The sequence below is a fragment of the Scyliorhinus torazame genome, chromosome 15 (genome assembly GCF_047496885.1).
Source record: "Scyliorhinus torazame isolate Kashiwa2021f chromosome 15, sScyTor2.1, whole genome shotgun sequence".
In the NCBI taxonomy this organism is placed as follows: Eukaryota; Metazoa; Chordata; class Chondrichthyes; order Carcharhiniformes; family Scyliorhinidae; genus Scyliorhinus; species Scyliorhinus torazame.
Window position 1 is genome coordinate 114,659,030 of NC_092721.1, and position 531,641 is coordinate 115,190,670.

General features: G+C 46.7%; 3 protein-coding genes, 1 long non-coding RNA gene, 1 other non-coding gene and 1 pseudogene across 10 annotated transcripts; 3 read left to right on the top strand and 3 right to left on the bottom strand.

Annotated features, from left to right (window-relative positions):
* Positions 1-10,341: 10,341 nt before the first annotated feature.
* txndc9 (thioredoxin domain containing 9) lies at positions 10,342-49,173 on the bottom strand. Of its 4 annotated transcripts, none has more exons than XM_072476589.1 (5): positions 49,055-49,173; positions 26,182-26,403; positions 25,719-25,837; positions 24,273-24,527; positions 10,342-10,774 (listed from the first exon to the last, which is right to left on the bottom strand). In XM_072476589.1, the coding sequence occupies exons 2-5, from the start codon at positions 26,368-26,370 to the stop codon at positions 10,660-10,662; spliced, it is 678 nt and encodes a 225-aa protein (XP_072332690.1). In that variant the 5' UTR covers positions 26,371-26,403; positions 49,055-49,173; the 3' UTR covers positions 10,342-10,659. The 4 variants fall into 4 exon arrangements, with proteins under 4 accessions (XP_072332690.1, XP_072332687.1, XP_072332688.1 ...); XM_072476586.1 differs by having other exon boundaries at positions 48,941-49,166; XM_072476587.1 differs by lacking the exon at positions 49,055-49,173 and adding an exon at positions 29,281-29,389.
* Positions 49,174-49,273: 100 nt separating this feature from the next.
* On the top strand, positions 49,274-220,199 carry eif5b (eukaryotic translation initiation factor 5B). Of its 2 annotated transcripts, none has more exons than XM_072476584.1 (24): positions 49,274-49,430; positions 81,359-81,460; positions 81,560-81,659; positions 86,701-87,340; positions 113,193-113,398; positions 119,403-119,553; positions 120,445-120,549; positions 126,344-126,433; positions 129,184-129,258; positions 129,510-129,817; positions 131,954-132,061; positions 134,420-134,530; positions 134,655-134,722; positions 136,887-137,028; positions 148,733-148,864; positions 152,524-152,706; positions 156,352-156,513; positions 165,950-166,081; positions 167,084-167,215; positions 167,294-167,370; positions 193,092-193,256; positions 193,928-194,066; positions 194,230-194,391; positions 219,428-220,199. In XM_072476584.1, exons 1-24 carry the CDS (start codon positions 49,396-49,398, stop codon positions 219,533-219,535), a joined length of 3,633 nt encoding a protein of 1,210 aa, XP_072332685.1. In that variant the 5' UTR covers positions 49,274-49,395; the 3' UTR covers positions 219,536-220,199. The 2 variants fall into 2 exon arrangements, with proteins under 2 accessions (XP_072332685.1, XP_072332686.1); XM_072476585.1 differs by having other exon boundaries at positions 81,560-81,653.
* Positions 220,200-244,908: 24,709 nt separating this feature from the next.
* Positions 244,909-477,009, bottom strand: rev1 (REV1 DNA directed polymerase). 2 transcript variants are annotated; one of them, XM_072476592.1, is made up of 23 exons: positions 476,831-477,009; positions 458,563-458,629; positions 457,324-457,456; positions 456,902-457,070; positions 435,221-435,367; positions 427,256-427,956; positions 412,830-412,937; positions 400,575-400,691; positions 399,110-399,242; positions 397,584-397,712; positions 387,153-387,307; positions 382,252-382,371; positions 367,885-368,105; positions 345,118-345,290; positions 325,031-325,133; positions 311,147-311,309; positions 291,919-292,103; positions 291,128-291,361; positions 290,882-290,963; positions 289,235-289,422; positions 282,393-282,549; positions 263,285-263,387; positions 244,909-245,358 (listed from the first exon to the last, which is right to left on the bottom strand). In XM_072476592.1, exons 2-23 carry the CDS (start codon positions 458,617-458,619, stop codon positions 245,247-245,249), a joined length of 3,690 nt encoding a protein of 1,229 aa, XP_072332693.1. In that variant the 5' UTR covers positions 458,620-458,629; positions 476,831-477,009; the 3' UTR covers positions 244,909-245,246. The 2 variants fall into 2 exon arrangements, with proteins under 2 accessions (XP_072332693.1, XP_072332694.1); XM_072476593.1 differs by lacking the exons at positions 457,324-457,456; positions 458,563-458,629; positions 476,831-477,009 and adding an exon at positions 453,898-453,986 and having other exon boundaries at positions 456,902-457,036.
* Positions 369,239-369,426, bottom strand: LOC140392193 (U2 spliceosomal RNA). The gene has a single exon (XR_011935264.1). It is a non-coding gene; the product is annotated as a U2 spliceosomal RNA (small nuclear RNA).
* On the top strand, positions 403,624-404,509 carry LOC140391754 (small ribosomal subunit protein RACK1 pseudogene; annotated as a pseudogene).
* LOC140391755 (uncharacterized) lies at positions 466,020-480,943 on the top strand. Its single transcript, XR_011935164.1, has 4 exons — positions 466,020-466,168; positions 471,420-471,543; positions 479,709-479,775; positions 480,060-480,943. It is a non-coding gene; the product is annotated as an uncharacterized lncRNA (long non-coding RNA).
* Positions 480,944-531,641: the final 50,698 nt, after the last annotated feature.

Sequence of the window (531,641 nt, forward strand, 5' to 3'; positions counted from 1 at the left end):
CCTCACCCTTAGACACACCCCCTCATCTGCCATTAGTCCCATGTCCATTCTCCAGAGTGGGCGCCCTCCTGTTTCCTCCCCTATCTCCAAGTCTACCCAGTGTGGAGCGTGATCCGAAATGGCTATAGCCGTATACTCCGTTCCCCTCACCTTCGGGATCAATGCCCTACCCAGCACAAAAAAGTCTATTCGCGAGTAGACTTTATGGACATAGGAGAAAAACGAGAACTCCTTACTCCTAGGTCTGCTAAATCTCCACGGGTCTACACCTCCCATCTGCTCCATAAAATCTTTAAGTACCTTGGCTGCTGCCGGCCTCCTTCCAGTCCTGGACTTCGACCTATCCAGCCCTGGTTCCAACACCGTATTAAAATCTCCCCCCATTATCAGCTTTCCCATCTCTAGGTCCGGAATGCGTCCTAGCATCCGCCTCATAAAATTGGCATCATCCCAGTTCGGGGCATATACGTTTATCAAAACCACCGTCTCCCCCTGTAGTTTGCCACTCACCATCACGTATCTGCCCCCGTTATCCGCCACTATAGTCTTTGCCTCGAACATTACCCGCTTCCCCACTAATATAGCCACCCCCCTGTTTTTCGCATCTAGCCCCGAATGGAACACCTGCCCCACCCATCCTTTGCGTAGCCTAACCTGGTCTATCAGTTTCAGGTGCGTTTCCTGTAACATAACCACATCTGCCTTAAGTTTCTTAAGGTGTGCGAGTACCCGTGCCCTCTTTATCGGCCCGTTCAGCCCTCTCACGTTCCACGTGATCAGCCGAGTTGGGGGGCTTCCTACCCCCACCCCCCCCCTTGTCGATTAGCCATCACCTTTTTCCAGCTCCTCACCCGGTTCCCACGCAGCTGTATCTCCCCCAGGCGGTGCCCCCCCGCCCATCCTCTCCCATACCAGCTCCCCCCTCTCCCCAGCAGCAGCAACCCAGTAATTCCCCCCTCCCACCCCCCCCTCCCGCTAGATCCCCCGCTAGCGTAATTACTCCCCCCATGTTGCTCCCAGAAGTCAGCAAACTCTGGCTGACCTCGGCTTCCCCCCGTGACCTCGGCTCGCACCGTGCGACGCCCCCTCCTTCCTGCTTCTCTATTCCCGCCATGATTATCATAGCGCGGGAACCAAGCCCGCGCTTCTCCCTTGGCCCCGCCCCCAATGGCCAACGCCCCATCTCCTCCACCTCCCCTCCTCCCCCCATCACCACCTGTGGGAGAGAGAAAAGTTACCACATCGCAGGATTAGTACATAAAACCCCTCTTTGCTCCCCACATTCGCCCCACCACTTTGTTCGAACGTTCTTTTTAATAACCCGCTCATTCCAGTTTTTCTTCCACAATAAAAGTCCACGCTTCATCCGCCGTCTCAAAGTAGTGGTGCCTCCCTCGCTATGTGACCCACAGTCTTGCCGGTTGCAGCATTCCAAATTTTATCTTCTTTTTATGAAGCACCGCCTTGGCCCGATTAAAGCTCGCCCTCCTTCTCGCCACCTCCGCACTCCAGTCTTGATAAACGCGGATCACCGCGTTCTCCCATTTACTGCTCCGAGTTTTCTTCGCCCATCTAAGGACCATTTCTCTATCCTTAAAACGGAGGAATCTCACCACTATGGCTCTGGGAATTTCTCCTGCTCTCGGTCCATCACTCGGTATGCTCCCTCCACCTCCAACGGACCCGCCGGGGCCTCCGCTCCCATTAACGAGTGCAGCATCGTGCTCACATATGCCCCGACGTCCGCTCCCTCCACACCTTCAGGAAGACCAAGAATCCTCAGGTTGTTCCTCCTTGCGTTGTTTTCCAGTGCCTCCAACCTTTCCACACATCGTTTCTGATGTGCCTCCTGCGTCTCCGTCTTCACCACCAGGCCCTGTATATCGTCCTCATTCTCGGCTGCCTTTGCCTTCACGACCCGAAGCTCCCGCTCCTGGGTCTTTTGTTCCTCCTTTAGCCCTTCGATCGCCTGTAGTATCGGGGCCAACAGCTCTTTCTTCATTTCCTTTTTGATCTCTTCCACACAGCATTTCAAGAACTCTTGTTGTTCAGGGCCCCATGTTAAACTGCCACCTTCCGACGCCATCTTGGTTTTTGCTTGCCTTCCTTGCCGCTGTTCTAAAGGATCCACTGCAATCTGGCCACTCGCTCCTCCTTTTTCCATCCGTATCCAGGGGGGATTCCCTTCTGGTTTACCGCACAGTGTTTTTAGCCGTCAAAATTGCCGTTGGGGCTCCTATCAAGAGCCCAAAAGTCCGTTTCACAGGGAGCTGCCGAAACGTGCGACTCAGCTGGTCATCGCCGCACCCGGAAGTCCCCATCTTCTCTCATTCTAAACAGACAGTCATGTCTTTACTGTTTGTCTGGCAAGTATGTGATTCAGACACGGTATGACATTAAAATGATCACACAACTGTGCCCACCCAGGGATGCCAAATGTTGCCATCAGACAGAGGTATTAACTGACATGGCGGACAAAGAAACACTTACTCAAAATGTTTTATATAACTGAATCTTTATTACTGTTAAAACACTAGACAAACCCAGAATTGCTCTTTATTCTACTGATGAAATATTGATTACTTGTTACAATGAACCACAAAATTCACACTTGGATTCAAATACTACCCGTTGCAATGCAAGGTCACCAATCTCCCTTTTTAAGTTGGACTGGTCTTCTTCCTGTCTGTGTTCTGCACTCAGGGTGGTCTTCTTACCCTGCTGGGATTGGTCCTGCAGGTGTGGACGCTGAGACTCTTAACTTTTCCCTATCCAGTTTCTTCCGGCATAGAGAGCTCCTTTACCATGTACACAAATTACCTGTTATGTTTTCCTCAATGTCAGCTTGCAAAAACAGCTCACTGGCTGGCCTTGATTTCTTTATCCGTCTTGAGTACATCTTATCAGACTAGCTTGCAAAGCAAGCTGTTTCACAGGCCTAGTGTTATGTAAAATTGGTTACTTTTCCCATCAGGCTTTGTAGAAATTTAGCAGTTGGCCACATGGGTACAGTACAATGAGACAGAATTAATTAATGACCTCATCGTGAAGGTACCCTTGGGCAGCAGTAATCATAATATGATTGAGTTTCACATTGTTTGAGGGAGTGAAGAGCGGCTCTAAGATTATTGTTTTGAACTTATACTAATAAAGATTATTTTTATTTAAGGACAATTATGAGGGTATGCCGTCAGAGCTGGCTAACGTGAACTGGGAAATTAGGTTGGGATAGGTCAGACATTTAATAAGATATTTCAAAATAATCAGAATACATAAATTCCAGTGAGAAAGAAAGACTCCAAGAGAAGGATGCACCATCTATGACAAGTTAAAGATAATATAAAATTGAAAAAGCATATAATTCCGCAAAGATGAGTGGTAGGTCAGAAGATTGGACAGAATATGAAGAACAGCAAATAATAACTAAAAGACTAATAACTAAAAGACTAACAAGAGAAAGCTGGCTTGAAATATAAAAAGATAGAAGAGTAAACAAAGTGAGTGTTGATCCCCTATAGAGTCTGGGGAATTAATCATGGTAAAAAAGGAATTGGCAGATTAATTGAACAGATATTTTGAAGCTCTCTTCACTTTAAAAGATAGAAGTAACATCCCGGAAATGAATGTGATTCAGAAGGTGGAAGAGAGAGAGGAACTAAAAACAATACAATCACCAAGGGTACTGTAAATGTTATTAGAACTAAAGTCTGACAAGTCTCCAGGTCCTGGTGGACTTCTTCCTAAAGTCTCAAAAGAAGTGGTACTGGGATAGTAGATGCGTCAGTTTTAATTTTCAAGAATTCCATGGATTCTGGAAGGGTCCCATGGGGCCTGGGGGGAGGGGGGGGGGGGGGGGGGGGAGAAGAAAGAGAAAAAAGAGAAGAGACAGAAAGCAGGAAATCACACACCGGTTAGCTTAAAATATGTCACAGGGAAAATGCTGGAAACTATTATTAAGGAGGTTATAGTAGGACAGTTAGAAAATCTCAATGCAATTAGGCAGAGTCAACATGGATTTGAGAAAGGGAAAGCATGTTTAACTAATTTGCTGGAGTTCTAAGCAACATGGATAAAGGGGAGCCCATGTAAGTGCTGTGCTTAGATTTCCATAAGGCATTTGGCAACATGCCATATCAACAGTTACTGCTTAAAATAAGTATTCTTTGTGTAGGGGGTAACATACTAGCAAGGATAGAGGATTGACTAGCTAATAGGAGAGTATATATAAATGGGTAATTTTAAGATAGGCCAGGTGTGACTGGCGCAGTGCCATAGGGATCAGCATTGGCCCCTCAACTATTTACAAATTATATCAATGACATGGGTGAAGGGACCAAATGTATGGTTGCTAAATTTGTCGACGATACAAAGATAGGTCAGAAAGAAGAGGTTGTAAGGAATCTGCAAGTGAATGGGCAAACATTTGGCAGATGGAGTATAATGTGGGAAAATGTGGGCAATTACACCCATTTGGCCAGAAGAATAGATAAGCAGCATATTACTTAAATGGAGAGAGTTACAGAACTCTTGAGGTACTGAGGGATCTGGGCATTCTATCACAAATTGTCTGCAGGTACAGCAAATGATTAGGAAGGTAAATGGAACATAGAACATACAGTGCAGAAGGAGGCCATTTGGCACATCCAGCCTGCACCAGCCCACTTAAGCCCTCACTTCCACCCTATCCCCATAACCCAATAACCCCTCCGAACCTTTTTGGACACGAAGGGCAATTTAGCATGGCCAATCCACCTAACCTGCACGTCTTTGGACTGTGGGAGAAAACTAGAGCACCCGGAGGAAACCCACGCAGACACGGGGAGAACGTGTAGGCTCGACAAACCGTGACCCAGCAGGGAATCGAACCTGGGACCCTGGCGCTGTGAAGCCACAGTGCTAGCCACATGTGCTACCCTCCGTAACCCCACATAACTCCCTACCTCCAATAACCTTCCATGGTCTTGTTTTTTAAAAAATTTAGAGTACCCAATTCATTGTTTCCAATTAAGGGTCAATATAGCGTGACCAATCCACCTACCCTGCACATCTTTGGGTTGAGGGGGCGAAACCCATGCAAACACGGGCAGAATGTGCAAACTCCACACAGACAGTGACCCAGAGCCAGGGTCGAACCTGGGACCTCGGCGCCATGAGGTCGAACCTGGGACCTCGGCGCCATGAGGCAGCAATGCAACCACTGCGCCATCGTGCTGCCCTCTTTCGCCCTCTTGTTAATCAAGAATCTATCTTTTGAGGCTGTGCCTCAAAAATATTTAAAAGACTCTGCTTCCAACCTCATTTGAGTGTTGTCATTTATTGAAAGGGGAATGGAATATAAAATTAGACATAAAAGTCAAATGTTGTGGATGGTGGAAATCAGAAATAAAAACAGAAAACGCTGGAAAGGCTGAGCAGGTGTGTCAGAATCCGTGGAGAGAGAAAAACAGTTAATGTTTCAAGCTCATCCGGATTCGATCCCGACCTTGGGTCACTGTCCGTGTGGAGTTTGCACATTCTCCCCGTGCCTGAGTGGGTGTCACAACCCAAAGATGTGCAGGTTAGGTGGATTGGCCGCAGTAAATTGCCCCTTAATTGGAAATAAAATTGGGTACTCTCAATTTATTTTTAAAAACATTTTCAAGTCCATATGATACTTCAGAACTCAGAGTCATGCGGATTCAAAACATTAACTCAGTTTCTCTCTCCATAGAGAGAAGTATAAAAGTAGGGATTTTAAAGTATAAAAGTAGGGATGTTTTGCCGCGGTTGTAATAGGGCATTGTTGAGACAACATCTGGAGTACCGTCTACAGTTTTGATCTCCTTATTTAAGGAATATAAATGTGTTAGCAGTCCAGACAAGTTTCACTTGACTATCTGGGATGGGAAGTTATCTTATGAGGAAAGGTTATGCTTGTATCGTTGGAGTTTAGAAGAATGAGGGGTGACCTTATTGAAATATATCACGAGGGAACTTGATAGGATGAAGTTAAAAATATGGGATCCCCATTTAAGATGGAGATGAGGAGAAATGTTTTCTCTGGAGGTTGAGTGTCTCTGGAACTCTCTTCCCCAGAAAACAGTGGAGCCAGAGACAATGGATATTTTTAAGAGGTAGATAGATTCTTGACTAAGGTAGGTGTGAATGTGGAGTTGAAGCCACAATCAGATACAGTTGTAATCTTGCTGAATGGTGGCGCAGCCTCGAAGGGCCGAATGGCCTGTTCCTCCTAATTGATGTGTAGTATTTAGACAGGAACAGAACATAGAACATAGAAAATACAGCACAGAACAGGCCCTTCGGCCCACGATGTTGTGCCGAACCTTTGTCTTAGATTAATCATAGATTATCATTGAATTTACAGTGCAGAAGGAGGCCATTCGGCCCTTTGAGTCTGCACCAGCTCTTGAAAAGAGCACCCTACCCAAACTCAACACCTCCACCCAACACCAAGGGCAATTTAGACATTAAGGGCAATTTATCATTGGCCAATTCACCTAACCCGCACATCTTTGGACTGTGGGAGGAAACCGGAGCACCCGGAGGAAACCCACGCAGACACGGGGAGGACGTGCAGACTCCGCACAGACAATGACCCAAGCCGGAATCGAACCTGGGACCATGGAGCTGTGAAGCAATTGTGCTATCCACAATGCTACCGTGCTGCCCTTAAGAACAAATAAATCTACACTATATCATTTTACCGTAATCCATGTACCTATCCAATAGCTGCTTGAAGGTCCCTAATGTTTCCGACTCAACTACTTCCACAGGCAGTGCATTCCATGCCCCCACTACTCTCTGGGTAAAGAAACTACCTCTGATATCCCTCCTATATCTTCCACCTTTCACCTTAAATTTATGTCCCCTTGTAATGGTGTGTTCCACCCGGGGAAAAAGTCTCTGACTGTCTACTCTATCTATTCCCCTGATCATCTTATAAACCTCTATCAAGTCGCCCCTCATCCTTCTCGGCTCTAATGAGAAAAGGCCTAGCACCCTCAACCTTTCCTCGTAAGACCTACTCTCCATTCCAGGCAACATCCTGGTAAATCTTCTTTGCACCTTTTCCAGAGCTTCCACATCCTTCCTAAAATGAGGCGACCAGAACTGTACACAGTACTCCAAATGTGGCCTTACCAAAGTTTTGTACAGCTGCATCATCACCTCACGGCTCTTAAATTCAATCCCTCTGTTAATGAACGCGAGCACACCATAGGCCTTCTTCACAGCTCTATCCACTTGAGTGGCAACTTTCAAAGATGTATGAACATAGACCCCAAGATCTCTCTGCTCCTCCACATTGCCAAGAACTCTACCGTTAACCCTATATTCCGCATTCATATTTGTCCTTCCAAAATGGACAACCTCACACTTTTCAGGGTTAAACTCCATCTGCCACTTCTCAGCCCAGCTCTGCATCCTATCTATGTCTCTGCAGCCGACAACAGCCCTCCTTACTATCCACAACTCCACCAATCTTCGTATCGTCTGCAAATTTACTGACCCACCCTTCAACTCCCTCATCCAAGTCATTAATGAAAATCACAAACAGCAGAGGACCCAGAGCTGATCCCTGCGGTACGCCACTGGTAACTGGGATCCAGGCTGAATATTTGCCATCCACCACCACTCTCTGACTTCTATCGGTTAGCCAGTTCATTATCCAATTGGCCAAATTTCCCACTATCCCATGCCTCCTTACTTTCTGCATAAGCCTACCATGGGGAACTTTATCAAATGCCTTACTAAAATCCATGTACACTACATCCACTGCTTTACCTTCATCCACATGCTTGGTCACCTCCTCAAAGAATTCAATAAGATTTGTAAGGCAAGACCTACCCCTCACAAATCCGTGCTGACTATCCCTAATCAAGCAGTGTCTTTCCAGATGCTCAGAAATCCTATCCTTCAGTACCCTTTCCATTACTTTGCCTACCACCGAAGTAAGACTAACTGGCCTGTAATTCCCAGGGTTATCCCTAGTTCCTTTTTTGAACAGGGGCACGACATTCGCCACTCTCCAATCCCCTGGTACCACCCCTGTTGACAGTGAGGACGAAAAGATAATTGCCAACGGCTCTGCAATTTCATCTCTTGCTTCCCATAGAATCCTTGGATATATCCCGTCAGGCTCGGGGGACTTGTCTATCCTCAAGTTTTTCAAAATGCCCAACACATCTTCCTTCCTAACAAGTATTTCCTCGAGCTTACCAATCTGTTTCACACTGTCCTCTCCAACAATATCGCCCCTCTCATTTGTAAATACAGAAGAAAAGTACTCATTCAAGACCTCTCCTATCTCTTCAGACTCAATACACAATCTCCCGCTACTGTCCTTGATCGGACCTACCCTCGCTCTAGTCATTCTCATATTTCCCACATATGTGTAAAAGGCCTTGGGGTTTTCCTTGATCCTACCCGCCAAAGATTGTTCATGCCCTCTCTTAGCTCTCCTAATCCCTTTCTTCAGTTCCCTCCTGGCTATCTTGTATCCCTCCAATGCCCTGTCTGAACCTTGTTTCCTCAGCCTTACATAAGTCACCTTTTTCCTCTTAACAAGACATTCAACCTCTCTTGTCAACCATGGTTCCCTCACTCGACCATCTCTTCCCTGCCTGACAGGGACATACATATCAAGGACACGTAGCACCTGTTCCTTGAACAAGTTCCACATTTCACTTGTGTCCTTCCCTGCCAGCCTATGTTCCCAACTTATGCACTTCAATTCTTGTCTGACAACATCGTATTTACCCTTCCCCCAATTGTAAACCTTGCCCTGTTGCACGTACCTATCCCTCTCCATTACTAAAGTGAAAGTCACAGAATTGTGGTCACTATCTCCAAAATGCTCCCCCACTAACAAATCTATCACTTGCCCTGGTTCATTACCCAGTACTAAATCCAATATTGCCCCTCCTCTGTTCGGACAATCTACATACTGTGTTAGAAAAGATTCCTGGACACACTGCACAAACACCACCCCATCCAAACTATTTGATCTAAAGAGTTTCCACTCAATATTTGGGAAGTTAAAGTCGCCCATGACTACTACCCTATGACTTCTGCACCTTTCCAAAATCTGTTTCCCAATCTGTTCCTCCACATCTCTGTTACTATTGGGGGGCCTATAGAAAACTCCTAACAAGGTGACTGCTCCTTTCCTATTTCTGACTTCAACCCATACTACCTCAATAGGGTGATACTCCTCGAACTGCCTTTCTGCAGCTGTTATACTATCTCTAATTAACAATGCCACCCTCCCCCCCCCCCCACCTCTTTTACCACCCTCCCTAATCTTATTGATACATCTATAACCAGGTATCTCCAACAACCATTTCTGCCCCCCTTCTATCCACGTTTCCGTGATGGCCACCACATCGTAGTCCCAAGTACCGATCCATGCCTTAAGTTCACCCACCTTATTCCTGATGCTTCTTGCGTTGAAGTGTACACACTTCAACCCATCTCCATGCCTGCAAGTACTCTCCTTTGTCAGTGTTCCCTTCCCCACTGCCTCATTACACGCTTTGGCGTCCTGAATATCGGCTACCTTAGTTGCTGGACTACAAATCAGGTTCCCATTCCCCTGCCAAATTAGTTTAAACCCTCCCGAAGAGTACTAGAAAACCTCCCTCCCAGGATATTGGTGCCCCTCTGGTTCAGATGCAACCCGTCCTGCTTGTACAGGTCCCACCTTCCCCAGAATGCGCTCCAATTATCCAAATACCTGAAGCCCTTCCTCCTACACTATTCCTGCAGCCACGTGTTCAACTGCACTCTCTCCCTATTCCTAGCCTCGCTATCACGTGGCACCGGCAACAAACCAGAGATGACAACTCTGTCTGTCCTGGCTTTTAACTTCCAGCCTAACTCCCTAAACTTGTTTATTACCTCCACACCCCTTTTCCTACCCATGTCGTTGGTACCAATGTGCACCACAACTTCTGGCTGCTCCCCCTTAAGGATCCTGAAGACACGATCCGAGACATCCCTGGCCCTGGCACCCGAGAGGCAACATACCTTCCGGAATTCTCGCTCGCGACCACAGAATCTCCTATCTATTCCCCTAACCATTGAATCTCCTACAACTATTGCTTTTCTATTCTCCCCCCTTCCCTTCTGAGCCCCAGAGCCAGACTCAGTGCCAGAGACCTGACCGCTAGGGCCTTCCCCTACAGGTTTCGCAGTGATGCATTACATGACCAAAAACCTGTCACTTAAAGGTTTTACTTTCTTAGAAAGAATTGCAAAGTTAGTTGTAGCGAGCACCTAGAACCCTGTATGTAACCTATAAGTGAGTTAACCTATACAAGAGTTCAAAAATTGGCAAGAGAATTATTGTATATTTTTCCAATTTATTACTAATTTTGTGTTGTGTATTTGTCCATCTGCGACAAAAAATAGACTTACAATGTAATTGCAGCAAAATAGATGACTTTCTACCAACAGTCATGGAACATCTCTAAAAAAAACTGTTCAGCAGTCAATATCTGACACAGTCACTGTTTACAATGTAATTATCTTTGCAGTTTTATTGGTCTGCAAAAATTAAAAACTTGTATGGCACCTGGTAAAATTAATCGACAATGGATGGGTAGGACAGGAAAAAAAGTAAAATTAGAAGCTTAGATGAAGAAACATACTTAGAACAGTCTAATCATCATCGGAATCAGAATCATTGCTCTTTCCTCTAATCGCCTTTTTCTCCATCTTTGTGATGCATCCACTTTTTCTTTGCAGTTGGAAAGGTGGTTCCATCAAATTTCCACTAAAATAAAAGACAATCAGATTTCAATTACTTTTGTTTTATTTCCGAGCTGAAATATAAACTCCATATGTACGAAAGTGGTACTGTGTGTTTTTTTGGAACAGAGGTTAAAAAAATTGTGACATTTATTTTAAATAGCTCGAGATAGCTTCAGCTCTAAAGCGAGACATTTGCCTCAAAAAATTAGTCATCTCTGGGAGGAATTGTTGGCAACTATCAATGGACAAAATAGCCTGCTTAACTTTATAAAAACCTATGCTGAAACTGAACAAACGATGTTCACATAAATGAACTATCTCATACAAAACTGATTTCCACTTAAATTTTTCTACAAAGGCTTTTAGAGTCTGTCAATTGGCATTTCACCAATAGTTGCTGCCTTGCCTCAGTGGTATCAGCACTCACACTTGAAGTCAGAAGGATGTTATTCATGTACCAATACAGAGACTACAGGAAGTAAGTAATGCTGGTACTTGACTGCAATAATGAGTGGTGCAGCATTATCAGAGGTATTGCCCAATGAGATTTTAAATGAAGATCCCTGTGCTGGATTCAAGATGGAGTCTGCAGACCTTTGGAGGTAGGGCTTTATTTGGAAGAAGATGTTAACACTACAGGCTGTGACGTTAGACTGCTCATGTGCCCGTGCAAACGGCCGAGATGACTTCACAAAATCATTCTCTTAAAGTGCCTCTGTTCAGCTACAAGACTGCTTGTGAGGAAACACTATGAATACACATTTCCTCCCCCTTTAAATCAAAAGTCCCTGACACAATAAACAGCATAATATTATCAATTAGCAACATGAACAATCAATTAACAAGTCAATATGTCAGACATTCTGGAGGTTAATGATATGTGGTTCTCAGCGGGCCTCAGGTGTCTGCTTTTTAGTATTTGCTGCAACCTCTGGTGTTTTTGGCTTGGTGTGAGTATAGTCAGTGGTTATTTTCACCGGACTGATGTAGTGATCGGAGGTTAACTGTTTGATTCACAATTGAAGTTCTGTTTTCCCCAATTGGTTTTGTTAGTATCAGGTTCTCAGGGAGGTCCAGGTTGTCTCTCGGGACTGCTGGATTTGGACTCTCCGTCGGTTGTCTCTGGCGGATTGGTTCTGGTTACTGAACGTTGATCCGCATACCATCTCCGTATTACATAGTCTCATGTTTGTACAGTTTGTAACTGAACAGGGGCACTTTAAGATAATCATTGCGTGATGTCATCTCAGCCGTTTGAGCAGGCACATAGGCATTCTAACATCACAGCCCGTCTGTGCCAAGATGGTGGCTGGAATCCACTTTTAGAATCATATGATGCAGAAGGCCATTCGGCCGATCAAGTCTGCACCTTCCAGTGCCCTACCTAGGTCCGCCTAATATTTGGACACTAGGGGGGCAATTTACCATGGCCAACCCACCTAACACATCTTTGAACTATGGGAGGAAACCGGAGCACCTGGGGGCAACCCTTGCAGACACGGAAAGAATGTGAAAACTCCATAGTCACCCAAGTCGGAATTGAATCAGGTGCTGTGAGGCACCAGTACTAGCCACTGTGCCACCATGCCATCCGGTACTTTTCATTTGTGGTATAATTTCTTGCCAGAACTTTGTGACCATAACAAAATGTTTTGCCTTGTTCTCCTGCTGTATGACCTGATCATGCTACTTTTTCTTCGATAATTTCTTTTGTCATAGGTGGTTTTAGCAAATTAAATGCTGTGAGTAATTGACATTAAACCATGGGCAACAACGGAGAAACTTGGGTTGTTGAATGTGCAGTACTCTTGTGCATGAGCGAGAATTAACTCAAATGTTTTGACAATGAACTTTGTTCTCTGGTTACCTTCAATGAATGTTTCATTGTCTGTACAAAACATTCTGCCAGCCCATTTGCAGCAGGGTGACGAGGACCGAACCGGATGTGTTGAATTACATTCTCCTTCAAGTAATTTATGAACTCTTGAGATATGAACTTCAGTCCATTATTGCTCACCGGTTGTTCAGGGTAACCGAATCTGCTGAAGATGTCACCCAATCTCTCAATTGCGTTACGATACCCTGGGCTAGTGCATGGTCAAATCCAGCTCCAAAGGCCCAGGAGTCACAACACAAGTGAATTAACCAATAATTCCTATGAAATACACAAGACCATTTTGGCCCTTGGCTGCCCAATAATTACAGTCATCAGATTCCTACGTTTAAACACAATTACTGCTCATTTACAACTAGAACAAATATGAAATACGTAGTGACTGGAGTTGGTTAAATGTCCTTCAACATCTGACCCCCTCCTTACTGCCCCACCCTCTACCCATACACACAAGGCAGACAAAAACAGAGGGCAAGTAAAAGGTGAAAATAATAAAGATTAAGATGACGAGTAACAAAGATTAAGATGATGAGTTTTTCAGTACACTCTCTTCACAGCAGGACTGTGGTTTAAAGTCTCTGACCCGCAGCTTCTAATGATTTTCTTTGCATTTCAGCAGTATATCTAACACCTTTTCCAGGAGGCACCTCTGGCTTCACATCAGCCTTTTTTTTTTTTGCATTGAGTTGAGATTCTGGTCTCTGCTTCACATCAGCCTCCTGCAGAGAGTTGTCAGATTTTGGATTCTGCTTGCATAGCCTTTTCTGGAGAGAGAGAGAGAGAGAGAGAGAGGGAGGGTCATCAGATTCTCAGTGGCCTTGCGGTGAGAATTAACTGGAGATTGTTGGGAGTGAGTTGGTCAGATTCCTCCATCCAGCCTATAGAATCAAAAGTGAAAGAATGGAACCTCGTGGCTCTGAGAAACATTCCAGTGAGGTAATATCCTATCACCACAATTACCGGGCAGGGCACAGCCTCCTGGGCCCATTCATTGGTCAACAGCCACATCTATCAGTCATCACTGATGTCTCCTGCTGCCACAATCCTCTGCTTGAATTTAAAGGCACAGGCCACCCACAAGTTGCTTTGCCTTAAAGCAGTATTTTTCAAACTTCTTTGCTGGGGACCCATTTTCACCAACCGGCCATCCTTCGGGACCTGTAGCCACCTAAAATGGCTGATTCCCTATTAATTTGGCCAAAAGTCGGCCCAGATCAATACTCAAGACTGTTAGCAGCACATCAACCCAGACATCTGCATTTTAATCGGCTATCCCCGGGAACAATTGCAACATATTAGCAATTGAATGCCGGACCAGACCTGTCGGCGCCTGCAGTGGCCGAAACAAAGACAGGTGAACGACCACCCCCCGATCGAGGAATCGCCCAGTTATTGGACATATCGAACCCAGTGATTGGGAACAAGTCCAATCACTTGGGACTCAGGGTCAAGGGCTGCCCCGAAAGGCGGGAAGCCCCTGGGCCCTATGAAGTGAGGGGTCATGTTCAGATCTCTCTCTCTCTCCCTTCTTCACCTGCTCGAGACCTTCGCAAGAACATCGACAGTAAGTCTGACTCCAGCGATCGCTACCCGATAAAGACTCCTAGCCATCGACCCGTATCAGACTTTTTGAATCCCGCGGGCCAGATCCGATTCGATAAGCCATTCGTTTCCCTGACCTGGTGGGCCCTTCCTAAAGTTAAGTATTGGCCAGTAGTGATAGGTTTCTATATAGATAGTAGGATTATTGTGTAAGCATCAATTGTTGTATATAATAAATGACCGTTTTCAATCTTACTAAGCGGTGTGCTGACTTATTAATCATAACTCGAGCTTGAACCACGTGGCGGTATCAGAAAGATACCTGGCGACTCGTGAGCGAAGGTGACATAATCAGAGGTAATAAAACTAAGGCTAAAAAGAGCAACAGACCCACGCCGTCCGACCTTGCAATACACACCAGCCAGCCTTCGGGACCCACTATTTTCTCTTACCTTTAATGCGAGAGGTGAGCCTGCTTGGTCCTCACGATCTCACTCCAAATCAGGCTAACAGGAGGAGATGGCAATGTGCATATCGGGTGCACGATTCAGCAGATTCCTTTGTGCTGTCTTCATCTTTGTAAGGTCGGAAAATCCAATCTCGCACATGTAGGTCGTTGTGAAGGGCAAAAGCAACAAAATGCTTGTTTTACTCAGCTCTGGATACTCCTCAGAGACGCGACTCCAGAATGCTGATAGCCTCATTGACTTGTGCCGTGTTTTTAATGCGCTGCCACAGCTGAGGCGCAGAAGTTCAGTTTCTTCATTTGGAGTCAGCTGCAAGTTAATAACTGATTCAGGTCTTAAACTCAACAGGACTTTTCATCCACCTCTTCTCTCTCAAAATCTTAAACTTCTCCTCTGGAAAGTAGGGACAGAAATTGTTAATCAGCGCAGCCAGATACGACTGAACAAGGCTTGCCAGTCCATTGACAGTTTCCTTACTAATGCGGTTTTCTTCGATGTGTCGGATGTGGGGAACATGTAGTAATTTTGGATTTACGCTCGCAATTGGCAAACTTTCAATCCTTTCCTTGCAATTTGGGGTTCGGTTCATTTAGAATTGAAAAGATGTCGGCAAGGTCAGATATAGTTAGCCTCCAAGTTTCATCAGCAAACAAATCAGCCAGAGGGGATGATTTCTCGAGGATGGAAGTCTAGATTTGATACCTCAGTTCATAAACTCTATCTAGCACCCGACACCTTGACAGCCAACGTACTTCGACGTGGAACAATAAATGTGTGTGCTCGGCCCCCATATCGGAATACAGAGTCTCAAAAAGTCTGATATTGAGTGCGCTGCCTTTAAAGAAATTCACAACTTTTACAATTCCTTTCAACACCACTTCAGGATTGGATGGAATTCCTTTCGATGCCAGTGCCCCATGGTGAATAAAATAATGATTCCAAACAATGGTCTGACCAACTGCCTCCTTAATCCTTATTATAACTCCGCTTTTCATCCCAGTCATGTTGGCTGTTCCATCCATTGTGATTCCTCTGCAATGAACCCAGTTGAGTCCACACTTTCCAACCACGTAACTATTCAATGCTTTAAAATCTCTGCCCCAGTCCTGTGGGTTGGTAATGTCAGGTAGTATAGCAAATCCTCAACAAATTCACTGTGTCAAACATACCTAATGTAAAATAGAAAGGTTGCATAATCTGAAACGTGTGTGTTTTCATCCAATTGTGTTGAGAACTCCTGTGCTGATTTCAAACAAAAATAAGCTAAGATTCTAAATTCTCAGCAATATCACAAATTTGCCGAGCCACCGTGTTATCACTAACTGGGATGCATTTCACTTTTCAGCTAATCTCTCATCTAGGACTGTACGAACTATGTCGATTGCTGCAGGAAAAATTAATCTCTCTGCTACAGTGTGGGATATTTTCTCTTTAGCTACACGGTAAGCTACCATGTTAGATGCTAATTGTACTTTGTCGTTCTATGTAACATTTCTGCTGAGGACTTCAACTGATGACTGTAGCCATGTAAAATGGCTGCGTTCCGATTAATCTGGCCAAAACCCAGTTTAAAATGGCTAACTCGAAAGACTGCTGGGAAAAGCAGCCAAAAAGACACAAGCAGGCAGCTGCAGACAGGTTTGCATATTCAGCTCTGGGAACGTAGCCCAGATCGATACTCAGGGCTATCAACAGCCCATCAACCCAGGTATCCGCGGTTTCATTCAGGACTGTTTACACCTAATCAACTCAGACATCCACAGTTAAATCGGCTATCCCCGGGAACAATTGCAACATATTAGCAATTGAATACCGGGCCAGACCTGTCGGCGCCTGCAGTGGCCAAAACAAAGACAGGTGAGCGACCACCCCCCGATCGAGGAATCGCCTCACCATTGGACACATCGACCCCAGAGACGGGGGACAGAATCCACCAATCACTTGGGACTCAGGGTCAAGGGCCGCGCCGGGAGGCGGGAAGCCCCTGGGCCCTATAAAAGTGAAGGTCCAAGTTCAGATCTCTCTCTCTCTCTCATCTTCGCCTGCTCGAGACCTTCACAAGACCAGCCACCGGCCACCGTAAGTTTGAATCCAACGATCGCTATCCGGTAGAGACACCTAGCCACCGACCTGTAGCAGCCTTTTGAATCCCGCGGGCCAGATTTGATTGGACAAGCCATTCGTTTCCCTGACCTGGTGGGCTCTTCCTAAGTTAAGTATTGGCCAGTAGTGATAGGTTTATTATATAAATAGTAGTATTAGGGTATTAATATTGCTTGTTGTATATAATAAATGACCGTTGTTTTAATCCTTACTAAGCGGTGTGCTGTGTTATTAATCATAACCTGAACTTGAACCACGTGGCGGTATCATAAAGATACCTGGCGACTCATGAGCAAAGGTGACCTAAACAGAGCAAATAGACTAAAGCTAGAAAGAGCAACACGATTTAAAGTTCTCGTTGCATCCTTTGAAAAAAAAATCAAGAGTTTGTCCTCGTTAGTCTTCAAATGCCTTTGAAGTTTTGAGAGTTTTAAACTTTAATTTGCCAGCACTTCCTTGCATATAACAGACATGGGATTCGTATCCTGATTTGCATTGGCATGATTAATAAAGCCACACCTTACAAAATCATCTATATACTGCTCTGTACCCGATTTCAGCTTCTTCCTAATGGGCTGTTCACCAGAGGCCCTGGAGCTCACACCAACACTTGTTTGTCCTGTTGTGGACTTTCCTGAACAGCTCACACCACCACCGCTTTGTCCTGCTGTGGATTCTCCTGAGCCTCTCTCCACCATATTTAATTTAGAGATCATGGCGTTTGTGTATCTTCCTGATTACAAACCGATCCATTAAAAATTTTTCAGTCCTGTTGCTTGTTTGCTGCTTACAAAATGGAGGAATCGCAATCGTGCCAGAGCACGGGGTGCATGACCTGCTCACTGCCATTGCTTCAGGTATGAAGACTGCATCCAATGTTTAAAAAAAAAATCATCCCCTGGATCAGTGCGCTGACGTCAGGAGGAGGCAGTATTTCTCGCTGGTCTCCAGGCCTGCGCATTGATGAGCGAGCATGCATGCGCAGCATGGACAAAATTCTGAATGCCAGTGTGCAGGGTAGGTGGATTGGCCACACTAAATTGCACTTATTTGGAAAAAATTAATTGGGTGCTGTAAATTTTTTATTTTTTATTTTTTTTAAAATGGTAATAGCAAAAATAAAGGAAAGGAGAACAAAGGGAATAAATAGGAAACAAACAGGAGGGACCCTTACAATTGTTTTCTCCCATGACATTGATTTCATGTTAGTCCGGCATAATTAACATCTAATAATCTTTATTAATGTCACAAGTAGGCTTACATTAACACTGCAATTAAGTTACTGTCAAAATCCCCTAGTTGCCACACTACGGCCCCTGTTCAGGTACACTGAGGGAAAATTCAGAATGTCCAATTCACCTAACAAGCACATCTTTCGAGACCTTGTGGGAGGAAACTGGAGCACCCGGAGGAAGACCACACAGACACGGGGAGAAGGTGCAGACTCCACACAGACAGTGACCCAAGCCGGGAATCGAACCCGGGTCCCTGGTGCTGTGAAGCAACAGTGCTAACCACTGTGCTACTGTGCCGCCCGATTGCCAGGCCTTTTCTGGCCATTCCCACAGGTGCAAAAGGGCTAATAGTGGCAGGTTGCCAAGACAAAAACATTTCTGCCTTCGCCTCAATTTCAGCATCTAGCCCCGGCTACCAAAAATAGCTCTTGGCTATCTCCTTCTCTCCTTAGTCCTTTGTTGTAATAAGTAATGGACCTGGGATTTTAATACAAGTGTAATACACGTTTTCTTAATAATGGTGAAATGATGACACTCATTCCCCAGAGGAGACAACTTGCCTGTACAGGTAACGCACGTCTGGGTGCAATGTGGCTTTAACTCAGCGATTGCTCCTGAAGTCTTGCCTCGAAGCACCATGTCCATAACCTCTGACAGTACTGGATCACTTCTGGTATGTTTCTTCACCTGTCCTGTGGTTATGGGAGTGTTATCTACTTGCTCAAAGTAAAATATATTTACGCACGAACTGCTCATCAACAAACTATTTGGTATGTACAGTTGAGAGAGCCCATCTGCATTCCATGAAAGTTTGACTGATGATATCTGATCGTATACGTGTGTGCTGAAAAGAGCAAAGCCTACTTCTGCATTCTGCTCGTGCCAGCGATGGAATCCCAGTATGATGTCCAAAAATCATTGTGAGAGAATAATGGTCTGTCAATAAAGTGAATTTCCTCTCATACAGGAATTGCTAGAATCGGTTTATTCCAAAAATGATTCCTAAGCATCTTTCTTGATCTGCGCATAATTGCTTTTGGCTTTATTCAAGGTCCTCAATGCAAAGGCTATCTTGGCTTCCCTTCACCTGTGGGAAACCACCAACCCAATCCCATAAACAGGGGCTGGTTTAGCTACAGGGGCTGGTTTAGCTCACTGGGCTAAATCGCTGGCTTTTAAAGCAGACCAAGGCAGGCCAGCAGCACGGTTCAATTCCCGTACCAGCCTCCCCGAACAGGCGCCGGAATGTGGCGACTAGGGGCTTTTCACAGTAACTTAATTGAAGCCTACTCGTGACAATAAGCGATTTTCATTTCATTTCATAAACTGTTGCGTCATATGCCAGTTGCAGGTTTTACAATCCCCTAGTGCACGGACAATTCCAACCCCACTTGACCCAGAGTTGCAAAACAAAGGAAATTAATAAATATTTATTTGAAAAACACCCAAAGTCTTTAGCCCTTAGCTGCCCAATAACTACAATCAGATTTGTAAATTTAAATACAATTAATTTAATCCCACCCTCCAAACACAAACAAGACGACAAACAGAGGGGAGAAGAGGGGTGCAAAATAATAAGTTAAAGAAAGGGATAAAGATAAGTCTTTGATTCAGATGGTTGTTTCCAGCACACCTTTCTTCAAGGCTTTCAGTTCGAGATTTCTATTTCCAGCCTGGAATGGTTTTTACTGTAGATTCATTCAGGTCTCTGCAGTTTCAGAAATACAGCAGCTTTTCAGGAGGAAACACGAGGGAGAGTGTGCGAGCATATCCATTTCTCGTGCCCAGGTAGCCAACGCTTTCCCCTGGCTCTCTGAAAATCATCCCACTCAGATAGGACCCAATCACGGTCTATTACCGGGCAGAATACGGCCTTTTGGCCAATTAATTTGTCACCAGCCAACCAATCGAACCGAATCCCACCAATTTCTCGTAAAGCAGTAAAGTCTGAGCTCTGTTGTTCAACGCAAGCAGAGTGTTCTCTTTTGTAACTTTTGAATTCCTAACTTCCCCTGCACAACTTAAGATATATGTCTTTTAAGCATCGATTGGACTTCCGGTTGCGGCTATGTGGAGCTAAGTCGCACATTCGGCAGCTCCCGCTAAAAACTGACTTTTGGACTCTTTTCAGGGCCCCCAATGGAATTCTTTCGACGTTTCCAGGTGTGGGAAGGAGATTGCAATAGTTCCCCGACAGTGTATGGCTTGGACCAGCAGCGGGGCGACTAAAAAAGTGGTGGTGAACCCAAAGAAGGTGCGAGGGAAGTGCGAGGCAGCGTGGATGCAGTGGGCGCAGGAGCAGCAGGAGGTTATCCAGCGCTGCTTCAGGGAGATCAAAGCGGACCTGCTGGAGCCGATGAAGGCTTCTATCGACAAGCTGCTGGAGACCCAGACGGCCCAGGGGGTGGGATCCACGAGGTCCGACAAAAGATCTCCGACAACGAGGATGAGATCTTAGGCCTTGCGGTAAAGGTGGAGGCGAAACTCGCCTTAAGGGGATCGGTATAAGGGTTCTTGAGGCGGTGGCAACCGTTCTTGGACTTCCTGGCAGAACGGTAGACAATGGTCAGCAGCAACCCTGGGGGGGGGGGGGGGGAGTGTTCTATTTTATTTAGGATCTGAGGGGGTGTATATATTTGCTATGTTTGCTTTTGTGTTAATTCGGGGTGTTAATTTATTACTTATGTATAGGGGGAGGGGGGCACGGGGGTTGTTTTACTTTGTTCTGTCTTTAATTCTATTGGGTTCCTTTTTCATGCTGTTGTTGATATTTTGTGAAAACGCCAATAAAAATTTTTTTTTTTTTTAAAAACATTGATTGATCAAAATGGTAACATCAAAACTAAAGAAATGGGAAATAAGAGAATCAACAGGGGGAAATTTGGATCAAAATGTGTCAGGACTTGACTTTAGTAGCACCTCTTTGGCTTGTACGAATGCTCTCTGACACTGAACCCCAACTTTCCACTTTTTATTTTCACATAATACACCGTGTGCAAGGGTTTTAGAATAGTTGCCAGATTGGGGATAAACCGTCCGTAGTAATTTAGTAGTCTGAAGTTGGTTAATATTGAGGTATGGATGCCTCAGTAATGGCTTTGACTTTCGTAGGGGACTTATGCAGTCTTTTGGCGTTGATGACATCACCCAGATATTCAACTGAAGATTGGAAAAATCCATAATCTTTTCATCTCGGAGTGCGGCATCTAGGTTGTGGAGATGTTCTTTCTCATTCTTCCCAGTAAGAAGTCTTACAACACCAGGTTAACATTCAACAGGTTTGTTTGGAATCACCAGCTCTCGGAGCGCAGCTGATTCCAAACCAACCTGTTGGACTTTAACCTGGTATTCTAAGACTTCATACTGTGCCCACCCCAGTCTAACACCAGCATCTCCACATCATTCTTCCCAGTAACCAAGATGTCATTCAAGACTCCTCCTAATCACTTTAAGATTTGGTCAATCATGGGTGGAAGGTACTGTTCAGCAAACAGTACAGGATTAATAGTGAATATAGAACATACAATGCAGAAGGAGGCCATTCGGCCCATCAAGTCTGCACCGACCCACTTAAGCACCTGTAACCCCATCTAACCTTTTGTTTGGTCACGAAAGGCAATTTATCATGGCCAATCTACCTAACCTGCACGTCTTTGGACTGTGGAGTGAAACCGGAGCACCCGGAGGAAACCCATGCAGACATGGGGAGAACATGCAGACTCCGCACAGACAGTGACTAAGTGGGGAATCAAACCTGGGACCCTGGCGCTGTGAAGCCAGAGTGCTCGCCACTTGTGCTACCGTGCTGCCCATTGACTTTAATATCACCACAAATGTGTACAGATCTGTCTCTTTTCATCACGGGTACGATTGTTGTATCCCAATCACTCACAAGGGGTTTAAGGACGACCGTTCTAATTCTGCCCCTACCTTAGATCTGATGGTGTACAGCACTGACCTAGCCTTAAGCTTATTGTGACTTTCTTCCTTGATCATCAGCTTTACGGAGATATCCTTCATGCTTCCCAGCTCACCGTTGAAGACAATGGCATGTTTCTTCAAGAGCTGATTTGGAATCTGTCACTTATCTTTTCCAGTCAAGTTCTTCCCATTAGTGCCATATAATTTCCTTTGACTATGTGCAAGTCCGCCGTCTCTCCATTTAATTGCACTGTCACATCAATAGGGCCCCTCAATGGAACGACTATCTTCTGAGAGTTGCAGAGCAATACACCAGAGCTTTTCTTGATAAACAGTCGCTGGTACTAGCGAGACGGTTGCTCCAGTGTCCACCTCCATCTTCACCGGCTGACCGTCGAGTAATGGAGTGACCCAATATCGGTTTGTTGCACCAGTAATAGCCAGTATATTTAGTGACAGTTCGATTTTGGACTATGAATAGAGTTCCTACTCATTTCATTTTTGAACCACGCACTTTCTCCTTGATTCAGCTTGCTCGGGTCTTGCTTCCAGCAATTTCTGCCTGAAGCTGGTTTCTTTTTCCACCAAGTGCGTGTAATGTGGCCCTTTCTGCCACAATTTCTTTACATTCTTTGTGCCGCCAAGCTGCTGCTGGGTGCCTGGTTTTTGCACACCTATGGCAAGTGCAAATCTGTGTTTACATTCGGATTGTGTGTTTGAACTCAACTATTGAGCTTTTATGGCTGCTTAATTCATGGATACAGCAACAGGTTGCTTTCGGTTAATGAACGCTTTGGAATAGCATCGCTCCTTAAACCCAGATTAATCTATCTTTGATGGTATTGTTTAACACATTCCAAATTCGCAGTGGTCAGTCGGTCTTTTCAGGGTAGCTACAAACTGTGTAATTGATTCACCTCCTTCGTGTATGAAACCTAAACCTTTCTGCGATGGCTAAAGGTTTTGGTGAATAGTAGCCCTGCAAGATTTACACTATTTCTTTGTATGTTTTGTACATGGCTTTTCCAGCTGTGCTAGACTCCCAACGAGGTTAAATGTTCCCCCCGGCACCCCCATTATGCTCAGGATTGTTGGGGTTTTATGCGTGTTAAAACTGTCCTGTTAGCTTGAACAAAATAGTCAAATCGTTCTGTGTGGTCTTTAAAACGGTCCCACAGCGCCAAAAACTCCCGCCATTTTCCCTATCGAAGGACCTGCATGTGTACAGTGTGCCAGGTATTTTTAGCACTATCTTGCATCCTTTTCCCTCAAAACAAGGCACAAACCGAGCTAGCCTGTTTCTTTTTGTGTTTTACAACACCCCCAGCTTCAATTTGTTGTTGCAGGATACGTGCTGCTTATGGCTACTGAGTTTGTTTTGAGCGGAGCACAAGGCAAGCTTCTCTCCCAGGTTGTTTCCTTCAGATTTCTTGGTTCCTCAGGTGGCTGCAACCATTGTTTGGCTCCCCTATCGCCAGCTTTCATGTAGCAACGATTTCAATTATTTATTAATTCTTTGGGTGCCTACAAACACTTGTCGCCAGTTTTTATGTTGTGGAATCAAGATAGAGACTGCAGGTCTTGGGAGACTCAAGCAAAACGTAGAAACTTATTTAGAAGATGTTAACACTACAGGCTGTGATGTTAGATCGACCACTTGCCTACGCAAACAGCCAATGTCATCCTCTCTTAAAAGTGCCCCTGTTCAGCTACAAGGCTGCTTGTGAGGAAACACAAAAAACATTAAGACACAGCAGTCCCATCTGTCCTCTCAGCTGTATGAAAAAGTTCTACAATGCCTTTGGAGGAAGGACAGGGAGTTTTTCTGGTATCCTAGCCAACAAAGAAGGACAGGGAGTTTTTCTGGTATCCTAGCCAACTTTTATATCTTAACTACATTATTAAAAACAGACTCTCTGATCATTATTGCATTTGATGTTTGCTCATGTGCAAATTGACTGTCATGTTTCCTACAGTGACTAGCTGAAGAGGAGCAATTTGTTGGTTGTAAAGCTCTTAAATTGTATTTGAGAGGGGAAAGGAAGAATAACACAACTAAGCATTGCCCTCACCAAGAGTGGGCAAATACTTTGATAAACAGTATTCCATCTTTACTTCCTCGAAAGCAGACGAGGCATTTTGAGAGTCCAAAATGTCTAACATGTTAACTTTGCATATTGAGAAATATATTAGGCATGTTCACTTTCCAGAAACTACAAAGTCACTTGAGAATTTTTTGTTTTTAGACCGTCTCTTTCTAACACACAAAAGTAATTAAGATTTTAAAAATATTGTCACCTAGATTGAAAATCGAATTTATGTACTAGTACATTTAAACTAAAAATCAGGGAGTGTTACCTGTAGTTAATGATGGCAGCACAGCCCAATCGCCATTCCAAAGTCTCAGTGGTGAAGTTATCAGTGCAACCAAGATCATCAAAACCAACTATGTAATCTTTAGCTTTTCCATCTTTCACCAAAACCATTGTTGGAATTACTTTGATTCGTAATCTCTCAGAAAGGAAAGGAGCTTTTTCTGCATTTAATTTAATGAACTTGGTTTCAAAGTGCTTTTTCGCGAGAATAGCCAAGTGCTTGTCTACTATCTGGCATCTGTACATAAAAGAGCAAAATAAAATTACACAGTGAATTCCCTTCAAAACTCTCAGATAAATACTGAAATATTTAGCAAAGGGTAAAAATATAAATGCAAAATTTACTAATGAGTAAAATAATTCAACCAAATCTGAATACTGAGGCGATGCTGTGCAGGATGATAGCAAAGCTGAAGCAACATATGCAACTCGGGCTTTGGTCTTCTAAACCAAGTTGATTGATTGAACGAAGATAGTTTATCAATTATTACCATTGATGGGTAAATTGAAAATAAAAGCTAATCTCAAGAAAAGTATTAGATATGCAGGAAAACATTTTTCATATAATGAATTATTAAAATGCTTTGTGACAATAGTGAGTGACTAATGTCAGATCAACTATGGTTTCAAAGATTACTGGATAATTTACTTCATATAAAAAAATGATATTTCAAGAAAGGAGGGTGATGCTGCATGAAACCCCTCATTGTTATGTGGCATTCCACTTATACTAGTCTATGATGCAAGTTATCCCCCCGAAAAACTAGAAAGTCAGTGCTGCCAGCTTATTCACATTTTCTCTTACATACATTATTCTAATTCTCAAATAGTTCATCTCCTAGCTCAAATGTTCTCTTCCATCTACCTAGTTCTTAAGGCACTGCTTCATTTGGTCACATTGGAATTGCCAACTTTCTACTTGACATTACACATATTCCATTCAGCAATGAAATGTGTACATTTGATTAAGAAGTTGTTCAATTGTCTTTGAAGTTCATGATGAAATTAGTACTTTGGAAGCTACTCAATCACTCCAAGTAGAGACAAACTTTCTATAATGGTGAGGTGCTAATGGAAGGGGTTGGGTAGATGGGATTTAAGGAAGTATTTTTGACCTGGGCAAGCAGCCGCAGCCATGTGCATGGGGTTAATAGATCAGCTGTTCTAACACCAAGTGGTCTTGTCGGCAGCACTGCCATAAAGAGCAGTGCTGCTAGCGTTTCTTCATCAACCACCACTTTCCATTATCTGATGTGGAGATGGGAACCTTGGGGGTGGCGGGGAAGAACAATTTTCTTTGGTTTAATAATATTAGTCTTTTAATTTTATGCGGCAGGCGCTCAAATAATCACAATTATAATTACCCTCTTTCCTAAGTTCAAACCATATTTTGTTTTGTTGACCTGCTCGAGAAAATTTGATTCCTCACCTAAATGTGGTATCTCTATAAAAGTGGCAAACCACATTTTTACTCTCTTTGACCTCTTGAAAAAAATCTTTTTCACTGGCAATCTCCTTGTATTCGCCATGGCCCTTGGAAAGCCATTCCTGCATATGGATTGAAAGAAATATTAGAATAAAATGTTCTTTGTATCAAGAAAGCATTAAACTATGTTTAAATTGTTATATTAAAGCAAGTTAAGTTGAAAGCTACATCTCATTCCCACAGCCCACTTGAGACAAATTATCAGTTGTTCAAAAACTGAAATGTTCGCTTGAGTTTTTAATACTGTACTTTCCATTTTCATTATTTGATAAACCTAAAAAAAAAATTCAGGACAATAAAATTTAAAGTAAAATGTCTTAGATGCTACAAAATACTATTCCAGTTCACTAATATGGTACTATTTGGAATAAATAGACAATTGTGTTTACTTAATGAAAGTTTCCACCTGTTTCTGATGCTGTGCTTTCTTCATTGATTCAAGCCTCTTTTCTCGGAGTTTCTCTAGTTCATCTGCATCCAACTTTTCAAACTTTTCAATCTCTGTATCTAGATGTTGCTCAACTATTTCAGTTGTCTGCAGCATTTGCTGCTCAAGAACTTTACTGAGCATAGCCAGCGAGGGGTTACTTGCCATTCTTGCAAATTAGGAATACAGTGTACACAATGCCTAAAGGAAAATACATGCAGAAACACACATTTAAACAAAAATTAAGCATATTATAATACCAAGTTTATTACGGTCATGAAGCTGTATTTCACCAGAATTAGGTCGCAATTTTTAATTGCATAGCTCTAACCATATGATTAAATCTTCAGTATAGCAGACATTAAAAGTTTTTGTACACAAAAATCTTAACTTTTTCTACTTAGAATGTCATAATTAACTTCAATACCTGTATATTTAAAAAAATAATTTATTTCCTCCCAGTCCCGCACCTCCACTTCTTCCGAAGCATTCTATTCTTTCCACCCTCTCCACTGCTCCAATTTTTAAATTCTACCCGCTATCATCTGCTGCTCTTCCCTTGTTTCCAGCAGGCTGCTCTCCCTCATTGAGTGGTGGCCATTGTTGTCGCCACCCTTCTTTTTCTGAATACTCCTAAAAGAAAATATATCCAAAAGAGGAACTCCGACAAAGGAGACAAATTCAATAAGAGACTGAGAAATTAAACATGATGTAAGGAGGGAAAATATACTTGTGCATCATTCCCAACTGTCTTTTGAATTATCTTTCACCACAAAGATGACCTGTTACAAAAAGCTTTAGTCATAGAAAACAAAAATCCAAGACGTCAACAATAAACCCATTATTTTACTACTGGGAGGCTAACATAGCCATGATAAGGAAGTGGATGGTGGGTACGGGGTCTATCTGGGAGCGGGTGGAGGTGGCTTTGTACAGGGGCACCAGTTTGGAAGCCCTGGTCACGGCTCCCCTACCGCTTGCGTCGGCCAGGTACTCCACCAGCCCGGTAGTGGGGGCGGTCCTGCGGATTTGGGGCCAGTGGAGAAAGCCTTCAGGGGAGGTGGGGGCGTCGGTCTGGGCTCCAATTTGTGATAACCATCAATTCGCCCCCACGACCCCGGGAACATGGATGGAGGGTTTTGAGCTTGGCTGCTGGCGGGGGTGAGCGATATGTTCCTGGACAGGAACTTTGTGAGTTTGAGGGATTTGGAGGAGAAAGCTGGGCTGGAAAGAGAAAATGACTTTAGGTACTTACACATGCGGGACTTTGTACGCAGACAGGTTCCATCCTTCCCACGCCTCCCGCCAATAGGGATTCAGGACAGAATAGTCTCTGGAGGAGAAGGAGGAGAGGGTAGAGTCTTGGATATTTACAAGGTGCTCATGAAGGGGGAAGAGTCCCAGACGGAGGAGCTGAAACTCAATTGGGAGGAGGAACTCGGCGGGGAGATGGAAGATGGGGTATGGGCGGAAGCCCTGAGTAGGGTAAACTCAACCGCGTGTGCCAGGCTCGGCCCGATTTAGTTTAAGGTCGTTCATCAGGCTCACATGACGGTGGCTTGGATGAGCAAATCCTTTGGGGTAGAGGACAAGAGCACTAGATGCGCGGGAGGACCAGCGAACTACATCCACATGTTTTGGGCATGCCCTAAGCTTAGAGGGTACTGGGAGGGATTTGCGGATGTCATGTCCCGGGTGCTGAGGAGTCCAGAGGTGGCATGTTTCGGTGGACCCGGGGAAAGAGGCCGATGTTCTGGCCTTTGCTTCCCTGATAGCCCGGCGGCGAATACTGCTGGCATGGAGGGACTCAAAACCCCCAAAGACCGGACTATGGCTTTCGGACATGTCAAGTTTTCTGGGTATGGAAAAAAAGTCAAGTTCGCCTTGAGGGGATCTGTATTGGGGTTTGCCCGAAGGTGGCAACCATTCATCGACTTCTTCGCGGGAGAATGACGTCAGCATGGTGGGGGTGGGAGGGAGGGGGGGGGGGGGGGGGGGTTGGAGGGAAGATTAGGGTAGAGTAGGAGGGATAAACAGGCGGGGAGTGTAGGTGGGAGAGGAGCGGGTATGTGCATTATGGGTTGGTTGAAATGTTGGTTTTCCTTTGATGTTTGCATATTTCTGTAATCTGTAACTGTTTACAATGCCAAAAAATACCTCAATAAAATTGTTTGTTAAAAACAAAATAAACCCATTATTTTTCTACAACTCTCATATTATGAAATATAATAATGGTATATTAAATTCAATATACAATAACCAAAAATGATTTTGCATTTTAGGTTTGAAGAGATCTCCAATATTTCAAAAGGGATTAAGTTCAAATGTTATCAAAAGTTAAAATTTTTATTTTAATTTAAAATGTGGGGATCATTTCCCTTTTTGCATGGTTTCCCCCACATTGGAGATGGGTTGTACCAATCGAGCACAGAGCAACCAATGTTTAATATGCCAGCCTCGCTAATAAGTCCGGAAAAAAAAGAATTATACATTTAACCTACGTCTTATTTTAAAAGTGGCCCAGAATTGTAACTATTAAAGCATATTCTTAACTGACGTATGCCGAGTGTGTCTAATTAGTAACCACAACTATTTCGGGAAACAAATGAAGACACCTATTTGGTCATATATTATGAGCCCAAAACAACATCGGGAGCAGGACAACCCGTATTAATAAATGCAGTGTTAAAACTGCACCAAAATTACCCGATGACCCCGTGACACAGCCTGCTCTTTACAAGTGGCCATGAAAATTCAGACCATGGCCTTCAGGGGTTCAACTCCACATTACAATGTCTTGAACCTCTACTCCAGCGACTCAGCGAGAGGGAGACATCAAACCGAAACAGGCTGTAATGGGAGAGTTGCTTTGGGCACAGCGAACCGACAATTTTCCAACTGCCATCTCCATGCTGAGGCTTTGTCACGCAGCGGCCCGATCTCCGCCCAGCACAGGCCCCAGCGCTAAACATGGAGCCTCCACCCCGGCTCTCTATAAACATACCAGCATCAGGACTCATTCGCAGGTCGGGGCGGCGGCGGCGGCAGACACTGGGTCTTCCTTCGCTCGCTACTTACCCTGCTTAAGACGGCCTCGGCTCTCCCACCGACCGTATCCGGTCTCAATCTGTCAGCCGGGTTATAGGTCACCGTCTGCTTCCCTAGCAACGGCCAGAGATCCGGTCCAAACCCACATGGAGTCGAACATTGGGAGGATCTCTTTCTGCCCTTTCATCGCACCTTTCTTCATATTTAATGTTCGAATAACGTTACTGGTATTTTATTACGCGATTATTTGTACGAGGAGGAATTGATACCTAAATTATGAAGTGTTCATCTCAGTTTCGAGTGCAAAAGGTCTGCTTTCAAAAAAGGGAATATTGAAACATAATACGAAGTATCCTAGTGCAAGAGGATTTGTGAAATTTTCAATACGGTTTTGCTTTCCACACCTATGCACGAATTTATTGCCAGCTCAAAAAGGATGTCATTGAGCCAATAAAGGGATATTTCGGCATTAAGAGAAAACTCCCCCAATGTTTGAAGTCTGTTCAAAAAACTTCCCCAACTACGCGGACAAAGCCTGCCCACTCATTAAGTCTACCACTTTTCCCTTGACGGCTGAGGCCCGCCTGGCCTTCAACCGCATCAGATCCGAAATTGCCACGGCCACGATGCAGGCCGTGGACAAATCCAACCCGTTCCAGGTGGTAGGGGCAGCACGGTAGCCTTGTGGATAGCACAATTGCTTCACAGCGCCAGGGTCCCAGGTTCGATTCTGGCTTGGGTCACTGTCTGTGCAGAGTCTGCACATCCTCCCCGTGTGTGCGTGGGTTTCCTCCGGGTGCTCCGGTTTCCTCCCACAGTCCAAAGATGTGCAGGTTAGGTGGATTGGCCATGATAAATTGCCCTTAGTGTCCAAAATTGCCCTTAGTGGTGGGTGGGGTTACTGGGTTATGGGGATAGGGTGGTGGTGTTGACCTTGGGTAGGGTGCTCTTTCCAAGAGCCGGTGCAGACTCGATGGGCCGAATGGCCTCCTTCTGCACTGTAAATTCTATGTTCTGAAAGCAATGCAAGCAATGCGTCTGACTTTGCCCTGGCAGTCACTCTTAACCAGGCAGGAAGGCCAGTCGCCTTTTTGCTTCTTAATTTAACATACAAGGTGAAATGCGTTTTCCACACAACCCGGCTAGCCATCCTTGGCTATGTCGTGTGATGTGTTAGGCAGGTCGGTTCGGTGTGGACTGCACTTGATGCAGCGATGCGAGAAACAGACCTCTTAACACTGTAGAAGATCCAACACGGTTTTATTGAACGATAGAACTAACATACATATTTAACTGTGGGTCGACACTATACTAAACTGACTGGAGACCTTGTACTAGCCTGACCAGACTTACTAGCTATCGCATGGTGTTTGCACTGTGCTAGCTCGTGGACTCTGACTGTCTCAGTGGCTGGGTCCAGAGAGAGCAGGAAACCTAGTGCCCTCTGGCTTTATAGTGGTGGTGTCCTGTCTGGTGATTGGCTGCACCCTTTGTGTACTTAGTGATGTATATCACCACAATCTCCCCCCTTTTTAAAAAAAGAAATACTAAGGTGTGGATGTTTATAAATATATGTATATATATGTGCCTGACTATATACAGAAAGATGTCTAAACGAACGTATATACATAGGAAGGTTGCAATAGTGCAGATACATGGCAAACAAAACAATATTTACAGAGGTCCAATTGGTGAAGTCACAAAAATGTACAAAAGCTCAGTCTATAGATTCAGTTTTTGTGGTGGGCGACAAATTCTTGTTGATCGCCGCAGAGACGGATTAGGAGCCGCCTGCGCTTGGAGAGGCGGGATCGCTGGCATCGCGGTGAGCGCGAGGACCGACAGGATTGCAGGTAGATCGGTGGCCTCGTGGTCGGGTACGTCCGGAGGCATCGTAGGTGGCGGGCACACCGGTCTGGTAGCGGGTGTGGAACTCTTCACAATGCCCGTCTGTTGCGCCGTAGCAGGGAGCCATCAGCCATGCGGATAAGGAATGATCTTGGGGCCACTTGTTTGAGCACAACAGGTGTGGCTGACCAGCCGCCCTCCGGCAACTGTATGCGAACATGATCAGTTGGGGCCAGCTCGGGCAGATCAGTGGCATTGGCATCGTACGTGGCTTTCTGTTGGGCCCGCGACTGCTGCATTTTCTGTAGGACCGCGAGTTGGTCAAGGTCGGGAACGTGATTGGCTGGAACTGTGGTCCTCAGAGTGCGATTCATGAGCATCTGGGCTGGAGATAATCCAGTGGGCAGTGGGTCGCCCTGTATGCCAGCATCGCCAGGTTAAGATCCGAGCCTGAATCTGCAGCTTTGCACAGCAGCCGCTTTACAATGTGGACCCCTTTTTCGGCCTTCCCATTTGACTGCGGATAGTGGGGACTGGAGGTAACGTGACGGAAGTTGTAGGACTGTGCGAAGTCAGATCATTCCTGGCTGTAAAAGCAAGGACCATTGTCGCTCATTACCGTGAGCGATATCCCATGCCTGGCGAACGTTTCTTTGCAGGCTTTGATTACCGCCTTCAACGTGAGGTCGGACAGTTTCACTACTTCTGGGTAACTGGAGAAGTAGTCGACCAGGAGTACGTAGTCACGCCCCTTGGCGTGGAAAAGGTCTACACCGACTTTGGACCACGGAGAGGTCACAATCTCGTGCTGCTGCAACGTTTCTTTGGGTTGAGCTGGCTGAAACTTCTGACAGGTAGGGCAATTGAGGACTGTGTCGGCAATGTCCTGGCTGATGCCCGGCCAATAGACCGCCTCCCAAGCTCTGCGTCGGCATTTCTCGACCCCAAGGTGACCCTCATGGAGTTGGCCCAGCACCATAGCACGCATACTCTGAGGAAGTACGATCCTGTCGAGTTTCAGAAGGATTCCCTCCACCACCGCCAGGTCGTCTTTTACGTTATAGAACTGGGGACATTGTCCCTTCTGCCAGCCATTGCTGAGGTGCTGCATCACTCGCTGCAGCAGAGGATCCTTGGCTGTCTGGACCACCCGTTCGTCGGAGGCCGGAAGGTTCGAGGCACACAACTGCACTTGGGCTTCTATATGGCAGATGAAGTCACTTTGTTCATGTGGTATGGTAATGGACCTGGACAGGGCATCTGCAACGATCAGCTCTTTACCTGGCGTGTAGACGAGTTTGAAGTCGTAGTGGCGTAGCTTTAGAAGAATACGCTGTAACCGAGGTGTCATGTCGTTTAAATCCTTCTGGATTATGTGGATTAGAGGCCTATGGTCCGTCTCTACCGTGAATTTCGGCAGGCCATAAACATAGTCGTGGAACTTGACTATCCCTGTTAGGAGGCCCAGACACTCCTCCTCAATCTGAGCGTACCGTTGCTCAGTGGGCATCATGGCCCAGGAGGCATACGCCACTGGAGCCCAGGACGCGGAGTCATCCCGCTGAAGAAGCACCGCCCCAATGCCATCCTGGCTTGCATCAGTTGATATCTTGGTTTCCTTGGTTGGGTCGAAGAACGCTAGGACCAGGGCTGTCATGAGTCTTGCTTTCAGCTCGCGCCATTCCTCTTCATGCGTGGGCAGCCACTGGAATTCAGTCGACTTTTTGACGAGATGGCAGAGGTCCGTGGTGTGGGATGCCATATTGGGAATGAATTTTCCGAGGAAGTTGACCATTCCGAGAAAGCGGAGGACCGCCTTTTTGTCCTCCGGGGTCTTCATGGCGTTGGTCACCGAGACCTTGTCGGCGTCTGGCCGCATGCCCTGCTGCGAGATGTGGTCACCTAGGAATTTGATCTCCGATTGTCCAAATGAGCACTTGGCCCTGTTGAGCTGAAGACCATGTTCATGGATTCTTTGGAATAACTTCTTCGCCGTCAACGAACGTGAGGAAGTTGTAGATGTGGATGGCGTGGTCCCCTGCGGTGGAGAGAAATAGCGCGATCTTCCTGGCATCCGATGCTGCTTCGGGGTCGGAGGCCTCGATGTCCAAGGGAACTTTTGCTTGAAGAGCTTCCAATTTGCGCCGAGGTTGCCGGAGATGCGGAGGAGGCTGGATGTTTTCCAGGTCACAGGATGGCTGCTTGCTGGTCAATGCTGATTCACTCGAGGTAGGTCCGTCAATTTTCAGTATCACTCCGTGGTACCATGATGCGTTAGGCAGGTCGGTTCGGTGTGGACTGCACGATGCAGCAATGCGAGAAACAGACCTCTAACACTGTAGAAGATCCAACACGGTTTTATTGAACGATAGAACTAACATACATATTTAACTGTGGGTCGACACTGTACCGAACTGACTGGAGACCTTGTACTAGCCTGACCAGACTTACTAGCTACCGCATGGTGTTTGCACTGTGCTAGCTCGTGGACTCTGACTGTCTCAGTGGCTGGGTCCAGAGAGAGCGGGAAACCTAGTGCCCTCTGGCTTTATAGTGGTGGTGTCCTGTCTGGTGATTGGCTGCACTGTGCTGTGCGCTTACTGGTCATCCTGTATGTCAATCACTGCCTGTCTGCACATGCGTGGATATCATGACATCATGGAAAACGGAGTCCTAGGACTCCGTTTTCCACAACATTGCCGAGGATGGCTAGCCGGGTTGTGCGGAATACGCATTTCTCCTTATTTTTTGTCAAATTAAGGAGTTGGGCGATGCGGAGGAATTTTTAAAGGTTGGCGTCGTGGTCCTGCAGGTCATGGCCACAGGTGGTAACATTATCCACGTATGGGAACGTGGCCCGCAGCCCGTACTGGTCAACCATTCGGTCCACCGTTCGTTGGAAGACCAAAACCCCGTTGGTGACCCTGAAGGGGACCCTGAGGAAATGGAAGAGACAGCTCTCCCTCGCTCTTCACGAACCTCACTCCAGACTGTAAGCCCGTCGCCACCCGGAGCAGACGGTACAGATGATAAGGCCTTCATCAGGTCGGAGGTCCAGCGACTCCTGAGGGAAGGGATCATTGAGGCCAGTAATAGCCCCTGGAGAGCACAAGTGGTGGTCGTCAGGACCGGGAGAAACACCGGGTGGTCATCGACTACTATCAGACAATCAACCGGTACACGCAGCTCGATGCGTACCCCCTCCCGCGCATATCTGACATGGTCAATCAGATTGCGCAGTATCGAGTCTTCTCTACGGTAGACTTGAAGTCCACGTACCACCAGCTCCCTATCCAGCGGGAGGACAACCAATACACTGCCTTTGAGGCAGATGGCCGTCTCTTCCATTTGCGGTGGAGGATCGAGCTCTCCACCTGTAACTACGACATCTTGTATCATCCTGGGAAGCTCAATGAGCCCCCAGATGCCCTGTCCCGTGGCACCTGCGCCAACGCGCAGGCTGACCGGTTATGGGCTATCCACAACGACCTCTGTCACCCGGGGGTCACCCGGCTTCTCCACTTTGCCAAGGCCCGGAACCTGCCCAACTCCACAGGAGGAGGTCAGGGCCATGACCAGGGACTGCCAAGTCTGTGCGGGGTGCAAGTCGCACTTCTATCGGCCAGACAAGGCCCACCTGGTGAAGACCTCCCGCCCTTTTGAAAGCCTTAGTATGGATTTCAAAGGGCCACTCCCCTTCACTGATCGTAACATGTACTTTCTCAATGTTGTTGATGAGTACTCACGTTTCCTTTTCACCATCTCATGCCCTGACATGACCTCTGCCACAGTCCTCAAGGCCCTGCGCAGCATCTTCACCCTGTTCAGTTTCCCCACTTATATTCACAGCGATGGGGGATCCTCATTCATGAGCGATGAGCTGCGTCAGTACCTGCTCAGTAAGGGCATCGCCTCGAGCAGGACTACCAGCTACAACCCCAGGGGAAACGGGCAGGTGGAGAGGGAGAATGCTATGATCAAGTAGGCTGTCCTTCTGGCCCTACGGTCTAGAAATCTCCCAGTCGCCCGCTGGCAGGAGGTCCTCCCTGACGCGCTCCACTCTATCCGGTCACTGTTGTGTACTGCCACTAACAAGACCCCTCACGACCGTCTATTTGTCTTTCCCAGGATGTCAATCTCCGGGGTCTCGCTTCCTACCTGGCTCACAACTCCTGGGCTGGTACTCCTCCGGAAGCACGTGAGGAGCCATAAGGCCGACCTCTTGGTCGAGAGGGTTCATCTCCTCCATGCGAACCCTCAGTACGCATACGTGACACACCGCGACGGGCGACAGGACACAGTCTCCCTCAGGGACCTGGCCCCCATGGGTACCCCTGTGCCCATCACCTCACAACTTCCTTCTACCTCCCCATCTACCCCATCAACTGGTACCCCTGCACCCACCATCACCTCACCGCTTCCTTATACCTCCCCATATACCCCATCAACTCATCCGGGGTCCATTAGCACCGCCCCTGCGCCGTCACCCTGTCCAGGACCCTGTTGTGAGGACGACGTGTTCCCGAAGTCGAAGGTCTCGACGCCAGCGCCGACACTGCGACGTTCACAGCGGACAATACACCCTCCTGTGAGATTGAACCTGTGAGTCCAATTCACCCCCGCCGGACTTTTTTTTAAACAGGGGGTGAATGTGGTGAGCCACGTATGGCTGTTGTATATATTATTGTATTTACTCACTGGTACTGTTGTTGTGTTGATGTTGTTGTTGGCTCCACCTGTGGCTCCGCCCCTGAGAAGGTAGAAAACCCATCGATCCGGGACAGCCTCTCAGTGCAGGAGGAGCTACTGGTGGGCACATTCTAGCTGATTAAAACCACAGTTCTTGTTAATTACCGTTTCGACTGGATTGATTGGTATCAAACAATTGATATTTATGTAACACCCGACGTAGTAAAGATGCTTCACATGGGTATTATGAAACCAGGATTTTGCAGCGAGCAACATAAGGGCACGTTAGGGGAGATGACCACAGTTTGATTAAAGAAATAAGTTTAAGAAATGCTGTATTTTAAAGGCGAGTGAAGTAGATGGGCTGAGCGATTTAGGAGAAAGGGGTTAAATGTTCTTACATTTCTATCTTCTGTTCTGAAGGTTCATCCAACTCTATAGATGTTGCCTGGCTGGCCTGAGGTGGCACGTGGCAAGCACTGCTGCCTCACAGCGCCAAGGACCCGGGTTTGATTTTGGCCTTGAGTGACCGTGTGGAGTTTCCATGTTTTCCCCATGTCTTCATGGGTTTTCCTCCGGTTTCCTCCCACAGTCCCAAAATGTGCAGGTTAGGTGGATTGGCCATAATTAATGCACAGGGTTACGAGGTAGGGTGGGGGAGTAGGCCTAGGTAGAGTGCTCTTTTGGAGGGTTGGTGCAGACTTGAATGGCCTCCTTCTGCACTGTAGGGATTCTATGGACCCAAGTAGTTCTAGCAAATTTTTCTTTTTTTTCAGAATTCCAGTATGTGCAGTATTTTGCTTTCCCAAATGGGCATGGCCATTTTAACACAAAACTAAACAAATACAAAATTTCAAAATCAACACTTCTACAGTGATGGAGAGAAGAATGGATGGGATTATAGAATGAAAAATTAAAATAATTTAAAGAATGACGGCAACATTTCTTTTTTCAGTGGGACACAGATCTGACTCTGGCATGGAGGTTCAACTGGTGAAGATGAACGTCCTGCCAAGGTTTCTATTCATATTCCAGACCCTTCCGATTTTTGTACCAAAGACCTTTTTCCGGAAGCTGGATACGTTTATCTCAGATTTGTGTGGGCAGGGAAGGTACCAAGCGTCAAGAGGACCCTGTTACAGAAGCAGAAGGATGGGTTTGACGAACCTGCTGCATTATTATTTGACGGTGAACGTGGCGGTGAGGTGGTGGTAGGAAAGAGAGGGTCAGAATGGGTTAGGATGGAGGAAGAATTCTGTAGGGGGACCAGCCTGAGGGCTATGGTGTCAGCGGTGTTGCCACTGCTGCCAAGGAAATACACGGACAGTCCAGTGGTGCAATCCACAGTGAAGGTCTGGAACCAGTTGAGGAGACACTTTAGGATAGAGGGGATGTCGGTGTTAACGTCGCTGTGCGAAAACCACGGATTTGAGCCCGGGAAGGGGGGGGGGGTGGTGGAAGAGTGACAGACGGTATGAATAGGAAGTGGAGAGAAGTGGGGCTGGTTAAAGTGTGGGATCTGTACCAGTATAGAGGAACTAAAGGAGAGGCTAGAGATTTCCAAGAGGATGCAAGTTTAGATACTTGCAGGTAAGGAACTTTGCACAGAAGGTTTTGAAAGATTTCTCCAAGCTACTGAAGTATGCCCTGCTGGAGTGACTGCTGCTTCCAGACTTGGAAGGGGAGAGCAGGATCAGAGACATATATGGGTGGCTGGGAGAGCAAGGAGGTGAGCAGGTGGTGAAGATTTTTTTAAATTTACATTTATTTTTAATAGAGTACCCAATTCATTTTTTCCAATTAAGGGGCAATTTAGCATGGCCAATCCACCTGCCCTGCACATCTTTTGGGTTGTGGGGGTGAAAGCCACGCAAACACGGGGAGGATGTGTAAACTCCACACAGACAGTGACCCAGAGCCGGGATTGAACCTGGGACCTCGGTGCCGTGAGGCAGCAACACTAACCACTGCGCCACCGTGCTGCCCCAGGTGGTGAAGATTGAGGAGTGGGAGGGGGTGCTGGGAGGGCAGATAAACTGGGGAGTGTGGAGTGAGGTGCTACGCAGGGTGAACGCGACTTCCTTGTGCGCAAGGATAATGCCTAATACAATTCAAGGTGGTACATAGGGTGCATATGACCCGGGCAAGAATGAGTGGGTTCTTCCAGGGAGTGGCAGACGAGTACGAGAAGTGTGGGCGAAGACAAGCAAACCACATACGTGTTATGGGGCTGCAAGAAGCTAGTGAGATTCTGGGCAGAAGTGTTTGTGGTACTAACGAGGATCGTGGGGGAGGAGGTTGGGCCAGACCCTTTGGTGGCGATATTTGGGATATAGGAGAAGCCACAGCTGATGGAGGGGAGGAAGACCGATGTTGTGGCCTTCTCCTCTCTGGTTACCCGGCGAAGGATCTTACTGGAATGGCGGTTGGCAACGCCACCAGCGGTGGCGGAACTTATACGACTTCAACCGTCTGGAAAAGATCAAATATGAATTGAGGGGTTTCGCGGAGGGCTTTGAGGCAAGGCGGGGGATGTTCGTGGCCATGTTTGAGGGGATGTTCGTGGCCATGTTTGAAGAGCTGTTCTTGGCCATGTTTGAGGGGCTGTTTGGCACGGGGGGGGGGGTGCAAATGAGAAAAAATTTGTACAAACTGTATAACTATGTTGGGAAGTATGATGGCCAGACTAATTATGTTATGTAACCGTTTGAATACGTTTGGAATAAAATACATTTACAAATATACATTTTATTCTTCATTAAGCATTCTGTACAAATTGTGGGATCAATGTACAATGAATCATTGCTAACTTCTTCCAGTTCTGATGAAACATTGAACTATGTTTTGTTTCTCACCATGAATGCTACCTAACCTGAGAATTTTCTTTTTTTTAAATTCAGCTTGCTAAATTAGCACTATTTTGCTTTTGTAGTACGACAAACGATGAGAAGTCCCTACAGAGGAGCCATAATACAATGGACAGGGGCAGTATGGTCGGCACGGGCTTGGAGGGCCGAAGGGCCTGTTCCTGTGCTGTACATTTCTTTGTTCTTTTTAGAAGATTGTAGTTTAGTCGGGCAGTATGGTCGGCACGGGCTTGGAGGGCCGAAGGGCCTGTTCCTGTGCTGTACATTTCTTTGTTCTTTGTTTGTTCTTTGACAGGTGGGTCAAAGATAGTGTGTGGCCAGTAGAACCTAAATGGAAATGCTCACTTACAACAACAAATTGTACTTGTATAGCGCCAAACAGCACCTCATGGAGTCTTGGAGTTCACGGCACAGGAAGAGGCCCTTTGATGTATTGTGTCTGCATGGGCCATCAAACACGTATCTATTCTAAAACCATTTCCCAGCACTTGGCGTGTAGCCTTTCATTCCCGTGGCGTTTCAAGTGCTCATCTAACATAACCTTTAATATAATAAAATATCCCAAGGTGCTTCACAGTACATAAGAACATAAGAACTAGAAGCAGGAGTAGGCCATCTGGCCCCTCGAGCCTGCTCCACCATTCAATGAGATCATGGCTGAACTTTTGTGGACTCAGCTCCACTTTCCGGCCCGAACGCCATAACCTTTAATCCCTTTATTCTTCAAAAAACTGTCTATCTTTATCTTAAAAACATTTAATGAAGGAGCCTCTACTGCTTCACTGGGCAAGGAATTCCATAGATTCACAACCCTTTGGGTGAAGAAGTTCCTCCTAAACTCAGTCCTAAATCTACTTCGCCTTATTTTGAGGCTGTGCCCCCTAGTTCTGCTTTCACCCACCAGTGGAAACAGCCTGCCCGCATCTATCCTATCTATTCCCTTCATAATCTTATATGTTTCTATAAGATCCCCCCTCATCCTTCTAAATTCCAACGAGTACAGTTCCAGTCTACTCAACCTCTCCTCGTAATCCAACCCCTTCAGCTCTGGGATTAACCTAGTGAATCTCCTCTGCACACCCTCCAGTGCCAGTACGTCCTTTCTCAAGTAAGGAGACCAAAACTGAACACAATACTCCAGGTGTGGCCTCACTTAACACCTTATACAATTGCAGCATAACATCCCTAGTCTTAAACTCCATCCCTCTAGCAATGAAGGACAAAATTCCATTTGCAAAGTCATTATTAAACAAAATATGATGACACCAAGCCATCCAAGGATATTCAGACAGATAGCCAAAAGTTTGGTCACTGAGGTAAGTTTTAAGAAATGTCTAAAGAGAGGAAAGGGTTTAAAGAAGGAATTTCAGAGCTTAGGGCAGAGGCATCTGAAGCTACAGCAACCAGAGTTGAACAATTAAAATCAGGGTGCTCAAGGGACCAGAAATTGATATGTATCGATACCTTGGGCAGTTCTGGGGTTGCAGGAAGCTACAGAAATAGGGTGGGGCCAGGCCATCAAGAGATACAATTTTTAAAATTGAGACATTGCTTAATCAGGAGCCTGTGTAGGTCAGCATGCAACCGGGTGATGGGTGAATGGAAATTGGTGCAAGTTCAGATGTAGGCCGCATGACCTCAAGTTTACAGAGTAGAATGTGGAAGGTTGGCCAGGAGTGTGTTGGAATACTATAGTCAAGTTCAGAGGTAACAGAGGCATGAATGAGCATTTCAGCAGCAGAAGAGACGAGGCAGGGGTGGAGTTGAGCAATGTTACTGAGATAAAAGAGGCAGCCTCAGCAGTGGCCCAGATACATGGGTGGCATTTCAAGAAGGAATTAGATGTAGCTCTTTGGGCTAAAGGGATCAAAGGATATGGGTGTTGCAGGCTGCATTTATTGCCCATCCCTCATTGAGGGGGCAGTTATGAGTCAACCACGTTGTTATGGGTCTGGAGTCACATGTAGGCCAGACCAGGTAAGGACAGCAGATTTCCTTCCCTAAAGGACATTAGTGAACCAGATGGGGTTATGACAATCGACAATGGCTTCATGGTCATCATTAGACTTTTAATTCCAGATTTTTATTGAATTCAAATTTCACCACCTGCAGTGGTGGAATTTAAATCTGGGTCCCCAGAGCACTACTCTAGGTCTCTGGTTTACTCGTCCAGTGACAATACCACTACGCTATCACCTTGAACCTGATGATCAGCCATGATCATAATGAATGGCAGAGCAGGCTCAAGACCCATTGTCAGCTGGGACATTCTATCTGACCAGCTATTAGCCCATTGCTTGGGGTTTGATGGCCTTTTGTGTCTGTAAATTGGAGGTTAATTGCATACTCATGGCATGGCCCTGTTCCTTGTGTAAACAGGAGTATGCAAACTTTCAGATAGCAATGATGAGTTCAAGTCTGGATACCCCAGGATAGAATCATTATTTGAGGGGCTGGGCAGAGGTTAGAGAGAGAAAAGAATCATGTTCGAACAAGTGGGGGCAGAAGGATTTAGAAAGCCACTGGGAGAGGTCATGAAAAGCTGCCACAGAGACCGGCTTTCGAAAAGGGTCTGAAGGAGCTCAACAGGAAAATATATTCTGCATATGCATGTCTCATTGTTGCCTGCCTGCCTAAGTGGAGTTGAGAGTTGTATATTCATTTTATGTGCTCGCATTAAAGTATACATGTAAGTTATTCTTGTTAGGTTTAATGTTTAAATATTGTTTTTCGTTTAAGTTAATAAAGTTTTGTTTGTAAAAATAACCAAGCCCTATTCTGCAATCATTCCTGGAATGAATCGATCTGTCCGCACAGTGTTACAAAATAGTTGCAGTTCTGGTCCAGTATCTTAACCACTGTTGGGATCTGATCCGGCGTCCGGTTGACTGGGCGTCTGTAACACTGGGGAGCCGGTTAATTCCTGGAAGGCCATTGCATTCGGCTTTAATGGACATTTATGGAAATGAGGGTTAATCATATGCTCGCTATATTTGGGTGTGATCTGGAACTTACCATCAGGGGCGGGCCGGTTAGATAGCAAACACGTGCAAATCTCGATTTTAGCCTTTCCCGCTATTTAACCGGCACACCCAGATCCACGCCGGGCTTAACAATGATTGTTAAATCACTCCCATTAGCTTTGGTTTTCTTAATATTTAATTAGAGGAAATTTCTGTTCATTCAGTATTGGATGATGGACAAACAATTTGATTATTTAGCATAAGTGGAGGAATCCTGAGGGGTGATCATGTCAACATACGTATGAAAACTAATGCTGTATTTTCAGATTATATCAAAGGGCAGAGATCCAAGAATAGATCTTTGGGGGATACCAGGGGTAATGGTGCAGGAATGGGAAGATAAATCACTGTAGACGACTCTCATACTAGGACAAGGTAGATAGGAATGGAACCAGCTGAGAGCAGGTGGACAACAGTGGAGAGGTATAAGAGGAGGATTATGTGGTTGACAGATGGAGAGGGATGAGGATAAACAGTTAATGGAAATAGGATCAAGGAAGCAGAAGTTGGGTCTCATGGAGAAGATGAGCTTGGAGATTGCATGAGGAGGGTTAGAGAGATACTAGATTTAAACATCCAGGGATTCACAACCTATCGAAAAGACAGAGAGGTGGGCAGAGGGGGCGGGGTTGCCTTGTTAATTAGGAATGAAATTAAATCAATATCACTAAACGACATAAGGTCAGATGATGTGGAGTCTGTGTGGGTAGAGTTGAGGAACCTCAAAGGCAAAAAAACCATAATGGGAGTTATGTACAGGCCTCCTAACAGTGGTCAGGACCAGGGGCACAAAATGCACCACGAAATAGAAAGTGCATGTCAGAAAGGCAAGGTCATAGTGATCATGGGGGACTTCAATATACAGGTGGACTGGGTAAATAATGCTGCCAGTGGACCCAAGGAAAGGGAATTCATTGAATGTGTACAGGAGGGCTTTTTGGAACAGCTTGTGATGGAGCCCACGAGGGGACAGGCCATTCTGGACTTAGTGTTATGTAATGAGCCAGACTTGATTAAAGATCTTAAAGTAAGGGAACACTTAGGAGGCAGTGATCATAATATGGTAGAATTCAATCTCCAATTTGAAAGAAAGAAGGTAGAATCAGATGTAAAGGTGTTACAGTTAAATAAAGGTAACTACAGGGGCATGAGGGAGGAACTGACGAAAATCGACTGAGAGCAGAGCCTAGTGGGAAAGACAATGGCAGGAGTTTCTGGGAGTAATTGAGGACACAGTACAGAGGTTCATCCCAAAGAAAAGAAAGGTTATCAGAGGGGGGATTAGGCAGCCATGGCTGACAAAGGAAGTTAGGGAATGCATCAAAGCAAAAGAGAAAGCCTATAATGTGGCAAAGAGTAGTGGGAAGTCAGAAGATTGGGAAGGCTACAAAAACAGAGGATAACAAAGAGAGAAATAAGGAACGAGAGGATCAATTATGAATGTAGGCTAGCCAGTAACATTAGGAATGATAGTAAAAGTTTCTTTAAATACATTAAAAACAAACGGGAGGCAAAAGTAGACATTGGGCCGCTCCAAAATGATGCTGGTAATCTAGTAATGGGAGACAAGGAAATAGCTGAGGAACTAAATAAGTACTTTGCGTCAGTCTTCACAGTAGAAGACATGAGTAATATTCCAACAATTCAGGAGAGTCAGGGGGCAGAGTTGAATATGGTAGCCATCACAAAGGAGAAAGTGCTAGAGAAACTAAGAGGTCTAAAAATTGATAAATCTCCAGGCCCAGATGGGCTACATCCTAGAATTCTAAAGGAGATTAGGAATGATAGTAAAAGAGAAGAAATAGTGGAGGCGTTAGTTATGATCTTTCAAAAGGCACTGGAATCAGGGAAAGTCCCAGAGGATTGGAAAATTGCTGTTGTAACCCCCCTATTCAAGAAGGGAACAAGGAAAAAGATGGAAAATTATAGGCTAATTAGCCAAACCTCGGTTGTTGGCAAGACTCTAGAATCCATTGTTAAGGTGAGATTTCTAAATTCTTGGAAGTGCAGGGTCGGATTAGGACAAGTCAGCATGGATTTAGTAAGGGGAGGTCGTGCCTGACAAACCTGTTAGAGTTCTTTGAAGAGATAACAAATAGGTTAGACCAAAAAGAGCCAATGGATGTTATCTATCTTGACTTCCAAAAGGCCTTTGAGAAGGTGCCTCACGGGAGACTGCCGAGTAAAATAAGGGCCCATGGTATTCGAGGCAAGGTACTAACATGGATTGACGATTGGCTGTCAGGCAGAAGGCAGAGAGTTGGGATAAAAAGGTTCTTTTTCGGAATGGCAAGCGGTGACGAGTGGTGTCCCGCAGGGTTCAGTGTTGGGGCCACAGCTGTTCTCTTTATATATTAACGATCTAGATGACGGCACTGGGGGCATTCTGGCTAAGTTTGCCGATGATACAAATATAGGTGGAGGGGCAGGTAGTATGGAGGAGGTGGGGAGGCTGCAGAAAGATTTAGACAGTTTAGGAGAGTGGTCCAAGAAATGGCTGATGAAATTCAACGTGGGCAAGTGCGAGGTCTTGCACTTTGGAAAAAAGAATAGAGGCATGGACTATTTTCTAAACGGTGACAAAATTCATAATGCTGAAGTGCAAAGGGACTTGGGAGTCCTAGTCCAGGATTCTCTAAAGGTAAACTTGCAGGTTGAGTCCGTAATTAAGAAAGCAATTGCAATGTTGTCATTTATCTCAAGAGGCTTGGAATATAAAAGCAGGGATGTACTTCTGAAGCTTTATAAAGCATTAGTTAGGCCCCATTTAGAATACTGTGAGCAATTTTGGGCACAAGAAGGACATACTGGCACTGGAGCGGGTCCAGCAGAGATTCACACGGATGATCCCAGGAATGGTAGGCCTAACATACGATGAACGTCTGAGTATCCTGGGATTATATTCATTGGAGTTTAGGAGGTTGAGGGGAGATCTAATAGAAACTTACAAGATAATGAATGGCTTAGATAGGGTGGACGTAGGGAAGTTGTTTCCATTAGCAGGGGAGACTAGGACCTGGGGGCACAGCCTTAGAATAAAAGGGAGTCACTTTAGAACAGAGATGAGGAGAAATTTCTTCAGCCAGAGAGTGGGAGGTCTGTGGAATTCATTGCCACAGAGGGCGGTGGAGGCCGGGACGTTGAGTCAGAAGTTGATAAATTCTTGATTTCTCGAGGAATTAAGGGCTATGGAGAGAGAGCGGGTAAATGGAGTTGAAATCAGCCATGATTGAATGGTGGAGTGGACTCGATGGGCCGAATGGCCTTACTTCCGCTCCTATGTCTTATGGTCTTATAGATGAAGATACAAGTTCAGGACGAGGAAGGGGAACTTTGGAGCTGGACCAACTCAGCACTATGGGCTGGGGGAAAATGACAGAGATAGCTGATTGGGTGGTCTCAATCTTAATGACAAAGTAGTCCAAGATCTCTACCTTGGAGGGTTTTAAGAAGACAGCTTGCAATAGAGGAAAGGAGAGGTTGCAGTTGAATTTTACAATAATTCTGCATGGGATAGTAAGCAATTTTAACAGAAGAGATCAGGACTCAGCAGTGCTTTATGCCATCCTGTATCTCTTGATGAATGAGTAGATAAAGATTATTGTTATTAAAAAAATTAGCTGTCCACCATATCCAAAAATTAGCTGTCCACCATATCCATTCAAATTTGTGCCTCTTGAATCTAAAGGCATGAGGGCCTACCAGTGGAATGGTCAGGGCAAGTGAGTGTAACAGTGTATGTGTGAACTAGAACATCAAATATAAATGATATGGAGATGCTGGCGTTGGACTGTAAGCACAGTAAAAAGTCTTACAACACCAGGTTAAAGTCCAACAGGTTTGGTTCGAATCACTAGCTTTCGGAGCACAGCTCCTTCCTCAGGTGAATGACGCCCGAGGAAGGAGCTGCGCTTCGAAAGCTAGTGATTCGAAACAAACCTGTTGGGACTTTAACCTGATGTTGTAAGACTTCTTACTGTGATCAAATATAAAGGTGAGGATGTGGTTGAGCAAATCTGTGGCGGCAGAGATGTTGCAGTTAATGGAATGCCCAAGACTGGACAGTTGGGATCTTGAGTATCAAGAGAGGCTTAAAGGGAAGTAGTAGACCTATCTAGAGACACATCTGGTTTGGCAAAAGAAGAGCAGTAAAGTCAAAGAGTAATGAAAGGGTGCAGTAGTGATTAGGATTTAGGGAGACAGCACCTTTTAAACCCCCTACCACCTAGGAGGACAAGGGCAATAGATTCACGGTAATACCACCGTTTGCAAGTTCCCCTCCAAATGACACACCATCCTGACTTGGAACTAGATCATGATTCCTTCACTGCCCTTGGGTCAAAATCCTGGAACTCCTTCAAAAACAGCACTGTGGGTGTACCTACACCACGTGGACAGCAGGGGATCAGGAACGCAGCTGCTCACCACCACATTCTCAAATGAAATTAGGGGCGGGCAATAGAAAATGTTGGCCTAGCCAAAGATGTCCATGTTCAGTGAATGAATAATAAACCCAGAGGGGAGAAGTGAAAGGGGGCATGTTGAAAACGGAGAAAGGTCTAGTTGCAACTTTACAGATAATATCAGTAGGAATCGGTCTTATTGCCTAACAGCCAGTAGTGGAATACCTGTTAACTTGTTACTTCGGCTTCTTCCCTAGGCATTGTTCAGTCACTATTTTGGGTAGCATCTTTGTACTATTAGTAAAGAGCAACTCTTGAGACTGTAAAATTGCTTCAGTTGGGACACATTGACAGGAATGTTTTCATTTTTAGCACCAATTGGGAGAGTCATAAAAAGAAAATTACATGGAGTTCTTGTTCTGACAAAAATATGCAAGGTTTACATCCCAGCTTGGCAAGGCTAATGGTGATAGGAGCACCACCCTCAAACATGTATGCACATCTTGTAACAATATACTGGAATAGACTTGCAACAACACCTTCTTTAAAAATCCCTATTTTAAATTGGTGTCTCGGGTTGCTAGGTGGCAGTACATATACAGAAATTGTCACAGCAAGATAGAAACATCTGGTTTATTGGACATTTACATACACCTTTTGCTCTCTTCGACCATTTGGTATTTAAATTCTTGTGAACCTGTGTGCTAATAAATGATTGTTACTTATTCTTACAGTATTCCTTCTCCTCCCCCATTAAACCTCAGTACTGTTACAAGCACCAATGGATTGCCAAATGGAAATTGCCTGGCCTGAAATGTATAGTTGAAGAGGAGGATTTAGGAAGAATATCACAGAGGTCAGGTTGCACACCACATACTCTGTGTTTGCATGTGAGTGTGTACAAATGTCAACTGCCAAATCTTAGGGGAAGGTACAGAAGGGATTTACAAGTGTGATCTAATGAGCACACATTAAGCATAACTGGTTCCATCGTTTCAGTTATTAAAATATGCATATTCATTGGATCACTTCAGCCAGACATACACAATGGTCTTCTTGCAAAGAGAAAAATGGAAATGGTTTCATCTGTCATGTGGGCTGGTAACTAGAGGTCATAGATTTAATTTAAAAAAAATTTAATTAGCGGGAAAAAGAAGAAACTTTACTTTCACATAGTGGGTTGTTGAGATCTAGAATACACCAACTGTAAGCATACTGGAATCAGATTACATTGGAGCTTTCAAAAGTTGATCAGACATGTACTTGAAAAGGACTAATTTGCAGGAATATAGGGAAAAGGTGGGAATGTGGGACAAAATAGACAGTCCTTTTAAGGAGCCGGGACATGTATGATGGACTGAAGATTCTGCAACTTTTTGCTATACTCCACAAGTCACACCTGCCAGGTGAAGTCTAGGTCCCGGAGTGCCAAGAATTGGGTTACAGATATAAAAACTTTCTACTGGGTAGTTTGGAATAACAACCATCCAAAAAACTGCCATGAAACCTCTCAAAATTGAATACAACCCAGCTCTTGAAAGATATCAAGTGTCTGTCAAATGGCAGTTCACAAAGGCTCCAGAAATAAGCCAAATTTCAAGGGCCACAGTATGGTTTTTGCCCTTGTTCACACAGTAGTTTTAAATAACACGATCAATAGTTAGCCTGAAAGAAAAGTGTAACTCACTATCTTCAACATCAAGGCAGAATCTTACTGATTGGGCACAAAGCAGCCCAAACAATAATGATGTGAATGAGTTTCATGCTGGAGTTCTATCTGATAATCCAATGAAGAATACAACTGCAGCAGTTCCTCAAGATAGCATCTTCAGCCAAACTATTGGTTACTTCATCACTGCCCTGAGTCATTGGAGTGGCACTGTTCACTGATTTCAAAAGATGTAACTTCATTCACAGTTGCAACAATATCCTACACAAACAAATAACAGGAATTACATAAATAACAGATGTTTAGTATCTCAAACAGAAAAAAAAACGATCCACCTCTTCCTGACCTTCAACTACACAAGTGTGCCATCATCAACAACTTGAGGTCAGTAGTGATCAAACATTAAAAAGAACCAACTATATCAACACTGCGCCAATAAGAACAGGGAAGAAGCTAAATATTCCAGGATGACTGGCTCATCTCCTGATTGCTCAAAAACTCACAACCACGTTGAGGAGGCATAAGTCAAGCGTGTAATAGGACACATACCTTGCTCAATGCAATCACAACAACCGTCAAGAAACTCAACAGCATTCAGGGCAGAACAATCTGTTTGATTGTCACATATGACACTGTACTCAATATCCTTTTACTTCACCCGTCTTCTGTGCCTTGCCACAAACACATTTTGTGGTAGTAATGCATGCAATTTACGAACTATATTATAGCATTATAAAACTCACTAAGTTTACTTTAGCAGTGCCTACCAGTCCTGAACCTCTTCTATCTAAAGCAATAATAAGACCATCACCTGTAAGTTTCCCTCTCTTATTGTAGAGAAAATTAGCTATACTGACTTTGATATGTATCAACTCCAAATCCTGGAATTTTTCATCGAGCACCCTCATCACAAAGACTGAAAAAAGTGAACATCACATTTTAAGGGCAACGAGGGATGGTCAATAAATGTTGCCGTGTTTGAATCACTTAATATCCTGAGAACAAACATTATAAAAATTACAATTCCTCAAATAGTTTCCAATATTAAATATTATTAATACAAAGTCACAGTTTAAATAAAGGGAAGGACAAATACATTTCAACAAATTCAATTGTAGCCATTTGTTAGGATTGGTAAACTGTATGTACAATGTAACGAATGAAAACAAATACTGATATTTCTTAATTTACCTGAAACCTCCTTTGAATCGGAAAGGAGAGTAAAATTCAACTTTCGAGGTGCAAATTTGACGCCGAGGTAGGAGGCAAACCGTATTTCGTTAAAGAAGGGAAAATGGCTTTTACCTCCAGTGGGCGTTTGCTTTTTTTCCCTGCACTGCCGGGAGGAAATGTGTTCAAATCCCCTTTCTTAACATAATTAGCATAAAAATAGAATTGAAACACCACCCGGTGTTTCTACACAGACCCCTCTAGCATGGCTCGGCATCATTTGCTGCTTCGCACCGTCTGCTTCCGTACCAATGATTGACAAGTCGGACCGACAGGTGGAAGCGGCGTTACAGCCAATCACAGATCAGCCCACGCGGAACGTCAACGCGTCGTTGCGCAGGCGCGGATTCACGCAACTACCATATGTCTGAAAGAGATTTTAAAAAGTGACAGAGTGAGGGAACAGTGCGAGAAAGATGGGAAAGAAACAGAAAAACAAGAGCGAGGACAAGTGAGTGTTGAGCTTCCTGCAGTTCTGTTTATTCGCTGTGGCTGAGAGTGGTTGTCGCAGAGCGTGTTGTTGAAGCTGTTGCTTGCCTAGGCCGCTGGCCGGACCTGCTGCTCCTGCTCGAGTGATAGGGACCTGCTTTTCTCTCCACTAACATGACGCAAGAGACTGGCATGCTAATTGTGGTGAACGTTAGTTCCTTCTGTGGAAATGGAAACATTTGAGGCCCAGTTCACCTCCCTCCCTCTCTGGCCCTCATTTACTTACCTCATGGACCTGCTGATTCTTTATATGTTTAGAATTTTGCTTCCATCGTCCACTTCTATCCAGCGTACTGGTAACTTCAGGGTAATTTTAGAAGTGGATGTAACGTACGTAGTGCCCCCCCCCCCCCCAGATAGCAGAAAACGCTACATTATTTTGATGCAGATTTTTAAAATATAAATTTGAATCATAACACATTTTAAGTCACTTAACACCCCTATTAAGGTAGCAGGCGCATACACTCCATGTGAGTACGTGAAGTGTCTATCTAATATTTTTTTTTACCAACAGTGACTTCTAGACTCTGATCTTCAACTCAGTCACTAATCATATGATAGTATTGAATATAACACAGCCCTTCATTATAGCAACAGTTACAAATCTTTGTCAGAAGATGGCTGCTTATTTTGCCTTGATTTTTATTCATTTGCTTTTGGAGTCTAGACGTTTAAGTGAGTGTGTTCATTGCACATAATCCTGAATATGATAAAAAAATAGAACTCCAAAATATGTGGGTTGAACTCTTTACTATGCCCAAGCATACATCAAGAATAACGTTTTTAGGGTGAGTAAAAGCAAGTATCCAATTAGATTTGCCTTTTTAAAAATCTTGCCCGCATTTCAATTTTCCTTTCAAAGTTTGCTTAATGAAAGGAATAGAAATACTGATCGGCTCTTTCATCATCCATTATCCAAGAATGGAAGCATTAGAAAGTCTTATTGTTTGGGTAAGCTTGGCCGTTTATAAGTATAGCTTTGAAAATTATTTTACAATTGTATAATTAATCTCACGTTCACTCTGATTGTTCCTCTATTTAGCACATTCGTGGAATTTTTCCCTCCGTCAAGAGGTTTAAATGTTAATTAAATTCACCTTTGCTTGATGAGCAGAAATGATCCAGCATGTCTTATGATCCATTGTATTCCACACAAGTGCAGTTTCTTGCACCTATCATGTATTTATTCCTGGTATGAAAAACATAAATTAGCCCAGAAAATCTTGCTTTCTGAGCTTATTAAACTGATCAGAGTATTGCTTAATTTTAGCTAACGTGCCATTTCTGGCAGCATAACCTACAACGTGCATTGGACTTTGAAACATACTGGTCATGAAGGAAGGACTCCCAACACCATCACAAGCACAGCCCTGCACTATATGTCCTTTTTTTAACCAAAAATAAATACATTAATTCCAGATAAAATGTATTGGCCAAGTTTATGATGCAAGCTGTCATTATTAATCATCAGGGAATGAGACTAAATACAAAAAGTGGGCCAGGGAGCAGGTTAGAAATATGGTTGCTTGTAGGAGACAGAACAAGTGTGAGGAAAGGGCAGTGAGGAAAAACTGCTTTTATGTGTGTATAGATCAGGAAACCTGAAGCAAGAGAAGAGGGTGCATGAAAGAACAATCTAGATTTTTTAAAAAGCAAAATACTGTGGATGCTGGAAATCTGAAATAAATAGAAAACCCAGCATGTCAAGCAGCATCTGTGAAGAAAGAAACAGGCTGTGACCTATCATCAGAACTGAGAAAGTTAGAAATGTTAATGGCTTTTAAGGAACGAAATGGGAAGGATGGAAGCAGTATAAAAAGGAAGATCTGAGATGGGAGCAGTTAAGTGACAGAATAGTTTGGGGGACAGAGCCAAAGAGACTGGTATTGGGACAAATAAAACAAAAGCTGAGTCCAGAGGAGGTGTGAATGGCTGAATAATGAACAGCTGCTATCTGAAAGCAAAACAAGAAAAGCGAGACATATGAAAATAAAACTAAATATAATTGTAACACATAGAGTATGGTCTGAAATTGTTGGACAAAATATTGAATACAGAAAGCTTTCAAGTGCCTAATCAAAAAATGAAGCTCACTGCAAACATCATTGGAACATTGCCATGGTCTGAGGACAGCTATATAAGCGTAGCAGCAAGGTGTAAAATTAAAATGGCAGGCCACTGAAAGCTCACGGTCAAAGTAAATGCAAAGAGTCTTCTCAAATCTACATTTGACCTCTTCAAATGTCAAGGCGACTGCATTGTGAGCAGCGAACACAATATTCTAAAGTGAAAAAAGTGCAAATAAATCACTGCTTCACTTGGAAGAAGTGATAGAGCTTTGGATGGTGAGGAAACAAAGGGTAGAAAGGCTGGTGTTGCACCTGCATGAAAAGGTGCCATAGGAAGGGGATTGGCATGTTAGGGGTGATTTGAGGAGTGAACAAGCTGTCGCGGATGGGCAGTCCCTTTGGAATGCTGAAAGGCGAGGGGAGGGAATGGAATTTAACGACTTGGATACAGGGATAGAAGGTTCAATAGCCAAATGTGCAGACGTCACAAAAATAGGTGGGACAGTAAGTTGCAATGAGGAAATAAGAATGTTACAAATGGATATAGATAGATTAGGAGAGTGGGCGAAAATGTGGCAGATGGAGTTTAACGTGAATAAGTGTGAGGCCATGCTTTTTGGTTGAAAAAATGGAAAGGCAACTTATTATCGAAATGGGAGAGACTTTGGGGTGCTCTGATGCAGAGGGATATGGGTCTGCTCATGCATGAGTCACAGAAAAGGAGCTTGCAGGTGCAGCAGATAATAAGGAAAGCAAATTGAATGTCGGCATTTAGAGCAAAAGGAATTGAGTATAAAGGTAAGGAAGTGTTGTTGCAACTATACAAGGCATTGGTAAGACCACACCTGGAGTATTGTGCACAGCTTTGGTCCTCTTATTTGAGGAAAGATGTAGTGGCATTGGAAGCAGTTCAGAGGAGGTTCACTAGATTAATTCCAGAGGTGAGGAGTTTTCATATGAAGAGAGATTGAACCGTTTAGGCCTATACTTTTCTAGAGTTTAGAAGAATGAGGGGAAATCTAATTGAAGTATGTAAGATGCTAAAAGGTATGGATAAAGTAGACGTGGAGGTGATGCTTCCTCTTGTGGGGCATTCTAAAAGGAGAGGTCATAATCTTAGATACGAGGTAGCAAATTGAAATAGATTTGAGGAGAAACTACTTTTCCCAAAGGTTGTGAATCTGTGGAATTCACTCCCCCAGAGGGGTGGATGCAGGGACAGCGAGTAAATTTAAGGAGGAGTTAGACAGATTTTTAATTTGTAATGGTTTGAAGGGTTATGGAGAACGGGCAGGACAGTGGAGTTGAGGCCAAGATGGGATCAGCCATGATCACATTGAAGGTGTTTAAGCGCGGGAGGCTAAATGTTCGACTCCTGCTCCTAGGTCATGTGTTCCAGGGAGGAGATGGTCTGGCTGATTTTGAAATCCAGCTCTTGATCTGTAGCATTGTAGGTAGCAGATGAGTAACATATCACCCATGATATAATGACGGAGCAGACCCGATGGGCTGAATGGCCTAATTATGCTCCGATATCTTATGAACTTATGAAAGGTAAAAGCAAAAGTGGACAATTTAGGAATGGGCAACAAATGCGGATCTTGCCAGCAATGCCACATCCCATGAAAGAATGAATTAGAAAGTTCAGGAATTGGAGACAGTGAAGGTGAGAGAAGGATGGCAATTTGGAAGCTAAGTTACTGAAGTTTTCCAATTCTGAGTGAGAGCAGGAAGTGACACCAAAACAGCATTAGTGTTATAACCTGCCTACTGACGATTGGCTGGGGACTAATAATTATCCCACAATCCTATGGGAGTATGAACTTCCCCAATGAGGGGGGGCGGAGAAACTCCTACTATAAATAAGCTGGCCAGTCCAGGAACCAAGAGGAAGGAGAAGGTAGCAAGGGAAGTTACTGCTACTACTATGTATATATTGTTATAGTAAATAAACTTTATTATTTTGTATCCTTAAAACTCGTGCTGGATTCTTCGGGGCCCTTACAAAAATTAGTGTACCTGAAAATAATTAAGAGGAAGGGTCCAAGTAGGACTGGAACCTGAAATGTTCCACACTCCCAACAAAATGTTGGGTATACGGGTATCAGTATCAATAGTTTTTATTTGGAGGGTTTGAAAAGAGGTAAAAGACAAATTGTTCATTGAGAAAACAGATTCAGCCAGGTTGAGGAGGTGGATGGAGATAGGTTTTTGTGCCAATTGAAGTTCAGTGTTTTGATAGGATCTAATTTATTTTCCGTCTCTTGATGGTTTAAAAAATTTTCCTGCTCATGATAGGGTCCTCTTGTGGCAATTTTTGCCATGTTTCCAGACAAATTAACACGTGTATGTGATAATCACAATGGGTGCGTTCTTTTGGCCTTGCAGCACCTGACTCTGGGCGCGCCGAGGCCGGTAAATCTCAGGAGAGGCCTATCGTGAGATTTTTTTAAGAGTATTTTTATTCTCCATTTTCACATTTTCTCCAGAATTTACACCCCACCCACAAGCAGTAAATGTGAACAAATACAAAGTCAATCCCCTTAACAATAACAACGATCCCATCCTCCCACCATCCCAAGCAATGACCCACCTGACAATATAAGCATCAAATAAAACAAACCCTCCCACGGTGGGACAAACAAAGGAGAAATAAAAGAAAAAGGAATTAGGAATCGCCTATGGTCACCATTAACATATAGAGTCCCTCACCCCCCCACCCCCCCTATCATTCAATGCCATCCAATCCCTGAAAGAGTACCGTAGATGACACCCATGCATTGCAAGCCACCCCTCCCCTCCACTTCCTCTTCCTCCCCCCAACCTCTGTTCCATCCCCCCCCCCCCCCATCTTTCCACCCCGGCTAGACTCATCGGGACCTATTCTGCCAGGCTCCGATGGCCGCAGCCCCTCCACCACCTCACTCCCATTCACTGGCCGGCTTAAACCGGCCAGCGTGGAGGCCCCCGCCCGGGTCTCTTTCCCTCTTGCCCGGCCCCAGGAAAACCAAGAAATCCCCTTTAGCACACAAACCCAGCATACACACCCAAGCTCCAAAGAACCATCATTGCAAGTGAAAGTCCCCTCTCTTCCCTTGTCCAAGTATATACAACGTTGGCTCATTTAGCACATACACCCACCGCAGTGAAATAATACAGCTACATGAGGCTACATCAGGACATGCCCACTTCTCAATTCAGCCTGTTGCTAATTGTGTTTCTCTTAATTTGGCTCTGAAGATGGCACCCAATATGGTCGCCTTCCTTAATTCTAATTACGTTTGCTCTAGAGTGGCCAGGTATCTTTCGATACCGCCACAAGGTTCAAAACCGAATACTGATCAAAGACTCGATACACCAGTTAGTAAGTTCAAACTCAATGGTCATTTATTTACATACACAGTCAAATATACCTTTGCATAAAACTCTACAAACTAAACTAACACTACTGCTAAAGCCTATACTTAGCTTCGGGCGCCCACTCAGTCAGAGGAACAATGGCCGTTGTTCGGTTCTGAGGCTGCTGGGGTCAAATTGATATGGAATAACAGCTAGGAGCGTCTGTCTCGTAGCATACGTTGACCTTAGACTTGTTCTGATGTTGCTGTTGGGCAGGTCTCTCCTTGGTGAGAGCCGGAGCCACAAGAGAGCGATTATCTCTTGGGGGATTCTTCTTATACCGAAAAGGGGCTTCGCGCGCTTGAGGGCGGGCCTTGAACTTGGCCCCAATTAATTGGGCTGTTTCCCAATCGTGTCTATCGATTTCCTCCAATAGAGGGGTGGGTGCCCTGATTGCTGGGCGTGTCCTAGGTGGCCATTGGCCTGATTTATTCTGGTCTCCTCTGGCTCTGGGGTGTCTGTCTTGGTATTGTTTACTTAAATGTTTCCCTTTTGTCCCCGGGGATGGCTCATTAGTATGGTTATGGTTTTGCAGTATCGGTCTTGTCTGAGAGCTACGGCTCCAATCAACAGACAAACCCTGCACCTGCTTGCTTTCTCAGTATTGTCCATTTTCCCTGCAATCTTTGCAAAGTGTCCATTTTGTAATCAGGAAGTGGCCATCCAGATGGCTGCACCCCCTCCTTGTGATCCTCAATGCGAAGCGTGAAGGATCACATTGCTGCATTGTCTTCGTTCTCTAACCAAGCGGGACACCCATAAGCATTTCATGGGCTCTACACTGCCCTATCGTATGAAACGCAACTCTACCTAAAATCATTTTACTTACATACATCAGAATAAAATTCTATGGGGCACAATGACATTCAGGCATGCATTACAAAATAAAAAACTGGAACCTCTAACTATCCTCAATAAACTATCCTCACTCAAACAATCAAAAAAATCTACAACACTTTAAATGTACAAAATAGCAGCAATACAAGTTTCTCTGGCCTGGCAGTCAGGCACAGAGGTTTACATTTCTTTATTGAATAAAACACACAAAGAGAAGCGGATGCACTTTAATTCATGTCAAGGGGTTCGGGGGTTTGGTGAAGTCCGAAAATAGGGGACCTAAACGTGTATACCGGGGTGCGAGGCAGTAGGCTCTCCTTCGCCATTTTCTGATTCTAAGTGTCTGCATGACACTGCAAAGTATCGCCAGTATTAAGAGAGCTTCTACTATGTAGGATAGTGAATACCAGGTGATAAACTTATCACACCAGGTCGGGGTATCGTTAACTGTCTTAGGGCTAACTATCTCGGCGTTCTGTGTATGGCATGGGTGGGAATCATTCACGGCCTGTGTGGTGGGGTCAGGGGGGGTAGCGTCCGTGCACAACTGAAGGGATCCCGCTAAGATCCAGGTGAAAAAGATGGAGGTCGTCTTCATCGTTCCGTCTTTCTGTCTTTTCTTCCTCTGGGGTTCCTGAGGTTCCGGAGTTCTATGGACACAAGCATAATATATGTTATTATGTTGCTTAAGATCTCGTATGTCTGTCTGTCTGTCTGTCCTTTGTTGCCAGTTACCCATAATGATTGGTCACCATCTGTGACTCCCTCATTTTCTTTTTAAAAAAACAAATATTTGGACAAGACCTCCGAGAAAAATGCTGACATAGTGCGAGCTGTCTCGCAGCCTGTGCTATCTACCATCCTAGTGTTTGAGGATGTAAATAGCAGACGGAAGCAACCTAAGGGTCGCCAAAAACAAACCAAAGTATTTCGAACTGAAAATGTCAAAATGGGGTGGGTATGGGCCGCGGTGGGTAAGAAATGGGTGGAATCCCCGGGTAGGACGGTGATCAGTACCGTTTGTGCTCAACCCGAGCGTAGCTGACCATAGGGGGTCCTCAGGCAGGGCAGGGACCAGTGCTGTTTCTCCACTGCCTGAGCGACCAGCAAGAACGGGTAAGAATGTGGCTGTCCTGGGGGGCTGCCTCTCGTGATCGAATCAGGAGAGTAGCTTTGAGTGGTGTCTGTCGACAAACTAGTTCCTCTGAACGGTTGTCTGTCGACAAACTAGTTCCTCTGAACGGTTGTCTGGGGACAAACTTGTTCCATTAACAGTCATCGGGCGTCAAAAGGGTGGTGTCGTGGGGCGATGAAAAACTTTCAAGTTTACAAAAATGTACATTAAACGAACAAACATACAAAAAACATGGTGCAGGTTCCATCAGAAAGGACACCGTAGCTCTCCATCGGTTCCTTTTTTTTTTCATCATCTGGACACGTCATTGATCAGTAGCGAACAGGGTCGCAAAGGGATTCGGTTGGTGGGAGTCCGACTCTGTCATCATCTTCTCCCGGCTGCCATACTCTTGACTGGAGTAGTTTGGCTAAAGCTGCTTGGGGTGAATTGGGGTCTATCTCATCATCCCAGATGGGCCTGAACGAATTGTCGCAGTGCCAGAATCGTGTGTCAAGGTTGGACTACTAGGTTGTAATCCATAATCGGCGGGCGGTGGGTCTGGGTCAGCGGCTTTGATGTATGTGACTTTGAAGGAGTTACTGGAATCATGCTCGGATTTGCTGGGAGTGTGGCCTGGTGCGGGGGTGTAATCATAACGTGGTGTGCTGTGGCTGTCGTCATTACTGTTGCTATCACTGTCGCTGCTGGTTGAAGGAAGGGAGAGGCGGAGTCGTGCCTCTGGGGGTGGAGTTGAAGTTGTGTCTGAGGATGGGCTGGACTGGCTGGGGGGGGTAGGAATACATCATCTGTGGGCGGGGCATGCTCGTCTGCTGCTGCGAGCAAGATGTGGTGTGAATGGTTGTTCTGCGAGCCATAAGCCTTCAGCTGGTTTATGTGAAACCACGCAGATTTGCCATTGGGATATGTGATTTTGTATACCGAAGGGCTTACTTTGTCTGAAATGGAGTATGGTCCTTAAAATTTGGGGGAAAGGAATGAACTGGGGTTGTATAGGGAAAGCATCACTTGCTGCCCTACTACAAACTCGGTGGCGTGTATCTTTTTGTCAAAACAAGCCTTGCTTTGTTTCTTCCTGGTCCCAAGTCTCACAGCTGCTGCGAGTTGGGCTGCCTTTATGTTCACAAGTAACTGCTGTACAGCATTTTCATGCGTGAGGGTGGTGACTGCGGGGCTGGCCAAATCCAGTCCTAATAAATACTCTGTCCCTTTCATAGGGCGTCCGGTCATGAAGGTGTGGGGGCTGTATCCTGTGGACGTGGATACCGTGTTTCTTAGGAACATTAAAGCAAATGGGAGAACTGAATTTCAGGTGCTGTTGTTCTGTTGTACCATTTTCCTGAGGGTGGCTTTTAGAGTCCTGTTCATCCTCTCTGTAATGCCGCTTGACTGGGGGTGGTAGGCTATGTGAAACTTTTGCCTGATTCCGAAAATTGTGAGGACGTTTTTCATTACTCGTCCTGTAAAATCGGACTCTATACTGCGTGGGAGGCCCCATCTTGTAAAGATGTGCTGTGTTCGTATTTTAGCTGTTGTCTTGGCCGTATTCGTTCTCGATGGAAAAGTTTCCACCCATTTTATGAAGGTATCGATGACCACCAACACATACTTATAACCATTTCTGCAGGGGGTTAGGGGTCCAATGTAGTCTATCTGCAAATTCGTCCAGGGGCCATGAATGGGGCAGGTGTGACTAAGCTGAGCCTTTCTTGCATATCTGTCCGGATTGTTCTGGGCACAGATCAAGCAATTTTTGATGTAGTGAGTAACATCGGCTTTTAACCTCAGGAACCCCAGAGGAAGTAAAGAAGAAGCAGAGCGGTCTGAGGTGGGCTAGGGTGGGTTCAATGCTTTAGTGTCCATGATTGTCATGGAACTGACACATAATCTGGTTCCTGTCCTAGCTGGGAACTACATAAATGCCTTCTTTTAAAATCACACCATCGTGGTGATTGCGTTTTTAAACTTGTCACACGGGGCTGGGAAGGTTCCTTTTAAAACTTCCCTGGGTTTTTCATCTTCCGTCTGTGCCTTTGCTAGATCCTGAATGTTGGTCTGTGAGACCTGAACCACGTTCAACAAGGATATCGGCTTATAAGAACCACACAGCTCCGGGTCCTTGTCCCTTTTCAAAATGAGTGAGATCATGGCCTGTGACATCGTCTGGGGTAAAACCCCTCTTTCCTTGGCCTTCCTAGACCTTCAACATTACCGGCCTCAATATTCCGGAGAACTTTTTATAGAACTCGACTGGGTACCTGTCCAGTCCCGGGGTCTTACCCGACTGCATGGCCTTCAAACCCTCCACTATCTCCTCCAGCCCGATCGGGGCCTCTAGCCCTTCTACCAGCTCCCTATCCACCTTCGGGAAAGTCAACTCATCCAGAAAGTGCCTCATACCCTCCTGCCCCGCAGGGGGTTCCGACCTGTACAACCTACTACAAAAGTCCAGAAAGGTCTTGCTCACCCCCGCCGAGTCCCCACCTAAATTCCCATCCTCGTCAGCAACTTTCCCGATTTCCCTAGCTACCTCCCTCTCCCTGAGCTGCTGTGCAAGCATCCTACTGGCCTTCTCCCCGTGTTCGTAAATCGCCCCCTTCGCCTTTCTGAGCTGCTCCACTGCCCTTCCTGTAGTTAACAAACCAAATTCCGCCTGCAGCCTCCGGCATTCCCTTAACAGCCCTGCCTCTGGAGCCTCCGCATACCTCCTATCCACTCGTAGAATCTTTTTTTACCAGTCGGTCCATTTCTGCCCTGTCCGTCCTGTCCCTGTGAGCCCGGATCGAGATCAGCTCTCCTCTCACCTCTGCCTTCAGCGCTTTCCAGACCACCGCTGCTGAGACCTCCCCCATGACGTTTACCTGCAGGTAGTTCAGCATGCACCTCCTCAGCCTCTCGCACACCGCTTTGTCTGCCAACAGCCCCACATCCAACCTCCAGTGCGGGCGCCCCCCCCCCCCCCCCCCCCCCCCCCCCCCCAGCTGCTCCATGAACCCTTCCAGCTCCTTTGCCATTGCTGGCACCTTGCCCGTTCTCGGGCATGACCGGTCCAGGCCTGGATCAATAACCGTGTTGAAATACCCACCCATGATCCGCCTGTGCGAATCCAGGTCCGGAATCTTCCCCAGCACCCTCTTTATAAAATCCCCATCATCCCAATTTGGCGCGTATCCGTTGACTAGCACTACCTTCATCCGCTGCAGCTTGCCACTAACCATGATATATCGACCTCCCATATCCGAGACTATCCTCCCCATCTCAAACGCCACCCGCTTGTTAATCAAAATCGCAGCCACTCTTGTCTTTGAATCCAGCCACGAGTGGAAAACCTGACTAACCCAACCTTTCCTCAACCTGACCTGATCCACTACTTTAAGATTTGTCTCCTGCAGCATCACCACGTCCGCCTTCAGTCTCCTCAGGTGCGTAAACACACATGCACTCTTTACCGGCCCATTTAGCCCCCGGACATTCCAGGTGACCAGCCTAGTTGGTATCAGTCTTTTTTGGAGCTCTGTTTAGGGGAAAAGGAAAGGTGGGGGGGGGGGGAGAAAGTCGATTTTCCGTTTCCCCACCCCGCCCCACCGGTTAGCCATCCCCTTTCTTGGGCCTTCCTCTAGCCCATGTGCCGCACCTCCTCCGGCCTCCCCCGGGGCAGCCCCCACCCCCGACGCCCTCAGTGACCTTCATTCGAAGTCCCTCCCACGTCAGCAGAACCCATTCCCCCCCCCCCCCCCCGCCCTAGCAACACTACTCTAAATCCCAACCCAACTAATAAACTAAGCATATCCCCCCCCCCCCCCCCCCCCAAACCACCACCACTGTACCAAATTTTGGTACCAAAAGGAGAATTATGACAGCGATTTCTATTGCAGTCCCCTTTTTTATATATTTATTTTACTTCAAATTTTCAATCGTGATCTGTGAAATCTGAGTCAAAAGATTCACATGGGTTCAGGTCCCACAGACTTGAGCACTGCTGACCCCCCAGACCAGGACAGAGGGAGTGCTGCACTGTTGGAGCTGTTGTATTTGGGATGAGGCATTAAATTGAGGCTCCTTTTTCCTCTCAGGAGGATGTAAATGATCCAAGGCCGATCCAATATTAAAACTCAATCAATGTCACTAAAACAGATTATCTATAATCTCTAAAAGTGGTGCACGTGAAACTGGACCTGGGCCCTCGAGAGGCCATATTCGGGGTGTTGGATCAGCCGGGGTTGGAAATGGGCACGGAGGCAGATGTTGCAGCCTTCGCCTTGTTGTTTGCCTGAAGGCGGATCCTGTTAGGGTGGAGATCAACCTCTCCACCCTGTGCCCTGGCGTGGTGGGGGGACCTGCTGGAATTCTTGACGCTTGAAAAGGTCAATTTTGAACTGAGGGGAAGGATGGGGGGGGTTCGACAATTCATGGACGTTATTCATTATGCACTTTCGAGAATTAGGTCCAATTCACCTAACAGCACATCTTTCGGGGCTTGTGGGAGGAAACCCACGCAGACACAGGGAGAACATGCAGACTCCGCACAGGCAGTGACCCAAGCCGGGAATTGAACCTGGGACCCTGGTTCATAACGGTGCAACAGTGACACGACCTATGAAGAATACTTAATTTGCTGTGAAACTCATGACTGGTGGAGTAGGGGAGTGAAGATGAATATACACCACACATGCAGTTTCCAGCCTGGATTATTAGATAGCCTAGAGCAGTGGAAATCCCAGCTAAGATTTCTGTTTCTTAGCTGGACGTGTTGAAGCGATTTGTAATGTTCCTGCTGAAATCAACAAATGCAGTATAAATGGGGATCAGGATCAGGAAAACCTTGCTGATTTCTATTTTTTTTATTTCAAATGAAGTAACTTAGCTATGCTAGTCCGTGCTTTAATATGTCACATATCAACAGAAGCACTTTGCTTTTCTTTCACAAATTTCAGTCAGATATTTTGTGAAACAGATCTTTTAAAGTTTGGAATAATAGTCGAGTTCATTTTGAGGCGGAAACCAGAATTGCCTTTGGTTACATTGGAAATTAGAATAAGCATGCTGAATTTGGATGGGAGGGGGTGGCCTGGGGTTGTTTTGGTGGGGGAGAATACATTAGAATGTCGAGCCTTAATGTGACAAGTTTCTTTTGTTGTCCACCTATGAGATAGAATATAGAACATACAGGGCCGAAGGAGGCCATTTGGCCCATTGACTCTGCACCAACCCACTTAAGCCCTCACTTCCACCCTATCCCCGTAACTCAGTAACCCCTCCTAACCTTTTTGGACACAAAGGGCAATTTAGCATGGCCAATCCACCTAACCTGCATGTCTTTGGACTGTGGGAGGAAACCGGAGCATCCGGAGGAAACCCACGCAGACACGGGGAGAACGTGCAGACTCCGCACAGACAGTGACCCAGCGGGGAATTGAACCTGGGACCCTGGCGCTGTGAAGCCACAGTGATATCCACTTGTGCTGCCCATGCATGCCGAGATGCATGAAGTGGAAGTAACAAATTCCTCTGAGGAGTAAAATATGTACTAGTTAATTCATGCTGTTTTCTTGCACTTTTTCTTCCATTTATTGACATTGCATAATATTAGGATATTGGGAGTGTCAGAATTTACGACTTTCATTTTCAAAATTATTCCTCTTATTCAGGTTGGAACATGAAAGAGGGGGCAGATTATAATGCTCCTCATGTAAAAATAAATATTTCTGTACTTAACACATATGGACTCTTAGCAGGACAAATGAGCATCTATTTTACAGGGGAGGGGGCTTGCAACAGAAAAAGATTTTTAGAGAGAAATGAAAGGGAAAAAATGGTTTCAGGAAAAAATTGCAGAGGAATGTCGTGACCAAGTGTGGCTTCATGGCAAAGTGGAAGAGATGGACATTGAAAGAACCATCAGTGTCAAAGGAGTCCAAGATACCTGGTTTGGGGACAAACAGCTGGAGAATGTTGCACAGATGAGGCAGAATAGAAATATGGAGTGATGTGAGACCAGTGTCATTACATTTTTCCAGTGGAAACCAGGGAACCAATACACCAATAATACCTCTGTTTTGTTTTAATCCATTCATGGAATGGGGGCTTGCTGGCAGGCCAGCATTTATTGCCTATTCCTAGATGCCCTTGAGAAGGTGATGGTGAGTGCCTTCTTGAGCTGCTGCAGTCCCTGGCGTGTAGGTACACATGCAGTGCTGTTAGGGAGTCTGTAAAAGTGTTACCATTAAAGAAATTAATCCTTGAGGGAAGTGTAATTTAGCTGTTATTTTCAGCGATCAACTCGCAATTTTCAGAGGTTGAGAAAACCCCACATGGTAACAGACTAAATAGGAAGTTTAGATTATCATTTAAACATCTTACTTTGACTAAAGGTTCAAGTGCCTTTTAGAATAAGGTGCAGATGTTAAGACATCCATTCAAAAACTCGTGATCTAAGATTTCTAGAACAAAATTTAATTTTCTTTTTCTAATGAAGCACTGCAACGCACAAGACTGAAGCAACTTACTTCTGAGATAAGACTTCAATTTAAATGGAATGACTTATTACAAGACAAAGTCCAAACCACATGAAGTGTTCCCTGTTTCCCAATGATATCAATAATTTCAGCCAGTGAGCTTCATTGTAACCTTTGTCCATCAACAAACTGTCAAGGAGAATCAATTAAATTAATGTTAATCTTGTATGATTTAGAGTATGAAAAAATATTGATTGTTTCAGTCACTAAAAGTCTGTTTAGTGTAACTTACCTCACTGTACTTAGCTGTACTTCGAAGAAAATGTCATGATTTTATCACAAAACCTTATCTTAATTGTATAGCTTCTGCTTTGGCTTTTGATTTGTCAGACTAGTTAAATATTTAGCAATCTATTTTCCAAGAAAACAAATAAATTTCCTTGTGTATTCAGCACCAGTAATCTTTAAATATAGTGATAATTCATACTCTGATATGGTTTAGAATTATAGAATCATACAGCACAGAAAGGGACCATCACATCCATGCTGGTCAAAAACCACCACCTAACTTAGAGTAATCCCATTTTCCAGCACTTAGCCATAGCCTCGTATGCCCTGGGATCGTTGGTGCACATCTAAATACTACGTCAATGTTATGACGGTCTCTGCCTCCACCACTCTTTCAGGCAGCGAGTTCCAAATTCCCACCACCCTCTGGGCAAAAAGATTTTTCCTTGCATCCAGTCTAAACCTCCACACCGTAAATCTATGCTCCCTGGTCATCGACCCCTCCACCAAGGGGAAATGTTTCTTCCTGTCTATTCTAATCATGTCCCCCTCAGTCGTCTCTGCGCCAAGGAAAACAATGCAAGTCTATCCAATCTCTCTTCATATTGATCAAGGGTCAGTGTAGACTCAATGGGCTGAGTAGCCTTCTGCACTGTAGAGATTTTATGATTCTATATCTCTTTTAGTCCATAGAATGTCTACAGTTGTTTGCTTTTGTAGTTTTTATTTTTTTGTTCATGGAATGTGTGCATTGCTGACTCGGCCACCATTCATGTCCCATCTCTAATTGCCCTTGAGAAGGTGTTAGTGAGTTACCTTATGAACTGTTGCAGTCCATGTGGTGTAGGGTATACCCACAGTGCTGTTAGGGAGAAAATTAATCCAACACCATGCTGTTACGACCCCTTACAGGGACAGAGCTGTAAAGCATCCGCTTCCCCTCCTACACACCTGAGAATGAGCTACTCTGGTAACTAGGGAGCGGAGTTCCCTCCCAGTTACAGGAGCTCCCCACAGAATATTATCCCCGATCTGGAAGCGATTCTGGAAGGAGACCTTGCAGAGAGTGGAGTGTGGAGAGGAGTGATTGTTCTGACTAGTGTAGAGTAAAGTGAGTTGTACCTGAGAGCTTGGTCTCTCGTGGAGTCATTGCCTCCGTCAACAACACTGGTGACGAGGATCGTGGAGCTGCCGTAAGAGGCAAGTGCTGCGACCTCACATGGGTAAACTTGAGCCTTTTGACTCCGACCATTGGGCCCAGTACGTTGAAAGACTTCAACTTTTTTCCGCACGAACACCATCACCAGTGATTAGTGACAGACCATCACCTTGCTGACCGATGTTGGCAGACTAACTTGTGCACTAATCAGAACCTTGACTTACCCGGACGGGTTGCCATTCGCCACGCTGATCGACCGGGTGGGCCGTCACTTAAATCCACAGCCACCAATTATTGTCTGACGTTACAGGTTCCATACCACATCACAGACACTGGCAGAGTCCACCGGGGAATACTTAGTACATTTACGGGGACTCGCTGCCCCCTGTCAGTTCGGAGCCACCCCTGGCTGAATTGCTGTGGAATCGCTTGGTTTGCGGACTCCGGGACCGGGAAACGCAGCAGAAGCTGTTAATGGAGACTTTGACAAGGCCGTCGGCATAGTGCTCGCTTGGGACGGCGCTGACCACGGACTCCAGGAACTCCAGGACCTGGCAGTGCTGAACTTTGAGCGTCTCTGAGACCACCGGCTGACTGCTACCGGAAGCGAGGTAACAGGGACTTCCAAGGTCTGAAGCCACCGCAGGTCCCGCAACCGCTGCCGCGACTTGCCCTGGAGCGACCGTGGAGCTTCCCCCGATTCAGCGTTCCCAGATGACACATGCCAGTATTGAGCGGGAATCCAAGGCCAGAAACGAGGCACCGGACAATTGCGCTACGATGCCGTTCCCTGGCAACGAACAAGTCATCATTTCACCCTAAGAGGCCACATGCATTTCCCAGAGGACTTGGGCGCTGAGGAGCCAACCCCACCGCTGCTCTGTGTGATTGGCCTCAGAACGATCCCTATCCGGGTGACACTGCTGTTAAACGGACACCCCACCAAAATGGAACTGGATACGGGAGCGGCAGTTTCGGTCGTCAATCTACGCATGTTTGCTGCCACCCGGACATGTCTTCAGCCACCTAGAGGTTCGTGAGACGGGGCCCAACTGGCCATGTATACCTGGGAGCCATTAGAAATCGAGGGCACCACCTATGTGCCCCTGGCATACAGAGACCAGTCTGCGTGCCTACCATTGGTGGTAGTCCAAGACAATGAGCCCAGCCTATCGGGGCGCGATTGACTGTATGTGATGTACCTCCGTGGACCGGATGGAATGCTGTCAAAATTCCCTTCTGTTTTTGCAGAAAGCCTCCGGACCATTAAAGGAGCTTTGGCCATGATAAATGTGGAGGAAAATGCTGAGTCCTGGTATTTCCGCGCCGGCTCTGTGCCATATGCACTTGGTGCCAAGGTAGACCAGGAGATCTTTGGAGCAGCTGGGGATTATTCGCCTTTCCACTATGCCGATTGGGCTGCACCCGTGGTCCCTGTGTTGAAGCCGGAGGGTCGGTGCCACTCTGTGGGGACTATAAAGTGACCGTAAACTGGGTATCCTGCCTTGACTGTTACTCGATCCCTCAGACCAAGGATCTCTACACCCGGCTCAGTGGCGGAAAAATGTTCACTAAGCTGGGCATGAGCCACACGTATTTGCAGCCGGTGCGCGAGCCAAGTTCCTGGAAATATGTGACCATCAATACCCAATGGGGATTGTACGAATATACGCAGTTGCCCTTCTGAGTCTCCTTGGCTTGTGCGATATTCCAGAGGGTTGTGGAGAACATCTTGCGAGGGTTGCTAAGGCTGGCCGTCTACCTGGACAATGTTCTCATCACTGGGACCTCGCATCAGGAACACGTGGAGAATCTAAAGGAGGTCATCGAGCAGTTTACTCGGGAAGGGGTCTACCTCCGGTGGGAGAAGTGCCTTTTCTACGTGCCAGAAGTCACGTACCTTGGCTACTGGGTGGATAGCAGGGACCTCTATCCAGTGGAGAAAAAGGTGTGGGCTATTCGCCAGGCCCCCATCCCTCATGACCAAATGGAACTCTGCTCTTTTTCTTGGCCTGGTGAACTATTACGGGAAGTTCATACCCAAGATGGCCACATTGCTCAGTCTGCTCCACCAACTACTGAAGAAGGGACAGAAGTGGAACTGGGGCCCCCCGCACCAGAAGATGTTTCACGAGGTGCAGCAGCGGCTCTCGTCAGAGGAATTACTTACCCATTTCAAACCGGACAAGCCCCTGTTCCTCGCGTGTGATGCCTCACCATAAGGCATCGGGGTGGTCCTGGCACACCGCATGCCCAACAGCTCGGAGCGACTTACAGCTTTTGTGTCCCACATGCTGGCGGGCGCCAAGCGGGACTACGCCCAGCTAGAGAAAGAAAACTTGGCAGTGGTGTTCGTGATGTGAAAATTACACCAGTATGAGTATGGGCGGCCTTTCACAGTTTATACTGACCACCAGCCCCTGCTGGGGTTATTTAAAGAGATCGGGTGATTCCGCCGATAGCATCCGCCTGGGTTCAACGATGGGCCCTGCTGCTGACAGCCTGCTGACGGCCTACGAGTACACTATGGAGTAACTCCCGGGCACAAGAATCTCGCAAGTAGATACGTTGAGCCACCTGCCTCTACCCATGAAGCCGCCGGCTCCCGCCCCAGCCGCGGAGGTAATAGATGCTTTCCATTTCATGGACACTTAGATCAGTGAATGGGTTGTCGAGGGTCCGACATATGGTCCAATTGGGGACCCAAAATAGGGCGATATCAGTCGAGCTGAGGGCCTACACCACCAAGCTACCCAAGATGAGCATCAAAGACCGTGTCCTCCTGTGGGGGATGCGGGTGGTCGTGACCGAGGACCCGCGCCCCTGCTGAAAGCCCTCCATAACGGGCACCCCGGGGTGGCCAAGAAAATGTTTGGCCTGGGCTGGATGCCGAGATCGAACGCGTGGCCCAAAATGCACCTATGCCAGGAACACCAGAAGGCCCCACCGGCGGCACCGGTGCTTCTCTGGGAGTGGCCAGGGCAGCCTTGGCCCCGTGTACATCTGACTTTGCTGGCCAGATTCAGGGGGCCACATTCCTGATGGTAGTGGACGCCCACTCAAAGTGGCTGGAAGTACACCAGGTCCTTACTGCGACCACTCCAGCAACAACGAACAGAATGAGGGCTATTTTTAGCATACACTGACAGCCCGAGGTCCTGACGTCCTACAATGGGGCGGGGTTGATTAGTCCCCCCCCCCCCCCCCCGGTACCACCCAGCCTCGAATAGGCTAGCTGAATGAGTGGTACAAACGTTCAAGAGAGCCATGAGAAAGATGACCTTGGGGTCTTGGGAAACATTGTTGGCGAGGTTTCTTTTTAGTTATCGTACGACGCCTCGCACCACAACCGGCAACGCACTGGCAGAGTTACTCATGGGACGCCGACTCCGGACGCGTCTCCGCCTCGGCCTCCCCGAGGGGCACTGTTCCGTCAGCGGCAGGACCACTTGGAGATGGACTTTCACCACCGCCCACAGGGGTGCACCTTCATGATGGGTGACGCGGTTTATGCGAGGGACTTCGAGACTGGAGCCACATGGATCCCTGGTACAATGCGTCATGCGACGGGGCTAGTCTCCTACATAGTCCAGGTGCAGGGGGCAGAGACACACTGCCACCTGGACCACTTATGACTACCCGACCAGGAACCACCGTCTCCCGTTTGGGCAAGGGGGAACCCTGAGACCAGGGGGAAACATGGAGGCCCCCCCCCCGCCAGTTCTGCCTCCTGTTGCCCGTTGCGATGCCGGGGGAACTTGTGGTGCCCGTGGACACGGCCAGCAATGGCATAGGCAACGAGTCGGATTCTGATATGGACCTGGGACCTGCAGCGACACTACGCCGGCACCACTTGTACCAGCAGCTTTACCAGCTGGGCTGTACCAGCTGTGACGTTCTTCGAGGAAGCGGCGGTTCCCGGTACGCTACACACCTCCAGGACTGGCTTGTGCCCGGGAGTTACTCCATAGTGTACTCGTAGGCCGTCAGCAGGCTGTCAGCAGCAGGGCCCATCGTTGAACCCAGGCGGATGTCCCTGGAACTCCGCCCACAACCCAAGTGGCCATGGGACCCTTCGCCTGAGGACATGGACATTTCTTGGGACTTGGCATGTTAAAACCCCCTACTGGGACAGAGCTGTATATCATCTGTTTCCACTCCAACACACCTGAGAATGAGCTACTCCGGTGACTAGGGGGCGGGGCTCCTTCCTAATTGGAGGAGTTTACCACAATATAAATCCTGATCTGCAAGCGGTTCAGGGAAGGATACCCTGCAGGGAGTGGAGTGTGGCGAGGAGTGATTATTGTGACTAGTGTGGAATAAAGTGAGTTGTGCCCTGTTAGTCTGGCTTCTCGTGGAGTCTTTGTCTCTGTCTACAACGCATACAAGAACAAGGATATATTTTCAAACCAGGATGTTGTGTGACTTGGAGTGAAACGTGCCAGTGTTGGTGTTACCATGCTACCCTTATTTTTTTTGAGTGATAGTGGTGATGGGTTTGAAAAATACTGTTGAAGTATGAGCCCCTTCTTTCAGTTTCATACTAACTATTACTACTTGATGAACAAGGTTGTTTAATTATGCACATTCACCTTTTGCCACCATACAGCCTGGGAAACAAATACCTCAAAAGATAGGATGGTCCTACCTGAGCAGGTACCTCTGCCATGCTGGGAGACTATAATAACTCTCACGAGACCCAAAGGGACTTGTCGATTGATCTTGCCCTGGGACCCGTAGAATGGGAGCTCCCCCTCTAGTGGGTGGAGGTCCGCCCAGCTGGGTCTTGTAAATTCACCCATTAAAAGCCAGCCCGGACTGAGACTGACACTTCTGGTAGTCCTGATTGGGACGTGTGAGTTTTAAGCAGCGTTGCGGCCTTTGCTTTATGTTTACAAATTAAATGTTGCTTAATGTATCTTCACGGGCCTCCCGCACTTCCATAGAGACATTATCTGTTCTCCAGTCCGATTGTGGTCAGGGATATGGTGGTCTAAAACACGACAGTGCCAAATTACCATAACCTAAAGAATTTATGTGCAAGTGAATGTGTCTCTATGGGGAGGCAATATGCATTTATAGAAACCCAATGGACAGGTTATACATTTCTCAATGCTTTCATTTGGACATTTAAATATGGCAATGGGTTTATGCATGTTCAACAACTGACTCTCTTTAGAAGAAAAGGTAGTTCAATTAACAGTAAAGTTGAAGATGTGAAATTGAGTCTTCAACATGGAAATGTGCTCATTGCATTTGATACTTGTTCACAACAATTGTACAAAAGGGAGAAAGGTACCTGCAACAGGAGCATTTTTATATTGTAATTTTGTATACTTCAAGCTTGTGAGAGCAGCCCAATATCTTTAATGCTGGCTGTACCTAATTTTAAATTTCATACTAGCTAGATAGCAGCAGTTTCTTCACTTGGTTGTTTCAATTTAGGAAAAAAATTTGTTCAATTAAGAAAATGCTTGAATCTCTAAGTGACAGTAAGGTAAGCGCGACAGTCTGAGAGATCAAACTCAGTCACAACAATACACATCACCTTGGGTACCCTCTGAAAATCTCCTGGCTCCCAGTTCTAAACAATATCTCGCCTGCTCGCATAAGAAGGTTAATTTTGACAAGAAAACTCCTAGCACCGTTTACATCAACCAAGCCTGACACTACACAAGGACTGCACCAATCCACCTGCTGCTTGCCGCCCGTAATGATAGCCTGTATGGCTAAGACCACTGTGCCAAGGAATAAAAGCTAGAGGCCTTATGGCAGCTGGAATGGAACCAATACACCGCCATTAAAAACACTGTCCTCAGGGCAGCACGGTGGCGCAGTGGTTAGCATTGCTGCCTCAAGGCGCCGAGGTCCCTGGTTTGATCCCTTCTCTGGGACACTGTCCGTGTGGAGTTTGCACATTCTCCCCGTGTTTGCGTGGGTTTCGCCCCCACAACTCGAAAGATGTGCAGGGTAGGTGGATTGGCCACACTAATTGCCCCTTAATTGGAAAAAATGAATTGGGTACTCTAAATTTATATTTAAAAAAACACTTCCTCATCACAGGTCCCACAGCCCACCCATCCGACTTCAACCATGCTACGCCAACATTGGGCACTCCTGAACCATCTCCACTTTGGCCAAGGCCTTTTGTGTAGACAATTGGCATAGGTGGTGCCTTGCAGGGAACCTGTACTGCAGCAGTGGTGCATCATTGACTCCCATCATTAAAGACTGCCTCCTGACAAAATTCAGTGGAGGGTTCAGAGTGTTCCATTTTAGCCACTGCGGAAATAATTGCCTGGCTTGGTCATTATTGCATACATTATTGGAAAATGTAACCATGTTCCTTCATCTACTTTATCCATACAACTGGATTTTGGTTTGGTCATCAACTGATTCTCTTAGAATATTCAAATTTTAAAATTTATTATTAATGACTAATAGGAAATGTGAATGGTTTAAAAGTCAGGAAAAACATTAGTCAGTGTTTTAGTTTTGATAAGTCATATCCATTTGTAGTCTGTGCTAAATGTGGATTCCAGCAGTGTTTAATGTAGCAGCACTTTTGCCCTTACAACATAAGAATTGCTGTTACAGCTAGGACAAACAACAACCAGGTTGGCATTTGTAATACATATTTATTAGTTGATCTGTAATGCCATTGCTTACAGACACAAAAAATCCCTTTTGTCTCTTGAATATTGTTTAAAAAAAAAAAAAAAATGTTTTGTTTAAGCTTTTAGTCTTGCACTCATCAGGACAATTACACCAATATCAATGTTAGGGGAGCAACTGTATGAGATGAAGAGTGCTGATTGGTTGACAAGTGGACTGATAGAGATGTTGCCATGGAGTGTATCAGTTGATGATGACTGATAGTGAACTGCCAAGCATTGTTTGAAAATTTAAACCAGGCAACACGACTCTGGTCCAGGCGTTGTCATGAGGAATGAACCAGCAAATGGCTACCAGAAGGTGCAATGTGTTGTTCATGTTCTTTCTGTCTGCAAAGAATAGGGCCCTATGTATTAATGTAAGTATCTTCCAGTGAGTGCAAATGCACCACACTGTGAGGCTGACTGACCGTCGTAACTTGGCTACCAGTGTAATTTTTAGCACACTGAGGATTATTTATCAAAGTTTGTCCAATCGTCTAATGTTGCACACTGTGTCTTAAGTTTTGCAAGCAAGGGCTGGTAGGGTATAGTTAGTACCTTGTCTGTTGCGAACAGCAGAAGGGACATGCTGTTTGATATTATCCACCAGTCATTAGGATGTATGGTCTATATACCTAGCATCACCCTTGCACTGAAATTTATATACCTCATTAGTCATTTGTGTTCTAGGCAGAATGTTTTTTTAGCTTTAGGGCAGCATCTTGTCAGTGGCGAATATCACTCGCGTTGCTCCTGCATAGTAACAGCGTGAAAACAACTAGCTTCACCTGTTGCTCAAAGTTTTGAGATACCTTGCCCTTCTAGGGTGATCTGAGGTAGGCTGGGTGGGTACTTTTCAAGGCTGAAAGTGACTACCGTAGCCCGTTCATGACTTTGTGCGATATACAGCACAAAATGATCTGATCAGGGTGGCCATTATCCTCCAGGGTGCTTTTGATGCACCCTATTTCAGTATCAAACTTGTATGGTGAGCAAATGGATCGAGCCCTATTTACAAAGTGGCCAATTAGAGTGCATGGAACTGTTAGAATCCCAACCAGTGTATTGACCAGTGACGGTAGGCTTGTGGTAGACTTGTGTTAGAGGACCCCCGGCAGATTTCTGAACTAGTACATCAAAGAAAGGGAGTTTATTTCATACTTTTAAATCATAGAAACATAGAATATAGGAGCAGGAGGAGACCATTAAGCATAGAAACATGGAACATAAGGGCAGGAGGAGGCCATTCGGCCCTTCATTACGATCTTGGCTGATCATCCAATTCTAGCCTAATCCCGTTTTCCTCAGCTGTGCTACCGCTTTTCCTGTGGTCAGCAAATCGAACTCCGCCTGCAGTCTCTGGCGCCCTTTCAGTAACCCCGTCTTGGGGGGTCTCCGCATAACTCCTGTCTACTCTGAGTATCTCCTCAACTAGCCTCTCTCTCTCCGCTCTTTCTTTCTTCTCCCTATGGGACCTGATGGAGATTAACTCCCCTCTAATAACTGCCTTCAGAGCCTCCAAAACCGTAGTCACCGTTACCTCTCCCGTATCATTAGTTTCCAAGTAGTTTTGAATGTTCCTCTTTATCCGCCCACAAACCTCGTCGTCCGCTAGCAGTCCCACATCTAGCCTCCATAATGGGCGCTGTCCTCTCTTCACCAAGTCGGAAATCCACCCAGTGCGGAGCATGATCAGAGACTGCAATGGTCAAGTATTCCGTCCCTTCTGTCCTTGGGATGAACGCCCTGCTCACAACAAAGAAATCTATACGGGAATAAACTTTGTGGACATGGGAGAAAAAAGAGAACTCCTTCGCCCTCGGCCGAGCGAACCTCCACGGGTCTACACCCCCCACCTGTTCCATGAAACTCCTCAGTTCCTTAGCCGCTGCTGGTCGCTTTCCCGACCTGGGCTTTTTATTGGACCGGTCAGAGTCAATGACTGTGTTGAAATCCCCCCCCCCCCCATGATCGAACTGTGAGAGTCTAAGTCCGGAATTCTACCCAGCATGCGTCTCATGAATTCCACGTCATCCCAGTTTGGGGCGTAGATGTTCACTAGCACCACCCGGGTCCCCTGCAGCTTCCCACTAACCATTATGTATCTGCCCCGTTTATCAGCCACAATACTCCCTGCCTCGAATGCCACCCGTTTACTGACCAGAATTGCTACCCCTCTGGTCTTTGAATCCAGCCCCGAATGGAACACCTGGCCCACCCACCCCTTTCTCAATCTTGTTTGATCAGCGAGTTTTGAGTGCGTCTCCTGTAGCATGGCTCCGTCTGCCTTTAACCCCCCTAGGTGTGAGAACACTCGAGCCCTCTTGACTGGCCCACGATCCCAATCCCCCAAGTCAAGCACCAGCTTAACACTAACTCTCCCCCCATTACGCTTCCGTGAGTCAGCTGACCCATGCTGACCCCGGACACTCCCGCCTCTGTCTCCGATCGTCCCGTTGCCTCATTATTCGGCCCCCACCCCCTCAGCGCAACAAACCCTGGGCGCTAACCCGGCCCCACAAAAGAAACGGCTCCAGGTGCCTGAAGAGCAGTCCTGAGTATAGGGCCCCCTCTTCTCCCTCTGTGGGCTCCCCTCTATAAATAAGTCCCCCATTCTCTCAATCCCCGCTCTCTGCCATATTCGGAACCCCCCCGTCTATCCTCCCCGGGGCAAACCGGTGATTATCGCAGATTGGGGACTAGACTGATGCTCCCACATATCTCCTCCATTGCCCCCAGACTTTCGGGGCCGCCACCACCATGGGGCTGGTGGAGTACCATGCTGGCGGGAACGGCAGAGGCGCAGTTACCAGCGCCCCCAAATTTGTACCCTGGCAAGAAGCCGCCTCCATAAATTCCCTCATCTAACAATCCCCCGACAATCACTCGGCTGGAAAAAAAAACACCGAAACCCAAACAAGCACATCTCCATCCCACAAAAGGTGCCCATCAAAGAAAAAGACGTTTCCAACATCCACCAAAACAAAAACCCAAAAACGAAAAACTCCCCCCCCCCCCCCCCCCCCCTTCTTAAACAGAACTCAAAAACAGAAGAGAAAAAAAAAAGACCCAATATAAGCCAACAAGTTGCATCAAAGTTCGAGAGTTCTCAGCACCCCACCAATCCCTTTTTTTCTTTTCGCAAAGTCCAGCGCGTCTTCGGGCAACTCAAAATATCTGGTCCTCATGTGATCCAGAGACTAGCCGGATACAGCAGTCCAAACTTCACCTGTTTCTTGAAGAAGATTGCCTTAACTTGGTTGACGCCTGCCCTTTTCCTAGCCACCTCCACACTCAGGTCCTGGTACACCCACAGGATACTGTTATCCCATTTACAGCTCCGCGTTCGCTTGGCCCACTGAAGAATACATTCCTTGTCCAGGAACCTGTGGAATCTCACCACCATTTCCCTTGGAGGATCCCCCGTTTGCGGCTTCCTCGCAAGTGCTCTGTACGCCCTGTGCACCTCCAAGGGTCGGGAAAATGTCCCATCCCCCAGCAGCTTTTCAAACATTCTGGTTACGTATGCCCCAGCATCGGCTCCCTCAGACCCTTCCGGGAGCCCGACAATTCTTAAGTTCTGCCGATGGGTCCTCCACCTTCTCCAGAAGCCTTTTCTGCTGGTCCCGCAGCATCTCCAGCTCCACCGCTGTTTGATGCTCCCTCTGCACAGCCAGCGCCTTCTCAACCTTCTGGATCGCCCGATCCTGGGCGTCCAATCTGTGTTCCAGCTGATCAATCGACTCTTTAACCGGGTCCAGGTAGTCCCGTTTCTGCTTGGCAAAGCCGTCCTGGATGACCTGCATTAACTGCTCCATTGATCGCTGGGCCACCACCCCAGGGTTCCGGTCCTCGGCCATGCTGTCTCCTGCTGCAGCTTCAACACAGCTCTTGGCTAACTATCTATTTCTGCCTTTTCGTGCACTTCTGGTTCTTTTCCTCCACACAACGAAACGTGGAAACGGTGCCCAATTGCCTCCGCCTTCGAATTTACCATTTAAAACCAGAAAAAAGTCCAGGGGAAAGGTCCAAAAGTCCGACCAGAACGGGAGCCACCAAATGTGCGACTTACTCCTCCATAACCGCCACTGGAAGTCCCCCAGCCAATACAATCCTAACTGATTCAAACTCTCCTACGTCGGCCCCGCCATCCCAGGAATCAATCTGGTAAACCTTCGCTGCACTCCTTCTAGCGCAAGAACATCCTTCTTCAGATAAGGAGACCAAAACTGCGCGCACTATTTTTTATGTATACGTAATCGTTGAACTTGTCTTCTCGTTTTTGCTATTAAAGTGGATAACCTCTCATTTATTCAAATTATACTGCATCTGACATTCATTTTCCCCCTCACTCACCTTGTACAAATCACACAGAATCCTCCTCAGAGCCCACCCTCCCACCCAACTTGGTGTCATCTGCAAATTTGTAGATGTTGCATTTTGTTCCCTCATTTAAATCATTAATATATATATTGTGAATAACTGGGTTCCTAGCACCGAACCCTGTGGTATCCCACTAGTCACTGCCTGCCAATTTGAAAAAGACCCGTTAATTCCTACCGTTTCCTATCTGCTAACTAGTTTTCTATCCATCTCAATACACTATCCCTAATCCCATACGCTTTAATTTTACACAATAATCTCTTGTGCAGTCTTTGTCAAAAGCCTTCTGAAAGTCCAAATAAATCACATCCATGGCTCCCCTCCTCAACTCTACTCGTTACATCCTCAAAGAATTCCAGTAAATTTGTCAAGCATGATTTCACCTTCATAAATCCATACTCTGTCCCATCCTGCCACTGTTTACTAAGTGCTCTGCTATAAAATCTTTGATAATGGATTCCTGAATTTTTCCCACTACTGACATCAGGCTTCCGAGTCTATAATTCCCTGTTTTCTCTCTACCTCCCTTTTTTAAATAGTGGAGTTACATTAGCTACCTTCCAGTCTGCAGAACTGTTCCAGGGTTTATATAAATCTTGGAAGGTGACCACCAATGCATCCACTATTTCTGGAGCCACTTCATTAAGTACTCTGGGATGCAGATTAACAGGCCCTGGGGAATTATCAGTCTTCAATCCCATCAATTTTCCCAACACTATTTCTCTACTGTTATTGATCACCTTCAGTTCCTCCCTCTCACTAAATCCTGCATTCCCCAACATTTCTGATATCTGATTAGTGTCCTCATTTGTGAAGACGGAACCAAAGTATGTATTTAGTTGCTCAGCCATTTCTTTGTCCCTTATAAATTCCTTGTTTCTGACCATAAGGGACCTACATTTGTCTTCTCTGATCTTTTTCTCTTCACATACCTATAGAAACTTGTGCAGTCAGTTTTTATGTTCCCTGCAAGCTTACTCTCGTACTTTATTTGAAAGGTGAATTTGAGTGCGGGATGGAGCCCATTAAACCATGCAAGGAAATTATTTACTTGTTGCTACGGATTTAAATTTAGCAAATGTATTATCCACACATCAGAAAACATGGCAGGGGTAGGAGGTTAGCTGTCATTCCATTGATAGAATTCAAAATAAATGAAAGCCATTTGCTGATTCATTCTTCAGGGCAATGCTTTGAACAATCTGAGTCCGGCTGCCCTGTTTAAACTTTCAAACAATGCTTGACAGTTAACTGTGTGTCACCATTAACTGCTGCAATCTTCATGGCAATGCCTCTATCAATGAGTCCACTTGCTAACCAATCAGCAATCTATTCTCGTACAGTATGACGTTGTTTCCCCAGGCATTAATATTTTTCCTCTGAAGAAGAGTCGTATGAACTTGCAACATTATCTCTCTCACGCTCGCTCTCTCTTTCTCTCTCTCTCTCTCGCTCTCTCTCCAGATGCTGATTGGCTGCTGAATTCTTCCTGCATTTTCACTTTTTATATATATATATAATTTTATATATTAGTTTTCTTGTGATTGTCCTGATGAGTGTATAACAAAATGTTTTGATAAAATCTATTTTTTTCAATACTTAAGTTCTGTCCTACCCTACCAAATGGCTATAATTATGGATCTGCTAGATTCCAAAGTCTTTTTGCCTTTTTGTCTTTGTTTTTTGTGCTTAAAAAGAAAGCAATAGATAAATGTAGCCATTTTGTTTATTCTTGCGGGGTTCCCATCAGTTCATGTTAACCATTTTAGCACCATGGGAAAAATGGCCTTAAAGGCTCACAATAGTATTGTGAGTATAGTTTACAGTCACATGGTGGCAGCCTTCTGTCTCTTAACATGATGGTTTGTGATGTGGCAGTCAAACATAAGTATTGCCCGATGTGGCCTCAGGAACCCCATTCTAGCATGGCAGTCTCTTGCATTTACTTCAGAGGAAAACCGGCTAAGAAGATGCACAATTCTTTCCACTTTGTTTTCTCTGGGGCCCTTTTCCCGACCAGCTGGACTTTGCAAAGTTTCACCACCTTCAGCGACTGTCTTCCACTTGTCAGTATCAGTATCCAACATCTTCATATCTCACTTCCAGGTGTCCTTGTAGTGGGGGTATGGACGTCCAGAAAGTCGTATATGACCATCATCCATCTGATGAACATGGCCGAGCCAGCACAGATGTTGGCTTGACGTTGAGTGGCACGGTATTAGATTAGGTTCAATAGGCAGCACGGTGGGGCAGTGGTTAGCACTGCTGTCTCACGATGCCGAGGACCCGGTTTCGATTCCGGCCCTGGGTCACCGCCCATGTGACGTTTGCACATTCTCCCTGTGTCTGCATACCCAAGATGTGCAGGGTAGGAGGATTGGTCACGCTAAATTCCCCCTTAATTGGGAAAATAAAAACAATACGTTGGATTCAATACATTGCAGTCACATGGCTATATTAACAAAACATTTGTGTCTCCTTGTGGGGTAAAATTTTTTACCTTGATAACTTAATTTGGTATATAGCAGTGGAAACTGGGTAAAGTTCATATGTATGCATTATTACTTGTGTCTTAGCAAACAATTTAACTTAAAATCCTAAACTGCATCGGTCATGGAAAAATTTAATTTAATTGCCTAACCCTGTTAATTAGCAAAAGGGCGACATGGCAGCACAGTAGTTTGCACTATTGTTTCACAGCGCCAGTGAACCGGGTTCGATTCCCGGCTTGATTCACTGCCTGTGCGGAGTCTGCACATTCTCCTCGTTTCCTCCGGGTGCTCCGGTTTCCTCCCACAAATCCCAATAGACGTGCTGTTAGGTGAATTGGACATTCTGAATTCTCTTGCAGTGTACCTGAACATGCGCTGGAATGTGGTGACTGGGGATTTTCACAGTAATTTCATTGCAGTGTTAATGCAAGCCTACTTATGTCACTAATAAAGATTATTATTATTATTGAAATGGCTTTTCAAACGTAGATTTATTATAAGAAGTATTTTTCCATGCACAAATAAATAAGAGCTTCCGTTCATCAGATGGGTTCAGCTCCTGTACGGGGCCCCGGTGGCAAGCGTGGTTACAAACAGGCAACGATCCGACTATTTCCGATTACATAGGGGCACAAGACAGGGGTGTGCCTTGTCCCCGTTACTGTTCGCGTTGGCAATCGAGCCATTGGCGATAGCGCTGAGGGGCTCTAGGAAGTGGAGAGGGGTGCTTAGAGGAGGAGAGGAACATCGGGTGTCATTATATGCGGATGATCTGTTGCTATATGTGGCGGACCCAGTGGAGGGGATGCCTGAGATAATGCAGACACTCAGGGAGTTTGGAGAGTTCTCGGGATACAAATTGAACATGGGAAAGAGTGAACTATTTGTGATGGACCCCAGGGAACAGGGCAGGGGAATAGACGATCTGCCGCTGAGGAGAGTAGCAAGGGACTTTCGATATCTAGGGATCCAGGTGGCTAGGAACTGGGGAACCTTGCATAAATTTAACTTGATACGACAGATAGAGCAGATGGAGGAGGACTTTAAAAGATGGGACATGGTGCCCCTGTCATTGGCGGGTAGGGTACAGGCGGTCAAAATGGTGGTCCTCCCGAGGTTTCTTTTCGTGTTTCAGTGCCTCCCCATACTGATTACAAAGGCCTTCTTCAAGAATGTGGATAGGAGTATTATGAGCTTTGTGTGGGCAAGAAAGACCCCAAGGGTAAAGAGGGGGTTTCTGCAGCGTAGGAGGGACAGAGGGGGACTGGCACTGTCGAGCCTGAGTGATTACTATTGGGCCGCCAACGTGTCTATGATATGTAAGTGGATGAGGGAAGAAGAAGGAGCGGCGTGGAAAAGGCTGGAGATGGCGTCCTATAGGGGAACAAGTTTAAAAGCATTGGCGACGTTGCCTTTACTGTTTTCCCCGAAAAAATACACCACAAACCCAGTGGTGGTGGCAACTTTGAAGATTTGGGGGCAGTGGAGACGACATAGGGGGATGACGGGTGCCTCGGTGTGGTCCCCGATAAGGAACAACCACAGGTTCGTCCCGGGAGGGTTAGATGGGGGATTCCAATCTTGGCAACGAGCAGGAATTGTGAAATTGAAGGACTTGTTCTTGGATGGGACGTTCGCGAGTCTGGGAGCACTGGTAGAAAAATACGAGTTGCCACCTGGGAATGCCTTTCGATATATGCAAGTGAGGACATTTGCAAGGCAACAGGTGAGGGAGTTTCCGCAGCTCCCGGCGCAGGGGATCCAGGACAGAGTGATCTCGGGGGCATGGGTCGGTGATGGTAAAGTGTCCGATATATACAGGGAAATGAGAGACGAGGGGGAGACGATGGTAGAGGAGCTAAAGGGTAAATGGGAGGAGGAGCTGGGGGAAGAGATTGAGGAGGGGCTGTGGGCAGATGCCCTAAGTAGGGTAAATTCCTCGTCCTCACGTGCCAGGCTCAGCCTGATCCAATTCAAGGTTCTACACAGGGCGCATATGACGTGAGCAAGGCTGAGTAGATTTTTTGGAGTGGAGGATAGGTGCGGGAGGTGCGCGGGAAGACCGGCGAACCACACCCACGTGTTTTGGTCATGTCCGGTATTGCATGGGTTCTGGGTGGGTGTGGCAAGAGTGATCTCAAAGGTGGTGGGGGTCCGGGTCGAACCAAGCTGGGGGTTGGCTATATTTGGGGTTGCAGAAGAGCCGGGAGTGCAGGAGGCGAGAGAGGCCGATGTTTTGGCCTTTGCGTCCCTAGTTGCCCGGCGAAGGATTCTACTAATGTGGAAAGAAGCTAAACCCCCGGGCGTGGAGGCCTGGATAAACGACATTGCAGGGTTTATAAAATTGGAGCGAATAAAGTACGCACTAAGAGGTTCGGCTCAGGGGTTCACCAGGCGGTGGCAACCGTTCCTTGACTATCTCGCAGAGCGATAAGGGAAAACAGGAAAGACAGCAGCAGCAACCCGGGGGGGGGGGGGAGGGGTACATGTGGGTCCTTGGTTTTTTTTTGTTATTTTCCATGCTAGTTGTTTATAATTATATTTATTTTTTCAATGTTACTATTTCTTTTTCTGTACTTGTTAGTTAATGTATTGTTTAAATAACGGTCAATGTACATTTTGTTACAAAGTTGTAAAAATGGAAAATTCTTTTTGATCGAAAAACTTTAATAAAATATATTTTCTTAAAAAATATAAGAGCTTCCTTATGTTTATGTTTATTGGTATTGTCTTCTTTGGGGTGCATATAATTCTATTGGTTCTAAGTAGTGATACCAATCGACTCTCAAACGGGAGAGGAATGTATGGTCCTCTGAGACTGTGGGGACGTTTACATTTTACATTTAATTCAAGTTTACTTGTGTAAAGAAGTTAGCAAGAATTTTATGTAACCAAAGTTAAATGCACATGTTTAACAATTACACATAGCAAGACTAGAAACTCGGGTCACGTTGCAATGCCTCTTAACATTGACATGTTATTTTTTAAAATGGTATATCTACTTTTGTTTCTAGCACCAAGGATGATATTGACATTGATGCACTGGCAGCAGAGATTGAGGGAGCAGGAGCTCCTAAACCTAAATCTGCAAGCAAAAAGAAGAAAAAAGATTTTGTGTAAGTATTCATTTTGATTTTTATTTGGGTTTGATTCTGTTCTTCTAAAGTTTACGTGTGTACAAAAAGGTTGAGTTTCTGTTTGTTTTTAAATTCCAGGGAAGATGATATACTAAAGGAAATCGAAGAACTTGCTTTAGAGATTGAAGGAACAAAGGATCATAAAGAAACAGCTAAATCTTCAACAGCAAATGTAAAGGTTTAGCTTTACAGTTTCACTATTTGGATTTGCACAGTTCCAAAATCCTATCTCTTTCAGCTTTTTTCCGAAAGTGTTGTTATAGCAAATGGTGTGACTGAGCTACACTGTTATTTTTGTTCCAGATAAATGGCTTATATTATGTTGCCTGCGCTGCGTTCTAATCCCATATCTTGTATCTCGCAAAGATAGTCGACTTTCTCCCCTGTAGCATCACCCAATTCAGCACCAGCTTATTTGTTGCTAAAACCCTGATCCAGGTTGACTCCAGTCGTAACTACTCCAATCTACTCCTGACCAACCTCCCACCCTACCATAAAATTGAGCTCATTGAAACTCTGCCCACATTCCAACCTGCAACAAATACTGCTCATCCATTACTCTCTGCTTGCTGACTTACAATAGCGACCATTACAGCATCATCCCAGTGTTGAAGTCCTTAACTTCTTGATCAAATCTCTCTATTGCCTTATTATTCACTACCTCCTGTAACCTTCTTGCAACCATTCAACCAGCCTGGAATATTGCATTCTGCCAACTTATGGTCTCTTCTCTCTTCACCTGACTTCTCCTTTCTGTATCCCTCTCCACCATCATCCCCTCTGACCCGTCTCACCATCCCACCCCGGTCTCTCCATCGCTTGCCCATCTGTGTGAAAAGACTTGATGTGTAGTTGGAATTTCCCCAAAGCAATAGAGCAAATGCATTCCCCATATTCTGGTGCATTAGTACGCATAATCCTAAACCGGTTTATTATTCTTTTGTTTAAAAAATAATTTCCTCTTCCTTTTTTTTTTTGTAGCTTTAATTTTCTACTTTTATTAAATTTTCTAGGTTTTATTTTTCTCTTAAATGTTGCTGGTTTAGCACAGGGCTAAATCTCTGGCTTTGAAAGCAGACCAAGGCAGGCCAGCAGCACTGTTCAATTCCCATACCAGCCCCCCCCCCCCCCCGAATAGGCGCCGGAATGTGGCGACTAGGGGCTTTTCACAGTAACTTCATTTGAAGCCTACTTGTGACAATAAACGATTTTCATTTCATTTCAATGTTTAAAGATGCCAGAAATATATTATAGCTTGCATAAACCATGATATAACTTGTTCTGATACCCATAAGAGCCGATCAATTTCGTTGGCATCCACTTTGGAATATTTGTACATGTTTGCAATGGTTAAATAGTGAACGTTTAGTGAGAATTTCAATCATGCTTAAAATGAGTTTACCTTTGTCCTTTCCTAGCAAGTGCGTTTAGTCTCTATCATTTGAATACTGTTCATGTTTTTAAAACCATTTTGGCTTCCAAACTACACTCTGGGTCAAGTAATGAATCTTTATTTTCGAAAGCATTTTTAATTTTTAACAATTTTCAAGAGGAAAAACAACAAAGTAAATAATACCCACCCAATCAACAACCAGACCCAGCCATTATGGCTTCCGTATAAAGTTCCCCAGTCCCCCTTTCCCAGCAAGTTATTTCCCGCCTCAACTAACCCCCTTACCTCCCTCTTTCCCTTGACCCCCCCCCCCATTGTATCTGCTGACAGCTTAATTTTCCCCCCAAAAGTCAATAAATGGCTGCCACCTCCGAGTAAACCCGAGCATCGATCCTCTCAGGGCGAACTTGATCTTCTCAAGCCTGAGAAATCCGACCACGTCGCTGACCCGAGTTCCTGCACGCCAATAAGATCCGTCTCCGGGCTACCAGGGAGACAAAGCCCAAAACATCAGCCTCTCTCACCCCCTGGACTTCCGGGTCTTCCGACACACCAAAAATAGCCACCCCTGGATTTGGAACTACCCGTACCTTTTAATACTATGGACATGATATCGGCAAATCCTTGCCAGAACCCCTAAGCTTCGGACATGCCCAAAACATGTGGACATGATTCACGGGCCCTCCCGCACACTGCCCACACCTATCCTCTACCCCTTCAAAGAACCTGCTCATATCGGCCACAGTCATATGCGCCCTGTGGACTACCTTGAATTGTATCAGGCTAAGCCTGGCAAACGACGAGGACGCGTTAACCACACTCCAGGCATCCTCCCACAATCCCGCCCCTAATTCCTTGCCCAACTCTTCCTCCCATTTGCAATTTACCTCCACTATCCGGGGGGGGGGGGGGGGCCATACCATGAGCTCTTTATACATTTCTGAGTCCTTCCCCTCCCCCACTCCCGTTTTTGACACCACCTTGTCCTGTAACCCCTAGGGCAGTAGATGCAGAAAGGTTGAAACCTGCCCCCATGCAAAGTCCCTCACCCGCAGGTAGCAGAACCCATTCCCAGCTGGAAGCTCAAACTCCTCCTCCAAGCACGGAAACCTCCATGGATCTACCCCTCCCATGTGATCCATAAACCCCTTTAGTTCCTTCGCAACCGCTGACGCCCTCCCAGATTTCGAAGTCGATCGATCCAGCTTTGGATCTATAACCATATTAAAGTCCCTCCCCATAATCAGCCGATGCGAATCCAGATCCGGGACCTTCCACAATACCCGCCTCATAAACTCTACGTCGTCCCAGTTAGCCCCGAATGGAATATCTGCCCTACCCATCCCTTCCTCAGTCTAGTCTGATTCACCATCCTCGGGTGTGTCTCCTGTATCATTGCCACGTCCGCCTTTAAACTCTTCAGCTGTGCGCTCACACGGGCCCTCTTGACTGGCCCATTCTGCCCTCACATTCCATGTGATCAGCCAGGTCTGGTGGCCAAAACCCCCCTTGTGACCAACTTGGCCTTTCCTAGGCCAGTCTCCAGCCCGCGTCCCGCACCTCCTCAGGCCCAGCCTCATCGATCCTCACCCTGTCATCTTCACTAGTCCCTCCCCTGTCAGCAGACTTCAACCCACTTGCACCTGCTCGCCCTCCCACTTCATTTCCGTGAGCTAGCCCGCCCAGCTAGCTTGGTAGCCGCCGCCCATTGGGCCTAGCATCCTACTGTCCACTGATCCAGCCGCCCCGCTCATCCTCCCAGTGTAAACTTTAAAATCCCCATCAAACACAAAGAAAGAAGGGAAAAAAAGTAACCTATCATCCCCCATCAAAAACAAACAAACAGACCCAAAGCCCAAAACAGGGCTACATCCCCAAGTACTGTGCAAAAGTGGTTCATACAAACCAGAAGAAATCCAAGATAGGATATTCCCCTCCAGAGTTCAATGTCCTAATTTTCCTGCCAGTCCATTGTCTCTAATAAATTCCACCGTCTCCTCTTGTGCCCCAAAGTAGCGTTCCCAGCCTTCGTACGTTACCCACAGACGCGCTGGGTATAACATGCCAAACTTCACCCCCTTCTTAAAGAGGGCTGACTTCACCTTGTTGAAGCTCGCCCACGTTTTGGCCAACTCCGCACCCAGGTCCTGGTAGAGACGCAGCTCGCTGCCTTCCCATGTACAGCGCTCCGTCTGCCTGGCCCACCTCAAAATCCATTCCTTATCCAGGAACCGGTGCAATAGCACCACCAACGCCCTCGGCGGCTCATTTCTCTGCAGCTTCCTCATAGGGGCCCTGTGCACCCGGTCCACCTCCAAGGGCTGAGCAAACGTCCTTTCACCCAGAAGCTTCTCGAACATCCGTGCCTCGTATGCACTGGCGTCCGCTCCCTCACTGCCATCCGGTCGATCCACGATCGTCAAGTTCTGCCTGCGCGATCTATTCTCCAAGTCCTCCACCTTGCCCTGCAGCCCCTTCTGTTAATCTCTCATCAACCCCATCTCCACAGCCATCGAAGCAAGCTGCTCTTCGTGCTCTCCCACTGCCTCCTCCACCTTCCGGATCGCCTGGCCCTGGGCCTCCAACCTCATTTCCATGCAGTCGTTCCCGCCTTTATGGGATCCACCGCCGTGGCCAGATCCTCCAAGTTCTCCTTCTGCTGCAGGGCAAACTTCTCATGGAGGACGCTCACTAGCTGATCCGTCGACCAATGGGCCGGCAAGCCCAGACCTTGACCCTCCGCCGTCTTCCCCTGTGTCGCAGGCTCCACACCAGCTTTCAACAGTTGCTTCCTTATTTTTCGACCACTTCTGGTCCACGAATCCATAAACCAGTGTGATACTCTCTTCCTCCACTTCTCCCACACCTCATACAATCACTCAGGTCCTCCGTTAGCCAGGGAAAGGTTCAAAATGTCCACCATGAGCGGGAATCACCAAATGTGCGACCGCTCACTCCATGGTCGCCACTAGAAGTCCAAATAATGACTCTTAATTATACTCTGAATCCAGGGCGGCACGATAGCACAGTGGTTAGCACTGTTGCTTCACAGGGCTAGGGACACTGGTTCGATTCCCGGCTTGGGTCACTGTCTGTGCGGAGCCTGCATATTCTCCTCGTGTCTGCGTGGGTTTCCTCTGGGTGCTCTGGATTCCTCCCACAAGTCCTGAAAGAGTGCTTGTTAGGTGAATTGGACATTTTTGAATTCTCCCTCCGTGTACCCAAACAGGCGACTAGGGGATTTTCACAGTAATTTCATTGTAGTGTTAATGTAAGCCTACTTGTGACACTAATAAAGATTATTATTATTGTTAAGAAGAGTGAAATTTCACATTTTAAACTTCTGCCATCCCAGTGTTCATATAATCATCGAATCATAGAATTTACAATGCAGAAGGAGGCCATTCAGCCCATCAAGTCTGCACCGGCCCTTGGAAAGAGCACCTACTTAAGCCCCACGCATCCACCCTATCCCCTTTATATCCGTAACCCCACCTAACCTTTTTGGACACTAAGGGCAATTTAGAATGGCCAATCCACCTAACCTGCACATCTTTAGACTGTGGGAGGAAACCGGAGCACCCGGAGGAAACCGGAGCACCCGGAGGAAACCCACCCACACATGGGGAGAACGTGCAGACTCCACACTGACAGTGACCCAAGTCAGGAATCGAACCTGGGACCCTGGAGCTGTGAAGCAACTGTGCTAACCACTATGCTACCATGTTTGACCCTTCTGATAATCAATCAATAAATCCAGATAGAGATGAGCATAATTTTCAATTTCACTTCTTGCACTGAAAGAGTATGCAAACTTTTTCAACAGAAAGAAGAAAAAAATGATGAATCTGAACTAGTCAATAAAAAGCAAGATAGGAAGAAAAAGAGCCTGAAAGTCCAAAAACCTAGTTTTGAAGATGATGAAATCGAAGGTGAAGAGTCTGGGCGGCCAAAAGCCCAATGTCAGAAGCAAAAATCTGAACAATCAGATGATGATGATGATGATGAATCAGGAGAGAAGGCTAAAGGGAGAACTCAGAGTCTTGTGCAAAAGCGAGAGCTTTCAGAAGATGAAGAAGTCGAAACTAAGAATCATCAAGCAAATTCAATCAGTGATGAGGAATCTGATGAGTTTCCTCAAAATACTAAGAATACGAGGAATCAAAAAGGTAATCAGCTTAAGAAAGGTGAAAGTGAAGGAGAGGATGAAGGAGATTCAAGATTCAAACTAAAAACAGCTGCACAAAAGAAAGCAGAAAAGAAAGAAAGGGAACGCAAAAAGCGCGAGGAGGAAAAGGCTAAACTTCGTAAGCAGAAAGAAAAAGATGATTCTGACCGACACAAAAAGGAACCGGATGCTAAACCTCCAAAATCTGAAACTGAACTTCTTTCTAAAAGCTTATCCGAGCAAACAGATGTTACTCCTGCTGATGATCAGGGAATCGACGATACTGCAGGTGCAGAAGGTACCTTTTTAAATATCTGCTTTCCATTTGTTGGTTATTGGGCTTTTCTGTTTTTTAGTTCAGACTATTCTACTGTCTTACAGTATTCAGTTTGAAATGTGTTGCACGAGAGGCCAAAAATGACTTCACTGTCCTTGCGTATGAACCACAAAGTTCACATGCTGGTGTAGCAAACAATTTTTATGTCTAGTTTTTGTTATAATGGGATTGGAGTATAATAGCATAGAAATCTTAATACAGTTGCACACAAAAGTGTTGACTCTTCACTTGAAGTACTGTTTGCTCTTTTGGCCTCATTACCTAAGGAAGTACGTACTTGTCCGAGGGGGAGTGCAGCAAAATGTTTATTAGACTCTTTCCTGGGATGAAGGAATTGTCCGATGAGGATAGACATTAACATTGTGCCATTAACATAGGAACAAAAGCGAAGTTGCTTTACTGGAGTAAAGTCAGATTAAAATTGATGCAAAACCAAGTATGAAGAAATTCAGATGTATGTATTTAAAGACTTAGTTAATGCAGCATAGTGTAAGGGGAGTCTTGAGGGGGACAGGCAGGGATGTTTTGAAAGGGAATCTGTGAGCTTAGAACCTAGGTGGCTAAAGATTGGCTGCCAGGAATGTACAAAAATCCAGAGTTAGGCAAGTGCAAAAGTGTAGAGCTGGAGGAGGTTGTGGACAAATGGTAGCTTTCAACTCCACTTAAAAAGCTGTCTGGTTCCCAGGTTTATGTTCCTGTGCACCATTAAGGTGAGTGTAAGAATTCCTCAGATTTTTGTATTGTCTTCGCTTTTAGGAAGTGAGCCATGTGTGCTGTGCTGTATCATGGTTGCAGCGTCTTCAGCTTATTCGACTAAACATTTGGAAAACAGCTGTTTGTAAATAGTATTTTTGTTACTAGATGTCTTGATTATAATTTGTATAACCTCTCATATTCCAGTCTACTTGATTTGTGACGTTATTTGTGAGAGGGAGACCAGATACATAACCTACATCTGAAATCAGCAAGTGTGATCTTGGATGATAATTACTTTTGCTTTCCACCCCCATTATCTGCAGCACTATGGCTGTGGCAGAGAGGTAGTATATATGTGCATCTACCAATCTAATTAAATAAACTGCCTTATTTTGCCTTTATTTAACCTATGTGCCAGAAGGGGTACAGGACGCAATTTCCAAAGTTTCAGATGACACAAAACTTTTACGTGTAGTGAACAATGAGGTGGGTAGTACTTGGGTAGGAGGCCGTAGGCAGGTTGGTGGAATGAGCAGATGAAATTCAATGCAGGGATGTCTGATGTGATGTATTTTTGTAGATTGAATGGAAGCAGTATATGTTGCACTGTAAAATCTTAAAAGAGGCTGATCCTGGGCTGTTTGTGCACAAATCTTTGAAGGTTGCAGGACCAGTTGATAAAGCATAATAGGATGCTAGGTTTTGCAAATAGAGGCATAGAAATCACATTGTCACAACAGAGTTCAAGTTGTCAGTTGTTGCTCAGTTGGGAACACGCTCTCCTCTGAGTCACAAGATTCTGGGTTCAAGTCTCCTTCCAGGACTTCAGCACAATCGCCATTCCTGCACTCTCATTGGATCAAATCCTGGAACTCTCTGGGATGTAGTTCATCTGGTCCAGGGGATTTATCAACCTTCAATCCAGTTTCGAGTACACCTCTTTACTAGTACTGGTTTCATTCAGTTCCTCAGTTTCACATGTCTCTTGGTTGCGTAGTATTTCTGGGAAATTCTCTACATCTTCTTCCATGAACATAGACACAAACTAATTGTTTAGTTTCTCCAGTATAAATTCTCCTAACGCCACAATCCTAGCTAATCTTGTCCTTTTTACATGTGCAAAGAAGCTTTTATTGTCTGCCTTTGTTTCTCACTAGCTTGCATTCATATTCTCTTTTCCATTTTTAAAGATCAGTTTCTTGGTCACCCTTTGCTCAAATCACCTTTTAACCTCCCAAATTCCAGGGAATACAATCCTTGTTTGTGTAATTTACCATTGGAATCCAGGGATCATTATAATTTCTTTTTTATAAGAAAAAAATTGATCGGCTGTATGTTCAGTCATTCAACGTTAACTCCATATTGATAACAGTCAGGATTTTATTAAAGGCTTAATTTATTGAAATATTCAAGCACCAGTTTTCAATGAACAATCCAGAATTATATTGTCCATTATTGTCCTTTGGGTAATAGGCGTGAAAGCTTCCCTTTTCTCTGACTCGCTTTCATATCTGCAGCTGTCTGGATCAATGATCTCCCTGGCCCATCATCGCAAAGAGTGACCCTATACTGACTAGGATACATGCCAAAATCCATAACTATGGAAAGACCCATCCAACCATGCCTTTTTCATATAACCTCTTCGATCCAATAAGTAACCTAGCAAGATCTATTGCCAAGCACAACTATTTTATGTTCCCATGGTGATTATGTAGCCCTTTGTGACAAAGGGTTCCAAGCACAGGACTAAATCGCTGGCTTTGAAAGCAGACCACGGCAGGCCAGCAGCACGGTTCAATTCCCGTATCAGCCTCCCCGAACAGGCGCCGGAATGTGGCGACTAGGGGCTTTTCACAGTAACTTCATTTTTGAAGCCTACTTGTGACAATAAGCGATTTTCATTTCAAGCGTAGTCTGGTTTTTAATATGTGTAAACCTAATTTAACAGGAGTAAGATAAACTTAATAAAAAATATACTAACTTAATAACAATAAACAGTTGATGTTACTATTAAATCAAAGTTTAATACTGAAAATTAATTTTTTATATATATATATATATATATATGTATATATAACTGATTCTTCAAAATCCCCTTAAAAGCTAAGATTTGATGAATGTCTCTGACATCCATATTTCCTTATGCTAATCTGTTCATTTTGATCTACTTGCAAAAGCTCTTGCTTTTTATCAAGGATTTTTCATATTGTGAACATACATCGAAAACAAAAATATAAATGCGTTGGTCGTCTTCCATAATTTATATCAGTTGTCTTTTGTTATTTACAATGGCTGCAGCTTCTTGTTTTACTTTCTCCAATAGGCATTTACTTCTAGCTGGGTCCCCTGTCTCCCTCTCTCCCTTTTCTTTTTGACCGCCCTCCCATTCTGGTCGTCTGGCATGCCCTCTTCCCTCATCAGTTCTTGCACCCTGTTCCTGTTTGGTTGGCGCGTCGGCGTGTATTATGTTATTTGCGGGACAAGGTTGGGCTCCATGCCTCTTTATTTTGTCCTCCCCCTTTCATTTGCGGTCGTCATTGTACTGGGGCTTCCCTGTCCCTTCCTCTGACTTATTAGCTGTTGGCTACAGGTCTTGGAACAACTGGGTGATTTGGCTCCCATGTTTTGTGGCAACCTTCTTCCGACCCCAGATGGCTAAATTAATTATCTCCATTTGGAGAAATTCCGATAGGTCGGTCAGCCAGACCGCGGTTTTGGGTGGTGCTGCTGATCGCCAGCCGAACAGGATTCTCCAGCCGTCGATTAGGGAGGCAAAAGCAAGGGCGTCGCCCCCCCCCCATGAAGAGATTTGGCTGTTCAGAGACCCCAAAGATTGCCACTCTCTGGCATGGCTCCACCTTCATCCCCACCTCTTCGGCCATTGCCTCGAAGAAGGCTGTCCAGAACCTGACAAGTCTGGGGTAAGATCGGAACATGTAGGCATGGTTGGCCGAGCCTCCTTGACACCGTTTGCATTTGTCCTCCACTTCCGGGAAGAACCTGCACATTTGGGTTTTGGTTAAGTGGGCTCTTTGTACCACTTTCAGCTGCATTAGACTTAGCCTTGTGCATGTTGAGGTGGAATTGATCCTGTGCAGTGTTTCGCCCTATTTCAAACCTGAGGTCTTCCTTCCACTTTTCCTTTGTATCATCCAGTGACATACCTGCCCTTCCTATTAGTCGTCTATACAGGTTCCCGCAGTTACCCCTCCCTAAGATGTCTGCATCCAGTAAGTCTTCTAACAGCGATTGGTGCGGTGGTCATGGGTATGTTCTTGTTTCCCTCTGTAAGATGTTTTTGACCTTGGCTTGTTTCTCCCCATCAGCTGAAACTTCTGTTTGTTCCTCACGTGTCGTCAGACTGTTGTCTGAGTAGAAGTCCCTAACTGTCAGCGTCCCCAGTCCTGTCTCCACCTTTTGAAGCTGGTGTCTATTATGGCTGGCGCGAACCTATGGTTGTTGCAGATGGACATTTTGGTTAATCTGAAGTGCTGTCGCAGTTGGTTCCACAACCGGAGTGTTGCAATCACCACTGGGCTCATTGAGTGTTTGTTCAGTGGGGATGGGAGCGCAGCCATGGCCACGGCCCGGAGGGAGGTCCCTGTGCAGGCGCCCTTCCTCATTTGCACCCACTTGGCTCTGGTTCCTTTATCCACCCCTTCACCCTTTCCGCAGTCTAGTTCTGTGCAGTACCTTTTTGAGGATCCGAGGGTTATTCCTCCCTACAAAAACAACATGATCAGTTTTTCTAATGAGTTGAAGAAAGCCTTGGGGATGTAGATTGGTACCTTGGGGATGTCGATTGGTATGGATCTGAACAAGAAGAGGAAACCTGGACAATACGTTCATCTTGATCGACTGCACTCTCCCTGCCAGGGAGAGTGGGAGTGTATTCCACCTCTGCGATCCTTTTTTACTTCGTCCACCAGATTCCATTTATGGATCCGTGTCCAGTCATGGGCGATTTGGATCCCCAGGTAGTAGAATCTGTGTCAGACCTGTTTAAATGGCAGTCCCTCCAGCTCTGCCCCTCCCCCTTGCGGGTTCATCGGGGAGATCTCACTTTTGCTCAGGTTGAGTTTGTAACCCACGAACACTCCTAACTCTTTCAGGAGCGGCATGGTTCCAACTATGCTTCTTTGTTGGTCCGGTTTGCAGAGGAACAGCTCATCCATATAGAGCGAGACTCCGTGGTTTCTGTCTCTTCTCCGGATCCCCTTCCAAATCCTACCTGAGCGCGATCGCTAGTGGTTCGATCGGTGGGGCGAACAGCAACTGGGACAACGGGCATCCCTGCCTTGTGCCTCTGTGCAGCTGGAAGTACTTGGAGCTGGTGATATTTGTCCATATGTTCACAGTGGGAGCGCTGTACAGGAGTTTCACCCAGGCGGTGAACCCTGCTCCAAGCCTGAACCGTTGCAGTATCTCTGAGGTAATTCCATTCGACTCTGTCGAAGGCCGTTTCTGCGTCCAGGGAGATGATCATCTCCAGTGTTCTCTCCCTAGATGAGGTCATTATCACGTTCAGCAGGCGCCTGATGGTTGATGTTGGTTGTCTACCCTTGGCAAAAGTCCGTTTGGTCTTCTACCACCTCTGGTACGCAGTCCTCCGGTCTCGTGGCTAGGATCTTGGCCAGTATTTTCACATCCGCGTTTAGCAGAGAAATGGGTCTGTAAGGCCCGCATTCTGTTGATTCTTTGTCGGGTAGCAGTGAGATTGAGGCTTATGCTAGCGTAGGCAGCAGGGTATCGCTCGCCAGCGAGTCTGTGAATTACTCCCACAGGTGCGGGGCCAGTGTCGCCGCAAATTGTTCGTAGAAGTCCGCAGGGAATCTACACACATACACACACACACATAACTGGCATGTCCAGTCCATCAAGGAACTGTTTCATCCCCAAGTACCCTGCTGGGGGCTCGGAGGTGTACAGTCCCGTTTGAGGTTCTCGAATGCCTCATTGACCATTTCCGGCTCTGCTACTAGTTTGCCTTTGTTGTCTTTAATCTGAGCTCTTTCTCTTGTGGCTGACTGCTTTCTCAGCTGGTGAGTCAGCAGGCGGCTGGCTTTGTTTCCATACTCGGACAGGGCCCCCCGTGCCTGGCGGAGTTGGTGCACTGCTTTCCTCGTGGAGAGCAGGTCAAAGTTCATTTGTAGCTCTTTCCTCTCCTCTCCACCAGGCGCTCTACAGTCGGGGCCTCTGAGTATTGTTGGTCTACCTCTAGTATGGAGTCAACTAGCTGTTGCCTAGCCACTCTCTCTTCCATATCTCTGTGCCTTCTAGGCAATTGTTTCACCTCTGTTCACAGCCTTCAGTGCCTCCCAGAACGTGGAGGGTGACACTTTTCCATTCTGGCTGTTAGTAGTATACTCGTCTGTAGCCTGTGATATTGTCTCACAGAAAGCTGGCCGTGTCCAACCTCCATGATAGGCTTTGGGCACAGTCCATCTCCAACCTCTCATCCACGTAATGTGGAGCACTGTCTGAGATTACAATGGCGGCATATTCTGCTCTTACTCGCCCTGGAAACATCGATTTTCCCCACTACAAAGAAGTTGATCCATGTATGCACATTGTACCTGGGAGAAGAAAGAGAACGCCTTCTCCCCTGGGTGGGTGAACCTCCATGCGTCTACTGCCCCCATCTGCTCCGTGGATAAGCCGAGTTCTTTCACCATGTTGAAGGTCATCCCTGTTTTGGGGTTTAACCTGTTTGTCCGTGGGTCCTGTACACAGTTAACGTCCCCAACCATGATAAGTCGGTGCGTGTTGATGTCGGGGATTTCCGCCATGGTCTTTTTAATAAACTCTGTGTCGTCCCAGTTGGGAGTGTACATGTTCACCAGTACTACCGATGCCCCGTCTAGGACACCGCTGACCATTACGTACTGTCCCCCTGCGTCCGTAGCCGTCCTCGCCGCAGTAAACACCGTCCTCCTATTTAGCAGTATGGCTAACCTCCTGGTCCTCGTCCTCTAGCAGGAATGGTAGGTCTGTCCAACCCAACCCTCCCTTACCCGCGGTTGGTCACTCTCCTTCAGCCACATCTCTCGAGGAAGACTGTCGGCTTTCATACTTTTCAGGTGGGCGAAGACTCTGGATTTTTTCATTGGGCCATTAACATCCCCTGATGTTTCAGGTGTCCAGTCTGATGGGGATTTCTGTCCCCCCTCCCCTCCCTTGTGGGATGAATTATACTTCTCTTGTGGACGTGCCCCTGCGCTTCGGAGTTTCCCTTTGTTAGGGGCCCATCCAAAATGGCAACGGTCTCCGTTCTCCCCATGAGGCTGGGCACCTGCGCGCTGGTGTTTCACTTTGTCCAGGGGCCATCCAACATGGCCGTCAACCGTGTGTACACCATGTGGGTGAGCCACTGCACTCCGGGGTTTCCCTTTGTTCAGGGACCCTCCAAAGTGGTTGCTTGCAGTGCCTTTCTGTTCCAAGTTGTCCCGTGTGGCCTTTTGTCGCCAGTCTAATGCCCTTAATATCTTTGCTCCTATGTTTACCCAATGGTACTTTCTGCACCCCCCCCCCCCCCAACCTTGTCCTTTCTCTCCCACACACCCGTTTCTTCCCCTAGTTGTTCCCCTGTTACTGATGCGCACCCCTCCTGTTACAACCTGCCTGATTACTACTGGCTGGGGACTACTGTCAATCCCAGAATCCCAGTGAGTATGCGCTCCCCCAATGAGGGGGCGGAGAAGTCATTAGCAGAATTGCCTGCATAAATAGAGCTGGCCAATGTGGAACCAGCAAGAGCGGAGAGAGCAGTGGTGGGGTACTGCTGCTGTTGTATATATGTAATTGTAAATAAAGTTATTTCTTTCGATTCTACAAACTTGTGCTGGATTCTTCATGGTCCTCAAATCTGGCGACAAGGGTTAAAGTGGATAGCTGTCTACGCTGCTGAAGCCACCTCCCCGGATTTTTGTTGGATACAGGTTGGAAGTTTTTTTTCTGTTGCACCATGCCTCTTTATGGACATTTGGATGTCTTTGATGCTCCACTGGAAAGTTTGAACCAGTACTCACAGCGGATGCGTTACTATTTCCGGGCGAATAACATCACCGGAAACGAGCGGCAGGTGGTCATTTTGCTCACCGCCTGTGGCCCGCATACGTTTGGGGTGATTATGATACACAGAGTGCCCAGCTGTGCTGGACAACAAAACGTTTGATGAACATGTGACCTTGGTGGGGCAACATTTTAGCCCAACCCCGTCCACGATAGTCCAGCGTTACCGGTTTAATGCCGCAGAGAAGACCCCAGACGAATCCCTTGCTGAGTTTCTATCCAGGCTACGCAGGATTGCGGAGTACTGTGACTATGTGAGACTTGTTAGAAATGTTACGCGACCGTTTGGTTTGCGGTATTAGCAATGCGGCCACCCAGAGAAAGTTGTTAGCCAAGCCGACATTGACTTTTCAACAGGCCATTCAGATAGCCTTGTCCCGAGAGAGCGCAGAACGGGGAGTGCAGGAGCTACAGGGAATGGAGGTGCAAGCCTTGGGGCGCAATCCCTTCTGTCCAAAAGCGTCACCCCGCACCAATGGGAGGGGTGGCGGCCGGATCAACATTAGTGGCCGCCGGACGTTCCTCCCCAAAGGGAGCCTTCTCCAGAACCGATGGATGAGGAATCATGTCCGTGTCGGACATGTGGGCGCTGACCTCCACACGGACGGCGATCCTGGGGGTGCCAGAGCCACCATCGTTCCGACAGAAACTGGGGCCAGCCCAGGGGCCGCACCTTCCATTTGGATGAACCTGCGGGGACTACCCGCGAGAATGTGGAATCCGAGAACGACTGCCTGCAGCTGCATTGTGTGGCAGCTCCCCGTGCGGCCCCCATTAAGGTGACGGTATAGGTCAATGGTCACCCGCTTGAGGTGGAGTTGGAATGGTGCAGCGGTCTCCGTGATTGCCCAGAGGACATTTGACCACATCAAGCAGAGTATACAGACCCTTGCATTAACCGATACACAGGCCAGGTTGACCACTTATACGGGGGAACCATTGAACATTGCTGGAACTACGATGACCTCTTGTTGCTCATGGACGTCAGGCGGGGTGTTTCACGCTTATCGTGGAGCGCAGCCACGGGCCCAGCCTCTTGGGTCGGGACTGGTTGTGCGATTTGTGGCTGCAGTGGCAGCACATTCTTCAAAGAGGTTCTGGAGGATTGACGGACGTACTAGGACGATACCCAGATGATTTCCAGCCAAGTTTGGGGGAGATAAAAGGGGCCGTAGCCCGTATCCAGGTTGAACCAGGAGCCACGCCGCGCTATTTACGGGCGTGCCTGGTGCCTTACACCTTGCTTGAGAAGGTAGAAGCGGAGCTCACTTGTTTGGAGTCCTTGGGTATTATCATGCCCGTGCGTTTTGTCAATTGGGCAGTGCCAATTGTACTGGTAATGAAGCCAGATGCCACTGTTTGCTTGTGTGGCGACTATAAACGTATAGTGAATATGGCTTCCCGACTCGACCGATTTCCAATGCCCCGCATAGAAGATCTCTCCGCGAAGCTTACAGGCGGACTCTCGTTCACGAAATTAGGTATGAGTCACGCCTACTTACAGTTGGAGCCGGACCCTGCCTCCCAGCCATATGTAACTATTAATACACACAGGCGCCTGTATGATTATACACGGTTGTCCTTTGGAATATCCTCTGCCTGCACTATCTTTCAACCTGTTATGGAGGGCATCTTGAGAAGTTTACCACGTGTCACTGTTTAGTTCGACATTTTAATTATGGGGACACGGAGCGGGAAAATTTGGAGGCTGTCCTTAGACGTTTTACGTCGTACAAAGTCTTTTAGGTGAACGAATTGGTCTACCTGGGTTATCGGGTAACTGCGAAAGTTTGCACCCCGTCGTGGAAAATGTGCGCGCAATGCAACAGGCCCCCGCCCGACACTTCGCATCTTTGTTATTTTCTCGGCCTCGTAAACTATTACGGGAAGTTCCTCCCCAATCTGGCAATACGCTGGCCCCGTTGCACCTTCTGTTGAAGAAGGATCACACCTGGGTTTGGGGTCAGCCGCAAGAAACCGTTTTCTGGCGGGTGAAACAGTAATTGTCGTCGTCTGGGTTACTAACCCACTATGATCCTGAAAAGCCATTGCTCATCACATGTGATGCATCCCCATATAGTATTGGGGCCGTCCTGTCCCACAAGATAGAGAACGGAGTCAAGCGGCTGATAACTTTCGCCTCCTGCACATCGACTGCAGTGGAAAAGAAGTACACGCAGATCGAGAAGGAGGTGGTCTTTGTGGTGAAACACCTCCACCAGTATGTGTATGGCCGCCACTTCACTATCATGACTGATCATAAGCCCCTGCTTGGACTTTTCCGCGAGGATAAGCCAATTCAGCCCATTGCTTCCGCACGGATCCAGCGCTGGGCTTTGTTGCTCGCTGCCGACGAGTATTCTCTAGAGCATAAACCAGGGACTCTGATAGCTAATGCTGATGCACTGAGCCGATTACCTTTGTCGACCGGCCCCATATCGACCCCCACGACCGGTGAGGTGGTTGCAACCCTAACTTTTATGAACTCCTTGCCTGTAACGGAATCGCAGATCCGTGAGTAGACCCAGACGGATCCAGTCCTTTCAAAGGTTCGGCACATTGTCCTGTATGGTGGGCAGCATAGACAGCTCCCAGGAGTGAGGAGTTGTGCGGCGGGTCAGTCCTTTCTGCTCTGGCATGGCCCGGGTTTTGTCCCTCGTCTGTTTGCCGGCTCAGCCACTTGCTTCTCCTAGTTTTTCTCATTTCTCGTATCTTTTTGGCTACTGGATTTGCTGTTGCTCGGCATCTCCATTCGCGCTGGTGTTGGTTGAGATGCGGGGATACTTATTTTTTTCTTGTTTTAGTGGGCTATTTTGAGGAAAAGTACCTATTTTCAGATACTCAGGAGGAGAGCCACCTGATATATGACTACTGAGCACATCCCCGTCACCGGAAGTCATTGTTATAAGCATCTTCTTTTAATCTAATATTATCCTTCATTATTTAATCATAGTTCAATAGAGTTCTAAAACTCAAGGGAATGTATATTCGTTTTGAAGTTGCTTAAGCATCATCATATCTAATTTCTCAAGCTGACCCAGCCAATCTGCCTGCTTAAACCTCTCTCAACTTCGAAATTGGCTTCATATAAATTTAAGGCACTAGTTTTGAACTTAACCATATCACTCTCAAACCTAATCTGAAATTCATCAAAATATGATGACTTTTCCCCAGAGGATTCTTACAAAAAGATTGCTAAATAACCCTGTCCCATTATGCAATACGGCCTCCCTGAACAGGCGCCGGAATGTGGCGACTAGGAGTTTTTCACAATAACTTCAATGAAGCCTACTTGTGACAATAAGCTATTATTATTATTAATTAGTTAGTTTTTGGATATATTGGTCTAGAAAACAGATTTGCATACATTCCATGAACTTTCCCTTCAAAGTATTTTTACCAGTTTGGTTTTTCTGTATTACGATTAAGGTCCTCTGGCAATATTGAATTACCCTTGTTACATGCTACCCTAACTTCCTGACTTGTATTCTGTTTGGGATCATGTATGGTAATCCCACCAGTGTTTTCCACCCTTGGTTAAATCAGTCTTACTGATTCTCCTTACTCATTTTCTAGGCTACAATCCTTTCTCACTATTTCCTTTATCTCATCCTTTATAATCAACACTATCCTGTCTTTTTTATCTATTTTACCTATTTTTCCGAAAAATCATACATCCTGTTGTATTAATTCTTGATCTTGGCCACCCTACAACCATGTCTCGGTAATGGCTACTAGATCATTAACCCCATTTATATCTGTGCCATTAATTTATCTATCTTGTTACTAATTCTTCATGCATTCTGATATAGCAGCTTTTTAATAATATTTTGCTATTTTCCCTCTAATGTAGCCTTAGTTTCTAATGCCTTGTTACTACTGTTAAACTGCCTGGCCCTTCCTGACTTCATTTTACCCATATCGCTGCAGCACTCTACAGTCTTCAGATTTCTCTTAAGGCTCATAGATTTATTTCTACTTGAACCCTCACTTCTTCTGAAAAAGACCAGGTTCTTTGAGTTGCTAGAACATTGACTCCAGTAAGGTTTGAGTGCAGTCCACCCCAACAGAACAGCACGGGTGCCTGTTATGCTCATAGACTGGACAGCTAGGGATTTTTTCCTTACAGCATGAAATGCTACAAGGACTTTAAAAAAAAAAAGTGCTTAAAATCATACAGTGTACATAAAGAGAACAAAGAAAAATTACAGCACAGGATCAGGCCCTTCGGCCCTCCAAGCCTGCGCCGATCCAGATCCTCTATCTAAAACTGTCGCCTATTTTCTAATGATCTGTATCCCTTTGCTCCCTGCCCATTCATGTATCTTGTCTAGATACATCTTAAATGACGCTATCGTGCCCGCCTCTACCACCTCCGCCGGCAATGTGTTCCAGGCACCCACCACCCTCTGTGGAAAGAACTTTCGACGCATATTTCCCTTAAACCTTTCCCCTCTCACCTTGAACTCGTGACCTCTAGTAATTGAGTCCCCCACTCTGGGGGGGGGAAAAAGCTTCTTCCTATCCACCCTGTCTATACCTCTCATGATTTTGTAGACTTCAATGGGGTCCCCCCTCAACCTCCGTCTTTCTAATGAAAATAATCCTAATCTACTCAACCTCTCTTCATAGCTAGCACCCTCCATACCAGGCAACATCCTGGTGAACCTCCTCTGCACCTTCTCCAAACTATCCACATCCTTTTGGTAATGTGGCAACCAGAACTGTACGCAGTATTCCAAATGTGGCCAAACCAAAGTCTTATACAACTGTAACATGACCTGCCAACTCTTGTACTCCATACCACTTCCGATGAAGGAAAGCATGCCGTATGCCTTCTTGACCACTCTATCGACCTGCGCAGCCACCTTCAGGGTACAATGGACCTGAACATCCAGATATCTCTCTACATCAATTTTCCCCAGGGCTTTTCCATTTACCGTATAGTTCGCTCTTGAATTGGATCTTCCAAAATGCATCACCTCGCATTTGCCCAGATTGAACTCCATCTGCCATTTCTCCACCCAACTCTCCAATCTATCTATATTCTGCTGTATTTTCTGACAGTCCCCTTCACTATCTGCTACTCCACCAATCTTAGTGTCATCTGCAAGCTTGCTAATCAGACCACCTGTACCTTCCTCCAGATCATTTATGTATATCACAAACAACAGTGGTCCCAGCACGGATCCCTGTGGAACACCACTGGTCACAGTTCTCCAATTTGAGAAACTCCCTTCCACTACTACTCTCTGTCTCCTGTTGCCCAGCCAGTTCTTTATCCATCTAGCTAGTACACCCTGGACCCCATAAGACTTCACTTTCTCCATCAGCCTACTATGGGGAACCAGACTTCACTTTCTCCATCAGCCTACCATGGGGAACCTTATCAAATGCCTTACTGAAGTCCATATATATGACATCTACAGCCCTTTCCTCATCAATCAACTTTGTCACTTCCTCAAAGAATTCTATTAAGTTGGTAAGACATGACCTTCCCTGTACAAAACCATGGTGCCTATCACTGATAAGCCCATTTTCTTCCAAATGGGAATAGATGCTATCCCTCAGTATCTTCTCCAGCAGCTTCCCTACTACTGACGTTAGGCTCACCGGTCTATAATTACCTGGATTATCCCTGCTACCCTTCTTAAACAAGGGGACAACATTAGCAATTCTCCAGTCCTCCGGTACCTCACCCGTGTTCAAGGATGCTGCAAAGATATCTGTTAAGGCCCCAGCTATTTCCTCTCTCACTTCCCTCAGTAACCTGGGATAGATCCCATCCGGACCTGGGGACTTGTTCACCTTCATGCCTTTTAGAATACCCAACACATCCTCCCTCATGCCGACTTGACCTAGAGTAATCAAACATCTATCCCTAACCTCAACATCCGTCATGTCCCTCTCCTCGGTGAATACCGATGCAAAGTAGTCGTTAAGAATCTCACCCATTTTCTCTGACTCCACGCATAAGTTTCCTCCTTTGTCCTTGAGTGGGCCAACCCTTTCCCTAGTTACCCTCTTGCTCCTTATATATGAATAAAAGGCTTTGGGATTTTCCTTAACCCTGTTTGCTAAAGATATTTCATGATTCCTCGTTTCAGATTGGTCCTACATCCCGATATTCTTCCAAAGCTTTGTCTGTCTTCAGTCGCCTAGATCTTATGTATGCTTCCTTTTTCCTCTTGGCTCGTCTCACAATTTCACCTGTCATCCATGGTTCCCTAATCTTGCCATTTCTATCCCTCATTTTCACAGGGACATGTCTGTCCTGCACTCTAATCAACCTCTCATTAAAAGCCTCCTACATATCAAATGTGGATTTACCTTCGAACAGCTGCTCCCAATCCACATTCCCCAGCTCCTGCTGAATTTTGGTATAGTTGGCCTTCCCCCAATTTACCATCTTCCTTTAGGACCACTCTCGTCTTTGTCCTGGAGTATTCTAAAACTTATGGAATTGTGATCACTATTCCCAAAGTAATCCCCGACTGAAACTTCAACCACCTGGCTGGGCTCATTCCCCAACACCAGGTCCAGTATGGCCCCTTCCCGAGTTGGACTATTTACATACTGCTCTGGAAAATCCTCCTGGATGCTCCTTACAAATTCTGCTCCATCTAGACCTCTGACACTAAGTATATCCCAGTCAATGTTGGGAAAATTAAAATCTCCTATCACCACCACCCTGTTGCTCCTACATCTTTCCATAATCTGTTTACATATTTGTACCTCTATCTCACGCTCGCTGTTGGGAGGTCTGTAGTACAGCCCCAACATTGTTACCGCACCTTTCCTATTTCTGAGCTCTGCCCATATCGCTTCACTGCTCGAGTCCTCCATAGTGCCCTCCTTCAGCATAGCTGTGATATCCTCTCTGACCAGTAATGCAACTCCTCCACCCTTTTTACCTCCCTCTCTATCCTGCCTGAAGCATCGATATCCTGGGATATTTAGTTGCCAATCATGCCCCTTCCCTTAACCAAGTCTCAGTAATAGCAATAACATCATACTCCCAGGTACTAATCCAAGCCCTAAGTTCATCTGCCTTACCTACTACACTTCTTACATTAAAACAAATGCACCTCAGACCACCAGTCCCTTTGCGTTCATCATCTGCTCCCTGCCTACTCTTCCCCTTAGTCACGCTGACTTCATGATCTAGTTCCTTACAGGCTTTAGTTACTACCTCCTTACTGTCCACTAACCTCCTCATTTGGTTCCCATCCCCCTGCCACATTAGTATAAACCCTCCCCAACAGTGTTAGCAAAAGCACTCCCAAGGACATTGGGACAAAAAGAGAAACTTTTTCCAATGGCTGAAGGGTCAATGACCAAAGGGCACAAATTGAAAAGTACACAGTCTATCTGAAATTATCCCCCACGGTTAAGGTATCTCAAATTTAAGCAACAGGTGAAGAAAGCTGTTTCGCGCTGCCGCAATGCAGTGGCAGCACAATTTGGCATACTTGCATATGCCCTGGTGAATGCAAGGCGAAAAGCTTTGACAACAAGTCTCTTTGTTTTCAACAATACTGCAGATAGGTAAGCTTTCCTTTGTAAAGAGTTGGATCCAGGCAAAATTCATCAATTTTCTCTCTGCAACAATGCTATTTGAAAGTAGCATACAGTATATTGATGTTTTTGGTGCACTTTATAAACTACCAAATTTCAACGTTTACTTGTATGTTGAAAATCTCTAATCATTTTTGTTTCTGACTATTCAATATGATGTTTTCCACTAACATGATACTGCCATCAAGTAAAAAAAACATTGCTTACCTCACAAGTGAGTAACGTGATATATGAATTTCAATGCTAATGCAATGCCAAGGACATAGGCTGTACATCTCAATGACTTGAACATTGTTTCAACTAGCACATTCCTTCGGCAGTTCACAGTAGGTCGAGTACCAATTGTACTCGCCCAATTGTGCTTGCAAAATCAAAACCTAATGTCTAATGTTAGATGTGGTTCCATGGGGCAGCACGGTGGCGCAGTGGTCAGCATTGCTGCCTCATGGCGCTGAGGTCCCAGGTTCGATCCCGGCTCTGGGTCACTGTCCGTGTGGAGTTTGCACATTCTCCCCGTGTTTGCGTGGCTTTCGCCCCCACAACCTAAAGATGTGCAGTGTAGGTGGATTGGCCACACTAAATTGCCCCTTAATTGGAAAAAATGAATTAGGTAATCGAAATTTAAAAAAAAAAGATGTGGTCCTGTGATTGGGCTGCACTTGCTGAACAATCCTGAGTATGTTAAGAATTACACTAACAAGCAAGTTAAGATTATCCAGCCGTGCTTGCAATGGAGCTCACTTGCACTTGTCGAATCTGCATATATTCATATACAGAGACCTTTCCTCAAGAAAAAATATGTCCAGACATTGCACCTTTTTTTAATAAACAAAAGCATGGGGGCAATACCCCCATGGCTCATTCACCATGGCATCATCTCAAACAATCCGAGCTGGTTTGCCAACTAAACCACACATATTTTCTCATGCAGTATAAATTGTTGTTCCCTTTGAAATTTGGCATACTTACATACGCCCTGGTGAATGCAAAACAAAAAGCTTTGACAACATGTCGCTTTGTTTTCAATAATACTCCAGATAGGTAAGCTTTTCTTTGTAGAGTTGATCCAGACAAAATTCATCAATTTTCTCTCTGCAACAATGCTATTTGAAAGTAACATACAGTATATTGATATTTTTGGTGCACATTTTAAATTACCAAATTTCTGCATTTACTTGTATGATGTTTCTGACTATTCAATATGAATTATGTAATATAAATATTTAAGAAATTGAAAATACTAATCTGCAAACAGTGCTTAGGTTATTTGTGACGGAGAGGATTGTTGTACTATCATGGGAGAATGTGATCCTTTATGTTGCTCAATAGAAAAGTGTAAGATAAGGTGTTGAGGGGTGAAAAATAGTAATTGTATGAAATTTACAATGATGGAGAGGGTTTTGTTTAGTTACTTATTGGCATTGAATTATACATTTATTTGAGAATTCACATTTGTGCTACATGATTACCTCGTTATCCATGTGTTCCAATTTAGCATTTTTTTAAATCGGAAAGGCAGACCATTGTAATGACAGATAATGGGACCAATCAATTTATTCTCCATGCTTTCTAGATACTAAGTATGAAGATTTCTTAACCTTTTTGTCGTATATCTTCTGTTTTATTATTAGCGAAAGTAAAATCTGTGCATTCATGTCTCTTCCTTCCCTCGTTGGTTTATCAGAGTGGGAACAATACCCATCGGCCAGGGTGGCCACGTCCTAGCACCAGGAGGAGTTGATGAAGAGGCACATCCCTCCATAAAGGTCCACCCATCTGTTCCATGAAGGTGTTAAACTCTCTCCCGCCATGTTTGATTGTCTCCCCAATTTGGGACTAGATCTGCCCGTCCTTGGGTCCTCATGGTTTTCTCTTCCATGTCATCCTAGTTAAGAGCGTACATGTTTATGAGGACCACTGGTGCTCCTTCCAGGACACTGCTAACCATAACATACTGCACCCCCCCCCTTTTACTCGCAGTGGGTTTTTCTCCCTCCGATGCGTCTCTTGGAGGAAGATAACATCAGCCCTCAGATGAGTGAACACTCTGGATCTTTTCACTGGGCCGTTCAGTCCCCTGACTTTCCAGGTGACTCTCCTGATGGGATTTTCTGCCCTCTCCTTGGGGGGGGTCAACCATAGTTATAGTTTTTTAAAATAAATATTTTTATTCTCCATTTTCTTCAGAATTTACACCCCACCAACAAACAATAAACGGTATTTGAATACAATGTCAATCCCCTTATCAACAACAGTGATCCCATCCTCCCACCACCCCCCAAACAACGACCCACCTGACAATATGAGCATCAAATAAAACAAACCCTCCCAAGGTGGGGAAAAAAAGGAAGAAATAAAAAGGAATCCGGAATTGCCTATGGTAACCATTGACATATACTGTCCAACGCCCCCCCCCCCCCCCTAATATTCAATGCCATCCAATCCCCGAAAGAGTACCGTGAATAACACCCATGAATTGTAGACACCACTCCCCCCCCCCCCCCCCCCTCCCAGACTCCTCCACTCCACTTCCTCTTGTAAACTCCTCCCCCCAACCTCGGTTCCTTCCCCCAACTTTTCACCCTGGCTATACTCACCGAAACCTGTTCTACCAGGCTCCGATGGCCGCAGCCCCTCCCCCCACCTCCCGTTCACTGGCCGGCTTAAACCGGCCAGCATGGAGGCCCTAGCCCGGTCCCAGGAAAACCAAGAAATCCCCTTTAGCACACAACCCCGCATACACACTCAAGCCCCAAAGAACCATCATTGCAAATGAAAGTCCCATCTCTTCCCTTGTCGAAATATATACAGCGTCAACTCATTTAGTACATACACCAACATGCAGTGAAAAAATAATGTTTCATAAGGCTACATCGGTACACGACCATTTCTCAATTCTGTCACAGTCCTTCTGCCTTCGCAAACTCCTCTGCTGCTTCCGCCGTCCCAAAATAAAAGTCCTTTGATTTGTAGGTCACCCTCAACTTAGCTGGATATACTATGCTGCACTGCACCTTACTGATGTACAATGCCTTCTCCACCCAGCTGAAGGCAGCACGTCTCCTCGCCAGCTCCACCTTAAAGTCCTGGTATATGCGTATACCAGCTCCAGCCCACTGCACCATCCGCTTCTGCTTTGCCCAGCACAGGACTTTCTCCTTCACGCTATACCTACAGAAACAGAGAGTTACTACTCTTGGCGGCTCACTCGCCTTTGGTATAGGCCTCCACGAACGATGAACCCGATCCAGTCCATATCGGGAGGGATCGTTCCCCTCCCCCAATAGCTTCGCCAACATAGTGGCAAAATACTCCGTCGGCCTCGGGTCTTCCACCCCTTCGGGCAGACCCACGATCCTCAGAATCTGTTGCCTGGATCTGTTTTTCAGGTCTTTCATTTTGGCTCACAGACCCTTGTTGGTCTCTATGACCCTCCGCAACTCCTTCCCCATCGAGGGGAGTTGATCACTGTGCTGCGATAATGCCTCTTCCACTTTCTTCAGTGTCTCACCTTGCTCCTGCATCTCCGCCTCTGCGCTTGATACCGCCGCCCTCACCGGAGCAATCGCCTCCTCCACCAGCCACTTTCAATACCGCCCCCATCTCCTCCTTCATTGCTTCCAAGTGTTTTGTGAACTGTTTTTCAAGTTCCACAGCCATCACCGTAGTCATTTCTTCTGCTGTGAGCGATGCGGCCTCCCCTGGTGCCCCAGCCTCTGCTTTCCTTACATGTCCTGCACTGACTTTTTCACTCCCCGGCAGACTTCTGTTAACACCCTTTTTCACGGCCATTTTTCTCCCAAACTTGGACATTTCTCCTCCTTGTGCCTTCTTACGCTCCATGTGCCTTCTTACAGCCTTTTCAACCTCCGTTGCCCCCGGGACCGGGTGTTAAAACTCCAAAATTCCCGAGCGGGAGCCCTCCAGTGTGCGGCTGCCTCCCGCCCACCGTTCCCATACTTCTCTTGTGGATGGGCCCCTGCACTCCGCGGTTATCCTTTGATTGGGGGGACGATTCAGGGTGGCCATTTTTGATGTACTTGTTTCTTCTGTTGCAATTAGCACCCTGTCGTAGCCAACTTTCTCTCTTTCCCTACCCTCCCTCTGCCAGGCACTCTACCGCTCCTGAACTGTGCCCCCCCCCCCCCCTCCCCCAATTCCTGTACCTACGTGTGATAGCTTGCTTGCTTGTGTGGTGCCCCCCCCCGAGTGACCTTTCCCTTCCCCTACCTGGTGTATTCCTTTTACCCCCCCCCCCCAATTCTCCTTCTCCCCACGTTTCTGCCCATTACCGTTCTCGCCCCCTGATTCTACAGACCAAAAACAAGGCAGTTCTATCCCTTGCAATTGTTTTCCTTTTTTTTTTTTAATAGTTCATAATCAGTGCTGTTGCTGCCTTCCCAGCCCGTGCCTGTGCACAAATCCGTCCACATCGGCCGGTGTAGTGAAGTAATGCTTCTTTCCTGCAAGGGTACCCAGAGGTTGGCCGGGTACAGCATCCCAACCACACCTTGCTCTTGTAAAGGACTGCCTTGGCTGTGTTGACTTCAACCCGGTGCTTGGCCAGGTTTGCCCCAATGTCTTGGTACACACGGATCGAGTGTCCCACCCACTTGCAGGTCTATGTGTGCCTTGACCAGTCCAGGATCTACTCCCCGCCTCTGTACCGGTGCAGCTTCACGATGATGGCCCGGGTCTGCTCCCCTGTTTTGGTCCTTGGCCGGAGTGACTGGCAGGCTGTCTACCTCTGGGAGTTTGAGCAAGTATCCCCCCACAACCAGTTTCCCCAGCATCTGGGGCACGTATTCCGTGGGGCTCCTGCCTTCCAGTAGACTTACAATGCGGAGATTCTGGCGATGCAACCTTTTCTCCTGGTTCTCGACTGTCCCTTTCGGCATCGCCTGGGTTGCCACCAACCTTTTCACCTCTGTCTCCAAAGAGGCGATCTGGTCATTCTGGTCGGTTGCTGCTTTCTCCAGCTCCCTGATGGTTGCCTCCTGCACTTCCACTGGTTGCCCCATCTTTTCCAGCACTGTCTTGAAAGGGGCCAGGGCGTCCGTGACCGCCACCTTCACTGTTGCCACCATCTTTAGCTTGATGGCATCTCTGTGCTTCAGGAGGTCTTGTGCTTCAGGAGGTCTTGTGTTAGGAGCTTCATCCACTCGCTTATCGGAGGGTAGTCCGGCATGTGCCTTGGAGTCTCGGCCTGTTTGTGTTCAGCCAGCTCCGTCCCACTCCAAGTCCTCGTCGTCACTCCTTCCTTCCTTTCCAGGCTCTTGCTAATCCTGCTGTCCTCTTGGCCCCTAGAATTGCTTACGGGCATTTTTAGGTAGCTGTGATGGTCATGAAGGAAGATGGGGGGTGGGGGGTTTGCAAAATTAGTCGCCCATTTGTGGGCTAAAAGTATCAAATTCCAACTTTTGAGAAGAAGAGTCCCCTTTCCTGCATCTGCTCAGCACATCCCCGTCACAGGAAGTCAACGCACGTTTTCATTTTAAAGGCGCAAATTCACAAATGTCAATTACAGAGAAAATAGAAGCAGGAGGAGGCCATTCAGGTCTTCGAGCCTACTCTGCCATTCATTATGATCGTGGCTGATCATCAAGTTTAATACCCTGCGCCCCCCCCCCCCCCCATATCCCTTTAGCCCCAAGAATTCCTTTTCAAAATTACTGGACATTTTGGCCTTTGTGGCAACGAATTCCACAGATTCACCACTCTCTGGGTGAAGAAATATCCCCTCACCTCATTCCTAAAACCCATGATATGGAGATGCTGGAGTTAGAATCGCAGAGCAGAAACTTGTAGCCAAATTCCACACGCATGAGTACGGCCTCAACCGGGACCGTGGATTCATGTCTCATTACATTCACCCCCACCATCTGGTCTGGGCTTGCGAAATCATTGCCTGTCAGTTGTCCTTCCTTTCAGTAATGTTCCCTAGTCCGTCATAGCCAGGTCATGCCTCATACCATCATAGTTATCTTTATTGAGGTTCAAGACCCTGGGGCGAGATTCTCCACTCCCGTGCCGGTTGGGAGAATCGCCTTGGCCGCCAAAATTTCCCGGGACGCCGGTCCGATGCCCTCCCACGATTCTCCCAAGCGGCAGGAACGGCCCCGTCGAGTGCCGCAGGCTGGAGAATCGCCGGAGACACACAAAATGGCGATTCTCCGGCACCCCCGCTATTCTCAGGCCGGATGGGCCAAGCGGCCAGGCCAAAACGGCGGGTTCCCCCCGGCGGCGTCCACACCTGGTCGCTGCTGTCGGGAACAGTGCGGGAATGCTGGGGGGGGGGGGGGGGGGGGAGAGGTGGGATCCTGCACCGGGGGGCTACCTCAAATGTGGCATGGCCCGAGATCGGTGGCCACCGATCGTCGGGCCATCCTCTCTGAAGGAGGACCTCCTTCCTTCCGCGGCCCCGCAAGATCCGTCCGCCATCTTCTTGCGGGGCGGACTCCGAGGACGGCAACCACGCATGCGCGGGTTGGCGCTGGCCAACCCACGCATGCGCGGGTGACGCCAGTTATGCGGAGCTGGCCGCGTCATCTACGCCCATAATCACAGATGTTCCTTTATCACATGCATCTCCGATTTCCTGTCTAATGCTGTTCCCAACATTACCACTGCAGTTTGGTGGTCTGTATACCACCCCTACGAATGTTTCTTAACTCGACCCATACAAATTCCTCATCTGCACTAATATCAGGGCAGCATGGTGGCGCAGTGGTTGACACTGCTGCTTCATGGCGCCGAGGCCCCAGGTTCGATCCTGGCCCTGGGTCACTGCCTGTGTGGAGTTTGCACATTCTCCCCGTGTGTGTGTGGATTTCACCCCCACAACCCAAAGATGTGCAGGGTAGGTGGATTGGCCATATCCACACTAAATTGCCCCTTAATTGGAAAAAATTAATTGAGTGCTCTAAATTTAAAAAAAAAAAAAAATCTTTTCTAATATCTTTCCACAATATTGTATCAATATCTTCTTTAATCAACAATTTACGGAATGACTGAAGTATAATGTACACACTGCTTGTATAGTGAATATCTTTCAGGTGACAGAAACCAACGTAATAAATGTTGTAATGTTCGGGAGTCATAGATTGAGTTGAGAGCTTAAGGAAGTTTATTCAGAGTAATAGTTTAGACATTATGCATATGCTAAATAGATAGAAAAAGCATACAACCTGTGACAGTTGACAGCAGCTTACTGATGACTGAAGACAAATGAATAGATGGCACAGATTTTGATCTCTATAGCTTGTGGTGGAAGCATTCTGCACTTTAACTTCTACCCATAGGGTTCACTACCACACCCCTGAACACCCACGCTTTTCTGGTCTTCCTCCATCTAAAGAAGTTGTCTAATGAGGTCTGCCCCAGCTCCAATCACCCATTAATATACTATATTTATGGAGGCTATTTACCCCATGACAATCACTTGTTTTAAACTTTCTAACCAATTAATACAAAAAACCTTCTAATCAATTTATACAAGACCGGTACCCAAGGTGTCGGGAGGAATCCCCTCTACCCTTGTGCATCATTTTAGCTCAAAGTAACTTTTCAGTTTACCTTCTGCTGAGGGCCATTTTTTTTAACCCTCATCAAAATTTTGTATAGGTAAGTGGATACATAAGACACCGGGAAACTTCTTGCCATCAATTCAGGAATGCGTACACTTTTGTTCTGCATCAGTGCCTCGCTGTTCCGAATGCTTTTTTCTGAGAGAAAAAGCATACACCCTCCTTCTAGAAGTTCACAATATTATGCCGACCAATTCTATAACATTCTTAAAGCATTGTATTAAATATGAGATTATTGGGTAGGTTTCTTTTCTTCCCCTTCATGGAGTCAATTTATATTTTAGTAAAATTGTTGAAGGTTACGGCACCAAGCAGGTTTTTTTTTTCTACATGCAAGCAACAATAAACGGCACATTGAGGTGACTTTTCATTCAGAAAATCTTGGGTTCAAGTTAAATTCTAGAGATTTGAATACATAACGTAGGCTGACACTTCAGTACAGTATTAAGAGAGGTTTGCATAGACTGCTTTCAACCCCATCATTACTTTTAATGACTATGTACAGACGTCTTGTGGTGCAGTGGTGGCGTCCCTGCCTCTGAGCTAGAACCTCCGAGTTTGAGTCCTACTCCAGGACTTGACCAATGAAGGTGTGTTGAAACATTGGCAAACAGATTGATTTATCAACCTGTAAATACTTCCAATACACCTATGGCAGGCAGTAAGAGCGGTAGAGTCTCCTGGACAGCCATGCTTGATGCTGACTGGTGTCCCTCAAACTGTAGCCTCTGGCAACAGACTAGCTACCTGTTTCAAGAAAAAGTAGCTATGGCAACAGACAAACGCATGTGCTTTGTCTGCCTCATAAGCCACTAGGTTTTGGAAGAGGAGAGGAAAAAGAAAATAATGCTTAGACGTGTCAACCCATTTTCCCTTATTTGTAGCACTTCACACTTGACATTGACCGATGCAATTTAATGCTCTTCCCAGTCTCACATTCATCCAAATTATTGTGTAATTTCAGCAGCCTCCTTTGATTTTACTGCTCACTTTGAACATTTATTGTTGAGTTAATGCATCTGTTTTTGTTAACAAAGAACAGCAACAAGGGTGGCCCCAGCACTGAGTGATGTAGCCAAAGTCAATACCCTCTTTATTCATCCTCACCCCCCTGATCTAACTCCTGAAATAAACATCTATTGCTCTTTATTCTTCAGCAGCCAAGTTCTTGTGCATTTCCTAAAAATTACCCTGGATCCACTGTTGGGAAGGTGTTGGTTACAGATCAGTACGTCTTAAAGAGGTTTCTGTGGTTTTCCGTAGCTTAACTGTAAATCAATATTATCTAATAAAATAATTTATACTAAAAGTAGAGTACAGGTTAGGAGCTGTCTACATGCTTATTTATGTACAGTACCACACTGATCCCTGGGTCCAGATCACTTCACAGCTCCAGGGTCCCAGGTTCGATTCCGGCTTGGGTCACTGTCTGTGCGGAGTCTGCACATCCTCCCCGTGTGTGCGTGTGTTTCCTCCGGGTGCTCCGGTTTCCTCCCACAGTCCAAAGATGTGCAGGTTAGGTGGATTGGCCATGATAAATTGCCCTTAGTGTCCAAAATTGCCCTTAGTGTTGGGTGGGGTTACTGGGTTATGGGGATAGGGTGGAGGTGTTGACCTTGGGTAGGATGCTCTTTCCAAGAGCCGGTGCAGACTCGATGGGCTGAATGGCCTCCTTCTGCACTGTAAACTCTATGATAATTCTATGTGTCTTCTTACATCACTTGTACTCAGACCAACATTAACCCTATGTGTGCCGGACCTTGTACTACTTTCACAGCTTTGAGCTTGACAAAAAGCGGCTCATGATAAATTTGTCCAAAGTGATGGTTAGGCTACAATTATAGTTAAATGTCTGTCTCTTTGGAAAGGAGATTAAAGCTATAAGGCACTTTAGCATGGGCTCAGCAGGATGATGCAAAAGTTGGAAAGCTAGAGATATGAGGAGAGTTTGAGATACTGATACTGTTTTTACTGAAGTAGAGAAGGCTGAAAGGAAATGTGTTAGAGGTTTTGATAATTATATGAAGTGGAAAATAGATATTCATTTAATGCAGGGAAAGAAGAGCTATTGATAGAGAACAGGATACATGAGTTAGTTTTGATATCTGTAGCAAAGACTCAACACTTTTCATCAGTACTGCAAATTTCTCTGGTTACAATGGTAACATGGTGCCATTTCGGAACCAAGTTAATTCTCTATGACAGATTTGGTAACCTAATACCTGATCCAAGTAGATTGCAGAATTTCAGGACATGATTGCTCATTGATCATCTCTCTGGCTGATAGATGGGGAGTTAGATTGATAGGGAAACCTGGCATTTTTCTCCCTGTGCTCCAGGTAATTCTGAAACTTATTGCCATAGTTATCAGTCTTCTATGTTGACTAAATTGTATGACTTTTGCCAGCTAAACTTGAGAAGTACTTCTAAAGGGGTTGAGGAGCTATAAAGCCGTGGCTCTGCAAAATTCAACTTGAGGCTTTTGAAATTGGCCAAGTGAGTGTCTCACTAAATTGGGTCCTGTATGTTAGCTAACCAAATTCTCTACCTATGTGAATTGATTTGGAGACATCATGATGGGATTCTGTGCCAGATACCTAGTTGATCCAAAATATTTTTAGTGACATCTGTATTTTTGCAGAAATTTTGTTTTGGTAAAATATTTATTTGGTAGAATGAGATTTTTGGGGTGTAGAAATGAAATTGGCAAGAGATGTTTGTGTAATATTTGGGTTCAATGTATAACAATTAGAAAAGCGCAAAAATACTTTCAATTTCATTGCCTTTTGTAATTGATCTATTTTTCATGCGTAAAGATTATGGTGGGTTAAGGGGTTATTGATTGGGATTTCAGAATGGTGACCACTATTTATTATTTGCAGGTGAAGAAAATGATGGAGAGAAAAAGAAAAAAGACAAAAAGAAAAAGAATGAAAAAGAGAAGAAGAAAGCAGGTCCCAGTAAAGCTACAGTAAAAGCTATGCAAGAAGCTCTTGCAAGATTGAAAGAAGAGGAAGAAAGGCAAAAAAGAGATGAAGAAGAACGTTTAAAACGATTGGAGGAACTGGAAGCCAAACGCTTGGAGCAGGTATGTTAGTTCTTAATTAAGCAGCTGTTTAGAATTTTACTTTTGCTGAAAGGTAGTGTGCAAAGAGGATTGGGGATGATTAAGCCACACCATACATTAGCTCTGCTTACAATTGTTACACATGAGAAAGAGATGCTTGCACTTCTGTATTGTTGTATCACATGTCTCAAACATCCCAAAGGTTCTTTGGCTACAATTAGTTTAATTGGACAAATGTAATTTTGCTCAAAGCGTAATATTGAATAACCTGTTGATCCATGTGGTAATTTTGGTTGAGGTAGGTTGGTCATGCTGGTATTTCCATGTCTTTGTTGGAACAAGGAGTGCAGAAGCCATTAGGAATCGAGATATTCCTGATCTGGAACCACTAAGCAGGATTTGCTCGGAATGAAAAGGCTCCGTTCATGAGGAATTAAAAATAGTCAGATCTACCTGGATAAGTGGATAAGATTATGCAGTGAAATCCTTGCAAATAGAGAGAGAGAGAGAGAGCAGAACTCTGGAAGTCTTAGTACTAGGCTGGGAAACAAAATGAGAATCAAAGTGAATTCCTTTGATCTGTGGCACACTTTGATTTGGTCCCAGGAGGACTGAAAGGACCCTCAAGATCCTATAATGTGTAAGGCTTTGATTGGAATTAAAAACAGAATCAGAAATGATCTATTGAGATTTTTATGTTTAAATAATAAGGGTTTATGAAATGTATAAAGTTTGTAGTACTTGCTTTGTTTAATTCTTGTATAGTTGGCCAACTTCCGGTGGTAGCTATGTGGTGAGCAGTCACATACATGGTGGCTCCCATCAGAGTACTTTGCTTTTGGCCCTTTTCGCCCAGTTTTTGGGTGATGTTTGGGGGCATACTTGAATAGTTCAGTGGGGTAAGGTCCCCACATAAAAGCAATGCTTAACAGGTATAAAGCAAAGCAGCAGACAGGCAAAGAATCAACGTTGGACTCCGATACCCCTCTAGCCTCGTTAGTGGAGAAAATGGCAAAGACCCCGGTTGCGCCTCTGGCCTCTCCGTGGGCTGCCGAGATGCTGGCAAGCTTCCTGGCAGAGGAATTCAAGAAACAACGGCAGATGGCCTCTGAGGCTCTAACCCCCATCCATGCAGCCTTTATGAAGATGGATTGGAATGTAAAGGAGCAGGGCGTGGCGATACAAGGGGTGGAGGTGGCCCTCTCCGACCAGAGTGACAAGATTGTTTCCCTGGAAGCAGAGATGGTGATGTTGGCTGACAGTCATTAAGCATTAAAGGCCACGGTGGACAACCTGGAAAACCGTCTCAGAAGACAAAATTTCAGAATTGGGCTGCTGGATGGCCCAAATCCTGCGGACTATATGTTTGGGAAGATGGTGGGGGAGGGGGCTTGCTGTCCACTCCCGAATTGGACCAGGTCCATCGGTCACTCAGGCAGAAGCCCCGCAGGGGAACCACCGTAGGTGATCATAGGTTCTACAGTTACCAAGAGAAGGAACAGGTCCTGAGGTGAGAGAATGACATTAAGATTATAAATGGGAGGCTCGCGCCGTCAGAATATATCAAGGTGTGGGAGCAGAATTGGTGAGAAGGCGTGCGGTGTTCAACAAGACCAAGGCCAAGTTGTGCAAAAGTAATGTGTGATTTGGGGTGATGTACCCTGCACGTCTTAGAGTGATGTTTAAAGAGCGAGACTATTATTTTGAGGCGGAGGAGTTCGCAAAGAAGCATGGGCAGGGAAAGAACTAATTGTTAGTTGCATTTGTGTCTGTATTTATTGCTGTGAGGGCATGTTAATTTTTTTTCTCGGAGTGGTGGGGGGGGGGGGGGGGAGGAGAGAGGAGAGGGGGGGGGGGGGAGGAGGAGAGAGGGGGGGGGGGGGAGAGGAGAGAGGAGAGGGGGGGGGGAGGAGAGAGGGGGGGGGGAGGAGGAGGGGAGAGAAGAGTCCATCAAGGGTGGCAAACGCAATATTGGTCTTTATGGAACAGATTGGGGGGGGGGAACAGACTTATGGATCCGAGGGATAAGGAGTTTTCTTTTTTTCTCACGTCTACCGGGTCTACTCCCAGATTGACTTCTTTGTGGTGGGTAGGCCTCTTCCTGGGGTGAAGGGGGCGGGGTACTCAGCGATCATTATTTCTGATCATGCTCAGCAATTTGTAGACTTGTTGTTGGAGTCAAGCCCCTCTCAAACAGGGAGATTGGACATAGCATTGCTGGCGGACAAGGGATTCTGTGAGCAGATATCCTCCACCATTGGGGAGTTAGGAACAAGGTGGTTTCTCATTCTATGCTGTGGGAAGCTCTGAATGTGTCATTAGGAGTGAGTTAAACTCCTATAAGGATGCATCTGGAAGGGGTGGAGAGGCTGGGGGACTCCATCCTCAAAGTGGACCACCGGTACTCGATTGCCCGACACCGGATTTGTTGGCAGGTAGGAAGAAATTGCAGACTGAATTTGAGCTGCTCTCGACGTGCTTGGCGGTGAACCAGCTGTGACGCTCGAGGGGTCCCTTTACGAATATAGGGAGAAGGCCAGTCGTCTTTTGGCGCACCAGCTGAGGCGGCAGGTTACCTCCTGAGAGATGGTGCAGATAAGGGTTTCAGGTGGTGGGTTGGTTTCCGACCCACGGAAGGTTAATGTGGCATTTGAGGCCTTTTATCGAGACCTCTAAATCAGAGCCGCCAAAGAAGAAATTGCCAATGATGCAGTTTTTGGATGGGTTGTCTTTCCTGGTGGTGGAGTAGGGAGGAGTTGGAGTCGATGATGGGATGAAGTGAAGCCGGTTAATGCAGTCGGGTAAAACTCTGGGTCTGGGTGCGATCCCGATTGAATTCTGTAAAAGGTTTGCGGGTGAGTTGATCCCGTTATTGCTGGATATGTTCAATTATTCCTTGTCCCGCGGGGTGTTGCCTGCCACATTGACACAGGCATTGATTTCCCTGATCCCGAAGAAGGATAAGGATCCTACAGAGTGTGGGTGGTACCGATCCATTTTGCCATTGAACGCTGACACTAAGCTGTAGGCGAAAGCATTGGCAATGCGTTTGGAGCTCTGCCTGCCAGTGGTGATTTTGGACGAGCAGACTGGTGGCATAGGGTGTCATTATATGCGGGTCATCTGCTTCTGTATTTCACAGACCTACTCTCCAATGTAGAGGGGATAATGAAGTTAATTAGTTTTGGCTCCTTTTCTGGGTATAAGCTGAATCTGGACAAAAAAAATACTTTCCAGTGAATCCCCCAGGGAGGGAAGCTGATCTTTTTGCCTGGCCGGGACTAGCTTCTGTTATGTTGGAATCTGCATGGTCCATGATTGGGGTTCACTTCACAAACTTAACTTTGCAAAACTGGAAAAAGGGGGACGACCTTTGGCAGCGTGCAGACTAAAAGTGGACATCCTCCTGAGGTTTTTGTTTGTGTCTCCCAGTCTTTCTCCCAAACATTGGTAAGCTCAACAAAATGGCATTCTCTTTTATTTGGGCGGGCAGGGTCCCGCTGATTCGCAAGACATTTTTCCAGAGAGAAAGGCAACTGGGAGGTTGGCGCTACTTAATTTGTTAATTTATTACTGCGTTGCAAATATTAGAAAGGTGTGGGGGTGGCTTAGCGATCCAGATTCTATATGGGGGAGAATGGAGGTGGGCTCGTGCAGAGGTTCGAGTTTGAAGGCACTGCTTACTACCCCGCTTCTTTTTTCCCCTTGAGCCCAGTGGTTGCCACTCTGAGGATCTGGAGGCAGTTTAGGCTGCATTTTATGCTGGATTCCATGTCACTGTTGGCCCCTATTTGCAGGAACCATTTGTTTGTGCCATCTGCCTTGGACCTGTCATTCAGGACATAGGGGAGGGAGGGGTTGGCGAGGTTTTGGGGCATCTTCACCGGTATGGAGGAGTTATTGGAGATGTTCCACCTCTCAATCTAATGTATTTCGGTATTTGCAGGTTAGTGATTTTTTTGTTGTTGTTGTTGTACAAGGCATTTCCCTTGGTATCTTCACCCTTGCTCTTGGATTGGGTCCTGTCTCTAGCCGAGTTGGGTGAGGGGAGAATTTCTGATATCTATGGCTGGATTCTATCAACTGAGCAGGCTTCATCGGAGGAAGTAAAGGACAAGTGGGAGGGTGAACTGGGCTCAGTTTTTGATTGGCGGGGGGGCGTGTGGGGGAGGCACAGGGTTAACTCTTATGCTAGGCTCAGTTTGATCCAGTTCAAGGTGGTGCACCGGGCACATATGACCAGGGCGCAAAAGAGTGGTTTCTTCTCTGGGTGGAGAACCAGTGCAAACGTTGTGCGAGGGGACAGGCGAATTATACACGAGTTCTAGTCTTGCCCTAAACTTGTAAGCTTCTGGGTCTCCTTTTTCGGCACCATAGCGGGGATCTGGGGATTCAGCTGGTGGCAATTTTTGGTGTATCGGACTCGCTGGTGCTGCAGACAAGGATGTAGGTGCCTTCGCCTCGTTGATAGCCCAGAGTCGAGTTCTGCTTCAGTGGAGGTCCCCGGTACCGCCCAGTGTCTTGGCCTAATGGAACTTTTGTATCTTGAACAGGTCAAGGTACTCTAGGTGGCAGCCTTTAATTTCCTTTTCCAGGGAGTTGGTCACCATCAGTTGCTTTGCAAGGTGGGGGGTTGGTATGGTTTTTATTTTTAAGTTTTATTTGTTTATGAGGGTGGTGTTTCCTGTATGTTATTGTGCTTTATCTTTTTATAATGAAAAAACTTTTCTGAATGAAAATATTTTTTTTTAAAGTTCTTATCGTGAAATCTTGTGGCATATTTGTTTCAAGTTTTAAAAACTAGGTGTTTGGCTTTAAGCGTCTCCCTCGAGATAATACCAGCATGTTAAATGTACAGAGTTTCTTCTGGTCAACTAATATTTATTCACAAATTTAATTGATTTAGATTCTACGCAAGAAATCTTTCTGTATTTATTTTGATACTTTGCGATTATATCTCTGTAGAAAATGCCTATTAATTTTTCAATTACTAATTCCAAGCATAGTTCATTCGTAAGGCTAGGGAACCTCGCATGGATCCCATTAACATTGTTGTATTTCATCCATTGCACCTCTGCATAAATTCTTCCCTGTTAAACCTGCACATAGTAGCTGCTTGAAATATGCATGCTCGTAAAAGCACAAGAATTCAGTAGCATCCACAGAAAGGTCATTAGAAATCCACTGTGTGCCATCCCCTAGGATACCGTCCTCATTCCCTGGGTCACCCTGCAATTCTTTTTTGTCAATTGACATCACATTCTTCTTTCTGCTTCCTTATGTCTGCGTTTAAGTGAAATGATAGCTTTTAAGTTATCCATCGAGATATGACTAGTTTTCTCAATGTATTTAAAACTTGAACATGGTCTCAACACCTAATTCACCAACTTCAGATGATTAGCTCTACCCCACCTCGACCCATTTGTTTTCATCCCATTTCATTTTAACTGTGTTTTACCATTTCTTTCTTTCTTGTCTTTATTTTTATATGTGTGTGTGTATATATATATATATATATATAATATTTACCCCCCTCTATCTTATCCACCTTTCCTTACCCTTTCTCCCCTTTGCTTCCCCTCCCCCCGCATCTACATCTGTCAGAGTTTACCCTCTGATGTTAGTTTCTCTGCTCTTTGCCCTTTCACACCTTTTGTTCTCTCTGGGGACTGCCATTAGCATTCTTTTCCCTTGGATTCTGTGGCTATTAGCACCCCGTTTCCCTGGGTTTCTGTGGCTATGACTCATCTTTCATTCTCACTCCACAGTATAAATATTTCCCACTTTCTCTGTCTTTTAGCTTTGACAAAGGGTCACCTGGACTCGAAATGTTAACTCTTTTTTTCTCCCTACACATGCTGCCAAAGCTGCTGAGATTTTTCAGCATTTTCTGTTTGGTTTCAGATTCCAGCATCCGCAGTAATTTGCTTTTTTTTAGTTCTGTGTTTTAGTTGCACTGAATGAAATGTAAAGTGGTTGCTCATAAACATTTTGTTTAATATGCTGAAATGTCTTGAATTTGCAGGAAAAAGTAGAACAGGAACGCAGAGAAAAGAAAAAACAAAAAGAAAAAGAAAGAAAAGAACGTTTGAAAAAGGAGGGCAAGCTGTTGACAAAGGCCCAGAGAGATGCCAAAGCAAGAGCTGAGGCTACACTTGAGCTCCTTCGTGCTCAGGGTATAGATAAAGTTGGAATATTTACATTTCATATTATTTCATAGTATTAAGGTATCCAGGGTATCTACTGCAGCAGTGAATGTATTTCATAGCTAATGCAAATAAGACCACAGGAGCCTTTGGAACAATTAGTAGAACAGTACACTTTTCAATGCAACTTAAAGATCTCAGCCTGCTTATTTCGCTATTTTTGAATGGTGATACATTTTTTAGGGACTAAATAACTCGACACATGACAACAGTTAAACTGCACATGAAAATCAGACCACTAAAGACCCCTGCTGTAACCTGCTCTGCAGTAAGTTAATAGAATTTGTGAAACATCAATAAAGAGTAATAAGGTTTATCATTATGTCCAAATGTCTCTGTTAGAAAAACTTGGATTTTTCAGTTTGAAAAGAATGTGCCTGAAATGTGATCTTGTAGAAGTACATTAAAAGAAATGGAAAAAGTAAATCCAGAATTTTTATGTTAAATTGCAAGAATAGATGAGGTTCAAACTAATGAACGGAAAAACAAGGCCGAATATCAGGATCTTTCTCTGTGCAGTGATCAATGCATAGAAAAAACCCTCCAGTTGAAGTTGAGACAAATGCCCTGGAATAATTTAAGAAATAATTGGAAGCTGCAGTGGGGGAACTGTAGCATCTCACTGGATGCATGGCTTTCTATCTACAAATCCTCACTTCTAATTATGCTGAAGCATTTTGGCAAGTTTGCTATCTTGATTCATGGATGTTATTCCCCTGACTGACAAAGTGTTTTTTTTTAACAAAGAGGTTGCAGAATGCTGTACATTATAGAAAGCAGTGGGTTGCATCTAAATGATGTAGTGGAGGAAAACGTACTTTAAGAAAAAGTCTTGTCCTGAATTGTACTTCGGTTTCACAGGTGTTGATGTGCCATCCAGAGATTCAATGCCAAAGAAACGACCAGTCTATGATACCAGAAAAAAGAAAAAGCAGCAGGAGAACAAAGGAGAGGAAAACAAAGAAGGTGAATGCTTTGTGTTCAGGTTACTTCACAAGCCTGGATACTTTCAATTAAATCCTTTGTTTGCACTGGGGATTGAGCCTTTGGCTATTGTTTTGAGGGCTTCAGGTAAGTGGAAGGGGATAAGTAGGGATGTACCTGTATGCTGATCTTTTACTTTTTGTGATGGACCTGGTCCCCACTATGGTTGATATAATGGAAGTACTGAGGCACTTCTCCAGCTTCTCCAGATATAATTTAAATTTGGAAACAAGTGTTTTCCAGTCAACTCCCCGGGGAAAGGTAGCCAACCTGGGGGTGCTTCCATTTTGCTTCGCCAAATCCAGTTTTGGGTATCAGGGTTCCGAGTGGCTCAAGATTGGGCTCAACTTCGTAAACTGAATTATATTATTCTGGTAAGTAGAGTCAAGACCGACCTGCAAAGGTGGGATAACCTTCCCCTGTCCTTGGCAGGCAGGGTTTCATCGATCAAGATAAACATTCTGCCAGAATATTTTTTTTCCCCCTAATGCCTGTGGGTTTCCTTCCTAAATCTTTTTTTGGGGAGGGTCAAGAAGTTAATACCATTCTTTATATGGGCGGACAAGACCCAGAGGATTCGTAGGACAGACCTTCAAAGGAATAGACAGTTGGGGCGCCTGGCGGTGCCGAACCTGATGTTTTATTACTGGGCAGCTAATGGAGAGAAGGTGTTGGGTTGGTGTAATGATTCGGGGGCTACATTGGTGCAGGTAGAATCGAGGCCATGCAGGGGGTCTGGTCTGGGGGAATTAGTGACGGCCTCATTCCATTCTCACTGACAAAGTATTCATCAAATCCAGTGGTTGTTTGATTATATGGAGACAATTTCGGCAACATTTTAAACTGGGGTCCGTGTCGAAGCTGGCTCCCATCTGTGCTTACTATCTGTTCGAGCTGGTGATATTCAATGTCACGTCAGGGGCTGGAGAGAGTGAGCGATTTGTTCTTAGAGGGGTGGTTTGCCAGTCTAGAGGAACTGACAGAAAAGTTTGGGCTCTCTGGTTCAAATTCATTCAGATATCTCCAAGTTCACAATTTTGCGAGATGGATTTTCACGACATTCCCTGTGGCACGGCCAACATCTCTGCAGGAGAGGGTCCTTTCATTCGCAAGGTCTGAGGAAGGGGGCACCTCCGGAATTTATGGACTGATTTTGTCGGAAGTTTGTGTGTCAGTGGAGGGGTTATGGCTTGGTGGGAGGAGGAGTTGGGGCCCAAATTGGATTATGAAGTGTGGAGTGAGGCCCTTTGCAAGATGAACTCCACGTCCTTGTGTGTGAGGCTTGGTTTGATCCAACTTACGGTGGTTTTTAAGGCGCACCTGACCAAGTCCAGAATGAGTCGCTATTTCTTTAGGGGTGGACAACAGCTGCGAGCAGGTTTCAGGGGGTCCGGATAACCACACGCACACACATTCTGGTCTTATCCCAAGCTTGTGGGTTTTTGTCAGTGATTCCGAAGATTCTGAGCTGGAGCCCTGTCTTTTAGTGATCATATTTGCGGTGTCAATGCCAGAGCTGCAAACAGGGCGTGGGGGCCGATGTCCTGGCTTTCGCCTCGCTGATTGCCCGGAGGCGAGTACTGCTAGGGTGGAGGCCTTGATCTCTAGAAAGTTAAGTACACCATGAGAGGAGCAATTGAAGGAGGGGTTCTATTGGAGTTGGCAGCCTTGTATTGTTTATTTCAAGGAATTGGCTACTGTTATTTGTTGAGTGGTATGGGGGGAGGGGCGCGGGGAGGAGTTGGGTTTTATGAGGGGTAGCTCTATTTTTCTGTTTTTCATGATTGATATGTAAAAACATTTTCCTTTTTGCATTTTATACATTGAAAAATGTTATTAAAAAGATATTTTTAAAAAGTAAACAAAGTAAGCTAAAGTTAGCACAAGTGTTATAAAGTTAAGTTACTCGTAATTTATTCTGCAAAGGAGCCTGATGACCAGTGTACTTGGATTTCCAGAAGACACATGATATGATGTCAAATCAAAGGTTATCGCAGAAAACAAAAGCTCGTGTTGTAAGGGGTAACGTTTGAACATGGCTGGCAGCAAACCAGAGAGTATGCAGAGGTTGTTTTCTGATTAGCAGAATGTAACAAATGGAGTCTGCAGTCTCTATGCTGGTGCCTCCACTTTTTATAATTTATATCAATGACTTGGTTGGGGGGAACGAAGGCATGGAAGCTAAATTTTCAGATGATACAAAGGTAGGAAAATATGTTGTGAGGGCGTGATCAGGAGGTTGCAAATGGATATAAATAGATTTTGGGAGTGGGTGAAAATCTGTCAGATGGAGTACAATGTGGGAAAATGTGAAGTTGTACATTTTAGCAGGAAGAATTAAAAATATAAGGGTATTGCTTAATTGGTGAACAACTGCAGAATTCTGAGGTGCAGAGGGACCTAGGCTTTGAATTTAAATGGTTGGCGCTAGCCACCCTGACAGTTGGCACATAACGCGCTACCACCAACTCTCATAAGAAGCCAACTGCCATTTAACGTTCACTGTCCATCCTTGAAAGGAAGTCTCGTCCATGAGGACTGTTGGCTTATCTGTTCCTACCCAGGCGCAGCGCTGCAGTGGCCAGAAGTGGTACTGCAGTGCTCTTCCTGGAACTCAGCCCAGGGATCGTTCTCCAGGTGGATCAAAGGGGCAGGAGAGTAGGGGATGCCCTGGGAAGGTGCGGGCAGGGAGCCAGAGCTGCAAGGTCCTGGAGCAGCCTTCAGATTAATGCATTCTCTTTTCCCCAGCATCCCGTCTAAAATGGATAAACGTTTTTATTCTCTGTTTCGCACCCGCCAGACTAAAAATTGTGTCTTGGCCAGAAATAGGGGAAAGGCCCTGTCCATTCAACTGTGAAATTGTATCTGGGGCAGGTTGATCCCAGGAGGAATCCCGTCCATGCAATTTTACCTAGCTGCTTGACTGGGATTGTGTCAGGTGGTGAGGAAACCAACAATGGAGAAAAACACACTTGTCCTCATCCTCACCAACATGTCTGCCGCAGATGCATCTGTCCGTGACGGTTTTGTTAGGAATGACCTCCTTGTGGAGATGAAACCCCGTCTTCACCTAGAGGATATCCCCCATGTTGTGTGGCACTCCCATTGTGTTGTGTGGCACGACCATCATGCTAAATGGGATAGACTTTGAACAGATCTAGCAACTCAAAATTGGGCATCCATGCGTCACTGTGGCATGAGTTCAGCAGCAGCAAAATTGTACTCTGCCAGAATCTGTAATTGCATGGCCCAGCATATCCCCCCCCCCCCCCCGCCCCTCTACCACCAAGCCAGGGGATCAACCTTGGTTCAATGAAGAAAGCATGCCAGGAGCAACACAAGGCATACTTAAAAATGAGGTGTCAACCTGGTGAAGCTCCAAAATGGGACTAAACCTGCGTGCCAATCAGCATAAGCAATAGACCAAGCTAAACGATCCCACAACCAAAGGATCAAATCTAAGATCTACAGTCCTACCACATCCAGCACAATTAAACAACTCACTGGAAGAGGAAGCTCCACAAATAGCCCCATTCTCAATGATGGCGGTGTCCAGCACATCTGTGCAAAAGACAGGGCTGAAGCATTTCATTAATCTTCAGCCTCAAATGTCGAGTGGATGATCCATCGCGGATTCCTCTGGAGGTTCCCAGTGTCACACATGTCAGTCTTCAGCCAATTCAATTCACCCCATGCGATATTAAGAAATGGCTGAAGGCACTGGATACTGCAAGGGCTGTAGGCCCTGACCATATTCTGGCAATAGTCTTGAAGACTTGTGTTCCAAAACTTGCCGCACCCCTAGCCGATTTGTTCCAGTACAGCTACTACACTGGCATCTACCCGGCAATGAAGAAAATTGTTCAGCTATGTCCTGTACACAAGAAACCGGACAAATTACTGCAACTGCTTGGCCCAAGATTGCAAGAAACTGTAGAGTATGGTGAACTCGGGGCCCAACGCCTCACACAAGCTTGCCAAACGCCTATTGATTCTATCTAAACCTCCTGCTGACTCAGGAAGGCAGACAGCCTTGTCCGATACTCCTCCGACAGGATTTGTCTTCTTCCACACCCTTCCATCGGGCAGAAGATACAGAAGTCTAAAGACCCGCACATCCAGACATAGGAACAGCTTCTTCCCCACAGCTACTAGACTCCTCAACGACTCTCCCTCAGACTGATCTGTTCTCTGTAAAAACACTATTCGCGACGTCCTATGCTGCTCTTGCTCATGTGTTTGTTTTGTTTGGCCCCTTGTTTCGCACTGTAACCAATCACTGTTTGTCGATGTATCATTTGTCAATGTACTCTGTCGATTATTCTTTTTTTTGTCTACTATGTACGCACTGTGTACGTTCCCTTGGCCGCAGAAAAATACTTTTCACTGTACTTCAGTACATGTGACAATAAATCAAATCAAATCCATCAGTCGACACTGATTATCAGCAAAATGATGAAAGGGATCATCAACAGTGCTGTCAAGTAGCACTTGGTCAGCAATAAGCTCCTTTAGATTTCGCCAGGGTCACTTGGCTCCTGATCTCATTACACCTTGGTTTAAACATGGGGGAAAAGAGCTGAATGCCAGAGATGAGGTGACGTCAAGGCAGGATTTAACCAGGTATGGCATCAAGGAGCCCTAAAGATCTCCTGTCTCTCCCAAAGCCTGTCCACCAAGTCAGGAGTGTAATGGGATACTGCTCACTTGCCTGGAAGTGTACAGATCCAACAATACTCAAGAAGCTCTACACCATCCAGGACAAAGCAACCCACTTGATTGCTATCCCTTGCACAAGCATTCAATTCCTCCACCACTGACGAACAGTGGCAGCTGTGAGTGCCACCTACAAGTTGAAACTCACCAAGGTTCCTTAGGCAGCATCTTCCAAACCCACAACCACTACGATCTAGAAGTACAAGAGCAGCAGATATCTGGGAAACCACCACCTAGAGGTTCCTCTCTCACTCACCATCCTGATTTGGAAATATGTTGCAGTTTCTTCACTGTCTCTGAGTCAAAACCCTGGAATTCACTCCCTTACAGCACTATGGGTGTACCTACACATCGAGGAGTGCAGCAGTTCAAAAAGGCAACTCAGCACCACCTTCTGAAGGCCAATGAGGTGTGGACAATAAATGCTGGCTTAGCCAGGGATGCTCGCATCCTGTAAATTATTATTTTTTAAAAATCTTGACTGAATTATATAAGCTCCTGTATGGCTGTTACAAGTTGGACTTGGATGTGGAAATTATGTGGGTAAGCCTAGAGCTAGGGAGGCACATTTTATTACTAGGGGGTATCCTTTTAGGACCGAAATGAGGAGAATTATTTTTTCTGAGGGTTGTGCAACTTTAAAACTCTGCCTCAGAAGGGTGATCGAGGCAGGTTCATTCAATATCTAAGGTGAGCCAAGGAAATCTAAGGTTATCAGGGATAGATGGGAATGTAGAATTAAAACACAAACAGATCAAGCATTATCTTATTGAATGGCGGAGCAGGCTCAAGTGGCCGAACAGTGTACTTCTACAATACATGTTCATAGAGGTGCTGAATTGCAGAAAAAAAGGTGGAGAAAAGAATTGGTGCTTTCACACAATGAGACCCTAAAATGATGCTCCGTATTAATGAAGAAAGCCATTTTATAGTGTATTCTTGAAATAGGTAAATCTTTTGTTTTGCTTATTTACCTGGATAATGAGTTGGATCATTTGTTTCAAATGCTCTGGTTTCCAATAACATGCTGAAATATTTATGGTATGTTGCTTTATTACAGAAGCTTTGGAGGTCATCTCAACCCCAGTACAAGAAGAACTTGAACTGGAGATGACTGAGACACCAGAAGAGATTTCTGAACCCACACCAGGTTAGTAATTTTATTTCTAAAGAGAAAATGTTAGTAATTTTATTTGTCTTGTGTTGGGAGTTATACCACCTGTTAGGAATTTAGATGTGTTGTGGATATTTTGTTGGATTTAATGTGCATCTTGCTTTTATTGGAGTTGACTCTTAATGTTCTGTACTTACTTGTAAGGTAGTGAGGTAGGACGGGCAAAAACAGTACAACTTGTATTTGTTCAGCGATGCACAAAAACACACTTTGTCCATTATCTTGCATAACTCAGACAGAATTAGCTCTCTGCATGCTGTCCTGCAGAGCAGGGCAGAATCTGTTTTCCTTTCCAGTGTTCTGCCTTTATTAATCTTCGAGCACCTGTATGATTCGTCGGGTGTCTCGAGTTTATTTATTTTTTTATAAAACCCTACTCTTTCAGTTTTTAGTTTAAAAAAAATTTGTCTGTCTCTTTCGAAGAGACCACTGGCACGACATGACAAAGACCTCTTGAGTTCAATTGGTTAGTGTTGCTGCAGCAGCATTGAATGAGGGCATAGAATCATTGAGCTTTGGAATGCAGAAGGAAACAGTTTGGAATGTAGACAAAATCATTCAGCCAGTAATGCCTGTGCAACATCTGTCAAAGAGCTGTCCAATTTAATTCCAACCTCCATGGCTCTGCAAATTTGTTTCTTCAAGTACAATTCCTTTTTGAAAGGTCCTGTGGGTTTCGATTTCACCATACTTTTAGGTTGTGTGTTCCGAATCTCAAAACACTCTGAAAACATTTCTTCTAATTTTCCTCATAATCTTTTGCCGATTATTTTAAATCAACGACCAGGTTAGTGCACACGTGACAGAAGATACAGCTCCTCCCTACTTGCTCTATTAAAACCCCTGATAATTTTGATTGTCACTAGTAGAACTCCCCTGAACCTTCTTATCTTGAAGAAGAACAATCTCAGCTTCTAATCTCTCCTCATCAATGAAGTATGTCATCCCTGCGAAAGTCCTGGGCACCCTCTCCCCTTGCCATCCTTCCTGAAGTACGGTGCCCTGAATTGTGTGCAACACTCCAGCTGAGGTGCAACCAGACATTTGTAAAGGTTTAGTATGACCTCCTTGTTCCCTTAAGTACAAAGCTAAGCATCCCACATACTTTCTTAACTCTCACTTGTTCTGCCTCCTTCCAAGATTTGTAAATATGCATCCCTGTTTTTCTGAACACTTCATCAGTCCATCTGTTCTCCTGAACATTGTTCCTATCTTGTTTGCTATTTACTATATTTTGTATCATCTGCAAACTTCAAAATTATACGCCCTATCTCAGGCTCCTCCATACTCCTGCACGACCACTCTGCTTAACGTCCCGCCATGGTCTTTACCGCATCAATTAAGACAAAAGAACAATCCAGATAGCAGTTATGAAAAAATTCATTACACCGAGGGCAAAGGAAGAAGCTATTGCATCAATTAAGGACAGTACGAAGTCTTACAACACCAGGTTAAAGTCCAACAGGTTTGTTTCGATGTCACTAGCTTTCGGAGCGCTGCTCCTTCCTCAGGTGAATTCACCTGGTGAATTCCTCATTCACCTGAGGAAGGAGCAGCGCTCCGAAAGCTAGTGACATCGAAACAAACCTGTTGGACTTTAACCTGGTGTTGTAAGACTTCGTACTGTGCTCACCCCAGTCCAACGCCGGCATCTCCACATCATGGCTATCAATTAAGGACAAAAGCAATCTGGCCTCGACCTTTGATGTAAATAAATTTCTGCTAATTACTATCCACACTAATTTTAAATTGATGATCCTTCATTACTGATCACTGAAATAGTTCCTCCCTCGTCACTGTCAATATTTGTATACCATTTCTATTTTGAAATTTGTCCATTTACCCGAGGGTGACTCTCCCAACTAACTTGTCACTTTAAAAAAATTTCTTTAAAGTGACTTTTCCAATCTCTAGTTTTCCAGGGTCACAGTTGAATAATGGCCACTTTGGCAGGGCACTGGAGGAAGAGTGGGCAATTGTCAGATTGTATCCCAGTCAATAAATGTATGACTTAAGTAATGTGAAGTGGAAAATATCTAGGAAGGAAATCTTATGTTTCCTGGCATGTTTAGCATTTCTCTAGCGATTTTGTTTGTTAAAAAGAAAATTAATATATTCAGGGGCATTTGTGTGTGTGTGGATGACTATTTTAGGTTTAAATTGCATTTCTTTAAATTAATTTTTATTTTTCTTTGTTAATGCAACTCAAAAGCCTTTCATTTTTACAAAAGTAATACAGATACCAAACCTCTTATTTGGCATCCCAAAGTCGGGGAAGACTCGAAAACCGGCTACATTTGAAGCTGGCAGTTTGAATAAAACCCTTTTATTCTTTGTTTTTCATACTTTATTTTATGTATTATAAGTACATGCTAGGCCTAGTACCCAAAACCCATAAAATCCCCAAATCTGCCATCCATCCAGTCCTGCGCTTTCCAGATACTGGGTATGGTACCTGTGCTAATTTCATTCGCATCTAAAGAAAATGTGGCCATTTTAATGCCATGTAGAACTCAAAAGTTTCATAAATATAATTACCTTTCTAAATGACTAAGCTTAACAATTTTGACTTGTACAAAAGTACATACATTTCATCATAACAGTACTTCTTGTATTTCTCACGTGTAAAATTCTACTTGGTTAAAACAACTACTGTTGTACTTTAAGGTATATTTCTAATTTAATGTTTGAATATTTAGAAGTTTGTTTGAAATCTTGTTTCAAAGAACCTGAAGAGAAAAAAAGTGATGCTGACCTTGATGATTGGGAAGCTATGGCAAGTGATCATGAACAAGAAAAAGGTGAGTATCTGCTGCAATTTCCCCAACCCCATAGGCTTTAAAGTGAAATAAAAGTACAAATATATCTAACATAAATCTGTTGTTCTGAAATGAAAATCTGTTGACCATTATACATTTAAACCAGATATTTGCATAAGCCATTTCACATTATTCATTCCAGCAGTTACGTCCATATTGTGATTTAAAAAAAATTTTTTTTAAGTTAAAACATTTCTGTGGCCAATCCTGTTAATTTGAAAAATCTTTGACAGAAGTGAAAACTGTCCACATTGAAGTAAAAGAGGAGGCTGAAGACGAGGAGGATGATGAGGAGGAAGAGGAGGAGGATGAAGAAGAGAGTGATGATGAAGGTGCAAGTGAGGAGAGTGAAAATGAAGAGAAAGCTTTTGATGAAACCAGGACAGCATCCGCGAGAGTGGGTAAAGAATCTGAAGTGGTAAAGAGTGAGAAAATGAAATTGACAAAAGGATTTAGCTCAGATTCTGAACTTGAATCTGATTCAGATGATGGCCGAACGAAAGAAGAACGAATTTATGATGATGCAAAGCGACGTATTGAGGTATCGCTTCTACTTCAGTAAAAATACTTCCAGTCCGCATTCTAATACCTCAAATGACATGCAAACAAGTCTAATGGCTAGAAATTCATATTTGCATGAGAGTTTTCATATGGTCTTAATGCAGCTTAGAAAATTTAGTCTTTAATATTGTTTATTCATTTTCCAATCTTTAAATATGATTATAATACTTTTCATTTTTATTTAAAATTTTCCACATGCTTCCTCCTCCTCCACCCCCTCCCCCCACTTCCTCTTAAAGATTCTTCCCAACATAGTTTTATGAAAGGGAAATTGTATTTATGAATTGAAAATTTAACAAGCAGAATGAATAAAGGGGAACTAATAAATCTAAAGTATTTCGATTTCCAAATGTCATTCAACCGGGTGCCATGTTAAAAGTTACTACACAAGATAAAAACTTTTGGTTTTAGGGGTAATATGTTAGTATGGATAGAGCATTGGCTAACCGACACAAAATAGAATCGAGTCAAATAATTCATTTTCAGGTTTGCAAAGTGTAACTGGCAGAGTGCTATCGGGGTCGGTGCTGGAGCCTCGGCTACCGCAATCTAAATTAATAACTTGGATGAAGGGACCACGGGTATTATAGCTTTAGTTGCTGAAGATCTAAACATAGGCAGGAAAGCAAATTGTGGGGAGAACACACGAGTCTGCAAAGGGACATAGATGAGTAAGTTTAATGAACAAAATGTTGGCAGATGGAGTATAATGTGGGAAAATGTGAAATTTCCCACATTGATGGGAAGAATTGAAAAATAGGATGTTATTTGAATGGCGAGAGGCTGCAGAATGTTGCAGTGTAGCGGCATCTATGAGTCCCTGTGCCAGAATCGTGAAATGTTAGAATGCCGATGCAGCAAGTAATTAGGATGGCAAATGGAAAGTTGGCCTTTATTGCAAGGGGGATGGAGTATAAAAGTAGGGAAGTCTTGCTGCAACTGTACAGGACATTGATGAGACCACACCTAGAATATTGCTACACTTTCGGTCTCCTTATTTAAGAAAGGATAAAACTGCATTAGAATCAGTTCACAGAAGGTTCTTGAGTTGAAAGGGATTGTTTTATGAGGAAAGGTTGAGCAGGTTGGGCCTATACTCATTGGAGTTCAGATGAATGAGAGGTGATCTTATTGAAACATATGGGGTTCCAAATGGGCTTGACTGGGCGGATGTTTCCCACTTGTATGGGAATCTAGAGCTAAAGGCACAGTTTAAAAATAAGGCGTCTCCCATTTAAGAGGAATAATTTTTATTCTGGAGGTTTGTTAGGTTTTGAAATTGTCTATCCAGAGAGCGGTGGAGGCTGTTGTCATTTAATGTATTCAAGGCCAGGTTAGAGATTTTTGATCTACAAGGGAGTTGAGGGTTAGTGGAGAACATGTAGGGAGTTTAGAATTCTTTGGGATCATGTAGGAAAGTGAAGTTAAGGCTAAATCAGATCAGCCATGATCTTATTGGATGGTGGAGCAGACTTGAGAGGCCAAAAAGCCTGTTCCTGCTTCTTATGTTCTTATGTAACTGCAGTTCCAGGGATAATTCATTGGCTCCAGTTGATTGTCCTTCACCTGTGATGCTGGACAAGCAGTTCCTTGAACATTCAGCTCTCATATTGTCACAGCAGGACCTCATCTGCTATTTGCATTTACTGTTCTCATAAGAACGGGTGGGAGCCACTGATCTAAAAAGCACATGAAGCTTCACTGCCTCTATCCCAATTGAGATGATCTAACTCTGCTCACATCAGGAATTCAAGCTGGGAACTGCTTTTAGACTTGACAATGGTACTTTTGCCCATTAAACCATCCAAACAGCTTCTTCCCAGTTTGCCATTCAGTAGTAATAAAAGTACAAATCAATAATATTTTGAATTGCATTCTGTCAACTTTTGAAGATAGAAATTCTGGAGCAATTAAAGTTCTCAAAACAGAGATCAACAAGATTTTTGATGGTGAGAGTAGAGAGCTATGGAACAAAACTGGTAAATAAAACTGAGGTAAATGAACCTGTTCCTGTGGTTGCTTTTAACGTGAAATTGTTTTTTTGTATGCATAAACCAAGACTTGCTGGATATGTTGATTGCTTTCTGTTTTGGAAATGTCTTCTGTGCTTTCTTAGAAACGCAGAGCAGAAAACATCATGAATGCAAACACTGAAAAACTACGAGCACCAGTCATTTGTGTTCTTGGACATGTTGACACAGGAAAGACCAAAATTTTGGATAAGGTATGTAAAATGGATCCTGCAAACACTTGCAGAATTGGTATAAAAGAATAAGTGAACCACAAACTTGATTAGAATGCATGTTGAGCTCCCTTGTCACAGCACTCCGAAGCAAGGCTAGAGAGTCTTCTTCAAGTAAAGTTCAATTAGAAAGTCAATTGGACCAGATCCACAAGTGTAATTCAGTACCTGTTTGAAAGGAATGCATTTATTATTACTAGCTTAAATGGTGAAGTTTGTTGCAGCAGTTTGAGAAGTTGAGGTGTTTACCAAACAATGGCTTCTCTGTGATTATTGCAGGGTGTAATTAACATATGGTAAGTTTATGCATGTTGATTCTATTATAAAAATGGACATGAGTATGTATTTAGCTGTGCTTGTTATAAGTAATGTATTAGTGATGTTACTTAAACTGAAGGAGAACGAGACCCTGAAGTTAATGAGGAACGTAACAGGAATTTTACTGTAAGCTTTGGGACCCCATTGTTGTGGTGAAATCAGGTCCCATGCCCTTTTTTGGCGAGGACTGGCTTGGCAGTTTGATCACAAGTGGCCTCCTAATTGCCTGTCTGCGGGGCATTGTTCAATTAAGCACAACAGATGGAGCCATGATGCTCCTGACCCAAATTCAAGAACCAGTAGCTCTGAGGCCTTGACAGCGCCACCAGGCAAGGTGGGCACTGCTGATGCAGATTGGAAACCTCAAGATAGAGGTGTCATCGTGCAGGTAAGTACAAATTAAAATTCAGGATGGCTAAAGGGGAAAGGCCCGACTGATCACGGAAAACTCATGCGAGGGATTGTTTCATAGATTATCATAGAATTTACAGTGCAGTTTGGCCCTGCGTTACACTCCAGAAAGTCAGTTGGTGAAGAATAGTACCAGAGCCAATCTTTGCTAAGTCTAACATTTATTTAGAGTGAGATATTACAAGCATGAAAGAGCATGAGAAAGATTAAGACTGAGAGAGGAGCCAGGGAGATAAAGAGCACAAGGAAGAACAAGATAGAACAGAGTGCAAACTTGGAGTTTGGAGCTCCTGAGGTGATGTCAGAATTAAACAGTGACATGGGGAAAGTGGAAACAGCTGATTGGATGAATACGGTTGGGTAAGTATTTACTATTTTTATTGCTTATAGTTTGTACGGTCTATATTTTGTGGTCTATAGTTTATAAGGGCTGTATTCTGTAGTATCGAGGACCAGGGACGAAGGGCCCTAGAGTAATTGATATTATTTGATTTTAAGCATCTTCTAAAGGTTTAATTTTAAAGGATAGGTGTTGGAGCTGATCCGGTTTGGCAAAATGGCTACATCGTTTGCTCTATTATCACTGGAGGTGAAAGTTCTGGTTGAACAGAATTTGGTTTGCCTAGTTTTTTTTATTCCCCCCACACTCTTCGTGACTGTTTTTTCACCTGCCTTTCTGGTTTAAATCTGATAACACTGTTGACATTCTGACACCACTGGCCTGATTTTGATTGAGAGTTGAGACATCATAGCCAAAGCTTTCAGCCTTACCTTGCCAAATGTTTAGCAGATATGAGATAGATGGAAGTGGAAAGCTGCTTGGGGACATGCTGTGATGCGTCCCCATTGCTTTCTCACAGACTAACTGGTTGGTTAGTCAGACAAATGTAGCTGTGAATATGGTAAGGATATACCAATGAACACCGTGTCTTTGATGTGGTTCCTGCAATCTTCGCTCTTTTTTTCCAATTAAGGGACAATTAGTGTCGCCAATCCACCTACACATCTTTTTGGCTGTGGGGGTGAGACCCACGCAGACACTGGGAGAATGTGCAAACTCCACACGGACAGTGACCTGGGGCCAGAATCTATCCTGGGTCCCTGGCGCCGTGAGATGCAGTGCACTGTGCCACCACGCAGGGGCCACTTCTTTAACCCCAACATTCAGAACTTGGAGATAAGGACACTAAGACAGACTAGAAGTGGATTTGTACACGTGCTCTGCACACATTCCATCATTAAAAGGAGATACTTCAAGCGAAAAAAGCAGTTCACTGATCATCTTTCTTTCCCTCTGCAGGAGGCTTTCAACACTTGCTCGAACAATTCTTTCCCTGCGCCTCCCGTATCATGGTCATATAGCAATTTCAGTTGCAGTGAGACAAAACAATAGACACAAGTGTTTTAAGAAGTAACTTCAGTACTTGATTGCTTCACTCGTGTACGTTTGGTGAAATAATGACCTGTTCACCAGGCTATTTTCACGAATATTGATATAAGATGCATGCTTTGTAGACTGGAATTGCATGCATTTGTGAACTTTTTAATGAGGCACATAGTTGCATGTTGTCTTTTAATGTATGCTTGCTTTCTTTTTTTTTTTGCATATAGCTCCGTCATACGCACGTGCAGGACAGTGAAGCAGGTGGTATAACCCAGCAGATCGGTGCAACCAATGTCCCTCTAGAAACCATCAAGGAACAAACTAAGATGGTGAAAAATGTACGGTTTTATAAAAGATATGTTTGAGTCAAGTTCCTTTGCAATACCAATCTACAATTTTTTTTTAACTGAATATTTGTGAAACAATATAAAAAATAATAACTCATTGCTAACTCTGTTTTAGTTTGAGAAAGATGAAATTAAAATACCAGGAATGCTGATCATTGACACACCAGGTCACGAATCATTCAGGTAAAATTTTTTTTAAACTAGGTGGTTGGTCTTAATGACTGATTCTTCAGATCACAAGAAGCAAAGTAGCATTTCCCATAATAAGTAAGGGGGTGTGCATTTTAAAACTAGCAGTATTCTACTTTGGAGCCAGAAGGGGGAAGAAATCTTAATTGAAGCTGGTAATTTCTTTTAAAACACTGACCTTGCAGCAATGTCTCATTTTGACTCATCTTTGTTTTGACATGTAATGTAACAAATGCTAAACACACTATATCTACATAAATGTTTATGAAACATATTTAGTTGAACAACTGACAAAAGACATTCAATTAAGTGAATTCAAGATTTAGACCCAGAATTCTGCTGCCATAGAGGGTAGCATGACTCAGCGAATTTCTTGGCTTGACGCTCCTGCCTCGGCAAAAACTCCCCCAAATAATACAATCTTCATTCTGGGGCATGGGGCGTGCTAAGTCTGGACCTGCCCCCCCAGACATAGATTGGAGACAGGGCAGCCCCTATGGCCTATGATGAGATGGACTGTTTAAAAGGCCTGCCTCAGTTCTCTGGGACTTTGTCCCAGTTGTTTTGCTACATTTTGGACACGGTAGCTTGCACCCTGTTGCTCTCTTTCTCCCCCCAATCTACGTCTCATCCCAACTCGTGTCCTGCCAACTTCAAGTCAACCTATGCACTCCACCTACCCCATAGCCCTTTGCCAACTGAATGCCAACCATGTTCCCATCCCAGCTGACGAACCATCCTTGGCCCTTACATCCTCCATGTTACCTTATCCAGTTTCCACCAAGGGCAGACCTCCGAAGCCATATTAAAATTAAATAAATTAAAGATCTAAATATTTATTGCAACTTTCACCATATTTTTTTTAAAAACTTTCATTCTTGAAAGCCTACTCAATACTTTTAAATCTTGAGATTTAACTTTTGTGTTCAATAACTTATTAAAAAAACAAGCTTCTATTCATTAACCCATATCAAAGACAACTAATCCTTGAATAACCTCTGAGCTCAGTGGAACTGTGAACATGGAACCTCCTGCTGGGCTAATTCTAGCTTGTGGTAAAGCAGCCAGCATTTATAATTTAACAGCTTTCGTAATTGTTAATAGAGTTTCTTTCCAATTCACGGACACAAGTAGTCTTTTTTTTGATTTTTAAAAGATTGGGGTTTTAAAATAACATTACATCATGATGGTTATGTAGACCTTTTCTGGTCTTCGAATGTTTTGTCGACTCTGCAAATTTGTGTCGCCCAGACTGTGGGTTAAGGCACTTGCAAAGTTAAATATGAGATCTGTTTGAACTCTGCACTGAGTTCAAATAGCCCTGCTGAGTTTGGGTTCCCCTCATGTGAGTCACGTCTGCCCCCTTTCGATTACTGACAAAACTGCCATTTTTAAAGGTCCGTAGATCCTCCATATTTTTTGTTCTTTTCATTAATAGTTCAGTCATCAATATTAAATTATTGCCCTGTAAATTGTGTTTCCCTCCCAAAGTAGATATAAGTTGTGACTAGCCGTCAATATTTTTCTGACTTGAAAGTAAAGGTACAGTACTTGAGCCAAGTTTAGTTGAAATCTAAGATGCGGTCTAAAATTGGCAAGAATAGGATCCATATTCTGACACTTGGGCAGATTACTAAACTGCGGCTCTTAGTTACACTGAATAAATTCTCCTCTCCACTCTTTGCATCACACCGCTGATCAACCATTGATCTGTTGGCTCATGTATATACCATGCTCTTTATGCATACTCACCAGCATCATTCTGTAAGTCTCCCATCTTTCGGGAGCAGTTATGATTGCGGTGAGAGTTCAGTACCTGTGAAAATGCCATACAGCTGCTGTACATGTAAGAACTGATTTATTTTGGTGTATCTTGAACATTTTGGTAAAGGAAGATTTAATTGCACCTGCCACTGGAATTTAGTTTTAATTGTTCCTGATCTCCAGCTTCAAAGCTTAAATAACTGAATAGCCAATTTGCATTTAATTATCTCTTCTTTCCAGTATGGCATTGATAAACAAACTTTCATATTCATATAGTAAACAATATTGCATGACTCCAGATGTTATATCTCTGTTGTGATGCATACTTCAAATGCTTAAATTGGAGATATCTATGTTTAAGATATTTTATTTTGCTATGCTGTTCCTCATGCAGTAACTTAAGAAATAGAGGAAGTTCTCTCTGTGACATTGCTATCCTCGTCGTTGATATTATGCATGGTTTGGAGCCACAGACAATTGAATCCATAAACCTGCTAAAAACAAAGAAATGCCCCTTTATTGTTGCACTGAATAAGGTGAGTAATGGCTTTAATTTAAGAATTGCAAGCCGAGGCTACTGCTTTTGTGAATAGATTGTAAAGCAAAATTAGATTAAATACAGTTTGCTCTTGAACTTTGTGGCATATCTGTTTCAGTCTAGTCTGACTTATTGAATGAATAGAAAAATGAAATTAACGGGGAGGACAAAATTTTTGTTCCACTATAATTTCCATACTTATTTTCAAATCCGTCCACGGTTTTGCCCCTCAATAGCTCGAAAACCACCTCAGGCCCTATAGCCCTCTGATTTTTGTGCTGCTTCGACTCTGGTCTCTCATGCATCCAAAATTTTCATTGTTCCACCATTAGTGACCATTCTTTCAGCTGCTTTTGTGCCCTAAGCTCAGGAATTCATTACTGAAACTTCTCTGCCTCTCTACCTCCCCCTCCTTTAAACCATACCGTAAAATATTTGTAGTCACCGTACTACTATCTTCATTTGTGTTTGGTACCAAATTTTGTTTGGTAACATTTCTGTGATATACATTGGGATATTTTGCCTTGTTTAGCCACTATCTAAATACAAGTTGTTACATGGGATAGATGAATTCTTTGCTATCTATTGGCTTAATTGATATTTAATGGAATTTTGAAAGGAAGCATGTAGTTATGAGTTTTGTAATGTTTTTGTTTTGTTTTGTATTCCTGATTTAATGTGTTGCTTGAAAGTTTGTAGGAAAGAAAAAGTTCAGCTTGTCCATATTTGGACCAAGGCTGTAATGAGATCTGGAGTTGAATGTTCTTGGCTCAACCAAAACACTGCTTTGTGAATGGGTTATTGCCCGGTAAATGTCTCATGAGAGCACTGAGGGTAATGCCTTCTATCACTTTGTTGATGATTGAGAGTAGACTCATAGGGTGATAATTGGCCGGTTTGGATTTGTCCTGCTTTCTGTGGTCAGGATTCCCTGCGCAATTTTCCACATTATTGGGTAGATCCCAGTGCTTCAGCTGTAATGCAATAGCTTGGTTAGAGATTTGGTTACTTCTTGAACACAAGTCTTCAGCATTGTAGCTGGTCTGCTGCTGGGGTCCATAGCCTTTGTGCAGTGTGCTCAGCCATTTCTTGATTTTACTTGAAATTAATTGAATTGGGGATCTTGGGAAGAAGTCAAGATGGCGGATCCATTTGATACACCTGGCTGAAGATAGTGGCAAGTGTATCAGTTTTTTTCTTGCACTCTGTGACTCTTCAAAGTCCTTCTTGTAAACATTTGCAAAATTGAGATGCCAAAATCCCAGCATCATCCTTCACCGTCCTTCAATATGTCTTGAACTACCTGCAGATAGACTCACCAATAACCTGCTCACGGATGCTCAGCTTGGGTTCTGCCAGGGTCAGTTAGCTCCTGACCTCATTACAGCCTTGGTTCAAACATGGCAGAAGAGCTGAATGCCAGAAGTGAGAGGAGAGCGACTGCCTTTGATATCAAGGTAGCGTTTGACCAAGTATGCCATCAAGGAGCCCTAACTAAACTGGAGTCAATGGGAATGAGGGGGGGAACTCTCTGCTGGTTGGGAGTTATATCTGACACAAAGGAAAATGGTTGTGGTGGTTGGAGGTCAATCATCTCAGCTCCAGGACATCACTGCAGGAGTTCCTCAGGATAGTGTCCTAGGCCCAACCATCTCCAGCTGCTTCATCAACGACCTCGCTTCCATCATAAGCTCAGAAGTGGGAATGTGCAGCCATCGGCAAACAATGTTCAGTACCATTCGTGACACCTCAGATAATGAAGCAGTCATGTCCAAATGTAGCCATACCTGGACAATATCCAGCCTTGGACTGACAAGTGGCAAATTACATTTGTGCCATACAAGTGTCAGGAAATGACCATCTACGACAAGAGAGGATCTAACCATTGCTCCTTGACATTTAACGGCATTACCATTGCTGAATCCCCCACTATCAACATCCTGGGGGGTTACCATTGATCAGAAACTGAACTGGACTAGCCATATTAATACTATGGCTACCAGGACAGATCTAAGGCTAGGAATCCAAGGCGAGTAACTCCCCTTCTGACCACCCAAAGCCTGTCCACAATCTACAAGGCATAAGTCAGCAGAGTAATGAAATACTCGGGAGAGTAATGATGAGTGCAGCTCCAACAACACTCCAGAAGTTCGATAGATACCATCCAAGACAAAGCAGCCCGCTTGATTGCTCCTCCTTACACAAACATTCACTCCCTCCATCACCGACGAACAGTGGCAGTCGTGTGTTCCACCTACAAGATGCACTGCAGTAACTCTCCAAGGTTCTTTAGACAGCACCTTCCAAACCCACGACCTCCAACCTTGAAGGACAAAAGCAGCAGATACCTGGGAACCCCACCATCTGGAGGTTCCCCTCCAAGTCACTCACCACCCTGACTTGGAAATATAGTGCCATTCCTTCACTGTCGCTGGAGCAAAATCCTGGAAATCCCTCCCTAACAGCACAGTGGGTGTACCTACACATCAAGGACTGCAGCGGTTCAAGAAAGCAACTCATCACTACCTTCTGAAGGGCAACTAGGGATGGGCAATAAATGCTGGCCTAACCAGTGACCCCCACATCCCGTAAATTAATTAAAAAATCGAAGTGATTGAACCTCAGGATACTGGGGCTGCCAGAGGGAGAGGAGGTCTCGAGGTCAACCGAGTACTTTGCGGGGATGTTCTCTCAGCTGATGTGGGCATTAGTTGGGAATGATGTGTTTGCCCCTCTTGAGTTGGATGGAGCTCATTGGGCACTCTGGCAGAACCCACAGTTGAATGAGCCACCAAGGGCCGTGATTATCTGCTTTTGTAGCTTCCAGAGGAAGGAGCTGGTCCTGGATTAGGCAAAGAAGAATCACAATATTGACTGGTGCACACAGTGCAAATCTACCAGGACACTAGGACCACACAGTGCAGATCTACCAGGACATTGGGACCAAGCTGAAAAAGGCGAAGGCAGTGCTGTATAGCAAAGGAGTGCGATTTTGGGTGGTGTATCCAGCACGATTGAGAGTCAAGATTGTCTCGAAAGACCATTTCTTTGAAACGCTGGAGCAAGCAGAGGCCTTCATACGAGGAGGGCCAATGGGGACTTTTTATGTCAAAAACAGTTTTTTCTTCGATTTTGGGGTTGTAAAAGGGGTGTTTGATATGATACTTGGATGTGTATAGGAGTATAGTAAGGACATTGGGATTTGGGCACCTAGGTGGGGAGGGTGGGCCAGGGGGAATATGTTCTTGTTTTTATTGGGGTTTTGGGTGGGGGTCCCTGGGTGGGGATTACCTCACCAATAAGCAGGAGTAGCTAATGGGGGGGGGGGGGGGGGGGGGGGGGGCTGAGCTTCTGCCCTGTTTTGGCGAGACACAATGAGTTGTTTGTCTAGTTGTTTGTTTATTTGGGATGGGGCTAGCTGGCGGCAGGTAGTTTGCAAACCTGGGGGAGGAGGGGAGAAAATAGTGAGTGGGTGGTGGTGGGAGGGGGGGTCCTGTGAAAAGGGCCAGAATTTTCTCCTATTTAAAGGGTTTGGGCTGATGCGTTTTACAGGAGACTCAACTGGCGTGTGTGGGACCAGACCAAGCTGCGGAAGATCTGGATTAGTCAGGTTTTCCACTCAGGCTTTGGTAGCAGGGCCTGGGGATGGCAATTTTAATCACTAAAAGAGTCTGCCTTCAGGCAGGGAAGGTCCTAGGTGATCAGGGAGGTCGTGCATGATGGCTTCAGGCACACTGGAGAGAAAGTCAGTAGTCTTAGTGAGCGTGTTCAAGTGGGACAAAGTAGTTTATGAGGCGGTTGTTGGCTGCAATACTGGATCTATAAACTCATCAACTAATTCTGGGGGGGGGGGGGGAGAATTTAAACTGTTTACTAAATGGAAGCTGGATCGCTTTAGGCTGAAACTGGAATACTCTGCGGTGGTTATTTTTGACCATGCTCCACATTTAGTAGATCTAGTGTTGGCATGGGCCAGGCGCAGCTTCACAGGATGGAGGTTTTATGTAGGGCTTTTGTCAGACATTAGGTTCTGTGGGAAGGTTTTGAAGCCATAAAAGAATATGTGGTGTTCAATGAGAATGGAATGGTCTTGCCCTCTATTCTGTGGGAGGTGTTGAAGGCGGTGATTAGAGGGAAGATCATATTGTATAAGGCACATATGGACGGGGAGGCCAAGAAGGAGCACCAGAAGTTAGTGGATGAGATTCTGGGAGTGGATCATGGGTATGTGAACGACCCATGGGCGGCACGGTGGTACAGTGGTTAGCACTGCTGCCTCACAGCTCCAGGGACCTGGGTTCAATTCTGGCTTCAGGTGACTATGTGGAGTTTGTACTACCTCATGTCCGTGTGGGGTTCCTCCGGGTGGTCCGGTTTCCTCCCACAGTCCAAAGATGTGCAGATTGGGTGGATTGGCCATGCTAAATTGCCCCTTAGTGTCTAAATATTAGGTGGGGTTACGGGGATAGGTTGGAGGCATGGGCTTAAGTACGGTGGTCTTTCCAAGGACTGGTGCAGACTCGATGGGCCAAATAGCCTCCTTCTGCACTGTAAATTCTATGATTATCTATGATTCTAACTCTAAAACTATTGGTACGCAGGAAAAAGCTGCAAATGCAGTTTGACCTGCTGTCGACAGATAGGGCGGTGCACCAGTTGAGGCATTTGAAGGGGATGGTGTATGCGTATGGGTGGGAAGGCAAGCTGTCTCTTTACTCACCAGCTAAGGCAGCAGGAGGCTTCTGGGGAGATTATCCAGGTTCGGGATTCAGTGGGCCGGCTGGCTTCCACCCCGGAATGGGGCATTTCGAGCCTTTAATGAGAGGCTTTATAGGTCGGAGCCCTCAAAGGACGAGCAGTGATGGCAGAGTTTTTAGAGGATCTGGAGTTTTCCAAGGTGGGAGAAGAACTGTGGGAAGAACTGAAGGAACCGTTGGGATTGGAGGAGGTTCAAACAGTGTTAGGAAAGATGCAGACAGAGAAGGCACCGTGTCCGGTGGAATTCGACAAGAGGTTTGTGGATCAGCTGGTTCCATTATTGATGGGGATGTTTAACGATTCTTTGGCATGGGGTTCTCTCCCTGGGAGACTAAGGCAGGCATCCATCTCCCTTCTCCTGAAAAAGGATAAGGACCCCACAGATTGTGGATCATATAGCCCAATTTTATTGCGCAATGTAGCCGCAAAACTCTACCAAATCCTACTTTGGGGAAATCCAGCCCATCCAAAAATTGCCGCATCTCCCCCCCCCCCCCCCCCCCCCCCCCCCCCGCCCCACCCCACCGGGGGCTCTGTTTCATGTAGCCTCCTGTAAAATTCCTCAAACACTCAATTCACCACCGCCGGATCCTAGACCACCCTTCCCCTCCCACCCTTCACCTTTCCAATCTCCTTCGCCGCCACCTGCTTCCCGAGTTGGTGAGCCAACATCCTGGTCGCCTTCTCCTCATATTCACACACTGGCTCCCTAGCCCTCCGCAACTACCCCACTGCCTGTGGATAGCAACCCGAAGTCCATCTGGAGCTTCTGCCACTCCTTCAACAAGCCTGCCTCTGGAGCCACCGAATATCTCCTATCTACCTGCAGGATCACCTCCACCAGCCTTGCCATCTCTGCCCGCTCCATCCTGTCCCTGTGCATCCCCTCCAATTTCCCGCTCACCATCACAAGATCTGACACTATGTTCTCCACCTCAAACGCTACCCGCTTATTTATTAGCAGATCTCTTCAAATCCAACCCCAAAGAAAAATCTGTCCAACCCACCCCTTCCTCAGCCTAATCTGGTTCTCCCTTGGCCATCACCCAAAACAAAAGAACCTAGCACAATACAACAAAAGAGGGGCAAGGAGAACCAATATTCCCTCCTAAGTTCAATGTCCTCCCTCTCCTGCAAGTTCATTGTCTCTCAAGAACTCCATTGCCTCCTCTGGTGTTCCAAAATTGTATTCATGGCCATTGTGGGTTACCCAAAGGTGGGCAGGGTACAGCATCTCGAACTTTACCCCCTTCTTAGAGAGCGCAACTTGACCCGGTTGAATTCGGCTCTCTTCTTTGCCAGTTCCGTGCCCAGGTCCTGATATTCCTGAAGCTCATTGCCTTTCCAAGTACAACTCCTCGACTGCCGAGCCCACCGCAAGATCTTCACTTTGTCCAGAAACCGGTGTATCCTCACCATCATCGCCCTCGGCGGCTCATTCGCCTGCAGCTTCCTCATCAGCACCCTAATAATAATAATCTTTATTGTCACAAGTAGGCTGACATTAACACTGCAGTGAAAAGCTGCTGGTCGCCAGATTCCAGCCGCTTCGGATACACTGATGGAGAATTCAGAATGTCCAAATTATCTAACGTCTTTCGGGACTTATGTGAGGCAACCTGAACGCCTGGAGGAAACCCATGCAGACTCTGCACAGGCAGTGACCCAAGCCGGGTATCGAACCTGGGACCCTGGCGTTGTGAAGCAACAGTGCTAACCACTGTGCTCCTATGCGCCCGATCAACGTCCAGGGGCCGGTCGAAGTTCCCTCCCCAATTAGCTTTTCCGACAATTTGGCCACAGAAGAACCTGCGCCCGCTCCCTCAATGCCCTCCGGCATCCCGAATATCCTCAGATTCTGCCTCTGGGAGCGGTTCTCTAGATCCTTCACTTTCTCCTTGAGCTGCTTCTGAAATCTCCCTCAGCATCCCAACTTCGGCCGCCAACAAGGTAAGCTGCTCCTCATGCTCCCCCACCGCCTCTACTTCTGAATCGCCTGGCTCTGGGTCTCCAGCTTCAGTTCCACCCGGTTGATCCCCACTTTCAACGGGTCTACCATCTTTGCAAGGTTTTCCTGAGCCTCCCTCCTCTGTTGGTTGAACTTTTCATGAAGAAATTCAACCAACTGCTCTGTCACAAAATGGGTTTATCCTCCGTCATCTTCCCCTGTGTCGCACGAAGAGTTTCTAGCTCCTGCAGCCCCTTTCTTCTAGATCCACTTCTGGCCCGTGAATCCATCCACTGACCTCCCCAGTGGACTATAGCTTTCCTCCATCACCTCCTGCACCTTTTTCCCGGCAACAAAACTTTCACCCGGCAACCGGGGAAAAGGAACAAAAACATCAGCCCCGAGCAGGAGCTGCCAAATGTGCGACCACTCACATCATGTCCGTCACCGGAAGTCGTAGCCGCAGAACCTTTAACCAAGATCTTTTCGTTGAGGTTGGAACCCTGTCTCCTGGAGGTAGTTGGGGAGGACCAGACCGGATTTGTGAAAGGCCAAAATTTGTCGTCTAATATGAGGGGGCTGGTTACTGTAGTTCTCAGCCAGCGGTTGGGCGGGAACTTGAGATAATCATGTCGCTGGATGTCGAAAAAGCGTTTGATAGGGTCGAATGGTGGTACCTCTTTGTGGCTTCGGAGAAGTTTGGGTTGGACCTTGGGTTTGGCATGGGTGAGGTTGTTGTAAGAGGCTCCTTCTGCCAGCAATCGTGCCAATACCATGAGTTTGGGGTCTTTTCGGCTGCATAGGGGGATGAGGCAGGGGTTTCCTATGTCTCCCCCTCTTGTTCATGTTGGCGATTGAGCCACTGGCTATTGCCCTGAGGGCCTCAAATAAGTGGAGAGGGATATTCAGAGGTGGGGTGAAACACAGGATGTCCTTGCGTGCAGATGACTTTTTGCTATACGTGAGAGACCCAGGGCCATTGATGGGGAATGTAATAAGTATATTGAAGAAGTTTGGCTCCTTCTCTGGGTACAAGTTAAATTTAGGGAGGGTGAGTCAGCACTTGGAGGAGGGGTGCTGGTTTGGGAGTTGGGGAGGGTGGGGGGCTACGTTTCCGCCTCGCTGAGACCTATTTTTTGTATTTGTGATCCAGGTGGCTTGGGATTGGACGCGGCTCTGCAAATTGAACTATACCAGCCTAACCGTGCCTTTGGGCAACACGGCAGCATAGTGGTTAGCACAGTTGCTTCACAGCTCCAGGTTCCCAGGTTTGATTCCCGGCTTGGATCACTGTCTGTGCGGAGTCTGCACTTTCTCCCCATGTCTGCATGGGTTTCCTCTGGGTGCTCCGGTTTCTTCCCACAGTCCAAAGATGTGCGGGTTAGGTGGATTGGCCATGATAAATTGCCCTTAGTGTCCAAAAAGGTTACGTGGGGTTACTGGGTTACGGGGATAGGGTAGATACACGGGCTTGAATAGGGTGCTCTTTGTAAGGGCCGATGCAGACTCGATGGGCCACATGGCTTCCTTCTGCACTGTAAATTCTATAATATAACCAGTAGGGTCAAGGCTGACCTGCAAATGTGGGACAACCTCCCATTGTCCTTGGCGGCCGGGTTCAGTCCATCAAGGTGAACATTTTACCAAGATTCTTCTTATTTCAGTGTCTTCCCAATTTCTTTTTACTGGGAGGACTTGCGCTGCCAAATTTGTTGTTTTATTACTGGGCTGCCAATGTAGAGAAGGTATTGGGTGCGGCTGAAGTCTGGGTCATGTAGCAGGTCCAATTTGGTGATACTGGTGATGGCGTCTCTGCCATTTGCTCCGGCAAAGTATTCGTCAAACCCGGTGGTTGTCTCCACTTTTAAAATATGGAGGCAACTCCATCAGCATTTCAAGTTGGGGTCAGTGTCAAGGTTGGCCCCCATTTGTATGAACCACTTTTTCGAGCCAACAAAGTTGGATGCCACCTTCGGGGGGTGGAAGGGGCTGGAGAGAGCGAATGATTTATTCGTCGAGGGACAGTTTGTCAGCCTGGAGGAGTTGAAAGAGAAAGTCGACTCTTGGGCTTGGATGCGTTTAGGTACTTCCAGGTGCGAAATGTTGTTCGACTGACATACCCAGCATTCCTGGTTGCGCCGCTATCAACCTTACTGGAGAGCTTGGGTGGCATGGTGGCGCAGTGGGTAGCACTGCTGCTATGGCGTTGAGGACCTTGGTTCGATCCCGGCCCTGGGTCACTGTCTGCACATTCTGGTTGCACATTTTCCCCGTGTCTGAATGAGGTTCACCTCACACCACCCAAAGCCCATCGAGTCTGCACCGGCTCTTGGAAAGAGCACCCTACCCAAGGTCAACACCTCCACCCTATCCCCATAACCCAGTAACCCCACCCAACACTAAGGTGTGCAGGTTGGGTGGATTGACTGCACTAAATTGACTTTAATTGGAAAAAAATAATTTGGTACTCTAAATTTATTAAAAGAGAACCTTACTGGAGAGGATCTTGTGTGGGGTCGGAAAAGGGTAGTCTGTCTGGCATAAATGGATGTATTTTGGGGGAGGATCGGGTCTCGTTGGAAGAGGTGAAAGCCAAATGGGAGGAGGAGCTGGGGCCTACATTGGAGGAGGAAGAAGTGTGAAGTGAGGCTCTTTGCAGGGTGAACGGCAATTCATCTTGAGCCTGATCCAGCTCAATGTACTGTTTAGGGCTCACATCACTAAAGTCAGAATGAGTAATTTCTTTGCAGGGGTTGAAGATACGTGCGAGCGCTGTTTGAGAGCACCCATAAATCACACGCACATGTCCTGGTCCTGTTCCAAGCTTGTCAGTTTTTGGGTCTCTTTTGTCAACAGCATATCAGCGATTTTGAGCATTGAGCTAGAGCCCTGACCTTTAGTGACTATATTTGGAGTATCTGACTGCGGGCGGGTCCCGCGGGGGCAGATGTTCTAGCCTTCATCTTGCTGATTGCTCTGAGGCGAATCCTGATTAGTTGGAGGCTGGTAATGCCACCTAGTGCCTCGGCGAGACGAGGTAACTTAATGGCGTTTTTGTTTCTTGAGAAGGTCAAATACACCGTGAAGAGGTCAATTAAAGGGTTCTGCCAGAGGTGACAACTGTTTATATTGTATTTCAAGGAATTGGGCACTGTTAGCTGCTGTGGGGGGGGGGGGGGATAGGGGGATAATAAAATTAAGACTATGCCATTTAGGACTGCAATTAGGAAGTGTTTTCTCCACAATGAGCAGTGGAAAGCTAAAATCACTCCTCCGAAATGTTTTGATCCTGAGAATTATAGGAGCGAGACTGAGACAGCTAAATTTATGCTTGATAACAGTATCAAATGAAATGGAGAAAAGATAGACAAATGGAAATCAACCATGATATAATTGAATGGTGGGTGGAACATGCTTGAGGTACTGACAGGCCTCTGTTGCTGTACAACTGAAGATCTTTCCTTTCATCCTGATTTATGACACTTATGAACAGAGGGAAAGAAAAAGGTAATCCATAATTGTATTTCTGCTTCAATATCGTTCTGTCACAATTTGTTTTTTTTCTGTTTTATCCATTGTTATCACGCTTCTGAACTTATTCATTTTAGTTGTAAGGATGGGCCTTGCGCATTCTTCCTCTTCCTTCTCCCACCCCCCATATTTCCACTGCATAAAAATAGATTATTGCTTTCCTGCTTTTGTCTTCCGAGCATCCCTGTTACTCCTCAACAGAACAGAAGAAATATATCTTGAACTTTTGTTTATTGGTAATGGTGTACCTTTGGACTTCTTGCTCCTTCATCATAGCAAAGATTCTGTCCTGGGATAATTTACAGGACAAAATGAGATTATTTGGCCATTGCACCTCTGCCAGCTCTCTCAAAGAGCTGTCCACTCTCTACTCGTAAAGTTTTATTTTTCGAATGTTTATCTAGTTCTTTTTAAAAGCTGTTATATATTCTGTTCCTATCACAGTTTCTGGTAGGACATTCCATGTCTTAAGAACCTTCTGCATTTTACAGACATTGTTACAGCATCTTCCTTTATTTTTGTGGTCTTTGAATTTATACCGTTTTGCTAATGACTGACTAGTGGAATAGTAATTTCCTACCTACCTAACATTACAAAAACTTCCATCATATCTCCCCTCAATTTCCTCTGTTCTAGCTGCCCTCATAAATAAGACTTCTCTTTCTTGATACCATTTCACTAATTAGCATTTGTAGCCTTGAAATGCTTTTTTAAATAAGATACCCAAAACTGGATAAAATATTCTAACTGCTGAATAACCAATGATGCATAAATATTTGGCTTTATATCTTTGCTCTTGTACTAACATACAAACACAAGAATTAGCAGCAGAGGTAGGCCATTGGCCCTATTCTGGTCCAGGTTTATGACATCTGTGATCTCAAGATGATTTTCTCACTATCCACTTGTTCTTTCACTTTTAATGATATATAGTCTGAACCTTAAGTATGTCCCAAAATGTAACAGAATCTAAGTTGTTGAATTGTTTTAATTCAAAGTCCACTTTTTAAATCTTTAGCCAAATGTGCGGAAAACTGAGATATGATATTGTCAATCTAATGCAAAGCAGAAAGATTTACTGTGTTGGTAAAAGGTGCATTTTTAAATATTCCCATTTATTTATATTCCCTGAAAATGAATTGCTTTATAGTTGTGCATTTCCACATATTTGGGGATCTTGCTTATTAATGCATTTAAGTTCCAGTAAGAAATAGCACCTATCTTTTCTTCATGTCATTGACAACCAAGCTTTCATAGGAACATAACCTACATTGTAGGTTCACGTGTCATTAACTACTGCTGGTCCACTACAACAAGAAGTGAATGTAATATAAAAGGGAGCCTATTTTGGCTTTGATGCACCGCATTTAGTGGGCTGAGAGGTTATTTTACAGGTAAGTGACAAATTGGCACACACATGCAGGTATGTTATATGATATACATGTCAGCTTTTTTTTCACTTCAGATTGACAGGTTGTACGACTGGAAGAAAGGTCCAGATGCAGATGTGGTTGCCACATTAAAGAAACAGAAGAAGAACACAAAAGATGAATTTGACGAGAGAGCCAAATCCACTATTGTGGAATTTGCACAACAGGTTTTGTGAATTTCTCTGTTATGTATCTTTTGGGGGTGGGGGGGGGGGGGGGGGGGGAGAGAGAGAGAGAGAATATTGGGAATGTTTCCGTTCATGTTCAGAATATGTTTTCCGCCAAATTTCTCTACGTAGTTTCTTCTTTTCGGTGAGGATACAATACAGAAGGGGCGTACTCGGCCCATTCTGGCTATGCCAGCCCTTTGGAGAAGTATCCAATTAATCCTACTCTACTGCTCAATACATTTTTCCTTTATTTATCCAATAATCTTTTGAATATTATTGTTGATTCCGCTTTCATCGCCTTTTTAGGCAGTGCTTTTCAAATCACAATTTACTGTCTTTAAGAAAAAAAATGCTTCCTCGCGTTGCCTCAGATTATTTTGCCAATTCCCATCAATCTGTGTCGTCTGGTTACTGACTTTACTGCCACTGAGAACAGTTTTGCCTTAGTTTCTCTCTCGAAGCCATTTTTGGTTTTAAGCACTTGTTAAAAATATCACCTTTACCTTCTCTGCTCTATGAATAACCCCAGCTTCTCCACTTCCTCCACATAACTGATGTTCTCATCTCTGGTATCAGTCTAGTAAATCTCTTCTGCACCCACTCCAAGGACTTGACATCATTCCTGAAATGTGAAACCCAGAATTGACCACACCACTCCAGCTGAGGCCTAAGCAGTGTTTTATAAAATATTTTGTATTTCCTTGTTTTATTTAATCAGTATGTCTCTACTAATAAAGCCAAGAATTCATATGCGTTTTTAAAAAGTATTCTGAATTTGTCCTGCCAGTTCAAAAAAAATGTGTACGTACAGCCCCTGGTGTCTCTGTTCCCTCACCTCTTTAAAAAAAATTACCATTAATGGCCTCTCATTCTTTTTATCAAAATGTATAATTTCGCAATACTCTGCATTAAATTTCATCTGTCAAATATATACCCATTTCACCAGCTTGTCTATGTACTATTGAAGTCTATTACTAAAATGCTGATTATTTACTGTACTTCCAAGTTTCCTATCATCTGCACACACTGAAATTGTACCTTATTAATGGCCTGGAATTGGGTGTGATATATATAAATCAAATAGGAGTCTTCCTAATATAAGGGTGGCAGTGGTGTAGTGGTATTGTCACTGGAGTAGCAAACTAGAGACCCAGAGTAATGTTCTGGGTTCCCAGATTCAAATCCCGCTCCTGCAGATGGTGAAATTTGAATTCAATAAAAAGTCTGGAATTAAACTTGTTCATTGTCGTAAAAACCCATCTGGTTCACTACCGTCCTTAACTTGTCTGGCCTACATGTGACTCCAGACCTACAGCAATGTGGTTGATCTTAATTGTCTCCTAGGGCAATTAGGGATGGGTAATAAATGCAGCCTGCGACGCCCACCTCCCATGAATGAATTTTTAAAAAAATAATAGCCAATTATGTGTCCGTTCTGTCACTGCCCCTTTAATCTCTCGGGCTTTAATTTTTCAGGCAAATTTGTAATGCAGTACTTTGCCAAATGCCTTTTAAAAGTGTGCAACATCAACTGTACCACCTTCATCAACTCGCTCCACAACTTGATCAAAAACTGATACAAGTTAATGAAACACTACCCTTGACAAATGCAAGCTAATTTTAATTTCTAAGCCCATACTTTTCCAAATGCTAAACACAAATCTAAAAATGTCTTTATCATCAATGTTGGGTTGATTGATAATTTCCAGGTTTATCCCTCTTTCCTTTTTAAATGAGTGTATCCCAGATTTTCCTCCTCTACATGAGGCTTGATGATGCGGAGGAGAGAATCCTGAACGTCAAATATGTTGCTTCCTAGCTTACTAAATACTTGGTGCTTGCTTCTATCCTGGTGCATCTTTCTTTAAAGTCCGAACATGTTGCTTCCTTGGAGAAAGCTCTAATTCAGTCCTTAATCCTGTAAGCTTTGGAGGTCAGAGACAGAATATCCGAGTTGTCGGTCTGCCTGAGGGTGTGGAGAATAAGGCTCCTATCAAGGGCTTTGAGAACTGGCTACCACTTTTTCTTAAGCTGGATGTGAAAGCTGGACATTTCAAATTGGAAAGGACGTACCCTATCATTAAGGCCAAGGGACGATCTTCATCCCATGCCTATAATCATCCGCTTCCACAATTTTAAATATCACCAGAAGGTACTGGAGGTGGCAAGGCGTGGTGGAACCTGGCTCCACGAGGGAGCGAGGATTTCATTTCAGGACTTTTCAGCAGCAACGCAGATTAAGCATCGAGGCTTAGATGAGGTTCGAAGGCAACTCAAGGCGGTTGGGGTGAATTATGTTATGCTTTATCCTGTGACCCTGAAAGTTATATCCGCCAACTCCGCAGTCTTTTGATAATCCAACTGTTGCTTTGGCCACCATCAAGATCATGAAGGACAAGGATTTGGACTGATGGCCTGCAACTCTGACAAACTCAAAGCTCTAATCAGGACTCTTTCCCTAATCTTTCCCCCTCCCCTCCACAGTCTAGAACATGGTGGTTTGTTGCCTTCCGGCTCAGAGATATTTGAAAGAGTTCAAGTTTTTTCTTTCTGCCAACTCGACTCCTGATATTTCCCCTTCCATTTTATGGGAAACATGCAAGACCTATACCAGAGGATTGATTATCTCGTATATGGCCAAAAAAAGACGTTGGATGCAGGAAAACCAGCGCTGGCTGGAAGTCTTGTTTGGTGGAAGCAGAGAGGTATAAGAGGGCTCCTAACAAACAACTATTAAAGGACTTTACTGGTTTCTTGTCTGGGTTGGATCGCCCTGAATAAGATCAACGTGTTGCCTCGAGGCTAATTATGGAATGCGTCCCTATGGAATTCCTGACCTCATGATAAGCCTGATGCATTCTGTAAAGTAAGGGACCCTTTTCTTAAATTCATATGCTCCACCATGGCTGACTTACTCCTGTTGGGATTTCCCTGAGCTATTTCATCTCATTTTATTTGTCTTCATATCGCAATGAACAAAGGCATGTGTTCTGGACTGTTCTTCTTTCCCCAGTTCAATTTGTTAATCGTTGTTGAATTGATCCGTTATATAAACTAGAGGCACTGGTTCCTTAAGTATACTGTTCTGAATTTATACTATCTTGCTTGTTCCTATGCTTGCTATAATTCTTCTGTTCTGTACCTTTTTGCACTGATTATTTTTGTTACTTTGTTGCATTTATTGTAAAAATTTGAAAAATCTAATAAAAACCTATTTTGAAAAAAACAATAATATACCCAGTGTTAAATTCTGTGAGAGAGGGCAGCACGGTGGCACAGTGGATTAGCCCTGCTGCCTCACGGCACCAAGGTCCCAGGTTCGATCCCGGCTCTGGGTCACTGTCCGTGTGGAGTTTGCACATTCTCCCCGTGTTTGCGTGGGTTTCGCCCCCACAACCCAAAGATGTGCAGGTTAGGTGGATTGGCCATGCTAAATTGCCCTTTAATTAGAAAAAATGAATTGGGTACTCTAAATTTATTTCAAAAAAAGAAAGAAAAAAAATTCTGTGAGCGCTCCACTAATATTTTACATGTTTGGTTTACATCTGTGTGACAACTTGGCTTAATTTTCTGTAGATGTTAGGGAGAAATGATTCTATCTTCGGGCATATGTTTATCTATATATTGCTAATGGATATCCTGCATCATATTTTTAGGGTCTGAATGCTGCTTTATTCTATGAGAACAAAGATCCACGTACATTTGTGTCCTTAATTCCTACATCAGCGCACACTGGAGATGGCATGGGAAACCTTATTGCAATGCTGGTGGACCTGACCCAGACTATGCTTGCTAAGAGACTAGTATATTCAATGGAGCTAAGAGCTCAAGTCATGGAGGTGAGCACTCAAGATCAACTGTAAATGTAGATAAATAATTTACAGACCAGCCTAGAAAATATTTTGCAGATATATTTCTCAGTTTAACTTCTCTGGTAAATGGGACAGGTCGGGAAAAAATACTGATTAATGAAGCAGTACCCTTTTGCCGGCTTAACTGTATTGGGTGAAGTCGCAGGTAGCTCTTGGATACCTTGATGGTCCCTCATCACCTGCGAGTTAAGAAAGTTGGTATTAGAAGGCTGTTGACATTTGGCACGATCACTTTCAACAAACGTATGCGCATCTTACCAAAGTGATTATTGAATAGCTATCGGGAGCAAAAATCCAGTTTTCCCACATTTTCTCCCCAACCTTCCCTTTGCTGGCTTAAAGATATAGAGACCAGTTGTAGTGTTCTGATGACTGCCATGGATCAGGATTGAAAAGGATATGGCAGTCATCAGAACATAGCGGGCAGCACGGTAGCATTGTGGATAGCACAATTGCTTCACAGCTCCAGGGTCCCAGGTTCAATTCCAGCTTGGGTCACTGTCTGTGCCGAGTCTGCAGATCCTCCCCGTGTCTGCGTGGGTTTCCTCCGGGTGCTCCGGTTTCCTACCACAGTCCAAAGATGTGCAGGTTAGGTGGATTGACCATGATAAATTGCCCTTAGTGTCCAAAATTGCGCTCAGTGTTGGATGGGGTTACTGGGTTATGGGGGTAGGGTGGAGGTGTTGACCTTGGGTAGGGTGCTCTTTCCAAGAGCCGGTGCAGACTCGATGGGCCGAATGGCCTCCTTCTGCACTGTAAATTCTATGATCTATGATAGTAATCGTTTTATTTTTCTATCTTTTATTTATTCATTAATTCAATGGACAGCATCACTGTTCTAACATAGGAAAACAACTCCGCCTAATTGCACATAGTAAGGTCTCATGAACACCAATTAAACAAATAACCAGATAACTTGTTTTAGCAATGCTCGTTGAGAAATAAGGTTGAATAGGATATCAAGAGAATGTCCCATCACTCAGATTGTATTCTGAAATTGAGACCTAGCTTTCCTGTCTTGATTGGATCTCGTTTGGTGCTATTTGAAGTAGAGTGGGAAGGTCTCTTGATATCCACAACAGTCAGTAATCTTCTGCTTTATCTAATGATCAATAATAGACCGTGCCTGTGCAGACACCATGTATAAGTCTCCATTTAAAGGGAGGAAAAACACACTCAATCTCATTCTAATCGCCACCTTTATCTGGGGCTGCATCAGACTGTGCATAGACCCACAGCATGCAAACACCCAATGTCACTGCATTCTGAGCTTCTGTTTGAACCAAGTGTTGGAAAGTATGGATCTGGCCACGCTGCCACAGAACACTGGTTTCAGCTGGTTGTGCTGTACCATTTGTCGCTTGTAGAAAAACTGAAACGCATCTTTCCCACATGTCAGTCATGCAGTCGTCTGCATATAATGTTCTCAAGGCTCTGCCGAAAAGGAAGATGGTGAATCCTGTCAGATGGTGCTTTGAGCAGGCTGTCAGTCATTTGGCAGAATGACTCATCACAAGAACTTTATAAGAAGCACGAGACTTAACTTGGCTGGTGGTGAGTAGGGCTCTTCCTGTCAAACCTGACATCACATCTGGCCCTGGTGGGAATGAGAGTGCTACCCATTTCTTTCTGGAATGCTTGTTTGCAAAGATATTCTGGAAGAAGGTGCATGGGTTTTTGTCTATGTTCTTCCAAAGATCCGTAATACAGATTCACCATTCTATAGACTGTTCCCAGGGATGTGAACCAAGGCAAATATCAACTGGAGCTGGAAGACCATTAACTCAGTGAGATGTTTTTCAGTCCAGCTGAAAATTGCTGACCTCCCAATGCAGGGAGCTGTGCACAACTAGTTTTTGCGACTGGTATGTTGCAAGGTCCAAGAGTATCTGGTGAGCGTTGTTTAATTCCTATCTGCACACTTTCATCCCCTCCCCCTTTTGGGGCGGGGGGCGGGGGTGCAGATAATGGGGAAATATTGGAGGTTGATTCCAACCTGTTGAACCATGTTATAAACACCTCCTCAGTAGCTAACAAGTCCTGGAGTGGAACTTCAACCCTGGGTTTCTGGCTCAAAAGCAGGGGTGCTACCTGTTGAGCTATAAGACCTCCCTGCTGAGACAATGCACTGACGCTTGGTGAAGCCACTCTCTGGGAAAAGGCAACCTTTTTGGACCCTCCTGCCATAGCGTACGTTGGGCTGTTAGCATCAAAAATATTTAAATGTAAATGGAGGTACAACTTGCATTGTAAGTGGAATAAGGCACCTTGTGCAAGTACTGTATTTAACCAAATTGATCTATAATGCACTTTATGTATAACCATCTTTGAATTATATTGTAACATAACTTTATGAATAAAATATATTTTGGGAAAGAATCCCCATTATATGAAAGGGGCAAATAATCTGGTAGTGTTCCTTCTGACTATTATCCACTGACATTGGATGGAAAATGGATGTGTGGATACTGGAGGACATATTCTCTATTTGTGGTAAGATTGTAAAAGGGCTAGAGGTAATATTACATTTATGTAGTGCTATATCACATCTTCAGGATGTCCTAAAGAATTTTATATTCAAAGAATTATTTTCTGAACTGCAGTCATGGCTGTATAGACAAACATGGAAGTATTTGTGTGCACAGCAAAGTTCCACAAATTATAAATTAAATGAATGAAAAGCTATTCTGCTCTTAATGATGTTTGAAGAGGTGCAGTGAGAGGATGTTGTCAGAACATCAGGAGAACTCCCTGCATTTCTTCCAATGGTGCCAGAGAATTTTTTTTTGGCATCCACCTGGGTCAATGAGTAAGTTCTTGATTTAGATCTGCTGAAAAATGGCAATGCCAACCGTGTAATATTCGCTGCATTGAAATATCATCTCGGGGCATATGCTCAAGCCGGACAGTGGGTTTGAACTCTTGACCCTCAGAGGTGAGAGGGCCGGTTTAGCTCAGTTGGTTGGTTTGTGATGCAGAGAGGCCAGCAGTGCAGGTTCAATTCCCATACCGGCTGAGGTTAATCATAAAGGCCCCACCTTCTCAACCTTGCCCCTCGCCTGAAGTGCAGTGATCCTCGGGTTAAACCACCACCAGTCAGCTCTCCCACCTCAAAGAGATGTGCAGATGCCATCGTTGGACTGGGGTGAGCACAGTAAAAACACCAGGTTAAAGTCCCAACAGGTTTGCTTCGAATCACTAACTTTCGGAGCACAGCTCCTTCCTCAGGTGAATGATACAAAACCTGTTGGACTTTAACCTGGTGCCCTGGTGTAAGACGTCTTACTGTGCTCAAAGAGGAAAGCAGCCTATGGTCATCTGGGACTAAGGTGACTTTACTTTTAAATTTTACGAGCAACTAAGTAAATTTGATGCATATCTCCCACTAAGATGATGACAATATCGAGTTTGCCCTGTTAATTCTGATGTCTAAACAGATAACCTCAGAATAGCAAAATGTCGCTGATGTTCAGAACTATATTGTGAGTAAGCAGTTTTTGGAAAACGGAGCATTAACAGAAGAAATGACCAAGAATGGACTTTATGGCAGGAATCGCACTATTTATTGCGTAACTGTAAATTTGTGTCGTCTTGTCTGGATTCCTTTTTCAGGTAAAAGCACTTCCTGGAATGGGAACAACGATTGATGTGATTCTAATCAATGGTATTATGAAGGAAGGAGATACTATTATTGTTCCTGGAGTTGAAGGCCCTATAGTTACACAGATCAGAGGTCTCCTATTACCACCACCTCTCAAAGAATTGAGAGTAAAAGTATGGAAAATAATGCTATTTTATAAAAATGTCCTAATGTTTTATCTACTATATTTCCTTGCAGCATTATAATAAAGCTTAGTTATGTAACTCGTGTACGTTAAAGGCTTTTATGATCTCATTGTGCCATCACAAAGTTTTATAGTGCTATGTCTCTCTCCCAATACTGATTCATCCTTCACACCTTTTCAAAATCTGTTGAAATAATTTTCAGCAGTCATGGTCCTTTTCTGCATTATTTGAACTGGAAACTATCCTATCTGTGTGCCCCTAGCACTTGTGCAGCTAAATGTCTAAGTGATATTTGCCCTCTGTTGGAGGGTTAAGGGTATTTGCCTTGTCTGTCAGGGGTTCCAATGTCGAGAATGGGTGGGGGGTGTTTTTAACTTCACTTTGTGGTCTCAGGATCCCAGCCTTGCCGGTCAGTTTAGACCCCCCCCCCCCCAAAAAAAAAAAACCCAACTGGCTGTGTAAACCTCACCAGCACTTTAAAACTACAGAGTGCCATTTGATCTGGCTAGAAAAGGCAGCTGTGAAACCAACTATTTTCACGCTGCCTTTATTACCTGATCCATCACTCTGTTCAATATTTGGAAAATTACACTCTTGGTGGAACATACTAATTTGATTGCACAGAAGAAAAATTGCTACAATCTCAGTTGGTGCTATAACTGGACGGGAAGATCCCAGATGGAACCCGGGCTCAAAAGACTATAACTTTTTACTTTGTTTTTAAGAAAGCATGGAGGAACAGAGTCACAGGACCACTAATTTAGTTTTAACAATGAGAGAAAAAAGCATTTATTGAACGTGAAAAGTTGGATTACTCCCCCTTACCTGAGCAAATACTGTCAGATTTTAAGATTAACATGGATTACAAAGTACATTTTAATCTCTATGGTCTCAGTAATGCAAAGTCCCTTTAAACACGCAAGTTGGCTGTAGTCAAATACACACCTCACTCTGAACCCAAGTTAAAGTCTGTGGTTTTCTCCTCCGAACCCCCCCCCCGATTGTAACATGAGAGTTTCCAAACTCCACTCCCAAAAACATGCTTTAAAATCCTCTTTCGCAATATTGCTTTCCATTAATGGTTTGCATTCTGAAATGCAGTCCCGATTTTCCAAATGACACTTTGAAACAAAGCTTCCACCCTGCTTTTTTCAGTGAATCCAGTCCGGGATTTTACACCCCTTTCAAGTTTTCTTTGTCTTGACTGCTTACAAACTGTTCACAATTGCTTTAACCACCCATTCCCAGACAGGGCAGCACGGTAGTATAAGTGATTAGCACTGTGGCTTCACAGCGCCAGGATCCCAGGTTCGATTCCCTGCTGGGTCACTGTCTGTGCGGAGTCTGCACATTCTCCACGTGCCTGCGTGGGTTTACTCCCTGGTGTCTTTTTCAATTGCAATACATCCAGCTAAAACTAAAACTTAAAAGCGATTCTACCTTCCCAGGGTCCCAGTTGCTAAGCAACCACTGCTAGTTTATTTACTCTTCACGCATAATAGAAACACAGTCATAACTAAATCCACCACACATATACAAGCACCTTTGTTCAGGCATAGTGTTATGGGCCAGGGTTTAGAGAACCCCAAAGTGTATCATGGAGTTCACCTGACCCACAACTTTTTAATAGATTGTGGAATGGGGAGCACACGACCCACCCTACAGGTGTGGTAGAGCAGAAATGGAAAAGTATTATTTAAAGCAAACTATGTTTATTCTATGAACTCAAGTTAACCTTTTTAAAACATATAGTGAACATCTTAGCAACCATTAATTCAAATATAACCCCCAAAGAATACAACACTAAGTAATCCTTTAAGCTTTCCTTTTAACATCCATATGACTTAAAAACAAAACCTTTAACAGATGCACATCAGGTTAAAGTCACTATTGAAAACAGTTATAATTCTGAATTCACCAAATGATCAAGAGATGGTCTTTTTATGGCAGAGAGATCAACAGTACACCTATTCTGTCTGGTTTCAGCTCCAACACTGAAAACGAAACTAAAACACACCCTGCAGCAAACCGCCTAAGACGAAATTAAAAAGCTGACAAACAGCCCCGCTCCACCCCCTCTCTGAAAGCACTGCAGTAGTAAACACCCATTTCTTAAAGGTACTCTCACTATAGATATTTATATACACACCCATTTATAAACACCCATTTCTTAAAGGTACTCTCACATGACAAAAGAAACATTAAGTTAAACCCACTTAAAACTATACCTTATTACCTATATAAATTCCTTAAAACAACCTTTTTGTTTTCTTTACAAAATGATGAGGAGAGTAGTTACTGCCTCAAAAAGGGCTATAGAACCAAACAATTCAAACAGTGTAGAAAGAGGCCATTAGGTCTAGCGAATCTGCACCATCCTTCTGAAAGAGCACCCTACCGAGGCCCGTTATTTAAAAACTTCATACTGCAAAACTGATATTTTTAGAAAAAGGCAGGTATTGTAATATTTATTACTGCTGTATATCTGCTGAGAATATTTTGTCTTGAAGACCGTGCAGTTTAAATGCAATTTTTTGTTGCTATTAAATATTATTTAAGCAGATGAAATGTGCACATTTACTGGATTGAATTTACCTTTCATTCATAAGAACATAAATTTGTTGTCCTGCCTTACCCCATAACTTTTGATTTTTTAAAAATCCGACTCACCACCATCTGTTTTTTAAAAAACGTCTTACCTCGCACATCTCTAAGCTTTCCGCCTTGCACCTTAAATCTATGTCCCCAGTAATTGACTTTTCTACCCTGGGTAAAAGCATCTGACTATCCACTTTGTCCATGCCACTCAAAATTTTGTAAACCTCTATCAGGCCTCTCTCTCATTCTTCCGCAGTCTGGGGAATATAGATAGTGTCTACGCGACCTCTCCACTTAGATAACCTTCTCATCCTAGGAATGAAATGAAAATGAAAATCGCTTATTGTCACAAGTAGGCTTCAAATGAAGTTACTGTGAAAAGACCCTAGTCGCCACATTCCAGCGCCTGTTTGGGGAGGCTGGAACCGTGCTGCTGGCCTGCCTCGGTCTGCTTTAAAAGCCAGCGATTTAGCCCAGTGTGCTAAACCAGCCCCATGTCTAGTGAATTTCATTGCACTCCCTCTAAGGCAAGTCTATCGTTGAGCAAGGGCATCAAAAGTGTATGCAAGTGTGGTCTCACCAAAGCCATTTATAATTTATTTAAACTTCTCTATCTCTACTGTTATAATCCAATCTCTTTGTAATAAAGGCTAATATAGCAGGTATCTTCCTAATTGCTTGCCGAATCTGTGTTAACCTTCTGTGCTTCGTCTTTGAGAACCGCAGATCCCTCTGAATACATTTCCTGGTCTCTCGCCTTATTAAGAAATATTCTACTTTTCTGCCAAAGTGGATTGTTTTCATCTGCCTTGTACTTGTCCACTCAGTCTACCTCTATCACTTTGCAGTTTCTTTATATCCTCCTCACACTTAGCTTTAACTAGTCTGCAAAGGTACATTGTGCTTGCTCTGCTCATCTAGGTCATTGATATAGATTGTAAATTGCTGAGGCCCAAATGCTGAACTACTTGCACATATCTACTCTGCCGGTTTCATCCCAAAAAAACTTTAATTGTTTTGTCAATCATAATTTCCATTTCATAAATCAGTTTTAGTTGTAACCGTTAACTCTGGAATATCAAAGTTGAATGCATTAAATGGGTGTAGGGGTACATTTTTAATAAATTAAGCCTTCAAAAGCAATTTTTTGGGGTTAGGAAGGGAGTACAATAATATCATAGAGTCATAGAATCATATAGCGCAGAATTGGCCCTTTGGCCCATTGTGTCTACGCCGGTCAAAAACAACCACCTAACCATTCTAATCCCATTTTCCAGTACTTGGCCCATAGCCTTGTATGCCCTGGAATCGCAAATGCACATCTAAATACTTCTTAAATGTTTTGAGGGTCTCTGCCTCTACCATACTTTCAGGCAGTGAATTGCAAACTCCCACCACCTTTAGGGTAAAAGGGGTTTTCCTCACATCCCCTCTAAACCTTCTGTCCCTGATCTTAAATCTATGCCCCCTGGTCATTGACCCCTCCACCAAGGGAAAAAGTTTGTTCCTGTCTACTCTGTCTGTGCCCCTCATAATTTTGTACATCTCAATTATGTCACCCCTGAGTCTCCACTGCTCCAAGGAAAATAACCCCAGCTTATCCAATCTATTCTCATAACTAACACTCTCTAGCCCAAGCAACAGCACTGGAAAATCTCATCTGCACCCTTTTCCAGTGCTACCACATCCCTCCTATATTGTGGATTCCAGAATTGCATACAATACTCTAGTTGTGGTCCAACCAACGCATAACCTCCCTGCTCTTAAACTCTATACCTCGGCTAATGAAGGCAAGTATAGCATATGCCTTCTTCACCACTGTAACCACCTGCTCTGCCACCTTAAGGGACTGGTGTACATGCACACCAAGATCCCTCTGATCCTTGGTGCTTCCAGGGTCCTGCCGTCTATCTTGTATTCCTTTGCCTTATTTGTCCTGCCCAAGTGCATCACCTAACACTTATCCGGATTGAGTTCTTTTTCCCACTGATCAGCCCATCTGACCAGCCCGTCTATATCCTACTGTAATCGAAGGCTATCCACCCCACCAATTTTTGTATCATCCGCAAAGTACTGATCAACCTCCTAAATTCATAGCTAAATCATTTAAATAAACCAAAAACAGCAAAGGCCCTAACACTGACCCCTGCGGGACCCCACTGGACACAGCTTCCTGTCAGAAAAACACACCTCAACCATCACCCTCTACCTTCTGCCACTCAGCCAATTGTGGATCCAATTTGCTAAATTTCCTTGGATCCCATGGGCTTCTCTGTCAGTCTCCCATGGGGGGGACCTTATCAAAAACCTTTCTGAAGTCCAAAGTAGACTACGTTAAATGCATTTCTTCATCTGCACACCTGGTCACCTCTTCAAAAAATTCAATCAAGTTGGTCAGACATGACCTCCCCTTAACAAAACTATGCTGATTGTTCCTGATTAATCCCTGCCTCTCCAAATGCAGATTAATTCTGACTCTCAGCATTGATTCCAATAGTTTCCCCACAATTGACGTTAGACTGACTGGCCTGTAGTTTCCTGGTTGATTCTTCCTCTGTTCTTGAATAATGGTGCCACATTGGCTATCCCCCAGTCCTCTGGCACCTTTCCTGTGGCCTGAGAGGAATTGATTGCCAGCGCCCCTGCTATTTCGTCCCTTGCCTCACTCTGCTGCCTGGGATACATTTCATCTGGCCCTGAAGATTTGTCTACCTTTAAGCCTGCCAGACCACTCAGAACCTCTTCTCTGTCTATGTTGATCACTTCAATTTTATTACAGTCCTTCTCCCTGATTTCTATACCCACACTGTCCCTCTCACAAGTGAACACTGACACAAAGTGTTCATTTGGAACCGTACCTACATCCTCTGGCTCCACACACAAATTACCACTGTGGTCCTACTGGCCCTACTCTTTCTCAACTTATCCTTTTACCTTTAATGTACTTGTAAAACAACTTTGGATTTTCCCTTTACCTGCCAGTATCCTTTCATGTCCCCTTTTTGCCTTCCTAATTTATTTGAACCCTCGATATCTGCCCTAAGCCTCCATTTTTCTCCTTATCCAATGCTGTATATCCCTTGATATCCAGGTTTCACTGGATTTGTTGGCCCCACCTTTTTCTTGATTGGAACATGTTGGCCCTGCGCTGTCCCTATTACCTTTGTGAATGTGCCCCATTGTTCTGTCACAGCTTTAACTAAAAGTGTCCGCTCCCAATCCACTCTGGCCACATCATATCTGATCTTATTAAAATCGGCCTTCCCCCAGTTTAGAATTTTGATCTCCGGCCCATCGTTGTCCTTTTCCATAACCATCTTGAATCAAATGGAGTTATGATCACTGTCTGCAAATCATCTGCCCAGCTTTGTTACCGAAAGAAGTCAACGACCGCCCCCTCTCTTGTAGGTCCTTCTATGTACTTGCTTAAAAAGTTCTCATGGATGCATTTTAAGAATGCCACTCTCTTTAAACTTTTCACATTTTGGCTTCCTCATTTAATACTGGGGAAGTTGAAATCCCCTACTCTCACTACCCTATTACTTTTACACTTCTCTGAAATTTGCCTACATATCTGCTCTTCTATTTCTCTTGGATTGCTAGGGGCCTTTAGACCACTCCAACCAATGTGATTGCTCCTTTTTGGCTTTTAGGTTCTACCTGTATGGCCTCCGTTGCAGAGCCTTCTAAGATGCCATCCCACCTTACTGCTGAAATTAATTCCATGATCAAAATTGCGACACCCCCTTCTCTTTTACCTCCTTCCCTATCTCACCTGAAGATTCTGTGTCCTGTAATATTGAGCTGCCAATCCTGCCCCCCTCTCAACCATGTCTCAGTGACAGCATTAAAATCATATCCCCATGTTTTAATTTGTGCCCTCAATTCATCTGCCTTGTTCGCCAGCCTCCTTGCATTAAAATAAATACCATCCAATCTTGCCAAACGTCCTGGTAATGTAACTGATCTCGGCCGTATATGCCTACCTGGCTCGCTTCGTGTCTCCTCTAATTTTGGCTGTGCATCTATCTCTGCTGAACCTTCTCTCAGGATCCCAGGCCCTTGCCAAGTTAGTTTAAACCCTCCCAACAGCACTAGCAAACCTCCCTGCAAGGACATTGGTGCCATTTTGGTTCAGGTTGAAACTGTCCACCGTGTACATGTCCCACTGTCCCTAAAAACGGTCCCAGTGTCCCAGAAATCTAAAGCCCTCCCTCCTGTACCATCTTTCCAGCCACACATTCATCTGGACTAATCTATTTCGAAACTCACTAGCACGAAGCATCGGAAGTAATCCAGAGATTATTACCTTCTGGGTCCTGTTTTTAAATCTACTTTCTGGCTCCCTAAATTCTGCTTTCTGAACCTCATCCCTTTTCCTGCCTAGATCATTGGTAACAATATGTATCACGGTATCTGTCTGCCTCCCTCTTCAGTATGCCCTGTAGCCGTTCAGTGACATCAGGCAAAATATATTAAACCAGAGCGTTAATATACGGTCCATCTCCCGCAACACTACCCTCGTCCCCTCCCCTCCCTCCCAGAACAAGGATAGAGTCCCCCTCGTTCTCACATTTCACCCCACCAGCCTCCGTATTCAAAGCATGATGCCACCACCAAACACATCTTCCCTTCACTCCCTCTGTCAGCATTCCACTAAGACCGTTCCCCCAGAGATAATCTAGTCCACTCCTCCACCATACCCAACACCTCTCCCATCACCCATGGGACCTTCCCATGCAATCGCAGAAGGTGTAACACCCGCCCCTTTACTCTTCCATGCTTCACATCCCAGGCCCAAAACACACATTCCAGGTTAAGCAGTGTTTCACCTGCACCTCGACCAATTTGGTCTAATGCATTCGCTGCTCCCAATGTGGTCTCCTCTATATCGGAGAGACCAAATGCAGACTGGGCGATCGCTTTGTTGAGCACCTTCAGTCTGTGCGCATTCAGGATCCTGACCTTCCTGTTGCTTGCCATTTTAACACCAGACCCTGATCCCATGCCCACAAGTCTGTCCTTGGCCTGCTACAATGTTCCAGTGAAGCTCAATGAAAACTGGAGGAACAACATCTCATCTTCCGGTTAGGCACGCTATATAGCCTTCCGGTCTCAACATTGAATTCAACAACTTCAGATGATTAGCTCTACCCCACCTCTACCCATTTGTTTTCATCCCATTTCATTTTAACTATGTTTTTTTACCATTTCTTTCCCTCTTGTCTTTCTTTTTATATATATATATAATATATATATTCAGCCCCCCGCATCTTATGCACCTTTCGTCACCCTTTCTCCCCTTTGCTTCCCCCTTCCCCTCCCCCACATCTGCATCTGTCACAGTTTACCCTCTGATGTTAGTTTCTCTGCAGTTTGGCCTTTCAAATCTTCTGTTCTCTCTGGGGACTGCCGTTAGCATTCTTTCCCCTCGCTTTCTGTGGCTATTAGCACCCCGTTTCCCTGGGTTTCTGTTGCTATGACTCCTCTTTCATTCTCACTCCACAGTATAAATATTTCCCACTTTCTCTGCCTTTAGCTTTGACAAAGGGTCATCTGGACTCAAAACGTTAGCTCTTTTCTCTCCCTACAGATGCTGCCAGACCTGCTGAGATTTTCCAGCATTTTCTTTTTGGCATTAATATACAATGTCAGTGTAGTGTTAAATTGATTCTAGAATGGAACAGTAGTTTGCAAAGTAATTTTATGCTAACACTTCGTAGCTCTGAGCATTAGTTTTTTTTGAGTGAAAGTTTGTTGTTTAAAAAAAATATTTATTAAAGTTTTTTAACACAATTTTTCTCCCTTACAAACAATAACCCCCCCCCCCCCCCCCCCCCCGTAACAAAAAAAAACGAGAAATCGCGCAGAACAAGATATATACATGGTTTTTGAGTGAAAGTTGACAGATATATGTTGCAGATATGTTGATTTTGCAACTAACTACGTCAGAAAATTGCCATTGCAAGAATTTTTGGAAAGGAATTGAATTGGTATCTTGAATATTTGTCTAAAGAATAAGCAAATGATAATTGAAACTGAATTGAGCTTTCCTGTTGGCACAACTGAGCTAGCTGACCTCAAGCATGGTCGCAATAGACCTAATATAATAGTCCTGTATTAGAAAGCAGAAAATCAGACCGCATTACTATTCCCGACCACGCTGATCGAACAACCCCATTCTGAAAGTGTACTGTATCTTTTTGGTTAATTTGACTGATATTTTTAAGAGAAGCAGAAGAATTGTGGTTATAGTGTATGGTTAAAAGAAAACATATCATGTTATTTTAACCAATGTAATTGTTGTTCTTACCTGCCTTCTCTCCCTCCTGTCGTGTTGGGTGTTCCGATACACAAACGAACCAACACGGTTGCAGATGGTACAACTCTGTTTTATTATTCTGTACAATAATAACTATTAACTTCTGGCTGTGGTTCGTACTTCACCAGCTAACCTGTGGACCCAGCCCTAGCACTATCTTAGTGAGGCACTCAGCACATGGTGTATGTCTGAGTGGCGCGCTGTGAGCTCTGTGCTCTGAGCTATCTCCTGGTAGAATGAGCGGGAACTGTGGTGTTCCCTGTTTTATAGTGCGTGTGCTCTCACTGGTGATTGGCTGTGATGTTGTGTGTGTTGGTTGGTCCATCTACCTGTCCATCAGTGTGTGTGTGTGTGATTGCACCATGATATGTTAATATGGATATCATGACACCACCTCTTCCCCCCCCCCCCCCCCCCCCCCCCCCCCAAAAAAAAAGAATTGCAATGATCATGTAATGAAGTTTTGACTTTACAATGGTTTTTGATATGTTTCTTTTCCCTCAGAATCCGTATGAGAAACAAAAGGAAGTCTGGGCTGCGCAAGGTGTGAAAGTTCTTGCTAAAGACCTGGAGAAATCTCTTGCAGGTTTACCACTACTAATAGCACACAAGGATGATGAAATTGCAGTTCTGAAGGTTTGCATTTGATTGTCTGAAAACCTTGCCAGTACATACAAACTTAGTCTAGTAAATTTCAAGAACTGCTAAAATCTCTTGAGAATCCTGTGCATTATTGATCATCATCTTAGTTGCTCAGAACTCCAATGATACATCACTCAAAATAAAGTTTCTGAGACCATAAAAACATAAACGTTCAATTACTTGCAATAAATGTAAACATATTGTTCTTGTGTTTGAAACGTGCACCATTTTCCTCCACACTGTGTGCATTTGTAAAACCCTGATTCTTTAAAGTACTACTTCACCCCAGTTAGATCATTCTGATTGAATGGGAATCTCTCCGAACTACTGCGCCAGCAATTTGTAACTTCCCTGTATTAACATAACAAATAGTATTTAGTCTAGTTTAATTGGCCTTGCTTCTGGGTTCTTGAACGTTCTGTGCAGTAATTGCTGAACTGTTGCTCAGATTAAGAAATGTAATCGCACTAAATGAACTGCAATCTTCTTTTATTCTTGTGAATCATGACTCTATTTTAATTAAAACTGTCTGACAAAAAAGCCGTAACAATCCCCTACTGCATCGTATCCAATGTTATAAATTTAGAATATCGCTGTCTGCTCCTTACAACTGTTGTACTTGAGCCAGTTGTTTAACTTTTCCAAAAGAAACCGCTAAATTGACTAGTTGCATTTTAACCTTGAATCTAGTGCAAGAACCATAATATGTACATTTTATTTTTACTTTGCAGAGTTTACTTTTAGATATTGACGATTATCTTGTGAGCACTTTTTGCACTGATGCTGGTATATAATTAGGAATACATTTGCATAGCCATTGTGGTGCAAAGTTAAGATAAACTAGATTAAAAGTGTATTTGGAAAAATCTGTTTTCTTTCAACTTTATTCTATTTACCTGCTTTTATCGAACACTCACATCACACTTTCAATGTAGATATAAGCTTGAAAATGTGACTAGAATTTAATTAGGTGTCTTATTCTGCTACTGTTAACAGGATGAGCTCGAGCATGAACTGAAACAAACGCTGAATTCTATTAAACTTGAGGAGAAAGGTGTTTATGTACAAGCCTCTACATTGGGCTCTTTGGAAGCACTCTTAGAATATCTTCGGGCATCAAGTGTACCAGTAAGTATCAGAACTTGAAATCTCTACACTTTTCTGTTTTGATTTAAAACTAAATCTGTCTATTTTTTTCTTTCGTAGTATGCTGGAATTAACATTGGACCTGTCCATAAGAAAGATGTTATGAAGGCTTCAGCAATGCTTGAGCATGATACTCAGTAAGTGTTAAACAGACTGTTGCGACAAACCTGACGTTTTATTTAAAAGAAGCCTCATGTTGATTTCTTTGAAGTACAGAGCCAAGTAATGAAGACTGGTATCTTTAACTATTCATTGCTCTGCTGCTGTAAACCCTTTTAATGTGAGATGACCTCTAGAGTTCCAGTGGCTCTACTTCAGAAATTTGAGTATTGCTGAAATAAGATAAATTTTGTTGAAGGTTTTCCTCTTGCACTCATCAGGGTAATTCTCAAGAATACCAAAGCAATGGAAAACAACACATTTATACTGTGTGAGAGTGCTGATTGGTGGCAAGTGGACTCTGATTGGTAGACGTGTTGTCATGGCAAATGCCCCAGTTGATGATGACTGATCATTAACTGCCAAGCATTGCTTGAATTTTAAACCAGGCAGCTTGACTGTGGTCAAGGCATTGCCTTGAGGAATGAACCTGCAAATGGCTGTCACTTTGCGCTTGTTTCACAGTAAGTGACAGCCTTTCACTGGTTCATTGGACTTTGCAACACTGTCACCTCTTGTACTAACTCCGTATCTCACCTACAAGTCGTCAGGAAAGTCTCTTTGTCCTCTCCTGGTCACCTTTCCTCATTCTCTCCCTTTCTTCCAATCACACATACTGTTACATTAATCAAAGTATGCACAAAGGGGACTTCCATCACTGGGAATGTGTTGAGCAGAATGAAGAAAGATGGCTCTCCTCCTGGAAACTCAAAATTAGGCATTCAAAATTAACCCAAAATAGCCCTCTAAACCCAGGGGGGGACAAAAATACATTCCTACAACACCATGGCAACGAACTAAATATGCCAGGCAACAATAACCTGAGGAGCTGAAGAGCCAACAGGCAGTAAACGCCTGGCCAGAGAGACTGAGGCAATGGCAAACGTGGGGCAACGAGGTCCTGGCTACACCCGAACGGGATAGACTGCCAGAACAAAGAGTGCTATCCCATCCACTCTATCCATGCCCCTCATAATCTTGTAGACCTCGATCAGGTCATCCAGTCAGTCACCAGGGGGCATATGTTTAAGGTCCGTGGGGCAAAGTTTAGAGGAGATGTGCGAGGCAGGTTTTTTATGCAGTGGGTGGTAAGTGCATGGGATGCATTGCCAGAGGAGGCGTTCAAAAGGCATCTTGAGAAGCTCATGGATAGGATGGGTATGGAGGGATATGGCACAAGGAAGTGCTGAGGGTTTTGGCAAAGGTTGGTATCATGACCGGAACAGGCTTGGAGGACCGAAGGGCCTGTTCCTGTGCTGTATTGTTCTTTGTTCTAATATATGGCTGGCTACCTTCCGATGAACAAACGGAGGGAATTCCTAACACAGGAACTCCAAAAGCTCAGGGGCACCATCAAACTCGAAATGATGGCAACAGTAAAAGTGGCGGTAGCGGAGGCGCAAGCAGCCCTGGAAAAGATGGAGCAGGGCCTAGAGACACAGGAGGTGATGATCAGGGAGCTGGAGAAGTCCGCGACCGACCAGAGCGATTGGATCACCTCATTGGTGGCAGAGATGGCAAGGTTGGTGGTGATGCAAGGGACACTAAGGGAGAAGGTCGAGGACCAAGAAAATCGATCGCGCCACCAGAACCTCCTCATTGTCGGCCTACCGGAGAGCACCCAGGGCAGGAACCGTATGGAGTGCTTGGCCCAAATGCTGAGCAAACTGGTTGGAGGGGAAAGCTTCCCCAAACCCCCCAGAAGTGGACAGAGCCCACAGGTCACTCCGGTCAAAGTTCAAGGCCGGAGAGCAGCTGCGGGCCATCATTGCAAAACTGCATTGGTACCAAGACCAGGAAAATATCCTAATCTGGGCAAGACATACAAGGTCCTGTACACTGGAGGGACGTCCATCTGGGTGCACCAGGACATTGGGCCAGACTTGGTCAAGCGGCAGGCATAATTTAACAAAGCCAAAATGGCTCTTTATAAGAACAATGTGCGTTTCGGAATACTGCACTCTACCAAGCTCTAGGTGACGTTCCAGGGCAGGGAGTACTATTTCACAACACCAGCAAAAACAGATGAATTTGTGCACAACCATGGGCTGGGAAAGCAACAAAACCAGCAGTGAACCAGACATTTGATTGTATCGGTTAACAAAAAATGTAGAGACCATTTGCACGGGACTGAACCGCCTCGTCTTCAAATCTGACATAGAGTCTCAGAAAGGCGGGGGTGAGAACAGTAGGACGCATGAGGGGGTGAGGAGACAGGGTGGGGGGGGGGGGGGCGTTCATTGGTCAGGGTGAGGTGCAGATCGACCGGGTAATAGGCTGGCCATGACAGATCGCACAGGCGGCAAGGAAAACAAAGGTACCGCAAACGAGCACATTGGATGGCCCCCAAACAAGGCATTATACAAGCAAATATTACATAGACTGGTATGTTACTAACAACCTCCACGTTCTGGGGGTACAGAAGGCAGTGATAAGGGGGAAATTATTGCGTACAAGGCGCACAAAAATGGGAAGGAGAGGGCGGCTAGGCAAGAGCTGGCCGATTCCGTACTGGCGGTACTCCTTGGCCCTGACCATAGAGCTACTGGCGGAAAGGAAGAAGCTACAAATGGAGTTTGACCTGCTCTCTACTGGGAAAGCAGTACACCAGCTCCTCCAGACATGGGGGACCTTTTACGAACATGGTGACAAAGCCAGGCGCCTGCTGGCACATAAGCTGAAAAATCAGGCAGTCACAAGGGAAATAGCCTAGGTTAGGGAAAGCAGCGGCAGGCTAGTTGCCACACCAGAAAGGCTCAGAGACCTTTGCAACCTTTTACCAGGGGTTCTACACCTCTGAGCCCTCTGAGGAGCACACTTGGATGAAACAGTTCCTCGACAGATTGCCGTTTGTGGGGGAAGAGAAGAGACGGGTCCTGGAAGTGCCATTAGAACTGGGAGAGGTCATGGAGGGTATCAACTCCGTGCAGGCAGGAAAGGCGCCGGAGTCAGAAGGATTCTCGGCAGACTTCTATTTGTGCCTGCACCTGCAGGAGATGTTAGCAGACTCACTAGTTAGGGGCACCCTGCCCCGAAAGACACGAGCCTCAATATTGCAGATATCCAAAAAGGACAAAGACCTGACCGAATGCGGTTCGTACTTGCCCAACTCGCTGCTCATCATAGACTCAAAGATCCGGGCAAAGGCCCTGGCTAAGCGGCTGGGCAGCTGTATGCCAGAGGTAGTCGCGGAAGACCAGACTGGCTTTGTCTTTTTTTTAGAAAATATTTTATTGAAGCATTTGTAATCCGTCTCCAGGCCACCAGGGAGGAGAAGGCCAGAACATCGGCCTCCCTCCCCCACTGGGCCCCCAGATCTTCCGATATCCCAAATATTGCCAATTCTGGACTCTGAGTCACCCTCCCTTCCAGGACCTCTGACATGACGTCCGCAAATCCCTGCCAGAATCCGCTCAATATCGGACACGCCTAAAACATATGTGCATGATTCGCCGGGCTTCCCCCACAGCGTCCGCACCTATCCTCCACTTCCTCAAAAACCTACTCATCCGGGCCACAGTCATATGAGCCCGATGGACCACCTTGAACTGGATCAGACTAAGCCTGGCACACAACAAGGATGAATTGACTCTCCTCAAGGCCTTTTCCCATAGTCTGACTCCCAACTCCCGTCCCAACTCTTCATCCCACTTCCTCTTCACTTCCCCGATTGGGACCCTTTCCCACTCCATCAATTCCTTGTATATCTCCGAGAACCTCCCTTCCCCTCCGCAACCCCCGTTTTTTGACATTACCTTATCCTGAAGTCCCCTTGGGGGGGAGGCGAGGAAAGCTTGCAACCTGCCTCCGGACAAAAACCCGTATCTGTAGGTACCGGAACCCGTTCCCACCCGGCAACTCAAACTCCTCCTCTAATGCTTCCGGGCTCGGGAAACCCTCCTCAATGAAGAGATCCCCAAATATCTCAATCCCTGCCTGCTGCCACCTCCTAAAGCCCCCATCCAGCACCCCTGGATTAAAATGGTGATTGTCACAGATCGGTGACCACACTGACCACTCCAATCCCGTGTGCTGTCTCCATTGCCCCCACACCCTCAGGGCTGCCACCACCACTGGGCTTGTGGAGTACCGAGCTGGCGAGAACGGCAGGTGCGCCGTTAATAAAGCCTCCAAACTCATACCCTAACATGATGCCACCTCTACTCGCACCCAAACCGACCCTTCCCCCACTACCCACTTCCTGACCATCGATACGTTGGCCGCCCAGTAATAATTAATAAAATTCAGGAGGGCCAAGTTCCCCTCCCCGCGACGTCCCTTCCAGGAGGGCCTTCTTCACCCTCGGGGTTTTACGAGCCAACACAAAACCCGAGATTACCGCATTCATTTTCCTAAAATTGGCCTTCGGGCCAAAAATCGGGAGACATTGAAAAAAGAACAGCAGCCTTGGGAGGACTGTCATCTTCACTGTCTGTATCCTTCCCGCCAGTCTCAGCAGGAGCATGTCCCACCTGCGGAAATCCCCTTTCATCTGATCGACCTCTTTACCCAAATTTAACTTGTGGAGCTGCCCCCAAACCTTAGCCACCTGAATCCCCTGATACCTGAAGTTCTTCCCCACCACTTTAAAAGGTAACTTCCTCAGTCTTCTTTCCTGCCCCCGTGCCTAAATCGCAAACACCTCGCTCTTTCCCATATTTAGTTTGTAGCCTGAAAACCGCCCAGATTCTTCCAATGTCGCCATGATTCCGGCCAGCCAGCCACCCCCCCCCCCCCCCCCCCCCCCCCCACCCCCAAAAAAACGGGTCTGTAATATAAAGAAGTAAATCGTCCGCGTAGAGCGAGACCCTATGCTCCACCCCCCCTCTCACTATCCCCCGCCAGACATTCGATGACCTAAGGGCCATTGCCAGGGGCTCTAAAGCCAGGGCAAACAGTAGTGGGGAGAGTGGGCACACCTGTCTTGTCCCCCTACAAAGACTAAAATATTCTGACCGGACACAGTTGGTTCTTCCATTCGCCAACGGAGCCTGATATAGCAACCGGCCCAAATTCACAAATCCCTGCCCAAACCCAAACCTGCCTAGAATAGCCCATGAGTACTTCCACTCCACCCGGTCATAAACCTTTTCTGCATCCATAACTACCTCAACCTCACGCCCTTCCGCTGACATCATTATAACATTTAAGAGCCGTCTAATGTTGGACATCAGGTGCCTGCCCTTCACAAATCCCGTCTGGTCCTCTCCGATTACCTCTGGGACCCAGTCATCTATGTGTGTGGCCAAGATCTTTGCCAGCAATTTAGTGTCTACGTGCAAAAGGGAGATCGGCCTGTATAATCCACAGCTCTCTGGGTCCTTATCCTGTTTCAAGATGAGAGCGATCGATGCCTGTGATAGCGTTGGGGGGAGCACTCCCAGTTCCTTAGACTCATTAAAGGCCTTAACCAGGAGTGGCCCCAGTAACCCAGATAATTTTTTCTAAAACTCCATTGGGTGTCCATCAGGTCCCGAGGCCTTACCCGGTTGCATCGCCCCCAATCCGTCTATCACCTCCCTGAGCCCAATCGGGCACCCGAGGCCTTCCACCAGCTCCTCATCTACCTTCGGGAACTCTAGCCCCCCCAAAAATCGCTTCATACCCTCCTCCCCGGCTGGGGGTTCCGATTTATAAAGTCGCCTATAGAATTCGAGAAACCGATCATTTACCGCCCCCGGATTCACCATCACTTTCCCCCTCATATCCTTTACTTTCCCAATTTCTCTCGCCGCCTCCTGTTTCCTCAGGTGATGTGCTAACATCCTACCAGCTTTCTCCCCATATTCGTATATCGCCCCTTTTACCCGCCTCAGCTGCCCTTCTGCCTTACCTGTGGACCGGAGCCCAAACTCCATTTGAAGTCTCTGATGCTCCTTCAGGAGCTTCTCATCTGGAGACTCCGCATATCTCCTGTCCACCTGTAAGATTTAACCTACCAGCCAGTCCAACTCCCCCCGTTCAGTCTTCTCCCTGGGGGCTTGAATCGAAATAAATTCCCCTCTGATAACCGCCTTCAATGCTTCCCAAACTATCCCTTCCGCGTCTTACCCATGTCGTTGTTCTTTCTATACCCTCGAATGGCCTCCCTCACCTGCTCACAGACCTCATCCTCCGCTAACAGCCCTACATTTAACCTCCACTGTGGACACTGGGTCTTTCCTGTGCTAACCCGTAGGTCTATCCAGTGTGGGGCGTGATCCGACACCACAATTGCTGAGTATTCAGTGCTCTCCACCCCTGCTAACAGCGTTTTGTCAAGTACAAAAATGTCTAACCTGGAATACACCTTGTGCACATGGAAGTAGAATGAATACTCCTTGCTCCTTGGCCTCCCGAATCTCCACGGATCCACCCCATCCCATGCACTCCATGAACCCCCACAGCTCTTTAGCCATTGCTGATATTTTTCCCGACCTAAAACTCGACCGGTCTAGTCTCGGATCCAGAACAGTGTTAAAATCCCCACCCCCCATAATCAGCCGGTGCGAAGTCAAGGTCCAGAATCTTCCCCAGCACCCTCCTGACAAAAGCGATATCATCCAGTTTGGGGCGTATATATTCACCAACACCACAGCCATTCCCTCCAGCTTCCCACTGACCATAATAAATCTACCCCCCCCCCCCCCCCCCCCCCTGGTCTGCCTCGATCTTTCCCCCCCCCCCCCCCCCAACGTTAATCTTCAGCTCACCCCTCACTTTGCTTCCATGAACTAGCCCTCCCAGCTAGCCTGGCAGCTCCCACCCCTACCACCTGCTGGTTCTCTCTCTTCCCCCCCCCCCCCCCCCCCATTCTTAGTATAAGTTCCCAGAACAATGGCAAAAAGCATAAAAAAACAAACACATAATCCCTCACAAGGTCCAAGCACAAAGGCCCACCCCTCCTCCCTTAACAAAATCTTATCTAGTCCAACACCTTCAAGTAGAGCCAGGTGGAACAGACCGAGAAAAGAAAAAGGAATTATACATGCAGAATTTCAAACAACTTTCAAGCATCGCAAATTACATGACAGACTAAGGTTTTTACAAGGCAAAACATCACTTCTAACTCCGTTCTCCCAGTCAAGGTTCAAGGTCCTTGTTTTCCCATCAGGTTATTGTCCTTCATAAAGTCCGCCATGTCCTCTGGCGAGCCAAGTACAGCTCCCGACCCTCATAGGTCACCCATAGACGGGCCGGGTAAAGCAGTCCAAACTTTATTTGCTTCTCATACAGGGCCGCCTTGACTTTATTAAAACTCGCCCTCCTCTTTGCGATTTCTGCTCCCAAGTCCTGGTACACCCTTCCTACATGCATCTTCCCACATGCACCGTTTCGTCTGCCAGTCCCATCTTCTGATGCGTTCCTTATCTAGGAACCGATGCAGTCGTACCACCATCGCCCTCGGGGGCTCACGCCCCTGGGGCTTACGCATAAGCACCCTTTGGGCCCGGTCCACCTCCAATGACTTGGGGAATGCACCTTCCACTGTCAGTTTCTCCAGCATCTTCCCCACATACGCATCGGCATCCGATTCTTCCTTCCCCTCTGGCAGACCAACGATCCGGATATTCTGTCTCTGAGAACGGTTCTCCAGGTCCTCCACTTTCTCCATTAGTCGTTTCTGTTAGCCCTGTAGCATCCCGATCTCCGCTGCAATCGCGGTGGACTGCTCCTTGCGTTCCGCCGCCAGCTCCTCCAGCTTCTGTATCGCCTGTCCTTGGGTCGTCAATCTCTCCTCCACACGGTCGACCACCACCCTAATCAAGTCCACCGCCCGGGCCAGGTCCCCCACACACTCTTTGTGATGTTGAGTGAATTTCTCAGTCAAGAAGTTCACCAACTGATCCGTCGACCATTGAGCTGGCGAGGTCAGACCCTGCAACCCTGCCATTGCCTCCTTTGAACTCTGGTCCCCACTTCCAACCAACTTTTGATTCCCCCTTTTTCGATTTTTCCCTGGGCGCAGCTCCACAAACAAGGAGCCACCTCCTCTCTTTTAAACCTTTATTTTTGAAAAATTCCTGTGGAAATCCAGCTTAGAAGCCACAAAAAGACCACCAAGAGCAGGGGCTGCCCAAATGTGCGACCTTTCACTCCATGGCCACCACCGGAAGTCCAGACGTGCTTTGTCAAGGGCAGGCAGCTGAAAGCGAACATTCAGCCGCTTGCTGAAAGTGACAATGACCCCGTCCGGGGAGAGGACCCGGAAGTGATCATCTCCCTGGACTCAGAAAATGCATTCAGCAGAGTCGAGTGGAAGTACCACATAGAGGTACTGGAATGGTTTGGTTCGGACGCAAAGAAACAGGGGATGTCTGGCCCTCCAAAACCTACAGTTCTACCACTGGGCGGACACAGCAGAAAGAGTGAGGGGATGGGTGAAGAAACCCGGAGCAGGATGGCTGAAGATGGAGGTGATTTCCTGCATAGGGACGTCCCTCCAAGCCCTAGTCACAACTGCTCTCGCTTGACCCTCCGGCCAAGCACTTGAGAAGCCCAGTGGCAGTAGCCACTTTCAGACGCGGTACCAAATGAGAAAACACTTCAGCCTAACTGAAATGTCCACCATCACCCCCAGCTGCAGCAACCACAGGTTTGTTCCTGCATTAATGGATGCCACCTTCAAAAGGCGGAGACAGGATGAGGGGACACTGGTGGTTCGGGACATGTACATGGACGACAGAGTAGGAACCCTGGGGGAACTCACGGAGAGGTTCCATTTGCCAAAAGGAAACTAGCTAAAACACAAACAGGTCAAAAATCTTTTCCGTAAGAAAGCAGTGATGTGCCCCTAGATACCAGGACATTTGTTAGTTGAAAAACTGCTTGTCACGGGCAACTTAGGGAAGGGAAACTGTGGGGACCTGTACAGGTGACTGCTGGAGGAAGTACGCTTCCCCTGGACAAGATGAGGGAAAAATGGGAGGAGGAACTAGGCATAGAAATAGGGGTAGGACTCTGGGTTGAAACTGCACAAGGCGAACTTCACCGCTACATGTGCAAGGCTTAGGCTAATGGAGCTAAAGGAGGCGCGCAGAGCGCATCTAACCAGAACCCGAATGAGTAGGTTCTTTCCGGAGGTGCCCAGGAGGCCTGGCTAACCACGCCCAGATATTCTGGGCCTGCCCCATCTTGCCCGGTATTGGACAACCTTTTTTGAGGCAATGTCCAGGTTTGTGTGAGTGAATGTGGAGCCATGCCCATAAGTGGCGGTCTTCGCGTTCTCAGACCAGCCAGATCTCTTCATGGGGAGGGGCACCGATACCCTAGCCTTTGCCTCCCTGATTGCCCACTGGAGAATCCTGCTCTGGTGGCAATCGGCAGCACCACCCAAGGGTGCAGACAGGCTGTCTGACCTGGTGGAAGTTCGCAAACTGGAGAAAATAAAATTTGCCACCCAAGTGTCGGAAGAGGGTTTCCACAGGATGTGGAAGCCGTTCACTAACTTGTCCCAAGATCTGTTTGTAGCCAGCAACCAATAGAGTAATGGTGTGGGGGGGAAGAACACGCAAAGAAAGCTAGAGGGACAAGGATCCAAAATTGTAGATAGACATCTGTAAATACGTGCCTGGGCCAAACTAGGAATTGTAACAAAGGTAAGTCGACCAAAGAGGGGTCACGGCCACAGCAGGAGGGAAAGAAAGCAATTGTATGTAAATATCTGTACTGACTTTTGCCTGTCGTTTTACCTTCTTTCTATTTATTGCTGGGTTTTTTTTCCTTTCCGCACAGTTATGTAAAGTGTAACCTATGAGTTAACAAAATGTGTAAACCCAACTTCTTTTTTTTTTTTTAAAAGGGATACACAAAGAGCAGATTGACGTTGTTGAATCCGCGATGAGCAGAATGCATAGATGATGGTAGAAATTAAAGAACAAGGTTTATTCCAATACAATTACAATACTCCACCATTCCCCTGACCTGCAGCTGGGCTGGGTTTTATACAGCTGGGGCCCTCCTTGTAAAGTGGAAACCCCACCCCCTTAAAAGGGAAGTCTTGCCTGCCTTGAAAACAGACATTGAAAAGAAATGTCCACTGACCTTCATTAGATGAAGCAAAATCAATTGAAGTAAGAGAGCAGCAAATGGAAGTCATGAGTCTTTATTTGATCTCCACTCTCTTTTTTCTCTTCTGATTTCTGCCTTCATTTTCAGTGATCATCTGTCTGTTCCTCTGTGCTACCAATGTTATTTTAGAATGAGGGAATTGCTGACCGTCATTTATTGCCCATCCCTAATTGTCTTTGAGGAGGTGGTAATGAGGCAGCTGCTTGAATCGCCAGTCTGGTGCAGATGCTCCCACAGTGGTGTTGGGAAGAAAGCTCCAGGATTTTGGCATAGCGACAATGAAAGTCCGGCGGTAAAGTTCCAAGTTAAGATGGTATGAGGTTAAGAATGGACTTACAGGCGGTCATGTTCCCATGCATCTGCTGCCCTTGTCCTTCTAGGTGGTAGACGCCACTGGGTTGGAGGCTGTTGTCAAAAGAGATTTGGTAATTTACTGTAGTGCATCTTGTATATGGTGCACACTGCTGCCACTGTACGTCAACGCTGGATCAAATGAACATTTAAGGAGGTGGATGGGGTGCGGTTGAAGTGAGGTGCTTAATCCTGGACGGTCTTGACCTTTATTGTCATTACAGCCACATTCATCCAGGCAAGTGGAGAATACTATATCACACTCCTGACTTATGCTTTTATAGATGCTGAACAGGCTTTAGGGAGTCAGGCGGCGAGCCACAGGCTGGAAAATTCCCAGCCTCTGGTTTGCTTTTACAGCCACAGTATTTATATAGCTGGTCCAGTTAAGTTTCTGGTCCGTGGTAATCCCCAGATGTTGATTGTAGGGGATTCACGGATGGTAATGCCATTGAATGTCGATGGGAGATGGTTAGGTTCTTTCTCGTTGGGGAGATGGCCATTGCAGCTTCTAAATCTGAGTGCTGCACAGGTTTTGTTGCATATGGACACTAACTGCTTCAGTACCTGAGGAGTTGCAAATGGTGCTGAACACGGTGCAATCACCAGCAAGTATCCCCACTTCTGACATTGTTTGAGGGAAAATAATTGATGGAAGTAGATGAAGATGTTTGGACCTAGAAAACTACCCTGAGTGTTATCATGGGGCTCAGATGAGTGACCTGCAACAACTACAATCATCTTCCTTTGTGCAAGGAATGATTCCAATCATTGGAGAATTTTAGTCCTGATTCCCATTAACTTCAATTTTCATAGATTCCGAGAATGGTTAGAGCACAGAATGAGGTGGTTCAGCCCATCATGCCTGTGCTGGCCATTTGCTGGAGCAATTCATCTCCTGCTACTTCCCTGTCTTTTCCCTGTAGTCCTGCACATTTTCCTTTTTAGATAATGATCCAATACCTTTTTGAATGCCTTGATAAAATCTGCCTTTACCACACTTGCAGGCAGTGCATTCCAGGTTCTTGACTTCTTGCTGCATTAAATAAGGAGTTTTTCCTCATGTTACCATTGCTTCTTTTGCTAATCAACTTAATTTTGTGCCCTCTGGTTCTCAATCCTTCCACACTGGGAACAGTTTCTCCCTGTCTACTTTGTCCAGATCCTTCGTGAAGTTGAACACCTTTTATTAAATCTCTGATTTTCCTTCTCGAAGGAGAACGAGCATAATCTGCGTAATTGAAGTTCCTCATCCCTGGAACCATTCTTGTGAATCTTTTCTGCACCGTCTCTAATGCCTTCATATCTTTTCTAAGGTTTGGTACGCAGAACTGGGCAGAATGCTCCATCTGAGGACAAACTAATGTGTTATACAAGTTTAACATAACCTTCTTGTTTTATATTCTATGCCCCTGCAAAGTCCAGGATGCTATATGCTTTATTAACCACTCACTCAATCTGTCCAGCCATCTTCAATGATTTGTGCACGTAGACCCAGGTCCCTCTGCTTCTGCACTCCCTTTAGAATTGTATCCTTTATTTTGTGTTGTCTATCTGCATTATTCCTACCAACAGAATTGATTCACAGTTCCCTCCATTAAATTTCAGCTGCCCTTTGTGTACCCATTTCACCAACCTGTCGATCCTGTTAAAGTTCTACATGATCCTCCTATAACAAAGAGCAGGGGTGTGACATCGATCTGGGAAACTCTCCTATAAACCGCCACCAGTTTGGAAAAACATTCTCTGCTTTTGCTATGCCTCCTTAATGTCACACCCAATCATAGAATCCCTACAGTGCTGAAGGAGGCCATTCGGCCCATCGAGTCTGCACCAACCCACAGCCCTACCCTATCCCCATAACCCCACCTAACCTTTTGGACACTAAGAGGCAAATTAGCATGGCCAATCCACCTAACCTGTACATCTTTGGAGGGTGGGATGAAACTGGAGCACCGGGAGGAAACTCTCACAATCAAATGCTGCCTGATGTCCAGGACAGTTGCTCTCACCTCATCTCTGGAGTTGAACTTTTTTTTTGTTCATGTTTGGACTGAGGCTGCAATAAGGTGAAGAGCAGAATAGCCCAGATGGGACTGTTATGATCCTAGTTGATATAACTGGACAAGAAGATCCCTGAATGGAATCCTGGCTCAAAAGACCACGGGCTGGGTTCTCCGCTGGCGAGATGCTCCGTTTTGCCGGCACCCGGGGTTCCCCAACGGCGTGGGGCTGTCCCACAATGGGAAACTCCATTGACCAGCCGGCGTAATGGATAATCCCGCCAGCGGGGTGAAACAGAAATGTGGCGCGGCAGGACAGAGATTCCAACCCCGTAACGTTAACATTTTTGGATTTGGATTTGTTTATTGTCACGTGTACCGAGGTACAGTGAAAAGTATTTTTCTGTGAGCAGCTCAACAGATCATTAAGTACATGAGAAGAAAAGGGAATAAAAGAAAATACATAATAGGGCAACACAACATATACAATGTAACTACATAAGCACTGGAATCGGATGAAGCATACAGGGTGTAGTGTTAATGAAGTCAGTCCATAAGAGGGTCATTTAGGAGTCTGGTGACAGTGGGGAAGAAGCTGTTTTTGACTCTGCTCGTGCGTGTTCTGTATCTCCTGCCCGATGGAAGAAGTTGGATGAGTGAGTAAGCCGGGTGGGAGGGATCTTTGATTATGTTGCCCGCTTTCCCCAGGCAACGGGAGGTGTAGATGGAGTCAATGGATTGGAGGCAGGTTAGTGTGATGGACTGGGCGGTGTTCACGACTCTTTGAAGTTTCTTGCGGTCCTGGGCCGAGCAGTTGCCATACCATGCTGTGATGCAGCCCGATAGGATGCTTTCTATGGTGCATCTGTAAAAGTTGGTAAGAGTTAATGTGGAAATGCCGAATTTCCTTAGTTTCCTGAGGAAGTATAGGCACTGTTGTGCTTTCTTGGTGGTAGCATCGACGTGGGTGGACCAGGACAGATTTTTGGAGATGTGCACCCCTAGGAATTTGAAACTGCTAACCATCTCCACCTCGGCCCCGTTGATGCTGACAGGGGTGTGTACAGTACTTTGCTTCCTGAAGTCAATGACCAGCTCTTTAGTTTTGCTGGCATTGAGGGAGAGATTATTGTCGCTACACCACTCCACTAGGTTCTCTATCTCCCTCCTATCCACTGCATTTGCAAACCGCTGCAACCGGTCCACATCAGACACCATTTCCCTGGCCCTACACTCATCCCTAGAGCATCTCGAAAACAAAGACTCCTACATCAGACTCCTATTTATTGACTACAACTCCGCCTTCAGCACCATAATCCCAGCCAAGCTCATATCAAAGCTCCAAAACCTAGGACTTGGCTCCCCACTCTGCAACTGGATCCTCGATTTTTCTGACCAACCGACCACAATCAGTAAGAACGAACAACAACACCTCCTCCACAATAGTCCTCAACACCGGCGCCCCACAAGGCTGCATACTTAGCCCTCTACTCTACTACCTGTACACACACGACTGCGTGGCAAAACTTGGTTCCAACTCCATCTACAAGTTTGCTGACGATACGACCATAGTGGGCTGGATCTCGAATAACGACGAAACATGAGGGACAGTCACAGGACCACTAATTAGTTTTAACAATAAGAGAAAAAAATGTATTAAACATGAAAAGTTCGATTATTATGCTCTTTTACTCCCCCTTAGCTTTACAAATACACACACATTTCAAGATTAACAGGATTACAAAGTTCATCTTAAGCCTCAAAGGTCTCATTAACACAAAAAGTCCCTTTAACCACACAGATGACTGTGGTCAAATACACGCACTCCGCTCAGAACCCAGGTTAGTGTTTGTGGATGTCTCCTCCAATTTCCGAGATGATTGTCATGTGAGAGTTTTCAACTCCACTCCCAAAAATACACTTTAAAACCTTCTCTCAGTTTGTAGCAGTTTGTAATCCGAAATCCAGACTAAACGACATTTTAAAATAAAGCTTCTGCTACACTTTTAACTGCGAATCCAGTCCAGGATGTTGCACCACTCCTTTTTAGGTTTCCTTTGTCTTGACTTCTTTTACACAAACTGCAGGATCCAGCCACCGATTTCCAGTTATTTCAACTCGAGTTTCACAGGCTGCAGCAAAATCTCCCAAACTTGAAAATCACTTCAGATATCGTCCTGTTGTATCAGCTGCCTTTTCAGCTGTTTTTTTTACTGAACAGTACCTTATTCTAATACCTTTAACCTCCGACATCTTGGAAACTTATCTTCATGTCTCTAGTTTCCTTAACTAGCTGCTCTTCAGATCTCTGCAATTATTTCTTAACCGTTACTCCATAGAATGGCTTTTTATCCAGCAACGGTGAGAGAGATGTTCATTCTCTAGCCTTCTAAACCAACTGCTTCCAGCAGAACTTTGAGAGCTTCCTTCTTTCTACCCATCTCCAACTGCCACAAATTACTTAATAGTACTGTCAGCGACACCTTCCATCACTTTGTGATGTGGTGATCAAGAGTAGATTGATGGGATGGTAATTGGCTGAGTAGATTTGTCCTGCATTTTGTGAATAGGACATAACGTGGGAATTTTCCACCTTGTCAGGTAGATGTCAGTGTCCGGTTTCATAGAATTTCATAGAATTTACAGTGCAGAAGGAGGCCATTCGGCCCATCGCGTCTGCACCGGCTCTTGGAAAGAGCACCCTACCCAAGGTCCACACCTACACCCCATCCCCATAAACCAGTAACCTTACCCAACGCTAAGGGCAATTTTGGACACTAAGGGCAATTTATCATGGCCAATCCACCTAACCTGCACATCTTTGGACTGTGGGAGGAAACCGGAGCACCCGGAGGAAACCCACGCACACACTGGGAGGATGTGCAGACTCCGCACAGACAGTGACCCAAGCCGGAATCGAACCTGGGACCCTGGAGCTGTGAAGCAATTGTGCTATCCACAATGCTACTGTGCTGCCCACCGGTTGACCCGCTGTCCTGGATTTTCTGGGACTGTCCTATAATTGAACCATTTGTCTTGTGTCCCATGACGTGCCTGGGACTGTCCTATAATTCAACCATTTGTCTTGTGTCCCATGTCGTGCCTTCCCAGGATACGATTTGTCCTGGAATTTATCTGCGTGAGCTAATCTTTGTCTGTGTATGCTTTGGCCAGTCTTCAATTTGCATCGCATGTTGTGTCTGCACAGACTTTGGGGAAAGTGTTGAGGAATGGATTTTCTTTCCTATACATTTCTAAGTAATTTCTCAAGATAATAGGGTTAAATGTCATTTATAGGCTTTCAGTTATTTTTTTTTTAAATAATATTTTATTGAAAATTTTTGGTCAACCAACACAGTACATTGTGCATCCTTTACACAACATTATAACAATACAGATAATAATGACCTTTTTTATTTAAACAAGAACAAAAGAAAACAACAACAAATAAATAAATATTAAATAACAAAAATAAAAACTAGCCCTAATTGGCAACTGCCTTGTCTCAGGCCACCCCCCCCCCCCCCCCACCCCCCACCCCCCAAGTTCTGGGCTGCTGCTGCTGCCTTCTTTGTTCTCCCCTATCTATCTTTCCGCAAGATATTCGACGAACGGTTGCCACCGCCTTGTAAACCCTTGAGCCGACCCCCTTAGGACGAACTTAATCCGCTCTAACTTTATGAACCCCGCCATATCATTTATCCAGGTCTCCACCCCCGGGGGCTTGGCTTCTTTCCACATTAGCAATATTCTGCGCCGGGCTACTAGGGACGCAAAGGCCAAAACATCGGCCTCTTTCGCCTCCTGCACTCCCGGCTCTTGTGCAACCCCAAATATAGCCAACCCCCAGCTTGGTTCGACCCGGACTCCTACTACTTTCGAAAGCACCTTTGTCACCCCCATCCAAAACCCCTGTAGTGCCGGGCATGACCAAAACATATGGGTATGATTCGCTGGGCTTCTCGAGCACCTCGCACACCTATCCTCCACCCCAAAAAATTTACTGAGCCGTGTTCCAGTCATATGTGCCCTGTGTAATACCTTAAACTGAATCAGGCTTAGCCTGGCGCACGAGGACGACGAGTTTACCCTGTTTAGGGCATCTGCCCACATCCCCTCCTCAATCTCCTCCCCTAGCTCTTCTTCCCATTTCCCTTTTAGTTCGTCCATCATAGTCTCCCCTTCGTCTCTCATTTCCCTATATATATCCGACACCTTACCGTCCCCCACCCATTTCTTTGAGATGACTCTGTCCTGCACCTCTTGTGTCGGGAGCTGCGGGAATTCCCTCACCTGCTGCCTCGCAAAAGCCCTCAATTGCATGTACCTGAATGCATTCCCTTGGGGCAACCCATATTTCTCGGTCAGCGCTCCCAGACTCGCAAACTTCCCATCCACAAATAGATCTTTCAATTGCGTTATACCTGCTCTTTGCCACATTCCATATCCCCCATCCATTCCCCCCGGGGCAAACCTATGGTTGTTTCTTATCGGGGACCCCCCCAGTGCTCCGGTCTTTCCCCTATGTCGTCTCCACTGTCCCCAAATCTTCAGTGTAGCTACCACCACCGGACTCGTGGTATAGTTCCTTGGTGAGAACGGCAATGGGGCTGTCACCATAGCCTGCAGGCTGGTCCCCCTACAGGACGCCCTCTCTAATCTCTTCCACGCCGCTCCTTCCTCCTCTCCCATCCACTTACTCACCATTGAAATATTAGCGGCCCAATAATACTCACTTAGGCTCGGTAGTGCCAGCCCCCCCTATCCCTACTACGCTGTAAGAATCCCTTCCTCACTCTCGGAGTCTTCCCGGCCCAAACAAAACCCATAATACTCTTTTCTATCCTTTTGAAAAAAGCCTTCGTGATCACCACCGGGAGACACTGAAACACAAAAAGGAATCTCGGGAGGACCACCATCTTAACTGCCTGCACCCTCCCTGCCATTGACAATGCTACCATGTCCCATCTCTTGAAATCTTCCTCCATCTGTTCCACCAACCGCGTCAAATTTAGCCTGTGCAATGTGCCCCAATTCTTAGCTATCTGGATCCCCAGGTAACGAAAGTCTCTTGTTACCTTCCTCAACGGTAGGTCTTCTATTTCTCTACTCTGCTCCCCTGGATGCACCACAAACAGCTCACTCTTTCCCATGTTCAATTTATACCCTGAAAAATCCCCAAACTCCCCAAGTATCCGCATTATTTCTGGCATCCCCTCCGCTGGATCCGCCACATATAGTAGCAGATCATCCGCATATAAAGATACCCGGTGTTCTTCTCCTCCCCTAAGTATTCCCCTCCATCCCTTGGAACCTCTCAGCGCTATCGCCAGGGGCTCAATCGCCAGTGCAAACAGTAATGGGGACAGAGGACATCCCTGCCTTGTCCCTCTGTGGAGCCGAAAATATGCCGATCCCCGTCCATTCGTGACCACACTCGCCACTGGGGCCCTATACAACAGCTGCACCCATCTAACATACCCCTCTCCGAACCCAAATCTCCTCAACACCTCCCACAGATAATCCCACTCCACTCTATCAAATGCTTTCTCGGCATCCATCGCCACTACTATCTCCGTTTCACCCTCTGGTGGGGCCATCATCATTACGCCTAACAACCTCCGTATGTTCGTGTTCAGCTGTCTCCCCTTCACAAACCCAGTTTGGTCCTCATGAACCACCCCCGGGACACATTCCTCTATTCTCATTGCCATTACCTTGGCCAAGACCTTGGCATCTACATTGAGGAGGGAGATTGGTCTGTAGGACCCGCATTGTAGCGGATCCTTTTCCTTCTTTAAAAGAAGCGATATCGTTGCTTCTGACATAGTCGGGGGCAGTTGTCCCCTTTCCTTTGCCTCGTTGAAGGTCCTCGTCAGTAGCGGGGCGAGCAAGTCCAAATATTTTCTGTAAAATTCAACTGGGAATCCGTCCGGTCCCGGGGCCTTTCCCGTCTGCATGTTCCTAATTCCTTTCACCACTTCTTCTACCGTGATCTGTGCTCCCAATCCCATCCTTTCCTGCTCTTCCACCTTGGGAATTTCCAGCCGATCCAAAAACTCCATCATTCTCTCCCTCCCATCCGGGGGTTGAGCTTCATACAATTTTTTATAAAATGTCTTGAACACTTCATTCACTCTCTCCGCTCCCCGCTCCGTCTCTCCATCTTCGTCTCTCACCCCCCCTATTTCCCTCGCTGCTCCCCTTTTCCTCAATTGGTGTGCCAGCAATCTGCTCGCCTTCTCTCCATATTCATACTGTACACCCTGCGCCTTCCTCCATTGTGCCTCTGCAGTGCCTGTGGTCAGCAAGTCAAATTCCACATGCAGCCTTTGCCTTTCCCTATACAGTCCCTCCTCCGGTGCTTCCGCATACTGTCTGTCCACCCTCAAAAGTTCTTGCAACAACCGCTCCCGTTCCTTACTCTCCTGCTTCCCTTTATGTGTCCTTATTGATATCAGCTCCCCCCTAACCACCGCCTTCAACGCCTCCCAGACCACTCCCACCTGAACCTCCCCATTGTCATTGAGTTCCAAGTACTTTTCAATGCATCCCCTCACCCTTAAGCACACCCCCTCATCCGCCATTAGTCCCATATCCATTCTCCAGGGTGGACGCCCTCTTGTTTCCTCCCCTATCTCCAAGTCTACCCAGTGTGGGGCATGATCCGAAATGGCTATAGCCGTATATTCCGTTCCCCTCACCCTCGGGATCAATGCCCTACCCAACACAAAAAAGTCTATGCGTGAATAGACTTTATGGACATAGGAGAAAAACGAGAACTCCTTACTCCTAGGTCTACTGAATCTCCACGGGTCCACCCCTCCCATCTGCTCCATAAAATCCTTAAGCACCTTGGCTGCTGCCGGCCTCCTACCAGTCCTGGACTTCGACCTATCCAGCCTTGGTTCCAACACCGTGTTAAAGTCTCCCCCCATTATCAGCTTTCCGGTCTCTAGGTCTGGGATGCGTCCTAGCATTCGCCTCATAAAATTGGCATCGTCCCAATTCGGGGCATACACGTTTACCAACACCACCATCTCTCCCTGTAATTTGCCACTCACCATCACGTATCTGCCCCCGTTATCCGCCACTATAGTCTTTGCCTCGAACATTACCCGCTTCCCCACTAATATAGCCACCCCCCTGTTTTTCGCATCCAGCCCCGAATGGAACACCTGCCCTACCCATCCTTTGCGCAACCTAACCTGATCTATCAGCTTCAGGTGCGTTTCCTGTAACATGACCACATCTGCTTTAAGTTTCTTAAGGTGTGCGAGTACTCGTGCCCTCTTTATCGGCCCGTTAAGCCCCCTCACGTTCCACGTGATCAGCCGAGTTGGGGGGCTTCCCACCCCCCCCCCCCCCCTTGCCGGTTAGCCATCATCTTTTTCCAGCTTCTCGCCCAGTTCCCACGCGGCTGTATTTCTCCCAGACGGTGCCCCCCCGCCCATCCTTTCCCGCACCCACTCCCCCCTTTCCCCAGCAGCAGCAACCCAGTAATTCCCCCCTCCCCCCCCCCCCCCCGCTAGACCCCCCGCTAGCGTAATTACTCCCCCCATGTTGCTCCCAGAAGTCAGCAAACTCTGGCTGACCTCGGCTTCCCCCTGTGATCACGGCTCGCCCCGTGCGGTGCCCCCTCCTTCCTGCTTCTCTATTCCCGCCATAATTATCATAGCGCGGGAACCAAGCCCGCGCCTCTCCCTCGGCCCCGCCTCCCATGGCCAACGCCCCATCTCCTCTCCCTCCCCACCTCCCCCCATCACCACCTGTGGGAGAAAGAAAAGTTACCATACCGCAGGATTAATCATACAATCCCTCTTCGCCCCCCCCCCCCCCCCCCCCACTCGTCCCACCACTTTGTCCAAACGTTCATTTTCGTAGTCCAATCATTCCAATTTTTCTTCTACAATAAAAGTCCACGCTTCATCCGCCGTCTCAAAGTAGTGGTGCCTCCCTTGATATGTGACCCACAGTCTTGCCGGTTGCAGCATTCCAAACTTTATCTTTTTTTTGTGAAGTACCGCTTTGGCCCGATTAAAGCTCGCCCTCCTTCTCGCCACCTCCGCACTCCAATCTTGATAGACGCGGATCACCGCGTTCTCCCATTTACTACACCGAGTTTTCTTCGCCCATCTAAGGACCATTTCTCTATCCTTAAAACGGAGAAATCTCACCACTATGGCTCTGGGAGCTTCTCCTGCTCTCGGTCCTCGCACCATAACTCGGTATGCTCCCTCCACCTCCAACGGACCCGTCGGGGCCTCCACTCCCATTAACGAGTGCAGCATCGTGCTCACATATGCCCCAACGTCCGCCCCCCTCCACACCTTCAGGAAGGCCAAGAATCCTCAAGTTGTTCCTCCTTGCGTTATTTTCCAGTGCCTCCAACCTCTCCACAGATCGTTTCTGGTGTGCCTCCTGTATCTCCGACTTCACCACCAGGCCCTGTATGTCGTTTTCATTCTCTGCTGCTTTCGCCTTCACGACCCGAAGCTCCTGCTCCTGGGTCTTTTGTTCCTCTTTCAGCCCTTCAATCGCCTGTAATATCGGGGCCAACAACTCTTTCTTCATTTCCTTTTTTATCTCCTCCACGCAGCGTTTCAAAAACTCTTGTTGTTCAGGGCCCCATATGAAACTGCCACCTTCCGACGCCATCTTGGTTTCTGCTTGCCTTCCTTGCCGTTGTTCCAAAGGATCCGCTGCAATCCGGCCACTTTCCTCTCCTTTTTCCATCCGTGTCCAGGGGGAACACCCTTCTGGTTTACCGCACGGTGTTTTCAGCCGTTAAAATTGCCGTTGGGGCTCCTATCAAGAGCCCAAAAGTCCGTTTCACAGGGAGCTGCCGAAACGTGCGACTCAGCTGGTCATCGCCGCACCCGGAAGTCCCTTTCAGTTATTCTTATACCTTTTAATTCCTAATTTCCTAAAATCAAAGGGAATAATTGATCCGGCCTTGTTGAATTCTGACAAACCTGTTGCAATGTTCCTCGATAGATATTTTTCACCATTGCACATTTATATGTTATAAAAATGTAACATCAACCCTTTATTCAGATAATAAAATTCAGATTTATGAAGAAGGCCTCTCTGACCATGCGAGGCTTTATCTAGATTTAGTTGTTAATCCATTAATTTAACTGGAGACTGTTGCAGAAGCCAAAACTTTATTTAACAATTGACCATATATGTCAACAGTGTTCTCCGAGGAGTTGGCCACCCTACCTGCAATTTCTTGAATGGATAGCAGCTTGAACTTGTTAACCATCTTGCAGCTGCTCAACTTATGGAGGTTGATGCAACCCCTTAACAAAACATCTGTTTTTGAATCTTTCATCAGCTATATGTCCCTATACTTTTCATTTTATTGCAAAACATTGAAACTTATATTTCTAACAGAAATTTGCATAACAGACCAGTTTAACAATCTGATGATAAAGAATTAACATTTGCAGTAAATATAGCTATATTAGAATTTGACCTATTAATCTCCCAAAAAATTACACACACAAATACAAGGAGCTACAATGGCAACTATGCAGACAGTTGATGTGACTTCATTTGGAAGTATTGAGTTTAATTTTAGCCACCGTATCGACTTGAAGGAAGTCCACTGATAGTTCATCATGATTTTATCTCTACTGAAGGAATTTGACTTGGCTAAGAAATTGAGTCATATTCCTTTTTTTTTAAATAAACATTTTATTGAGGTATTTTTGGTTTATTAAAAACAACAAAATAAACAATATACATGAAACCATAAACATAGTGCAAAAGCCGTTTACCTTTCGTACAGGTCCCACCCTTATTACCCCCCTACTCTAACCTAAACTGGCCCTCCCCGCATTGTGTGCACCTGTCCTCCACGCCAAAGAATCTGCTCATCCGGGCCACTGTCATGTGAGCCCGGTGAACAACCTTAAATTGTATCAGCTGAGCCTGGCACATGTTGCAGACGTGTTGACTCTACTCAACGCGTGTGCCCATAGACCATCCTCTATCTTACCTCCCAGCTCCTCCTCCCACTTGCGCTTCAGCTCCTCGGTCTGCGTCTCCTCCAACCAGATAAGTTCCTTATGTCCGAGACGCTCCCCTCCCCTACCCACCTGGAAAATTACCCTGTCCTGAATCTCCCTCCGAGGTAGGAGCGGGAAGGTTAACACCTGTTTACGAAGGAAGTCTCGCACCTGCAGATACCTGAATCCATTTCTCCTCGCCAGCCCAAACTTTTCCTCCAATGCCCTCATACTCTGAAAGCTCCCCTCTATGAACATATCCCCCATCCTCTCAATCCCCGCTCTCCGCCATAACCGGAACCCCCCATCCATACTACCCGAGGCAAACCAGTGATTATCACAAATTGGGGCCCAGACCGATGCTTCCACATGCCGCCTCCACTGGCCCCAAACTCGCAGGGCCGCCACCATCACGGGGCTGGTGGAGTACCGTGCCGACGGGAGCGGCAGAGACGCAGTTACCAACGCCCCCAGACTGGTGCCCTTACAAGAAGCCGCCTCCATACGCACCCATGCCGACGACCCCCCACCACCCACTTCCTGATCATGGCTATATTAGCCGCCCAGTAATAGTTGTTAAAATTTGGCAGCGCCAGCCAACCCGCTCCCCGACTCCGCTCAAGCATTACCTTCCTTACCCGCGGGGTCTTGCCCGCCCAGACGAAGCCCGTGATTACTCTGTTGACCCACTTAAAAAATGACCGCGGAATAAAGATGGGGAGTCACTGAAATACAGCTAGGAATCTCTGGAGGACTGTCATTTTCACCGTTGCACCCTCCCGGCCAGAGACCACGGAAGCGCGTCCCATCTCCAAAAATCGGCCTTCATTTGGTCCACTAGCCGGGCCAGATTCAATTTATGCAGCCGGTCCCATTCCCGCGCCGCTTGGATGCCCAGGTACCTAAACATCCCCCTACTGACCTAAATGGCAGCTCTCCCAGTCGCCCCTCCTGTCCCCTCGCCTGAACCACAAACAAATCACTCTTCCCTATTTAGCTTATACCCTGAAAACCATCCCAGTACTTCCCACAGATAATCCCATCCAACTGATCTAAAGCCTTTTCTGCATCATGATCACATTTAACAGCTTTCTTACATTGGCCACCAACTGCCTGCCTTTAACAAACCCCGTCTGGTCCTCCCCAATAACCTCCGGAACAAAATCCTCAATCCTGGAGGACAAGATTTTGGCCAGCAACTTAGCATCCACATTCAACAGGAAGATCGGCCTGTAGGACCCACACATCTCCGGGTTCTTGTCCTGCTTAAGAATCAGCGAAATCATTGCCTGTGACATCGGCGGCGGCAGCACCCCGCTTTCCCTTGCATCATTGAACATCCTCAACAACACTGGCCCCAATATCCCCGAGAACTTTTTATAAAACTCCACTGGGTACCCGTCTGGACCCAGGGCCTTACCCGCCTGCATGGCCTTCAAGCCCTCCACTATCTCTTCCAGCCCAATTGGGGCCCCCAGCCATTCTACCCGCTCCCCATCCACCGTTGGAAATTCAGCCCGTCCAAGAAGTGCCTCATCCCCTCCGGCCCCGTAGGGGGTTCCGACCTGTACAGCCTGCTGTAGAAATCCCTATATGCCTTATTCACCCTTACCGAATCACCAACCAGGTTCCCCTCACCGTCCTTTACTTTCCCTATCTCCCTAGCTGCCTCCCTCTTCCTAAGCTGCTGTGCAAGCATTCTGCTGGCCTTCTCTCCATGTTCATAAATCGTCCCCTTCGCCTTTCTCAGCTGCTCCACCGCCCTCCCTGTGATCAGCAAGCTAATCTCCGCCTGCAACCTCTGCCGTTCCCTTAAAAGCCTCTGGGGTCTCCGCATACCTCCTATCAATCTGTAATATCACCTTTTCCAGTCTGTCCGTCTCTGCCCTGTCAACCTTCTCCCTATGAGCCCGGATCGAGATCAGCTCCCCACTTACCACCGCCTTCTGTGCTTCCCAAAGCACCGCTGCTGAAATTTCCCCTGTGTCATTGACCTGCAGGTAGCTCTGAATGCGTTTCCTCAACCGCTTGCACACCCCTTCATCTGCCAAAAGTCCCACATCCAACCTCCAATGCGGGCGCTGATTAACATCTTTGCTAACCTGCAGGTCACCGTCATGTGGGCCCTGCGGACCACCTTGAACTGGATCAAGCTAAGTCTGGCACACGACGAGGATGAATTGACTCTCCAAGGCTTTTTCCCACAGTTCCATTTCCAGCTCTCCTCCCAGCTCCTCTTCCCACTTCCTCTTCACCTTCCTGATAGGGACCCCTTCCCACACCATCAACTCCTTGTATATCTCCAAAACCCTCCCCTCTCCAACCCCTGTTTTTGACATCACCTTATCCTGTAGTCCCCTCAGGGGGAGGTGAGGAAAGCTTGGTACCTGCCTCCGAACAAAGTCCCGCACCTGAAGGTACCCAAACCCGTTCCCAACCAGCAGCTCAAACTCCTCCTCTAACACCTCCAAGGTGGGAAAGCCCTCCTGGATGAATAGGTCCCCAAATCCCTCAGTCCTTGCCCACTGCCATCTCTTAAAGCCCCCATCCAGCCACCCTGGGGCAAACTGGTGATCGTCACAGATCGGTGACCACACTGACTCCGGTCCCATGTGCTGCCTCCATTGCCCCCTTAGGGCTGCCACCACCACAGGGCTTGTAGAATATCGAGCCGGCGAGAACGGCAGAGGTGCCGTTAGTAAAGCCTCCAAACCCGTACCCTTGCAGGATGCCGCTTCCACTCGCTCGCAAACCGACCCCTCCCCCACTACCCACTTCCTGACCATCGATATGTTGGCAGCCCAGTAATAGTTAATAAAGCTCGGGAGGGCCAAGCCCCCCTCTCCACGACCCTGTTCTGAGTCATATTCCTTTAAGATTACATTTACGTTTTTAAATATTGAAGGAAATTAACTAGGTTTCCAGAAACAATTCTTCACTGTACTAGAAGGATTCAAAATATGGGGTCATAAAAATAGAATGAAAACAACGTTGGTTAAAAGCACATCGGGAACATTTTTGTCCCTACACAGTTAAAATGATGAGGCATGCTTCTCGGAAGGTTGAATAAGTCTAATCAATTGAGGTTTTATAAAGGGTACAGAAAGATAGTGGGAGAAGGTAAGAAATTGAACAGCCATGGCTAATAAAAGTAGTAGAGCAGATTCCATGGTATGGGTTCCTTCAGCAGTAAAATTACTATGTTTTACACTGCAACAATATCTGCTGATATTTGATAATGAAGTGGCCTACATTAACTGTTTTGTATCCAACTTGTAGGTATTCAGTTATTCTTGCTTTTGATGTGAAGATTGAACGTGATTCCCAGGAACTTGCTGACACCCTTGGGGTCAGGATCTTCAGTGCAGAAATTATCTACCATTTATTTGATGCTTTCACAAAATACAGACAAGATTATAAAAAACAAAAGCAGGAAGAATTTAAGTAAGTTCAAGACATGAATGAACTTTTAGACATTGCTTTTTCTCTCTCTCAAAATTGCGCAGATGCTTGTTACCTGCCTTTTAATGGTAGCTTCTATCATGACAAGAGCTTGCTTATGTTAGTTGCATGACTGGAAAAGAAAACCATAATCACAAAATATTGTACAAGTTCTTCAACCAAGGTGCTGATGTCTTCTATAAGTGCAATCATAAATTATTGAAACATAATTACATTATAATTAAACCATTGGTCCTCCAGATATAAACTTGATTGAAATAAAACAAGAGCAGGTAAGTCTTCAGAAGGGAATACAAACAAAAAACGCTGGAAATACTCAGTCTGACAGCATCTGTGGAGTGGAGAGGAAACCCGACTTAAACAAACATATGATCTGATGAAAGGTCACCGACCTAAAACGTTAACTCGGTTTCTCTACCAACAGATGCAGCCAGACCTGCTGAATATTTACAACATCTTTGTTCTTATTTTAGATTTTGCTTTTGTTTTGTCTTCAGGGAGAGCAAGTTACTAACTGCAGAAGTGATAAACCAAGTTAATTGTCTGAAGGCTTTCACAGAAGAGAATTTTCCATATGAGATGATTTTTTAAGATCTAATATCCTGGTTCTCTCATCTCTCTGCTAAATATCTAATTTTTTCTTCCCTTGGTAGGCATGTAGCCGTTTTTCCTTCAAAGTTGCGAATTATCCCTCAGTTCATTTTCAATTCTCGGGATCCTATTGTAATGGGAGTTACTATTGAAGCTGGCCTTCTGAAACAAGGCACTCCAGTGTGTGTTCCTTCAAAAAGTGTAAGTTTACATAAGTATCTAATTTTCTTACATTTTGTACTGATAATGGGGAAAAAATGCTTTTTCATATTTTACATTGAAATTTTTACATGTAAAATAATTCTCTTCTGTTTCCAATCAGTAGACTGCTCGTGCAAACTAATTATTATTTATCCTTTTCCAGTTTATAGATATTGGAATTGTTACTAGTATTGAAGTGAATCATAAACAAGTTGATGTTGCCCGGAAAGGCCAAGAGGTCTGTATTAAAATAGAACCCATACCTGGAGAATCACCAAAAATGTATGGAAGGCACTTTGAAGCTACAGACTTCATTGTCAGTAAGGTATGATATTGTTCCGTAAAAGATGCGCAGTGAGCTTATTTTCCTTTCTTTCCACATAATCCATTTAAAGTTGCAATTCAGGAAGATTGCCTATAAGACCGAAAGCATGCACAGAAAATATTCATGTCTTGCTAGTTGTACAGCTCAACTAGGATAAGAATGGACAAAGTACTCAACTTAATTTTAGTGCTGTTCATTAGGATGAATATTTCATAGCTTGGCTGTGAAAACTGTAGCTGCCCTGCATGAATGCATATCTGAATGGACTCAATCATTCACCTAAGGTAGCAGAGGTAATATGCTCCATGTACTTTAGAAACTGTAATTAGTTCCAATACTGTAGTAGAAAATGGCATACTTGCCCTTGAACACCCCCACCACACCCCAACCATGATCCGTGCTTCTTTTCCTGTTGACTGCAACAAGTGTGCCTCATGGAAAGATCTATAATCTATTTTTTTAACCTAATTCACTTTGTTTGTGACTGCAACCTTTTACAGTATTTTGTCTCACCTTTTAATTGAGTAAGTTTCCCTTTTCTGGCGCAATGTCTTTGATAAGCTGGGGTTTTCATGTTGTCAATTGGTGCTGGAACTTCTACATAATGTTTTAACAAAGATGGTATAGATCCTGATTTGCTTAAGACTACTGTTTAACTGATTGAATGATTCAAAATCATTCAAAATGATACTTGCGTTGCATTTAAATTAAAAATCATCCATGAATCGAATCCAGATTCCTCTGAAATGCAGTGCTTCTATTTCCGTTCATTCCAAGAATTTGTTGACTATTTAAGAGGAAGCAATGCTTTTGAGTCACAACACCTTGGCTTTTGGATTTATCGAATTAGCGTCAGCTGTTTTTCCCAGATACATTTTCTCAAATGGAAGTACCTAGAATTTTCACTTGTTGGGTGGGGCCATGACTTCATCCAGGATTTTCCAGCACTAGAAGGCATTTATCATCGTGAGTGCATAATAATAAAAATATGATCTGGTTTTGGATCTTCAGTTTACTTTATTTACACACTTGCATGAGGTACTTTACTGAGCTTCGTCTGGAGGCTATTGTAGCGTATTGTCTCTCGAGAAGGGAAATGTTTTGTGAAGCATCATAGAAGCATCAGAATCCCTACAATGTATGCCTGAAGGATGGAAAATTCAATTTTCAGTACCATCCTGGTATTTTAATTGCTTTTGGCAGTTAATTAAAAGATTTGATTTTTCTTATTCTCCATCCAGCAACACAGGCATTTATCCTCGCTTTGTTGATTCTGAGGAAACCACATGTAGGGCATGCACGTGAAATATTTTTTTTGGGGTAATGTTTTTTATTTTTGAGTTTTCATATTTTATATCCAACAAATGATACAATATCCAGAAAAAAAAACACACCAAAATCAACGCATGTATTTACAAGCAAGCATCTTCATAACAACTGTGGCTGTGACCCCCCTTGAACCAGCATACATATTTTACATTCCCCAATATGGCTGAGACACCCATTTACAGGCATTTATGTACTTTGGGCCTTTGCTTGCATTCAAACCGGCCCCTTGTGGCTTTGTCCCTCCTTGTACCTCTTGTTCCTTTTGGTTTGCCCTCACCCTGCCTCTCTCTCCTCCCCCCGCCCCCCCTTTGCTGTACTGGTTGCTGGCTACAAACAGGTCTTGAAACAAGTTGATGAACGGCTTCCACGTCCTATGGAAACCTTCTTCCGATCTTGGGATGACAAATTTTATTTTTTGGAGCCTGAGAAATTCCATTAGGTCGGACAGCCAGTCTGCAGTCTTGGGTGGTGCTGCCGTTCGCCAGCCGAGCAGGATTCGGCAGCGGGTAATCAAGGAGGCAAAGGCTAGTGCGTCGGCCCCCTCCCCATGAAGACTGCCACTTTGGGGCATGGCTACACTCTCACTTTCACTACCCTGGACATGGCCTTGAGAAAAGATGTCCAACATCTGACGAGCCTACGGCAAGCCCAGAACATGTAGCTGTGCTTGGCCGAGCCTCCTCGGCACTGTTAGCATTTTTTCTCCACCTCCAGGAAGAACCCACTAATTCCGGTTCTGGTCAGGTGCGCTCTGTGCATCACCTTTACCTGCGTTAGGCACAGCCCTGCATGCGTGGAGGTGAAGTTCGCCCTGTGCAGTGCTTCGATCCAGAGCCCTCTCCCTATCTCTATGCCTAGTTCCTCCTCCCATTTTTTCCTTTGTCTCGCCCAGGGGGGAGCATACCTCCTCCAGCAATTGCCCATACATGTCCCCGCAGTTCCCCTCCCCTAGGTCACCATGCTCGGCTGTCTTTCTACTTGTGAGTGTCCTGGTAACTGGGGGTACGTCATTGTTTCTTTGCGGAGGAAGCTTTTGACTTGATCTCCGGTCATTCCCTCTTGGTAGCTGGAACCTCTCCGTGAGTTCCCCAGGGTTGCTACTGTATTGTCCGGGTTCATGTCCCTAACCATCAGAGTCCCTTTGTCCTGTCTCTGCCTTTTGAAGGTGGCATCCATTATTGTGGGTGTGAACCTATGGTTGTTGCAGATGGGGGCCATGGTGGACATTTGGGTTAGGCCAGAGAGAGAGATGCGCTTGTGACTAGAGCTTGGGGGTACCTCCCTGTGCAGGAACTTTCCTCTATCCTCACCCCCTCTGCTCCCGGTTCCTTGACCCATCCCCTTGCTCTTTCCGCAGTGGCTGCGCAGTTGTAGAACTGTAGGTACGGAGGGGCCAGGCCTCCCACATTTCTCCTCCTTTGCAGGACCTTCTTTTGGATCCTCGGACACTCTCCCCGTTCCACACCCAAATGCCATGATTAGCTTGTCGACTGTTGAAAAAGGCCTTGGGATCGTGAGGGATTTGAACAGGAAGAGGAACCTGTCCAGCACGTTCATTTTGATTGTCTGTTTCCTCCCCGAGAAGGAGAGTGGGAGTGAGCCCCAACTCTGCAGGTCATTTTTCACTTCCTCCACCAGACTTGTCAAGTTCCATTTATAGATCAGTGTCTAGTCGTAGGTTAATGGATACCCAGGTGGTGGAATTTGGTATGGGACAGTTTAAACGGCAGTCCCTGCAGCTCTGCCACTCTGGGTTCACAGGGAAGATCTTGCTCTTACTCCGGTTAAGCTTGTAGCCTGGGAAGGCTCCTTAATCCTTCCATGCTTGTCCAGGGGTTTGAAATGTCGAGGAGCAGATTATCCGCATTGAGTGAGACTATGTTCTCTGTCTCCCATTGGATACCTCTCCACCCCTTCGCCGCTCTGAGGTCACTTGTGGCTTGATTGCCAGATCAAACTATAGCGGGGACAGTGGGCATCTCTACCTCGTGCCTCTGTGCAGCCGGAAGTATCTAAGGCTGGTGGTGTTTGTCCATACCCTTGCCAAGGGAGCACTGTACAGAAGTTTCACCCAGGAGGTGAATTCTGGCCCTATTCAAACTGTTCAAGTACCTCTATGAGGTACTTGCATTCAACCCTGTCGAAGGCCTTTTCTTTTTAAAAAAAAAAAATATATATATATATATATTTATTAAGATTTTTAACACAATTTTTCACCCTTACAAACAACCCCCCCCCCCGTAACAAATAGAAAGAAAATGCACATAGCAAGACATAAACATGGTAAAACGATATGTTACAGAACTTTGTACATTGGATTCCTCCCGTACATGTCAGTTTTCCAGATCGCTCATGTATTTCTTGCTCAAATACCCCCCAGACAGACCCCCTTCTCCTGGGTTGCTGCTGCTGACCGACCTTCGTCTAACGCTCCGCGAGATAGTCTAGGAACGGTTGCCACCGCCTGCAGAACCCCTGCGCAGACCCTCAAGGCAAACTTTATCCTCTCTAACTTGATAAACCCTGCCATATCATTTATCCAGGCATCCACGCTGGGGGTCTTCGCCTCCTTCCACATTAGCAAGATCCTTCGCCGGGCTACTAGGGATGCAAAGGCCAGAATGCCGGCCTCTTTCGTTTCCTGCACTCCCGGCTCGTCCACTACTCCAAATATTGCAAGCCCCCAGCTTGGCTTGACTCGGACTTTCACCACCTTGGATATTGTTCCCGCCACTCCCCTCCAGAACCCCTCCAGTGCCGGGCATGAACAAAACATATGGACATGGTTTGCCGGGCTTCCTGAGCACCTCCCACATCTGTCCTCCACCCCAAAGAACCTACTCAGCCTCGCCCCCGTCATGTGCGCTCTATGAACCACCTTAAACTGTATCAGGCTAAGCCTGGCACATGAAGAAGAGGAATTAACCCTACTTAGGGCATCAGCCCATAGCCCCTCCTCAATCTCCTCCCCCAGCTCCTCCTCCCATTTACCCTTCAGCTCCTCTGCCAATGCCTCCCCCTCTTCCTTCATCTCCTGGTATATCGCCGACACCTTGCCCTCTCCGACCCATACACCCGAGATCACCCTGTCTTGAATTTCCTGTGTCGGGAGCAACGGGAATTCCCTCACCTGTCGCCTCACAAACGCCCTCACCTGCATGTATCTGAAAGCATTTCCCGGGGGTAACTCAAACTTCTCCTCCAGTGCCCCTAGGCTCGCAAACGTCCCGTCAATGAACAGGTCCCCCATTCTTCTAATCCCTGCTCGATGCCAGCTCTGAAACCCCCTGTCCATCCTCCCTGGGACAAACCGATGGTTACCCCTGATTAGGGGACCACACCGAGGCTCCCATTGCACCCCTGTGCCGTCTCCACTGGCCCCAGATCTTTAGCGTTGCCGCCACCACCGGACTCGTGGTGTACCTTGTCGGCGAGAGCGGCAGCGGTGCCGTCACCAGCGCCCCCAGGCTCGTTTCCTTGCAGGACGCCATCTCCAACCTCTTCCATGCCGCCCCCTCTACCTCCATCACCCACTTATGGATCATCGCCACATTTGCTGCCCAGTAGTAGCCACCCAGATTCGGCAGCGCTAACCCTCCTCTGTCCCTACTGCGCTCCAGAAACCCCCTCCTTACTCTCGGGGTCTTATTCGCCCACACAAAACCCATCATACTCCTGCCTACCCTCTTAAAAAAGGCCTTGGTGATTACAATTGGAAGGCACTGGAACACAAAAAGAAACCTCGGGAGGACTACCATTTTGACCGACTGCACTCTACCCGCTAGCGAGAGCGGCAACATGTCCCATCGTTTGAAGTCCTCCTCCATCTGCTCCACCAGCCTCGTCAGATTCAGTTTATGTAGGGGCCCCCCAACTCCTAGCTATTTGGATCCCCAGGTACCGAAAGCTCCTTTCCGCCCTCCTCAGCGGTAAATCGTCTATCCCCCTTTCCTGGTCTCCTGCCTGTACTACAAAAAGCTCACTCTTCCCTACATTAAGCTTATAGCCCGAAAAATCTCCAAACTCCCTTAGAGTCTGCATGACCTCCACCATCCCCTCCACTGGATCCGCCACATACAGCAACAGGTCGTCTGCATAAAGTGACACTCGATGCTTCTCTCCCCCTCGGACCACCCCCCTCCATTTCCTAGACTCCCTTAATGACATGGCCAAGGGTTCAATTGCTAATGAAAACAACAGGGGGGACAGGGGGCACCCCTGCCTCGTCCCACGGTACAGCCGAAAATACTCCGACCTCCGCCGATTCGTCACCACACGCCACCAGGGCTCTATAAAGGAGCTTAACCCAACTAATAAACCCTCCCCCGAACCCAAACCCACGCAGCACTTCCCAGAGGTACTCCCACTCTACTCGGTCAAAGGCCTTCTCCGCGTCCATAGCTGCCACTATCTCCGCCTCTCTCTCCACCGATGGCATCATTATCACGTTTAGGAGCCGCCGCACATTGGTGTTTAGCTGCCTCCCTTTACAAATCCCGTCTGGTCCTCGTGGATCACCCCCGGGACACAGTCCTCGATCCTCGTAGCTAGCACTTTTGCCAGCAACCTAGCATCCACGTTGAGGAGCGAGATCGGCCTGTACGACCCACATTGCAGTGGGTCCTTGTCCCGCTTCAGGATCAAAGAGATCGTCGCCTCCGACATTGTCGGGGGCTGGGTCCCTCCCTCCCTTGCCTCATTAAAAGTCCTCACTAGCAGCGGGGCCAACAGGTCTACGTACTTCCTATAGAACTCAACCGGGAACCCGTCCGGTCCCGGGGCCTTCCCTGCCTGCATACTCCCCAGACCTTTGCTCAGCTCCTCCAACCCAATTGGTGCCCCCAAACCAGCCACCTCCTGCTCCTCCACCATCGGGAACCTCAGTTTGTCCAAGAATCGTCTCATCCCCTCTTCCCCCGCTGGGACCTGTACAGCTCCTCATAGAAGGCCTTGAATGCCTCATTTACTTTTGTCGCACTCCGCACTGTGGCTCCCCTTCCATCCTTGACTCCACCTATTTCCCTCGCTGCCATCCTCTTACGGAGCTGGTGTGCCAGCATCCAACTCGCCTTCTCCCCATACTCATACGTCGCCCCCTGCGCTTTCCTCCACTGTGCCTCTGCCTTCCCTGTGGTCAACAGGTCAAACTCCGCCTGGAGACGTCTCCTTTCCCTGAGTAATCCCTCTTCAGGGGCCTCTGCGTATCTCCTGTCCACTCTAAAAATCTCCCCACTAACCTCTCCCTTTCCATGTCCTCTATCTTCTCCCTATGAGCCCTGATGGAGATTAGCTCTCCCCTGATTACCGCCTTCAGCACCACCCATACCCCCCCTCCCCGTTGTCATTGGCCTCCAAGTACCTTTCGATACACCCCCTCACCCTCCCACACACCGCCTCATCTGCCAGCAGTCCCACATCCAACTGCCACAACAAGCGTTGGTCCCTCTCCTCTCCCAACTCCAGTTCCACCCAGTGCGGGGCGTGATCTGAAATGGCTATGGCCGAATACTCCGTTCCCTCCACTTTCGGGATCAGCGCCCTGCCCAGAACAAAAAACTCTATCCGGGAGTAGGCTTTGTGCACGTGGGAGAAAAAAGAAAATTCGCTGGCCTGCGGCCTGGCAAACCTCCACGGGTCCACTCCCCCCATCTGGAACATAAACCCCCTAAGCACCTTGGCCGCAGCCGGCCTCTTTCCGGTCCTAGATCTGGACCGATCCAGTGCTGGGCCCAACACCGTATTAAGATCCCCACCCATTATCAAGCTTCCTATCTCCAGGTCCGGAATGTGCCCCAACATGCGCTTCATGAATCCGGCATCATCCCAGTTCGGGGCGGATACATTTACCAATACCACCCACGTCCCCTGCAACTTAGCGCTCACCATCACATATCGACCTCCATTGTCCACTACGATATTCTTGGCCTCAAACGACACCCGCTTCCCCACCAATATTGCCACCCCTCTGTTCTTCGCATCCAGCCCCGAATGGAATACCTGTCCTACTCATCCCTTTCTTAACCTGACCTGATCCGCCACCTTCAAATGTGTCTCCTGGAGCATGATCACGTCTGCCTTCAGTCCCTTTAAGTGTGCGAACACTCGGGCCCTCTTTACCGGACCATTCAGGCCTCTCGCATTCCACGTTATCAGCCGGATTGGGGGCCTCCCACCCACCCAACTAGCCATCTCCTTTTCTAGGCCAGTCCCGTGCCCGCGCCGCCCTCACCCTCCAATCCCCCAGACGGGAGACCCCCGCCCCGACCACCTCTTCTGTGTCCCATTCCCCTTCGGCCAGTGCAGCAGCAACCCTATTCCCCCTCCACCCGCTAGACCCGTGTCTAGCTCTTTTGCTCCCCCCATAGCACTCCCGCAAGTCAGCTGACTCCTGCTGACCCCGGCTTCCTCCGCCGTCCCATTGACCCCCCCGTGTGGGAATCTCCCAATCAGTGTGCGCTCCTCCATTTCCCCCCCCCCCCCATCCGTTCTTCCTTAGCGCGGGAAAAAGCCCGCGCTTTCCGAAGCCTGTCCCGCCCCCTCTGGCGCAGCTCCTGTCACGGCCTTGTCTCATTTCCCCATCCCCGAGCCTCCTCACCCTCCAGTACCAGTGCCCACCGTCTCGTACGGTCTTCTCACGGGGTCCCTTTCCCCATCCCCATCCATCCCCCAGCCCGTGGAACATTTCCTGCGCGTGATTAACACCCTATGTACATCAAACATTCCCCCCACCCTCACAAACCCTCAGTTTGAGTCCAACTTTTCAGTTTGAATAAAGGTCCAAGCCTCCTCAGGCGTTTCAAAATAGTGATGTTGATCCTTGAATGTGACCCACAATCGTGCTGGCTGCAGCATTCCGAATCTCACTCCTTTCCGGTGCAGCACTGCCTTGGCCCGGTTGAAACCCGCTCTCCTCCGTGCTCCAGTCCGGGTATATTCTGATCTCCGCATTCTCCCAGCTGCTGCTCCGCTCTTTCTTGGCCCATTTCAAGACCCTCTCTCTGTCAGTGAAACGGTGAAACCTCACCACAATCGCCCTTGGCGGCTCATTAGCCTTGGGCCTCCTCACTAGCACCCGGTGTGCCCCATCCAGCTCCAAAGGCCTCGAAGAGGCCTCCGCGCCCATCATCGACTCGAGCATCGTGCTCGCATATGCCCCGGCATCGGCCCCCTCCGCTCCTTCAGGGAGACCCAAGATCCGAAGATTCTTTCTCCTCGACCTGTTCTCCAGGTCTTCGAATCTTCCCGCCCACCTCTTGTGCAGCGCCTCGTGCGCCTCCACCCTCACCGCCAGGCCCAAGTTCTCATCCTCATTCTCATTAACGTTTTTCTGCACCTTCTGGATCTTTACCTCGTGGGCCTTCTGGGTCATCCCTAGTCCTTCAATCGCCGACAGCATAGGCGCCAGCATCTCTTTCCACAGCTCCTCAAAACAGCGCTTAATAAACTCTTCAGCTCCGGCGCACATTCCACTTTATCTCCGGCAGCCGCCATTTTGTTTTTCTTCCCTCGCTTCTCCTGCTGCTCAAACGCTGCTTTTTTGGCCGTTTCGCTTCTTGTCCAATCCATAAACGGTGAAGGGGGACCTCGCTTTCCCCTTCCCACACGGAACGTCTTCAAAAAATTCCCGTTGGGGCTCTTCTAGAGAGCCCGAAAGTCCGTGATCGCGGGAGCTGCTGAATCGTGCGGCTTAGCTCCGCATCGCCGCAACCGGAAGTCGTCGAAGGTCTTTTCTACGTCTGGGGAGATGATCTCTTGTGGTGTTCTCTTGCCCCAGATGGGGTCGCTATCACACTCAGCAGATGCCTGAGGTTCAATGTTGGCTGCCTGCCCTTGACCGAGCCCATTTGGTCCTCTGCGACTACCTATGGCATGCAGCTTTCCAGTCGCCTCATTAGGATCTTTGTGTCCGCATTAAAGTGTGAGATGGGCCTACAAGACCCGCACTCCGTCAGGTCTTTCTCCTTTTTGAGTATCAGTGATAGGTTTAGCTCACTGGGCTAAATCGCTGGCTTTTAAAGCAGACCAAGGCAGGCCAGCAGCACGGTTCAATTCCCGTACCAGCCTCCCCGAACAGGTGCCGGAATGTGGCGACTAAGGGCTTTTCACAGTAACTTCATTGAAGCCTACTCGTGACAATAAGTGATTTTCATTTCATTTCATTCATTTTCATTGAGGCTTGGGCCAGTGTTGGTGGCAGGCTGTCTCTTAACAGTGAGTCTATGAACATCTGGCCCCGGCTCCTTTCCTGCCTGCATGGAGTTGATACTCTCCATGACTTACTCCAGCTTTAGTAGTGCCTCTTAACTTCCCCCATCACCGGCATGTCCAGTCTGTCGAGGAACTACTTCATCTCCGATTCCCCATCCGTGGTTCAGAAGTGTACAGCCCTCGGTAGACGGTTGCAAAGGCTTTGTCGATTTTTCTGGTGCAGCGACTAGCCTGCCGCCTCTGCCTTTTGTCTGAGCTATATCCCTTGTGGCTGCCTTCTTTCTCAGCTGGTGAGCCAGCAGGCGGCTGCCTTTGTCTCCATGTTCATAAAAGGTCCCCCGTATTTGACAGAGCTGATTGACTGCTTTCCCGGTGGATTGCAGGTCGAAGTCCATTTCCAACTTATTCCTCTCCGCCATCAGTTCCACGGTTGGGGCAATGGAATACCGTTGGTCCACCTCCAGTATGGAGTCAACCAGCTGTTGCCTGGCCATCCTCTCCTGCCTTGAATGCGATAATCTCTCTCCTTATTACTGCCTACAGTGCCCCCTAGAATGTGGAGGGTGAGACCTCCCCATTCTGGTTGTTGGTTACATACCCGTTTATGGCCTGTGATACCCGATCGCAAAAGCCTTATCGGTGATGAGGGCCATGTCCAGCCTCCATGGGGGACATTGAGCTCTGCCCGTTTCCAAGCTCGCATCCAGATAATGTGGAACGTGGTCGGCGATTTATGATTGTGGAGTATTCCATTCCCACTATCCCTAGAAGCACCAATTTCCCCACTACAAAGAAGTTGATTCTGGAGTAGACCCTGTGGACCTGGGTGAAGAAGGAAAATTCCTTCTCCACTAGGTCCGTGAACCGCCATGGGTCCACAGCCTCCATCTGCTCCTTGAAGGTGTTCAGCTCCTTTGCAATATTAGTTAGTTTCCCCGATTTGGGGCTGGATCTGTCTGTCTGTGGGTGCTGCGCGATCAGTCGGTGTATATCTATGTCAGGGATTCCTGCCATGGTTTACTTTATGAATTCCGCATTGTCTCAGTTGGGAGTGTACACATTCACGAGGATCACTGATGCTCCTTCTAGCGCACCACTAACCATGATATACTGTCCCGCTGTGTTTGTAAACATCTTTGTCAACGTGAATGCTGTTCAGTAGTATGGCCACCCCCCTAGCCCTTGTCCTGTAATGCGATTGGTAGTTCTGATCCAGCCAGCCCTTCCTTACCCACAGTCGGTCCTTCTCCCTCAGGTGTGTCTCCTGGAGGAAGATAGCGTTGGCCCTCAGACTTTTCAGATGGTCAAAGACTCTGGATCTTTTCACTGGGCTGTCCTGATGGGGTGTCTGTTATATATCCCCCCCCCCCCCCCCCCCCCCCCCCCCCGCCAACCTTGCGGTATCAATCATACTTACCTTTTGGATGCGCCCCTGCACTCCGCGGCTTCCCTTTGTCCAGGGACCACACAAGTTGGCCGTGCTTGCCAGTCATTCCCATGTAGCTGGGCCCCTGCACTCCCAGGTTTCCCTATTGGTGTCGCTGTTTTCGCTACCACCATGTGCAAGCTGTTGTAGCCAACATTTAACCCCCCCCGCAGTTCCCCTTCTTGAGTGTCCTCCACTCTTTTCCCCTACTCTCTGTGCCCTGATGGGCCCCCCCGCACAATTTCTGAGCGCTGTGCCCCCCCCCCGCAGGAGCTGTGCCCCTTCGCCCGTACCTCCCTGCACTGACTTGTTATTACGGATTTTGACTACTCCCCCGCTTTAGGGTTCGGCTGGAGTCACACGTGGCTTCGGTGTATTCCGGGAGTTTGGGGAAGCTCACCCTTCCGACCAGGTAACCCAGCATCTGGTGCCTCTTATTCTGTGGGATTTCTGCCCTCCATAGCCTCTGGGAGACCAATGATACGGAGATTATGGCAGCGCAACCAGTTTTCTTGGTCCTTGTCCATTCCCTTTAGTGCCCCATGCGTTGCCACCAACCTTGCCACTTCTGTTTTCAGGCGATTTGGTCACTTGCAGCTTTTTCTAGCTCCCTGATTGTTGCCACCTGTGCTTCCAGTTGCACTCTGTTTTCTCCAACACTACCTCGAAGGGGGTCAGGGCGCCTGCGACTGCCGCCTTCACTGTCGCCATCATTTCCAGCTTGATGGCATCTCTGCTGTGTTTCAGGAAGTCCATCCACTCGCTCATAAGTGTATCGTCCAGCGTGGGTCCCGGCAGCCTAGCTCGCGTGGATGTGGCCGGTTCCGACTCGCTCCTCGTGTTCACCATCGTCCCATTCCTCCTCGCCAGGCTTTGGCTGACTCTGCCAAACCTTCAGGTCCTGGACTTGTTGCCAGTCATTTCTTGGTTGTTGTAGCTGTCTTGTAAGGGGGTGGGAGTGGTTCAACAGGTTTGGTGGGCTATTTTTGCATTAAAAATGCCGTTTTTTTCGGCAGAAAGCTACCTTCCCTGCGCCCGCTCAGCACATCCCCCTCACCAAAAGTCCAGCTCTGCTGTTTCTAAGCCACAAACTATTATCAGCCTCTGTTTTTGGTTTGAGGAGGAGGGAAGGATGAAAACACTACAGCAATGTAATGTTTGAAGCTGTACCGTTCTTTGACACTGGGTTCTGCATGATTCCTTTCTCAGTTGTGGTGAGCGAGCTGACTTCTCCGAGAATCCTCCTCAGTCACTTCTTATTGCTGCCCTTGTTGGATGAAATATCATTATGATATTGCAGACAAACTGTTTTGGGTGTGGTCCCCTACTCGTGCGATGTATAAAACCATGGAACCTTCACTATTGAGCCAGTTTTCTCCAACAAAAGACTCGTTGCTTTTACCTTGTTCTTTGTTAAAGATCTGGCAAAGTCCACTGGCTATTTTAAGAATAGGTTAGATTAGGGGACGAGTATTGATGTTCTGCATTCAAACTATATTTTTCATGTTTTTGATTTTGTTTTGGCGGCTTTCCAGAACTATCAGGTATTGTCACTGGATGGTGACCATCCAGAAAATATACCATTCTGTATTATCAGCATACATGAGGCCAATCTACTCATCCTTGCCTGGAAACTTACACAAGGATAAGTACAGAAAATACAAAAAGGAATGATATGGTTTAGGTTATTTGGTAACATCAACAATCTGTTCTGTGCTCTCTACAAGAAAGTGGAACTTGGAAAAGACTGCACTGTGGTTTTTTTTATTTTTTCACAACAGATCCGTGCAAAACATTGCCTGTAACAAAATGAACCTATATGTTAGGACAGCACGGTAGCACAAGTGGATAGCACTGTGGCTTCACAGCGCCAGGGTCCCAGGTTCGATTCCCCGCTGGGTCACTGTGCGGAGTCTGCACATGGGTTTCCTCCGGGTGCTCCGGTTTCCTCTCACAGTCCAAAGACGTGCAGGTTAGGTGGATTGGCCATGATAAATTGTACTTAGTGTCCAAAAAAAAGATTAGGTTGGGTTACTAAAGCAACTGTGCTAACCATTGTGCTACCGGGCCGCCCATAAGAACAGAAAATGCTGGAAATACTCTGTCTGGCAGCATCTATGGAGAGAGAACCAGACTTGACGGCTGGAACACGCCAACAGGATCATCCGGTCCCACCGATGGCGCACCCCCGCTGCGACAAGAGGTGCATTCAACAGGATACCGGTGGCACCAAAAGATCGTGCCGGCGGCCAATGGTGGGCCACCTTCTACTGCGAAACAGGCGGCGGGTTGCGTGGTAAATTCCGGCCAATGTTTTTCAGGCCTGTGACCTTTCATCATTTTTATTTTCATAACCCCTTGGATTTACCATTTACTCTCCTCTGGCTCCCTGTAATTTATTTATCTTGATTGTTGAGTTACATTCCAGTGCAGTTCACATCTCTCTGGATCCTCTGACATATTATACTAAAGCATGAGAGGTCACTGTACACCTCGGCTGGATGTCAGGATTAACATCTACACTGTCCAAACTGATATTTTGCCCTATTAATGCTCCTGTTCCATTCCCTCTCCAATACCGATTCAGAACCTGATATTACTCTACTCTTAAACAGATTCCACCCTGAATGAACTTCACCTTGCCACAGTCCTCTGTGTTGTGTTTTGATGAACCGTAATATCCTAATTGTTAGTCATTTTCCCATGTCGGTGGCAATTATATAACTTTATTTAGCATGAGTAAGACTTGATGCATTACAGCACATAAAAGCAAATAGTTTAATCCCCTGTTTGTCATGTCCAGGGTGGAAGCTGCGATGACCGGTGTCTCCTGCCTCTGGCCCAAACTCCCAATATCATCCTCTGAGTGTTGCTTAACTGCACCCTTTGGTCTACACCCATGGCTCTGTCCTCCTGAGGATCACCCCTTTCTATAACTCAATTGCTGGACCAATCTTGACATATGTGACTGTCCAATTACAGAAATGCAAGTACACTCTGTCCTTGCTTACTCGCGTTCCGATCACCTGTTTTTACTTTTGGGGCTGTCATCAGCACAGCTACTGTAAAACAAAGAAATGTGTCTTATCTCTGATGAGTTCGACCCTTCTGATCATGCCCAAAACTAATTGGATCATATGTCTATCCATGGTTTCCATGGAACATAACTGTTCCTCTTTATTGTCCTTTTCCCTCTTTCTTTTGTTGATGGGGGTTGCTGACGTTTTCATGACGTTCTAGCCAGGTTTTTTATAATAGTTCTTCAATTGTCTTGTTTTCCATTCCATTCTGGTCAGCTTGCATCACTCCCGAAAACTGCTGGTTCCATTGGGTCTGAGCAAACATAAGTAGTTAATATATCGCAACGGTGTAATGCATCAGTGTATACATAACTCAAATTAAACATTTATTCCTATTCAGCAATAAAACAATGAAGAATTCTCGGGTATTCTCATCACCTAGAACTCTAACTTTTGAATGTTTTGTATTCACCTGTTCATCCTTCTTTCTTGTCAATCTTCAAACCCAATAAGACTGTTGGGACAAAACTCAAACAGCGGGCAGATTGACAGTCATGTGATCTTATTCTGCATCTGAATGGTTGTAATGGCATCCTGACTTTGACTACGGTTTGCTTCATGAGTGTTCACACTTTCCTTTTATTGATGCCTATACTTCCTGACACCGGTCCTGCTCAAACTGCTGTATTGCAGCATGGCCCTTATCACTTTGGCCTCCACTCTGGAATCTTATCGTACTTTGAGCACTGCATGCTGTTCCACCCCGCTAACCTGCTTTGAAATCCAGTGACCTACTGTCATGATAATCCCACCAGTCTCATCCTGTTTCTCCAAAAAAGAAAGAACATGCATTTATAATGACTTTGGCAAGGAAAGCGTGTCTCAAAACACACATACTTCAAAATGATTTAAGTGACAGCATAGTCATTGTCACTGGATCAGAATCCTGGAATTCCCTTCCTAACAGCACTGTAAATGTACCTGCACTAGATGAACTGCAGTTACTCAAGAAGGCAGCTCACCACCACCTTCGAAGACTAATTGAGATGAGTAACAAATCCTGGTCTTGCCAGCTCTACTCGTATCTCGTGAGAAATAAAGTGAAACTCGATGTTATAATGTAGGAAAGGTGTCGGGCAATTTTGCAAACAGCAACATTCCACAAAACAGCAATGAGATGATGGCTAAATGATCTATTTTAGTGATGTTGGTTTGAAGAAGGTAGAGCAAGTTGATGTAGCTTTTTAAAAATAGAAACATGTGGAGCCATGAGCTTTAATTTGGAGACCTAAAGTACAAAATAAAGGAATTTATGCTAAATCCTTAAGTCACTGGTTAGGCCTTGGCTGTAGTACTGTGTCCAGTACTGGGCACTGCACTTTAGGAAGAATGATCAGGCTTTGGAAAGAGTGCAGATATTTGTTAGTGTACCCCTAAGACCTCACATTTGACTTTTTAAATAAAATTTATAAATATCCTCAGTTAACTTTTAAAATAAAAAAAACTGGACAAAGACTTTAAAATGACTGAAGCCATTCTTGACTGTGACTTTCAAACACAAGGAACCTTCCAGCAATATCAGAGAATCTGACACCTCGTTATCTCTAAAGAGATGCTTTGCCCTGGAATGATGGCAAGTTTCTTGGGTGTTGTTGGAGCTTTCTTGAGCTGCATAATCAATTATGTCCTTTTAATCATGACCTCAGAAATAGAAACGTTTGCTAATGTTTGTATTCAATTCCATTTGCAAAAACACATCTGAAGCAATGCTTGCCCACATACAGCAACATTCGGGCTTGGGCTGCTGAGTGAGAGAGGCTGGGAATTCTGTGGTGAGTAACTCAGCTCTTAATTCCACAAAGCTGTCCACCAAACGTAAGGCACAAATCAAGAGTGTGACGGAACACACTCCACTTGCCCGAAATGATGTGGGCTTCAACAACACTCACAAGAAGCTCAACATCATCCAACACAGAACAGTCTGCACGATAAGCAGCCCATCCACACCGTAAACATTCATAATCCTCCACCACCAATGCATAGTGACAGCCATGTGTACCATATACAGGATGATCCTGTACAGATCATTAATGAATGAGTCGACAGGTTCCCCTGGCTGCTGTATATGGTTATTAAATTTAGCCCTATCATGGATTTTCTTGCTTCGTAGATTCAAATAAGCATTTAATTATTTTAGTAGTACTTCAAATTTAGCAGTGGATTCATTGTCTAGCAATAATGTAATCTGCTATTGGGTCTTCTGAATAAAGCAATGTGTTATCTTGTTGAGCTTCTGGATTTTTATCTGGACCTGAAGCAGTCATTTATCTATGGAATCTTTTGGTTGTGGTTTTATTTGATGTTTATTTATAAATGCCTTAATAAAAATCTATATATTTTTTAATGAAATCTTTTATTCCAAAGTCCCCAATTATGTGATTGATATTTGGCCCTTGGTTAATTCTAAATTAAGCTGGAAGAGTAGATTTCTGATCCATGGTTAAAAAATTTAAAAATATGGATTTGGCTTTAGAACCCCACCGAAATTCAAGATGGCTTCACTTTATTTGAAGATAAAGGGTTTATCTGCACTTGCCAATTTTGGCAAGCTCCTGTTGCAATGGCGCTCATGCTCAGCCTTGAAACATTTTAAATAATGGCTATTTGGATAGACTAGTTGAAAACCTTTTAATTTCAGTGCTATGCTTTTGAGTTGCAAAAATGTCAATTCCTGGTGTTTGGTCTTCAAAGCTGATTCTTTAGCAGCAACTTAAAAATTATTATTTTTTTCCTTGGAGTGAGCTTAACTCCACATGTTCAGCATACCAACTTGTTAATCAAGTTTTTCCCCACTGAGTTTTTAAGTGGCAATTTCTGACCACAGCTATTTAAACATTTCTCAGGACTTGCTGTAATCCTGGAACTTAAAAGGTTTAGCTTATTAATAATAATAATAACTTATTGTCACAAGTAGGCTTCAATGAAGTTACTGTGAAAAGCCCCTAGTTGCCACATTCCGGCGCCTGTTTGGGAGGCCGGTACAGGAATTGAACCCACGCTGCTGGCATTGTTCTGCGTTACAAGCCAGCTGTTCAGCCCACTGTGCTGAACCAGCTTATCCCTGTTAGGTCTGTTGACTCTGCACTCTGGGAATTGAAGCTGGACTTCCAAGAGTTCCCATGGAATCTTCTACTGCAATGAGGAATTTTAAATCCTTACTTTCAGCATCCAAGCCTTTCTTTTCCTACCAATATCCCTCTGCACATCTGCTTCGAGCTTTCCTTCTGGTTGGAATACTTCTTCACATTTTCCTTTAGTCTTGCAGGATTTTAGTTTTACTTTGCATTTTTGATGAGGGGTTTCAAATTGCTGCCGATATATTGTAGAATGTTAGATTCTGTTTGGTAGGTCTTTTAAAAAAATATTTTAATTAAAGATTTTCCATTTTACAATAAATTTTATAACCAAACCCACATAACCCACAGCAAATGTTACACAAAACCAACATAACAAAAACCCACCAACCACACACACCTTATCCACAAAGAAAAGAGAGAAACAAACCCCAACTCCTGTCCCCACCCCCCTCCCCAGCAACTGACGGTGACTAATTCCTTCAAGTAGGTAATGAATGGCTGTCATCTCTGGTAGGACCCCTCAATCGACCCTGGAACGGTGCACTTGATTTTCTCCAGGTACCAGAATTCTATTAGGTCACCCAACCATACCACTGGTGGAGTAAAAGACCGCCACACCACCAGAGTTTGCCTCTGGGCAATCAATGAGGCAAAGACAAGGACATCTGCCTTTGCTCTTGTCTGCAGCCCATGCGAATCCAAACCCCCCAAAATGGCCACCAGAGGACAAGGCTACAGATCGATATTCAGAATCGCTGACATGGTGCTAAAGAAGAGTCAAGAGTGTTATAACATGACCGGAGGCCATGGGGCCTGTAACCTCAGAGTCCCTGTGGCCTCACCTGTGTGCATTCTCCCTAGATGAAGAGTCGGAGCCATCCCCTTAAGCCAGAGTCCTGTGGGACATAAATTGGTCCATGGGTGGGAGACCCTTCGGGGAGTAAGAGGAGTGGAATAATAGGTAAAATACTTTGAGTTTTTCTTAAGAGTTATTGCTTCCATGTGGTCGCTCGTCTGGAACTTTACAAAAAGCTTACCAGTTTGGGACAAGACCGGAACATGAGCGTGTGGCTGGTCAGCCCCCCAGAACACCACTCGCACCTGTCCCCTACCTCTAGAAAGAAGTCACTCATCTTGGCTTTGGTCAGGTCTACCCTATGTACACCCTTAAGCTGGATCAGACCAAGCCGCGCACATGAAGACGTGGAGTTCACTCTCCGAAGGGTCTCAGTCCACACTTCTTCATCCACGAGAGGTCCTAACTACTCCCACTTGCCTTCACCTCATTTCTCCCCGGCCCCGCCCATAAATGCCGGACCTGCTACCCTCTGACCCCACTAGAAAAAAGGATCTTCTCTATCAGTGATGTCAGAGGTGCCACGGCGAATGTCAGGAAGGCCCCTCATACAAAATTTCTTATCTGCAGGTGTCTGAATGAGTTCGGTCCTAAAAGCCTAAACTTCACCGACAATTTCTCTAAACTGTCCCTCCACAAACAAAGCCCCGAATCTCTCAAGCCCCTTTGCTCTCCACACCCCAAATGTGGATCAAATCGGTGATTGGCACAAATAGGGACTATCCTTGATATGGATCCAATCTTAAACTGCTTGCTGAAATGTCTCCAAATCCTCGGCTCTTTGGACGGCTCCATATCGAACCCGGATCACTGCACCACCCTCGCACCTTCTCAGCATTGGCCGTCCAATAGTAAAAAGGCAATTTGGCAATGCTAGGGCCTCGACCATCTGCCCCTTTGAAGAACTGCCCTGCGGATCCTCGAGGTCTTGCCCTCTCATATAAAGGATGAAATCAAGTTATGAACCCTCAAAAAACGATTTAAGGAGTAAAGCAGGAAGATACTGGAAAAGAAACAGATGTCTTGGGAGAATATTCATTTTAATAAAAACGACTCTGCCCGCCAAGGACAGAGGAAGGTTATCCCACTTTTGCAATTCGGCCTTAACCGTACTCGCCAGACTTGCGTAGTTCAATTGATGGAGGGGCCCAATCATGGGCCACCTAGATATCTGAAACTAGAGCTGGCCAAGCAAAAAGGCAGCATCCCCAAGTTGGCACTCCTCCCCAGGGTATTAACCAAAAAGTACTTGCTCTTTTCCAAATTCAACTTGTATCCCGATAAAGAACCAAATCTCAGTATCTTCATTATTTCACCCATTTGGGGACTGGGTCCATAACATAAAGTAGCAAATCATCAGCATTATAGGGACCCTCTTTATCCCCTTCCACTTACCGAAAGCCCTAAAGACAATACTTTTTTAAAAAATATATATTTTATTGAAGTTTTTCAAACAAAGATTTTCCGTTTTTACAACTTAATAAAGGAATATACATTAAACGTTATTTAAATAATATATTAAACTAACAACAGATGGAAAGAGAAATAAACAAAAAGCAAATATCAACAACTAACTAAGAAATAAAAAGAACATGGAATAATCCTCCCCCCCTCCCCCCTGGGTTGCTGCTGCTGTCTTTTCTGTTTTTCCATTATCGTTCCGCGAGATAGTCAAGGAACGGTTGCCACCGCCTGCTGAACCCCTGAGCCGATCCTCTTCGCATATTTTATTAGTTCCAGTCTTATGAACCCTGCCATGTCGTTTATCCAGGCCTCCACGCCCGGGGGCTTCGCTTCTTTCCACATAAGTAGAATCCTTCGCCGGGCTACTAGGGACGCAAAGGCCAAGTCGTCGGCCTCTTTCGCCTCCTGCACTCCCGGCTCTCCTGCAACCCCAAATATAGCCAACCCCCAGCTTGGTTTGACCCGGACCCATCACTCTTGCCACACCCTCCCAGAACTCATGCAGTGCCGGACACGACCAAAACATGTGAGTGTGGTTCGCCGAGCTTCCCGAGCACCTCCCACACCTGTCCTCCACCCCAAAAAACCTGCTCAGTCTTGCTCCCGTCATATGCGCTCTGTGTAGAACCTTAAATTGAATCAGGCTAAGCCTGGCACACGAGGACGAGGAATTTACCCTACTTAGGGCATCTGCCCACAGCCCCTCCTCAATCTCTTCCCCCAGCTCCTCTTCCCATTTTCCCTTCAGCTCCTCTACCATTGCCTCCCCCTCGTCTCTCATCTCCCTGTATATTTCGGACACTTTACCTTCTCCAACCCATGCCCCCCGAAATCACTCTATCCTGGACCCCTTGCGTCGGGAGCCGCGGAAATTCCCTCACCCATTGCCTCGTAAATGCCCTCACTTGCATGTATCGGAAAGCATTCCCTGGTGGCAACTTATATTTTTCTTCCAATGCTCCCAAACTCGCAAACGTCCCGTCCACAAACAGGTCCTTCAGCTTCCTAATTCCTGCTCGCTGCCAACATTGAAATCCCCCATCTATCCTCCCCGGGACGAACCTGTGGTTATTCCTTATCGGGGACCACACCGAGGCACTCGTCACTCCCCTATGTCGTCTCCACTGCCCCCAGATCTTCAAGGTCGCCACCACCACTGGGTTTGTGGTGTACCTTTTCGGGGAGAACGGTAGTGGCGCCGTCGCCAGCGCTTTTAGGCTCGTTCCCTTACAGGATGCCGTCTCCAACCTTTTCCACGTCGCACCTTCTTCTTCCCTCATCCACTTACAGACCATCGACACATTGGCGGCCCAATAGTAGTCACTCAGACTCGGCAGTGCCAATCCCCCTCTGTCCCTACTGCGCTGCAGGAACCCCCTCTTTACCCTCGGGGTCTTTCCCGCCCACACAAAGCTCATAATGCTCCTGTCTATTTTTTTAAAGAAGGCCTTTGTAATCAGGATGGGGAGGCACTGAAACACGAAAAGAAACCTCGGGAGGACCACCATTTTAACCGCCTGTACTCTGCCCGCCAATGACAGGGGCACCATATCCCACCTCTTAAAGTCCTCCACCGTCTGCTCTACCAATCGCGTCAGGTTAAGTTTATGTAGGGTTCCCCAGTTCCTGGCCACCTGAATCCCCAGGTATCTCAAATTCCTTGCTACTCTCCTCAGCGGCAGAGCATCTATCCCCCTGCCCTGTTCCCCGGGGTGCATCACAAAAAGTTCACTCTTTCCCATGTTTAATTTGTATCCCGAGAACTCTCCAAACGCCTTGAGTATCTGCATTACCTCTGGCATCCCCTCTACCGGGTCCGCCACATATAGCAGCAAATCGTCTGCATATAGTGACACTCAATGTTCCTCTCCCCCTCCAAGCACCCCCCTCCACTTCTTAGAGTCCCTCAGCGCTATGGCCAATGGTGCAATTGACAACGCGAACAGTAACGGGGACAGGGGGCACCCTTGTCTTGTACCTCTTTGCCTGTTTGTAACGACGCTTGCCACCGGGGCCGCGTACAAGAGTCTAACCCATCTGATGAACCCCTCCCCGAACCCAAATCTCTTCAGCACCTCCCACAAATAGTCCCACTCCACCCTATCGAATGCCTTCTCTGCATCCATCGCCACCACTATCTCTGCCTCCCCCTTCGGTGGGGGCCTCATCATCACTCCCAGCAACCTTCGTACATTGGCATTCAATTGTCTCCCCTTAACAAACCCTGTCTGGTCGTCATGTACCAGCCGTGGGACACAATCCTCTATCCTTGTCGCCAGCAGTTTGGCGTCTACGTTTAGGAGGGAGATGGGCACTGCAGCGGGTCTTTGTCTCGTTTCCGGATTAGCGATATCGTCGCCTCCGACATTGCCGGGGGTAATGTCCCCCTTTCCTTAGCCTCATTAAAGGTTCTCGCCAAAAGCGGGGCCAACAGGTCCATATATTTCCTATAAAATACCACCGGGAACCCATCTGGTCCCGGGGCCTTCCCTGCTTGCATGCTCCCAATTCCTTTGATCACCTCATCCACCTCAATCTGCGCCCCCAGACCTGCCACCTCCTGCCCCTCCACCCTCGGGAACTCTGGCTGGTCCAAAAAGTGTCTCATTCCCTCTTTCCCCTCCGGGGGTTGGGACTTGTACAGCCTCTCATAGAATGTCTTGAACACCTCGTTCACTTTCCCTGCTCTCTGCTCCATCTTTCCCGTTTCGTCCCTAACTCCACCAATCTCCCTCTTCCGAAGTTGTTGGGCCAGCAGCCGGCTCGCCTTTTCCCCATATTCATATTGTATCCCCTGTGCCTTCCCCCACTGTGTCTCTGCCTTTCCCGTGGTCAGCAGGTCAAACTCCGTCTGTAATCTTCGTCTTTCCCTGTATAGCCCTTTGTCTGGGGCCTCCGCATACTTCCTATCCACCCTCAAAATTTCCCCTACTAATCTCTCTCTTTCTTTACCCTCTTGTTTCCCCTTGTGGGCTCTGATGGAAATCAGCTCTCCTCTAACCACCGCCTTCAGCGCTTCCCATACTACTCCCACCTGGACCTCCCCATCGTCATTGACCTCCAGGTATCTTTCGATACATCCCCTCACCGTTCCGCATACCCCCTTGTCCGCCAGTAGTCGCATGTCTAATCGCCAGAGTGGGCGCTGGTCCCTTTCCTCTCCTAGTTCCAGCTCCACCGAATGCGGGGCGTGATCTGAAAGGGCTATGGCCGAGTACTCCGTTCCTGCCACTTTCGGGATCAGTGCCCTGCCCAAAACAAAAAAGTCTATCCGGGAATATACCTTGTGGACGTGGGAGAAAAAGGAAAACTCTTTACCCATCGGTCTGGCGAATCTCCACTGATCTACTCCCCCCATTTGCTCCATGAACCCCTTAAGCACCTTGGCCGCTGCCGGCCTTCTCCCGGTCCTGGATCTGGACCGGTCCAGCCCTGGGTCAAGCACTGTGTTAAAGTCTCCCCCCCCCCCCCCCCCCCATTAACAAGTTTCCCACCTCCAGGTCCGGGATACGTCCCAGCATTCGCTTCATGAATCCCGCGTCATCCCAGTTCAGGGCATATACGTTCACCAGCACAACCGCCTCACCCTGCAATCTGCCACTCACCATCACATACCTGCCCCCACTATCCACCACTATGGTCTTAGCCCCTAAAGACAATACTTAAGGGTTCAATCGCCAACGCAAATAAGAGGGGGGGGGACATTGGACACCCCCGTCTTGTCCCCCTATTCAATTGGAAGTACCCTGAACTCAAGGCATTGGTGCGTAAACTAGCTGAAGAGGCCCTATACAAAAACCGTACCCGTTAAATTAATTTAGGCTCTAGACCAAACTGTTCGATAGGTCTTAATGAAGTCTTTGTAGTCGTAAATAGGTTGAGTGTTATGTATTTATTAACAACAATGAACCGTGTACATATATACAGTATAGGTTTCAAGCTAGGCGCTGCCTCCATGCTTGCTTGTGCACATTGTTTTGTCCAGGTGTGGGTCATGTGTCCTCTCACATCACCGTGTGGACAGTACTCAGTCCCACGTTAACCCAAATGTGCCAGGCGCATTTACTACAAGTAACTCGCAATATGACTCCCCAAAGGCTGTCCACCATCTACAAAGAACATATCTGAAATGCATTAAAGTGCACTCACCTTGATTTGATTTTGATTTATTGTCACATGTACATCGACAAACTGTGATTGGGTACAGTGCGGAACAAGGGGCCAAACAAAGCAAATACATGAGCAAGAGCAGCATAGGGCGTCGTGAATAGTGTTCTTACAGGGAACAGATCAGTCCAAGGGGGAGTCGTTGAGGAGTCTTGTAACTGTGGGGAAGAAGCTGTTCCTTTGTCTGGATGTGTAGGTCTTCAGAATCCTGTACCTTCTGCCTGCTGGAAGGGTCTGGAAGAAGGCAATGCCTGGGTGAGAGGGGTCTCTGATAATGCTGTCTGCCTTCCTGAGGCAGTGAGAGGTGTATACAGAATCAATGTGGGGGTGGCAAGCTTGTGTGATGCGTTGGGCTGAGTTCACCACACTCTGCAGTTTCTTGTGATCTTGGACTGAGCAGTTGCCATACCAGGCTGTGATGCAGCCGGATAGGATGCTCTCTCTCTCACACATCTGAAGAGGTTTGCGAGAGTCGATGCAGACATGCCAAATTTCTTTAGCTTCCATAGGAAGTAGAGACGTTGTTTGGCTTTCTTGACTGTTGCATCAACGTGAGTGGACCAGGACAGACTGTTGATGATGGTGACCCCCAGGGACTTAAAGCTATCAACCATCTCCACTTCGGAGCCATTGATGCAGACGGGAGTGTGTGTCGTACTACGCTTCTTAAAGTCGATGATCAGTTCCTTGGTCTTTCCAACATTTAGAGAGAGGTTGTTTTCGGTACACCACGTGATTTATCTCCCTCCTGTAGTCTGATTCATAGTTGTTTGAGATACGGCCCACCACAGTCATATCTTCCGCAAACTTGTAGATTGCGTTGGAGTTAAATCTTGCCACACAGTCGTGTGTGTTTAGGGAGTACAGTAGAGAACTGAGCGCACATCCTTGTGGGGGTCTGGTGTTGAGGACTATTTGGAGGAGGTGCTGTTGCCTCTCCTGACAGATTGCGTCTGTTGGTGAGGAAGTCGAGGATCCAGCTGCACAGGGAGGGGTCAAGTCCAAGTCCAAGATTGTGGAGTTTGGTTATTAGTCTTGTCGGGATAATGGTATTGAAGGCGGAGCTGTAGTCGATGAACAGCACTCTTACATAGGTGTCCTTGTTGTCGAGGTGTTCGAGTGTTGATTGTAGAGCCAGGGAGATAGCATCTGCTGTGGACCGGTTGCGGTGATAAAGCAAACTGCAGTGAGTGCAAGTACATAAATTCCCAATAAATAAGCAAGATAATATTAACATAGAGCAAAACCAAGCAGAGATGAGAATAACAGATGACAGTCAAGGGTACAGAATTGCTGATTTTCGTTTTAAAGATACATTTTGGTCAAAATAACTGCCTTTTTTTGTCCACGCAGTCAACTTTAAGCCTGTTATTCAATATTTTGTTCGTATATATTTGGTCTATTGAATACTATTTAATTTCTATTACAGATCAGCCGACAGTCCATTGATGCCTTGAAAAACTGGTTCAGAGATGAGATGCAGAAGTCTGATTGGCAGCTTGTCATGGAACTGAAGAAAATATTTGAAATTATCTAGCTAATGCAGTTTGTTTTCACTTCAAAACTTCAGCAGTGGGAGGACTGAGTGTGATTTGCGGTCTGTGCTTGAACAGGACCTATTATTAAGCCACGCTGGACTGCTGAGAGACAGAATCCAGAGTAAAAAGTGGTTATAGCTAGTAAACGTTTTCCATGACAAACCAAAACTTTTGCACTGGTTTGACAGTGATCAGTTTTACATATTCCTACGGTTCTCAATGTGCCTGTTTTTTTTCGCCCTGACCTTCTCCACCGCCCCCCACCCCCAAATACTAGCTGCTATTTTTAAATTTTCCCTTCCATTACACGGAAATTGTAAGCAGCACCCCCCGATTCTAATTTTAACTGTATGAAATAATGAATAAAGTGTTTGAATCCTGTGTGCTACAGTGCAGAAGCAGTGTACAGCCTTTTTGACAAGTAATTTTGGATATAGAGTATTTTTCTCTGTTCCATCGGCTGCTTTTCTCAGCTACTTCACGACGCATACCCTGCTTTTGTGCCTATGAACTTTTATAAAGAATTAGGTAACAGGAAAATTCCACCTGCATTGTGAGAAAAATAACATAGAGCAGCCTTTTATTGCTTGTACAGTTGATAGTTGTGTGACCCAGACTGTAAACTTTCAAAGCTGAAATCACAAATAAAGCTGAAGATGGTGAGATTTGTATTTCCAATACTTTACCTTTTAAAATCAACTATAATCTGTAGGTGGAGGTGCAAAATGATGACTAATTCATGAGGTTGAAGGAACATCCTAAATGGCTGAGCAGAAACATGCATGGGGGAAATTAAGCACAATGATCTTATGTGTAACAAAAGAAAGAACCAGCCAAATTAATGATTGTGCAAACACTCCTCCATCCTCCTAAAATATAAACTAATGTATGGCCCTTTGAGCATCAGTTACCCTCTGGTACTTCTCTCAAGAAGTCATTCTTCATTTTTGAGACCAGGCAGTGAATATTCTACTAGGGAAACCATCACAGCTGAGTTCAATCGTATTCTGAGCTCAAAACAAGAGGGGATACAGGGAAGTGGGCAGGAATGGAAATTGTGGTTTTATCCTAAAAGTGGTGAAACCAATTGTTGCGCCAAGTTTATTATATTGGCAGGAAGATTATTTTTTGCCAAAATAATGAATAGTGGCTGTTGGAGATGTGACTGGAGGTTCCATTTGCCATCATTAGTACTTGCAATTCCACTTATTTTTTCATCTTTTACATCCATATGAGAATAATGAGGTTGTGATGTTTATCTCATCTCCTTAATTTTCATCCTATAAGATTTATTAATTCAACAAAAAACAATGGAGCATTAATTATCCAAGACTTGAATGTCATTCAAAGAGCCATCGTAAAATATTATGAAAAGCATTCAGTTTAACATTTGACAATCCGTTAATCTAGAAGTAAGAATGTTTAAAAGGCTGATGGACATCTTCCATAACTTTCCCTTTTGCCAGATTGATCAGTCACATTGATTATGTCTTTGGCTGGACTCTTCTGCCCTTCAACTGAAGCCAAATTCAATAAATGTGAGGAATGATTTACAATCAAAGTGTTGATTTTAATTTCTCATTTGAGGCACTTGGTAGTATCTGTGATATGCATTGCTTCATGCAGTCTTTTTTCATGGTTTTAACATTGTTCCTACCTCATTTCTTCTCTTTTTTCTTTTCTCTTCCATTTATTTTTCCTTCTACTTGACGTTTTCTATCCAATTTATTTTAATTTCTTCCTTAATTTGATCAAAAATTTAGCATTCCAATTGGATGCCTGAAAACTATTTTCAAGTTCAGTGGGAAAGCTATTACGTCTGAAACCAATAATCATTTCCTTCCATGTCTAGAGCAGTATTTTTCTGTCAGTCTTACATTCTCCTTTTCATTTATCAGTTCTGAATCTTTTCCCTCCGGATTTGTTTTCTCTATTTAGGAACATAGGAATTAGGAGCAAAAGTTAGCAATTCAGTCCTTCAAGCCTGCTCCGTCATTCAATCAGATCATGGCTGATCTCTTCTGGGTCTCAAATCCACCTCCCTACCTTTTTCCCATATCCTTTTATCCCATTTTGTGTTAGAAAAATATCTATATCCTTCTTGAAACCATTTAATGAGTCCGACTCCACCGTACTATGGGGTAGTGAGTTCCACAAGTTCATCACCCTCTGCGAGAAGTAATTCCTCCTCATCTCAGTTTTAAATCAACCACCTCTCAACCTATATCTCTGACCTTGTTTCAGATTGCCCCACAAGGGGGAACAGTTGGTCTCCATTTACTTTTTATATCCCTTGATCAGATCCCCTCTCATTCCTCTAAACTCCAGCGAGTAGAAGCCCAAACTGTTTAATCTCTCCTCATACATCAACTCTTTCATCACCAGAATCAATCTGGTGAACTGCCTCAAATGCCACCACATCCTTCCTCAAATAAGGAGACCAAAACTCCAGATGTGATCTCACCAACACCATATACAATTGCAACAGCACTTCTCTACTTTTATATTCCAGTCATTTTGCAACAAACGCTAACTTTCCATTTGCCATTTTTTAATTAAATGTTTACCTGCATACCGACTTTCTGTGATTCATGAACAAAGACACCCAGATCACTCTGCCCAGACTTATTTTGAATCTGCTTTCCATTTAGATAATTTGCCTTTCTTTTTCTTTTGGCCAAAATGGATAACCACTCGCATCCACTTTAAACTCCATCTGCCAAATTTTGGCCCACTCTCCTAGCTAAGTTATGTCCGCACCTAAACTCTTTATCTTCTCTTCACTGCCTGCTTTCCCACGTATTTTTGTATCATCCCCAAATTATGCTATGTTACACTCTTTTCCTGCTTGCAGATCATTTATATAGATGAGGTTGAGGTTCGAGGACTGACCCCTGCGGCACCCCGCTAGTTACAGTTCACCAGCCAGAGAAGGACCCATTTATCCTGACCGTCTGCTTTCTGTCAGTCAGCAATCCTCAATCCAATCTAGTACTCTGCCCCAATCCCCTGCGATCTCACCTTCTCGATCAGCTTTTTATGCGGCACCTTGTCAAATGCCTTCTGGAAATCTAGGTATACCACATCCACAGGTTCCCCATTGTCCACCTTGCTGGTTACGTCTTCAAAGAACTCGAGCAAATTTGTCATGCATGACTTGCCCTTCATAATACCATGCTGACAATGGTGGATTGAGCTTTGTCTGTCCAAATGTTCAGTCATCTCTTTAATGATTGATTCCAGCAACTTCCAACCACAGAGGTCAAGCTAACCAGTCTATTATTTCCTACTTTTTGCCTCCCTCCCTTTTTGAATTGGGGCATCACATTAGCATGCTCCATTCCACTGGGACCTTTCCTGAATCCAGGGAATTTTGAAATATCATAACCAATGCATCAACTATCTCTGCTGCCACCTCCTTTAATACCCTGGGGCGAAGGTTATCAGAACAGTATTGCTGAGAGATTACAATGGTAAAACCTATCGTTAGGAGCATGTGAGCTTGATGTCGATGTAAAAGATAAAATTCACAAGTTGAAATTTTCCGTGGTGGCAGCGGACTGCAAATCTTTGATTGGAGTAGAGGCGTGTGAGGAATGCAGCTAGTCAGACGAGTCTACAGTGCAGAAGTGCTGCACCAAGCCCTCATCCTTCAAATTTTCCAAGGTTTTGATACGTTACCATACACGTACAAGTTTCAATTAAAGGAAGATGTGAAGCCTGTGATTCATGCACTGAGACGTGAGCCAGCACCATTAAGGGATAAACTAAAGGCGGAGCTAGAAAGAATAACTTCATTGGGTGTTATTAAGTGCATTGAATTGCCTACTGACTGGGTTAATTCAATAGTATATGTAAAGAAGCGGAGTAAAGAACCTACACACTGGATGACCTGTATCGGTGTCAAACTGAGAGAAGAAACCAAGAAGGACCCAGTATTGCAGCAGGTGAGAAGATATCTTCGCGAAGGATGGCCCAGAGAATCCTGCTCCGGTTTCTACAACGTGAGAGCAAAGTTAAGTGTTGCCAATGGAGTGTTGCTTAAAAAAAAAGTGGTAATTCCAAAATCTGTAAGATCGGTGGTTCTGAGCAAACGCCATGAAGAGCACACGGGAAGAAAGAAAATGTAAAAAGAGGGCCGAAGACACGGTATATTGGCCGGGTATCATCCGAGATATCGGCACAATGGTACGAAACTGCACACGTGCAGGAGAGAGAACGTCTGCACACTGCGGGAAGCAAACAAAAGGCACATGGTCCAAACTGCTTTAGTTTCAAGTGTTGGAGAATCTGCTCATCCAGAAGCAGAGAGGCGGCTACTCTGTCAAGAAAGGAAGCAAGGGAGAGATTTCAAGCCAAATCCACAGAGATTTGCCAATGTCTCCGAAACGCATCAAACCGTTATGATACAACCACCAGAAGAAGCATGCAAAAGTCCTAAACCATCTGAAGAACATATGGAACAAATACAACAAAAGGGAGATACATCGATACACAAAGTATATCAAACACAAACAACAAACACTAAAGAAGATGAAGTAGCTTTGCAAGTTCAGCAGACACTTAGAAGGTCTACAAGGATAAGGCGCAAGCCAGAAAGACTGAACTTGCGACAGTAAAAATGTAAAAATTCTAATCATGTAAATAGTTATGCATATCATGGTGAAATGTAAAAATAATCTAATGTATGTAAATAGTTTCATTTTCCAAAGGAAAGGGGATGTGATGATAAGCATAAAGCAATTCTGTACATGATTATACACGACCTCTGACCACTAGGTGGCAGTGTACACCCACCACGTGACCCAGTGGCTGGGGTGTTGGGAGTAGGTCACGTTGGAGGGTAGATTTTTTTTGCAGTACCTCCACAATCGTTAATTAGTGTTCCTAGTTATCTTTATGACACAGTTGTTTCATAATAAATTATTTAAACTAGATATTCTGTAATACATTGTTCACTTCAGCTGTCCACAGAATATGACACCTTTAAGGCCCTAGCAGACAGTGAGGTTGGAAACATCTACAAGGAGTACAACAATTTAGGCAAAACGTTCCTCTCAATCAATGCAATCCTACCCAAACGCGATACTGGCAAGGAGGACCAATGAGACTTACGGTGGTGGCATGTAGAGGGGAAGTCGCATGTTGGGTGGCTCCTGCTTGAGGCGTGCCTTTAGGAGTTTTAAAGTCCAGTCATAGAATCATTGAACTTACAGTGCAGAAGGAGGCCATTCGGCCCATCGAGTCTGCACCGGCCCTTGGAAAGAGCACCCTACTTAAGCCCCATGCCTCCACCCTATCTCCGTAATCCAGGAACCACACCTAACCTTTATGGACACCAAGGACAATTTAGCATGGCCAATCCACCTAACCTGCACATCTTTGAGCTGTGGGAGGAAACCCATGCAAACACGGGAGAGCATGCAGACTCCGCGCACACATTGACCCAAGCCGGAGTCAAACCTGGGTCCTTAGAACTGTGAAGCAACTGTGCTAACCACTGTGCTACTGTGCTGACCCTAGTCCTGGTCCTGGAGGCAATTTGCGAATGATTGAATGAAGGAATATACAAGGATTTCAAAAGGATTAAGAAAAACAGCCGTGAAGAAGGGAGGGAGTGAGTATTCACCGTCGAGTGAGAGGGCCAGGCAGGGAGCTAGCAAGATAGCGGAGGCTGGGCTGCCAGGTGGGGACGCACTGTTCACAGCAGAGAGGATGACCTAGGTGATGTCTTTGGAGCTGGAGAAGCAGTTTGCAAAGCACATGGAGGCATTGAGGAAGGAGATGGTGGCTTTGAAGACGTTGGTGGAGGAGGCATTTGCCCTGTTGAGAGCAACTGTGGCAAAGGCATCGGTCGAGGTGAGGGAGCAGAGTGAGAAGATAAAGAGAATGGAGGCATCCATGTCGCAGCAGAGTGATCAGCTCACGCCGATGGGGGATGAGCTGTGGAGGCCAATAAGGGGCTTCGAGTAAAGCTGGAGGACCTGGAGAACTGCCTGAGGCGGCAAAATTTGAGATTGTGGGCTTGCCCGAAGGGGTAGAGGGCTCGAGGCGACGGAGTACTTTGCCAAGGTGTTGGCGGAATTGATGGTGGGTTGGGGGGGGGGGGAGGGGGTGGCGCCCTCCCGGTATGATCTGGACCAAGCCCATCGGCCACTGAGGCCGAAGCCAGAGTTAAACAGCCGCCAAGGGCAGTGATCATCTGCTTCCACAAGTACCACAAGAAGGAGAAGGTGTTGAACTGGGCGAAGCAGAAGCAGGAGGTGCAGTGGACTGATGCTGGAGTTTGCATATACCAGGACTTGACAGTGGAGCTGGCAAAGAGGCGAGCGGTTTTCGGCTGAGTTAAGACAGCATTATACAACAGTAGGGTGCGATTTGGTGTGGTGTATCCAGCGAACCTGAGAGTGACCTACAACGCCAGAGATTTCTACTTCGAGGCGGCAGAGGTGTTTGTGAAGGCAGAAGGCCTGGGACAGAAGTGAAGATGAACTGAAGAGGGGTTGTGGACTGTGAATGGGGAGTTGGGAGAGTGTATAAATGTTTAAAACATTTTTTTGATCTACATTGTTCTTTATTTACTTCGCTGTTATAGAGTTTAAGTTTTTTAATTGTCATTCTTTGTTGCGACAGTTTTATGTTATTTTATTGAGATGTTTGGGTTTGGTCTTTTTTTTTCCTGGGACGAGGCGGGAGGGGAGGGGAGGAAAAGCCTTGGGTGGGGACTCCCAGCGCTAGCTAACTTATGTCGGCTAGTGAACGGAGGGGAGGTGGGGGGAGGGGCCATGGACATTGGAGCCTGGCGAGCAGGTTTCAATGGGTTTAAGAGGTATGAAAGGGGGGGAGGGCGGTGAGGGGATCGATACTAGGTGAGGGTTTTTTGAGAGGAAGTGCAAGGGGATTCTGAGAGGGGGGTGGGTGTTCGATGTTAACAATGGATAGGGGCGGGTCAGGCCCATGGGACAGGGTCTGGTGTTACGATGAAGGTGGATAAGAAGGGTGGGGGGTGAGAGATCCATGGTTAGGATAGTTATGTGGAATGTGAGGGGATTGAGTGGCCCAGTCAAGAGATCAAGGGTGCTGGCACATCTGAAAGGTTTGAAGGCCTATGTGGCGATGCTGCAGGAGACTCACTTGAGGGTGAAGGACCAGGTGAGGCTTAGGAAGGGCTGGGTCAGCCACGTGTTTCATTTGGGATTGGATCGTAGGGCTCGAAGGCTGGCGATCCTGGTTATCAAAAGAGTATGGTTCCAGATGGAGAAAGTGGTTGCAGACCAGCGAGGCAGGTGTGTGATAGTGACAGGGGCATTGGAGGAGAGGCTGGTGGAGCTGGTAGGTGCGTATGGCCCCAACTGGGATGTTGTAGGATTTGTGAAGAAGGTGTGTGGGGCATTCCCGACTTGGATTCAAATGAATTGATAGTGGGAGGGAACTGGAACCTGATGCAGGAGCCGAGATCGGACAGGTCACGGCCGCACTCGCTTGTCTCGCCAGGGTGGAGCGAAGGCGTTGGCTGGACTAATGGCAGAAATGGGAGGGGTGGACCCTTGGAGGTTTCTGCACCCGGGGGAACGGATGTAATCTTTTTTTCTTCTCGGTCCACAAGGTTTATTCGCGAATTGACTTTTTTGTGGTGAGGAAGGCGCTGTTGGCTGGGCAAGGGATTGGAATACTCGACAATTGCGATATCGGATCATGCGCCACTTTGGGTGGATATGGTGTTGTAGAGGGAGACAGTGCAGTGGCCGGGGTGGAGATTAGATGTGGGGCTGTTGAGGGACCGAGGGACAAGATTGGGAAAGTAATCGAGGATTATGTGGGGTTCAATTGTACGAGGGAGGTTTTGTAGGCGGTGGTTTGGGAAGCTCGAAAGGCGGTGGTGAGGGGAGAGGTGACCTCGTTTAAGGCGTTAAAGGTGGATAAGGAGGAGAGGGTGGAACGTCAAAGGGTAATAGATGAGATGTTGGAGGTAGACGAGTTATGCAGGAGACTGGGATCCAGTGAAGTTGGAAAAGAGGAAGGAGTTACAGGCGAGGTTTGATTGGCTGTCTACAAGGAAGGCGTGTACCAATTGAGGCAGGCAAGGGGAGCGGTTTACGAATATGGAGAGAAGGCAAGGCACATGTTGGCAGGCCAGCTTTGGCGGGGGGCAACAGTGAGTGAAATTGTTCAGGTACGGGATAAGGCAGGAAAGTTGGTGGTGGCTTCGTATCAGATTAATAGGGTGTTTGATGAGTTTTATGAGAGGTTGTATAGATCGGAGTCACCTAGGGGGAATCGGAAGATGCAGGAATTCCTGGATAGTTTGGAATACCCGAGATTGGGAGAGGGGGATAGGGACATATTGGACGGGGCGATAGCGGAGCAGGAGATAAAAGATGTGATTGGGAGGATGCAGTAGGGGCAGGTAGCAGGGCCAGATGGATTTCCGGTGGAGTATTTCAAGAAATATAAAGATAAGTTGGTGCCGCTGATGGTGGGGATGTTTGAGGAGGCAATAGGGAAGGGGGTGTTGCCACAGACTTTGGGGCAAACCATGTTCATATGTTTTGGTCTTGTCCAAAACTGGAAGGGTATTGAGGGAGGTTTTCAGGGTAATTTCGAAGGTGGGGCTTGAGCTGGCGCCTCTGGAGGCCATATCCGGGGTATCGTATTGGCCAGGGTTGTAGCGAGTGCGGAGGCAGATGTTTTAGCCTTCACCTCGCTGAGCGCCCAAAGGCAGATCCTGTTGGGGTGGAGGTCAGTGTCTCCACCCTGTGCCCTGGCTTGGCGGGGTGGATCTGTTGGAGTTTTTAACACTCGACAAGGTGAAGTTTGAGTTGAGGGGAAGGGTGGAAGGGTTCTACAATTTATGGGCTTTGTTCATTATGCACTTTCAAGAATTGGATGACATCGAACATTAAGGGGGGGGGGGGGATGTTGGGATGGGGATGGGGGTGTTGGGCTGTGTATGTTGTTGATGACTATGTATGGGTGGATGGCGGATTCCAGAATCCTTTTATTTGATGTTTGTATTTAAAATTTTCGGGGTTGGTGGGAGGAGGGGATTGTTGATCAGGGGTTTGACATTGTATTTGTTACTGTTAATTGTTGATGGCTTTAAATTTGGATGAAAATGTGAAAAAGGAGAACAAAAATATTTTTTTAAAAGAAGAGGACCAATGAGTCAGGTCCCTCCTAATCGACAAATTCCCTGAGGGAAATTAGCCCCGTGTAGTTGTTTGAAAAGGGGGGTGATTACAACTGCCAGATAAGTAAACCCCGACAGGGACCACCTGAAAGGGAAATTAGCAAGGGGAGGGAGGTGGTCTACCTCTCAACCCTCTCACCAGCATTGTCTCAGACTTTTGTAAAGTTAATCTTGTAACCATCTCAATAATAGCAGGGAACTGAAATGTCTGGCTTTGATACAAACAGCAGCACGTCATCAACACAATGTGCTCTCTGCTTCCCCCCGCAGCCCTGCCCAAATATCAAAGGATCTTGCTCAATAGCCTCCTCCAGAGGCTCTATGGCTGATGCAAACAGCAAGGGTGATTAGGGGTAGTCCTGCCCAGTCCCTCTCTGAAGGCCAACATTCTTAGATCTGTAACTATTCGTGAGCACTACTGCCACTGGCCTGTGATACAACACCTGAATCCACTTAACCTTCTCACCCAAATTTGCGCAATGTATAAACCAAGTTACTCCATTTCACCCTATCAAAAGGTTTCTCTCTATCTCGGGAGATCACTAACCCATCCAAAGCCTGCTTTTGGAAAACCTGGATCACATTCAGTAACCTTCTGACATTAGTGCTAGAAAACCAACCCTTTATGAACCCAATCTAGTTCCCCTGATGATCACCAGGAGAATTCCCTCCAGTCGTCAAGCCAACAATTTCAATCCGCATTTGGTAGTGAAATTGGCCTGTATGAGGTACACTCCTCCAGGGTCTTGCCTGCCTTTAAAATCAGGGAAATATTCACTCCCTGGAGCATGGTGGTAGAAAACCTGCCGCAAATGAATGACAGCGCATACCAATTAACGGATCTATTAATAGGTGAAATTCCCTTCAAAACTCACACCGAAAACCATCTGGCCCTGGGGCCGTGCCTGGTTAATGGCCACCTCTTTTAGAGATAGAAGGATTAAGGACCAATCGTTAATCTTCATCAGCTGTAGGAAGCTCGAAGGAAGAGAAAAAGAGCTCCATACTCGTCTATACATCTCCAGACTGGCCTGAATTATATATTTCCACATAAAAATCCCTAAATGCCCTTTTAATGTCTTTGGTTTTAATTAGTCTACCCCAGAATTACACACAGACGTGTTTGCCCTAGGATCAGTCCTCTTCTTAGTCAATAAAGCCAAGTATTTATTCAGTTTGTTCTTGAATTCATCAAATTTTTGCTTTGCAAACTTTAGACTCCTCTCGGTCCACTGGGTCAGCAAGGAATCAAGAGCCATCCGAGCTGTGTTAACCTCCTGCATTGATTGATTGTTTGTTTGTCACAGATACCGTAATACAGTGAAAAGTATTTTTCTGTGGCCAAGGGAACATACACAGTACGTACATACTAGAGAAAAGAATAATCAACATTGACAATGGATTTTACAAAGGCCAAGGCACTAGCTGGATTATCAAAGCACTTAACGGAGTCATTGGATATCTCCTCAGGGTCGCAGGATAAAGCAAAGCATAATTCACTCCAGCTGCCTTAAGCTATTTTCTAACTTAGCTTGAGGGGCGTCGCTGCGGAGATGTCCTGGAACAGGAAGATTCTTGCGCCCTCGTGGAGCCAGGTCCTACCACACCTCATCACCTCCAGAACTTTCTGGTGATCTTTAAAGTTGTGGAATCAAATGATTAAAGGCCTGGGATGTTGATTGTCCCTCGGCATCAAAGACAGGATACAATGTGCCCTTTCAAACTTGAAACGTCCAGCCTTCACATCCAGCTTAATGAAATGAGGTAGCCAGCTCTCAAAAAACAATCGGAATCTTACCCTCCACTCACTCTGGCAGGCCGACAACCCAGACATTCTTTCTCTGGTCTCGGTTCTCCATATCATCCATCATTACTGACATACCATGCAGCTGGTGTTCCAAGGATTGAGTGTGAGCTTCAGCCGAGGAATCAACATTGTAAACATTTTATTGAGGTATTTATGGTTTTATAACAGTAACAGAAGAAAGTGTACATACAAATATAAACATAGTCCAAAAGCCGTCTTCCCCTCTCACAGGTCCCACCTTTTCTAGCCTCCTACTCTACACTAAACTACCCACACAGCAGCAGCTCTCCCCCCCCCCCCCTCCCCCCCCCTCCCCCCCCTCCTTTCTGCTGACGGATAATTTTCCCTAAAGAAGTCGATGAACGGTTGCCACCTCCGGGCGAACCCAAACAGTGACCCTCTCAAGGCGAACTTGATTTTCTCCAAACAGAGAAAGCTAGCCATGTTAGATAGCCAGATCTCCGACTTTGGGGGCTTTGAGTCCCTCCAAGCTAATAATATCTGTCTCCAGACTACCAGGGATGCAAAGGCCAGAACGTCTGTGTCGTGTTGGGTGTTCCGATGCACAAATGATCCAACACGGCTGTAGATGGTACAACTCTGTTTTATTGTCTTAAACAACGACAACTACTAACTGCTGGCTTAGGTTCGTGCTTCACCAGCTAACCTGTGGATGCAGCCCTATCACTATTTTGATGACGCACTCAGCACATGGTCTATGTCTGAGTGGCACGCTGTGAGCTCTGTGCTCTGAGCTATCTCCTGGTAGAATGAGCGGGAACTGTGGTGTTCCCTGTTTTATAGTGCGTGTGCTCTCACTGGTGATTGGCTGCGATGTTGTGTGTGTGTTGGTTGGTCCAACTACCTGTCCATCAGTGTGTGTGTGATTGCACCATGATATGCTGATGTGGATATCATGACAGTCTGCCTCTTTCTCCTCCTGGATTCCCGAGTCTTCCGACACCCTGAAAATCACCACCTCTGGATTTGGTGCCACCCTTCTTTTCAATACTTTGGACATGACGTCCGCAAACCCCTGCCAGAATCCCCTAAGCTTCAGGCATGTCCAAAACATGTGAACGTGGCTCGTTGGTCCTCCCGCACCTGTCTTCCACTCCAAAGAACCTGCTCATCCGGGCCACTGTCATGTGAGCCCGGTGAATGACCTTCAACTGTATCACGCTGAGCCTGGCACATGTTATGCACGTGTTGACTGCTCAACGCATCCACTCAGAGACCGGCCTCGAACTCTCCACCTAATTCCTCTTCCCATTTGTGTTTCAGCTCCTCGGTCTGTGTTTCCTCTGACCCCAAAGCTCCTTATAAATGTCCAAAACCCTTCCTTCTCCCACCCACACTCTGGAAACTACCCTATCCTGTATCCCCTTTGGTGGAAGGAGTGGGAAGGTTGAGACCTGCCTGCGTAGGAAGTCTCGCGCCTGCAGATACCTAAATTAATTCCCTCCCGTCAGTTCAAATTTCACCTCCAGTTCCCTCAAGCTGGGAAAGCTCCCTTCTATAAACATATCGCCATCCTCTCGATCCCTGCTCTCTACCACCTCCGGAACCCTCCATCTAACCTCCCCGGGCCAAACCGGTGATTATTACAGATTGGAGACCAGACCGATGCTCCCTCCACCCCCACATGCCTCCTCCATTGCCCCCAGACCTTCAGGGCCACCACCACCATGGGGCTGGTGGAGTAGCGTGCCGGCGGGAACGGCAGAGACGCCGTTACCAACACCCCCAAACTAGTGCCCTTACAAGATGCTGCCTCTATTCGCTCCCACACCGACCTCGTCCCCCACTGCAGCCTAAATTAGCCCAATGCCAGCCTGTTCATCTTAACACTTGCCACGGGCACCTGATACAGCAGCCTGACCCCGCCCAAATCCAAACCGCCCCAGTACCTCCCACAGATAATCCCATTCCACCCAGTCAAATGCCTTCTCTGCGTCCATTGCGACCACTACCTCTATGTCCCTACCCTCTAGAGGCATCATGATAACATCCAACAGCCTTCTTACATTGGCCACCAACTGCCTCCCCTGCACAAATCCCGTCTGGTCCTCCCAAATCACGTCCGGAACGCAGTCTTCAATCCTTGAGGACAAGATCTTAGCCAGCAATTTGGCATCTACATTTAGTAGGGAGATCGGTCTGTAGGACCCGCATAACTCCGGGTCCTTATCCCACTTCTGGATAAATGACATAGTGGTCGGACTTCCGGGTGCGGCGATGACCAGCTGAGTCGCACGTTTCGGCAGCTCCCGGTGAAACGGACTTTTGGGCTCATGATAGGAGCCCCAACGACAATTTTGACGGCTAAAAACACTGTGCGGTAAACCAGAAGGGAATCCCCCCTGGATACGGATGAAAAAAGGAGGAGAAAGTGGCCGGATTGCAGTGGATCCTTTAGAACAGCGGCAAGGAAGGCAAGCAAAAACCAAGATGGCGTCGGAAGGTGGCAGTTTAACATGGGGCCCTGAACAACAAGAGTTCTTGAAATGCTGTGTGGAAGAGCTCAAAAAGGAAATGAAGAAAGAGCTGTTGGCCCCGATACTACAGGCGATCGAAGGGCTAAAGAAGGAACAAAAGACCCAGGAGCGGGAGCTTCGGGTCGTGAAGGCAAAGGCAGCCGAGAATGAGGATGACATACAGGGCCTGGTGGTGAAGACGGAGACGCATGAGGCACATCAGAAACGATGTGTGGAAAGGTTGGAGGCACTGGAGAACAACGCAAGGAGGAACAACCTGAGGATTCTCGGTCTTCCTGAAGGTGCGGAGGGAGCGGACGTCGGGGCATATGTGAGCACGATGCTGCACTCGTTAATGGGAGCGGAGGCCCCGGCGGGTCCGTTGGAGGTGGAGGGAGCATACCGAGTGATGGCGCGAGGACCGAGAGCAGGAGAAATTCCCAGAGCCATAGTGGTGAGATTCCTCCGTTTTAAGGATAGAGAAATGGTCCTTAGATGGGCAAAGAAAACTCGGAGCAGTAAATGGGAGAACGCGGTGATCCGCGTTTATCAAGACTGGAGTGCGGAGGTGGCGAGAAGGAGGGCGAGCTTTAATCGGGCCAAGGCGGTGCTTCATAAAAAGAAGATAAAATTTGGAATGCTGCAACCGGCAAGACTGTGGGTCACATATCGAGGGAGGCACCACTACTTTGAGACGGCGGATGAAGCGTGGACTTTTATTGTGGAAGAAAAACTGGAATGAGCGGGTTATTAAAAAGAACGTTTGAACAAAGTGGTGGGGCGAATGTGGGGGGCGAAGAGGGGGGTTAAAAAGGGGGGAAAGAGGAGTTTTATGTACTAATCCTGCGAGGTGGTAACTTTTCTCTCTTCCACAGGTGGTGATGGGGGGAGGAGGGGAGGTGGAGGAGATGGGGCGTTGGCCATTGGGGGCGGGGCCAAGGGAGAAGCGCGGGCTTGGTTCCCGCGCTATGATAATCATGTCGGGAATAGAGAAGCAGGAAGGAAGGGGCGTCGCACGGTGCGAGCCGAGGTCACGGGGGGAAGCCGAGGTCGGCCAGAGTTTGCTGACTTCTGGGAGCAACATGGGGGGAGTAATTACGCTAGCGGGGGATCTAGCGGGGAGGGTGGGAGGGGGGAATTAATGGGTTGCTGCTGCTGGGGAGAGGGGGTAGCTGGTATGGGAGGGGATGGGCGGGGGGGCACCGCCTGGGGGAGATACAGCTGCGTGGGAACCGGGTGAGGAGCTGGAAAAAGGGGATGGCTAATCGACAAGGGGGGGGGTAGGAAGCCCCCCAACCCGGCTGATCACGTGGAACGTGAGAGGGCTGAACGGGCCGATAAAGAGGGCACGGGTACTCGCACACCTTAAGAAACTTAAGGCAGATGTGGTTATGTTGCAGGAAACGCACCTGAAACTGATAGACCAGGTTAGGCTACGCAAAGGATGGGTGGGGCAGGTGTTCCATTCGGGGCTATATGCGAAAAACAGGGGGGTGGCTATATTAGTGGGGAAACGGGTAATGTTTGAGGCAAAGACTATAGTGGCGGATAACGGGGGCAGATACGTGATGGTGAGTGGCAAACTACAGGGGGAGACGGTGGTTTTGGTAAACGTATATGCTCCGAACTGGGATGATGCCAATTTTATGAGGCGGATGCTAGGACGCATTCCGGACCTAGAGATGGGAAAGCTGATAATGGCGGGAGATTTTAATACGATGTTGGAACCAGGGCTGGATAGGTCGAAGTCCAGGACTGGAAGGAGGCCGGCAGCAGCCAAGGTACTTAAAGATTTTATGGAGCAGATGGGAGGTGTAGACCCGTGGAGATTTAGCAGACCTAGGAGTAAGGAGTTCTCGTTTTTCTCCTATGTCCATAAAGTCTACTCGCGAATAGACTTTTTTGTGCTGGGAAGGGCGTTGATCCCGAAGGTGAGGGGAACGGAGTATACGGCTATAGCCATTTCGGATCACGCTCCACACTGGGTAGACTTGGAGATAGGGGAGGAAACAGGAGGGCGCCCACCCTGAAGAATGGACATGGGACTAATGGCAGATGAGGGGGGGTGTCTAAGGGTGAGGGGGTGCATTGAAAAGTACTTGGAACTCAATGATAATGGGGAGGTCCAGGTGGGAGTGGCCTGGGAGGCGCTGAAGGCGGTGGTTAGAGGGGAGCTGATATCAATAAGGGCACATAAAGGGAAGCAGGAGAGTAAGGAACGGGAGCGGTTGCTGCAAGAACTTTTGAGGGTGGACAGACAATATGCGGAAGCACCGGAGGAGGGACTGTACAGGGAAAGGCAAAGGCTACATGTAGAATTTGACTTGCTGACTACGGGCACTGCAGAGGCACAATGGAGGAAGGCACAGGGTGTACAGTACGAATATGGGGAGAAGGCGAGCAGGTTGCTGGCACACCAATTGAGGAAAAGAGGAGCAGCGAGGGAAATAGGGGGAGTGAGGGATGAGGAAGGAGAGATGGAGCGGGGAGCGGAGAGAGTGAATGGAGTGTTCAAGACATTTTATAAAAAATTATATGAAGCTCAACCCCCGGATGGGAGGGAGAGAATGATGGGCTTCTTGGATCGGCTGGAATTTCCCAAGGTGGAAGAGTAGGAAAGGGTGGGACTGGGCGCACAGATCGAGGTAGAAGAAGCGGTGAAAGGAATTAGGAGCATGCAGGCGGGAAAGGCCCCGGGACCGGATGGATTCCCAGTCGAATTCTATAGAAAATATGTGGACTTGCTCGCCCCGGTATTGACGAGGACCTTTAATGAGGCAAAGGAAAGGGGACAACTGCCCCCGACTATGTCTGAAGCAACGATATCGCTTCTCTTAAAGAAGGAAAAGGACCCGCTACAATGCGGGTCCTATAGACCTATTTCCCTCCTAAATGTAGATGCCAAGATCCTGGCCAAGGTAATGGCAATGAGAATAGAGGAATGTGTCCCGGGGGTGGTCCACGAGGACCAAACTGGGTTTGTGAAGGGGAGACAGCTGAACACGAATATACGGAGGCTGTTAGGGGTAATGATGATGGCCCCACCAGAGGGGGAAACGGAGATAGTAGTGGCGATGGATGCCGAGAAAGCATTTGAGAGTGGAGTGGGATTATTTGTGGGAGGTGTTGAGGAGATTTGGTTTTGGAGAGGGGTATGTTAGATGGGTGCAGCTGTTGTATAGGGCCCCGATGGCGAGCGTGGTCACGAATGGACGGGGATCTGCATATTTTCGGCTCCATAGAGGGACAAGGCAGGGATGCCCTCTGTCCCCATTATTGTTTGCACTGGCGATTGAGCCCCTGGCGATAGCGTTGAGGGGTTCCAAGAAGTGGAGGGGAGTACTTAGAGGAGGAGAAGAACACCGGGTATCTTTGTATGCGGACGATTTGCTACTATACGAGGCAGACCCGGCGGAGGGGATGCCAGAAATAATGCGGATACTTGGGGAGTTTGGGGATTTTTCAGGGTATAAATTGAACATGGGGAAAAGTGAGTTGTTTGTGGTGCATCCAGGGGAGCAGAGTAGAGAAATAGAGCACCTACCGTTGAGGAAGGTAACAAGGGACTTTCGTTACCTGGGGATCCAGATAGCCAAGAATTGGGGCACATTGCATAGGTTAAATTTAACGCGGTTGGTGGAACAAATGGAGGAGGATTTCAAGAGATGGGATATGGTATCCCTGTCACTGGCAGGGAGGGTGCAGGCGGTTAAGATGGTGGTCCTCCCGAGATTCCTCTTTGTGTTTCAGTGCCTCCCGGTGGTGATCACAAAGGCTTTTTTTAAAAGGATTGAAAAGAGCATCGTGGGTTTTGTGTGGGCCGGGAAGACCCCGAGAGTGAGGAAGGGATTCTTACAGCGTAGCAGGGATAGGGGGGGGCTGGCACTACCGAGCCTAAGTGAGTATTATTGGGCTGCTAATATTTCAATGGTGAGTAAGTGGATGGGAGAGGAGGAGGGAGCGGCGTGGAAGAGATTAGAGAGGGCGTCCTGTAGGGGGGCTAGCCTACAGGCTATGGTGACAGCCCCATTGCCGTTCTCACCGAGGAACTACACCACAAGCCCGGTGGTGGTGGCTACACTGAAGATTTGGGGACAGTGGAGACGGCATAGGGGAAAGACTGGAGCCTTGGGGGGGGTCCCCGATAAGAAACAACCATAGGTTTGCCCCGGGGGGAATGGATGGGGGATATGGAATGTGGCAAAGAGCAGGAATAACGCAACTGAAAGATCTGTTTGTGGATGGGAAGTTCGCGAGTCTGGGAGCGCTGACCGAGAAATATGGGTTGCCCCAAGGGAATGCATTCAGGTATATGCAACTGAGGGCTTTTGCGAGGCAACAGGTGAGGGAATTCCCGCAGCTCCCGACACAAGAGGTGCAGGACAGAGTGATCTCAAAGACATGGGTGGGGGATGGTAAGGTGTCAGATATATATAGGGAAATGAGGGACGAAGGGGAGACTATGGTAGATGAACTAAAAGGGAAATGGGAAGAAGAGCTGGGGGAGGAGATCGAGGAGGGGCTGTGGGCAGATGCCCGAAGCAGGGTAAACTCGTCGTCCTCGTGCGCCAGGCTAAGCCTGATTCAGTTTAAGGTATTACACAGGGCGCATATGACTGGAGCACGGCTCAGTAAATTTTTTGGGGTGGAGGATAGGTGTGCGAGGTGCTCGAGAAGCCCAGCGAATCATACCCATATGTTTTGGTCATGCCCGGCACTACAGGGGTTTTGGATGGGGGTGACAAAGGTGCTTTCAAAAGTAGTGGGGGTCCGGGTCGAACCAAGCTGGGGATTGGCTATATTTGGGGTTGCACAAGAGCCGGGAGTGCAGGAGGTGAGAGAGGCCGATGTTTTGGCCTTTGCGTCCCTAGTAGCCCGGCGCAGGATATTGTTAATGTGGAAAGAAGCCAAGCCCCCGGGGGTGGAGACCTGGATAAATGACATGGCAGGGTTTATAAAGCTAGAGCGGATTAAGTTCGTTCTAAGGGGGTCGGCTCAAGGGTTCAGCAGGCGGTGGCAACCGTTCATCGAATACCTCGCAGGAAGATAGATGGAATGGAAAAAAGAAGGCAGCAGCAGCAGCCCAGGATCGGGGGGGGGGGAGGAGGAGGAACCAGAAGGACTCTCAGGGTTGTTAATATATACTGTATAATATATATAGGTCGTTGCGACAGATAATTATATATTGGACTGTTAAATTATATTGTTGGAGAGTGTTACTTGTGATAAGGCAGTTGCCAATTAGGGTCAGTTTTCATTTTTGTTATTTATTATTTATTCATTTTTTGTTTATAAAATAGGTCATTGTTATTTGTGTTGTTATAATATTGTGTAAAGGATGCACAATGTACTGTGTTGGTTGACCAAAAATTTTCAATAAAATATTTATAAAAAAAAAAAAATGACATAGTGGCCTGTGACATCGTTGGGGGCAGCCCCCCTCACTTCCTTGCCTCATTAAATGTCCTCATCAGCAGTAACCCCAGCATCCCAGAGAGCGTTTTGTAAAACTCCACGGGGTACCCATCCTCTCCCAGGGCTTTACCCGACTGCATGGCCTTCAGCCCTTCTGCTATCTCTTCCAACCCGATCGGGGCCCCCAGCCCTTCTACCAAGTCTTCATCAACCTTCGGGAACTTCAGCCCCCCCGAAGAACTGCTCATCCCCTCCGGCCCAGCTGGGGGCTCCGACTCATAGTCTGCTGTAGAATTCCTTGAACGTCTTATTGACCCCAGCTGAATTGCCGACCAGATTCCCATCTCTGTCCCTTACTTTCCCAATCTCCCTGTCCGCCTCCCGCTTTCTAAGCCACTGCGCAAGCATTCTACTGGCCTTCTCCCCATATTCATAGATCACCCCCCTCGCCTTCCTCAGCTGCTCTATCTCCTTCCCTGTAGTTAACAAACCAAACTCCACTTGTAGCCTCTGTCGTTCCCTTAGAAGCCCTGCCTCTGGGGTCTCCGCATACCTCCTGTCGACCTGTAGTATTTCCTTTATCAGTCGATCCATCTCTGCTATATCTGCCTTCTCCCTGTGGGCCTGTATTGAGATCAGCTCCCCTCTAACCACCGCCTTCAGCACCTCCCAGAATATCGCAGCCGAAACCTCCCCCGTGTCGTTGACTTCCGGATAGTTCTGGATACATTTCGTCAGCCGCCCACACACAGCCTCATCAGCTGAAAGTCCCACGTCCAGCCTCCTGTGCGGGGCCTGGCTACTCTCCTTGCTCACCTGTAGGTCAACCCAGTGCGGGACATGATCTGAGATCGTGATCGCTGAGTACTCAGTGTCCACTACCCCCGTCAGTAAAGCCCCTGTTCAGGATATAAAAGTCAATCCAGGAGTACACTTTATGCACGTGCGAATAGAAGGAAAACTCCTCCACTCTCGGCCGCCCAAATCTCCATGGGTCCACCTCCCCCATCTGCTCCATAAACCCCTTTAGCTCTTTGGCCATTGCTGGCACCCTGCTTGTCCTTGAGCTAGATCGGTCTTGCCCTGGGTTAATGACTGCGTTGAAGTCCCCCCCCATCATACTTCCCCCCCCCCATAACCAGCTTATGCGTTTCCAGGTCCGAGATCTTCCCCAACATCCTCCTTCTGAACTCCACACCATCCCAATTCGGCGCGTACACATTCACGAGTACCACCGGCAGCCCGTCCAGCTTTCCACTGACCATTATTTACCGACACCCTACTTCCGCAACTATTCTTTCCGCTTCGAATGACACTCGCTTATTAATCAGGATCGCGACCCCTCTAGTCTTAGAGTCCATCCCTTCCTGAGTCTGACCTGGTCTGTTACTCTAAGGTGCGTCTCCTGCAACATTGCCACGTCCGCCTTCAGTCCCCTCAAATGCGTGAACACTTAACCAGACCATTTAGCCCTCTTACATTCCATGTGATCAGCCTGGTTGGGGGGCTTCTCGCCCCCCCCCCCCCCCCCACCCACCCACTGTCGGCTGATCAGCCATCACCTTTCTCGGGCCAGTCTCCAGCCCGTGCCCCACGCATCCGCAGGCCTGCCCCCCCCCCCAGAGCAGCCTCCGTTCCCGACCTCCCTATTGTCCCACAGCAAAAGTCCCTCCCCATCAGCAGAGCGTTTACCTCCCTTTCCCCCCTAGTAACAGCACTATACACACAGCCCCCTCCAACAAGCATAGCATCTACTCACCCCCCACTGCGCTTCCGTGAGCTTGCCCACTCAGCTAGCTTGGTGGCCCCTGCCCATGGCGCCAGACATTTTCCCACCTATTGTTCCCTCCCCCCGCTCGGAGACACATATGCAAACGTAAACAATCCCAATCCAATTGCCCAAAAGAAACACACAAAGAAAATTAAAAAGATCAAACATCTAACATTCACACCTCCATCCCCCATCAGTGCAAATGCAAATTTTAACTCAAGCAGCTCGCCCGCAGACCCCAACTCAATACAAAAGGCATTACAAGTAACATCCAAAGACAAAAACTTTAAAAAAAAAATAACTGCAAAGAGAAGAAAAAAAACACATGAGCACTCCAGCAAAGTTCAGTCCAAACCCTCAGTCCACTACCAGCCCTTTCCTTCTAGCAAAGTCCATCGCTTCCTCGGGCGACTCGAAGTAAAAATGTTGCTCTTCGTGCATAACACAGACGGGCCAGGTACAGTAATCCAAACTTTACCTTCTTCTTAAAAAGGCTCGATTGTATCTGGTTGAACCCTGCTCTTCCCCTGGCCACGTCCGCTCTCAAATCCTGATATATATGCAGGACGCTGTTCTCCCATTTGCAGCTCTGCGTCTGCCTGGCCCACCGTAGAATGCACTCCTTGTCAAGGTACCTGTGGAATCTCACCACCATTGCTCTCGGGGGGGGGGGGGGGGTCACCCACACGCGGCATCCTCGCTAGCGCTCTGTCGACCTCCAAGGGTCGGGAGAACATCTCCTCCCCCTGTAGCTTCTCAAACATAGCCGCTCTGTATGCCCCTGCGTCCGTTCCTTCGGATCCCTCTGGGAGACCCACGATTCTCAGGTTCTGCCAGCGAGACCTGTTCTCTAGATCCTCCACCTTCTCCTGGAGCCTTTTCTGTTGGTCTCTCAACATTCCCACCTCCAACTCCACTGCAGCTTGGTGCTCCTCCTGCTCAGTCAATGCCTTCTCCACTTTCTGGATCGTCCGATCTTGAGCATCCAGTCTGAGTTCCAGTTGACTCCTTAATCGGATCCAAGCCCTCCTGTATAAACTGCATCAACTGCTCTGTCGACTGCTGGGTCGTCAAGCCAGAACTCCGGTCCTCTGCCATGCTTTCTCCCTTTGCAGCCTCAGCCCAAGCTTTCTCTGTTCGCCTATTTCTTTCTTTGCGAGCATTCCTGGTCCGCTTCTCCATGCACTGATGTTGGATTCCTCTTCACAATTGCGTTCAACATCAATTTTCCACTTCAGATCCGAAAAAAGTCAGGGAAAAAGGTCCAAAGTTCCGACCCGAGTGGGAGCCACCAAATGTGCAACCTACTCCTTCATAGTCGCACCGGAAGTCCCAACTGCTCCTTTTTATCACCATAATTCCTCGGCATTTATTTTTGCCAACACTCCTCCAATAATCATCTAGGGACATACTACGGAGTACTAACTCCCGGATTAGGCAAGCATATGCTGCAGAAATATGATAAAAAGGATTACAAAAATAGATCCAGAGCCAGATAAAAAGCTGCTATTCCTGCACCCAATTACGTGGTCTCCTCGACCTTATTTACCACATTGTGTTCATACACATGCACTGTTGGGGTACTGCATCGTCATCTCTTTCCCAGCCCTATAACCATCCATCTGCAGGACCTCATCCCTCTGCCTACCTATCTGTTGGTACCAACATGGACCATAGCTTCTGGCTGTTCATCCTCTCCAAACCGTTCTTGAACCGCAGTGCTACTGTTAACCCTGGCACCAGGAAGGTAACATGACACCCTGGATTCAAATTTATAACAGCAGAAATGCCTGTTCAGTCCCCTAGTTCTCAAATTCCCTTTGCTTTTCGAATCTTTCTCCTGCACGACCACCACCACATACAGCTGAACCAGCTGTGGTGTCATGGACTTGGCGCTGGTTGCACTCTCCAGACGAACCATCATTCAAACCAATATTAATTCAAGGGACTTCTGCACTACCTGCCTGGTCTTCCTCGTATTTCTGGCAATCACCTATTCTTTCTTACCAGTCCACAAACCCTTAGCGACAAAGTGATCACATCTAGGAATGTTATTCATGAGATTCTGGACCTCGAGGATGCACTGCAGTGATGGTAGCTGCTGTTGAAGCTCCGTATCTTGGAGAGGGAGCTGCTCCAGCTGACATTTACCACATATGTGGCTATCCAGGATACGAGACGCTTCCAAGAGTTCTTGCATGGAACAGGATGTGCACTCCACAGGACTAAAATACCCTGCCACACCTCGATTTATTAAACAATGAACTGACTTAACAGAAATATATTTGAGACTTAAATAACCAAAAACTCATCAGCTACTCACCAATCAGCTGCTTCCCATGTGCTGACATGACTTTATTTTATAAGCAGTTGACCTATATTTTACTTCATTTATAATAATAATAATCTTTGTCACACGTAGACTTACATTAACACTGCAATGAAGTTACTGTGAAAAGCCCTTAGTCACCACAGTCCGGCGCCTGTTCGGGTACACAGAGGGAAAATTCAGAATGTCCAAATACCTAACAGCACATCTTTCGGGACTTGTTTACTGCCCATGTCTCAGATTTCAATTTACTGAAGAATTCCAAACCCTTGCTATTTAATTTTAATTATCTCTAGATTTGATTAATGAATTGAACATTGATATAATTTTATGATAAATGATTTAACTGCCTTTAGTTTTTTGCTAATTGATTTAATCTTACTTTATACTTGTTTAATTAAATTGCAATAACAATTAAAAGCTTACTAGTGTAGTCAACCCACCTGATTCCTTGCAAAATATCCTCATATCTCACTACTGCTTCTCCCTCCTAATCCTCTTTGCTGTTCTGCCAGTGGTTTCCGCAACCGTACCATGTATAATCTGCAGCCTAAATTCTAGATTATATTTTTAGGCAACAAATATATATTATATTGGGAAAACAGTAATATATTTGATATATTAATGGAATAAATCTCTGATAACGGATACTACAAACATGTCGCTATTGTGTATTATCAGAATCTACTGAAGCTAGAACTGATGTAATTGAGTTCTGCTTAATGAGTTGTGGTTCATTGGGTTTATTTGCAGGCACCAGAAAAATCTAGGGTTCCATCACTGTTAAATGATCTTAGTTGCTGTGTCCAGAAGAAAGATGCCGAGCAATTCTGGTCACTAGCAGCAACCTTTGCCATAGGAGCACGTGTGTATATATACTGGGCAAAGGAAGAATCAGGTTTGACTTAAATGCTCCCTGCAATTATATCTTAGCTTTTCAAAAGTCATTAATAAAGTGCCACACAAAATATTGTTACACAAGTTAAGGGCTCATGGAGATGGGGGTAATAAATCCTGAATAAACATGGATAAGGTTCTAGTTATAGAACAGAAAACAGAGACTAGGAATAAATGGGTAATTTTCAGGTTGACAGACTACAAGTGTTCCTTGGATTAGTGCCAGGTCCTGAGCTATTTATGGCTTTGAAGGGACCAAATGTAAGTTTTCTGACGATACACAGCTTGTTGGGAAAGTAAACTGTGAGAAGGACAAAGAATCGGTAAGTATAGTTAAGGCAGTGGGCAAAAAGATGACAATATAATCTGGAAATATTTTGGGAAAAAAATGTTCCATTAGTTGTCTTGTCAATGAGACAAAATCAACATGCAGCTACAATAAAACAATGAGGGAGGCAAATTGTATGTCGGCCTTTATTGTAAGTGTCTGGAGTATAATTGTAAGTCTTGCTGGACTTGTAGAAGGTTTTGCAAAGACCATACCTAGAATAGTGTAGAGCTCTGATCACCATACATAGGGAAGGATATACTTACTCAAGAGAATGTAACAAAGGTTCACCAGATTCCTGGCATGGGAGGTCGTCCTTTGAAGAGAGTTTGAATAGAATAGGCCTACATTCTGACATTTAGAAAGAGAGATCCAATTGAAAAATAAAAGATCGAGCGGACTTGACAGGGTAAATGTTGTGATTGTTTCCCCGGCTGAAAAGTCTAGAACTTGGGGGCATAGTGTCTTGGGTAGACAGGAAAATAAATGTCTTCACTTACAGGATTGCGAATCTTTGGAATTCTCTATCCCTGAGGGCTGTGGATGCTCAGTCATTGTGTATATTCAAGGTTGAGACTAATATATTTTGGACTAAAGGAATTAAGTAATAAGGGGTTTGGGGATGAAAATAGAGTTGATGATGAAGATCAACCACAATCTTCTTGAATGGCAGGGCAGGTAGAGGGGGCTGTATTTACTACCCTGCTCCTATTTCTTATGTTTTTAAACACTGGCACTCAAATGAGAGTTTTCGTGAATAATGTCTCCCACTTTGCCTCAGAACAAGACATTATTGGGAGAATTGTAGCCTGGTAAGCAGTAAACAACCCAAGGTGGTGAGTGGGGTTCATAGGAAAGAAAATGGGCATTTCAGTTTGTTTTCAAACCACGTAAATTGTTTCCAACCACTAATTTTTCAGCTTTATTAGTATTTATTTACAGTATTGATATCCTATTATTGAGGTAAATAAATTATAGATGCTCACTATCATAGGAAATATGCAAAACATTTCTCAGTCTGAGAGCAGTAAGATTCAGGTAGTAGCAACTAACTACTTTCACTAAACGATATTACTGACATTTATTGCATCAACAGTTTGTGCCTGAAATGCCAATGTATCATATAATATAATTCAAACTTAAAAAAATTAGATGAGATTTGTTATAAATTCACAACAAACATTTTTTATTAAATAGAAGTAAACACTAAAAAACAAACTTTATAAACAACAATTTTGTAAATACAATGTATTCTACATACATGATACTTTTTACAACACAATTATTTACATGCAACTCCAACAAGAATTTGGCACACAATTTTGCCAAGAAAAAAAACCTACAAAATGTTTTTTCAATATCAGAAATGTTTTCATAAAAACACAATGTGTTACTACCATGCAAATTTTAAGAGCTTCACAAAGGATTTATGGCACAAGATGGGAGCTCCAGGCTCCAGTGTATTAGATTTTAAAAATATCACTAGCGTTGTCTTTTCATGTAAATTTCAACGTGCTTCCATAGATTTGCTGCATTACAACTTGAACATTGTCAAGAATGAAGTCAAAAGCCATGTTCCACAGGGAGTCTGCTGACTGCTGGATCAACCTGTCAGAAAACAGCAAATACATTGCTCTCAGAACATTGTGTTTTGAAAAATATAATTTTGCTTGCATTACTCTCATAGTGGTAAATAGCAACTGAATGGCACACCTGTACACTATATGTTAATGTTGCATAAAATAGACAAAGCTGATGATGCATCAAATTTGGATGGCTAAAATATTTATCTAAACATTTACTGAAATTTTTTTTGTGCGCATCAGATTATGGATGGCAAATAAAATGAGCAATAAAAATAAAATAACAAAACTGACATTATGATTTGTGGAGAGAGAAGAGTGGATATTTCAATTGTGGACCTGCACCCAAAATGTTGATTCATCTGTTGTTTGCTCAAGTACTGTCTGACATTCTGGGGCGGCACGGTGGTTAGCACTGCTGCTTCACAGCTCCAGGGATCCGGGTTCAATTTCTGCATGGAGTTTGCACTTTCTCCCAGTGTCTCGTGAGTTTCCTCTGGGTGCTCCAGATTCCTCCCACAGTCCAAAGGTGTGCAGGTTAGGTGGATTGTCCATGCTAAATTGCCCCTTAGTGTCCAAAATGTTAGGTGGGATTACTGGGTTATGGGGATAGGGTGGAGGTGTGGGCTTAAGTAGGGTGCTCTTTCCAAGAGCTGGTGCAGACTAGATGGGTCAAATGACTTCCTTCTACACTGTAAATTCTATGACTCCATGAACATCTCCAATACTGATAGGTATTGAGTATTTAGTAGTACCAAGGTTTTTTAAAATCAAAATCAAGTTAGCCTGGAATTATTGGTCGCAATTACCATCACTGGTACAGGCAGTCTATGGAGAGAGAAAAAAAAGAGCTCGAAAATGTAGCACATGAAACGTTGTAAAACGAACCTCTCACTTCAAATGGCATTATCGACCACTATTTCTGAACTGCGCTGCTTTGCGGTGGTCAACAGTTAATATTTCATAAGGGACCAAATCTCTCTGGCATTCTTCATTATTGTGACAATGTAACACACCATGGGATATTTTATATTAAGAATACATGGGTAGGTGTTTTTTTTGTTTTTCTACAGTTCTGACAGACAGTAAAAGCTGTAATACCAGCTCTCACAGTGGGTCATCTATCTCACTGCCTGAAGAGCTGGATTTTCTTTCAATTTTAATGAACAGTAGAAGCAGGTTTTTAAAAAAAAGAGGAATTTGGATAAGTGGAGGGGAATGGAGCATAGGTTGTCCCTGTACGCTGATGATTTGTTACTGTACGATGCGGACCCGGTCCCTACAATGGGGGAGGATAATGGCGCTGTTAAAACGATTTGGGGCTTTTTCCGAATATAAGCTAAATTCAGAGAAAAGTGAGTGTTTTTTTGATTACCCTGCCAGGGAAGGGAGCTAATCTGGGGGTGCTGTCATTCCGTTTGATGGGCATCCACTTTAGGTTCTTGGGGTGTAGGTAGCTCGGGATTGGGCCCAGCTTCGTAAAGAGGTGAGATAGCCTTTCTCTATCGCAGGCAGGTCGAGTTCAATCTGTAAAGATGAATATTCTGCCACGGTTTTTGTTTTTATTCCAATGTTTACTGGTTATGCCAAGTGTTCTTTGTGGGGTGGAGAGATTGATTTTGTCCTTCATATGGGCGGGCAAAGTAGCCAGGATTCAGAAATCAGTCCTGCAGAGGGATTGGCACTCAGGGGGGTTGGCGTTGACGAGCCTGGTATATTATTATTGGGAAACAAATGCGGAGGTGGTGTTGGGCTGGTGCAGGGGCCAAGATATGGGGTAAAGATAGAGTCAGGTTCATGGAGGGGATTGGGGTGCGGGCGTGGCGACGTCCTTACCTCCGTTCTCTCCAGGGAAATATTCAGGTAATCAGGTGGTGGTGGCTACATTGAAAATATGCAGACAATTTCAGCAGCACCTCAAATTGGGAATGGTGTCGAAGATGGCATTGATTTGTGCTAACCACATGCTCGAGCTGGCAAGATTTGATGCCAGGTTTAGAGGCTGGGAGGAGGAAAGAGTTTTTTTTCTGGAGGGCGGTTCACGAGTTTGGAGGAGCTGAGAGAGGAGTTTGGGGTTTGGGCTCTCACAGTCGGAAAACTTTAGATATCTGCAGTTGTTTGAGGGGGTGGAGGATCAGTTGTTTGAGGGGGTGGAGGATAAGTGTTGGCGCTGTGGGAGGGGCCTGGAAAACCATGTGCACATGTTCTGGGCATGTCTTGAGCTAGTGAGTTTCTGAGTCTCCTTCTTCAGCACCATGTTGGCGATTCTACAAATGGAATTGGAGCTTAGTCCCTTAGGGGCAATATTTGGGGTGTTAGACCTGCTGGGGTTGCAGGCGGATGTTTTAGTCTTCGTTTTGCTGATCGTTTACGGGCAGATTCTATTGGAGTGGAAGTCAGCTTCTCCACCCAATGACTCAGTATGGCTGGGGGATCTTATGGAGTTTCTAAATCGTGAGAAAATTAAGTGCACCACAAGAGATGCAATTGAGGGGTTCTACAAAAGGTGTCAGCCGTTTATTCTGTACTTAGTCATCGTCAGTTGTTGGGGGGAACTGTTGCTTTTAACTTATTTTCTTGCATTATTATTTTGTACCTATCAAAACATGTTTAATAAAAATATTTTAAAAAATCTATGGCACAGGTTTATAACAAATCCAAGGCCACTGAAGAATGATAGTGTAAGACAAAAATAAGTTTGAAGACATTTCTTGAGGATGACAAATGTAATACTGTTGACACGAAAGGAATTCTTGTCGACTAAAAACTGGAGAATTTGATCGATCTGCAAGGTTACAACTTGATGATGCAGTTGTATTGAAAGATAATGGGGAAATATTCTTCACTAAAGTCACTGTATTAGGGTCGGAGCGAAGGAAATGACTCAAGGCAGTCTCCTTTTTCTTTAGGAGAGTTGACAAATGTATCACCTGGATGGAAGGAGGATTCACTGAAGTTATGAAAGACAGGTTTGTCAAGGACCAAAGTAACAAACTGCTGAAAATACACCAGTAAAAGTATCTTTGAAATAAAGTTACATTTAGAAGTTCTGATAGCTTTATGAATGTTCCGTGCAGTGCTGAAGACAGCTTGGATACTTCAGACTGATCAACTGGTAAGTCCTACAGGAAGAATAGTCATAGAGGATTACAGCACAGAAAAGGCCCTTCGGCCCATCGAGTCTGCTGGTCAAAATCAACCACCTAACTATTCTAATCTCATTTCCCAGCACATGACCCATCGCCTTGTATACCTTGGGAGAACGTTTGCAGGAGAAAATAGAATAGCAGACACTATTGAATCAAGGTGCACCACCCAGACGTGATGGAAAAGAGTTATGAAGTATTTTATTCCAACAACAACAATATCAATTGCATCATTGCTCTAATACAATGTTCAGGAGAGTAAAAGTACCAATTGATTTGGGAAAAGAAAATAACTCTTAAAGATTGATCCAAGTAATCAGCTTGCAATATAAACAAGACAAGACTATTCTACTGAGTGTGGTTTCTTGCAGAGTGTCTGACAAAACTCTGGTCTGACATATGTTATATGAGCCCAAAGCTGAGGAGACACAGACAGCATAAGAATTATGATTGAATGTGAAGAGACTTGACATCGGTTGAATTACTGGGACAATTAGGGATATCAGTTAAACAATTTGTTCAAAGTCATTAATGAAAGCAGAATACTGGATCTTAGCAACTCCCCGCTCATTCTCAACATTAATAACTGAAGTAATCAGGAATGGTGATTTCAACAGCAAGGAAGCAAATAAGTAAATACTGCAGATGCTGTAAATCTGAAACAAAAGCAAAAAGTGTTGGAAATAGTCAGCCGGTCAGACAGGATCTATGAAGAGAAACAGGGTTAAAATTTCAGGTTAAAAGCAAATTACTTGCTGCAACCGGCAAGACTGTGGGTCACATATCAAGGGAGGCACCACTACTTTGAGACGGCGGATGAGGCGTGGACTTTTATTGTGGAAGAAAAACTGGAATAAGCGGGTTATTAAAAAAGAACGTTTGAAACAAAGTGGTGGGGCGAGTATGGGGGGGCGAAGAGGGGGGGAAAGATGAGTTTTATGTTATTAATCCTGCGATGCGGTAACTTTTCTCTCTTCCACAGGTGGTGGTGGAGGGAGGAAGGGAGGTGGAGGAGATGGGGCGTTGGCCATGGGGGGCGGGGCCAAAAGGGAAGCGCGGGCTTTGTTCCCGCGCTATGATAATCATGGTGGGAATAGGGAAGCAGGAAGGAGAGGGCATCGCACGGTGTGAGCCGAGGTCACGGGGGGAAGCCGAAGTCGGCCAGAGTTTGCTGACTTCTGGGAGCAACATGGGGGGTGTAACTACGCTAGTGGGGGATCTAGCGGGGGTGGGAGGGGGGAGCTACTGGGTTGCTGCTGCTGGGGAGAGGGGTGGGCGGGGGGGCACCGCCTGGGGGGGACACAGCTGCGTGGGAACCGGATGAGGAACTGGAAAAAGGGGATGGCTAATCGACAAGGGGGGGGGGGGAAAAAGCCCCCCAACCCGGTTGATCACGTGGAATGTGAGAGGGCTGAACGGGCCGATAAAGAGGGCACGAGTACTCGCACACCTTAAGAAACTTAAGGCAGACGTGGTTATGTCACAAGAGACGCACTTGAAACTTATAGACCAGGTTAGACTACGCAAAGGATGGGTGGGGCAGGTGTTTCATTCTGGGCTAGATGCGAAAAACAGGGGGGTGGCTATACTAGTAGGGAAGCGGGTTATGTTTGAGGCAAAGACCATAGTGGCGGATAGCGGGGGCAGATACGTGATGGTGAGTGGCAAATTACAGGGGGAGGCGGTGGTCTTGGTAAACGTATATGCCCCGAACTGGGATGATGCCAATTTTATGAGGCGCATGCTAGGACGCATCCCGGACCTAGAGGTGGGAAAGTTGGTAATGGGGGGAGATTTTAATACGGTGCTGGAGCCAGGGCTGGACAGGTCGAGATCCAGGACTGGAAGGAGGCCGGCTGCAGCCAAGATGCTTAAAGATTTTATGGAGCAGATGGGAGGAGTAGACCCGTGGAGATTTAGTAGACCTAGGAGTAAGGAGTTTTCGTTTTTCTCCTATGTCCACAAAGTTTATTCGCGAATAGACTTTTTTGTATTGGGAAGGGCGTTGATCCCGAAGGTGAGGGGGACGGAGTATACGGCTATAGCCATTTCGGATCACGCTCCACATTGGGTAGACTTGGAGATAGGGGAGGAAACAGAAGGGCGTCCACCCTGGAGAATGGACATGGGACTAATGGCAGATGAAGGGGTGTGTCTAAGGGTGAGGGGGTGCATTGAAAAATACTTGGAACTCAATGATAACGGGGAGGTCCAGGTGGGAGTGGTCTGGGAGGCGCTGAAGGCAGTGGTTAGAGGGGAGCTGATATCAATAAGGGCACATAAAGGAAAGCAGGAGAGTAGGGAACGGGAGCGGTTGCTGCAAGAACTTCTGAGGGTGGACAGGCAATATGCGGAGGCACCGGAGGAGGGACTGTACAGGGAAAGGCAAAGGTTACACGTAGAATTTGACTTGCTGACAACGGGTACTGCAGAAGCACAGTGGAGGAAGGCACAGGGTGTACAGTATGAGTATGGGGAGAAGGCGAGCAGGTTGCTGGCCCATCAATTGAGGAAAAGGGGAGCAGCGAGGGAAATAAGGGGGAGTGAGGGATGAGGAAGGAGAGATAGAGCGGGGAGCGGAGAGAGTGAATGGAGTGTTCAAAGCATTCTATAAAAGTTTATACGAAGCTCGGCCCCCGGATGGGAAGGAGAGAATGATGTGCTTCCTGGACCGGCTGGAATTTCCTAAGGTGGAGGAGCAGGAGAGGGTGGGACTGGGAGCACAGATCGAGATAGAGGAAGTGGTGAAAGGAATTAGGAGTATGCAGGCGGGGAAGGCTCCGGGACCGGATGGATTTCCAGTCGAATTTTATAGGAAATATGTGGACTTGCTTGCCCCGATACTGATGAGAACCTTTAATGAGGCGAAGGAAAGGGGACAGCTGCCCCCGACTATGTCGGAGGCAACGATATCGCTTCTCCTAAAGAAGGAAAAAGACCCGCTGCAATGCGGGTCCTATAGACCTATTTCCCTTCTAAATGTAGACGCTAAGATTCTGGCCAAGGTAATGGCAATGAGGATAGAGGATTGTGTCCCGGGGGTAGTCCATGAGGACCAAACTGGGTTTGTGAAGGGGAGACAGCTGAATACCAATATACGGAGGCTGCTAGGGGTAATGATGATGCCCCCACCAGAGGGGGAAGCGGAGATAGTGGTGGCGATGGATGCCGAGAAAGCATTTGATAGAGTGGTGTGGGATTATTTGTGGGAGGTGTTGAGGAGATTTGGCTTTGGAGATGAGTATATTAGATGGGTACAGCTGCTGTATAGGGCCCCGATGGCGAGCGTGGTCACGAATGGACGGGGGTCTGCGTATTTTCGGCTCCATAGAGGGACGAGGCAGGGATGTCCTCTGTCTCCATTATTGTTTGCACTGGCGATTGAGCCCCTGGCAGTAGCATTGAGGGGTTCCAGGAAGTGGAGGGGAGTACTCAGGGGAGGAGAGGAACACCGGGTATCTCTTTACGCGGACGATTTATTGGTGTATGTGGCAGACCCGGCGGAGGGGATGCCAGAGATAATGCGGATACTTGGGGAGTTTGGAGAATTTTCAGAATATAAGCTGAACATGGGGAAAAGTGAGCTGTTTGTGGTGCATCCAGGGGAGCAGAGCAGAGAAATAGAGGACTTACCGTTGAGGAAGGTAACAAGGGACTTTCGCTACTTGGGGATCCAGACAGCCAAGAATTGGGGTACATTGCATAGGTTAAACTTAACGCGGTTGGTGGAAAAGATGGAGGAGGACTTCAAGAGATGGGACATGGTATCCCTGTCATTGGCAGGGAGGGTACAAGCGGTTAAAATGGTGGTCCTCCTGAGATTCCTCTTTGTGTTTCAGTGCCTCCCGGTGGTGATCACGAAGGCTTTTTTCAAAAGGATTGAGAAGAGTATCATGTGTTTTGTGTGGGGCGGGAAGACCCCGAGAGTGAGGAAGGGATTTCTGCAGCGTAGTAGGGATAGGGGGGGGGCTGGCGCTACCGAGCCTGAGTGAGTACTACTGGGCCGCCAACATCTCAATGGTATGTAAGTGGATGGGAGAAGAGGAGGGAGCGGCGTGGAAGAGATTGGAGAAGGCGTCCTGTAGGGGGACTTGCCTACAAGCCATGGTGACGGCGCCGTTGCAGTTCTCACCGAAGAAATACACCACAAGCCCAGTGGTGGTGGCTACTCTGAAAATTTGGGGGCAATGGAGACGGCATAGGGGAAAGACAGGAGCCTCGGTGTGGTCCCCGATAAGAAATAATCATAGGTTTGCTCCGGGGAGAATGGATGGGGGATTTGGAACATGGCAAAGAGCAGGAGTAACACAATTGAGAGATCTGTTTGTAGATGGGACGTTTGCAAGTCTGGGAGCGCTGATCGAAAAATATGGGTTGCCCCAAGGGAATGCATTCCGGTATATGCAACTGAGGGCTTTTACGAGGCAATAGATGAGGGAATTCCCGCAGCTCCCGACGCAGGAGGTGCAGGACAGAGTGATCTCAAAGACATGGGTGGGGGACGGTAAGGTGTCAGACATATATAGGGAGATGAGAGACGAGGAGGAGATTATGGTAGACGAGCTGAAAGGGAAATGGGAAGAAGAGCTGGGGGAGGAGATTGAGGAGGGGCTGTGGGCTGATGCCCTAAGTAGGGTAAACTCATCGTCCTCGTGTGCCAGGCTAAGCCTGATACAATTTAAGGTGTTACACAGGGCGCATATGACTGGAACATGGCTTAGCAAATTTTTTGGAGTAGAGGATAGGTGTGCGAGATGCTCGAAAAGCCCAGCGAATCACACCCACATGTTCTGGTCATGTCCGGCACTACAGGGGTTTTGGGTGGGGGTGACAAAGGTGCTTTCGAAGGTAGTGGGGGTCCGGGTCGAACCAAGCTGGGGGTTGGCTATATTTGGGGTTGCAGAAGAGCCGGGAGTGCAGGAGGCGAGAGAGGCTGATGTTTTGGCCTTTGCGTCCCTAGTAGCCCGGCGCAGGATACTGTTGATGTGGCAGGAAGCCAAACCCCCGGGTGTGGAGACCTGGATAAATGACATGGCAGAGTTTATAAAGCCGGAACGGATCAAGTTCGTCCTAAGGGGATCGGCTCAAGGGTTCACCAGGCGGTGGCAACCGTTCGTCGAATACCTCACAGAAAGATAGAGGGAATGGAAAAGAAGACAGCAGCAGCAGCCCGGGGGGGGGGGGGGGGGGGGGGGGGGGGGGGGGGGGGGGGGGGGGGGAGAAAGAGCCAGAGGGATTCTCAGGGATGCTAATATATAAGTATAATATGTATAGGTTGTTGTTATAGATAATTGTATATTGGACTGTTAAAACATATTTGTGGAGAATATTTATCTGGGACAAGGCAGTTGCCATTTAGTTTTGTTTTTGTTTATATATTATATATTATTTATTTCTTGTTTATAAAACTGGCCATTGTTATTTATATTGTTATATTACTGTGTAAAGGATACACAATGTACTGTGATGGTTGGCCAAAAATTTTCAATAAAATATTTTTTTAAAAAAAAGCAAATTACTGCGAATGCTGGAATCTGAAATCAAAGAGAAAATGCTGGAAAATCTCAGCCGGTCTGGCAGCATCTGTAGGGAGAGAAAAGAGCTTTTCCAGCATTTTCTCTAAAATTTCAGGTTGATCATCTTCACCTGATTTATTATCTCTGTTTCTCTCCACAGATGCTGCCTGAACTGTTGAGTATTTCCAGCATATTTTGTTTTTAGAAGGGAAGCACAGATTTTGATTGACAAAAATTTAAATCACTATTGAAAGTCATCAAAATTGGAAGGAAACAAACAGCAGGCAAAGTGAGGCAGGACAACATTGATTAGTCACAAGAGATCGATTAGTCACAGGAGATCAACATCATTCGAGTGAAAAGGAGCCAAGGCAGAAGCCCAGCACATTTGTGCAAAAGACAAGGCTGAGGTATTTTCAACAATCTTCAGCCAGAAGTGCCGAGTGGATGACGATTCACTCCATGTGATATCAGGAAACGGCGGAAGGCAAAGCTATGGGCCCTGACAATATTACCGCAGTAGTACTGAAGACTTGTGCTCTAGAACCTGCCGTACCCTTAGCCAAGCTGTTCCAGTACAGCTACAACATTGGCATCACCTGGTGATGTGGAAAATTGCCCAGGTGTGTCCTCTGCGCAAGAAATAGGACAAATCCAACCCAGCCAATTATCGCCCTATCAGTCTACTCTCCATCATCAGCAAAGTGATGGAAGGAGTCATCAACAGTGCTATCAAGCGGCACTTACTCAGCAATAACTTGCTCGCGGATGCTGTTTGGGTTCCACCAGGGTCATCAGCTCCTGACCTCATTACAGCCTTGGTTCAAACAGGGACAAAAGAGCTGAATGCCAGAGGTGAGGTGGTGATGACTGCCCTTGACATCAAGGCTGAATTTGACAAAGTATGACATCAAGAATCTCTAGCAAATGTCAGGGGGAAATCTCTCATGGAGTTGGAGTCATTCCTGGCACAAAGGAAGATGGTTGTGGTGGTTGGCAGTCAATCATCTCAGTTCCAGAACATCAAGTTCTTCAGGGTAATGTCCTTGGCCCAACCATTTCAGCTGCTTCATCAATGACCTCGGGTGGGATTCTCTCCGACCCCCCGCCGGGTTGGAGAATCGCCGGGGGCTGGCGTGAATCCCGCCCCCGCCGTGTCCCAAAGTCTCCGCCGCCAGAGATTCGGCGGGGGCGGGAATCGCGCCGTGCCGGTCGGCGGGCCCACCCCCATCGATTCTCCGGCCCGCGATGGGCCGAAGTCCCGCTGCTGGAATGCCTGTCCCGCCAGCGTGGATTAAACCATCTTTTGAACGGCGGGACAAGGTGGCGCGGGCGGGCTCTGGGGTCCTGGGGGGGGCGATCTGGCTCCGGGGGGTGCCCCCACGGTGGCCTGGCCTGCGATCGTGGCCGACTGATCCGCAGGCGGGCCTATGACGTGGGGGGACTCTTTTTCTTCCGCCTTCGCCATGGTCTGCACTATGGCAGAGGCGGAAGAGACCCCCTCCCCTGCGCATGTGCGGGAATGACATCAGCAGTCGCTGACGCTCCCGCGCATGCGCGGACCCGCGTTGCCCGGCGAAGACCTTTCGGCCCCGGCTGGCGTGGCGCCAAAGGCCTTTCCCGCACCACCTGACTTGGGAATATATCGCCATTCCGTCACTGTTGCTGGGTCAAAATCCAGGAACTCCCTCCTTAAAAACTCTGTGGGTGTACCTACACCTCAGGGACTGCAGTGGTTCAAGAAGGCAACAAACCACCACCTTCCGAAGAGCATCTAGGGATGGCCAATAAATGCTGGCCTAACCAGCGATGTTGTCATCCTATAAAAATCACCACAAATAAGTCTGGGTTGGAAATTGGGAGTAGAAAAATGTAAGGAAGTAATTTGAATCGAGGGAAGCAGAGAGTCTAAGTGATGAAATTTGAATTTTGGTGAAAAGCAATAAATTATTGGAGGTGGCAATGGGAAGGATGGGATTTTTAAGAGATGGCATAAATATTGGTATGACGAATAAATAATAATGTATGTCGAGTAAATAGAAAGCAAATGAAACAGCATGGTTTTGGCCTACTTGAATCGAGAGGCCATCACTACACATGGCAGATAGCATTTTAAACTTTTTAGTTCAAAAAGCTGACCTAGGTTTGAGACTTTATTTTAGTAGGATTTTAACGTGCTTGCTTAACTTGACCATTTCTTTCTTTTAAATTAAGGGGCAATTTAGCACAGCCAATCAACCTACCCTGCACATCTTTGGGTTGTGGGGGTGAGAACCATGCAGACACAGGGAGAATGTGCAAACTCCACACGGACAGTGACTTGGGGTCGGGATCGAACCCGAGTCCTCGGTGCTGTGAGGCAGCAGTGCTAACCACTGTGCCACCATGCCGCCCCTTAACTTGACCATTTCGTGTGAAAGGCTTTTTACAATCATATATTCTGCACAAAAACAAGTAGGTCAAGTCACAATTTTGTACCAGCATGCAACCAGAAAAGAAGCCACATTAATGGACGGCATGGTGGCACAGTGGTTAGCACTGCTGCCTCACAGCACGAGGGGCCCAGGTTCGATTCCGACCTCGGGTTACTGTCTGTGTGGAGTTTGCACATTCTTCCCGTGTCTGCCTGGGTTTCTTCCGGGTGCTCCGGTTTCCTCCCATAACGATGTGCATGTTATGTAGATTGGCCATGCTAAATTGTACCTTAGTGTCCAAAGGTTAGGTGGGGTTATGAGAATAGGATAGGCAATTGGGCATGGATGAGGCGCTCTTGCCAAGAGTTGGTGTAGACTCGATGGGCTAAATGGCCTCCTTCTGCACTGTAGGATTCTATGAATGCTGCTAACCTTCAACAACAAGTTAACTTAACGTCGCGTAGTTGTCACGATGAGAAACAGATGACGATATTCAAAGCACCTCAATGATCATGAAATTAAAGGATAGGTAATTAATAATCAAAAGTTAATAAGAGTCAGATAATATTTATTTCGGTATTGCCTACTAATATCCCTATGTTAGGATTTAAGTTTGAAATGTAAAACTGCTGTAGGAGAACTTGAGAGAAACGAATCTAATGTATTCATTATAGGCCCATATCAGAACACAATTGCTGGTTTAACGAACTATACACTTGTGTGGTTGTGAGATAAAGAATACATCTTGAAATAATCTATTGTCTTATGTTTAAGGCAATGTTCGCAAATAGCTAGCACCAATGAAATTACCCTATGCAACAATGTCCGGTGGTGGCATGTCGGTGAAGACGCACATTGGGTAGCTCCAGTTCAAGGCTCTGGTTTTTGTAGTTAACATTCAGATTCAGGGGCAGTTTTTGAATAAGCTGGTGCAGGAAAGCATAAGAAAGATGGGGAATGACTCAGTCCCAGAAGTCCGCTGTTGAGTGAACAGGTCAGCCCGGCAGTAGGAAAGATGGCGGAGGTTAGATCGCTGGGTGGGGCCGCGTTCCTCACAGTGGAAACTCTGACTAAGGTGGTGACCGGAGAATTCGAGAGGCAGTTCACTAAGCACGTGGAGGTGCTGCAAAAGGAGATGATGGCTGCAATGGTGGAGGAGGCGATTGACCCGGTGAAGGTGGCGGTGTTGAAGGCATCGACCAAGGTGCGGGATCAAACGGAGAAGATGAAGGGGTTGTAGGAAAATCTGTTGCAGCACCTCAATGGGTGAGGAGCTGCGGAGGGCGGTGGAGGCCAACCAAGGACTGAGAGCCAAGGTGGACGATCGGGAGAACAGGTTGAAGCGGCAGAATTTATGAATTGTGGGCCTGCCTGAGGGGTGGAGGGCTCGAGGTCGACTGAGTATTTTGCAAATTTGCCGGCTGAGTTGTTGGAGGAGGGGGGAAGAACTCTCCCGATATGAGCTGGACAGGGCTCATCGGTTGCTCAGGCCCAAGCCAAAAGCAAACTAGCCGCCATGGGCAGTTATAATTTGCTTTCACAAGTTTCACGTCAAGATTATGGGTTGGTGAAGCAAAGGCATGAGGTGAAGTGGGAAGGAGTTGGTATTCGAATATACCAGGACTTGACGGGGAACTGGCAAGGAGGCGTGTGGTCTTTGGACGGGTAAAGGTGGCACTCTACAGTAACAGTGTGAGGTTTGGCGTGGACTACCTGGCGAAGTTGAGGGTGACCTACAACTCGAGAGACTTCTACTTCGAGATGGTGGAAACGGCAAAGGCGTTCGTGAAGGCCGAAGGACTGGGACTGAAATGAGGGATGGGATTGGCATTTAGACTGAGGGGATGAGGACGGTGCTTAGTCTGTATTTCTCGCTTCGGGTTGCTTTTTGTTTTGTATTTGAGGGAGGAACAGTTGGGTTTTTGGGTTGGCTGAATGGGAAAGGGTAGTTTATGACTTACAGTTGGTGACAATTATATTGGGCTTTGGGGTTATGGTGGTTTTCTGGGGCGCAGTCTTTGCAGTGGCTTTGTTTGTTTCTCGGGACCGTGCAATGGGGGAGGGGCCTCCACACTAGCAAGCAAAGGTTGGCTAGTGAACAGAAGAGTGGTGGGTGGTGGACATGGGACTAATGGCAGATGAGGGGGTGTGTCTAAGGGTGAGGGGGTGCATTGAAAAGTACTTGGAACTCAATGATAATGGGGAGGTCCAGGTGGGAGTGGTCTGGGAGGCGTTGAAGGCGGTGGTTAGAGGGGAGCTGATATCAATAAGGGCACATAAAGGGAAGCAGGAGAGTACGGAACGGGAGCGGTTGCTGCAAGAACTTTTGAGGGTGGACAGACAATATGCGGAAGCACCGGAGGAGGGACTGTACAGGGAAAGGCAAAGGCTCCATGTAGAATTTGACTTGCTGACTACAGGCACTGCAGAGGCACAATGGAGGAAGGCACAGGGTGTACAGTACGAATATGGGGAGAAGGCGAGCAGGTTGCTGGCACACCAATTGAGGAAAAGGGGAGCAGCGAGGGAAATAGGGGGAGTGAGGGATGAGGAAGGAGAGATGGAGCGGGGAGCGGAGAGAGTGAATGGAGTGTTCAAGACATTTTATAAAAAATTATATGAAGCTCAACCCCCGGATGGGAGGGAGAGAATGATGGGCTTCTCGGATCGGCTGGAATTTCCCAAGGTGGAAGAGCAGGAAAGGGTGGGACTGGGAGCACAGATTGAGGTAGAAGAAGTGGTGAAAGGAATTAGGAGCATGCAGGCGGGAAAGGCCCCGGGACCGGATGGATTCACAGTCGAATTCTATAGAAAATATGTGGACTTGCTCGCCCCGGTACTGACGAGGACCTTTAATGAGGCAAAGGAAAGGGGACAACTGCCCCCGACTATGTCTGAAGCAACGATATCGCTTCTCTTAAAGAAGGAAAAGGACCCGCTACAATGCGGGTCCTATAGACCTAGTTCCCTCCTAAATGTAGATGCCAAGGTCCTGGCCAAGGTAATGGCAATGAGAATAGAGGAATGTGTCCCGGGGGTGGTCCACGAGGACCAAACTGGGTTTGTGAAGGGGAGACAGCTGAACACGAATATACGGAGGTTGTTAGGGGTAATGATGATGGCCCCACTAGAGGGAGAAACGGAGATAGTGGCGATGGATGCCAAGAAAGCATTTGATAGAGTAGAGTGGGATTATTTGTGGGAGGTGTTGAGGAGATTTGGTTTTGGAGAGGGGTATGTTAGATGGGTGCAGCTGTTGTATTGGGCCCCAGTGGCGAGCATGGTCACGAATGGACAGGGATCTGCATATTTTCGGCTCCATAGAGGGACAAGGCAGGGATGCCCTCTGTCCCCATTATTGTTTGCACTGGCGATTGAGCCCCTGGCGATAGCGTTGAGGGGTTCCAAGAAGTGGAGGGGAGTACTTAGGGGAGGAGAAGAGCACCGGGTATCTTTGTATGCGGACGATTTGCTACTATACGTGGCGGACCCGGCGGAGGGGATGCCAGAAATAATGCGGATACTTGGGGAGTTTGGGGATTTTTCAGGGTATAAATTGAACATGGGGAAGAGTGAGTTGTTTGTGGTGCATCCAGGGGAGCAGAGTAGAGAAATAGAGGACCTACCGTTGAGGAAGGTAACAAGGGACTTTCGTTACCTGGGGATCCAGATAGCTAAGAATTGGGGCACATTGCATAGGTTAAATTTAACGCGGTTGGTGGAACAGATGGAGGAGGATTTCAAGAGATGGGATATGGTATCCCTGTCAATGGCAGGGAGGGTGCAGGCGGTTAAGATGGTGGTCCTCCCGAGATTCCTCTTTGTGTTTCAGTGCCTCCCGGTGGTGATCACGAAGGCTTTTTTTAAAAGGATTGAAAAGAGCATCATGGGTTTTGTGTGGGCCGGGAAGACCCCGAGAGTGAGGAAGGGATTCTTACAGCGTAGCAGGGATAGGGGGGGGCTGGCACTACCGAGCCTAAGTGAGTATTATTGGGCCGCTAATATTTCAATGGTGAGTAAGTGGATGGGAGAGGAGGAGGGAGCGGCGTGGAAGAGATTAGAGAGGGCGTCCTGTAGGGGGACTAGCCTACAGGCTATGGTGACAGCCCCATTGCCGTTCTCACCGAGGAACTACACCACAAGCCCGGTGGTGGTGGCTACACTGAAGATTTGGGGACAGTGGAGACGGCATAGGGGAAAGACTGGAGCCTTGGGGGGGTCCCCGATAAGAAACAACCATAGGTTTGCCCCGGGGGGAATGGATGGGGGATATGGAATGTGGCAAAGAGCAGGAATAACGCAACTGAAAGATCTGTTTGTCGATGGGAAGTTCGCGAGTCTGGGAGCGCTGACCGAGAAATATGGGTTGCCCCAAGGGAATGCATTCAGGTATATGCAACTGAGGGCTTTTGCGAGGCAACAGGTGAGGGAATTCCCGCAGCTCCCGACACAAGAGGTGCAGGACAGAGTGATCTCAAAGACATGGGTGGGGGATGGTAAGGTGTCAGATATATATAGGGAAATGAGGGACGAAGGGGAGACTATGGTAGATGAACTAAAAGGGAAATGGGAAGAAGAGCTGGGGGAGGAGATCGAGGAGGGGCTGTGGGCAGATGCCCTAAGCAGGGTAAACTCGTCGTCCTCGTGTGCCAGGCTAAGCCTGATTCAGTTTAAGGTATTACACAGGGCACATATGACTGGAGCACGTCTCAGTAAATTTTTTGGGGTGGAGGATAGGTGTGCGAGGTGCTCGAGAAGCCCAGCGAATCATACCCATATGTTTTGGTCATGCCCGGCACTACAGGGGTTTTGGATGGGGGTGACAAAGGTGCTTTCAAAAGTAGTAGGAGTCCGGGTCGAACCAAGCTGGGGGTTGGCTATATTTGGGGTTGCACAAGAGCCGGGAGTGCAGGAGGCGAGAGAGGCCGATGTTTTGGCCTTTGCGTCCCTAGTAGTCCGGCGCAGGATATTGCTAATGTGGAAAGAAGCCAAGCCCCCGGGGGTGGAGACCTGGATAAATGACATGGCGGGGTTTATAAAGCTAGAGCGGATTAAGTTCGTCCTAAGGGGGTCGGCTCAAGGGTTCACCAGGCGGTGGCAACCGTTCGTCGAATACCTCGCAGAAAGATAGATGGAATGGAAAAAAGAAGGCAGCAGCAGCAGCCCAGGATCCGGGGGGGGGGGGGGGGGGGGGGGCGGGGGGGAAGGAGGAACCAGAAGGACTCTCAGGGTTGTTAATATATACTGTATAGTATGTATAGGTCGTTGCTACAGATAATTATATATTGGACTGTTAAATTATATTTTTGGAGAGTGTTACTTGTGACAAGGCAGTTGCCAATTAGGGCTAGTTCTCATTTTTGTTATTTATTATTTATTCATTTTTTGTTTATAAAATAGGTCATTGTTATTTGTGTTGTTATAATATTGTGTAAAGGATGCACAATGTACTGTGTTGGTTGACCAAAAATTTTCAATAAAATATTTAATAAAAAAAAAAGTGGTGGGTGGTGGTGGTGGTGGGTGGGGGAGGGGGCGCCGCCGCGGTCATTGGAACCAGGTCGAACAGTTTCGATGGGCCTAGGAGGTGTGAAAGGTGGGGGGAGCGGATTGATACTGAGGTGTTTTCAAAGTGGATGGGGGATTCTGGGAGGGGTTCGACGGCAACAAAGGGACGTGGCGGGTCAGGCCGGAAGAGGAGGGCCCGGGTATGATGATGGCGGATAGGTGGGGCGAGGTGGGCATGGGGTGAGAGTGGTCAGAATAGGGACGTGGAAATTGAGGAGGTTAATGGAGCTGGTGAAGAGGTTGAGGGTTTTTACACATTTAAAGAGTTTAAAGGCAGATGTTGCAGGAGACCCATCTGAGAGTGAAGGATCAGGTGAGGCTTAGGAAGGGTTGGGTGAGTCAGGTTTTCCACTCGGGGTTTGATAGCAGGACTCGGGGGAGGGTGGGGTGGGGGTGGGGGGGTAGCGGTATTGGTGGGCAAGAGGATGAGGTTTCAGATGGATAAAGTGGTGTCTGACCAGGGGGGCAGGTACGTGATAGTGATGGAGGCTTTCAAGGGGAAGTCCTGCAGAGAGGGTGACAGACACAGGGAGGGGCTAGGCCTCCCAAACGCACTGTACTACTATTGGGTGGCGAATGCGGAGAAGGTGTGGGGCTGGAGCAAGGAAGGGGAGGCCCGATGGGTTAAGATGGAGGGGGGGCTCATTTAGGGGGTTGGGGTTGCCGGTGCTGGCAACGCCGCCATTTCCGATTGCTCCAGGAAGGTACTCGGTGGGTCCGATGGTGGTGGCCGGCTGGAGTGGGGGGTTGAAGATCTAGAGGCAGTTCAGGCAACCTTTTAGGTTGGGGGCCGGGTCAGGAGGATGCCGATTAGGGGGAATCTTGGATTTAAGTCGGGGAGGACGGATGAGAGGAGGATCAAGGAAATTAAGGATTTGTTTCTTTGGGGGGGGGGGGGTGGATTCACAGGTCTGGAGGAGTTGGGAGAGAAGTATGGGTTGGCACAGGTACCTGCAGGTTCGAGATTTTGCAAGAAAGGTTTTCCCGGCCTTCCCGATAGCGCCGGCCTCTTTGTTGCTGGATACAGCTGAAAGTCGTACATAGGGCATACCTCACAAAATCAAAGATGGGCCGGCTGTTTGAGGGGGTGGAGAATGTCTGTGAGCGATGTGGTAGGGGCCCCTCAAACCACGTTCATATGTATTGGTCCTGTCCGAAGTGGGAAAGGTTTTGGAGGACAGTATTTAGCACAATCGGGGGCGGAAATACTATTCTTAAACCAAGTCCAACAAAAAATAGAAAATTATTTTGAAAAGTGTACTTATCCTAGAAATCATGAAACATGACATACGTCGTAACAGATTTACCTTTTCATGTATTTAATAACTAGGTCCAGCTTTTCCAGATCTTTTTCTTCAATGAGGTCAGTGCAATACTTTACAACCTGCAGAATGTCCTCTTCCACTGGCTCTGAACAGATACAAAAGATACTGCATTAGAAATTAGAGTGCTGGGAAAAAGATTAATGTTCAATTGCAGTATTTTATTCATATGAGGCATTCTACACTCTATTTCACCATGTTCTCAAAAATACCACCTACAATACCCAGCAACATACTAAATTGAAACCATTCTACCTGTTACCTTCCAGTGGGGTACTACATAATGTGATCTGAGGCAGATATTCAACAGCTTGTCCCACAACCAGTTTTATAGTCCTGAACTATTTATAGGCATGAAACAGACAGTCCATGACTCTTTGGAGCTGAGTTTCTGTGTGAGCAACTAGTACAGCACCATCACTGGAGAAGCATTCTCTGATCAGGATGCTCTGTGTTTTGGCTTTCAGTCTTGCGTCAGCCAAGAAGACATGAAAGAAAATATATATCTAGATCATCCTGGCGACTTTATAAAAATATTTAAAACCAAGTTATGGTCAAAGACTTTGAACTGAAGCCATGACTGGCTAAGACTCACACAAAAGGAATTTCCATTGCCCCCAGTGACTGCAGAAATCAAATTCCAAGGAAATGTACAAAGGCCCCTTTACATTTCTGAAGCAAAGCCCCAACCAATGGAGATGGGCATCTGAAGGACAAAAGACCTTGAAACCTCTGATAAATGTATCAATGGATGAAACATTAACCATCTCAAGAATCCAGGCCAGGAACATACATCTCGTGTCCAATCCAAGAGGAAGAAGTGAGAGTTATGTCACATGACACCTCATCAGCTGATAAAACCTGTAATACTTCCATCAACAAAATAGCTGTAAAACCAACGATCTGTTCAGATTTAAATTCCCTGGCCCTCATTTACACAATTTTTACTGGAAAGTCTGAACTTCTGTACCAGTGCCTACTGAGGAGACTGATTCATCTCGATGCAGTTCTCCCATTGTGAAAGTCAGCGCTACTGGAAAAGTGGATTATTGTTACTTTTGGACTTTTGTTTCTGTACTCAAGTGAAGCAGTATTTCTTATTTTATCTGTGATCTTTACCCTGTACCGCTTTCTTTCCGTTATCCCTCTTCCCTCTTTTATTTTTTTTTGTTTAAAAATTTTAAGTACCTGGAATAGTGGCACAGTGGTTAGCATTGCTGCCTAGGGCTCTTGAGGAACCAGGTTCGATCCCGGCCTCGGGTCACTGTCTGTGAGGAGTTTACACATTTTCTCAGTGTCTGCGGGGTTTCACCCCCCAACCCAAAGATGTGCAGGTTTGATGTTAAGAGTAACCAATTCGTTTTTTTTCCAATTAAGGGACAATTTAGCGTGGCCAATCCACCTAGCCTGCACATCTTTGGGTTGTGGGGGCGAAACCCACGCAAACACGGGGAGAATGTGCAAACTCCACACGGACAGTGACCCAGAGCCGGGATCGAACCTGGGACCTTGGCGCCGTGAGGCAGCAGGGCTAACCCACTGTGTCACCGTGCTGCTTTTAGTGAGTAGAGTTAAGGCGGACCTGCAGAGATGGGATAGTCTCCCACTATCGTTGGCGGGCTGGGTCCAATTGATTAAGATGAACATCTTGGTGTTCCTGCCGAAGTCTTATTTCTGAATGGTGGAGCGGCTTATTTACAGCTTTATTTGGGTTGGTAAAGTCCCGAGGATTAGGAGGAGGGTCCTTCAGAGAGACAATTAGTGGTTTTGGCGCTGCCAACATTTCTATATTATTATTGGCCGCCTAGGTGGAGGTGATGTGGTGCGGGGTCCTGGGGGTTGTCTGGGTTCAGGTGACGTCTGGGTCATGCAGAGGGACGAGCTTGGGGGCATTGGTAAGAATGCCACCTCTGTTGGCACCGGCAAGATACTTGGCAGATGCAGTGGTTGTATCCACATTAAAGATAATGTGGGCAGCATTTTAAGTTGGAGGCAGCCTCAATGTTGCTGCCCTTTTGTGCCAAACACTCGTTTGAGCTGGCAAGGCTGGATGCCACATTTGGTGCATGGAAATAGAAATGGCTGGAGAGAGTGAGTGATTTATTCCTGGAAGGGCGGTTTGCCAGCCTGGAGGAATTGAAGGAGAAATTTGGATTGGCAGGCTCGGATGTGTTTGGCTCCTCCAGTTATGGAGCTTTGTTAAGAGGTTGTTCTTGGTTTTTCCGGTGGTGCTGCCACCATCCTCATTGGGCAGCACGGTAGTACAGTTACATCACAGCACCAGGGTCCCAGGTTTGATTCTTGGCTTGGGTCACTGTCTGTGCGGAGTCTGCATCCTCCCCGTGTGTGCGTGGGTTTCCTCCGGGTGCTCCAGTTTCCTCCCACAGTCTAAAGATGTGCAGGTTAGGTGGATTGGCCATGATAAATTGCCCTCAAGTGTCCAACAAAAAAAGGTTAGCTGGGGTTACTGGGATAGGGTGGGTGTGGGCTTATGTCGGGTGCTCTTTCCAACAGCTGGTGCAGATTTGGTGGGCTGAATGGCCTCCTTCTGCACTGTGCAGGGATCAGTGCTGGGGCCACAATTATTTACAATATACATTAATGACTTGGATGAGGGAAGTGAATGTACTGTTGCCAAGTTTGTGGATGACACAAAGATGGGTTGGAAGGCAAGTGGTGAGGATGACACAAAGAGTCTACAGAAGGATATAATAGGTTAAATGAGTAGGCAAAAACTTGGCAGATGGAATATGATGTCGGAAAATGTGAAATTATACACTTTGGTAGGAAGAATAAAGGAGCTGAATATAATCTAAATGGGGGACGACTGCATAAAATTGCAACAGAGGGATTTGGGGATCCTCGTACATAAATCACAAAATGCAAGTTCAGTAAGTAATTGGGAAGGCAAATGGAATGTTGCCCTTTATTTCAAAGGGAATGGAATATAAAAGTAGAGAAGTCTTGCTAAAACTATCCAAGGCATTAGGTAGACCAGACCTGGAATACTGTGAACAGTGTTGGTCCCCTTATTTAAGGAGAGACATACTGGCTTTGGAGGTAGTCCAGAGAATGCTCACTTGGTTGATCCTGGATATGGAGGGATTTCTTATGAAGAGAAGTTAAGTAGGTTGGGCCTGTAATCATTGGAGTTTAGAAAAATTAGAGGTGACCTTATTGAGACATATTGGAGCCTGAGGGGGATGGACAGGGTAGATGCTGATAGGTTGTTTCCCCTGTGGGAGAGTCTAGGGCTAGAGGGCATAATCTCAGTGCCCATTTAAGACTGAGATGAGGAAGAATTTCTTCTCTCAGAGGGTAGTGAATCTGTGGAATTCTTTACTGCAGAGAACTGTAGAGGATGGGTCGTTAAGTATGTTCAAGGCGGAGATAGACAAATGTATCAGCAAGGGAATCAAGAGTTATGGGGTTCAGGCAGGAAAGGAGAATTGAGGATTAAATCAAATCAGTCATGATCTCATTGAATGATAGAGCAGACTCATTGGGCCGAATGGCCTACTTCTGCTCCTACATCTTATGGACATGCCGAATAACCATAGGTCGGTTCAGCTTAACATCAGTGGAGGGTAAGGTTTCAGAAATAGTGATCAAAGAAAAAAAATTAAGAGGCGCTTGGAGAGGTTGGAGCTAAATTAAGGGATCACGTTTGACTAACTGAAGTGACAGAAAAGTTAATAAGTTAATGCTGTGTATACTTCCTTAAAATCACCATAGAGAAGGTACAACATAAAGGTTAGTTTACAAACCTGAGGTTTATGGAATAGGAGGCTCAGTGTTAGCTTGGATAAAAATTGGCTTTCGGGAAGAAAACAATGAGTGGTGTCAAATAGCTGTTTTTCAGGATGGAGTGGTAGATTGTGGTGTTCCCCAATGTTCAGTGCTAGGACCACTGCATTTTTGCTATATGCACACATAATATATATAACTTGCTATTGGAATACAGTAAAATACAAAATTTGCCAATGATAGCAAATCTGGAGGTGTCGCAGATAATGAGGATGTTACCAACTGACTACATCAGGTCAGAGCAGACGAGTCACAGATAGAATTTATTACAGGGAAGCGGGAGGTGGTGCATTATGGCAGAGGGATAGGAGAGGCAATATCAACGTAATATCACTGTTTTAAAGACTGTTATTAGACAGGAGACCTGGGAGTTCACGTACATAGATTATTTTTTAAGGTGGCGGGATTTATTGAGAGTAATAAGCATAGAAGACCCAGAGGTTCTTAAATAGAGACATTGAACACAAAAGCAGTGAGGTTATGCTGAACCCTCGTAAAGCTCTAGCTAGGCCACAACTAGAGTATTGCATCCAGTTCTGATCACCACACTTTCGGAAGGATATGAATTTCTTTTGGGGGTGGAGAGCAGATTTACCAGAATGTTTCCAAGAATGAGGGATTTTAGTTACAAGTTTAGATTGTAGACACTGGAGTAGTTCCCCTTGGACCAAAGAAAAAGATATGGTAGACAAAGAATAGTTGCTCCCATTAGCTGATGGCACAAGAATAAGGGGAGCAGATTCTAAGGTTTTGACCAAAACCTGGCACCTCCAGCAGAATATCCATCACCAAACATCTCTTCCTTTCCCCCCTGTTTAAGCATTCCAAAGGGCCCATTTCCTCCATGATACACTGGACCATTGCTCAAGCACCTCCGCTCATTCCCATCTTTTCATGCAAGTGCAGGAGACACACCTGCCCTTTTACCCACTCTTTCCCCTGAATCCAAGGCTCCGGAAGTTACTTACAGATGAAACAGAGATTTATTTGTACCTCTTTCAATTTAGTATATTGTATTGGCTGCTCAGGCAGTTTTGCTGTATAGTGGGAAGACCAAACACACATTAGGTAACTTTTGTGAAACACCTCTGTTTAGTCGACAAGCATAGCCCTGTGCTTTCAGTTACTTATCACTTCAATTTTCCACCTTGCTCTCATACTGACCTTTTTGCCTTCAGCCTCCTGTAGTGTTCAATGAAGCACAAAGTAAGCCCGAGGACTAACATTTCAGTTTTCATTAGGCAGTTGACAGTCTTTCAGACTCAACAGAGTTCAGCAATTTTAAACCATAATCTCTGCCCCAATTTATTTTCTTCGTTCTTTACTCCAGTTTTTTTGTTTTAATTTTGTTTTCGGGTAGAGGTGGCAATGTGGTTAGCACTGCTGCCTCACAGCCCCAGGGACCCGGGTTCAACTCCAATCTTCGATGACTGTCTGTGTGGAGTTTGCACGTTCTCCCCGTGTCTGCGTGAGTTTCCTCCGGGTGCTCTGGTTTCCTCCCACAGTCCAAAGATGTGCAGGTCAGGTGGATTGGCCATGCTAAATTGCCCCTTAGTGACAAAAGATGTGGTTAGGTGGGTTATGGGGAGTGGGTCTAGGTAAGGTGCTCTTCCAGAGGGTTGATGTAGACAAGGCAGGAATGTCTACTTTCCCCACTGTTGTTTACATTATGTGGAGATGCAATGATGTTTACATTGGCTGTAGAGCCGTTGGCATTGGCATTGAGAACGTCGAGGGTCTGGCGGGGGGGGGGGGGGGGGGGGGGGGGGGGGGGGGGGGGGGGGGGGGGGTGTCGACCAGAGGGTCTCGCTTTACGATCTGCTTCTGTACATATCGGACCCGCTGGGGGGGAATTGGAGGGATTATGGGGATATTAGAGGAATTCGGCTGGTTTTCGAGACACAAATTGAATATGGGTCTTTGTGATCCAGGTGAGGGGGCAGGAGAAGAGACTGGGTGAGATGCCGTTCAAGGTGGTGAGAGGGAGCTTTCGATATTTGGGTATCAAGGTGGCGCAGGAGTGGAAGCAGCTATATTAACTGAATTTGGGGCGACTGGTAGAACAGATAAGGGGGGACATTTGGATGTGGGATGCGCTTCCGTTGTCATTTGTAGGGCGGGTCCAGACAGTTAAAATGATGATCCTCCCGAGGTTTCCGTTTGTTTTCCAGAGTCTCCCAATTTTTTATTCCCAAGGCGTTCTTCAAAAAGGTGAATGCAGAGATCTCGGGAATTGTTTGGGCGGGTAAAACCCCAAGGGTGACAAAGGTGCTGCTGAAGCGGGGGCTGGCCCTCCCGAATTTTATTAACTAGTACTGGGCGGCGAACATTGCGATGGTCAGGAAGTGGGTAGTGCGGGATGGGTCGGTCAGGGAGCGGGTGGAGGTGGCCTCATGCAAGGACACAAGTTTGGGCCATTGTTAATGTCACCGGCTCAGTACTCCACAAGCCCGGTAGTAGTGGCAGCTCTGAGGGTGTGGGGACAGTGGAGACAGCACATTGGGTTAGAGGAGGCATCGGTGTGGGCAACGATATGTGATAACCACCGGTTCGCTTTGAGGGGGGGGTTTTGGAGGTGGCAGCGGGCAGGAATCGAGAGATTTGGGGATCTCTTTATTGATGAGGATTTCCCAAGTCTGGAGGAGGAGTTTGAGTTGCCTGGGGGGGGAATGGATTCCGGTATCTGCAGGTGAGGGATTTTGTGTGGAGGCAGGTTTCGACCTTCCCCCATCTGCTGTCCCAGGGGGTTATAGGATGAGGTGGTGTCGAGAACAGGAGTAGGAGAGGGGAAGGTCTCAGAGATCTACAAGGAGCTGATGGAGTGGGAGGGAGCCTCGATAAGAGAGGTGAAGAGAAAGTGGGAAGAGCTGGGTGGGGAGTTGGAGACGGGTTATGGGAGGAAGCCCTGAGGAGAGTTAACGCGTCCTCGTCGTGTGCCAGGCTAAGCCTGTCAGTTTAAGGTGGCCCACAGGGCACAAATGACTGTGGCCCGGATGAGGAGGTTCTTTGAGGCGGTGGTGGATAGGTGTGGGTGCTGCGTGGTGAACCATGTCCATATGTTTTGGGCATGTCTGAGACTGAGGGATTTCTGGCGGGGGTTTGCTGATGTCATGTCAGAGGTCTTAAAAATGAATGTGGTTCCGAGAGCAGAGGTGGTAATCTTTGGTGTTTCGGCAGACCCGGGATCCCAAGGGGCGAGAGAGACCGACGTCCTGGCCTTTGCCTCCCTGGTGGCCCCGAGACAGATCTTACTAGGTTGGAGGGGCTCGGAACCCCCAAAATCGTCGGGTGTGGGTTAGCGAAAAGTGTCAGACTCGAAAAAATTAAATTTGCCTTGAGGGGTTCGTTGTAGGGATTTGCTCAGAGGTGGCAGACGTTCATCGACTTCTTTGAGAAAAATTAAGCTGTCAGCATTGGGGGGTGGGGGTGGCATGGGAGAGATGAGTCCGGTTAAGAGAACCACCAGAAGGGTGGTTGGAGAAGGTGGCATTGTTTGTGTAAGCCATGTTGGCTGGGGGTTGTGCCCAGGTGGTTTGTTGGGTACATTATTGAGTTTTGTTTTTTTTGAAATTCGATGTTTGAAATTACTAAAATGATAAATGCCTCAATAAAATATTTTCTAAAAAAAAAAAAAGGTTGGGGCCATATTGGCTTAAGGGGTAACAGCTAGAAAAGCAAGGTCATAAGACACAGGTGGCCTTACTTGGAGATGAACTGTCTACACTGCTTGCAAAGATATGCAGCCTAGAGAGTTGTTTTGTTTGTGACTAAAACTACAATTAAAAAAGCATTCAGTGAGCCCTGGAAGGCTATGTCATTATGGAGATGGGCGAGTTTAAAAAGGTTCTAGGGTTTTGAGTTATTTGGATTTTTGCTGGGTGTGCAAATGTTCTGCAGCAAGGGAAAAGGCAGTGCTGAAAAAGTGTTGCTGTTAGCAGACTCCAGGCAGTAAATGTTGTTGTTAGCTGGCTCTGCGTAGTTGGGGCTCAGGAGAAGCCCTGGGGCCATTTGATGCTCTGAGCAGTTCGGGCTAAGGAAACGTCCTGGGGAGATGAGAAGATGGCAGGTCACTGGCTCCGTGCTGGAAAGGGTTAAGGCTAAGAAATAGTTCTGGGAGCCATTTATAGTTTGGTGTAGCTGGGGAGATTGGAACTTGGGTGAGATTCAGGCCAGTGCCAGTCCAGTGAATTTAGCCAGCTATTAAAGAGCTGAAATTGCATAAATAGAGGCTGGAGCGCAGACCTCGGAAGTCCAGCAAAATTGATTCTCGGCAAACGAGAAAAACCCGTGGGAGCAATCGCTGGAGCAGGAAGAGAGTTGGAGTGGGTTTGAAGAAATTCAGAGGTTTGATCATTAAAAGTGACAAGTTTGGAGTCCCTTGTGAGGGAGACAGAGTTTCAGCGAAATTGGTTGATCTGCAGTTTTTACTGGCATCTTGGTGAAATCCCTGAGAAATCCGTGGGATGGGTCTTTGTTGTACTTGCTATTTTACAGTGTGTTGTGCTCAGCCAGTTTGTCTCTTAATTCACATGTATCTCATATTAAGCCTGAATGTCAGAGCATAAGATAGATATAGTAAATTTTTAATCTTTTGTTGATTTTTGTTTGCTCAAAACCCGTGGGATCTTGTGGCTGTATTCTCCTAGCAAGTGGCATGAATCTCAAACTTTGTCTACTTTAAAACAAAAGGTTACTGGTCCCTAACCGAAACTTATCAAAAATTGGGATCTTGTCTAGGGGCATAACAATATCTCTAAGTTTATTGACTACAGCAAGACTTGACGAGCAACTGCCCTGATTATGTGAGACCAAGTGCCTAGAACGAGTTTTGTGTTAGGGACAAAACTGTCGGCAGAGTGTGGGTTTATCCTCCAGTCATTTAAGCCACCATGACACTCATCAGGGAAGCTCTTCAAAAAGCTGTCTGATGTAGCTGGCAGAGAGGCACTGGCCACCGTTATGACCAAGTGGTGAGTCAGAGGCAACAGCAATGATTCATTTGGAGTGTTAGGAACACAAAGGTAGTTTTAAGGGATTTATATTTGTGTTAGAAAGATGGTATAGTTTCAAGTGGGTTTAATTTAATGTAGCTGTGCCCGAATGGGGCCTATAGTGAGATTCAGGCTGGACAAAGGTGTTTATGTGTGTGAGGTTTGATTAAGTTCTGTGTTTCTATTGTGATAAGAGTGTGCTACGGCACGAACACTAAATATTGTTGCATCGCAACAGAGGCTCTGATAAGGAAGAAAAAGCTTTTCTTTGTTCTTAGTTTTAACTGAAAACCACGGCAGCTGGTCACGGACAGCTAGAGAGAAAACATCTCTCAGCTTTGCTGGAAGAAAAGCCATACAATGGAGTGATGGTTAAGAAAGTCAGTGCCAGAAATCTAACAGACAGCTGTTTAAGGAAACTAGAGAAATGAAGAACAGTTTGTAGGTGGCTTCAAGTTAAGGGAACAAAGAGGAACTGAGAGCAGAACAGGGTACTGTTTATTTCAAGTCACAGAACTGTAAAGGAGATGGCTCATGAGAAGTCAGAAAGGTATCTGAACTAGTTCTAAGGTTTGTGATATCTCATTATAGTTCGAGAGATGTTAATTTAAATAATTGTCGAGCAATCGGTGGCTGGATATCGGAATGTGTGCGTGTAAAAGCAGTAAAACAAAGAAATCCTAAAAGCGGATGGTGTAAAACCTGTAGTGGATTTGCTGGTACAAGTGGAGCTGAAGCTCTGTTCAAGAGTTCTTTGGAAAATATGGGAGTGGATTTTGCAATACAAATTGCTAATGGAAAGCCTTATTATGAGAAACATATCAGCCATGATTGAATGGCGGAGCTGACTCGATGGGCTGAATTTGTGTTGCAAATTTTTAGGGTTTCCTTCTTTAAATGGTTAAAGAAGTACATATACCAAAGGGATCTTCCGGTCCCGCAAATGGCAACCCCCCTTCTCCAAGCGGCGAGGGGTGCATTAAGTGGAATACTCTGTTGACAATGGTGGTCAATGGTGAGCCGTCTCCGCAAAGCACACGGCAGATTGCATGGAATCCTGCCCTGTATGTGTGTGTGCATATATAAAATCTTTTAACTTGGAATCTGCTATCTGCTGAATCCTTCATTACCACTAGACTCAACTATTCCTTAAAATCCTCCTCAAATCTTGAGGTCATCACAAATTTGCTGCCCGTGTCTGAACTTGCAGCAAAAGTTCTGTTCCTCATCTTATCTGGGCTCGCTGACCTTTGTGGGCTCCCAATCAAAAAAAGCGTTGATTTTAAAATTTTCACCCATGTTTTCAAATCCTTCATTGGCCTTACTCCTCCCTATCTCTGCAATCTCCCCCAACTCCACATTCCTCCAAAATATCTAATTCTGGCCTCTTGTGCATCCCCAGTTTTAATTGCCCCACCATTTGTGTCCATGCCTTCAGTTGACCAGATTCGAAGTTCTAGAATATTCCCTCTACACCTCTCCACCTCATTTTCCTCCTTTAAGACGCACGTTAAGACCTATCTCTTTCACCAAGTTTTTGGTAAATTGACCTACTAACTCCTAATATACCTCAGTGTCATAATCGGTTTTATGAAGCCCCTGTGATGTGTGATGTGCCTTGGGATGTTTCATTATGTTAAAGGCGCAATATAAATTTAAGCGGCTGTACTGGACTTCATTTACTGAGATTTAATTGCTGCACTGTTCCCATTTGAAGCTTTGAGGCATTCTGACTCTTTCTACACTCCAATCTTCAACTTAGTTCACCAGCACTAAAACTCAGTCCAGGGTATTTGTGTAGATCAAGAGGCTCTGGCATAAATTTTTGGGGCACTTCACTCAATATATTTTCCATCCTCATATTGTGAGGTAGCCCTTCTTGCTTTCTGCCACTTTACCTTTTAGCTATGTTACCAAGATCTATCATTAAAGCTCGATCTGAGCTATCGAAAGGGCAGTGCCTGCAGCATACTTTTAATATAATAAAAAATAAAATAATCATTTATATGATGTAGTGTTTTATTTTAATGCATTATTTTTCCCAGTTGGAAATGCACCAGTGAAAGAAAGAGCTTCTAAAAGTGGTTCATTTGGCTCCAACCATTATTAAGACCTACGATGCTATCTACATTTATTGGAAGTGAGAGTTCTGCTGGGGTGAAATGCTGCTGTGGGCACATGAATGCTACTGTACTTGTGGTGCTTCGGTTTCTTTGCAAACATGTTGCAATCGCTGCCACTGTCAATTCCCTTGCTTGGGATTCAGGAGTTGGGACTGAGAGGCAAATTCAGTTGGAGATAGGGGATCGTTGTGGAATCCCCTTGTGTTATTCCTGGAGGGAGAGGGGTAAATTGGGAGTTGGAGTGAGAACCAAGGGTTCCAGTTTGGGTCACAGAGGAGGTAAAGCCTCCTCTTGTAAGGCGAGTGCCGCTAGTCTAGCACAGAATGAGCAAAATATAAATCCAGTCATAAAGGTTTTTTTCAGAGGAACATAGTACTTAGAATCAGGAGGTGGCCATTTGTTCCTTTGAGTTTGCTTCGCTATTAAATAAGATCATGGCTGATCTGACCGTGGTCTCAATTCCATTTTCCTGTCTGTCCCTTATAACTCTTAACTCCCTTCTGTCAAAAATCTAACTCTGCCTTGCAAAAATTCAATGACCCAGCCTTCACTGCTAGCTGTGAAAAAGCGTTCCATATACTAATGATCCTCAGAAAACAATTCTCCCCAGTCATGCATGGGAGACCTCGGAGTCTCTCTGTCTGTATCCCCCAGTTCTAGTTTACCCACAAGTTCAATCATCCTCTCAGTATCTACCCGATCAAGTTCCCTCAGGATCTTCGCACTCTACACCCTGTAAGGACTCCATCCCTTTCTCTCAACTCCTTTGCCTCCGTCGCATTTGTTCCGTTGATGCCACTTTCCAAAATGGTGCTTCGAAAATGTGTTCCTTCTTCCTCAACCGTGATTTCCCACCTACAGTTGTGGACAGGGCCCTCAACAGTGTGCGGTCCATCTCCCGCACACTACCCTCACCCCCTCCACTCCCTCCCAGAACAAGGATAGAGTCCCCCTCGTTCTCACATTTCATCCCACCTGACACCGTATGCAAAGCATAATCCTCCGCCATTTTCGCCAACTCCAGCGTGATGCCACACCAAACACATCTTCCCTTCACTCCCTCTGTCAGCATTCCGCAGGGACCGTTCCCTCCGAGATAATCTAGTCCACTCCTCCATCATACCCAGCACCTCTCCCATCACCCATGGTACCTTCCCATGTAATCGCAGAAGGTGTAACACCTGCCCCTTTACCTCTTCCATGCTTAACATCCCAGGCCCAAAACACTCATTCCAGGTTAAACAGCGTTTCACTTGCATCTCTTCCAATTTGGTCTACTGCATTCGCTGCTCCCAATGTGGTCTCCTCTATATCGGAGAGACCAAACACAGACTGGGTGATCGCTTTGCTGAGAATCTTCGGTCTGTGCGCATTCAGGACCCTGACCTTCCTGTTGCTTGTCATTTTAACAAAAGACCCTGCTCCCATGCCCACATGTCTGTTCTTGACCTGCTGCAATGTTCCAGTGAAGCGTAACGCAAACTGGAGGAACAACATCTCATCTTCCGGTTAGGCACGCTACAGCCTTCGGCCTGAACATCGAATGCAACAACTTCAGATGATCAGCTCTCCCCCACCTCGACACATTTGTTTTCATTTCATTTTAACTGTCTTTTACCATTTCTTTCTTTCTTAATATACATTTAATTTCCCCCCTCCCCAATCTTATCCACCTTTCCTTCACCTTTCTCCTCTTTGCTTCCCCCTTCCCCTCCCCCCACACCTACAGTTCATCCTCTGATGTTAGTTTCTCTGCTGTTTGACCGTTCACATCTTTTGTCCTCTCTGGGGACTGCCATTAGCACTCTTTCCCCTTGGTTTCTGTGGCCATTAGCACCCGGTTTCCCTGGGTTTCTGTGGCTATGACTCATCTTTCATTCTCACTCCACAGTATAAATATTTCCCACTTTCTCGGTCTGTTAGCTTTGACAAAGGGTCATTGGATTTGAAACATTAGCTCTTTTCTCTCCCTACAGATGCTGCCAGACTTGCTGAGATTTTCCAGCATTTTCTCTTTCCCTCAGGATCTAATGTTTCAATAAAATCATCTCTCATGCTTCTAATTACTTCCAATTCATTCAACTCTTCTTCATAGGATAAGCCTGTCATCTGCCAACTCCAGAATCTGTGCAAGGGCTTGCTCCTGTTGGAAAAAGACAGCAATGGGAGTTAATGTAATGGTGGACTGACCGGTTTCTGATCCGCTCATTGTGTTCTTAATTACCTCTCTAAATTGTGCTCTGCTTTCTCTGCTCTCGTTATGATTCCCCCCCCACCCCCCACCCCTCCCCCCAAACGACTGCTCAATGAGAGTTTTTGCCCCTAGTCTCTCACCCTTGCTGCTCTTTCAATCATTGGTGCTGTCTCTGGAGGAGCAGCAGCAAGATTGCAATAGGGAGCCTGTGATTGGAGGAGCTAGAGGAGTAGCTTGGGAGAGACAGAAACTGTGATTGGAGGAGTAGCACCTCACAGATTCTGTTTCAAGTAGCACCTCACAGATTCTGTTTCAAGTAGCATCTCACAGATTCTGTTTCGAGTAGCATCTCACAGATTCTGTTTCGAGTAGCACCTCACAGATTCTGTTTCGAGTAGCACCTCTCAGATTCTGTTTCAAGTAGCATCTCACAGATTCTGTTTCAAGTAGCACCTCACAGATTCTGTTTCAAGTAGCACCTCACAGATTCTGTTTCGAGTAGCACCTCACAGATTCTGTTTCAAGTAGCACCTCACAGATTCTGTTTCGAGTAGCACCTCACAGATTCTGTTTCAAGTAGCACCTCTCAGATTCTGTTTCAAGTAGCACCTCTCAGATTCTGTTTCGAGAGGCACCTCACAGATTCTGTTTCGAGTAGCACCTCTCAGATTCTGTTTCAAGTAGCACCTCACAGATTCTGTTTCGAGTAGCACCTCACAGATTCTGTTTCGAGTAGCACCTCACAGATTCTGTTTCGAGTAGCACCTCTCAGATTCTGTTTCGAGTAGCACCTCACAGATTCTGTTTCGAGTAGCACCTCACAGATTCTGTTTCGAGTAGCATCTCACAGATTCTGTTTCGAGTAGCATCTCACAGATTCTGTTTCAAGTAGCACCTCTCAGATTCTGTTTCAAGTAGCACCTCACAGATTCTGTTTCGAGAGGCACCTCACAGATTCTGTTTCGAGAGGCACCGCACAGATTCTATTTCGAGAGGCACCGCACAGATTCTGTTTCGAGAGGCACCTCACAGATTCTGTTTCGAGAGGCACCTCACAGATTCTGTTTCGAGAGGCACCTCACAGATTCTGTTTCGAGAGGCACCTCACAGATTCTGTTTCTTCTGTGAATAGCGAAGACATTTCTTTCCTTGTTACCCCCTTGATTGATTTTTCCAGGTCTTTTGGGGGCTTGAGAGTGAATTCACCCGTTGCCCCCGTGTATTTTGACGCCTGGCTGAGTCAGGAGACAACACTGGATCAGGATATTTTGCCAGCAGAAAAGGAATTAGAGATGCTAAAGGAAACTTGTGTGTGCTTATAACTCAGCCACTGAAATCAGTGGATCAAATGCAACATAAATTAAAGATGGATAAATGACGGTGAAAGTTAAATATACAGGGATTCTGGTCTCTGCTATCATTTATGGAAAAGGCAGAGACTGAAAAGATGAATTCAATAACAATTATGCAAACTGTAATAATTTGAACCAAGAAACCACATGCTACTGTAATCCCAAGTGTTAAGCTTGGGAAAGTGCCACCAGTGTTCCAATGCTACTCAACATAATGAGACTGAAGTAGTCACTGGTACATATGTGAATGATAAATTCTTGTGGTGCAAGATAACGTCATGCTGTAATGTGAGACAGGAATGAATGATGTCCAGTGGTGCTGTGTGGTCTTTTCAGGGTACATGGAGCAATGATGAATATAAGGTGGGTAGGGATGCTTGATAATATTTCATTCTTATTTAATTTAATATTTCAGTCCTAGTACTCAACCTCCAGCCACTAAACTAACAGAAACCAGAGTAGACATTATGCATGTTCATGTGGACAACTACCCCAGGTCCAGTAGAATTCTCTTATGTATTAACAAACTGGCTTTGGGGGGGGGGGGGGGGGGGTGTTCCAAAGGAATAATACCCCATAGTATTAGTAAATCTGTGGCCATTTATAATAAGTAGTGGATGCCAATGACTTTGTGACATCAGGGAGACTTATTTCTTTAACTGCTTTTGAGAGATCTATTGGCCAGGCACTGAGCAACGTTTGCCAATTGCAAGAACAACTTTAGGCCACTGAAGGGAGAGAAAGAAATTAATGGCCGACATGCTAAAGTTAAGCCCTTTTCTAGCTGGGAACTATACTGCATTGAAGATTACAGATGAAGTGCTATTACAGCAGGGCACTTTCAAGTCCAATTCAACCATTTGGCCAGTTGGGAAACCATATGGAATTTGGTCTCCTGATTATCTAAAGTTAAATCTGGTGACACCAGCTTGTTCTCCAGTGATGAAACAGACCCTTGCATATTATTCCAACTACCAAGGAAAGTTAATGGTTCTTGACATTCAATATCACCAAGGGGATTTGGAGTATTCCTGTAAAGAGGGAGGACTAACATGAATTTACTTTTGGGGATCGGCACGCCACAAAAGTTTCAGAATTCTATTTTTCATAATTGAAAGGTTACGGTGGACATTAACATTTCCTGTCCAGGTTGTTTGTTTGACAATACATTAATGATTTGTTTCTTGCCACTGAAATCTATGATGAACATTTACAATTGCTTCCGGAACTGGTTTTAAAATTAATCTTAGAAAGGCAAATCTCCTGAAACCAATGTTATTTTCCTCAGTATAAGCATCTTGAATGAAGGCAGCAGCCCTCATCAACATAAAGGTAGATGTGATCTAGAGACTTCCTCTGCCTGCTTCTACAACACCATTGCAATCTTTTCTGGGCTGGAGGGCTACCAGCAATCATTTATTCCACAATTTGCTCAGCTCATCAAGATCACTATATGATCCAGGATAAAGTATTTAAAGGTAACTGTAATGAAGCACCCAGCAATGCAATTGTACAGTTTAGAGCTATGGCAATGGAAGTTACTTGCTTTATCTAACTTCATCAAGCCAAATATTCCAACTTACATTTTCTGCTACTGCTCAAAGTTTGGCTGCAGTTCAGTGCAAATTACTTCCTCTTCCATTTACTTCACTGATTCTGACTGGGATGGAGAAGACATGTAATGCTTTTCAAAGACATTTATCAGCAATGTTTTGGGCAGCCTAACATTTTACCTTTATCACTGTCACGTAGCACGGTAGTAGAGAACAGAATACTGCTGAAAAGAGAGATATGTTTCTGAAGCTTTACGTTTTGCACTCATCGGGACAAGCACACGAATACCAAATTTCAAATGATCACGAGAAGCAAGCCCTTTTACACTATTACTATGCAGTGGTGATGTGTGTGCTATTTTCCACTTATAGGATGCTGCCGTTGGTTCAAAAAGACGTTTTACCTACCACACAACTGAGAAATGCAGTGTGTGAATTTCAGCACCGGTGTGACTTCTCGCATCGGGCAGGAGATACAAAAGTCTGAGAACACAAACGAACAGACTCAAAAGCAGCTTCTTCCCCACTGTTACCAGACTCCTTATGTACTGACCTGATTAACACTACACCCCTGTATGCTTCACCCGATGCCAGTGTTATCTAGTTACATTGTGTACCTTGTGTTGCCCTATTATGTATTTTCTTTTATTTCCTTTTCTTTTCATGTACTTAATGATCTGTTGAGCTGCTCGCAGAAAAATACTTTTCACTGTACCTTGGTACACGTGACAATAAACAATTCCAATCCAATGCCAGGTATGTAGGCCATATGTCCTAACAGCTGTCTGATCAAATCAACCAGCATGTTCCTCCTCCTCCTCCTCCCGACAGTTCGTAATAGACAAAGTACAGACTGCACTCAACTAGCCTGCATTTGAAAACTTCAAACAAAATGTCTACTGCGATTGGGCAGCACTTGAACAACCCTTGTGTGCTAATAGCTACATTAAAACCCAATTTTTCAATAATCTTCAAGTTCTGCACTGCCAAGCAACCAATTCAGAGACAGTGGTTTAAAACAGTGCACTGGAAGATACAAAGTACAAGAAAGCAGGACAACGTGGCAAAGAGCAAGAAACTTCAGTCCAGACAGGCAGCTCACAAATCTTTCCTCGATGTTGAAGGCACTGATCCTGGCATCGGTGGATCTAATTTTAAATGGTGTAGTGCTTAGAGACTGTACTAAATAATCAGCTAACGGTGAGAAATCCATTACCAGCATGCATGCTGTGGTGACACAGGGAATCAAAACACTGCAGCTCATCATGCAGCATCTGGTGGGGATATTTACAGCACAGCCCCATGACAGGGGTCAGAAAGTTAAATATAATATCTTTTATGAACACTTAATCTACTGCCATAGCTGCTTTGAGTTCCAAGGTGCAACAGACTCGCTCTCCTGACTTGGATAAGCTTGGCAGTTGAATGGAAAGAGCCGTTGATTATGTCTTAATTAATATTAATCCTAAGGGTCTCTGTTGGGTACCCATAGCCAGTCACATTTCATGCTCCTACCATTGAAGAGCCATCAGGTCAGGTTGTAGAACACAAAAGTCATGCACACTCACTAAGAGGAATAAAAGGTAATGACAGAGGTGTGTACACCTCCACTTGTGCAATACCTGCTAGGAATTTTGTAGGGACACTCATCCATTTTCTAGGTGACAAACAAAACAAAAAAAGTCTGCTGGACCAAAACCCATAGCAACAAATCACTTTCAATCAATTATTTAGCCAAATAAATTACAAAAACAGCAAAACATTGCAAAATTATACAAGGAATGTGCAGGATGTCCCTCTAAACAATTTAGCAATCCTGAAAGCTAATTGCATATGTATGACATTAGGGAATCGTGCACCTCTGGTATAAAGGATAGGAACTAGTATTGATGTTGAAATAACAATTTCAGTTCTTTCATAATATTGCAACAAAGCTCCTGCATCTTTCTGGTAGGGATCTTCTTGTACCTGAATTACACCCATTGGAAAGGCACATATGCTGGGGATTGAGGGTAACAGTTCTCTTCATATTTATATCGCTAACCAGTAATTGGGTTATTATAGGGTGCAACCAACTATTCATATTTAAAGCTAAGACTACCACAAACTTTTAAATGCAGAATAAATATATATAATTTCAATACATGGAATGTAATAGCAGTCTGTATTTAGGTAAGAAAAATTATCTGTATCGGCTGTTTCCTGCTCCTTTAATGTTACCTCTAGGGCCCCAAGGATCTAACCTTGACACCTTCCTATTTAGCTACATGTACCCTCTTGAGGATATCATTCAAAAACATAGCAGGTTCCACTCATAGACTGAAAACCAGCTCTACCTCAGAACCACCTCTCTTGATTATCTCTAAATTGCCAGACTGCCAGTCAGCCATCCAGTCTGAGATAAACAGATCACTTCTGCCCAACTAAATAATTCTTCATGTCAACTTCATCACTTTCCAACTCAACTTTGGAGTTGTATTTTGTCCATAAATGAGCTTCTAACCACAAATCTGGCCAGTATCCTCCCTTCATAGGCCATTTCAGAGGATATTTAAGAGTCAACCACAATGTTGTGGGTCTGGAGTCACATGTAGGTGCAGGTAGCAGATTTCTTTCCCTGAAGGACATTAGTGAACGAGATTGATTCAAATCAACTTACTTTTCTGAATTTAAATTTCACCACCTGCCATGGTGGGATTCACACAGGACCTGGGCTTTGCCAAGTGCCTGTGGATTGCCAGTCCAGTTACAATACCACTATGCCACCATCTCCCCTTAAATTTAAGCTCATTCAAACTTCTGTTGTTCATGTCTTAACCTGCATCAAGTCCCATTCACCTATTACCTCGTGCTCACTGATGTATTATGTTCTATGTTCTATGTATGTTGGTTCCTAGTTGAGTAACATTTTGATTTTACCATGTCAATGGTACTATCATTAAATGCCAAGTTCTTGTTGCCTTTCATTTAGCACAGTGGTTTCCTATTCCTGACTATTTTGTGGAAATTTCATTTTGAAAACTGTACCTCGACTGAAGCTATCAGGTAGCAATTATCAATAATTTAGACATACCTCCAATAGTTGTAACCCATTCTTTTAGAAGTGATTTTACATCTTTCAATTCATAGGCTCCAGCGAGGTTAGCTCTCAAATAAACTGAGTCAACATTAATTTCACGTTGTGAGGATATTTTAGTTTGGTGGTCTGATGTGGAAGCACCAGGGTCAACCTATAAGTAAATAAACAGCAATAATTTGAATAAAATACACACTAATTACTATATTACAGTATTTGATACTTGATAGCATTACTGTCATGGAAAGTGTTATTTTTAAAAGCAGTTTTTTATAGCAGGTACAAATAAAACAACACTTGGCAGCATGATGGCATCATTCTTGCTCATACCTATATTGTATATGGGAAGGCAGTGGCCTTGTGGTATTGTCACTGGTCAGAAAACCAAGGTAATGCTCTGGGGAACCAGGCTCGAATCCCACCACGGCAGATGGTGAAATTTGAATACAAATCTGAAATCAATCGTGAAATGATTGTCATAGAAACCCATCTGATTCACTAATGTCTGTTAGGGAAAGAAATCTGCCATTCTTACCTGGTGTGGCCTACTTGTGACTCCAGATCCACAGCAATATGTTTGACTCTTAAATGTCCTCTCAAAGGGCAATTAGGGATGGGCAATAAAGGCTTGTCCAGCCAGCGACGCCAATATCCGACGAGATTATTTTTAAAAAGCTATATTGGTTGTTTCGTTACATTAATGGCATTATATGAATGAAAGTTGCATTTTCATGTCAAAGTTTAATTAGAACTATATTCACACTTCTACATGAAATTGTTTCTCCTAGACTTATATTATAATATTTTAAATATTCTTTGTGAGGATATTTAAAAAAGAAAGCATATTAAGGGCAAAATTTGAATGGTGATTAAGTTCGTCAATTTATGACTTCCGGGTGCGGCGATGACCAGCTAAGTCGCACGTTTCGGCAGCTCCCGGTGGAACGGACTTTTGGGCTCTTTATAGGAGCCCCAATGGCAATTTTAACGGCTAAAAACACCGTGCGGTAAACCAGAAGGGAATTCCCCCTGGACACGGATGGAAAAAGGAGAGGAAAGTGGCCGGATTGCAGCGGATCCTTTGGAACAGCGGCAAGGAAGGCAAGCAAAAACCAAGATGGCGTCGGAAGGTGGCAGTTTCACATGGGGCCCTGAACAACAAGAGTTCTTGAAATGCTGCGTAGAAGAGATAAAAAAGGAAATGAAGAAAGAGCTGTTGGCCCCGATACTACAGGCGATCGAAGGGCTAAAGGAGGAACAAAAGACCCAGGAGCGGGAGCTTCGGGTCGTGAAGGCGAAGGCAGCCGAGAATGAGGACGATATACAGGGCCTGGTGGTGAAGACGGAGATACAGGAGGCACATCAGAAACGATGTGTGGAGAGGTTGGAGGCACTGGAAAACAACGCAAGGAGGAACAACCTGAGGATTCTTGGTCTTCCTGAAGGTGTGGAGGGTGCGGACGTCGGGGCATATGTGAGCACGATGCTGCACTCGTTAATGGGAGCGGAGGCCCCGGCGGGTCCGTTGGAGGTGGAGGGAGCATACCGAGTTATGGCGCGAGGACCGAGAGCAGGAGAAACTCCCAGAGCCATAGTGGTGAGATTCCTCCGTTTTAAGGATAGAGAAATGGTCCTTAGATGGGCGAAGAAAACTCGGAGCAGTAAATGGGAGAACGCGGTGATCCGCGTTTATCAAGACTGGAGTGCGGAGGTGGCGAGAAGGAGGGCGAGCTTCAATCGGGCCAAGGCGGTGCTTCATAAAAGGAAGATAAAATTTGGAATGCTGCAACCGGCAAGACTGTGGGTCACATATCAAGGGAGGCACCACTACTTTGAGACGGCGGATGAAGCGTGGACTTTTATTGTAGAAGAAAAACTGGAATGAGTGGATTATTAAAAAGAACGTTTAGACAAAGTGGTGGGGCGAATGTGGGGGGCGAAGAGGGGTTTTATGTTCTAATCCTGCGGTGTGGTAACTTTTCTCTCTCCCACAGGGGATGATGGGGGGAGGTGGGGAGGGAGAGGAGATGGGGCGTTGGCCACGGGGGGCGGGGCCAAGGGAGAAGCGCGGACTTGGCTCCCGCGCTATGATAATTATGGCGGGAATAGAGAAGCAGGGAGGAGGGGGCGTCGCACGGTGCGAGCCGTGGTCACGGGGGGAAGCCGAGGTCAGCCAGAGTTTGTTGACTTCTGGAAGCAACATGGGGGGAGTAATTACGCTAGCGGGGGGTCTAGCGGGGGGGGGGGGGGTGGGTGGGAGGGGGGAATTACTGGGTTGCTGCTGCTGGGGAAAGGGGGGAGCGGGTACGGGAGAGGATGGGCGGGGGGGCACCGCCTGGGGGAGATACAGCTGCGTGGGAACTGGGTGAGAAGCTGGAAAAAGATGATGGCTAATCGGCAAGGGGGGGGGGTGGGAAGCCCCCCAACTCGGCTGATCACGTGGAACGTGAGAGGGCTCAACGGGCCGATAAAGAGGGCACGGGTACTCGCACACCTTAAGAAACGTAAAGCGGATGTGGTCATGTTACAGGAAACGCACCTGAAACTGATAGACCAGGTTAGGCTGCGCAAAGGATGGGTGGGGCAGGTGTTCCATTCGGGGCTAGATGCGAAAAACAGGGGGGTGGCTATATTAGTGGGGAAGCGGGTAATGTTCGAGGCAAAGACTATAGTGGCGGATAACGGGGGCAGATACGTGATGGTGAGTGGCAAACTACAGGGAGAGACGGTGGTTTTGGTAAAAGTGTATGCCCCGAACTGGGATGATGCCAATTTTATGAGGCGGATGCTAGGACGCATTCCGGACCTAGAGACGGGAAAGCTGATAATGGGGGGAGACTTTAACACGGTGTTGGAACCAGGGCTGGATAGGTCGAAGTCCAGGACTGGAAGGAGGCCGGCAGCAGCCAAGGTGCTTAAAGATTTTATGGAGCAGATGGGAGGTGTGGACCCGTGGAGATTCAGTAGACCTAGGAGTAAGGAGTTCTCGTTTTTCTCCTATGTCCATAAAGTCTATTCGCGCATAGACTTTTTTGTGCTGGGTAGGGCATTGATCCAGAAGGTGAGGGGAACGGAGTATACGGCTATAGCCATTTCGGATCACGCCCCACACTGGGTGGACTTGGAGATAGGGGAGGAAACAGGAGGGCGCCCACCCTGGAGAATGGACATGGGACTAATGGCGGATGAGGGGGTGTGTCTAAGGGTGAGGGGATGTATTGAAAAGTACTTGGAACTCAATGACAATGGGGAGGTCCAGGTGGGAGTGGTCTGGGAGGCGTTGAAGGCGGTGGTTAGGGGGGAGCTGATATCAATAAGGGCACATAAAGGGAAGCAGGAGAGTAAGGAACGGGAGCGGTTGCTGCAAGAACTTTTGAGGGTGGACAGACAATATGCGGAAGCACCGGAGGAGGGATTGTACAGGGAAAGGCAAAGGCTGCATGTGGAATTTGACTTGCTGACTACAGGCACTGCAGAGGCACAATGGAGGAAGGCACAGGGTGTACAGTATGAATATGGGGAGAAGGCGAGCAGATTGCTGGCACACCAATTGAGGAAAAGGGGAGCAGCGAGGGAAATAGGGGGAGTGAGGGACGAGGAAGGAGAGATGGAGCGGGGAGCGGAGAGAGTGAATGAAGTGTTCAAGACATTTTATAAAAAATTATATGAAGCTCAACCCCCGGATGGGAGGGAGAGAATGATGGACTTTTTGGATCGGCTGGAAATTCCCAAGGTGAAAGAGCAGGAAAGGGTGGGACTGGGAGCACAGATCGAGGTAGAAGAAGTGGTGAAAGGAATTAGGAGCATGCAGACGGGAAAGGCCCCGGGACCGGACGGATTCCCAGTCGAATTCTATAGAAAATATTTGGACTTGCTCGCCCCGGTACTGACGAGGACCTTTAATGAGGCAAAGGAAAGGGGACAACTGCCCCCGACTATGTCTGAAGCAACGATATCACTTCTCTTAAAGAAGGAAAAGGACCCGCTACAATGCGGGTCCTACAGACCAATTTCCCTCCTAAATGTGGATGCCAAGGTCCTGGCCAAGGTAATGGCAATGAGAATAGAGGAATGTGTCCCGGGGGTGGTTCACGAGGACCAAACTGGGTTTGTGAAGGGGAGACAGCTGAACACGAATATTCGGAGGCTGTTAGGGGTAATGATGATGGCCCCACCAGAGGGTGAAACAGAGATAGTAGTGGCGATGGATGCCGAGAAAGCATTTGATAGAGTGGAATGGGATTATTTGTGGGAGGTGTTGAGGAGATTTGGTTTTGGAGAGGAGTATGTTAGATGGGTGCAGCTATTGTATAGGGCCCCAGTGGCGAGTGTGGTCACGAATGGACGGGGATCGGCATATTTTCGGCTCCATAGAGGGACAAGGCAGGGATGCCCTCTGTCCCCATTACTGTTTGCACTGGCGATTGAGCCCCTGGCGATAGCGCTGAGGGGTTCCAAGAAGTGGAGGGGAGTACTTAGGGGAGGAGAAGAACACCGGGTATCTTTGTATGCGGACGATTTGCTACTATATGTGGCGGATCCGGCGGAGGGGATGCCAGAAATAATGCGGATACTTGGGGAGTTTGGGGATTTTTCAGGGTATAAATTGAACATGGGGAAGAGTGAGCTGTTTGTGGTGCATCCAGGGGAGCAGAGTAGAGAAATAGAGGACCTACCGTTGAGGAAGGTAACAAGAGACTTTCGTTACCTGGGGATCCAGATAGCTAAGAATTGGGGCACATTGCACAGGTTAAATTTAACGCGGTTGGTGGAACAGATGGAGGAAGATTTTAAGAGATGGGATATGGTAGCCCTGTCAATGGCAGGGAGGGTGCAGGCGGTTAAGATGGTGGTCCTCCCGAGATTCCTCTTTGTGTTTCAGTGCCTCCCGGTGGTGATCATGAAGGCTTTTTTTAAAAAGGATTGAAAAGAGCATCATGGGTTTTGTTTGGGCCGGGAAGACCCCGAGAGTGAGGAAGGGATTCTTACAGCGTAGTAGGGATAGGGGGGGGCTGGCACTACCGAGCCTAAGTGAGTACTATTGGGCCGCTAATATTTCAATGGTGAGTAAGTGGATGGGAGAGGAGGAGGGAGCGGCGTGGAAGAGACTAGAGAGGGCGTCCTGTAGGGGGACTAGCCTGCAGGATATGGTGACAGCCCCATTGCCGTTCTCACCGAGGAACTACACCACAAGCCCGGTGGTGGTAGCTACACTGAAGATTTGGGGACAGTGGAGACGGCACAGGGGAAAGACTGGAGCCTTGGGGGGGTCCCCGATAAGAAACAACCACAGGTTTGCCCCGGGGGGAATGGATGGGGGATATGGAATGTGGCAAAGAGCAGGAATAACGCAACTGAAAGATCTATTTGTGGATGGGAAGTTCGCGAGTCTGGGAGCGCTGACCGAGAAATATGGGTTGCCCCAAGGGAATGCATTCAGGTATATGCAACTGAGGGCTTTCGCGAGGCAACAGGTGAGGGAATTTCCGCAGCTCCCGACACAAGAGGTGCAGGACAGAGTGATCTCAAAGACATGGGTGGGGGATGGTAAGGTGTCAGATATATATAGGGAAATGAGGGACGAAGGGGAGATTATGGTAGATGAACTAAAAGGGAAATGGGAAGAAGAGCTGGGGGAGGAGATTGAGGAGGGGCTGTGGGCGGATGCCCTAAGTAGGGTAAACTCGTCGTCCTCGTGTGCTAGGCTAAGCCTGATTCAGTTTAAGGTATTACACAGGGCGCATATGACTGGAGCGCGGCTCAGTAAATTTTTTGGGGTGGAGGATAGGTGTGCGAGGTGCTCGAGAAGCCCAGCGAATCATACCCATCTGTTTTGGGCATGCCCGGCACTACGGGGGTTTTGGATGGGGGTGACAAAGGTGCTTTCAAAAGTAGTGGGGGTCCGGGTCGAACCAAGCTGGGGGTTGGCTATATTTGGGGTTGCACAAGAGCCGGGAGTGCAGGAGGCGAGAGAGGCCGATGTTTTGGCCTTTGCGTCCCTAGTAGCCCGGCGCAGGATATTGCTAATGTGGAAAGAAGCCAAGCCCCCGGGGGTGGAGACCTGGATAAATGACATGGCGGGGTTTATAAAGCTAGAGCGGATTAAGTTCGTCCTAAGGGGGTCGGCTCAAGGGTTCACCAGGCGGTGGCAACCGTTCGTCGAATACCTTGCGGATAGATAGATGGAAGGGGAAAAAGAAGGCAGCAGCAGCAGCCCAGGATTGGGGGGGGGGGGGGGGGGGGTGTAACTTGTGACAAGGCAGTTGCCAATTAGGGCTAGTTTTCATTTTTGTTATTTAATATTTATTCATTTTTTGTTTTTTGTTTATATAAAATAGGTCATTGTTATTTGTGCTGCTATAATATTGTGTAAAGGATGCACAATGTACTGTGTTGGTTGACCAAAAATTTTCAATAAAATATTTATTAAAAAAAAAAAAAGTTCGTCAATTTATAATTTAATGCCAGCACTCGATTAAGGATCTGAGTGCTAAAATTACCAGTATGTAAAACCCAAAAGATTCTACAATATGCACATATATATATATATATAGACAAACACATATAGCCCACCAAGAGAATATCTCTTGAAAAATGAATGTAAATGTGTTTTCCTGATAATTGAAGTCAAGAGATTGAAACTGGTACTTTCTTTTAGCATCCTTTCAGTCTGAAGAACAAGGCAAGTGAATTGGAAAGGGAAAAACAGCTATAGCATATTTCTATACAAGGCAAAGCAAATACCCAATACTAAAGTTAAAAACAAATTCTTTATTCAGTAGCTTTAAAAGTAGCCACAGTTTACTACTGAACCAGATTTAGTGTACTGAACATTATACCTGCAGCTTTTCTTCGACTTGGTGTTCATATTGGATCAAGTCAGGTAGTATTTTATGTGGACTGACTATTAACTTATTTTTAAGAGGACTTTGAACTTTAATGGGACTGGTTTGATTCTTCTTCTTGAACCGTTTCTTAGATTTTTCAGGAACAGTATTCCTTAACTGAAGTAATGGATTCTTCATGCCTAGAACAATAAAATATAGTTTTTAACTGATGATAGCATGGAAATGCCATGCCAAGGAAGGCAACTAGTTAAAAACAACGCAATTCATCCATCAGATAGCAACAAAAAATAAAATGGTAGCAACACAATTAGGTGTCTAAGTTAATGCTCTCCTGAGCAAACTTTTTTCAAACCTTAATGACTATTACAGGTGGAAGGGATTAACAACCTAGCTTTTATAAGTATTCAGAAAGTTTATTTTCATAGAATCTATTTTCTCGCCCCTAAACTGAATTTTGAATTCTATCATACGATGGTCACTATTCCCTACACGATCCTTAAGTATGAGGTTATCAATGAATCCCTAATTACGCAATACCAAAACCAGAGAAGCCTGCTCCCTGGTTGGTGCCACAACATATTGTTCCAAGAAACACTCTCTGATACGTTCAATGAACTCTCCCTCGAGGCTACCCTAGCCAATTTGATTAATCCAGTCTATATGCATATTAAAATGACCTGTGATTATTGTATACCTTTCTTACAAGCCTCCAGTATTTCCTGGTTTATACTATGCCCCACTGCGGAACTACCTGTTTGGGGACCCATAGATTACTCCTACCAGGGACTTCCCTATGCTATTTCTAATTGTTACCCAGACTGCTTCCACATCTTGATCTCCTTTGCTTATATCATTTCCCATAACAGCAAAGCTACACCACCTCCATTTCCATTCAGTCTATCTTTCCTAAATACTGAGTACTCTTGGATATTCAATTCCCAGACCTGCAAACTCCACAGTCACCCAAAGCCGGAATTGAACTCGGGCCCCTGATGCTGTGAGGCAGCAGTGCTAACCACTGTGCCACCATGCCACCCGTATATTTTATCTGAAAGTTACATTGAATGGCTTTGAAGGAAGATATATCTGCTAAGTTAGACAGTTGGATCGTATGTCTGTGCATACTTGAATACAAAAGGGTAAAAAGGCAAAGAGTCTGGTTCAAGCGTGTCCATAATTTTTTTAATGACCCTGGTCCCAGATTTGGAACAGGGCCAATGGCAAGCGAATATCACGTTCTGCCATTTCTGAGCTCACTTAAAAAAAATCCAGAGCATTCCCAAACTTTGGACTTTTAAATTTATACACTAAGTAAAGATTAAGTACACAGTTCATATTTCTGAAGGGTATATACTATGATTGTGTTTTGTAAACATTCTGGCAATAATATTAGTGGATATATTCAGGTGAGTTACCTGTACAATGTATAGCACAGAAACATGGCATTCAGCCCAACAAGTCTATGTCGGTACTTATGCTTCACATGAGCCTCCAGCCATGATATTTTATCGCAGCCTATCAATATAACTTCTCTACTTATTTCGCTCTCATATACTTACCTATTCATACATTCAGTAACTTCAAAATTTTAAGAGTTTGTACTAGGATTAATAATATGAAAGCTCCCAGTATTCTCACCCTGTCGATGTCTTTGATCATAAGCAGTTCTCAGTTCTTCTTGCACATCAGGGGGCAAAGCAGCAAAAACCTCAGGGTCAACCTGAATTTGAAATACAGAACATGCTGAATACCACAACTTCTTTATGGTGATTAAGATTTAATTGCTTATATAAATACATATTTTTTCATTAATAATTACAAACAATGTTTCTTATTTGATTTAAAGATTGTGGATACAATGTAGCAATAAAACAGATACTTCACCTGCGAAAAAGCTGGGAGGGCAACAATCATTCCAACAGGATTGCTTGATTCCTGTGGTCCAGGCAACTCGAGAATCATTGTCCCCATTGACACAGGAACCTGCCCAGTAACAATGCCTTTCATTGACTCTTTGACATGGGTATCAGCAAAATTAGGTTGTTGTTGAGCCGTGTACGTCTGTTCTACCTGTTCTCTAATATCTGGAGGGAGTGCTTCCAAAACGGAAGGATCTATCTAAAATATACAAAGCAAAACAACACATTAATCTTTAGACATATTTTTCTAAATGGGTTTTCTAAAATGTTTTGTGCACAAAAGCATAAAGGTGTAAACCACAGAATACACATTGGCTCAAATCTACTGGTCTTTAGATCAGTGGAAGCCAGACAAAGTTGCATGTCAGGTCCTGGTCGAAGGCCTGACACATGCTCCTACATGAGAATTGCCCAGGAATTGAAACTTCCAATGGGCAATTCCCCATTGCCCAGGACCCTGTGTGAATGTCTCCGACTTCAAGTGAGAGTTGGAAACTTTGGACAGATGTGTGTCCCACTGACCCCACCCTTGTGATCTGACCTGACTCGACATGACGACTCTTCTACCCAACCATTCAACTGCCTGTCAACCAACCAACCAAACTAAACCATACTTCCCAACCTGACCTACTCACCCTTCTGCCCCAACTACCCACCTAACTACCCACAAAAAACCACCCAGTTTGAATACCCATTATAATATTGCTATTAATGTGCCAAAATACCAGGAAATGGTTCATATATTAATCTATGCACCTGAGAAGCAGAGGGCACTTCAATATTAATGGCATGTCGATGTCTACGGATAGCTGTGCTCTCGGGGGTATGTGCTCCAGGAGGTTTAATTGAGATTTCTGAACTATTGAGGTTTGCATCTCGACATGATGGAAGCAAAAGAGGATTTCCTGTTTCTGTTGTCTTCTTCCATGCAAAATTTGGGTCTGCAATCAAATTCAGCAAAAAATAATGTGATGAGTGAACACAGTCCGGGCGAACATAATAGAATTGACATTGCACAAATATGAAACGTGATAGAATCCATAAAAGAGGTATCCAGTGTCTTCTGGTTTTCATAGAAGTTTGTGAAATGGCCTGATGTCAAGCTACTGCTTTTATGCATTGTGTTAAATAAATTAAAGTAACTTGAGAGGAACAAACACTTTTCTTTTAAATTATGCAATATTTTTATTACAATGTCTGACATGAAAGTGAAAATCTATCAATAGCAAATTGGATTTCTATCATAAATATTAGCAGTGAATCAAAAGCAATGTGAAACAAATTAACGCTTACTTCAGAAATGTTGTTCCATTTTCATTATTATACCACAATACATAGGAAGAAAGAGCAAGAGTAGGCCATTCAGCTCCTCAAGCGTATTCTGCCATTCAAACAGATGCCCACATTCTCCACTTTAATTTTATTTGGGCAGCAAGGTAGCACAGTGGTTAGCATGCTACTTCACAGCACCAGGGACCCAGTTTCAACTCCTCGGAGTCTGCACGTTCTCCCCGTGTCTGTGTGGGTTTCCTCAGGTGCTCCGGTTTCCTCCCACAGGTCCCGAAAGACGTGCTCTTTAGGTGAATTGGACATTCCGAATTCTCCCTCAGTGTACCCGAACAGGCGCTGGAGTGTGGCGACTAGGGGATTTTCACAATGGCTTCATTGCAGTGTTGGTATAAGCCACTTGTGACAATAATAAAGATTATTATTAGATCGCGGCTGATCCTCTACCTTTATTTCATTTTTCCCCACTATCCCGGTGAACCTGTTCTGGTGAACCTGTTACACTCCCTCTATGAAAGTACATCGTTCCTTAGATAAGGAATGTACACAATACTCCAGGTATAGTCTCACCAAGGCTCTGCACAACTGAAGCAAGGAATCTTTACTCCTGCACTTGTGATGAAGGCCATCTGCATGCTAGCTTTTAGTGAGTCATGAACAATGTCACCCAGGTCCCTTTGGGCATCAATACTTCCCAACCCCTCACTATTTAAGAAGTACTTTGTCATTCTATTTTCCTTACAAAAGTGGATAAGTTTACACTTATTTAAAATATGTCCCATCGACCATGTTCTTGCTCACTCAGTTGGCCTGTCCAAATCCCCTTGAGGTCTCATTACATTTCCACCTAGTTTTGCATCATCAGCGAATTTGGAAAGATTACATTTGGTGCCTACATCCAGATCATTTATATAGATTACGAATAGCTGGGGCTCAAGCACGGTTTTGTGCAGTACCTCACTAGTTGCAGGCTGCCAGCCGGAGAATGGCCCGCTGATTCCTACTCTCCAAGTTCTGTCCGTTAACCAATTCTCAATCCACACCAGTATATTATATCCGATCCCTTGTGCTCTAATTTTGTTTACTAACCTCCTCTGTCGGACCTCATCAAAGGCCTTCTGAAAACCCAAATATACCACATCTTTATCTATGCTACAGGTAACATCCTCAATAAAATTCCAATAGGTTTATCAAACATGATTTCCCTTTCATGGATTCATGCTGACTCTGTCCATTCATAGAATCCTTACAGTGCAGAAGGAGGCCATTTGGTCCATCGAGTATGCACTGATCCTCCGAAACAGCACCTTAGCTAGACCCACTCCCCCACCTCACCTAAACTTTGTACACAAAGGGGCAATTGAGCATGGATAATCCATCTAAACTGCACATCTTTGGACTGTGGGAGGAAACTGGAGCACCCAGAAGAAACCCACGCAGACACGATGAGCATTTTCAGTCACCCAAGGTTGGAATTGAACCCGGGTCTCCGACGCTGTGCGGTAGCAGTGCTAACCACTGTGCCACCAATCATTAGTTTCACATTCTTTATAATAGATTCTAATGCTTTCCCTATCATTGATGCCAAATTAAGAAGTTTGTAGTTCTATGCCTTCTCCCTTCTTAATTTGTAGAATTACATTTGCTACCTTTCATTCAGCGGGAACCCTTCCAGGATCTATAGAATTTTGAAAGATAACCACCAATACATCGACTATCTTTATGGCTACCTCTTTCAACACTCCAGGGTGTAGCTTTTCTGATCAAAGGGATTTATCAACCTTCAAATTATTCTTTTTGATTACTCCTTAGTAATATTAATTTCTTTCAGTTCCTCATTTTCACAAGTCCCTTGGTTCCCTAGTATCTCAGAGATTTTCCATATCTTCCTCCACAAAGACATACAGAAAGTAATTTAAAGATGATTTTATATGTTCAGAGATCCAGGCCGGGATTCTCCCCTACCCTGCAGGGCGGGGCGTCCCGGCGGGATGGAGTGGCGTGAACCACTCCAGCGTCAGGCCGCCCCAAAGGTGCGGGAAATCCGCACCTTTAGGGGCCAAGCCCTCACCGTGAGGGGCTAGGCCCGCCCCGGAGTGGTTTCCGTTCCACCGGCTGGCGTGGAAGGCCTTTGGCGCCACGCCAGCCGGGGCCGAAAGGACTTCGCTGGGCGGCGGAAGTCCGCGCATGCGCGGGAGCGTCAGCGGCCGCTGATGTCATCCCCGCGCATGCGCGGGGGGTGGGGTGGGGTTGTCTCCTACGCTTCGGCCATCGCGGGGGCTGTGGCCGAGGCAGAAGGAAAAGATTGCCCCCACGGCTCAGGCCCGCCTGTGGATTGGTGGGCCCCGATCGCGGGCCAGGCAACCGTGGGGGCACCTCCCGGGGCCAGATCGCCCCCCCCCCCCCCAGGACCCCGGCCGTGGCACCTAGTCCCGCCAGGAAGGTAGGTGGTTTGATTCACGCCGGCGGGACAGGCATGACAGCAGCGGGACTTCGGCCCATCGCAGGCCGGAGAATCACCCGGGGGGGGGGGGGGGGGGGGGGGGCGCCGACCGGCGCGATTCCCACCCCGGCCGAATATCCGGTGCCGGAGAATTCAGCGGCCGGCGGGGGCGGGATTCACGCCAGCCCCCGGCGATTCTCCGACCCAGTGGGGGGTCGGAGAATCCCGCCCCCAGTTTCTGTTGCTCTCTGGGGTACAGAATTCCTAAGATTAATGACCAACAGAGAAGGAGTTGTTCCTCACCTCAGTCTTACTTTTAAACTGTGCCCTCTTGTTCCAGAATACCCAACTCTGGGAAGCTCCTCTCAGCAACTACTGTGTAAAGCTCCTTCAGAACCTTATACTGTATGTTTCAATAAGATCACCTCTCATTCTTCTAAACTCAAATGGGTTTAGGCCCACATGTTCAAACTTTGGTCGTAAGACAACTCCTTCATTCCAGGAATCAACTGAGTGAACCTTATCTGAACTGCCTCCAATGCATATCCTTCCATAGAGGGATCAAAATTCTTGGGAAGAGGTCAGGTGTGGTCTCAGAGATACTCTATTCAGATGTAACAAGATTTCCCTATGTTATACTCCATTCCCCTTGCAATAAAGGCCAACATTCCAAGTGTCTTCCTAATTACTTGCTGTAACTGCATGCTAACTTTGCGTGATTCATGTGTAAGGACAACGGGCCCCTTCTGCATTGCAAGATTCTGTAGTTTCACTTCATTGAAATAATATTCTGTTTTTCGATTCAAGTTCAATTCCAGCATGGGTGACTGTCTGTGTGGAGTTTGTACGTCCTCCCTGTGTCTGCGTGGGCTTCCTCCAGGTGTTCCACATTTCTCCCACAGTCCAAAGATGTGCAGGTTAGGTGGATGGACCAGGCTAAATTGCCTGTAATGACCAGAAGGTTAGGTTAGGTGGGGTTATTGAGTTATAGGATAGAGTGGGGGTGTGGGCCTAGGTAGGGTGCTCTTTCAGAATGTTAGTGAAGGCTTGACGGGCTAAATGGCCTCCTTCTGCACTGTAGTGATTTGATGATCCCTATTGCACCCCATTATTGAAGTTAGCCAACCTCAAAATGACCATTTATCCTTCCCGTCTCCTGCCAGTTAGTCCATCTTCTATCCATGCTCATTTATTACCCTAACACCATACATTCTTATCTTGCGTAGTAACCTTTTATGTAACATATTATTTAATACAGTTTGGAAATCTAAATGCACTATAGAAATCATAGAATTTACAGTGCAGAAGGAGGCCATTCGGCCCATCGCGTCTGCACCGGCTCTTGGAAAGAGCACCCTACCCAAGGTCAACACCTACACCCCATCCCCATAAACCAGTAACCGTACCCAACACTAAGGGCAATTTATCATGGCCAATCCACCTAACCTGCACATCTTTGGACTGTGGGAGGAAACCGGAGCACCCGGAGGAAACCCACGCACACACGGGGAGGATGTGCAGACTCCGCACAGACAGTGACCCAAGCCGGAATCGAACCTGGGACCCTGGAGCTGTGAAGCAATTGTGCTATCCACAATGTTACCATGCTGCCACTACATCCACTGGTTCTCCTTTACCCAATCTGTTTGTTACATTCTCAAAGAGCTCTGTCATGTGTGAGTCCCTTTAAGAAAAGTGTGTTTTATCAAATGGCTGCAGTGATGTCATTGTGTGGGTGGAGCTGGAATGTGATTCTGCTTTTTACTTTCGTTTTGAACTGGAAGCTCTTTTTGGCTGTGTTTTAGTTTCACTTTCAGTTGGAGAGCTGCATTCAAACCAAGCAGAGGTAATCTGGTCTCTCTCTCTGTATGTTAAACAAGGTGTTTAGATTACTTGATAATTTAAAAGTGATAAAACTGTTCTCTGTAGAGAATTCAAACCTACTGTTTTTGTTAAAAAAGTGTTTTGGTTCATGGATGTTGTTAGGAAAGTTACTAAGGGTTACCTATAGAGTACTGTATCTTTTTTTTGGGGGGGGGGGTTATCAGTGTTGGTAATTGGTAAGATGTTTACTGCGTGTTTATAAAATGTTAACTGGATTCATAGAATAAACATTGTTTTGTTTTAAAAATACTTTAGATCTCTGTTGCATCACACCTGTAAAGTGGGCCCTTGTGCTCCCCATAACCAAAATTTATTAAAAGTTGTGGGTCAGGTGAACTCCATGATATACTTTGGTGTTCTCTAAACCCTAGCCCATAACAGCTCCAACAAATTTGTCAACACTATTTCCCTTTCACAGAACCATGTTGACTCTGATTGATTGTATTTTGATTTTCTAAATGCCCTGTTACGACTTTAATGATGAAAACCAACATTTCCCCAAAAGCAAACTCAGGTTAACTAGTCGAGAGGTTCCTGTTTTCTGTGTTCTTCCATTCTTTCTTGAGAAGTGTTACACATGTGCGTTTTCCAATCCACTGGGGCCCTACTAGAATCTAGGGAATTTTGGAAGACTACAACCAATGTATCCACCATCTTTGCAGCCACTTCTTTTATGAGACTAGAATACAAGTTGTCAGGTCAAGACATGCCAACCTTTAGTTCCATTAGTTTTCATAGTATTTTTTTCCTCAAATGATAGTGATCACTTTAAGTTTCTTCCACTCTTTTGTCTCTTGATCTTCCAGTATTCTTGAGATTTTGTTTTGTGCCTGCTACTCTGAAGCCAGTTACAAAATGCTTGTTGGAAGTCTTGGCCATTACCATGCTTCCCGTTTTTAATTCCCAGTCTCATCCTCTGAGGGACCATCAATTATTTTGGCTACTCCCATCCTGTTTATATACTTGTAGAAGCTCTTACTGTCTATTTTTATATTTCTTGCTCGTTAGTCTCAGCTTATTAAATGTTCCCAATCTTCTAACCCACCACTAATCTTTGCACTCTTCTTTGAATTTGATGCCATCTTTAACCTCCTGAGCTAACCACAGATGGTACATCATAAAGTAAATTGCCCTATGACCTCAGTCTAAAATAATGATACAGCAAAGACTCTTAGCGTTTTAAAAGCATCCCTTTTCTTTTCTGTAATTATTGAAATCGCAACTAGAGATAAAGAAATTTCAGGTTCAAACTTTCCAAGAATATTTGCCCTACTCATGATCTCAGTTACTGGAATGGACCAGAGACTGCAGGAGTGCAAGGCTCGCCATATTGCTTGCAATTCAAACTTGCCAATTTGTCATTTGATCTCTGAAGATCAGAAACCTTGTGGCTCAATGTGTTATATGTGGCTAGTAGGGAAAAACGTACATTAAAATGTTTTCACAGGAATAGAAACTGTCATAGCAATCCTAAGAGATCTTTCCACTTTTTAAGATCATCAAAAGAGCTCCAGACAGACTCGCTATCTAACAGTGACACTGGACAGCAATTTAAAATACACAGACATATTGTAAAAAACTCAGATTATATAATCTGACAACTGGCAGCACAAGTAGTTACCATTTTCTTTAAAAAGGGGAACAATATCAAGGATGTTTAAAATGGGTCTGTTGGTTATTGGGCAGATTTGTCATAGAAGGTGCCTTTGAAAATCAAGTATAGTTTTGGTCCTATTGCAAAAAATTAAGCAGTTTTGATATTAACGCCTTTAATTCTGTCATGGTAACAGGTTCAAATGTGACAGAAGAATGTTTTCACAGTAGCATAGTGGTTAACACTGTTGCTTCACAGCGCCAGGGTCCCAGGTTCGATTCCCACTTGAGTCAGTCTGTGCAGAGTCTGCACGTTCTCCCCGTGTCTGCGTGGGTTTCCTCCGGGCGCTCCGGTTTCCTCCCACAAATCCCGAAAGACGTGCTTGTTAGGTGAATTGGACATTCTGAATTCTCCCTCTGTGTACTTGAATAGGTGACGGAGAATGGCCACTAGGGGATTTTCACAGTAACTTCATTGCAGTGTTAATGTAAGCCTACTTGTAACAATAAAGATTATGGTTTTATTTAATTTTCCTGCAATAATTACTTGGTTAGCCAAAAAAATAAATGGTCAGGAATACAACTCAACTTGACACAAACATTGTGAAATTTGTGAGTTTGATTGACAACTATTTTTGAATATAACAACTCTTATCTTGCGCCAATAAGTTTCAAAGGTATTTATCAACTTGTCTTTTTTAAATTAGTGAATCCATTTGGAATGTTGTTAAATCAGTCAACTTTTGTAGTTCATGTAACAGGTAAAGAACTATGCTATAACATATTGAATTACAATGTAGTTTAGCAGAATTGGAAACTATTTTCTATTACAATGAAGAGCTCACTATGCTTAGCTTTTGGGGAGGAAAGCTGTAACTACTTGCCTTTCAATTAATAACCTTGTAGAGAAGGAGCCTCTTGAGCAGAGTGATCATACTATGATGAATTTTATATTGAGTTTGATTGTGAAATTATTACGTATGAAATTAAGGCCTTAATTTTATTCAAAAACAAAGGAAAAGGTATGAGGGGTTGGTTAGATAAGGCAGGTTGGAAGATTAGATTAAAATATATGATGGCAAACAAGCAATGGTAACTATTTAAAGAAATAATTCTGAATTTTCCATGAATATACATTTCTTTCAGGAATTAAACCATCCAAAGGAAAAGACAAAATTAGACTAAAGGAAGTTGTTCATGTTGTCAAAAAAAAGATCAATTAGGATTCTGCAAAAAATTGATAAGAAAGAAAATAGAATGAAAGTAAAGCATCAAAATGCATTATTATAAATTATAAAAACTCCTATAGATATAGAACAAAAGACAGTAGCACAAGAAAACAAGAGTCCTTTACAGGCAGAGACAGGAGAAATAATAAAGGGAAATAAAGATATGGCAGAAGCATTGACAAAAACTATCTGCATCCATGGTTAAAGACACAAAATAATTCTGCAAATAATGGGGAAGTCAAGACTTTTATGAGAATGAAGAACCTAAAAGATGAGTATGAGAAATAATACTGGAGAAACTAATTCGACTAAAAACATACAAATCCCCTGGGCTTGATAACCTACATCCTAGAGTTTCATAAGAGGTGACTATACAGATAATATTAATTGGTTTTGGTCTTCTAGAATGAGAATTCTGGAACAGTATCCCATGGATGAAGTAGTAAAAGTAATTATGCTATTTACGAAAGAAGGGAGAGGAACAATGGACTAGTTAGTCTGACATCAGTAGTAGGGAAAATGCCAGAATCTCTTCTATAAAAAGTGGTTGGACAGTTACATGGGCAGGGTGGTAGAGAGGAATATGGGCCAAATGCGGGCAAGTGGGACTAGCATTGTGATATAAACTGGGCGGCATGGACAAGCTGGACGGAAGGGCCTGTTTCCATGCTGTAAACATCTATGACTCTAAGGATGTGCTAACAAGGTACTTAGAAAATATGATTGAGCAGAGTCACATTTATGAAAGAGAAGCTGTGTTTGACAAACCTATAAAATTCTTTCAGGTGTAACTGGCAGGGTGGATCAAGGGAACCATGTACCATATTTAGACTTTGAAAAAGCATTCAAAAAGATGTCGCCTAAGAAGTTACTATAGAAGAGAATTCATGGGTTTAGGGGTAATGTATTGGCATGGTTTGAGGATTGGTTATCAGAAACAAAATCGAGAGAAAGACAAACACAATTTTCTGTTTAGCAGGCTGTGACTCGTCGGGTAGTGCAAAGATCAGTGCTTGGGCCTCAACTATTTACAAACTATATCAACAAATTAGATGATAACCAAGTTTACTGCCAATACAAAGAGAAGGAAGTGAAGAAAGGGATTAGGAGAGCTAAGAGAGGGCATGAAAAATCTTTGGCGGGTAGGATCAAGGAAAACCCCAAGGCCTTTTACACATGTGAGAAATATGAGAATGACTAGAGCGAGGGTAGGTTCGATCAAGGACAGTAGCGGGAGATTGTGTATTGAGTCTGAAGAGATAGGAGAGGTCTTGAACGAGTACGTTTCTTCAGTATTTACGAATGAGAAGGGTCATATTGTTGGAGAGGACAGTGTGAAACAGACTGGTAAGCTCGAGGGGATACTTGTTAGGAAGGAAGATGTGTTGGGCATTTTGAAAAACTTAAGGATAGACAAGTCCCGGGTGACGGGATATATCCAAGGATTCTATGGAAAGCAAGAGATGAAACTGCAGAGCCGTTGGCAATGATCTTTTCGTCCTCACTGTCAACAGGGGTGGGTGGTACCAGGGGATTGGAGAGTGGCGAATTTCGTGCTGCTGTTCAAAAAAGGGAATAGGGATAACCCTGGGAATTACAGGCCAGTTAGTCTTACTTCGGTGGTAGGCAAAGTAATGGAATGGGTACTGAGGGATAGGATTTCTGAGCATCTGGAAAGACACTGCTTGATTAGGGATAGTCAGCACTGATTTGTGAGGGGTAGGTTTTGCCTCACAAGTCTTATTGAATTCTTTGAGGTGAGAAAGCACGTGGATGAAGGTTAAGCAGTGGATCTAGCGTACATGGATTTTAGTAAGGCATTTGATAAGGTTCCCCTTGGTAGGCTTATGCAGAAAGTAAGGAGGCATGGGATAGTGGGAAATTTGGGCAGTTGGATAACGAACTGGCTAACCGATAGAAGTCAGAGAGTGGTAGTGGATGGCAAATATTCAGCCTGGAGCCCAGTTACCAGTGGCGTACCGCAGGGATCAATTCTGGGTCCTCTGCTGTTTGTGATTTTCATCAATGACTTGGATGAGGGAGTTGAAGGGTGGGTCAGTAAATTTGCAGACAATACGAAGATTGGTGGAGTTGTGGATAGTGAGGAGGGCTGTTGTTGGCTGCAAAGAGACAGAGATAGGATGCAGAGCTGGGCTGAGAAGTGGCAGATGGAGTTTAACCCTGAAAAGTGTGAGGTTGTCCAATTTGGAAGGACAAATATGAATGCGGAATACAGGGTTAACGGTAGAGTTCTTGGCAATGTGGAGGAGCAGAGAGATCTTGGGGTCTATGGTCATAGATCTTTGAAAGTTGCCACTCAAGTGGATAGAGCTGTGAAGAAGGCCTATGGTGTGCTAGCGTTCATTAGCAGAGGGATTGAATTTAAGAGCCGTGAGGTGATGGTGCAGCTGTACAAAACCTTGGTAAGGCCACATTTGGAGTACTGTGTGCAGTTCTGGTCGGATTTTAAGAAGGATGTGGAAGCTTTGGAAAAGATGCAAAGGAGATTTACCAGGATGTTGCCTGGAATGGAGAGTAGGTCTTACGAGGAAAGGTTGAGGGTGCTGGGCCTTTTCTCATTAGAACGGAGAAGGATGAGGGGAGACTTGATAGAGGTTTATAAGCTGATTAGGGGAGTAAAGAGTAGACAGTCAGAGACTTTTTCCCCGGGTAGAACAAACCATTACAAGGGGACATAAATGTAAGGTGAATGGTAGAAGATATAGGGGGGGGTGTCAGAGGTAGGTTCTTTACCCAGAGAGTAGTGGGGGCATGGAATGCACTGCCTGTGGAAGTAGTTGAGTCGGAAACATTAGGGACCTTCAAGCGGCTATTGGATAGGTACATGGATTACAGTAGAATGATGGGGTGTAGATTAATTTATTCTTAATCTAGGACAAAGGTTCGGCACAACATTGTGGGCCGAAGGGCCTGCTCTGTGCTGTATTTTCTATGTTCTATAAGTGTGAAAAGAGGAGATGGCAAAGGAATACAAGCAGGTTAAGTGAGTGGAAAGAATGTGTCATATGAAATTTACAGCACAGGAAGCCATTTAGCCCGTTGTGTCTGTGCTGGTTTCCCTTATTTTTGTGAATATTTTCTGCACCCTCTCCAACGTCTTCACACCATTCCTGCAGCATGCAGTCCAGAATACTCCAGTCGAGGTTGAACTAATATTTTATACTAGTTTAACATAATTTCCTTAATTTTGTACCTTTATGTCCCTGATGATAAAGTCTAGGCTGCTGTAGCTTTATTAACAGCGCTTTAACTTGTGCTGCCACCTTCAACTGTTTATGCACAAATACACACAGGTTCCTCTACTCCCACACCTCCTTTAGAATTGTATCTTTTATTTTATATTGTGCCTCCATTTTGCTTCTCCCAACATAAATTGTTTCAAACGTCTGTGCATTAAATTTCATCTATCACTTATCTGACCATTCCATCAACCTGCCTGTGTTCTTTTAAGTTCCACACCATCCACCCCTCACAGTTGACAATACCCAAGTTTTGAAATTATGCCTTGTATACAAAGGTTTAGGTCATTATAATATATTGGGAAAGCCAAGGGTCCTAACACTTTAAAAAAATAAATTTTGAGTACCCAATTATTTTTTTCCAATTAAGGGGCAATTTAGTGTGGCCAATCCACCTGACCTGCACATCTTTGGGTTGTGGGGGTGAAACCCACACAGACATGTGGAGAATGTGCAAACTCAACACAGACAGTGACCCGGGGCTGGGATCGAACCAGGGTCCACAGCGTCGTAGGCAGCAGTGCTAACCACTGCGTCACCGTGCCACCCCTAGGGGTCCTAACACCTATCCATGGGATATTCCAATATAAACCTTCCTCCAGTCCGAAATTAAACCTTTAACCACTACTTTCTGTTTCTTGTCACTCAGTTAATTTTGTTTCCATGTTGCTGCTATAAAATGACTGGGCAGTAGTAGCTGGGTTTAACTTTACACTCTTTTTTTGAAATTTGCAATTCTTCAGTCCTATGGCACCAGGCCTCAGTCTAAGGAAAGTTAAAACATCATGGCCCTAAATAGCCCCACTCCTCCTTTTACCATCCTTGTTCTCAGTGTCTGCCTAAAGACGACTTTTGGATTCCTTTTTATCTCAGATGTCAGTCTCTTCCCTTATTTGCTTTTTCAATTCACCTATGAACCTTCTATATTCAGCCCAGTTCTCAGTTGTATTTTTCACCTGACATCTGCACACTTTTTCTGCTTAATCTTAATCTAAGAACATAAGACTTAGGGGCGCAGGTGTAAGCCATTTGCTGTTCAAACCTGCTTTGCCATTTGATAAGATCATAGCTGATCTAATTGTGGTCTCAACTCCATCTTCCTATCTGCTCCCACAACCCTGCACTCCTTTGTCTGTCACAAGCAATCAAACTCTTCCTTGAATAAATATAATGACCCAGCCTCTACTGTTTTCAGGGGAAGGGAATTGCAGGTACTAACAAATATTTACTCTTATCTCAGTCTTAAAAGGGAGACCTCAGACTATAATAAATTAGCTAAAAAAGATTTCCCATCAGAAAACAAAGTTCACTTTGCTTGACCCCATTACCAGAAAAGGTACTGGGAAAACTATTAGACCGAAAGACTGACAAGTCCCCGGGACTAGATGGCCTGGGTCCTAGGGTTTTAAAAGTAGTGGCTGTAGAGAAAGTAGATGCATTGGTTATAACTTTCTTAAGATTCTGAAAGGGTGCCAGCACATTGGAGAATAGTTAATGTAACGCATTTATCCAAGAAAGCAGGGATACAGAAAGCAGGAAATTACAGCCCAGTTAGCCAAGCATCTGTTCTCGGGAAATTGTTAGAATCCATTATTAAGGAAGTTATAGCAGTATATTCAGAAAATCAGAATTTGATCAGGAAGAGCCAATGTGATTTTGGAAAGGGAAATCAAGTTTGACTAATTACTAGAGTTCTTTGAGGAAGTGACAAGCAATGTGAATAAAGGGGAACCTATGGTGCACTTGGATTTCCAAAAGGCATTTGATAAGGTTCCGCATCAAAGGTTACTACACAAAATAAAATCTCATGGTATAGGGGGTAACATATTTGCATGGATAAAGGATTGGTTAGCCAACAGGAAGTAGCGTTGGGGTAAATGAGTCTAATAACTGGTGGAGTACCACAGGGGTCAGTGCTAGACCTTCAACTATTTACAATCTAAATCAATTACTTGGGTGAAGGGATTGAATATATGGTAGCTGAACTTGCGGTTGTCACAAAGGTGTAAATTGTCAAGTGGAGACAAAAAGCTTATAAAAAGGATATAGATAGGGGTAAGTAAATGGGCAAAAATTTGGCAGATGAAGTTTAATGTGGGAAAATGCGAACTTGCTCACTTTGGCAGGAAGAATAGAAAAGCAGTCTACTATTTAGATAGGGAGGGATTGCAGAACTCTTTGGTACAGAGGGATCCAAGGTGATTTGGTGCATGAATCACACTAGGTCTAATAATAACTTTAGGTCTAATAATTTTTCCAGCACCTTCTTGCACCTTGTGATTTTCAAGTACCTTTGGGAAATTTTGTAAGTCTTCCACAGTGAAAACGGACACAAAATACTTGTTCAACACTTTCACCAATTTCCTTGTCTTCCACTTTTAATTCCCCAGACACATACTCTCTCTAGAGGTCCAAAGGCTAGCATTAGTTTCTCGTTTTTTATTTATATACTTGTGGATGTATATTATTAATTAGATTTCTCTGTATACCCTACTTTCTCCCTTTATTTTTTTTGTCATTCTTTGTTGGCTCTTAAAATGTGACCAATCTTCTGATCTACCGCGAATCTTTGCAGATTTGTACAGTATTTCCTCCAATTTGATACTATCCTTAACTTCCTTATTTAGCCAATAGCAATCTCTATCTCTTTTATAATTCAGAGAACTCTAGATTTGTTTGCCCTACCTTTTCCCTTGGTCTGTGCCTGAACTATCTCTTCTTTAAAGGCCGTCCATTGTCCAGTTACATTTTTGCCTGCAAAACTTTTGATTCCAATTTATCTGGGTCAGATTCATTCTTACCCCATTGAAGTTAGCTTTCTGGGTTAATTATTCTTACAATAGATTGTTTCTCGTCATTTTCCATAGCCAACCTAAACCCCATATCATATGATCACTGTCCCCGAAATAAATGTTCCCTACTGATACCTGATCCATTTGGCTTACCTTATTCCCAAGAACCAGTTCTAGCAATACCTCCTTTCTCATTGGGCTGGAAACATACTGCTTCACAAAATTCTTCTGAACACACCGTAGGAACTCATGCCCCTCTCTACCCTTTGTAATTATTTAAATATAGACAGGCATAGTAGTAAAGATCCCCATTATACCTACTCTAAAATTCTTGCAACTCCCTGTAATATCCTTGCAAATCTGTTGCTTTATGTCACACTAGTTGTCGTCCTATAGACTACATTGAACAATGTGATTGTACCTTGGATAGAATGTAGTGACATCCACTCACTACAGCATTGCCAAGTTCTCCTTTATCAACGTTGACACCCCCTCCCCCTTTCACGTCTTTCGTGAGCATCTTGTGTCCAGGAATATTTAGTACCCAGTCTTGACTGCCTTTACAGGTACAGCATAATATTTCCACATGGCTATCTGTGCCTGCAACTCTAATCTTATTTGCCACAATCTATGCATTCACACACATGCACAGTAACACTAATTTAGACGTCATTACTTTCCCTCTTACTCTGAACCCTCCTAATAAATTAATATTCCCTACTCTAGTGCTATCTGTCTCTCCCAGTATCCTGGGCACCTTGACATTCTTCTCCAGTATTACCTACTTGTTCGCACACATTAGTTTAACTTTCCCCAATAGAACTAGCAAATCTCCCCGCAGGAAACTGGCTCCTGTTTAGGGGCAACCTGTCTGGCCGGTACAGGTTCTATCTCTCCTGAGCTAATCCTTCCTGCACCATCTTTCCAACCATGCATTCATCTGCTTTATCTTCCTATTTCTATACTCACTTGCACATGGTACTGTTAGTAACCCTGACATTACTTTTGAGATCCTGCTTGCTAAATTCCTATCCCACTCCTTAAATCCTGACTGCACAACCACATCCCTCTTTCTACATTTATTGTTGGTACCGATGTGGTACACAACTGGTGACTGTTCACACTCCCCCCTCGGGGTGCTATGCAGCCGTTCAGTGACATCTTTGACTCTGGCACCAGGAAAGCAACATAATACCCTGGATTCATGTCTGAGGTTGCAGAAACATGCTGCAGTTCCCCTAACCATAAAATCTCCTATCACTATTGTTCTCCCAGTCTTCTTTGTGGCCCCTTGTACAGCTGAGCCAAGCGTGGTGCCACAAACCTAGCTCTGGTTGCACTCCCCATATGGGCCACCACTTTTTAATCAGAATTCAGAACTGAATACTGCTTGGAAACTGAATTGCACAGAGGGAACTCTTGCACTACCTTCATGTTTCTTCTAGACTGTCTGGTGGTCATCCATTTCCTCTCTCCTTGTGCACTCTTGAACTGTTGGGTGACCACATCCATAAACATGCTATTCACAAAGCTGTCACGGTAGCATTGTGGATAGCACAATTGCTTCACAGCTCCAGGGTCCCAGGTTCGATTCCGGCTTGTGTCATTGTCTGTGTGGAGTCTGCACATCCTCCCCGTGTGTGCGTGGGTTTCCTCCGGGTGCTCCAGTTTCTTCCCACAGTCCAAAGACTTGCAGGTTAGGTGGATTGGCCATGATAAATTGCCCTTACTGTCAAAAAAGATTAGGAGGGGTTATTGGGTTATGGGGATAGGGTGGAAGTGAGGGCTTAAGTGGGTTGATGCAGACTCGATGGGCCAAATGGCCTCCTTCTGCATTGTATGGTCTATGTTCTATGTACTTAGACTTACTTGGTTTCCCTTATTAACTTTGGAGAAAGGGAAACAAAGCTATAATATTCACCAGCAAACGAACTCACGGCATTCCTACGATGTTACACTTAATTTTTCCAAACTCAATTACACCCAAGTCTGCTCCATCTCCCTCAATTTTCTCCAGATAATATGGAGAAATGTGTGTCAGCCTTGGCTCAGTTGGCAGTACTCTGACAAGGTTCCGGTTTCAAATCCCCACTCCAGAATTTGAGTACAAAAATCAAAGCTGACACTCCAGTACAGTACTGAGGGAGCGTTGTACTGTTGGGAGTTGCTTTTTTTAAAAAAAAGGATGAGCCAATCTGAGGGCCAATCTGCCTGCTCGGATGGATAGAAAAGATCTCAGCACTATTTCAAAGAAGAGCATGGAAGTTATTCATGGTCTACTGGCCAATATTTATCTCTCAATCAACATTATAAAAACAGATTATCTGATCATTGTTACATTGTTTGCAAAATTTTGTTGTGCACAAATTGTCTGCCATGTTTCCTGTGTTGCAACAGTGGCTACATTTCACAAAGTACTGAATTGAAATGTCTGGTGGTTATGGAAAACCATTTAGAGGGAGTGCAACTATGGCTCACTAGACTGAAACTTGGGAAGAGGGGATTGTCCTATGAGAAAGGATTAAGTAAACTAGGTCGATATTTCCTGGAGTCTAGAAGAATGAGAGGTGATCTCATTGAAACATAAAATTCTTAAAATGCTTGACAGGAGAACATTTCCCCTTATTGCTGAGTCTAGAATTAGGGGTCACAATCTCAAAATAGAGTTGCTCATTTAAGGTTGAGATGAGAAATTTGTTCACTTATTGCAAATCTTTGAAATCCTCTAATAATACAATGCTTCCAGCTCAATCACTTCCTCTGGCAAAATATTCAACACTCCAGAAATTTCTCAAATTCTCATTTGACCCTAAGTGATCATTTCAAATCGATAACTTCTCACTGACTTCCCAAAAAGAGGAATTAATCTCTTTCTATTCATGGTCAAAACCTTTTCATTTAAAAATCGCCTCTTAACCATGTGTTAATAAACGTGGACCAGCTGTAACGGCACCTGTTTTTGGGGGGGGGGGGGGGGGAAAGAGGAGTGTACTAGGGTCTCCCAGGCCATTGGAGACCCACGGTGGTCAGGGACAGGGCAGGGACCCTGGCTTTCCCTCTAGCACCCAGACATTTTAGCACTGCCAGGGAGGGGCTGAAAGGAAGGGAGAGGGGGATTGGGGAAGGGAGGAAGAGGATTGGGCCAGCCTTTCAAAATGATGCCCTGATCTGCCAGGAGTCTTTCCTGATGGCGAGCTTCAGGAAATCACTAAATGCAGCCTCCGCAGAGAGAATCTTCCTGAGGCCAAAAAATCCTGGCAAAGTGCCGCTGGATAGTGGGATGTTTCTCGGTGCCTGAAGTCTGCTGAATCGCGCCTTTAGATCATGTGCTGTCTAAACTGTAGGCTAACTGTGTCCTAATAAATATTTTGTACAGATGCATTACTTCCTATTCCTTTACGTTCAAGTTCACAAAACCTAAAATGTTGTTGACCAATATGCTTTCTTCTATTTGCATTTTTAAGGAATTATGCATTTGAATCCGGAGGTGTCTGCACCATTCTTAATTCTCCCACTTAATATATACAGTGCAGCAAGTACTCAAAGGGATACTGCTTAGAGGGAGCTGCTACATGGAGCAATATACCATTTAGCATGAGAAATGTTTTTCCATTCACAGAATTGAACAAAGGAGGTGACAACATGGCTCTAATTTTTGAGGACACTCCTGCTGTGGTGCTGCTGGACTAAGCTTGGGGTTGAGGGGTACCCTTTTCTCTGCACCGTAGGGATTCCATGATTTCCCCAACCAATGGAAATAGTTTCTCTCTAACTACATCCAGACATTCCTCTGCTGAAGACTTAAGTTACCCTTTCAAAAATTCAATCAGATTTATCAGGAATGACCAACAATTCACAAATCGATGCTAGGTCTCTTGACCAGCTGAAAGTTTTGAAGGTGTTCAGTCAATCACTCTCCTTAATTATAGTTATTTCCCAATAACATATATGAGGCTAATGGGTCTATAATTTTCTGGTTTCCCTCTCTGACTTTTCCTGTGATGCACACAATTTTCCAATCTAAAGGGACAGTTCCTGAATTGAGAGACCTTTGGAAGATTATTGTTAGGGCATCTGCAATGTCATCATCTCTTCTTTTTAAACCTTGGGATAGAAACCCTTAGTGCCACTATTTTCCTCATTCCTATTATTCCTTGAACCAGAAATCCAGGTCAATCCATGGTGTTTCCGTGCAATGTTTGATACAACTTAATGGCTTGCTAGGTCAATTCAGAGGACAGTTTAGGAAACCACACTGCTGGGGATCTGCAGTCACATGTGGGCAGGTTGGGTAAGGTTGGCAAATTTCCTCACCTGTAGGGGAATCAGATAGGTTTTTACCACAATTCAGTAGTCCCATGATTATTAATAACGAGACGAGCATTTTATGCTCGGGATGATTAATTAATTAAATTTAAATTTCACCATCTGCCTTGGTGGGATTTGAACTCATAACTCTGAAGCATAAGGCTGTGCCTCTGGATTCCAAGTACAGTAACATTACCACTTCACTACAATATGCTTCCTTGGGATATTCAGCATGTTAACATCTTCGAGTGAAAACATTGATGCAAAGCATTTATTCAACATGTCCACCATTACTTTCATTGACGATATCATTATCAGTTTTCAAGGGACCCAAACCATTTTGGAGCACCTTCTCTTTTCTAATACAATTGAAAATATTGCGTTGATTTTGATATCCCTTCTTTTCATACTCTCTTAAAATCTGTTTTTCTCCTCTTTGCTGTAGTTTGTACCTCTATCATTTGCATTTGTGTTTGATTTTTTTTGTTAGTTTTATTTTGTCTTTTCTCTCTTTAGTACTGAAGGCAAGTAGTGTTCTTGCCGCTTAGGGGTATAAACTGATTCTGCGTCACATCAAATTCTTTCTTCAACCGCTCCCACGGATTTTTTTTTTTAAAAACCCACCAGCAGATTGATTCAGTTTATTGTGGACAGTCTTGGTTTCATCCCACCAATGTCCAGACTTATCTAAAGCTAGAATCTTTGCAGCTGTTTTGCATTTCTCTCTTTCAAACATCACATTGAACCTGATCACATTATGATCATTATTGAAAAAAGTTTACACACTATTTGGCTGTTAACCAAATCTGGCTCATTATTCTTAAAGGCATTAGTTTCAGGGCATAATATAACAATATAGAATGATACAGAATTCACAATCTTCCTGACATGCTTATTTATTTGAAAGTTAAAATCTTTTTTTAAAACCACTGCCATCATTACATATTTCTTTAATTCCTGCATTGATACAATCTACCATTTTACAGCTGTTACCAGCAGGACTCCTCTCTCTCTTTCCTTCCCTTTCACTACTTCTTTTCCCTTTACTCTCTTCTGCTTTCCTTCCTCCTAAACTTTCTCTCTACCACCCTTTCTATGTCTCTCTCTCTTATTTCTCTCCCTCCTTCATATCTCTGGCGCTAGCTTTAGTTTATGATAGGCAGCTCTATTTTTTTCAGACATGCTAACCTTCTGAAAGTCCGTGTTCCATAGCTTTCTTTGTTCTAGATGCCTGGAAAAGGTCCATAACTGAACATGAAGATCCGGTAGTAGTGTTACTCCGCACAAAAGAAGAAAAGTGAGTAAATGAGGCTTTATTGTCTGGGATTAACTGATGCATCTGAATTCCAACCTAAAGAATGAAAAGGAAACAAGCTAGATTCCACTCAAATATATCTCCAAATCATTAAAATAATCTGTTTTACATTGTATTCACTTATTACAGTTTTAACTATACAGGATATATCTTACAAAATATAAATGCATTATTCAATTTACTCTAATATTGCAGTTTAGTATAACAGAGGTGCCATATCATAAAATGTAGTGTCAACAAATTATGAAACCAACTACGAGTAAATTAAAATAAATATTATGCAGGGATGTCCAAATGGTTTGCCATATTTAACTAACCAAGTCGGGAAGGTTTGTGCGGTACATTTAAGTATAATATATTACATTGAATTGAAGATACTTGAAACATGAGTCTTTCAATTATTAGAATTATAACTCTACAAAATCTTCAATAATCTTTCCTCACTTAAAAAAAATGTCCTGTAATTTATATTTAACTGTTTTGCATATAATCAATCGTTAGTTTTCTCATTATGGTCATCGAACTAATGTTTAACTACCTTGTGTATTGCTAATCATCTTTATATGTTCTGTAATTGCTGCTATTTAACACATTTGATTAAACTGAAGACAGAAAGTTTTTATTCAGACCAAATATAAAAGTATTTAAAAACAAAAACAGAAATTTCTCCTGGAGTTAAAACCTTAAACTTCACACTGGAATATACATAATTTCACTAAAGAGCTGCATTTAAATTAGCTGTAAATAGTGTTCTAGTTATGCTCGTATTGATGCTTACATAAATATTAAGTTCCTCAGAAAATGAATCTTACAACTCCACTGCCGTGTTAGTATATACTGCACAATTGTTATTTTTCCTGCTCAAACCTGCGTTCCACTTTTCTTACATTTTAATTCAACATACCCAAAACACACCTGTGCATTTTCACATCATTACTTATGAACCTTTTCAAGATCATCTTTAAACTCTTCATGCTCTGAAACTTATAATCCAACTTTCTGCCCATGCTCTATTCAAGGTCAAGCCTGTTTGCCAGTTCTTTCCTGAGATTTAGCCTCATACTCAGTGCCCTTACTGTCACCAAAAAAGCAGCAGACTGAAAACCACCAAACTCAAGCAGACAAAAGCAGCTGCACAGGGAACCACTTGATGCGGGTGGGGGAATAGGAGCTTTTCCACAGGCTCTGGTGCCACTCGCATAATAATCCATTTGTTTTTATCCTGTTTGCGTGGCACAAACTTGCCTAATCCCAGAGTTAATACTTAGTAATATGTCCCTGGAACACTTTCAGATAAGTATTGGAGAATAAATGCCCAAGAACTCGAAACAAATCCTGTGATAATAAGTTGCGATTGGATGTGATGAGGTGGAGCCACCTTTGCAGTATGGTGACCTGATCCTTGAGCATTGAATGGACCCGGCACTGAAAATGATGACTGCAGACTTAACTGAGTAATTGATGACAGACTTAGCTTGTTGATGCAGAATTTGACTGCTCATGAGGCCAAGCTGCAGAATACTAATAAAAGGCTTGATGAAACAGAGGAAAGAATCATGAATGTCGACATGTTGCTTCCTCAGCTGAAGCCCGTATTCCATCCCTGGAAAACCAGTTGCATGGCATGTCAGAAATCCTAGAAAATTTGGAGGACCGAGACCGCCTTTCATCTGAGAGAAGAACATTAGAGATATTCTGGTGCCTCTGATGTGGCTTTAAATGGGGGAGATGTGTTATGGCGCACACTAGAATTTGGAAAAAATCCTAGGTCATAGCGTTTTGATACCTCCCTGCTTAGGGACAAATTTGTTACTACATATTTGAGTTTGAGCTTTTTTTACTCGGTCAACTCCCATTCTGATGCCACCTCCACTATTCTGTGGGAGAACTGCAAGACTTATGCTAGACGGTTGGTTATTTCTTACACAGAAAACACCAGGCGGAGAATGCTGGAAAACTAGTGCTGGTTAGAGGTTTGATTCGCTGAAGAGGAGAAATATAGGAGAAATACAGGAGAAGTAAAAGAAGCATTCATAAGGTCTAAAAGGCTTAGGACAGTTGAAGTCCTTGAAGAATATCAATCAAGTAGGAAGGAACTTAAGGTAGGAGTTAGGAAGGCTAAAAGGGGTCATGAAATGTCATTGGCAAACAATATTAAGGAAAATCCTAAGGTGTTTTATACATATGTAAACAGCAAGAGGGTAGCTAGAGAAAAGGTTGGTCCAACCAAGGATATTGGAGGGAATCTATGTATGGAACCAGAGGAAATGGGAGAGATACGAAATGAATACTTTGCCTCAGTATTCACCAAAGAGAAGGACTTGGTGGATGAGGAGTACAGGGTAGAGTGTGTAGATATTCTGAGTTATGTTGATATTAATAAAGAGGAGGTGTTGGGCATCTTAAAAAGCATTAAAGTAGATAAGTCCCCAAGGCCTGATGGGATCTACCCCAGAATACTGCAGGAGGCAAGGGAGCAAATTGCTGGGGCCTTGACAGTAATCTTTGTATCCTCATTAGCTACAGGTGAAGTTCCGGAGGACTGGAGAGTAGCCAATGTTGTTCCATTGTTTAAGAAGGGCAGCAGGGATAATCCAGGAAATTATAGGCTGGTGAGCCTTGTCAGTGGTAGCGAAACTATTGGAAAAGATTCTTAGAGATAGGATTTACTCACATTTGGAAACAAATGGACTTATTAGTGATGGACAGCATGGTTTTGTAAAGGGGAGGTCATGCCTCACTAATTTGATCGGGTTTTTCGAGGAAGTGACAAAGATGATAGATGAGGGAAAGGCAGTAGATGTTGTATACATGGATTTCAGTCAAGCCTTTGACAAGGTACCTCATGGTGCACTGGTACAAAAGGTGAAGTCACATGGGATCAGAGGCGAGCTGGCAAGTTGGATACAGAACTGGCTTGGGCACAGAAGACAGAGGGTAGCAGTAGAAGGGTGCTTTTCTGAATGGAAGGCTGTAACTAGCGGCGTTCCACAGGCCTCTGTTGTCCGTGGTGTATATAAATGATTTGGAAGAAAATGTAGCTGGTCTGATTAGTAAGTTCACAGACGACACAAAAATTGGTGGAGTTGCAGATTGTCAAAGGATACAGCAGGATATAAACTGGTTGGAGTCTTGGGCGGAGAAATGGCAGATGGAGTTTAATCCAGACAAGTGTGAGGTAATGCACTATGGAATAATAATAATAATAATAATAATAATAATAATAATAATAATAATAATAATCGCTTGTCACAAGTAGGCTTCAATGAAGTTACTGTGAAAAGCCCCTAGTCGCCACATTCCGGCGCCTGTTCAGGGAGGCCGGTACGGGAATTGAACCCACGCTGCTGGCATTGTTCTGCATTACAAGCCAGCTGTTTGGTGCACTGTGCTAAACCAGCCCCTCGAAGGCCCAATGCATGTAGGTATTACACAATAAATGGTAGAACTCTTGCGAGTACTGACAGGCAGAGAGATCTGGGCGTGCATGTCCAACGATCACTGAAAGTAGCAACGCATGTGGATAAGATGGTAAAGAAGGCATACGGCATTTTGGCCTTCATCGGATGGGGCATTGAATATAAAAATTGGCAAGTCATGTTGCAGCTGTACAGGACCTTAGTTAGGCCTCATTTGGAATAATGTGAACAATTCTGGTCGCCACACTACCAGAAGGATGTGGATGCTTTGGAGAGGGTACAGAGGCAGTTTACTTGGATGTTGCCTGGAATGGAGGGCATTAGCAATGAGGAGAGGTTGATAAACTCAGTCTATTCTCACTGGAATGATGGAGGTTGAGAGGCGACCTGATAGAGGTCTACAAGATTATGAGTGGCATGTACAGTGGATAGTCAGATGCTCTTTCCTTGGGTAGGAGAGTCAAGTACTGGGGACATTGGTTGAAAGTGCGTGGGGAAAAGTTTAGAACAGATGTGCAAGGCAAGTGTTTTACACAGAGGGTGGTCAATATATGGAACGTGTGCCTGGGGAGCTGGTGGGAGCAGGTACGATAGTGGCATTTAAGGGATATCTAGACAAATATATGAATAGGGTGGGAATGGAAGGATACGGACTCCGTAGGTGCAGACGGTTTTAGTTTGGGCAGGTACCATGGTCGGCGCAGGCTTGGAGGGCCGAAGTGCCTGTTCCTCTGCTGTATTGTTCTTGGTTGAAAGTCCCCAGCAGGCAGTTGTTGAAGGAGGTTAATGCAGCTAGGGTGGCTCTTGATTCCTTACTGATGCAACATACCGAGAGAAGTCCAAAGTTTGTGAAACAGAAATTGTATGAGTTTGGGAATAAACAGAGCAAGTACGTTTTTGACTAAGAGGAGGACTGACTCGAGGGCTACCCCTTTGTGCAAAACTCTGGGGGCAAAGGTTAATGAAAAAGTGAAGATATTAATCAGGCATTTAGGAATTTTTATGCTGAATTATATAAGTCAGGTCAGCCTGGTGATGTGTTCACAAGTATGGAGCGCTTCTTGTATGTGGCTCAGAAGGGAAGGGGAGAGAGCATTAGTTATTGGAGACTCTATAGTTAGAGGTACAGATAGGCAGTTCTGTGGCAACGATAGAGGCTCATGGTTGGTGTGTTGCCTCCTGGGTGCCAAGGTCCGTGACGTCTCTGATCGTGTTTTTAGGATCCTTAAGGGGGAGGGGAAGCAACCACAAGTCGTGGTACACATTGACACCAATGACATAGGTAGGAAAAAGGACGGGGATGTAAAACAGGAATTCAGGGAGCTAGGGTGGAAACTGAGAGCCAGGACAGACCGTGTTGTCATCTCTGGTTTGCTGCCAGTGCCACGTGCTAGCGAGGTGAGGAACAGGGAGAGAGTGCAGTTAAACACGTGGCTACAGGGATGGGGTAGGAGGGAGGGTTTCAGTTACTTGCATAATTGGAGCACATTCTGGGGAAGGTGGGACCTGTACAAACAGGACGGGTTACACCTGAACCAGAGGGGCACTAATATCCTGGGAGGGAAATTTGCTACAGCTCTTCGGGGGGGGGGGTTAAACTAATTTGGCAGGGGGATGGGAAACTGATTTGTAGTCCAGGAGATGGTGTTGCTGGAGTTCAGGAAGTTGAGGGTAGTGCAGTACTGAGGAAGGTACCAAGGTCACAAGAGTGGACCTGCAGGCAAGAAGGTGGTTTGAAGTGTGTCTACTTCAATGCAAGGAGCATCAGGAATAAGGTTGGTGAGCTTGAAGCATGGATTGGTACCTGGGACTACGATGTTGTGGCCATTACGGAGACCTGGATAAAACAGTGGCAGGAATGGTTGTTGACGGTTTCGGGGTTTAGATGTTTCAGTAAGATTAGAGAAGGTGGTAAAAGAGGTGGAGGAGTAGCATTGTTAATCAAGGATAGTATAATGGCTGCAGAAAGGCAGTTTGAGGAGGATCTGTCTACTGAGGTAGTGTGGGCAGAAGTTAGAAATAGGAAAGGAGCGGTCACTTTGTTAGGAGTTTTCTATAGGCCCCCAAACAGTAACAGAGATGTGGAGGAAAAGATTGCAATGCAGATTTTGGATAGGTGCGGTAGTCACAGGGTAGTTGTCATGGGTGACTTTAACTTTCCAAATATTGATTGGAACCACGATAATTCGAATAGTTTGGATGGGGCTGTTTTTATCCAGTGTGTACAGGAGGGGTTTCCTCACACAATATGTGGATAGACCGACAAGAGGGGGGGCCACATTGGATTTGGTACTGGGTAATGAACTGGGCCAAGTGTTAGATTTGGTTGTGGGAGAACACTTTGGAGATAGTGACCATAATTCAGTGACTTTCACTATAGCAATGGAGAGGGATAGGAACATATGGCAGGGCAAGATTTATAACTGGGGGCAGGGTAATTACGATGCGATTAGGCAAGAATTGGGGAGCATACGATGAAAACAGGAACTGTCAGGGATAGGCACAATTGAGATGTGGAGCTTGTTCAAGGAGCAAATACTGCGTGTCCTTGATATGTATGTCCCTGTCAGGCAGGGAGTAAATGGTCGAGTGAGGGAACCATGGTTTACAAAAGTGGTTGAATGTCTTGTCAAGAGGAAGAAGGGGTCTTATGCAAGGCTAAGAAAACAAGGTTCAGTTAGGGCACTTGAGGGATACAAGATAGCTAGGAAGGAGCTCAAGAAAGGGCTTAGGAGAGCTAGGAGGGGGAATGAGAAGTCCTTGGCGGGTAGGATCAAGGAATACCCCAAGGCTTTTTACACTTATGTGAGGAATAAAAGAATGACCAAGGTGAAGTTAGGGCCGGTTAAGGACAGTAGTGGGAACGTGTGCATGGAGTCTGAAGATATATTTTTTTGTTTTTGTTTTAAATTTTAGAGTACCCAATTCATTTTTTCCAATTAAGGGGCAATTTAGCATGACCAATCCACCTACCCTGCACATAAGAACATAACATAAGAACATAAGAACTAGGAGCAGGAGTAGGCCATCTGGCCCCTCGAGCCTGCTCCACCATTCAATGAGATCATGGCTGATCTTTTGTGGACTCAGCTCCACTTTCCGGCCCGAACACCATAACCCTTAATCCCTTTATTCTTCAAAAAACTATCTATCTTTATCTTAAAAACATTTAATGAAGGAGCCTCTACTGCTTCACTGGGCAAGGAATTCCATAGATTCACAACCCTTTGGGTGAAGAAGTTCCTCCTAAACTCAGTCCTAAATCTACTTCCCCTTATTTTGAGGCTATGCCCCCTAGTTCTGCTTTTACCCGCCAGTGGAAACAACCTGCCCGCATCTATCCTATCTATTCCCTTCATAATCTTATATGTTTCTATAAGATCCCCCCTCATCCTTCTAAATTCCAATGAGTACAGTCCCAGTCTACTCAACCTCTCCTCGTAATCCAACCCCTTCAGCTCTGGGATTAACCCAGTGAATCTCCTCTGAACACCCTCCAGTGCCAGTACGTCCTTTCTCAAGTAAGGAGACCAAAACTGAACACAATACTCCAGGTGTGGCCTCACTAACACCTTATACAATTGCAGCATAAGCTCCCTAGTCTTAAACTCCATCCCTCTAGCAATGAAGGACAAAATTCCATTTGCCTTCTTAATCACCTGTTGCACCTGAAAACCAACTTTCTGCGACTCATGCACTAGCACACCCAGGTCTCTCTGCACAGCAGCATGTTTTAATATTTTATCATTTAAATAATAATCCCTTTTGCTGTTATTCCTACCAAAATGGATAACCTCACATTTGTCAACATTGTATTCCATCTTTGGGGAGAATGTGCAAACTCCATACGGACAGTGACCCAGAGCCGGGATCGAACCTACGACCTCGGCATCGTGAGGCTGCAGGGCTAACCCACTGCGCCACCGTGCTGCCCCGAGTCTGAAGATATAGGAGAGGCCCTAAATGAATACCTTTCTTCAGTGTTCACAAAGGAGAGGGGCCATGTTGTTGAGGAGGATAGTGCGATACAGGCTGGTAGGCTGGAGGTAGATAGATATTCGGAAGGAAGAGGTGTTAGAAATTTTGAGAAGCCTGAGGATAGATAAGTCCCCTGGGCCTGATGGGATATATCCTAGGATTTTTGGGAGGCAAGGGATGAGATTGCAGAGCCTTTGGCTTTGATCTTTATGTCCTCACTGTCTACAGGAATAGTGCCAGAAGACTGGAGAGAGGCGAATGATGTCCCCTTGTTCAAGAAAGGGAATAGGTATAACCCTGGGAATTATAGGCCGGTTAGTCTCACTTCGGTCATAGGCAAATTATTGGAAAAGGTCCTGAGGGATACGATTTATTATCATTTGGAAAGATACAGCTTAATCCAGGATAGTCAGCACGGATTTGTGAGGGGTAAGTCTTGCCTCACAAGTTTGATTGTATTCTTTGAGGAGGTAACTAAGTACATAGATGAAGGTAGAGCAGTTGATATCGTATACATGGATTTTGATAAGGTGCCCTATGGTTGGCTCATGCAGAAAGTAAGGAGGCATGGCATAGAGGGAAATTTGGCCGATTGGACCAGTAACTGGCTACTGGCTATCACATAGAAGACAGAGGGTGGTGGTAGATGGTAAATCTTCATCCTGGAGCCCAGTCACCAGCGGTGTACCACAGGGATCAGTGCTGGGTCCTCTGCTATTTGTGATTTTTATCAATGACTTGGATGATGGAGTTGAAGGTTGGGTCAGTAAATTTGCTGATGACACCAAGACTGGTGGATATGTGGAGGGCTGTTGTAGACTGCAAAGAGACACTGATAGGATGCGGAACTGGGCTGAAAAGTGGCAGATGGAGTTTAACCCTGATAAATGTGAGGTGATTCATTTTGGTAAGACAAATTTGAATGCGGATTACAGGGGTAATGGTAGGGTTCTGAAGAATGTGGAGGAGCAGAGAGATCTCGGAATTCATGTCCATAGATCTCTGAAAGTTGCCACCCAAGTGGATAGAGCCATGAAGAAAGCCTATAGTGTGTTAGCATTTATTAACGGGGGAATGAGTTTAAGAGCAGTGAGGTTATGCTGCAACTGTACAAGACCTTGGACCACATTTGGGGTAGTGTGTGCAGTTCTGGTCACCTCATTATAGGAAGGATGTGGAAGCATTGGAAAGGGTGCAAAGGAGATTTACCAGGATGCTGCCTAGATTGGAGGGGTAGGTCTTATGAGGAAAGGTTGAGGAAGCTAGGGCTTTTCTCATTGGAGCGAAGGAGGATGAGAGATGACTTAATTGAAGTGTATAAGATGATGAGAGGGATAGATAGAGTGGACATTCAGCGACTTTTTCCTCGGGTGGATGTAGCTGTTTCAAGAGGGCATAACTATAAGGTTCATGGTGGAAGATATAGGAGGGATGTCAGAGGTAGGTTCTTTACTCAGAGTGGTTGGGGCATGGAATGCACTCCCAGCTATGGTAGTGGAGTCGGACACTTTAGGAACTTTCAAGCGGTTATTGGATAGGCATATGGAGTGCACTAGAATGATTGGGAGTAGGTTGATTTTATCTTAGCTTCAGACTAGTTTGGCACAACATCGTAGACTGAAAGGGCCTGTACTGTGCTGTATGTTCTATGCTCTTTTCTTCCCTCGAGCTTCCTGTGCCTTCGGAGGATCAACGACTGGCCCTTAATGTTCCCATCTCTAGAAGTGAAGTGGCTGTGGCCATTTGGGAGCTTCAGCCGGACGAAACCTCTTGGCCAGATGGTTATGGGTGCATTTTATAGCAAGTTTAAGGACCTGTTAATAGAGCCATTGGTTGGTAAGTGCAGTCATTCCTTCAAAGCAGATTTGTTACTACCAACGCTTCGGAAGGCAAATATCTTTCTGATTTTGAAGGTAGGCAAAGAACTGGAGGAGTGTGCCTCCTACAGGCCAATCTCACTTTTGAATGTTGATTTGAAATTGTTGTCTAAGGCTTTGGCAAAACGATTAGATGGAATTCTTCCGATGATCATTTGGAAGGATCAGACAGGGTTCATAAAAGGTTGGTTTTCCAGTAATGTCAGAAGGTTGCTGAATGTGATCCAAGCTTTTCAGAAATGGCCATGGGTTGGTGATCACCTTGGACGCAGAGAAAGCCTTTGACGACTGGAGTGGAATTATCTAATTTACACACTACGAAGATTTGGGTTGGGTGAGGATTAAATAATCCTCATTAAATAATAATCTTTCTTGTCACAAGTAGGCTTACATTAGCACTGCAATAAAGTTACTGTGAAAAATGGATTCAGGTGATGTATCATCAGCCTTTGGTGGCAGTGCTAACGAATGGCTTCAGATCGGAGAACTTCCATTAATGTATGAAAGTTGCTGAATGTGATCCAAGCTTTTCAGAAATGGCCATTGGATGGATTGGTGATCCATCCAAGAGAGGGACCAGGCAAGGCTGCCCCCTGTCCGTCTTGTTATTTGTGCTGGCCATAGGGCCACTGGAGAAGGCTATAAGGCAGGACCCCTTGATATGGGGGCTGAGCTGTGGGGAAAAGCAGCATAAGATCACGCTTTATGTTGCCGTGTGTTGCTGTTTTGAGGCCACATGTTTCAGTCCCCGCTATTATTGACGTGGTGGATAGATTTAGCAAGTTCTCTGGTTATAAGATTAATTTTACAAATTTGGCCACCATGCTGGTGGGAGAGTTGAGGGGTAGACCTCTCCCCCCCCGCCCCCCCCTTGCCAATTTTCCCTTCAGGTGGTCCTTGTTGGGATTTGCTTATCTGGGTGTTGCAATTATCTCCTCTTTCAAACTATTATATTCGGCCAATGTCCCTCGATTGATAGGTGGGATTGACACGGTTTCATGACTGGGTAGGATTGCCTTGGTTAAGATGTCCTGCAAAGATTGCTTTGTCCCTTGCACATGTTGCCAATCTTGTTGTCTGCTAGAACCTCAAGAGTTTTTTTTTTAAAAAAGGAGATTAATAGGATGATTAGTTTGTTTATTTGCAATCAGAAGAAGCCTTGTCTAAAGTTCGCCAAGCTGCAGCTCCCACGTTCCATGTTTTATTTTGGGGGGTGGGAGGGGGAGATGCGGATGTCCCAAATATTAGATTATACCAATTAGCATCTCACTGTAGCTGTATAAGGGATTGGCTCGATATTGAAGCAGGCCAGTTGGTTTACCCTTTGCAGGATTTGTTGTTTTATGGGGACTTAAGGTCAGGTTCCGGTGGATGTGAAATTCCTTTTATTATCGATACTCTTTGAGCGTGGAGACTGGTTCGTTAACTAGAAGGTAGATCTAAACTGACTTCTGCTCTCTCTCCCATCTAGGGCAGCCTGGACTTTACACCAGGTCTCATCTAGACCATGGATTTGATACTTTGCAGTTTTGTGAAAACAACTTGGCAACTAATTTCAATGAAGAGACATGGAGTAGTATATGGGATAATGCCAGTAAAACTTATAGTATGTAACAGAATGAAGGAGACTCAGTTCAAGATACTGTACCGTTTGCACATCACGCAATTTGAAACACAGGTTTGATCCTGCTATATCCCCATGTGCCTAAAGTGCCTTAGAGTAGAAGGTGATTATATACAGTGTGTGGCTGCCTCATGGCGCCGAGGACCTGGGTTCAAAAGAACAAAGAACAAAGAAAAGTACAGCACAGGAACAGGCCCTTCGGCCCTCGCCGACCATGCTGCCCGACTAACCTACAATCTTCTACACTTCCTGGGTCCATATCCCTCTATTCCCATCCTATTCATGTATTTGTCGAGATGCCCCTTAAATGTCACTATCGTCCCTGCTTCCACCACCTCCTGCGGCAGCGAGTTCCAGGCACCCACTACCCTCGGTGTAAAAAACCTGCCTCGTACATCTACTCTAAACCTTGCCTCTCACACCTTGAACCTATGCCCCCTAGTAATTGAGCCCTCTACCCTGGGGAAAAGCCCGACCCCGGGTTGATCCCGGCCCCGGGTCACTGTCTATGCTGTGTATGGACCTGTGTTAAGATTCAACCCTATTGGTTTGGTGTTGTTCAGGAGCTGGAGAGATTAATTGACAGAGCCATAGAATTTGATCCTTTGTTCCTTATTCTTGGTCTTCAAGATAGGAGAATTATTGACGTTAAGCCTGCATAACATCCTAACTTGTGTAAAACAGTGTGTAAAAACATCCTCTGCCTCTGGATCAGTGACAAATATCGTTCAATTCAAAACTGGCATAAATTAATCATAGAGTGTATTCCTATGGAATCCCTGACGTCTGTGCTCCATTCTGAGTCTGATACATTCTGTAAAGTGTGGTGACCCTATCTTAAATCTTGTCTGGCCTACACCTGCAAGGTTTCCCATTATCTCGTTATACATAAAGATGTGTGGCCTGATATATTATCCTATTATATTTATATGGCCTTATCCTATCTCTCCCCTCATTTTCGAAATGATCTGAATTTTTGTTGCGTTATTTGTAAAAAATTATAAAACTCTTATAAAAATATATGTAAAAAACAGCTACATGAAAAGCACAAGTAGAAATAGGAAATAAGTTAATGGCCTAATAAAACTGGATAACTTGGACTTATGGACAGCATGTGAACTGTGAGCCACAGCCAAGTTTTCAATGTAGTGCATTTTCAGCAGAGAACTTGAATAAAAGTGATGTTAAGTTTAAACATGCATTAAACATACTGCATTCAGTATACATTAAATATTACACATTTAGAATATTGCACTCTTTCCTGAAAATCAGTGCAACATATTGATTTGTAAGCAATAATACCGATAAAGTATAAAAACAGAATATGCTGGAAAAACTCAGGAGGTCAAGCAGCATCTGTGGAGAGAGAAACAGAATTGTCGACGAGTCCAAAAGGACATTGGAACTTGAGCATTTCCAGTTTTTATTTTGGAGTTCTAACATCAACAGGTTTTTGCTTTTATTACTATGGTGATAATAAATGGTCGAGTAGATAATTCATGAGGGGAGGCAGTCGCAGTAGTATTGTCACCTGATTGGTAATTCAGACACCCAGGCAAGAACTGGGGACTTAGGTCAAATCCCGCCATGGCAGATGGTGAAAATTTGAATTCAATATAAATCTGGAATTAAAAGTCTAATGATAACCATGAAACCATTGTTTATTGTCGAAAATCCCATCAGGTTCACTAATGAAATCTGTTCTCCTTACAAGTGACTCCAGATCCACAGAAATGTGGTTGACTCTCAAATGCCATTCTGAAATGGAGGGCAGTTAGGGACAAAATCATAATGTACTGGACAATTTCAGCAGGTCTAACAGAATCTGTGGACAGAGAAGGGAACTAACGTTTTGAGTCTGGATGGCACTCTGACAAAGAGTCACCCAGACTCAAAACGAAAGCTCCCTTCGCTCTCCACAGATTCTGAAAGATCTGCTGAGATTATCCAGTATTTTCTGTCATTGCAAGATCATATTGGGTGGCAGTGCCCAAGTATATCACCTCGACTAGAATATATGAAGGTGCTTTGCATATAAATATTTAAAACAAATTAAATATTAATGGTCACCTATTTTGCAGTTCATGATAAACCAGATCTTGTGCAAGGAGGTTGGAGTTCGAGATAAATATACAATGTCACTGAAAGAATTTATCAATATGTATCAAAGATAGTGAAACTGCTGGTTGACAAAGAAAGACATTTCTCTCACTCATAGCCTATACAAATAAATCTGCACATAAATCTATTGTAGTTAAATAATTGAGCACTTAAAATATTACTTAATATAAAATCAGAATCATAGAATGATAGCACAGTAAGAGGCCATTCAGCCCATTGTGCCAGTTCTGGTTCTTTGGTAGACCTACCCAATTAGTTCCACTCCCCTATCCTTTCACCGTAGCTTGGCATTTTTTTTCCTTCAAGCATAATTTCCTTTTTAAAAGTTACAGTTGAACCTGCACCATGCTTGCAGGCAGTGCATTCCAGATCATAACTCGCTATGTAAATAAAAAATTCTTCATGCTGCCTGTTTCCCTTGCCAATCACCTCTAATCACTGTCATCTGGCTAGCAATCCTTCTACCAGTGGAAACATTTTCTTAATAACTTTGTAAGCATAAACTTTAGAAACGGCAACTGCAAAATGCGTGACCATAACACTGATCTTTTAACATGGATTCTGGGATTCTGTTATCGGGCTCCCAAATCTTATGCAGTTAAATCAACTTTTCACAATCCAGCAGCACAAGTGGAGACTCCACTGAAAAATATGAAAGTTAAGATTTTGCTTTTATAGCAATGCCATTCAATTGTTTAAACAGTGGTGCCCAATTTTAAACAAAAAATTCAAACTCACCCCTCTCATATCTGTCACATTCAGCTTCATCAAATGGAACATGTGTAGTACTTCTCTGCTAATTACTTTTGCACTGCCTGTTGGGTGGTCCAACGTTACACTTCTGCATAATTCAAATTCGGAATTGTTGTTAGGATTAAAAACCTAAAACAGGCAACACACATTTTGGCTTCTGACAAAAGTCTATACCAATGTTATTCAAAATATGAAAACCAACTTTAAAATCCATTCCCTCAGATTTCTATGCTTAATATAACATAATGAAGCAAGAATGAAATTAAAAAGATTGTAAAGCGTTTTATTTTGGATACCTGTAAAGCGTTTTATTTTGGATACCAAGGTTTTTGAATCGTTAAAAGCCATAGATTCTCACAATGCTTGAGGTCTAATCACAAAAATGATCTTGTGTATTTTTGATCATTATGGAAAACAACTTTGAAATAAATTCTGATTTCCAAAAAATGTTTTAAAAAGATAATTAAGTCAAAATCTTTCACTGCTATAAGCAGGAGTCTTTGCACCTTATTTTCACAATTTCTTTTGCATTCGTCGCTAGCTATGCCAATATTTATTGCCCATCTCTAATTATCTTTGGAAGGTAATGTTGAGCTGTTTCTTGAATCGCTGAAGTCAAAGAGCTGCTAGGAAGGGAGTTCCAGAATTTTGACCCAGCGACAGTGCCAGGCGATATATTTTCAAGTCAGGATGGTATGTGACTTGGAGGGGAACTTGCAGGTGATGATGACCCCATGCATCTTCTGCCCATGTCCTTCTAGGTGGTAGAGGTGGGTTTGGAAGGAGCTGTCACAGGAGCATTGGTGAGTTGCTGTTGTGCATCTTGCAGATGGTACACACATGGATATTGTTGGAGCTGCACTTATCCAGGTGCATGGAGTGTGTTTCATCACACTCCTGACCTTATAAAAAATATTCATTGGATGTGCTAGGCCAGCTTTTATTGCCCATCCCTAATTGCCCTCGAGAAGGTGGTAGCGAACTGCCTTCTTGAACTGCTGCAGTCCATGTGGTGTAGGTACACTCAGTGGTGTTAGGGAGGGAGTTTCAGATTTTTGACCCAGCGACAGTGAAGGAGCGGCGATATATTTCCAGGTCAGGATGGTGAGTCGCTTGGAGGGGAACTTACAGTTGATGGTGTTCACATTTGTCTGCTGCTCTTGTCCTTCTAGATGGTAGTGGTGGTGGATTTGGAAGGTGCTGTCTTAAGGAGTCATAGTGAGTTCCTGCAGTGCATGTTATAGTTGGTACACACTGCGTTGTGGATGGGTACCAATTAAGTAGGTTCTTTTGTTTTGGTAGGTGTCAAGCTTCTGGAGTGTTGTTAGAGCTGCACTCATCCAAGCAAGTGAAGAGTATTCCATCACACTTTTTACTTGAGGCTTGGAGATGATAGACTGTCTTGGGGAGCAAGGGGGGGGGGGGGGGGGCGGGCAGGCAGGTAGTGAGTTAGCCACTGTATTTATATGGCGTATGACGCATCTTTAATGCATTGTCTCTGCAGTTAGTTTTTCAGTGCTCCAAGGCAGAGTTGAATAACCTGATGCATCTGGTTGCGACATAAAAAGCCATAATTTATACTTTAAAATAAACAAAATGAATGTGATCATTCAAAAACTTAACACACATCAACAATACACAGAATTTGAAGAGGGAATTTGATGGAATGCAATCTCATTTTGTTACATTTATCATCATTTTTTTCCATACCCAGTTTGCTTTGTTAGATTTTCTCCCAAAACAGTTTGCATCTTCTTGTCCACCTCCCCGCCCACAAAATTTGTTCCACAAGCAAGAAAGAAAATTATTCGGGTAACTTGGTGTACACTTGTAAATAACTTGAAATGTGTATCTTCTATACATAAACAATTAAACAAGGTTTGAAGTTCGATTTAAATTTCAAAATTCGATAACAAGCGAAAATGAGACCAGGGATCCCAATGAGTGATTAACTTGAACCTCATGCTGCAAACAAAGGCAGCAAGCAAATTACATACTGCATGTTAATTTACATGACTGTAGCATGCAGCCATTGCTAAATGTACTGTTGAGTGGCTGATCATTAAAGCAGGGGGTCCAAATTGTGAAAAGATTAGCTAGAACTTGTACTAGCCTAAGTACTTGAAGTCATTCTGCACCTCAAAAAGAGAGGTGCATTTTGGTTGGAGCAGGCACTGGTCATTCTATAATTGAATGTGACACGGAGAAGTCACAAGAATGGCACAACATGACAGAGAATGGGCTCCATGATATTCTAATATTGCAATGGGGGTTTTGAAGTGGCACAGTAGCACAGTGGTTAGTACTGTTGCTTCACAGAACCAGGGTCTCAGGTTCAACTCCAGGCTTGGGTTACTGTCTGTGCGGAGTCTGCACGTTCTCTCCGTGTCTGTGTGGGTTTCCTCCGGGTGCTCCGGTTTTGTCCCACAAGACGTGCTGTTAGGTAATTTGGACATTTTGAATTCTTCCTCAGTATACCCGAACAGACGCCGGAGTGTGGCGACAAGGGGATTTTCACAGTAACTTCATTGCAGTGTTAATGTAAGCCTATTTGTGACAATAATAAAGAGTATTATTGCTGCAGGAAGAGGAGAGATGTCATTCATACACAAGAAGCCAGGATGCCCTCCTGACAAACTTTATGAAGGCAGTGGGTCCAGATGGCCTTGGTGGCCAATGCTAGGCGTCTATGCCCGAGAACCTAAATGCAATGTGACAAGAAATTCAGTGGCCTTCAATGAGAGGTCAAGGTTAGTGAATGCAGCTGCACATGCCACATCCAATCAACTGCACCTCTAGCACAATACCTTCCCCCATTACTCACCTACCAACAACTTCAAGCAATTATGATTCATACCTCACTTCAATACCTTCACCTCGCCGTCAAACACAGCATTTTCTGCAAGCTCCACAACCACATCTCAGTTTGCACACACTGTCAGCCATGACAGCCACATCACCCAAACTTTTGCACCACACTTACTGACACACTTTCTGCTCTCTTGCAAGACAGTGTGGTGCACAACTGGAGGCAGCAACACCAAACTGCTTGGAGACAGGAATAACTGCACTTCCTTATCCCCTTTAAGACAATCACACCTGGAGTACTCTGTCCAGTTTTGGATTGCTTACTCAAGGAAGGATATTCTTATATTGTAAGCAGCTCAGAGAAAGTTCACTTGGCTAATTCCTGGAATGAAAGGGTTGTCTTATGAAGAAAGGTTCAGCAGGTTGAACCTAAACTCATTGGAATTTGAATAACGAAATGTGATTTTATCAAAATATATAATTCTGAGGGAACTTGACAGGCTGGGTGCTGAGAGGATGTTTTCTCTTGTGGGGAAATCTAGAACCAAAGGGCACAGTTTAAAAGTAAGGGGTCCTCCCCATTTAAGACAGAGATGAAGAGGATTTTTTTCTGAAGGTTTTCTGAGATTATTTTCTATGTAGAGCAGTGGAGGCTGGGTCATTGAATAGATTCAAAGCTGAGTTAGACAGATTTTTGATTGACAAGGGAGTTAAAGGTTATGAGGAACAGTCAAGAAAGTGGAATGAAGGTCACAATCAAATCAGCCACAATCTTATTGAATAGAGGAGCAAGGTTGACAGGCCCTTTCCTGCTATTTCTTATGATCTTATGAGATAGTGTTTGCCAACATTGGAGTAGCCATGGGGGAAGGTCATGGCCAATGTTCATATCAAATCCTCACACATATTCCACTTGCCCCTTGTCCTACAATCTCTTCTGATTCACAAGCTGCTGATAGTGTAAACATGCAGAGAAGTCTGACACATTGTTCCTTGTGGTTCAGGAAAGAGAAAAAAAATCCATCACCTTATTCCAGCAGATTGTCCTGCTCTGTGTTGCTTCTGATCATTTCCCCTGTCATGCATGTAGGCCAAGGGGACTGTATATAACTACAGGTGTCTGGAAGTGACTTCTGCAGAATCTATGGAGTCAGGGCAAAGTCTTACAGCATGTGTCACACCACTAACTGTGGAATCCAGCAACTTTAAACAACTCCAATCACTTCTATGATTGCAAAGAGCAGTAGAAATCAATCAACACCTAACCTGAGGTATTCATGAACTCCTTAAATATTGCTGTTTGGAGTGTGGGACTCTTTCTGCTAAACACATGTTCAGCTGCACATTTTGGTGGACCAGAGGACCAAGCGGGCTTTGTTAAGGGTAGACAACTAACTGGAAACATCAGATGCCAGCTGAATGTGATACCGAAACCATCCGGGGAGAGAACCAGAGGTGATCGTCTCCCTGGATGCAGAAAAGGCCTTCGACAGACTCAAATGGGACTACCTCATCGAGGTACTGGAGCGGTTTGGGCTAGGGACGGGGCTCGTCTCATGGGTGAAACTCCTGTACGACGCCCTCAAGGCAAGCGTTCGGACCAACACCACCAGCTCTGAATACTTCCAGTTGCACAGAGTTACCAGGCAGGGATGCCCGCTCCTGCTCGCCTTAGCAATTGAGCCCCTGGAGATTGCCCTGCGAGACGCAAGAAGCTGGAAGGGCATTGAAGAGGAGGCAAAGAGCAGATTGTCTCACTCTAGGCGGATGATCTTCTCCTCTACATCTCGGACCCGCAGAGCGGCAAGAAAGAAATCATGAAGCCTCTGGAAGAGCTCAGGGCCTTCTTGGGTTACAAACTCAACCTGTGCAAAAGTGAGGTTTTCCCGGTGAACCCAAACAGAGCTCTCCCATTTAAAATAGCCCGAAATAAATTCTGCTACCTGGGATCCAGATAGCCTACGACTGGACTCGGATCCACAAGTGGAACCTGACCAATCTGGCGGAGGAAATGAAAAAAGACCTGCAGAGTTGGGATGCACTCTCGAGTGGGAAGGCTGCGGACGATCAAGATGAACGTACTGCCAAGGTTCCTCTTCCTGTTTAGATCCATACTGATCTTCATCCCCAAGATCTCTTCCCAAATAATAGACAAAATGATTATGGCATTTGGTGTGTGTGATTGGGTGGGGGGGGGGGGCAAGACTCCAAAAATCCTTAAGACAACACTGCAGCGACGAAGAAGAATGGGTGGCCTGGCCTTCCTGAACTTGCAACACTATCACTGGTCAGCCACAGCCGACAGAGTGAAGGGATGGGTAAGGGAACCAAACATGCAATGGGTGAGGATGGAGGAGTCGTCCTGCATGGGAACGACCCTCCGATCCCGCGTCACGCCAGCGCTCACAACCACGCCGGCAAAACACACACCCAGCCCAGTGGTAGGAGCAACACTATGAACCTGGAACCAGATGAGACAACACTTTGGTTTAACCGAGGTGCCCATGGCCCCATCTGTGGCAACCACAGGTTCCAACCAGTCACGCTAGATGCCACCTTTAAGAGGTGGAAACAGAATGGGGAAAGCTAGCGATCAGGGACTTTTACATAGGGGACAGATTTGCGACCTTAGAAGAGCTGATGGAGGGACTTGAACTACCAAACGGACAGGAACTCCGACATTTACAAGTCAAAACCTTTCTCCGCAAGGAGACAGGTTACCCCAGAACAGGGTTTTTCAAACTCAGGGTCGTGACCTGCGGGTGCGGGTGGGTGTCACGAGGATTGTGGAGCGATCGCTTGTGGTGTTCCCGATCGCGGGAAGAAATTCCCAACTGCCACAACCAGCTTTTCAGAATGCGTTGCGGTGTTTGAGGGGGTGGGCAGCGTGAGGCTGGGCTGTGTGCTGGTCACCACGTGCAGAGCGGTGGGGGAGGGGGGGGGGTGGAGAGAAAGACAGTGGCTGATGGCTGTCCATGTGGACGCAATGCTAACAGTGGTGGCCCCAGCTTGGAGCTCCGCTCTATTGCTCATCCTTTACGCGCTGCTCGGATCGTCCCCAGCCACAGATCGGTAGTATGCAACCAGCGGCTCCATGGTCAATCTGTTCAACGACCGGCACAACGTCCATTTGCACTCCCACAACTCTAAGTACTGGTCGGGAAGTGGTCTGTGACTAGGGTGGATACAGTGAGAGGAAACCAGGCCAGGTTTGTCGGAATACTGATTAACCAAGGCCAGTCAATAGGGCTGACATGTGTGAACACGGAAGAAACCTACAGTCATCACTTTGTGTCGACACTCTCTGGAAAGCAGGAAGTAAGGGCTTTTGGTGAGAATGGAGCAGAAGGTGACTTTGATGTTTGGATAGTGTAATGCAGTGGAACCAGTAAGAAATAGTGTGACATTGTGTCTGCTTGACAAGTTACTTCATCTCCCTTAAAGTCGGAGTTTGTAAAGTAAAAACAAGATTGTACTTTGTTCTGTAATTGGTTAAATTTGTAAAGAAATGGGAATATAGTTAAAACAAAGTTTGTGTAAATGTAAGGATGCACATGTTCAACTGAAGTAGTTTTAAATTTTAGCAGTAAAAAGTCATAAATTTGGAAAAACTAGGACTTAGAAATAAAGTTTCAAAGTAAAAAAATGAATGCCGGCCACGACCAGCCTTTAAATATGAACGATGAGTCTTTCTGCCAAATGCAGCGGCAGAGGGAAGGTCACGCATCCAGCACATCAATGCTTTGGGTGCAAAATTATAGAGGCGAGATTCCTCCATTTTGTACTTCCAGCAAGCAAGCAAGAGGAGTGTGCGGAGAACTGAAGATGGGTCATTTTGTAATAAGGTAGAGAGGGCCAGAGATACAAACAGACCAGGATCTCAACTAAATCTACTGGAAAAGCTTCTCAGGAGAGTCCACGGTAGGACAAGGCAGTGCTGGTGTGTGCTGTATCCCGAGCTCCAGGGCCTCTGGTGGACAAACAATTAAGAAGAAACTGAAATCAAGAACAAAGCAGTATAAAGATGATTTCTTGAGGTATGGCTTTAATTATGCCAATGCAAATCAGGATGCAAAGCCCATGTGTGTTATATGCAGGGAAGTACTGTCAAAGGGCAGCACGGTAGCATTGTGGATAGCACAAATGCTTCACAGCTCCAGGGTCCCAGGTTCGATTCCGGCTTGGGTCACTGTCTGTGCGGAGTCTGCACATCCTCCCCGTGTGTGCGTGGGTTTCCTCCGGGTGCTCCGGTTTCCTCCCACAGTCCAAAGATGTGCGGGTTAGGTGGATTGGCCATGCTAAATTGCCCATAGTGTCCAAAATTGCCCTTAGTGTAGGGTGGGGTTACTGGGTTATGGGGATAGGGTGGAGGTGTGGATCTTGGGTAGGGTGCTCTTTCCAAGAGTCGGTGCAGACTCGATGGGCCGAATGGCCTCCTTCTGCATTGTAAATTCTATGAAATGAAGTTTAAAACCCTCAAATCTTCAAAGGCATTTGAAGACGAAGCATGGAGAGTTCAAACACAAACCTCTTGATTTTTTTCAAAGCATGCAGCAAGAACATACATCGTCAGCTGAAGTCCTTAGCAGAAATGTAACATTGAATGACAAAGCAAGAGAGATTGTGAGGACCAAGCAGGCCCATCTGCCGCATTAAAAGTAAGCAATAATGGTGTCTCACGAACCTCGGCCAGCATGGGTCCCGAAGGTCTGCTGGTTGGCAAAAGTGGGTCCCGGGGAAAAAAGTTTGGAAAACACTGCCCTCGAGCCCCAATATTGGAGTAGCTACTGGACGCGGACAGTATGAAAAAAGGGAACTGCGGGGATAGAAACGGACGGGGATAGAAAGGTGCAATCACCACTGGACGGAACAAGGCAGAAATGGGAGGAAAAATTAGGGACGGAAGTAGGGTGGGGGAGGGGGGCAACGGGGGAGAGACACAAGTAAACACCAGGGAGAGACTGACAAGTGGGTACGAGGCCCCCCCCAAACAAATCTAAGAGCAAAACAAACTACAAACAAACCATCTGCGGTGAAGAAAAGGGCCTAAGATAGGGCCAGTAACAGTAGAAAAGGGGAGGGGGATGTGGGAGGGTGAAGAGGGATTGGCAAAAAGGAACAGCATGTTTCTGTCGTTTAAGATAATCATTGCCTGCTACTTGTATGGCATGAATGTTACTTGCCATTTATCAGCCCAAGCCTGAACACTGTCCATATTTAGCAAGACCTGGACAATGATTACTTCAGGATCTGAGGAGTCGTGAATGGTTCAGAATATTGCAACTATCAGCGAACATTTCCACTGCTGACCTTATGACAGAGGGAAGGTCTTTGATGAACAGCTGAAGATCACTGTGCCAAGGACACAACCCTGAAGAACACTAGCTGCAATTTCCTGGGACTGAGATGTTCGATCGCTAACCTGCACAACCATCTTCCTTTATGCTAGGTATTTGGAGAATTTTCCCCTATTTCCATTGACTTACGTTTAGCTGGGACTCCTTGAAGCCACACTCAGTCAGTGCTGCCTTGAAGTCAAGGACATTCACTTTCACCTCATCTTTGGGGTTCAACACTTTTGTACATGTGTGGATCAAGGCTGAAATGAGGTCTGGAGTGGAGTGGCGCTGACGGAACCAAAACTGAGCATCAGTGAGCAGGTTATTGTTAAGTGTTGCTTGATAATACTGTTTGTGGCACTTTCCATCAATTTTCTGATGATCAAGTGTTGATTTATGGGCAGTAATTGGTCAGATTGGATTTGCTGTTTTTTGTGGACAGGACATACCCGGACAATTTTCCACAGCGCCAGGCAGACGTCAATGTTGTTAACTGTATTGGAACAGCTTGGCTAGGGGCGCAATAGGTTCTGGAGCAGTCTTCAGTACTTTGTTGGAATGTTGTCAGGTACCATAGACTTTACAGAATCCAGTGCCTTAAGCCATTTCTTGATAACATGTGGAGTGAATTGAATTGACTGAAGAATGGCATCTGTGGTGCTGGGACTTTAGAAGGTCGCGATGGATCATCCATTCAGCACTTCTGGTTGAAGATAGCTGTAAATGCGTCAGCCTTGCATTTTGCACTGATGTACTACACATCATTGAGGATGGGGATATTTGTGGAGCCTCCTCCGCCTCCAGTTAACTGTCCTCCATCAGGGCGGCACGGTGGTGCAGTGGTTAGCACTGCTGCCTACGGCCCCGGGTCACTGTCCATGTGAAATCTGCACATTCTCCCCGTGTCTGCGTGGGTTTCACCCCCACAACCCCAAAATGTGCAGGTTAGGCGGATTGGCCACGCTAAATTGCCCATTAATTAGAAAAAAAATAATTGGGTACTCTAAATTTTTTAAAAAAAACTGTCCTCCATCATCCATGATTGGATGTGGCAGGACTGCAGAGCTGATTCATTGGTTGCGAGATTGCTTAGTCCTGTCAATCACATGATGCTTTTGTTGTTTGGCAGTCCTGTGTTGAAGTTTCAGTTGTTTGTCACTTCATTTTATGTATGCCTGATGCTGTCCCTGGTATCCCCTCCTGCACTCTTCATTGAACGAGGGTTGATCCCCCAGTTTAGTGCTAATGGTATGGAGGGGGATATGATGGACCATGAGGTTACAGATTGTGGCTATATAGTATACTTTAGGGACATAGAGTTTTACATCAAAGAAAAAGGCTTTTCGGCCCATCACGTCTGCGCCAGTCATTAAGCATCTATCTATTCTAATCACATCTTCCAACACTTGGTCCGTGGCCCTTTATGCTTATGGCGTTTCAAGTACTCATCTAAATGTTCTTAAATGTTGAGCATTCTCGCCTCTACCACCCTTTAAGCAGTGAGTTACAGATTCCCACCACCCTCTGGGTAAAAACGTTTATCCTCAAATCCCCGAAAGCTATGCCCCCTGATTATCCCCCCCTCAACTAATGGGAGAATGTTCTTCTTAGCTACCCTATCTACGTCCTTCATAAATTTGTACACCTCAATCAGATCCCCCCTCAGCTTTCTCCATTCTAAGGAGCACAACCCCAGCCTAACCAGCCTCTCTTCATAGCTGAACCTCTTCAGCCCAGACAACATCCCGGCGAATCTCCTTTGCACCCTTTCTAGTGCAATCGCATCCATCTGGGCGACCAGAACTGCACACCTAACTGTGGCCAAACAAGCGTTTTATACAGTTCGATCATAATCTTCCCACTCATATATTCTATTCCTTAGCTAATAAAGTAAATTATTCCATACGCCTTCTTAACCACCGTTATTATCTGTCCTGTTGCCTTCAGGGATCTATGGCCTTGCACCCAAAGATTTCTATGGTCCTCTGGACTTCCTAGCATCCTCCCTTGCCTTGTTAGACCTCCCAAAATGCATAACCTCAAACTTTTCAGGGTTAAATTCCATTTGCCACTGTTCTGCCAATCTGACCAGCCCGTCTATATCGTCCTGTAATCAAAGGTTTTCCTCCTTGCTATTAACCCAACATCAAATTTCATGTCATCCGTGAGCTTACTGATCATATCACCGAGATTCTCACCTAGACCATTAGAGTACACTACAAACAGCAAGGGACCAAGCACCAATCCCTGCAGGCTTCCCTGCTGGACACGGGCTTCCAGTCATAAAAACAACCTTTTTATTTTTTTCTAAATAATTTTTATTGAGGTTTTCACAAAATATCAACAACAAAATGAAAAAGGAACCCAATAGAATTAAATACAGAACAAAATAAAACAACCCCGGTGCCCCCCTCCCCCTATACATAAATAATAAATTAACACCCCGAATTAACACAAAGCAAACATAGCAAATTTATACACCCCCTCAGATCACCCAGTGTAAACAAACAAAAATGAAATAGACCCCCCCCATTGCTCCTGCTGACCATTGTCTACGTTCTGCCATGAAGTCCAAGAACGGTTGCCACCGCCTGAAGAACCCTTGTACCGATCCCCTTAAGGTGAATTTCATCCTCTCCAACTTAATAAACCCCGCCATATCGTTGATCCAGGATTCCACGCTTGGGGGCCTCGCATCCTTCCACTGAAGAAGAATCCTTCGCCGGGCTACCAGGGACGCAAAGGCCAGAATACCGGCCTCTTTCGCCTCCTGCACTCCCGGCTCCCCTGCAACCCCAAATATTGCGAGCCCCCAGCCCAGTTTGACCCTGGATCCTACCACCCCCCGACACCGTCCTCGCCACGCCCTTCCAAAATTCCTCCAGCGCTGGGCATGCCCAGAACATATGGGTGTGATTTGCTGGGCTCCCTGAGCACCTAACACACCTGTCCTCACCCCAAAGAACCGGCTCATCCTTGTCCCGGTCATGTGTGCCCTGTGCAGCACCTTAAACTGTATGAGGCTGTACTGTGCGTGGCAGCAGCCGCGTGAATTCCACCACTTGCCACCTGGCAAACGCCCTTACCTGTAAATACCTAAAGATGTTCCCCGGGGGGGAGCCCATACTTCTCCTCCAGCTCACCCAGGCTCGCGAACTTCCCATCCACAAACAGGTCCCCCAACCTTCTTATCCCTTGCCCTGTGCCACCCCAAAAACCCTCCATCCATTCTCCCTGGGACAAACCGGTGGTTCCCCCGTATTAGGGTCCACACCGAGGCCCCCACTTCCCCCCGTGCCGCCTCCACTGCCCCCAGATTTTGAGGGTAGCCGCCACCACGGGCTCGTGGTATACCTCATTGGAGAGAGCGGCAGCGGCGCCGTTGCCAGCGCCTCCAGACTCGTACCCTCACAAGACGCCATCTCCAGCCTCTTCCTTGCAGCCCCCTCCCCCTCCATCACCCACTTGCGCACCATCGCCACACTGGCGGCCCAGTGGTACCCAGAGATTGGGCAGTGCCAGCCCCCCCCCATCCCTACTCCACTCCAGGAACACCCTTCTCACCCTCTGAGTCCCTCGCGCCCACACAAACTCCGTTATGCTCCTGTTGACCCGCCTAAAGAAGGCCTTCGGGATAAGAATGGGGAGGCACTGGAACAAGAACAAAAACCTTGGGAGCACCGTCATCTTAACTGACTGCACCCTACCCGCCAGGGACAGCGGCAACGCATCCCACCTCTTGAACTCCTCCTCCATTTGCTCCACTAGCCTCGCGAAATTAAGTCTATGCAGGGCCCCCCAGCTCCTGGTCACCTGGACCCCCAAATACCTGAAGCTCCTCTCCGCCCTTTCTAGTGGGAGCTCGCCAATCCGCATCTCCTGGTCCCCTGGGTGAACCACAAACAACTCGCTCTTCGCCATGTTGAGCTTGTACCCTGAGAAATCCCTGAACTCCCTGAGGATCCTCATTACGTCCGGCATTCACCCTACCGGGTCCGCCACATACAGCAGCAAAGTCGTCCGCATAGAGCAACACCCTATGCTCCTCCCCATCCCGCACCAAACCCCTCCAGTTCCTCGACTCCCTCAGTGCCATAGCCAGGGGTTCAATCGCCAGTGCGAAGAGCAGGGGGGACAGGGGACACCCCTGCCTTGTCCCTCGATGCAAGCAAAAGTACTCAGACCTCCTCTTGTTCGTGGCCACACTCGCCATCGGGACCTCGTACAACAGCCTAACCCACCTGACAAACCCCTCCCAAAACCCAAACCTCTTCAGCACCCCCCACAAGTACCCACACACTCTACCCTATCGAAGGCCTTCTCAGCGTCCATCGCCACCACTATCTCCGCCTCCCCCTCCCTCGCCGGCATCATAATAACGTTCAGGAGCCTCCGCACATTCGCGTTCAACTGCCTCCCCTTCACGAACCCCGTCTGGTCTTTGTGGATCACCTGCGACACACAATCCTCAATTCTCGTGGCTAAGACCTTCGCCAGCACCTTGGCATCTACGTTTAACAACAAAATCGGCCTGTAAGATCCACACTGCAGGGGATCCTCGTCCCGCTTCAGGATCAATGAGATCAGTGCCCGGGACATCGTTGGGGGCAAAGCCCCCCCTCACTTGCCTCATTGAAGGTTCTAACTAGCAACGGGCCCAACAGGTCCATATTTTTTGTAGAATTCGACCGGGAAACCGTCCGGCCCCGGTGCCTTCCCCGCCTGCATGCTCCCTATCCCTTTGGCCAGCTCCCCCAGCGCCCAATCGGGGCCCCCAATCCCGCCACCAGTCCCTCCTCCACCTTCGGAAACCTCAATTGGCCCAGAAAGCAGCCCATCCCTCCCTCCTCCAGTGGGGGCTCGGACCGATACAGTTCCTCATAAAAGTCCCTGAAAACCCCATTGATGCCAACCCCACTCAGCACCACTCCCTCCCCTATCCTTAACTCCCCCCGATCTCCCTAGCTGTGTCCCGCTTCCGAAGCTGATGCGCCAACATCCAACTTGCCTTTTTCCCATACTCGTAAATCGCCCCCTGGGCCTTCCTGCACTGCTTCCTGGTGGTCAACAGGTCGAATTCGGCCTGGAGGCTACGCCTCTCCCTCAACAATCCCTCCTCAGGCACCTCCGCATACCTCCTGTCTACCCTCACCATCTCCCCCACCAGCCTCTCCCTCTGCTCTCCCCTCTCCTTGTGGGCCCTAATGGAGATCAGCTCTCCCCTAACCACCGCCTTCAGCGCCTCCCATACCATCCCCACTGGACCTCCCCGTTATCGTTGGCCTCCAGGTATCTCTCTATGCTTCCTCGGACCCGCTCACTCACCTCCTCGTCCGTCAACAGCCCCACCTCCAAGCGCCACAACGGGCTCTGGTCCCTCTCCTCCCCCAGCTCCGAAATGGCTATCGGCGAGTACTCGGTATCCTCTACTCCCGCTATCAGCGCCCAACGCATAATAAAAAAGTCGATTCCAGAATAAGCCTTATGAACATGCGAGAAGAATGCAAATTCCCGAGCCCCCGGCCTTGCAAATCTCCAAGGGTCCACCCCCCCCAATCTGGTCCATAAACCCCCTCTGCACTTTAGCCGCCGCCGGCTTCCTACCCGTCCTAGACCTGGAGCGATCCAGTGCCAGATACAACACCGTGTTAAAGTCCACCCCCCCATTATCAGGCCCCCCACTTCCAGGTCCGGGATCCGACCCAACATGCGCCGCATTAAACCCGCATCGTCCCAGTTCGGGGCGTACACGTTGACCAGCACCACCCTCTCCCCTTGCAGCTTACCACTTACCATAACGTACCTGCCGCCATTGTCTGTCACAATGCTCGACGCCTCGAACGACACCCTGTTTCCCACCAAGATCGCCACCCCCCGATTTTTGGCATCCAGCCCCGAATGAAACACCTGACCTACCCACCCCTTCCTCAATCTTACCTGGTCTGCCACCTTCAGGTGTGTCTCCTGGAGCATGACCACATCCGCCTTCAGCCCCTTCAGGTGCGCGAACACCCGGGCCCGCTTACATTCCAGGTTATCAGCCGGATCAGGGGGCTACCCGCCCCCCTCCTCCGCCGACTAGCCATAACCCCTCCCCGGCCAGCCACGCGCCTGCACCCCATGCCCGGCCCGTTCCCACGCCGGCAGACCCCCGTTCCAACCCCCTCTACTCGTTCCAGCTCCCCCTTGACCATACCAGCAGCAACCCGGTCTCTCCCCCCCCCCGCCCCCAAAGCTAGGACCCCTCCTAGCTGCTTTGCTCCCCCCATTGCACTCCCGCAAGTCAGCTGACTCCTGCTGACCCAGGCCACTCCCGCGTCTCCCTCGACTCCTCCCATCGTGGGACATACCCTCCTCCTCCATATTACCCATCAGCAGGCTCTCCGCCTCCCCCTTCCATCCCAAGTGCGGGAAACAACCCTTGCTTCCCATGCTGGGCAGCACGGTAGCATTGTGGATAGTACAATCGCTTCACAGCTCCAGGGTCCCAGGTTCGATTCCGGCCTGGGTCACTATCTGCGCGGAGTCTGCACATCCTCCCCGTGTCTGCGTGGGTTTCCTCCGGGTGCTCCGGTTTCCTCCCACAGTCCAAAGATGTGCAGGTTAGGTGGATTTGCCATGATAAATTGCCCTTAGTGTCCAAAATTGCCCTTAGTGTTGGGTGGGGTTACTGGGTTATGGGGATAGGGTGGAGGTGTGGATCTTGGGTAGAGTGCTCTTTCCAAGAGCCGGTGCAGACTCGATGGGCCGAATGGCCTCCTTCTGCACTGTAAATTCTATGATTCCCCGCCCGGCCCCGCCCCCTCCAGCGCGGGAAAAAGCCCGCGCTTTCCACCTGCCCGGCCCCGCCACCTCTGACGCAGCTCCTTTTACAGGCCCAGTCCCCTCACCCCCGACTCGGGCCTCCCCCTCCCCCGCGGGGCCCCATCCCCCCTACCGGCCACCCACCCCTACTCCATTTACTTACCCCCCTCCAAGAGCCCACCCAACAGACACAACCAAAACAGTGCCCAACCCACCCTAACCACCCACACCGAACCAAAAAGAAACAAGAGCAAAGAACCCCCCCTCAAAATGTAACACACCAACAGCAATCCCCGACCACCCATCCCGACCCTCAGCTTGCGTCCAGCTTCTCGGCTTGAACAAAGGCCCACGCCTCCTCCGGGGACTCAAAATAATGGTGCACAGTTGCACCGGCTGCAGCATGCTAAACACCACCCCCTTCCTGTGCAGCGCCGCCTTCGCCCGGTTGTACCCGGCGCTCTTCTTCGCCACCTCCGCACTCCAGTCCTGATATATTCTTGGCCCATCTGAGCACGCACTCCTGATCAGCGAACCGATGAAACCGCACCAGCACCGCCTGCGGCGGCTCGTTAGCCTTGGGCCTCTATGGGCCACTTCCAGCTCCAGGGGCCCCTGGAAGGACCCCGCTCCATCAGCAAGTTTAACATGGTGACCACATAGGCCCCCACGTCCGACCCCTCCAGCCCCTCCGGGAGGCCCAGGATCCGCAAATTCTTCCGCCTCGACCGATTCTCCAAATCCTCGAACCGTTCCTGCCATTTCTTGTGGAGCGCCTCCACCTTTACCGCAAGGTCTAAGATCTCGTCCTAGTCAGGGTCCGATCTTTTGTCGGACCTCGAGGATCGCCACCCCCTGGGCCGTCTGGGTCTCCAGCAGCTTGTCGATAGAAGCCTTCATCGGCTCCAGCAGGTCCGCTTTGAGCTCTCTGAAGCAGCGCTGGATAGCCTCCTGCTGCTCCTGCGCCCACTGCATCCACGCTGCCTCGTCCCCGCCCGCCGCCATCTTGCTCTTCTTCCCTCGCACTTTCTTTGGGTTCACCACCACTTTTTTTAGTCGCCCCGCTCCTGGTCCAAGCCATACACTGTCGGGGGAATATTGCAATCTTCTTCCCACACCGGGAAATGTCGAAAAAATGCCGTTGGGGGCCCTGAAAAGAGCCCAAAAGTCCGTTCCAAGCGGGAGCTGCTGAACGTGCGACTTAGCTCTGCATAACCACAACCGGAAGTCATAAAAACAACCTTTGACCTGCCACTAAGCCAATTTTAGATCCAATTTACCAAATTTCCCTGGATCACCATGGGCTCTTACCTTCTTGATCAGTCTCCCATACTTGACTTTGTCAAACGTCTTACTGTAGACTACATTAACTGCACTGCGCTCATCTACATTAACTACACTGCCCTCATCTTGCCCTGAAAGCAGTGAAGTCTGGATCATTGAACTTATTCAAGGCCAAGTTAGATTTCTGAAAAGCAAGTTAAAGCAAGCATTATGGGGGACAGATAGGAAAATGGAGTTGAGACCATAATCAAATGAGCCATGAGCTTATCGAATGGAGAAGCAAAATTAAAGGGCCAATGGCCTACTTAATAGCTGCTCCCGCGTCCTCTGTTCTTAATACTCCAAGGGCAGTATACCACTATGTTGCCATTTCTGGTTGGTTGGACGGGACACAAGATGCGGTGGTGATTGGGACATAATCCTATTCATCAAATCATATCTTACACACAATGTCAAACTGTTGCTGGACTGTGGGACAGCTCTCCCAATTTTGGCACAAGCTCCCAGAGATTAATAAAGAGGACTTTGCAGGGTTAGATATGCTGTTGTCGTTTCCAGTGACTAGGTTGATGGCAGGTGATGTGTCCAATTTTCTTCTTTGGCTTTGTAGTGGTTTAATACAACTGAGTTGCTCACGAGGGCATTTAAGAGTCAATACATTGCTGGGAGTCTGGAGTCACATGTAGTCCAGATAAGGTGAGGACAGCCGACAGGCATTAGTAAACCAAATTAGCTTTTACAACAATCAATGATGGTTTCATGGTTACCATTATCGAGACTGGTGTTTAATTCCAGAATGTTTGTAATTGATTTGAAACTGTTCCCAGAGCATTAACCTGGGCCTTTGGATTACTCATCCAGTCTCATTACCAATATGCCACGGTCTCCCTATTTGAAAAATAGAGATTCAAACTTCTAACGTCTCCTTTCCCTGAGGGCTTGAAGGCGATGCAGTCTGCTGCAAGTTTTACTCTAAATACACCTACAATATCGTATCACCCCATATCTTCTAAAGTCCTGGAAATATAATTCTAGTCTGTTCACTCTTGCCTCATAATTTAATCCTTGGTTTCATTCTGGTAAATCTATGTGGCACTTTCTCCAAGGCCAATACATTCTTCCAAAGAGGTGGTGTCCAGAACTGAATAAATGGTACTCCGGGCATGACCTGCCCAGGGCTTTGCATAGATCTAGCTTCTAGTTCCTTACAGCTCATCCTTTAGATTCTGAAAAAAACGCATCCTATTCCGAACTCTTGATTATTTTCTGTATCCACACTTAAAATAGGAATAGCTACACCAGTTAAATTGGCATAAGAAAACATCAGTCATCAGTTCACTCATCTTGTCAAATTGTTACAGATTAGGGTAGAATCATAGAATACTTAGTGCAGTAGGAGGCCATTTGGCCCATCATGTTTTCACAGACCCTCTGAAAGAGCACCTTTTCACCTGTGGGGACTTACCTGTCCAAACAAAGCCCAAAATAATTTTGTTGATCCTTTTAAAAAAGGACCGTGTGATGAAAATCAGGTGGCATTGGAATACAAATAGAAATCTCGGCAATATCGTCATCTTAACTGACTGCACCCTCCCCGCCAGTGACAGCGGGAGCACATCCCATCTCCGAAACTCGCCCCTCATTGCTCAACCAGCCGGGACAAGTTCAACTTGTGTAACCGGCCCCAGTCGCACGCCACTTGTATCCCCAGATATCAAAACTTGTCTCCCACTAACCTGAACGGTAACTCCCCCAGTTGGCCCTCCTGACCTCTTGCCTGGACTACAAACATCTCACTCTTCGTCATATTCAATTTGTATCCCGAAAACCGGCTGAATTCTCCCAGAATCGCCACAATCTCCCTCATCCCTGCCCCTGGATCTGCTTCATATAGGAGTAAGTCACCCGCATACAGCAATACCCTATGCTCCACCGCCCCCCCAACCAACCCTTTCCAGCCCCTAGAAGCTCTCAGAGCAATTGCCAGCGGCTCTATGGCTAATGCAAACAGCAGTGGGGAGAGGGGACATCACTATGTTGTCCCCCGGTGCAGCCTAAAATAGTCCGAGGTCGTCTTATTCGTCCTTACACTGGCTTCCGGGGCCTGGTACAACAGCCTGACCCAGTCGATGGGCAGCACCCCTCTATCCATTGCCTCGTAAAAACCTTAACCAGCAACAGCCCTAGTATCCCCGAAAATTTCTTGTAAAACTCCACTGGGAACCCGTCTGGCCCCAGAGCTTTACCCGACTGCATCGCCTTCAAGCCCTCAGATATTTCTTCGGCCCTAATCGGAGACCGCAACGCGCCCACCAGCTCCCTACCCATCCTTGGGAAAGTCACCCCGTCCAGAAAACGTTTCATCTCCTCGGGCCCCGTGGGGGGGGGGTCCGAGCGATAGAGTCCGCTATAAAAGTCCCTCCGAAAGAGCACCTTAAGCAGGCTCGCGCTCAATCCCTGCAACCCCATAGACCCCACCTAACCCGCATAATCCTGGACACTATGGGGAAATTTAGCATGGCCAATCCACCTAACCTGCACATCTTTGCACTGTGTAAGGAAACCGGAGCACCCGTAAGAAACCCAGGGAGACACGGGGAGAATGTGCAAACTCCACACGGCCACCCAAGGCCAGAATTGAACCCGGGTCACTGCCACAGTGAGGCAGCAGTGCTATCCACTGTACCACCCTGCTGCCCCTGCTGTCACAATATGATTCCAAAATATATCTAAACTTCTGGCAGAATACAGAAAGTTCTCATGATTTTTTTCAATTAGCCCTCAACTCAGTAGGAACACATTTGAATGATAGCCTCAAGCGACACTTTGTTGAAACTAGAATTTTCAGAAGTTTTAAGGTCCTCGCACATCATTGAAACACATCTGAGAAATTTGCGTATTTTTCATCCACCACTTACATTTTCTACACCAAACCATTTTTTAAAATTATAAATTTTGCATATCCAATTCTTTTTTTTTTTCCAAATTAAGGGGCAATTTGGCATGGCCAAATCAACTATCCTGAACACCTTTTTGCGTTGTGAGGGTGAGACCCATGCAGACTTGGGGAGAATGTGAAAACTCCACACGGACAGTGACCCGGGAAGGGAATCGAACCCGGTCCTCAGTGGCGTGGTGACTAATCACTGCGCCACCATGCCGCCCCACACAAACCATTTTTGAGATGGTCTTTGGGGAGCTTTATAGGAGCTGCACTGATTCACCGTTCTTGTTTTTCTGACATTTTCAGGGGCAGTAAATCATCTTAAATCCCTACATCCAACAGGCAACACAATATGAGATTGGAATTCATTACATATGGAATTGCAGGTCTTGAAAAAGTTCCATTAAGCTGCTTTTATTTAAATATTCTCACATTGCAATCAGGGAAGTTTGCAGCAAGGAATATGATGATTTGAGCTCTCTCCACACAATAATCCCTTACATATACTTTTTAAAATCTTTAATTCCAACCTACATCATTCTGTGTCCATAATTATACAGCGTACTTTGGCTTGATAGTTGTGAGCAAGTCAGAATCAGAGGAGAACTGATGATTGACCGAGCAAAATGACAGGGTATGCTGACCCTCATCCAGTTTAATTGTTATGAACAGCAGAAATAGTTATTCTAATGACTGACAGGTTTAACAGCAAACAGAATAATTCAAGACTCATTTAACTTTACAGTCTGCATAAATTTCAATCTTCAAGTAAACTGCTGGATTAATTTTGAATTTACAGTAGCTTATCTTTAAATTTAACTTTATGATGCCTATCTAATCAGCATTTCATAATGGATCTAGTTTTAGAAATTACCCTATGTAATTCACCATACCTGGTGACATTGTCACAGATTCCATGTCCACCAAACTTAGCCGGTTCTGTAGGTGCACCAGCTTTTCTCATCATTACTTTAAGAGTTAGACGCTTCCCTTTCATTCCAGACATTTCTAGTCGTCGCTGGATCTCCTCTGCAAGGTTGAGAAGAAACACCTCAGCCTCTTTAGTCTGAAAGAGGGAAAGACATGAAGAATATTACCATTCAAACTTTTTGTACACAAAATTTACTTGCACATCACAAGCAGAAGCAAAGTTTACAACATGTACTCACTTGTTCATGACTTCAAGCCTATAACTTGTCAAGAATATTTGATTAAGGTTGCAAGCATATGTAAAAATTGTATGACATACCTACTGTATATTGTTATGAAACCTTGCTTCAAAATGTAATTTGAGTTACATGGAAAACAACAGTCGACAATTACAATATTGAACATATTTTACATTTTCTGGTTTATATAGGGGTTTCCCCTTTCCATTTTTTAGACTTCCTGTTATGTTGAAATTCATTTCTTTCATTAATGTCTCAAGCTGGCTACAGGCTTACCAGCATCAGTGGAGAGAGAAGCAGAATGAAAATTTCAGGTCAACAATCTGTAACTTTAACCCAAATCTTTTTTTATTATTGATTCATTCATGGGGTGTGGGCATCACTGGTAAAGCCAGCATTATTGCAGATCCTTAATTGTCCTCGAGAATGTGCTGATGAGTTGCCTTCTGGAACTACTGCAGTACATGTCGTGTTGGCACATCAACATTGCCATTCCACAGGAAGTTCCAGGATTTAAAAAAAATAAATTTAGAGCACCCAATTCTCCCCCCCCCTCCCCCAATAGGCAATTTAGCATGGCCAATTCATCCTCCCTGTACATCTTTGGGTTGTGGGGGTGAGACCTACGCAGTAAGGGGAGAATGTGCAAAACCACACGGACAGTGACCCGGGGCCAGGATCGAACCTGCATCCTCAGCGCCATAAGTCAGCAGTGCTAACCACTGCGCCACCGTGCTGCCCGAGTTCCAGGACTTTGATCAAGTGATGATAAAGGAACAGCGATATATTTCCAAATCAGAATTGAGATACTTGGGGGGAAACACACACGTGATGCTGTCACCATGCATCTGTAAGGCCTTGTGTTTCTGGGTGGTAGAGGCCCAACCTTCCGAAAGTGTTATTGAAGAAATTGGGACGGGTTGCTGCACCATCTCACAGATGGTACTCATTGTTGCCACTATGGGCCAGAATGTGAATATTTAAAGTGGTGGATAGCATGCCAATCAGCTGACTGTTTTGTTTTAGATAATGTCAAGCTTCAAGTGTTGTTGGAGCTGTACTCACCACAGAAAGCCCATCCCAAGTTGACCTTCAGAAGGTGGTGGTGACTTGCCTTCTTGAACCGCTGCAGTCTTGAGGTGTAGGTACACCCATTGTGCTTTTAGAGAGGGAGTTCCAGGATGTTGCCCCTGCGACAGTGATGGAGTGCCGATATATTTCCAAGTCAGGTGGTCAGTGACTTGGAGGGGAACCTCCAGTGGTGGGGTTCCCAAGTATCTGCTGCTCTTGTCCTTTTAGATGGTAGTAGCCATGGGTTTGGAAGCTGCTGTCTAAGGAACCTTGGAGTTACTGCAGTGCATCTTGTAGATGGTTCACACGGCTGCCACTGTTCGGTGGTGGAGGGTTTGAATGTTTGTGGAAGGGGGAGCAATCAAGCGGATGCTTTGTCCTGTATGGTGTTGAGCTTCTTGAGTGTTGTTGGAGCTGCACTCATCCAGGCAAGTGGAGAGTATTCCGTTACGCTCCTGACTTGCGCCTTGTAGATGGTGGACAGGTTTTCTTTTGGGGGGGGTCCAGGTGCGAGTTACGCACCATAGGATTCCTAGCTTTTGACCTGCCCTGCTGGCCACAGTATTAATATGCCTAGTTCAGTTCAGTTTCTGATCAATGGTAACCCCAAGGATGTTGATTGTGGGGGATTCAGCGATGGTAATGGCACTGAATGTCAAGGGGAGGTGGTTAGATTCTCTCTTATTAGAGATTGTCATTGCCAGGCACTTGTGCGGCAAAAATGTTACTTGCCACTCATCAGTCAAAGTCTGAATTTTGTTTGGGTCTTTCTGAAAGCAGACACTAAGTGTTTCATTAGCTGAGCACTTGAGAATAGAACTAAATGTTGTGCAAACATCAGCAGATATCTCCATTTCTGCCCTTATGATGGAGGGAAGGTCATTGATGAAGTAGCTAAAGATGGCTGGGCTTAACATATTACTTTGTGGAACTCCTGCAGTCATGGCCTGGGGCTAAGATGATTGATCTCCAATAAGCACAACATTCCCAGCTTTGTGCTAGGAATGTCTCCAGCCAGTGGAAAGTTTCCCCCTTAATGCCCATTGACTTTGATTTTACTCGGGCTCCCCAATGCCATATTTGGTCAAATGCTGCCTTGATCTCAATGACAGTCATGTCACACTCACTTCTGGAATTCAGCTCCTTTGCCATTGTTTGGACCAAGGAGGTAATGAGGACTGAAGCCAAGTAAGCCTGACAACCAAAAAAGAGCATTTCTGTTCACATATTTCTTAAATTGTTGAGTGTTTCCAGCTTTCTGTGTTCACTGTCACAAAGGATGTTGTTTCTTATCTTGGACAATGTCATTTTGGTGCTACTGGAAGCACGAAAGACAGATTTGAAGGAATATAAATGTGGAGTTATGAGAAATTGCACAAAGCTTCAAAGCAACAACACAATTAACAATTTTAAGAGAAAAGGTAGGTTAGAAATGGGATGGGAGTTAGAAAGACCAGACAGAGCAAGAGTTTTTTTAAGGGGATAATGATGGCAGTTTTTGGAAAAGGGAACCATTTACACTGAGTGAAAAGGAACACAAGAGAGAAAACAAATATGGTTCAGATCCAGCACAGGAAAGGTTAGGGGAATTCTAATGCTGCGGAAGCATTAGAATGGATGCCCTGTCTTAATTTAGGGGACTAGGCGGCCTCAGGTAAGGCTAAGGAAGGTGCGGTCTGCCTCCTAATCAACACCTCCTGGTGCCGAGATGCAGCAACACTGGCGAGTTTCTGCTCCCCGGACCTAAAATACCCAACGGTAAAATGCCGCCCCTCAGTTTTGCACTGAGTGCTGAATTTGGTGCTTTTTGAGTGCGATAGTGAGAGTTTGGTGACCGAGGGAGGATAAGGCTTCATTTTTATCTAAAGTTTAGTCTTTCTTTTATTTAGTTAATTAACTTAAAAGTTGCTGTTTGGTTTAGAAGAAGGTGAATTTTCAATCAGCTTTAAACAGGCTTCTACTTCTAGGCACTTGCAGCTGGAGCTTGTTAATTAGTTAATTGGATTAGGCCAGTTTTTCAGAGGCTAGATTCACAGTATAAAAGTGATCCCCTACAGTGCAGACTTTGTTTGCACTGAGTGCTGAATTTGGTGCATTTGAGTGCTATAGTGAGAGTTTGGTGACCGAGGGAGTGCTGAATTTGGTGCATTTGAGTGCTATAGTGAGAGTTTGGTGACCGAGGGAGTGCTGAATGTGGTGCATTTGAGTGCTATAGTGAGAGTTTGGTGACCGAGGGAGTTAGGTGAGGAGGGAGTAAGGTGCTCCTTTCATTTTGTTTCCGACATTTCCGCAAAGAGTGTGAAGAGAGCCAGGAGTTTACAGGAAGTGTAGCTGACTGGGAGCAGAGTCGAAGGGCGGAGATCTAGTTAGTCCACACAGCCGCTATATTCTTTAAGGTAAGAGGGGATGGAGGCTAGGCCTGTTACATGCTCCTCCTGTAGGATGTGGGTGGTGAGGGATACCACCGGTGTCCCCACTGACTATACCTGCGGGAAGTGCACCCAACTTCAGCTCCTCAAAGACCGTGTTAGGGAACTGGAGCTGAAGCTGGATGAACTTCGGATCATCCGGGAGGCAGAGGGGGTGATTGAGAAGAGTTACAGGGAGGTAACCACACCCAAGGTACAGGACAAGAATAGCTGGGTTACAGTCAGGGGGAAAAAAACAAACAGGCGGACAGTGCAGGGATCCCTCGTGGCCGTTCCCCTTCAAAACAAGTATACCGTTTTGGATGCTGTTGGGGGGGATGACCTACCGGGGGAAGGCCCTAGCGGTCAGGTCTCTGGCACGGAGTCTGGCTCTGGGGCTCAGAAGGGAAGGGGGGAGAATAGAAAAGCAATAGTTGTAGGAGATTCAATGGTTAGGGGAATAGATAGGAGATTCTGTGGTCGCGAGCGAGACTCCCGGAAGGTATGTTGCCTCCCGGGTGCCAGGGCCAGGGATGTCTCGGATCGTGTCTTCAGGATCCTTAAGGGGGAGGGGGAGCAGCCAGAAGTCGTGGTGCACATTGGTACCAACGACATAGGTAGGAAAAGGGGTGTGGAGGTAATAAACAAGTTTAGGGAGTTAGGCTGGAAGTTGAAAGCCAGGACAGACAGAGTTGTCATCTCTGGTTTGTTGCCGGTGCCACGTGATAGCGAGGCTAGGAATAGGGAGAGAGTGCAGTTGAACACGTGGCTGCAGGAATGGTGTAGGAGGGAGGGCTTCAGGTATTTGGATAATTGGAGCGCATTCTGGGGAAGGTGGGACCTGTACAAGCAGGACGGGTTGCATCTGAACCAGAGGGGCACCAATATCCTGGGAGGGAGGTTTGCTAGTACTCTTCGGGTGGGTTTAAACTAATTTGGCAGGGGAATGGGAACCGGATTTGTAGTCCAGCAACTAAGGTAGCCGATATTCAGGACGCCAAAGCATGTAATGAGGCAGTGGGGAAGGGAACACTGACAAAGGAGAGTATTTGCAGGCACGGAGATGGGTTGAAGTGTGTATACTTCAACGCAAGAAGCATCAGGAATAAGGTGGGTGAACTTAAGGCATGGATCGGTACTTGGGACTACGATGTGGTGGCCATCACGGAAACTTGGATAGAAGAGGGGCAGAAATGGTTGTTGGAGGTCCCTGGTTATAGATGTTTCAATAAGATTAGGGAGGGTGGTAAAAGAGGTGGGGGGGTGGCATTATTAATTAGAGATAGTATAACAGCTGCAGAAAGGCAGTTCAAGGAGTATCACCCTATTGAGGTAGTATGGGTTGAAGTCAGAAATAGGAAAGGAGCAGTCACCTTGTTAGGAGTTTTCTATAGGCCCCCCAATAGTAACAGAGATGTGGAGGAACAGATTGGGAAACAGATTTTGGAAAGGTGCAGAAGTCATAGGGTAGTCGTCATGGGCGACTTTAACTTCCCAAATATTGAGTGGAAACTCTTTAGATCAAATAGTTTGGATGGGGTGGTGTTTGTGCAGTGTGTCCAGGAAGCTTTTCTAACACAGTATGTAGATTGTCCGACCAGAGGAGGGGCAATATTGGATTTAGTACTGGGTAATGAACCAGGGCAAGTGATAGATTTGTTAGTGGGGGAGCATTTTGGAGATAGTGACCACAATTCTGTGACTTTCACTTTAGTAATGGAGAGGGATAGGTACGTGCAACAGGGCAAGATTTACAATTGGGGGAAGGGTAAATACGATGTTGTCAGACAAGAATTGAAGTGCATAAGTTGGGAACATAGGCTGGCAGGGAAGGACACAAGTGAAATGTGGAACTTGTTCAAGGACCAGGTGCTACGTGTCCTTGATATGTATGTCCCTGTCAGGCAGGGGAGAGATGGTCGAGTGAGGGAACCATGGTTGACAAGAGAGGTTGAATGTCTTGTTAAAAGGAAAAAGGTGACTGATGTAAGGCTGAGGAAACAAGGTTCAGACAGGGCATTGGAGGGATACAAGATAGCCAGGAGGGAACTGAAGAAAGGGATTAGGAGAGCTAAGAGAGGGCATGAACAATCTTTGGCGGGTAGGATCAAGGAAAACCCCAAGGCCTTTTACACATATGTGAGAAATATGAGAATGACTAGAGCGAGGGTAGGTCCGATCAAGGACAGTAGCGGGAGATTGTGTATTGAGTCTGAAGAGATAGGAGAGGTCTTGAATGAGTATTTTTCTTCTGTATTTACAAATGAGAGGGGCGATATTGTTGGAGAGGACAGTGTGAAACAGATTGGTAAGCTCGAGGAAATACTTGTCAGGAAGGAAGATGTGTTGGGCATTTTGAAAAACTTGAGGATAGACAAGTCCCCCGGGCCTGACGGGATATATCCAAGGATTCTATGGGAAGCAAGAGATGAAATTGCAGAGCCGTTGGCAATTATCTTTTCGTCCTCACTGTCAACAGGGGTGGTACCAGGGGATTGGAGAGTGGCGAATGTCGTGCCCCTGTTCTAAAAAGGAACTAGGGATAACCCTGGGAATTACAGGCCAGTTAGTCTTACTTCGGTGGTAGGCAAAGTAATGGAAAGGGTACTGAAGGATAGGATTTCTGAGCATCTGGAAAGACACTGCTTGATTAGGGATAGTCAGCACGGATTTGTGAGGGGTAGGTCTTGCCTTACAAATCTTATTGAATTCTTTGAGGAGGTGACCAAGCATGTGGATGAAGGTAAAGCAGTGGATGTAGTGTACATGGATTTTAGTAAGGCATTTGATAAAGTTCCCCATGGTAGGCTTATGCAGAAAGTAAGGAGGCATGGGATAGTGGGAAATTTGGCCAGTTGGATAACGAACTGGCTAACCGATAGAAGTCAGAGAGTGGTGGTGGATGGCAAATATTCAGCCTGGATCCCAGTTACCAGTGGCGTACCGCAGGGATCAGTTCTGGGTCCTCTGCTGTTTGTGATTTTCATTAATGACTTGGATGAGGGAGTTGAAGGGTGGGTCAGTAAATTTGCAGACGATACGAAGATTGGTGGAGTTGTGGATAGTAAGGAGGGCTGTTGTCGGCTGCAAAGAGACATAGATAGGATGCAGAGCTGGGCTGAGAAGTGGCAGATGGAGTTTAACCCTGAAAAGTGTGAGGTTGTCCATTTTGGAAGGACAAATATGAATGCGGAATATAGGGTTAACGGTAGAGTTCTTGGCAATGTGGAGGAGCAGAGAGATCTTGGGGTCTATGTTCATACATCTTCGAAAGTTGCCACTCAAGTGGATAGAGCTGTGAAGAAGGCCTATGGTGTGCTCGCGTTCATTAACAGAGGGATTGAATTTAAGAGCCGTGAGGTGATGATGCAGCTGTACAAAACTTTGGTAAGGCCACATTTGGAGTACTGTGTACAGTTCTGGTCGCCTCATTTTAGGAAGGATGTGGAAGCTCTGGAAAAGGTGCAAAGAAGATTTACCAGGATGTTGCCTGGAATGGAGAGTAGGTCTTACGAGGAAAGGCTGAGGGTGCTAGGCCTTTTCTCATTAGAGCGGAGAAGGATGAGGGGCGACTTGATAGAGGTTTATAAGATGATCAGGGGAATAGATAGAGTAGACAGTCAGAAACGTTTTCCCCGGGTGGAACACACCATTACAAGGGGACATAAATTTAAGGTGAAAGGTGGAAGATATAGGAGGGATATCAGAGGTAGGTTCTTTACCCAGAGAGTAGTGGGGGCATGGAATGCACTGCCTGTGGAAGTAGTTGAGTCGGAAACATTAGGGACCTTCAAGCAGCTATTGGATAGGTACATGGATGACGGTAAAATGATATAGTGTAGATTTATTTGTTCTTAAGGGCAGCACGGTAGCATTGTGGATAGCGCAATTGCTTCACAGCTCCATGGTCCCAGGTTCGATTCCGGCTTGGGTCATTGTCTGTGCGGAGTCTGCACGTCCTCCCCGTGTCTGCGTGGGTTTCCTCCGGGTGCTCCGGTTTCTTCCCACAGTCCAAAGATGTGCGGGTTAGGTGAATTGGCCAATGATAAATTGCCCTTAATGTCCAAATTGCCCTTGGTGTTGGGTGGAGGTGTTGAGTTTGGGTATGGTGCTCTTTCCAAGAGCCGGTGCAGACTCAAAGGGCCGAATGGCCTCCTTCTGCACTGTAAATTCAATGATAATCTATGATTAATCTAGGACAAAGGTTCGGCACAACATCGTGGGCCGAAGGGCCTGTTCTGTGCTGTATTTTCTATGTTCTATGTTCTATGTACTACTTTCCACGGGAGTTCAGCTCCGTTAACCTGACGGCAGTTTACATCCCACCTCATGCGGACGTGAAAATTGCACTGGATGAAAAATACACCACCACAAATAGCCTTGAAATGAAACATCCCATCGCCTTGGTCATCGTGGCCGGGGACTTCAATCAGGCCAAGCTCAAGAGCGTACTACCATGTTACCACCAACACGTCACCTGTTCCACGAGAGGCCCAAACATCCTGGGCCACTGCTACGCAAACATCAAACATGCCTAACCGCTCTATCGCCCGCCCACACTTTGGCAAATCTGACCACAAGGAAGTGCTCCGGCTCCCGGCTGATCAGCAAAAACTGAAGCGGGAGAATCCGTCAAAGTAAGTCGTGCAATGTTGGTCTGAGGAATTGGGTGATCTCCAACGGGACTACTTAGAGTCAGTGGACTGGTCAGTATTTAAAAACTCTGCGACCAGCCTGATCGAGTACGCCACTACAGTAACTGACTTCATTAGTAAGTGTGTAAAAGACTGTGCCAAAGAAGCAAATCCGCATGCTTCCCAACTGGAAACCCTGGATGAACAGGGATATCCACTGCTTGTTGAAGTCTAGGTCTGAGGCGTTCAAGTCAGGAGACCTTGACCTATACAAGAAAACCAGATATGACCCAAGGAGATCCATCAAAGATGCCAAAAGACAGTACCTGACCAAGCTCGAGTCCCAGGCTAGCCACATGGACCGTGCCGACTATGGCAAGGTCTGCAGACATAACGGGCTACAAGATGAAGACATGTAAAATCGGCAGCTACAACGAACCCCTCCCTGATGAGCTCATCGCATTCTATACCCGCTTTGTGCAAGAAGTCAGCGAGAACACGCCCCCTCCACCCTGGAAACCTCAAATGAACTTGTATCTGAGGTCACCATTGCAGATGTCAGAGTAGCCTTCTCGAAGATCAACCCACGGAAAGCCACTGCCCGGATGAGCACTGAGGTCTTGCGCTGATCAGCTGGCGGGGGTATTTGCAGACATCTTCAACCTCTCTTTACAACAATCTGAGGTCCCGAGGGCAGCACGGTAGCACAGTGGTTAGCACAGTTGCTTCACTGCTCCGGGGTCCCGGGTTCGATTCCCGACTAGGGTCACTGTCTGTGCGGAGTCTGCACGTTCTCCCCATGTCTGTGTGGGATGCTCCGGTTTCTTCCCACAGTCCAAAGATGTGCAGGTTAGGTGAATTGGCCACGATAAATTGCCCTTAGTGTCCAAAAAAGGTTAGATGGGGTTACTGGAATAGGGTGGAGGTGTGGGCTTCAGTAGGGTGCTCTTTGCAAGAGCCGATGCAGATTCGATGGACTGAATGGCCTCCTTCTGCACTGCAAATTCTATGATTCTATCTGCTTCAAGAAGACAACCATCATCCTTGTATCAAAGAAAAGCCAAGCAGTGTGCCTTAATGACTATCGTACAGCGGCTCTGACATCCATCATTGTGAAGTGCTTCTAAAGGTTAGTAATGGCACGAATCAACTCCAGCCTCTCGGATTGCCTTGATCCATTACAGTTCGCCTACCGCTGCAACAGGTCCACAGCAGATGCCATCTTCCTGGCCCTGCACTCAACACTGGAACACCTCGATAACAAAGACACCTATGTCAGACTCCTATTTATTGACTACAGCTCAGCCTTCAACACCATTATTCCAACAAAACCCATCTCCAAACTCTGTGGCATGGGCCTCGGCTCCTCCCTCTGCGACTGGATCCTGAACTTACTAATCCACAGACCACAATCAGTAAGGATAGGCAACAACAACACCTCCACGATCATCCTCAACACTGGTGCCCCACAAGGCTGTGTCCTCAGCCCCCTACTATACTCCTCATACACCCATGACTGTGTGACTAAATTCCCCTCCAACTCGATATTCAAATTTGCTGATGGCACCACCGTAGTGGGTCGGATTTCAAACAATGACGAGACAGAGTACAGGAATGAGATAGAGAATCTGGTGAACTGGTGCGACGACAATAATCTCTCCCTCAATGTCAACAAAATGAAGGACCATAAGACATAGGGGCAGAATTAGGCTACTTGGCCCATCGAGTCTGCTCCGCCATTCAATAATGGCTGATACTTTCTCATTTCCGTTCTCCTGCCTTCTACCCATAACCCCTGATCCCCTTATTAATCAAGAACCTATCTATCGCTGTATTTTTAAAAAAATATGTTTATTCAAAGTTTTTCAATAATTTTTACAAAACACTCCAAAAAGGAAAGAAAATGTACAAAAGAAAAATAGAAAGGGCAATACGCCAACAAACAAAGCAACTTAATCCTCTAACCCTTAAACGATTTAACAAATTAAGAACAAAAATAGGGCAAACATAAACATAATAGGGCTTACATAAACCAAAACAAGAACCCCCCCCCCCCGTGTTGCTGCAGCTATTGACCTCCACCTAACGTTCCGCGAGAAAGTCAAGGAACGGTTGCCACTGCCTGGAGAACCCATGCACAGACCCTCGCAAGGCAAACTTTATCTTCTCCAACCTGAGGAACCCCGCCATGTCATTGATCCAAACCTCCACGCTTGGAGGCTTCTTGTCCCTCCACATTAGCAAGATCCTTCTCCGGGTTACCAAAGAGGCAAAGGCCAGAACTCCGGCCTCTTTCTGCTCCTGCACTCCCGGCTCGTCTGACACCCCAAATATTGCTATCCCCCAGCTCGGTTTTACCCGAGTATCCAAGACCTTGGACATAGCCTTTGCGAAGCCCCTCCAAACCCCGTCTGGTCCTTGTGTCTCACTCCCGGGACACAATCCTCAATCCTAATGGCCAGGACCTTCGCCAGCAACTTAGCATCCACACTGCAGCGGGGTCCTTGTCCCGCTTGAGGATAAGCGAGATCAGTGCCAGAGGCATCGTCGGGGGAAGAATCCCTTCGCCTCGTTGAAGGTTCTCACCAGTAACGGACCCAACAGTTCCACAAACTTCCTATAGAACACGACCGGGAACCCATCCGGCCCCAGGGCCTTGCCCGCCTGCATGCTCCCCAACCCCTTACCAGCTCCTCCATCCCAATCGGGGCCCCCAAACCTTCGACCAGACCCTCCTCCATCTTCGGGAACCTCAATTGGTCCAGAATTCGCCGCATCCCCTCTCCGGGGGTTCTGACTTGTACAGGTTTCTGTAGAAATCCCTAAAGACCTCATTTATTTTGGCTGGACTCCGCACCGTGTTTCCCCCTCTGTCTCTGATTCCTCCAATTTCCCTAGCCACCTCCTTCCTACGTAGCTGATATGCCAGCAGCCGACTCGCCTTCTCCCCATACTGGTACGCTGCCCCCTGCACCTTCCTCCACTGGGCCTCAGCTTTCCCCGTAGTCAACAAATCAAACTCTGTTTGGAGGCTTCGACGCTCCTTCAGCAGCCTCTCTTCAGGGGATTCCGCGTATCTCCTATCCACCCTCAATATCTCCCCCATCAATCTCTCCCTCTCCCCCTTCTCCCCGTGAGCCCTGATTGAGATTAGCTCGCCCCTGACCACCGCCTTCAGCGCCTCCCAGACCACACTCACCGGTACCTCCCCATTATCATTGGCCTCTATGTACCTTTGAATGCACCCTCGGACCCGCCCACAGACTTCCTCATCCGCCAGCAGTCCCACAATCATGCGCCACAGCGGGCGCTGGCCCCTCTCCTCCCCCAACACCAGCTCCACCCAGTGCGGAGCGTGGTCCGAAATCGCGATGGCCGAGTACTCCGTCCCCTCCACTCTTGGGATCAACGCCCTACTCACCACGAAGAAGTCTATCCGTCAATAGGCCTTGTGCACATGGGAAAAGGAGAACTCTCTCGCCGCTGGCCTGGCAAATCACCACGGGTCCACTCCCCCCATTTGATCCATAAAACCCCTCAGAACCCCCACAGCTGACCTCCTGCCCGACCTCGACCTAGATCGATCCAGTGCTGGGTCCAGTACCGCATTGAAGTCCGTCCCCCCCCATTATCAGGTTCCCTGCCTCCAGATCCGGAATCCGGTTCAGCATGCGCTTCATGAACCCTGCATCGTCCCAATTCGGGGCATATACATTCACCAGCACCACCCGGGCCCCCTGCAGCCTACCACTCACCATCAGATAACGGCCCCCTTTATCCGCCACAAAACTCACCGCCTCGAAAGTCACCCGCTTGCTCACCAGGATTGCGACTCCCCTGTTCTTCGCATCCAGCCCAGAGTGAAAGACTGCCCCACCCATCCCTTCCTCAGCCTGATCTGATCCGCCACCTTCAGGTGCGTCTCCTGCAACACAGCAACGCCTGCCTTCAGTCCCTTTAAGTGCACAAACACCCGGGCCTTCTTGACCGGTCCATTCAGGCCTCTCACGTTCCACCCCCCCCCCCCCCCCCCCACCCCCCAGGCCGATTAGCCATCTCCTTTTTTAGACCAGTCACATGCCCACACCTCCCGCACTCTCCAGCCCCCCAGACGGGGGCTCCCCGCCCCGACTCTCCCTCTTACCTCCAGCTCCCCCTCAGTCAGTACAGCAGCAACCCAGATCCCCCCCCCCCCCCCCCCGGCAACACGCCCCCTCCCCCGGCCACACAATTGCCTAGCCCCACTGCTCCCCCCATTGCACTCCCGTAAGTCAGCTGACTCCCACTGACCCCGGCCGTTCCCGCCTCTGCCGACGATCCCCCGATTGAATTCCCCCTCGAAGTACCCCCCCCCCACTCTCCCTACAAACCAGTGCGAGCTCCCATCCGGTACCGCCCCCCCCCCGCGTCAGGCCACGCCCCCCCTTTTGCGCAGGAAAAAGCCCGCGTCCCCACCTGGGCCGGCCCCGCCCCGTGGCGCAGCTCCTTGCTCCTGCAGCTTCAACCCGATCCCCAAAGGCCTAGGGCCTCCGGCCCCCACTCCCTCCTTCAAACGCGGGGCACAGCCCCATCCAAATCAATACACATACCCAGAAAACACACATATCAAATCAAATCGCCCCTTCCCACGCCCCAGCATCCCGATAACCTGCCACAAACCACTAATTCGAGTTGAGCTTTTCATTTTGGATGAAGGTCCACGCCTCGTCCGGCGTATCAAAATAGTGGTGTCGGTCCGGATGCGTGACCCACAGCCGCCTGGCTGCAACAGCCCAAACCACACCCCCTTTCGATGGAGAACCGCCTTGGCCCGGTTAAATCCTGCCCTCTTCTAGGCCAGCTCTGCACTCCAGGCCTGGTAGATGCGGATTTCAGCGTTCTCCCACCTGCTACTCCGCTCTTTCTTCGCCCACCTCAGGACACACTCCCTGTCGGTGAAACCTCACCACCACAGCCCTCGGCGGCTCATTCACCCTCGTCCTCCTTGCCAGGACTCTGTGTGCCCCATCTAGCTGCAGGGGCCTCGGGAAGGCTCCCGCGCCCATCAGCGTGCCCAGCATCGTAGCCACGTACGCCCCGACATCCGACCCCTCCACGCCTTCAGGGAGACCCAGAATACACAGATTCTTCCTCCTCGACCTGTTTTCCAGGTCCTCGAACTTCTCCTGCCATTTTCTCTGCAGCGCCTCGTGCACCTCCACTTTCACCGCCAGGCCCAGGATCTCATCTTCGTTATCAGAGGCTTTCTGCTGCACCTCCTTAATCGCCATCCCGTGCCCTCTGGGTCTCCACCAGCCTCTCGATCGACGCCTTCATAGGGGCCAACATCTCTGCCTTCAACTCCGCAAAGCAGCTTTTCAGAAACTCCTGCAGCCCCCGAGACCACTGAGCCCACACTGCCTGGACGCCACCCGCCGCCATCTTGCTTTTCCGCACCCGCACTCCTCCCTTTTCCAGTGTCGCTTTTGTGACCGCTCCGCTCCTGCTCCACTCCATACAGTGCTGGGGGAACCTCACTGCTGCCTTCCCACACTGGGAATCGTCGTCCAAGTGCCGCTGGAGCTCCTTAAAAAGGCCCAAACGTCCGTTCACGGCGGGAGCTGTCGAACGTGCGACCTACTCCGGCATAGCCACAACCGGAAGTCCTCATCTATCTCTGTCTTAAAGACACTCAGTGATTTGGCCTCCACAGCCTTCTGCGGCAAAGAGTTCCACAGATTCACCACCCTCTGGCTGAAGAAATTCCTCCTCATCTCGGTTTTAAAGGATCGTCCCTTTAGTCTGAGATGGGGTCCTCTGGTTCTAGTTTTTCCTACAAGTGGAAACATCCTCTCCACGTCCACTCTATCCAGGCCTCGCAATATCTTGTAAATTTCAATAAGATTACCCCTCATCCTTCTAAACTCCAACGAGTACAGACCAGAGTCCTCAACCGTTCCTACGAGAAGTTCTTCATTCCAGGGATCATTCTTGTGAACCTCCTCTGGACCCTTTCCAAGGCCAGCACATTCTTCCTTAGATACGGGGCCCAAAATTGCTCACAATACTCCAAATGGGGTCTGACCAGAGCCTTATACAGTTTCAGAAGTACATCCCTGGTCTTGTATTCTAGCCCTCTTGACATAAATGCTAACATTGCATTTGCCTTCTTACCTGCCGACTGAACCTGCACATTAACCTTAAGAGAATCATGAACAAGGACTCCCAAGTCCCTTTGTGTTTCTGATTTCCTAAGCATTTCCCCATTTAGAGAATAGTCTATGCCTAAATTCCTCCTTCCAAAGTGCATAACCTCACTTTTCCACATTGTATTTCATTTGCCACTTCATTGCCCACTCTCCTAGCTTGTCCAAATCCTTCTGCACCCACCTTGCTTCCTCAATACTACCTGTCACTCTACAGATCTTTGTATCATCTGCAAACTTAACAGTGCCTTCTGTTCCTTCTTCCAGATCATTAATGTATATTGTGAAAAGTTGTGGTCCCAGCACAGACCCCTGAGGCACCCCACTAGTCACCGGCTGCCATCCTGGAAAAGACCCCTTTCTCCCCACTCTCTGCCTTCTGCCAGTCAGCCAATCCTCTACCAATGCCAGGGTCTTACCCTTAACACCATGGGCTTTTAACTTATTTAACAGTCTCCTATGCGGCACCTTGACAAAGGCCTTCTGGAAATCTATATAAATCACGTACACTGGTTCTCCTTTGTCTAACTTCCTTGTTACTTCCTCAAAGAATTCTAACAAATTTGTCAGACATGACCTCCCCTTCACGAAGCCATGCTGACTCAGTCCTATTTTATCATGCACTTCGAAGTACTCCACGATCTCATCTTTAATAATAGACTCTAAAACCTTGCCAATGATCAAAGTCTGGCCTATAATTTCCCACTTTCTGCCTCCTTCCCTTCTTAAACAGCAGTGTTACATTAGCTACTTTCTAGTCCTCTGGGACCCTTCCTGCCTCCAGTGATTCCTGAAAGATCACCACCAATGCCTCCACAATTTCCTCAGCTCTCTCTTTTAGGACCCTGGGGTGTAGTCCATCCAGTACAGGTGACTTATCCACCATCAGACCTTTCAGTTTCCCCAGAACCTTCTCCTTAGTAATGATCACTGCACTCACTTCTGCCCCCTGGTTCTCTTGCATCCCACTGGTGTCTTCCACCATGAAGACTGATGCAAAGTAACTATTCAGTTTGTCTGCCATTTCTTTGTTTCCTATTATTACTTCTCCAGCCACGTTTTCCAGTGGTCCAATGTCTATTTTTGCCTCTCTCTTACCTTTTATATATATATATTGAATAAAACTCTTCCTATCTTCCTTTATATTACTAGCTAGCTTGCACTCATACTTCATCTTCTGCCCCCCCCTTATTGCTTTTTTAATTGCCCTCTGCTCGCTTTTAAAGGCTTCCCAATCCTCTGGCTTCCCACTAATCCTCAATACTTTGTATGCTTTTTCTTGAGCTTTTATGCTGTCCTTGACATCCCTCGTCAGCCATGGATGCCTTGTCCTCTCCTTGGCATTTTTCCTCCTCCTTGGAATGATTTTTTGTTGTGCCTCCCTAATAACCCCCCAAAACCCCTGCCATTGCTGTTCCACTGTCTTTTCCCTGCTAGGCTCCTTTTCCAATCAACTCTGGCCAGCTCCTTCTTCATGACTTTGTAGTTACCTTTATTTAATTGTAATACCGTTACATCTGATTGCAGCTTCTCGCTCTCAAACTGCAGGGTAAATCCTATCATATATTGTGGTCACTGCTCCCGAAGGGTTCCTTCACCTTAAGTTCCCTAATCAAGTCTGCCTCATTACACATCACCAAATCCAGAATTGTCTGGTCCCTAGTAGGCTCTGTCACAAGCTGCTCAAAAAAACCATCTCTCAGACATTCCACAAATTCCTTTTCTTGGGATCTGCCACCAAACTGATTTTCCCAGTCCACCTGCATATTGAAGTCCCCCATGATTATTGTACTATTGCCTTTTTTACATCCCTTTTCTATCTCCTGATTTATTTTCTGCCCCACATCCTGACTACTGCTAGGGGGCCTGGACATAACTCCCTTCAGTTATGATTCTCAACTCTACCCACAGAGATTCTATGCCTTCTGATCCTATATCGCTCCTTGCTATCGATTTAACTTCATTTCTTACTAACAATGCCCCCTTTGCCCATCTGCCTGTCCTTTCGATAGGACATATATCCTTGGATATTTAGATCCCAGCCCTGATCCCCTTGCAGCCACGTCTCTGTGATGCCCATAACATCGTACAGGCCAATTTCATTGTGCGCCAAAGGCGCAAGGAGATTGTCATCGACTTCAGGAAGCGTAGAGGAGAACATGCCCCTGTCTACATCAATGGGAACGAAGTAGAAAGTGTAGAGAGCTTCAAATTTTTAGTTATCCAGATTACCAACAATCTGTCCTGGTCCCCCCATGCCGACACTATAGTCAAGAAAGCCCACCAACGACTCTACTTTCTCAGAAGAGTAAGGAAATTTGACATCATAGTTATCATAAAATTTACAGTGCAGGAGGCCATTCGGCCCATCGGGTCTGCACCGGTTCTTGGAAGGAGCGCCCTACCCAAGGTTAACACCTCCACCCTATCCCCATAACCCAGTAACCCCACTCAACACTAAGGGTAATTTTGGACACTAAGGGCAATTTATCATGGCCAATCCACCTAACCTGCACATCTTTGGACTGTGGGAGGAAACTGGAGCACCCGGAGGAAACCCATGCACATACGGGGAGGATGTGCAGACTCCGCACAGACAATGACCCAAGCCGGAATCGAACCTGCGACCCTGGAGCTGTGAAGCAATTGTGCTATCCACAATGCTACCGTGCTGCCTGCCATGTCAGCTACGACTCTCATCAATGTCTACAGATGCACCATAGAAAGCATTCTTTCTGGTTGTATCACAGCTTGGTATGGTTCCTGCTCTGCCCAAGACCGCAGGAAACTACAAAAGGTCGTGAATGTAGCCCAATCCATCACGCAAACCAGCCTCCCATCCATTGACTCGGTCTATAATTCCCGCTGCCTCGGAAAGGCAACCAGCATAATTAAGGACCGCACACACCCCGGACATACTCTCTTCCACCTTCTTGTCAGGAAAAAGATACAAAAGTTTGAGTCACGTATCAACCGACTCAAGAACAGCTTCTTCCCTGCTGCCATCAGACTTTTGAATGGAACTACAACTTAAGTTGATCTTTTCTCTACACCCTAGCTATGACTGTAACATTACATTCTGTAGTCTCTCCTTCCTTCCCGATGTACATTGGCTGCATAGCATGAATGAAACAATACTTTTCACTGTATACTAATAAATCAAATCAAAAACTAAGAAATCCATAAACTCATGCTTGCTGTTCTTTGAAAATCACCTTGTATGTTCACATCCTCCATTCACATCGCCACAACTGGCAATCACTTTTTTAAAAAAATGTTTTTATTAGGGTTTTTCTTTTGATACAAAACAAATAAAGTAAACATACACAGAAACTACATACATCGGTTACAATTCATATATTTTTTAACAAGTGCCCAGCTTTGACTTGGCCTCCTAATCCCAAGTACCCCTCCCCTTCTTGCTATCTGATGTGTCTTCTTTGTTTGTTGGTTCATCAAACCTGAACCTATTGAGGTAGCGTAGTGCTGTTTCGTGCTGTATGTTGTTTTGTGTTAAGTTGCTCATATTTGGTTGTTCATATTCATTAGCATTTGGTCCGGAGGGAGTGTGCCTCCCCATCCTGTGTGGGGTATGGTTGGATTGTGTGTACCTTTGTTCCCTCCCTCCATCTCCAACCCTACGACCCCCCCCATTCCTTTTGTGTGTGTGGTTCTTCTGTGGATACCCCCTCCCCCTGGCTTATTGGTTGCTGGCTACAAACAGATCTTGGGACAGGTTGGTGAATGGCCTCCACATCTTGTGGAAGCCCTATTCCAACCCCGGATGGAGAAGTTGATTTTCTCCATTTCAAGAAATTCCGACAGATCGGACAGCCAGTCCACAGCTTTGGGAGGTGCTGCTGATCGGCAGCCAAGCAGGATTCTTCAGCGGGCGATTTGAGTGAAAGGCTAGGGTGTCAGCCTTGCTCCTCATAAAGAGATCTGACTGTTCTGATACCCCGAAGATTGCCACGTTCGGGCATGGCTCCACCCTCATCCCCACAACCTTGGACTCGCCTCAAAGGAGGCTGTAAAGATTCCGGCAAGTCTGGGGCATGACCAGGACATGTGGTCATGTGGTTGGCAGGGCCTCCCAACACCGTTAACATTTGTCCTCCATCACCGGGAAGAACCTACTCGTTCAGATTCTGGTTAAGTGTGCTCTGTGTACCACTTTCAGCTGCATTAGTCTTATCCTTGCGCAAGTCGTGGAGTTGCCCATGGGCAATGCCTCGTTCCAGAGTCCCCACCCAATTTCAAACCCTAGTTCTTCCTCGATTTTTCTCTCGTCTCGTCCAGTGGAGAGCATGCCTTTCCCAGTAGTCGCCCATACAGGATCCCCCCGCCACCACCCAAAGTTGTCCACGTCCAGTAGGTCCTCTAATAATGATTGTTGCGGTGCCCGAGGGTTATGTCTTTGTTTCTCTACTGAAGGTTTTAATTTGCATGTCTTAGCTCACTTCTCCCAGGTCAGCTGGGGCTTCTCTGTCAGTGCCTCTAGTGTTGTCAGTCTGTTGTCTGTGTAGAAGTCCCTGACTGTCAGTGTTCCCCAGTCCTGTCTCCACCTTTTGAAGGTGGCGTCCACTTTGGCTGGTGCGAACCTGTAGCTGTTGCTCCTATTATTGTCCCCCTTCCTTACTCGCCTCCCCCATTTAACCTCCCTAGCTGTTTCCCCATTGGTGCTGTGTACCTCCCTCCATTGCCAGGCGCTCTCTCCTCTGCAAGAAATGCGCCATGCCCTCCCCTCGTTTGTATCTCTCGGCACTTGCTTTTCCGCTAGTGTGGTGGCCGCCCCTCCTGGGTTCAGTTATGTGCCTACCCTTTGGCCGCGAAATGGGTTGCCCCTCTTTTCATTCTCCTCACCCTCTCTTGCACTCCGCTGCCCTCGTCCCTTCCTTCCTACATTTTGGTACCCGTATTCAGAGCGAGGCAGTGCAGTCCTGCACAAAGTGTCTCTTAGGTTAATTCAGTCCCTTCGGGTGGTCTTTTTACCGCTGTCTTTCCAGCCTATTTTCCTGAACAAATTTCTCCTCGTCCGCAGGGGTCGTGAAAAAAGCCCTCCTGCCCTGGAAGGTGACCGAGAATTTAGCCGGGTACAGCATCCCAAACTTCACTTTGTTCTTGTACAGGTCTGCCCCAATGTCCTGATATATCCTGATCTGGAGCCCTTCCCAGTTGCAGGTCCTTGTTTGCCAGGCCCAGCGCAGGATTCTTTCCCGGTCCTAGTACCAGTGTATTTTGGTGATTATCGCCCGCGGTTGCTCTCCGGCCTTGGGTTTCGGCCGGAGCAACCAATGGGCTCGGTCTATTTCTGGAGGGTTGGGGAAGCTGTCCCTTCCTATCAGATTTCCCAATATCTGGGCCACATAGTCCGTGGGGTCCATGTCCTCGATCCCACTATCCTTAAGTTCTGGCGCCGTGACCGGCTCACTCGCTCCTCTATTTTTCCTTTCAGACTTCCCCGTGTTGTGACAACCTCGCTATTTCAATCTCTCGGGCGGTGATCCAGTCGCTCTGATCTGTTAGATTTTTCCCAGTTCCTTGAGGGTAGGGCCTATGCGACCACCACCTTGACCGCAGTTTGAATATCGGTCTTCATCTCTTCCCTGAGCTCCCTTAGTGCCCCGGAGAGGAACTTCTTTCATCCACCCTCCGGTGAGAAGGAGCCCAGTATGCGATTTGCCGGTCTCTCTCATTCTGGTATTGCTAGCACTTGTTTGCCTCGTGCGTCCACCGTCTCGACTGCTTGTTTCTCCTGGTTTCTGCCGCTTTTTGCCTCTTTACAGCCTCTGGAGCTACTGTTACGCGGCATCTTCTTTTGTGCTGTTAGATAGGGTAGGGGGTTACTTTTTTCCCTGTTTTAGCAGGCTGTTTGAGTAAAAGAGCCTAATTTTGGATTCTTGGGAGAAACCGGATGTGCGATTCCACATCCCCGTCACCGGAAGACAACTGGCAATCACAACCTGGGCAACTCCCAACTTCCTATTCTCATAATCATCAACCTCTTCAGAAATCTGGAAAACAAATTATTTTACTGGAATTTACTACCTACTCCCATCATTCCTCGAGTGCTGACTGCTCAATATTATGTCCAAAAATCAATCAGTCTTTACTGTTACCGAGCTCTGCACATCTCCTCCAGCATACACTGCTTGAAGCCCTTCAGTCTAGTTTGCCTACCAGACTATCTTGCTCAAAATCTGAATGATTTGCTTCCCTAAGTTCTCTGCAGCTTTCAACATGATTAATCATTCCATTTGCTCCTACTGTTTCTCCTGTGTTTTCCATCTTTTGCCAATCTCATTTGGTTATACTCCTACCTGCCCCCACCAATGGGACTCATCTTTCCTCTAATGGCTTCCTGACATAATCCTCATTGGACACCTCTGTCTTGCAACTAGGCTCTCACCTCAGTCACTTATATTCCTCATATCTGAGAAATAATATATTAATGTTGGGCCTGTACTTTGGTGGATTGGCAGTGTCGGATTGCCACTACACTCCTAGTTTCTTCACTGGAAATCCAGTCGCTCCTTTCTTGCCCGGCCTTCCGACTCAGGCTGGATGAGAATTGTCTAGTATAGTGTGTTCCTGAGGCCTTGCGTCAAAGGCTGGAGAGTCCAAAGTGATGCACTTGTCGCCATAAAGAAGTTTAAAGATCAAATCACTTTCAGAAACTAGGGATAAAGTAAGTTCATAAGGTAAATGGGTAGGATTGGGGTTGGTTGGCGGGGTTGTGGGTCAGTAGGTTGGGGAGTGGTTAGACAAGGGGAGTTTTTTGTAGTGGGGTGGGGGGTCAGGATGATCGGTACCATAGTTACTCAGGAGGTAGAAGTGGATTCAGTTTTTCTAACTTTTCTTCGGTAACTATCCTGATAAGATAGCTGGAACCATCTGGAGTTTGAAATTTATATTGTACTTTTGGATGGTTCTGATTGCAGGACAATTGACTCATGGAAGTTTGAACATCCTGGACAATTGCAGTGCCATCCTTACCTGGAGACCTCTCAGGTGACAGGATTCTTCAGCTCATCTTTGGGGGATACTCCAATTATGGCGTCCCAGAACTTGCACATTATGGGCTATTACTTCCTGCAACCTCATGACCATCTGGAATACCTGCGCTCCACCAATTCTGGCCTCTTAAGCATCCCTAATTTAAATCATTCTACTATTGTAATCGGGCCTTCAGCTGCTTGAGCCCCAAGCTCTGGAATTTCCTTCCTAAATCTCTCCAGTTAATTAGTTTTCCCCTAACTCCATAAAATCGACCTCCCAAACCTTTTTGTCAATTGCCCAAATGTAACACGTGTTCAGTTTATGTTTATATTGCTTATTTTGTTTTATAACGCTCCTGTGAAGTGCCTCATTTCATTTTTTTGTTAAAGATACTGCACAAATACAAGTTGTTGTTGAATTATTTTCCGTAAGTATGGGATCAGCTGTATGCAATTGATGTGTAACATTACTGCTCCACTATGAGCCTACATTTCATGGCCCCTGGTCTTAGGCGTTCCTCTTCTTCCCGACAGTCTCATCTATTTCACTTGCTGCACGATATTTCTCCTTTCTCTCCACAACAGATGACCATACAATTTCAAACTCTTCTCGGTTATTTGTTTTGATGCTCCTGCAGTCTTTACTGATGTACCGGTTTCTAATGTTGTTCTGTCTCGTTACTGCACACAACCATCGCAGCATCCACATCTCATTAGAATCCATCTCATGAATGAATGACAAAAATTGCTACAGTACCATAGGATGTAATTGAACAGTGATCTTTAAGGAAAGATTAGCAACGAACCATCAAAATTATGTCACAAATCACAGACTATCCATAGGGTATCCTCCAATGCAATTTAATTATTGAGGAAAGGTGGAATATTAAGATTCTGATCTCATGAGCTTCTGATTTCAGCTATGTCATCACACAAACAAAGCAAGAAAATGGAAAATTCTCAAAGAGTCAGTGTTCGTACACTAACAGACGAAGTGCTTGAATAGGATACATTTTCTCATTTCAGCTGATAGATATCACCCTTTCACCTACTTTTGCTTAGTTTAGGCAGTGCAGTTTTGCAACCAGATTATTCACAAATCATTTAGTTGGATTAAAATGCAAGGAAGATGTGCATAAAATACAGTCCCTTTCCTATGACTACTTGATTGTGACTAAAATTCTCAATATCATACCTGACTGAACCGGATACCATAGTTGATCTCCGCAGATACAGATTTCCGCTCCTTCTCTGTTCGAACTGGCCTATCGTCTAGACCACGGCAGAATCTGTAAAGCATTTGGCCTGTTTTGGGTCCAAATTCTTTTTGAAGTGTTGGCATCAAAATTTGCTGAAGTTCTCCACAGGTTTTAACACCAATGGATGCCATTCTGCATTCTAATGTCCTTCCAACTCCTAAATACAAGACAAGCAGCAATATAAATTTAAAGTGAACAGGGAAAGTGAAATGATGATGAGAAGAGTATTTAGTATCATACTGCAGAACTTGCCCTTTCTTCAAACAAAACATGTTTTGTATACAAATTGGTCAGAAATTAACATAGCCTCAGAGTAAATTAAATAATTTGATCAGCATTACATTAAAAAATCTAAAAAGTATTAAATGTAACTTACTTTTAACACTTAAAAAGATCTTGATATCTGATTATTCATTGTGAAGATGCATCAAGTTGAGAATTTTCCATCTAACATGTAAATGATCTCGGCTATTCCTAAAATAGCCTCAGAGGTGACTACATATTCTGCTGTCACTTCAAACAAAAACACGCATGAGGCACATAGCTAGAATTTATAACCAAGGAATATCCAATATTTAGTCAAATTTTTCAGAAAAAGTATGGATCAAATGCCACTCTGTATAAAATGTTAAATTGAATATTTGACTACTACTTTGTATAGCGATTAATGTAAAATTGAATTGTTTAAAAGTCCAATCATTCCATTTTAAATAAGCTGCATATTAAATAAATAAAAATAAATGAAAAATCTTTTATTGTCACAAGTAGGCTCACATTAACACTGCAATGAAGTTACTGTGAAAAGCCCCTAGTCGCCATATTACTTTCTTGCCAGAAAATTCTAATGAGCAGAAAAATTTAATCGGGCCTGATAAGCTGGCATAAACTATATAGACAAAGCAGGATATTAAATGACATCGGGTGTTAGCAGGAGAGTCGGATTACACTGGGTGCATCATGTGCAGAAAATCAGCATTGCAAACTTGGTGGACTGAGTGACCAGTTTCTGTGCTGTATCATGTTGTGATTCTATGAGTCCATTGCCCATAAATCACACATTATATGTGTTGAATTAAGGCTATATTCTTGTTCTTTGAATTAAAGGGTAATTTCACTGTCAATGAAAATGCAGTGCAAAGTAGGTCAGTTATTTAATTTTTGAATTTACAATTCTAGATCTCTCTTGAATGCATCAACAATGAAGTAATATATTACTCAGTGCTAACATTATTTATCTCAATACAGATTGTGAGGCCTTGCCAATCCTTTTCTTTTTTTACTTTTTCTGAGTTACAAAGCCAGGGCTCAGAGCATGGTCAGGGGCGAACCCCTAATCCAGCTCCTTGCCTGCTCCAAAAACCCAATTCAAATTCAAATTGAATCCAATTCATGGTCCCCACAAGAGAGACATACCAGATCTGAGCCAATAGGCAGAGCAGATACTACACTTGATCTTAGCCAAAAGGCCGAGAAGCGATGGACCTTGCCATTCTTGGCCACCCATTCCACCTTTCTCCCTGGCAACTCCCCAAAGCGGAACCATGCAATATTGGTGTATTTGACCACCAAGACCTTCCATTGTCATCTCTGTAACCTTGTCCCTGCCTCAGCTTATGTGCGCCAATAATTCCATTCGCCTCAAATGTATTATTCCAATGCATTCCTAGCTGCCCTCGCATTTTCTAACCTTCACAAAATTTGACAGTATCCTATTTCATATCAAGTGACATTCCCTCATCAGTCTTATGTTCACCAAACAACATTGCCTTCTGGCCCTGCAACTGCTCATTTTTAAAGTTCTCATTGGTTACAAATCTCTCCAACCTTGCCCATACCATCTCTGTAAACGTCCCCAGCTTTATAACCTAATTATCGCTGCTTTCCTCCATTATGGCTTTTTATGGGACCCCAACTATAGTTGCCCCAATGTTGGAACCCATGCCTACACTGCTAGACCTTCTGATCTGGAATTCTTCCCCAAAACTTAACGGCCTAACTCCCCATCTTCCTTTGAGAGAGCGAGAGAGGGAGGGGTGGAGACCGAGAGGGGGAGGGGTGGAGACCGAGAGGGGGAGGGGTGGAGACCGAGAGGGGGAGGGGTGGAGACCGAGAGGGGGAGGGGTGGAGACCGAGAGGGGGAGGGGTGGAGACCGAGAGGGGGAGGGGTGGAGACCGAGAGGGGGAGGGGTGGAGACCGAGAGGGGGAGGGGTGGAGACCGAGAGGGGGAGGGGTGGAGACCGAGAGGGGGAGGGGTGGAGACCGAGAGGGGGAGGGGTGGAGACCGAGAGGGGGAGGGGTGGAGACCGAGAGGGGGAGGGGTGGAGACCGAGAGGGGGAGGGGTGGAGACCGAGAGGGGGAGGGGTGGAGACCGAGAGAGGGAGGGGTGGAGACCGAGAGAGGGAGGGGTGGAGACCGAGAGAGGGAGGGGTGGAGACCGAGAGGGGGAGGGGTGGAGACCGAGAGGGGGAGGGGTGGAGACCGAGAGAGGGAGGGGTGGAGACCGAGAGAGGGAGGGGTGGAGACCGAGAGAGGGAGGGGTGGGGACCGAGAGAGGGAGGGGTGGGGACCGAGAGAGGGAGGGGTGGGGACCGAGGGGCGGAGACCGAGGGGCGGAGAGGGGAGGGAGAGGGGAGGGAGAGGGGGGAGAGAGGAGGGAGAGGGGAGGGAGAGAGAGTGCAAGGGAGAGGAGGACGGGGGCAAGGAGGAGGGGGGCAAGGGAAACTAGGAGGAGAGGTTATGGGAGAGGAGGAGGGGGGCAAGGGAGACTAAGAGGAGGCAAGGGAGACTAAGAGGAGGCAAGGGAGAGGAGGAGGGGGGCAAGGGAGAGGAGGAGGGGGGGCAAGGGAGAGGAGGAGGGGGGCAAGGGAGAGGAGGAGGGGGGCAAGGGAGAGGAGGAGGGGGGCAAGGGAGAGGAGGGGGGCAAGGGAGAGGAGGAGGGGGGCAAGGGAGAGGAGGAGGGGGCAAGGGAGAGGAGGAGGGGCAAGGGAGCGGAGGAGGGGGGCAAGGGAGAGGAGGAGGGGTGGCAAGGGAGAGGAGGAGTGGGGCAAGGGAGAGGAGGAGGGGGCAAGGGGAGGAGGAGGGGGCAAGGGGAGTAGGAGGGGGGCAAGGGGAAGGAAGAGGTGGTAAGGGAGAGGAGCCAGAGAGAGGGGGCAACGGAGAGGAGCCAAGGAGAGGGAGAGAGAGGGGGCAAGGGAGAGGGGAGACAGGTGAAACTGGAGACCAGGCGAGGGTAAGGGAGACTGGGCAAGGGTAAGGGAGGCGAGCGAGGGAGGCGAGGGAGGGGGCAAGGGAGGGGGCGAGGGAGGGGGCAAGGGAGGGGGCGAGGGAGTAGGGCGAGGGAGTGGGGGCAAGGGAGGGGTGAAAGGGGAAGGGCAAAAGGGCGGGTGAGGGGCGTGAGGGGGGGAGGGAGAGGAGGAGGGGGGCACGGGAGAGGAGGAGGGGGGCAAGAGAGAGGAAGAGGGGGCAAGAGAGGGAAGGAGAGGGGCAAGAGAGAGGAGGAGGGGGGCAAGGGAGAGGAGGAGGGTGGCAAGGGAGAGGAGGAGGGTGGCAAGGGAGAGGAGGAGGGGGCAAGGGAGAGGAGGAGGGGGCAAGAGAGAGGAGGAGGGGGGCAAGGGAGAGGAAGGGGGCAAGGAGAGGAAAGTGGGGCAAGGGAGAACTGGAGACAGGGCGAGGGTAAGGGAGGTGAGAGAGGGGGGTGAGGGAGGGGGCGAGGGAGTGGGGCGAGAGGGGAGGGGCAAGAGAGGAGGCAATGAGGGAGCAAGGGAGAGGGAGCGAAGGAGAGGGAGGACATGGGAGAGGGCGAGAGGCGGCATGAGAGAGGGGGCATGTGAGAGTGCGACAGCGGGCATGGGAAAGGGAGTGTGGGCACGGGAGAGGGAGACAGCGGGCAAGGGAGAGGGGGAGCGCGGGAATGGGAGAGGGCGAGAGCTGGCATGGGAGAGGTGGAGCGCGGGAATGGGAGAGGGCAAGAGCTGGCATGGGAGAGGGGGAGTGCGGGCATGGGAGAGGGAGCGCGCGGCCATGGGAGAGGGAGCGCGCGGCCATGGGAGAGGGAGCGCGCGGCCATGGGAGAGGGAGCGCGCGGCCATGGGAGAGGGAGCGCGCGGCCATGGGAGAGGGAGTGCACGGCCATGGGAGAGGGGGAGCATGGGCATGGGAGAGTGGGAGCGCGGGCATGGGAGAGTGGGAGCGCGGGCATGGGAGAGTGGGAGCGTGGGCATGGGAGAGTGGGAGCGCGGGCATGGGAGAGTGGGAGCGCGGGCGTGGGAGAGGGGAAGCACGGGCATGGGAGAGGGCGAGAATGGGAATGGGAGAGGGGAACAGCAGGTGCAAGAGAGGGGTGAGCGGCATGGGGGGCTGGGGGCATGCAGGGAAGGGGCTGGAAATGTACTGGATTCAATTTTAGCTTTTTAATCTGGACTGCTTAGCATGCACCACTTGCTAGGATTCAATAATTAACTGGCTATAAGTACTCAACAGGGTTCGTCCCTCGTGTCTTTTTATTCTTATCAGTTTGAACCTGTGAGCTTGCCAGGGAAACCCAGGACATTCCAACAAAAATTATGGTAGGAATCTGCTGTGTTTTGCAACATTAGTCACCCATTCCCAAGGCATGAATTGCATTGCTTGTGGTGACCTTACCGTTTATATCCTGTCTTGTTCATTCTTAACAATGCAAACCAGAACAAGATCCAAAGCACAGCTCAGCCCCAATTTTGGGCTGCTCATGTTAAATTGCCCCTCTTTATCCTCGCCAACTTTCTTAATAATTTAATAATAATAATCGCTTATCGTCACAAGTAGGCTTCAATGAAGTTACAGTGAAAAGCCCCTAGTCGCCACATTCCGGCGCCTGTTCAGGGAGGCCGGTACAGGAATTGAACCAGCGCTGCTGGCATTGTTCTGCATTACAAGCCAGCTGTTTAGCCCACTGTGCTGTTAATCCTGGACTAATTGGAATTACACGTACAGGCATTAAACAAAGAGGTTACAAACCTAGCTGTCTATAATTCTGCCTGTAAAACAGACTAACATGTGCTCCTGCTGCTCAAGGTGGCATTTAAAAAAAAAAAATTTAGAGTGCCCAATTATTTTTTCCAATTAAGGGACCAATTCACCTACCCTGCACAACTTTTTGGGTTATGGGGGTGAGACCCATGGAGACACGGGGAAAATGTGCAAACTCCACACGGACAGTGACCCGGGGCCGGGAACGAACCCGGGTCCTCGGTGCCATGAGGCAGCAGTGCTAACCACTGGGCCACCATGCTGCCCCTCAAGATGGGAGCATCGGATGAAATATTGCCATTACCATAAGACCATAAGACATAGGAGTGGAAGTAAGGCCATTCGCCCCATCGAGTCCACTCCACCATTCAATCATGGCTGATTTCAACTCCATTTACCCGCTCTCTCTCCATAGCCCTCAATTCCTCGAGAAATCAAGAATTTATCAACTTCTGTCTTAAAGACACTCAACGTCCCGGCCTCCACCGCCCTCTGTGGCAATGAATTCCACAGACCCACCACTCTCTGGCTGAAGATATTTCTCCTCATCTCTGTTCGAAAGTGACTCCCTTTTATTCTAAGGCTGTGCCCCCGGGTCCTAGTCTCCCCTGCTAATGGAAACAACTTCCCTACATCCACCCAATCTAAGCCATTCATTATCTTTGATGTGGAGATGCCGGCGTTGGACTGGGGTGAGCACAGTACGAAGTCTTACAACACCAGGTTAAAGTCCAACAGGTTTGTTTCGATGTCACTAGCTTTCGGAGCGCTGCTCCTTCCTCAGGTGAATGCAGAGGTCTGTTCCAGAAACACATATATAGGCAAATTCAAAGATGCCAAACAATGCTAGGAATGCGAGCATTAGCAGGTGATTAAATCTTTACAGATCCAGAGATGGGGTAACAAGCCAGGACAGTTGGTAGGATTTTGCAGGCCAGATGGTGGGGGATGAATGTAATGCGACATGAATCCCAGGTCCCGGTTGAGGCCGTACTCATGTGTGCAGAACTTGGCTATAAGTTTCTGCTCGGCGATTCTGCGTTGTCGCGGGCCCTGAAGGCCGCCTTGGAGAACGCTTACCCGGATCTGCTGAAGTGTTCCCCGACTGGAAGGGAACATTCCTGCCTGGTGATTGTTGCGCGATGTCCGTTCATTCGCTGTCGCAGCGTCTGCATGGTCTCGCCAATGTACCACGCTTCGGGACATCCTTTCCTGCAGCGTATGAGGTAGACAACGTTGGTCGAGTCGCACGAGTATGTACCGCGTACCTGGTGGGTGGTGTTCTCACGTGTAATAGTGGTATCCATGTCAATGATCTGGCACGTCTTGCAGAGATTGCCATGACAGGGTTGTGTGGTGTCGTGGTCACTGTTCTGAAGACTGGGCAGTTTGCTGCAAACAATGGTTCGTTTGAGGTTGCGCAGTTGTTTGAAGGCAAGTAGTGGGGGTGTGGGGATGACCTTGGCAAGATGTTCATCGTCATCAATGACGTGTTGAAGGCTGTGAAGAAGATGACGTAGTTTCTCCGCTCCGGGGAAGTACTGGACGATGAAGGGTATTCTGTCGGTTGTGTCCCATGTTTGTCTTCTGAGGAGGTCGGTCCGGTTTTTCGCTGTGGCGCGTTGGAACTGTCGATCGATGAGTCGAGTGCCATATCCCGTTCGTACGAGGGCATCTTTCAACGTCTGTAGATGTCTGTTACGCTCCTCCTCATCTGAGCAGATCCTGTGTATACGGAGCGCTTGTCCATAGGGGATGGCTTCTTTAATGTGTTTAGGGTGGAAGCTGGAGAAGTGGAGCATCACGAGGTTATCCGTGGGTTTGCGGTAAAGCGACGTGCTGAGGTGACCGTCCTTGATGGAGACGAGTGTGTCCAAGAATGCAACTGATTTTGGAGAGTAGTCCATGGTGAGTCTGATGGTTGGATGGAACTTATTAATGTCATCGTGTAGTCGTTTCAGTGATTCTTCGCCGTGGGTCCAAAGGAAAAAAATGTCATCGATGTATCTGGTGTATAACGTTGGTTTATGGTCCTGTGCGGTGAGTAGGTCCTGTTCAAACTTGTGCATGAAGATGTTGGCGTATTGGGGTGCGAATTTGGTCCCCATGGCTGTTCCGTGCGTCTGGATGAAGAACTTGTTGTCGAAGGTGAAGACGTTGTGATCCAGAATGAAGCGGATGAGTTGCAGAATTGCGCCTGGAGATTGGCAGTTGTCGGTGTTGAGTAGAGGCTGTTGCAGCAATGCCGTCGTCATGGGGGATGCTGGTGTAGAGTGCCGAGACGTCCATTGTGACGAGGAATGTTCCTGGTTCAACTGGTCCATGGGTGCTGAGTTTCTGTAGGAAGTCCGTCGTGTCGCGACAGAAGCTGGGTGTACCTTGTACGATGGGTTTCAAGATGCCCTCGATGTAGCCAGAGAAGTTCTCACACAGGGTCCCATTGCCTGAAACGATAGGGCGGCCTGGTGTGTTGGCCTTATGTATTTTCGGGAGGCAGTAGAGATCTCCAATGCGGGGAGTACGTGGGATGAGAGCACGTAGGGTGCTCTGAATCCAAGGTCTTGATCAGTCTGTTAAGTTGGCGGATGTGTTCCTTGGTCGGATCTGCGGGTAACTGTCTGTAGTGTTCTTGGTTGTTCAGTTGTCGGTATACTTCTTTGCAGTAGTCCGTTCTGTTCAGTACGACAGTGGCCCCCCCTTTGTCTGCTGGTTTGATGACGATGCTGCGGTAGGTCTTGAGAGCGCGGATGGCATTGCGTTGTGCTTGGGTGACGTTCGGGGCTGTCTTGTGAATGCGACTGATGAATCTGGCATTGACACGACTCCTGACGGCTTTGGCATACATGTCGAGTCTAAGGCAGCGGCCTTCCGGAGGGGTCCAATTCGACTCTTTCCTCTTCGGTTGCCGCACCGCAGATCTCTCGGTCTGCTGTTCCGGTTCATTGGTAGTCTGCTTGGGTTCGCTGTTGGCCTCTTGGGGTCTGTGGAAGAATTCCCGGAGCCTCATTCGCCTGGTGAATTCCTCCGTGTCTGCCGCGAGACTGATGGGGTCCATTTTGGTGGTGGTGCAGAAATTGAGCCCTCTGCTGAGGACTTCGATTTCGTCTGGTTGAAGGGTGTAGTCTGACAAGTTGACAATAGATTTCCCTGTATTGTTTTCTACTGTGACACCGGGGGTGGCTTGGTTGCTGCTGGTGGTGATGCCAAGTTTCTCAAGCTTTCTGTTCTTGGTATGCATATAGGTGGCATAGTATTGTTGTCTCATCTGTTTGGCAGTGTTCCGCAGCTGGTCTGCTGCATCCTGAGCGCAAGTTGAGAATATGGCCTCTATCTTGGTTTCCAGGTTGCGTCGTCTGCTGTAGAGCTGGCGGACGAGGTGGTTGAGGAGTGTGAGAGAGGTGCGACGGCAGAGTCTCTCAGCGAAGTCTGTATTGTAGGTCGACTTGAGTGGGTTTGTGATCTGTAGCCCTTTCGGGATCTTGTCTGCTTTCTTGCATCTTTGTAGAAACTTAATGTCAGTGTCTATATGCGCGGTTTTCCTGGAGATCCTCTCCACTTTGAGCCGGCAGTTTGCGGTGTCGATGGTAGCCATGATGTGGAGATGCCGGCGTTGGACTGGGGTGAGCACAGTACAAAGTCTTACAACACCAGGTTAAAGTCCAACAGGTTTGTTTCAATGTCACTAGCTTTCGGAGCGCTGCTCCTTCCTCAGGTGAATGCAGAGGTCTGTTCCAGAAACACATATAAAGACAAATTCAAAGATGCCAAACAATGCGAGGAATGCGAGCATTAGCAGGTGATTAAATCTTTACAGATCCAGAGATGGGGTAACCCCAGGTTAAAGAGGTGTAAATTGTATCAAGCCAGGACAGTTGGTAGGATTTTGCAGGCCAGATGGTGGGGGATGAATGTAATGCGACATGAATCCCAGGTCCCGGTTGAGGCCGTACTCATGTGTGTGGAACTTGGCTATCGGTTTCTGCTCGGCGATTCTGCGTTGTCGCGGATTCATTATCTTGTAAGTTTCTATTAGATCTCCCCTCAACCTCCTAAACACCAATGAATATAATCCCAGGATCCTCAGACGTTCATCGTATGTTAGGCCTACCATTCCTGGGATCATCCGTGTGAATCTCCGCTGGACCCGCTCCAGTGCCAGTATGTCCTTCCTGAGGTGTGGGGCCAAAATTGCTCACAGTATTCTAAATGGGGCCTAACTAATGCTTTATAAAGCTTCAGAAGTACATCCCTGCTTTTATATTCCAAGCCTCTTGAGATGAATGACAACATTGCATTTGCTTTCTTAATTACGGACTCAACCTGCAAGTTTACCTTTAGAGAATCCTGGACTAGGACTCCCAAGTCCCTTTGCACTTCAGCATTATGAATTTTGTCACCGTTTAGAAAATAGTCCACACCTCTATTCTTTTTTCCAAAGTGCAAGACCTCGCACTTGCCCACGTTGAATTTCATCAGCCATTTCTTGGACCACTCTCCTAAACTATCTAAATCTTTCTGAAGCCTCCCCACCTCCTCCATACTACCTGCCCCTCCACCTATCTTCGTATCATCGGCAAACTTAGCCAGAATGCCCTCAGTCCCGTCATCTAGATCGTTAATATATAACGAGAACAGCTGTGGCCCCAACACTGAACCCTGCGGGACACCACTCGTCACCGGTTGCCATTCCGAAAAAGAACCTTTTATCCCAACTCTCTGCCTTCTGCCTGACAGCCAATCGTCAATCCATGTTCGTACCTTGCCTCGAATACCATGGACCCTTATTTTACTCAGCAGTCTCTCGTGAGGCACCTTATCAAAGGCCTTTTGGAAGTCAAGATAGATAACATCCATTGGCTCTCCTTGGTCTATTTGTTATCTCTTCAAAGAACTCTAACAGGTGTGTCAGACACGACCTCCCCTTACTAAATACATGCTGACTTGTCCTAATCCGATCCTGCACTTCCAAGAATTTAGAAATCTCATCCTTAACAATGGATTCTAGAATCTTGCCAACAACCGAGGTTCGGCTAATTGGCCTATAATTTTCCATATTTTTCCTTGTTCCCTTCTTGAACAGGGGGGTTACAACAGCGATTTTCCAATCCTCTGGTACTTTCCCTGACTCCAGTGGCTGTTGAAACATCATCATCAACGCCTCCACTATTTCTTCAGCTATCTCCTTTAGAACTCTAGGATGTAGCCCATCTGGGCCTGGAGATTTGTTAATTTTTAGACCTCTTAGTTTCTCTAGCACTTTCTCCTTTGTGATGGCTACCATATTCAACTCTGTCCCCTGACTCTCCGGAATTGTTGGGATATTACTCATGTCTTCTACTGTGAAGACTGACACAAAGTACTTATTCAGTTCCTCGGCTATTTCCTTGTCTCCCATCACAAAATTACCAGCGTCATTTTGGAGCGGCCCAATGTCAACTTTTGGCTCCCGTTTGTTTTTAATGTATTTAAAAAAACTTTTACTATCATTCCTAATGTTACTGGCTAGCCTACCTTCAAATTTGATCCTCTCTTTCCTTATCTCTCTCTTTGTTATCCTCTGTTTGTTTTTGTAGCCTTCCCAATCTTCTGACTTCCCACTACTCTTTGCCACATTATAGGCTTTCTCTTTTGCTTTGATGCATTCCCTAACTTCCTTTGTCAGCCATGGCTGCCTAATCCCCCCTCTGATAACCTTTCTTTTCTTTGGGATGAACCTCTGTACTGTGTCCTCAATTACTCCCAGAAACTCCTGCCATTGCTGTTCTACTGTCTTTCCCACTAGGCTCTGCTCCCAGTCGATTTTTGTCAGTTCCTCCCTCATGCCTCTGTAGTTACCTTTATTTAACTGTAACACATTTACATCTGATTCTACCTTCTTTCTTTCAAATTGGAGATTGAATTCGACCATATTATGATCACTGCCTCATAATATGGCAGTTATTAGACTTTACTTACTTTACGATCTTTAATCAAGTCTGGCTCATTACATAACACTAAGTCCAGAATGGCCTGTTCCCTCGTGGGCTCCATCACAAGCTGTTCCAAAAAGCCCTCCTGTAAACATTCAATGAATTCCCTTTCCTTGGGTCCACTGGCAGTATTATTTACCCAGTCCACCTGCATATTAAAGTCCCCCATGATCACTGTGACCTTGCCTTTCTGACATGCACTTTCTATTTCGTGGTGCATTTTGTGCCCCCGGTCCTGACCACTGTTAGGAGGCCTGTACATAACTCCCATTATGGTTTTTTTGCCTTTGAGGTTCCTCAACTCTACCCACACAGACTCCACATCATCCGACCCCATGTCGTTTAGTGCTATTGATTTAATTTCATTCCTAATTAACAAGGCAACCCCGCCCCCTCTGCCCACCTCTGTCTTTTCGATAGGTTGTGAATCCCTGGATGTTTAAATGCCAGTCCTGAACCCCCTGCAACCATGTCTCTGTGATGCCTACCACATCATACCTGCCAGTCACAATCTGGGCCACAAGCTCATCTACCTTGTTCCGTACACTGCGCGCATTTAAATATAGCACCTTTAATTCTCTATTGACCGTCCCTTTTTGTTTTCTTAGTGTAGTGGACCTTGGTTTACTGAGCCTTTCCATACACTGTGTCATATTTTGTGGGATGGGGACTATTGTAACCTCTCCTGAGTTCTGTCTTTTTGTGCTTTTTTGTATTCCTAAGCAGCTACGCTTCCCACTGATTACTTCACCTCTTGGTTCCCTGACTTTCCCTTCCCCCCCAATCTTTCGTTTAAAGTCCTATTGACCATCCTATTTACTCTTTTCGCCAGAACACTGGTTCCAGCTCGGTTCAGGTGGAGACCATCCCAATGGTATAGGTCCCCCCTGTCCCAAAACTGATGCCAGTGTCCCATGAAAAGGAACCCCTCATTCCCACACCACTCTTTCAGCCACGTGTTAACTTCCCTTATTCTTGCCTCCCTATGCCAATTTGCACGTGGCTCGGGCAGTAATCCGGAGATTATGACCCTTGAGGACCTGTTTTTTAATTTGAATCCTAGCTCTTTATAATCTCTAAACAGGTCCTCTTTCCTAGACTTGCCTATGTTGTTGGTACCGACATGGACCACAACAACTGGATCCTCCCCCTCCCTCTCCAGTATCCTTTCAAGCCGGTCAGAGATGTCCCGCACCCTAGCACCGGGCAGACAACATACCATGCGGGACTCTTTATCCTGCTCACAAAGGATACTATCTATCCCCCTGATAATAGAATCCCCTATTACCTATCATGTGTGTGCTACTTTGAATACATGGTCAGTTGGATTCAACCCAGATTTTAGTTGGGGATAAGTTACGAATTGATGACAAGGGAAAAGCTGAAAGCTCTAAGCTCTGTTTTAGAACGCTTTCAAGGAAGGAATGAGAGCATCTGTGTACGACTCTATAGCATGAGAGCAGGCTTACAAAAACATGCTGATGTTATAATTACAACAAAAAGTGCTGAGAAACTCATCCACAACATTAAACATCTAAAGCTGTAGACCCGATGACATCCCAAACCAAGCACTTAAAACTGCAGCAAGTGAGTTTGCACTAATGTTGGAATAAATCTTTCAACAATCCATAAAAATGGAAGAACTACCTGTCGACTGGCTACGAGTTAACGTGCCACCAATTTATAACGACCCTCCCGACTGATCCAGCAAACTACAGACCTATTTAACTTGATTGTAAATTACTAAAACACATCATTGATCGTCAGCTAATAAGACAGCCGGAAGGGCAGAATGTTCTTATTGATGGACAGCACGTCTTTCATAAAGTTAGATCAACAACATTCCAACTCATGCTCATCATCCTCAATCTGATCTGTAACCTTAGTCCTATCCCCAGATTTAGCTGTTTTAGATTTTTCCAAGGCTGTTGACCGAGTACCACACTAGAACATTATAGAATCTGAGGAAATACTAAACAATAGATTAGAATGTTTCTTACCAAAGAACAAAGTCACAATGAATGGGAAAGCCTCAAACTGGAGACCTGTCTTAAGCGGCACGCCACAAAGTACCGTTTCTTCCCTTTATAAGTATCATCCAGGATGGACTATCAAGTCAAACCAGACTCCTTGTCATTGACTATCTAGTCTAATGAGCCATTCTGACGCAGCAAATGAGGTTAACCATCAGGAAATTCTAAATAGTCTTGTCAAATGGACCAATATATGGGGAATGAAATTCAACACAAAAATGTAACATCCTGCGAGTCAGCAATACTCGATATCCAACAGTATCCAATTACACAAAGCAAGAATACCATCCCCCACCGCCAAAAGAAAATCTGTTACTTTGGAATCCACATCCAAAATAATTTAAAGTGGAATATGCAACCTCCGGAGCATTCAAAATGCATGGGTTCGTGAAATGTAACTTCCATCACTCATCAACTACAGGAAAGGAAATTCTGTATCAGACATTGGTTAGACCACACTTAAGAGTGCGGCGTAGCCGCTTGAGACCCATATACTGCTAAAAACATTACCCTCCTTGAGAAAGTTCAACGCCGAGCAGCTCGCTTCGTTACAAACAATTACTCGTGAGAGTATAGTGTCTCCCAGTTGGTCACGTCGCTAGGCTGGCACAGTCTCCAGAACCGAAGAAAAGGTTGACATGCCTCTATAAAATTTTGAATGAACAATTAAGTATTTCTAAGCAGTGCATTAAGCCCAAAAGTGACCGTGCTCAAAAAGTTCATAACCAACAGCTCCAAATATAAACCCCAACGTGCCTTCTTTGCTAACTCCTTCTCCCCCGCCCCCCCTTCCTCTCAAAGAACAATTAGGGCTGCAACAATCTTCCACAAACCTTAACCTCCATGGCCTGTAAGGATTCATTTAAGGAAAATCTGTTGAACTTTTTAAATGAATGTGACTATCGGCTGTACTTGTGCACCTCCTCTGAAAATTCCCTGCTGAAAGACTAGAGGGAAAGCACACCCAGTACCTAGTTTATGATTATTTGTTCTAATATCTTATGTGGCTCATGTCAAATGTTGTTTTATGTTTCTGTGAATTGCCATGGGATATTTTAATACTATTAAAATAGTATAAAAATGTAAGTTCTTGGTGTTGTGTGCAAACTAACTGCTGCATTTTCCTACATTAAAATATTGACTGCAAAATTACTTAATTAGCTATGAAGTGTTTTGGGATATCATTAGGTTATGGAAAGCATTATATAAATTCAAGTTCTCTCTTTAGGATTGATGACATTTCCAAGTGACGTCAATTGTCAAAATTATTTACAATAAACAATCAGGCTTACCTGGTAGAATGTTCACAAGTTGATCTCTGATAAAATCATCCACTTCCTCAGTTTTTAAATAATACTGTCCATCCGGTTTGGCCTTACGGGTGGCCATTCTGGCCAGCAGAATGTTTGATCCTATTGAAAACATCAACAATGAACAGAACTCCTAAAAAAAATTGTTTTCTTGTCTAATTTTGTCACATTCTTTCCTCTCAAGAGCGTCATCCCATTTTTGAAGGTACAATTCTACAGGCCCCAGTTGTCCTCCAGTACTTCATACTCAAATTGAGAAGGTGAGTGTCTTCCACTTCAAGACATAACAATCCCAATCCTGTTTATCTACACAAACACTTTCCAACAGGAGTCAGTGGATAGTAACAAGGATCTGGCTGATCTTTCCATCTTTGGGCCAAGGCACAGAAATGTATTTAAACACCCAACCTATCACATGATTGTGCTCAGAAATCAAAGCTAAAATTTTCATTCATAAAACAACACTAAAATAAAATATACCGACTGGTCATAAACACATGGTGAATAATGTAAATTTTTAGCTTCAAAATGTAATACAAAGTTTTTGAAAATTTTCAACAATGACATAGAAGTGGCAGATTAAGAATGTCAGATAAAAATGATCTTTTATATTATGTAATTACTAGCTTACAGCACATTGTACATTTGATTTACTGTAAAAACTATCCAGCACTGAAATTACTTACGAATCTCACACCAGTGAGGCCAATACATGTGATTTTACAACAAATGATTCCGATGTTAGAATGTGCTTCGAGTTTGTACGAAGGCGTTGATTGTAGATACAAGTAGACAAACATAATTCTGCCTTTAACATGCGCATCCATATCAAAAGAATCAGTTACTTACTCAACAAAGTTGTTGAAAATCCAACTTCCTTTTTTGTTGAAGGGGGAAATTAGTGTTTAAGAATGGTATATCTTTGGCTAAGGAATGGTTTCCAGAATACCATTTTTAAAAGATATTTTTAAATGCAAAATTAATTAATTCAACTCTTTGATCACTGAGGCACAAAGAGATTGAGGCGACTTGCCCCATATTAGTTTGAAAGGAGCAATCTTGGATTAAAAAGTAATTTATTTCATGCTTTTAAATTTACTGAAATGAAAAGTTAGGATTCATGGTAAGAATTGCTAAGTGGACATAACCATGCGCCCACTATTAGCTACAAGAGTATGGCGTCAAAATGTGACTAACTGAACTGCAACATTTCTACAGCAATTATGCTGCTCAATTTTTTATGATTGACATAGCATTAAACAATTCCCACAAATTCAAAATACCAAAAAAAGTGAGATCTAACAAGAGAATTGCAGACTTAGGCCCCCTCAGGGAAGAAATGGCTGTTAATAATCAGTTGAAAGGTGAAAGAGTATGCAAAAGGCCAGAGTTGGAGAAATGCAAAATACTTGAAAGACAGTAGAGTTGGGTAAGCTTAGAGGTTGAGAGATATTTGAATACGAGGATAAGAATTTTATTTTGAAATTTTGGAGGTCAACGAACACAAGTGTTTTATGCTTAATACAGCTTTACGTGAGATAGAGCACATGGAGCTCACAATCCCAAAGTACCATAAGAACAAAGGAAATAGGAGCTGGATAGATCACATAGCCTATCAAGCCTGCTTTGCCATTCAATAAGATCATGGCTGAACTACTTCAAGGGTATGGTTATACCATGTTACTACACCAGTAATCCAAAGGCCTGGATCAATGATCCAGAGGCATGAGCTTAAATTCCATGATGGCTGGGGAATTTTAACTCAGTTAGAAACATAAAAGTAGGCCATTTTCCCCCTCAAGCCTGCTCCGCCATTCTACTAGATCATGGCTGATCTTCTACCTCACACCACTTTCCAGCACTATTCCCATATCCCTTGATATCTTTAATATCTAGAAAAATGGGGGCAGCATGATGGTTAGCACTGTTGCTTCACGGTGCCGAGGACCCAGGTTCGATCTCGGCCCCATGTCACTGTCCGTGTGGAGTTTACACATTCTCCCCAGTCTGCATAGGTCTCACCCCCACAACCAAAGATGTGCAGGGTAAGTGGATTGGCCACGCTAAATTGGCCCTTAATTGGATAGAAAATGAATTGGATACCAAATTTTTTTTGAAAATCTAGAAAAATAATTAATTACATAAATCTAAATAAACAGTTGGTATTAGTAAACGATGCCCATGAAATTATCAGCTGGTTGTAAAAACACATCTGGTTCACAACAGTCCTTCAAGGAAGAAGGTTTGCCGTCCTTCCCGGGTCTGCCCTCTTTCTAATTCCAATCCATTGCAATGTGGTTGATTCTGAACTTCCCTCTGAAATGGCTTAGCAAGCGATCAGTTGCTACAAAGTACAAGAATAAAACTGAACAGATCGCCTGGCATCAATCTGGGCACGATAATGGCCTATCCAGCACAGCTGACCGTGCAAAGTTCTCCTCACTAATGCTCGAGGATGTGTGTCAAAATTGGGAGACCTGTGCCAAAGACTAGTTAAGCAACAGCTTGGCACGGTGATATTCTCGGAATCCAACTTTACAGGTTTCTGTATTTCTGACCCTGGGTATGACATGCCCGATGGAAGGTAGACCCACCAGAGAAGGCAACACTGTGGCATATACTCAGGAGAGGCCCTTGGAATCCTCAATGTTGACTCCGGATTCCATGAAGACTCATGGCATCAGGTCTAGCATGGTTATCTGCTTCTGCTGGTTATCACCTGCCCCCTGATGAAGAATCAGTACTGCTCCGTGAATAGCGCTTGGAAGAAGCACAGAGGGTAGCAAATGTACAGAATGAGTTGGGGACTTCAATATTCATCACCAGGAGTGGCTCAGTAGCACAACTATTAACTGAACTGACTGTCCTGACAAACATGGCTGCCCAAATTGGCCTGTGGAAGATATTGAGAGAACTACTTTGAGGGAAAAAAATCTTTGCCAATTTACCTGTCGCAAACGCATCTATCCATTACAAGATTGAAAGGAGTGATCATTGTACGATCCTTGTGGAGGCAAAGTTCCATCTCCACAATAAGGGCAACCCTCTATCATGTTATGTGGCACTATCACTGTTCTAAATGGAACAGATTCATAACACATCTGGCAGCTCAAAACTGAGCATTCAAGAGGCTCTGTGGGTTATCAGCAGCAGAATTATTTCGACCACAATCTGCGACTTCCATGCTCAGAATACCCCTCAATTTACCATTAGCAACAAGCAAAGGAATCAGCCTGGTTCAATGAGTTTGGACAGCATGTCAGAAGCAGTACCAGGCATACCAAAACATGAGGTGCAAACTGGGTGAAGCTAGAACAGAGGACTACATGAATGCTTAACAGCAGAGGTAACATGTGATCCTACAACCAAAGGATCAGATCAGAGCTGTGCAGTCTTTGTCAAATTTAGTTGTGAATGGTGGACAGTCAAATAACGAATGGGAGGTGGTTGCTCCATGAACATCTGCTTCCTCAATGATGGTAGAACCCAGCAGGCCAGTGCAAAAGGCAAGGATGAAGCATTTGTTTTCAGTTTCAGCTCAAAGTGCTAAGCGAATGATCCATCTTGGCCTCTTCCTGAGATCCCCAGCATCGCAGACGCCAGTGATCAGCTAATTTGATTCTCGTTACGTTGCATCAAGGAACTGCTGAGGGCATTAGATCGGAAAAGGCTATGGGCCCCAGCTAGATCCTAACTGTAGTAAAAATGTGTTCCAGAATGTGCAGCGCCTTGACTCGTTATCCCAATGTCCTTTCCACAAAAAGCTGGACAAATCTAATACAGCCGATTACCACCCCATCTGTCCACTCTCAATCATCAGTAAACTGATGGAAGGCGTTATCTACACTGCTAGCAAAGGCAACTTGCACACCAATACAACTGTAAAGCGATACTGAGATTGGATTCTGCCTAGGGAGATGGTAATGGAACTGAATATTGTGTAATCATCAGCAATCGTCTCTTATGAGAAAAGGAAGCTCATTGATAAAACAGTTAAAAGTTGATTGAGTCAAGGGCACTATTCTGAGGCACTCCTGCAGTGATATTCTGGGACGGAGATGACTGGCTTCCTGCAAATATGACCTAGCTGCAAATGGATCATCCACAAGATGCACTACTGCAACTCGCCAAGGCTTTTCAACAGCACCTTCCGATCGCATGACCTTTATCACCATGAAGAACAAAGACAGCTGCACAGGGAAACACCATCATTTTATCGCTACTTCTTCATTGTCGCTAGGTCAAGATCCTGGAACTTTCTATCTAACAATGATGTGGGTCTATCTACACCACACCAATGCAGAGTTTCAAGGAGGCGATTCATCACCACATTCTCAGTAAGGGATGGGCAATAGATGTTGGTCTTGTCAGTGATGCCCACATCCCATGACAAGTAAAACAGCATCTCTCTTGCCATAGCCTCATATCTCTTGATTCGCTCAGTGCCCAGAAATCTGGCACTTCAGTCTTGAATTTTAGTCTTGAGCATCCACAGCTCTCTGGAGTACAGAACTTTAAAGATTCACCAATGTCTCAGTGACAACATTTCTCATCTCAGCCTTAAATGTCCATCCCTTTAGCCTGAGAGTATGACCTTTATCTATAAACCCTACCACCAGAGGAAATAGCCTCTCAACATCTACTTCGTTAAACCCTGAGAATGTTATACATTTCAATTACATCAGGTCTTATTCTCCTAAACCTGGGAGTCCAGAAGCCTATTTTACTTGACCTCTCCTAATAGAGCACCCTGTTTTATCCTTAAGCAAATCCAGTGAACCTTTGGTACATCACCTCTTAGGCAAGTATATCCTGCCTTAATTTTCTATCCTGAAATTAAAATATTCAGCATTACATATAATTTCTATTACTTCGATACATACCCATTCCAACTGATGCAGTGCATTTTGTTTTTTCTTTGATCTCAGAGCGAATAACAGTTGCTATCTCATCAGGTGTCAACCCAGTTTCTTCACAAATTGCTGTTACATCTATAAGAGCTTCATCACAGCTGACAGCTTCAATATCATAAGTATAGCTAATGCAGAGAAGACAAGGGAAGTGAATTATAGCATACTGTCTGAAACATATTGCAGCGGTTAGTTTTTGAAAGAGAAAATAAGAGGTCACAGAAGGATGGCATATAGTTCTTTCAATGCTGGGATCCGGGTTGTAATCCAGACTAGACGGATGGAATTAAAGTTTATTTTTATTGTCAGGTGTATGTATTTTAAATTAAACAACCCTGAGCAGTCTTCATTCAGTTTTTCACGATCAAAGATTCATGGTGTAAAATTGCCCATACTTTCATACCAAGCTGACGGTTTTCACTTGTAAAGACTGCTTACATTGTGAGCAAGTTGAATTATCTTCTCAGGGAATAGGTACAGCATTGTTGAGGAAGAAGAGACTGAGTTTAAACCTGTATCAAGGTCATGCAGTAATTGTGGTTTTTGATGTTGGCATTTGGTGGTAAAAGGTGAACACATGCTTACTTCCCGTTCTTACAGCGTAGTCAATACATAAAGATTTAAGAACAGAAACAATGAAATTAAACTACTACAAAGGTTACATTCAAAGTAGTGTTCAACTCTTTTGCCCCGTGCATTCACCTTACATGAAAATGAAAATCACTTATTGTCACAAGTAGGCTTCAAATGAAGTTACTGTTAAAAGCCCCTAGTCGCCACATTCCGGCGCCTGTTCGGGGAGGCTGGTACGGGAATTGAACCGTGCTGCTGACCTGCCTTGGCCTGCTTTAAAAGCCAGCGATTTAGCCCAGTGTGCTAAACCAGCCCCATAAGTATCCAATATCACCGACTAGTAATAATGCAAACAACTGTATTCCATCAGTCATCAATAGGTAAAGATGAAGGGCGGGATTCTCCGTTTTGACGGCATTCAGGGGTTTCCCAATGGCGTGGGGCTGCACAACAATGGGAAACCCCATTGACTGGCTGGCGTAACAGAGAATCCCGCCGGCGGGTCGGGGCAGCAATGTGGCGCGGCGGGGCAGAGAATCCAGCCCGACGTATTTGATTGCTTCCACATGAAGCTGGTGAAAAACATGAGCTGATTCAATTTATTTTGATTTCAGTCAAATTTTGGATGTGTTTGGATTTAATAACTATGGTTCTTTAAAAGTATTGATACTGTACATTGGTAAAACAGTCAAATCTATATTGTGCTAATAGGCTCCATAGATGCTATATATAATTACACAGAAACAGACAATTTGTTTCAACCAGTTAATGATTGTGTTTTATGCTCCAATTATGCTCCCTCCCTTCCTCCTTGTTGAACTCTTAATCAACACAAGCCTCTATTCTCTTCTCCCTCATATGCTCATCTCGCCTCCCCTTAAATGTATCCAGATTATTTACCTCAACTAATCCTTATGGTAGTGAGTTTCACATACTGATCATCTGTGCATGAATAAGTTTCTTCTGAATTCCCTATATGATTTCTTGGTTACTATCTTATATTGATGGTCTCTTGTTCTGTGCCCCCCACCTCCATCACAAGTGGGAACAATATCTCTGTATCTAACGTATCAAAACCGTCCGGAATTTTAAAGACTACTATTTGGCAATTTCTCGGCCTTAAGAGAAAAGCAAACCAGCTTGTTTGCCCTTTCTTGATATCTTTAACCTCGCACTTCATATCATCCTGGTAATTTTTTGTACCCTCTCTAGTGCGTCTATATATCAGTGCCTTTTTATAATAGGACCAAAACTGTACGCAGTGCTCCCAAGTGTGGCCTAACCAAAGTTCAATATGAGTCTTTCAATAAACTTCTGCGTTCATCAGTTCTATCCATTAGAAATGAAGCTCAGATAAATATTGCTCTTAAGATCATGCAGTCCATTACAACTATTCCATCCACATTTAAAAATTCAACTTCTAGAATCCCACAGTCAATTAAGATATTTTAAAAAATATCAATATTCACATAATACATTAATTTATACTAGAAACAAATCCTTTACTAATCGATCAGACTGATTTAAAAAAAAAATGCATTTTATTCAAACTTGTATCAAAGTAGGTTACAGCAAATAAACAAACTGGGAAACTTCTTCCCAACAATCAACTATACAATTTGCACAGATTTTTCTCCTTTTTCACTCCCCCCTCCCCATCAACCCCCCACCCCCTCTCCGACGAACAGCTCCTTAAACAAGGTCACAAACACCCCCACCTTTTCTCGAACTCCCCTGCTGAGCCCCTTAACTCATACTTTATCTTCTCTAACCGCAGGAAGTCATACAGGTCACCCAACCATGCTGATACCCCCGGTGGCAATGCCGACCGCCACTCCAGCAAAACTTGTCGCCATGCAATCAGAGAGGCAAAGGCCAAGCCTTCCTCCTCTCCATGAGCTCCGGCTTCACTGAAACCCCAAATATCGGCAACATAAGGGTCCGGGTCCATTCCCTCCTCCATTATCCTGGCCAAGACCGCGAACACCCCCACCCAGAATCTTCCCAATTTTTCACAACCCCAAAACATGTGTGCATGATTCGCTGGCCCCTACCCACACCTCTCCCACTCATTCTTGCCAGAGTCACCACCTTGAACTTTCAGGCTCATCCTTGCACAAGAGAAGGTTCCGTTTACCCTTCGCAGTGCCTCACTCCATACTCCCCAATTGACCTCCATTCCCAACTCCACTTCCCATTTCTCCTTGATCTTCACACCCGCTCACCTCCCTGCTCCCTCAGCCACTTATATATGTCCCCAATTCTTCCCTCCACTTCCACATCCGGAAGCAGCAGTCGCTACAGCAGGGTGTATCCCGGCAATCCAGGGAACCCCTTCCAGGCCTTTCGTGGAAAGTCCCTAACCTGTAGATACCTGAACTCTCTACCCTTGATGTGGAGATGCCGGCGTTGGACTGGGGTGAGCACAGTAAGAAGTCTTACAACACCAGGTTAAAGTCCAACAGGTTTGTTTCGATGTCACTAGCTTTCGGAGCGCTGCTCCTTCCTCAGGTGAATGAAGAGGCATGCTCCAGAAACATATATATAGACAGATTCAAAGATACCAGACAATGCTTGGAATGCGAGCATTAGCAGGTGATTAAATCTTTACAGATCCAGAGATGGGGTAACCCCAGGTTAAAGAGGTGTGAATTGTGTCAAGCCAGGACAGTTGGTAGGATTTCGCAGGCCAGATGGTGGGGGATGAATGTAATGTGACATGAATCCCAGGTCCCGGTTGAGGCCGCACTCATGTGTGCGGAACTTGGCTATAAGCTTCTGCTCGGCGATTCTGCGTTGTTGCGCGACCTGAAGGCCGCCTTGGAGAACGCTTACCCGGAGATCAGAGGCTGAATGCCCTTGACTGCTGAAGTGTTCCCCGACTGGAAGGGAACATTCCTGCCTGGTGATTGTCGCGCGATGTCCGTTCATTGGTTGTCGCAGCGTCTGCATGGTCTCGCCAATGTACCACGCTTTGTGACATCCTTTCCTGCAGCGTATGAGGTAGACAACGTTGGCCGAGTCGCACGAGTATGTACCGTGTACCTGGTGGGTGGTGTTCTCACGTGTAATGGTGGTATCCATGTCGATGATCTGGCACGTCTTGCAGAGATTGCCATGGCAGGGTTGTGTGGTGTCGTGGTCACTGTTCTGAAGGCTGGGTAGTTTGCTGCAAACAATGGTTTGTTTGAGGTTGCGCGGTTGTTTGAAGGCAAGTAGTGGGGGTGTGGGGATGACCTTGGCAAGATGTTCATCGTCATCAATGACGTGTTGAAGGCTGTGAAGAAGATGTCGTAGTTTCTCCGCTCCGGGAAAGTACTGGATGACGAAGAGTATTCTGTAGGTTGTGTCCCATGTTTGTCTTCTGAGGAGGTCGGTGCGTTTTTTTGCTGTGGCGCGTTGGAACTGTCGATCGATGAGTCGAGCGCCATATCCCGTTCGTACGAGGGCATCTTTCAACGTCTGTAGATGTCTGTTACGCTCCTCCTCGTCTGAGCAGATCCTGTGTATACGGAGAGCTTGTCCATAGGGGATGGCTTCTTTAATGTGTTTAGGGTGGAAGCTGGAGAAGTGGAGCATCGTGAGGTTATCCGTGGGTTTGCGGTAAAGCAACGTGCTGAGGTGACCGTCCTTGATGGAGACGAGTGTGTCCAAGAATGCAACTGATTTTGGAGAGTAGTCCATGGTGAGTCTGATGGTTGGATGGAACTTATTGATGTCATCGTGTAGTCGTTTCAGTGATTCTTCGCCGTGGGTCCAAAGGAAAAAAATGTAATCGATGTATCTGGTGTATAACGTCGGTTGAAGGTCCTGTGCGGTGAGTAGGTCTTGTTCAAACTTGTGCATGAAGATGTTGGCGCGAATTTGGTCCCCATGGCTGTTCCGTGCGTCTGGATGAAGAACTTGTTGTCGAAGGTGAAGACGTTGTGATCCAGAATGAAGTGGATGAGTTGCAGAATTGCATCTGGAGATTGGCAGTTGTCGGTGTTGAGTACTGAGGCTGTTGCAGCAATGCCGTCGTCATGGGGGATGCTGGTATAGAGTGCCGAGACGTCCATTGTGACGAGGAATGTTCCTAGTTCACCTGGTCCATGGGTGCTGAGTTTCTGTAGGAAGTCTGTCGTGTCGCGACAGAAGCTGGGCGTACCTTGTATGATGGGTTTCAAGATGCCCTCGATGTAGCCAGAGAGGTTCTCACACAGGGTCCCATTGCCTGAAACGATAGGACGGCCTGGTATGTTGGCCTTGTGTATTTTCGGGAGGCAGTAGAGATCTCCAATGCGGGGAGTACGTGGGATGAGATCACGTAGGGTGGTCTGAAGATCTGGATCCAAGGTCTTGATCAGTCTGTTAAATTGGCGGATGTGTTCCTTGGTCGGATCTGCGGGTAACTGTCTGTAGTGTTCTTGGTTGTTCAGTTGTCGGTATACTTCTTTGCAGTAGTCCGTTCTGTTCAGTATGACAGTAGCCCCTCCTTTGTCTGCTGGTTTGATGACGATGCTGCGGTTGGTCTTGAGAGCGCGGATGGCATTGCGTTGTGCTTGGGTGACGTTCGGGGCTGTCTTGTGAATGCGACTGATGAATCTGGGATTGACGCGACTCCTGACGGCTTGAGCATACATGTCGAGTCTAGGGCAGGGGCCTTCCGGAGGGGTCCAATTCGACTCTTTCCTCTTCGGTTGCCGCACCGCAGATCTCTCGGTCTGCTGTTCCGGTTCATTGGTAGTCTGCTTGGGTTCGCTGTTGGCCTCTTGGGGTCTGTGGAAGAATTCCCGGAGCCTCATTCGCCTGGTGAATTCCTCCGTGTCTGCCGCGAGACTGATGGGGTCCATTTTGGTAGTAGTGCAGAAATTGAGCCCTCTGCTGAGGACTTCGATTTCGTCTGGTTGAAGGGTGTAGTCTGACAAGTTGACAATAGATTTCCCTGTATTGTTTTCTACTGTGGTACCGGGGGTGGCTTGGTTGCTGCTGGTGGTGATGCAGAGTTTCTCAAGCTTCCTGTTCTTGGTGTGCATATAGGTGGCATAGTATTGTTGTCTCATCTGTTTGGCGGTGTTCCGCAGCTGGTCTGCTGCGTCCTGAGCGCAAGTTGAGAATATGGCCTCTATCTTGGTTTCCAGGTTGCGTCGTCTGACGTAGAGCTGGCGTACGAGGTGGTTGAGGAGAGTGCGACGGCAGAGTCTCTCAGCGTAGTCTGTGTTGTAGGTCGACTTGAGTGGGTTTGTGATCTCTACTGTTCCACTGTGATCTCTACCCCTTGGCAGTGCTACCCTCTCCCTTAGCTCCTCCAGACTGGCGAACACTTCCTCCAAATACAAATCCCTCACCTTGACCAGCCCCACTTCCCACCACCTCCTGTCTACACTATCCATCCTCCCTGGCTCAAACCCATGATTCTCGCACAGCGGCGTTAGCACCAACATCCCTTCCATCCTAAAATGCCTCCTCAGCTGATTCCATATCTTCACCGTGGACTGCACCACTGGGCTCCCTGAATACCTACTTGGAGCCATTGTCGATGCTGCCGTCACCATTGCCCTCAAACTAGATCCCTTACACGATTCCCCCTCCATCCTAACCAACTCTACCCCTTCTCCTTCCCACCACCGCCGCACCTTGTCCACATTCGCTGCCCAATAATAATGAAGCAAGTTTGGCAACGCCAACCCCCCCTGCTGCCTCTGCCGCAGGGTCCTCCCCACCTTCCCTGCCCAAACAAAGTCAGAGATGATTGTGTCCACTATCCGTATAAAGATCAGGAAAGCCTGAAATATAAACAAGAACCTCGGCAGAATATTCACTTTCACCACTTGGACCCTCCCAGCCAACGTTAAGTGCAGTGTATCCCACCTCTTAAGATCCGCCCTGTCCTCCTCCACCAGCTTCGTTAAGTTCCACTTATGGAGCCCCGTCCATTCTCTCGCTACCTGAATCCCCAAGTACCTAAACCTATCCCTCGCTCCCGTAAATGGCATCCCCCCTAAATTAGCCCGCTGTGTCAGCTCCTTTAACCGGAATACCTCACTTTTCCCCACATTCAGCTTGTATCCCGAGAACTCTCCAAACCTCCCCAACAGGCCCATAATCCTTCCCACACTCTCCAACGGATCCGAAACATACAGCAGGAGGTCATCGGCATAGAACAACACCCGATGCTACCTCTGTCCCCTCATTATCCCCTGCCACTCTGCCGACCCCGAGAGCCATCAGCAATGGCTCTATGACCAGCGCAAACAGCAGCGACGACAGCGGGCACCCCTGCCTCGTACCCCTGTGTAAGTCAAAGCTTTGTGAGCTCATATCATTCGTCCTCACCCTCGCTCTTGGCGCCACAGACAGCAACCGCACCCATGCCACAAAACTCGGCCCGAACCCAAATCTTCCCAAAACTTCGAACAGTACCGCCACCCCACTCGATCAAATTCTTTCTCCGTGTCCATGGACACCACCACCTCCGGAACCAGAGCTCTCGACGGATTCATCACCACATTCAACAGCCATTTTATATTACTTGCGAGCTGCCTGCCCTTCATGAAGCCTGTTTGATCTCTGCAACCACCCCCGGGACACAATCCTCCATTCTCCCCACCAACAACTTAGCCAATACTTTCACATCCGTGTTCAATAGTGATATGGGTCTATACGACCCACATTCCACCTGATCCTTCCCTTTTTTTGAGATTAGTGTGATTACTGCCTGCTTCATAGTCTCCGGCAACTCCCCCTTCTCCAGTGCTTCATTAAACGCCCCCAACAGATATGGTGCCAGGTCCACTGCAAATTCCTTATAAAATTCTGCCGGGTACCCATCTGGCCCAGGGGCCTTCCCCGATTTCATACCCCTGATACGATCCAGCACCTCCCTCAGTCCCAGGGGCTCCTCCAACGCCTGCCTCTTTGCTTCCTCCACTTGGGGAAATTCCAGCTCGTCCAGAAACCGCCCCATGTCCCCCTCCTCTCCTCCTGGGTCTGCCTCATAAAGTCCCTGGTAATACTCTCTAAATGCCTCATCTATCTTCCCTCGCTCTGACACCACATCCCCAGTCCGGATCGTCAATATTTCCCTGGACGCAGCCTGTCCCCGCAGCTGGTGCGCCAGCATGCGGCTCGCCTTCTCCCCATACTCGTATTGCACCTCTCTTGCCCTACGCAGTTGCCCTACCGTCCTCCCTGTTGTCAGCCTGTCAAATTGCCCCTGTAACCTTTTCCTCCTCGCCAATCCCTCCACGGTGGGCACTCTCGAATATTCCCTGTCCACCTCCACTATCTCGCTCACTAGACGGTCATGTTCCGCCCTCCTTTCCTTATTCGCACGAACCGTAAATGCGATAATTTCTCCCTGGACCACTGCCTTCAGTGCGTCCCAAAAAATGCCCGCCGACGCCTCCCCATTCTGATTGAAATCGATCAGACTGTTGATAAATAACTAAAATCCTCTCCAACAGAAAATTGAGTGATTTAATTGCAGTATTATTTAAATATTTAAATAGAGTAAGAAAAAAACATTTCTTCTAGTGAGAGAATCCTGAATAAGGAAGCACACTTGAAAATTAGAATTAGGCCACTCAGGGATGATGTTATGAAATACTTCTTCACACAAATGGTAATGGAAACTTAACCTATCCATATCCATTTGTAAATTTCTTATTTCCTCATTGCAACTTGCTTTCCCACTTATTTTAATATCATCTGCAAATTTGGCTATTGTATATTCTATCTCTGCATCAAAGTCATTAATACAGATTGTAAATAGTTGGGGCCCCGAACCCTGCGGCACACCACCAGTTACAGCTTGCTAACCAGAAAAAGACACGTTTAATCCCACTCGCTGCTTTCTGTTTGTTAGCCAATCCGCTATCCAAGCTAATATATTACCAGAACTCCGTGGGATCCTTCCTTGTACATTAACCTTTTGTGCGGCACTTTATCAAATGCCTTCTGGTAATCCAGACAGACTACATCTAAAGGACCCCCATTAGGCCTATACTGAGCTTGTTACAACATCTTCGAAGAATTCTAGAAAATTAATCAAACATGATTTACCCTTCATAAAAGCATGCTAACTCTGATGGATTGTGTTTTGACTTTCCAAATGTCCCATTAATACTTCCTTAATAGTGGATTCCGACAGTTTCCCAATGACAGATGCTAAACTAACTGATGTAAGTTTCTTACTTTCTGCCTTTCTCCCTTTTTGAACAGGGGCCTTTTTCCAATCCAGTGGAACCTTTCCAGAATCCAGGGAAATTTGGAATATTGTAACAAATGCCTCCAATATCTCTATTGTTACTTCTTTTAAGACTCTAGGATGTAGGCCATTAGGTCCTGGGGACTGGTGTGCCTTTAATCCCAATAATCTGCTCAGTACTTTTTCCTAAGTGATGGCAATTGTTTCAAATTCCTCCTTTTCAACCTCTGCACATAGTTACTATTAATGGTTCTCGTGTCACCACGAAATACGAGGCAAAATATTGATTTAGTGTCTCTGCCATTTCTGTGCTCCCCATTATTAACTATCCAGTCTTCTGCTCCAAAGGACCAACATTGACTTTAGCTACTCTTTTCCTTTTTGTATACTTTTAGAATCTTTTGCTATTGGTCTTTAACAGTTTCCCAATCCTCCAGTCTGCCACTGACTGTTGCAATATATGCCTTAGCTTTTGCTAATGTTACATTTAATCTCCTTGTTTAGCCCCCACCCCCAAAAGAATTAAATAGATCAGATATAACATGTTGGGCTGGATTTTGTGGTCATCAGTGGGGCAAAAGCACTCGCTGCTAACCTCGAAGAAAGTCAACCACAAAGATCTAACCAATCTTTGTGGCATGGTTTTTGCCCCTTCCCAATGGCAGTTAAATTCTGCATCAAGTTACGGGCATGTGTTTACGAGCATCACCAGTGATGTCAATAAACATCTAAGGATCTAATCACATTGAAGTATTCACAGAGCAAACCAGGATATTAAAACGACTGATTCCCTTCACTTTTAATTTAAATTTTGAGACAGCAAAATAAATGATGATAGGATTTAGATAATCTTTCTTCCCTTCTGGAATATATTTTAGTTGGAAGGAATTAAATGTCTCCCTAAATATCCCCTGCAGTTCATCAACTGTCCAACCTTTTAGTCTTTCTGCCCAGTCCACTCGGGTCAAATCTGTCACGCCGATGTAATTACCTTGGTTTAACACCAGAACACCAATATGGGACTCAAGTTCATTTCCCTCAAACTGAATTTTAAATTCAAGCATGCGATGATCACTTATGAATCACTTTCTATTCATTCTCTTGTATTTCCTCATACTAGCCATCTGAATTATTCCAACTCTTGTATGAGCAGTTTCTGAAATTTTGTGCACACTACACTGGCTGTATTCACAATCTATCCAATCACCTATTCAAAAAACATTTTCCAAATATGGCTTGCCGAAAATCCATGTGTACTTATCCCCTCCAAATTATCTTCTCCAAATTAGCCCCGCAATGTTTGCACAGAGCACAGTACAAGTCCAGATTTAGCTGTCCTCCGCTATTGTACTTTTAAGATTTAGAAATTCTAGTTAGGGGTAGCTAGGAAGATAAGATGACTGAAAGAAATAATTAATTAGCCACAGTAGACATATTGCGCAATATTGTAAAATGACCTACGTGGGTCAGAAATGTCTATTCCTCAAGAGATATAGCTAAATGTAATTTGCTTACAGGGAACTAGTAAATGAGCAAATATATTCTTTCTTGCTCCAATTATATTTAAATAATTTAATGTAATTTAGTTCACTTTTAGAATGGACATTTTTGTTAACTGCATATAAAAGAATAAAATATATTACCTTGCCAGAGTTTCATACAAAATTGAGGCCACTTCTTTGTAGGCTTTGAAGTTATAGCTGACAGCCTGAAGGTCAGGGCATAGTTGCTTTGCTTGTCCAAAAAACATGCCATTCTTAATACCAATCCGTCTGCCATAGAATGACAATAAAACCAATTATATGCATATTTGTATTAAAAAGAAAATTGGTAAAACTAAATAGAAGATTCTGAATGGAGGAATATATTCAGACTCCCACCACGTCCAATTTTCCAAGTTCCATTAACAGTCTATCTAACAGGATGTTTTGGGTCTTTATGATATCCCACGGTTCCACTTACATTGGTCCAGATTTACCATTATTGGATAGCATTTATATAAATAGTTACTGAAGCAATAAAGACATTTATCAAGTAACTATCCTAAGAACAAGACTTAAATAAATCAGGTATAACCTATTGGACTGGATTTTGTGGTCAGCAGTGAGGCAAAATGCTTGCTGCCAACCACGAAGAAAGCCATCCACAAAGATCTAACCAATCTCAGTGGCATGGTTTCCCCCCCTTCCCAACAGCAGTTAAATTCTGGCACCAAGTTCATGGCATGTCTGAGTGTAGCACCATTGATGTCAACAAGCAGCCAATTATCTAATCACATTGAAGTATTCGCATACAGCAAACCAGGATATTAAAACTACTGAACCCCTTTATTTTTAATTAACATTTTCAGACAGCAAAATAAGTGATGATGGGATTTAGACAGAAACTAAAATAGTAACATAAACCTTTTTCAAAATGTATTTTTTTCATACTGGAGAAATTTGTCATTCCACAAATATTAACTTTTTAGGGCCAGAGGAGGGTAGCAATAACTATGAAGTTAATATAATAATAATCTTTATTATTATTGTCACAAGTAGGCTTACATTAACACTGCAATGAAGTTACTGTGAAAATCCCCTAGTCGCCATACTCCGGCGCATGTTCGGACACACAGAGGGAGAATTCAGAATGTCCAAGCACGTCTTTCGGGACCTGTGGGAGGAAACCGGAGCACCTGGAGGAAACCCAGCAGACACGGGGGGAACGTGCAGACTCCGCACAGATAGTGACTCAAGCGGGAATCGAACCTGGGACCCTGGCACTGTGAACCAAAAGTGCTAACCACTGTGCTACCGTACTGCCCAAAACCTAGTTCCACCTCAAGTCAAAGATTATAACAATTTCAAGGATTATTAAAACAAGTCTAACAGCATAGAAATGGGGGGTTTTCAGTTGATCATGGCTACAATGGCGATTGCAGTCAGTGGGGACTCCACATTACATCATATGGAAAACATAAGAATTACTGATAGCAGTGTTTGGATTTGTGTGTCACGCTGCACATATGCAAGCTCCCAAAGGTGGCAGTTTCAGTGGAGCAATTTTGGCACACATCACAATTTTGCTATTATTACCTCAAAATCTGGGTCATATGATATGAAATGTACAAATCTATTATTATATACCTTTTTAGAATTAGCCTGCAAATCAAACTGCTTTTATTTACCTAGCTTCATAGCTGCAGGATGCAATTTCTGCCATTGACAAAGCGACCACATCCATGCTAGTACCATTCACACAGGCAGGATTTGGATATTCCCAGGTATTGTCATCCAATTTATCAGGCACTTTTTTCTCTTCTATGGAAGAAATGAAATGCAAAATTATCACTTTGCACCCGATTTTAGTTGTATCCATTTTTCTCTCCCATATTAAAATTGAAATCCCAGAAAAGTATTATGGGATCCAAAGAGGTTATCCAAATAACCTCTTTACGTTAATAATTTAAAAGTGCAGAAACGGAAGGGGTAATGAGCTGGACATTGAGGTTGTTTGCTTGAAAACCTGAAGAAAATAAGTCATTCCCCTTGACTTAATTCTTTAATCGATAAATAACTCTGACCCAACTTTTCTGTCTAAATCCCATCATCACTTATTTTGCTGTCTGAAAATGTTAATTAAAAATAAAGGGGTTCAGTAGTTTTAATATCCTGGTTTGCTGTATGCGAATACTTCAATGTGATTAAATAAGTGAGTGTCATACTGGCATTACAGCACCCCCCTGCCTACACCATTAACATCATCAAACAAGCTCATTATATATACCTTTCTCATTAACAAAGTATTTTATTTGTTCCCTTCAAAATCTGCAAAAACCATCCATTGATAAAGTACATTTAGCCTGGGCTACCCAATTGAGTCCAGTAATTTATATTCCTGCACATTTTGATTTAAGTTTATAATTCACAAGGCTTCATGCTTCAGTGTTCTCTACAATAAGATAGCAGCTTGAAATCAATCTGGACAATAGTGAAAAAGTATTAATTAGGTATTCAGTAGGAGAATCATTATGTGCACTTGCAAAATTTAACATTTCTGCTTAAAAACTTGTTAGTGGCCCTATTTTTAATCTCCAAGGAAAGTCCATGCAAAACAATCCCTTTTGAGTGTCTGGCACCAGAGTGTTCAAAACACAATAGGATGGCATTTAACTTTTATTGTTAAGTCAAGAAAGGATGACAGTGGATCTTACAGCCACTATCTAACCGAACTGATTTTTATTTTCACTGACATCAATGGAAAAAAAACAGACGTGTTGTGAAACAGGCAGCAGATTTCCTACTGCCCATTTAGTATCCAGTGGGCCAACGTAAAAATTTCTCAAGTTGGGTCAGAGTTATTTATCGATTAAAGAATGTGTCAAGGGGAATGACTTATTTTCTTCAGGTTTTCAAGCAAACAACCTAAATGTCCAGCTCATTACCCCTTCCGTTTCTGCACTTTTAAAAGAAACTTGCGAATATATTTTGCTTTAGAAATTAACCCTTAAACATAACTAAATTCCAAACTTCTTTCCATGAAAAATCCAAATGACCATAAATCCCAAAATATGACAAGTATACCAATTGAAAGCTATGAAATTTTACATTAATTGAAGATAAATACACACTACAACAATGCTAAATGCTTACCTGTCTGGCCTTTCTTCAGCTTCTTTTGGTAATATTGCATTTCAAACTGTGGGTTAGTGCTTGGTCGGATCGTCATGCGACCATGACCTCTGTTGTGAGTAACAGCTACTGGTCTTCCTACAAAGCAGAAAAAGAAAACATTTATTTCACTTTTTCTGTACTTCACATAAAGCGAAACTCAAAAAGGCAAAGAACACAAAGAAGGTGAATTATAGAAATGAACGTTCAATACAGAATGGGTACACATGGAACTTCCATGTTCAGAAGCTTTCCTTGAACAAAGAACAAAGAAACGTACAGCACAGGAACAGGCCCTTCGACCCTCCAAGCCCGCGCCGACCATGCTGCCCGACTAAACTACAATCTTCTACACTTCCTGGGTCCGTATCCCTCTATTCCCATCCTATTCATGTATTTGTCAAGATGCCCCTTAAATGTCACTATCGTCCCTGCTTCTACCACCTCCTCCGGTAGCGAGTTCCAGGCACCCACTACCCTCCGTGTAAAAAAAAAACTTGCCTCGTACATCTACTCTAAACCTTGCCCCTCGCACCTTAAACCTATGTCCCCTAGTAATTGACTCCTCTACCCTGGGGAAAAGCCTCGGACTATCCACTCTGTCTATGCTCCTCAGAATTTTGTAGACCTCTATCAAGTCGCCCCTCAACCTCCGTCGCTATCCGCAATTCCACCAACCTTTGTGTCGTCTGCAAACTTACGAATCAGACCAGTTACATTTTACTCCAAATCATTTATATATATTACGAACAGCAACGGTCCCAGCACTGATCCCAGCGGAACAGCACAAGTCACAGCCCTCCAATTAGAAAAGCACCCTTCCATTGCTACTCTCTGCCTTCTATGACCTAGCCAGTTCTGTATCCACCTTGCCAGCTCACCCCTGATCCCGTGTGACTTCACCTTTTGTACCAGTCTACCATGAGGGACCTTGTCAAAGGCCTTACTGAAGTCCACATAGACCACATCCACTGCCCTACCTGCAATCATCTTTGTGACCTCTTCGAAAAACTCTATCAAGTTAGTGAAACAGGACCTCCCCTTCACAAAACAATGCTGCCTCTCACTAATACGTCCATTCGCTTCCAAATGGGAGTAGATCCTGTCTCGAAGAATTCTCTCCAGTAATTTCCCTACCACTGACGTAAGGCTCACCGGCCTGTAGTTCCCTGGATTATCCTTGCTACCCTTCTTAAACAGAGGAACAACATTGGCTATTCTCCAGTCCTCCGGGACATCCCCTGAAGACAGTGAGGATCCAAAGATTTTTGTCAAGGCCGCAGCAATTTCCTCTCTAGCCTCCTTCAGTATTCTGGGGTAGATCCCATCAGGCCCTGGGGACTTATCTACCTTAATATTTTTCAAGACACCCAACACCTCGTCTTTTTGGATCTCAATGTGACCCAGGCTATCTACACACCCTTCCCCAGAATCAACATCCACCAACTCCTTCTCTTTGGTGAATACTGATGCAAAGTATTCATTTAGTACCTCGCCCATTTCCTCTGGCTCCACACATAGATTCCCTTGCCTATCCTTCAGTGGGCCAACCTTTTCCCTGGCTACCCTCTTGCTTTTTATGTAAAATGCCATGGGATTTTCCTTAACCCTATTTGCCAATGCCTTTTCGTGACCCCTTCTAGCCCTCCTGACTTCTTGCTTAAGTTCCTTCCTACTTTCCTTATACTCCACACAGGCTTAGTCTGTCCCCAGCCTTCTAGCCCTAACAAATGCCTCCTTTTTCTTTTTGACGAGGCCTACAATATCTCTCATTATCCAAGGTTCCCGAAATTTGCCGTATTTATCCTTCTTCCTCTTTTCCAAAATCTGTCTACCTATCTGCTCCTTTATCTCCCGCTGGCTGTTGGGAGGCCTGTGGTAAACCCCAACATTGTGACTGCATCCTTCTTATTCCTGATCTCTACCCATATAGCCTCACCGCCCTCTGAGGTGTCTTCCCGTAGTACAGCTGTGGTATTCTCCCAAACCAGCAGGGCAACTCCGCCACCCCTTTTACATCCCCCTCTATCCCACCTGAAACATCTAAATCCTGGAACGTTTAGCTGCCAATCCTGTCCTTCCCTCAACCAGGTCTCTGTATTGGCAACAACATCATAGTTCCAAGTACTAATCCAAGCTCTTAAGTTCACCTGCCTTACCCGCAATACCTCTTGCATTAAAACATATGCACTTCAGGCCACCAGACCCGCTGTGTTCAGCAACATCTCCCCGTCTGCTCTGCCTCAGAGCCATACTGGCCCTATCCCCTAGTTCTCCTTCAGTGCTTTCACCTTCTGACCTATTGCTCCGGAGCCCACCCCCCTGCCATACTAGTTTAAACTCTCTAGTGTGACACGAGCAAACTTCGCGGCCAGGATATTCATGCCTCTCCAGTTTAGATGCAACCAGTCCTTCTTATACAGGTCACACCTGCCCCGGAAGAGCTCCCAGTGGTCCAGATAACGGAAACCCTCCCTCCTACACCAGCTGTTTAGCCACAGGTTTAGCTTGAGCTGGGCAAAGAAGATTGCTTTGACAGTCGAGACTCTGACATCCTAAGCACATGGCCGGCCCAGTAAAGTTGGTTTCATGGCCTCGATGCTGGTGTTCTTGGCTCCTTCAAGGACACTGATGCTAGTATGCCTGTCCTCCCGGCTGATGCAGCGAATCTGTATCAGGCAGTGTTGATCGTACCTCTCCAAGGCCTTGGGGTGGCACCTGTACATAGTCCACATTTTTGAGCTGTATAGTAGAATTGGGAGGACGACTGTCGTATACACGAGGATCCTGGTGTCAGCAAGTGTAGGAATTACACAATAAATGGTAGAACTCTTGCGAGTACTGACAGGTGGAGAGATCTGGGCATGCATGTTCACCGATCACCGAAAGTGGTAACGCATGTGGATAAGGTGGTCAAGAAGGCATACGGCTTCTTTCTCTGCGGCCTGGAGAAGCGCGCGCCTAGCTGTGGCCGAGACTTCCGCTGCAATCCAGCACCATCCGACATCAGGACGCCACACGTCCACTCAAAATGTCGGAACAGATGACCCTTCGGGGGACCCTGAAAGGCCACAATGGCTGGGTGACACAGATCGCCATGACCCTGCAGTTTCCCGACATGATCCTGTCCGCGTCCTGAGATAAAACTGTTATGTGGAAGCTAACGAGGGATGAGACCAGCTATGGTGTCCCCCAGCATTCCCTCTGTGGCCACTCTCACTTTATTAGTGATGTAGTCATTTCTTCTGATGGTCAATTTGCTCTTTCCGGCTCCTGGGATGTACTGAGCATTGCCTTTTCAGCAGATAATCGCCAAATAGTATCTGGTTCCTGTGACAAGACTGTCAAATTGTGGAACACCCTGGGAGTTTGCAAATACACAATCCAGGATGAATGCCACACTAAGTGGGTTTCTTGTGTTCGCTACTCACCAAATAGCCACAACCCCATCATAGTCTCCTATGGCTGGGACAAACTAGTTAAGGTTTGGAACCTAGCCAATTGCAAACAAACTGAAAACAAATCATATTGGGTACCCTGGCTATCTGATACATTAACCGTTTCTCCCGATGGATCCCTTTGGGCTTCTGGAGGCAAGGATGGTCAAGCCATGTTGTGGGAACTCAATGAAGGCAAACATCTGTACACCTTGGATGGTGGTGACATCATCAATGCCTTGTGCTTTAGCCCCAGTAGGTATTGGCTCTGTGCTGCCATTGGTCCAAGCATTAAGATTTGGGACCTGGAAGGAAAAATTATAGTAGATGAACTGTGCCAGGAAGTGATTAGCACTAGCAGTAAAGCGGAACCTCCACAGTGCACATGTCTGGCATGGTCTGCAGATGGACAGACATTGTTTGCTGGCTACACTGATAACCTCATCAAGAGTGTGGCAGGTCACCATTGGAACAAGATGAAGTGTTTCTTCTAAGACGATACAGAGGATCTTTACTTGTTCAAACTGATCTGAAATAAAATATACCCGTTTTCAACCTGTATCTGAATCTCAAAAAAAAAAGGCATACGGCATGCTGGCCTTCATCGGTCGGGGCATTTAGTATAAAAATTGGCAAGTCATGTTGGAGCTGTTAAGCCTCATTTGGAATATTGTGTACAATTCTGGTCGCCACACTACCAGAAGGATGTGGATGCTTTGGAGAGGATACAGAAGCGGTTTACTAGGATGTTGCCTGGTATGGAGGACATTAGCTAGGAGGGGAGATTGACGAATGTGATATAAAATAGTTACTTTAAAGATATTAGTTACTGTAATGTAGATATAGGCCGGTCTAATTCATGTTAGTTCACAGACAAAGGATTTCAGAGAGCATGGCAAAGGAGGGGGGATGGGGTGTTTAGAGTATGAGGAGAAAAGGATGCTGGGTAATAAGAGGCCAGGGGAAGGGATGAGAAGTGAGCCAATTAGGCTGTATGGCCATGTCAGGAGGGGTATAGGATAACCTATGGGAATCGTGTATGTGAAACTTGATGCCATTTGAATGTGTTGGTAGAGATTTCTTTGTTCTACAGAATCACTCGATTCTGGAGACCCAGGAGGCAGCTTGCGTTCTGGGTTTGTGTGAAACGAGTCAGACTTGCACGTCAAATAAAAATAACTAATGCTATGCCTACAAATCCATCTCATGTTTTATTGAGGCCAGACTGCCGGGTAAAGAATTTATTATTTCTCAAGATTAGATAAACTCGGTCTGTTCTCACTGGAATGACGGAGGTTGATATGCGAACTGATAGAGGTTCTTCAAGATTATGAGTGGCATGTACTGAGTGGATAGTCAGATGCTCTTTCCTATGGTAGGAGAGTCAAGTACTAGGGGACATAGGTTTAAAATGTGTGGGGAAAAGTTTAGAACAGATGTGCGAGGCAAGTTTTTTTATACAGAGGGTGGTAAATATATGGAACGCGCTGCCTGGGAGGTGGTGGGAGCAGGTATGATAGCGGCATTTAAGGGATATCTAGCTAAATATATGAATAGGATGGGATTGGAAGGATACGGACTCCGAAAGTGCAAGTGGTTTTAGTTTAGGCAGGTACCATAGTCGGCGCAGGCTTGGAGGGCCGAAGGGCCTGTTCCTCTGCTGTATTGTTCTTTGTTTCTTCTTAGAACAGATGTAACGATCATTGTTCTTTGGCATCCGAAGGAGGCGCATGCAGTTCCACGTTTGGTGGGGTTTATCCATTGATATTGATGGAGCGAGGGACTGGATCTTGCCCTGGGTGGATTGGTAAAATACTGGAGTCTTCTTCAGGTTGAGGCTCAAACGGATTCTTTCGTATGCTTCTGCGAAGGTGTCAAGCATGGTTTGGAGATTCTCATCTGAGAATAGAGATGGCGATGTCATTCGCATGCTGAAGTTCTGCCAGCAATGTCAGTATCGCTTTCTTCTTGGGTTTTAAATGGTTAAGTTGATAAATTTAAATCCATCCTGTAGACCAGTATTCTTCAAACTTTTTTTCCAGGCACCCATTTTTACCAACCAGCCAACCTTCGGGACCCAACCCGGCCGACTTTTGCTGCCCACACCGGCCGATCTGCGCGACCCACCATTTTCTCTTACCTGGTTTGCTGCTGACAAAAATGGAGGAAATGGTTTTGGGTCCCTTTGGCACTCGTACACGCTCCTCCAATGGAACCTGTTGGATGAAGGTGATGCCTTCCGGTGTCGAAAAATATGGAGTCTCCATCTGTCCAAAGTTCTGCATTTTTTTCCTGTAAAGTTTTATCAAATAAAACCCACCCGAACTTGTAAAAAAAAAAAAAATTAAATGAATAAAATAAAAATTAAATGAATAAAATAAATGAATAAAACCCCTCCGAACTTATAAAACAAAAAGCTGTGATTGTTTAAAAAAAAAAGTGGTCACACTGCGCATGCATGCCCATTCAGAGGCGCGCATGCGCATAGTTTTGCGCATGCGCGCCGATGATCGAGCATGCATGCGCGGTGCGGCCGCATTTTTTTTTTTTAAAACGTGTTTGCGGCCATTTTGAAGGCTGCTTGCAGCTGGCGTTAACAGCCGGCTGCTCCGCGCAGATTTGCGCGATTGGGAGCGCCGCGACGGACGGCTCCGCGACCCTCCTGCAGCCCACCCGCAGGTCGCGCCCCCGTATTTGACAATGCCTGATGTAGACGATGTCCACTCCACTGGGAAGCTTGCTCTTGACAAGGTGAAGGATGGTAAAGATGAAGAAAAGGGTGATGGCACATCCCTGCCTGACTCCAGTCTAGACTTCGAAGGTTTCCGTTGGTCAGAGCTGTCACCGACATCTTGTAGTGGAGGACTGCCTGTTCTCCTCGTAGCTGCGTGGGTTTCCTCCGGGTGCTCTGGTTTCCTCCCACAAGTCCCGAAAACGTGATGTTAGGTAATTTGGACATTGAATTTTTCCTCAGTGTACCCGAACAGGCACTAGAATGTGGTGACTAGGGGATTTTCACAGTAACTTCATTACATTGTTAATGTAAGCCTACTTGTGACAATAAAAATTATTATTATTATGCTGATGAATTTCTCCATACAGCTGGCCTTAAACAGGGGCTTCCATAGACTTTCTGACTGATTGAGCGAAAAGCGTTGGCCAGATTGATGAAGGCCATGTAGTGGTTGATGTTGCACCTGGCATTTCTCTTGAAGTTGCCGAGCAGTGAAAATTATGTCCGCTGTTCCATAGTTTGATCAGAAGCCACACTGACATTTCTTCAGAGACTAGGAGAAGGCGGCTAGCGAGGATTTGGGCGATGATGTTCCCGGCAATGCAGAAGAGAGATTCCTCAGTAGTTCCCACATTCCACTGTGTCTCCTTTCTTGAAGAAAGTGGTAAGTTTCATATAAAGAAATGAGCTGTACCAGTGATCAGATCAAGGTCAAAATAAGGTTAAAGTCTGATAGGTAAAAGGCCATTTTAATATAAATTTTAAAGCCCAGTCTTTAATACCCATTTTAAAATAAGCATTTCAGTATTCATAACCGTAGGTCATGACAAAACACATAACTTAAACAGAGGAACAAAGCTTGACACATCCACAAACTAGTTGCAACATTTTTACTGACAATATGAACTGACTATTGTTCCAATGAACAGATTTCATATTAAGAAATGAGCTGGACCATAATCAGATCAAGGGCGAAATAAGCACCATAGCAATGTGAAGCCACCATTGTTCAGAATATGGATAAAATGAGTCAGCAGAAAACCAGTAAGAACCAGACTCGATTACAGCACAAAATCACATTCCATAGCACACACAAATATTCAAACATGAAACATTTAAAACTTATGTTGCGCATTGAGGATTGACAGTTAACTATCCAATCAAATGTATTTGAAACTCACCCAAACCAATTAAGACGACAGAGGTATGGACAGATGGCCTCAGACTGATAACATTTTCCTTAAACATGAGAGTTCGGACAGCCATTTTCTATCCAGGATCACTCTATACTTTGATCTAACTACTTGCTATCCTTATTTTCGTATTTTCCCTTTTCCACTCTAACTCTTGAAGTCCGCGCAAGCTGTTTTGCTTTAAGCAAGAAACCATTTCTCTATTATTTTTGAACGTTAAAATTGTTTTATAAATTACTTCTCTAAGTCTTTTGCTGGCAAGGCTTTATTGAGAATGGATTTAAGTTTCTCTCAATTGTAATCAGTAGAGGCAATGAAAGATTCTTACTTGCATCCGAGAAGTGTAACTCAAATTTCTACCGAGTTTTAAAGTGTATGCGAGACTGCACTTGAACCGCATGGTAGATCGGCAGGACCTTCTTCTCTGTTCCAGAATTTCAGCAACAGCTGATGGAGATAACAGGTGATCTCTTCTCCAAGTTTGAAAATCTTCTCTGGGATCCCTTTCACCCCTGCGGGTTTTCCATTCTTCATGTGTTTAATAAGTTTGTTTTTGCTTCGTGGGAGCTCAAGATCATCTTTGATGGGGCGCTGGGAGATTTCCTCAAACACGTCCTCATCTATGGTTCAGCAGTTCTTGGAAGTGTTCTCTCCATCAAAGGCTGATGTTTTCTCGGTCTTTCAAGAGGGTTCTGATCTTACTCCACACTGGTTTGAGGCCTAGTGTATTGGGTCCATATATTGCCTTGGAAGCACTGAAGAAGCTCAGAGTGTCATGTTTGTCAGCGAAGAGTTGCAGCTCCTTCGCTTCCTCAGTCCACCATTGGTTCTTAATTTTCCTAGTTCTTCTTAGGGGCAGCACGGTAGCATAGTGGTTAGCACAGTTGCTTCACAGCTCCAGGGTCCCAGGTTCGATTCCCGGCTTGGGTCACTGTCTGTGCGTCTGCACGTTCTCCCCGTGTCTGCGTGGGTTTCCTCCGGGTGCTCCGGTTTCCTCCCACAGTCCAAAGGTGTGCAGGTTAGGTGGATTGGCCATGCTAAATTGCTCTTAGTGTCCAAAAAAAAGGTTAAGTGGGGGTTACTGGGTTACGGGAATAGGGTAGAGACGTGGGCTTGAGTAGGGTGCTCTTTGTAAGGGCCGGTGCAGACTCGATGGGCCGAATGGCCTCCTTCTGCACTGTAAATTCTATGATTCTATGAACCCCGCCTTGGCTAATTTTTGGGCTCTCCTCTTTGCCTTGCTGGTTATGTTGTTTTGCCAGGCGCGGAGGGCTTTCCTTTTCTTGTCGATGAAGTCTTGGATGATGTGGTAGTTCACATCAAACCAGTCTTGGTATTTCCTGGTCTTGTAGCCGATGGTTTCTTCACAGCTTGAGGTGATGGCTGTCTTCAGCTCTTTCCAGTTTTCCATCACTCTGGTTTAACCATTCCAGTGACAACATTGGTAAGATTTTTATTGTCACTTAGGGGATGTATTTGATCCTACATTTAGTGCTGACTCCTCCCAGACCAAAAAGCACCCTTACAAGCAACCCAATATTGATCGAGGGTCCAGGGTCAAATATGTCTCAGCCTTATCCTGAACCCAGCTGAAGAGAAATACTGTTCCCACCCCTTCTTGGAACTTGACTCTGCATATGCCTCGATTTGACTCTTCCCTCAAACTTGCCACAATAACGTCTGACAACATCACAGTCCAAACATCTCATGCCATCGCTACTCTAGAATTATAGTGTTGCTCTTTTTAGCCTTGGTTTATTAGCTCTGATTACGTCACCTTTGCTCACGGGTCGCCAGGTATCTTTCTGATACCGCCACGTGGTTCAAGTTCAAGTTATGATGAATAAGTCAGCACACCGCTTAGTAAGATTGAAATCAACGGTCATTTATTATATACAACAAGTAATGTTTACACAATAATCCTACTATCTATATAATAAATCTATCACTACTGGCCAATACTAACTTTAGGAAGAGCCCACCAGGTCAGGGAAACGAATGGCTTATCCAATCGGATCTGGCCCGCGGGATTCAAAAGGCTGCTACAGGTCGATGGCTAGGAGTCTTTACCGGATAGCGATCGCTGGATTCAAAACTTACAGTTGCCGGTTGCTGTTCTTGCGAAGGTCTCGAGCAGGCGAAGAAGGGAGAGAGAGAGAGCGAGATCTGAACTTGGCCCCTCACTTTATAGGGCCCAGGGGCTTCCCGCCTCCCGGGGCGGCCCTTGACCCTGAGTCCCAAGTGATTGGACTTGTTCCCAATCACTGGGTTTGATACGTCCAATTGCGAGGCGATTCCCCGATCGGGGGGTGGTCGTTCACCTGCTTTTGTTTCGGCCACTGCAGGCGCCGACAGGTCTGGCCTGGTATTCAATTGCTAATATGTTGCAATTGTTCCCGGGGATAGCCGATTAAACTGCAGATGTCTGGGTGGATGGGCTGTTAATAGTCCTGAATGTACTGCAAATGTCTGGGTTGATGGGCTGTTAATAGCCCTGAGTATCGATCTGGGCCAACTTCCCCAGAGCCGAATATGCTATTCTGTCTGCAGCTGTCCGATTGTGTCTTGTTACCTGCTTTTCCCAGCAGCCTTTCCGGTTAGCCATTTTAGATTGGGTTTTGGCCAAATTAATCGGGAAGCAGTCATTTTACGTGGCTACAATAGCTAAGCTAATAATTAGCACATATTGAAATCTTCAAACTTGATGTTCTTTATCACTATGAAAGTGTCAGTGTAGATACAGCCCATCTTGGTGGACTACAAGGGAAAAGGTTGAAAGATAGTGTAAATTGATTTGTTTTATCTTGAGACACTTAGAACAATAAAGATGTTATGAACGAGGCCATTCACCCCATCGTGTCATTTCCAGTCAAAAAGAAACTAGTCGGTCATTTTAATCCCACTTTCCAGTACCTGGTCTGTAGTCTTGCAGGTTACAGGACCTCAGGTGCAGATCCAGGTACCCTTTAAATGAATTCAGCCTCAACCACCAATTGGCAGTGAATTCCAGTTGCCCACCACCCTCTGAGTGAAAAAGCTTTTCCCAATATCCATTGAAATCCTACCAATCACCTTAAATCTGTGCCTCCTGGTAACTGACCTCTCAAGCTAGGGGAAACTGATCTTTCCTGTCTACTCTATCTAGGTCCCTCATAATTTTGTACACCCCAATTAGATCACTTCTCAGACTGCTCCGTTCTAAGGAAAGCATCCCAAGCCTATCCAATCATTCCTCATAGCTGCAATTTTCAAGCCCAGTGATAGAACTAAGTTTCGATACTCGAGTGATTTGTTGAAAGACTACAATCAAGAATCATATTTTAATCAGGAAAGCTGCAGTTACCTTAGTAAAGGATAATGACTGCAAGAACAAAGTCTCAGTAAGTTTCTGAATTGCGAATATGCAGTCTTCAAAACTGAGAAGTGCGTATATTGAGTCTGATTTGATCTTACAAAAGTATGCATCCAATACTAGAATGCCATTCGTAGTCACAGAAACAGCCAGAGAAGGGAAGTCCTGCTAGACGGAGATTAGTCAAGTTTCAATCTCCTCAGACAAAACCATTACAGAGATTAAGTTCCAATAAATTAAAAGATGCACACACACAGGTACGAACTTGAATAAAATTAGGTCATACTGCAACAAATGCCATCCAATCTATGCTGATAACCATATCAGTTAATTGATGGACATCTAGCTGAGCAAACCAAAGACAGGGTCCTCCGGGCAAAGAGCCAATTACAGACAAAGAACATACAGTGCAGAAGGAGGCCATTCGGCCCATCGAATCTGCACCAACCCACTTAAGCCCTCACTTCCACCCTATCCCCTTAACCCAATAACTCCCCCTAACCTTTTTGGTCACTAAGGGCAATTTAACATGGCCAATCCACCTAACCTGCACGTCTTTGGACTGTGGGAGGAAACCGGAGCACCCGGAGGAAACCCACGCAGACATGGGGAGAACGTGCAGACTCCGCACAGACAGTGACCCAACGGGGAATCGAACCTGGGACCCTGGCGCTGTGAAGCCACAGTGCTATCCACTTGTGCTGCTGAAAGCAAGGGTTAACCCAAAGATAAGCATCTCCTTAAAAGAGAGCCCAGCAAGTTAGCTCTTTGTTCTAACCACTTCTAACTATCTATCTCTCGCTCTCTAAGCCTGTCTTTGACCTATGCTCCTTTACTCTGCCATGTGCTTTTTTCTTTAAATCACCTCTAAGCTTATTGCGTTTTGCACTGGCCAGTTGGTCGAATTGTTTTATCGAAGTATAAGAAATCATGTATCGTCAGCCGCACTGCCTAACATTAAAGTCAAACGTGAACTTTTACCATCGCACGGAATCGGTCCTTTTATTGAGAGAAAACACAATATCAGGATTCCATCATCCAGGCAATGTTTTTATAAATCTATGTACTTTCTCCAGCGCAATTATGTTCTTTCTGTAATGTGATGACCAGAATTGCACTCACAATTCTAGCTGTGGCCTAACCAGCATTTTATGCAGTTCCAGCATTATATCCCTGCTTTTGTATTCAATACCTTGTCCAATAAAGGAAAGCATTCCATATGCTTTTTTTGCCAGATTACCCAGCTGCCCACTTATCACAGACCAAAATATTTCAACGAAGACGCTATTATGGTGTTCCAACTGGAAAGCAATGGCCACCACAGGTCAAGAATTGTGGATGGAATAATAAAATTCGACAGCATTTTGCAAAGTTTATTTTCTTAAGCCTACAAATAATGTGCTCTTTAAACTCCACACAATCCCCAGTGAGTTTGCTCTCCAACATTCAGTTTACACAACACAATCCACATGGTATCTCATCAGTTGAACCACTGATAACAATAGTGTGATGTTTACAAACCTTTTAGCTCTGGATAATCCCGAATTCCGACTGATACAAAGAAGCAGTCCATATCAACGTGCATTATACAGTTCTGTTGTCTTGGTGGATCTACCGCACTTGCAGCACCTGCAAGAGAAAAAAATGTGAACATGGAATAAGCATTTGTACACCAAATGACTTCCACGTTCTTCAATATGGCAGCAAATGCATTTTTACTGTGAGCAGGGTATGCATCACTCCCCATATTATTAAAGGTCAGAAAATCACTCTTCAGCATCCATGCCTGAAACAGGCATTTTAAAATGATTTCATGGGTTGTGGGCTTCACTGACAAGGTCAGGATTTATTGCCCATCCTTAACACTTTGAGGTGGTATTGAGCCTCATTCTTGAATTGCTGCGGTTTGACTGTAGGTACATCCACAGTGCAGTTAGGAATGGAGTTCCAGGTTTTTGACTCAGCAACAGTGAAGGAAAGATGGTGCATTTCCAAGTCAAGATGATGTGTGACTTGGAAGGGTCTTTGTAAGGTCTTGTTCCTGTGTGGCTGCTGCCCTTGGGGTTCTAGGTGGTGAAGGTCATGGATTTGGCATGCATTGTTGAAGGAGCCTTGATGAGTTGCTGCAGTGCATTTGGTAATTGATACACACTGCTGCTACTGTGCATTGGTGGTGGTAGAGTGAATGTATATATTGATTGATGGGATGCCAATCAAGTGGATTGCTTTGTCCTGGATGCCGTTAAATTGCTCGAGTGTTGTGAGCTGCTACGATCCAGGCAAATGGGGAGTATTCCATCACATTCCTGATTTGTGCTTTATTGATGGTGGACAAGCTTTGTGGAGTCAGAAAATGAGTTATTTGCCACAGAATTCTCAATCCTTGACCTGCTATTGTAATCACAGTATTATATGGCTGATCCTGTTATGTTTCTGATCAACAGTAACTCCAATATTGTAAACAGTTTTTTCTCCACAGGTGTTTCTCCTCTCTCCTTTAAAACAGCCATCATCAGCATCTTTGCAAGCGACAGTCCCATCTCCAACCTCCTGTTCCCTTTCCAAAGTCTTTGAATGTGCTTCTGCCTCCCAAATCCATTCTCATTTTTTAACCAGAACTTCATGACCTATCTGCAGTATTACGGACACCAAACCAGATCTCAACAGTGGCTAAGATATAGGATCAGAACCGCAACATTTATCATAGAATCATAGAATTTACAGTGCAGGAGGCCATTCGGCCCATCGAGTCTGCACCGGCTCTTGGAAAGAGCATCCTACCCAAAGTCAACACCTCCACCCTATCCCCATAACCCAGTAACCCCACCCAACACTAAGGGCAATTTTGGACACTAAGGGCAATTTATCATGGCCAATCCACCTAACCTGCACATCTTTGGACTGTGGGGGGAAACCGGAGCACCCGGAGGAAACCCACGCAGACACGGGGAGGATGTGCAGACTCCGCACAGACAGTGACCCAAGCCGGAATCGAACCTGGGACCCTGGAGCTGTGAAGCAATTGTGCTATCCACAAGGCTACCGTGCTTGCGTAGTCTAAAAAATTAAAAAAATTTTTTTTAGACTACGCAAAAGACCAATTTGTTCCAGGAGTGATTGCATGAGAAATAGGCGTTGGTTATTTTTACAAAGAAAACTGTATTATAACAAAAGGAAAACAATCTGCAAACTTCAAACCTAACAAGAACATCTTACATGCATCTCTTAACCCTAACACACGATTTTTCCCATTAAACAGCACAGAAAATGAACATACAGCTCTCAATTCCACTTACCTTGGGAGGCAAAAATGATACTTGTATTACAGATCATATTCCTGTTGGTAGTGAAGCTCTTTCAGACCCTGTCTGAAAGTTTGGCTCTGTGGCAGTCTTTTCATGGAATCTTCTGATCGTTCTCCAAATCCTCCTGCCCCTCTCCTGTTCAAACAGGATTCAGCCCCTCAAAGATGGTTCTGTCCAGACGTGTCCAGGCTTGAATTCATCACTGCTATCTGGACTTTTGACTGCACACTTCCATTTACACAAAAGAACAGGGCCATGCTATGAATATGCAACTAACCTCTAATTTATGGACAAAAGGGACCATCAGATTCCGTAATGGGCTAATTGCTGGTCAGACCAGAGTGGATAATGGATGTTGAGTGAATCACCCTGGCTGAACAGGGTTATCCTGTTTATTCCAATTAACTAGTTTAAGTCGGAATGGGACAATGTAACTCAGGTCAGGTGTGGGCTATTACCTCTTTGACTCAGTGCTAGCAGTTTTACCCTCAGGCTGTTAACCCCTAAATTGCCCACTACCTCTTTGATCCAATTCTCTAACATCCACTAATTGTCACAGCAGTCTTTGACATGGTTGACCATACCATTCTTATCCAATTCCTTTCCACTCTTCTCAAGCTGGGTTGTCTGCTCTCAACTGGTTCCATTCTTATCTATCTAATTGTACCCAGAAAATCACTTGCAATGGGTTCTCTTCCTTGCTCCCATAAATTATCCCTGGAGTCCCTAAAAGATCAATCCTTGGCTCCCTACTATTTCTCATCTATATACTAACCACCGATTCATCATTCGAAGGCAAAAGTTTTGACATTCACGCTGACATCCAGCCTGACCTGAACTCTCTCAACTTCTCCACTACTGTTAATCTATCAGACTGCCCTGTTCCAAACAATGTTCCTAAGCTACCAACACCACCCTCTTCCTGGCAAGTCTGAGATTAAGTCACTTTTTATGCAATCTTTGCTTCTCATATGATCTCAAAACTAGCTTCCAACTTCATAATCATTTTATCATAAGGTCGCCTATTTCCACCTCTGAAACATTGCCCGACTTCACCAATGTCTCAGTTCATCTGCTCCTTAAACCGTCATTTATGCTTCGTTATCTCTAGGTTCAACTATTTCAATGTACTCCTGGCTTGTCTCCCTCATTCTACCATCCACAAACTTGGTCATCCAAAGCTCTGCTACCTGCGTCTTAACTCTCCCCTTTCTCCTCTTATCCCTGGGGCTCACTGACCCTCAATTGCTCCTGATCAAGCAATGTCTTGATTTAAAAATTTTCATCTTGGCTTTCAAATCTCTCCATGGTCTTGCCCCACCCAATATCAGTAACCTTCTCCAGCTCCACAACTCTCCAAGAAACCAAGACTCCTCAAATTCTAGCTTCTTGTCAATCTTCAATTTTAACTGTTCCAACATTAGTGGTCATGTTGCCTAGGCCCCAAAGCTCTGGAATACGCTTCGAATGCCTCTCCATCTTTTTAACTTCTAGAATTTACAGTGCAGGAGGCCATTCGACCCATCGAGTCTGCACAAGCCCTTGGAAAGAGCACCCTACTCAAGCCCATACCTCCACCCTATCCCTTTAACCCAACCTAAACTTTTGGGCACTAAACAATTTAGCATGGCCAATCCACCTAACCTGCACATCTTTGGACTGTAGGAGGAAACAGGAGCACCCGAAAGAAACCCACGCAGATACAGGGAGAGCGTGCAGACTCCACATAGATAGTCATCTGAAGATGGAATTGAACTCGGGGCCCTGGAGCTGTGAGGCAGCAGTGCTAACCACTGTCACCAACATGTAGTCAGTCACTGTTGCAATGCAAGAAAATAGCGTCAGTGTTTGCTCAGCAAGCTCTCACAAACAGCACTGTGATAATGGCCAGATTCATCCATTTTCTTTCTTCTTTAAGGCCTACCTTGTTGAAGAAACTTTTGGTCACCTGATATAATATCTTGTGTCATGGTGTCATACTTTGTTTTATAATGCTCCTGTAAATGCCTTGGGATGTTTCATTACATCAAATCTGCTGTTTGCACTGAGTGCTGAATTTGGTGCTTTTTGAGTGCGATAGTGAGAGTTTGGTGACCGAGGGAGTTAGGTGAGGAGGGAGTAAGGTGCTCCTTTCATTTTGTTTCCGACATTTCCGCAAAGAGTGCGAAGAGAGCCAGGAGTTTACAGGAAGTGTAGCTGACTGGGAGCAGAGTCGGAGGGCGGAGATCTAGTTAGTCCACACAGCAGCTATATTCTGTAAGGTAAGAGGGGATGGAGGCTAGGCCAGTTACATGCTCCTCCTGTAGGATGTGGGTGGTGAGGGATACCACCGGTGTCCCCACTGACTATACCTGCGGGAAGTGCACCCAACTTCAGCTCCTCAAAGACCGTGTTAGGGAACTGGAGCTGAAGCTGGATGAACTTCGGATCATCCGGGAGGCAGAGGGGGTGATTGAGAAGAGTTACAGGGAGGTAACCACACCCAAGGTACAGGACAAGAATAGCTGGGTTACAGTCAGGGGGAAAAAAACAAACAGGCAGACAGTGCAGGGATCCCTCGTGGCCGTTCCCCTTCAAAACAAGTATACCGTTTTCGATGCTGTTGGGGGGGATGACCTACCGGGGGAAGGCCCTAGCGGTCAGGTCTCTGGCACGGAGTCTGGCTCTGGGGCTCAGAAGGGAAGGGGGGAGAATAGAAAAGCAATAGTTGTAGGAGATTCAATGGTTAGGGGAATAGATAGGAGATTCTGTGGTCGCGAGCGAGACTCCCGGAAGGTATGTTGCCTCCCGGGTGCCAGGGCCAGGGATGTCTCGGATCGTGTCTTCAGGATCCTTAAGGGGGAGGGGGAGCAGCCAGAAGTCGTGGTGCACATTGGTACCAACGACATAGGTAGAAAAAGGGGTGTGGAGGTAATAAACAAGTTTAGGGAGTTACGCTGGAAGTTGAAAGCCAGGACAGACAGAGTTGTCATCTCTGGTTTGTTGCCGGTGCCACGTGATAGCGAGGCTAGGAATAGGGAGAGAGTGTAGTTGAACACGTGGCTGCAGGAATGTTGTAGGAGGGAGGGCTTCAGGTATTTGGATAATTGGAGCGCACTCTGGGGAAGGTGGGACCTGTACAAGCAGGACGGGTTGCATCTGAACCAGAGGGGCACCAATATCCTGGAAGGGGGGTTTGCTAGTACTCTTCGGGAGGGTTTAAACTAATTTGGCAGGGGAATGGGAACCGGATTTGTAGTCCAGCAACTAAGGTAGCCGATATTCAGGACGCCAAAGCTTGTAATGAGGCAGTGGGGAAGGGAACACTGACAAAGGAGAGTATTTGCAGGCACGGAGATGGGTTGAAGTGTGTATACTTCAACGCAAGAAGCATCAGGAATAAGGTGGGTGAACTTAAGGCATGGATCGGTACTTGGGACTACGATGTGGTGGCCATCACGGAAACTTGGATAGAAGAGGGGCAGAAATGGTTGTTGGAGGTCCCTGGTTATAGATGTTTCAATAAGATTAGGGAGGGTGGTAAAAGAGGTGGGGGGGTGGCATTATTTATAGAGATAGTATAACAGCTGCAGAAAGGCAGTTTGAGGAGTATCACCCTATTGAGGTAGTATGGGTTGAAGTCAGAAATAGGAAAGGAGCAGTCACCTTGTTAGGAGTTTTCTATAGGCCCCCCAATAGTAGCAGAGATGTGGAGGAAAAGATTGGGAAACAGATTTTGGAAAGGTGCAGAAGTCATAGGGTAGTAGTCATGGGCGACTTTAACTTCCCAAATATTGAGTGGAAACTCTTTAGATCAAATAGTTTGGATGGGGTGGTGTTCGTGCAGTGTGTCCAGGAAGCTTTTCTAACACAGTATGTAGATTGTCCAACCAGAGGAGGGGCAATATTGGATTTAGTACTGGATAATGAACCAGGGCAAGTGATAGATTTGTTAGTGGGGGAGCATTTTGGAGATAGTGACCACAATTCTGTGACTTTCACTTTAGTAATGGAGAGGGATAGGTACGTGCAACAGGGCAAGGTTTACAATTGGGGGGAAGGGTAAATACGATGTTGTCAGACAAGAATTGAAGTGCATAAGTTGGGAACATAGGCTGGCAGGGAAGGACACAAGTGAAACGTGGAACTTGTTCAAGGAACAGGTGCTACGTGTCCTTGATATGTATGTCCCTGTCAGGCAGGGAAGAGATGGTCGAGTGAGGGAACCATGGTTGACAAGAGAGGTTGAATGTCTTGTTAAGAGGAAAAAGGTGACTTATGTAAGGCTGAGGAAACAAGGTTCAGACAGGGCATTGGAGGGATACAAGATAGCCAGGAGGGAACTGAAGAAAGGGATTAGGAGAGCTAAGAGAGGGCATGAACAATCTTTGGCGGGTAGGATCAAGGATAACCCCAAGGCCTTTTACACATATGTGGGAAATATGAGAATGACTAGAGCGAGGGTAGGTCCGATCAAGGACAGTAGCGGGAGATTGTGTATTGAGTCTGAAGAGATAGGAGAGGTCTTGAATGAGTACTTTTCTTCTGTATTTACAAATGAGAGGAGCGATATTGTTGGAGAGGACAGTGTGAAACAGATTGGTAAGCTCGAGGAAATACTTGTCAGGAAGGAAGATGTGTTGGGCATTTTGAAAAACTTGAGGATAGACAAGTCCCCCGGGCCTGACGGGATATATCCAAGGATTCTATGGGAAGCAAGAGATGAAATTGCAGAGCCGTTGGCAATTATCTTTTCGTCCTCACTGTCAACAGGGGTGGTACCAGGGGATTGGAGAGTTGCGAATGTCGTGCCCCTGTTCAAAAAAGGAACTAGGGATAACCCTGGGAATCACAGGCCAGTTAGTCTTACTTCGGTGGTAGGCAAAGTAATGGAAAGGGTACTGAAGGATAGGATTTCTGAGCATCTGGAAAGACACTGCTTGATTAGGGATAGTCAGCACGGATTTGTGAGGGGTAGGTCTTGCCTTACAAATCTTATTGAATTCTTTGAGGAGGTGACCAAGCATGTGGATGAAGGTAAAGCAGTGGATGTAGTGTACATGGATTTTAGTAAGGCATTTGATAAAGTTCCCCATGGTAGGCTTCTGCACAAAGTAAGGAGGCATGGGATAGTGGGAAATTTGGCCAGTTGGATAACGAACTGGCTAACCGATAGAAGTCAGAGAGTGGTGGTGGATGGCAAATATTCAGCCTGGATCCCAGTTACCAGTGGTGTACCGCAGGGATCAGTTCTGGGTCCTCTGCTGTTTGTGATTTTCATTAATGACTTGGATGAGGGAGTTGAAGGGTGGGTCAGTAAATTTGCAGACGATACGAAGATTGGTGGAGTTGTGGATAGTAAGGAGGGCTGTTGTCGGCTGCAAAGAGACATAGATAGGATGCAGAGCTGGGCTGAGAAGTGGCAGATGGAGTTTAACCCTGAAAAGTGTGAGGTTGTCCATTTTGGAAGGACAAATATGAATGCGGAATACAGGGTTAACGGTAGAGTTCTTGGCATTGTGGAGGAGCAGAGAGACCTTGGGGTCTATGTTCATACATCTTTGAAAGTTGCCACTCAAGTGGATAGAGCTGTGAAGAAGGCCTATGGTGTGCTCGCGTTCATTAACAGAGGGATTGAATTGAAGAGCCATGAGGTAATGATGCAGCTGTACAAAACTTTGGTAAGGCCACATTTGGAGTACTGTGTACAGTTCTGGTCGCCTCATTTTAGGAAGGATGTGGAAGCTCTGGAAAAGGTGCAAAGAAGATTTACCAGGATGTTGCCTGGAATGGAGAGTAGGTCTTACGAGGAAAGGTTGAGGGTGCTAGGCCTTTTCTCATTAGAGCGGAGAAGGATGAGGGGCGACTTGATAGAGGTTTATAAGATGATCAGGGGAATAGATAGACAGTCAGAGACTTTTTCCCCAGGTGGAACACACCATTACAAGGGGACATAAATTTAAGGTGAAAGGTGGAAGATATAGGAGGGATATCAGAGGTAGGTTCTTTACCCAGAGAGTAGTGGGGGCATGGAATGCACTGCCTGTGGAAGTAGTTGAGTCGGAAACATTAGGGACCTTCAAGCAGCTGTTGGATAGGTACATGGATTACGGGAAAATGATATAGTGTAGATTTATTTGTTCTTAAGGGCAGCACGGTAGCATTGTGGATAGCACAATTGCTTCACAGATCCATGGTCCCAGGTTCGATTCCAGCTTGGGTCATTGTCTGTGCGGAGTCTGCACGTCCTCCCCGTGTCTGCGTGGGTTTCCTCCGGGTGCTCCGGTTTCCTCCCACAGTCCAAAGATGTGCGGGTTAGGTGAATTGGCCAATGATAAATTGCCCTTAATGTCCAAATTGCCCTTGGTGTTGGGTGGAGGTGTTGAGTTTGGGTAGGGTGCTCTTTCCAAGAGCTGGTGCAGACTCAAAGGGCCGAATGGCCTCCTTCTGCACTGTAAATTCAATGATAATCTATGATTAATCTAGGACAAAGGTTCGGCACAACATCGTGGGCCGAAGGGCCTGTTCTGTGCTGTATTTTCTATGTTCTATGTTCTATGCTACAACGGTTGTGGGGAGGGGTGGGGAGACCGGGTCCCTTCAAAAGGGAGGCCTTAACCTGCAACCAGCAAGCTAAGTCTTACAAATATACTTACTTGAACTTGAAGCTAGTGCTCCTTTCAACCCCATATGATATAAGCACCAGCTACCACTGCTCCAGTCAACTACTCTCTTCCTCTCCATTGACAAGTCACACCCCTACCTGGCTACTGATCAATCCCGCCCCCCACACCCAATTTAACTAATTATCAGCCCCATAAAAGTCACGTCTCAACAAAGAACAATACAGCACAGGAACAGGCCCTTCGCCCTTCCAAGCCTGTACTGGTCATGATACCACCCTTGGCCAAAACCCTCAGCACTTCCTAGTGCCTTATCCCTCTATACACATTCCATCCATGTATTCGTCGAGATGCCTTTTGGACGCCATTAGTGTATCTGCTTCCACAACGTCCCCTGGCATTGTATTCTAGGCACTCACATCCTCTGTGTAAAAAATACTGCCTCACACATCTCCTCTAAACTTTGCCCCATGGACCTTAAACCTATGCCCCCTGGTGACTGACACCTCCACCCTGGGAAAGAGTGCCTGCCCATCCACCCTATCGATGCCCCTCATAATCTTGTAGAACTCTATCAGATCACCCCTCAACCTCAGTCTTTCTAATAAAAACAATCCGAGGCTATTCAGCCTCTCCACCGAGCTAACACCCTCCAGACCAGGCAACATTCTGGAAAACCTAGGGCAGCACGGTGGCTCAGTGGTTAGCATTGCTGCCTCATGGCGCGGAGGTCCCAGGTTCAATCCCGGCTCTGGGTCACTGACCGTGTGGAGTTTGTACATTCTCCCCGTGTTTGGGTGGGTTTTGGCCCCACAACCCAAAGATGTGCAGGGTAGGTAGATTGGCCACACTAAATTGCCCCTTAATTGGAAAACATTAATTGGGTACTCAAATTTTTTTTTAAAACAACCTGGTAAACCTCCTCTGCACCCTCTCCAAAGCCTCCACATTCTTCTGGCAGTGTGGCGACCAGAATTGTGCACAATATTCCAAGTGCAGCCGTACCAAGGTTCTATACAACGGTAGTATGACTTGCCAGTTTTTATACTCGATCCCCCGTCCAATGAAGGCAAGCATTCCGTATGATTTCTTGACTACCTTGCCCACTTGTGTTGCTACCTTCAAAGATCTATGGACTTGCACGCCCAGATCTCTCTGACTTTCTATATTCCCAAGAGTTTTGCCATATGTTAGCCCTACAAAAATGCATTACCTCACATTTGTCTGGATTAAACTCCATTTTCCATTTCTCTGCCCATGTCTCCAACCTATCTATGACCTGCTGTATCCTCTGACAATCCTCAACGCTATCTGCCGTTCCACCAACCTTGGTGTCATCCGCGAACTTACTAATCAGACCAGCGACATTTTCCTCCAAATCATTTATGTATACTACAAGCAAGAGGCCCCAGCACAGATCCCTGTGGAATACCACTAGTCACAAACTTCCATTCAAAAAAACATCCTTCTACTGCTACCCTTTGCCTTCTGTGACCAAACCAGTTTTGTATCCATCTTGCCACCTCACCTCTGATCCCGTGTGGCTTCTCCTTTTGTACCAGTTTGTCATGAGGCACCTTGTCAAAGGCTTTACTGAAGTCCATGTAAACAACATCCACCGCCCTCCCCATATCAATCATCTTTGCCACCTCCTCAAAAATCTCGATCAAGTTAGTGAGGCACGATCACCCCTTCACAAAACCATGCTGTCTAACGCTATTGAGTCCATTTGTTTCCAAATGGGTATAAATTCTGGTCCTGAGAATTCTCTCCAATAATTTACCTACTATCGACGTGAGGCTCACAGGCCTTTAGTTTCCTGGATAATCCCTACTACCTTTCTTAAATGTGGTTTACATTAGCTATTCTCCAGTCCTCTGGGATCTCACTTGTAGCCAATGAGGATACAAAGATGTCAGTTAAGGCCCCAGTAATTTCCTCCCTCGCTTCCCTCAGTATTCTGTGGTAAATCCCATCCGGCCCAGGAACCCTATCTACCTTAATGTCTTTTAAACGGCCCAATACCGCCTCCTTTTCGATGTCAACATGCCCCCTACTGTCCACACACCCTACCCAAGAATCATTTTAACAAAGTCCTTTTCTTTTGGTGAACGCTGATGCAAAGTACTCATTTAGTACCGCGTCCATTTCCGCTGGATCAACACATAGATTCCCCCCACTGTCCTTAAGTGGTCCAATTCTTTCCCTGGCCGCCCTCTTGCTTTTTACATATGAATAAAAAGCTTTGGGTTCACCTTAATCCTACTTGCCAAGGACTTTTCATGACTCCTCCTAGCCCTCTTATTTTCCGGCTTAAGTACCTCCCTGCTCAAGAGTTTAGACTCTCCCCACCCTTCTAGACCGTACAAAAGCCTCCTTTTTCTTTTTGACGAGGTTCGCAATATCCTTCGTTATCCAAGGCTCCCTAAACTTCCAATACTTATCCTTTGTTCTCTCAGGAACGTGACTTTACTGAATCTTAATCAACTTTCGCTTGAAAGACTCCCACATGTCCGATGTTGATTTATGCTCCAACAGCCGCACTCAATCCAAATTCTTCAATTCCTGTCTAATGTTATCGTAATTTTCCTTTCCCCAGTTTAGCACCTTAACGTGAGGGTTACCCTCATCCCGATCCAAAAGTACCCTAAAACGGAATTGTGGTCACTACTCCAAAAATGTTCCCCTACTGAAACCTCAACCACCTGTCCAGGTTCATTCCCCAATACCAGGTCCAATACTGCCCTTCTCCAGTTGGACTATCTACATATTGCATCAAGAAGTCTTCCTGGCTACACCTTACAAACTCTGCTCCATCCAAGCCCCTAGCACTGTAAGTCCCAGTTAATAGAGGGGAAATTAAAATCCCTTACCACAACAACCGTTACTTTTGCACCTATCCAAAATCTCTCTACCTATCTGCTCCTGGCAGTTGGGGGAACCTGTAATGAACCCCCAACATTGTGTCTGCCCTCTTCCTGTTCCTGAGCTCTCCCCAGATTGCCTCATTGTATGAGCCCTCCGAGGTGTCCTCCCGCAGTACAGCTGTAATATTCTCCTTAACCAGTAATGCTACTCCCCCACCCTTTTTACATCCCCCTCGATCTCTCCTGAATCATCGATATCCTCCAACGTTTAGCTGCCAATCCTGCTCTTCCTTTAACCATGTTTCTGTGACAGCCACAACATCATAATTCCAAGTACTAATAAGTGCTCCAGGTTCATCTGCCTTACATAAGAACATAAGAACTAGGAGCAGGAGTAGGCCATCTGGCCCCTCGCGCCTGCTCCACCATTCAATGAGATCATGGCTGATCTTTTGTGGACTCAGCTCCACTTTCCGGCCCGAACACCATAACCCTTAATCCCTTTATTCTTCAAAAAACTATCTATCTTTATCTTAAAAACATTTAATGAAGGAGCCTCTACTGCTTCACTGGGCAAGGAATTCCATAGATTCACAACCCTTTGGGTGAAGAAGTTCCTCCTAAACTCAGTCCTAAATCTACTTCCCCTTATTTTGAGGCTATGCCCCCTAGTTCTGCTTTCACCCGCCAGTGGAAACAACCTGCCCGCATCTATCCTATCTATTCCCTTCATAATCTTATATGTTTCTATAAGATGCCCCCTCATCCTTCGAAATTCCAACGAGTACAGTCCCAGTCTACGCAACCTCTCCTCGTAATCCAACCCCTTCAGCTCTGGGATTAACCTAGTGAATCTCCTCTGCACACCCTCCAGTGCCAGTACGTCCTTTCTCAAGTAAGGAGACCAAAACTGAACACAATACTCCGTGTCGCCTCACTAACACCTTATACGATTGCAGCATAACCTCCCTAGTCTTAAACTCCATCCCTCTAGCAATGAAGGACAAAATTCCATTTGCCTTCTTAATCACCTGTTGCACCTGTAAACCAACTTTTTGTGACTCATGCACTAGCACACCCAGGTCTCTCTGCACAGCAGCATGTTTTAACATTTTATCATTTAAATAATAATCCCATTTGCTGCTTACCTGCTATACTTCTGCGTTGAAACAAATACACTTCAAACCACTGCGTTTGAGCAGACAGGGTGATGTTGTTCTCTCATTTTTGTTCTCTATTTCCCCTTCAGTTATTATACCTTCTAAGCTAACGCTCTGGTTCCCAACCCCAATATTGGTGCCCCTCAAGTTTAGGTGCAACCCATCCTTCTTGTACAGGTCACACCTGCCCCGGAAGAAATCCCAGTGGGCCAGAAATCTGAAATCCTCCATCCTACACCACCAGTTTAGCCATGTATTTAGTTGCACTATCCTTCTATTTCTAGCCTCACCAGCACGTGGCACAGGGAGTAATCCTGAGATTACAACTCTGGGGGTCCTGCTTTTTAGTTTACTGCCTAACTCCCTGAACTCCTTCTGCAGGACCTCATCGCTCGTCCGGCCTATGTTGTACTACGACCTCTGGCTGTTCACCCTCTCCCTTCAGGATGTCCTGTGTTCGTTCAGAGACATCCTTGACCCTGGCACCAGGGAGGCAACATGCCATCCTGGAGTCTCTTTTACATCCACAGAACTGTCTATCTGTGCTACGTACTATAGAATCACCTATAACTATCGCTCTCCTGCACGTTGCCCTCCCCGCCGAGCAATAGAGCCAGCTGTGGTGCCATTGTTCTGGCTGCTGTTGTTTGCCCCGATAGGCTACCCCCCCAATGTATACTTGTTAGAGAGGGTGACAGCCACAGGGGTTTCCTGCACTGACTGCCTGCCCTTTCTGGCGGTCACCCAACTGTCTGCCTGCACCTTGGATGTGACCACATTTCTATAGCTCCAATCTATGACGCTTTCCGCCACCTGCATGCTCCTAAGTGCATCCAACTGCTGCTCCAATCGAACCATGTAGTATGTGAGGAGCTGCCATTGATTACACTTCCTGAAGATGTAATCGACCGGAACGTTGGAAGCGTCACGGATCTTCCACATCTCACAGTTAGAGCACTGCACCCCACTGAGTGACATTTAAGCATCACTTAATTAATTAAAAATAAATACTTAAATTGTTATTAGATTAAGTTACAATTAACTATACGGTCCCTGGCACTAGATTTTTAATATAAAAGTAAATGCAGGGGCTGGTTTAGCACAGTGGGCTAAGACAGCTGGCTTGTAATGCAGAACAAGCCCAGCAGCGTGGGTTCAATTCCTGTACCGGCCTCCCCGAACAGGCGCCGGAATGTGGTGACGAGGGGCTTTTCACAGTAACTTCATTGAAGCTTACTTGTGACAATAAGCGATTATTATTATTCAATATTAATCTCTGCCCTCAGGTTTAGTTACTCCTCTACCTAGTTAATTAATTTGTTTAAATTAGTTTTTTCAATGTTTTTTTTCAAATTTAACAGATTCCCTACCAGCCAATCAGGTCACAGCCTTTCTCACAATGCCGAGTGTCGCTGCTAGCATTGCACCACCTCAATTTTTAGCAATGCTTCATCAACCTCTCAAGCTTTGCAGCTTGCCTGCTTCGTCAAAATGATGTCCAATATCAGAAGCACCATTCTGGTGCAAGGATCACATTCTGTACCACGAGTGTGCCCAATAATGAGCATGCCTGAATTTCTAAGCCTAAGACTTTACCTGGGACCTGCTAGCAATGGAACATGAATACGTTCCAAGTTACTATGAACAAATGGATTGTTAAAACTCTATCTCATTTAAGTGAACTTTTACTTTAAATGACTGAAATGGATAATGACGGTGTAAATCTTCCATTGAAACAGCTACCACATTTACTAAAGAGTGAAATTCAACGATACAAAGAACAATGTCTATAAACACAAAACAATAACTTCAGTGGTCTGTGTTTTAACGAGGAGCCTTGCTCGAAGATAATCGAAGGGCTACGGATAATTCCGTCACATTCTGACTTTTGAGCATAGAATCACTGTAGTTAGCTTATTAACTGTTCAATATTGTTTAAAATGCATGCATTCTCTAAGGTGACTGAGTGGTTAGGTAAACAGAAGCATGCTTTTGAAATTAGTAGGAACTTACCGGAATGGTTGGTATCAATCGTATTTCTTTGAAACTTGTTAATCCTTTTCAGATTTTCTCTGCCTGGATAAACACCATTACTTTGTCTTTGAAGTCTGTTCACATATTCTGTAAACTCACACTTCCACGTTGAAATGTGATGCAGTCTTGAATGAGCATAAAACTCGGATATAAAACTTGGGTCTGCAGGTTTTGAAGACCAGTGGGAGGATGCCTTACTGGGTAAAGGCTCGGAACTATTTTTCATTTTTGGAACCCCATGAACTGTAGGGTGGTTAGACCCATTTAATTTAAAGCACTCATTTAATGAAGACGCTGTAGCAGTCCTAGTGCAATCAGGCAGTGAAGTACTGCCTTCTGCCAACTGCTTCTCACAGTTTCTGAAATGCATTTCACAGTCATCATTTTCTTCTTCCAGAGTTTCAGGAGTTCCAACTTCCTTTTCCCACAAAGTTTCACTGCAATGTTTTAAATAATCTTGTGTTTTTAAGGCACTAAAAGAATTGGGCTCATTCCTTTTAAAAAGAGAAAAGTGGTCTCTACAACTATGAACTCCATTATGATTTATATTAGGAAAAGGATGCTCCAATTCCATAAGCTCAAAATCTTCATTGTTTTTGTCCCATCCATTCATTCCATTGTTAGTCTGGTTTGCTTTCTCCTTGTATTTGGCATTATCACGGTTGTTGGTGGTGCTTTTTCTAGAAGAAAAGCACCAGAAATCATTTTACCTTTCATTATGATGAACCATGCACTCTCTGCAAAATGAGTGTCACATATCGGGTGCATGGGATAGACCAAGTCTACATAAAGAGCAATAATAGAAAATACTGGAAATATACAACAGTTCCTTCTTAGGTTAAAAAAACATAGCTTAGAAAGTGACATTTGAACTATAAATTCAACAAAGCAGAGAAGCAGACACTGGGAATAGAGTGCAACAGAGATGGGTAACAAGTTTCCCAAGTCACAGGAGCAGCAGCAGCAATGGAATCAGGGGTGGAAAAGTGGTGGCTGACAGCCTGCAGCTTAATCTATACATAAAATTAACATTTTTGCTTTGGCTCCTGTGAGACTTCTGCATTAATCATCAAGATGTAAAAGACCTTTGCGACATATTCCATTGGTAAGTTCAAAATTTACTGACCTATGGCAAAGTACTTCCCCCCCCCCCCAACCAGCTGTTCTCTACATATTTTAGATTTAAAAAATCACTGTGCAGATAAATTCTGCGATGGTTCCCATGGACACAAAACCATAGATACCATGGCTACAGTTCAAACCTATCTTTGATAAATAAAACACCTCCAGTCCATCATTCCTAAGGCATTTTACAGGTGCAAATAAGTACTGAAGTCATACATTTGTCAGTTATATTTAATATTCAATAGAAAGCTGACAATTATTAGATAAATTAAACAAAATAGATATGAAAGTAAAAACAAAATTAATTTGGGAAGAAATAAATTGGGTTACTTAAACTATGAAAATGCTAATACCAACATTTTTGTACAGAGAGGGCTTGGAAGAAAGTCGGTTTATTTTTTCGCATTTGCAGGTTTCTTCCTACAGCAACTTGGCTCACTGTACTGTAACAGTACCTTCTAAAAAGAATTGTATTTATACAGCACCTTTCATGACCACAGATCTTCCAAAGTTGTTTACAACAAATTAAGTAATTTTGAAGTAAAGTCACCGTTGTCTTGTGGGGCTGCCAGTTTGTGCATAGCAAACTCCCAGAAACAGCAATACTAAATTATGCATTTTTCTAATGCTGATTAGGGGGACAAAAATTGGCCAGGACACTGGGGGTTAACTCCGCTGTTCTTCTTCAAAATAGAGCCATGGGAACTTGCAGATCCATCTTAGAAACCTTGGCTTTACATTACTGACACTGCAGGATTCCTTGGACTGGAGCAGGCATTTTCAAAGTGGAGATCATGAGCCGCGGGTGGGTCACAGGCGGGTGTCGGGAGGGTCGCAGAGCCATCCATCGTGGCTTTCCCGATTGCGTGAATTCACGTGCAACAGCCACAGCAGCCGGCCTGGCTTTGAAAATGACGCCCGCGACCGGCTAAAAAATGCGGGTGTACTGCGCACGCTTGCCCGCTCATCAGTGCGAATGCGTGGAACCCAGCGAGAAGCACTACCTCCTCCTGATGTCAGCGCGTTGACGCAGGAGAAGATTTTTTTTAAATTCAATGTCATCTTCCTGCCTGAAGCGAGGCAGAGCAGGTCACGTGCCCCGAACGCTAACGTTATGTGCTTTGGGCACGATTGCGATTCCTCCATCTTGTCAGCAGCAAACAAGTAAAATTTAAAATGGATCGTTTTATTCTAAGGAAGAGAGGGCCAGAGACACAAATAGGCCAGGATCTCACAACTAAACCTGCTGGAGCGAGTGCGCAGGAGAATCCACAGCAGGACAACGCAGTGTTGGTGTGAGCTGTTCAGGAGGGTCCACAACAGGACAAAGCTGTGCTGGTGTAATCTCCAGGGCCTCTGTTGAACAGCCCATTAAGAAGAAGCTGAAATCAGGCACAAAGCAGAATAAAGACAATTTTTTTAAGGTATGGATTTATTAATTATGTCAATGTCGGCCGGCGCGGGTCGCGAAGGTCGGCCGGCGCGGGTCGCGAAGGTCGGCCGGCGCGGGTCGCGAAGGTCGGCCGGCGCGGGTCGCGAAGGTCGGCCGGCGCGGGTCGCGAAGGTCGGCCGGCGCGGGTCGCGAAGGTCGGCCGGCGCGGGTCGCGAAGGTCGGCCGGCGCGGGTCGCGAAGGTCGGCCGGCGCGGGTCGCGAAGGTCGGCCGGCGCGGGTCGCGAAGGTCGGCCGGCGCGGGTCGCGAAGGTCGGCCGGCGCGGGTCGCGAAGGTCGGCCGGCGCGGGTCGCGAAGGTCGGCCGGCGCGGGTCGCGAAGGTCGGCCGGCGCGGGTCGCGAAGGTCGGCCGGCGCGGGTCGCGAAGGTCGGCCGGCGCGGGTCGCGAAGGTCGGCCGGCGCGGGTCGCGAAGGTCGGCCGGCGCGGGTCGCGAAGGTCGGCCGGCGCGGGTCGCGAAGGTCGGCCGGCGCGGGTCGCGAAGGTCGGCCGGCGCGGGTCGCGAAGGTCGGCCGGCGCGGGTCGCGAAGGTCGGCCGGCGCGGGTCGCGAAGGTCGGCCGGCGCGGGTCGCGAAGGTCGGCCGGCGTGGGTCGCGAAGGTCGGCCGGCGCGGGTCGCGAAGGTCGGCCGGCGGGGGTCGCGAAGGTCGGCCGGCGGGGGTCGCGAAGGTCGGCCGGCTCGGGTCGCGAAGGTCGGCCGGCGCGGGTCGCGAAGGTCGGCCGGCTCGGGTCGCGAAGGTCGGCCGGCGCGGGTCGCGAAGGTCGGCCGGCGCGGGTCGCGAAGGTCGGCCGGCGCGGGTCGCGAAGGTCGGCCGGCGCGGGTCGCGAAGGTCGGCCGGCGCGGGTCGCGAAGGTCGGCCGGCGCGGGTCGCGAAGGTCGGCCGGCGGGGGTCGCGAAGGTCGGCCGGCGCGGTCGCGAAGGTCGGCCGGCGCGAGTCGCGAAGGACGGCCGGCGCGAGTCGCGAAGGACGGCCGGCGTGTGTCGCGAAGGACAGCCGGCGTGAGTCGCGAAGGACAGCCGGCGTGAGTCGCGAAGGACAGCCGGCGTGAGTCGCGAAGGACAGCCGGCGTGAGTGGCGAAGGACAGCCGGCGTGAGTGGCGAAGGACAGCCGGCGTGAGTCGCGAAGGACAGCCGGCGTGAGTCGCGAAGGACAGCCGGCGTGAGTCGCGAAGGACAGCCGGCGTGAGTCGCGAAGGACAGCCGGCGTGAGTCGCGAAGGACAGCCGGCGTGAGTCGCGAAGGACAGCCGGCGTGAGTCGCGAAGGACAGCCGGCGTGAGTCGCGAAGGACAGCCGGCGTGAGTCGCGAAGGACAGCCGGCGTGAGTCGCGAAGGACAGCCGGCGTGAGTCGCGAAGGACAGCCGGCGTGAGTCGCGAAGGACAGCCGGCGTGAGTGGCGAAGGACAGCCGCCGTGAGTCGCGAAGGACAGCCGGCGTGAGTCGCGAAGGACAGCCGGCGTGAGTCGCGAAGGACAGCCGGCGTGAGTCGCGAAGGACAGCCGGCGTGAGTCGCGAAGGACAGCCGGCGTGAGTCGCGAAGGACAGCCGGCGTGAGTCGCGAAGGACAGACGGCGTGAGTCGCGAAGAACAGACGGCGTGAGTCGTGAAGGTCAGACGGCGTGAGTCGCGAAGGTCAGCAAGTGTGGGTCGCGAATTTCAGCAGGCGTGGGTCGCGAAGGTCAGCTGGCGTGGGTCGCGAAGGTCAGCCGGTGTGGGTTGCGAAGGTCAGCCGGTGTGGGTCGAAGGTCAGCCAACCTGGGTCGCGAATGTTGGCCGGCGTTGGCCGAAGGTTGCCGGTTGGTAAAAATAAGTCCCCAGAAAAAAAGTTTGAAAAAGACTAGACTGGAGTATCACCCTCGATTTTTGTGCTCAAGATTTGGAGATTGGTTTGAACCCACATCTTCTGACACAGTGAGAGTGCTACTAACTGAGCAACAGCTGACAACTATTTTCAAATCAGATTTAATTTCAGGCAGTTCTGGCTGTTGCACCATTTAAAATTCTATCAGGCACTGCTCTCATATGCTAAAACTGCACATTATTCTAGGATCATCCCGTAATGCGAAAGGTAGCCCACCGCTTATTTTCTCTACCACAAAGTGTATTCACAACGACTTCTGGTGGTGGCCATGGAGTGAGTGGTCGCACATTTTGTAGCTCCCGTTCGAGGTGGCTTTTTCGGACCTTTTCCCGCTTGTAGGGTGGGTGTTTAGCTCAAGAAAGGTGCCGGGTTTGACTGGCGAAAGTTAAACTCCACTGGTGAGGCTGGTGGATGGATCCACAGACCAGAAGTGGGTCAAGAAGAGGGGAGAAATAGGAGCAAGAGAATCTTCATGCGCCATAAGATGGCGGAGGGTACAAAGAACAAAGAAAGGTAAAGCACAGGAACAGGCCCTTTGGCCCTCCAAGCCTGCGCCGACCATGCTGCCCGTCTAAACTAAAGGGTCAGCCCTGCCTGCCTAGTGGTCAACTGAGCAGTTGGTGGACGTCTTAAACGGGAAGTTCAGCTGGCAGAGGAGGGAAGCACAGGAGGATCTAGCGAAGGCGGTGGAACCATTGAAAGTGGGAATTGACCGTGTGGAAGAGGCTGGAGTCCCAGGGCCAGGCTCTTCGGAAAGGGGAGGAGACGGTGGGGGAACACGAGGAGCAGTTTGTCTCGTTGCAGCCGAATTAGTGCGATGCGGAAGACTCAGAAGCGGTTAAGGGAGAAGGTGGAGGACCTGGAGAATCGCACCTGAAGACAGAACTTAAGAATCGTGGGGATGCCTGAAGGCATTGAGGGAGGGGACGCAGGCACGTATGTGGCCAAGATGCTGGAGAGGTTGAGGAGGGCTACGGTCCCTGGAAGTTGACCGAGTGCACAGGGCACTGATGAGAAAGCCGCCGGCAAACGAGCCGCTGGGTGTGATGGTTGTGTGTCTCCATGAGTTCCTGGATAATGAAAAGATATTGAGATGGGTGAGGCAGACGAGGAGGTGAACTTGGGAAGGGAATGAGCTTCAGGTGTACCAGGACATGGGCGAAGAGGAGAGCCGGGTTCAATCGGGTAAAGGCTGTCCTCTTTAAAAAGGGGGTGAGGTTTGGAATGCTGTAACCGGCCTGCCTCTGGGCGCCTTTTAACAGCTGAGAACATTATGTCAGACGCTGCAGGAGGCGATGGAATTTTTGAGAGACAATGAACTGGTGGGAGAAGGAGGACACTGAACTTTGATGGAGGTGTGAAGAAATGTTTGCTTTTTTTGTGGGTAGTGGTGGAGGGGTCGGTGTGGGGGCGGATGGAGGCGGCCTCATGAAATGGGATGAGGAATGGGGTGGGTGGGGGGGTGGAAAATGGAGGCAGGATGTGGGAGGAGGCTCTGAGGAAAGCAAATGCATCTTTGTTGTGTGCGAGGCTCAACTTTATCCAGTTCAAGGTAGTTCATAGGGCGCACATGAAGGTGGCTAGGTTGATAGGTTCTTCGAGGGGGTAGAGGATAGGTGTGGGCAGTATGCGGGGAGGCCCGCGAACCACGGTCACATGTCCTGGGAACGTCCGGAACTGAAGGGGTTCTGGCAGGGGTTCATGGACCTAATGTCTGAGGTGCTGAGGGCGAAGGTGACCCCCGAGTCCAGAAGTGGCGATATTCAGGCTGTCGGAAGACCTGGGAGGCCAGGGGGTGATAGCGGCTAATGTCCTGGCTTTGCCTCCTTGATAGCCCGGGGGTGGTGAGCGACCCTATGGAGTTCCGAAGGTTGGAGAAAATCAAGTACGTCTTGAGAGGGTTGGTTGATGGGTCTGCCGGAGGTGGAAGCCTTTCATCAACTTCTTCAAGGAGGATTGAGGTGTCATTTGTATTTATTGTTTATACAAATGCCTTAATACAATATTTTTAAAAAACAAAGTGTATTTACAAACCTCTTTCCCTTGTTTCCTCCACCCTCATCTCTTTTTTAAAATAAATTTAGCGTACCCAATTAATTTTTTCCAATTAAGGGGCAATTTAGCATGGCCAATCCATCTACCCTGCACATCTTTGGGTTGTGGAGGCGAAACCCATGTAAACACGGAGAGAATGTGCAAACTCTACACGGACAGTGACCCAGAGCCGGGATCGAACCTGGGACCTCGGTACCGTGATGCAGCAGAACTAACCCACTGCGCCACCGTGCTGCCCTTCCACCTCATCTCTGAAATCAAGTGCGAGGCTCATGGACTCTCCGTCACCAAGATCAGGCCCTCCCTCGATCAGTGTCTTTGCTATGCCTCTTCCTTCCACTAACCCACCTGGCCAAGCTTCCTTTAATGTGCCTCCCTGTCCTCATCCTGAACCTTCATCTAAACCAACTACTAGACCAGTTGTATCGACACCATGCACACATGAAGAGGGCAGAAGCTTGGTGCTTAGCAGTGAAGGGTTCATCTGATTATCCGCTCAAAGTCCACCCACCATCTAAAAGGTACATCAACAGTGTGATGAAATATCCATGTTGGAAGAGTGCAGAAACAACTGAACTCAAGAATCTTGACAACCATCTAAGACAAGGCAACCTGCTTAATCAGTGCCTTGGTCAGTGGAATCAGTGCCTTGGTAAGTGGAATCATTATCTAACACAGGTGCTCTACAGCATGTACAAATGACAGCACACATACAACAACTCACCAAGTTAGTTTGACAGCACTTCTCCCCCATATGAATACTCCAGAAATGTCATATCAGCTCCAAGCTTTCCTGTCTTCTGACTAAGACTTTAATTGCCAGCCCTCAATTACTACTGGGTCAATACCCACAAATACCCTGGATAACCCAACTGTGGGAGCACCATCACCAGATTAGTTTCAGTAGTTCAAGAAGGAACACCACCCCCTCAAGGTAACTAAGGTTGGGAAATAATAATGGTCTTGCCAACATCTCCCACCTCCTGAGAACATAAAATGCATGCAAGTGTCAGCTTAAAATATATTTGGTTCACACTTGGTGTTGCTGGGAGTAAAGAACAACTTTGATTACTTCCGTTTCTATCACTTATTGCAATACATGAAACAACTTTTTGCAACTCAGTTTGAGAGAATTGAGCCAACCATTTCAATTGTATAATAGACTAAACTTAATTTGAAACAGGATGTAGCATGAAATAACTGATTTAGTATAGCAAACTGCAACTGGTTTTGCAATGAACAGATGAGCTGTATGAGTCAGAACTCTATCCTTGAATAACCTGGCATCCTGCTGAAAAGCTACCAACATTAACTTTCAGATTGTCCTCAACTCTGAGCTAATATAAAGACCAATATATTGTCAGTCTTAATGTTTGGCAGACCAAAAAAAGAATTACAGTGTGAAGGAGAAAACATTAAATCATAGTATAAAATAGCTGTGTTAGTGAACTTACACGTTTTTACTAAGTTTATAAATATTGCTCGGGCCTGGTGTGGGTTCTTCAGGTTTGCTCACAGTGAAGTTCAATCCCCTTTGGACACTTGACCGCTTGGTATAGAGCTGATAGGGAATGTAAGAAAGGAGGTATCCAGCTTTTATACTGCAAAGCAAACAGGAAAATCAAAATATGAGTTAACAGGCTATCTTCAACAACACGGTTCGGAAAAGAACATTTCGCATTGATAAACTTCTAGGAACATATTCTCTCATTGAGAAAGTATTATGCAGATGGACAAAGTTCTCAAATATCTACTTAAATAAAATTGGTCTGATTAAAAGACATGATGTGGAGATGCTGGCATTGGACTGGGCTGAGCATAGTAAGAAGTTTTACAACACCAGGTTAAAGTCCAACAGGTTTGTTTCGATGTCACTAGCTTTCGGAGCGCTGCTCCTTCCTCAGGTGAACGAAGAGGTATGTTCCAGAAACATATATATATATATATATATAGACAGATTCAAAGATGCCAGACAATGCTTGGAATGCGAGCATTAGCAGGTGATTAAATCTTTACAGATCCAGAGATTGGGTAGCCCCAGGTTAAAGAGGTGTGAATTGTGTCAAGCCAGGACAGTTGGTAGGATTTCGCAGGCCAGATGGTGGGGGATGAATGTAATGCGACATGAATCCCAGGTCCCAGTTGAGGCCGCACTCATGCAGTATGAGATCAAATAGAAAAATTACAGACAAGTGCATTGGATTATAACATAGCACAGACAAAAATTTAACTCAATTTTGATTTTTAAATGCAGGTAAATGGTTAAATTTCTGATTTAATCAATCGAGCAGAACACAGGTCAAACAGGTCACATTTATACAAAACATTGGTTTTTCCACAGATAACATGTAAATAAATGCAAGACCTCAAATAAGAAAGATATAGACGTTTTGAATAGCGTCAAAACAGTTCCTAGTGGATATAAGTCCAGAGCATTAAATTGTTCACCTCGAGATATCAAATTTCTTCTCAACCTTCTCCTTTCAAAGTAGAACAGTCCCGATTTCTCTAATCTATCCACTTTATATTCTCCTCCTTTTTCACATTTTCTCCCAAATTTACACCCACCAACATTAAACAATAATCAGCAACAAATATGTCAATCCCCATAACAATAAGAACGATCCCATTCTCCCACCTATCCCCCAAACATTAGCCCGCATGCTTACATAACCAAAAGACAAACAGGAATCAGGGATTACCCATTGTCACCATTAATACACACAGTCCGCTCTCCCCCAACCCTCCCACCCATCCCCCCCCAACTAATGATCGATGTTATCCAGTTCTTGAAAGTGCATAATGAATAATGCCCATGACTTGTAGAACCCCTCCATCCTTCCCCTCAGTTCAAACTTAACCTTCTCAAGAGGCAAGAATTCCATGAGGTCCCCCCGCCACGCCAGGGCTCAGGGTAGAGAGGCTGGCTCCATCCCAACAGGATCCGCCTTTGGGCGATCAACGAGGCGAAGGCCAAGTTATCTGCCTCCGCACCCTTTTCCAACCCTGGCTGGTCCGACACCCCGAATCTGGCCTCCCGGGGACCCGGGTCCAGTTTCACATGCACCACCTTGGAAATTACCCTAAAAACCTCCTTCCAGTAATTATCCAGCTTTGGACAGGACCAAAACATATGAACGTGATTAGCGCCCCTGCCCCCCCCCCGCAACGCTCACACACATCTTCTCCTCCTTCAAAGAATCGGCTCATCCTCGCCCTCGTGAGGTGTGCTCTGTATACCTTCTTCAGCTGTATCAGCCCCAACCTCGCACATGAGGTGGGGGCATTTACTCTCCGGAGCACCTCACACCAGACCCCCTCCTCTATAACCTCTCCCAACTCTTCCTCCCACTTTGCTCTGATCCCTTCCAGTGGTGCCTTATCCTCTTCCAAAATAGGTCCGTACACCGCTGACACTGCCCCCTTCTCCAGTTCCCTTGTCGTCAACACCTCCACCAGCAATGTGGAGGCCGGTTCTTCCGGGAAGCTCTGTAACTCCTTTCTGGCAAAATCTCAAACCTGCATGTATCTAAACATTTCTCCCTGCTCCAGCCCATACTTTGCTTCCAGCTCCTTCAATCCTGCAAACCGACCCCGAAGAAACAAATCTTTTAGCGTCTTAATCCCCTTCTCTTCCCATTTCTGAAAATTTCTACCCCACCTCCTTGGCTCAAATCTGTGGTTCCCCCGAATCGGCATTTCCCATGACCCTGCCCCCAACCTAAAGTGTTGGCGAAACTGCCTCCAAATTCTCAATGAATCTATTATTCCCGGACTCCCTGAGTATTTCCCCGGAGCTATCGGGAGTGGTGCTGTTGCTAAGTGCTTTCAGTCCCGACCCCCTGCACAAACTCTCCTCCATTCTGACCCACTGGGAATCAACCCCCTCTGACCCAGCTCCACACCTTCTCCAGATTCGCTGCCCAGAAGTATTACCCAAACACCCTGCCTGCCTTCCCCTCTGTAGCAGCACCTTTCTCACTCTGGCCACCTTCCCCCCCCCCCATATCAACGAGGTAATCCTTCCCTCAATCTCCCTGAAATAAGCCTTTGGCAGGAAAATCGGTAGGCATTGAAAAATAAACAGAAATCGTGGCAACACATTAATTTTAACCGCCAGTTACGACCTGCCAGTGACAAGATGGAGACCATCCTACCTTGCCAGATCGGCTTTCACTCTCCCCACCAAACTAGAGATGTTGTACCTGTGAAGCCTCCCCCACTCCCGGGCAACCTGCACCCCAAGATACCTAAAGCGAGTCCCTGCCCTACGGAATGGCAGCCCCCTCCCACCCCTACCCCCAGCCAAGGCACCACAAAATACTCACTCTTGTCTAGGTTCAGCTTGTACCCCGAGAAAGACCCAAATACTCGCAGTAGCTCCAATATTCCCCCTATCGACACACTCGGTTCCGACACATATAACAGCAAGTCGTCGGCATATAAGGACACCCTATGCTCTATCCACCCCCCTGCACTATTCCTTTCCATGCTCCCGAACTTCTTAATGCGATGGCCAACGGCTCAATCGCGAGTGCAAACAGCAGGGGGGACATAGGACATCCCTGCCTCGTCCCAAGGTGGAGAGAAAAGTATCTCGAGCTGATGTTTGTGCGGACACTCGCCCTCGGCTCCTTATATAGTAGCTTTAACCAGTTCACAAATCTTAGTCCAATCCCAAACCGCTCCAGAACTGCCATCAAGTACCCCCATTCTACCTGGTCAAACGCCTTCTCGGCGTCCAATGCAACAACCACCTCTGCTTCTTTCCCTTCCGCCGGTGCCATAATGACGTTCAAAATCCTCTTAATGTTCGAAAAAAGTTGCCTCCCTCTCATGAACCCCGTCTGATCCTCACCTATCACCTTTGGGAGGCACTCCTCCAGCCTACCCGCCAGTACCTTCGCCAATACTTTTGCGTCCACATTCAGAAGTGATATGGGCCTATACGACCCACACTCCGTCGGATCCTTATCTTTTTTTAGCACCAGTGAAATCGATGCCTGCCCCAATGTTTGTGGCAACACCCCCTTCCCTATCACCTCTTCAAACATCCTTACCATCATGGGTGCCAGCTTATCTTTGAATTTTTTATAATATTCCACCGGAAACCCATCTGGTCCTGCCACCTTCTCCGACTGCATCCTCCCAATCGCATTCTTTATATCCTGCTCCACTATTGCTCCTTCTAATGTAGCCTTGTCCCCCTCCCCTAGCCTCTGGTACTCCAACCCATCTAGAAACTCCTGCATCTCACGGTCTGCCCCAGGTGGCTCTGACCTGTACAACCTCTCATAAAACTCCTCAAAAACCTTGTTAATCAGCTTCGGAGCCACCACCAACTTCCCTGCCCTATCCCTCACCTGAAGAATTTTCCTTGCCACTGCTTCCCTCCTTATCTGACCTGCCTTATCTCCATGTTCATAAACTGCACCCCTTGCTCGTCTCAGTTGGCGCACCGCCTTCCTGGTAGACAGTCGGTCGAAGCTTGCCTGTAGCTCCTTCCTCGTTTCCAACTTCGCTGGGTCCCCATCTTCTGCATAACTCCTAATCTACCTCCAACATCTCATCTATTACCCTCTGCCGCTCCAACCTATCCTCTTTGTCCACCCTGGCCTTAAACAAAATTACCTCACCCCTCACCACCACCTTTAGAGCCTCCCAGCCAACTGCCTTCGACACCTTACCCGTACAGTTGAAACCTGCATATTCCTTAATTACTTTTTCAATTTTCTAACAACACTTGGTTCCCCAAAAGCCCCACATCCAGTTTCCACCCCGGCCTCTGCGCTACCCCCTTCTCCAGTACCATATCCACCCAATGCGGAGCATGATCTGACACTGCAATTGCCGAGTATTCCGACCCCTTGACTCCAGCCAGCAAAGCCGTCCCCACTACAAAGTAGTCGATCCGCGAGTATACCTTATGGACTGCTGAGAAAAACGAGTACTCCCGTTCCCTTGGGTGCAGGAACCTCCAAGGGTCCACCCCTCCCATTCTCTAATCTGTCCTCTTAAATTAAATCAATCATCCTGGAACCTTTTTGCAAATCCTTTCTGCACCATCTTCCATGCCTTCACATCCTTCTAAAGTTTGTGCTCAGAAAAAAAAAATGTTTGTGCTCAGAATTGGACACAATACTCCAGTTGAGGCTGAAACAGCTTTTTATAAAAGTTCACCTCCTGAAATGAAAATCGCTTATTGTCACAAGTAGGCTTCAAATGAAGTTACTGTGAAAAGCCCCTAGTCGCCACATTCCGGCGCCTGTTCGGGGAGGCTGATACGGGAATTGAACCGTGCTGCTGGCCTGCCTTGGTCTGCTTTCAAAGCCAGCGATTTAGCCTTGTGCTAAACCAGCCCCAGCTCCTTGCTTATTTATAAAGTCCAGGGTCTTGTATGCCTCATTAACCACTTTCTCAACTTGTTCCGCCAGCTTCTAACGATTTTTGCACACGTACCCCCAGGTCACTTTGTTCCTGCATCTGTTTTACAATGGTTTCTTTTATTTTATATTGCCTTTCCGCATTCTTTTTTAAAACATAAATTTAGAGTACCCAATTATTTTTTCCCATTAAGGGGAAATTTAGCATGGCCAATCCACCTACCGTGTACAGGTTTTTGTGTTATGGAGCTGTGACCTACGCAGACATGGATGGTGCAGGCGGGAGGGATTCAGATTTCTGGATAACTGGGGCTCTTTCTGGGGAAGGTGGGACCTCTACAGACAGGATGGTCTACATCTGAACCTGAGGGGCACAAATATCCTGGGGGGGGAGATTTGTTAGTGCTCTTTGGGGGGGTTTAGACTAATGCAGCAGGGGCATGGGAACCTGGATTGTAGTTTTAGGGTAAGGGAGAATGAGAGTATAGAGGTCAGGAGCACAGATTTGACGTCGCAGGAGGGGGCCAGTGTTCAGGTAGGTGGTTTGAAGTGTGTCTACTTCAATGCCAGGAGTATACGAAACAAGGTAGGGGAACTGGCAGCATGGGTTGGTACCTGGGACTTCGATGTTGTGGCCATTTCGGAGACATGGATAGAGCAGGGACAGGAATGGATGTTGCAGGTTCCGGGATTTAGGTGTTTTAGTAAGCTCAGAGAAGGAGGCAAAAGATGGGGGAGGTGTGGCGCTGCTAGTCAAGAGCAGTATTACGGTGGCGGAGAGGATGCTAGATGGGGACTCTTCTTCCGAGGTAGTATGGGCTGAAGTTAGAAACAGGAAAGGAGAGGTCACCCTGTTGGGAGTTTTTTATAGGCCTCCTAATAGTTCTAGGGATGTAGAGGAAAGGATGGCGAAGATGATTCTGGATAAGAGCGAAAGTAACAGGGTAGTTATTATGGGAGACTTTAACTTTCCAAATATTGACTGGAAAAGATATAGTTCGAGTACAATAGATGGGTTGTTTTTTGTACAGTGTGTGCAGGAGGGTTTCCTGAAACAATATGTTGACAGGCCAACAAGAGGCGAGGCCACGTTGGATTTGGTTTTGGGTAATGAACCAGGCCAGGTGTTGGATTTGGAGGTAGGAGAGCACTTTGGGGACAGTGACCACAATTCGGTGACGTTTACGTTAATGATGGAAAGGGATAAGTATACACCGCAGGGCAAGAGTTATAGCTGGGGGAAGGGCAATTATGATGCCATTAGACGTGACTTGGGGGGGATAAGGTGGAGAAGTAGGCTGCAAGTGTTGGGCACACTGGATAAGTGGGGCTTGTTCAAGGATCAGCTACTGCGTGTTCTTGATAAGTATGTACTGGTCAGGCAGGGAGGAAGGCGTCGAGCGAGGGAACCGTGGTTTACCAAGGAAGTGGAATCTCTTATTAAGAGGAAGAAGGAGGCCTATGTGAAGATGAGGTGTGAAGTTTCGGTTGGGGCGATGGAGAGTTACAAGGTAGCGAGGAAGGATCTAAAGAGAGAGCTAAGACGAGCAAGGAGGGGATATGAGAAGTATTTGGCAGGAAGGATCAAGGAAAACCCAAAAGCTTTCTATAGGTATGTCAGGAATAAGCGAATGACTAGGGAAAGAGTAGGACCAGTCAAGGACAGGGATGGGAAATTGTGTGTGGAGTCTGAAGAGATAGGCGAGATACTAAATGAATATTTTTCGTCAGTATTCACTCAGGAAAAAGATAATGTTGTGGAGGAGAATGCTGAGCCCCAGGCTAATAGAATAGATGGCATTGAGGTACGTAGGGAAGAGGTGTTGGCAATTCTGGACAGGCTGAAAATAGATAAGTCCCCGGGACCTGATGGGATTTATCCTAGGATTCTCTGGGAGGCCAGGGACGAGATTGCTGGACCTTTGGCTTTGATTTTTATGTCATCATTGGCTACAGGAATAGTGCCAGAGGACTGGAGGACAGCAAATGTGGTCCCTTTGTTCAAAAAGGGGAGCAGAGACAACCCCGGCAACTATAGACCGGTGAGCCTCACGTCTGTAGTGGGTAAAGTCTTGGAGGGGATTATAAGAGACAAGATTTATAATCATCTAGATAGGAATAATATGATCAGGGATAGTCAGCATGGCTTTGTGAAGGGTAGGTCATGCCTCACAAACCTTATTGAGTTCTTTGAGAAGGTGACTGAACAGGTAGATGAGGGTAGAGCAGTTGATGTGGTGTATATGGATTTCAGCAAAGCGTTTGATAAGGTTCCCCACGGTAGGCTATTGCAGAAAATACGGAGGCTGGGGATTGTGGGTGATTTAGAGATGTGGATCAGAAATTGGCTAGCTGAAAGAAGACAGAGGGTGGTGGTTGATGGGAAATGTTCAGAATGGAGTAGTCACAAGTGGAGTACCACAAGGATCTGTTCTGGGGCCGTTGCTGTTTGTCATTTTTATCAATGACCTAGAGGAAGGCGCAGAAGGGTGGGTGAGTAAATTTGCAGACGATACTAAAGTCGGTGGTGTTGTCGATAGTGTGGAAGGATGTAGCAGGTTACAGAGGGATATAGATAAGCTGCAGAGCTGGGCTGAGAGGTGGCAAATGGAGTTTAATGTAGAGAAGTGTGAGGTGATTCACTTTGGAAGGAATAACAGGAATGCGGAATATTTGGCTAATGGTAAAGTTCTTGAAAGTGTGGATGAGCAGAGGGATCTAGGTGTCCATGTACATAGATCCCTGAAAGTTGCCACCCAGGTTGATAGGGTTGTGAAGAAGGCCTATGGAGTGTTGGCCTTTATTGGTAGAGGGATTGAGTTCCGGAGTCGGGAGGTCATGTTGCAGCTGTACAGAACTCTGGTACGGCTGCATTTGGAGTATTGCGTACAGTTCTGGTCACCGCATTATAGGAAGGACGTGGAGGCTTTGGAGCGGGTGCAGAGGAGATTTACTAGGATGTTGCCTGGTATGGAGGGAAAATCTTATGAGGAAAGGCTGATGGACTTGAGGTTGTTTTCGTTGGAGAGAAGAAGGTTAAGAGGAGACTTAATAGAGGCATACAAAATGATCAGGGGGTTGGATAGGGTGGACAGTGAGAGCCTTCTCCCGCGGATGGAAATGGCTGGCACGAGGGGACATAACTTTAAACTGAGGGGTAATAGATATAGGACTAGGAGTACAGGTCCACAGGTCATTGAAAGGGGCAACACAGGTGGAGAAGGTAGTCAAGAAGGCATACGGCATGCTTGCCTTCATTGGCCGGGGCATTGAGTATAAGAATTGGCAAGTCATGTTGCAGCTGTACAGAACCTTAGTTAGGCCACACTTGGAGTATAGTGTTCAATTCTGGTCGCCACACTACCAGAAGGATGTGGAGGCTTTAGAGAGGGTGCAGAAGAGATTTACCAGAATGTTGCCTGGTATGGAGGGCATAAGCTATGAGGAGCGATTGAATAAACTCGGTTTGTTTTCACTGGAACGAAGGAGGTTGAGGGGCGGCCTGATAGAGGTATACAAAATTATGAGGGGCATAGACAGAGTGGATAGTCGGAGGCTTTTCCCCAGGGTAGAGGGGTCAATTACTAGGGGGCATAGGTTTAAGGTGAGAGGGGCAAGGTTTAGAGTAGATGTACGACGCAAGTTTTTTACGCAGAGGGTAGTGGGTACCTGGAACTCGCTACCGGAGGAGGTAGTGGAAGCAGGGACGATAGGGACATTTAAGGGGCATCTTGACAAATATATGAATAGGATGGGAATAGAAGGATACGGACCCAGGAAGTGTAGAAGATTGTAGTTTAGTCGGGCAGTATGGTCGGCACGGGCTTGGAGGGCCGAAGGGCCTGTTCCTGTGCTGTACATTTCTTTGTTCTTTGTTCTTTGTTTGACAGAGGTCAGAGGTAGGTTCTTTACGCAAAGAGTAGTGAGGCCGTGGAATGCCCTACCTGCTACAGTAGTGAACTCGCCAACATTGAGGGCATTTAAAAGTTTATTGGATAAACATATGGATGATAATGGCATAGTGTAGGTTAGATGGCTTTTGTTTCGGTGCAACATCGTGGGCCGAAGGGCCTGTACTGCGCTGTATTGTTCTATGTTCTATGGGGAGAAGGTGGAAACTCCAACAGACAGTGACCCAGGGCTGGATTCGAATCTGGGTTCTCAGCGCCGTGAGAAAGCAGTGCTAACAACTGTGCCACCGAGCCACCCCCTTCTTCCCTATATCACTTCCCATTTCTCACATTAAATTCCACCCGCAACGTGTCTGTCCATTGCGGCAATATGGGGGGGCCTGGCCCTTCCGAACCTCCCATTCTATCACTGGCCAGCTAACGCAGAAAGGGTACGGTGATGGATCAAAGAGCCGGAGGTGGATGGGTGAGAATGGAGATGTCCTGCACAGGGACATTCCTCCAAGCACTTGCCACTGCCCCACTCCCATTTACCCCAACCAAGTACTCAAGAAGCCTGGTGGTGGTGGCGACGCTGAGGACGTGGAATCAACACAGGTACCACTTCAATCAGGATGCAATGTCCACTATAGCCTCCATCTGCAAAAACCAATTCACCACTGCAACAATGAATGCTTCCTTTAAAAAATGGAGACAGGACAAAGGGATACTGATGGTATGGGACCTATACGTAGACGGCAGAGTAGTGACCCTGGGGGAACTAACAGACAAATTCCAGCCATCAAAAGGGAACGAGCTCCAATACCTACAACCAAGAAACTTCCTCCGCAATGAGACCACAATGTTCCCCCAGCTACCTGGACACACTCTACTGGACAGACTTCTAACACTGGACAAACTAGGGGACGGTAGTGCGCTGACATGTATGGATGACTGCTAGAGATGGTAAGGGCCCCGCTGGATGAGACGTGAGAAAAGTGGGAGGAAGAACTAGGCATAGAGATAGGAGGACGACTCTGGATCAAAGTACTGCATAGGGCGAACTCCACCTCCTCATGTGCAGGGCTGAAGCTAACGCAACTAAAGGCAGTGCAGAACACAAATGAGCAGGTTCTTCCTTGAGATGGAAGACAAACGTGAACGGTGGCAGGGAGGCCCGGCCAACCACACCCACAAGTTCTGGTCATATCCCAGTCTTGGCAGGTACTGGACCGCCTTTTCGAGGCCATGTCCAAAATTGTACGGGTGAGAGTGGAGCCATGCTCACTAGTGGTGGTCTTCGGGGTATCGGAACAGCCAGAGCTCTTTACAGCAGAGGGGCAGACACCCCAGCCATTGCCTCCCTGATTGCCTGACGGAGACTCTTGCTTGGCTGGAGATCAGCAGCGCCAACCAAGGCTGTAGACTGGCTGTCAGACCTAGCAGAATTCCTCAAATTGGAAAAGCTAAATGCACCATCAAAGGAAGGCCAGGTTTGGTTTTGGACCTAGATTTCTAGCTTGGATCCAGCTTTTATATCGGGCCCTCATTGCGAGCGTTCAGACAAATTTCAAGCCTTGAGCAGGGATTCTTGAGATTGAGTTGGATCCTTGCCCTTTGGTGGCTATCTTTGGGGCCTCGCAGAGGAGGGCGAAGCGGATGTTCTTGCTGCCACCTCGCTCATAGCCCGAAGGCGATTTCGGTTTGGGTGGAGGACTCCACTTTCACCCAGTGCTTTGTTATGGATAGGGGACCTTATGCCGTCTTTGCACTTGGGAAAGGTCAAGTATATCATGAGGGGTTCGGCAGAAGGGTTCTACTTGAGGTGGCAGCCTTTTATTTCCTATTTCAGAGAGCTTGTCAGTGTCAGATGTTGGGGGGGGGGGATATGTCCAGGATTTGTTTTGGGGTTTGTCTTGGTTGTTTTTCTTTGGAGTGTGTCAGATGGGTTGGGGGTGCCAGAGTCTAGAATTGTATCTGTATGTTGTGTAATATGGTTTTATGGTGTTATATTAAAACACTGCCTGTAGTTTCCTGGTTTATTTATTTCTTAAAATATTTTTATTAAGGCATTTATAAATAAACATAAACACAACTACACCCAAGATCAAAAAGATAACAAACAGGAGATCACATCATAACTAAAGTAACCAACAAACACAACCTGCCCTCCCTACCATGCCCCCCACCCTCTCTGCTTCCACCTTTTCTTATTATCCCCCAAAAGCCCCCTACCCTCCGCCTCCTCGCCCCCTTTCCCCCTCCCCACCCCAAGTCCCTGCTGACTTAGCTGTCCTTGAAGAAATCAATAAATGGTTTCCATATCTGGGCAAACCCATCCACCGACCCCTTCAAGGCGAACTTAATTTTCTCCAGCCTAAAGAAATCCACGAGGTTTCGGAGCACCGAGTCCCTCCACCCCAACAGGATCCGTCTCCAGACTAACAGAGAGGCGAAGGCCAGAACGTCGGCCTCTCTCACCCCCTGGACTCCCGGATCTTCCGACACTCCAAACACTGCCAATTCTGGACTCGGCCCTCAGTACCTCCGACATCACGTCAGCGAACCCCCGCCAAACCCCCCCCCCCAGCTTCGGGTAGGCCCAAAACATGTGGACATGGTTCGCGGCCCTCGCCGCACACCACCCATACCTATCCTCCACCCCCTCAAAGAACCTACTCATTCTAGCCACCGTCAGATGTGCCCTATGGACTACCTTAAATTGAATGAGACTCAGCCTGGCGTATGAAGCGGACGCATTCACCCTCCTCAGAACCTCTTCGGATAGCCCAGCCTCCAGCTCTCCCCCCAGCTTCTCCTCCCACTTTCACTTAACTACTCCCATCAGGGTGCTCTCCCAGTTCATCAATTCTTTATATACCTCTGACACCCTGCCCTCTCCAACCCCTGCTCTCGACAGCACCTTGTCCCACAACCCTGGGGGCGTCAGTCAGGAAAGGACGGTACCTGTTTTCTCACATAATTCCGTCCCTGTAAGTACTGGAACCCGTTCCCGCAGAGCAATTCATACTCCTCTACCAGGCCCTCCAAGCTCAGGAAGCTGCCCTCCACGAATAAATCCCCAAACCATTCGACCCCCCGCCGCCGCCGCCAACCCCGAAATCCCCCGTCCAGTCCCTCCAGAGCAAACCTGTAATTCCCACAGATTGGAGCCCAAACCGAGGCCCCCTCAAGCCTCACGTGCTGTCTCCACTGTCCCCATACCCTCAGGGCCGCCACCACACCGGATTGTGGACTAAATGGCCAGCGAGAACAGCAGAGGCGCCATCAACAGCGACCCCAAACTAGTACCCTTGCACAAGGCTGCCTCCATCTGATCCCTTACCGACCCCTCCTCCACTACCCACTTCCTTACTGTGGCTGGATTTGCCGCCCAGTAGTAATTCATTAAACTTGGCAAGGCCAGCCCCCCCCCCCAACTCCCACTCCAATAGCGCCTTCTTTATATGTGGGGCCTCCCCTCCCACACAAATCCCGATATCAATGCGTTAACCTTCTGAAAAATAGTTCCCTGTTCTAATCCCTCCTTTCTTAAACAGCAGAGTTACATTTGCTAACTTCCAATTCATTGGAACTGCACTAGAAATAAGGGCATTGCAGAAAATCATAACCAGCAAATTCGGTAGCTCTGCAGCTATGTCTTTTAGAACCATTGGACGTCAGGCCTTGGGTATTTGTCGATTTTAGTGTGTCACGTTTCTCCAATACCTTTTCTCTGCCAATGGTCATCCTCTATTTCTGGTACACAATTTGTGTCATCTACTGTGAAGTCAGAGTTTATTTGATAAACTTGCAATTTTCCAGAGTATAAGGAGCTTTGCCAGAAACAGCATGGAGGGTAGCGAACCTGACCAGTTTGAAGAACGGGAAAAGTGAGAGAAGGTTTAGTGCCAGAAACAGCACGGAGGGTAGTGGACCGGGGGAAGAGTAGTGGACCCGGGGAGAGCAGTGAACCCTGGAAGAGTAGCAGATCTAGCCAGTGGGGGAGGAGTTCACCATAAACAGTGGGAAAAATAAAGAGTAACACCATAGGAAAACGGCAAGTTCTTTGGCTGGTAAGTAACGGCTAATTTACATTACCTATTCTACTGTACTTTCAGTTCGAGGTAACAAGGGAGAAATATTTTACAGGTTAGAAAGACTAAAAACCAGCTGGAAATTTAAATTAAAAACCAAACTAAAAAGAGGTAAATGTCTGGCTCAAAGGTTGGTGTGGGAGAAATGTTTTTGAATTCAATGGACATTGGCAACAGTACTGGGGAAGGTGGGAGCTGTTCCGATGGGACAGTCTTCATCTGAATAAAGCTGGGACCAGAGTCCTGACGAATCTCATAACTGTAATTAAGACTTTAAACTAAATAGCAGAGGGTGGGGGGGTTCAGTTGTATGGAAAACCAGAAAATCAAAGTTAAAGGAGAAGGTAGGAGTGCAGGTTAATGATGAGGATTTTAAACTAGTTAAAGGTACCAAGGGCTCGGGAGAGGTTAGTAAAGTTTCCAGAACAGAGAGCATGGAAAACGGCAGGAATCTAACTTCAGGCACAGCAAAAAAGGGGACAACTATGAGAAGGAGGGTCAGTCAATGCAGGACTGAGGGTGTTGAAATGAAAATCGCTTATTATCACAAGTAGGCTTCAAATGAAGTTACTGTGAAAAGCCCCTAGTCACCACATTCCGGCGCCTGTTCGGGGAGGCTGGTACGGGTGTTGTACCTAAATATGCGCAATAAAGGAAACAAAGTAAATTAGCTCATTGTGCACACTGAAATTGGCGGGTCCGATGTTGTGGGTAGCAGAGATGTGGCTGCAAGGTGATCAGGGCTGGGATCTAGATATCCAGGGATCTGTGTCCTATCGAAAGGGCAGGCAGATGGGCAGAAGGGGCAGGGATGCATTGTTACTAAGAAATTAAATTAAATTGAGAGCAAGAAGCGATTTAGGGTTGGAATCTGTGTGGGTAGAGTTGAGGAATCGCAAAGGAATAAAGACCCTGATGGGAGTTATGTACAGGCCCCTTAGCAGTAATCAGGACATGGGGCAGAAAATAAATCAGGAGATAGAAAAGAAATACAAGAACCGCAATATTACAATAACCATGGGGACTTCAATATGCAAGTGGACTGGGAAAATCAGGTTGATAGCGAATCCCAGGAAAAGGAATTTGTGGAATTTCTATGAGATGCGTTTTGGAGCTGCTTGTGACAGAGCCCATTACGGAACAGGCAATTTTGGATTTGGTGATGTGTAATGACGTAGACCTGATTAGGGAAATAAAGGTGAAGGAACCCTTAGGGGGCAGTGACCACAATATGATAGAATTTACTCTGTAGTTTGAGAGAGAGAGATGTTGGAATCAGATGAAATGGTTTTATAATTAAGTAAAGGTAACCACAAAGACATGAGGGAGGAGCTGGCCACAGTTGATTGGAAGGGGAGCCTAGTAAGGAAGACAGAGTGGAACAACAATGGCAGAGGTTTTTAGGGGTTCTTCGGGATGCACAACAGAAATTCATCCCAAGGAGGAGCAACCATGCTAATGGGAGGACAAGTCAACCAAGGCTGACAAGGGAAGTCAAGAACAGCATAAAAGCAAAAGAAAAAGCATGTACGGTGGTGAGGATTAGTGAGAAGCCAGAGGATTGGGAGCCTTCAAAAGTAAGCAGGGGACAACTAAAAAAGCAATAAGTGGGGTGGGAGGGGAGAGAAGAGAGAGGAGATGAGGAAATATGTATGTAAACTAGCTAGTAACATAAAATAATATTTTTTCCAATACATAAAATGTAAGAGGGGGGCAAGAATGGACATTGGACCACTGGAAAATGAGGCTGCAGTAGTAATAGGGAACAAAGAAATGGCAGAGGAACTGAATTGGTATTTTGCTATCAGTCTTCACAGTGGCAGACACCAGTGGCATATCAGAACTTCAAGAGAGTCAGGGGGCAGAGCTGAGTGTAGGGGCCATCACTAAGGAGAAGGTGCTGGGGAAACTGGAAGGTCTGAAGGTGGATAAATCATCCGGACTGGTTGGACTACACACTAGTGCTTTGAAGGAGATAGCCGAGGAAATTGTGGAGGCATTGGTGGTGATCTTTCAGGAATCACTGGCAGAGAGGGTTCCAGAGGATTGGAAAATGGCAAATGCAACACCCCTGTTTAATAACGGAGGCAGAAAACAGAAAATTATAGGCCAGTTAGCCTGGCTTCAGTTGTTGGTAAGATTTTATTAAATCTTATTAAGGATGAGATTGTGGAGTACATAATTGCATGGTAAAATAAGACTGAATCAGCACGGATTTGTCAAGAGGAGGTCATGTCTGACAAATCAGTTAGGCAAAGGAGAACAAGTGGACATGATCTATTTGGATTTCCAGAAGGCCTTTGACAAGGTGCCATACAGGAGGCTGCTAATTAAATAAAAGCCCATGGTGTAGGGGCAAAGTACTGGCATGGATAGAGGATTGGCTGACTGACAGAAGGGAGAGGGTGGGAATAAAAATGTCTTTTTTAGGATTGCAGCCAGTGACTAGTGGTGTTCCACAGGGGTCAGTGTTGGGACCAAGACTATTCACGATTTCCATTAATGATCTGGGTAGAAATAAGAAATAACAATGGGAAGAAGTCTTTGGCAGGAGTAATCTATAGGTCCCCAAACAGTAGTTCTACAGTGGGGCACAGTATAAACCAGGAAATATTGGGGTCTTGCAAGAAAGATACGGCAATAATAATGGGTGATTTTAATATGCACATAGACTGGGGAATCAAATTGGCAAGGGTAGCCTGCAGGCAGAATTCATTGAATGCATTAGAGATTGTTTCCTGGAAGAGTATGTTGGGGAATCAACCAGGGAGGAGGCTACTCTCGATTTGGCATTTTGTAATGAGGAGGGATTAATTAATGACCTCATAGTTAAGGCTCCACTAGGGAGTAGTGACCATAGTATGGTAGAATTCAAGATTCAGTTTGGAGGCGACAAAGTGGAGTCCCATATTAGTGTTCTTGAATTAAACAAAGGAAATTACATAGGCTTGAGGTCAGATTTGGCCCATACAGACTGGGCAGGAAGGCTAAAAGGTAGGACAGTTGATGAGCAGTGGCAGTTGTTTAAGGAGATACTCAATGCCTCACAACTAAAATATATCCCAGTGAGGAAGAAAGATGGGAAGAGGGGTAAAAAAAACATCCATGGCTAAAGAAGGAGGTCAAGGACATTATAAAGACAAAAACTAAGTTATATCATATTGCAAAGGCCAGTGGCAGACTGGAAGATTGGGAAACTTTCAAACATAAACAAAGCGATTCTAAAAAAGTAATAAAAAAACTAAGGTAAATTATGAAAAAAAACTAGTACAGAATATCAAAAAGGATAGCAAAAGCTACTGCAGGTACACAAAAGGGAAGAGAGTCGCTAAGGTGAATGTTGGCCCCTTGGAAGACGAAACTGGTGCGTTAATAGTGAGGAACAGACATGGCAGAGATGCGAAATCAATACTTTGCCTCGGTTTTCACAGTGGAGGACATTTGTACCATTCCTATAGGAATGGGCAATTCAGAGATAATAGAAATGGTGGAACTTGCAACAGTCAGCATCAATAGGGAAACGGATTCAGGGCAGACAAATCCCCAGTGCCTGATGGTCTACATCCTAGGGTGTTAAAAGAAGTGGTAGCAGAGATAGTGGATCCATTGGTTATGATATTGCAAAATTCATGGAGATGGGAAAGGTTCCAGTGGATTGGAAAAATGCTAACATAACGCCCTTATTCAAAAAGGGAGGGAGGCAGAATGTGGGAAATTACAGACCAGTTAGTTTAACATTTGTTGTTGGAAAATTGTTAAAATCAATTATCAAGGACTTAAATCAGGACATTTGGAAAGCCAAAGCGCTATCCATCAGAGACAGCATGGTTTTATGAAGGGCAAATCATGCTTGACTAATTTGCTTGAGTTCTTCAAAGATGTAACAAAGTAGATAATGGCGATCCTGTAGATGTAGCATATCTGGATTTTCGTAAGGCATTTGATAAGGTGCCGCACAGAAGATTGATTCACAAGTTGAGATCACATGGGATTAGGGGTAACTTATTAGCTTGGACAGAAGACTGGCTGACAGACAGGAGACAGTGAGTCGGGATAAATGGGTCTTTTTCTGGATAGCAAGATGTAACTAATAGGGTGCCACAGGGTTCAGTCCTTGGGCCCGAGCTATTTACAATCTATATTAACGACTTGGATACAGGGATAGATACTATAGTCAAATTTGCAGATGACACAAAAATAGGTGGCACAGTAAGTTGCAATAAGGAAATAAGAACGTTACAAATGGATATAGATAGGTTAGGAGAGTGGGCCAAATTGTGCCAGATGGAGTTTAACATGGATAAATGTGAGGTCATGCATTTTGGTCAAAAAAATGGAAATGCAACTTATCTTAATGGGGAGAGACTTCAGGGTGCTCCGATGCAGAGGGGTCTGGGTGTCCTTGTGCATGAGTCACAGAAAACGAGCATGTAGGTGCAGCAGATAATAAGGAAAGCAAATGGAATGTTGGCGGTTATCGCAAAAGGAATTGAGTACAAAAGGTAAGGAAGTGTTGTTGCAACCGCGCCTGGAGTATTGTGCACAGTTTTGGTCCCCTTATTTGAGGAAATCTGTAGCGTCATCGGAGGCAGTTCAGAGGAGGGTCATTAGGTTGATTCCAGAAATGAGGGGTTTATCGTACGAGAAGAGATTGAACAGTTTAGGCCAATAAGAGACAGCAAATTTAAAACAGATATGAGGAAAAACTACTTTTACCAAAGGGTTGTGAATCTGTGGAATTCACTACCCCAGAGTGCGGTGGATCCAGGGACAGTGAGTAAATTTAAAGAGTTAGACAGATTTTTAATTGGTAATGGGTTGAAGGGCTATGCAGGACGGCGAAGTTGAGGCCAGGGTGGGATCAGCCATGATAACTTTGAGGGTGTTAGACTCGGGTGACTAAATGACCTACTCCCACTCCGAGGTCATGTGTTCGAGGGAGGAGATGCTCTGGCTGATTTCGCAATCCAGCTCTTGGTCTGTAACATTGTAGGTAGCAGATGAGGGTATATCAGCATGATAGAATGACAGGGCAGACTAGATGGGCTGAATGGCCTAATCCTGCTCCAATATCTTATGAACTTATGGAAGAAGGAACTGAGGGCATTGTTGCTAAGTTTGCAGATGATGCAAAAATATGTCGAGGGACAGGTTGTGTTGAGGATGCAGGGAGGCTGCAAAAGGACTTGGACAGGCTCGGAGAGTGGGCAAAGAAGTGGATATGGAATACAATGTCTAAAAATGTGAGGAATAGACTATTTTCTAAATGGGAAAAGGCTTCGGAAATCAGAAGCACAAAAGTTCAAGATTATCTTAAGGTTAACATACAGGTTCAGTTAGCAGTTAGGAAGGCAAATGTAATGTTAGCATTCATGCCAAGAGGGCAGTACAATACAAGAGCAAGGTTGTACTGTTGAGGCTGTATAAGGCTCTGGTCAGACCCCATTGGAATATTGTGAGCAGTTTTGGGCCCCGTATGTAATGATGGATGTGCTGGCCTTGGAGAGGGTCCAGAGGAGGTTCACAAGAATGATCCCCAGAATAAAGGACTTGTCATATAAGGAGCAGTTGAGGAATCTGTGTCTGTACTCAATGGAGTTTAGAAGGATGAGGGGGGATCTAATTGAAACTTATAGAATACGGAGAGGCCTAGATAGAGTGGACACGGAGGATGTTGCCATTAGTAGGAGAAACTAGAACCCGAGGGTGACCTGATTTTGCTCCCGTTTCTTATGGTCAAGCAATGCGATAAACAACTGACCTGGCAGTACTTGATAATGAAATAAACATCAAAATGGAAAACAGTTTCCACTCCCCAGCACTGACATTTCTTGATGAACAAATACAAAACTAGAGTGAAACAGAAATTAAAAAGTACAAACAGTTATTTTGTTTTGTTAACACAACAAAATATTCCCTCAGCAACAATGAACAAATAAACACAAGAGACCCGAACTAACCAATTAGAAATTGCTCTTTTGGTCATAGGAAGTAATATGAGATAGGAGCAATAGCTCATATGGCCCCTTGCACCTGCTCCACCATTTAATAAGATCATCGTTGATCCTCAAACTCAATTTCACTTTGCCACTCAATACCCTCAACAATCTATCACTCACAGCCTTAATTATATTGAGTATCTTCAGATACAGAATTTCAATCATTCACAGCCCATGGAGTGTGAAGTTTCTCTTCACCTCAACATTTAAAATGACTTTATTTCGTAAAGCATAATTAGTTGTAAAAGTTACAATTTACAGACTATAATTTTTTTTTTATTTAAATTTTTAAAAATAAATTCAGAGTATCCAATTATTTTTTTCCCCTAATTAAGGGGCAATTTAGTGTGGCCAATCTTGTGTGCACATCTTTTGGAGTTGTGGGGGTGAGACCGATGCAGACACAGGGAGAATGTGCAAACTCCACAGTGACAGTGAACCAGGGCCGGGATCGAACCTGTGACCTCGGTGGCATGAGGCAGCAATGCTAACCACTACGTCACCGTTCCGCCTGACTATAATTTATAACTACAATACAAATAAGGCACCAAAACATGAGGAGGAACTCGGAGATAACTCTGATGTACAATTTTCCTTAACTGAGTGTAATTTTCCTTAACTGAGTGTAAACGATGTTGTTTTTAATACGCTTTCAATAAAATAGAGAGACCATTCGAATATAAGCAAAATACTTTTAGCAAATATGCTGGAATTCACTAGAGTGTTGCTTTCTTATAAAATATATATTAAAGCCTCAATTTGACATTCTCTTTTCAAAATAGTATGTAAATGCGTCAATATAATCTGAAAGTTGTGCCACAAAAATGCTAATATCGTTCAGATATTCTACTACCATGACCTGCAGTTAACACAGTGAAAGCAAATGAAGACAAAGGAGCACTGTTAACCACAGCAGATGTTATTTGCTGAGCAAGCTAGATCCCACAGGGAAACCTCCTTACTGATAATAACCTTTCTTTTGTATTTTGAAAAACAAGGGGAGAAAAGCAACTAATCCCAGAAGCACAGAACTCTAGTATCATGTTTAGCATTTTTTTAAAATTAAAATATTTATTAGGTAGATTGGCCATGCTAAATTGCCCCTTCGTGTCCAAAGGTTAGGTGAAATTTGAGGGGTTTGTGGGGGTGTGGGCCTAGGTAGGGTGTACTTTCAGAGGGTTAGTGCAGACTTGATCGGCCAAATGGCCTCCTTCTGCACTGTAGGGAGTCTATGCGCAAGAAAAAAAAACAACCAGATCAGTTTAAAGTTGCACAGTTAAAATAGTCTGACAACCCCCCCCCAAAAAAAAACAATTACTCAGAACACAAGTTAATACCTTTTTGGCAACAGCTGCCTTAGACATTTTTAACTATGAAAGATTTTTTAACAATAAAGTAAGGCAAAATCTGCTGTCACTTTAATAAAAGTAATAAACTGCTGTCACTTTAATAAAAGTAATAAACCCCTCACAATCTTCCACTTGGCTGTGGAAATCCATGAATGTTCAGAAACACTGCTTTCTGAAAACAAATATTGGTTTAACTGGATGGCTGTTTCAAATTTCACACGTTCTAGCAGAGCTGATCTCAGGACATCTCCCCACACTGCTATACAGCTCAGCTCAATATCCTTCCTTAAATATCCTTTTCCACTTTCGTCTCCGATTCTGTTCTCTTCAGCACCTCTTTGAACTCAACTTTCCCAGAATATTAAAATCTTTCATGTTTCCCTACTACTTCTACTTTTGGGTCAAATAAAATTTTATAATCTTCTCATTTACTTATTAAACCTTTGTAAGTTGTAAAGCTCGCTTAAACCCCCCATTGAAATTTGACGGCTGAAAAGCCAAGTCCCTACCCAGTTCCTAATACAAATTTTTAAAACACAACCTATTTACTTGTAAATTCAACTTCACCATAGCCTGTCTTTACAAATGCATGCATCTAGCACCTTTACCCTTTATCTCTCAGCTCTCGCAAACAATTTGTCTCTATTAGCCTTTATGCAGTTTTATTAATCATAGACACACACACTCTTTACAGAATACCACCATATTTGCAAAATATTAAAAACTAACATCCATCTTCACAACATAGCAACATTGGGATAACAAAACTTGGGATATTAACAAAACATACTTAGAATTTGGGTGTCTATTGCAGAAAGAGTAACACATAGAAAGGAATGTACATTACAAATATCAAGAGTATTGAAATTGTATTGAGACACCTCAATATGGAACATGCCACATACTGAAAAATTGAATTCTATTGCACTGACAATTTACAATTTGAGATGTTTTGCCGAGGCTGACATGGAATGTATATTGTAAATATCATGAGCATTACAAATGGATTGGGATTGAGACACAAGTGTGGAACGCACAGTATGACGACGAGTTGAATTTTATAGCATTTCCTGTCATTTTCAAGTCAAATGTTTTGTAATGTACTTTTACAAATTTTATGAATATATATATTTGAAAAAAATAGTAACAAATAGATGTTGCATTTCTACTTCTTCATTGTTACAAAAAGTCTATGCATTAAATCTTAACATTTAATATAAATCAATATTATTATCCTGTTGGCAACTCACGTAAACTTAGGTTGGTGTCACACTGCAGCTGGCTTAAACTAAATCTGCTGCGAGTCAACCTCCTGGGCGGGAACGGGGCTGCAATAAGACACCTTTGCAGTTTCCTGCACTTAGTACAGTTTCTCTGCACCAAAACATAGTGGGAATTAAAAGAAATATTGACTAACCTGTCTGTAATCCAGTTGGGCCGAACCACTTTTTCTTCCTTAATTTCTTTGATTTTTGCATTTGGAAGATTAGTGGCAATAATGTGAGTGGTTTTGGACCTCGAATAGTACATATGATACTGGCCTCCATGCAGCATCATAAGCCTTCGCAGCTCATCAGCTGTTGGCTCTGAAACATAACACAATTTAAAGATGGAGAGAATCAGGGCTCATTTAGCATTCTAGGGCTGGACAACTACACAAGTATAGAGTTTTATTTATCCTAGCAACATTATCTCTTGCAAATGTTCACTGAAACTAATTCTATTGAAATAAGTTACTACTTGACTTTCAACCCGCTGACAGGAAGACAGATTGAATTGATTTGAGTTCTCTGAAAGAGTACAGCTACCTCGGAATCAGATTTTTAAATCACTGCGTACCTGTGTAACCATTGACATAAATTGCAACACCTCTGAAAATACAAGATGCTGTCCCTTCATTTTCTTGTTGAAGGGGAGTCTCTGATTTGAACTGTCTTTCCAGTTTGTCCATCTTTGCTGCCATGTAGCCACCCTAGGAGCAATTCAGAAGATTTTAAGACCCTTCAACTTTACCGGTTTATTTTGATATTACTCTTAACAAGCAAAGGCTTCCATGAATAAAAACAAAATATCTTAATTTACATAGACCTTCTCACAATTCTCAGAAATGTCTCAAGGCACTTCGCACAATGAATTACTTTGAAAATGTAGGTAAAAGTACACACAAGATCTTGTTAATTAGCGAAGAAAAAACAATCTTATTTTACTGTTGGCTGAGGGAGAAATACACACTATGTCACCAGGAGATTTTAATGCTGTTCTCTGAATGGTGCTACAGTATTTTAAATGATCACCCAATTATCAAAACATCGAGGTGAAAAGAGTCCATCAGTACCTCTATGGTTGTTCGTTTACCATACATACCGACCAAAAGCTGAAATGTATTCCTCCGTGGCCTCAGCAAGAATACAGCATTGAGCACTTACTTTGTCAGTGTATCTGTACAAAATAGTGTACAGAACAGGGGAGGACAACATAAATGCTGCTGCGTTGAGTCGTCTCCCTTTACCAGATTTGTCACCCAAGGTATTGTGTCTTCCTGAGACTATTTTCATACTCGAGAGTCTTACACATTCTCCAGTAGGCGTGAAGCAGATTTAGCCTTGGACGGACAGAGATCCGAAGATGTTCAAGATAGCTGGATTGGCCAAGCTAAATTGGCCCTTAGTATCCAAAGGTTTGTAGGTTAGATTACAGGTTTGGGGATGGGTGGGGGAGTGGGCTTAGGTTGAGTGCTCTTTCAGAGGGCCGGTGAAGACTCGTGAGCCAAATGGCCTCCTTCTGCATTATAGGGATTCTACCATTCTATGTAGGGGGATAACTGATTGAACAGGATGACAATATATCAGTCCATCCATATTGATTTGGGTGTTAGCCTTTTGCATCCTATGGCCTAGAGTGGGACTTCGGAGTCCACAGTTTTGTGGCTCAAAAGAAAGAATATTACCAATTGAACCTGGCTGACAAAGAAAAGTGAAACTGCTATTTATTTGGCTAAAAAATGCTTGAATTTCTTTTGGCTGGGCAACAAAACAAAATGATGCATTTACAAACAAGGCAAATTTATGCTGGACATACCAATTCTCTCCAGCCATCCCCTTCGCTGGCACGTTTCCTCCATCCTCCACGGCTCATAGTAGGTTCTCTGAGATTTAATTTTAAATTATTGGTGTTAAAGCATTGCTGCTCAACTTTAGTTATGTAGAAATAGACAGAAGTACAATACTTAGAATTAAACGGCAGCATGAAAAACAGTGCCAAACCTCAGCTTATCATGAAATCAAAATGTGACTACTGATTACTTCATGTGAATGAACTATTTATCTAAACTCAATATCATTCAGAGGACAGGCATCTGAAGAAGCTTTAAAGTGACATAACATTCTGTAAATCAAAGAATCTGTTGCTTAAATTGTTAAAAATTCACAATAAACTGATAAGCAATTTTTACAAATATAGGTTAATAATATAGGTATGCTGTCTCTTCTGATCCTCAAGAGCATATTACTTTGAATATCTTCTCATAGCCGAAGGTGCCTCAAATTATTAGTTCAATATATATTTAGGTTCTCAAATTTAAGTGCTTTACAGTAACACAAACTATGTTTACGTCTAAACAGTACCTATAGAATATGTGGCAAGTCTGTAATTACTCAGCAACTGCTGTACAGCGAGCAATTCTTGATAGTGTATTGTAGATCAGGAATATACTTGGGATTTGGATAATGAACAGTAAGTATTGATTTAGATCTGAACCTCAGGAGATGATACAATTTTTAAAAAGTGTCAAATTATCTGTTTTCATAATTCATACAGTTTTGTATTATTTACGAGTTTTTGTATTGAGAGATTCAATCATTCCCATTCTTTGTAATTGCCATTAGTGAGACTTTAGTTTTCTGTGCAGCTCAGCAACATGACAATAGTGCAGAATTTTGCAATATTATGATACAAAGCTAGAAACACAAAGGGGTTAGGCATAAGGAAGAGAGCGCTTTACTGATAATGTGCTGTTGTGCAGGATATTGTAATACTGTATTTATCACTATAGTATATGCAAAATTATTTGATTCTACAATATTGTTTCTTACTCCCAACCACAGAGCTCTGCTTCAGTGATGTTAATCTGTCTGTAATCAATTCCAGTGCTTTTAAACCTTATTGAGAATGCCTTTGCAGCATTTGTTTCATCAACTGTAGGTGCGCTTGTTAACATTGTTTCAATTCCAAATGTTATATTATCTTCCTCATTCTGTGAATCTATTTAATTCCATGTGCAAAAATGAAACAGTGTGGAAAATCAGGTCCTGCTCCCCAACAGGGCCTCATCATGAGCTGTATTGCAGCGAGTTCGGCTTCCAAATAAAGGCCACACCACTGAAAAACTTCAACCAGTACTCCATGCAAAGGGAAACTGAGAGGTTACGTGTTCTTTTGGCCCCTTACGGTAGCAAAGACAGTAAAAACATCATATCATCTGACAGTCTTCCTTATTCATTCAACCAAGGGCCTACCACAGCAGAGCACAATCTGGGATGTATCAGGACCAACCATTGTAAGAACAGCTTGAAGCATTGCAGTGAGGAATTCCAATCACCTTAAATTGTCAACAAGCGTGCTTCAAAAGAAATCTCAAGGAGAATAACATTCTTAACCAATGCATAACAAAAGGGAGAAAGAGAAATAAAATATGCTCAGATTTTAAATATTTACTTAAAAAGTAAATCAACAGCTTTAGGGCCCCCAAAAGACTCGTATCCTGTCAAGATGACTTACTATCACCTCTACAACATGCCTGCATGTTCCCTGCCTTACCCCCACTGCCATCAAAACTCTTTTCACCTCTTGACTCAGTTTCTCCAATACGTTTTTACTCCGTCTCCCAACTTTTATGCATCATCTCTGTTCTTGCTGGCTTCCTGAACCCATTTAAAAACCTTTTGTTTCAGTATCCATTCCACCGCTACCCCACAGTCAATGGACTCACCTCAGCTACTATTGTAATCCTCTCTAGCCTTATGTTCCCTCCAATTTTGTAGCTCTGGTCTTTTGCTCTTCCCTACCCTCTCCACTATTCATTCAGCCGTGGGGCAGCATGGTAGCACAGTGGTTAGCACTATTGCTTCACAGTGCCAGACCCTGGTTCAATTCCCGGCTTAGGTCACTGTCTCTGCAGAGTCTGCACGTTCTCCGCGACTGCGTGGGTATCCTCTGGGTGCTCCAGTTTCCTCCCCAAGTCCCGAAAGACATGCTTGTTAGGTGAATTGGATATTCTGAATTCTCCCTCAGTGTACCCGAACAGGCGCCTGAATGTGGCGACTGAGGGATTTTCACAGTAACTTCAGTGAAGGACAAAGACGGGAACTTGGTCGGAGATTCAGCAGGGGTTAACAGGACGTTCAAGGAGTTTTATAGCAGGCTATATGAATCGGAACCCACAGCTGGGCCGGAAGGGATGAGGCGATTCTTAGGGGGGCTGAAGTTCCCGGAGGTGGAGGAAGGGCTGGTAGAAGGGCTGGGAGTCCCGATTGGGATTGAAGAAATAGCAGAAGGGCTGAAGGCCATGCAGTCGGATAAAGCCCCGGGACCAGATGGGTACCCAGTGGAGTTTTATAAAAAGTTCTCTGGGATGCTGGGGTCGTTGCTGATGGGGACATTTAATGAGGCAAGAGAGTGAGGGGTGTGTCCCCCGACAATGTCACAGGCCACTATCTCACTGATCTTCAAGCGGGAGAAGGACCCGGAGCTATGCGGGTCCTACAGACCGATCTCCTTCTTAAATGTTGAAGCCAAACTGTTGGCCAAAATCTTGTCCTCAAGGATAGAAGACTGCGTTCCGGATGTGATTGGAGAGGACCAGACGGGATTTGTTAAGGGTAGGCAGTTGGCGGCCAACGTTAGAAGACTGTTGAATGTGATCATGATGCCCCCAGAGGATAGGGACATAGAGGTAGTGGTCGCAATGGACGCAGAGAAGGCCTCTGACCGGGTGGAATGGACCTATCTGTGGGAGGTGCTGGGGCGGTTTGGAAGGGGCTTCATCGACTGGGTTAGGCTGCTGTATCAGGCGCCTGTGGCGAGTGTACGGACGAACAGGTTGACATCGGGCTATTCTAGGCTTCACCAGGGGACGAGGCAGGGATACCCCCTCCCCTGTTTGCGCTGGCCATAAAGCCGCTGGCAATTGCACTGAGAGCCTCAAGGGGCTGGCAGGGGCTGGTTCGGGGAGGGGTGGAACACAGAGTCTCACTATATGCAGAACACCTGCTCCTATATGTTTCGGACCCACTAAAGGAGATGGGAACATGGGGAAAAGTGAGATGCTCGCGATCCAGGCAAGGGGGCAGGAGAGACGACTGGGGGAGTTGGCGTTTAGAGTGGTAGGGGGAAGCTTTGGGTATCTAGGCATACAGGTGGCATGGGAATGGGAACGGCTACATAAGCTAAATTTGACCCGACTAGTAGAACAAATGAAGGAAGACTTCCGAAGGTGGGATATGCTCTCGCTATCACTGGCTGGGAGGCTACAGGCAGTGAAAATGACTGTCCTCCCGAGATTCCAGTTTGTTTTTCTGTCCCCATCTTTATTCCACAGGCCATTTAAAAATGGGTAAACAAGGTGATCTCTGGCTTTGTATAGACGGGCAAGACCCCGCGAGTAAAAAAGGGGATGCCGGGGGGAAGACAGGTTGGCGCTGCCGAACTTTAGCAATTACTATTGGGCAGCAAATATAGCCATGATTAGGAAGTGGGTGGTGGGGGTCGGTGTGGGAGCGAGTAGAGGCGACATCATTTAAGGGCACGAGTTTGGGGGGCATTGGTAACGCCGCCTCTGCCTTTCCAGCCGGCACGGTACTCCACCAGCCCCGTGGTGGTGGGGGCCCTGAGAGTCTGGGGGCAATGGAGGAAACATGTGGGAGCAGAGGGAGCATCGGTTTGGTCTCCAATCTGCAATAATCATTGGTTTGCCCTGGGGAGGCTGAATGGAGGGTTAGGGAGATGGCAAAGAGCAGGGATCGAGGGGCTGGGAGATCTGTTCATAGAGGAGAGCTTTCCCAGCCTGAGGGAGTTGGGGAAGAAATTTGAATTGACGGGAGGGAACGAGTTTAGGTACCTGCAGGCGCGGGTCTTCCTATGCAGACAAGTCTCAACCTTCCTGCTCCTACCACCAAGTGGGATACAGGACAGTGTAGTTTCCAGAGTATGGGTGGGAGAAGGGAGGGTTTCGGACATCTATAAAGAACTCATGGGGCCAGGGGAAATGCAGACCGAGGAGCTGAAACACAAATGGGAAGAGAAGTTAGGAGGAGAGATAAAGGATGGTCTCTGGATGGATGGATTGAGTAGAGTCAATGCGTCCACATCATGCGCTAGGCTCAGCCTGACACAATTTAAGGTCGTTCACCGGGCACACATGACAGTGGCCCGGATGAGCAGGTTCTCTGGGATAGAGGGCAAGTGTGCAAGGTGTGCGGGAGGACCAGCAAACCATGGTCATGTGTTCTGGGCATGCCTGAAGCTTAGGGAATTCTGGCAGGGGTTTGCGGATGTCATGTCTAAGGTATTAAAAACAAGGGTGGCACCGAGTCCAGAGGTGGCGATTTCCGGATTGTCGGAGGGTCCGGGAGTCGAGGAGGAGAAAGAGGCAGATGTTCTGGCCTTTGCCTCCCTGGTAGCCCAGAGACTGATACTATTAGCTTGGAGGGACTCAAAGCCCCACTGACATGGCTAGCTTTCTCTGTCTGGAGAAAATCAAGTTCGCCTTGAGAGGGTCAATGTTAGGGTTCGCCCGGAGGTGGCAGCCGTTCGTCGACTTCTTTCGAGAAAATTAACCGTTAGCGGGGGGGGGGGGGGGGGGGGGGTTAGCTTAGAATAGTGCGTAAGAAAGGTGGGATCTGTGAGGGAGGAAGACGGACTTTGCACTATGTTTATATTTGCATGTACACTGTTTCTTCTGTTATTGTTATAAAACCATAAATACCTCAATAAAATGTTTTAGAAAAAAGTGTTGGGTCTGTTGGTATTAAGAAAATGCAAAATCCCAAGACTGAGCAGTTTTATGGTTGTGTGTGCAATAGATTTTGCAGGTCAGCAACAAGAGGTAATATTTGGGGGCGGCGTGGTGGCTCACTGGTTAGCACTGCTGCCTCATGGCACTGATGACCCGGGTTCGATCCCGGCCCCGGGTGACTGTCCGTGTAGAGTTTACACATTCTCCCCATGTCTGTGTGGGCCTCACCCCCACAGCCCAAAGATGTGAAGGGTATTTGAATTGGCCACTATAAATTGCCCCTTAATTGGAAAAAAGAATTGGGTAGTCTAAATTTATATTTTAAAAAAAGATAATAACTGTCTGCAACAAAGCTCCCTCACCTTTAAGGTTTTACAGAGCCTCCAGCTGCATATTTCCACTCCCTTTCATCAGCTCCATCCAATTTCCTGCAGCATGATTCCTAAGCCCACCCCTTCAGCACTGTCCTATCGCCTCCTCCCCTCTTTTACTATGAACACAAGGGAAATAGTTGGTTCCTGCTAAGTTAATATTGGGGAAGCATTGCTTAAAAGCTGATCAAATCACTCCAGGCACAAAATGTGTTCATTACTGTTTCACATGAAGATCCATGATCAACACAAATTCTATTACACCAAGATCTGGATCAGTTTAATCAAACTGTATTTATATAGCTGGTTGTAGGATAGCTTTTCACTAAAGTGTAGAGCCCAGAAACTGCTGCGGAACCAACTTTTAAATTATTCCCGCTTCTTACAAACATTAATGACCAGCAGCATTTAACAACAGAGGATCAAGCCACTTGGGGAGCAGCCAGTTGCATATGTTCTCAGGTTTGTCCACCCTATATATTTGTTTCCTGTACTGCTGCAAAGTGTTTCAAGAAACTAAAAATTAACCAAGCGAGTGCTAGAGGAAGTTACCACTGAAGCCAGCAACATGTGTGAATAGAAACTAGAGTCAGACAAGTCAGAAACCTCCTAGCTGTTTGCCACTGCTGAAAAATGAGACAACACATTTTAAAGTATGAAATGGTTAAGTAACTTGGGTGGAAGTATTTTAATTCAGAAAGTGAATTCAGTCTTCACTTTTAATATTATTGTTCATGTCCCATCTTTTAATCAAGTCTGCATGCAGCTATAAATATTTAAATAACTTTGACACTTCATCCCTCCTCGCCACTGCAAACTTCCATCACACTCTCACCCTTCCCTGGGCTGAACTGCAAAATACCACAAATTTCTCGCTGCTCCTGAGAAAAAGCAGATAATTCATGCTCGCACAATACAAGGCATATCAAGAGCTGTGGTTTGCAAAAGAGAATGCTGAATACTGTACCAGTTATCATCACAAATCATTCCATTCTTACCCACACTATGATCTGACCTTCCTGGACTTGTATTTAAACATCAGAACAAGGAGGATTGGCTTCCTTTTCACATTGCGCAATTAAAGATGTTATTTATGTTGCTGATTATTTGTAGCTGTCTTTTCAAAACACAATGCTGTCTCTATTTACAATCAAAACATTGACTGATTACAGGAAATGTGTGTCTGCCAAGGGTTAGCCATCAACTCACAAACACTTGGCCTCTTTTCATTTCATCAAGGCAGATGTGATTAATCAACCCACAAGGACATAAACCCACATCTAAGCATTGACTGTAATCCCTACATCCGAGCTTTTGTAACCCCAATATGACCAGTAACGATTTGTCAAATATTCCTGAAATCAAATGCAACTTTTGGATATAAAACAAGATTAATAGACCATAATTATCATTGCTCTCTCCTTCTCTCCCCCAGAAGTTTTGAATTTCATAATATCCATTAAAAGCAGCTTACTACAATGGAAGTGCTTATAAAGCAGGGCCAGGTGAAGCATTTATAACCCAAAAATAAAAAAATCAGTGCATGGATCATTTCCACCAAATTACATGTTTCCAAGTCTGAAGTTTCTGAAAAGTCTCATATTGAATTATAACCATGAAAATAGATGCACTCGATTGCTCTTTGCAATTAAACACTGAGGCTGTTGTATCAGGAGTGCCAAAAACTAAATCTGGATTCAGATTAATTGCTGGTGCTGATCTTTCCTGGTTTCCTTGATTCAGGCTATGTTACTTTTGGTTATGCTAACTGGTTCTGAATCTCAAATTCTGCCTTACCTAAGAAAGACACGCTCGCTGGGACATTATACTACGTTAAATACACAATATAAATGCAAGTTGTTGCCACAGCAAAAAAAAAAGAGATTAGGGTCAGAAGAGTGACCGAGCTCTTCAGTCAAAAGTCGAGGGGAGAATAGGAGAGCTTCAGGATAGCAGGCAGAGGGAGACAGCAGAGATCAAAGGGCTCAAAAGACTTTGAGTGCATGATGTACACAACAGACACCACTTATTTATGGCAGTGTCTTCAGTCTCAGCCCCTCCCTAAATCTCCTCCCACATCGGTGTCTTCGGCTGAGTTTCCCACCTCTTTCAAACCCTTCCAGCATTTCTGGATGTTAATGGGATGTCCTCAGGAAGCATCTTTGGGGAAAGAAAAATAGTTAATGTTTCAAGTTGACGACCTTTTGTCTGATGCACGAAAGGTTAGCGAGATCACAGGTTTTAAGCATGTAAAGCAAGGGAAAGGAGAAGACCAAAGAGAAGATCTGCGGAATGTTGGAAGGTAGGAGAGATTAGGAATAATGGTATCTTTTATGTTGCAACATCATCCTTTTTGTAGTTAATTTCTCTCGTCTGTCAGATCTTCTCTTTTTATTCTTTCCTCTCCCTCACCCCTATACTTGCTTAAAACCTGTTACATTTCTAATGAGTTCTGATGAAAGGTCAGTGACCTGAAGCATGGCCTATTTCTTTCTGCTGTCAAATTGCCACTGTGTTTTGATTTTGCATTAAGGTTGTGTCTGTTCTTTCCTAGCTCCAAAAAGGATTTGGGATTATTTCACGTTAAAGGTGCTGTATAATTTCAAGTTGTTGTCTATTCCAATGGATTCCTGGCTGGTGTCCCACATTCTACTCCCTGTAACCTTGAGGACATCCAGAACTTTGCTGCCTATGTCGGAACTTGTACAAGTCTTGTTCCACTATTGCCAGTGTTCACTGATCTACATTGGTTTCCAGTCAAGTGATACAATCCCAGTTGATGTTCTAACCCTGGCTCAAAAAACTGTAACTTTTGCTTTGTCTTACAGGACCATAAGACATAGGGGCAGAATTTGGCCATTCGGCCCATCGGGTCTGCTCCGCTATTCAATCATGGCTGATATGTTTCTCATCCCCATTCTCCTGAATTCGCCCCATAACCCCTGATCCCTCTATTAATTAAGAACCTCTCTGTCTCTGTCTTAAAGACATTCAGTGACTTGGCCTCTACAGCCTTTGCTTCTTCACCTCTCCCCTGAAACGTCTATATTCAGTTTGATTTTCAATTATATTTTCTGCCCAACACCAGTCACAAGCACACTCTTTTTAAATGTGAAGGCAGAGTCACAGGATTGCTAATTAGTTTTAACATTTTTTTTATTAAACATGTAAAAATTGGATTATAATTCAATACGCTTTACTCTCCCCTAGGTAAACAATTCATACAGGTTTTAAGATTAATACGGATGGCATGGTACATTTGAAGCTACATTAGCACACAAAGTCCTTTTTTGTTAAAATGCAGATTGACTGTGGTCAAATACTCTGCTCAGAACCCAAGTTAGTGTCTCTGGATTTCTTCACAGAATCCCCACATACTCTAATCTCCAAAACATGCTTTAAAATCTTCTCTCATAATCATGCTTTCCATTAGTGGTTTGTATTCAATAACAATAATAATATTTATTAGTGTCACAAGTAAGCTTACATTAACACTGCAATGAAGTTACTGTGAAAATCCCCTAGTCGCCACACTCCGACGCCTGTTCGGGTACACAGAGGGAGAATTCAGAATATCCAATTCACCAAACAAGCATTAATCACTGTGATACTGTGCCACCCCCATTCAGAAATCTAGTTCACATTTACCAAAAGATGCTTGTGAACAAGAGATTCCGCTCCACTTTTACCAGCAAATGCACTCCACCTACGCTGCTTGTGGGAGTAAGACCCACGCAGACATGGGGAGAACGCCCCAACTCAACACGGACAATGACATGGGGTCGGGATCAACCCCAGGTCCTTGGCCCTGTGAGGCAGCAGTGTTAATCGCTGCGCCACCTGCACACCAGGATTTTACACCAACCCATTTAGGATTTCTTTGTCTCGACCGACTTCTACAGCTGATCGCGTCTCAGCTTTTTCCGTACTCCCATCAACATTATCCTGTTCTATTTCCAGGTTTCTAAAACCAACTGCTCTTTAACTCCTCTTTCTTGCATTTCACTGCTTTGACCAGAGCTATGAGAGCTGCCTTATTGCTCTCTTCTTGTCTCCAACTGCTGTTAGCAGAGTTGTGAGAGATGTTCCCTATCTGCAATAACTACCCTGACTTCCAGTTAAAACTAAAGAACAAAGGAATACTATTTCCCCTTACATGGGCCTCCATTTACTCTTCAGACTGTATCACAGTTGGAATTTAACCAATCCCCATACACAAATCTCTTTGTCCAATGTGAAGCTAGTAATAAGTCCCTTCCAGGCACAGAAATATTAAATTAAACCCACCAAAAATTATACCTTATTTCTAATGTTTACCCATATAAATATAAATCCCTTAAAGCTACCTTTGTTTTCCTAACACAAACAGCATCTTGATTTTAAAATTATCCTTGTTTTAAAGCCCTCCATCGTCTTGTCTCTCCCCATCTCTGCCATCTCCTCCAGATCTACAACCTTCTATTAAATATGTGTTCCTCTGATTCTGGCCTCTTGCACATCCCTGATCATTAACTACTTTACCATTGGTGGTTGTGTCTTCAGTAGCTAGGCCACAAGCTCCTGAATACCCTCCCTACACCTTGTTTTTCATCAGCTGCCCAAATATTTTACTTTGTGGTTTGATTTCATACTTTATCTTATAATGCTCTTGTAAAGCATCTTGGGATATTTAATTACATTAAAGGACTTTGCAAGTTATTCTGCTGTCCAAGGCATAGAAGCAAAAAACATCACAGCAAAGGAAGAAGCCAAGCAATCTACCACGTTTGTGCTAGTTCTGTAGAAAGCACGTTCTCCCAGTGTCTGCGTGGATTTTCTCCGGGTGCTCCAGTTTCCTCCCACAAATCCCGAAAGATGTGCTTGTTAGGTGAATTGGACATTCTGAATTCTCTCAGTGTATCCGAACAGGTGCCGGAATGTGGCGACTGGGGGATTTTCACAGTAACTTCATTGCAGTGTTAATGTAAGCCTACTTGTGACAATATTGATTATTATAGAAGAACATGTACTTGATTTCACCCCATCTTTCCCTGAATATTTTCATTGTGCTGTATCAAATACACAGAGTGCAGTTCAGTTTACCTGGTTTCATGTATACCAAACTGGTGTAAGTCTATCCTACTGAAGTGCGTTTGAGCTTGCAGAGAAAACTAAGATGACCTATGTTTTTCGCAATGTGTCAGTTTTTAAGTGTTAAAACTGGAGCTAACACGAGAAATAGATGGGCACTATTTCATCCTATACTATCAATTTGGTGGTCTGTTAACGTTAATTAGCTGAATAACAAGGAGACCATGATAGAAATGTTAGCCCTTCATCACTTAATTGGTGGATCAAGGGCATGATTGTGCTCCTGTATTAATACTCCAGCATTTCTAATGCATTTTGCCATGTCCCTGTGCTTTATCTCTTATTTACATTCATCTGTTGGCAATAATTTTAAAAGAAATGCTGAAGAACAAAATTCATACTAAACCAAGCTGAACTTGAATTGAGTAGCACTGATTGCCTTCGATGAAAAGTATCTGGATTAAGATAATTCCACTATTGAGGCAAGACCGGAATGACCTGAACGGGGAAATAGAGAAACCACAGGCAAGAAATATCCCAAATAAAATTAAAACAAGTACAGCCCTATCCCTGAAATGGCTTTGTCACAGATATATTCAGAAAGGAAAAAACAGCAGAGACAAAAGAACTGGAGAAGTCAGAAGGGCCATTACTGTTCCTCCTCTTCCTTTCTATGCTCAAATACGTGCACCTGAAGGACTGTGTGGGAACCTCTCGCCTCCAATGCCACTCTTAGCTTGTTACCATAACTCATGCAAGCAGCCCAATGGAGAGGTCCTGTGAAATTGGCGCAGCTGAAATTATTATAATTGAATATTAAATGCTTTTCAAAATGATACATAGAAAATAGGAGGCGGCCATTCGGGCCATCAAAACTGTTCCAACATTCAATGTGATTATCACTGATCCTCTATCTCAATACTCCCTCACTCTCCCCATATCCCTTGATGCCATTAATGTCTAGAAATCTGTTTCTTACTTAAATCTATTCAGTTACTTGGCCTCCACAGTGTTATGTAGTTGAGAATTCCACCGATTCACCAACCTCTAAGTGAGGAAATGTTTCCTCATTTCAGTCCTTAATAATGTACCCCATATCCTGACACTGTGACCCCTACTCACCCGTCAGGGGAAATATCATTCTTACATCTAATCTGTCCAGCCCTGTCAGAATTTTGTGCACTTCAATCCGATCCTCTCTCATTCTTCGAAACTCGAGTGAATACAGGCCTAGTCAACCCAATCTCTCCGCATGCGACAATCCTGCCATCCTGCTGAACCTTCACTGTACTACCTCTGTAGCAAGTGTATCTTTTCTTGGGTAAGAAGACCAAAACTTCACACCAATGCTCCTGGTGTGGTCTTACCAATGCCCTGTACATCCTTGCTCCTGTATCAAATCACCTTGATGTAAAAGACCATGACTGACAAAGTATAAGAACATGAGAATTCGGAGTAGACATGCAGCCCCTTGGGCCTGCTCTGCGATTCAATAAGATGATAATTTGTCAGATCATGGCCTCCAATGCCACTTTCCTGCCTGTACCTCATAACCCTCGACATCCCTGAAGCTCAACACATTGTCTGTCTGAGCCTTGAACACATTCAATGACCCAGCCACCACTGCTCACTGGGAAAGTGAATTCCAAAGATTATCAACCCTTGGAGAGAAGAAATTCCTCCTCATTTCCATCTTGAAGTTGGTGATCCCATATTCTGAAATGATGCCCCCTATTGCTTGATTCCCTCACAGGGATAAACATCCTCTCAGCATCTTCCCTGTTATCCCCCGAACTATCATATTTTTCAGTAAGATATTACAATCCTAATCTAGGTAGAAACATGGGGTTGAGGTTGGGAATCTGGAATTGAGGTTCCAATCAGATTAACCATTATTGAATGTCAGAGCAGGATAGAGGGGCTGAATGGACTACTACTGCTCCTTATTGGGCTGGTTTAGCACAGTGGGCAGAGACAGCTGGCTTGTAATGCAGAATAAGATCAGCAGCGCGGGTTCAATTCCTATTCCAGCCTCCCCGAACAGGCGCCGGAATGTGGTGACTAGGGGCTTTTCACAGTAACTTCATTGAAGCCTACTTATGACAATAAGCGATTATTATTATTGTATGTTTCTACATATCCCCGAAGAAACCTTGTTCACAATATGATTAAGACCCAATTTGAAATGTGAAGTTCCAAATTAAAGCATCGCCACTTTGATACTGATTAGGGAATAGCATCTTAAAAGAATTGGACCAGAGCTCCCCGGGGAAATTCTCCCCTCCCCCAAAGAATACGCAAGGGATTTCTCCGCAGAAGGACTTTGCTTCGATTGCTTGCACAATCTAAAACGAACATACTTCAATACAGGAGAGCATCAACTGCAAAGCATGTTTTGCACAAACTTGGTAGCTGGATGTGTTTTAACAGAAAATGTGACATTATTCCGACATATAATTATAGTTTCTACATTTACATTTCAGGGCAAACTAATAGTAAACGAAGTTACTGCACAAGTTCTTGGAGCTGGTATCTAACAAGGCATGCCTCAAATAGACAAATGTTGACAATCGTGGACAAATTAATACCAGAAATAAAGACTTAAAGGTAAATGGAAATAGCATCAATATTTTAAATGACAAGAAAACAGCTAAAATATAACCAAAACTTCCTTTGATCCTTGCAGGTAAAGAAACCACAGAACCTGAATGACATATTTTTTATTCTCTTCCTTTTTCACATTTTCTCCCAAATTTACACCCACCAACAACAACCATTAATCAGTAACAAATATGTCAATCCCCATATCAATAACAACGATCCCATCCTCCCACCAAACATTAGCCTGCAAGTTCACACAAATGACAAAAAGGAATTAGGGATCACCCATAGTCGCCATTAAAATACACAGCCCCCCTCCCCCAACCCTCCCACCCATACGCCCCAACTAATGTTCGATGTTATCCAGTTCTTGAAAGTGCATAATGAATAATGCCTATGAATTGTAGAATCCCTCCATCCTTCCCCTCAGTTCAAACTTAACCATATCAAGAGTCAAGAATTCCAACAGGTCCCCCCGGCATTCCAGAGCACAGGGTGGAGAGGTTGCTCTCCAACCTATCAGGATCCACCTTCAGGCGATCAACGAGGCGAAGGCTACAACATCTGCCTCCGCACCCGTTTCCAACCCTGGCTGGTCCGACACCCCGAATATGGCCTCCCGGGGGCCCGGGTCCAGTTTCAGGTGCACCACTTTAGAAATTACCCTAAAAACCTCCTTCCAAAACATATGAACGTGATTAGCAGGGCCCCCCTGCAACGTTCACACACATCTTCTACTCCTTCAAAGAATCGGCTCATCCTCGCCCTTGTGAGGTGTGCTCTGTATACCACCTTCAGCTGTATCAGCCCCAACCTCGCTTACGAGGTGGAGGCATTCAGTCTTCGGAGCACCTCACACCAGAACCCCTCCTCCATATCCTCTCCCAACTCTTCTTCCCACTTTGCTTTGATCCCTTCCAGTGGTGCCTTCTCCTCTTCCAATATAGCTCCGTAAACCGCCGACACTACCCCCTTCTCCAGTCCCCCTGTCGTCAGCACCTCCTCCAGCAATGTGGAGGCCGGCTCCTCCGTGAAGTTCTGTATCTCCTTTCTGGCGAAATCTCGAACCTGCATGTATCTAAACATTTCACCTTGCTCCAGCCCATACTTCGCTTCCAGCTCCTTCAATCCTGCAAAACGACCCCTTCGAAACAAATCTTTTAGTGTCTTAATCCCTTTCTCATCCCATTTCCGAAAATTTCCATCCCACCTCCCTGGCTCAAATCTGTGGTTCCCCCGAATCAGCATTTCCCTTGACCCTGCCCCCAAACCTAAAGTGTTGGCGAAAGTGCCTCCAAATTCTCAATGAAGCTATTATTACCGGACTCCCTGAGTACTTCCCCGGGGCTATCGGGAGTGGCGCTGTTGCTAGTGCTTTCAATCCCGACCCCCTGCACAAACTCTCCTCCATTCTGACCCACTGGGAATCAACCCCTCTGACCCAGCTCCGCACCTTCTCCACATTCGCCGCCCAGTAATAATACATCAGGTTCGGAAGACCCAAACCCCCTGCCTGCCTTCCCCTCTGTAGCAGCACCTTTCTAACTCTGGTCACCTTCCTCCCCATATTAACAAAGTAATCATTCCCTCACTGTCTCTCTGAAAAAAGCCTTGGCAGGAAAATTGGCAGGCATTGAAAAATAAACAAAAATCACGGCAACACATTCATTTTAACCGCCTGTACCCGACCCGCCAGTGACAGAGGGAGACCATCCCACCTTGCCAGATCAGCTTTCACTCTCCCCACCAATCTAGAAATGTTGTACCTGCGGAGCCCCCCCCCCCACTCCCGGGCAACCTGCACCCCCAGGTACCTAAAGTGAGTCCCTGCCCTACAAAATGGCAGCCCCCCCCACCCCTGCTCCCACCCCCGGCCGAGACATCACAAAATACTCCCTCTTGTCTAGATTTAGTTTGTACCCCGCGAAAGACCCAAACACTCGAAGCAGCTCCAATATTCCCCCTATCGACACACTCGGTTCCGACACGTATAACAGCAAGTCATCGGCATATAAGGACACCTTATGCGCTAACCCCCCCCACACTATTCCTTTCCATACCCCCGAACTTCTTAATGTGATGGCCAACGGCTCAATCGCGAGTGCAAACAGCAGGGGGGACATAGGACATCCCTGCCTAGTCCCAAGGTGGAGAGAAAAGTATCTCGAGCTGATGTTTGTGCGGACACTCGCCCTCGGCTCCTTATATAGTAGCTTCACCCAGTTCACGAATCTTAGTCCAATCACAAACCGCTCCAGAACTGCCATCAAGTACCCCCATTCTACCCGGTCAAACGCCTCTTCAGCGTCCAATGCCACAACCACCTCTGTTTCCTTCCCCTCTGCCGATGCCATAACAATGTTCAATACCGTTCTAACGTTTGAAAAGAGCTGCCTCCCTCTCACGAACCCCGCCTGGTCTTCACCTATCACCTTCGGGAGGCACTCCTCCAGCCTACCCGCCAGTACCTTCGCCAATACTTTTGCGTCCACATTCAGAAGTGATATGGGCCTCTACGACCCACACTCCGTCGGATCCTTATCTTTTATTAGCAACAGGGAAATCGATGCCTGCCCCAAGGTTTGTGGCAACACCCCCTTCCCTATCGCCTCTTCAAACATCCCCACCATCAGGGGTACCACGTTATCCTTGAATTTTTTATAATATTCCACCGGAAACCCATCCGGCCCTGCCACCTTCCCCGACTGCATCCTCCCAATCGCATCATCTCCTGCTCCACTATCGCTCCTTCTAATGTAGCCCTGTCCCCCTCCCCTAACTTCGGGTACTCCAACCCATCTAGAAATTCCTGCATCTCACGGTCTCCCCCAGGTGGCTCTGACCTGTTCAACCTCTCATAAAATTCCTCAAAAACCTAGTTAATCAGATCCAGAGCCTCCACCAACTTCCCTGCCCTATCCCTCACCTGAACAATTTCCCTTGCTGCTGCCTCCCTCCGGAGCCTTATCTCCATGTTCATGTGTGTCCAAGTCGGAGATGGCCCCAAACACCTTCTTTGCGAATCCCACATCGTCCAAATTGGGACCGTATACACTTAACAGCGGCAGGAATCTCCCCTCCAGCGACCCTGTCACAATCGCATATCGACCCCCCTGATCTGCCACCACCGTTTCCATCTGGAAGCGTACCCTTTTGCTGACATTTGTCATTTTAATATAGTATCGCCCACTTCTACGCTGAAAGTTGCGAGTGCAAATGTTTGGTACTCAGAAAATTTTCATGGAGATGTTGGAGGCAGCCGCCTCACCAAGATAAACAGGCAAGGCGGTTTCCAACCTCGCCCCGCGTGAAGGGGAGCGCGCCCTCCCTCTCCCCGCGTGGAGGGGAGAGCGCCCTCCCTCGCCTCGCGTGGAGGGGAGAGCGCCCTCCCTCGCCCCGCGTGGAGGGGGGAGCGTCCTCCCTCGCCCCGCGTGGAGGGGGGAGCGTCCTCCCTCTCCCCGCGTGGAGGGGAGAGCGCCCTCCCTCTCCCCGCGTGGAGGGGAGAGCGCCCTCCCTCTCCCCGCGTGGAGGGGAGAGCGCCCTCCCTCTCCCCACGTAAATGGGAGCCCCCATCACCCGGAGATTGAGGTTAAACACTCCCTCAGATTATAGGGATAATCTTTCCCCCTGGATTGAGGGGAAAGCCATCCCCCAGATTACGGGGACAGCCCCTCTTCGGATTATGGGGACAGCCCCCCTCCCGGAATTATGGGGACAGCCCCCCCCGGATTATGGGGACAGCCCACCCCGGATTATGGGGACAGCCCCCCCCGGATTATGGGGACAGACCCCCCCGGATTATGGGGACTGCCCCCCCCCCCGGATTATGGGGACTGCCCCCCCCCCCGGATTATGGGGACTGACACCCCCCCCCGGATTATGGGGACTGACACCCCCCCCCCGGATTATGGGGACTGACACCCCCCCCACCCCCGGATTATGGGGACTGACATCCCCCCCCCGGATTATGGGGACTGACATCCCCCCCCCGGATTATGGGGCTGACACCCCCCCCGGATTATGGGGACTGACACCCCCCCCCCCCGGATTATGGGGACTGACACCCCCCCCACCCCCGGATTATGGGGACTGACACCCCCCCCACCCCCGGATTATGGGGACTGACACCCCCCCCACCCCCGGATTATGGGGACTGACATCCCCCCCCCCGGATTATGGGGACTGCCCCCCCCCCGGATTATGGGGACTGCCCCCCCCGGATTATGGGGACAGCCCCCCCCCCCGGATTATGGGGACAGCCCCCCCCCGGATTATGGGGACAGCCCCCCCCCGGGTTATGGGGACAGCCCCCCCCCGGGTTATGGGGACAGCCCCCCCCCCTGGATTATGGGGACAGCCCCCCCCGGATTATGGGGACAGCCCCCCCCGGATTATGGGGACAGCCCCCCCCGGATTATGGGGACAGCCCCCAGCCCCCCCCCGGGTTATGGGAACAGCCCCCAGCCCCCCCCCCGGGTTATGGGGACAGCCCCCTCCCTCCCCCCGGATTATGGGGACAGCCCCCCCCGTATTATGGGGACTGCCCCCCCGGATTATGGGGACAGCCCCCCCCCCGGATTATGGGGACAGCCCCCCCCCGGATTATGGGGACAGCCCCCCCCCCGGGTTATGGGGACAGCCCCCCCCCGGATTATGGGGACAGCCCCCCCCCGGATTATGGGGACAGCCCCCCCCGGATTATGGGGACAGCCCCCCCCCCGGATTATGGGGACAGCCCCCAGCCCCCCCCCGGATTATGGGGACAGCCCCCCAGCCCCCCCCGGATTATGGGGACAGCCCCCCCCGGATTATGGGGACAGCCCCCCCCCCGGATTATGGGGACAGCCCCCCCCCGGATTATGGGGACTGCCCCCCCCCCCGGATTATGGGGACTGCCCCCCCCCCGGATTATGGGGACTGCCCCCCCCCCGGATTATGGGGACTGCCCCCCCCCCCCCGGATTATGGGGACAGCCCCTCCCCCCCGGATTATGGGGACAGCCCCCCCCGGATTATGGGGACAGCCCCCTGTGGCTCAGTCTGGGTGTTGACTGTCGGAGATGTGGGTCTGAGGGGAGGAGTCTGTCCTCAGCTCACCCCCGGCCGGGGCTCCCGGCCCTGTCCTCTCCCCGGGGAGGCGCCAACACTGTTTATGTCTGAGCTGCGGGCGGCGCCAGGGCTGCGGCACCATCGCAGAGACAGAGCCCGGGGAGCGGGCCGGAGAGGGGCCGGGAGTGCGGACCGAGCCGGCGGAGGGGACCGGAGCTGCCGGCACGTAATCGGGAATCACTCACCTCTCACGGCCTCACACTCATCCCGGCCTCGATTACCGGCTACCGTCCTTCGACCTGCTTCTAATGCCGCCACTCGCCTACCGGGCCGCCGGCCTCCGACCCTCACTCCGGTCTCCACAATCGCTCCATTCCCGCTTCACCCCGCCCCGTCCGCCCGTTCCGGCACCGTCTGCCATCGCCCACTCACAGCGACACCGGGAGGCGTGTCCCTGTAACTGCACCACTCACAGCGACACCGGGAGGTGTGTCCCTGTAACTGCACCACTCACAGCGACACCGGGAGGCGTGTCCCTGTAACTGCACCACTCACAGCGACACCGGGAGGTGTGTCCCTGTAACTGCACCACTCACAGCGACACCGGGAGGTGTGTCCCTGTAACTGCACCACTCACAGCGACACCGGGAGGCGTGTCCCTGTAACTGCACCACTCACAGCGACACCGGGAGGTGTGTCCCTGTAACTGCACCACTCACTGCGACACCGGGAGGCGTGTCCCTGTAACTGCACCACTCACAGCGACACCGGGAGGTGTGTCCCTGTAACTGCACCACTCACAGCGACACCGGGAGGTGTGTCCCTGTAACTGCACCATTCACAGCGACACCGGGAGGTGTGTCCCTGTAACTGCACCACTCACAGCGACACCGGGAGGTGTGTCCCTGTAACTGCACCACTCACAGCGACACCGGGAGGTGTGTCCCTGTAACTGCACCACTCACAGCGACACCGGGAGGTCGGTCACTGTAACTACACCACTCACAGCGACACCGGGAGGACGGTCCCTGTAACTACATCAGCGACACCGGGAGGTCGGTCCCTGTAACTACATCACTCACAGCGACACTGGGAGGTGAGTCCCTGTAATTACACCACACAGCGACACCGGGAGGTCGGTCCCTGTAACTACACCACTCCCAGCGACACCGGATGAGTCCCTGCAAATATACCACTGACAGCGACACCGGGTGGTCGACCCTGTAACTACAGCACTCACAGCGACACCGTGAGGTGAGTCCCTGTAACTACACCACTCACAGCGACACCGGGAAGTGAGTCCCTGTAACTGCACTACTCACAGCGACACTGGAGGTGAGTGCGTGTAACTACATCACTCACAGCGACACCGAGAGGTCGGTCCCTGTAACTACACCACTCACAGCGACACCGGGAGGTGAGTCCCTGTAACTACATCACTCACAGCGACACCCGGCGGTCGGTCCCTGTAACTACAGCACTCACCGCGACACCAGGCGGAGAGTCCCTGCAGCTACACCGCTCACAGCGACACCGGCAGGTGAGTCCCTGTAACTACATCACTCACAGCGACTCCGGCAGGTGAGTCCCTGTAACTACATCACTCACAGCGACACCGGAGGTGTGTCCCTGTAACTACACCACTCACAGCGACATCGGGCGGTCAGGCCCTGTAACTACACCATTCACAGTTGCACCATGTGGAGACACCATGAGTGGCGACACCAGGCGGAGAGTCCCTGTAACTACATCACTCAGCGATACTGGGCGGTGAATCCCTGCCAATAGACATTCACAGCGACACCGGGCGGTGAATCTCTGTAACTACATCACTCACAGCGACACCGGGCGGCGAATCTCTGTAACTACATCACTCACAGCGACACCGGGCGGTGAGTCTCTGTAACAACAGCACTCACAGCAGCACTGTGCTCCGGCCTCTGCTGTTATCGTTGAGAGTAGTGAGTTTCTTCAGCGGAGTTTGCACTGCAGTTTAGCGGGGCGGGCAGGAAGTTGAGTACCCTACTGTCATGTCCAGGGACCATATTTAAAAAGCACCTGGACAATCATTCTTTTATCGCGTCATGGCTTTAGGAGACATGAAGTGTCTATGAGAAGACAGCAGGCTCTGGTGTCATGCTTCAGCGATGCATTCCTGGAAATTCATGGAATATGGAACATTTGTAGAAAAGGCATCTCTAGTCAGTCAGGTGTCGAGCATCTGGAACTGGCCATATAAAATATACTGGAGATTCAGAGAGATGCACAGGGACATCAGTCAGAGTCTTCAACAGAGTAGATCGAGAGATGGAGAAGTCTGTCCGCAAGCTCTCTGACGTTGTGACTCTGGCATATGAAGCCATGGAAGTCACCATAGGGAAAATGCTGGATGCTTTGGAGACCCAGGTCCAGCAGTTTCTGCCAGATATGCACTTGAACCTGCACACCATCGCTGTAGCCATGGTGGCATTCCAGCAGTGGCTAGACGAGAGGGGGATTGAGCGCCTTGACATCCCTCCATGTGGTTTTTCTCCTCAAGGAGTCAGGGAGAAGCCCTCAGGCACCCAAAACGAGCAAGAGTTTCAGGCACATCCATCCTGGACAGTCAAAGGGTGTCCTGGCATTCCCAATCCCCTCTATCTGCAGTCCCATAAGCTCCAGTTGCTTAGGCCATGGAGGAATCACTTGCCCCTGAACAGGAGACACCAAAAAGGCTGAGTTTCTCTAGGCCTTGGCCCTCTACACTGCTTTTTGTGTTGTAACCAGATTACTATTTGGCCCCTGATTCTGTATGCTGGTCATGAGTCCACTCTAATGTCTTATCTGAAAGCTTTTTGAAAATTCGAGTATATTACCTTTATTACATTACCCGGTCTATTCTGTCAGTTATTTCTTCAGATAATTCAATAACATTGGTGTTAGGAAGTTGGAATGAAATGAAAAGTAAAGAATTGGATAAAAAAGGAACTGATAGGCATTGAACTGCACTGCGGACTTGTGAGATCCAGATTAGACTAGTTGCTGGGTGAAAATGATATTTTGTTAAGCAAAGTGGAGTCTAGAAATCTAGTGCCCTAATCACAGTCATGCCCAGTTTGCAAACAGAGTTTATTTTTTTCTCAGAGGGTCAGGATGCTGTGCTGTTTCACCCAGAAGCTCTACTCTAAACTGGAAGAAAAGCTTCCCAAAAGTAAGCTGCAGGTCTTGTGTTATAATTATTTGCTGTGTTTGGCTCGTAGTGTAATAATAATGTATGGGGTGTTTTGGGGAAGATATATTCTCAGAGTTCAGGAAAGTAGATAATTAGATTTGGGGGTAATTCAAGAATACGGGCTGGGTAACCGTTATTGTAGTTAATTGTAAATGTTGTTCTTTACTGTTGTCTTTCTTGTGTATTTTAAAGTTTCATATACGTTTTGTTATTTGAATAATTTATGACATTAATATATATTAATTTATAATCTTTCCCCACAGGAATCTTTTTTTAAAGTTTGAGTACCCAATTGTAGGAGCAGTTTCAAGGCCTGTGTATTGAGTCGGCTTCCACGTGGGCTTTTCTCCTGTGGCTCAACTCAGTACAAAGAGCAGCAAACACATCGACAATCTGAAGACGGTTTTATTTTTTACAAGCTTGCATTCATGTACATGAGAGATAAGACCTGGAAAGCTGCCAAGATCCTTTTACAGAACAAAAGACACAAACTCAGCACATATACAACTCTCAAAAATCAATAGCCCTTCCCAGTTGGACACGATCCAATCCTGAAGCTGCTATGTTTAAACTTATCCAATAGAATCGCAAACAATGTTTAAACCTCACCCTATAGAACTGCAAGCAATGTTTAAACTTCACCCAATAGAATCGCAAGCGACCAATGATTAATCTTCATCCTGACAGCTATGTACAATCTCAGCATCTTGTGCTGATTGTTTGTGAGAAACAGAACAACAGACCCAGCATCCTGAATTGTTTCACAAAGACACGGGGTGGGATTCTGTGATCCTGAGGCTAAGTGTTGACGCCATCGTAAACACCGTCGCGTTTCTCGACGGCGTCAACATGCCCTCAGGAGCAGAAATTCTGACGCCTACAGGGGGCCAGCACGGCACTGGAGCGACCCACGCCGCTCCAGCTGCCGATCCCTGGCGTCAGATGGGTGCCGCGGGTCTGAGCAGGTGCAGTGGCATCGGCTCCAATGCGTGCATGCGCAGTGACTCCCTTCTCTGCGCCGGCCATGACGCAACATGGCGCAGGGCTACAGGGGCCGGCTCAGAACAAAAGAGGCCCCCAGCCTGAGATGCCGGCCCACAGATCATGGGCCAGGCCACAGCAGAGGTCTCCCCCGGGGTCAGAAACCTCCCCCCCCCCCCCCCCCCCCCCCCACCAGGCAGCCCCGGATGCATTCACGCCGAGGTCCCACCGGGTAAGAGCAGGTGTGAACGGCGCCGGCGGGACTCGGCCTTTTTGGTGTGGCTGCTTGGCCCATCCCAGGCTGAGAATCGCCGGGGGGGATGCCCCGTAGAGCAGCCCCCGACTGGTGTGGTGCCGATTCCCCGGCCCCGATGTCAGAAGTAATGTCCTTTTTTTCAAGTTAGCTATCCTAAATCCCATTTGATTACTTATTACTGCTATGTCCTAAAAATACATGTTTTATGGTTAATAATGATTACTCAGTACTCTTCCTATAATTCATCTCAATCCTGAATAAAGTAACTTATGTAAAACTACTCGAGTATCATGCTAACTATTCAATTTTAAGAAGTATCATCGCTGAACCGCCCCTTCAATCCCCCCTTTTGGCCCTTGGCTAGCACAAGAATAGGCCATTAAAGAGACGTACTGCATTTGTTGGAGCCTGGCCAAGGTATTGAATGGACAACAGGCAAGAGCCGTAACAGTTCCTCTTTAACTAGGGGGCGACAGTCTGTCTGCCATTCCCTAATGTGGCGTCTGAGGCAACAGAGAGTAATAAAAAAGACAAACAATATAAATAGCTGCAAAAGTACAACAACATGCGATATAATACGTATCCATGGATGGATATTGCTATTCAGTCCCCAATTCCATATTTTGGAGAAACAGTTCTGTGACTGAAACAGTTCCGCAGCCTTCTTGGCGTGAGTCTGGATGAACTCCCGCTCCTTGTTCCAGAGGTGGTCAATTTGCGTTGCCTCATTCTTAAGTCCTTCCCAGTCGGCCCGCAAGTGCTAGATGCGTGGAAGTCCCTTCTGGACAGACCAGTGAATCCGTTGGTCATAGTCAGTTCGCTCGAGGTCATCTGCTTCCACGATGGACACATCCCTGTATGACATCAGTTCATGTCATGTCGGCCAATGGTAATAGACTCAGATAAATTGGTTAGAACAACATTATGTCCAGGCAATTCACACACAATGCCACGCTTGGTATAATTGTGGTATGATGTCACAATGTAGTAGTTGTCCAAGATTGAGCAGTATTAAACACAGTCTGATTGTTTACTTCGACCGCTAACGTGCAGCTCTCATGTGTAGCATACCCGCAGTAATCGTCCGTACTAATGGCTCTCTCTGGGCACAACCAGTTATTTCCCCCACCCCATTTGCATACTCAGAGGTCGATAGAGAATATCTTACCTGCCCTTTGGATTGCATCTTCAGGGGCATCCTTCAGTTTAACTAACACACAATTCCCATAGTGTCCCAAGTTGATCACCTGAAGAAGTTCATGAGTACTGGTCTCCCCTGCCCTGGGAATATGCAACATCATTCCCACTAGGGGGGTATGGTTATCATTGGCAAAGGGAATGCGACTGGCCAATGTCAACTCCCTCAGGTGTTCAGGAGCTTGGTAGGCAGTTTTGACCCATCTTCAATTGATCATCGCTCACCCAATTAGGTACTCGGTGTGCAGCCAGCTGGAGTAGGTTGGCCTGAAGGCTGCATACATAATACATGCCTGCACAGGGTACACCTCCTTCGAGATAGCACTCTGTCTATCAATTAACTCATTAATCGTGGTCTGACATGGTTGCAACTGTTCAAGTTCTCCACACAAGCTGATTGACTTGCTGGCTAAGGTCAGTAGCCATTTCAGCATCCTGGTATATGTCCTTAACTGCAGCTCTCATTTGCCCTTTCATAACCTCAATCTCCTCACTTATCTCAGCAATATCAAGGGCGTTGACAGTCGAAACTCCTGCCCCATAACCTCCAACCGCCAGTTCCACGATGCCTCTCTGTTGTCGCTTACGTGTTGCCAATCCACTCCCATCCAAAATCTCCCTCTCCAAACAAACCTTGCCCATAGTGATAGGCTGGTGTGTAGACTGGTGAGATTAACCATAACGTTCACATGTTCATATCCAGGTACTATCGCCACTAATTCGTCAGAGGGGGTCAGAAAGAACCCATGTCCCATAGTGTGGCTAGTGATATGCTCATCACATTTGGGCTTAGGGGTTGTCCTTGGACTCATGGGTGTACTCGAGCCGGAGCTCGCCGGTGTCACAGTGGTGGTGGTAGGCTTCTGCCTGGTCCCCATCCATATCCGGTGGGGTCCTTGCTTCTTACAATATCCCACCCGATTCTCGGGCTCCTGTGCTGACTGGCTGCCTACCGCACTTCCCTGATACAAAGCTGTTAATGTCACATATCATCTCATGATTTTCAGTCCGGTTAGGTGCCTGGCAGGGATCTATGCAGTGAATTTCCAGATGGTCCCCTATTACTTTATATTTCACAATTGGGCGATTTGTCCAATCTCTATGTTGTCGCCTTAAGGACATGCAGGCGGTTCACCAGATCTTGCATGCATTGGAGTGTAGTTCCTTTGCTTATCTCAAGTTTCGCCCCTCCAGTTATCACCTCCTCCGGGAGGCGCATTGTTCTTCCTGTCATTAACTCAAAAGAGATTAGACCCGTCCCCCTGGGCTGGGGTGGCTCTTAGTCACAACAATTTTGCAGGCAGGGCCCATACCCAATTATTCCCTTCCTGCAATATACCTTTGGCCAGACTGTTTTTTAAGGTCCGATTCAGCCGCTCTACCATTCCCGAGCTTTGAGGATGGTATGGCATGTGGAATCTTTGCCGGATCCCAAAAACCTTACAAGCCTGTTATAACCTGTCTGCTTACCATTGGCTGGGGACTAATGACAATCCCACAATCCTGTGGGAGTATGAGCTTCCCCAATGAGGGGGGCGGCGAAATCATTAGCAGACTCCCTGTATAAATAAAGCTGGCCAGTTTGGAACCAGCAGGAAGGAGTGAGCAGCAAGTGAAGTTGCTGCTGCTGTTGTATGTATATGCTATTGTAAATAAATGTTATTTCTTTGTTTCCTTAAAACTCGTGCTGGATTCTTCATGGCCCTCACAAAACTGGCGACGAGGGTTAAAGTGGGTAGCTGTCTACACTGCTGAAGTCACCTCCCTGGATTTTTGTTGGATACAGGTTGGAAGTTGTTTTCTATTACACCATGCCTCTGTACGGACATTTGGATGTTTTTGATGCTGCGCTGGAAAGCTGGAACCAGTACGCACAACGGATGCGTTACTATTTCCGGGCAAACAACATCACCGAAAACTAGCGCCAGATGGTCATATTGCTCACCGCCTGTGGCCCTCATATGTTTGGGGTGATTAGGAGCCTTACGTACCCAGCTGCGCCGGACGCTAAAACGTTTGATGAACTTGTGAACTTAGTGGGGCAACATTTTAACCCCGTCCACGATAGTCCAGCGTTACCGGTTTAATACCGCTGAGAGGACCCCAGGAGAATCTCTTGCCGACTTTCTATCCAGGCTTCGCAGGATTGCAGAGTACTGTGACTATGGTGAGACCTTGTCAGAAATGTTACGTGACCGTTTGGTTTGCGGTATTAACAATGCGGCCACACAGAGAAAGTTGTTAGCGGAGCCAACATTGACTTTTCAACAGGCCATTCAAATAGTATTGTCCCGAGAGAGCACAGAACGAGGAGTGCAGGAGCTACAGGGAATGGAGGTGCATGCCATGGGGCACAACCCCTTCCGTCCGAAAACGTCTCCCCGCACTCCTGCGGTACCTTGGGTGAGGCGACGTCCGGTTCAACGCCAGTGGCCGTCGGACATTCCTCCCTGAAGAGAGCCTTCTCCAGAACCAATGGATGAGGAGCCATGTCCGTGTCAGACTTGTAGACGCCGACCCCGTCATGGACGCCAGTCCTGGGGGCGTCAGAGGTTCCGTCGTTCCGACTGAAACTGGGGCCAGCCCAGGGGCTGTACCTTCCATGTGGATGAACCTGTGGCGACTACTCCTGAGGACATGGAGACAGAGGACGACTGCCTGCAGCTGCATTGTGTGGCAGCTCCCCGTGTGACCCCCATTAAGGTGACAGTACGGGTCAATGGTCACCCACTTGAGATGGAGTTGGATACTGGCGCAGCGGTCTCCGTGATTGCCCAGAGGACATTTGACCGCATCAAACAGGATATACAGACCCTTACATTAACCGACACACAGGCCTGGTTGGCCACCTACACGGGAGAACCATTGGACATTGCAGGAACTATGATGACCCCTGTTGTTTATGGACGCCAGGAGGGGCGTTTCCCACTTATCGTGGTGCGCGGCCATGGGCCCAGCCTGTTGTGTCGGGACTGGTTGCGCCATTTGCAGTTGCAGTGGCAGCACATCCTCCAAACAGTTTCTGAAGGGTTGACTGAGGTGCTAGGATGATACCCAGATGTATTCCAGCCCGGTTTGGGGAAAATAAAAGGGGCCGTGGCCAAGTCGAACCAGGAGCCACGCTGCGCTATTTCTGGGCGCGCCCGGTGCCTTAAGCCTTGCTCGAGAAGGTAGAAGGGGAGCTCACTCGTTTGGAGACTTTGGGTATTATCAGGCCCGTCCATTTTGCTGACGGGGCAGCACCAATTGTACCTGTAATGAAGCCAGATGCCACAGTTCGCTCGTGCGGCGACTATAAACTTACAGTGAATACGGCTTCCCGACTCGACCGATATCCAATGCCTCGCATAAAGGATCTCTAAGCGAAGCTTGCAGGCGGACTCTCGTTCACAAAATTAGATATGAGTCACGCCTACCTACAGTTGGAGCTGGACCCTGCCTCCCGACCATATGTAACGAGTAATACACACCGGGGCCTGTATGAATATACACGTTTGTCCTTTGGAGTATCCTCTGCATGCGCTATTTTTCAACACGTTATGGAGGGCATTTTGAGAGGTTTACCGCGTGTCGCTGTCTACTTAGATGACGATTTGATCACAGGGACGTCGGAGCAGGAACATTTGGAAAATCTGGAGGCTGTCCATAGACGCTTTTCAGAGGCTGGAGTCCGTTTACGTCGCACAAAGTGCGTCTTTCAGGTGAAGGAAGTAGTCTACCTGGGTTATCGGGTGGACCGTAAAGGTTTGCACCCCGTCGCAGAGAAGGTGCGCGTGATTCAACAGGCCCCCGCCCCGACTGACACTTCGCATCTTCGTTCTTTTCTTGGCCTCGTAAACTATTACGGGAAGTTCCTCCCCAATCTGGCAACTACGCTGGCCCCGTTGCACCTTCTGCTAAAGAAGAATCATGCCTGGGTTTGGGGTCAGCCGCAAGAAACCGCTTTCTGGCGGGTAAAACAACAATTGTCGTTGTCTGGGTTACTAACCCACGATGATCCTGGAAAGCATTTGCACGTCACATGTGATGCATCCCTGTATGGTATTGGGGCCGTCCTGTCCCACAAGATGGAGAACGGGGCTGAGTGGCCGATAGCTTTCGCCTCCCGCACATTAACTGCAGCGGAAAAAAAGTATGCGCAGATCAAGAAGGAGGGCCTGGCAGTGGTTTTTACGGTGAAACGCTTCCACCAGTGCGTGTATGGCCGCCACTTCACTATCGTGGCTGATCATAAGCCTCTGCTGGGACTTTTCAGAGAGGATAAGCCAATACCGCCCATTGCTTCCGCACGGATCCAGCGCTGGGCTTTGTTGCTTGCTGCATACGAGTATTCTCTGGAGCACAAACCAGGAACGCAGATTGAAAATGCCGACGCACTGAGCCGATTGCCTTCATCGACCGGCCCCATGTCGACCCCCATGTCCGGTGAGGTGGTTGCAACCCTAAATTTTATGGACACTTTGCCTGTCACGGCATCACAGATCCGTGAGTGGACCCAGACGGAGCCAGTCCTGTCAAAGGTTCGGCACATAGTCCTGTATGGTGGGCAGCATAGACGAGTTGCGGGCATTTTCCTGCAAGCTGTCAGCGTGGAAGACGGCATCTTCTTGTGGGGGACGCTTGTGATTGTCCTGGAAAAAGGACAGGAGCTGATACTAAAATGAAATTGTTGGCCCGGAGTTATGTCTGGTGGCCAGGCTTCGACACCGACATTGAGAAGGTGGCCCAAAACTGCTCCATTTGCCAGGAGCATCAGAGGCTTCCGCCGGCCGCGCCCCTACATCACTGGGAATGGCCAGGGCGGCCTTGGGCGCGCCTGCATGCGGATTTTGTTGGCCCTTTTCAAGGATCCATGTTCCTTCTATTAATCAATGCCCAGTCTAAATGGCTAGAGGTGCATAAGATGGTAGGCACAACAATTGAGAAGATGTGTTTGTCCTTCAGTACGCATGGTCTCCCCGAGGTGCTGGTCACGGACAACGGCACTCCATTCACAAGTGAGGAGTTTGCGAGGTTCATGAAGATGAACGGCATATGCCATATCCGCACTGCCCCTTACCACCCGGCTTCAAATGGATTGGCGGAGCGCGCAGTGCAGACATTCAAACGAGGCCTAAAGAAGCAGTCTTCCGGGTCAATAGACACGAGACTGGCTCACTTTTTGTTTTCGTATAGGACCACCCCCCATGCGGTTACTGGGATAGCTTCCGCAGAACTCCTAATGGGCCAGAGACTTCGCACCCACCTTAGCATGGTTTTCCCGGACATTGGCGCAAAAGTGCGCCGCACACAAGAACGGCAGGGACAGGGATTTTCTCGGCATCGGCCGATTCGGCAGTTTGCGCCCGGTGACCCAGTGTTCGTTCGGAATTTTGCTGGTGGTGCCCAGTGGGTCCCTGCCGTAATCTTTTGCCAAACGGGCCCTATCTCTTACCAGGTGCAAGCCCAGGGTCGTCTTCAGCGCAAACATGTGGACCGCGTTTTGTCCAGAAGGCTATCCCTTCCAAAGATTCCCCGCACCCGGAGATAATTTCTACAGCCGCAGAGACCAGAGACAATGGAAAGTAGTCCGCACAATCTTCCTCTGGTGCCTCACTCAAAGCCTGTGCAGGTCGTTACAGAACCGCGTGGAGATAGAGATGCCGAGATGACGGAAGCAGCAGACTCTGACTCTGAGATGGAGACACAGGACGCATCAGAGGGGGAATCCTCGGGCCCACGGACCTTGGATGTACAACCGTTACGCCGTTCATCATGGAAGCGCCGGTCTCCGTCTCGTTACATGCCGCCCGATCCAGCGCCTCGTACAAATGGTGTCCGGCCTGCGGCAAAACGAGTCCGACGCCCTCCTTCGCCAGGGTCTTCGGTGGATTCCTTGGACTTTGGGGGGGAGGGATGTTATAACCTGCCTGCTTACCATTGGCTGGGGACTAATGACAATCCCACAATCCTGTGGGAGTATGAGCTTCCCTAATGAGGGGGGGGGCAGAGAAATCATTAGCAGACTCCCTGTATAAATAAAGCTGGCCAGTTTGGAACCAGCCAGGAAGGAGTGAGCAGCAAGTGAAGTTGCTGCTGCTGTTGTATATATATGTTATTGTAAATAAATGTTATTTCTTTGTCTCCTTAAAACTCGTGCTGGATTCTTTGTGGCCCTCACAAAAAAGCCCCCTCATAACTTTTCCCATGAAATGGGCCCCTTGAATCCAGTTGGAGGGGCACCCCCCACCTTGGTATTATTTCATTCACCAATATCAAAGCCATGGTACTAGCGGTGGCATCCTTACACGGGAATGCTTCCACACCGGGTCAATTGATCTACAATCACCAAACAGTATGTTTTAACCTGTACCCGAGGCAAAGGCCCAGTAAAATCTAATTGCAAATTTCCCCATGGTCCCTTGGGCCGGGGGCTGACTTCCCATTTATCTTGCAGGGACGGCCTGATTCCACCAGGGCGCACTGTATGCATCACTGGCAGAATTTGGTCACATCCCTGTCCATTCCCTTCCACCACCAACATTCCTTCAATAGTTTGATCATATTGTCTCTCCCTGTGTGCGCTTGTCCATGGTATATGTCTAACAGGGATTGTTGCACGGCCTCGGGGCTATTATCGTTCCCTCTCTCCTCCATATTCCATCATGGCCTATCCGTCCCCCGTTCTTTCTCCACCCCCCTCTTTTTCTCCACTGGTGCTTGTTCTTGCACCTGCCTTACATCAATATCAGCATTGCCTGCGGTCTTCATGGCTGCTATTCCTGGAGGCTGCATCCCCACCCGTTCCTGCTCTAATAGGTCTTTTGCTGCCTGATCGGCCCGATTGTTACCTTGCTGCACAGAATTCTCAATTCTCCGATGGGCTTGGACCTTAATCACGGCTGCTTCTAAGGGCTGTCGGGTGGCCAGGATCAAGTCCTTGATTAAATTCTCATGCTGCATATGTCATCCCCCTACTCCAAGCTGTTATGTCGTCATGAACAACACCAAAAGCGTAACTCCTGTCGGTGTACACATTGATTCGCTTTCCCTTGCCCCATTCCAGGTCCCTTGTTAAAGCTATTAATTCAGCTATTTGTGCTGAGTGATTCCCGGGGATCTGTTCTCCTACAATCAACTCACCTTCAGTATCCACTACAGCCCATGCTGTACGGGGCTCTCCTCCTATATACTTCCTTGCTCCATCCACATATAAGTTGCTCACTCCCTCTCCCACCAGTGGATCTTCTGCCAAGCATCCACTAATGTCCTCCTCTACTTCCACAACGCATTCATACTCCGTTCCTCGTATCGTTAACCCTATCGCGGGATTTTCCCTCATATCTTTACAGATTTCCACATGTCTGTCCCCAGGTAAAATATTAGCTTCCCACTTTGAGCATCTACTATCCGAGACACCCTTCAGTCTTCCAGCCTCTAAGAGTTGAACAATAGTATGAGGGCTATGGAGGATTATCTTACCCATCAGGGCGATGGGTCCTGATGCATTTATTGCCCATGAAACACACGGCAAAGCCTGCACACATCGGTGCATGCCTGTGGCTACTGCATCCATTTGAGCGGAGTAATATCCCACTGGTCTTAATTTATTCCCATGCCTCTGGGCTACGACAGCGGCCTGCATTCCACTCTCCTCTTGGCAGAAGATGTGGAATGGCTTACTGAGGTCCAGCAACCACAGGGCGAGCGCCCTCACCATTGCTTGTTTTAGATTGGAAAAAGCCTGCGTCTCCTTCTCCCCCCCACTCAATCTTGTCTTTGCTAGCCCTTCCTCCCTTGGTTACATCCTGTAGGGGTTTCGCTATGGCTGCATATCCCTCCACAAAGTTCCTGCAACAGTTAAATAATCCCAGCACTTGTCTGACCCCTTTCACCTTGTGCGGTCTCTGCATGCCGAGCATGGCTTTCTTTCTATCTTCCGGGATGTGGTATTATCAGGTATTACAGTCCGAGAGGCTGAAGACCATTGGTTAAACCTAGGAGTTTACCATTGGCTGTTTGGTACGTAGCTCCGCCCTGACAGGCGGGGTATAAGAACCGGTGCCGACCCAGCAGCCCTCATTTCTGTACCGAAGCTGCTGGGGAACAGTTCTAGTCGATTAAAGCCTTCAGTTATGATACCACTTCATCTTTGATTGTAATTGATCGCGCATCAATTTAATCGACTAGACTGAAGCTGAAAAGATGGATCTCCGAATCAAACCGGAGTGTATATAACTCAGCCCCCACGCGGAGAACTCGGCGGCGATATTTAAGCACCGGCTGGCGTACTTTAAAGGCTACCTCGAGACGGCCGGAGGCACCCTCTCAGGAGAACAGAAACTGCATCTCCTGCACTCAAGGCTAAGCCCTGGGATCTTCACCCTCATCGAGGAGGCGGAGGATTTCGATGGTGCGATCGAACTGCTGAAAGGACATTATATCTGCCCTGTAAATCAGGTCTATGCACGTCACCTGCTTGCAACTAGACGGCAAAGCCCCGGGGAATCATTGGAGGAATTCTCCCGTGCGCTACTGGTGTTGGGCAGAAACTGTGGCTGCCCTCAAGTTTCGAGGAGCGAGCACACGGAACTTTTAATCAGGGATGCCTTTGTAGCAGGTATGAGCTCCTCAGAGATCCGCCAAAGACTCTTGGAAAAGGACACCCTGGGACTCAGAGAGGCACGGGCCCTGGCAGGGTCCATGGATGTTGCCTCCAGAAACGCTCAGTCCTATGCGCCCAACCGCGCGGCGGCCCCCTGGGCTGTGTGACATCCCGCAGCGGCAGCCCCACAGACCTTCCCCCTGTCCCTGCAGGCCTGCGCCGTAAGATGGCCCGCTAAATCCGTCGGGCCCCACTGTTTCTTCTGTGGGCAGGCGAAGCATCCCCGTCAGCGCTGCCCGGCCCGCATCGCCACCTGCAAAGGGTGCGGCAAGAAGGGCCATTTTGTGGGGGTCTGCCAGGCACGAGCCGTGGCCGCGGTCTCCAGTGACTCCGGACCGCCGCGGCAACCCTCCCTTCGGGCTCCAGGCGGCCAGCACGCACCGCCACCCCCCTATCCTAGGGCCACGTGCGACCCACGGGTGTGGCCATCTTGCCCCCCGGACACCACGCTGGACGGATGGGCGTCTCCATTTTGTCTATCCCCGCCGCCATTTGTCCATCCCCGACCACCATGGGCGACCCACGGGAGACGCCATCTTGGATGGGGCCCCAAGCCCCCAGCTCGGCCGACTACACGCTGCCCGATCAAAACCCGCAACTGCTTCATCTGGCCTCGGTGACTCTGGACCAAAATCGACCTCAGACACTCGCAACAGCAACAACGACGGTCTTCATCAACGGCCATGAGACGTCTTGCCTGATCGACTCTGGGAGCACGGAAAGCTTTATACACCCCGACACGGTAAGGTGCTGTTCACTTGTTACCCACCCTGTAAACCAGAGAATCTCCCTGGCCTCCGGGTCATACTCGGTGGAGATAAAGGGGTTCTGTCTAGCAAACCTCAAGGTCCAAGGCAGGAAATTCATCAATTTCCGCCTTTATGTCCTGCCGCACCTCTGCGCGGCTACACTCCTGGGGTTGGACTTCCAATGTAACTTGCAAAGCCTGACCTTTAAATTCGGCGGCCCTATACCCCCCCCTTACTGTCTGTGGCCTCGCGACCCTTAAGGTCGACCTGCCTTCCCTGTTTGCGAACCTCACCCCGGATTGCAAACTCGTCGCCACCAGGAGCAGACGGTACAGTGCCCAGGACCGGACATTCATCAGGTCAGATGTCCAAAGGCTACTGAGGGAAGGGGTCATTGAAGCTAGCAACAGCCCCTGGAGAGCCCAAGTAGTGGTGGTAAAGACCGGGGAGAAACATAGGATGGTCACTGACTACAGTCAGACCATCAACAGGTTTACGCAGCTGGACGCGTACCCTCTCCCCCGCATATCCGACCTGGTAAACAGGATTGCGCAATACAAGGTCTTCTCCACAGTGGATCTCAAGTCCGCCTACCATCAGCTACCCCTCCGTACTAGTGACCGCAAATACACTGCCTTCGAAGCAGATGGGCGGCTCTATCAATTTTTAAGGGTTCCCTTTGGTGTCACTAATGGGGTCTCGGTCTTCCAGTGCGAGATGGACCGAATGGTTGACCGGTACGGCTGACGCGCAACGTTCCCGTATCTTGATAATGTCACCATCTGCGGCCATGACCAGCAGGACCACGACACCAACCTTCTCCCCGTGTCTGCGTGGGTTTCCTCCGGGTGCTCCGGTTTCCTCCCACAGTCCAAAGATGTGCAGGTTAGGTGGATTGGCCATGAGAAATTGTCCTTAGTGTTGGGTGGGGTTACTGGGTAATGGGGATAGGGTGGAGGTGTGGGCTTGGGTAGGGTGCTCTTTCCAAGAGCCGGTGCAGACTCGATGGGCCAAATGGCCTCCTTCTGCATTGTAAATTCTATGAACCAACCTCCGAAAATTTCTCCAGACCGCTAAAATCCTTAACCGAACATACAATAAGGATAAATGCGTGTTTAGCACCGACCGCCTAGCCATCCTCGGCTACGTAGTGCGAAATGGAGTTATAGGCCCTGACCCTGAACGCATGCGCCCCCTTATGGAGTTCCCCCTCCCTCACTGCCCCAAGGCCCTGAAGCGCTGCCTCGAGTTTTTCAGTTATTACGCCCAGTGGGTCCCTAACTACGCAGACAAAGCCCAACCCCTAATCCAGTCCACAACCTTCCCCCTGTCGTCGGAGGCCCGCCAGGCCTTCAGCCGCATCAAAGCGGACATTGCAAAGTCCACGATGCGCGCCATCGATGAGTCCCTCCCCTTACAGGTCGAGAGCAATGCGTCCGACGTAGCTCTGGCCACCACCTTCAACCAAGCGGGCAGACCCGTGCCCTTCTTCTCCCGTACCCTCCATACTTCCGAAATTCGCCATTCATCGGTCGAAAAAGAGGCACAAGCCATAGTAGAAGCTGTGCGACATTGGAGGCATCACCTGGCTGGCAGGACATTCACTCTCCTCACTGACCAACGATCGGTGGCGTTCATGTTTGATAATGCACAGCAGGGCAAGATAAAAAACTACAAGATCTTGCGGTGGAGGATAGAACTCTCCACCTACAACTACGAGATCTTGTACCGTCCTGGGAAGCTAAATGAGCCTCCTGATGCCCTGTCCCGCGGCACATGTGCCACCGCACAAGTGGACCGCCTCCGAGCCCTCCACGAGGACCTCTGCCACCCGGGGGTCACTCGTTTTTTCCACTTCATTGAGACCCGCAACCTGTCCTACTCCATCGAGGAGGTCAGGACAGTCACCAGGGACTGCCAAATCTGCACGGAGTGCAAACCGCACTTCTACCGGCCAGAGAGGGCGCACCTGATAAAGGCTTCCCGTCCCTTTGAACGCCTCAGCATGGACTTCAAAGGTCCCCTCCCCTCCACCGACCGCAACACGTATTTCCTGAATGTGATTGATGAGTACTCCCGGTTCCCATTCGCCATCCCCTGCCTAGACATGACCGCAACCACCGTCATCAAGGCCCTCCAGGGTATCTTTACACTGTTCGGTTTCCCCGCATACATACACAGTGATAGGGGTCCTCCTTTATGAGCGACGAACTGCGTCAATTCCTGCACAACAGGGGCATTGCCTCAAGCAGGACGACCAGTTACAAGCCCCGGGGAAATGGTCAGGTGAAGAGGGAGAAAGGAACGTTTTGGAAGATCATTCTACTGACCCTACGATCCAGGAACCTCCCAGTCTCCCGCTGGCAAGAAGTCCTCCCGGAGGCCCGCCACGTCATCCGGTCTCTGCTCTGTACAACTACCAATCAGACACCTCATGAACGTCTCCTGTCTTCCCCAGGAAGTCCTCCTCCGGGACCTCGCTCCCAACCTGGCTAGCGACACCCGGACCCATCCTGCTTTGGAAGCACGTATGGGTGCACAAGTCGGACCCGTTGGTCGAGAGGGTCCACCTGCTGCACGCTAACCCCCAGTACGCCTACGTGGCGTTCCCTGACAGCCGGCAAGATACAGTCTCCCTTTGGGACCTGGCGCCTGCCGGAACCCCACGCGCACCCGAACCATTACCCCCCCCTCCACAGCACCTCACAGGAGGGTCAGCCCTCCCACCGCTCCTGCCTAGGCCCGCCCACCCACCGACGCCCCCTACAGGCGCCCCCCCTCTCGTGTCAACCATTTGCCCCACCAGCGCCGCCTAGGGGTGACGAAGCTGCCATGGAGGCCGAAGCCACGCTCCCGGAGTCGCAGACACCCGGACCCCCAGCAGAATCACCACCGAAGCCCAGACGATCCAGGAGGATGACCAGGCCACCCGACCGACTGATTGCTTCACTGTAACTCTAACTGCAAACGAACACTGCATGTAAATATTCTCGACAACTCTGTAAGGAGGTATCACGGTACCTCCATATCTGATCATACCATGTTAGATGAGATTGTTACCACTGGCCACCACCCCCGCCAGACTTTTTTTTAACAGGGGGTGAATGTGGTATTATCAGGTATTACAGTCCGAGAGGCTGAAGACCATTGGTTAAGCCTAGGAGTTTACCATTGGCTGTTTGGTACGTAGCTCCGCCCTGACAGGCGGGGTATAAGAACCGGTGCCGTCCCAGCAGCCCTCATTTCTGTACTAAAGCTGCTGGGGAACAGTTCTCGTTGATTAAAGCCTTCAGTTATGATACCACTTCATCTTTGATTGTAATTGATCGCGCATCATGGGATTTCTTTCTTTCCTTGAGCAATGATATGTCCTAAGTATGTCACCTGACTCTGTCCAAGCTGTGCTTTGTTCGGATTTAGTTGAAGTCCAGCACCTTGGATCGCCTGCACCACCTGCTGGAGGGCCAGGCAGTGTGATGTTGAACTGTTTGAGGCTATTAAAATATCAACCACGTATTGTAAAATAGTGGTCCCGATACAATGTAGGGGTTCGATTATCTGGGCCATATTCTTATGAAATATAGCCGAGCTATTGTGGTACCCTTGTGGTAAGCGGGTCCAGGTGTACTGCTGGTTCCCCCTGTAAAAGCACACTGATGTTCTTCAGCCACGGGGATTGACCAAAACCCGTTAGCTATGTCTAGAACTGTAAATATCAAATGTTCCGGCCCTATGGTATTAAGAATACTCGCCGGGTTTGCTACTATGGGGTATTCCTGGTTGCATGTCTATTTAGGGCAGTGTAGTCGATGGTCAGTTGGTAGCTGCCATCCATTTTTTTAACGGGCCATATAGGTGAATTAGTACAGGAGGAAGTTTTAGTTACAATCCGTCGCTGTTCCAGATCAGCAATGATGCCTTTGACGGCTTCCAATGCTTCCGGCTTAATAAGACACTGCTTGTGTGGAGGGTGGACTCCTCCAGGGATTGGTATGGGGGTGACGGCAAGGTAACCGCAATCCTGCTTGTGTGTGGCCCAGACTTGGGGGTATTGGGAGGCTAGGTTTCAGCAGACTGTTCCCTTCTCCCAACTGGGCTGAATAGTCGCTACCCGGGAGATTGTACATCCTTTCCGTTGCCCCCACCGGTCCTGTCTGTAGGGTTTGTTTCCACGTTATGGAGGCTGCCTTTGTGTCAATTACAGCTCCCAGCTGTTCCAATAAATCTATCCCCAGAATGCTGCCTTCCCCAGTCGAGCATTTCCAAATTTGAACCTGTTCTGCTTGACCCCCTATTTCTGAAACTATCGGTTCACTTAAGATTGCTGTTCGTGTTCCTCCAGTTAGTCCTTGTAGTTGCATACTATGATTAGGGTAAATCTGTAATGGACACATCTGCCCCGGTGTCAATCAGCATTGTACAATGCTGACCCCCCAACACATACATCCGGGGGTCCCTGCCCTGGGTTCCCAGGGCTGCTAATTGTCATTTCTGTCCCAACAACTTCTGCAATTCGGACGCTGTGATTTGAATGACTGGCTGAGGCTGCGCTGAGACGGGGCTGCGAGGGAGGAGCTCTGTGCCAATCTTTAATTGATTGGGTCCCTGTCCTTCTTTTCCTCCCCCTTTCGCCCAGCACTCCCGTTTCTCGTGGCCATTCCTCGGACAGTTAGTATACTGAATGACCCTCCTGGCGGCCCTGTTCTGACATTCCCTCACAAAGTGCCCTTTCCTCCCACATACAAAACATTCCCCTTTTGCTTTAGGTTGGAATTCCCCAGTTTGAATTGCGGCTAATTTGGAGTTTTTCTGACAATTTGCCTCAGCTTTCATGGCCTAATTCATAATTTCCTGAGATGTATTTCCTACCGAGAGACCCATATCTACTATTTTTGTTCGGGCTGGACTGAACCCGTCCTTTAACATATTAAAAAATATCTCATCATCTTTCTGGGGGTTGACGAAACCCACCTCATCTACATAACTTCGGAACTTCCGTTCCCCGTATTCGTCTGCTGTTTGTTTGGGACCTTGTTTAACGAGTGTCACCTTTGTCCAATTAGCACTACTGTGTCCGAAGGCTCGCCCCAGGTCCCGTTTAAAATGATCATGGGCGGGATTCTCCACTCCCACGCCGAAGTGGCCGCGCCGTCGTGAACGCCGTCGAGGTTCACAACGGCGCGGAACGGCCCCGGTCCCGACCGATTCAGGCCCTGACAATGGGCCAGGATCGGGGCCGCGTCATCTACACGCACCAGGCCTTGTCGCCCGCGTAAAAGCGGCGCCGCATAGATGACGCGGCCGGCGCTGCATAACGGGCGTCATCCGCACATGCGCGGGTTGGCCGCCGCCAACCCGCGCATGCGTGGTTGTCGTCCTCTCTGTATCCGTCCCGCAAGAAGATGGGGGACGGATCTTGCGGGGCTGCGGAAGGAATGAGGTCCTCCTTCAGAGAGGACGGCCCGACGATCGATGGGCACCGATCCCGGTCCACCCCACATTCCAGGTGAAGCCCGGTGCAGGATCCCCCCTCGCCCCCCAGCGTTCACGCAACACCCACGACTGCAGCGACCAGGTGTGGATGGCGCCGGGGGGAACCCGCCGTTTTGGCCTGGCCGCTGGGCCCATCCGGGCCTCAGAATAGCGGGGGTGTCGGAGAATCGCCATTTTCGGTGTCTCCGGCGATTCTCCGGCCTGCGGCCCGCAAAACACGACCGGGCCGTTCCCGGCGCCTGGGAGAATCGCGGGAGGGCGTCGGACCGGCGTCCCCGGGAATTTTGGCGGCCCAGGTGATTCTCCCAACCGGCGTGGGAGTGGAGAATCGCGCCCCATATTTCTGCTGGTCTGTTCTGCCGGCTGCTATCCAGCCCCTGATTTGTACATTAGCGGGTAACATCTGCCAGACCGAACCAGGTCATTTCCCCTTTGTTAACAGTCATCCGGGGTTAGATCGTGGGTTTCCCTCAATTCATCCATGGTTTCCCAAAAGGCCAAATTAGTATGGTTTTGGCGCAATGGTCCGAGTTTGTCCAGGAATATTTGTTTCTCCGCTGCAGTCAGCGGCATTGCTTGAGTGGCCGTTATGGCCCCTCTCCCATCCACGGCGGTTTTTAATGTAGTTCGAATTGGTGCCTTGGGAGCGGATGGGATTTTTGAATTATACGGGGCTGGATAGTCATTATACTGTGCTGCTTCATCAGATAAACTTCCCCCATCTATTTTCCCCTGTTCTCCTTCCTCAGGGAGGGAGAGATATAGTGGCTCAGCCACCATCCTTCCCTGTGGTTTGTTAAGTCCCTCCTCCTGCGCTTTCCTTATAGAGGCTGCTTGTTTCTGTTCTGCCTCAATTTGAGGTGATTTTTGACCAAAGCAGGAAGTATTACAGCTGCCATCTCTGACTTATTTTTAGTCTGCCCTAGCTACCAAGCCTTTTGCTCAGATTCGTGGGGTTCTGAATCATATCCTTTTTCAACCATCTTTTTGATCAACTTCCTATGCTCAATAACAATGGTTTGAATCATACTGCCATCAGGTCCCCACTGGAGGCTCCCTGTTTTGGGCTCCATTGAATCATTGCGGAGCCCTCCCCTTTCCAGTCTTCTTTTTTAAAACGTGCGGCGGTTTATCCTGCACTGCTTCTTGGCGTCTACCCAATATTAGCGCGTTCTCAGTGTTGCTTGTGTCTGCCGCTACCTACTCGCAACTTACACCCCTTGTTCGGGTTGCACAACTTATGGATCTGACCGTGTGATACGCAACCTCTATCTACTGGTAAATTAAAATGTACTGACCCGGGGAGGCATATCATTCTGGTCAGAATCCTGTGGACAATAATGCTCGCAGTGCCAAAAAATGTAGGTATGGTTTCAAGGCCTGTGTATTGTGTCGGCTTCCACGTGGGCTTTTCTCCTGTGGCTCAACTCAGTACAAAGGGCAGCAGACACATCGACAATCTGAAGACGGTTTTATTTTTTACAAGTTTGCATTCATGTACATGAGGGATAAGACCTGGAAAGCTGCCAGGATCCTTTTACAGAACAAAGACACAAACTCAGCACATATACAACTCTCAAAAATCAATAGCCCTCCCCAGTTGGACACGATCCAATCCTGAAGCTGCTACGTTTAAACTTATCCAATAGAATTGCAAACAATGTTTAAACTTCACCCAATAGAATCGCAAGCAACCAATGATTAATCCTCATCCTGACAGCTATGTACAATCTCAGCATCTTGTGCTGATTGTTTGTGAGAAACAGAACAACAGAACCAGCACCCTGTCAGAAGTAATGTCCTTTTGGTCAAGTTAGCTATCCTAAATTCCATTTGATTACTTATTACTGCTATGTCCTAAAAATACATGTTTAATTGTTAATAATGATTACTCAGTACTCTTCCTATGATTCATCTCAATCTTTAACAAAATAACTTTTGTAAAAGTGGCATGCTAACTATTCAGTTTTAAGAGGTATCATCGCTGAACCAATTATTGGGGCAATTTAGTATGGCCATTCCACCAACCCTGCATATCCTTATGTTGTGGGGGTTGTCATAATATCTACTCATGTATATACTGAAGTGCAGACAGGCAGTGATTGACATACAGGATGACCAATAAGCACACAACACAGTGCAGCCAATCACCAGACAGGACACTACCACTATACCAGAGGGCACTAGGTTTCCCGCTCTCTCTGGACCCAGCCACTGAGGCGGTCAGAGTCCACGAGCTAGCACAGTGCCAACACCATGCGGTAGCTAGTAAGTCTGGTCAGGCTAATACAAGGTCTCCAGTCAGTTCAGTATAGTGTCGACCCACAGCTGAACATGTATATCAGTTCTATCATTGAATAAAACAGTGTTAGATTTTCTCCAGTGTTAGACGTCTGCTTCTAGCTTCCCTGCATCGAGTGCAGCCAACATCGAACCAGTCAGCCTAATACATCAGGGGTGAGACCACGCAGACATGGGGAGAATTTGCAAACTGCACATGAACAGTGACCCGGGGCCAGGATCCTCAGCATCATGAGACAGCAGTGCTAACCACTGCGCCACCGTGCCGCACTTTCGCCACAGGAATTTGATCCCCAAATCGCAAAAATAAACGGTTAAGTACTGGGATTTTTGCTGCACGGGGATTGAACATCAGCGGGATCATAACATTGGCCACACCTTTATGAAATCCGTGTGCTCTATTCTTTATTCTAGTTTTGATTTCTAGATATTTTTCTCTGACACCTTTGAGTAAAGATTTGATTTACTTTCCTGCCACGAACTTGAACTTATAGTTATATCTTTCTTATTTCCCTTCTTAAATGTTTTGATATCTTCTGCTAATGTCACGTCCATTCCTGGTAAATAATGAGGCAAAGTAATTATTCAATGTTTCTGCCATTTCGCTGTTATTACCTGTGAGCTCATCTTGTATCTCCTTTACTCGCCTGATTTTCCTTTTGCTATTTATTTATGTGTCTGCAGAATACTTTGCTATTTTTATATTCCATCATAATTTAATTTGATAGTTCCCCTAGTTTTTCTATTTTTTAACTGTTTCCAAACCTCTTCGTAACTCCTTTTGTCATTCTCTCTTGTACCGAAATTATAATTAGTGTAAAAGTCTTGCTTTAGTTTTGATTTGCTGTATATCAGCAACTCGCCTGAACATGGCGGTTATCAGTTCATCATGCAAACAAACTGATGCTCGATCAATAACTCCAGAAGCGAGATTGGATGACAATTGAAGGCTTTATTGGACTAGATGTTTTCCCCCAGCACTGCAGGTATGTTTGCAGCTGCTAGGGAGACACAGGCTCTTATACTCCCAGGCAGGCTTCACCAATGATATTGCTGTCTCAGGTACCTCCCACACCAATGGTCTTACAGCATCAACCTGGGTACCGTAACACCCCTAATACCGACTACCACATTCACCCACTGTTAAAAGAAAGTCCGGCGGGAGTGGTGGTCTCGCGTTATACAGTGGTAGAGGTTGAGGTTATGGTGGGACCCGGTATACATTAGTACAGAGTTTTGCCTCGTTACATGTCGCAACTATTTACAGTATTTATTTACATTCAAAATGAAGCAATTAGTCGGTCAGGGGCCCTGGTCGTCCTCTGCGATCGTCGCAATTTCAGCGGTGATGCAGGCGCCGGCTCGGGCATCCGAGGCTCTGGGAGTGTGGCTTCGGCTTCTTCGGCAGCTTCATCACCCCTAGATGGGACCAGTGGGTGAACCGATCCACCTGGGAAGGGGGCGACTCTGGGGTGCGCCGGTGGGAAGGAGGGTGGGGTTTGTGGTGGGGGTGGGGGTGGGGACCCAGCGGGCACCAGGTCCCTTAGGGAGACCGTATCCAGTCGGCTGTCGGGGTACGCCACGTAGGCATATTGAGGGTTAGCGTGAAGGAGGTGGACCCTCTCGACCAATGGGTCTGACTTGTGCGCCCGCACGTGTTTGCGGAGCAGGATGGGTCCAGGACCTGCCAGCCAGGTTGGGAGCAAGGTCCCGGAGGAGGACTTCCTAGGGAAGACAAGGAGGCGTTCGTGAGGTGTCTAATTGGTCGTGGTACACAGCAGTGATCGGATGGAGTGGAGAACATCCAGAAGGACCTCCTGCCAGCGGGAGACTGGGAGATTCCTGGACCGTAGGGCCAGTAGGACGGTCTTCCAGACCATTCCGTTCTGCCTCTCTACCTGTCTGTTTCCCCAGGGGTTGTAACTGGTCATCCTGCTCGAGGCAATGCCCTTGCTGAGCAGGAATTGACGCAGTTCGTCGCTCATAAAGGAGGACCCCCCTATCGCTGTGCATGTAGGCGGGGAAACCAAACAGGGTAACGATGCTGTGGATGGCTTTTATGATGGTGGCTGCTGTCATGTTGGGGCAGGGGATGGCGAATGGGAACCGGGAGTACTCGTCAATCACGTTCAGGCAGTACATGTTGCGGTCAGTGGAGGGGAGCGGCCCTTTGAAGTCCATACTGAGGCATTCAAAGGGTCGGGAAGCCTTTATCAGGTGCGCTTTCTCTGGCCTGTAGAAGTGTGGCTTGCACTCCGCGCAGATTTGGCAGTTCCTGGTGGCGGTCCTGACCTCCTCGATGGAGTAGGGCAGGTTGCGGGTCTTAATGAAATGGAAGAATTGAGTCACCCCCGGGTGGCAAAGGTCCTCGTGGAGGGCCCGGAGTCGGTCCATTTGTGCGTTGACACGTGTGCCGCGGGATAGGGCATCAGGAGGCTCGTTTAGCTTCCCGGGACGATACAAAATCTCATAGTTGGAGGTGGAGAGCTCGATCCTCCACCGTAAGATCTTATCGTTCTTTATCTTGCCCCGCTGTGCATTATCGAACATGAAAGCAACTGGCCGTTGGTCAGTGAGGAGAGTGAATCTCCTGCCGGCCAGGTAATGCCTCCAGTGCCGCATAGCTTCTACTATGGCATAGTTGGGGACCCACTGGGCATAATATGAAAAAAAACCCAGGCAGCGTTTCAGGGCCTTGGAGCAGTGGGGGAGGGGAAATTCCATGCATTCGGGATCTGGGCCTATAACTCCATCATGCACTACGTAGCCGAGGATGGCTAGACGGTCGGTGCTGAACACGCATTTGTCCTTGTTGTAGGTTAGATTAAGGATTTATGCGGTATGGAGGAATTTTCGGAGGTTGGTGTCATGGTCCTGCTGGTCATGGCCGCAGATGGTGACGTTATCGAGGTACGGAAACGTGGCCCGCAAACCGTCAACCATTCGGTCCCTCTCCCGTTGGAAGACCGAGACTCCATTTGTGACACTGAAGGGAACCTTTAGGAAATGGTAGAGCGCCCATCTGCTTCGAATGCAGTGTATTTGTGGTCGCTAGGGCGGATGGGGAGCTGGCGGTAGTGGATTTTAGATCCACCGTGGAAAAGACCTTGTATTGTGCAATCTGATTGACCAGATCAGATATGCGGGGGAGAGGGTCCGCGTCGAGCTGCGTGTAGCGCACAAAGACTCCGTGAGACGAATAGAGTGAAGTCGATGAGGCTTTATTAAGCGTGTCTGTTCCCCCGCAGCTCGATAGTAAACTGGCCTGCGGGGGAAGACTCCGGCTTCTTATACTCCGCCTTCAGGGCGGAGCTTGAGGTCAACGGCCAACCAGGACCCGGGATCTGTCAGCCAATGACATTAGGGCTTCCAGTCCCACATGACCCCCAATACATACTACCACACTCACCCCTTGTCAAAAATGAACCCGATGGGGTGATGCTTCGTATGGTGGTAAGGGTTTACAGGGCTGGTCCTGGGAGGACAAAACATTCACATGGCAATACAGTATTGGACAATTTTGTCCTGTTGCAACTATTTACAGAGTGTGTAGGAAGAAAAGCAAAATGTTCTTGTGAACAGTCCATATTTGTTTTACATCGACGCCACGAGTCGGTCGGGCGGTCTGGTCGTCCGTGTCGATCGCCTCGGCGGTGGTGGTGGTGCTTGTACCAGTGTTGTCGCCTCCAGGAGCCGTACGGTTTCAGCTCGGGCTTGATTCTTGGTCGGTGCTGAGGGGAGGGGAACCGATCCTCCTGGGAAGGGGGCGGTCGCGGGGTGCGGCGGTGGCAGGAAGGGGGGGGGTTGGGTTGATGGTGTCGGGGGTGTGTGCGTGTTGCCGGCGGGCGCCGTGTCCTGTCGGCCGTCGGGGTACTCCACGTAGGCGTACTGGGAGTTCGCGTGGAGGAGGTGAACCCTTTCGACCAACGGGTCCGCCTTATGTGCCCGCACATGCTTTCGGAGCAGGATGGGTCCTGGGGCCGCCAGCCAGGTCGGCAGCGACGTTCCAGAGGAGGACCTCCTAGGGAAGACAAGGAGACGCTCATGAGGCATTTGATTTGTGCTCGTACATAATAACGACCGGACGGAATGGAGAGCGTCCGGGAGGACCTCCTGCCACCGTGAAACTGGGAGGTCCCTGGACCGTAGGGCCAGTAGGACGGCCTTCCAGACCGTGCCGTTCTCCCTTTCTACTTGCCCGTTCCCCCGGGGGTTGTAGCTGGTCGTCCTGCTTGAGGCTATGCCCTTGCTGAGCAGGAACTGGCTCAGCTCGTCACTCATGAAAGAGGACCTCCTGTCGCTGTGGACGTATGCGGGGTAACCAAACAGTGTGAAGATGCTGTTCAGGGCTTTAATGACTGTGGCCGCGGTCATGTCAGAACAGGGAATGGCAAAAGGGAAGCTGGAGTATTCGTCCACTACATTAAGAAAATATGCGTTGCGGTCGGTGGAGGGGAGGGGCCCTTTGAAATCGAGACTGAGGCGTTCAAAGGGGCGGGAAGCCTTAATCAGGTGCGCTCCATCTGGCCTGAAAAAATGCGGCTTGCATTCCGCGCAGATGTGGCAGTCCCTTGTGACTGTACGGACCTCCTCTAAGGAGTATGGGAGATTGCGGGACTTGATGAAGTGGTAAAACCGAGTGACCCCCGGGTGGCAGAGGTCCTCGTGGAGGGTTTGGAGGCGGTTAATTTGTGCGTTGGCACATGTGCCGCGGGTTAGGGCATCGGACGGCTCGTTCAGCTTTCCGGGACGATACAAAATCTCATAGTTGAAGGTGGAGAGCTCGATCCTCCACCTTAAGATTTTGTCGTTTTTGATTTTGCCCCGCTGTGCACTATCGAACATGAAGGCTACCGACCGTTGGTCCGTGAGGAGAGTGAATCTCCTGCCGGCCAGGTAATGCCTCCAATGTCGCACAGCTTCCACTATGGCTTGGGCTTCCTTTTCTACTGAAGAGTGGCGGATTTCTGAGGCGTGGAGGGTCCGGGAGAAAAAGGCCACGGGTCTGCCCGCTTGGTTAAGGGTGGCCGCTAGAGCTACGTCGGAGGCGTCGCTCTCGACCTGGAAGGGGAGGGACTCGTCGATGGCGCGCATCGTGGCCTTTGCGATATCCGCTTTGATGCGGCTGAAGGCCTGGCAAGCCTCTGTCGACAGAGGGAAGGTCGTGGTCTGTATTAGGGGGTGGGCCTTGTCTGCGTACTGGGGGACCCACTGGGCGTAGTACGAAAAGAACCCCAAGCAGCGTTTCAGGGCTTTTGGGCTGTGCGGGAGGGGAAATTCCATGAGTGCGCGCATACGTTCGGGGTCGGGGCCTATTATCACATTGCGCACTACGTAGCCCAGAATGGCTAGCCGGTCGGTGCTAAAAACGCACTTGCCCTCGTTGTACGTGAGGTTCAAGGCTTTGGCGGTCTGGAGGAATTTTTGGAGGTTGGCGTCGTGGTCCTGCTGATCGTGGCCGCAGATGGTTACATTGTCGAGATACGGGAACGTGGCCCGCAACCCATGTTGATCAACCATTCGGTCCATCTCCCGTTGGAAGACCGAGACCCCGTTTGTGACGCCAAAAGGGACCCGTAGGAAATGGTATAATCGCCCGTCTGCCTCGAAGGCTGTGTACTTGCGGTCACTTGGGCGGATGGGGAGCTGATGGTAGGCGGACTTGAGGTCCACGGTGGAGAAGACTTTATATTGGGCAATTCGATTGACCATGTCGGATATGCGGGGGAGAGGGTACACGTCTAGTTGTGTGTACCTGTTGATGGCCTGGCTATAGTCAATGACCATCCTTTGTTTCTCCCCTGTCTTCACTACTACCACCTGTGCTCTCCAGGGACTATTGCTGGCCTGGATTATGCCCTCCTTTAGTAGCCGCTGGACTTCGGACCGAATGAAGGTCCGGTCCTGGGCGCTGTACCGTCTGGTCCTAGTGGCGACGGGTTTGCAATCCGGGGTGAGGTTCGCAAACAAGGATGGGGGTTGCACCTTGAGGGTTGCGAGGCCGCAGATAGTGAGTGGGGGTATGGGGCCGCCGAATTTGAACGTAAGGCTCTGTAGATTGCATTGGAAATCTAATCCCAGCAAGGTGGGGGCACAGAGTTGGGGAAGGACGTTTAGTTTGTAGTTTTTGAACTCCCTCCCCTGCACCGTTAGGGTAACTATGCAGAATCCCTGGATCTGTAGGGAGTGGGATCCTGCAGCTAGGCAAATCTTTTGTGCGCTGGGATAGGTGGTCAAGGAACAGCGTCTTACCGTGTCGGGGTGTATAAAGCTTTCCGTGCTCCCGGAGTCGACTAGGCATGGCGTCTCGTGGCCGTTTATTAGTACCGTTGTCGTCGTTGTCTGGAGTGTCCGGGGCCGAGCTTGATCGAGCATAATCAAAGCGAGCCGTGGTTGTAGTAGTGGAGTGGGGTTCGTTGTTGCCGTCCAAGATGGCGTCGGGGATGAACAAAATGGCCACCCCCATACATCGCACGTGGCTGGGGGGTCACAAGATGGCGGCGGGGGTGGACAAAATGGCCGCCCCATGTGTCGTACAGGTCTGGGGCGGTCCAAGATGGCGGCGCCCCTCCTCCCCTCGTGGTGGCCGGGACCCAAAATGGCGGCGTCTGCGGGTCGCACATCGGCGCCCCTCCTCCCCTCGTGGTGGCCGGGACCCAAAATGGCGGCGTCTGCGGGTCGCACATGGTGTGCTGGGGGGGCTGGGAGCGCTAGGACCGCGAGCGCTAGGACCGCGCGGAGCTCCCTCACCGGGGACATCGGTGGTCGGGGCCCAAGTAGGTGGCGCCGGCGGGTCAGGCGTGGGGCGCGGGGTGGGGGTTAGGGTGGCGTTAGGGACGCGCAAAACTCCCTCCTCTCCGTGGGGAGTGTTGGCCGGGACCCAAAGCCGGCGGCGGGTCATACATGGGCTGCGGGGAGGGGGGTTGGGGAGCGTAGGCGGCGTGCAGGGCTCCCAGTTCTCCCGGGACCGCGGTGGTCGGGACCCAGAGCGGCTGCGCCTGCGGGTCGTACATGGCGTGCAGGGGGGGTTGGGGCACGTAAACTGCTTGCAGGGCTCCCTGTGCTCCCGGGACGGCGGCGACCTCGCGGGACCGGCACACAACCGCATAATGGCCCTTTTTCCCGCAGCTTTTGCAGATAGCTGCGCGGGCCGGGCAGCGCTGTCGGGGGTGTTTCGCCTGGCCGCAGAAATAACAGCGGGCGCCCCCGGTGCGACTCGGCGTTTGGACCGCGCAAGCCTGTGGGGTGTCTGGGGGGGGGTAGGGGGTTTGCCGCGACGGGTACGTACGGGGCCCAATGGGTTGCCGCGTGGTCGGGGCCGTAGGCGCGGGTATTACGCGCGGCCACGTCTAGGGAGGCTGCTAGGGCCCGTGCCTCTGAGAGTCCTAGCGACTCTTTTTCTAGAAGTCTTTGGCGGATTTGGGAGGATTGCATACCTGCCACAAAAGCATCGCGCATTAACATGTCCGTGTGTTCGTTTGCGTTCACCGACGGGCAGCTGCAGGCTCGTCCCAAAATCAGCAGCGCGGCGTAGAACTCGTCCATCGATTCTCCGGGAGCTTGCCGTCTCGTCGCGAGCTGGTAGCGAGCGTAGATTTGGTTAACAGGGCGGACATAGAGACTTTTCAGTGCTGCGAACGCCGTCTGGAAATCGTCCGAGTCTTCGATGAGGAAGAAAATCTCCGTGCTCACCCTCGAGTGCAGGACCTGCAGTTTTTGGTCTTCTGAGACTCGGCCGGTGGTCGTTCAGAGGTAGGCCTCGAAGCAAGTCTGCCAGTGCTTGAAGGTTGCTGCTGCGTTCACTGCATGGGGGCTGATCCTCAGGCATTCCGGAATGATCCTGAGCTCCATAGTCCTTTTTTTTTTGCAGTACGAAGTACTGTGCTCACCCCAGTCCAACGCCGGCATCTCCACATCATGGCTTTTTTTTTTAGGCACGCTTAATAAATTGTAGCGCACAAAGACTCCGTGAGACGAATAGAGTGAAGTCGATTAGGCTTTATTAAGCGTGTCTGTTCCCCCGCAGCTCGATAGTAAACTGGCCTGCGGGGGAAGACTCCGGCTTCTTATACTCCGCCTTCAGGGCGGAGCTTGAGGACAACGGCCAACCAGGACCCGGGATCTGTCAGCCAATGACATTAGGGCTTCCAGTCCCACATGACCCCCAATACAGACTACCACACTGCGTATACCTGTTGATGGTCTGACTATAATCGATGACCATCCTATGCTTCTACCCGGTCTTTACAACCACTACTTGAGCTCTCCAGGGACTGTTGCTAGCCTCAATAATACCTTCCTTCAGTAACCGCTGGACTTCCGACCTAATGAAGGTCCGGTCCTGGGCACTGTACAGACTGCTCCTGGTGGTGACGGGTTTGCAATCCGGGGTGAGGTTCGCAAAAAGACAAGGCGGATCGACCTTGAGGGTCGCGAGGCTGCAGCCGGTGAGGGGGGTATAGGGCCGCCGAATTTAAAAGTTAAACTCTGGAGGTTACATTGGAAATCTAACCCTAGGAGCGTGGCAGTGCAGAGGTGAGGGAGGACGTAGAGACGGAATTTTTAAAATTCCCTTCCCTAGACCGTGAGGTTCGGTGCGCAGAACCCTTTGATCTCTACAGAGTGAGACCCGGAGGCCAGGGAGATTTTTTGATTAACTGGGTGGATGGGAAGAGAACAGCACCTTACCGTGTTGGGGTGTACGAAGCTCTCCGTGCTCCCGGAGTCGATCAGGCAGGATATTTTGTGCCCATTGATGAGCACAGTCGTCATTGCGGTCGAGAGCGTTCGGGGCCGAGACGGTCCAGGGTCACCGAGGCAAATCGTGGCAAAAGTTGGAGGATTTCCTCGGGCGGTGTGTGGTCATCCGAATCGGGGTCCTGAGACTCCAGCCAAGATGGCGGCGCCCACTGGGCGCACATGGCTGGGGGGGATGCAGGATAGCGGCACCCATCCGTCGCACGTGGTCCCTGGGGAACAAGATGGCGGCACCGGGGCCCGCGCATGGCTCTGGAACAGGAAGATGGCGGCACCCGCTGGCCGCACGTGGCTCGATGAGAGAGTTGGGGTGGCGGTACCGGTTCGGCCCCGGAGACCGCGGCGACCGCGGCGACTGCCCGGGCCTGGCATACCGCCACAAAATGGCCCTTTTTGCCACACCCTATGCAGGTGGAGGAGCGGGCCGGACAACGCTGCCGGGGGTGCTTGGCTTACCCGCAAAAATAGCAGCGGGGCCCCCCGGGGTTGCCTGGTAGTTGCGCAGCACAAGATTGTGGGGGGATGGGGGATGCATCGGAGTCGGCCACGGAGGGGGGGGGGGGTTCCACGCTGCCAAAGGGGCCGCCGCGCGGTTGGGTACATAAGCACGGGCATTCGGGAGGCCACATCCCGGGAGCTAGCAAGGGTCCGTGCCTCCTTGAGGCCTAGTGTCTCTTTTTCTAGCAGCCGCTGGCAGATTTGAGAGGACAGCGTACCTGCAACAAATGCGTCCCGGATCAAACGTTCTGTGTGTTCGCTGGCTGAAACTTGCGCGCAGTCACAGTTCCTACCTAACACCAGGAGCGCACGGTAGAATTCCTCCAGTGATTCCCCGGGGATTTGCCACCTCATCGCTAGCAGATGTCGGGCGTAGACCTGGTTTACTGGGCGAATATAGTGTCCTTTCAGCAGGGTCATTGCGGCCTCGAAATCGTCCGCATCCTCGATGAGGGTGTAGATCTCTGGGCTCACCCTCGAGTGGAGAACTTGCAGTTTCTGGTCCTCCGTAGGTTCAGTCGTGGCCGTCCTGAGGTACTCTTTGAAACACGGCAGCCAGTATTTGAAGGTTTCCGCTGAGTTTTCCGCGTGGGGGCTGAGTTGCAGACACTCTGGCTTGATTCGGAGCTCCATTCTTTAAAATCTAGTCCAATAAATTGATGCTCGATCAATAACTCCAGAAGCGAGATTGGATGACAATTGAAGGCTTTATTGGACTAGATGTTTCCCCCAGCAGTGCAGGTACAGAATGCAGCTGCTAGGGAGACACATGCTCTTATACTCCGCCTTACTGGGCGGAACCAGCAGGCAGGCTTCACCAATGATATTGTTGTCTCAGGTACCTACCACACCAATGTTCTTACAGCATCAACCTGGGTACCGTAATACCCGTAATATCGACTACCACACAAACCACATAAGAGTTTGTGAAAGGGCTGAAAGCAATCTTGGTTTGGTCCCACGGGGACCACGAAGGGTTGTGACCATGCCTCCGAGTAGCAGACAACATCACAGAGGGGAGCCAGTCATGGAAGCAGACCCATTTAGTATCGTTGCAGAAATGGGATAGACTCAGAGAACTGCTCATGCAGTGACACCAAGTAGCAATTGAGTGTGCAAAGACCACATAGAGTTGACTCTGTGGGCACATCTGTTGGGGGAGAGTGACCCAATAAGGATTAGTGGGATAAAGCAGGAGGGTCCAAGCATTCTGGAGGCAAGGAATGCTGTGTGACGTGGAGCTGAGCTACAGGGAGAAGAGACGAACAGCGATGAGGAACAGGAGAAACAGCCCCTTGATCCTGAGGCATGCAGAGGGGTTGCATGGAGGGTAGGCACGAAACAAAGACAACTTCACAAATAAACAATGCATTTGATTTTTGTATCTGACAGACTTATCAGTATTGTTGAAGGATGGGCCTATCAAGGCAGATTGTAATACAGTTCTGTGCGCTGTTGTGCTCTGCAACTCAGTCCAGCTGAGGCATGGCTGTGTCTGTCCTGCTTCAACTCCACTGAAGTGTTGTTCACACTGTGCCACCCATTCTAAACATGCATGAGCCCCCACCGAAGTGGCTGTATCTGCATTGGGGGAGGGTGTGTATGTCTGATGTGACAGTGCTGGCTTGGTTGCTTCTTCCAGTCACTGAAGAAGACAACATTGTCACTCATTCCTGACTTGGTTCCTCCTCCACAATTGGAAGACATAAGGAGCTGGTCAGGACAACATTCCATTACCTCATTCATAGGAATGGAGGGAATTAAGGGATAGGATTTTTCATCCCTATCACCTGGAGATGGTAAGATAATTTTACCATCTTTTGGACAGCCTCTCATCTCGCCATCACCAACTTCCTGATTGGCCACCACTCTGACAATGTCAGGAGTCATCCTTTTCGAGGAATCACGAGTTTCTCTCTCCTGCAAGGTCAAGAGCAAGAGAACTTTTTTTAAAGTCATTCTTTCATGGGATGCAGGTGTCACAGCCCTTGAGATGGTGGTGATGAACTGCCTTCTAGAATCACTTCAGTCCATGTGTTGTCGAAACTCCCACAGTGCTGTTAGAGAAGGAGTTAGCGTTGTGATCCAACAACATTGAAGGAACAATGATGTAGCTCCACCTTCACCACTTCCAGCCCTCAGGAGATCTTGCAGCACTGTACCCAATCCCTGATGACAATGGTGTAGCTGTTCACTTCATATGCCACCTCCAGCTATGTACACTTTGTCTGGCAGGCCTCCCCTTGCCACTTTCTGGGAAAGGTTCAGCCACTACCTACAGAAAAATCTCAAGTGCCTGAAAATTGTAGGGCTGCCTTTTCTCTTGAGCTTGCCCTGCTACTGGTCCACTGCTCTCACTTCTCGCCTTCAATAACTCTTGGTGATTGACTTGGAGGCGAACTTTGCAGGTAGTGTTTTTAAAAATTCCTCCATGGGGTGTGAGTGCCACTGGCTAGGCCAGCATTTGTTGCCCATCCTTATTTGCCCATGAAAAGGTGGTGGTGAGCTGCCTTCTTGAACCACTGCAGGTGTGTGGTACTGCCACAATGTTTTTAGGGAGGGGTTTCCAGAATTTTGACCCAGTGCCAGTGAAGAAATGGTGATACATTTCCAAGTCAGGATGGTGATTGGCTGGAGGAGAACTTATAGGAGGTGATGTTCTCATGTATCTGCTGTCCTTATCCTTATGGATGGTCATAGGTTTGGAAAGTGCCGTCTAAGGAGCTTTGGTGAGTTCTGCAGTGTATGATACACACTGCTCCTACTGTGCGTCGGTGGTGGATGCTTAAGATGGTGGAAGAGGTGCCAATCAAGTGGATTGCTTTGTTCTAGATGGTGCCAAGCTTCTTAAGTGTAGTTAGAGCTCCATTCATCCAGGCAAATGGAGAGTATTCCATCACACTCCTGACTTGTATCTTGTAGATGATGGGTACATTTTGGGCAGTAAGAAAGTGAGTTATTTGCCAGAGAGTTCCCAGCCACTGACCTGGTCTTGTAGCCACAATATTTATATGGCTGCTCTAGTTCAGTTTCTGGTCAATGGTAATCCTTAGTGTGAAGACAGTGTTGGCAACGCCATTGAAAGCTAAGTAATAGTCTCTTATTGGAGATAGTCAGTCTGTGATATTTGTGTAATGCGTAGTTACGATCACATTGGCCAGCTTCACCACTTCCAGCCCTCAGAAGAACTTACAGCACTGTAACATTCGCACCACACAAGTGCCAGGCAATGACCATCTCCAATAAGACAGAATTAAACCATCACCCCATGACATTCAATGACATTACCATTACTGAATCCCCCACTATAAACATCCTGAAACTGAAACTGAACTGGACTAGCCATACTAATACTGTGGTTACAAGAGAAGGTCAGAGGCCAGGAATCCTGAGACGAATAACTCAGCTCCTGACTCCCCAAAGCCTCTCCACAACTCAGCTCCTGACTCCCCAAAGCCTCTCCACACATAGAAGTCAGTACTGTAATGGTAAACTCCCCACTTGCCTGGATGATTGCAGTTCCAACAGTACTCAAGAAGCTCAACACCGTCCAGGACAAAGCAGCCCGTTTGATTGGCACCCCTTCCACAAACATCTACCCCCGCACCACCGATGCAGAGTGGCAGCCGTGTATACCACCTACAAGATACACTGCAGGAACACACCAAGGCTCCTTAGGCATCACCTTCCAACCCACATTTATTTTATCTTCAGGTTTGTTATTTCCTTTGATCCCCTCTCACCTTCTTATTGGTCTAAAGTTGTATCCACAGTTCTACTTATGTTTTCCTCTTGCACTCTGGTTCCATTCCAGTTCAGGTCCCAGCAGTAAAGCTCCTCCTCGCCCCAGTCCTTGTGCCAGGATCCCATGCATTGGTAGTTCCCCTTCCCACAATAATCTCTCAGCTACACATTCACGCTGCAATCTGATCGGTCCATCCCAATGCCAAATAGCACAGTGAGGTGAGTGTTAATCCCAAGTTTACCTTTCATGAGGTGACGCCATTTAATTTAATTTTTAGCTTCACATATTGATGTCTTTATTGTACTAATGGCTCTAGTTTTGCCCCCTCGCCACCACCCACCCCATTCCCCCACAAGTGGAAACATTTCCCTACGTCTACCCTATAAAACCCTTTCATAATATTAAAGACCTCTATTGAGCTGGAGTGTAAATATTCTGCAACTGTAAATGAGTGCCTGGCAGCTCAAATAAAACGGTTCGTACTGCATTTTTAAGGATTAAATACAAAATAATAAAAGCTACGCATATATATGCCCATTTATTGGTCCAAATCTTCTGATCAGCGTGGAACTGCTTTGATTGACACTGATCAGACTGAAAACTATCCACTGACCTGGAGATGTTTAAATATGTACCGACTTCGAACTGGCAACGCAGAATAATTTCCTCAGTGCAGGAATCTACGCAGAGAGCAGCTAAGAAAATCAATGCAGAAGACAAACCTCTTACAGCACTAGCTCTGTATATTCAGTGTGAATGTTAGTGAATGGACGAATGGATAGGGTGGTATATTGCATAGCGTGGGTGATGTAAGTGGGTGAGAGGGTAGGTGGGTCGGGGTAGGTGGGTCGGGCTAGTTGGATTGGATTGGGAGGGGTTGCCAGGTCAGGGGTTTGTCAGATTGGGCCCTTGGGGTAGTCAGGTCAGGTCAGGGGAGTGTAGGGATCAGGTGGATAGTCAGCAGGTAACTGGGGAGTCCAGAGGGCAGTTGTGGGGGGTTCAGTTGTATAGTTACCCAGCGGTCAGACTAGGATTTTTCTGTGAACATTTCCTGGATAGCTATTCAGGTTAAAAACTGCAGGACTGTTCAGATAGCTGATTAGCAAAACATCTACTGAAAATACTTACATGAACTATATTGCCATTGAATGGCAGAATGAAAAAAATGTGTTTATTTGTTAAAGTTGAAAAGAAGCCTGGCATTGCAGCCTTTACTAGTTTTAAAAAAGGGAACAAAGTGAAGGCACAGGATAAATCATAGGCGTGATTCTCCATTCCTGAGACTTAGGGCGAGATTCTCAGATTGCCATTTTTACACTGAAATAGAGGGTGGCGCCATTTTTCGGGCGCTCCGCCACCTCAAAAACAGCGTAATCGCTGAGTACGCCGCACGCCGATGGGAAGGCCTCAGAACTTCACCTGAGGCCCTCCCACGATGCTCCGCCCCTGATATGCTGACTTTCCAACGCCGCCGGTCGCTGTCCTCTCAATTTTTGGGGACCTCGCGTGGCGGTTGCGGACTGTGTCCAGCGCCACCACTGTCGGGGGTGGGGGGGTGGGAGGTGTTCCGCTTGCCGGGGGGGGGCTTCAGCGGGGGCTGGGGCCACTGGTGGTGGGTGGTACAAGGGTGGCGAGGGGGGGTTATGGGGGGGGATTCCCCATCTGGCAGGCCGGGTGTGGCCGCCGCCATGTTGAACGCCGCAGTCCCCGCAAGTCACCGCCGTGCGCATGCACAGCCACGGACCCAGCAATTCTCTATCCGTATCTGCAGGGAAAACCGGGGGCTTTACATGGCAGGCTGCTAGCTCCCACTGGGCGAAGCACCGGTGCGGGGCCGGCGCCGACTTTTTTCATGGTAAAACTAGACACTTCCTCCCGGACATAGCCTCAACATCGGAGAATCCAGCCCTAAGTGTTGACGCCGACGCAGAATTTGTGGAGTTCCATGACAGCGAACCTGGCTCCGCACCTGGACTTGTTCTGCTACTGTTAGGGGGGCTAGTACCGGAGTCAATGAGAATCGGTGCCAGATTCGGCGGTTTCACAATTGACACGCAGGAGGCTGCAGCCGCATATATACACATCGCTCCCCACACACACCAGCCAATCCAACAAGATGGCAGCAAGGTGTGTGGCCCCAAGATTCACCAATGCTGAGTTCGAGATCCTCCTGGACGTGGTGGATGACTCTATAACCCGGCTTGGGAAGGAGACTGCAAGCTGCCACCATTCACCGTGCCTGGGCACAGGTGGCAGAGGCGGTCAGCACCACCAGCAACATTGTCCGGATCCCCCAGCAGTGCCGAAAAAAACTGCTCAACCTCCTCAGGGCGGCCAGAGTGAGTAAGCAACACTGTGCCCCTGGCACCAATCCCCGCCACACACACTCGTAACTCTACCCCCCCCCCCCCCCCCCCCCATCCCAGAGTGCGTCCGAACCCTCACACTGCACCAAATCTCGGCACCCATGCTGGCCACCATGGCAGGGTGCCCTGGCCACTAAGGCCACCAGCTACAGAAGACCAGGAACGAGACCGCCAGATCTGTGGTCCCTAACTGTGGCAGAGCAGAGGGCCCTGGGTATGGTCAGTGGCCCGGAGGAAAGGGAGGTTGCCGAGGTGGAGTTCGACCGCGGGCGTTGAAGTTAGACCCCGCTTAGCTGCGGTTCCCCGTGACAGAACCCCCTTCAACACCACCCCGACACCACCCTGACCCCACCCTCACCCCCACACCATCCTAACCCTTGCCCTCACCCCTACACCACCCTCAACCCCACACCACCTCATCCCCACCCTCACACTCACCCCACACCATCCTGACCCCACCCCACACTCACCCTACACCACCCCACCACCTCACCCTACACCACCCCACCAGCTCACCCTACACCACCCCACCACCTCACCCTACACCACCCCCCACACCATCCTGACCCCACCCCACACACACCCTACACCACCCCACCACCTCACCCTACACCACCCCACCAGCTCACCCTACACCACCCCACCACCTCTCCCTACACCACCCCCCACACCATCCTGACCCCACCCCACACACACCCTACACCACCCCACCACCTCACCCTACACCACCCCACCACCTCACCCTACACCACCCCCACCCTCATCACCCCCTCCCCCCCTCCCCCCACCCCATCCACACAAACCCATGGCCCGTGGTCTAATCCTGCATCTTGTCTTGCAGGAACTGCTGGAGATGGGGCGGGTCCACCTGTCATCTCCGCCCCCCCCCCCCCCCCCCCCCAAGCCAGTGTCATAGCCGGAGCCCCCCTCCATGAGCCAAGCAGCGTCGAGTGACATCCGCGGTGGAGGCATTGGGAGAGGGTTTTGGCTATGGATCAGCATGTCCAAGACATTCTGTGCGAGCCCAGGACAGGATTCTGCCTCACAGGCAACCATGTGCCAGAGCCACCTGAACATCGCACCGGCGCTCCTGAGCGTGGCCCAGTCACAGCAGTCAATGGCTGGGAACGTCGGCAACATTGCCCAGGCGCTGGCTGATGTGGCGCAAACACAGAGGTAGGTGGTCCAGTCCCAGACGGAGATGGCGCAGTCACTGGCTGTTGTGTCACAGACCCAGAAGGTGGTGACACAGTCAATGGGTGATGTGGCGCAGTCCCAGATGGAGATGGTCCACTCCCTGTGCTCCAAGGTCGTGAGCGTGCGGACCCTGGTCAAGAACAGAGTGGGCCTCCAGGACTGGCAGCACCAGGTGGCAGGGGAGTGCTCAGGGGATAGCTCTGCTCACACCCCTGTCCATGGAGTAGCCCGGGGCCATCGGCAGCGCGAGGGAGGAGAAGGTGATGGGGCCCGTACTGGTGACTCCCTCAGGGGAAGTACCGGAACACCACAGCACCTTGGACTCCCCCCCCCCCCCGCCCTCCCCCCTCCACCCGCCTCCTATCCCTGGTACATCTGGTGGGCAACTGGTGGAACAGGGCGGCACCACGCCACCTGGGATACCGGTCACCCCAGAAGAGGCCCGCCAATGGGAACCCAGGTCGTAGGGCAGAAATCACAGCAGACTGCCTCCACTCCTGCTGTACCATTTGGGTACCGTGAGGCCAGAAAATTAGACACCAGTTAAGTTGGCGCGGGGGCAGGGCACAGTTTAGTTATAGGGGCTAGGGCACGTATATGTATATATTTGTGCACATTAAACACCTGTTCACACTTTTACAACCTGCCTCAATGCTCTTTCAGATGGGTGTGAGGTGTGGGCTGGTCTGGGCTGGCCAGAGAGGGGGTGCTGTGAGGGAATGGGTGAACATTGTGGGTGGCCGGTGCTCCCTTCCCCCTGACCGTCCCCACCACCGTCACCCCAGGGATTCAATGGCACCATGTGAGGGGGTGGGATGCAGTGTCCGTGTCCCATGTCAGTCCCCCCCGCCTTAGTTGGTGAACCTGAAAGGGATCAGAGCGTCCCATGCGCATTGGCCCTGGCCCTGGCCTCCCTTGAATGCCTGGGCCCCATGTCCTGCCCATTTTCACAGTAACTTCATTGCAGTGGTCATGTAAGCCTACTTGTGACACTAATAAAGATTATTATTATCCTTGCCCTCCCCCGCATTCTCCTCGTCGCATGAGGTCTGGTGTTCCTCCTCCTTCTCCTACACATTGCCCCTCTGCTGCGCGATGTTATGGAGGACGCAGCAGGCCGCCACAATGTGGGCGACAATCTCGGCATCATCCTGGAGGGCCCCTCCAGAGTGGTCCAGACACCTGAACCGCATGTTCAGGAGGTCAAAGCTGCACATTCACTATTTCTAGATTGGTTGGAGTACCCGAGGTTAGGGGAGGGGGACAGGGCTACATTAGAAGGAGCAATAGTGGAGCAGGAGATAAAGGATGAGATTGGGAGGATGCAGTCGAGCAAGGTGGCGGGGTTGGATGGGTTTCCGGTGGAATATTACAAAGAATTCAAGGATACGCTGGCACCCCTGATGGTGGGGATGTTTGAAGAGGCGATAGGGAAAGGGGTGTTGCCACAAACATTGGGGCAGGCATCGATTTCCCTGTTGCCAAAAAACGACAAGGATCCAACGGAGTGTGGGTCGTAGAGGCCCGTATCACTTCTGAATGTGGGCGTAAAAGTATTGGTGAAGGTACTGGCGGGTAGGCTGGAGGAGTGCCTCCCGAAGGTGTTAGGTGAAGATCAGACGGGGTTCGTGAGAGGGAGGCAGCTCTTTTCAAACATCAGTAGGGTATTGAGTGTCGTTATGGCACCGGCAGAGGGGAAGGAAACAGAGGTGGTTGTGGCACTGGACGCTGAGAAGGCGTTTGACCAGGTAGATTGGGGGTACGTAATGGCAGTTCTGGAGCGGTTTGGGATTGGACCAAACTTTGTGAACTGGGTAAAGCTACTATATAAGGAGCCGAGTCCGAGTGTCCGCACAAACATCAGCTCGAGATACTTTTCTCTCCACCTTGGGACGAGGCAGGGATGTCCTATGTCCCCCCTGCTGTTTGCACTCGCGATTGAGCCGTTGGCCATCGCATTAAGAAGTTTGGGGGTATGGAAAAGAATAATGCCGGGGGGGGGGGGGGGGGGGGGGCGGGATTGGGGGGGGGGGGGGGGGATAGAGCATAGGGTGTCCTTATATGCCGATGATTTGCTGTTATACGTGTCGGAACCGAGTGTGTCAATAGGGGGCATATTGGAGCTGCTTCGGGTGTTTGGGGCTTTCTCGGGGTACAAACTAAATGTAGACAAGAGTGAGTATTTTGTGGTGTCTCGGCCGGGGGTGGGGGCAGTGGTGGGGGGGCTGCCATTCCGTAGGACAGGGACTCACTTTAGGTATCTGGGGGTGAAGGTTTGCCCGGGAGGGGGGGGGGGGGGGGCTCCGCAGGTACAACATTTCTAGTCTGGTGGGGAGAGTGAAAGCTGATCTGGCAAGGTGGGATGGTCTCCCTCTGTCACTGGCGGGTCGGGTACAGGCGGTTAAAATGAACGTGCTGCTGCGATTTCTGTTTATTTTTCAATGCCTGCCGATTTTCCTGCCAAATGCTTTTTTCAGAGAGATTGCGAGAAGGATTACTTTGTTCATATGGGGAGGGAAGGTGGCCAGAGTTAGAAAGGTGCTGCTACAGAGGGGAAGGCAGGCAGGGGGTTTGGGTCTTCCGAACCTGATGTATTATTACTGGGCGGCGAATGTGGAGAAGGTGCAGAGCTGGGTCAGAGGGGTTGATTCCCAGTGGGTCAGAATGGAGGAGAGTTTGTGCAGGGGGTCGGGACTGAAGGCACGAGCAACAGCGCCACTCCCGAAGGCCCCGGGGAAATACTCAGCGAGTCCGGTAATAATAGCTTCATTGAGAATTTGGAGGCAGTTTCGACAACACTTCGGGTTGGGGGCAGGGTCAAGGGAAATGCCGATTCGGGGGAACCACAGATTTGAGCCAGGGAGGTGGGATGGAAATTTTCGGAAATGGTAAGAGAAGGGGATTAAGACACTAAAAGATTTGTTTCTTAGGGGTCAGTTTGCAGGATTGAAGGAGCTGGAAGCGAAGTATGGGCTAGAGCGGGGGGAAGTTTATAGATACATGCAGGTTCGAGGTTTTGCCAGAAAGGAGATACAGAACTTCCCGGTGGAGCCGGCCTCCACATTGCTGGAGGAAGTGCTGATGACAGGGGGACTGGAGAAGGGGGTAGTGTCAGCGGTTTACGGAGCTATTTTGGAAGAGGAGAAGGCAGCACTGGAAGGGATCAAAGCAAAGTGGGAGGAAGAGTTGGAAGAGGATATGGAGAAGGGGTTCTGGTGTGAGGTGCTCCGGAGAGCGAATGCCTCCACCTCGTAAGCGAGGTTGGGGCTGATACAGCTGAAGGTGGTATACAGAGCACACCTCACGAGGGCGAGGATGAGCCGATTCTTTGAAGGAGTAGAAGATGTGTGTGAACGGTGCGCGGGGGGTGGGGGGGGGGGGGGGTGCTAATCACGTTCATTTGTTTTGGTCCTGTCCAAAGCTAGAGGATTACTGGAAGGAGGTTTTTAGGGTAATTTCTAAAGTGGTGCACGTGAAACTGGACCCGGGCCCCCGGGAAGCCATATTCGGGGTGTCGGACCAGCCAGGGTTGGAAACGCGTGCGGAGGCAGATGTTGTAGCCTTCGCCTCGTTGATCGCCTGAAGGCGGATCCTGTTGGGGTGGAGAGCAACCTCTCCACCCTGAGCCCTAGCGTGGCGAGGGGACCTGTTGGAATTCTTGACCCGTGAGAAGGTTAAGTTTGAACGGAGGGGAAGGATGGAGGGGTTCTACAATTCATGGGCATTATTCATCATGCACTTTCAAGAACTGGATATCATCGAACATTAGTTGGTGGGGGGGTTGGGGGGAGTGGGGGCAATGTGTGTTAATGGTGACTATGGGTGATTCCTGATTCCTTTTTGTCATTTGTTTATGTGAACGTGTGGGATAATGTTTGGGGTTTGGTGGGAGGATGGGATCGTTGTTATTGATATGGAGATTGACATATTTGTTATGATTATTGCTTGTTGTTGGTGGGTGTAAATTTGGGAGAAAATGTGAAAAAGGAGAATAAAAAATATTTTTTTATAAAGCTGCACATTCATTGAGTGGAACCATTGTTTGGTTTGTGTAGGGTAGCCTGTCATCTGCAGGTGCTCGTAGGAGCACATGCATCCCGTTGATCGCCCCCTGGACCTGGTGCATCCCATCGATGGCGGTGAACCCCACTGGCCGGGCATCCTGGTAGCTTCAAACAGGTCTTGGAACAGGCTGATGAATGGCCCCATGCTTTGTCGAAGCCCTCGCCCACCCTCTGGCGGTGTACTTGAACTTCTCCAGGTGGAGAAATTCCGACAGGTCTGCCAGCCAGTCTGCAGCTGTGGGTGGTGCTGCTGATCGCCACCCAGGCAGGATTCTCCAGCGTGCGATTAAGGAAGCAAAAAGCAGGGCATCAGCCTGTGGTGATATGCCTGTAAGCAATATCATAAATGGATAGTGTGCGACCTCCAACCAGTCGCTGGTGGTGCAGACATACCATGTGGTCTCAAGACAGTGGTCATGTGACAAGAGACTCCAGTATAAGTGGGGGCACATTCGGCCATCACCAAATGGTTGTAGGAGATGGTCGTAAGACATACAGGTGAACAGTCATGCTAGGTGTAGTTCCAGATTAGTGCAAAAAAACTCCATGACAACTTGTTCTGTAACAAATCGCTATCCTACCACATGTGATTCAATAAAAATCCTGGTTTGGACAAATCAAGGTGTTTGGTAGATTCCTTTGCAAGGCATCGAAAGACGGTATTCTGACTGCTGAAGATTTGAATGTAATGATGGGAGTGACAAAGTTAGGAATTCAGCGGACAGACTGCTCTGGTGAACTGCAACCTGAGGTGACTCAATGCACTAGTAGATGCTGAAGCGTGAGATGGGAGGACTGAGAGCCCCCACCAGCTTTAGATGAAAACTGGCGGCTATTCAAGCAGCAGTTCAAACTTTATTTTTCGACCCGAGGCCTACAGGCCCAGCCTGATGAAAGGCGAATCACATTGCTGCTAACAGTGGCAGATCCACAAGCAATTGAACTGTATAACTTGTTTGCATTCGACAATGAGGAGGATCACAAGAGATATTATGAAGTCATTAGGTACTTTGATCGACATGGCTCCCCTAAAAGAATGACATGTTTGAGCGATACATGCTCCATATGCGTACCCAAAAACCTGGTGAACCATTTGACAGTTTTGTCACTGACTTGAATCTGTAGGCCTAGTCATGAAACTTCAGCAGCCTGAAATCTTCACTGATCCATGACCAAATTGTCTTTGGTGTAGCTAATGATAAGCTCCGGGAGAGGTTATTGCGAGAGGAAGATCTGGTGCTGGAACAGACAGTAAAGATTTGCCAGGCAAGCAAGATAGAAGCCCAGCGAATCTGCGCTCTCTGCTCAAAGAATTTTGGCTCCAACTCAGAAGAAGACGTCAGCGTCATTAGCGCTGTGACGCATGTCTTGAAAAAACGTGGTCTCAGTGTGGGTGGCCATTGTAAGCGACCGCCATCTTGTGCCAAAAGTGTGGCATTCAACATGCCCCACGGCAGTGTCCGCCCTTTGGAAATGTCTGTCCCAGGTGCGGCCGTATTGGGCATTTTGCAAAACAATGTTTTGCGCGTTCTGGTTAGGTGCGCTCTGAGCACCACTTTAAACGGCATGAGGCTTATACTGGCACAGGAGGAGGTGGAGACGTCTGTACTTGGTGCTTCGCTCCTTTTGTGAGAACCACAAAGAATCCAGCACTTGTGGATTCGAAAGAAATAACTTTATTTACAATTACATATATACAACAGCAGCAGTACACCACCATTGCTCTCTCCTCTCTAGCTGGTTCTACCCAAGACCATATGACCATAAGACATAGGAGCAGAATTAGGCCACTCGGCCCATCGTGTCGGCTCCACCATTCAATCATGGCTGATATTTTCTCATCCCCATTCTCCTGCCTTCTCCCCATAACCCCTGATCCCCTTATTAATCAAGAACCTATCTATTTCTGGCTTAAAGACACTTAGTGAATTGGCCTCCACAGCCTTCTGCGGCAAAGGGTTCCACAGATTCACCACCCTCTTGCTGAAGAAATTCCTCCTCATCTCTGTTTTAAAGGATCATCCCTTTAGTCTGAGATGGTGTCCTCTGGTTCTAGTTTTTCCTACAAGTGGAAACATCCTCTCCACGTCAACTCTATCCAGGCCTCGCAGTATTTTGTAAGTTTCAATAATATCCCCTCCCATCATTCTAAACTACAACGAGTACAGATCCAGAGTCCTCAAATGTTCCTCATACGACAAGTTCTTCATTCCAGGGATCATTCTTGTGAACCTCCTCTGGACCCTTTCCAAGGCCAGAACATCCTTCCTTAGATATGGGGCCCCAAACTGCTCACAATATTCCAGATGGGGTCTGACCAGAGCCTTATACAGCCTCAGAAGTACATCCCTTGTCTTGTATTCTAGCCCTCTTGAAATGAATGCTAACATTGCATTTGCCTTCTTAACTGCTGACTGAACCTGCACATTAACCTTAAGAGAATCGTGAACAAGGACTCCCAAGTCCCTTTCTGCTTCTGATTTCCGAAGCATTTCCCCATTTAGAAAATAGTCTATGCGTAAATTCCGCCTTCCAAAGTGCATAACCTCTCATTTTACCACATTGTATTTCATTTGCCACTTCATTGCCCACTCTCCTAGCTTGCCAAGTCCTTCTGCAGCCCCCTTGCTTCTTCAATACTACCTGTCTCTCTACAGATCTTTATATCATCTGCAAACTTAGCAACAGTGTCTTCAGTTCCTTCTTCCAGATCATGAATGGATATTGTGAAAAATTGTGGTCCCAGCACAGACCCCTGAGGCACACCACTATCACCGGCTGCCATCCCGAAAAAGACCCCTTTATCCCCACTCTCTGCCTTCTGCCAGTCAGCCAATCCTCTATCCATGCCAGGATCTTATCCTTAACACCATGGGCTTTTAACTTATTTAACAGTCATCTATGCGGCACCTTGTGAAAGGCCTTCTGGAAATCGAAATAAATCACGTCCACTGGTTCTCCTTTGTCTAACTTCCTTGTTACCTCTTCAAAGAACTCTAACAGATTTGTTAGACACGACTGTCATGATATACACCAGTATATCATGGTGCAGACACACACTGATGGACACACAGCAAGAACAATCAACACACACAACACCGCAGCCAACCACCAGTTAGAGCACACTCACTATATAGGCAGAGGGCATCAGAGTTCCCGCTCATTCGGCATGCAGCCTCCTACAAGGACAGAGCTTACAGCTTACAGCACAGGTCCTCACCATGTGCTGAGTGCATAGAATGGTTCGGACAGGCATAGGTCTTTAGTTTAATCTAACATCATGTTAACCCACAGTGAAAGTATGTTCAACAGTTTCTAACTTAATAAAATAATGTTGCATTATTTTAAGTGTTGATGGCCTGTATGTGTTCCACGGATCCAGAACACCCAACACCTCATGATACCAGGAGTTGAGGGATATTAGAACTTCTTAGACTCACCTGCAAGTGATCTGCCTTCCACCAGCATACAGTCATCCTGCAAAATGGACAGCGTCCGCCGCTCCGCATCACCGGTAACCTGGGGGCCAACTGGAAGATATTCAAACAATGCTTCCAGTTCTACCTGGAAGCCACAGACCGGGGAGATGCCTCGGACACCAAGAAGATCGGTCTCTTCCTATCCACGGCCGGGGAACATGCCATCCACATTTTCAATTCTCTCACCTTTGCTGATGATGAAGATAAATCAAAATCCAAGACGGTCCTCCTCAAGTTTGACACTCACTGCAACATAGAGGTCAATGAAAGTTTTGAGCGCTATGTATTCCAACAGCGTTTACAGGGTAAGGATGAACCTTTCCCGTCCTTTCTCACCCACCTCCGCATCCTTAATTACGTAATTATGGGCCCACCTCCGACTCCATGATACGCGACCAGATCATTTTCGTTGTTCAATCAGACCCCCTACGCCAGTAGCTCCTCAAGGTACAGCAGCTCACCCTAGCGATTTTATTAAAACCGAATGCCACGCTTGTGGTACACGCACCTCGCAGGGTCCCAGCACCCCTCAAGGACCGCCTCAAGCAGCAGCTGCAGGACCTCCAGAACCAAGGAATGATTTCCAGAGTCACGGAACCGACCGACTGGGTCAGTTCCATGGTATGTGTAAAAAAGCCTTCCGTCGAATTGAGAATTTGCATTGATCCCAAGGATCTAAATCGCAATATCATGAGGGAGCATTATCCAATTCCCAAGCTCAAAGAGCTCACATGTGAGATGGCTCGCGCCAAGCTCTTCACCAAACTCGATGCCTCAAAAGGATTCTGGCAAATCCAGCTCGACAAATCCAGCAGGAAACTTTGCAACTTTAATACCCCCTTTGGCAGATATTGTGACAACAGGATGCCGTTCGGGATCATATCTGCATCAGAAGTGTTCCATAGGATTATGGAACAAATGATGGAAGGCATTGAAGATGTTCGCATCTATGTCGATGACATAATCATTTGGATTATCAGGAGCATGTTAGTCGCCTCCAGCGAGTATTCAGATGTATACATGAGCATGGCCTCCGCCTCAACAGGGCCAAATGCTCTTTTTGTCAGACGGAACTCATGTTCCTCGGGGACCACATCTCCCAATTGGGTGTGCAGCTGTGCGGACAAGGTAGCTGCCATCACAGCTATGAAAACACCAAAGGACAAGAAGGCGGTCCTCCGATTTCTGGGCATGGTCAATTTTCTAGGGACATTTATCCCGAACCTCGCTTCTCATACCATGGCTCTCAGGAACCTGGTCAGGAAGATGACAGACTTCCAATGGCTCCCTGCCCACGAGCGCGAATGGAGAGAAGTCAAAGCAAAACTGACCACGGCCCCGGTCTTAGCCTTCATTGATCCAGCAAAGGAGACCAAAATTTGACCGATGCCAGTCAATCCGATATTGGGGCAGTGTCTACGGACTTCCTCAATTCACCGTCGAGACCGACCATCGCCCGCTGGTCAATATAATACAGAAAGACTTGAACGATATGCGCCACCTAATGGACGGGATGGCTCAAGGGCCAATGCCCTCAGTTCGTGGGGACCTCGCCGCGCCGTTTCAACCGCTTGGATGTGGGAATACCGACTAGTGGCGTGTTCGTGTAGCACGCAGGTCTCGTGGCGGTCGCTAGGGTGAGCTGCTTTACCTTGAGGAGCTGCTGGCGTAGGAGGTCCGACTGAACACCAAAAACGATCTGGTTGCATATCATGGAGACGGGGGGTGGGCCCGTAATTACAGGACTGCGCAAGGATGCGAAGGTGGGTGAGAAAGGACTGGAAAGGTTCATCCTTACCCTGCAAACACTGTTGGAATACATAGCGCTCGAAACTTTCATTCACCTCTATGTTGCAGTGAGTGTCTTAAATTTTGATATATCTTCATCATCAGCAAAGGTGAGAGAATTGAAAATGTGGATGGCATGTTCCCCAGCCGTGGATAGGAAGAGACCTATCTTCTTGGTGTCCGAGGCATTTTCCCGGTCTGTGGCTTCCAGGTAGAGCTGGAAGCGTTGTATCTTCCAGTTGGCCCCCAGGTTACCGGTGATGCGGAGCGGCGGCGGTGGTCGGACACTGTCCATTTTGCAGGATGACTGTATGCTGGTGGAAGGCAAATCACTTGCAGGTAGGTCTAAGAAGTTCTAATATCCCTCAACTCCTGGTATCATGATCTGTTGGGTGCTCTGGATCCGTGGAACACACACAGGCCACCAATACTTAAAACAGTGCAACACTATTTTATTAAGTTAGAAACTGTTGAACATACTTTCACTGTGGGTTAACACGATGTTAGATTAAACTAAAGACCTCTGCCTGTCCGAACCAGTCGATGCACTCAGCACATGGTGAGTTTTGTAAGGGCCACGAAGAATCCAGCACGAGTTTTAAGGATACAAAGTAATAACATTTATTTACTATAACATATATACATAACAGTAGCAGTAACTTCCCTTGCTACATACTCCTTCCTGCTGGTTCCTGAACTGGCCAGCTTATTTATACTAGGAGTTTACTCGTGGTTTCTCCGCCCCCCTCATTGGGGAAGCTCATACTCCCACAGGATTGTGGGATAGTCATTAGTCCCCAGCCAATGGTAAGTAGGCAGGTTATAACATTCCTCCCCCCCAAAGTCCAAGGAATCCACCGAAGACCCTGGCGAAGGAGGGCGTCAGACCCGTTTGGCCGCAGGCCGGACACCATTTGCACGCGGCGCTGGATCAGGCGGCGTGTAACGAGATGGAGACCGGCGCTTCCGTGATGAACGGCGCGGTTGTACATCCACGGTCCGTGGACCCGAGGATTCCCCCTCTGATGCATCCTGTGTCTCCATCTCGGAGTCAGAGTCTGCTGCCTCCGTCATGTCAGCGTCTCGATCTCCATTCGGTCCTGTAACGACCTGCGCAGGCTTCGAGTGAGGCACCAGTGGAAGATTGTGAGGACTACCTTTCCTTGCCTCTGGTCTCTGCGGCTGATGAAATGAGCTCCGGGGGTGGGGAATCTTTTGAGGGGATGGTCTTCTGGACCGAACGTGGTCTACATGTTTTCGCTGGAGACGACCCTGGGCTTGCACTTGGTAAGACATAGGGCCCGTTTGGCAAAAGATTACACCAGGAACCCATTGGGCACCACCAGCAAAATTCCGAACGAACACTGGGTCACCGGGCGCAAACTACCGAATTGGCCGATGCCGAGAAAATCCCTGTCCCTGCCGTTCTTGTGTGCGGCGTACTTTTGCGCCAATGTCCGGGAAAACCATACTAAGGCGGGTGCGAAGTCTCCGGCCCATTAGGAGTTCTGCGGGAGCTACCCCTGTCACTGCATGGGGGGTGGTCCTGTACGTAAACAAAAAGCGAGCCAGTCTCGTGTCCATTGATCCGGAAGACTGCTTCTTTAGGCCTCTTTTGAATGTCTGCACTGCGCGCTCTGCCAACCCATTTGAAGCCGGGTGGTAAGGGGCAGTGCGGATATGGCGGATGCCGTTCATCTTCGTGAACCTCGCAAACTCCTCACTCGTGAATGGAGTGCCGTTATCCGTGACCAGCACCTCGGGGAGGCCATGCGTACTAAACGATAAACGCATCTTTTCAATTGTTGCGCAGGACGTTGTCCCCTGCATCTTATGCACCTCTAGCCATTTGGACTGGGTGTCAATTAGTAGAAGGAACATGGATCATTGAAAAGGGCCTGCGAAATCTGCATGCAAGCGTGCCCAAGGCCGCCCTGGCCATTCCCAGTGATGTAGGGGCGCGGCCGGCGGAAGCTTCTGATGCTCCTGGCAAATGGAGCAGTTTTGGGCCACCTTCTCAATGTCGGTGTCGAGGCCTGGCCACCAGACATAACTCCGGGCCAACATTTTCATTTTGGTCACGCCTGGATGCCCATTGTGCAAGTCTGATAGTATCAGCTCCTGGTCTTTTTCCGGGACAATCACACGCGTCCCCCACAAGAGGATGCCGTCTTCCACGCTGAATTCTGACAGCTTGGAGGAAAATGCCCGCAACTCGCCTGGGAGCTGTCTATGCTGCCCACCATACAGGACTATGTGCCAAACCTTTGACAGGACTGGCTCCGTCTGGGTCCACTCACGGATCTGTGATGCCGTGACAGGCAAGGTGTCCATAAAATATAGGGTTGCAACCACCTCACCGGTCGTGGGGGTCGACATGGGGCCGGTCGATAAAGGCAATCGGCTCAGTGCGTCGGCATTTGCTATCTGCGTACCTGGTTTGTGCTCCAGAGAATACTCGTATGCTGCAAGCAACAAAGCCCAGCGCTGGATCCGTGCAGAAGCAATGGGCGGTATTGGCTTATCCTCTCTGAAAAGCCTCAGCAGGGGCTTATGATCAGTCACGATAGTGAAATGGCGGCCGTACACGTACTGGCGGAAGTGTTTCACCGTAAAAACCACTGCCAGGCCCTCCTTCTTGTTCTGCGCGTACTTTTACTCCGCTGCAGTCAATGTGCGGGAGGCGAAAGCTATCGGTCGTTCGGCCCCGTTCTCCATCTTGTGGGACAGGATGGCCCCAATACCATACGGGGATGCATCACATGTGACGAGCAAAGGCTTTCCAGGATCATAGTGGGTTAGTAACCCAGACGACGACAATTGTTGCTTTACCCGCCGGAAAGCGGTTTCTTGCGGCTGACCCCAAACCCAGGTGTGATTTTTCTTTAGTAGAAGGTGAAAAGGGGCCAGCGTAGTTGCCAGATTGGGGAGGTACATCCCGTAATAGTTTACAAGACCGAGAAAAGAACGAAGATGCGAAGTGTCAGTCGGGGCGGGGTCATGTTGAATTGCACGCACCTGCTCTGCGACGGGGTGCAGACCTTCGCGGTCCACCCGATAACCTAGGTAGACTACTTCCTTTGCCTGAAATACGCACTTTGTGCGACGTAAACGGACTCCAGCCTCCAAAAGGCGTCTAAGGACAGCCTCCAGATTTTCCAAATGTTCCTGCTCCGACGTCCCTGTAATCAAAACGTCATCTAGGTAGACAGCCACACGTGGTAAACCTCTCAAAATGCCCTCCATAACACGTTGAAAAATTGCGCAGGCAGAGGATACTCCAAAGGGCAACCGTGTATATTCATACAGGCCCCGGTGTGTATTAATCGTTACATATGGTCGGGAGGCAGGGTCCAGCTCCAACTGCAGGTAGGCGTGACTCATATCTAATTTTGTGAACGAGAGTCCACCTGCAAGTTTCGCGTAGAGATCCTCTATGCGAGGCATTGGATATCGGTCAAGTCGGGAAACCGTATTCACTGTAAGTTTATAGTCGCCACACAAGCGAACTGTGGCATCTGGCTTCATTACAGGTACAATTGGTGCTGCCCAGTCAGTAAAACGGACGGGCCTGATAATATCCAAACTCTCCAAATGAGTGAGCTCCCCTTCTACCTTCTCGAGCAAGGCGTAAGGCACTGGGCGCGCCCGGAAATAGCGCGGCGTGGCTCCTGGTTGTACTTGGATACGGGCTACGGCCCCTTTTATTTTCCCCAAAACAGGCTGGAATACATCTGGGTATCATCCTAGCACCTCAGTCAACCCTTCAGAAACTGTTTGGAGGATGTGCTGCCATTGCAACCGCAAATGGCGCAACCAGTCCCGACCCAACAGGCTGGGCCCATGGCCACGCACCACGATAAGTGGGAAACGCCCCTCCTGGCGTCCATAGACAACAGGGGTCATTGTAGTTCCTGCAATGTCCAGTGATTCCCCCGTGTAGGTGGCCAACCTGGCCTGTGAGTCGGTTAATGTAAGGGTCTGTATACCCTGCTTGATGCGGTCGAATGTCCTCTGGGCGATCACGGAGACCGCTGCGCCAGTATCCAACTCCATCTCAAGCGGGTGGCCATTGACCCGTACTGTCGCCTTAATGGGGGCCACACGGGGAGCTGCCACACAATGCAGCTGCAGGCGGTCGTGCTCCGTCTCCACATCCTCAGGAGTAGTCGCCGCAGGTTCATTTCATGGAAGGTACGGCCTCTGGGCTGGTCCCAGTTACGGCCCCTGGGCTGGTCCCAGTTCCGGTGGGAACGACGGCGCCTCTGGCGCCCCCAGGACCGCCGTCCGCGACAGGGTCGGCCCCTACAAGTCTGACACGGACATGGCTCCTCATCCATTGGCTCTGGAGAAGGCTCCCTTCGGGGAGGAATGTCCGACAGCCACTGGCGTCGGTCCAGACGTTGCCTCGCCCAAGGTCCCGCAGGAGTGCGGGGGGACGTTTTCGGACGGAAGGGGTTGCGCCCCAAGGCATGCACTTCCATTCCCTGTAGCTCCTGTACTCCTCGCTCTGCGCCCTCTCGGGACAATACTATTTGAATGGCGTGTTGAAAAGTCAATGTTGGCTCTGCTAACAACTTTCTCTGGGTGGCCGCATTGTTAATACCGCAAACCAAACGGTCACGTAACATTTCTGACAAGGTTTCACCATAGTCACAGTACTCCGCAATCCTGCGTAGCCTGGATAGAAAATCGGCAAGGGATTCTCCAGGGGTCCTCTCAGCGGTATTAAACCGGTAACGCTGGACTATCGTGGACGGGGTTGGGTTAAAATGTTGCCCCACTATATTCACAAGTTCATCAAACGTTTTGGTGTCCGGCGCAGCTGGGTACGCAAGGCTCCTAATCACCCCAAACGTATGCGGGCCGCAGACGGTGAGCAATATGACCACCTGGCACTTGTTTTCGGTGATATTGTTTGCCCGGAAATAGTAATGCATCCGTTGTGTGTACTGGTTCCAGCTTTCCAGCGCAGCATCAAAAACATCCAAACGTCCGTACAGAGGCATGGTATAATAGGAAACAACTTCCAACCTGTATCCAACAAAAATCCAGGGAGGTGGCTTCAGCAGTGTAGACGGCTATTCACTTTAACCTTCGTCGCCAGTTTTGTAAGGGCCACGAAGAATCCATCACGAGTTTTAAGGATACAAAGTAATAACATTTATTTACTATAACATATATACATAACAGTAGCAATAGTTTGCACTGAGTGCTGAATTTGGTGCATTTGAGTGCGATAGTGAGAGTTTGGTGACCGAGGGAGTATAAGGCTTCATTTTTATCTGAAGTTTAGTCTTTCTTTTATTTAGTTAATTAACTTAAAAGTTGCTGTTTGGTTTAGAAGAAGGTGAATTTTCAATAAGCTTTAAACCGGCTTCTACTTCTAGGCACTTGCAGCTGGAGCTTGTTAATTAGTTAATTGGATTAGGCCAGGTTTTCAGAGGCTAGATTCACAGTATAAAAGTGATCCCCTACAGTGCAGACTTTGTTTGCACTGAGTGCTGAATTTGGTGCATTTGAGTGCGATAGTGAGAGTTTGGTGACCGAGGGAGTGCTGAATTTGGTGCATTTGAGTGCGATAGTGAGAGTTTGGTGACCGAGGGAGTGCTGAATTTGGTGCATTTGAGTGCGATAGTGAGAGTTTGGTGACCGAGGGAGTTAGGTGAGGAGGGAGTAAGGCGCTCCTTTCATTTTGTTTCCGACATTTCCGCAAAGAGTGCGAAGAGAGCCAGGAGTTTACAGAAAGTGTAGCTGACTGGGAGCAGGGTCGGAGGGCGGAGATCTAGTTAGTCCACAGGGCAGCTATATTCTGTCAGGTAAGAGGGGATGGAGGCTAGGCCAGTTACATGCTCCTCCTGTAGGATGTGGGTGGTGAGGGATACCACCGGTGTCCCCGCTGACTATACCTGCGGGAAGTGCACCCAACTTCAGCTCCTCAAAGACCGTGTTAGGGAACTGGAGCTGATGCTGGATGAACTTCGGATCATCCGGGAGGCAGAGGGGGTGATTGAGAAGAGTTACAAGGAGGTAACCACACCCAAGGTACAGGACAAGAATAGCTGGGTTACAGTCAGGGGGAAAAAAACAAACAGGCAGAAAGTGCAGGGATCCCTCGTGGCCGCTCCCCTTCAAAACAAGTATACCATTTTGGATGCTGTTGGGGGGGATGACCTACCGGGGGAAGGCCCTAGCGGCCAGGTCTCTGGCACTGAGTCTGGCTCTGGGGCTCAGAAGGGAAGGGGGGAGAATAGAAAAGCAATAGTTGTAGGAGATTCAATGGTTAGGGGAATAGATAGGAGATTCTGTGGTCGCGAGCGAGACTCCCGG

Coding starts and splice junctions, on each gene's coding strand:
- rev1 (XM_072476592.1), bottom strand. CDS start 458,619: ATGAGCCGTGGAGGATGGAGGAAACGTGCCAGCGAAGGGGATGGCTGG. Junction 435,368..456,901: donor CCCAACTGGATTACAGACAG/GTTAGTCAATAT, acceptor TTTGCTTTGCAG/TATAAAAGCTGGATACCTCC. Junction 311,310..325,030: donor ATGTGACAGATATGAGAGGG/GTGAGTTTGAAT, acceptor TTCATTCTTTAG/GTTGGAATTCAGATGCATCA.
- eif5b (XM_072476584.1), top strand. CDS start 49,396: ATGGGAAAGAAACAGAAAAACAAGAGCGAGGACAA. Junction 49,431..81,358: donor AAAAACAAGAGCGAGGACAA/GTGAGTGTTGAG, acceptor TTTTGTTTCTAG/CACCAAGGATGATATTGACA. Junction 87,341..113,192: donor CGATACTGCAGGTGCAGAAG/GTACCTTTTTAA, acceptor TATTATTTGCAG/GTGAAGAAAATGATGGAGAG.
- txndc9 (XM_072476589.1), bottom strand. CDS start 26,370: ATGGCAAGTAACCCCTCGCTGGCTATGCTCAGTAAAGTTCTTGAGCAG. Junction 25,838..26,181: donor AAGCACAGCATCAGAAACAG/GTGGAAACTTTC, acceptor ATCCATATGCAG/GAATGGCTTTCCAAGGGCCA. Junction 24,528..25,718: donor TATAGAGATACCACATTTAG/GTGAGGAATCAA, acceptor TTTTATGTACAG/ATGCCAGATAGTAGACAAGC.